The sequence below is a fragment of the Prionailurus bengalensis genome, chromosome E4, assembly GCF_016509475.1.
Source record: "Prionailurus bengalensis isolate Pbe53 chromosome E4, Fcat_Pben_1.1_paternal_pri, whole genome shotgun sequence".
In the NCBI taxonomy this organism is placed as follows: domain Eukaryota; kingdom Metazoa; phylum Chordata; class Mammalia; order Carnivora; family Felidae; genus Prionailurus; species Prionailurus bengalensis.
This window is the reverse complement of record NC_057360.1, coordinates 62,540,557-63,003,377: the sequence shown is the minus strand read 5'-3', so window position 1 is coordinate 63,003,377 and position 462,821 is coordinate 62,540,557. Positions and strand designations below refer to the sequence as shown.

General features: G+C 49.9%; 5 protein-coding genes and 1 long non-coding RNA gene across 12 annotated transcripts; 2 read left to right on the top strand and 4 right to left on the bottom strand.

The window, feature by feature from the left end:
* Positions 1-13,412: 13,412 nt before the first annotated feature.
* OLFML2B (olfactomedin like 2B) lies at positions 13,413-50,471 on the bottom strand. Of its 4 annotated transcripts, none has more exons than XM_043567578.1 (8): positions 50,037-50,471; positions 47,416-47,679; positions 45,074-45,181; positions 32,141-32,317; positions 26,602-26,827; positions 24,140-24,652; positions 15,102-15,278; positions 13,413-14,491 (listed from the first exon to the last, which is right to left on the bottom strand). In XM_043567578.1, the coding sequence occupies exons 1-8, from the start codon at positions 50,211-50,213 to the stop codon at positions 13,890-13,892; spliced, it is 2,244 nt and encodes a 747-aa protein (XP_043423513.1). In that variant the 5' UTR covers positions 50,214-50,471; the 3' UTR covers positions 13,413-13,889. The 4 variants fall into 4 exon arrangements, with proteins under 4 accessions (XP_043423513.1, XP_043423514.1, XP_043423515.1 ...); XM_043567579.1 differs by having other exon boundaries at positions 24,140-24,649; positions 50,037-50,412; XM_043567580.1 differs by lacking the exon at positions 45,074-45,181 and having other exon boundaries at positions 50,037-50,442.
* Positions 50,472-92,655: 42,184 nt separating this feature from the next.
* LOC122475615 lies at positions 92,656-94,161 on the bottom strand. Its single transcript, XR_006295256.1, has 2 exons — positions 93,858-94,161; positions 92,656-92,903 (listed from the first exon to the last, which is right to left on the bottom strand). It is a non-coding gene; the product is annotated as an uncharacterized LOC122475615 (long non-coding RNA).
* Positions 94,162-94,550: 389 nt separating this feature from the next.
* CE4H1orf226 (chromosome E4 C1orf226 homolog) lies at positions 94,551-378,430 on the top strand. Of its 3 annotated transcripts, none has more exons than XM_043567575.1 (12): positions 94,551-94,789; positions 171,794-171,865; positions 295,068-295,160; positions 306,685-306,743; positions 336,483-336,591; positions 345,465-345,606; positions 352,191-352,357; positions 353,988-354,167; positions 361,202-361,367; positions 362,560-362,712; positions 376,001-376,307; positions 377,316-378,430. In XM_043567575.1, the coding sequence occupies exons 1-12, from the start codon at positions 94,685-94,687 to the stop codon at positions 377,788-377,790; spliced, it is 2,028 nt and encodes a 675-aa protein (XP_043423510.1). In that variant the 5' UTR covers positions 94,551-94,684; the 3' UTR covers positions 377,791-378,430. The 3 variants fall into 3 exon arrangements, with proteins under 3 accessions (XP_043423510.1, XP_043423509.1, XP_043423511.1); XM_043567574.1 differs by having other exon boundaries at positions 306,670-306,743; XM_043567576.1 differs by lacking the exons at positions 94,551-94,789; positions 171,794-171,865; positions 295,068-295,160; ... (5 more) ...; positions 361,202-361,367; positions 362,560-362,712 and adding an exon at positions 369,424-373,220.
* SPATA46 (spermatogenesis associated 46) lies at positions 368,428-370,131 on the bottom strand. Its single transcript, XM_043567577.1, is given in 3 exon segments — positions 368,428-369,058; positions 369,892-370,068; positions 370,071-370,131. Coding segments are annotated over 3 exon segments (759 nt in total). The 3' UTR covers positions 368,428-368,537.
* Positions 378,431-395,938: 17,508 nt separating the features above from the next.
* Positions 395,939-417,264, bottom strand: SH2D1B (SH2 domain containing 1B). The gene is made up of 3 exons (XM_043568067.1): positions 417,014-417,264; positions 398,751-398,814; positions 395,939-396,118 (listed from the first exon to the last, which is right to left on the bottom strand). The coding sequence occupies exons 1-3, from the start codon at positions 417,175-417,177 to the stop codon at positions 395,939-395,941; spliced, it is 408 nt and encodes a 135-aa protein (XP_043424002.1). The 5' UTR covers positions 417,178-417,264.
* A 21,736-nt stretch (positions 417,265-439,000) lies between these two features.
* On the top strand, positions 439,001-461,603 carry UHMK1 (U2AF homology motif kinase 1). Of its 2 annotated transcripts, XM_043567572.1 has the most exons (8): positions 439,006-439,470; positions 440,865-441,157; positions 441,916-442,107; positions 444,368-444,462; positions 448,121-448,197; positions 448,348-448,446; positions 450,762-450,850; positions 454,650-461,603. In XM_043567572.1, the coding sequence occupies exons 1-8, from the start codon at positions 439,203-439,205 to the stop codon at positions 454,794-454,796; spliced, it is 1,260 nt and encodes a 419-aa protein (XP_043423507.1). In that variant the 5' UTR covers positions 439,006-439,202; the 3' UTR covers positions 454,797-461,603. The 2 variants fall into 2 exon arrangements, with proteins under 2 accessions (XP_043423508.1, XP_043423507.1); XM_043567573.1 differs by lacking the exon at positions 450,762-450,850 and having other exon boundaries at positions 439,001-439,470.
* The last annotated feature ends 1,218 nt before the right edge of the window (positions 461,604-462,821 follow it).

Below are 462,821 nucleotides of genomic sequence, written 5' to 3'. Positions count from 1 at the left end.
GATGTCTCTTCCGTGGGTCTGTGTGGTCGCCCTGCTGTTCCCACAGAAGAGTAAAGATAACTTCCAGGACGGGGGCAAGATTTGTGGACAGCCTGAAAAATGAGCTCAGACGCACAACAGCTGCTCCCGGGAGAGCGCTGGGGTCGAAGATTCGTTGGCGGGTGTCTTTGTCGTGGCCGCAGGGCTCACCCACTCACTTGGCTGCCGGTCCTAAGATCCAAACGATGCGCTTCCCCACGCGGTCTCTGACTTCCCGGCGGTGCTGGAATTCTGCTCCGCCAAGCGACTTGTGCACAGCAGACCCGCTCGCCGCCCCCTCCGGCCTGGCAACCCTCGCGGATGACGGAGTCGCAGCGGCCCCCGCACCCCCAGCCCGGCCGCTTCCATCAGATCCTCGGCAGGAGGGGGACTCGAAGTTCATCTTAATTGGAACACTATGAGCAGCGAAGGTGCCGGAACATTTAGCCTCTCGTTACGCGGCTCTAGGGGTCACGGCTCAGGCGAACGCGACTAGAAGCGCGTTCGGGCGAATTCCGTCTCCCCCGGATCCATAACCTGGTGCAAGTCAGCAAAGCGTGAACAGTCCGAGCAGGGGAAAATCTAGGCTTAGGAAGACAGCTGGGGGTCTCGGGGGCTCCCGTAGCAGCATCTTGCCCTTCTCCTTCCCAGACTCCCCCCTGCAACGGCCTGTGTGTGCCCGTCGCCCCCGCGGGGCGGTGCGGTCCGGGAGGCCGGGCTGCGTCCAGGCCACCAATGCCACGGCGTGCTTGGAACGTGCCACTTGGGGGCATCTCAGGCTGACCCGGCACTTCTTGGTTGAGCTGAAGGACGGAGCGGTTGACCAGGCCACAGACAGACCCGGTCTTTCCAGCGGGCGGGACGGACCGGCACCTGTCGCTTGCGGCCGCACATCCTCGCTACGTCGCCCCCGGGCAGGCGCTCGCGGAGCCTGGGCCACGCGGGGCCCCGCTGCCCGGATGCTGAGGCGGGACCGCAAGCGACACGCGAGGGCCCGCCTTCCCGCGGCAGGGGCGGCAGCGGCAGCCTTCCTGCTCGCTTTTCGACTCCCCCCCCCCCCCCCCCCATGCCGGTCTGCGGCGAGCGGCAGGCGAACCCGGAAAGAGGCCGCGGGCTGTGGCTCCGCAAGCACGGTCCCCGTCCCGCGCCGGCAGCGGCTCTTTGGGGTCCGCTGCAAATGCAACCTCTCTGGCCCCAGCCCAGACCCACTGAGTCAGACGCCGAGCCTGGGCCCTGCAACCCGCGTCTCGACGAGCCCTCCAGAGGACTGTGGCAGGAGTTTGGGAACCTCCCGTAGATGCCACGTAGAGGCTGGGGGAGGGAGAACGCCGGGCATCCACATCCACCGGAGCCGGACCTCCCCAGGCCACCATCGCTGGGGCCTTATGGAAACACCAGGAAAGATGTTCCCGTTGTCACTCCCTTTCTGGGAGTCCACGGGGGTCACATCTTGAACATCCCCAGCCTCGCACCCCCGGTGGCATCACCTGCCCCCCTCCCTGCTGTTGGTGGCCGGGCTGTCCGCCGGGGGGTGGGCATCGGGGCTGCGCAGAGGGGCCCCCGATCACGGGGGTGCACCCGCTCCGTCAGCAGGCCCAGGGCTCGGGCTACACCCGGGAAAGGGACACGGATCTCCCGGGGACCGAGCTCCTGGGGGTCCCCCCCTCCTGGAAGGGAGAAGTCTCCTGGGCCACCGGAAACCCTCCCCGGGGCAGGGAAAAACTCTGGGCACCCCAGCAAGAACGCCCTGGCCCCGCCGGCGACACGTGACGTGCCCCCTCGTCCCCATCTGTCACCGCTCGGAAGACAAGGTGGGCCGGCTGAGGCTCTGACCCCTTCGATACAGCGCCGTGTTCCTGCTTCTCAAACTCTGCACACTGGAATCACCCGGGGACCTTTCAAAACGGCCGCTGCCCGGCTCCCACCCTCAGACGTTGTGACTTCATTGGTACAGGGTGTGACCGGGCCGAGGGTGGTGCCGCGGACTCCCGCCCAGGTGATTCCTACGTGCGGCAAAGTCCGGGGACCCATGACCGGTGTCTTTCGAGGCCAGACCCTCACTCGTGTTCTGATGTCTATGGAGCAGCGGGAGGGGGGAGCGGGGTTCCAGGGACGAGGAACAAACGTGTCCGCGTCGTCAGACAGAAGCGAGACTTAGCAAAGAGCTGGTAAAGAAGAGAGGGGGAGCAGGGAGGGCTGGGGGGGCTGGTGAACATTGGATTCACTTGCGGAGATGATGTCACACATTCCCCCGTGATGCTAGAACTGAGGAAACGCATGAAAATAACCATGGCTGTGAAAACGGGGCTTTCGGTGAAATGGCACATTCTTGGAAGGAGCTGGAGTGGGGAGGGGGAGGGCCGGGCCAGAGGGGGCGCCGGAGGGAGACTGGCTCCCGGCCTCCAGAGAAGCTGGGGGGGGGGGGGGACATAACGAGGGATGGTTTGTGCCGTTGGCCTGAGGGATGGTGCGGGAGGACAGCTGCTGACCAGAGGAAGCCGAAGCCCCAGAGGGAAGAAGCCAGGAGGGAGAGGAGGAATTGGTGCTAAGAAAACACACGGACTTAAGGGCGCCTGGGTGGCTCCGTAAAACATCCGACTCCGGCTCGGGTCATCATCTCACCATTCGCGGGTTCGAGCCCCACATCGGCCTCTGTGCTGACCGCTCGGAGCCTGGAGCCTGCTTCGGATTCTGTGTCTCCCTCTCTCTCTGCCCCTCCCCTGTGCACGTGCTCTCTCTCTCTCTCTCTCTCTCTCAAAAATGAAAAAACATTAAAAAAAAAAAAAACCCACCCAGCTCCGGGCCGCGTGGGGGGCTCCCATGACAAGGCTGAGTGGCCAGCTTCTCGCCCTGCAGCCCCTCCGGAAGGGACGAGACACAGCAGAGGGCAGTGCACCCCTTCAGGAGGGCACCGGGCCCCAGGCCAAGGCCACCAGGAAGCCAGGCCCGAGGCAGGTGGGCGAGTCCCAGGCGCAGGCGTCGGGCTCCTGTGTAGGGGTGCAGCCCCCTCATTCTTAGATCTCACCCTTCCCTCCGGGAGAGCCATCCACATGTTAAGTCACACGGAGAAAAACGCCCTGCAGATAAAACCAAATCACACAGGCTCTTAAATTCCCAGGTGAAAGGCTTTCTGCCTGCTCTGTGCTCTCAGGAGACTTCCCGAGCCCCGGCGTGACTGCCACCCACGCGCCTGTGACGAGCCGTCTGCTGGGTAAACGTGCCAACCGGGCCGCACGATGTGACGTGGCCCCCGAGATGCGCCCTTTGGCGTGTCCCGAGAGGTGGGCTGGCAGGTCCCCTCCCTGCCTGTGTGACGGCCGGGAGGAGCGGGCCCGGAGACCCCACCACCCCGTCTGGGGGTTCATGCTCTCCCCACAGGGCTCCTTCCGGAGGGTGTCAACGGAAACGCTGTTGGGGCTCCAGGAGACGCTGTTTGGGGTTCTTGGAAACCGATCTCAATGTCAAGTGCTTCGAGATGCTGAATGTCCTTCCCTAGCCGGCGCTCCTCCTCCCTGGGCACAGCCTTGCCAGGCCAGGCTGCACGCCCCCACCCCCACACCACCGGAGCCTCTGCCCCAGCCGTCCCCTTCCCCTGGGGCATCTCGCCAGCCAGCTCCGAGGTGCCCAGGGATCCGCACAACCTCTGAGCGCCTCGGGGACTCTGATCAGTGGTTTCCTGTGGGAGAGAGGCCACGGCCTCGGCTCTCCACTTACTGGAAGGCCTCCCTCTCCCCTCTCTGCCTCCCGTCCACCCTGACCACCGGCCTGGCCTCACAGAGGAACAGAAGTGGACTGGCTTCCCCGGGGGGGCAGAGCGGCAGAAAGCCTGGGGGCTGTGACCCGCCGCTGGCCCTTAGTTTTCAGGGGAGGGGAGGGGAGGGGAGGGGAGGGGAGGGGAGAGGAGAGGAGAGGGAGGGGAGGAGAGGCGGAGGGGAGAGGGGGAGGGGAGAGAGGAGAGGGGGAGGGGAGAGGAGGGGAGGGGAGGAAGAGGACAGGAGGGGAGAGAAGAGGCAGGGAGGGGATGGGGGAAAGGGGAGAGGAGGGGAGTGGAGGGAAGGGGGGAGGGGAGAGGAGAGAAGATGAGGGAGGGGATGGGGGAAAGAGGGGAGAGGAGGGGAGTGGAGGGAAGGGGGGAGGGGAGGGGAGAGAAGATGAGGGAGGGGAAGAGGGGAGGGGAGGAGGGGAGGAGGAGAGGGGGTAGGGGGGGAGAGGAGGGGAGAGGAGGGAGAGGACAGGAGGGGAGAGGAGGGAGAGGACAGGAGGGGAGAGAAGAGGAGGGGAGGGGATGGGGGAGAGATGGGAGAGGAGGGGAAGGGAGGGAAGGGGGGAGGAGAGGGAAGAGGATGGGGGGAGGCGAGGAGGGGAGGGGAGAGGGGAGAGGAGGGGAGGGGAGGGGAGGGGAGAGGAGGGGAGGGGAGAGGAGGGGAGGGGATGGGATGGGGGAGAGAGGGGAAAGGGGGAGGGGAGAGGAGGGGAGGAGAGGGGAGGGGAGGGGGGGAGGGGAGGGGAGGAGAGGGGAAGGGAGAGGGGAGAGGAGGAAAGGGGAGAGGAGGGAAGGGGAAAGGAGGGGAGAGGAGGGGACTCCGGGGTCAGGAGCCCATCTCCTGCAAAGTGGCAGCGTGTAGGACAGTGTGTCCTACAAGAACGCCATAACCCCCAGGGTGCCCCCGTGAAGGCCGTCTTTTCTGGAAATCCAGCACAGAGGGCAGTGGCCTGTCGGTAACAGGAGACACAAAGGAGTCAGAACTCGGCTAAGGTCTTTAAGGAGGGGGTTCCGCTGCCGACAGAGCGGCTGGAAGGGTCAGCTGACTAAGGGCAACCACAGCCTGAGGCTCAAAGGTCCTTCTGTGCAACCAGAATGGGGCCCTCTGGTGACAGCCTGTCTGTCAGCCCGTCACGTCAGGCCACCACTCTGAGCCAGGCCCCGGCCGAGCCTGGACAGGCACCCAGAGGCAGAGACGTCCTCCAGCTGCAGCCAGGCTGGCCGGGGACACGCATGCAGGCCTCAGTGGCTGGGAGGCGGCCAGATGTGGTGCGGGCTCGGACCCGGGTGAAGAGGGCGGAGGGGATGGGCACTGTGCCCAGTGAGCCCGGGAGGCCTTCCGGAGGGAGGTGGCTTTGGGCGAGGCCATGGCGAGGGGGGGGGGGGGGGGGGAAGAATTCACTCAGGTGGTGCTGGGGTGGGGGGGCGGAGGATCACCTGCCAGGGCCTCCTCGCAGGGGAAGGGAACAGCCTGAGCAGAGGCAGGAAGGGTGAGCTCCAGCCGCGTGGCCTCCGTGTGGGAGGCCTTTCGTGCCCAGGGGGAGCCAACTCGGCTGGTAGGTAACTTCCTGGATCTCAGAGCACCACTTTGACGCAGAGATTGGTTCTGGACAACCCCAACTGGTCCCTTGGCCTTGGATGGCTGTCTCTCAAGAATGCCATGCTCGGAGGAGTTTCCTAGAAAGACCGAGGGGTCAACCTGCCAAAAGGGAGTCAGTGCTCCGCTGAAAGTCAAGGGCGCCGCTGTCCTCCAACAACCGGAAGGCGCCACGTGGCCCTCAGACTCACTGGGCCCAGCGGCCCCGGGGTCCAGGGATGCCTTCCACGGCACTTTTGACAAGAGTCCTTCTGGGCTCTGAAGGTCTGGAGGGGCGTCTCAGGGGCCCTTTGACAGGCGGCAAAGCCAGCGGAGCTAACCGTGATCGAGACCTTCTCTCCAGCCGGGGCTGGTGGACGAGGGGAGAACGCGCTCTGCATGGACGGGGGAGCCGGGCCGGCCAAGGGGTCCGAACGATGAGACACAGCAAACGAGGAGCACTCAAGCTCAGGGGTCTCACTGAGGCCTCTTAGGCAGAGGTGGGGGGTGGGGCACACACAAGGTGCGTGGGCAGAGGACGGACGGTTCCTGAATTCTCTGTCTCGGTCCGGAAACGACTGTGGTACCTCCCCCCACCCAATGTCCGCCGGGGCACCTGCTGTGTCCTTACAACCACTGTCCTGTGTCTGAGTGCCTAGGAGCCAGAGATCCCCGATGAGAACGCCCTCCCCTCCGGGTCTCGGGGCTCAGGCAGGAAAAGCCAGCTTGTCATGGAGCGAGGAGGGAGGAGGGAGGAGAGAGGAGGGAGGAGCGGGGTTCTTCTGAGGGCAGCGGGCGGACTTGGACTTCCCGGCTTCCTCTCCAGCCCCGAAGTGAGGCTGCTATGTGACTCTGGGAAGTTCACCAGTTTTCCGGCCCGTTCCTGGCACCTGCTGCTGTTGGCTGCACTTTAACCCCCCCCCGCCCCCCCCCCCAGCCACTACCAAATTTTCCTTGGTGCTCCCAGGCCAGGCCACCTCCTCCAGAGAGAAAGCTCAGCTGAGGTCACATGGAAAATAACCCCGAGGAGAGCCCTGCTCCGAGCTGCTGTAGCTGATTTCCCTTTGGCCTCCCTCCCTCCCCTACCCCACGCACAGGGAACATCCCCACAGGTCACATCACATGCCGCTACGCATAGGGGTGCCGTGCAGTAAACGTTTAATACGACTCGTTTGCATCTGGCGACTCTGGGAGAGCTTGACGAGTACAGAACTCCAGGGACACCATGCCACGAGGCGTGTGTCACTGCTGGCTTCCAGACGACAAGCCCTTCCAGTGGGAAAGCTCACGGGGCAGATGAACCTTGCTTTACACCAGAACACATTCCTGAAGAGTCACAGATCATCGTTTCTGCTCTGCCTTATGCCAGGAAAACAAAACACAAAACCGCAGCAAACACGAAGACGGCGAGTTAGAAAACGGAACATTAGAAACAGAAAATAGAAAAAGATGCTCAGCATCACTCAGCAGCGGGGAAATGCAAACCAGCGCTGCAAGGAGCGGTCATCTCTCACCTGTCAGAACGGCCAGAATCAACGACACAAGAAACAAGCGTCGGCGAGGATGCGGAGAAAGGGAACCCTCGTGCGCTGCTGGTGGGAATGCTAATGGGTGCAGCCACTCTGGAAAACAGTGTGGAGGTTCCCCCCAAAATTAAAACTGGAACTGCTCTATGACCCAGCAATGGCACTCCTAGGTATTTATCCAAAGATACAAGGACACCGACTCGAAGGGGTACGCGCACCCTTATGTTTATAGCAGCGTTATCTACGACGGCCACGCTGTGGAAGCAGCCCAAGGGTCCATCGACTAATGAATGCATAAAGAAGGCGTGATGTATACCTACACGCACACAGACATGCACATACATGCAAGGGGACGTTACTCCATCAAAAAGAATGCAGTCTTGCCATTTGCAACAACACGCATGGAGCGAGAGTGTCTTAAGCTAAATGAAATAAGTCAGAGAAAGAGAAGCACCCATGTGATTTCAATCACATGTGGAACTTAAGAAACAAAACAAACAGGCAAGGAGAACAGGCGGATGGCGGGGCGACTGGGGAAATAGGGGAAGGGGATTAAGAGCACATTTAGGACGACGAGCACCGGGTGACGTATCGTATAGAAGTGTTGAATCGCTATAGTGTACGCTTGAAACTAACAAAACACTGTGTGTTAACTATACTGGAATTAAGATGAAAAATTTAATTTAAAATATATAAAACAGGGGCGGCTGGGTGGCTCAGTCGGCTGGGGGTCCGACTTCGGCTCCGGTTATGATCTCACGGTTCGTGGGTTCGAACCCCGCGTCGGGCTCTGTGCTGACAGCTCGGAGCCTGCTTCGGATTCTGTGTCTCCTTCTCTCTCTGCCCCTCCCCAACTTGTGCTCTGTCTCTCAAAAAATAAATGAAAAAAAAATTAAAAAATACATATATAAAATAGAACCGGGAGAGAGTCAAAGACAGCATGGACGCCCTAAGACTCCAATGTGCTCGCTACGGTGAGACACAAGTTGGCCGTAAACTCCCCAGCAGCTAGCATGAACAGAGAAGTTCGATTAGTTTCCCAAAGCATCACGTACACACTGAGCTTTGGGACACGGAGTCCTATTTCAAATCCGTGAGTGGAGCTGCTATTCAAGAAGATGTTTGGGGCGCCTGGGTGGCGCAGTCGGTTAAGCGTCTGACTTCAGCCAGGTCACGATCTCACGGTCCGGGAGTTCGAGCCCCGCGTCGGGCTCTGGGCTGATGGCTCAGAGCCTGGAGCCTGTTTCCGATTCTGTGTCTCCCTCTCTCTCTGCCCCTCCCCCGTTCATGCTGTGTCTCTCTCTGTCCCCCAAAAAATAAATAAACGTTGAAAAAAAAATTTTTTAAAAAAGAAGATGTTTGGGGCGGACTTGTGGGTTCGTTTTTTGTCTTTGCGGGGCAGCCCTTCATTTAGGGGAGAGGCCTTTCCTCACTTGGTGTCATCAGGGTGTGGTGTCAGTCACAGAATCCCCGCCCCCTTAGGGAGGCAGGCTGTGGACCCCGGCTCACCCATCACATCGGACCCTGGACCCTCTCCGGGACACCTGCGACCTGAAATGGAGACACCTGGGGGCCACAGGTGGCTAAAGCCGAGTCTGTCACGAGAGCATCTCCAGACGACTCCCGCATCCAGCGACGCAGAGCCCCAGACCTGACCTCGTTCTTTCTTTCCCAGCTCTTGAGTTTCCAGGTTTTCCTGGAGTCTGTGAACCTCACAGATTCTTTCCAATAAAATCCTTTTCGTTTAAGCTCACGAAAGTCTTTCTGTTGCTGACAGCCCACAACTCCTAAAGACACGGGTGCCAATGAATTCACGCGGAATAGGAGAGTGCTCTCAGAGAGCAAATACTCATCTTGAGTCGTCTTCTTAGAAAGTCACAATCCAGGAACTTTCATTTGCACGCACAGCGTTCGGGGCTACTGCTGCCCTGTCTGGGGAATTGGATGAGGCCCCCTTTGGCGGTGGGGGGACCTTGAAGACGGTCTGAGTGTGGAGGAGAGGAGGGGGTGGTGGGGAAGGTATTCTAGAAGGGCAGAACCTCGGGGTGTTACAGGAAGTGGGTGGGAGCTTTCGGCCCGGCCCCAGGAGACACTAGACCCCACGTTCCCGAGACGGGGCCAGACCGCGTGCTGTGTTCTCCAAGGCGACGTCCGGAACTGGGTAGAGACTTTGAAACTCTTCACCCACATTAAAAGTGCAAAATAAAAACGGAGTTGAACTTTTTTCAAAGGGGATGTTTGAGGAGGATTCCTTGGGAGAGAGCTTCTTGGATCCCTACTCTTTCCCTGGGGTGGGGCAAGCCTGCCGGTCTCCTCAAGGCTAAGCGGGGAGAGTGTTAGGTGGACCCACTGAGACACTTCATCCATGTCCCTTATGGTTTGGGGGGTCACAGCGGATGAGTGACTAACTCCGTTTGGGGTAGGCTGGGAGGGAGGGAAGGTAGGCTGGCTGTTACGTTTCAGCAAAGATTACTTAATGGGGGCAACCGCTTCCAGGCTTGGTCAGGGCAAATGGGTTGGACATTGTCTGCGGACCAGATATGGCCACACGTGGGGTCTCGCAGGTCTGGTGTAGAGGGACAGTGATTTTAGCAGAATGCTGCTGGAGGGTCTCATGAAATTCCCAGGGGCAGGGGAAGGGGTGGGCAACCAGGCAGCATGGGGACGCTTTCGTCCACATGAAAAGCAAAACAAAAGTTGCTTAATGATCACAGCCCTGGAGGCCCTCCTATCAGCCCGACGGTCACAGGGACATCATCAAAGCAAGATCTGTCAGCAGTGGGCTCGACAGGTTTGTGGGAGGGGACCTAGGAGGCAGGCGGAACTGGTATAGGGTGTTTGCGAGACGCCATCACGGGGTGGGGAGGCTGGAGAAGGTCAACGGCCGTCGTAGGGCGGACGTGGAAAATACCAAGAACCAACGGCACAGCATCACCGTGAAGTCTTTGTACCAACAATACTGAACCTGGATGTCATCAAACCTCTAGATCTAACTTCTAGTTTAAAGGAAAAACAGGGGAGAGAGAAACAAAAGAAACGTTTGAAGGAAGCAGTCAGGTCATGTCAGCAAGGGATATTCTGCCGAAAAACCAACATCGTTTCTTCAGCAAATCGACGGCAGGAACGGAAAGGGGCAGAAGAGCGGGGAACAAATCTGGACTAAAAGAGATTTGACAACAATTAATACCGGGGCGCCTGGGGGGCTCAGCTGGGTAAGCGTCCACCTCGGCTCAGGTCACCATCTCACGGTTCGTGGGTTCGAGCCCCGCGTCGGACTCTGGGCTGACAGCATGGAGCCTGCTGGGGATTCTCTCTCTCCACCCCTCCCCCACTCAGGCTCACTCTCTCTCTAAAAATAAACAGATTTTTTTTTTTAAAAAGGGTCCTCGAGCTTATATCCCAGGGGACCATCAAGGGAAGTCCAAAAGGAGAGCAGACTTGAGGAATCAAGGACTTTAGCTTTGGGGGGTGATAGCGGCCGGTATTTTTCACTTAGGTTCCTTGCACTGCCTTGTTTGAACCTTCCGCGAACGCTCTCCCCATGCAGGTGGAGGGTGCTCCTGTTTACAGAGGGCAGCCAGGCTCAGAGAGGCTGACTCCAGGTCACGTGAAGGCCAAGTAGGGGAGCCAGGACTCACGCCAGGCACTGGGGACGGTTCCCTCCAGCGGACATCCGGCTTCACCGCGTGGTAGCTGTCGGGGAAGGCGGTGCTGGGTCGGCCTCAGGTGCGGCGGCCTCACCGAGCGCCCCGAGGCCTGGGCCGTCCCGGCCCCCCGCTGCCAGCCTCCGGAGGTCTGACCGCTGAGCCCCTCACCGTCTTCTGCCTCCGCCCAAATGTCCCCTCATCGCACAGACGGTCCCCGAGCTGCCTTTACAAACAGCCACGCCCTCCCCTTCTCCCATTTTTCTCTGGCTCCTTTCCCTGCTTGGGATTAGTGCCACCTGTCACCTTACACAGAAACGCATTTCCTTCTCCCTCCTGCTCTAGAACAGAAGCACCGTGAAGTCAGGACTCGGCCAGCCCCCGGAGGCTCCATGAATATTTATCGAACGAATACATGCGCACACACGAATAAATGAATGTAAAAAGAGGGATGTTGGTCATTTCTTTCTCTACTTGAGAAAATCACTGGGAAGTACTATAATGGGGGGGGGGGGAGCACACTTGACCCTTAAACAACACGGGTTTGAACGGAGGTGCATTTTTTCCGATACAATACAGCACTGCCCGTGTATTTCCCTTACGATTTCCTTAACATTTTCTCTTCTCTGGCTTCCTTTACTGTGACATACAGCATAAAACGCATATAACATAGCAAAAATGTGTTAATCCACTGTCTGCGCTATTGGTAGGCTATTAATAGCTATGTTTTGAGGGAGCCAAAAGTTATAGGTGGATTCTCAACTGCACGGGGGGGGGGGGCGGTCCTACTCCCCCCCCCCCCCCCCCCCCCCCGGCTGTTGGAGGGTCGAATGTAAATCTGTCTTCCCGTCACTGTCACTATCGAGAGGTGGCAGAGCCCAGAGGAGACTCAGCAGGTTTGAAAGCCGGAAGGCCCCCCCCCACTTCTACAGGTGAGGGGAAGGCCAAGGTCAGAACTCACCTGGCCGTTGCTCTCTCTGCAACCATCTGAGAAACTCATTCTCTGATTCTTCGCGTTTCCAAAGGTGGATCCCATGATGAGGAAGCGGCCTGGGGAGTCCTGCCTGAGCTCAGGGAAGCCGCTCCCGACCACCCGGCCTCCGGCCGGAGTCACGCTCCCCACAGGCCCGACCACCTTCCTCTTCGTCCTCCTTCCGGCCTGTGGGAGCTGAGCTGCCGCCCACCTGGCCCCAATGGGCCGTGGGGCCCGAGGGTAATGAGCTCACACACACGAGCTGCAGCTGGCACCCCAGGGGCCGGTCCTCGAGGCTCTTGGCTGGAGGGCCAGCGGGTGAGGACGCCCACAGAGGGGCCGGGAGAGTGCCGCTGGGCCCGTGGCCAGGTGTTTCCAGGCCGGAGAGTCAGTGAGGGGGCGGGGACGTGCCCTTCACACCTGCTGACCACCTCCCCCCGGGGCCCCGGACCTCGACGTGACCAGTCAGGGCAGCCGCTCCCCCTGCCCAGGCAGCACCACTGTCCCCTCCCACCTAGAGGCTTCTCAGGCCAGGGCCCGGCTGGCCAGGGGATGCGGCCTGTGTCCCGGGATCCCACGCCCCCACCTCGCGAGCTGGGCCCCTCGGAATGAACTCTTTGGCACCACAGCTGGGCCCTGACCGAGCCTCCACCCCTCCTGACTGACCCCGGTTGCCGGTCCTGTCGCCCGGCCCCGAAGGCCACCCCGTCCCAGAACCCTGGGGTCTGAGGCCTTTCCGGACACCGCAGGGCAGGCCAGCTTTGAGGTTAGGGCCGAGGCTTGGACAGGAAGCAGCCCGGGGAGCCCTGGCATCGTGAGGACAGCAGCAAAGAGCCGAGGCCAAGGGCGAGGCATAGGCCACAGGGGGCAGATATCCCGCACCGGACTCGGCCGGCCGCCCAGTGGCGAGGTCACCAGGAGTGGGTGGTGGGACGGGCCCCGGTCCAGCAGGCTGGCAACCGTCAGCACGTCACTTTGCAGGGACGGATGGAGAAGCAGACGTTTTCACGCGTCACCCCGGTCCCTCAGAGCAGCCCTGCCTGGGGCTCGAGTCTCTGCTACGGTTTCCAAGCCGGGGCCCGACCAGAACACCTGTGCCCCCCTCCCGCCGAGCGGGGCTCTGGACACGGGCACCAGCCGCCATCTGTTTGAATCCTGGACACGCCACCTCTCTCCCTCTAACCCTCCTGCGGCCGCCAAACCTGACGGGCACCTGCATTTGCTGAGGAAACTTTACCCATGCAGCCCCGGGACAGAGAAGTCACTGGGTGCAAGTGGAGGGCGGGGTGGGGGTGCAACCACCTGGCCACACAGGGAGGCTGGCCGCAGCCCGGGGATGACCACGCGGGCCGTGTGTGCGTGTGTGTGCGCGCGTGTGTGCGTGTGTACGGGGCACCTGAGGTCTGTACAGAAGGACTCTCCAGGCAACTGCTCCCCCAACGGTGGGGGACAGGGGAGGTGGGGCCAGCGTGGTGACATGATGTGCCTGACTTCCAACCTCATCCTTAGGGTCGGCCCTCTTCCCACAAACTCAGGAGTCACCTGTCGGGGCTTCTCCGTCTGTTTTGTGTCATGAGGAGGCGAGCGCAGGCCAGCGGGCTCAGCGGCGTCTGGAGAGGGGCCGGGCCTTCCCTTCCTGCACACGCTTCCCGGCAGGGGCGGGGGGGGGGGGGGGGGTGCTGCTTTCAGAGCGGGGCCGAGTCCCCCCCCTCAGGGGAAGGTGGGCAGGGAAGCCCCGCGGAATGGGAACATTCACCACGAGGATGAGGAGGGGGAGGCGGACTGAGCAGACCGATCCGGCTCCGTCCAGACCCCCCTCAGCAGGGGAGGTGGCTCAGGGCGGGTACAGCTCCGAGGGACAGGATCGACCCTGCCGGACACAGCCACGAGGAACAAAAACGCGTTTGGGGGGTGGTTTTACATTTCCTCTTTATTAAAAAAAAAAAAAAAAAAAAAAAAAGCATTTTTCTGCGTTTTTAAAACTTCTCCAATACATAAAAATTTTCCCGCCCCTTAACGCTTCTTTCTCGCCTCCTTCACCCCTGCTCCTGGGGCCTTCGGCCTGCAAGACCCGGATGGAGAAGCCTTTCCAACGGCCAAGATCCGGGAGCTGGAGGGGCTGAGGGTTTGAAGGAAGGTGGTTCCTGGTCAGAAGGAGAAGCTCATTTGCACACAAGTATAAACCGTGGAGAATGAGACCAGCACATACGCGTATGGATTGATCTACAATCCACTTAAAAAAAATAGACCCGAACCGTCATTTTACAACTGCAATATTATACAAAATATTATATATTTTTTAAACAACACACACCCACCCACACACGCGCGCACGCACGCACACAAGGCGCCGGGGGCCCCTCTGCACTTCCGCACGTGGGGACGGGCGTCAGTAGGCGAAGATGACGTGGTAGGTGACCTGGTGCCCATTGTCCCAGGCGTAGAGCAGGCGGTCCTTGGGGTTGTAGTCTATCTGGGTGGTGTACGAGTACTCGTTCTCAAACAGCAGCCGGGGCACGATCTGCGTGTTGGTGTGGGTGTCGAAGGCGTACGAGATGTTGGCGTTGCGCTGGTTGTGGCTGTCCACGGCGTACAGCACCCCGCAGATGACGAAGCAGTTGCCGTACAGGTGCCGCCGCAGCCCCGTGCGCCACGTGGTCTCCTTCTGCGTGCTCAGGTCCGCGGCGTTGAGCTTGCTCAGCACGATCACCTCCTGGCTGAAGCCCTCCTCGTCCAGGGCCGGGTAGATGAGCCACAGGCCGTTCTCGTCCACGGCGAAGTCCACGTCCGAGTGGCCCTGCCACCGCCAGGGCGTGGCCTCCTCGTAGGCCACGTCGTGGAGCATGGCCCAGGCGGCCACGAAGCGCTGCTTCAGGTCGTACTTGATGATGTTGCGGGTGAAGGCGCGGTTGTAGTAGAAGGCGCCGCCGTATACCACGTGACCCGTGCCGATCCAGCTGTAGGGCAGCTTGTAGGAGTTGCTCCAGCGACCTGGGGGGGGGGGGGGGGGGGGGAGTGTGATGGGACCCGCCAGCCGCTAGGGGCCGGACCTGGGGCTGCGTCTCCGCTCTGCCACTTTCTGGGGGGCGGGGGGGGGGGGGAGGAATAGGGGGAAGGGCAGTGTGATGGGACCCGCCAGCGGCTAGGGGTCCGGACCTGGGGCTGCGTCTCCGCTCTGCCACTTATGGGTTTCGTCCAGCACACGCCGAGCCTCCGCACGGCCGCCCACCACCCGGAGAGAAGGCGGCCCACTCCCCTCGCCCGGCGGTTTCCAGTCCCGGGGCGCTAGCCCACGAGAGCCCGGCCCGCACCCCACCCCACCCCGCGCCCTGGGAAGGGGAGGGGCTGTCACCACCGGCCCCCTCCAGTCCACGTCCCAGGAGCTGTGCGCAGGGAATGAGGGGCGGACCGAAGCGGGCCCTCCCGCGACCAGGAAGGACCTCTCGCCACCGGAAGGCGGAAGGCCCTTCTCATCTGCCCCCTGCTTCCGGAGATCTGGCCGCGATGAAAGCAGGAGGGGGAGGGCACCCACGAGGGCCTGCGATGGAAGTAGGGGTGGGGGCGGGGGGGCAGAGGCACCCACGGGGCCCGCGGCCCGTACCCTGTTTGAAGTTCTCCAAGTTCCGGAACTCCACCAGCGTGTTGCCATAGTAATAGTTGGTGACGTAAATCCGCTCATCCTTGGCCAGGGGGTCCTTCATCCAGGCCCCTTCGTTCCGCCCGTACGTGTTCTGGGTGATCGGCCCCGTGATGGTGGACAGGGTGTCCTTGCACCTTCCTGATGGAGACAGGGACGAGGGGCAGGGGTGAAGGGGGACCCGAAGCCAGTGCCCCCCTCCCGGGTCTGACCCCGTGCGGCTTCAGCGGCCTTCGAGGCGCCCAGGGCCGAGACGCCTCGACATCGTCCGCCCCTCCTCCCGTCGGTCCCGCGCTCTACTCACTCCGAGCCACCTGCTGCCGCCATCCCCACTGCGTTAGCGTCCCGTGCGGGCTTGTCAGCCCTACAGGCTCCTCCCTCAAGGACCTAAGCTCCAGAGTTCTCTTCTGACACCACAGCCTCCTGCGAAAAGCCATCCTACTTCTACTGGATTCCCTCTGTTCCCACCGTGCTATGAACGAGCCTCTCCGGGATGTCATTTCTCTGCTGAGCGGCCCTGGTGCCTCCCGCTCCGCCCTCCAGGTCTCCCCCACCTAGAACGCGAGCACCGCGGGAGGCAGGCAGGGGGCTTCCTCCTCCCCCACGGTCCTCAGGATACAGCATCTGGGTGGGTGGATACATGGCAGCCGGGGAAGCCCGACCAGAGCTGAGCAACTTGCCTACTGCCTGTGACAGGGACGCGGGGCTCCACCAGCCGCTGAGCTGCCCAGAGGCGTCTGGCCAGGCTGTCTGGGGCCAGGTCAGTCCCAGTTGAGCAGTGGCTGTCGGTGCCCCTGAGGCCCACCCCCTGGGTCCTGGAGAGCTGTCCTCAAGCCCACGCCCCTGTCGCTATGGTGGGCAAGATGCCAGGGTCCCCTTCTGGGGAGCTGGGGGAACAGGGGACCCAGCTCCACGTCAGGAGCTGCTTGGCTGTAGGCGCCCCTTCTAAGCCAAGTCTGCCTTCGTGGGACAGGAGCTCAGTAACGTACCCCTGATGGGCTCTCTGGAGTGACCTCTTGTGCCCAGGAGGGGCCCTAAAAGGCCACGGGAGCCACGCTGAGTTCTAGACCAAGTGGAAAGCCTGCCGTGCTTAATACGTAGTGTTGTTATGTAGTGAGCACAGCCCTCCCAGATACTGAAATGATGTGCGACCACTGAGGACGTGTGTTCTTTCTGTCCCCGCACTGGTGGGTTAGGGAGGAGGTGGGAAGGTGAATCCAGCCCTCACACGGCGCCCCCCGTCCTGCTCCTCCCGGCCGAACACCCCCACCTGCCATCAAGACTGGCGTGCGCATGGGCGAGACTGATAAGAGTAACTGGTCCCTGACGTTCACCTGGGACAAAAAACAAAGGCCTACAGTTCAGATTCAGGGTGCTCTCGATTCCAGGCCACCCTCATTTCCAAACTGCTCCGATCCGTCCCATCCACCCTGCTTCCCCATTAGTGGTCTGAGGAAGGAGCTCGAGCTGGCAGGACAGGCAGGCACCGTGCCCTTGGCCCCGGGCCCGGGGCAGCAGGCGGCCGGAGGTGGGATGAACATTGTTTCCCAGGCGGGCCCCGCGGTGGGGTGCAACTGGCAGGCTTCAGGCAGCGCTGTGTGGGGTTCATTAGGTCCCGATCTGACAGAGCGGGGAGGGATTCGGTCTCCGTGAGACAAACAACAGAGCCGACCAGCCAGAGCCTCATTCCCCCACATCTGAGCTCATCTGGTCAAGACAATAAACCAGAAGGCTAGAGCTGAGCCCAGGCAGCGGCGTCTGATGGAAAATACCTCGTTCCCTGGTGCCGACCGGGGGTGCCGGCTGATAGGTGGGGAGGCCGTGCTTCCTCTGCGCGGAGGTGAGCCCTCGTGTGCCACCCCCAGGGAGGAGCACTTCTCGTGTCCCCTCTCTGACCAGACTCAGGAACTGCCGATGAGCTCCCGGGAGCCAGGACTCCTCTGAGTTTTTTGAAACACTAGGGTGCCCTGGGCAGCCCGCTAAATCCCTACAGGTCCCGTCTGAGCCCCGAGGCTCTGCTGCGGCTCCCGAGGTGGGGGCGGGGGCGGGGGAGGCTTTAGAATCTGTCCCAGGTTTGGAGCCAGAGGCCTGGCCTTGGTCTTGGCCCTGCTACTGACCCCAGAGTCTGTGTTACCTCCAAAATGTCATACAGCCTTACTTTCTTCTGCAGTAAAGCGAGCGTAATATATGTCCTACCTACTTCACAAAGGTGCTCGGAGAGAATCCACTCCGGTGACGGCACGGTAGGCTGAGTCATGGCCCCAAAGACACCCAGGTCCTAACCCCTGGAACCTGTGAATGTGACCTAACATGGCAAAAGGGACTGTGCAGACATGATTAAGTCAAAGATCTTGAGATGGGGATATCCCGGATTTTCCGAGTGAGTCCCCAATGGCTCAGCAATTCCCTTATAACAGGGAGGCAGGAGATTTGACAGGAGGAAGCCTGAGGGACGCAGCCGCCAGGCCAGGAAAGGCAAGATACGGATTCTCCCTTGGAGCCTCGGGAAGGAATCAGCCCTCCGACGTCTTGGTATTGGCCCCCGTGAGGCGCATTCCAGACTTCTCACCTCCAGAATGGTCAGAGAACAAATTTCCATTGTTTAAGCCACTAAGTTCGTGGCAATTTGTTACAGGAGACATGGACACCGAGGCGGATGGAGTCGGCTCTGGAGTCAGGCGTCCCTACCTCTGTAGTTAGACGGAGTCCCAGCTGGCAGGCACCCAGGACCTCAGAGAGAGGGACACGGGCCGGCAGGAGGGCAGAAACAGCGGGCACACACGCGCGGTTTCAGAGCACTTGAAAACATGTTCAAGGTCAGGAAAACCATGAGGCCCAGACCCATCACCGCGGCCTGAGAACTGGGGCCGTTCGGACCCTCCTGCCCTTGGCAACAAACTGTCAGCCTCAGAGGGAAGACGCTTCGTGTTAACAGCTCTCTTCAAGGACAGGGAGAGAAAGGCGGGAGGAAGTTCAAAGGAGCCACAGGGGAGACGAGCTCTCTGTGACTCACGTTACAAGCGTCCCCCGCGCTCAGTGATGGCAAACGTGTACGAAACCCTCTCTAGGTATCAGCCCCTTTAATCAGACACTTCGGTGGCTCTCCTGCGCAGGGTCCCAGGGGCTGAAAACAAGGGGCTCCTCCCCTGAGCACATGTACCTCCCGCCCCCCAGAAAGGCACCGCATACCACCCAGTCACCACACCAGGGTCCTGGTCCCTCCTGCTGTCTCCTCCTCCCCCACCCGCAGGTGGCTGTCTCCCACCTCTCCCTCTCCCCGCCTTTCCCCTCCCCACCACTGTGGCTTAGTTCAGACCTCACTGCCTGTTTCCGGGGTCACTCCAGTTACCCCGCTGGCCTCTCTGGCTCCTCTCTGCCCCTTTCCACCTCCCCTGCCCCGTGGTCACGAGCTGTTTTCTGCTTAAACCCTTAACCCGCCATCGCCGGCCACCGTGGGACGCGGAGTCAGCCCCTATCCCGGCACGCCTGTCCTCCTGCAGTCTATCCCTGCCCCCGCCGATCCCCACCAAACTCTGGTGGCTCGGAGGGCCAGGCGGGGACAGAAACAGGTGAAGCGGGGGGGTGTGGGACGACAGGCAGCAATATAGAGGCCATGGTGGGTTGGGAGAGCAGCTGGCCCGAAGGCATCCAAACTCAAGGCTGTAAGAACATCCTGGGATGAATTCAGCCCTCTGGCCGCCACACTAACTGCCTGTGTTCGCGGGCTGCCCTCTCGGGGTGCACAGGCCTTCGTGGTCTGTGATCTCTGTGCCATCACAGCGGGCCCCCGCTAGGAAGGGGCCGCCCTGGCTTTAACGCTCTGCTGTCGCCATCCTGACGCTCTTGATAATTTTACCTGTGACCTTGTTTCTAGAAGCGAAGTCTAACAGGACCGTGGAGCGCGTGCACGTGTACAGGAGCACGCAACACGTGTGTGTCTGCCTTCCTCGTCACCCGTTTGCACGCGGCATTTGCTGGGCCTGATGGACACAGGACTCCGGGGGACCCACCGTGCGCGGGGGTTCAGCCAGACTCGGGTGAGCGCGTTGCCCCCACGGCGGAGCCAGGGGGACCCGCGGCCCCAGAGGCCGTGCTTTCCCCGGGAGCCAGGACTTAGCGGAACGTAGAAGACAGTGGCGCATTCAGAAACGTGAAAAACCGAGTAAAGGGCCCCGTGTTATTTCTTGTGTTACTTCCTGGGATTAGCCAACGACCGACCGACAGCCGGTCTTGTTAGCCTTCCCCGCCCAGCGGGCTGGAATGGCGCGTCCTGCCATCACGCGCACCTACCAAGAAGGAAAACAAAAGAGCCGAGCGGGCTCCGTGCGGCCTTGCACCGTCCTGCTAAGAACAGAATCCGCCTGCATGAAGGGGCTGTGACGTAGGAATTGCGTCATTCTGGTGACTTCCACACGGGAGTTAAAAGATCTGACATTCGCATTTAAAACTGACGTTTCACAATGTAAACGTGAATGGTAAAACTCACGCGAGTAATTTGAATCTTTAGTATTTCTTCACTTACACTGGCACGAAATAGCAAAGAAAAACAGCATGAGAGAGAGAGAGAAAAAGAGAGAGAGACAGAGTCACCGCAGAAGAAAGGGAAAAGCTTCTATTCACTACCTCTCGTGACGCCCCATCCCCGCGCTCTCATCCGGGACGAGGCTCCACAAGTCACTGGCCGCCCCGACCATGCCGCTCCCGCAGCCCCACCTTCCACCTTCCTGCTCGGCCCGGCCCGTTCTTCCTCATCCTTCGGGACGGCCGGTCCAGCTCTCTTTCCAGGAGAGAGTCCCTCGGACCCAAAGCACCCCATGCATCCCTCCGCCAGAACTGGAACGATGTTCACAGGTCCCAAACACGAGCGGGGACACTACCTCGCCTGAGTTGTGAATGCCTCCTGCACCTGCCGCCAACCTGCTGAACACCTGCCTTCCGCTGGGCATCTCAGGTCCCGCCTCAACAGCTCCCTACCACTTTCAGAGTTGAGGCTGCGATCCCTTTCGTCATCAGGCCCCTGTCCCTGTTCCCCCCCAGCATGTGCCCTTGCCTGGGGGGCTTCCTTCACGCCCCCCAGGCAGGTGGCTCTGCCTGCAGGGGCTGCTCTCCCCCCACCCCAGGGGGGGGCCATATGCTGCTGGCCATGTCTGGAGATGGGGGTCCACAGTCAGAGCTGCTGTCGGCCTTGGCCGGACCAAGAACATCCCCATGTGCACAGCTCCCTCAGGCCACACTAGCCACTTGTCCCCGCCTAGTCCCCCTGGGACGTGAAAACAGCTCCTGCCCTTTCGGGCACCAAATGAGCCTTTTCCTGGCAGAGAGGTGAGGGTTGGATTCCTCAGCCCCTTACAAGGAAGCCTCCACTGCATACTCCTGCTTCTAGGCCCAGGGCTCCTGCTTGTGACTGAGGTTCCCTGTGGCTTCAGGGGGCCGCTTAGGTGACTGGGGACAAAGCAACTGACAGCAGAGTGCCCGTGGGGTCGGGGAACGAGCCTGTTAGGTGGCAGGTGGCGACTGGGACAGTTCCTGTCCGGGCACTGCGGGGGGTCCGGCCAGCACTGCTCCTGGCCCGTCAGCACCACCTTCCTCACGCAGCCCAGACCGGCACCCCCTGATACGTGGCAGGCAGGGCTGGTCACCCCACCCATAACCAGAGGGCCGCCAGACCTCGGGGATTGTTAGTGTCTCGGGCTGGTGGGGGAGACCGGTCTTCACAGATCGGGTTTCCTGGGTTCAACGAGGAGACGGGCTCTCACGGGTACTGTCGTCATCCTGACGGTCCCCTTGTCTGCTCCTCCCCTCTCCTTCCCCACCCCAAACCAGCCCCATGGAAAATCTTGAATCAGGAGCTGCAGCTGTTGGAGTCTGGGGCTCTGCAGAGCCTGGCCCACGTGACATAGGCTTTTCTTCCTCTGCAGGAGCCTCAACAGTCATCCCCGGGCCCCAGGTTGGTGGCTGACCCCTCCCCAGGCTGCAGGGACAGTGGCTGACCCCTCCCCGGGCCCCAGGATGGTGGCTGACCCTTCCCTGGAGAGTTGGCAGCATCTTTCCTCTCCTGGTCCTACAGTGAGTAGACTTTAGCCAAGGCTTGTTTTCACAACCAAAAGTTAATTCTGACTTACTTGTTTTTGGAGCTTTTCTGAAAGGTTTACAATTCTCCTGAGGATCACGGTAGACATTTTAGGACACCACAAAATCAGATTTGGAAAACATGGCATAGGACGTTCCTTTTAAAAGCAGCCCCATTAAATTTTTTTTTTTCAACGTTTATTTATTTTGGGGACAGAGAGAGACAGAGCATGAACGGGGGAGGGGCAGAGAGAGAGGGAGACACAGAATCGGAAGCAGGCTCCAGGCTCTGAGCCATCAGCCCAGAGCCCGACGCAGGGCTCGAACTCCCGGACCGCGAGATCGTGACCTGGCTGAAGTCGGACGCTTAACCGACTGCACCACCCAGGCGCCCCTAAAAGCAGCCCCATTTAAAACTGCATCTCAAATAGCTCAACATCAAAGTTGCCAGACTCACTGAACAGCAAACAGCCTCCACGGGCAGCACACCAGTAGCCTGTGTCGGTTTCAGCCAAATGGTTTTTATTTACCTGCAACTAGGACACGTGGGTGAACCTGGTCTAACTCAGCCGGGCACAGACAAGCAGGGGTCTGCAGAGAAGGTTCCGGAAAGGAAATCCCATCCACACTAACAACAGCTCGAGGGAGCCACCTGACAGCGATAAACGATTAAAAATGTTCCCCCAAAACGAGCCAGCCAAGACCACGCCGCCAGAGACACAGAACTTTCCTCTCTCTGTGCCCCCCTCTCTCTTTTCACCCCTCAGTGTTCGGAGAAAACACCACATGTATGTTCACATCCCTGTGTTTTCTCTGCAGCGGACTCCAGAGGCAAGGTTTTTCTTCTGGAAAACCCTCTGGGCCAGTCTGTAGGCAGACCCTTATATCCTCTATGTGCCGATGTCATTCTGGTGAAACAGAATACTGAGCAGCAAGAGAAAATGATTTCCCGCCTCTGGCTCCCACCGGGTAAATGGCCACGAGGATGCCAGGTTTCTCCCGTCTGGGCCTCAGCATCTCAGACAGGCTACTGGAGGTGGACAGAGTCCTAAGAGCCCTAGAAAGGCACGTGTTGGCAGCTACACTGGGGGCAACCACCCGCGAAGGCAGGCACAGCAGAGAACCCCACTCCTGGCTAGGAAGTCACCCAGGGAAGAGCTCTCAGGCTGATAAATAGCATCGCTGAGGGCACACAGGTGTGCAGGTTCACCTGTAGCCTGTCTTCACCGTCAGTATCTGAGCCACCCGTGGAGGGACAAGTCTTCTGGACGAACTGTCCCTCCCACTCAATGGGGAAGCGGTGGGGGTACAGGGGCACCGGGGAGCTCACTCCATTTGGGGGGGGGGTATACAGTGCTGATCTCGGGGCCTGTGGTCCCATGAGCATGGTCAAGGCCGCCCAGAGCCAGTGCGGGAGTGGAAAGCTCGGGCTCAGACCCCAGGACGTTCTGCAGAAATTGGGTAGGACCTGTGGCTTCAGGATGGACTTTCCACGCAGTAAGGAGCTGCCATCTACACTGTGGTCAGCTTGCTTCCGCCACGGAAGGGAAAGGAAAGGAAAGGAAAAAAAAAAATGTTCTCTCCTGTTCCCACCCCAACCTCTGCGGCCCAAGAACTGCCTTCTTCTCAAGGTTCATGAGATTTTGCCCTGGGGTCTATTTTTCCTGGATATTTCCCTGCTCCCACTCTGCCGTTATTCTGGGATTTTCCCCCAAGAAGAATCTCTTGCCATATCATGGCCTGATAAACCTACCGCAAACAACAACAACAAAAAGCCATAGGATTTCACGCAGACGACAGTCTTTAGCAGATTTCTGATTTCATGTGAGACCCATAGAAAGGCAGGGATTTGGCCAAGGTCACGCAGCTGTCAGCGGCCGGGACCAGACTACAACCCAGGTGTTTGCTCCCGGCAGGTGCTCTGTCCACCACCTGGTCCGACAGCAGCTACCAGCACCTTGTTGGGAGGAGGGAACGGGAAGAAGGAAGACCTAGGCAGAAGGCAAACCATGTCTTCTGCAAAGCTCGTGCACTTTTCAACAAGCATTTTGATGAAACTATGATTCAACAGTGTTTTCATCCACTACCCGTGGTGACTTAACTAAAGTTGGGTGTCGTTCTCTTTGGGAGAGGCACCTGTGGCTCCCACCTCTTCTGTTGTTGACTTTCCCCCACCCCGTGTCCCACGGTTCCCAGAGTCCTCCTGTGGCCGCGGAGCCCCCAGAATGGGGCACAGAACAGGGCTGCACTCCTCCATGCTTCTGGGACACGTTCTCCTCCTTTAGGCCCAACAGTCAGAACGCTTCCCTTTCTCTGTTTAGAAAACTCCTGTTCATCCTTCAAAACCCAGCTCAAATGACGCCCTCCTCAGGAAAGCTCCCCCAACCTTCTTGGCATCCGGGCCAAGCTGGTGCTCCCCTTTCCACTCCTCTGTTCCTCCTCTGTGAGAGCATTTGCCACACGGTGCTGCGATGTCCCCACGCTCTCCAAGGCCGTCGCTCGTGAGATTTGGCCCTGGGGCCCGTTGTACTAGTTACTCCCCTGCCCCCTCCCTGACCCCACAAATAGGAACCCCTTGTTATTTCACGGCCTGGTAAACCTCCTGCAGAAAACTTAACTCAGTCATTGCCAAATACCCAGTCCCCACTACAGGAAAGCACACCAGTGTTTACAAAACTGACCAACGCAGGCGGGGCCCTGGCTCCGCTGATTTCGATCTACTCTGGAAAGGAGCTTCCCACCGGGCTCGCCGGCCACACTATGAACGCACAAACCCAGGCTCAACCTGCGGCACTGGCCGAAGACGCAACTCCACTCACTCTCCTTTCCGGAGAAGTCTGACCATCTGGCTCCTGTCTCTTCATTCAACCTCTCCCCAGGCTCAGCCTGTTACCATGCGAGCGGGAGACGGGGGCCAGGCAGAAGGAACTCACCTATGACATTCCGGATGTCATCCTCCTCCTCCGGGCTCAGGGTGGGGCTGGCGGAGGCCCCACCCTGTCCCGTGGCAGCGTCTCTCCCCAGCAGGTCTGTCTGGACTGTGGTGGGAGGCACCAGGGCCGTGGGTGGAGCCTCGGTAAATGCGTCCCCAGAGGCCCCTGGCACGGAAGCCGAGGCCGGAGGCTGCTGGGTGGCTGTGTGGGCCACGGTGGTGGCTGGTACCTGAGTGGAAGGTTCCAGGCCTGCCCCCGTCGTGGGACCTGGAATCACGGAGGAGGTCTGGAGCGGGTCTGGGAACCGGGTCGCTGAAGGGGACAGGGTGGGGTCGGGGGAGCTGGGATCTGAGGGCGAGGCCGGGGCCAAGGTCTGCATGTGGGTCGTGCTGGTGGTGCCCCGGTGGGTGGCCACCGGCCTCCGGGGGGCGCTGGTCAGCAGGTCGTTGTGTCTCAGAAGCTGATCTTCAATCAGCAGATCCACTCCGTTTTCCCCACTGAAAAACTCGTCTTCTGGGAAACAAACAGAAGGTCATCTGTGATTCGGGCGGAGGAGCACTGTCAGGCGGGCAAGAGTATGCGATATTCGGCAGATTAATAACAAGGCTTCTTTCCACGACATGACAGCCTGATTCAGAGATGCAGCCCGGCTGGGATTGCAGAAGAGGCAGGTGGGAAGCAGCGGAGATGGGAGGGCTCTGCATCTCCTGGAGGGTCTCTGAACAGACCGCCTCTGGGCTCCACCCGGTCTCTGGGGCACCAGGAGGACGCACAGCCACGACCTGAGCTGGAGGAAGTCACCCCACCCCTGTCCACTCCCCTGGCAGACACAAATGGAGCACATTCAACAACGGTGAGCAGAACAAACATCCTTCCCCTTCATGGAGCTTCTGTCCAATGGTGCAGACACTAAACAATAGACAGCACGCTTACAGTGCTTGGGGGAGAAAGTCGAGGGGGGTGAGGCATGCCCTGGAGCAGGGAGGCGAAAGGAGACTTCCAGTAATGGATAAAGTGGTCAGGAGGGAGATGAGCAGAGGCCCTAAGGAGGTGAAAGAGTTGGCTAAGCAGCCATCAGAGGAAGAGTATTCTGGGGAGAACAGCAGCAGTGCAAAGGCCCTGAGGCCAGAACCTGCCTGCGAAGGCTGAGGAGCAGCCAGTGTGGAAGAAGCAGAGGGTGTGAGGGGAGAGTAACAGGTGACATCAGGGAGGACACAGGAGCCACGTCACATTGGGTTTGACTGCTGTTTGGACTTGAGTTCTTCTTGTGCATGAAATGGGGGACTGTGCACGGTTTTGAGCAGAGAAGGAATATGAGGAGGCAAAGATCTCTTAGGACACAAAGTCTAACCACAGATGAAATAAACAGAGAATTGCATTTCATCTGTTTGTTAAAACCACCATTAAGGAACTGAAGCCATGGGCAGGGCAAAAACGTTTGCAGTACATACAATTAACAAAGGACTTGTTCCAGAATATGTAAAAGAAAAAAAAAAATCCCCTAAGTCAGTAATTTAAAAAGACAGGGGCGCCTGAGTGGCTCAGGTGGTTAAGTGTCCGACTTCAGTTCAGGTCATGATCTCACAGTCCGTGGGTTTGAGCCCCACGTCGGGCTCTGTGCTGACGGCTCAGAGCCTGGAGGCTCCTTCGGATTCTGTGTCTCCCTCTCTCTCTCTACCCCTCCCACACTCATGCTCTGTCTCTGTCTCAAAAATAAATAAACATTAAAAAAAATAAATTAAAAAAAAAGGCAACAAACATGGTTAAAAATGGGCAAAGGGCACCTGGGTGGCTCAGTTGGTTGAGCGTCCGACTTCGGCTCGGGTCATGATTTCATGGCTCGTGGGTTCGAGCCCTGCATCAAGCTCTGTGCTGACAGCTCAGAGCCTGGAACCTGCTGCGGGTGCTCTGTCTCCCTTTCTGCCCCTCCCCTGGTTGCACGCTCGCACGCTCTGTCTCTCAAAAATAAATAAACATTAAAAAAAATTTTTTTACATGGGCAAAATGACTATGCCAACAGCTAGGTGAGCATCAACTGTGAGGAGGGACAGGGGAGAAGCCCAGGTACCCTGGAGGCAGGAACAGGTGCGGCGGGGGGCGGGGGCAGGGGTCTGAGCACATCATCCCACCTCCAAGCCTCAGTGTCCTCATCTGCAAACTGGGAAACCAGGCTGGGGGGTGAGGGTGGGGGGTGCACCGAAGTCCCTTAAAGCTCTGCTGTGTGATCTTCTGCAAGCCCAGAGAGGTCAAGTGACTTGCCCAAAGCTGCTCAGCAAACTGTGAGAAGATACAGCAGGAACTCTGGATAGTTCGTAACCGCAGGCAATTTTCCCATGACCCGGCTGGCCCGGAGAGGCCACGGCAGCAATCGGACCCCAGAAGGGGCGTGTGGCTCGGAGGACGTGCAGATACACAGGGTGCAAACGGTGACTCCCTCCCCACCCCGCCGACCCCCAACTCACGCTGCTCTTCGATGTTGTTCTCCTCCTCCGGGACCTTGGCCTTATAGTAGGTGATGCCCCGGATGACGGTGGGCTTGGAGGCCGGCCGGCCCCGCAGGGGGACCTGCCTCTGTAGGGGCCGCTGAGGCCTCACCACCTCGGGTGGGGCCAGGGGCCGCGTCTGCAGGAGCTCGATGGAGTTGATCTGCTGGGACACGGTTTCTTCCTGCAGAAACCGCTCCTCATACTGTTCAGAGGGGACACAAGTTAAGGTCGGGTCACTGGCCAGACAGGCAGAGGTAGGCGGAGGGACTGCTGGAGCCGGGACACTGTCCTACGTGCTTTACGGACACCAACCAATCTTCCCCTGAGTCCCACGAGGTAGGAGCTATTTATCACTCCCATGTACACATCAGGAACCTGAGGCACAGAGACGTCATGTAAATTGCCCAAGGTCCCACAGCAGGTAAGTGGTAGCAGCAGGATTTGAACCCAGGCCCTCTGGCTCCAGCACGTGTCTCTGTAACGTCCACACTGTGCTTTCCAGCCTAGGGCTGCTGCGTGACTTAGATCTCGTCTCAGCTGTTTCCGGGGAGGTCTGTGTGTGGGCAACGGTGCCCAGGCTGGGACATGAGGCCCGAGAACCAAGATGCACCCCTCGGGATGAAGCTTTTCCTTCCACGATCAGAAGGAACTGCTCCACAGCCTCCCTGATGCATCCAGGATAAAGTCCAAAGTGCCTGGCCTGGCATTTTCCACCCTCTTAAGCACGGACCCGGACCCAGCTCAGCATTCCCCTGTCTTGTCCTGCGCCCCCAGCCCCAACCCTTCCTTGGTGCTTCAGTCACCTGGCTGACTCCTCAAACTCTCGGCTCTCCTGAGCTGCTGGGCCTTTGCTCGGACTGTTTTCTCCATCTGGAAGGCCTCCTCTCTTCCCCCCTCTAGCTACTCATCACAATGTACCCATTTCTCAAGGCCCCGCTAACCTCTCACGTCCTTAAGAAAATAGTCCCAGCCCTTCTCGTTCATAATTAATCTTTGTTTCCCAGTTCTCACTCTGCACTTTGTGGCAGAAACTTCTCACCGACCGCGTAAATCCCGTCTCCTTGTTCCTCTCTAATGGGAAGCTGGCTTTGTGGGAGGGGCCACGGGACAAAGTCCTGGCCGGTGGGGTGGAAGCAGAAGTTGGTGGAAAGAGCTTTGGGAAGAGCTCCTTAAAAGGGAGGCTGCGTCGGCTAGAAGGCATCTTTCGCGCTCTTCCTGACTGGTCTGGCCTGAAATGCGGACGGGCGGCTAGAGTGGAGCGGCCCTCCTGTGACCGGGAGGGGGTCTGGAGGACGGACGCCACTGATGGCACCATGAAGTTAACCACCCACCACGGTCTGCCTGCCCCTGGAGCCCTTCCACACGAAAGAACAGCAGACTCGGGCCTTCTCCTCACGATGCTGAACGCAGCTCCTAAGGGACACAAGTCTATCCCTTGTGCCGCAGCACCTCTCCCAGCCTGCCTTCCGTGGGCTTATTTAAGAATTTGCCTCTGCGGACCATATGGAATAAAAGGACAGCAATCACCTCTCGCTCATTTTTGATGCCCCCGGCTGGGCGCTCCTTAATATTTACACTGAATTTCCCTGAAGTCATCTCTGTGCCCAACACGGGGCTCAAACTCATGGCCCCGAGATCAAGAGTCGCTTACTCTACTGACTGAACCACCCAGGCACCCCCCGTTGCTCTGGAGTTTTTAATCAGAACAAATCCCGAGGAACAGTCTACATTTGTGACCGGCACTGGGATTCTGTCAAATGATGCTTTAAAGTAGGCAGCCCATGACCCAGGCCTCTTTTTTTTTTTTTTTTTTTTAAGTTCCGTTTATTTAAGTAATCTCCTCACCCAACATTGGGCTTGACCTCATGGCCCCGAGATCAAGAGTCGCACGCCCCTCCGACGGAGCCAGCCGGGCGCCCCGACCTGGGCGTCCTGACAGCACCCTGAGGACGCTGCCGTGCTGGTTCTGGTCCAGCGGAAGAAGCGCCCTGTCCTCCGTGGAGCTGCTGCCCAGGGAATGGCCTCTTGTGTCCACGGCGTGGCACGCCCTCTGGGTCCTGCCTCGGTCCATCTGGTCACGTAGCCACCCCCAACCCAGGATCCCGATCACCCCCCACTGAGAACAACAGACTTTGGGCACAGGTTCCTGGGAGCTGAGTTCAAAGCCAGGGCCGCCCATAGGTGGGTCCAGTTCCTGAGGGGTGTGGCCCTGTCCTGCTCTCAGGAGGAGGGCTCCGGGGGCTCCATAGTGAAGAGGAGCCTTCCTGTCGCCCCCGAGCCATGGAAGCCCCCTCCTCACCACGACGAGGTGGGCAAGCGCCCCTAAATCCCGTTACCTGAGACCCCAGTGACATCCCCCCAGAGAAGCAGAGCCCACTGAGAAACAACACCTCTGTCCCCGGAGGCCCAGGGTCCTGAGAGGCAGGGCAGGGCCTTCAGGGTCACAGAATATGAGCTGGAGGAAAGCCAGCCCGAATGGCCAACTTTCTCACTTTGCACAGAAAGAAGCAAATAAGGCTCTTGTTTTGACCTTAAAAATCTGGCCTGGAGGAAACCTGGAGTCCTTCCCAACCACACCCCCAAGGCTGTACTGGGTTTTCCCGTGACAAAAGAGCTGAACCAGGTGACAGAGCAGACATGGCAGCTCCATGCTCCCTGGCGTCCCGTGGGGACCGACTTCTCCGAAGCAGGGGCACCTCGGGGCGCCTGGGTGGCGCAGTCGGTTAAGCGTCCGACTTCAGCCAGGTCACGATCTCGCGGTCCGGGAGTTCGAGTCCCGCGTCGGGCTCTGGGCTGATGGCTCAGAGCCTGGAGCCTGTTTCCGATTCTGTGTCTCCCTCTCTCTCTGCCCCTCCCCCGTTCATGCTCTGTCTCTCTCTGTCCCAAAAATAAATAAACGTTGAAAAAAAAAATTTTATAAAAAAAGCAGGGGCACCTCTCTGCCAGCCTCCCCTGGCTGGGACCAGACGGCGCTCTAGAAAGGGGCGGGCGTGTGCCCAGGGGAGCCCCCACTCCTGCCACCTGCCCCCTCCTCAATTCCCACTTCCTGCTGGTGAGCTGAGCTGGACTAGAGATGCAGGGATACGTGGCCTGTGGGGAAGAATTTCAGTGGGCTCCCATTCTGACCAGACGTGTCCCTTTATGGCATTTTTTAACCCTTACGACAATGAGGCAAGGCAGAGAGCACTTTACAAATAAGCAAAGAGGGGCTCGGGGTCATTTAGAAATTCGGCTGAAGGTCAATCAGTGAAGTGGCCGAGAGGGGCACTTCCGAATTAGGCCCAGGGCTGCTGTCTTTAGAGCCTGCACGCTTCCTTACATTCAGCCACACTGCCCACACCGGTGACCACGGGACGGACTTGTCTGCCATCCAAAAACTCGTCTACACCCCCAAGCCCACAAGGCCATGGTCTGGCTACTGCCCAGCAGACTTGGGGATCCCTCATTTCCCACTGGGAAAGGAGGCTGGGAAGCTGAGAAGAGGCCCCCAAGCGCCTGACTCAGACGCTGTGGGCCGGCTAATTGCTGGACCCTGGCCTCCCTCCGCATTGCAAAAGCAGGTTGTCATTTCTTCATGGTAAACCCCAGGAACTGTCTTTAATTCCAGGCTCCCCGGGACAGGCGGGAACTGCAGTTCCTTCTCCCAGCCAAGCAGATGGAGTAAGACCATGGCGGCCTCTGCCAGAGAACATATAATTTCCCTGGATCCGCTGGCGACAGGCTGTGCTGGGCGGCCGCTGCCCCCACCAAGCTCTGATTTCCTCTCTCTGTTAATCCAAGAGTCTGTTGTATGACTTCAACTCCTGGCGTCCCTGTGTCCCCACTCCCAACCCGGCCCCCAGAGCCCCTTGCCAGCCCTCCAGGCAACGACCTTGTTGGAGAGAGGCCTCCAACAAATGGCCATTCACCACGCCGAGAAACCCCAACATCATCGACGAGAACCCTGAAAATAACCACCGAACCCAGCACCCCATTTGCCCCCTTTTGAGTCATGGGGTTCGCTACAGAGACAGAAAGATGAAGCGGGGGGGGCAGGAAGATCCTAGCCTTGGCCTTCCCCCTCCCCACCCCTCCCTGGCCCAGGCTCTACCCCCTGGCACGGGAGGATTGTGCTCACCTCAGCAGCGTGCTGAACGGGGATTTCAGGAGGGGAAAGGGCTTTGCTGAGCAAGGACAAAACGGGTTTGGTGCATTTGATTTGGTTTACTGTTTGCCCTCAGGAAATATGAGCCGGGTTGCCGAACATACCACATAATGTATCATCAAGACAACAGACGGGTTCTCAGGCTCAGCCGACTGGGAAACTGGAAGCCAGAGAGGGCAGGGAATGCCGGACTCCGCTGGGCACTGGGCCAGCTCAAGTTGCCAGATGGGCTGAGACAGGAGTGGCTGGGTCCCAGGTGCGGGGAAAGGGTACCTCCAAGTTCCCTTCCAGCCCAAATGTCCTCAGCTTTTTGGTTTAGAAGCTCAGATCTGGGGCGCCTGTTGAGTGTCCGACTTCGGCTCAGGTCATGATCTCACGGTTCGTGAGTTCGAGCCCCGCGTCGGGCTCTATGCTGACAGCTGGAGCCTGGAGCCTGCTTGGGATTCTGTGTCTCCCTCTCTCTCTGCCCCTCCCCCACCCATGCTCGGTCTCTCTCCCTCTCAAAAATAAATGTTAAAAGAAAATTTCTAAGTTCAGACTTGTTCAAGGATGACCCACTAAGCTGACTAAACACATGCTCAGCAGCTAGTGCCTTGGGGACAACTAAAAATGAGAATAAAAATAATTGCTTAAGAAACATGGTATTTCCAAAAAATCATCAAAGCAGTCATCATGGGCAAAGCCAGAAAATTATTGGCCTTCCTTATACTTATTTTCTGGTCTGGAACTGGTTTTATTTTCAATTCCTTCTTGGGCAGGGCGCAAGCACCGTATGGTCTTCAGGGTTTCTGGCCTCCACAGTCCTGATCTGCCCACTGTCCTGCCTTCGGAATACATGTGCCCAGGATTTCCCCTAACCCACAGCTGCCGCCTGCCTGGCATCTCTTTTACGAGTCTCCAAGCGTCCCGAGCATCGGCTGACTTCCTCTCTTACCCCAGTTCCTAGTGGCCCAGGCAACAGGCTCCTACGCGGCAATGCCTAGCCCTTCTCCACGTCGCAGTGCACAGCAACGGCTCAGACGCTCTGAGTGTCCAAGGCCCTGCGCCCTGCCTGCCCCCCAACACCCTGCCAGGGGACACCTCGGCGGCAACACTCACTCACGGAGCCCCTCTGGGCCGCAGAGTCAACCCTGCCCCATCACACCCACAGAACTGCTACCTAGATAAAATGACACCGTGACCGTGAAAGAACCAAATCCGGCAAAGCTCCGTGCACGCGTGAGAGCCATGCCAAGTCCGCGTGGCAAGAGAAAGGTGGCCGGGCACTGATGGGTTCCGCAGGTGGCAAGCGTGGGGCTCGTGGGGGTCAGGGCAGAGAGGGAATGGGCACAAAGCAGGCTGTGCTCGGAGGCCAGGGAGCCGGGGCCGTACCTCGGGGTGGGTGTAGGCGGCCGCCGCGTCCCTCTGCAAGGCCGAGCGGACGTCCGGCATGCTGTCCAGGAGGCTCTGAGAGCAGTTCCCTTTCGCCCGCTTGTTCATCTCCGTTCGGATTTCTTCCATGTCTTCTTTGATTTGCTCATTTTCCTTGGTGAGGTTTTTGGAAACTTCCTGAGAGGAGAATAAATGTAAAAAAGAAAATCCATGATGAGGCGTCTGGGTGGCTCAGTCGGGTAAGCATCTGACTTGGGCTCAGGTCACGATCTCACGGTTTGTGAGATCGAGCCCTGCATGGGGCTCTGTGCTGACAGCTCGGAGCCTGGAGCCTGCTTCGGATTCTGTGTCTCCCTCTCTCTCTGCCCCTCCCCTGCTCAGTCTCTCTCTCCTTCAAAAATAAATAAATGTTAAAAACAGTCAAAAAAAGAAAAAGAAGACCCATTAATGTGCTCTAAAGATGAGCAGAAGGCAGCTGGCAGCCATCTTCGGCTCAGAGCTAGAAACGCAAAAGCGGGCTGAGAAATCAGCCAAGAAGTGACTGGGGCTCTGGAGAGGTCCGGCCCTGTGCCGAGGGCCAGATCCCAGGCAGTATTTCTGGGCCAATACGGCTCTGGGGTGTCCCACTGCTGGACATGCTACCCCAAACTCCCATAGCTTTCCTAGTCATGACACTGCCTTGTCTCTAGGTCACCAGGACACCTGGCTCCTTTTCTGTCATTTGCACACGGTCGTCCTTATCCGGTGAGAATTAACACTACAAAAACTTCCACTCATACCCCATACATGTGTACCAGCAGCTCAATGAACGGAAGAAGGGTTTTTAAAGCAATTTTAGAAGAGGTGGCTGAAGACATCTACTTAACCTGCATTTCTAATGAACACAAACTAACCCCCAGCACTTTGAAAGCATCATTTACGTAGAAAACCCACAGGCTGGTTTTAAACTTTCCTATTTACCCATAAAAACAGATTCCCTAAATGACTTCCACCTGGCAAAGGAATGGTGTTCCAGTCCTGGTTCACACCGGAAGGGACCAAAGGTACATCTAAGCCAACCAACACTGGTGAGTACCTCCTGTGTGTCTAAGGAGCAAAGCCTCACGATACCCTGGGGCTCTTGGTCTGGGGGTGCCGGGGAGGCGCCAACTATAACTGGGAAGAAGGTCCGCGTGGCAAGAGGAAGGTGGCCGGGCACCAATGGGTTCCGCAGGTGGCAAGTGTGGGGCTCGTGGGGGTCAGAGCAGAGAGGGAATGGGCACAAAGCAGGGCCCCAGAGGTGGTGACGCAGCAAGGGATTTGAACCAGGGATGGGTACCGACAGGCTCAGAGGGGCCCTTCTCCTCTGGTTATTCTGAGGGAGGTTGGTTTACTGCACGGAGACCCAACACTGTCCTGCTCTGGCCTGCATTCTAGTTTGCATGAGCATCTGAGTTTTTATTTTTAATTAAAAAAAATATTTTTTTTCCACGTTTATTTATTTTGGGGACAGAGAGAGACAGAGCATGAACAGGGGAGGGGCAGAGAGAGAGGAAGACACAGAATCGGAAACAGGCTCCAGGCTCTGAGCCATCAGCCCAGAGCCCGACGCGAGGCTCGAACTCACGGACCGCGAGATCGTGACCTGGCTGAAGTCGGACGCTTAACCGACTGCACCACCCAGGCGTCCCTATTTTTTAATTTTTTTAACGTTCATTCATCTTTGAGAGACAGAGAGAGATAGGGTGCGAGCCAGGGAGGGGCAGAGAGAGAGGAAGACACAGAATCCGAAGCAGGCTCCGGGCTCTGAGCTGTCAGCACAGACAGGTGCCCCGTGAGTTTTCAGATGTGATGTTCTCCTTGGGCCGTGTTTATGACGTGGGTAGAGGAAGCCACCATGTAAAACAGAAGATGCATTTGCTTTCTGTCTTGGGGACCGTAAAAGCACAGACGTTGACAGGCACAGCCCTGCAGCCTGGCAGGACACTAAGTCCTAGGGGAAAGCCGCCGTAGCTCCGAGTGGGGTGTAGAGGTATCCAGGCCAGCAGTAACCCCGGCATTGTGGCTCCCATGGCTCCCATGGGGGCTCCCCTGACCAGTCTACTAGGCCCCGGAACCACCGGCCATGCCATTCTCCTGACATTTCATTTCACGGCAGATTTCGAGCACTGGGAGGGCTTGATGTGTTTTGTGGGGCTCAGGCTAAGCTCGTATCTTTAAATGGCAGTTAACTGTGAGAGAGAAAGCCCCTGAGAAAGAAGTCTTCTTTAAGGAATACCCAGAATGAGCAGTCTTACCGGCGGTCAAGTGCAATGGTTAAGAGCATGGATTCTGGAGGGAACAGTCTGGCTTACATGTCAATGTTATTCCTACTTCTTTGATCCTAGACAAATCAAAGTCCCTGAGCTGCAGTGTCCCCAGGGGTAAAATGGAGTACTACTAGGATTTTCCCTACGGATTGTTAGGAGTAAATAAGTGAATATATATGGAAGTGCATGGGACATGGTGATTATTTTTGATAGGACGTTACAGCTGGGTGTTCTAGGCCCCTGCAGGATCCCAGAATTCAAGCCCTTCTCAGATGGGGAAACTGAGGCCCAGAGGAACGATGTGGTTTTCCCACGATGATAGACACAAAAGTGGCAGAGCTGAGCCCAGCACCCGGCCTCCTGGCCCTTGCTTCCGCAGTTCACTTGTGGAACCACTAAGACGGCCGGGGGGAGGGTCCTGGAGCTCAGCCAGTTCTCTGAGCAGTGGGGAGCCCATCAGAGGGGCCTGTGAATGTGGCAGTGTGGTCTCAGGGTATATGAGAGAATATGCATATGCAGAGAAATGCAGAAATGGTGGATTCCCCTAAGTCCTTGTTACACAAAGCATGTCTCAGGAACCCGTTAGGAGTGCAGTCTGGGGCCCCGCCCAGGCACCTGCGGAATCAGAATCTGCGTTTTAACAAGACCCCCAGGCGATGTGCATACACATCAAAGTTTGAGAAGGGCTGTCTTAAATGTTGGAAGCTTGGGGTACATCTGCTGGAAACAGGGCCAAAATGTATGAAAGGGGCTGTTTCACCGGAGCCAAATATTTGGATTCACATGTTTCTTTTTTGTTTTTAAAGATTTCATTTTTTAAAAATTTCTTTTACATGTTTATTTATTTTTCAGAGACAGAGAGCATGGGCGGGGAAGGGGCAGAGACAGAGCCAGAATCCGAAGCAGGCTCCAGGCTCTGAGCTGTCAGCACAGAACGTGACTCAGGGCTCGAACCCACGAATTGTGAGATCATGACCTGAGCCTAAGTTGGACACTTAACCGACTGAGACACCCAAGCGCCCCTAAACATTTTATCTTTAAGTAATCTCTACACCCAATGTGGGGCTTGAACTCACAACCCCGAGATTAAGAGTCTCATGTTCTACCGCGGAGCCAGCCAGGCGCCCCGGGATTCACGCCTTTCTGTACATCCACGAGCACCTGCTAAGAGCAGCGTCCAGGCATCTCCCCCATAAATTCTCCACATCCTGAGGCAACACAGCCCAGCAGGCTCAGTGGTTCAGAGTGTTACTTCTTCATTAATGCATTAATGTGCTCAGTGCTGGGCACCAAGGGGTCCAGCAGAAGCCACAAAGCCCAGGATCCTGCTCTGATAAAGACCACCCCTTCCCACCTTGAGGGGAAGAAAGCAATAAACAAGAAAGCACCGACTAGTGACAAGTGGAAGGCAGGGCGAGGTGACAGAGGTAGCTTCTGACTCCTCATCGAGGTCAATGACTGTCTCTAAGGTGGGGGCTGAGGCCCTCGGACTCCACTCTGGGTGGATCCCATGGCAGGGCCCGCATAGCCTTATGGCCAAAACAAGATTCCGCCTGATTCCTGAACGCCCTGCAAGAGTCCGCATCGGCCTGTGCGCTCACTGGGAGGCAAAGGGGCGGCCCCCCAGATTCACCTGCTCTCTAGACCCCGGGGGTTCTAGGTCCCTGGAGGGGCTTCCTTCTCACTGATGTATGAGTCCCCAGTACCCTTTCTGATTTCAGTGAGGAAGCATTATTTTGGGTTTCGGCACGGGAGGGTTGACATGGCACGGCCTTGAGCGCCCATGGGAACAACAGAGTTTACTCTCCTGAATCAACACCCGGCTGGCGGTGACATCACCCCACCGGCCAGCCAGGCTGAGCCAGGCGGCGTCCCCCAGGATGGCACAGCGGCTCTACCTCCTCAGCCACCCGCTGACCCGGCCACCTCCCCACTCCCCGGGGGCGCTGGCCCTGCAGGGCTCCCCACGGCCCCCTGAGAGTCTGGCTTCCCCGTGGGGCACTTCTCAGGAAGTACGGGGGAGGCTGCCCACACAGGGCCCTCTAGACTTAGCCCTGGCAGAAGAGTGAACCCCATGACCTCATGCCTTGGGCTCTTCCCCCGGGACAGCTGCAACCGTGACGTCCGTGGCGACTGCTGCTTGGCTCACGGGCAGCGCTGGCAATGTGGCTGAGGAGGCAGGCAGGGGGTCTACCTGGCAGGGGCCGGCACACTGCACGGTGGCTGCCAAGGATCCCGGTGCTATGAGGAGGAGGGTGGGGAGGAGGGCGGAAGAGCCAGTGGACAGAAGGCTGGCACCAGAGGCTGGGCACAGCCAGGCGCAGCACTTAAAGACCCGAGCACAGCCAAGGACCTGAGAGGCGCTCACAGAGCAGGCGGCTCGTGCTGGAGGGACACGCGGTCGGGCACCGGGCACGGGAGGGTGCGAGCCCAGGGCGCGAAGGGGACCAGCATCCCGTGCTGACTACGGCCAGATGCACAGATACCAGAGGAAGGAACCAGGCGAGGGGCTGGGTGTAGGCGAAGTCGGGGGCACAGCTGGCACGTGGTCAGCCAGAGCCATGGAGGGTCTGGTGCAGGTGGGTGGGATGGGGGCAGGGGCCAGGGCCGAGGGGGAGACTGAGCAAGAGCGTGAGCCGGCGGTGCTGGGACCTGCTGGGACCTGCTGGGACCTGAGGAAGAGACACCATGGCGCAGGGCTCTGGCCGCTCGCTGTGGTCTCACTCCCCCTGCCCAGAGCCCTGGACGGCGCTGCCGTGAGGGGAGGTGCTGGCTCCGGGGACCAGCCCACACCGCCATCGCCACCGGAAGGCAGGTGATGGGACCGCTCTGGGAATAATGACGCTGCCCCCACCCCCCAAGCAGGCCTGGCATGGAGAATGAACCAGGGGCTGCCTGCACGGTGCCAGGCACGGAGTAGGACTTGGTGTGCCCAGCGAAGCTGGAGTGGGACCCCTGCGACCCCAGCAGCAGACAGGCAGGTGGGAAAGAGCAAGTGAGCTAAGGTTCGGTGGGCTGGGCAGGAGGGAAGGGGACGGCCCGAGGCTGCTGTGTCTTAAAGAGACGCACCAGACACCTCCAGGAGGAGACAGAGCTGGACTGCGGCTGGGCCAAGCCTGGGCCCCAGGTCATGCAGCAGGCACGTGTCCCCACATCCCAAGAGGCCACCTGACCCCATCGCTCGATGGCTGGGAGTACACAGGGCCCGATACAGATGGCAAGCCTGAGGGCCCAGACACTGGCCTTCCTTGAGGGGGGTGAAGGTGTGGGGGTGACCGGATCCTGGGTGGGGGGGGCCCACTCACGGCTCCTGGTCACTCGCCTGCCCTTCCCCCTCTGAGCCGTCCAGGACGCAGCGAGGACCAGGTGGCCTGGGACAGCCGCCCCAGCCAACAGCTGTCTCCAGCCCCTGGTGAAAGAGCTGGGGTGGGGGGGGAAAGCAGCTAGAAGCAGCCGGTGCTCCAGCTGACAGGACCCGGAGCGATCCTGGAGCACGGATGACGGAGCTGGGCAGGCCGCCTGGGTGCAGGGGCCACCTGCTGTCGCCTTCAATCACTCCCCCCCCCCCCGCCCAGCCCCAGACAGCTGCTGCGCGTCTAGCCCGCATCAGCTGTGGGGCCAAGACCTGGAAACAGAGATGGCTCAGGCCCAGGTTGCCCTCAAAAGTCCAGAGCCCGGAAGGACAGTCAACCAAGCAAAGAACAAGAAGTCCCAGGCCTCTGCTGGTGAATTTGCTTTAGGGGCAACCTCACCCCTTTAAAACAGCCACGGGCTCCTTCACGTCCTGGCACCTACGAGCTGCTCCCAGGCCAGCAGACGGAGGGCGGGCTCTCACACCTTTAGTCTGGTTAGCCGAAAGAAAACCTTTCTTTCCACGGAGACAAATTCGATTTGAAGTACATACAAGCCCAGGAGATGGAATATATTCACTCGAACCCATATTCAGATGTAACTGAATTAAGTAACATTAAAGCCGAAATTTATCTTAGAAATATTATCTCCAACCCTTTCCCCTTTCACAGATGACAACACAGTGGTCAGACAGAGTGGGGGACGCTTCTCTCCAAGAGCAGGAGAGGCAGGACGTGACCAACTGCAAAAGCAGATTTGCTCAGGAAAAAGAGTGAATCCTGGGGGTGTCTAGAAGGGCATGGAAGGCAGGCACAGAGGGGAGGCCTGGAAAGAGACAGTTCCCCTAACTCACGGCCAGGCCTGCACAGATGAAAATTACATTTTCCTATTAGTTGATGAAAAGATACATCCCCTCGAGTCAGGAATGCTCCTGTGATCTTGCCTTTCAGACCAGAAACACAAAGGCCACCGAATCCTTTGGTTTGAAGAAGAAGCCTCAGCAAAGCCTGTGCTGGCACATTCTGGGGAGCAGGCCAGTTCTGAGTCTGGTAACTACATCACAGAGTTTTAAATTTTTTTTAATGTTTACTTTTGAGAGACAGAGCATGAGCAGGGGAGGAGCAGAGAGAGAGGGAGGCACAGAATCTGAAGCAGGGTCCAGGTTCTGAGCTGTCAGCACAGAGCCCAATGAGGGGCTCGAACCCACAGACCACGAGATCATGACCTGAGCCAAAGCCAGATGCTCAACCGACTGAGCCACCCAGGCGCCCCATTTTTTATTATTTATTTTTTGCATCACAGATTTTAAATCTTACTCGGACACAAAGCTATCAGGGGAAAAGGCTTCGGAGAACACACAGGGTTCCACGGTGACCATCTGTGCTCACGGACAAGTTTTACAAACCCCGGCAGATGTGTGTGAGGAGAAGAAGAGTCGAGTCACCCTCTCCAGAAGGTGCAGGGCTTCCACAACAGAAAGCACACTCCGGGAAGCTTGCAGGCACGCAGCTGTGTTAAGAGCAGGGGCCGTGCACCCACACGTACACGTGGACATACGTATCCACAGTCACACGCATATCCAAGTACCTGGGAGCACTGACAGGTGTCCTGCTGCCACGCGGGGGTGGGGCACTTCTTCACAAAGTCCTGCAAGTTGTGTAGGAATGACTTAATCATACTAAAACCCTGACGCTAGAAGAGATTATTTTAATGACCTGTCCCTCTGTCCTTTTCTCCACTTTGATAATCAATCTGCTCCCGGAAGCAGTATTTGGCACTGGGCATAGGACCCCATGACTCTGTCCCGCTGCCTTCAGAATCCATCCCCGGGCCTGGGCAGCCTACGAGGTTTCGGGTCTCCGGGTGCACTCAGAGCTCAGGGTAAAAGTCTTCTCAGCGGAATCACTGTCACTGCCGGGCCTAGACGCAATGAACAGGGTTTGCCTTTGGAAGCCACAGATTGTCCTTCTAGACTTCCGATTCCCCACCTCTGCTGGCACCTCTTCTCTGTGCCCACCCACCCCTGACTCTAATGTAACTCATACTCCTGGTTCTCCTTCCCCTTCCCAGCCACTGCCAGGAGAGGGTCAGCCTTACTCTGCCACATCCAAGGTCCTGGACCGCTGACCACTTTGGATGTTACTTCTCCCTGGACCAGTTCTCGAGGAACGCCCGTGGGGTTTCGGGCCTCCACCAGGCGAGCAGAAAAGATGTGTGGGGGGTTAGGTTTCTGGAATACAGTGAAATGGCCCTGCTCTGCTACACTCTCCAAACTGACGAAAGCTAGAAAGTCTGACCACAGCAGGTGCTGGCGAGGACGTGTGTGGCACTTTCAGTCCCCGCTGGAGGGAACGTAAACTTGAACTACCACTTGGGAACACAGCTTGGCAACCCCCCCGCCCTACAGATGAAGATGAGCGTAACTAACGTCCCAGTAGCTCCCTTCCTACTTACACACCACAGAGAAATGCACGCGCGTGTGGGCCAGGGACACAGACAGGGACGTGCATGTACAGGGAGACTCCTGGACTACTGTGAATTATAAAACTGAAAACACACCCCATATCCATCATCAGTACGACAGAGTGACCAACGGTGGAACATTCACACGACAGACTACTACACGGCGATATAGATAAATGAACCACAGGACACAAAACCGCGTAGGTAACTATTAAAAGCAAGGGGTGCCTGGCTTGCTCAGTGGGTAGAGCATGTAACTCTTGCTATCTGGGTCATGAGTTCGAGCCCCACGCGTGGCGTGGAATTTACTTAAAAACTATTGAAAACAAAATTGAGGGGCGCCTGGCTGGCTTAGTCGGTTGGGCATCCGACTTTGGCTCAGGTCATGATCTCATGGTTTGTGAGTTCGAGCCCCACGTCCAGGGCTCTCTGCTGTCGGCGTAGATAGAACCCGCTTCAGATCCTCTCTCCCCCTCTCTCTTTGCCCCTCCCCCGCTCACATTCTCCCTCTCTCTCGAAAATAAACAAATATATTTTAAAAATAAATGTTTAAAAAAAAACTAACAAAATAAAATCTTAAGAAAACACACAAATGAGTGAAAGAAGCCTAACACACACGTGTGTGCACACGCGGACACACACAACTCTGTAGGACTCTTTATTTAGAGTTCAAAAACAGACAAAACTAGTGTATTTAGGGATGCATCCTTAGGTAATGAAAATGTTTAAAAAAAAAACAAGCAAGGAAGATGATTAACATAAAAGTCAGGACAGAGGTTCACTTCAGGGAGGGGGTGTGAGGAGAGGCCATGTGGGGGGCGCTGAGCTTTCCTGAGCTGGGTGGTAGTTACATGGGCATTTGCTTTATAATCTTTTTTTAAGTTTATTTATTAAGTTTATTTATTTTGACAGAGAGAGACAGAGAGACAGAGAGAAAATGCAAGCAGGGAAGAGCAGAGAAAGAGAGAGAGAGAGAGAGAGAGAGAGAGAGAGAGAGAGAGAGGATCCCAAGCAGGTTCCGCACAGACAGTGCAGGGCTCTAACTCACAAACCATGAGATCACGACCTGAGCCGAAATCAAGAGTCGGACGCTTAACCGACTGAGCCCCCAGATGCCCGGCTCTGTAATAATTTAAGCTGTACCCTCACCGTGTACGTACTTTTCTATGCGTGTGTTATTTTCACAATTCAGAACAACAGCTTCACCCAAATCGCTCCACGAAGCAGAGCTCTCGGAGTTGATTTTACCAAAAGGCGAGACTCGAACGGTTTAGATTCGCCTTCTCTCTCCTTCCTCTTTCATCTGCAAATGGAGTTTCCATTCCTTCGTCCTCCTACATCCCAGGGGCGGGGATGCACACGTGTGCCCGCAGCCATTGCCAGGCCCTGATCCTACTCTGGGCAAGACGCCCCTTCAATCTGCCCCCTTTGTCCGGTCTGACCTCCGAAGCACTCCCCTTGGGCTTCCAGAACATCCAAAGACCAGGAGCAGGATTGTACTTCCATTCCTCCCGCAGAGCCCGGCTGCAGACGGAGTGTTTTCCCCATTTACCCAACACCGTGCCTCTCCACCGAATGCAGACAGACAGTCAGCCAGCGCCAGCCGGGAGACGAGAGGCTGGGTGTCACGCCGGGAGACGGTGCTCTGCTCCGTGGGCCCGGGGCCCGGACCCATCTGTGACAACTGCCACGCCACAGCCCCCTGCAGCCCTGGACTGCCTGCTGTGCGGAACCTCTCACTCCTGCTAATCCTATTTAACAGGAATTCTGGGACACAGCCACAGTTCTGCCTAGAAGTTCCCTTGGAAGAGCTATTGTTTTCAGCTCCAGTTAGGAAAAACTGATGCTTCCAGGGCAGATAGCAATGATTCAAAGCAACTTACGGGGCTGATTAGAAAGAGCCCCAGCCCAGGAGCCAGAAGGCCTGAGCTCCTGCCTACGTTTCCCTAGCACTTTCCACAGGCCTCACATCCTGCCCAGCTCACAGGGACAAATGTACGGAATGTATACGGGGTGGTTTAAAAACCATAATTGCTATAGAAATATAGGGGATTATTATTATTAATACGAAGGGCCAGTTTTTGCTACTAAACATACCATGGTTTTAAAAAAGAGATCACTCTCGGGGCGCCTGGGTGGCGCCGTCGGTTAAGCGTCCGACTTCAGCTCAGGTCACGATCTCGCGGTCCGCGAGTTCGAGCCCTGCGTCGGGCTCTGGGCTGATGGCTCGGAGCCTGGAGCCTGTTTCTGATCCTGTGTCTCCCTCTCTCTCTGCCCCTCCCCCGTTCATGCTCTGTCTCTCTCTGTCCCAAAAATAAATAAACGTTGAAAAAAAAAAAAATTTAAAATAAAAAGAGATCACTCTAAAAAAAAAAAAAAAAAAAAGAAAGAAAGAAAGAAAAAAGAAAAAGGAAAAGGGATCACTCTGGCTGAAGAACTAGGATCAATTTCGGCAAAAATCCAGTTATTGTGTGACTGCACCAAACTCACCCACTAAACCCACTCCTCTCCTGTGCCGGCAGTAAGGGCTCAGCTGCTAACAGGCTGCAAAGAGACCACAGCCCTTGAACCACGCGCTCGGAGGCCCAGCGCCTGACTCTGGCCTCACCAGCACTGTGCTCCACCCCCGGAGCTGTCTTTCCCAGGCTCCAGGCTGTTCGGCAGACAGAATGAAAACCAGGTGAAAGCGGAAGCGGCTGCCCGCCCTGTTCTATTAAAAAAAAAAAAAAAAAAAAAAAAAAAAGCAGCCCTCTTTCAGAAAGGGCATTGCACGTTTGGATGGTGCTGGATGCCAAGGGTTAAAGCACTTTCCAATTTCCAAGGACGACTTGGGTCCTGGTTTAACTTCTTTTGAGCCCATTTGAAAGAATCAGGAGAAAGAATCCCAAGCCCGCATGAAGCCCTTCGATAGAAGGGTGGCGTTGACCATTCCCAGTCTCTGCACGCCAGCCGCCAATGCTGGGGACAGAAGAGAGTGAAGATGAGGCCAGCTCCTCTTGGGACGTGCCCTCAGCAAGAGTGGGCTGATGTGGTCCCGTTGGCCGCCTCGAACTGTCTGTGAAGCTCAGGCTCCAGGGCCCCGACGCTTCTCAGCAGACCTGGTAACTGAAAGGCTGGGGACCCACCAAGCCTCCCAGGGCTGGTGGCCATGGTCAGAAAACGCTCATCACGGCACAGGGAGAGTCAAGCCTAAAGACGGGCGGACAAGGAAGCGGCGTTCGCTTTCCGGGAACACTGGGGTGTAAGGAAGGGGCTGGAACCAACCTTCGCAAGGGCAACGTTTCATCACCCGCATCCCAGCAACTCGGACAGAGCAGCAGAGAGATGCTGCCCCCACTCACTCCCTGGCCATACCCCGAGCGCCTTGTTTTGTTTAACCATTTCAAAGTGTTTCCAAGATGATTAGCTCACTTTTTTATCCCCTGAGCAACCATGCAAGGTATGTAGGGCACCTCTCCCACTTTACAGATGGGGAAGGTGAGACACAGCCGCTGGGGAGCAGCCAACAGAGAGGCGTCCGCTCCGTCCTGACTCCCGGCCCAGCGAGCGCTCTTGCTGCCAAACTGGAGAGTCTTACCTTTCTCACATCCTGCGGCTGCTCTTCAGCCATCATGGGACCCCAGCTCCTCCATGAGAGCCCACCCCCCAAAGCCCACTTTTTCATGAGGAATATTGGTCTATTAATCATTCCGTTATTAAACTTGCCATTTATAGTAACATTCTAAAGATTGAACAGACCTAATTTTTTGAGTCACCGTTTCAGGTATCAGTTCAAGACGTGGACGCCAGTCAATGACACCTATGTAAGCTCCCGACCAAGAAGGGTGAGTGGGGAATGTCCCTTTTCTGGTGATTAAATGGCTTATCTATGTGTCAGAGCATTACAGCAATGGAATGGTATCCAGGTTACTGTGGTGTGTGAGGATTTCTCTCTCGCACCCCGACCCCCACACCACCCCCTGGAAACCATGGTGCCAGCCACACATCTCCCTGGAGCCCGGTCATAACCATGTGATGCCTGTCTGTGGAAATGACACTATCAGTCCGTTCTCCCAGGGGGTGAAGAGCCTGAATGTTTTCCAGCGGGGAATATTATGCGTCAGTAACCGTTTTCACGTCTTTTTCCTCTCACGTGAACCGGAGATGCGTTACCACACAAATGCACGTGCACGTACAGAGACAGAAAGCAGAACGGCTAAAATGACAAAGCCAAACCAGAAGAAGAAACGAACAGCCATACACCCAGAAGGGAGATGCCGCCATCTTAAAACCGGAAGTGAGAGGCTTACTGTACTTTTATGTTTCATTTAGCTCTGAGTTCCCTGCAAGTCAAGGTGAAAACAGAAATACGATGGAGACACCTGGATGGCTCCATGGGTTAAGCATCTGGCTCTTGATGTGCGCTCAGGTCATGATCTCATGGTTCATGAGTTCGAGCCCTGTGTGGGACTCTGCACTCACAGCATGGGCCTACTTGGGATTCTTTCTCTCTCTGTCCCTCTCTCTCTGCCCCTCCCCGTCTTGAGCACACATATGCACACACACGCTCTCTCTCTCAAAATAAATAAACTTAAAAAAAAAGAAATACATTGATTATATGGTTCTTGTGTGTGAAAAAAGAAAGTATTTACATTTATATTTCATCAATTCTTTGTCACCCACGATTTGGCATGAGTTTGAATGGGTGTTTTATGTATATGTTTTCTTCCCAAAGCACAGGATAGGTGAAGTCTAGTCAGGATACATGCTTTCTGAAAAAATGTTGTGGGAAGTTGGATATGCTTTCGGGCCTGATGGAGAGAAAGATACGGAAACCCAGAATCTTCCTTACCTCCTCCAGTTTATCCATCCGTCCAACCAGTTTGGTAGTGACAGAATGCAGCTTCAGGAGATCCAGACCATAGAAGGCTCCTTCCAGCATGTCTATGATGGTGGAAAGCTATGGAACGTGAGTAGCAGGTTAGTCGAGGGCTGGGGTGTGACACCCAAGACGAGACTTCTCCTGTCAGACCCCCAAGCTGGAGGCTCAACAGAGAGGCCACTGGCCAGGAACGGAGAGGGGGGCTCTTGGAAACTGGCGTTTTGTAGGTGGGAAGTATTGTGCCCCCTGGAATACTCAGATAAGAAAATGGAAGAATCCAGGGGTGCCTGGGTGGCTCAGTCGGTTAAGCGTCTGACTTCAGATCAGGTCATGATCTAGTGGTTTGTGAGTTCGAGCCCCGCGTCGGGCTCTGTGCTGACAGCTCAGACCCTGGAGCCTGCTTCGGATTCTGTGTCTCCCTCTCTCTCTGCCCCTCCCCTGCTCATGCTCTGTTTCACTCTGTCTCAAAAATAAAATTTAAAAAAATTAAAAAAAAAAAAAAGAATCCTAGAAGAACAAGTGAAACAAGTCTACACATCTTCACCCAATCGCTCAGACCCCTTTTCTTCTGTTAGGTGTATGCCTGCTTGTCTTTCCTCTTAGACGCTGAGCTCCTTGAAAGTGGTGCCCCATCTTTGTTTCCCCAAGATCCCTAGCACAGCACCTGGCCCACAAGAGGTGATCTATAAATACTCAACAAAGTGGCTCATAAACTTCGATGCCTTGAGGATGTGCTCCTGAAATACCCAACCTCGTTGTCTACCCTGGGAGATACCAACAGTTTTCCCTCAGCACTAAAACTAAACTAACCACGGGGTAAAAGAGGCCCCATGACCCATCTCTGCGATAGCATGCCATCGTAGGGCGCGAGCCTTCTCAGTGCTTTTAATGCTGTCCTTCCCGCCAGTACTCTGGGAGGACGGTGGCCGAATATCTGGTGACATCCAGGTCACCCAGAGCGCAGGCAAAGGGGCAGGTGAGAGATGCTTGAACCGGGCCTCCCTGCCGAGGACCAGTCCCTGGAAGAATCTGCTGGACACCCTTCTGCGATTTCTGTTCCCCACCCGTCTCCCAGCCTTGCTGGTAGATGAGGAATTCCATGTCACGAGACACTTGTGTTCAGAAGCCCTCCTTCCTCCCCACCAGAGGAAAGTAGCTGAACTGGGGGTGAGAGCCGCAAAAAGGCATCTTGTTGGCACGCACTGGGATGATTTTCTGAGTGGCTCCCAATAGAAAATTTTGCCTGCTGCTGTTCCAGAAGCCCCCAGGAGTCCAATCCTGTAACTGGGTGGTTCAGAGAGCGGCTTGATGGTGGGGCTGCGGCTCTGAGGCACACTGGATCCCGGGGCAGGATGTTAAAGCACTGTCCTGCTAACCCCCGCTCTGCGAGAAGGGCATCCATGACCGCCAGCTACCGAGCGCGTACCAGGCACGGGCACAGAGGCAGCTCTTCACGTTGGTCATTCACGAACAGGACGCGTGTCTACTGACCCTGACTGCGTATCAGGCACCGTGCCGAGTACTCCATAGGGTCATCCATCGGTTCCCAAAGCAACCCCCCAAAGCAGACGTTGTTATCCCCACTTGCTACTCAAGGAGACCAAGGTCGGGCAAGGCAGTTAGGCACCTTGAGTAGGATTACACGGCAAAGAATAGCGGAGCAACAATCTGAACCCAAGTCTGTGTGACTGCAAAACCAGGCCCAGGCCACCGCTCCCCCCTGCCGCCCCCCACTGCAATGAAGCGGGGAGGGCAGAGATCGGACAAAGCCCTCAGCCCACCCCTGCAGCAGCCTCAGGCAGGCCTGAGCTTCCCCCCCTCCCCCCACCCAGACCAGGATCACAGTCTGATGCCGACCTACAGCCGGCCCCAGGCCCCTCCTACCCTGGGTCACCCCGGGCCCGCGGGCTGAGGACTGACGGGCTCGCCCCTCCTCGTCTCTCGCCTCTTTAGGGTGCGTGCTGGGCTGACAGTAAATCGTGGCAACAGCTCTCCGGGAGAAGAACACTGAGTTCTTCTGGCCCCCGGGCCTGGCAGTGCCTCCCAGGCCCAGCCTCCCTGGCTCCATAGGGAGAGGCAGGCACACTTTGCTGTCGGCATCCCCTTTAGACGTCGGATTGCGAACAACCGCTTTGTCACATGACCAGCCTCGGACACACACAGTACTCCAGATGCCAGGGCCTGACCTTTGCAGGCTAAGACACGTCCCATTTACTCAAAGGCCTTACAATCCCTGCAACAGCTTCTGCCAGAGGCCTGGGTCCCGAAGGCGTCCTCCCACCCCTGGCCTCGCCCCCACACCAGGTCCTTACCTTCAAGTCCCGGCTGTCTGCCGCCCGCAGCTTCTGGAGCCGAAAGTCTCCCTCACAGGGATTGAGGGCCGACGGGGGTGCGACACAGGCACATTTGCAGGACGAGCCCGAGGTGATGGTTTCCACGGTGTAGAAGTCTTCCTTCCTGGAGGTCCCCTCGTTGACCCTCTGACAGGCGTCTCGGCCCAGGGGTCTCACCACGCACTTGCACTGACAGTCTGAGCCCTCAGACACAGCCTTGACCTTGTCATAGTCTCCCAGCAACTAGACAACAGAGATAAAGCAAGAAAGGGCTGGGTGTGCAAATACAGGCGCCTATCAGCCCAGCACCTAGGAAGGCTCTCCACTCACCCTGTTGAATGTCCTGCACTAGCCCAAGACCTCAGACAACTCTGAACTGTGGAGAGAAGAGGTCATCAGAACACAGTTTGCTGACTCTGAAATTTCCTTGAAGGCACGAGGAGTTCAGCTCTCTTCATTTGTCTTGGAAAGCTATGTGCTTCTCAGGGGGCCTTAGCCTTTCATCATTTCAAGGAAAAAAACAAATGAGCCCCATCGTTCTTCCAACGGCCCTTGCCTTAGCGGACATCCAGATTTAGATTAAAAAAGAAAAAGGAGAAGGGGCTAAAGGGAGGATTGGAAAGCTGATATTCCAATCTGAAGGCTACTTGCTTTGATCCTTGTTCACTCAGTGACCACATACTGAATGCCCATTCGGGGCTGTGCCAGGTAAACAGACGGGCCAGAGAGCCCACCCACGGGAGCTCTCCGTGCAGGAGGCACACAGATCACAGCCATGCCAGGTAAAGGGTGGCAAGTGCCCTGACGTGATGATGCAGGGCAGTCGGCGGGGAGGGGGCGCTCAACCTGGCGAGAGGGGCTCCGGCCAAGCATCAGAGGAGACTTCCTGGAGGAAGTGGTATTTGATCTGGCCCTCGAAAGACGGCTTCAGTTTGGAAAAAGAGAGGCTGAGTAAGGTTTACGCAGCCTAGGGATTCATTTGGCTCCTTGAACAGCTTCTGAACCCAAACCCTAGGCCAAAGCCAGGAGAGCAAACTGGCAGTGGTTGCTGCTTCTACGATGCTAAACATTTCCTTCTGAGCCCTGGCCCCTGCCAGCCTCCCCAGGCTGGAAATCACACAGCAGCAGCAGCAGGCTTTCTGGAGCCACCATTCTGGGCACTTGCTCGGGGTGGGGGTGGGGGGGAAGCCTCCTTCCTCCTCTGCACAGATCCCGCATCCCCAAAGCCACAGGGGCCCCCAAAGCCTTTCTAGGCACCGGGAAGGGTTCCCTTCACTTGCCTAATGACCTCGGCAGGCAGGCAGAGACCTAGCTGGAGTGGAAATGTTCCTGGGATGCTGTCTGGGGGGGGGGGGGGGGAGGGAGAAGGCTTGTAATGTTTTTCTTGCAAAGGCTGGGTTTCTTCTAACACTAATATTTGCTTTAGAGCTGTTGTCAAATACAGAATGGCGCAGCGGGCTAAGGGGTAGCAGTGCAGGGTGACTGAAGCGGCCGGTCCTCAGGGGCTGACAGTAAATCGTGGCTGTCTGCTCTCTGAGACTCTGCCTAGATTCCTGCCGGAGCCCGTGCCGAGGCCCCGGGTGGATTCCTTCCTTTCAGACTCCGGTTTCAAGAACACTTGTGGATGGTCCTCCAGAGCCCCAACATGAAGGGTTTTCATGTCCTTTCGGTTTAGGGGACAATGAGAGGTATGGGTAGCTCTAGGGATAGATAGCAGCCTAACTTCCCGAGGAAGGGGAACTGATTGTTCTTCCCCCCGGAAGGAGACAGGACCCAGAGCAAAGGCTTCTCCAGATGCAGCCATCCCTCATCTTGAGGATGACGGCAACTCCCACCACACGTCATCATGCTGAACGGAACACTCCAGAGAACTGTCCCTTCCAGTCACCTGGGCTGCAGATTGTCAGAAGACCTGGCTCTACCCACCTGGAGCTACAGCCGGGGAACCAGGGTATGTGTGACCATCGAGTCAGATAAAGCGAGCCAAGTACTTTGTAAAGGGGCACTTGACCAAGCCGGTCCCTATCAGCTGTCACTCACCCCCCACTGACCACGCGCCAGAGGTGAATGGGTCTGCATTTCCACCCTGCCTTCACCAACACACGCCGCCCCTCTGCACGGGGCCACCTGCCACGCGTCACACCTGCAGCTGCTGCTGGGTCTCGACCCCGCTTCTCCCTGGTGGGTGTCTCACTCCGGCCCGTCAAGTGTCTCCCCCTGGGGCAGCCGTCCGCCCGCCCCAGGCCAACGTGCCCGCCTGTTGTCACATTCCAATTCCCACGAACAGCCACACAGGCAAGACACGACCACACTTTCGCAACCCTTGAGCTAGAAACTAGGTCTGGATTATTACTGTCCGTTTACGTCCCTCTTTCCAGGGAGCTGCGCGGAGTCTTCCCTTCCTTCTCTCCTTTCTCCCGATTCGGTAACCTTGAAGTACCCGTCCGTCCCCGGAGAAACGCAGCGAGGAGGGCACCGCGCACGCCCCTCCCTCCGGGAACGGGGCGCAGCGGCCGGCCGCACGCCAGCGACGACGGCCACCTCCGGTCCCCCCTCCACCCAGCGCCCCGGCCCGGGGGTGGCCAGGGCCCGCCGCCTACCTGCGACAAAACGTTCTCCTGGTTGTCCGCCTCGTTCTGCAGGGTCTCGTCCTCCGTGGGCGCCACCGTCGGCGCGTCCGGCGGCTCGCTCGTGCCGGCGGGGGTCACGGTGGCCCCCCACTGGGCCCGGGCCACCACCAGAGCGCCGCAGACGACCAGCAGCAGGGGCTTGGCCATGAGGGACGCGGGCAGAGGGGCTGCGCCCGGGGGAGAGCGGCGGGCTCGGGCTGCGGGCTGGCACTGAGGCGGAGGGCGGCGCGGCCGCGGCCCGGGAGTGGCCGCTCAGAGCGCCTGCTGACGCTGGGCGCGGCTGAGCGCGGCGGGAGGGTGCGCCCCCGAGCCCCGGCGCATGTCCTCCCCGGCGCGAGCGGCCGCGACTGTGCGGCCCCGGCCGAGAGCGGGGCGCGGGGCGGGGGCGCGGGGCGGCGCGGGGCGGGGGGGGGGGGGGAGAGGGGGCGGGGGGCGGGGAGCGGCGGCGCCGGGAGCGAGCGCGGCGTCCGCCCGGGGGCTCAGGTGGCAGGCGGGGCGCCGGGGGGCGGGGCGGCGCGGAGGGAGGGAGGGGGAGAGGGCGGGGGCGGGGCCTCCATTGTGCGCGCGGCCCGCCCCTCCCGGCCCCGCTCGGCGCCCCCGTGGCCGCCGCGCGCGCGCGCGCCCCCCCCCATCACGCTCCCCGCACCCCCGCCCCGGTGAAGTCTGGGGTCCCCCGTGCGGTTCCGGCCCGCGGCCGCGCGCCCCCCCGCCCCCCCCTCGAGCGGGAGGTAGGCAGGCAGCGGGCGCTCGCTGCGAGCCCGAGCCCCTGTCCTCCGCGCGCTCCTTTTATCGCCCCCCGGGGAGAAGGAGCCTTGCTCTCGGCGTCTCTCTTCCCGGACTCGGCTCGCAGCGCGAGCTCCGGCAGCTTTGAACTTAGCGCCACTGGTAGCCTGCCTGCCCGCCGCCGCGTCACACCCTGGCAATACCTCCACCCAGAGGATGGCCGTTGAACTCCCTGCCGGAGTGGGTCCTGGTTTGTGCGACTATCGAATACGAAGACCGCGACTGTCAATCGCGGACGCTCTGCGGGTCCCCGTGGGGGAAGCGGCTGCCCGAGAAGCCGATGATTGTCCAAGGAAACAGCTCTTAGCTAGCTTCCTGCTTTGGGACAGGTGTCAGAGTCTGTCGCTACGTGATCCCCAAGAGGGCGTCCACTTTCAACAGCGTACGATTATGTTACAGTGTCCCATAATTAGTGTCTCTTTGGGGGGCGCCTGGGTGGCCCAGTCGGTTGAGCGGGGGACTTCAGCTCAGGCCATGATCTCACCGTGAGTTCGAGCCCCGCATGGCGCCCCTCAGGGCTCGCTGGTGGCAGCGCAGAGCCGGTTTTGGATCCTCTGTTCCCCCCTCCACCAACACTCTGGATCCTTTGTCCTCTCTCTCTGCTCCCCCCCGCTCATCCCCCCTCTCAAAAATAAACATTTAAAAAATTTAGTCTCCCTTTTGTGAACCTACTGTAAAGATTTCAAGGAAAGGCACAGTGCCTTCCGGGACAACTGTCATCCTGAAAATATTGAACAGAACCAGACCCCTTCAAAGATGTGAAAGGTGTCAGTACGCGTCTGGGGAAGTACAAACACCTTGCCTCTCACGCTAAGGAATAAGTTGCAATAGTCAGTCATAAACTAAGGAGCTTCAGCTCATGTAAGTGATGATAGTTGACAGACATATAATGATTGTCTTTATTAATGTTTAAATAGGGTTTTGTTTTGTTTTGTTTTGTTTTTTGTAATCTCAGTTTGTGGACAAAAGTCCAAGGTTCTGGGTGTCTGGGCCTGTGGAAACTTCTCTCTCGCACAAACACACACATACACATGCAAAGTACTCTGTGTGAGCTAGCAAATGTTTTCTGAAACTAGACGGTAGTAAACATCCATAAAATATAGTTTTCGGGGCGCCTGGGTGGCGCAGTTGGTTGAGCGTCCGACTTCAGCCAGGTCACGATCTCGCGATTCGTGAGTTCGAGCCCCGCGTCGGGCTCTGGGCTGATGGCTCGGAGCCTGGAGCCTGTTTCCGATTCTGTGTCTCCCTCTCTCTCTGCCCCTCCCCCGTTCATGCTCTGTCTCTGTCCCAAAAATAAATAAAAAACGTTGAAAAAAAAATTTAAAAAAATATATATAGTTTTCAAATTCAGTTCGAATAAGTGTCGAATGTTGGCTAGGCGCAAGACAACAAACTAGGTTGCTAGATCTTTAATGGGAAGATAAGAATGTCCATGTTTTCCAGAAGGGGTGGGGTGGAAGTGAGGGGGTAAGCAGAACAAGGGCTCGAGTTGTAAAGCAGGATGAGAGCATTGGCCAAGGGCGTTCAAGGAGTTATAGGCCACGTGTCGTTGAAAGGTCAGGGCTTCGTGGAAGAGTGACGCTGGAGGTGTCTGGGTGTATGGAAAGGCTTCAAGGGAGAAGATAAGCCAACAAGATATAGGCAAGAAAGAGAGGGCATTGTGGGCAGAGACACAAGCCTGAAGCGGATATTCAGATCTCAGACTGCTCGCTTCTCAGGGAGACCTTCCTGACTCCACCACCAGGGCCATTCCTACCTTGTATTCTCCCGTAGCACCTGTACCTTTGCCCCGCAGCATTATGGGAATTACATTTTTCTACTCCTTCGTGGATTGCTTCAGTCACGCCTGTCTTCTCCACTGGAATGTAACCTCCATGAGGGCAGGGCTTCTGTCCGGGTTTGTTCACCATTACAGCCCCAGAGGTTAGCTAAGTGCCCGAAACAAAGTAGACACTTCGCAAAACTGGTTAGATGAATGGGGTCTACAAACAGTCTGGGTGGACACATCCCAGGTACTTTCACAAAGACGGCCTTTGTATCTATTAGGATGCATTTGACCACAAGTCACAGAAAATCAACGGTGGCTTAATCACATATGCATTTATTTTTCTGTCATTCTAAGAAAACTGGAAGTTGGCCATTTTAAATTTAGTTCAGCAGCTCAATGATGTCATCAAGGACCCACGCTCTTTCTGTTTTCCCAACTATTATTCTTAGGGTATTGGCTTTTGTACTTAATCACGCGTGGTAGAGGCCAGTCCTCGCTACCCCTCTGCCATTCTCTTTGGCCAGATACTCAATTCCCCAATCTTTCTTGCAGCTAGGGGCAGCCACGTGATTCACTTCTGGTCGATAGAATAAAATAAACCTACAGAGACTAGAAAAGATATGTGGCCTCCTGATAAAAGAAACAAATTAGAGAGAGGAGCTTTCTGGTGCCCCTGTTTCTTGTGTTAGTTTGTAGTCATGATGCCTAGAGCTGTGGCAGCCATCTCACGACCATGAGGCCTTTCTCCTATTGAACTGAAACAGATCTCCTTTGAAAGTTTCTTTTTCAGTTCAGTCCTGGGGCACCCGGGTGGCTCAGTCGGTTAAGTATCCACCTCTTGATCTCAGCTCAGGTCTTGATCTTGGGGTCATGAGTTCAAGCCACGCATTGGGCCCCATGTGGGGCCCCATGCTGGGTATGGAGCCTACTCAAAATAAAATAAAGCTCAAGCTGTCTGGGTGGCTTGGCCGGTTGAACATCTGACTCTTGATTTCTGCCCAGGTCATGATCCCAAGGTCAAGGGGTTAAGTCCCAGGTCAGGCTGTGTGCTGAGTGAGGAGCCTGCTTGAGATTCTCTCTCTCTCCCTCTGCCCCTCTCCCCTTCTCCTCCTCTCCCTCTCTCCTTCTCTTCCCCACCCCACCAGCTCTAAAAAACAAAAATTATTTTTAATTTTTAATTAAAATGAAGTTCAGTCCCATGGTCATACACAGAACACATCTAAGACCTTTCCCACGAGAGAGTTTTTCTTTCACTTAAATATAGAAGCTAAGTACCTTCTGGATCTCCTTCTTTCTCAAGCTAACTAACCAGATAACTAACTCACATTATATATTCATTTTATTCACCTGTTTCTCAGACCACATGGTCTTTTGGATCCCCTATTATTCCAGTTTTTTTTTTCTCTAGAGAGGTTTGAGTAGATGTTACAGCATATTGAAACCATTTTTTCTCTTTTTCCAAGCACTGTTAGTTTATTACTGTAACCCAAGATTGACTTTGCCTTTTTGGCATTACATTGCACCAATGATTCACATTAATTTATTTTTTTAATATAGTTTTTTTCCCTTTTCTTTTTGTTTTTAACATGAAGTTTATACTGGTTTCCTCCATCCTGTCCTTTCCAGCTATGTTCTTTTTTTTTTTTTTTAATCCAAGTACAGACGTTTACATTTTTCCCCACTGATTATCATGAAGCTTTTGGCCCATCTTTTCACCCTGTTGAAATCTTGTCTAAGTTTTCCAGATTAAATAAGCACGATTTCTGTCTTAATTCAAATCATTAATTTATTAAGTCATAGTCATTCGAATACAGCTAGATTCTAGAGCCCTATACCCATAGAAAAAGTATTTCCTTATTGATATTACGTCCTTTGGTGTGTGATTGCTTGGGTAGTCGGAGGTGCTGGTGCCTAGCCCCCAGGGCTTCCTCACATCTACAAGCGTTTCTCGAGAGACTTTTAGCACCTGCCTTTCAGAAATCAAGACACTGCCCATGGTGTTCCTTCCACCTGCCGGTCTGATAGCCTGATTTGAAGATCCTGAAGTGAGCTTGCTTTGGCTTTTGAACATCCAAGCCAATGTACTGGAAATTCCTTAGGCTCCTACAGATTCGACTTCACTCGATCCTTAGCAGATGAGCATCAAATAGGTATTACGCTCCCTGTTTGACAGGTGGAAACATTGAGGCATTAAGATAATGAGGTGGTGGCACCTGCGTGGTGCAGTTGGTTAAGTGTCGGCTCTTGATTTTGGCTCAGGTCATGACCTTGTGGTTTGTGGGATCGAGCCCCACATCGGGCTCTGTGCTGGTAAGCACGGAACCTGCTTGGGATTCTCTCCCTCTCTCTATGCCCCCCTCCCCCCTCAAAAATAAATAAATAAGCTTTAGGGGCGCCTGGGTGGCTCAGTTGGTTAAGCGTCCGACTCTTGGTTTCGGCTCTGGTCATGATCTCATGGCTCCTTCGTAGGTTTAAGCCCCCCATCGGGCTCTGTGCTAGCAGTGAGGAGCCTGCTTGGGATTCTCTCTCTCTGTCCCTCCCTCAGTTGTGCTGTCTCTGTCCCTCTCAAAAATAAATAAATAAACTTAAAAAAACCTTTAGGAGCACCGGGGTGACTCAGTCGCTTAAGTGTCCGACTTCGGCTCAGATCATGATCTCACAGTTCGTGAGTTCAAGCCCCGCCTCGGGCTCTGTGCTGACAGCTCAGAGCCCGGAGCCTACTTCAGATTCTGTGCCTCCCTCTCTCGGCCCCTCCCCTGCTTGCACTCTGTCTCTCTCTCTCTCAAAAATAAATAAACATCAAAACATTTTTAAATAAATACATAAACTTAAAAAAAAAGGCAATGAGATGTATTGTAGCTACTCTGCCCAGAGTGCTTCCCATGTGCGGGCATTATTTGGTATTCAGAATACTCCTGAGGTAGGTAGTGTCATCCCCTTCTACAAATGAGAAAGCAGGCTCGAAGATGGAAATGTTCAGAGGGTCTTAGAAAGGCCCGAACGTGCCACTTCAGCCACCTGGGACCCAGGACCCTTATCCGGCAGGTTGCCGGGTCCCAGGAATCCCTGGTCAGCGGCTGCATCCACCAGGCCTCCCCAGCCAAGTCCGCTGCTGGCAAGAGTATCTGTTTTCCAGTTCATCTGGGAGCCCCTGGGCCTCGCTCTGAAATGTCTGCCTGTAGAAAACCAAGGCTCCATTTGCCAGGTGGGGCTGGGGCGGCTATAAATGACCTGCCACCTAAGTGGGTAATTTAGCATATGCACCTGCCCCACAGCAGCAGAATCAAAGAACGGGACAAAATCCCACGAGCAACATCATTCTGCCGCCCCCCTCTCCTGGCTTGCTGCAGCGTGGGAGCCCTGCCAGGGAACTGCCATAAAAAGCTGGAAAGGGGTGATGGAATGCTTGGCTGAGAAAGAGTTCTCCACCACCGCCCCCCCCCCGACCCCCGTTCACCTCGCGTTGCTGCTTTCTCGGCTTCTTAGTTCGTCTTTGATCTTCCACGTTTTCTCTCTTCTTTAATTCAGTTTAGCTCACTTTTTGAACATACGTTAGGAGCCAGGTGCTCTGTGGCCTGCTGAACACGCAGATGAAGACGGCCAGACCCCTGCTTTCAGGAGCTCCTATGCTAAAGCTTATAGATGCGTAACTCTGGGGAAGCACACAAAAGAGCTTTCGCTCCCCTCGAGGTATTTTAGCAAAGCAAAACATTTTTCTTCCCTGCGGGAGGGATGGGAGCGTGTCTGGTAGGCAGGGAGGAGCCGTGAAAGGGTTTGGGCCCGGGAGGAGGGTGCCGTGGTCAGCTGGGCAGACCAGATGGGTTGATCAGGGCGGCGGAGAGCAGAGCGCAGAGGGAGAGGCAAGACAGCAAACACAGTTTTCTGTTTGCAGACCACCTGGCCTCCCAGGGTGGCCCTGCCTGAGCCCGAGTCCTGTGCTGGATGGGTCATGGCTCTGACTCAGAGAGGAGCGCCCTTGCCTTGTGGTGACCTAGGGAGGGCCGGGTGGACAGAGGCCCTCTGCCCTCCCGTGGGATTTCCCAGCTCTGCTCTGTGGCACAGCTCCGGGAGAGACCAGTCACACCACAGTCCATGTGAATGGACACCCCGTCCCCCAAGAATCAGGCAGGCACAGCCCCCAACCAGGCCAGGTCAGGAACACTGCAGACAGCCTGCTCCGTCCTGCCCACCATCGTATCCCTGCCCTCTCTCACCCCCGCCCCAGCCTCTCCCTCCCTCTTCTCCCGGTGCCCCGTCTTCCGTGATCACAAACAGAGCAGTTCTGATGCCGATAATGTGCGTCAGGCTGTGTGGCTCCCCTGCCTTCTCACACATGCCTAATGTGGCTTTAATAATTTTGCCTCAGTGGGGAGCCTTTACAGGCAAATACTCCCGGTAGAGGTAACTCATTGCCTTAAACCTATACCAGGAAATAAATAATTGGTAACAGGTTTTGCTAGGGAAGTAACAGAGGGAAGACGCTGGGAAGTTAAAAAGACTCATTACGGGGGGAGGCCTGGGCGACTCAGTCGGTGAAGCCTCCCACACTTAATTTCAGCTCAGGTCTTGATCTCTCGGTTCCTGAGTTCAAGCCCCACATCAGGCTGTGCGCCGACAATGCGGAGCCTGCTTGGGATCCTCTCTCTCTGCCCTCCCTCCTCCCCCACTGTTTGCACGTGCTCTTTCTCTCTCTCTCAAAATAAATAAAAAATTTTTAAAAATCTTCGGGAAAAAAAAAGACTCATTATGGGACAATCCCAGAGGTCTTGGACTTTGACATGAGTTCTAAAGGACTCACGTTTGTTGTTTATCATTAGGAATGAATAGAAGCTTGTTCAACAGAGATGGAAGAGGAACGTTCCAGGTTGGGAAATGCAGGCACAGGGGTTACAGGGAAGGAAGAGAAGGGGAAACAGGTGAGAACAGGGGCCAGATCACACGAGGCCTTTACACTATGCCGGGAGTTTGGAATTGAAGTCAAAGGCTACGGGGAGAGAGGGAGACAGAAAAACTGTCTCTAGAAGAGAAAGAGAGCATGTGCATGTGCACGGCAGGGGAGGGTTGACAGAAGGCTGGGGATATTAGTAAGAATCCTTAGTGGTCAGTAACAAAGCAAAGAAGGAGACTTGTTATAAAGATACAGGAGTGTCTCACAGAACCCAAGGTCTCTAAGGTCAGTAGGGTCCATACAAGAGACAGAAGATGTTCAGGCCACAGTTACATGACGAGAAGAGTAAGGCTTTCTCCTTCTCGGGGCCAATTCCAAATGCCCAAAGAAGGGAGTCCTATCTCACATGGTCAGGTGCCTATTCCTGAATGAATCACATAAGGTGGGTGCTGAGGGGGTCAGGTAACTTTGTAGAAAGAAAGTGGGGAGAGGCGCAGGCCCCAGGAAGGACCAGACAAGTCAAAGGGGATCCGTTACACTCTTGCCCGTGGCTGGCTGGCTCTCTCTGTGTGTCCCCTCGACCTCCAAAGACGCACTTACTTAACATAAAGTAATCATCTTACAGGAAAGCAGAAATATCTCTCTGTAAGAGACAATCCAAATCATCCTGCATAAAAAAAGAGAGAGAATCCAAATTAGTATCTAGGAATGTCAAAGGCAACTCTTCTGTGTGTCCACATCTCCAGGAGATATCTTTTCCAGCTTGGCGTGAAACTTGTCCAGATGTGACTTCTCACTAGGTTCAACCACAGCCAATAGCTCTCAGCTCGTTATAGACACTTCACTTGGCAGAATAGCCCCCAAGAATATTTAATCCACACACGTTCTCTTCAGGATGCTCCCTTTCCTTCACTGGGGCACTTGAACAGCTTTCAACCCCAGCCTCATCAGGCAGCCAGGGGCCGTGGGGAGCCCGGGCTCCGGGCTCAGACAGATGGGCTATGGAATCTGGCCTTTCCAAACTTACTGGTGACCTAGCAAGTAAGTAAGTAAGTGGACAAGTCACTTCCCCTCTGTGAGCCTTGGTCTCTTCATTCCAACATGGGAATCATGCAAGTACCATTCTGTGCTTACTATGTGCTCTACCCCTTGAGGAATGAACCCCAACCCCCAATTCCAATGCTAAAAATAACGAGACATATACAAATCGCAGGTGGATTAAGAAAGGTCTCGTGTTGAGCATCGAGAGGAAACCCAGACACTGATACGAAGGTGAAGGTTCACTTGGGAGCAAGAGAAGTGATTGTAGCCTGAGCTTTGGAGGGGCTTCAGAAGCACAGACCTGGGTTGATATTAATCCTGCCACCTATCCGGTGGGTGATCCTGGGCGAGTTTTCTCTCCTAAACCTCACTTTTCTAATATTACTAGGTTGTTGCAGCGATTAGAGATACATAAAAAGGCCTAGCCCGTGGCTTGCCACGAGCACAAATATTTGCTGAATGGTGAGTGGCTGCTAACAGAGGAATCATTGATTAAATGCTAGGATATTATTATGCCTGTTTCTGATTTACTATGTGACCTTAGTAGGAACTCTGTGCCTCGATTTCTTTAGCTGAAAAAGGAAACCGTCATTTTTTTTCAAATATTTATTTTTGAGAGAGAGCGAGAGAGGGAGCAGGGGAGGGTCAGAGAGAGACGGAGACGCAGAATCTGAAGCAGGCTCCAGGCTCCGAGCTGTCAGCACAGAGCCCCGTGCGGGGCTCGAACTCTTGAACAATGAGATCATGACCTGAGCCAAAGTAGGACGCTCAACCGACTGAGCCACCCAGGCGCCCCAGGAAACTATCATTTTTGATTCTCTGTTCCTTCCACCTGGGGATGATGGTTTAGGCAAACTGAAGTTTTTCCCTTTTGGGGGTTTGCTTTGTTCCAGGGACTAAAGTTCAACCAGGTCACTTTCTGAAAGTTGAACGATTCCTGAAGTGTCTTCAGCAACTGGGCTCTGGAGGCAGCTGCCAGCCCCTTGCTTTTGTTGGCCGGACAGCCCAGGCACATCTGGAAGCTGCGGTGGCCCAGGTCGGGGGCGAGGGGTCCTCAGGGGGGACCAGCGGCAAAGCCTGGAGCTAGGCAGTGAGCAGAGTTGAGGCATCCCTGGGCTGATGTGGAGTCCCGAGTGAAAACCCAAGGGACCCCTCACTCCAGACAGGAGGAAAGCCAGCTCCGTGCTCTGAGAGCCAACCCTCCCGTCCAAGGAGAAGACACCTAAAATAGCAGCAACACGCTTGGATGGAGAGGCAGCGCCACGGGTTTCCATCTCCCCCGACTTTCTCCCCCTTCCTCTAAGAAATTACTTTCTCCCATTTGAAAACCCAACTCAAGCTTGTTCCGATTAACCTCGGGGCTCCCCCGCCCCCCTCTTCCACCCATCGTTCCCAGCCGTCCTTCACCCCATCGATGACACCCTGCTTCCCTCCCGTTCTGCTTGCAAGGAAAGAGCCACTCAGAACCATTATCTCAGTGACGGGTGTGGTTTCCTTCCTTCACTGGAGATTTTCAGCGTCTGAGGGTCGATTCTTCTTGACCTAGACTCGCACGTCCAATGACCTGTTGCCTTTGTAAAACTCCAGGGGGCGCCAGGCAGTGTAACGTCTGTCCTCTGGGGTTCAGGATGGTCTGCGCCCCTAAGTAAAGCCGGGTGCAGAAATCTTACGTCATCCTCACCACCGTCCTGCGCTTGGGTGGACGAAACAGAAGCAGGGAGGTTGACCTGCCCAGGGACAAGACTGCACAACTAGTGAGGGGTCCACCAGCATTGACCTCAGGTCTGTCTGCCTCCAAGCTCATGCTGTGAATCACACCCAGCACATGTCCTCTCACATTTAACTTTTAAAACTCAACTTCGGCGTCTCACCTACACGCAACCTCTTCTTCTAGAAGCCCGTATTTCAGGTTCTCTGGCCACTGGCGTGCAAAGTGGCACATCTCTGGGAACACAACTGGCTGCAGCCACAAGCGGGCCGGGAGATGTCCCGTCGGGAGACCCCGCTCCCCGTCACAACGCTGCCACTCCAGCTGTGGATGCGAACTCGGGAAGTCCTTGGCCTCTCTGGGAAGTCACGGGCCTCAGTTTTGCCTCTTTGCCAAGAGAATCGGTTGGACTGAGTGATTCCCAGGGCGGTGCCTTTCAGCCCAAACATTTCTGGATTCCTCAGTCCAAGCAACTTGATGTATTGATCCTCCTGTTGTGTGTTCTGAAACACAGTTGGCTTGAACGTCGCTACCGATTCTCAAAGCAGGTGCAGTTTTCTCCATCGTATAGATGAGACAAACCGACACTCAGAAAGTAGAAGTGATTAGATCAAGGTCACAGCGTCTGGATTGGAACTTGGTCTTATTTATTCAAAGCCAGTACTCTGAAACACCCAACTACATCCAGGCTTTCTTAGGAAACGTCTAAAGGAAGAGTCTAAATGTAAAGCGTGAATTAATTTAATATTTATTTAAAGAAAAGGGTTAAGTCCGTTTAAGTGATATGACAAAAATCGCGAAGGTGGGGACTTTTACAAATGCCTGAGGTTTGGGGACCGCTGAGTCAGATAAATATATTCCGATGTTCATTGGTTCCATGAAGACAGAGCAGGACCACGGCCTCTTCCTGAGCACCTGGTATTGTGTCTCCAGCTCTTGGGCATTTGGAGCCCTTTGAAGGGGGGAAAAGAGGGGCACCTGGGTGGCTCAGTCGGTTGAGCGTCCGACTTCAGCTCAGGTCATGATCTCACCGTCCATGAGTTCGAGCCCCATGTCGGGCTCTGTGCTGACAGCTCGGAGCCTGGAGCCTGTTTCAGATTCGTCTCCCTCTCTCTCTGTCCCAACCCACTCGCATTCTGTCTCTGTCTCTCTCAAAAATAAATAAACTTAGGGGCGCCTGGGTGGCGCAGTCGGTTAAGCATCCGACTTCAGCCAGGTCACGATCTCACGGTCCGTGAGTTCGAGCCCCGCATCAGGCTCTAGGCTGACGGCTCAGAGCCTGGAGCCTGCTTCCGATTCTGTGTCTCCCTCTCTCTCTGCCCCTCCCCCGTTCATGCTCTGTCTCCTCTGTCCCAAAAATAAATAAACGTTGGAAAAAAAAATTTTAAAAATAAATAAATAAATAAATAAACTTAAAAAAAATTTAAAAAAAGAAAAAGAAAAATGAAGGGGGGAAAAGAAACAAACTGTGTATCCAGAAGACTTACTTGGTCTGGATACTCTCATATCTACTCCCCCAGCCCCCCCTCCCCCCCCCCACGTCTCCTATGCATCCAAGACTTTGCTGTCAGGCATCTGTCAACATATCCCTTAGAGAAGGGCCGAAGTCATAGGTTGCAAGGTGGTTGGCCGAAGGTGTATTTAGTTAGGCCAACGCAGTGATTGTTGTCGATTTCTGAATTTGAATGTCTTCAGGGACGGCACCCAATCTGGTTTGCACAGACCCCACCTCCACGTGAGGTAGGTAAGTCCGGGCCCCTGAAGGCATATGAGCCTGTGACCCCTGGTTTAAGGCCTTATCTTCCCCGAGATCAAAATCCTCAGTAGGGGGGACTTCAGAGCCCAGAGCTCCGGGGAGCCACCAGCAGCGTGGATGTCACTAACACGGTGTGAGTCTCTAAAGCTTCTGTACCAGTTCTGCCGGAGACAAAGTCAGGACAGCAGTCAGGACCAGGAGGTGGCTATAAAAGGTCGCAGCTTTTTATGACCCTTTGGGAGCTCAGTGGCTGCTTCGTGATTTTTCAGACTGGGAGCAGAGTGACACCTGCTGTCTGGTGTCACGCTTCCAACCCAGCGGTTCCCCGTCTCCATCCCCACACCGGCTGCTCTTCCTCCCCCCACTCCCCTGTTCCGCTGCCTGCAGCCCAGTACTGGGCTGAACACGTCAGGGCCATTGGCGATGCTTTCTCCTCCCTCCTCTCCCGAGACCCCTCTGTTGCCACGGTCTGTCAGTTGGACTTAGTTGAGTTTGTGTGCCTTGCCCCTTCTTGTCACTGCCTCTTTGGGACTCATAAGTTCATCTCTGTCTTCCTAGAGTGGAGGTCCTCTGATGACGAGGATGATGTCATACTTGTTTTCTTTCCCTTAACAGAGCCTAGCACATTCCGCTGCATTATGATTGCTCGTTAAACGCTTCTTAAATTGTTGGTTGACTCTTTTCCTTGCGATGAGGCTACTTTTTCCTTTATTTTCGCTTCTTTATTATTCTTTCTTCTCCTTCAATCTCTCTTGACCCAGGATGTCTCTTTTTGCATTATTTTTTTAAAAAAATTTTTTAATGTTTATTTATTTTTGAGACGGAGACAGGCAGAAGGCGAGTGGGAGAAGGGCAGAGAGAGAGGGAGACCCAGAATCTGAAGCAGGTTCCAGGCTCCGAGCTGTCAGCACAGAGCCCGACGTGGGGCTTGAACTCACGAACCGTGAGATTATGACCTGAGCCAAAGTTGGATGCTCAACCAACTGAGCCGCCCGGGCACCCCTCTTTTTGAATTTTCTAGTTTTTTCTCCCCATGTAAACTCTCAGCTGACTAAGCGTGGAAGGGAGCATTGCCTTGCTGATCTAGGTTCTCTCGAGGCTAGGAGACTGTGCAGTTCTAGAATAAATGAAGACCGTGTAACAGTTAGAGATAGTAATGTCCCCTGAACACTCTCCGAGATAGGTCACCAGGCTTCTTACAGAGACAGGGTAACCTTGGCTAGAGTGAATCCAAAACGGACGAAAGAAAAATCTTTAGTTGCTGCAGACAGAAAGGGTATTTCATTCAATGACGGTCCACGGGGGCCCATGGCATCGTATTCCTACTCAGTTCAATTTTTCTAGGGTTTTCTTTCTTTAGATGTTGTCCTCAAAGTGCCACAACCAGAAGACTATGCTCACAGAATTCAGCAGTAACTGAAGGAATACGCACAGACACGAACTCCCTACCCAGGAGACTGAAAATGCCCCTTCCCCTTTACATCTTAATCCCGGGAACCTGTAAATGTTACCTTATTTGGAAAGAGGGGCTTTGAGATATTTTCAAGGATCTTGAGATGAGGAGGTTACCTGGATTCTCCAGGTGGGCCCTAAACGCCATCTCAAATGTCCTTATAGGTGAGAGGCAGAGGAAGTGTTGCTACACACGGAGGAGAAAGAGAGGTAATGAAGGGGCAGAGAGAGATTTAAAGTTGCTGGCTTGGGGCGCCTGGGTGGCGCAGTCGGTTAAGCGTCCGACTTCAGCCAGGTCACGATCTCGCGGTCCGGGAGTTCGAGCCCCGCGTCAGGCTCTGGGCTGATGGCTCAGAGCCTGGAGCCTGTTTCCGATTCTGTGTCTCCCTCTCTCTCTGCCCCTCCCCCGTTCATGCTCTGTCTCTCTCTGTCCCCAAAAAATAAATAAACGTTGAAAAAAAAAAATAAAGTTGCTGGCTTTGGAAATTGGAGCAAGGCAGCCCCAAGGCAAGGAAAGCTAGCATCCACTGAAAGTTGAACGAGACGAGGAACAGATTCTTTGTTAGAGCCTCTGGAGGGAATGCAGCCTTCTGCACACCTTGATGTGGGTCCAGGGGAGCCGACTTCGGCCATCCGGTCTCCAGAACTGTGAGAGCCTACTTTTCTGTCGTGCTAAGCCGCCAAATGTGTCGCGATTTGTTACAGCAGCCATAGGAGACTAATACGAGACACCGGTGAAAAAAGACAAGCCATTCCCTCGATGATAAGTAACCACTGGTGGTGGGGGTGCGGAGGGGGGCATTTTTGCAGAAGTGGAGCACGAAGAACATTATTATTGGAAGAAAGAAAAATATCACTACTGATTTGGTTGTGAAAGACCCTGACGTTCAAAGTAGAAATGAGCAATTAAAAAAAATTTTTTTTCAACGTTTATTTATTTTTGGGACAGAGAGAGACAGAGCATGAACGGGGGAGGGGCAGAGAGAGAGGGAGACACAGAATTGGAAACAGGCTCCAGGCTCCGAGCCATCAGCCCAGAGCCCGACGCGGGGCTCGAACTCCCGGACCGCGAGATGGTGACCTGGCTGAAGTCGGACGCTTAACCGACTGCGCCACCCAGGCGCCCCGAAATGAGCAATTTTAGACAGAGGCTAAACATCAGTTATGCCTCTAGCAGGAAGACACTGATGGATAGACGTCCAGCCCACCCTTCCGTGAGGCAGAAACAGCATGGGACGCTCAGAAGGGGATCGGCCAAGCCAGACAATGCTGCTGAAAAAGGCAAGTCGACATTGTTCCATAACAGGCACAAGCCTTTTAGGCACACTTGGCTAAAGATTTTTCCACCTGCCTCGTAAGGAAAATTTTGAAGTTAATATAAACAAAACTCAAATGTTGAGCGATTGTTATTTTATGCTTGACTAATTGTAACACGTAGTCCTTTATTCTTGTTTGCGATGTGACTCCAGTTACTTGCAATCAGTCCTCGTGCTATTTTCACAATCTCCTGAGCTAAAGACGTCCTCCCGGTATCGTTACGGATGATGCTGGTCCCAGTGGTACCTGAGAATAGCCATCTCTGTTCCTCAGATTGCAGTGCTCTGGTTGGATGACCCGGATGAAACGTGCCCCTCCCAGAATGCTGGCTTTACCAGAGTTATTCCAGAGTGTGAGGGCAATCCATCCACTAAAGCAAGAGTGGCAAGCTGATGGTCTCTGGGAAGACAGAGCTAAAGTATGCTCCTTTTCTGTAACAGGAAAATATGAAATCCGAAATGTGGTATCTCCCCATAGGAAAGGAATCCGCTTTGCTTAAGTGGGAACAGGAAGATGACTCCCTCTTCTGGCTGCACTGGAGTAATGGACAGCAGATTTGCACCCCTGTCGGCAACACCCAGAGAACTGGACAAAGTGTGAGAAACACCTGTGGTAGACGGTGGCCGGTAAGACCACATAGAACCGTGGTCCCGGAGAGAAAGGGAGCAAACACAGTAAGTGCTACGACGAACAGTTTCCGGCCTGGAGGCCCTTTCTAGAATGTGGTACAGAGGTGGGAAGCCCAAGAAGCCCACGGCAATTTCACTGAGGTGAGGAGAGAGCGTTCAGGCAGGTGAAGGTGGTGCGGGTGCACGAAGCAGAGTGCCAGGAGGAAGGGAGGTAAAAAGAGAACGATTCAGCAACCTGCGTAAGGTGAAGCCTTGCCTGGATGCTGAGCTGTACATGTGAATAAAACCCCGTGGAGGCCAGGCGAGTAAAAATCCGAGAGAAGGAGCAATGACCGGAGAGAGATATTTGATGAGCAAATCTCAGAACTCACATAGGATTACCAGCATGCCTTTGGTATCATACAAAGATACTTAGTCTTTGCCCCGGGTTCCTAGCCCAGAGCTCCTAAAACCCTTGGAATTTCCTGAGTTACAAGGGTAATAGGAGCATCCTTTGTTCTGATGAGGTGACTATCGACAGGCCCCTAGATAGACTCAGTATGAGGGATGGTTGCCAGGAAGACCAAGGCTTGATTAGAAGCTTAGAACTCTTGGGCACCTGGGTGGCTCAGTCGGTTGAGCATCTGACTCTTTTTTTTTTTTAATTTTTTTTTAACATGTATTTATTTTTGAGACAGAGAGAGACAGAGCATGAACGGGGGAGGGGCAGAGAGAGAGGGAGACACAGAATCGGAAGCAGGCTCCAGGCTCTGGGCCATCAGCCCAGAGCCTGACTCGGGGCTTGAACTCACGGACCGCAAGATCGTGACCTGAGCTGAAGTCGGACGCTCAACCGACTGAGCCACCCAGAAGCCCCAGCATCTGACTCTTGATCTCAGCTCAGGTCACGGTCTCATGGTTGGTGGGTTCCAGCCCCATGTCAGGCATCTGCACTGATGGTGCAGAGCCTTCTGGGGATTCTCTCTCTCCCTCTTTCTCAAAGTAAATAAGTAAACTTTAAAAAAAAAAAAAGAAGAAGCTTAGAATTCTTAGCCCCCCCTGCCCAACCCCTGGGGATGGGAAATAGACTGGAGATTGAGTGAATCACCAATGGCCACTGATTTAATCATTTGTACCTACATAATGAAGCTTCCATAAAGACCCCCAAACGATGGGGTTTGAAGAGCTTCTGGGTTGGTGAACATATCGATGTGCTGGGAGGGTGGTGTGATCGGCCCCACACTGCTCCCCCATACCTTTCCCTCTATATCTCTACCATTTGGGTGTTCCTGAGTTGTTGTATCTTCGTAATAAACCAGTAATAGTGAGTAAGGTGCTTTCCTGAGTTTTGTGTCATTCTAGCAAATTATGGAACCTAAAGGTGGGGAGGGGTTGTGGGAACCTCTGACTTTGGAGCCACGTTGAACAGAAAGGTGGATAACCTCAGGACCCAATACTTGTTGCTGACATTCTGGTGGGACTGAGCCCTGAAACCTGTGGAGTCTGACATTGTCTCCAGGTAGTTAGTGACAGAATTGAATAACACTATAAGACACCCAGTTGATGTCAGAATTGGTTGGCGTCAGAGGAAAAAAACTTCTCAATACCACCGAGGAAAGACTGTACAAAGTCTACCCTAAGAAAGCCTTTAAAAAAATTCTTAAAAGATTCAAGGTAGTCTAAAAATAACCACATCTGAACACAAAATTAAGCTTTCATTTTTGGGGGTGCCTGGGTGACTCCATAGGTTGAGAATCTGACTTGGCTCAGGTTATGATCTCACAGTTCATGGGTTTGAGCCCCATCTGCTGTCAGCACAGAACCTGCTTTGGATCCTCTGTCTTCCTCTCTCTCTGCCCCTCCCCACACTCTCTCAAAATAAATAGATAAACTCTAAACTTTCTTTTAAAAAAAAAGGCAAAAAGGTACCCAGCTGGCTCAGTTGGTGGAGGCCATGAGTCCTGGGGTTCTGAGTTTGAGCCCTACGTTGGGTGTAGAGATGACTTAAACATTTTTTTTAATCTTTAAAAAATCATAAAATATAATCAACAATGTCCAGCATCTAATGAAAAAAAAAATACTACTAAACACACAAAGAAGTAAATGTGATCCATCCCCAAGAGAAAAATAAGTCAATAGAAACAGACCCAGAGTGGGGCTCCTGGGGGGCTCAGTCAGTTAAGCGTCCAACTTTAGCTCAGGTCACGACCTCACGGGCCAGTCCATGAGTTTGAGCCCTGCATCAGGCTCTGTGCTGACAGCTCAGAGCCTGGAGCCTGCTTTGGATTCTGTGTCTCCTTCTCTCTGACTGCTCCACCCACCCAACACTCACGGTCTCCCTGTCTCTCACAAATAAATAAACATAAAAAATTATATTAAAAAAAACAGACCCAGATGGAATTAGTACACAAAATTTTAAAACATATATTTGAAATATGTTCAAGGGGCACCTGGCTGGCTCAGTCAGTAGAGCATGCAACTCTTGATCTCAGGGTTGTAAGTTCAAGCCCCACATTGGGTGTGGAGATTACTTAAAAAATAATGAAAATTGGGATGCCTTGGTGGCTCAGTCAGTTAAGTGTCCAACTTCAGCTCAGGTCATGATCTCGTGGTTTGTGCGTTTGACCCCGCATCAGGCTCTGTGCTGAAAGCTCAGAGCCTAGAGCCTGCTTCTGATTCTGTGTCTCCCTCTCTCTGCCCCTCCCCCACTCTCACTTTCACTCTCTCAAAAATAAACATTAAAAATTTTTTTAAATAATGAAAATAAATAATATATGTTTAAGATTTAATGGGAAAAATATATAGATTATCCCATACAACAAAAAATAAACAAAGCAACCCTTAAAAAACTTTAATGTAGGGGTTGCCTGCCTGGTTCAGTCAGTAAAGCATGAGACTCTTGGTCTTGGCATTGTGAGTTCAAGCCCCATGTTGAATGTAGAGATTACTTAAAAATAAAACCTTAAAAAAAGGCTTAATATAAAATATGAGTATAAGAAGAAAAATGAAAGACATAAAAGAATCAAATGGTCTCTCTAGAGCTGGAAAATATATTCACCGAGTGGACTTAGAATATTAGAGGCTATAGAAAAGAGATTTGTAAACTTGAAGACAGCAATAGAAACAATCTAAATTGAACCTCAGAGTGGGGAAAGCTGGAAAAAAACACTAGAAGCCAAGTGACCTGTGGGACAATTTCAGGGGGTCTACTATATGTGAGATTGGAGTCATAGGGTGGGGAAGAAAAATATTTCAAAATGCAAGAACTGAAAAACTTCCATTTTGATAAAACCTACAAACCGGAGCTAAATGAATCCCAAGTGAAATAAACACACACACACACTGCCCCCCACAAAAACCACACGAAAGAATGTAATAATTACATTTCTGGAAACCAATTGTAAGGACAAAAATCTTAGAAGCGACCAGAAGGAAAAAAAATAAAGGCACACAGTGTATAGCAATGCAAAACACAAGAATTTCTTGACTCCTTATCAGAAACAGTGCAAGGCAGGAGACGATGGAATGAACTTCTTCAAGTGCTGAAGTTATTTTTTTTTTAAAAACCCATCAACCCGTTAAAAAAATTAAAAAAAAAAAGGGGGGCGCCTGGGTGGCTCAGTTGGTTAGGCGTCCGATTTCAACTCAGGTCACGATCTCACGGTCCATGAGTTCAAGCCCCGCGTCGGGCTCTGGGCTGATGGCTCAGAGCCTGGAGCCTGCTTCCGATTCTGTGTTTCCCTCTCTCTCTGCCCCTCCCCCATTCATGCTCTGTCTCTCTCTGTCTCAAAAATAAATAAACATTAAAAAAATTAAAAAAAAACCCATCAACCTAGAATTCTATATCTAGCAAACATATTCTTCAGAGATGAAGGGAAAATCGAGACCTCTTTAGAGAATCAGAAGCTGAGAAAAGACGAGGCAGCTGGGTGGCTCAGTCGGTTGAGTATCCGAATGTTGACTTCGGCTCAGGTCATGATCTCACAGTTTGTGAGTCCGAGCCCCTCACCGGCTTCTTCATTGACAGTGCTAAGCCTGCTCTCTCTCTCCCTCTCTCTGCCCCTCCCCAGCTAATGCTCTCTCTCTTTCTCTCTCCCTTTCTCTCTTTCAAAATAAATAAATAAATAAATAAATAAACAAACTTGAAAAATTTTTTAATATTATAAACTCTAAAGCAACCCCATAAAAAATAAGTTTAAGAGGTATATAGCTAATGTATCAGTTTCCTGGGGCAACTACAACAAACTATTACCAACTGAATAGCTTAAAACAGCCAAAATTTATTCTCTCACAGTTGTAAAGACTAGAAGTCTGAAATCAAGGTGTCAGCAGGGCCAAGGTGACTGAAAGCTTTGGGGGAAAATCCTTTCTTGCCCCTCTCTAGATTCTGGTGGTTACTGGCAAATGTTGGCATTCTTGGTTTATAGATGCCACACTCAGTCCCTGTCTCCCTCATGTGGTGTGCCGTGTCTGTATGTCTCTGTTTTCTCTTCTTATCAGGATACCAGTCATGGGATTACAGTCCACTCTAATCCAGTGTGACCTCATCTTAACTGTATCTGCAAAGACCCTATTTCCAAATAAGGCCACATTCCTTATTCCAGTGGTGTTCCAGTGAACGTACAGTACACTGGAAAAACGTCCAGTACAGCTGATAAACCCAAAGTGGAGATGAAACAGAATTATGAAAATAGTCAATAATATTACTTGATTATTAGAAAGTAGACAACCTCATCAGGTGTGAAAACAATCCAGCTAAGTCTTTATAGAGCTAAACTGGCCAACTCTTTATGCCCGGTTCAGGCATTTTGGTGAATGGAAGACGTGGTTTATTTGTTTATGTATTGACGCCCATCTAGTACCCATTTCCTTCCTTTTTTTCACCGTGCTCTCTCTCTTACCCACGTGACTCATCAGAAGGTAACGCTATGCCCTGCTCAGGGTTAGGTCTTAACTGGTTGAAGCCACACAGGTTAGTCTCGTTTCCATCGATGGTTGCTTATTTAGGGGTGAGCAGGTGACACAGTTCTGGCCAATGACTAAGCTCTTTCTGGGAGAAGTTATTCTCATTCCCAAGGAGGACATACCAGGAGAGACAATGCTTTTCCTATCTCCGAATATCGTGTTTGAGTATCACATTTAGAACTGTTGCGGCCATCTTGCTACCAGGATTATAGAGATGAGGAGTTGGAGGTTGGTGAATCCTATGTGGAACTTCCCAACATCTGAATACCTTACGACAGAGAAAAAAATACGAGTCCTTTTTGTTGAAGCCAAAATGAACGCGGATTTTCTGTGCCCGCTGCAAACTCACAGAATGGGTCTGCACAAGGCTTAGGCGAATAAGCCTAGATTTGTATTAGTCAGAGACGGATGGATGGAAGAGGGTTCCCATTCGTGGGATACAATCATGTACTATCTTTTCAAGGCCAGGAGTGAATCAGCAACTCCTACCAAAATAAAGACAAAGATTGTCTACTTGTGAGTGATACTGTCTTGGAAATCTGATATCTAATTGTAATTTCCTACGGACGTTTTCTTTTTCTTGGTCACGTTGTTAGCCTACCTCTTCCCTCTACTCGTGATCTTATCAACCACATATACTCATATATACATATCAAAATATCCTACATGTTGTGTAGACATAAGAACAGGTGAGGGTAAATCTGACATGATTGTCTATGTCACAATAAGGAAAAATCTGATGATACGTCTATCTTTCCATAATTTTTTCATCTTATATTTTCATTTTGAAAGTATTTTTGAAGTCAGATGTCAGAATATGCTAGAACAGCGCTCATATTTACATTTCTGTTGACGGTTGCATTGCCACCCAGTGATCCCCTAAGTGACAGTCCTTGATTTTTAATGTGTTAAGATAAGATCTGATATGTTCTAATGTCCAAGTGATAATTGGCCCATGACTGTTATTTGTCCCATGTGACCCATGACTGTTACCACGGCAAATTCTTCTAATAGTTTTTTTTTTTTTAAGTACTCTATGCCTAACATGGGGCTCAAACTCACGACCCCAAGGTCAACAGACGCACGCTCTACTGACTGAGCCAGCCAGACACCCCTGAGTTATCCTAATGGTTTAAGGACAAACCTTTTCTTCTGCAAGGATAATTCATGCTGCAACATCATATAGTCTTCCATTGGCATGAAGCATTATTCATATTTTTAGAGAAATAAAACTCCTGAATTATAGTGTTGATACCTAAAATGCAGCGATTTGGAGTTCAGCATGCCTGTGCCCTGTGACTCAATTCTTCCCACGTTTCTCTGTATTTGAACTACTAGTAAGTAGCGGTATTTGGTCATCTACGATGGCATTCTGGATGATCCCCAAATACACTTCTTAAAAAAAAATTTTGTTAACGTTTATTTATTTTTGAGACAGAGAGAGACAGAGCATGAACGGGGGAGGGGCAGAGAGAGAGGGAGACACAGAATCTGAAACAGGCTCCAGGCTCTGAGCTGTCAGCACAGAGCCCGACGCGGGCTTGAACCCATGGACCGTGAGATCATGACCTGAGCCGAAGTCTGCCGCTTAACCGACCAAGCCACCCAGGCGCCCCCCAAATACACTTTTTATTGCATATCTTCTTTCTGAAAGTGAAACAGAGGCTCAGAAATGTTAAGTAACGTTTCAAGGTCAAATAGCGTTTCAAGGTCAAACCATCAGACCCATGATTTGAAGTTAGGTATGTTGGCTCCAATTCTAATTGCTCCTCCCCCTTGTAAGAGTATTTCCCAAGTTGGCATACACACCGCTGGTGAGATGTCTGATAACCTTACGTGACAAGTGGGAAGACATTCTTATTTTAACAGTTGTCTTAGTTAACCACCTATTAGAAAGTATAATGAATTATATTTCAAATCTTTGATGACTCAGGCTTTTGCATAGGACAGGGGTCAAAGTAGCGAGTGCCATGAAAATCTTGGTCAGAATTCCTAAAACACAGGACATGCTCTGGCAAGTATGTGGGTGTTGCCAAATTCCAGTAACTGAATCTTCTGTTGTAGAAAATTACTGATGTTAGAGACGGCGTAGATCACTTATATGGCTTCTCATATAATGAGTGTTTGCATCCTTTTCGGCAAAATATCGAAGACTGTTCCAGAAACTCCCAGTTATTTGCAAGAGTAATAAGAAGGTTTATTTCTCATATAGAATCTATTATAGCAATAGAAAGATTTACTTCCTGCTCTAACCACAGGGAAGTCTTTTCCACTAGAGAACTGCATGAAGATTTAACAAATCCGTTAAAAGTGTCACGTCTGGGGGCGCCTGGGTGGCGCAGTCGGTTAAGCGTCCGACTTCAGCCAGGTCACGATCTCGCGGTCCGCGAGTTCGAGCCCCGCGTCAGGCTCTGGGCTGATGGCTCAGAGCCTGGAGCCTGTTTCCGATTCTGTGTCTCCCTCTCTTTCTGCCCCTCGCCCGTTCATGCTCTGTCTCTCTCTGTCCCAAAAATAAATAAACGTTGAAAAAAAAAATTTTTTTTAATTAAAAAAAAAAAAAAAAGTGTCACGTCTGGGGCGCCTGGGTGGCGCAGTCGGTTAAGCGTCCGACTTCAGCCAGGTCACGATCTCGCGGTCTGTGAGTTCGAGCCCCGCGTCAGGCCCTGGGCTGATGGCTCAGAGGCTGGAGCCTGTTTCCGATTCTGTGTCTCCCTCTCTCTCTGCCCCTCCCCCGCTCATGCTCTGTCTCTCTCTGTCCCAAAAATAAATAAACGTTGAAAAAAAAAATTAAAAAAAAAAAAAAGTGTCACGTCAATCCCATTATAATAAATTCTTTTTATTTCTTCAAGTTAGTTAATGTCCAGCGTAGGGGTGCCTGGGTGGCTCAGTAGGTTAAGCGTCCAACTTCAGCTTCGGTCACGATCTCACGGTTCAAGCCCCGCATCAGGCTCTGTGCTGATGGCTCAGAGCCCGGAGCCTGCTCTGGATTCTGTGTCTCCCTCTCTCTCTGTCCCTATCCCGTTAGTACTCTGTCTCTCTCTCAAAAATAAATAAAAAATTAAAAAAAAAAAAACATACAGTGTAGTCTTGGCTTCAGGAGTAGAACCCAGGTGACTTATCTCTTATCATATGACACCCAGGGCTCATCCCAAAAAGTGCCCTCCTTAATGCCCACCACCCATTTAACCCGTCACACCCACCTCCAGCAACCCACAGTTTGTTCTCTGTATTTAAGAGTCTCTTATGGGAGGGCCTGGGTGGCTCAGTCGGTTGAGTGTCCGACTTCGGCTCGGGTCATGATCTCACAGTTCCTGAGTTCAAGCCCCCCGTCGGGCTCTGTGCTGACAGCTCAGAGCATGGAGCCTGCTTCAGATTCTGTGTCTCCCTCTCTCTCTGCCCCTCCCCTGATCATGCTCTGTCTCTGTCTCAAAAATAAATAAAAACATTAAAAAGAAAAAAGGGTCTCTTATTGTTTGCCTTCCTTTCCATTTTTATCTTATTTTTCCTCTTCTTCCCCTATGTTCATCTGCATTATAACAAATTCTTGATTTCTTTTCTCGGATAGGTGGTGATCATAAGCAATATTCATTTCATACTGAATGTTAGTAACTGTCACAAGAAAAAGCCCTCTTTTGTCTTTTCAAGTTTCAAGAAGAGCTTCAGGACTTCTAGAAGGAACCCATCACCCTGTAAGGCAGTAGGCATGATTAGGACTAACATCTCACAAATATATTTGATCATTTAAAAAATTTAAATTTGGGGGTGCCTGGGTAGCTCATTTGGTTAGGAGACCAACTCTTGATTTCCGTTCAGGTCATGATCTCGTGGTTCGCGAGGTCAAGCCCCACGCTGGGGTCTGTGCGGACAGCGCAGAGCCTGCTGGGGCATCCTTCCCTCCCCCCACTCTATCTCTCTTTCTCTCTCTTTCTCTGCCCCTCCCCTGCTCACACTCTCTCTCTCAAAATAAATAAACATTTAAAAAAAACCAACTTGGGGCACCTGGGTGGCTCAGTCGGTTAAGCGGCAGACTTCGGCTCAGGTCATGATCTCACGGTCCGTGAGTTCGAGCCCCGCGTCGGGCTCTGTGCTGACAGCTCAGAGCCTGGAGCCTATTTCAGATTCTGTGTCTCCCTCTCTCTGACCCTCCCCCTGTTCACACTCTGTCTCTCTCTGTCTCAAAAATAAATAAACGTTAAAAAAATTAAAAAAAAAACCAACTTAAATTGTTCCTTTCAAGACAAGCCTATGAAAATGTACCATGTGCAAAATCAGGTGCACACATTCTCGTGAAACTAGAGTGGGATACGTGCCATGACTGTCTGGTCTTAGGTCCTTTTTATCTACACTATCTGCTATTGCTTTGATTTCTGAGCTGCCCAATAACATCGTTTCCTCCCATGTTCTCCCTGTACATTCACTTTGTGTCCTGTGACTTGCTACACCCATTTACTACCTCTAGTTTAGTTTTTATAGATTCTTCAGGACTTTATACATAGATGATCATATTGTCTGAGAAATAAGGAATTTTTATTTCTTCCTTCCCAATCCATATACCTTTTATTTCTTTTTCATGCCTTATTGCTAAGGCCTCCAGTATGGTATTGAATAGACATGGGAGTGGACTTGTTGCCAGTGTTGGGGTATGACATTGTGATTTGTAATAAGAAACATATATTTGGTTTTCACCCAGTTTCTGGTACAGAGTTCCTAAAACCCTTGGAATTCTCTAAGTAATGAGAGCAATAAAGGTCTTTTTTTTGTGAGATGATTCTAAGGGCAGGGCTGGTTTCCAGAAGGACCAACCATGTGACTAGAAGGTTAGAACTCTCAGTATCACCTCTCCGACCACCGGAGATGAGGAGGGTCTAGAAGCTGAGTCAGTTGCCAAAGGCCAATGACTTCATCAGTCATGCCTACGTAATGAAGCCCCCATAAAAACTCAACAGGACAGGTTCAGAGGATTTCCTGGTTGTTGAACACATGGAGATTTGGGGGGAGTGGCCACACCTGGAAAGGGGCAGATGCTCTACGCATTTTCCCATACCTCGCACTATGCATCCTCCATCTGGCTGCTCTGAAGTTATGTCCTTTTATAAAAAACCATCTAGGGGCGCCTGGGTGGCGCAGTCGGTTAAGCGTCCGACTTCAGCTAGGTCACGATCTCGTGGTTCGTGAGTTCGAGCCCCGCGTCGGGCTCTGGGCTGATGGCTCAGAGCCTGGAGCCTGTTTCCGATTCTGTGTCTCCCTCTCTCTCTGCCCCTCCCCCGTTCATGCTCTGTCTCTCTCTGTCCCAAAAATAAATAAACGTTGAAAAAAAAAAAAAAACAACAAAACAACAACAACAAAAAAAACCATCTAGGTAAGTAAAATGTTGCTACCCATTCTGTGAGCCATTCTAGCAAATTAATCGAACCCAAAGAGGGGGTGATGGGAGCCTCTGATTTATAGCCATTTGGTCAGAAGGGACAGGTGACAATCTGGGCTTGCAATTAGCACGTGAAGTAGAGCGGGGGAAGTCTTACAGGACCGAAGCCTTAACCTGCAGAATCCAATACTATCTCCAGATAGATAGTGTCAGAATTGACTTGAATTATAGGACACAAACTGGTGTCTGAGAATTGTTTGGTGTGGGGAGAAAGCCCCACATGTTGGAATTGGTGATCAGAACCCATTAGGGAAAAAAGACATCAAACTTTCACCGTAAGAAAAAAGTAAGGTGAAGTTTTCCTAGATTTCCTTTTCTATATTATCTGTTTAATTCCCCCATTAAGCTTAGTGTTCGGGTAGATCTAGTCCCATTTACAGATAAGAATACTGAGGCTCAAAGAAGTTATGTAAATTTCTACGATCATGCAGCTACCAAGAGGCAGTCAAGACTCCGAAGCCAGGGCTGATTCAACTGTACCAATGATCCAATTTGTCGACTGCCTGGTGCTTTACTCAATTTCAATCATTCAATGAGCTCATACGGTGTGCTTGGACAGTGTGAAGCACTGAACAAAAGTTATTTACTTGAATTCATAGTTTTAAAATTTAGGTGATTACCCTTGTGATCTTTTAAGGAAGGTTTGTAAGATATTCTTACACAGATTACTTAGAAAGATAAAAGGAAGCCATTTTACTGATGGAAATGTTCATGTTCAGTCAGGATGGTGCCTTCCATTAAGCATCAAAGAGATGCTGAGTTTTAGTTCTTTTTTTTTTTTTTAAGTTTTTATTTGTTTACTTTGAAAAAGACAGAGAGCGAGTGGGGGAGAATCCTAAGCAGGCTCTGTGCTGTCAGTACAGAGCCGGACTGGGGGCTTGAACCCAGGAACTGCAAGATCGCGAGCTGGACCGAAATCAAGAGTCGGATGCTTAACCGACTGAGCCACCCAGGTGTCCCTGAGTTTTAGTTCTCAAAGAATGATCTCCAGAGATCATCTGTGATAACAACTATGTGTTTGATGGCCCTATTTATCTGTATTGAGGAGCACGTACGTCTACATCAGAAACACATTCCAGGAACAGCATCGTTGATGTGGGTGATTGCCATTGTCTGCTTGAAGCATTATATCAGGGACGGCTCTTCCATTCTGAGTTTATTGGGAGTTAATTTATTCACATTTTAGGCATTTTAGATGAGGACATTTTGATTTTAGGTACAGACTCTAAAAACAATCTTTGTACATATGTATGTTCTAATCCATTCATTCTAAATTGAGGGGCAATTTGCAAAGAAGAAATCAGTTCATCTTTCTTCTTCAGATTATGAATAAATACGAGGAGGAAAGTAAAGATTGTCAGAAGACAATACTCCCAGAATGTTAGGGCTGAAAGAGACAGTGGCGGTCACCTTGTCATGTTACAGATGGGGACATTGAAGTCCAGAAAAATGTAAGCCACAGGCAGTCAATTAAGCATCTGACTTTGGCTCAGGTCATGATCTCACGGTTCGGGGGTTTGAGCCCCACATCGGGCTTTGCACTGACTTCTCAGAGCCTGCTTCAGATTCTCTGTCTCCCTCTCTCTCTGCCCCTCCCCTGCTCTCTCTCTCTCTCTCTCTCTCCAAATAAATAAATAAACATTGTTTTAAAAAAGTTACATTAACTTTTTTTTAGTTACAAAAACTAACATTTGAAATAGGTCATGCTATTCTCTCTGAATAAAGAAACATTTCAAATTAAAAACAATAGTTTTGGGGCACCTGGCTGACTCAGTTGGTAGAGCATGAGACTCTTGATCTCAGGGTCGTGAGTTTGAGCCCCATGTTGGGCACAGAGATCACTTAAAAATTAAAATAGAATAGAATAGAATAAAATAAAATAAGATAAAATAAAATAAAATAAAATAAAATAAAAATAAAAACAGTAGTTTAAAAAAATCAATTATAGGCCGGGGGCACAGGGCTGGCTCAGTCGGTTAAGCCTCCGACTTCTGCTCAGGTCATGATCTCACGGTTCGTGGGTTCGAGCCCCGAATCGGGCTGTGCTGACAGCTCAGAGCCTGATGCCTGCTTCGGATTCTGTGTCTCCCTCTCTCAAAAATAAATAAATAAACATTAAAAATAAGTTTATAAGAAAATAAAAAATCAACTATAGGCCAGTTTAATTAGAATCACTACCGCCTTTGAAGAAGTTTTTCTTCAGAATTCATACGCACGTTTTAATGAAACAAAACACTTTTGTACAACTGTTTGTGCTTTGTAAGATCCATGTTGAAATGCTACCACCTGTTTCTTAAAGGACCTGTGACTCCCCTGCCACCCTGGAGACCTTTACCCCCAGGGACTCCACCCATCTGCACCTAAATGAGCAACTCAACACTTACTCTTTTTTCTTTTTAAGTAATTTTTTTAATGTTTATTTTTGAGAGAGGGAGAGACAGAGAGACAGAGAGACAGAGAGACAGAGTGTGAGCGGGGGAGGGGCAGAGAGAGAGGGAGACACAGAATCCGAAGCAGGCTCCAGGCTCCGAGCCGTCAGCACAGAGCCCGATGCGGGGCTCGAACCCACGAACCGTGAGATCGTGACCTGAGCTGCAGTCAGACTCAACCGACTGAGCCCCCCAGGCGCCCCAACATTTAGCTTTCTTGAGACAAAAAGTCAAACGTATAAAAATTGGATCCCTGCTTTAAAATTTAAAATGTGCATTGCCAACAAATGAAACATACATATTCAACTTTTGAAAGCTCTATGATAAGAGTATACCGAGTGACGTGAATATTTTCCTTAAAAAAAGGTTTTAATTTTTCTTGGAGGGTGATGGAAATCTTTTTTATTTCTGTCAAATCCGCCAAACTGTAGCCTCTTAGCTGACAGTTGTTTTCAGCTAAGTCCCCAGCACATACCAGAGAAATACTTAGTCATGCTGATTAAAAATGCAGATTTCTGGTCTTACCCCAAATCACCCTTCTAGTTGGGGCCCTGGGACTTTGCATTTTGACACATTCTCCTCCTTACTCCCAGGATGATACTTACATGCACTAAGTTTAGATCATCAGCCTGGAGGACAGTTCTTTTTTTTTTTTTTTTTTTTTAATGTTTATTTATTTTTGAGAGAGAGAGAGAGAAACGGAGGGCAAGCAAGGGAGGGGCAGAAAGAGGGGGGTGGGACGCAGAATCCAAAGCAAGATTCAGGCTCTGAGCTGTCAGCACAGAGACCGATGCAGGGCTTGAACCCAAGAACCATGAGATCATGCCGTGAGCTGCTTAACCAACTGAGCCACCCAGGCGCCCCCTGAAGGACAGTTTAATCTTAGTTTAAACACCACCAACCACACAGGGTGCTTGCTTCTTACTGTACTCTCTGGCGATGATCATGTAATGTCCACCGAGCTCTTGCTTCTCAACCCCTTATACTGAGAGCTAACTCAGTCTGTACTTCCAGGTCAGTCCCCACCTAGGTTCTGGGATCAGTCTTGCACACGTTCAGCGAGAATTTTAGAATCCACAGGTCCGTAGCCAGAGATAGGCATGGAGAGTGATGATTCAGTGACTTCGGTATCTCTTCTGGCCCCTCTCTTGTTCTCTGGGTTTGGTATAAAGCTCCGGGGAAGGGAGTGGGTGCATACCGTAGGATCCCCCTTACTTCTAGGGGGCCCGTTTCTCACTAGTTAGTTGGTTCATTCTACAGAGCTCACCGTACAGCCCTTGGACTGACCCTTCCCCTCCTCCTCTTTCCCAGGTCCACCCAAAGGGCCTACTTGGGCAGGATTTGAGGCTTGGGCAATATTTGTATCTATTTTTTTGATTGAGGAGGGAAGCATTAATTGTTATATCCAAAACAGAAGCAGTCTGTTTGGGATATAACAATTAACACTGAATTGTCTCTTAATGTAAACTATATCATCGAGAGCGTCTGGCTGGCTCAGTCGGTTAAGCTTCCGACTTTGGCTCAGGTCATGATCTCCAGGTATGTGAGTTTGAGCCCTGCGTCGGGCTCTGTGCTGACAGTTTGGAGCCTGGAGCCTGCTTCGGATTCTGCGTCTCCTCCCTCTCCGCTCTTCCCCCACTCATGCTAAGTCTCTCTTTCTCAAAAATAAACATGAAAAAGAAAACCAAGATTTTAAAGTCACTGAATCTGGGGGTGCCTGAGTGGCTCAGGTGGTTAAGTATCCGACTGCAGCTCAGATCATGATCTCTGGGTTTGCGAGTTGGAGCCCCTCTGAACTGTTAGCACAGAGTCTGGAGCCTGCTTCGGATTCCGTGTCTCCCTCTCTTTCTGCCCCTTCCCCACTCATGCTCTGTCTCTTTGTCAAAAACAAACATTAAAAATAAAAAAACAGGGATGAGGTCTAGGCTTTTTTTTTTTTTAACGTTTATTTACTTATTTATTTAGAGATAGAGACAGAGCACTAGCAGGGTAGGGAGACAGAGGCGGGTAGAGAGAGAGAATCCCAAGCAGGCTCCTCACCGCCAGCACAGAACCGGATGCGGGCCTCGAACTCACAAACCGTGAGATGATGGTCTGAGCCACAATCAAGAGTTGGACTCCTGCCTGAGCCACCCAGGCGCCCCTGGTCAATGCTTTTAAAGGTGTTTGGGGGAAGTTTGTGTTTCAAACATATTTTGATGGTTTTAAACATGTTTCATGATCTTTGAAATGAAAAGGTGATTCCAACACATTCTGTAAAATTGGGGTGGAGGTGAATCAGAGGGTTTTATTTCTCAGACGGCCTCCAGATCTTGTCGTGTGAGTAATTCTCCACTACTCGATTCTGCCCCTTGAGGGCACCAGAGACTGCTTTACGGTACAGAGACCAGCCCTTAGAAAGCAGACAGGTTCTGGGGAGCCAGGGGGCCATCAGCCGTGTGACCCGTGAGCAGTCAGTGTTTGGCCTGCCGGGATAGTCCTGCCACAGGCATAGCCCTGCAGAGTTCTGCATGGCAGGTAGATAATAGCTAAATTACTGGGGTCACGGAAGGACCCAGAAGCCTGAGTTCTAGCTCCAGCCATGCAATCAGCTAGCTGTGTGGTTTTTCAAAAGTCACTTACCTTCTCTGGGCATCAGTTTCCTCCTGTCTTAAAAGGATGGGGGTAGAAAGAGCCAGCCCAAAAAGTGTCTTCCTTCAGTGTTTTAAATTGCTCTAAATAATAAGGGAAAATGGGAAATGATAGAATAGTATAGATTCTTATTTCCTAAAACCTTTGAACGCGTCCCTGTCCTGGCCTCCCTGACTGGGAGCGAGAATGGCAAGGCGGCTGGGAACGGCCGTGACGTCAGAACTGTGAATGACAACATAGGGAAATGAGGCTCGGGAGATAAACTGGGGGTGGAAATTTCACAAGGTGTCCCTCATCTGGGATCCCGGCCAATGCTGGGAGCAGAATCTGGACAAAGATTAAATACCTTTTTTGTAACCATCCCCAGCTGCCTTGCTGTGTATGGAGGAACAGGTAAGAGGCACAGTATGACCCAGGCCTGCCCGGGGCGGGGGGTCAGTATCACTCACCAGCCCCATTGCAATGTGGGTAGTGGTGTCCATGGTATTCTGAGGTACCAATGAGCTTTCCTTGACAATTCATTTCCACTCCTGAGTTCTGTGTGATAAGGCACGTATGTAGCATTTTTCCCGAATAAATGAATGAGTGAAGCAACGGATGGAAGAAAGAATGAGCATGGACAGGGAGTGTTGGCTGTGAGGAGAGAAAGGGCAACTCTGATTGAGGCAGAGCCCTCTGGGGTGGCAGAACCTAGCTTCTGAGCAGAGAGAACATGGCGGCCAGCCGATGGGGTGTAATTAGCTGTCCCAAGCAGTGCTTGAACGTAGGTCAGACGTAGGGTCCAGGGTGTGGCAGAGGCCCCTAAAGACACTCTGTGGGAAATGCGGACCATAGAGAGGATGCGGACCATAGAGAGGACCATAGAGAGGATGTGGGAAATGCGGACCATAGAGAGGGAGAACCGCGTTATCCCTCTGCTGGGGCAACATCAGACACTGCACTACTTGTTTTCTAGGGATGCCACACGGGACGTGGCTCAGTCAAGTAAGACAGAAGTCTGGGGAAGATGGCTTAGAGACAGAAGAGTTCATCACTCTTCCTGAGGAGCCACGAGGATGGCAAGGACCTTGTCTTTGGTCTTGGCTTTGCAAATATGCCCCTTTCCACAAAGTCCCTCTTATAAAGGCAGAAGGGTTGACCGTGGAGTGGAGTATGGGAGTCAAGGACTAAACAGAAGGAATGCATAGGGGGTGTGTGGTAAGGCGTGGAGGGCTCACCCTCTAGACCTGGCTCCGTGATTATGCTCATGCTCCATGAGTATGTGCTCTCCAGGAAACCCTATAACCTCCTTTGCCTTAGTTTCCTTACCTGCACCATGGGAGCGATACACGCACCTTCCTCGAAGGGGTCTCATGAGGATTCAATGAGGCAGTAGAAACAAAAGGGCTTGGCAAACTGTGAGGAGGGCATGATAAAACAATCATCTAATTTTTTTTTTAATATTCATTTATTTATCCTTGAGAGACAGAGAGAGAATGAGCGGGGGAGGGGCAGAGAGAGAGAGGGAGACAGAGACTCGGAAGCAGACTCCAGGCTCCGAGCTGTCGGCACAGAGCCCGACGCGGGGCTTGAGCCCATGAACCGTGAGTTCATGACCTGAGCCGAAGTCGGACGCTCAACTGACTGAGCCACCCAGGCACCCCTTATTTATTTTAAATGTTTATCCATTTCTTTTGAGAGAGAGAGAGTGTGCTTGCATGCAAGTGGGAGAGGGGCAGAGAGAGAGAGAGTGGGAGAGAGAATCCCAAGCAGGGTCCCTGCGGGGCTCGATCTCACGACTGTGAGATCATGACCTGAGCTGAAATCAAGAGTCGGATGCTTAACAGATTGAGCCATCTGGGCGCTCCTCAACCATTTTAAAGTGTACAACTCAATGGCATGAAGTACATTCACAGGGTTGGACGACCATCACCACTACCGGACTCTGGAAGTCTTTCATCAAATAGACCCCTGTAGGGGCGCCTGGGTGGCGCAGTCGGTTAGGCGTCCGACTTCAGCCAGGTCACGATCTCGCGGTCCGTGAGTTCGAGCCCCACGTCGGGCTCTGGGCTGATGGCTCGGAGCCTGGAGCCTGTTTCCGATTCTGTGTCTCCCTCTCTCTCTGCCCCTCCCCCGTTCATGCTCTGTCTCTCTCTGTCCCAAAAATAAATAAACGTTGAAATAGACCCCTGTAATTCTCCATCACCCTCTCCTCCCAGCCTCTACACTCTCTATTCGACTTTCTGTCTCTATGAATTTGCCTATTCCAGGTACTGTTTATAAGCAGAGTCACATAATACTTGCCCTTTTGTGACCAACGTATTTCACTTAGCATAATTCCTCGTGGTTCATCCGTGTTGGGGCATGCGTCAGAATTTCCTTCCTTTTTAGGACCGGATAATATTTTATTCACATTTTATTTATCCATTCATCTGTTGATGCACATTTGGGTCATTTCCGCCTTTTGGCTCTTGCGAATTACACTGCTTACAGCTTTTTTTTAATGGAAAGTTCCAAACATGTACAAAAGTGGACAGAAGATATAATGAGCCCTTATGTAGAACAACAATGTAGAGTATTACCAACTCCTCAACAATGATCGACTCATGGCCCATCGTGTTTCATCTGTATCCACATCTAATTCTCCACGTTACTCTGAGGCATGTCTCAAACATCATACCTGCCATGACTGCGTCCATTTCAAAGATGGGTCAACTAAGGCACAGAGTGTCTAATGAATTATCTTACCAAAGTTAGAGCTCGTGAACAATGGGCTAGGATTGAAACTCAGGCACATGGGGGCACCTGGCTGGTTCCGTCAGGAGTGCACACGACTCTTGATCTCCGGGTGGTGAGTTCAAGCCCCATGTTGGACATGAGCTTACTTTAAAAAAAAAAAAAAAGAAGAAGAAAAAGAAATATTAAAACAAAACAAAACAAAAAAACCTCTGTATGACAGATGGGCCTGTACTCCTGAGCCTTTGTCACAACTCTGCGTGTGTGTGTGTATGTGTGTGTGTTCTTGTATACACATATGCACCTGCATCAGGTCAACTTTGGGCAAACTTGTACACTGGGACAAGTTTGCCTCTGGTGCCTCTTCTTACATCTTCTCCCACACCCGGATGCCGTGTGGAGTGTGGAACAGACAGGCATTGAGTTTGAAGTCTTCAGTTCCAAGAGTCAGTGGTCCCCACTCCCCAGGGTTGTGTGAGAATTAGATGAGATAAGGTCAGCGCTGGGCACCTAGCAGCCTGCCACAGCGGTCATTCTGTGTACTCTTCTCTTCCCTCCTGGGCCTGGGGCGCCCGGCTTCCCTCCGCAGGAGCAGACGTCAAGAAAACACACACTGCCAGAGTGTGACTCCTGGAGGTCAGCGTGTCATTGCTGCTGGGGGATTTGTCTCGTGAAGTGGAAGGATTCTATCCTTTCACATTGTGGTGCGCAGTGTCGGTGAGTACAGAACAGAGTGCTGAATCCTTTTTTTTTCTCAATGTTTATTTATTTACTGAGAGAGAGAGAGAGAGAGAGAGCGGGAGGGGCAAAGAGAGAGGGAGAAAGAGAATCTCAATCAGGCTCCGCACTGTCAGCACAGAGCTTGATGCGGGGCTCGAACTCATGAACCGCGAGATCATGACCTGAGCCAAAATCAAGAGTCACGTGCTTAACTGTCTGTGCCCCCCCCCGGGCGCCCCAGTATGATTGCTTCTTGTCCCTGAAATCACGGACGTGTGTGGATGTGTGTGCGCACAAATGGGTAAGACAGGCCCACGGACAAGCTCGGTTTCGTTCTCTGCTCCAGTGCGTGACGTTGTCTTTCTTTTCTGTAAGTAATTGTGACCTTTAAATACACAACCACGTTTTCTATCCCTTTTTCCTCTTATTGGCTTAAACGGGAGGAAAATGCCTTTTGTGGGGACCCCATCATTTTCTGGCCCGATAATGCAGAACCAGAGGAGGGAGGTCTGAGCTCACACAGGTCTTGCCAAGTTCTGCTCATCCCCCTCTCGAAGGGCCAAGCCCCTCGAGTTAATTTGGGAAGGGAGAGCAGAGCTCTGCGGACGATTGAACAGGGTTCCCCGGCTGACCACAGAGGCGTCTCGGGGAACCCCACAATGCATCACCTGCAGAGGAGGATGGGGGAGGGGCACTGCTGCCTCAAGTATACCCAGTGACAGCGAGAGTCTGGCCATTTCCTCTGCCTGGAATGCCCTTTTCTGCTCTTGCCCATGGACGTACTACAGTCCTCCGATGCCAGCCTGAAATATTGCCTCCCCCACGAAGCTTTCCCTACGTCGCCTCCCACCTTCCACCACGACGCACCCCTGGCTGCCATACAAAGTGACTTCTCTTACTCCGTTAACTCCTTGATAGGTCAAAGTGAGTTCTTCGAGAAGTGGAAACCTTTTTTTCTTTCCCCCTAATTAGGCTCCACACCAAATGTGGGGCTCGAACTCATGACCCTGAGATCAAGAGTCACATGCTCTATTGATTGAGCCAGCCAAGGGCCACAGAAGAGGAATCATTTGATCGATTTCCTTCTGCTGATCAGAGCTGTTCACAGCACCCACAGTTAGCGACCAACAATGTCTGTTGAGGGGCGCCTGGGTGGTTGGGTTGGTTAAGCATCCGAATCTTGATCTCAGCTCAGGTTGTGATCTCACGGTTTATGAGTTTGAGCCCCATGTAGGGCTTGGTGCTGACAGCACAGAACCTGCTTGGGATTTTGTCTCTCTCTCTCTCTCTGCCCCTCCCCGCTTTTTCTCTCTCTCTCTCTTAAAATAAATAAACTTAAAAAAAAAATGCCTGTTGAATAAGTGATGTGTCTCACAATGGCACACAGTAGGCACTCAGTAAATGCATACCGAATGAAACAACATCCATCTCCAACAGCCAGGAAATGTAAGAGCCTTTTTTCCCTGCCCTCGATGTTCAGATGGAAATCATTTTCATCTAATCCTTCAAGCTCTGAAATCTGTCAAAACTCCCAAGAAAATAACCATAAAAATTGTCTCCAGAGGAACCTGAAACCGCACAGAGTACGTTTTCCATGAGAACAAGTGATTAACCAGAACTTTTCTGCTCATCAGTAGAACAATGACAGATACTCGCAGGAGTGACCCCGCGGTTCCACAAGAAACCCAAATACCTTAAGGAAGTGTTAACAACGTCTTCAGGAACGCGCTTTTTAAAAACCATTAAATTTGTTTGGTGTTTATTTATTTTGAGAGAGACAGAGTGCAAGTGGGGAAGGAACAGAGAGAGTGGGAGACACAGAATCCCAAGCAGGCTCCAGGCTCTGAGTTGTCAGCACAGAGCCTGATGGTGGGGCTCGAACTCAGGAGCCATGAGATCATGACCTGAGCCAAACTCGGCTGCTCAACCCACTGAGCTACCCAGGCACCCCTAAAAACCCTCTTAAGAGGTACAATTCAGGGGCGCCTGGCTGGCTCAGTCGGAAGAGCGTGTGACTCTTGATCTCGGAATCGTGAGTTTGAGCCCCACATTGAGTGTGGAGATTACTACCACTGCGAAATAAAATGCACGATTCAGTGGCATTAAGCACATTCACACTGGTGTACCAGCACCACCACTGGCCATCTCCAGAACTTTTTCATCATCCCAAACAGAAACTCTACCTACTAGACCACGAGTCCCCATCCACACCCCTCCCCTGAGCCCCTGGTAACCTCAATTCTACTCCCTGTCTCTACTGTGTAAATGCAATCACACATATTTGTCCTTTCGTGACTGGCTGACCGTAGCACGTGTCCGAATTTCATTCCTTTTAAGGCCGAATAATATCCATTGTACGTATCGACCACGTTTTGCTCACCCATTCATCTGTTGATGGACCCTGGGGTTGTCTCTGCCTTTGGGCTACGGTGACTAATACTGCCAGGAACACAGGTGTACAAATATCTGTTCAGAAATGTGCTTTGTATCAGAGTCTTTTTGTCCTTGGTAAAATCCTATATCCATGGTAACTTCCCACTAACCAGAAAATGGGACTCGTTAGAATAGTCCGTTCCCCCGTTAGGCTTTGTAAGGACTTCCTGGAACATGTGTTAGAAGCGCCGTGGGCAGTGATGGTGTCTGTCTCACAGATGGACACGGGCCACAGGAGGCAGATGACCGACCGGGCACCAGCAGTGTGCCCGGCACGCGGTGTGGACAACCAGGTCTGCATCAGGCCATCCCATCCCACCCCCACCTTCTCCCCCACCCCGTCAGTGTCCCAGCGATTAGACGGGCAGCTTTTCTAGAGAGGTAAGAAGTCGAGGAACATTTGTTCTGAATTAAGCTTGGCTGCAGTTAAAGTGTTATCATGTATGTAAAGCTCAAATTACAGAGGCCACCTTGGGCCAGGGAATGGCACAGAGACCGGCTGCTCAGAGACCTGGAAATTTCTGAGGTTCCTCCAGCACTGTTTCAGGGAAAATGTTCAGAGTGGTGTGGAGGGGGGCCAGCTGGTGATGTCAAGGGATTTATAGAGGAGAATTCAAGACCTTTTAAGGGAATGAGGCAGTTGCTGACGACTGGGAAACGCTAACTGGGAACCACTAACGCCGTCCCCGGATAAGTCCCCAACCCTTATTATGCTACTTATCCTGAAACGCTTGCGATGTTTAAAGAACATCTTGTGGCACTCCCTTTACATGTGGTTCAAAAGACAACATTAAGGTCGGGGGAGGGGGGGGGGTTTAGGGGGATCAGAGTCTAGGGTAACTGAGACTGAGCTCTCAGAAGACATAAAGCCCAAAGTGGGTGATCCGGGACCTGGGAGGGAAAATTAAGTGCCCAAACACACCTGGGTGCATTGCACATCTGTATTTTCCTTTCTTTCTCATTTTTTTTTTTTTAAACCACACTAGTCGGGGGTCTGGAGGAAACTTTATTTTTGTAAGCAGTTATAAAAGCTGCTTAGCAGCTTTGCACCTCCAAAGAGAGATCTGAAAATAAAATATTTACTTAACATCGGGGCACCTGGGTGGCTTCATCGGTTGAGCGTCTGACTTCGGCTCAGGTTTGTGGGTTAGAGCCCTGTGTTGGGCTTGGGCTCTGTGCTGACAACTCAGAGCCTGGAGCCTGCTTCGGATTCTGTGTCTCCCTCTCTCTGTCCCTCCCCTTCTCGTGCTCTGTCTGTCTGTCTCTCTCTCAAAAATAAATAAGCAATACCAAAAATTTTAAAAACATTTATTTACTTACATTGCATTTCCAAGTGTTTCCATACTCTTCCCCAGTGGTCAGGGCTCCCCCGCCCGATGGTTTCTTATCTTAAGAATGTGGGTTTTATAAAGAGGAACCAAGATCGATTACAGCGACAGAGTAGATTTAGTGGAACAGATAAGCTCCAATTTGAACAGCTGGGCTTACTTTGTTGTTTTAAATAGATAACGAAGGAAAATAGTCCCAGAGTTAGGAGCAGGGATCTAAGTTTGGAGGAATGATGGTGAAAGGCCTAAAACCAACTTTGAGCGGAGTAGAAAATTCTCCTTGCCATCAAGGAGCCCCAAGACAAAGGAATAGACCACGCGGAACCAAGCAGAGGACCCTACAGAATACTCAATGCCACCCAATGACAAGGCCCAACGCCCAAGTGGAATGGAAGGATTAGGAAGCATCTGGAAGCGAGCCGCGCGGAAGTACTTCGGGGCCCGCCACACTGAGGGGTGACCAGTTGCCGCTCTGTGTCCTTTTATTTCTGGGTGCGGAAGAACTCACCCCTGCGATCTGGAAAAATCCAATCATCTGCTTTCGCGCCAGGCATTTCTTTCAATTGTAGCTCAAATAAAAGGGTCAGGGAACATACGTTTTCTTTTCCTTTTCTGAAGGGCGGGCCGGGGGGTGCTCTTTCTGAATTAGCACCCGGGGTCCCATCCCAGTTCAGATGTTTCCCACGGGGGAGGAGCGCAATCCTGGAAGCCTGCGGGTGGAAGGCGCCTGCGCGCTGCCTCCAGCCTCTGCTGGCCTGCATCACCCCCAACGGCGCTCTGGGCTCCATCCGTCTTGCAGGATTCTCCCTCCTGGGAGCTTGTCTCCTCGCTGACTCCGGAAGACCCTTTGTAGGTCAGTGTCACTGCAGGCCCAGTCTCCACGTCTTCTGCGTTCCTTCTACTGTGTTCTTGAATTCTTTCCCTATTTCAGACCGGGCTCAAGCCTCATCTTCCTGAAGCCTTCCCTTCCCTCCCATGACCCTTAGAGACGACGCCTCTCCCATGCTTAGATCACCCATTACCTCCTGCCCTTAAAAGTATCTCATTACGGTGTATCCATACCTCTCTTACAACCCGCCGCCTCTCCGCCCATAGAAACTATTGTTAATTTTGTTAAATATGATTTTATTGCCTTTGATCAAAAGGCTTTGTGGCGACAAGGTGTGGCATTAATAAATATTTCTCTCCTGAGATACTAAGCAGGGCCAAGAAACAAGGCTGTTAACTTGAATCTGAATTCAAAAAGCAAGCAATGGTCCCATAGTCAGGGAGAGCGTAGAAGAATCTCCATGAGAAAGGACGGGCAGACCCGGCACGGCACTCAGCCCTCACGTCCTTGGAGTCAAAATTCAGTAGGCCCTGCTCCCTTCTCCAGATCTCATTCCACAAGTGTTCCAAGAGAAAGAAGGCAGTTAGGCCTCTTCCAGAACCTCCCAGAAAGTCTCAAACCTTCAATACGGTTTGTTTCTTGCCTCTCGGGTCCAGGGAGATGGGTGGGGAAAGTGCTGGAGAAGGCCAGAAGGTGGGGGGCGGGGTTGTGTAGGCTCCTTGCTAATCGTGTCTTCCCACCGTGTTCCTCTGCCCGGGGGGGGGGGGGGGGGGGGGGGGGGGGGGGGTGGGGGGGGTGGGGGGGTGAGGCACCGGCACCAGCCTCCTCGTGGAAGTCGATTTGAAAGAGTACTTAATTTATAAAAAAAACGTAATATACATAATTGTGTGCACAGAGAGGCTTGCCTTTAAAAGAAATAAATGGGAAATGTGACCTGCCCTTGGTATAGGGGCCTAGGTCACAGGAGTCAGTTTCAGTTAAGGGGGAAAGATGATGTAGGCCAGCATCGGAAAATGTGATACATGTAGGGTAAGCTTTTTTACAGGGCAAACAACCCAAATTAATGCTTATGTAATAAAAGATCATAATAAACCATTGGATTAGACACCACTAGTGATAGAAGGATTTTTTTTTTTTTTGGCAGAAAAATTACTTAATATTTTTATTGTCACCTTTTAAAACGGGCTGATGATTAGGACGCCTGAGTGACCCAGTTGGTTAAGCGTCTGACTCTTGGTTTTGGCTCAGGTCATGATCTCACGGTTTCATGAGTTTGAGTCCTGTGTCAAGCTCACTTGGGATTCTCTGTCTCTCCCTCTCTTTCTGCCCCTCCCCCACTTGCACAGTCTCTGTCTCTTTCAAAATAAATTAACTTAAAAAAAATCCAGCTTAAAATGAATGGCCTGATGAGCAGGTGATCGATAGCACAGTGTGATAGATAGAACACTGGACCAGATATATATATATATTTTTTAAATTTTTTTTTTCCAACGTTTATTTATTTTTGGGACAGAGGAGACAGAGCATGAACGGGGGAGGGGCAGAGAGAGAGGGAGACACAGAATCCGAAACAGGCTCCAGGCTCTGAGCCATCAGCCCAGAGCCCGACGCGGGGCTCGAACTCACAGACCGCGAGATCGTGACCTGGCTGAAGTCGGACGCTTAACCGACTGCGCCACCCAGGCGCCCCATGACCAGATATTTTTTTTTTTTAAACCAGGTGTCTCATCCTGCCTTTGCCATTCATTAACTGACATCTTAGGCAATATAGGTCTCCGTTTCTCTGCTATCAAATAAGAGACTAAAAGGATCTTCAAGTAATGGCTTTTCCAGTTTCAAAATCTTATGCTAAGATTATTTTATCATGTATACATCGTAGGCCCACTCTAGGTATCTTTGCAAGTTCTTTATGTGAAACTTTCATTTGCTATTTATCAGGAATAAATTCACTACTCTATAAAGTAAAAACAAAAAAACAAAACAAAACAAAAAAACAAACCACAACAAAAAAACAACTCTCCAGTCGTTTGTTTCAGTAGATTTGAGGTCAGGTTGAGTTCTGAACCGTGAGTTCTGAGTTCTCTCCCCTATTGCAATAGCCTTGAATAAAACCTTCCTTATCAATTGAGGAAAAAAGAAGGGGGGGCACTAATGATTTCTAGCTCTCTATGCCCCAGGAGACACTGTCGGGTTAAAAACAATAGCATGAAAAAAGAATCAACCTTTTGAAGCTAAGTGTTACCTAATAGGAGGAAATTATTCTGTGTTCTTAACATTTTATATTATTTACGCAAAGATTTGATGCGTTCTATTCAGGTGTGCATCTGAGAAGTATTAGGCAAGCTGATACAATCTTTATTCTTTGTTGGCTAAACTCACAGAAGGATTCCCAGGACCTATTGCTCTATGACCTACCCTTCCCTCTCTCGGCCTCAGTTTCCTCATCTGTTAAATGGGTATACTGATCATACTTATCCCGTATGGCCAAGTGAGACAATGCACAGGAAGTGCATCGTAAAGCAGGTATTTTACGACCAAAAGCAAATCAATTTTCTCAGTTCCAAATATGTGTTACGGTTTACTTATAACCCATCATCGTGTGATGAAAAGATTACTGAGGTAGGAGCTGTAGCTTACAGGGAGGACTAGGCAAACTACTTCATCTCCCTGGGTTTCTGTTTTTTTTCGTCTTTCCAACAGAGGAGCTGAATTAGAGGACCCCCTAGTAACTTCCACTTCTAAAGGGATTTAGGAATTTTTTTAAAACACTTTTAAACAAAGTTTTAATAAAATTTAACATAGCAAGTATTATACGCTTCAGCAATTTACATCTTAATTAAATGTACTTCAGATTAAAATTGTGTTAAGCAGTTTTAAATACAGAAGGATACGGAGAGTGATAAAACTTGATTCATTTAAAAAATAGATTTCGAAATGCTGTGGGAAATTCAATTATGTTTAAAGGTGCAAAAACAAGATTGAAATCACTGCTAAAAAATAAGGAAATTTACTTTGGACGCCCATTGTTTCTGGAAGAAGGGTGTTTTCATGCCTGTGTGGCTCTGACGTATTAAATGGAGGCCAAAACAGAGAACAGGCTTCTCCTGTTTGGACCATTTCTTCTAACTGAAATGGACCGAATACAGCTTAGCAACAATACACATCTAAATAAAACTCGGACCCTGAATTTGACGGGCGTCTCATTTGCAATAAAGAAGACTTTCATGGCAATCCAGGCCTTGATGGAAACACCTTGTGACATAGAATTGGATTTAAATTCTGGCTCCTTTCCTTTCTAAGTGTGTGACCTTGGGTACGTTCATAAACTCTCTGTGCCTCAGTTTCTTCATAAATGGGAGGAACCTTAGGAGTGTTTTAAATATTAAATGAGATAATATACGTAAAGCTCTAAGAATAATGCCTGACACATAGAAAAAGCTCAATGCATATTAGCTACAGTGATTGATTCCATACATAACTACTAGAGGTCTATCTACTATGTAGTGGTCACTGTATTAGTGACCTGAAATACCTTTGGGGCTTCAGCTTTTTTGTGTCTGGTCTACAATGTGAATTCCAAAAATTCAGCCAGTCCAATGGGACCCAAGTAAATCTAGAAAGAAGGCCCTTTGGAGTCAAAAGACTTTAAATTCAGGAGGGAAAAGGAGATGTAAGTGAGGTAGTTGCTTAGGGTCTTGCCTTGAAGTGGTCGAGTTCTGATGCCAGCTTTTAGAGAGCACATTACGATGCATGTTAAAACCACCATGACATTCAAAGAGTCAGACATGCCCGATTAGATTTTCATGTTCTGTATTTATAAAAATGTTAGTGGTGCATTTCCTCAGTGCAAATGATTTTTGGCTCTTACTAATATTTATGTCTGTAGTAAAGTCTATACAGCATAAAGTAGGTGATGAATTTGTTCTAGTCATCAGTTTGCCTTTATTTAAGGGGATATCTCAGAAGATGCTGCATCTTGGCCAGGAATTTCAGCAGATTGGAAGCAGGCAACATATAGGAAAGGACAATTGTACTTTAGCACTAGGAGACAAAATGAGAAATACAATTATGGCAGTAATGCATTCTCTTATATAAATTTATCATGGAAATCGTCTAGGAAGCTATGCCTTTTGCAAGCCACATTGTGTTGCTTTGTGGTGATTCCCAGCCTTGCCTCTATGACAATCAGTGTTGTTTGGTTTGGGAGTTGTCTCGGGTGGATGTGTCCACAGGGCACCAAAAGCAGGATTAAGATGATGAGTTCAACCATCATTCCTCCTCCTACAGAGGAGCTGACCATTTGGTCTCAGTGATCTCAGGCTGGACTGGCTTTGGCACCAGCTTTTGGGAGGTAATAATTTGAAGGCACGGTGATTATAGCTTTCATGGACCACGACCTATAATGCTTCACAGATAATCCTATGACCCCCTCATTTGCACATTGCGCATAGCAGAAGCTCTTGATGTAAAGGAAAGAAGTAAATGGGTCTCTTCTTAACAACAGGCAAATAGACTGAAGTATTTGCCAAAGTGGAAAGAACAGTCAGAAATAACTTGGCGGTGGGGCGGCTGGGTGGCTCAGTCCATTGAGCGGTTGAGCACCCAACTTTGGCTCAGATCATGATCTTGCTGTTCATGAGTGTGAGCCCCACATCCGGCTCTGTGCTGACAGCTCAGAGCCTGGAGCCTGCTTGGGATTCTGTGTCTCCCTCTCTCTCTGCCCCTCTCCAGCTCGTGCTCTCTGTCTCAAAAATAAATAAATGTTTAAAAAAAAAAAAAAAAAAGAAAGAACTTGGAAGTTCACCTTATCCATACCCAGTTACAGAAGGTTTAATTAAGAAAAACAAAAACGTTGAGGATTCTCTTTAGTATTCCTTTTGTGGCCTACCCCATTTCCACGGGCTGATGGCTTTTTAATATTACAACCATTCTAAAAGGCACTCCCCCCCCCCCCCCCCCCCCCCGCAAGCCTGTATGACAGAAGTCACAAATCACCGCTCAAAGGAAGAAAAGGCGCCTGCGATGGGCCCCCGGTGAGCACAGTCTTGATTCTCCAGGGAAAGGGAACTCTCCGAATTCACGATTTGCACAGATCTGGGCCAGGACTGGGGCCTTCCTGCTAGAACATAAACACACGACCGTAAACACCGCCCCTCCCCCCCTCCAAAAAACAAAAACAAAACATCCAAGGCGCTGCTACCGCGTCTAACCCTCAGCAGCCCGGCCCCGAACGTGACCGTAAAAACAGCAGCGCGCTCGGGAGCAGGGCGCAGCTCGCGGGCCGGGCCGCAGGGCTCGCGGGCCGGGCAGGGCAGGCGCGGCGCTCCCGAGGACTTTCACCTGCTCGGCGGGCGGGCGGGCGGCGCGGGGCGGGCGCGGGGCGGGGCCTGGGCGCCCGCGGGAGGAGCCGGCCCGGGCCCGCCCCGCAGGAGGAGCCGCTCGCTGGCGGCCGATCCGGCGTCTCCGTGACAGGCACCCCGCTCCGCCGCCGCCACCGCCGCCGCCGCCGCCGCCGCCTTTTCTTCCTCGTCCGGGGCAGCCGCCGCGCCGGGTCCCGCTTCGGGCCGCGCGCCCACCGCTCCCCTCCCCCGGCCCGCCGCCTCCCGCCCGCTCCCGCCGCCGCCGCCGCCCTCCTCGCCCGCAGAAATCGCGCGGCCACAGCGCCGCCCGCAGCCGCGCCGCCCGCTGCCGCCCGGCCCTCGGCGCCGCTCGGGTCCCGGCTCCCGCGGCCGCCGCGCGCCCCTCCCCTCCGCTCCCCTGCCCGGTCTGGCCGGCCCCTTCCCGCTGCCGCCTCTGGAGGAGCCGGTCCACCGCGGGTCACCATGCCCAGCAAAACCAAGTACAACCTTGTGGACGATGGGCACGACCTGCGGATCCCCTTGCACAACGAAGACGCCTTCCAGCACGGCATCTGCTTCGAGGCCAAGGTGAGGGGTCCCGGGGGAGGGGGCGCTGCCCGGGAGGGGGCACGTCCGAGCGGACGCGGGGCTGGCGGGGGGCCTTAATGTTAGGGAGGTGACTTCCCTTCTCGGGACTGAATTCCCCGGGCTCCTGCCCAGAACTGCTACAGAGCAGCTGCGAAGTTTGGGCGGTATGGCTTCGCCCCCTCCTCCCACCTGCAGACTCCCCCATCCTCACCTCCCGGGACTGCTCGACTTGCCGATCCCTCCTTCCGCGGAGGAGAAGCCGGCGGGGGAGCGCAGCCAGGTCCCCTGGTTCTTTAGAATCGCTTTAGGGAAGCTCTGGTGTTATTTACCTGCTGGGATCCCTTGGGAGAGGTGTTTTCAGGAAGGTCTTTTAAAGGGGGAATGCCTGCTTCCTGATCGAGGAAAATAATACCGGAGTGGTGTGTGTGGTTTTTTTTTTTTTTTTTTTTTTTTTTTTTTTTTTTTTTTTTTAATTCCAGGTAACCGGGTCCAAGTGTCAGTCACTTCTTAAATGCTTGATTTGCCACGACTCCTTTGCAAGTGCCAGTCATTGAAGGGGGGAGGGGTGAAAGCTGCCCATTTGCTAGTTTTGTGGCGTAATGTTAAGTTTCAGCAGCCAGCAGGGAACCGCTGCTCAAGAATTTAGCGGGGATGACTGGAATTTTCAGGGCCGAGGCCGGAGCCCCAGCAGGTCCGTCCTTCGGGGAGGGGGCGGGGCGCGAGCCTCGGGACTGGACCAGTAGGTGCGGGATAAAGGCTGGCCCCCCTGGGATGCACTTCCCCGGGGTGAGGCGTTCTGGTTTCTGCGATCCCAGCTGGGGCTCCCGCTGCCCATCACTTGGGAAGAGTGCTTCTGCTCTTTCTTTATGCCGCCCGCCCCCAAAGGTCCAGGGTTTCTCAGTGTGCCTGCCACTGATAAGTGACGGAAAGTACTGCCCCTCCGAGTGGGTTGTTTTTTAGGTTCTTGCTGGTTTTGGAAAGACAGTACTTCCGATGTGGAGGCAGTTTTACTCTTCGTTCCCTTTTTTTCCTTGATGACTTCGTGGATGCAGGGTGTGATTTCCGGCAAGGATGACTCTGTCAGGTGGCTTTTTCCTTCAATTTGTGAAACATCTTTGGAGTGTCTGATAGGCGCCCCATGCAGTCAGTTATCTTTAGATTTTTTTCCTTCTCCTGGAGATGTGTGACTTGGTGAATCTTAACCTTTTTTTTTTTTTTTAATCCCCCCGAATAACCTTCTCCCAGCCATATTTGCTAGCGCTAGGACACCCCCTGCCCCCCACTGCCCCCCCCCCAAACCCTGCACAGCTGAACTGCTGGGTATGGCTGGGACCAGAGTGGGGCTGTGGCCGAGATCTTATCTTGCTTCTCCCGGAATAGACCTGGTTGGTCTAAGATGGGGTGTTTGGGTTAATTTTCGTCGAGGCCCGTTGCTTTGGTGAGCAGGTTTTTCATGTTAAAGTATGAAATTTTCATCACGGTCATCACTCAGTTTTCTTGAATGTACTGAAACTGTGGAATTGGCTTCGCCTTGTGTGGCTCGCCAGTGCTCCACAAGAATGAGGGGTCAGAATTAAAGTGCTCTAAAAACCTTTTTATTCAACATAAATAAACAAGTACATAAAATAAATCCTTTTCTTTTCTCAGCCTCTGCCTTTGGTCCCAACTGGGTCTCAGAACCCGGTATGCGTAAGAATCACCAGGTGAGGGGACTGAAAAGTCTGATTCTTGCCACCCCCCCCCCCAAGTCTAATTTGCTACATCTGGGGAGTTGGGGAGCCTGGGACTGTGTACCTTTAATGAGCATTCCAGGTGATTTAATGCAAGTGACTGGGACCAGACTTTGAGAGGCATGGGGCTTGAGGCTGGCCTCCAGCTTGCTGGATCTTACCTTCGCTTTCCCCATATGCAGTTTTTTTTTTTTCCTAAGCGAACGCCTGGGGGCTGCATGACGTAGTGCCGATCGTTAGCAACTTCCCTGGGTTCACACGCAGTGGTGCTTGATTAGAGGGGGTTTCACAGTTGGTCCAGGCGGTGTTCCCGATGCGGACCTGAGACCTAGGGGACCAAGGAGGCCTGCTCTGAGTTCTGCAAGGTAGAGGAGCGAGGGCGGGGCTCAGCTGGGTCTTAACCCCCAGCCCTTTGTAATTGACGCTGGACGCCAGCACCGTCAGACCCCGTCAGTCTAGACCTGAGTAGAGGTGGAAGCGGAAGCTTTTCTGTCCCATGGGCTAGCGCCGCCTCTGGCTGGTTTCCGCCTCCCAACAGAGCAGTGTCTGTGGGCCTGCGTGGTCCCTGGGATTTCAGGGTTAAATCCACACCACATTCGTCTCTTGTTTTGGAAAATCACAGGCTGTAAAATGTAAATGTATTCTTGCTGCCTTGTCAGATACCCTTGGAAAATGAGCCCATGTCTTTCTGTCCCAAGGGCTGGCAGCTTTTCAGAATCAACACTGGGTGAAGTGACTGTTTGGATGGATGCCGCTCATTTTCAGGGTTCTGCAGAGATTTGAAAGGTTGCGGCTGGGGTTGGAGGGCGTCTGGGAGTCAGAGGGTCTGGGCACTTACACACAACATCGTGCATTTAATTATTAAGCGGAATCGTGTAATTCTTACCCCTTCCCTAGAGGTGGGTCTCCCCATGTCTTATGAATGAGGATCTAGGCTCAGGGAGGTTGTTGCCTGCTTTGGTGCACACAGCTGTGGACGGCAAAGCCAGCATTTCAACCTGGGAACTTTGGCTTCAGACTCCCAAAGGTATTGCTTATTTAGTCATTTTTATGGAGTGTTCACTCTATGCCGGGCAGTGGCCTCATTCACAGCTCACTGGTGGGGCATCCTCAGGCTGCTGGCCTCTTGGACTTTGATGTAGGAATTACTTAAATTTTTAATGCCGGGCTGTTTCCAGATGTCCCCGTGGACTGGTAGTGGCTCCTGAGGGATCACCTGCGTTCCGTGTTCAGCATGGGTGCCTCGCCCATTGATCATTGCTGTGGGTGGTAAAAATCTCACTCGGCTTGAATGCTTGTATGGCCCTTCTGTACCAGCCTCTCCCTTTCCCGGGGTGTCTTCCTGGGGGCCAGTGCCATCTCCTGACTCTCTCCCCTTGCCGGGCGAGGAGGAGACTGCTAATGGTTTTGGCCCAAAGAACAATACAAGTGTTACTAACATAGTTATGCCTTCCATTTGTAGGTGATTTTTGATTTGCATGGGACTTTCCCATACAAAGAGTTTTCTTCACGTAGAAACAGAAACATTGGTTTTATCTCCATTTCTCAAATGAAAAAAAAATTGGGGATCAGAGGGATTAACTTGTCTATAGTCACAGAACTGCTAAGACAATATGATTAGAGCTGGTATTTAGTGAGCACTTACTATGAGCCATGTAGCTGTCCCCTCTGTTAACCATCCAGTACTTTTGTCTCCTGGTCCACGGTTCCTTCCGATGCTGAAGTAGTTGCCCCTCTATATCCACAGCCCTGATGGCCTCGCCCGTTGTCACAACTGGATAGCTCTTTAGTGCACCTGCAACAACCTTCTCATTTTTACAGATGAGGAAATTGCAGTCCAGGGGCAAGTCATTGACCCAGGGTCACCTGGCTAGATGCGAACGGGAACCAGGACTCTGGCCTAGTTTCCTGGCTTCAAGTTAGTTTCAGGAATCTGTTGCCACTTGACAAACTACCTGAAAACTCAGTGGCTTAAAACAGTATCTGTTTAATTGGCTCATGATTCGTGGGCCGGGAATTCAGGCAGGACTTGGCTGGGCCGTTCTTATGTTGACTGGCTCATTCATTTGGCTTCATGGCTGGGCTGGGCTGGAAGGTCCTAGAAGGTATCACTCACATGGCTGGTCCTCCACGTGATGGTTCTCTCCAGTGGGTAGCTTGGATGTCCTCACAGCCTGATGGTGCTTGTATTTGGCAGCTGGCTTCCAAGAGACAGTGTTCCAAGCAGGGAAGGTAGAAGCTTTTAAGGCCGGGCCTCCAAAGTTACAGAGGGTCGTTTTTGTATCCTGTTGGTCAAATCAGGCCATAGGCTGGCTCAGATTCAAGGGGAGAAATGGACTTCATTCTTGAGGGGGTATTAAGGTCACATCGCAAGGGTGCCCATGGGGCGGGAGAGATTGCCGAAGCTGTCTTTGGGTCATGGTCTGCCACAAAATTTTGTGTTCTTTTCCCTCTGCATACACCTTCTCCAGTGTTCTGAGTGTTGAGGACCTTGTCTCCTGCTTCTGTGTATAGCCCCCTTCCCCAGCATCAGGAACCTACATAGCCAGCAATAATAAATCCTTTGTCAAGTGCAAGAAATGTCCAGTTGTAGAAAGTCTGAAAGCAGTAGGTATATATTGTCACCCTGCGGAGTGATTTTGCAGTTTGGGAGCTCTTGGTCAAATCTGAACTCAATTCTGTGGCCCTATTTCCTTCCCTCCTTGCTAAATGGCTTCACTGGCTGGTGTTTTCCATGATGCGGATTTTAGAGATGCCGGTAACCCTGAACAGCATGCTGTTGGGAGGGCTTCCAGATTAGGACATAACGTTATTGGCTCGCCATAAAAGGGGTGTTCTGACTCACACTTGAGCCTGCAGCGTGGTAAAGGCTCCCATCGACTTCATTGTATCCTGGGTGTGTGAACTCTGCCTCCAGGGTCCTGTTTTTCTAGGGTTCTGGACCAGCGGGGATCCAGATGCAGGGCCTGCTGTATACACGGATACCATCATGGCTTATTTCACCTTCTTGTGTATTTGTCCAGATGCTTTCAAACTGATTGTTATCTTTTTTTTTTTTTTTAAACTAAGTTGACCTCCAAGATGGGGCTTGAACTCACTGCCCCAAGATCAGGAGTCCCATGCTCTACGGATGGAGGCAGCCGGGCGCCCTCCCGTTGTTATCTTCTCTGACCACTTTTGGGGGGCAGTAAGTCTCAAAGATACAGCGCTGCTCTGAAATGATGCCTTTTTTTTTTTTTTTATGCGTCAAGGTGTCCCAGGGCCACAGCTGGCGTTGGGGATCTGGTGGGCAAGTCTATTTCTACCTGGCCATACATTTCATGAATCGATGGCTTTCGGTCTGGTCTCCTTGGCCCCAAACGTCCCAGTTGTTTTAGTGATGCGAATCGTGCAGCCTCACGGAATTTGACCTTTGCCACAGTCATTACCTCCAAGACCCTAATCAGACACACTGTTTATTATCGCTTACTCATAATGCTGCTACTTCCAAGAACTCAAACTTTCAGAATGCTTTCTTTGACTATAATTATCTGCCTCCTCACAGCCTCATTGCCTCAAGGCTGCTTTTAGCTCCTCAGTGACCTCGCCGTCCTTCTTCCTTCCTCTTTTTGGAAAGTGAGCTTCCTTTCCCCCTGCTTTCTGATAGCTTTATGGAGACATAATTCACACACCACACAATTCACTAACTTAAAATAGACAATTAAGTGGTTTTTAGTATATCCCAGATACGTGTAACCATCACTGTAGTCAATTTTAGAATATTTTCATCACTTCAAAAAGAAACCTCTGGGGGCGCCTGGGTGGCTCAGTCGGTTGAGTGTTCGACTTTGGCTCAGGACATGATCTCACAGTTGGTGAGGTCGAGCCCTGCATCGGGCTCTGTGCTGACAGCTCAGAGCTTGGAGCCTCTTCAGATTCTATGTCTCCCTCTCTCTCTGCCCCTCCCCTGCTTGCACTCCGTCTCTCTCTTTCTCTAAAAAAAAAAAAATAAATAAATAAAAATAAACAAACAAACAGAAAAGGAACCTATATACCCTCTGGTTATAATCCCCCTACCCCTCCATCCATCCCAGCCCTAAGCAACCATTAATATACTTTCTGTCTCTAGAAAGGACATTTCGTATCAGTGGGATCATAAAGTATGATTTATGTGTGTGCACATGTGCACGTGACTGGCATCTTTAACTTAGCATAGTGTTTTCAGTCCACACCGCCTGCGTCAAAGCCTCATTCCTTTTTATGGCTGCATAATATTCCATTGTATGGACATACCACAATTTGTTTATCCATTCATCCATCGACGGACATTAAGGTTGTTTATTTTTTTTTTTAAGCTTATTTATTTTGAGAGAGAGACCGAGAATTCCAAGCTGGCTCCGTGCTGTCAGCGCAGAGCCCATCGTGGGGCGAACCCACGAGACGCGAGATCGTGACCTGAGCCGAAATTGAGAGTCGGACGCTTAACTGACTGAGCCACCCAGGTGCCCCAAGGTTGTTTATGCTCTAGCTACTGTGAATACTGCTTCTGTAAACACTGGTGTGCATGTTTCTGTAGGGAGGTGTGGCTTCATTTTTTGTGGGTAGATAAGTAGGAGTGGAATTGCTAGATATCGTAGTAGTCAGGTTTAACCATTTGTGGAACTGCCAGGTGGTTTCCAGCATGGCTGCACCTTGGCCACCAGCAGGGTTTTGGTTTCTTTACATCCTCACCGACACTTGTAATTGTCTGACTTTTTGATTCTAGCCAGCCTAGTGGGTGTGAGGCGCTATCTCCTTGTGGCTTTGAGTTGCATCTCCCTGATGAATAACGATATAGAACATGTGTTTATCTGGCATTTATATATCTTCTTTGGAGAAACGCCTGTTCAGATCCTTTACCCATTTTTTGGGTTGCCTTTTTAAAAAAAAGTTACTGAGTTGCGGGCTGCCTGGGTGGCGCCTGACTCTTGATTTTGGCTCAGGTCACGATCCCAGAGTGGGGAGATCAAGCCCTACATCAGGCTCCAGGCTGGGTGTAGGAGCCTGCTTGGGATTCTCTCTCTCTCTCTCTCTCTCTCTCCCTCTCTCTCCCTCTCTCTCCCTCTCTCTCCCTCTCTCTCTGCCCCTTTCCACTTGCTCTCTCAAAATAAATAAACTTAAAAAAAAAAGCAATTGTCCTGCTGTTACCCTTTTCTGTCTTTGTGCTTCCTGACTTTTCTTCCTGCTCAGCCCGTCCTCCGTGGTCTGCTCTCTGAGCAGAATCTCCTCTTTGCTGGCTGCTCTTTCTCCTCCCTTGGACCTCTTGTGTGAGGGCTTGATTGCTGTGTGGGTTGGCTCCTGGATCCCTAACTCCAGTCCAGAGTCTGGATCTTCATTTTCTGTTTCCTGCTCGTGGTCTCTGCACCGAGGAACAGGTTGCTGGCTCCTTCCCCTCAACAAGCTGGATAGCAAACCTCTCTGACTCGGGACTTCTGTTAGCGACCCCAGCATGCTCTCGGGTACCCAGGCCTGATACTTGGGAGCACTGCCTGGACCCTGTCATATAACAGGCGAAACTCACTGGCTGTTCACTGGGTCCCTACCGTGGCCAGGCTGTTCTCTCCGCTAGCCTCCACATGAAGTCAGTTGCTGTGTTCTTGAATCTTCTCCGTGACCTCCATCCACGCACCTCCGCCCGTTCCATCCTTTCCCACCTCTGGCCGGCTCACACTCTCACCGCCTCTCCCCGGACTGTTTGAGTAACTTTCTGGAGGCGTCCACTTGATCCTATAAACGTGTGCTCTGGTACTTTTCCCGAAGTATAATTATGTTGTCCCTCCTCCTCCAAAACACGGTGAGTTCCTAGGCCTACTATATTAGGTCCTGATTCTTAGCATGATATTCAGCGCTCTCTGTTTCTGAATAATTCCCTTTATCACCCTGCGCTCTGACCCAATCAGAGCACACCCCGTTCCCTAGGCCCCCTTGTCACGTCCCACCCAGTGTCACTTGGTGAGGTGGATGTTACCAGCCCCTCCTCTGTGTGGAAGGGACTGACGAGACCCCACGGTGGTGCTGAGCTGCTTGCTGTGATTTTTTTCTCCGCGTGTCGTCATCGGGGGCCCTGTCACTCTGCCCCCCAATGCCTGTACCTTCTGCCGTGCTCAGGCAGCGACTTGCATATAGAATGTGCATTTGGAGGGAAGGAACATGATTTCTGGGATGTTCACTACGAGGACTGCCAGGAGGGCCCTGCTGTGAGCCCAAGAAATGCATTTGTCTCAGCTGGCTCCAGTCCCCTCTCAAGCACAGTTCCCGTGCTTTTTGCCTGGGTCCCTGGGGACCTCAGGGCCTCCCCGGCCTCCCAGGACGCATCCGTACTCCCACCTCACAGAGCGGCTTTTCCTCCCAGGGGAAGTGCCGAGTAAGCATTTTTTCCTGCATTAAACGGAATTCCTGTGATGGGCATGCGGTGGAATTAGAATCTTTGATTACAGAACATATGGCCAGTTTCAGGAATACCTAATTGCCATTTATTAGTAAAAAACATATTTGCAGCCTGTTGTGTTCTCATTAACGAATCGACACCTTTCCCCCCTCATTCACTGTTTTGTTTCCTTTAACTTGCTCTTTGGTAAGTTTGGTGACATGAATTTGGCTGACGTGCGGCATGGCATGGATTCCGGAACCAGACTGTCTTTGGGTTCAGATCCTGGCCCTGTCTTGCTGCGTGACCCCGTGGGAGTTACTTAGCCTCTCTCCTGTGGTACCCTGGTCTGAACAAAGAGGGTACGAATACGTACCTTCTGGGGTTCACGAGTAAATGAGTTACACGTGGAAGTGAGTTACACGTGGAAACGCCTGGTGCTGTGCCTGGCTCAGGCCCGGCTGCTATTTTTATTGTTACTTCATCGGACAAATTGCACCTTAAATTTCATGTGTGTTTCATCTGGTTGTAATCTGTGGAGTTAGCAGATTCATTCTCTGATAAGTCAGAGGCCTCCTGGTGCACATCCCCATTCTGCACACGGGGTAAAGATCCAGCCGAGTCGGCCAGAGTGCTTCTCAAAGTTGCAACTCAGGCAGCGTGACTACTTTGTGGGCTTAAAATAGCTGTCAGCCTCCTTGGGAGGGAATAAAGAAGGGTTAACTAGCTCCTGGGGCATGCCCCCATCCCATTTGTTCCAGCCCGTGAGCCTCGTTAGGATTAAAAATCACAGAATCTCGTTAAGTGCGGTGTGCTGTCTGTCTGCCCTGTCTCTCTCTGAAATTTCTTGGATAAATATTTCTTTAAGCAGGGGTAATCTGAGCAGAAGGAATCTCGCATCATGGGATTAATTAATATCTTGTGATGCTTACATTTTCCTTTTCAATTTTTCTATTCAGCATCATGTTTCCTTTTAAGCACCAGAGCAGCTGGTTTAAAAGTGACTTACAATGGCACTTCCAGCAAGTTCCGTGCCCAGAGTGTCGGAACGCTTTCAGACCCCTACGCCTCTCCCGCTGCGGGCAAGGCGGTTGGTTTGGTGCAGCGCTTCTAGGAGACTTGTGTGTTCTTATACCCTTGTGGTCCATCCAAGAGAACTGAGGGCCGTGGCTTCTCCCCCACATACTCTAGAGGCTACAGTGCTTTCCAGGAGACCTGGTGAAATGATCGGCCCTGAGAGGTGAAGGAGACCTGGGACTCCCTACTAAGGGGTGTCCGGGAAGGGGGCACTTGCCACCCAGTGCACCCTGTATGCAGAAGAGTCTGAGCTCCCTTAGCCCGTGTGTGAGCATGTGGGTGGGAAGTGTGTGCTTGCAGAATTGTCCCATGTTCTGTATTCTGGGTGCTGTTCCCTGCTGGCTCTGGGTGTGCATTTCTCACCTGATCTGGGCTATGAGCTGCTCGAGGGCCAAGGGGAGGTTCCCCCTACCTCAGCCTCGTATGGTCAGCATCAGAGAAAGCTAACAGAATCGCCATTATCACGTTAAAAGCACTTGCTGGGTTCCAGGCACTGTTCACATTCTGTGAAATGGTTAATCCTCTCAATAGCTGCCTGAGTTAAGGTTCTCTCGCCGACTTTTACAGATGGGGAAGCCGAGGCAGAGAGGGACAGAGTAACTTGCTCAAGGTCCGTAGTTAGTAATGGACAGACCTTCCAGTCAAAGCCAGGCAGTTTGGCCCAAGGCATCTCTGCATATCTTTCAAAATACCAAGAGCTATTATTTGTCAACTACCACCTTCTACCCTTGGTTCTCAGCGTTTTATTTACTTATTTTTAGTTTTTAAAGGTTTTCTTTTGAAGTAATCTCTACACCCAGTGTGAGATTCGAACTCACAACCCCGTGATCGAGAGTCACACGCTCTCCCGACGACGGAGCCAGCCAGGCGCCCCTCTCAGCCTTTTACGTATGTTAACTAACTTAATCTTTACAGCGGCCCCGTGAGAGTAGGTGCTATTGTACCCGTTTTGCATATGAGGAAACCGAGGCACATCTTTCTAGGTTAAGTTGAATGGGCACATGGTCATTAAAGGTGGTGGTCTTCTTGCCTGTGGCCCAGGGACTGGTCTGCTGTGTGCCAGCAGGCGATGGGCCATCTGCCGAGACCGCTCTTGTGGGCCGTGTGGCTGAGCTCTAGACAGGGACATGAGGCATTAGTGAGAGGGATAGCAGTTGAAGGGAGAGGAGCTTTGGGGGCCCTTCCTTCCTGGAGAGGGGTGTTATTTGCTGGGCTCTTGCCACGCACTTCCTGTCTAGTGATGGGTTCCTCTCCCCCCCACCCCCCTTACCACACCTCTTCCTCCCAGCAACTTCCACGCCCCCTTCCCTGCCTTTTCCTGCATTTCTGAGCCCCCCCCCCCCCCCCCCCCCCCCGCCCAGGAGACTACAAATGCTGGAAAACTTCAGCCTGGGAGCTGCTGTTGCCCTGGCTTGGAAATCTCTGTGCACAACAGAGAAGCCCCTGAGTTGTGTCTTTTTGTTCTCTCTTGATTATAAACTCTTCCCTTTTTGTTTTGGTCTCTTTGGACGGGGAGAGGCGCTCATGTGGAAGCATTTCTTTTTCTGCCAAGAGGAAGATGAATGTCTCCCAGGGGCCAAGTGACAGGTAACATAATCTCTCACTCCCTTGCTATTTCCACATAAACACACACAACCTGGACCTGGGCTGTAGCTCTCTTTGCAAACTGGCCCTTGCTGTGCATGGATTTTCTTTTATTAAAAAAAAAAAATTTTTTTTAGTGTTATTTATTTTTTGAGACAGAGAGAGACAGAGCATGAGCAGGGGAGGGGCAGAGAGAGAGGGGGACACAGAATCTGAAGCAGGCTCCAGGCTCTGAGCTGTCAGCACCGAGCCCGATGCGGGGCTCAAACTCACAAACCGTGAGCTCATGACCTGAGCTGAAGTCGAGCGCTTAACCCACTGAGCCACCCAGGCGCCCCTGGATTTTCTTTTTTTCAATGTGGCCGCCCAGGTGAAGCGCGTTATGTCCCTGGCGCCCGTACCCAAAGTGTGATGGAAACTACTTCTGGACTCAAGGTTATTGAAATGCGACTCTGTCCTCCTCCAGGCCCAGAATTTTGCAGCATCTTTCAATGAGGAGAATCACCTGCAGATTCCTTTGATTAGTGAAAGCAGCTGTTCTCAGACTTTGGCGTCTCTTGGAATCATCTGGAAACGAATAAAAATACGGAGGCCCAGGCTTGTTGAAGTAGTGAGAGGGCCTGACCTCTGTCTTGATCATGCTTCCCAGGCAATGCTGACAGACGCCCTGGGTCTGAAACATCGTCGCTCTTTGGGGAGGTAAAGAAGGAAAAAAAAAAAAAAGACTGATGACTGGGGGCTCCCAGTGATTTAAATCCAGCTCATACCGGAGCCCCTGGGTGGCTCAGTCGGTTAAGCGTCCAACTTTGGCTGAGGTCGTGATCTCGCGGTTCATGAGTTCGAGCCCCATGTCCGGCTCTGTGCTGACAGCTCGGAGCCTGGAGCCTGCTTCGGATTCTGTGTCTCCCACGCTCTCTGCCCCTCCCCTGCTCAGACTCTGTCTCTGTCTCGAAAATAAATAGACATTAAAAAAAATAAATCCAGCTAGTACAGGGTTGTAGCCTGGGAGTTGCAGTTTTTATGTCCTTGGTTTCTTTGCTGAGACTTTTTTTTTTTTTTTTTGGTCTCCAGCACATTAAATGAAGGCTGCCTTAAAATTTTTTGTCAGGTAATTCTAATATGTCTGTCCTCTTGTGTCGGCATCTTTTGATTGTCTTTTCTCATTCATGTTGAGGTTTTCCCGGTTCCCAGGATGATGAATGATGTTTGATTGAAAGCCGGACGCTTTGGGTATTATGTTATGAGATTCTGGATCTTAATTAAATCTTCTGTTTCAGCGAGGCTCCTCTGTCCTTGGCGGGGAGTGCTGCCTCATTACTGTCAGGTGGAGGCAGAAGTCTAGAGTCTTCTCCTGGGCCTCGGCTGATCCCACACTGGAGGCGGGCAGGGGGGGCCTCACCTGCCTCGCTTATGGGGCCTCCGCTGACGCTCTGCCCTTTTTTTTTTTTTTTTAATTTTTTTAGTGTTTATTTATTTTTGACAGAGCATGAGCGGGGGAGGGGCAGAGAGAGAGGGAGACCCAGAATCCAAAGCAGGCTCCAGGCTCTGAGCTGTCAGCACAGAGCCCGACGCGGGGCTCGAACTCACAGACCGCAAGATCATGACCTGAGCCGAAGTCGGACGCTCAACCGACTGAGCCGCCCAGGCACCCCTGATGCTCTGCCTTTTATAACTGCTGGGCGGTGGTGAAAGTTCTGGACTCTCCCCTAGGCCTCCTCTGCCCCGCCCAGCAAGGAGGGGAGGAGGCTGTGTCACCCCCGTGGCCCAGCTTCCATTCAGCCTTCCCTGATAGCCCTGGAGGAAGGTAAGGGTGCAGGCGACTCCATACAGTCTGGTGAAGGCCGAAGGTGGGTTTCTGGACCCCGCAGGTAGGAGTGAGGGTGGGAGGTACGGTTTTCTTGTATGGCGTTGGGCTGGGGTAAAGCTGTTGTCTGCCTTGTGACGCTGCCCCTGTCCTGGTCCTTTGGCTGGAGAAAGCAGTCTCTTCTTAGACCTTTCTTTTTCTTTTAAGTTTATGATTGTTTAGTAATTTGTACACCCAACGTGGGGCTCGAACTCACAACCTTGAGATCAAGGGTCGCATGCTGTTCTGACTGAGCCAGGTGCCCCGGGACTTTTTAAATTGTCTTTTGGCGTTTCTGGGTCTCTGGCTTCTCCAGCAACCGGTCTGGGATGTGTGAGGCAGAAGGAAAACCCAGGGAAGCCAGGTGCCACGTTGTGCCTTGGGTGCTGAGGTCCTTGGCCGGCTGGCCTTCTTTCTATCTCTCCAAGTCCTCTTCTGCTTGTTTTATGTATAATGGCTGGAGTTTGCTGGTTATTAGCAGGAGGAATAGAGAAAAGTTTGTCTCCTCCATGTTTCTGGAAATAGGAGTTTTGCACATTTGGAACTTTAAAAGATGAATAGGGGTGCCTGGATGTTTCAGTGGGGTAAGCGACCGATGCTTGATTTCGGCTCAGGTCATGATCTCCTGGTTCATGGGTTCAAGTCCTGCGTTGGGCTCCGTGCGGATAGTGCAGAGCCTGCTGGGGATTCGCTCTCTCCTCCTCTCTGCCCCTCTCCTGCTAGCTGTTTGCTAGCTCCCTCTCTCTCTCTCTCTCTCTCAAAATTAAGAAAAACCAAAAAGATGAATGGATGATGAAGTTGTGTGTGTGTGTGTGTGTGTGTGTGTGTGTGTACATGGACACATATGGTGGAATATTAACTCAGCTATACAAAAGGGATGAGATCTTGTCATTTGTGACAACATGGACGTAGAGGGTATTGTGCTGAGTTAGATGCCATGTGATTTCACTTATATGTGGAATCTGAAAAAGAACACAACACGTAGCTTCATAAATGCAGAGAACAAACTGGCGATTGCCATATGGGAGGTAGAGGTGGGTGGGTGAAACAGGTGATGGGGATTAAGATGTACAAACTTCTAGTTACAAAAAATAAGTCAGAGCTGAGCAATGCGGCAGAGGGAACACAGTCAATGGTATTGTGATAAAGTTGCATGGTGATTAGATGGTGAACACACTTGTCCTGGTGAGCATGGGGTATGGAATTGTCGAAACAACTTGCACGCCTGGAACTATAACCCTGTCAGACGTCAGTAAAGCTCCCGAGGTGATGGTGATCAAATCAAGACGCACAATTGAGAATCTCAGGGTCAGCGCTGGAGCAGGCCAAGGCAGTTTGGGTGGAAAGACCAGAAAGACCTGGGCTCTTCCCCAAGTGGTGGTCTTTATGAATCATCGTGTCCTCCCTCCCAAGTCCTTATAGTACTTACATTCACTCTCCTTCCATAGATTTATTTTTTCCCCTCTGTTCAGCCCTTTGTGAACCTAACTTGGGTTCCCTAAATACATGTTCCTAAATGCAGATATAGAAATTGATCCGGTCCTATAGGAAGTATTTATTGTGCTTCTGTCTTTGGGGCACAGTGCTTGGTGTGGAGGTCAGAGAGTCAGAAGGCCAGATGGTGACTTAGGGGACATCCACATAGATGGGGAGGTCTGGGTGCATGGAAAGACAGGTGTAATGGCAGGATTATGTATTGAGCACATACTGTGTGCTGGGTATTCTACAAGCTGTTTTCTTTTTTTTTTTTTTAATTTTTTTTTCTTTTCAACGTTTATTTATTTTTGGGACAGAGAGAGACAGAGCATGAACGGGGGAGGGGCAGAGAGAGAGGGAGACACAGAATCGGAAACAGGCTCCAGGCTCTGAGCCATCAGCCCAGAGCCTGACGCGGGGCTCGAACTCACGGACCGCGAGATCGTGACCTGGCTGAAGTCGGACGCTTAACCGACTGCGCCACCCAGGCGCCCCAACAAGCTGTTTTCTAAGCTTTCTCATTTAATCCTTTGAACTACACTGCATGATAGACGTTTTCTTCTCCCTTTTTGCCATGGAGGTTTTGAAGGCTCGGTATTAAGTGACTTGTCCAAGGTCGCTCGCTCCATGTCTAAATCTGAGTCAAAATTGGACCACGAATTTGCTAAAACAAGGCCTTGCTTTTTCCAAAGGAATGTTCCACTGAGGTTTCTTTTTTTTAAAAAAAATTTTTTTTTTCAACGTTTATTTATTTTTGGGACTGAGAGAGACAGAGCATGAACGGGGGAGGGGCAGAGAGAGAGGGACACACAGAATCGGAAACAGGCTCCAGGCTCCGAGCCATCAGCCCAGAGCCCGACGCGGGGCTCGAACTCACGGACCTCGAGATCGTGACCTGGCTGAAGTCGGATGCTTAACCGACTGCGCCACCCAGGCGCCCCTCCACTGAGGTTTCTTGACGAGCTGTGGGTTCTGTGTTGGGGGAGAGCTTATCTGTTTATATTCTTCCCCGGGACAGTTTTCAGAGGCAGCTGTGAGTGGCTTGGTCTGTGACTTTGGAAGAGGTCTTGCAGGGGCGTTAAATGACTCTTAATTTCAGCTCAGGTCATTATCTCGCGGTTGGTGAGAGGGAACCCCGTGTCGGGCTGTGTGCTGATAGCGCGGAGCCTTCTTGGGAATCTCTCTCTCCCTTGTCTCTCTGTCTCTCCCCTGCTTTCATGTGTGTGCTCTCTCCCTCTCTCAAAATAAATATTAAAAAAAAATGTCACTATACTAGTTCTGTGAGGAGTGGGTTGTGGCAGGGGGTGGGTGGGTTATAATGGACCAGAGAGTGGCTCATCACGTACTCGAGGTGAGAGCTGGTAGTGGCTGGGACGAGGGCGCGTGGTCCACTCCGGAAGTTGCCAAGAGGCGCAAGGCATCTTTCGGTTTGGAACGACCACGTGCAAAAGCGATGAAGGGAAGGGGCAGATTTTAGGTAAGTGCAGGGAAGGGTGGTCCTGTGGTTGGGGTAGGGGAGAGGAGGGTTTATATGGTAGGGTTTAGTATTTTTTTTTTTTTTTAAAGAGAGACAAAAAAAAAAAAGGAAAGGAAAAAATGACTGAGGTAGGAAGACCTATATCCCAGGAGGCTTTAAGTACCAGGCTTGAGCAATGTGGCTTAATCTTGTAAACAGTGGGGAGCAGAAAATATTTTTAGGGGATGAGCTGTGTACCTGTGTGTATATGTATGCACACACAGGTGTCCTGTGTTAGGACGAGGAAAGGGATGAGAGCTGTTTGTAAAAATTGCAGTGAGGGCCATTGCTAAAGCCCGGGTGTAGGACCTGGACCAGGATGACCAAGGGGGGGGGGGCGCGTGGAAATGAAGGGATAGATGTAGGAGAAACTACAAAGACAACATCTATTGTGTCCTCTGGGCCAGTCCATGTTTGGGAAGGAGAATCGGAAAAGATGCGGAGTTAAATAGTCTGAACTTGGATTGGATCGTTACAACTCACGTGACAAAGCTTTGGATGCCATCCGTTTGCAGGATCCTCTAATACCTGAACTGCATGAGCTGGAAAGGTGGTTTAAGGTGCCTCCTCTCTGTATCTGGTCCTAAGCTGGTCGCCAGGGGTTAGGCCCTTAGCTGCCCGATGTCCTTGGGTCCCGTGTGGCGTTCTCTACTTCTTAGAGCAGTCCTGATCTCTTTCACTACCTCCGAATTGAGGGAGCACGTTGTCAGGCTGTAGAGACTTGGCACTTGAAGGTCTGTTGAGACAAAACGATGACCACGAGACCGAGGCCGTCTGAGCCCCTTGTGACATGCGGGGAAACGCTGAGTGGGATGCTTGCAAGGGCTGTAAAGACACGGCCCCCGGACAGTCGGCCATCGCAGCAAAGGGGCGGCCCTTTCTTCCCGCCAGCCTTTTCTTGGGAGTGGCAGTTGCTGAAACATGAGAAGTTCAGACAGGGATTCTGTAAGTCTCTGGTGACAAGTCTGTAATGGGTTCCCGAGGCTAATTAGGTTGTTAGGGGTATTAGCAACTTCCCTTGTGTCCCTAAGGCTTTCTGTTAATACCACTGCCTGTCCTGCAAGGACTTCTGTATTCTATGGCCTCCCCCCCCCCCATGGTACCCACTGGGGGGGGCGTGCGATCCCGAAACGAGCACCATATTTGATTGGCTTCTGACGCATTGCAGGTGCACCACTGATCGTGACCAGATGCATGAAGCCAACACCATTGGGTTTGCCCGGCTCTGCTCCCCCTTACCTTTCCCTGGAAGCCCGTGTCTGGCGTGGGGTCCCTAGTGTGACTCTTGCTGCCAGTAACTCTTCTTTGGCCCGGCCCAGCTGCCGTCTGGGTTGTGTTGGTTTTTGCGCAGAGAATGTGCTGCTTGGCTTTGCCCTCTCAGCCTTTCTTTCCCTTTCAAGATGCTGCAGATCTCTATGGTACGAGACTCCTTTTTCTTCCGCTGAGGTGATGCAGCCTGCGGCCCGAAGCTCTCTTGGTTCTCGCACACCTGGGATGGACGCATCCTCCCCACGGTCCGCTTGCGGGGCTTACCTCCTCAAATCCTGGTTTCTCCACTGGTCTCCCAGCTTTGCTGCCCTTCCTTGGATTGCTAAGCACCATTTCACATATAATCTGTCGTCTGTGTCCGTAGCATAGGCTCCGTAAGAGGTGGTTGAACTTCTGTATTTTTGGCAGACGGCCTGGCACGTAGTAGCTGCTCCCTAAACACACGTAAGCAGGCGCGGAATTCACGGGTTTAGTTCGTCAGGGTTAGGCTGCTCCTTAGCGTCCTTTAGACGTCTGGTGCCTCCTGCCCGTGGTGCATTTCATGATGATTTCCTTTTTCCAGCAGGGCCTTGTATGTGTTTCTCGTGACACACATGTCTGAAGCACACACTGGAGGCTGCTGACTCCCCTCTTCTTCGGGAGAGGGCTTGGGCACTGGGTGTGCCGTGTGGGAGTGACGTGCCTCTTCACGAGGGTGTACTCAGGGTCTGGGAGACGGGATGTGGCACACAAGAGCTCTGGAAGCCTGCAGAGCCAACCCTAGCCTTGGATCAACGGCCTTGACCTTGTCACTTTCATCCCTTTGTACTCTGTCCCCTCGCCCGTAAAATACCAGAGCTGACTCAGAACCTAAATCTTACATGACCCCCGAGGTCCCTTCCCACACGAACGCTCAGAGGCTCTTGTATTCTTCCCGTTTCTTCTACAGACCATCCCCCCTTTCCTGGTGAAGTCACATCCCAGTTACCTAATGTCCACATCCTGGCAGACGGATCAATCCGAGCAAACAGCCAGAGCACAGCAGGACTGCATGTGGCACTCACCACGTCCCCGGCTGTGGAGGTGCCCGCTCTCTGAGGCGTGGGAGGTGGGAACTTGTGTTCTCTCTTCCCTTAACTGTTCATCAATATGCTGCTCAAGCATAACCACCCTTAAGCAGCATTTAGTCGTTACTTGTCTTGTGTCCTCAAACATTTACACCTTTCACTCCTCCTTGGGTGGGGGGGACCCTTTAAGTCATGGTTGTTGGGTTGTCCCTAATGCGGTCAAAAGAGAAGTTTTGAAAACCTGTAGAACCGTACAGGGTCACATTCTGCAGGAAGATGGAAGAAGAAGAAGAAGAAGAAAAAAAAAAGACTGAGTTCGGTCTTGGGTTTTGCAGAAATTCATGCAGGAAGAGGCCTCCGGGTGCTGACAGCTCTGGGGGCCAGGGCCGTGGCCTTCAAGGGCACAGCCTCGCTGCCCGCTGCTCGGGGGTTAGCCCTCGGTCCTGCTGCCGCGGAAGCCTAGGCCTGTATTACGACAGGGCCTTGCCACCCAGCTGTACCTCAGGATCACGTGAGGCTCTTCAAAGCAGAGATCCTGCTTCCCCAGAGTTTCTTGTTTTATCTTCCTGGGCTGGGGTCTTTCCATCACCGTAACGTTGTTTTATTATTAATTTTTAGTGTGTGTTTATTTTGAGAGGGAGGGAGGGAGGGAGAGGGAGAAACCCAAGCGAGGATTCGCCACTGACCGTGTGGAGCCTGATGTGGAGCTCAGTCCTGCAAACCAGGAGATCGTGACCTGAGCCAAAATCGAGTCGGACGCTTAACTGACGGAGCCACCCTGGCACTCCTCTGTCACTGTAATTTTATTTTACTATATGTATAACATACATAAAATGAAGATTTATAATATATAAAAAATATATATGTTTATATAGCACTCATATAGTATATATAACCATATATATATAATATATGAACATATATAACATGTATATAATATATAAATGTATAATATATACATATGTTATATAAACATAAGTAAATATATAAATACATATAATATATAAATATATAAATAAATACAAATATATATCATATATAAATATATATTGTATACAAAATATATATATAAAAATATATATTACATATATGTTGTGTGTGTGTATGTATATATATATATATATATACATATCTATCATATATGTTGTGTGTGTGTGTACATATATATATACAGACACACACACACAACATATATGATAGAGGCAGAGAGAGCAAATATCCCAAGCAGGCTCCACGCTGTCAGTGCAAAGCCGAACGTGGGGCTTGAAAAAAACCGTGAGATCACGACCTGAGCTGAAGTCAGATGCTTAACTGACTGAGCCACCCGGGTGTCCCTCCATCACTGTGATTTTAAAAGCTCCCAGGTGACTGCCGCGTGCAGCCAGGAGAACCGATGTATACGCAGTGAGGCACATGTATGAGCAGGCCTAGGTCATTCAGATTGACAAGCTGATTTATTGGGCCAGAATGCCTTTTTGTGGGTTTACGATGAGATGCGTAATTGAATCAGTGACTGGATATGCCCAGCGCTTGCCTCCTTTCAGGTAACAGGGTGGGGGTTCAAGGGGCCACCTTCTCCGTCAGAAGGCGGGTTGATCTGTTTGATAGCAGACCTAGGGGCTCTGAGGTGTCCACCCACACGGTGGCGAAGCCAGAGTATCCAAGGCTGTAGGCCAAAGTATTTGCCTTTCTGTGTTGTGTGTGACCATGATGAGGGCTGATCAACGCCTCATTCCCTGTCCTGTGACACCATCTTTCTTTCCCTTTATGCATACATACAGTCTGGTAGCTGACCTCTTTACTGGGCCTTGGAGATTTCCACCCCCATCCCCTGCTGTCTTGCCCTTCTCCTCTCTTTGACTCCTGATACGTTTTCTGCTTCAGACTTGAATCTGGTATATAAAGAGAGAGCACAAGAATGAATGTGACAGATCTAAACATACTTGTGAGTTCATACTCCTATTCTCTTTTTTTTTTTTATTATTATTTTTTAATGTTTGTTTATTTTTGAGAGAGACGGAGACAGAATGTGAGTGGGTTAGGGGCAGAGAGAGAGGGAGACACAGAATCCGAAGCAGGCTGCAGGCTCCGAGCTGTCAGCACAGAGCCCGACGTGGGGCTCGAACCCACGAACTGCGAGATCGTGGCCTGAGCCGAAGTCGGACACTCAACTGACTGAGCCACCCATGTGCCCCACATACTCCTGTTTTCAACTACAACTCAAGACTACGAGGTTTCTACTTAACCTCTTCTGTATTTCCTCTGTTCTTTCTGCCACACCACTTTCTGGTTCTCAAGAGTGTAGGGAACGATGGAATGGAGTATCCTGGAATTATTCATTTGCTCTATCCCATAATACCCAGTCTGCCGTCTCAGAATAGCAATATTAAGACCAGCATCAGTTGTTATGCTGAAAACATTAAAAAACCTTGTTTTCCTATGCCATCCCCGTCCTCCACCATTGAAGAGAATGGCTGCCCTAGATCATTGTGGTTGGCTGAATAACCTGTGGCCCCTCACGGTGTCCAGGTCCTAATCCCTAGCACCCATAAATGGCAGAGATTGCAGAGGTGAGGAAGAAGGATGTCGAGAGGGGACGTTATCCTGGATTATCTGGGTGGGCTCCAGATGCCACCAAAGATGTCCTTAGAAGGAGGAAGCAGAGACAGATGACTCACAGAAAGGGAAGAACCATGTGATCCTGGAGACAGAGACCCAGTGATGCAGCCACCAGAAGCTGGCAGAGTAAGGAATGGAGTTTTCCTCTAGAACCCTTGGAGGGGGGGACGGCATGCCAGCACCTTGATTGCGGTCAAGTGGAACTGATTTTGGACTCGTGGCCTCCAGACCCATAGCAGAATATGCTTCTGTCATTCTAAGCTACCACATTTGTGATAATTTGTCATCGCAGCCATAGGAAGCGAATACCATTGCATAGTCGTTGCACATTGTAATAGACCCTTTTAAGCCTCACTTAGCCTTATTCCTTTATAACTGCTTGGTTAATACTTTGGATACTTCTATCCATGCGTCTCGTCATTAGGTCCTCTGAAGTTCATTCTCTAGGATCCTGAGGAAAAGCTCATGCATGGGACAATATTCCCAGGTATAGACATGCCTTCTAGTTTTCTTAGAATATGTCTTTACTCTGAGTTTGTGTTCACAGATACATAGTATGCTCTTCATAAGTTTTCGATATATATATTTTGGAGGGGGAAGTTTTCATGAATTACTATTCTCAGAATTCTGTTCCCTTGCTTTGGTTTATTTTGTTTTGCAAGAACCCCTCTTATCCCTATATTGGTTCTTCTTCACCCATTTTCGGTACTTGCCACTTTCAAATCCCTTTGATCTTTCTGTGTTTTTCATTTGAGTATGTTCCTAAGTTTCCAGGCCTTTTGTCAGATTTATTTTTTCTTCTTTCTAGTTGAGTTTTCATTTCTAGAATGATTAAAAAAATTTTTTTTGATTCTTCCTTGAATTTAGTCACTTTTGAATTTTCATAATTCTAATTTGTTTTCATGTCTTGCATAATTTACAGTATTTTTAGCTCATTTTGAAATGATGTTACATTTTAATGTTTCTTGAATGTCTTTTTGGCGTGTTTTCATTGTCCCACATCTCCAGAGGTATTTTGGTCTTTACTCTTTTTCTTTCAGAACTGCCTATGGAGTTGACTCTGATACTTTCATTAATTTTTATTATGAACCTGTTTTCCTGAATTAAAAAAAAAATGTTTGTTTTGAGAGGGAGAATCTTAAGCAAGCTCCACGCTCAGTGTGGAACCCACCGTGGGGCCCGATCCAGCAACTGTGAGCTCGTGACCTGAGCCGAAATCAAGAGTTGGACACTTAACCGACTGAGCCATCCAGGCGCCCCTGTTTTCCTTAACTTTTAAGAGGATGGTAAGTTCAGGAGGATTTCTGACTTCACAGTTCCTTTTCCAGTTTCATTTAGATTAGAACATGTGGTGTCTCTGTTTCCTTCTCTCTCTCTCTCTGAACCTTTTTCTTTCCTTTGACCCTGTTACCTGTCCCGCTTAATTTCGATTCTGCTCCAGATGGTTTCTCCTCCCTGTGGGATCTAGTCCTGGTGAGTCAAGTGCTGGGCTGCCCCTGCCTTCAGACCTTGCTGTCGGCCCCTGACAACTGCTGTAGTTCTCCGCTTCTGTGGTCTTCAGTGAGTGGTCTTCTGTTGGCCCTGTTGGAGTTGAGTTTTCATCCATGAGGTTTTAATTCTGCTACATGGTTGCTCTGTTTTTAAGGATCGCGGAGGGCCCAAAAAATATGGTCACCATTGCCGCCATTTCCCCCAAACCGGGATGCCATCTTTTTGTTTCCCCTACAATAGGGCACACTGCTGAGATTGTTCAAAGGGGTTTTCCTCCCCACGGAGTAGCCAACGGTGTAAATATTTGAGGACATAGGACAAGTAACGACTAAATGCTGCTTAAGGGTGGTTATGCTTGAGCAGCATATCGATGAACAGTTAAGGGAAGAGAGAACACAAGTTCCCACCTCCCACGCCTCAGAGAGCGGGCACCTCCACAGCCGGGGACGTGGTGAGTGCCACGTGCAGTCCTGCTGTGCTCTGGCTGTTTGCTCGGATTGATCCGTCTGCCAGGATGTGGACATTAGGTAACTGGGATGTGACTTCACCAGGAAAGGGGGGATGGTCTGTAGAAGAAACGGGAAGAATACAAGAGCCTCTGAGCGTTCGTGTGGGAAGGGACCTCGGGGGTCATGTAAGATTTAGGTTCTGAGTCAGCTCTGGTATTTTACGGGCGAGGGGACAGAGTACAAAGGGATGAAAGTGACAAGGTCAAGGCCGTTGATCCAAGGCTAGGGTTGGCTCTGCAGGCTTCCAGAGCTCTTGTGTGCCGCATCCCGTCTCCCAGACCCTGGCCTCCCTGCTGCGTAAAGGGTAAACAGAGTATTGTCAAGTGAAGAGGCCTTTTGTAGAGTAAATTGAGGGGTATTCAGTCTCTTGTTTTAAGAGGTTCAGTGTTTCAGTTAGTAGGTTTTCTTAAAATAGAGGCACATGTAATTGGCGGTTTGTGTGGAATAATTGAGGGGCAGAGCCGACGATTTCAGCCACGGTATCTCTGCTTTCCTGTGGCAGGATCAAGAACAGAACCTGAGGGCCTGACCTCGTCCCACTGAACTTCTCACTCCCCCAGTGATAAGTCTGGTGTTTGTGGACATTTCCAAGAAAAGGAGATGTTTCTCTGAAAGCTCTGTGCTACCTGTTACACAATAGCTGACGACTGATGATTTGATGCATTGACATTGATTCATCTCCGCAGATTCTCTCCTAATGGTTGACTTGTTTCTTTGGCCAAGGAGATCATAAGTCACATTGGTGTCCCCAGTGCCTGGCGCATGATTTCTGTGTGCATTATGGGCAGAATCTGGAGAAATAAAACTAATAGGTGGAAAAAAAATACTCAAATTCCGTGCATTGTTGAGCCCTAAATCCACAGATCCTTAGAAGGCGCAGTGGGGCAAGCCTTCCTGGATGAAATAGCCGAGAGGATTTGAATGCGAGCCCCTCTCCTACACTCCTGGGCACCAGCCCTCTCAACTACCATACGGTGATAGTCACCGAAAATAAGGGATGACCACAGGAAAAGTGTGTTTTGCCATCAGAGATAAGTGGCTTCTTGGAAAGGCAAGTTCAGTAGCTGCTTTTTTTTGTTTTAAATGTTAATTTTGAGATAGCATGACAGCAGGGGAGGGGTAGAAGGAGAGGGAGGGAAAAAAAAAAATCCTAAGCAGGCTCGGTGCTCAGCGTAGAGTCCGATGCGGGGCTCCATCCCACAACTGCGAGATCGTGGCCTGAACTGATACCAGGAGTCAGATGCTTAACCGACTGAACCATCCAGGCACCCCTCTTTACTTAAAATTTTTTTAAAGAATTCTCGGGCACCTGGGTGGCTCAGTCAGTTAAGCATCTGACTTCGGCTCAGGTCACGATCTCACAGCTCGTGAGTTTGAGTTCGAGTCCCAAGTCAGGCTCTGTGCTGACACCTCGGAGCCTGGAACCTGCTTCGGATTCTCTCTCTCTCTGCCCCTCTCCCCCACTCATGCTCTCTCTCTCTCTGTCTCTTGAAAATAAACAGTTAAAAAAACTAAAAAAAAAAATGGGATGCCTGGGTGGCTCAGTCGGTTGAGCGTCCGGCTTTGGCTCAGGTCATGATCTCGCAGTCTGTGAGTTCAAGCCCTGCGTCGGGCTCTGTGCTGACAGCTCAGAGCCTGGAGCCTGCTTCGGATTCTGTGTCTCCCTCTCTCTCTGCCCCTCCCCTACTCATGCTCTGTCTCAGAAATAAATAAACATTAAAAAAAAATGTAAAGAATTCTCTATATCCAATGTGAGGCTCAAACCTACAGCCCCAAGATCAAGAGTTGCACGTGCCGTTGACTGAGCCAGCCAGGTGCCCCAGCTTCTTCCTTCCTCACCCCGCCTGCTTGCTTCTGCAGTTTCTCAACCTCTTAAATTACTGTATTTGATATGGAGGTCCTTTGTCACTGTTATTTCCTCTTATAGGTTGGAAAAGTAGGTCCTAGCCTCCAAGCGTTTTCCCTCCCTTGGCTAGTGAAAGGCCGTTCCCAGGGGAGCTGGGACGCCAGAGCCCCTGCCATATTGCATGGCCATCTCTCGGAGCTGGTTCTGAAAAAAAAATATCCCCCAACCTGGCGCCCCAGCAGAGGACAAGTGGGAACGTGCTGAGAGTAGAGGATCACGGAAGGTAGTTTCGTGACTGCAACCAGTAAGTACTTGCTGAGTGTTCCGGCAAGTCTGGCACAGCGCTGGGTCTTAGGGCGATGACTTTGAACGAGATCGGACTGCCTGCAAGGGTCGTGTGGTCTAGATGGGGCATCAGGCAGAGGTGGCCGATTCTGTGGACTTTTCAGGATTGCCCAGGCAGCAGGCGTGAGTAGTGTTTTTCCACCTGGGGACGCCAGGTACGTGTTAGGTGTTTTGTCTCTCCCTCAGGCTCCATATGGGTTAGTGGTGGAGTTGCTGGGGGCATTCTTGAAAAACGCAGCCGTACCCAACAGCTGGGCAGTACTGACGGGGCCACGATACAACTTCTGTCCTCTAGGACTTGTCTGGGCTGATTGTGACCGGGAAGATGGACCGTGAAGTTCCTTTCTGCATTCTGGTGATTCTGTGACTGAGAACTCGGCAGGTGTTAAAGTGCTGCTCTGGAGCCTTCCTCAAAGTCTGTTACGTCCTCGTGCGTACCGACCGAGGGACTTCTGCTCATGGCAGCGTGTTAGTTGAGCTCTCGGCTGAGGGATGGGGCTGAGTTGTTACCCCTAGGGATGGGGAGAAGGCCTTGGCGTACCCTTGCCTCCCCCTGAAAGTGGACTTGTCTCTCTGATGGGGCGGCCCTGACGGTCTCATAAACATGCGGTGAGTCCCTTGGTCCTTCTCCCTCATGCTCGTGATTCCGTTGACGGTACTCTCCCACCGGGACAGCAGTTGGCTTGGCGTGGGGAGGGTGGTCTCTGATCCTTTTGGAGACTCTTGGTCTCATCTAAACGTTGGCGGTGTGTGCTGGGCCAGACTTGGTAAACTCATGCTTGATTTATTCTTCCCCTGGAGCCCACAAAACCCATAAAACAGAGTTAGAGAACCAGTCCCTAATTGTGCTTGTTAGGGCTAACCATAAACGGTCTTGTTGATGGATGGATGGCTTAATATCCACTGAGCACCTGACTTGATTCTGCAGGCATGCCCTGGGCCTGTCCTGAACCTGAACTTGGCCAGAGGCAGACATGGACACGTGGCAGATTCTTGTGTTCTTTGAGGTCATCTGTTCCTTCTTCTTGACTTTTTACCCGTTGAAGCTCTGTCTTGGATAAGTTTGGTGACTTATGCAAGGTCACACAGCTATCCGCTTTGTGAAATATCGTTAACATTGCTGGAGGGAGGTGAATTGATATGTAGCGTGTACTTGTGAGTTGCCTCACACCCATGCTCACACTTGGTTTTCTTAGCCTTAACTTTTTTTTTTTTTTTTTTTTTTTTGGCCAAATATGCTGGATGTGAGCTAGCTTTCAGAATTTGCATTTCCTTCATCACTAGTCAGCATCAGTTCTTCGGTTTCGTCTCTTTTGTGTGTGTGTGTGTGAGGTGTATGCTCCTCTCTCTTGTCCGTTTTTCAACGGAGTCTTCAGAGTTTGCCTTCTTGACTTGTAGAAGTTTTATCTGCATGCTGAGCTCGGTTATGCGTATTACAACTCTTTTCCTACTGGCTGGCTTGTCATTTCACCATCCTTGTGGTATCTTGTGATGTATGAAAGATTTATGTTTTAATATAAAATGTATTGATCTTTTCCTTTTCACATATGCTTTGTCTTTTAAAAAAATTCTCTGTACTCGGAGATCATAATGGTGCCATTCTATAGCTTTAAGTTTTATAAGCTTTGCCTTTCACATTTAGCTCTAGAATTTATTTTTATGCATGGCTTGAAATAGGAGTCTAATTTTATTTTTTCCTCCATGTAGATAACCAGTTTCCCTGGCACCGTGTTAGTCGGTCTATTCACTACTTTTGCTCCACCGCTGCTGTCCTATATCAAGTGTCTGTAAAATGTAGACGTTGGTTTCAAGGCTTCCTGCTCTGTTTTCCCGGTCTCTTTGTCTCTCCTTCCTTTAGAACATTTATTATTATTTTTAATGTTAATTTGAGGGAGAGCAAAAGTGCAAGTAGGGGAGGGGCAGAGAAAGGGGAGAGAATTCTAAGCAGGCTCCACCCCACGACCCTGGGATCATGACCTGAGCCTAAATCCCGAGTCGGTTACCTAATCGACTGAGCTACCCAGATGCCCTGGAACATCTATTTTAATTATAAGTCTTGTCATTCGGTAGGATGATTCCCAACCTTATGGTCTTGATAATTTGTGGGACTTTCCTCTTTCAATAGAGTTTTAGAATTAGTTGAGTAAGTTCTTTAAAAATCTCAACCCCCCCAAAACAAATCAGGGGTGTGCTCGTTCAGTCCGTACACAGCAGATGATTCTTGATCTTGGGGGCATGAGTTCAAGCCCCACGTTGGGCATAGAGCTTACTTAAGACAAAAAGACATGCCAGCAGGGCATCCTGGGTGGCTCAGTGGGTTAAGCATCCGACCCGCTCAGGTCACGATCTCGCAGTTTGTGAGTTCAAGTCCTGCGTCCGGCTCTATGCTGACAGCTCAGAGCCTGGAGTCTGCTTGGGATTCTGTGTCTCCCTCTCTCTCTCTGGCCATCCCCAGCTCTGTCTTGGTCTCTCTCAAAAATAAATAAATGTTTAAAAAAAAAAATACCAGTAAAGGAAACACTGATCTAAAGATCCTTATTTTAATCACAATTAAACTGAGCTTCTAGAATAATTTTGGCGATTACGGACATCCTTATGATAGTCTTCCAGTTCATGAATATGGCATATCTCTTTATTTAGATCTTCATTAATGTCTTTTAATAAAATTGTATAGTTTTCAAATTTTTCATCTGCCTTTTATTGAATTGATTTGTAGTGCCTTATAGTTTTGGTTGCTACAATAAAAGGTATCTTTCTGAAACTTTTCTCACTTGGGGGCTGGTATTCTGCGCTTGTATCTCATGGCTCTTTTTCACGGGTGGGCCATCCTAAATGCTTCCCGTCTCCCCAGTGGTAGAGGTCTCTGTTCTTAGGCTGGTCAACAATAGACCTTTGGGGGCACCTGGGTGGCTCAGTCCACTAAGCGTCCGATTCTTGATTGCGGCTCAGGTCATGATCCCAGGGTGGTGGGATCTAGCCCGCGTTGGGCTCTGTGCTGAGCATGAAGCCTGCTTGGGATCCTGTCTCCCTCTCTCCCCTGCCCCTCTCCCCTACCCCTGCCCCTCTCTCTACCCCGGCCCCTCTCCCCTCCTCATGCCATGCATGTGCACTGTCTCTTAAAACAAACAAAGAAACAAACAAAACACCAGGGCGCCCAGTGGCTCATTCTGGAATAGCCAACCATGACCCACCCGCCCTTCCCTGGAGCAGCACTGTGCGGATTAACTATGGTGGCTCCACATGATGGAGAACATGAAGCTGAAGAAAGGAATCCAGGGCGTATCTGTAATGCAGCCATCTCTCAGATCTATTGAGCAAAAGGACAAGGTAATTTATCTGAAACGAGAGAGAGTATGTATTTACATTAAAAAAATGGTGGGGGCTCCTGGCTGGCTCCGTCAGTGGAGCATGTGACTCGATCGCGGGGTTGTAAGTTTGAGCCCCGTGTTGGGTGTACTGATAACTTAAAATGTAGGGGCGCCTGGGGGGCTCAGTCGGTTGAGCGTCCGACTTCAGCTCAAGTCACGATCTCACAGTTTGGGAGTCCGAGCCCCGTGTCAGGCCCTGTGTTGTGACAGCTCAGAGCCTGGAGCCTGCTTTGCGTTGTGCGTGTCTCCCTCTCTCTCTGCCCCTCCCCTGCTTATGCTCGCTCACGCGTGCTCTCTCTCTCTCTCTCAATAAATAAATATAAAAAAAACCCCTTTAATTACCATTTAATTTTTTTTTAATCTCTTAGGAGAAAAGAAATAGCCTGGAGGGAAAAGGAATAAAACTTTGTCTTCTCTGAAGGTTCCTTGCTAGTTTGAAGTTGGGAATTGTGTAAATTCTTAACATGCTTTTCTATTTAAATTTAAAAATGAAGCAGTCCCTGAGAAAACCAAGTGAATCTCGCTGCGTCGAGCTAGTTGGCATAACCTGCCGAGAGAAAGCGAGGAACTCTGCCAACTGGCTATAGAACACAGTGATTTGATTGTGCATTGTTGGTGGTGCATACCATAAAGATACCAGACGTGCAGAAAATAGACTTTCGTAGACTTTTTTTAACATCACTGGTGATGGTGGTGGTGGTGGTGCTGTTCTGAGACCCTTTATATTTGTGGTGGGATGGAGAGAACAATTACGTTGGTGGGAAGAAAACACTAACGTACGAACAATGAGGTCAAGTAAAATCCCTACCGTCCTGATTTTGAATTGGATGTGAAGTATGAACTCATGAAGCATTTCGTTATTAAAATATGTTCTAGCCTTGTCCACTGGCAAGGCCAAGAAACCAGGACAGTGAGCATTCTTGGTGTCCAAATACCATTTTCTATTAAAAGGGATCAGGGCTCTTTGGAGAAATGGCTGCTTTCAAATCTGGGGATGCCTGGGTGGCTCAGTCGGTTGAGCGTCCGACTTCGGCTTAGCTCATGATCTCGCGGTTTGTGAGTTTGAGCCGCGTGTCGGGCTCTGTGCTGACAGCTTGGAGCCTGCTTCCGATTCTGTGTCTCCCTTTCTCTCTGCTCCTCCCCTGCTCATGCTCTGTCTCTCTCTCTCTCTCAAAAATAAATAAACATTAAAAAAAAAATTTAAAAAAGTAGGATAAAATAAAGGGCTTGGGGCACCTGGGTGGCTCAGTCGGCTGAGTGTCTGACTTTGGCTCAGGTCATGATCTTGCGGTCTGTGAGTTTGAGCCCTGCATCGGGCTCTGTGCTGACAGCTCAGAGCCTGGAGCCTGCTTCCAATTCTGTGTCTCCCTCTCTCTCTGCCTCTCCCCCACTCATGCTTTGTCTCTCTGTGTGTCAAAAATAAATAAACATTAAAAAAATTAAAAATAATAAAGGGCTAAAGAGGAAGCAGGTGGGTATGGATGAAACCAGAGTGGCCCTGAGTTGGGCGTGACTGAAGCTGGTGAAGAGCTCCTGGGAGTTCGTTCATTTGTGCTCTCGCTCTACTTTTGTGTATAAGGTTTTCGATGGTAAAGCCTTCAACAAAAGAAGAATTCGCATAAATGTGGCTCCGAGGAGGTGAATTTCTGAAAAGTGTTGTCAAATGAGAAGTCTCTATTAAACTTGATTTTCCTACCCTCGTACATGAGAGGGACAGTCCTGGAGGGACTGGAGTTTGTTCTGGTTTTGATTCAGTGGTTTAGCCTCCCACCAAGACCCCGAGGCCCATGATTGCTGAGGGAGCAACCCAAGTTCGCTCCTTGGAAGACCATTCGTCAGATGGCTTGCCGGTGTGGATGATGATGCTCTTGTAATCTGGCTCTGTCTTCTCTCCTCACCACCTCCAGCCAAAGAGGCTATAGTCTCTTTGATGGAAAAGGGCCCGTTGCTCTGTTTGCGAATATTTAAGGGCCTTTGAAACGCTAGGCACCTAGAGATGGTCTGTGACCTCCCAGCATCACTTGGCCGGTTATGGGATAGCTGGGATTCGAACCTGAGTCTCTGGACCTCCACTGCCCTGTACTCGATGCTTTCCTCTTCTCTGAGAAGCTAACTGCTACCTGATGTTTCCCCAGATGATGAGGGGTGACTGCATTCCTTGAGCCTGTGCTGTGCTGTTCAGAGCGAGGTTTTGCCCTGAATAATTCACACACCACAGTGCTTGTCCGAGTGTACGTTCACTAGCCAGATAACTCTTTTTTTTTAAACGTTTATTTTTGAGACCGAGAGAGGCAGAGCATGAACGGGGGAGGGGCAGAGAGAGAGGGAGACAGAATCAGAAGCAGGCTCCAGGCTCTGAGCCGTCAGCCCAGAGCCCGACGCGGGGCTCGAACTCACGGACCGCGAGATCGTGACCTGAGCCGAAGTCGGACACTTAACCGACTGAGCCACCCAGGCGCCCCTAGCCAGATAACTCTTAACCTGCCCAGGGAAGTGAGCGCTGCCTCCCAGGGTGTGAGGAATGTTAAACTGGGGACGAGAACATTTTTGATATTGATAATACTCATAAATATCGTGCCTTCGAGTTTAGAAAGTGCTTCACGTAAATCTACTGTCTCGTTTGTTCTTTGAAACCTGCTGTTCCCGGTGATGGAATGCCTTGTCAAGTTGGAGACTCCAGTCAGGGTCTTCTGACCATGCCAGTGCCACCTTGTCACGCTGCCTCCTTCTTTTAGCAGAAGTTGAAAATGGTAACAGATGCTATCTTGAGGTGCCAATGGCCTGTCGTTATTACGGCATAGGCTATTGCTGCCACCGCCACCAGCTTTATCAAATGAGTCAAGGTTACCACTAATGTCCTCTTACGACTTAGTGTCTGTTAGGCACGTTTAGAAGCTGGAGTCCTGATACTTAAAAATCCTAAGACTTAATTTTCATCCACACCCCGTGGCATACATCTTGAAACCTTACCAGCTGCGCGATCTTGGATAAGGTGACTTTCTCGAGGTCACGGCACTAATAAAGAGCCGGGCCGGCGTTTGAACCCAGGCGGGTCTGATCCCAGGGCCTGCTGTCTCCCCATTACATCATTCACCGACATTCATTCAATTAACAGACTCCCCCCCCCCCCCCCCCCCCAGCATCCACTCTATGCTGAGTACTTTCCAGGCACTGGGGATGTAGTTGTGAACGAGACAGACTCGCTCTCCTGTCTTTAAACCACTTACAACTTGTGGGGTGAGACAGAGTAAGCCAGATATTTTTAGGTGATGATGAGTGGTTTGAAGGAAGTGAAACTGGGTAACGTGACACAGAATGTCTTGAGCATATGACTGGGTTGCTGCTGTAGGCTGGTCAGGGGGCTTCTCTGAGGTTAGCCAGGACTCGAGCGTTTTAGTCAAAAGGTGCAAGTGACCACTAAACGTTATGGAGTGGGAACTTGCCTGGTGGGTCTGCGGGAGAGAACAGAGAGTGTGCGGGAGAGAACGTGGGAGCCACTGGAGAAGAGGGGTTGCTCAGAGTAGCGGGTCTAGATTGGCAGTGAACTTGCCACATTCCCTGTCCTTGGTCTCTGGTGACCCAGGCGTGACCGGGTCGCGTCTGCTGACTGCCTCTGACCGTGGCGCTCGTTGACCTGCGACAGGTCTCATTTTTTGGAAGAAACAAGATCCCTCCCGGAGAACTGGTCTGTCTCTTCAAGAGTCCTGGCACTGTCGTCTCAAAACCAGTAGGACAGGTCTAAGATGCAGAGACCCAAAATGTGTGAAAACGATCCCAGGGTCTTAAATGGCATCGGGAGGAAGTAACGTCAACAGCATGACTTGGTTGCCGGAAAAGTTGCTGCGGTCGGAGGCTTTCCCGACAGATGATGTCAGCAGGGGTAGATGTCTGCCAAACGTAAGGAGCGCGGTCCCGGCCAAAAATGGAAGAGGCTTCTTCGGAAGCTGCTGCATTCCCTCGGTTGATGCGGAGCTCCGAGATGGCCCCTCGTGCGGAGTGTTTCCAGATGACTCAGGCGTGGCTGGGGGCAGGGGAGGAGGTGGCCTGGGGGGATCGCTGTGGGCCTTCCACGCCGTAGTCCCCGCAGCCTCGTTACCGTTACCATTACCGGGGTGGAGGTCAATGGCAATGAGAGTTAGTAGCAATTTACGGGAGACGCGTCTTGTTGCCGGCTGCCTCGCGCTGGAGGCCGGGGCTCCCTCCCCTTGCACGACTACACCGGGCCCCTGCTTTCCTCTGGGATCCCTATTATTTTTAGTGGTGTTTGGTGCAGTTCTAGATTTTCCAGCTCACCGCCACCATCTGTCTGTAGTCACACTTCTCGGAGCTGCCTCCTTGTCACCAGCCTGCCTGCCTTTCTGACGGGCTAGGAACTGGTTGCGTCTCTGTACTTGCTGTGCTTTAAAGTTTGCACTTGGCACGGTCCACCGAGGGACCTCACGGCATCTGCGGAAGCTGGCGAAAGCCTTGGAGCAAGGGCTTGCGTTGTCCTCTCGGGGTAAGAGCATCCCGGTTCCTGGTATACTGAGCTTGCAAGGCGGCTCTGGGTTCCAGTTCCTTTGTCACTGGGTTTTGTCTGTTTCTTTTTTTTTTTTTTTATTGTTTATTAATAAAAAAATTAACGTTTGTTTTTGAGAGAGCATGAGCAGGGGAGGGGAGAGAGAGGGAGACAGCATTCAAAGCAGGCTCCGGGCTGTCAGCACAGAGCCTGATGTGGGCCTCGAACGCACGAACTGTGAGATGAACCTGAGCACGAACCTGAGCTGAAGTCAGAGGCTCAACCGACTGAGTCACCCAGGCACCGCAATGGCCACTTCTTTCAACGCCTTCGGGCTAATTCTTTTATCTCTGAACAAGTTGACGAGATCAGACCTGTGGCTCTCGGGAGGGCCCGTCCAGCTCTTGGGTCAGTCAGGAACTTTCTGGGCCCGTGCTCTGCACCGTCGGGAGCATAATTGGACTCTCGGGTCCTGACTTGTCAGAGCTCGCCACCCAGGATGGTCTGACGCGTGCGCACCTTTTAAAGACGGACGCCCAACCAGTGACCGGACGGTTTTGTCCATGGCATGATGAAGCTGTCACTTCTCAGAAAAGGATGTGTGTGTCTGCTTGGGTTTTCACTACTTCGGTTACGTTGTTTCCCCTAAGAACTCCCTCAAATACAGGCGTGCGTGTATCGTGTGCTGCGTATGTGAGCTCCGTGAGCACGTCCAGGACAAGACAGCCGCTTTTTACATAGAGTATTTATGTTCTTCCTAACAACTCTGCAGGGCGAGCTGCTCTGATCTCCAGCGAAGACATGCTCGCATTCAGAGAGAGGAAGTAGCCTTCCGAAGGTGACGTGGCCCCTCCCTTGTGTCTCACTTGAGTGCTGGTGGCTTTTTCCGCTGTCTGGACAGCGTGTCCTGCTGGGGGTGTCTGGTTGGGAGGTGGGGGGCATGGGGGTCCCTGAAGAAGGCAGGTTGCGACAGGATCACAAGTATGCGTTCCGGGTGCCCGGAAATGGGGGCGAGAGGGAGTTGTTGCCTCTCCTGGCCGTGGCCTTTGTGGGGGGGGAGGGATGGAGCTGGAGGCTGGCAGCAGGTAGGGTGTGGGTAGTCTTGGTTCCTGTTGGAACCAAGGGTTGTCGCAGCAGGACGGAGGCAGTCTGCGGCTTAGCTCGAGGGACGTCTATGACTCAAGCGTCCAAAGGCACGTCGGGTGGCCCCGTGGAGTCCTGTCGTCCCCACGGTGGAACGTGCTTGGGGCTGAGGCTGCCAAGGCGTCTCCTCCCTCCTGCCCATCCTCCCCGCCGTGGAGAGGCAGCCACAGTAGAGCTCCTGCCTCTGGTTGCTCTCGCGTGCCCTTCCAAGGCGGGAGAGTTACAAATCTGTTTTATTTTCTTACTTTTATTCTTTGACTTATTTTGATTTATTCTGAAGGTAATGCTGTCACAGGCAGCTTGAAAACCTAGAGCTTATGCAGAAAAACATAAGTCAGTGGGAGAATGTTTCAAGTGGTGGGGTGGCAAATGGGGTTTCCTCGACCCCTCTGTAATCTCAGTTTATGTGCCAGACGTTGAGGCACTTCAGGCAGTGCTTAGTATGAATGGAAGGAACTTCCATCATGAGCCCCCCCCAGGGCTGGAAGAGGCCACGTTTGCTCTCCTGCGGGGCAAGATCACCCCGCTTTGCAGGAGTATCAGCCAGGGTTCAACCCGAGAAATGGGCCGGTTGGAAAGGCATGTGAAAAGCTTTGCTGTAAGGGGCAGGTGGGCACGTCCCACATGCACAGGGCCGGCTCCGAGGCTGGAGCTCTTGGGCACGGGCGGCAGCTGTCCTCCTAAGGCCATTCGACTGCTTGCATCAGGCTCATCCGGATGATCTAGAGGAACCTCCTCAAGGAGGATTGCAGACCTTAATCACATCTCCAGGACACTTTCGCAGCAATGCCTAGATGAGTGTTGGGTAGAATGACTGGGGACTGTATCTCAGCCAAGAAGCTGTGAAAAAAGAAACAAGAAAAAACAATCATTTGGTCAAGTATCCTGTTTGAAAATTAATTTGGAAAATTGGGTGCATCATCTGCCTTGCTAGCCCAACCCCTCCTCCTGCAGCCCTCCCTGATTTACCAGCTCTAATGTGAATCCTACTGGTCTCACCTGGACCTGTGCGCTCAGAATGTTGTGTCCTATTTGGACTTGGTTATATTTATACTTTTTCTCTTCTCTTTCTCTTTCTCTTTCTTTCCTCCTAAGTTTATTTATTTTGAGAGAGAGAGCAGGGAGGGACAGAGAGAGGAAGAGAGAGAATCCCGAGCAGGCTCCGCACTGTCAGTGAGGAGCCGAATGTGGGGCTCGAAGTCATGAACCGTGAGATCATGACCTGAGTCAGACGCTCAACTGACTGAGCCACCCAGGCGCCCATCATACTTTTTCCGAAGTATGCTTAAGTCTTGTGTGTCTGTGGCATTTCCCCGTGACTAAGTTGGGAGCTCTTGCCAGGGTGGGTGGAGGCTTCTGTCGTGTTCGTCTGTATCTGGTCTGAACCCATGCCACATGAGAGGCTTCTCCGTGACTGAAACTGAGGACCCTTCTGCAGGTCCCAGAACGGCCGAGATTCTTGCTCCGTCTCCTTTTGGAAGAAAAAGCAATTTGTTTTGTTTGCTTTTGTTCACGCGACAGATACTTTCAAGTGTCCCCTATGAGCTGGGGATTTTTCTATGTACCGGACATCTAGCGACGAACAAGACAAACATGATCCTTGCTCCTTTGGAGCTTTACAAACTGGCCTGGGTGTTGGGGACGTGGGAAGAGGGAGAATAACAAACAGCCATACAAACGAAACACAGGCCGATGTCAGATGGTGCTGAGTGAGTGCGTTGAGGGCGTACATACAGCAGGTTGCTGGGACTAAACCTGGTCCCTTTTTTGAGTTCAAATAATGACTTTCTAGTTGTGTGATGTGGGGCAGATTCCTTTATCTCTGTGAGCCTCCATTCTGTCTACGATAAGAATCTCAAGTGTTGGGAGTCTGGGCCGCCTGGGGAGGGGAGGTAACTGTTGTAGGTTTTGGAGAAGAGGCCCAAGGAAGATGAATTATCTAGGAGTTCTTTGGGATGGTAGGAGCTTTGCTTCTCAGGGTGTGGTTTGCAGAGCTGGCCTCTACGTCCCTGGAGATCTTGTTAGAAAGACGGACTCTCAGGCCCTGTCCGGGACCCATGGAGTCAAGTCTGCATTTTATCAAGATCCCCAGGTGACTTGTGCACAGACTCCAGTTTGAGACCCACGGAGCGGAGAGGCTGAGGGTGCTTCAGAGGCTGATAGAGCAACTCGTAGAAATCCTTGGATTCGGGAGGGAAACGGGGAGGAAAGAAAGCACGCAGAGGGTCCGTTTTCCCACTTGTGTCCTGAGTGAGGTCCGTCCATGAAGAATGGACTGGTAGGAAACTGCCTTATTCCCGGGATTGCCAGTTGGTTACATCATCACAGGAGGCAGATAGTGGGCATCTGCTCTGGTGGCCGGGCGTCGGATACGCAAAGTGGGCGGCTGTGCGGAGAGGATCCAGAAGCTGGAAGTGGCTTTTACCCAAAGGCTGTTCAGGCCGCCGTGGCTGGGTGTACCCTGTTCCTCGGCTTCAGGGGTGCTTCCCTTTGAGATCTTGCAGCCTTCCGCAAGCAGCCCCAGCTCCCAGCGTGCGGCCTGCTGACATAGCCACCGTCCCCTTCTCCGGAGGCTGGGTGAGGGCTCACCTCCGTGTGCGGGCTCCCGTGTCACTATCTCCCACTGTAGTTGTGACTCTCGGATTGTAGTGTGCTGATCGCCTTGGAGGTTGACTGCTTTTTGATGCCTTGTGGGAGTTGACTGCATCATCTGTCCGAGTTTCCGGAATAGGCTGCGGCCCAGTGAATTTGCGTCAACAGCTAACCCTGACCCATGGGATGTCTGTTTCTCGTGTGCCGTGTCCCCGAGAGGGCAAACCTTTCTCCCTGGGGCATTGTTGAGGCCTGTATTTCCGCCAGCTACAGCTTAGAAAGTTCTCGGGTGAGCTGGTAGCTTAATAAGATTGATCAATTCATAGTATTTTCACGTCAAAATCCATTCTAGTTAGTGGAGACTAGAAGCTCTAGGGGTTTCTTTAAATTTTTTTTTCAACGTTTATTTATTTTTGGGACAGAGAGAGACAGAGCATGAATGGGGGAGGGGCAGAGAGAGAGAGGGAGACACAGAATCAGAAACAGGCTCCAAGCTCCGAGCCATCAGCCCAGAGCCCGACGCGGGGCTCGAACTCACGGACCGCGAGATCGTGACCTGGCTGAAGTCGGGCGCTTAACCGACTGCGCCACCCAGGCGCCCTCTAGGGGTTTCTTTAAACAATATTTGTGTCTTAGGGCACCTCACTGGCTCAGTCGGTTGAGTGTCCGACTTCGGCTCAGGTCACGGTCTCACGGTTTGTGGGTTCGAGCCCCGTGTGGGGCTCTGTGCTGACAGCTCAGAGCCCGGAGCCTGCTTCGGATTCTGTGTTTCCCTCTCTCTCTCTCTCTCTCTCTCTGACTCTCCTCTGCTTGCGCTCTGTTTCTCTCTCTGTCTCTCTTCAAAAATAAATAAAAGCATTAAAAAAAAGAATTTGTGTCCCAGAGGTGACAGGTGGGAAAAAGTCAACCAGGCAGGCAGAGGGCAGGCATAGTTTGTGATTTGACCACGTTAGCATTCTGATTTGTTGACTTGGTTGCTGATCCGGGACAGGTGGGTGTCTCAGAAGTTGCCATGCGTGATGTGAAGACCCCTTCACCCCCTTGCCACCCTTCTCGCCGCACCCCCCCCCCCCAGCATCTTCTTTAACAACTAAGAGCTTCATCAGAGGGCTGTCTTGATGTTCCCACATAGACCCGTAGTTTCTTTGCGGGTTAAGCGTGTATTTCATCAGCTTTGGAAATGAGGGGCAGCCTTCGTTCCAGTGCCTGCATCACAGTGAAACCCGTTTCATTTTTTAGTTTCTCGAGCTCTCCTGCAGCTTCTTGCCGATCTATGGACCACAGCGCCAGGGAGGAGGACAGATGTTGAAAGTACCCGTGTGGACAGCATTAATCCATTTCGGGGGCATTATCTAATCAGAAAATGCTGGCTTCGGTTTCCCGGGGATAGGAGCTCATTTTGTGCATTTTGCTCTGTTTGCATCGGCTGTCTCTCCAGATACTGCCCTTCTCCACACATGGCTCCCGTCTTTATCAGATCGGTCTCGGCCAGTAGCGACGAGATGCGTGTGCGGATTTACTTGCTTCTGTTTAAATGGATCGCAGCCCGTGTCTGATGCTTCAGTGCCAACTTCTTGGTAGCTATTTTTTTTTTTTTTAAACTGATGAATTCTTGCCAGGTAATTCATCATGAGATTTCTCCTTCTCTAGACACGGGGGTATGAACTCGTGCAACCTAGTGCTCTCATCTTTCTTGTTTGAGGGGAAGGGAAGGGAACGTGGGAAAGCCCACGGACACATCGTGGGCCCTGGCAGCTCAGGACCCCGAGCCCCACGGAGCCCTAGTCGCCCTCCAGGTCAGGACTGCTGGCCTCCTCCCTCCTGGCCTTTCAGACAGGTCGTCGAACCCATCGGTGAACAATGTGCCCTTGTGCTCCTGGAATAAAAAGAGGGGCTGGTGTCCCGAATGCACCTTGTCGGGCTGCTACGGGGAGACCCCTGTAGGCTCTCCCGGGACAGCTGCTGGGGCTGCACCCTTCCCGCCCTCTGGGAAGGTCCTGTGCAGATAAAGCTGCCTGGCCTGGCACATATGTGCATACACATGTATGTGCGCTTGTACATGTGAACACAGGAGGCGTTTTCACAGCCTCCTGGGAGCCTGAGACCCATCTGAGCGGGGACAAGTCCACATACTCCACACCGGTTTTCCACTTTCTTGCCAGACATGAGTCCGTGAACATTGTTCTGCCTTCCAGGCCCTGGCACATCCTAGGGTCCCTCTTCCCAGTGGTGTTAGGAGAAGATAGAGATCAAAAGAATGAGCTATTTCATCAATGACAGTTGCTTAGTGGGCACTGTGCCTGGCTGATATTCTGTCAACTCTTCATTTAAAAAAAACCCCCAAAACCCAAACCGTCCTTGGCCTCCAGTGTTTCCTGCGTGATTGATTAGTATTTGTAGAGCCCTTCTGTATAACCACTGGTTTCTGAGGAGTCACTTGATATTTTTGGATTTGCTCCCTACGTCCTGAACACGCGCTGTGATTCCAGGGCTGTGCGAGAGGTGGGGAGAGTGTGGGTTCGCTGGGGATGAGTCAGAACTCCACACCCGGTGGACGCTTGGTTCCTTTGAGTCCCGGACCCCGTGGAAATCTAATGAGCTCTTTGGCCTCTCTCTTCCGAAAACTGCTCGTGAACTGAACCTAGCATCTCATTTCAGGGGGTCCATGGAGCCTGTGAGAAAGTTCACGGGGATTCCTCGGACCCCAACATAGGAGCCCCTTGTCTTGATGATGTGACCGACCAGTCTCTTAAAAGCTGCCTGGTAATATGTTGTCATGGGTATTTTGGGAGGTAGGGATAGTAACTTCTGGACCCTCACATCATATTCTCCTTTTAAAGAAAAATCTAGAAACTGGACCATTTCACTGTCCTAACCAGAAGAGGGTCTGTTTGGAGTCCATGAAGGGGTGGGGTGGGGAAGCTATTTCACTAGCCCCTGAGGGAAGGCAGGGAGAGGTATTAGGAGGTCCGGACATTCCAGAGAGGTTTTCACCTTCCTCCAGTGTGGAAACGGGGTCTGGGCTCAGTGCCCGACACAGGCGATGTGCTGTCTGAGTAATAGGGAGGGGTTTGCTCCGCAGACAGCGCGCCTGGGTGCCCGCACGTCCCCGAGGACCGTATGGGGATGTCCCTGCGTTTCAGCTTCTGTTTACATAGAGCTGACGTCGCTGGGTTTACTCCACATTCTCAGAAAAGCCAAAAACCAAAACAAAACACCAAATGGCAAAAATAAGCAAAGAACTTATACTGCTGCTGTTCATTTTTTATTTAAAAATTGGCAACGTGAAGAGGGTTCGGTCAGCCTTAGCAGGAACTACTTGTGTGACTTTTTAGATTAAAAAGCACAGGAAATGGGGGGAGTGGCAGCATGAACTAAATGGGCGATGGGCCTTAAGGAGGGCACTTGCTGGGATGAGCACTGGGTGTCCTATGTAACACCGGGTTCCACTCCTGAAGCCCAGGCTATGCTGTATGTTAAGTAACTTGAGAATAATAATAATAATAATTAAAACAATGAAATAAGTGATGGGGATTGAGAGGACACGTACGATGATCACTGAGTAATGTTATAGAAGTGTTACGTCCCTGCGTGATACACCTGAAACTTATATGACACGGTGTGGGAACTATCCTGGAATTCAAATAAAAAAATGTAGTAAAATTATACACGCCCAGAAAGTACGTGAGTCCCCCTACTCTGTTCTGCAGCTGTAGGTTTCGCCTGGATTCCGGGGCACTTAACAGCCAGGGCTAAGGAATCTCTGTCTTGTCTTTGTGGGTATGGGAGGCTAGGGAAGGGTGTTCTTGTTGGTGAGGGGATTTGCGGAGCTATTTGGAAATTGCCTAGAGTTGCCCTCTGAAGTCTCGGAGAGGGAAATACGCTGGGGGTCCTGGGCTTGTTGGATGGGAGACGGAGGGCATCGCGGAGGCAGTGGGCATGCTGATAAGCCGGTGTACGGGCTGAGGTGACAAATGTGATCCTAGTCCACGAATAATAGAAGGTCTCCTCTGCTGCCGGTAGGAGCATCAGTTGGTACGACCTTGAGAAAGCAGCTTGATTAGGGGCGCCTGGGTGGCTCAGTCGGGTACGTGTCCGACTTCGGCTCAGGTCATGATCTCGCGGTTCCTGAGCTTGAGTCCCACGTCGGGCTCTGTGCTGACAGCTTGGAGCCTGTTTCAGATTCTGTGTCTCCCTCTCTCGCTGACCCTCCCCTGCTCACACTCTGTCTCTCAAAAAAGAAAAAGGAAAAAAAAAACAAACCCACAGCTTGATTATATACATGTGTGTATGTGCACCTGTATGTAGCTATTTCAACATTTGCCTACCCTTTTGCCAAATAACTCCTGCTTCTGGGGATCTGTCCTAAAGAAACAGAAGTGATTTTGCGCATGTTCAGCCCAGTGAAAAAGTGAAAGGCAGCTTTAAGGGAGCACAAACTGAGGACTTGTTATGCAAGTTGGCAGTTCCTTCAAGGGGGGGGGGACATTTGTGCAGTTGTGATGCTCCTTAGGAGTGGGGAAACAAGGGAAAGATTGGGGATCTGGTGCAGGAGAGGAGGGGAGAATCCTTTCAGGTCCTCCCGCCCGCCTCGTACTTTTTAACATGTGCTTCTGCGCATTCTCCATGTAGACCCCCCCCCCCCCGGCCCCCCTCCCCCCAGTTCCTTTATCTGCCCACCACACTCCTCCGCAGTCTGTCTCTTTCCTCCGCAGTCTGTCTGTCTCCTCCCGGGTCTGTCTGTCTCCTCCGGCTCTTGGAGAAGTGTTGATGCTTCTGTTCTCTAATCCCCGAGTGCCTCTCTCGGGTCCACGTTCTCAAAAGGCTCCCTGCTCTGTAATTTTCTATTTACCCGCATCTCCAGGGCAGAATTCCTCCTGCGGGGGTTAAGACAAAGGATCCCTGTGGAGCCGTGTTGGGTATAGTGAGAGGCCTTTCTGCCAAAGGACTTGGAACTTGAGGGTTTTTTTCCATTTACGAAACTGTGTTTGAAAAGGGGTAGACTAATCAGACTTTGAGGGCGTCTGTAGTCCAGCTTCCTCATATTGCCGGTGAGGAAACTGAGGCCTGGTGATGTGCTCGGAGTGGCGCAGCGGGTGGTGACAGGTGCGCCTCCTCCCTTTTACAGAGGAGGACGCTGACTTATTAGCTGTGTCACTTTGGGCGAAAAATCTGAGCATCTCGGTGGTTGCGTTTTTTTTATTTAAAAAAAAATTTTTTTTTTTTTTTTATATTTTAGAGAGAGCATAAGGAGGGGAGATGCGTAGAGGTAGAGAGAAAGAGAATCCCAAGCAGGCTCTATGCTCAGCGCGGAACCCGACGCGGGGCTCGAGTCCCTGACCTGGGATCGAGACCTGAGCTGAAATCGAGAGTCAGACCCCCAACCAGCTGAGCCACCCAGGCTCCCCAGTGGGTGCATTTGAAAACTGGAGGTTATGAGGTGCCTGCCATGTATGACGTGGATCTACTATAAAAAATGAAAATAAAAATAACAGCGAAAGTTAGTAATTTTTATTGTTATTACTAAAGAGGAAGGAGTTTTCTGTTATTGTGTGTACCTTCTCAGAAAGTGGAACCCTTTCCTGTTAAGGGATGTGGGATCATTGTTCAGATAATGTCCCCACGTGGGAGACCTAAAGCAACAATTCAGTGTTTACAGTCAGGGTGGAGTAACCCCTTCCTGAACAGTGAAGGTCATTATGTTGAAGTAGAGAACCTCCTATTGAGTTAGACAAGATTATTCATGGACGGTTTTCTCGTGTGCAATAATTAGCAGAATGAAAATGATGTAAAGCAAGACATGTAATCCGTTAAAATTGTCTTTTTTTTTTAAGTTTATTTTTGAGAGTGAGGGCACGAGTGGGGGAAGAGCAGAGAGAGAGAGGGGGAGAGAACCCCAAGCAGGCTCTACCCTCTCAGTGCAGAACCTGCCGCGGGGCTTGAACTGACAAACCCTCCGCAGTCTGTCTGTCTCCTCCCGGGTCTGTCTGTCTCCTCCGGCTCTTGGAGAAGTGTTGATGCTTCTGTTCTCTAATCCCCGAGTGCCTCTCATGACCTGAGCCGAAATCCAGAGTCAGCTACTTAACCGACTGAGCCACCCAGGCGCCCCTAAAATTGCCTTGTGATGATGGAATAAATGTCCAGAAACTGTGCTCTGAACTTTCAATGGTGCTTAGAAATCCTGATGCTAGAAAGTGTAATGAACTATCTGGTGGGCATGTAAGAAAATGAGAATTACTCTTTTAATTTTTATTTCATACAGGTTGTCCATAAATCTTAAATTGAATTTTTGGGAAGACTAGCAAACCCTCCAGAATCCAAGGTCACATTGTGCTGTGTATGTAGTGGGTCTTTGGGAAGTCTGTTTTAAGACATTTTATTTTGAAAAAATTGTGAGATACACGAAAGTAGAGAGGGTAATATAATGAGCCTCTGAATACTCATTACCTTGATTTAATTGCTTTTAAGATTTTGCCACATCTGCTTTATCTACAACCTTCTTCCATTATTTTGTTGAAAATTTTTTTTTTTAAATTTTTTTCTTCAACGTTTATTTATTTTTGGGACAGAGAGAGACAGAGCATGAACGGGAGAAGGGCAGAGAGAGAGGGAGACACAGAATCGGAAACAGGCTCCAGGCTCTGAGCCATCAGCCCAGAGCCCGACGCGGGGCTCGAACTCACGGACCGCGAGATCGTGACCTGGCTGAAGTCGGACGCTTAACCGACTGTGCCACCCAGGCGCCCCTTGTTGAAATATTTTAATGTAAAGTCATGAGATCACGTTTCACCACTCTATCCTTGAATATTAATCTGCATAAAAATGGGGACTTGTCTTACACACCTACAAAAGTTAGCAACACAATCCCTGTCCTGTCCTTTAAATTGCCTCCAATTGTCTTCAAATTATACGTGGTTTGTTGGGACGAGGATCCGAATGCAGGTATATGCATTGCACTGGGTGGTTAGGACTCTGGACTATTGGCAAAAGTAGACCCCCTGCCTCCTTTATTTTACCCCTGTGATGCGACTTTGAAGAAACTGGTTCAGTTGTCTGGGGGAATGTCCTTCCACTCTGGAATTTTGGGGATTCCTGAACACCTATATCATGATCTATTCAGTGTGTTTCACAACTTTTACAGCCATTACTCATTTTGATGCTCCCGCTGTGTCCTGTTTTGATAGGGATGATTCTTCCACTCTAGTGTCCTTTTGACATGACCCCATTCATTACAAAAAAACAATTTTCCCATTAGTTTTTATGGCCTCCCTGCTTTGTGGCTCATGGAGATATCCTAGGCTGATCTATTTCCTGGCTGGGTCTGTACATTTCCCAACCCAGACCTGGAAGCCGCCTCGTCTTCAAGGAGACCTGTTTTCATAGAAAAGGATTTTAGAGACCATAGTTCGGGTGTTGGGGGTACTCATTGCTTGCTTCTAGGCCTTTTCATCGTTAAAATGAGGAAACCTATAGTTTTGAAAAACTTATACTGCCATTTCCTATTTTAATGAATGTTAGAGATTTTTTAATTTCTTTAATTGTATACTTGTGTATTTTTTTTTATTGAAAAATCTTGGTTCCTCACAATGTTGTCTTATAATATACAGAATACTTTCTCCCCCCAAATACCAATATTGCTACTACTAATACCGAATAAAGTTGAAGATTTCATTGCAGTTCTTTGTCCTTAGAATCTGTTCTATCAAGTGTTTATTGTCATCAAGTATTGTCCCAATACTGTGTTCTGAAGGCCTGTGAAATACTGATTTTCCTTACAGATTGTATCTCCAACTTGTTTCAAATTTTTACGTTAAATTTTTGAATAACCTAGGACTACGGATTCACAGCTGTTCACATGGTATATTCTGACATGTTCACCATCTGCCCTGGGTCTCTTCTCATCCTGTATGTAAACAACATTATTAGTTTTTGGATAACACACTTTTTGGTGTTTCTCTTTTGCAGATGTAAATGTATGTAATATAAAGCTGGCCCTTGAACAACACGGATTTGAACCATGGGTCCAATTAGATGATGTGGGTGTTGGTAAATAGAATTCATTACTGTAAATGTATTTTATCCTAAGATTTTCTTTAGCTCACTATTGCACATAATGTAAGAATATACTACGTAAAACCAAACATACAAAACATGTTAATTGACTATTACTGGTAAGGCTTTGGTCAGTAGTAGGCTATTAGTAGGTAAGTTTTGGGGGAGTCAAAAGTTATACGCACTTTGTTGATCGGGGAGGTGGTGTCCCAGCCCCTGCGTTGTTCATCTGTGTGTATGTGTCCATCTCTTCCCTAAATCCCAACAGAAAAGGGAACATACTCTATTTACCATTTGCCATGTTGGTTTTTTTTCTTTGAATTTCAAACAGAAGAGTTGCAAATACAGAAGGAAGAATTGCAATTTATTCTTCACCTTGCTTCTCCTTCCCTCCCTCCCACACACCCACCCATCCATCCATCCATCCATCCACACACACATTATCTACAGATTTTACCATTAATTGCCACTGAAATAATTTTTTTTAACGGTCAGGATCTAGTCCTGGATGGTATGGTATGTTCTGTCTCTCTAGTCTTCTTTAATCTGGAATAGTTCTTCAGTTGTTCTTTTATGACCTTGACATTTTTGAAGACTACAGCTCAACTTGCAGGTGTCCCTTATTTGGGGTTTGACTCATGTTTCCTGATGATTAGATTTAGGGTTACCATTTGGGACAGGAATGCTGCAGAAGTGATGTTCTATCCTTCATGGTGCGTCCTACTGGGAGGTACACGATGTTGGTTTGTTCCATTACGGGTGATGTTAACCTTGTTTTCTCCATATTGTTTTTGTTCACTTATCAATCTATCCTGGAAACCATGTAAGCGTATGGAGCTCTCCTTCATTTTCTTTTCTTTCTTCCTCTTTGTTTTCCTTTTTTTCTTCCTTCCATACAGCTGTATGGCATCGTATCCTGATGAACATGATTTGTCAACTCCTTCCGTATTGACTGTTAGATCATTTTTAGTCTTTTGCTGTTAAAAATTGTGTCACAATGTATTACCTTAGGCAGAAATCTTTTAACAGTTTTGCTATTTTTTTGCTTTGGGGATAGGTTCCTAGAAGGGGGAGTTCCTGGGCCAAAGGGGAAATGCATATGCATTTTTGATAGGTTTTGCCAGGCTTCTCTCCATAGAGATGATACCATTTAACATTCCATACCCCGGCCAACAGTGTCCTGAAGCATGGAGTTGAGTGAATCTCATATGTGAGAAATCGTATCCCTGTATAGTTTTAACTTGCATCTATTTTGAGTGGGATTGAGCACCCTTTACTTTGTAGAAGGGCCACCAGCATTTATTTTCAGTAAAGTGTTAAGATCTTCTGCCATTTTTCTGTCAGAGTTTTGGTCTTCTTAAAATTTGGAATCTCACTGCCTATTAGGGAGATCAAGTCCTTTGAGATCAGTTGCAAATATCTCTTCTACTTTGTCATTTGTTTTTTGACTCTTTATGGTGTTCTGTGCCTCCCACCTCCACCCAACTGCATACAACTTTTTGTGTTTGAAAAATTAAAAACTTGAAAGGCCAGTACAGTGAACCTCTAAACTCTATCTAGGTTCACCAGTTTTTAATAATTTTGCTGTATTTGTTACATCTTCTTTTTTAGACAGTACTGCTGTTCCACTTAAAAGTCTGTTGTAGAAATTATGACTCTTTCTCACTAAATACTAAAGATCCCTGTCCTAAGAATAAGGACACACCTCTATGTAACTATAATAAGGTACTGGAAAAAAATTAATGGTTATCGAATTGTTTCTGCTGTAGTTTCATATAGTTTATATGCTTTTATATAGTTAAATTTATCTTTTAGTGCTTCTGGATTTTTGAAGCATTGTAAGATTTTTCTCCTGTGAGAGATGGGAGGAAATTCATCTATGTTTTCCTTTAGTTAAAAAATTTTTAAATGTTTATTTTTGAGAAAGACCGTGCAAACAGGGGAGGGGCAGAGAGAGAGGGAGGCACAGAATCTGAAGCAGGCTTCAGGCTCTGAGCTGTCAGCACAGAGCCCGACGCGGGGCTCGAACTGGTCAACCACGAGATCATGACCTGAGCCGAACTTGGACACTTACCCGACTCAGCCACCCAGGCGCCCCTGTCTATGTTTTCTTTTAGTATTTGGATAGTTTTAATTCAGTTCTCTCATTTGGTATTTACCCTAGTGTCTGAGATGAGGGGCAGATCTGATTTTACAGTCTTCTAAATGCATGCTGGCAGTCCCAGCACTATTTTTTAAAGTAAATTTCCCGCTACCACTGAAGGGGAATATTGCTTTTATCATACACTTCATTTCCGTATACACTTGGGGGGTTTTGGCACTTGTCTTTTGCATTGTCTTTTAGAGACGTGTTCATTTAGTTGTATTTCATTTCACTCCACAATCTGTTACCCTGTGGCTCATTCTCCTCACGGAGAATTCATTCCCTGTGCATATTTACAAAAAGTTCATCATATCAGAATGAAATATTCAGTGGTATTTTAAATATTGATCATTTTCTTCAACATTATCCAATAGCCCTGAATGAAAATGCCTCAAAAAAAATTTTGTATTCCAAACGGAAGTTGATCTGTTCCACTTTGTATAAAAGGGGTAGAGGTTCCTGGTTTTCCCCACTATCTTTGTTTTCTCTCCTTTCCAAAAGACAGAAGTATGTGCTATTTACTTAGGCGGTACAATGGAGTTTGCAAATTGGACAAACAGGGAAAAATTTGTCCCCCATTCAACCCCTGCTTCCTCTCGTAATTTGCGAAAGTCCGTTTGAGCCTCCAGACTCCCCCACCAGGGATCAGCTGCTGGGCTGGGAGGGCAGCCTGGGCCTTCCGTTCCCGGTCAGCTGATCACTTTGGTGGGAGGGCTGTTGAGTGACCACAGGATGGGTCCCGATGAAGCCACTGATTCTTTACCCAGTCCGGGGGATTCTCATTGGGCCCCCATGACCCCTGGCTGAAGTTTACACTTTACTCTGCATACCGGGATTCACGAAGACTTGAAGATGCTAAATGTACTGGGTTTTTTGTTTTTTTTTTTTTCAACGTTAATTTAATTTTGAGAGAGACCCAGAGCATGAGTGGGGGAGGGGCAGAGGGACACAGAATCCGAAACAGGCTCCAGGCTCTGAGCTGTCAGCACAGAGCCCGACGTGGGGCTCGAACCCACGAACCGTGAGATCACGACCTGAGCGGAAGTCCGACGCTTAACCGACTGAGCCACCCAGGTGCCCCTAAATGTACTGGCTTTTGTGAAAGTTCCCATCAGCTCACCCCCTGGCTGTGTGGGGTCCCCACCTAAGCTTTTCTCTCTTTGTGTGTCTGTGGTTGTCTGTGTGTGCATACCTCTCTCTGGTTTGGCTGCAATCTGACCATTCTTGCCTTCTGTGCTCCCTCTCTTCTCAGAATTCCCCCCTTTGCCCTGTGGTCACGTGTGCCACGTGTTGTTGTATGACTGTTTCTCTAGGTCTCCTCCCCCGATTGAATAAACTGGGCTCTTTGTCATCTGACCTCCTTTTTCTTTTTTCTTTTTTCTTTTTTCTTTTTTCTTTTTTCTTTTTTTTGGTCAGCCATCATTTCTCACGTGGCCACAGCATTGACTCCGTCCTCTCCCTCCTCCTCAGTGTCCTGTCATTGCCACAAATGCGCCATGATGCTTTCCTACCTCTGTCTCACGTGTCCTGTCTCCCGTTTCCCCAGCTCGAAGTGTCCTCCCTTATCACTTCTTTATATCCGTGTGTCCCAACGGGCCGAGCTCAAACGTTACATCCTCTGGAGCTGCCCCTGATCTCGTCTTCGTTAGCAGATTGCATGGTCTCTGTAGAACCCTTCATATGCAAATGCCAGTCTCCAAGAGGCTGTGAATTCCTTCAGGCTGCTGATCCCATGTCGTTGAAGTGTCCTATCTCGTGGAAGCCCGTGCTGGGCCCACGGCAGGCGATCCCTGCGTGTTGCGAAATGAGTGAATCCAGATCTTCAGCCACTGCGGAGTCTGGCTCCCACCCCTGCAGGACTGTTTCTCTTGCTATGACTGAGGCTTTTTTTTTTTAAGTGTATTTGTTGAGAGAGAGAGAGAGAGACTGAGAATCTCAAGCAGGCTCTGTGCTGCCAACGCAGAGCCCAACGCGCGGGGCTCGATCTCACGAATCGTGAGATCGTGACCCGAGCTGAAATCGAGAGCTGGACGCCTAACCGACCGAGCCACCCGGGGCTCCCCTGACCGAGGCATTGCTGAGAGAGTTGGCCACGAAGCCGAACGCAGTGTCGTGCACGTATTGTCTGGCTTGGTTGACGCATGTTAGCTTTTCCCATCTGAAGTGAGTCCCTTGAGGTCAGAGACCTCTCCGCCGTCACGAATATATCGGCAGAATTGTTGCCTATAAGCCTCTCGGTAGGGGAGATGCTGTGCTAGGCTCCCTGCATCTTACTGCCAGATCTAGTTTTGCAATATGGAAATACCTGCTACTTTGCTTGAGCTGTTTTGGGAGCCCGCAGCCGTTTCTGATACCGGCTGTAATGACGATAGCCCCAGAAGGCGCGTGGCATTTCTTCCATCTGGCAGATGACAAGGCAGAAGCACAGAGAGGTTAAGTAACCGGTCCAGTTTCTCTCAGCCTGTAAGCGGCAGAGCTGGGATTTGAACCTAGGTCTTTCTAACTTTTGAGGCCACGAGGCTCCGTAACAAATATGTTATCGCACGAGTCTTCATCTCTCCTACGGAATTGACTGTGGCGCTTTGCACCCAGCAGATACTTCCTACGCTACCGTTCCGGAGCTGTTTATTGGCGTCGCTTTTACAGGTGATGAGTGTTCACCTGCTCTGCTCTATTTCTCGGGCAATAACCACATGACGCTTGCTGAAAGCCCTGTTTCTGTCACCTCCCAAGAACAGGAGAAACCGAGTGCATTGGGCCCTCTCTGCTGCGGCTCACATCAGGGTACAACGTCCAAGGCAGGGAGGAGGCCTTTCCAGAGGCGTTCTCGCTATTGAGCAGAATGAGACCTTGCAGGGATAAGTTAGTCCAAAATCTTCACACTGGGCTCTGGAAGTTGACTTCACGAGGCAGTTGCCATGTCGGCTGTACTAAAGTAAAACCAGGCACCTTGTCAAGTGCCCACTGTGTGCATGATGTTTGTCGGTTGAGGCTGATCATCAGAACCACCTAGTGAGTTAAAAAACTTGTGGCTTCTCAGGCCCCACCCAAGGTCTAACAGATTAAACTTCTCTTCATTGGGCTCAAGTGGGTCTGATAGTCCAGGTTTACCATCCACAAATTTAGTCCTTCTCCATCTTTCTCCAGAGAAGAGAGAATTGAGACTTGGGGGAATGGATTTGGAAAAAGTCTTGGTTGTGAGTGAAGCAGGAATGCTTTCCTATTTTCTTACTGTTTTCTGCGGCCAGAGGAGTTTCTGCGGTGGGGGCTCAACGAATGTAGTGGGAAGCACGTCCCCTCAGGGCTCGTGTATGTGTTGCATTTGCACATTTGAATGCCTGCTTGCTCTCTACTAGGTGCTAGGTGTGGGGATTCATGAGGTCTTTGGTCTTGGGGTCTGTCAATTTAGTGAGGGGCAAGCAGGTGAGCAAAGGACTTCGTTAAAGCTGATTCCACGAACGGGGGGCCGGATGTGAGGGGGAACACAGAAGGGTCTTCGTTATGTGAGCTGTTGGGGTAGATGGGCCAGAAACAGTTAAAGTTTGTGATTTCCCATGGAAAGAGGCTTCTAATTTAGATTGGTAAACAGGCTGACCCAAAGTACAATGTCCTTGCGGGGACATTTCCCTGGGAGGTTGGAAAGTATTCAGAGGTGACTTGATTTAGTTGCTGTCCAAGCTCAGCAGAAACAGCCCTTTTTTTTTATGGGCCTCTTGGACTAGTCCCTGGGCTCCAGGGTTATCTGTTGGCATCTTTTTTGTTGATTGAGATTTAGAGGTAGAAGGAGCACCAGACAGGAAGTCAGAATCTCTGTCTTTCAGTTTCTGCACTGCTGTGAAACTTTGGCCAAGGGTCTCCGTTTCTCCAATCCTCAGGCTTCTCACCTGGGAGACAGAGCCAGCAACATTGTCTGCTTGTGTTGTAGGATGTGTTAGCAGGATCCAATGAAACAATGTGTGAAACTACTCTGAAAGTTGTGAGCTGCATAATGTAGCCCTTTGTGACCGTCAGGACTTCTAATTTGGTGGCACTGGCACATGTGTGTTCTAGACACGCTGACCTGAGGTGTGCATGAAAAGGTGGACCCAAAGCCTTCTGATCGTGGTGGAGGGAGGTGGGACAAGGTGGAGTCCCCGGGAGGGAGGAGGTCACGGGACACCTGACTCAGCTAAGTACCGGGTGTATTACATCAAGCACGATACTCCTTTGAGCAGGAAGTGAGGGCATCCACAGACTCTTTGGGACGTGAAGCCCGTTGGAGAAAGCCCAAGTCACAGATGTCTCCTCCAACAGGGGATCCGTGGGAAGCTCACGATAGGAGATTTATGTCCGGTGAGGTTAGGTAGATGGGTGCAAGGCAGTGACACCGTGCGATCATTTCCTATCCACCTTGGTCAGATCAAAGGAGAAATGACTTTGCTGTAGAGAGTAGTAGCCAAGGAAAAAAACCTAGATTCCTCCCTGAGCTTCAGGGACAGTGGAACACGGAAGGTTACCTTTGGACAGAGTTACCTGGTGATGTGAGATCACGGGAACGGGATGACTGTTATTTAATAATAGCACTTAATAGGTGTTCAGTGTAATCTCAGCTTATTAAAGTAATACGGAAAGTGGTGGTAACTGTGTTCTGAAACTGACATTAGGGTACAATATTCTGATGATGATCTAATTCCCAGCGCACATGTCTCCATGTTGAGTCCCTCAGCCCTGTGGGCCGTGAGCGGCCTCTCCTGGGCTCAAGACCCCTCTGGTTGACCCCAGTTACCCAGTATACCCAGTGCTCTCTGGGTGATCCATGGTGGGGTAGAGATCTGTTTTCTTGAAACCAGAGTTCTCCGCTAGGTAAGGTTTCCGGCTTTGCCTGAAGGTGTCCCGGTTTCCTTGTTTGCTCTGGCTGTTTTCTCTGAGCTGTAGGCGTTTTGTCTTTTCCTTTGTGGTCTCTTGACTTGGCACCTAATGGAAACTTTGGTGTTAACAAGGTACAGTGATCGTAGTTGATGGAATATCACGAGGTCATGCGTTGGCTGAGATTTCCGGGTTCGTCACTCCAGTTCCATCTGTGTTCACTCTCTAGCAGCCGTTTACCTAAACTGCTCTCCAGGTGTGTGCTTGTTATGTTAGTCTACTTAATTTGTCTGTGTTCTTGGTGTTCAAGCCTTAGACACTTGTCATGAAACTCTTTAACGGCAGAGGCAAGTCATTGTTATCTTAGATTCCCAGCATTTGGTTCTATTTTCCTAACTTGGCCACAGGAGACCTTTTAATCCCACCAAACAGTTTATATCCCTTGTGTGTCTTACCTATTTTTGACAGAGGCAGCTCTAGTAGATTGCATACCCCTCTTGGTTACCATTGTGTCTGAACCCAGGGACCATTAACAGTTTTCCCTCAAGTCTATAAATGAGGTCATGCTCTCGTGCTGTTTTCTTGTTCTAAAAGTGGTATTTTATACGAATGAGATTTTAGAACAATCTCTCCTTTTTGTAATCCGACAGCAGTATAAATTATTGATGTTTATTATTCTCTTTTACGTGATAGATGAATCTGCTCAGTTTTAGCCATCGGGTGACTCATATGTTGTTAGCATTCTGCAGTGGCAGTGGGTGGTCTTCAGCATTTTATTGGACTAATATGAAACTCCACCAAGGAAATATGTTGGAACTGGTATTTATTGCCTTAATCTTGTTGTCTGCCTTGAGAAGTTGCTAACTAAATGTTTTCTCCAGCTTTTCCTTAATTGCAGTGTGGTTAGTTCCTCTTCGCTGCAGGAAGCCGAGGTATTTATAGATTGTTGTTATTATTTCCGTGGTTGGTAGAAGTAACCAGCATTCACCGAGTGCCAAGAACCTACTTGGCGTGAAGCAGAACACAGAAGCAGATCTAGTTCCTGCCCCACGAACTTGATGCAAAGTGGGCTGGGCAGGGAGGAGGGAAGGAAGGGGAGACATTTTCCCCAAATCGTATGTATTTGAAAAGGGAGAGAAAATGAAATCAGCTCAGAAGGACACCTTAGGAATTAAATGGGATAAAAGACAGGTGACACCGCCATCAATATTGTGTTTATGGTCAATTACACAAATCTGAGGAATGAGTCATAGCCATAGCGAGTGCGGGTGTAATGGATAATGTCTTTCAAAAACAGGTGAGGGTGGTGGGCGGTGGGGAGAGGGTGACAAGCGGAGATGCAGATGTTTAGAGGAGTCCCGAAAATCATCCTGGTTCTGTCCCCCTCCCGAACGGCCACATCTGATGAGTTTCCCAGGCCTGTCTCAGTGCCTCATGGGTATCCCCCCCTCCTGCCCTGATTCTGTTGCTCTGGTTCAGGTCCTCCTCTCTCACCGGTCTGTCTTCCACGAAGCGGCCATATGCATCTGAACAAAGTTTGCGTAAGTCCTCCTGTCCCCGGGTGAGAGGACTTGCGGCCCCTAGAAACCATGTGGACCGCGGCTCTGTGTGTGCGTGCTGTGCTCCCGTCGGGAACGGGCTCCTCCTCAGCTGCCGTGTGACAGGAGCTGTTTCTCCTTCAAGCTGACTCTTCAGTGAAGACATCTGACCTGACCTGATCAACTTAGGTTTTGTCTTTCTGTGCTGCCACTGTGTCTCGTAGGTAGGAGCTCATCACAGCGGTGACCTGAGTACTTTGTCTTGTCCAAGCGCAGGTCTGTCCTTGTACCCTGGGTTCTCGTAGAAGATCGTTGTTGTGTCTTCGAGTTTTCATATCCTCAGTGGTCGTGGCTGCGGGCTGGGTGACGGAGGAAGGACCGGCCGGGTGGTTTCGGGCTGCAGGCTTCTCAAGGACAGTGTGCATGCTGAGTATCTACAAAGGCTTTTGACTTTTACAGATCACGAGAGGGAAAGACCGGCTCTTGGAATCGTGGGAAGATCAATTTCTTTCTCATTCTGGAAGATTTCCAGTACTGGAGGACAAGAACAGTTGGTACAAATGTCCTGAATGTGTGGATATGATCTTGATAGGGGAACACCTGTTCTGCCCACAGAACTGGCATTTACTGGGGACTCTGAGAAACGGAAGCCTTCGTTTCTTTGTCTCCCAGGGGGACAGCCAGGTCGTGCGGGGAGGGGGCAGACCCAAGTTTACCTTGTAGCTTGGCAATTACTGTCACCATCTGGGGCTCTGCCTTAAAGCATGAGGATGTCGGGGACACTTCTGACCTTTGTGGAAACTCAGGAAGGGTAACTGAATTTCGAGAGCAGCGGTGACAAACAGACCTATTTTCTAGAACACCAAAGGCCTCATCCTAAATGAACTTTAGCGTGCATTTAACGTCTAAAGTGCTTTAGCAGTTAATTTAGTTCATTAAGTGGACTGCATGTCATTTCGTTTGTCCGTGTCCCTTAAATTTGTTTAGTAAATGGAATATTATGAATTGACTTTTGAGGTGGGAACTCCAAACATTTTTTTTTTTTTTAATTTGAAAACTTCTATACTTGCCTGCCTGTGTATATGTGATTAAGTGTCGTAGGGGGCGCGATTTAGGCACACAATGCAATCTAGGATGCTGAGATTTTGGGAGTCTAGTGAGAACTGTTATATGAGGGGCACCTGGGTGGCTCAGTCGGTTGGACATCCGACTTCAGCTCAGGTCATGATCTCGCGGTCCGTGAGTTCAAGTCCCGTGTGGGGCTCTGTGCTGACAGCTCAGAGCCTGGAGCCTGCTTCGGATTCTGTGTCTCCCTCTCTCTGACCCTCCCCCACTCACACTCTGTCTCACTCTGTCTCTCAAAAAATAAATAAACATTAAAAAAAAAACTGTTATATGAGCAAGTGAGAACATTAAAACAATCCAGGTTAGTACTGTGACAATCGGTTTCAACAAATGCTGCAAACCTTGTCAGAAGTGGAGACTCTGCTGTGGGCTGGAGGGGGTTGGAGAACGTTGTGTAGAGAAGGAAATGAGATCGAACCACGTCGTGAAGAGGGTGCAACGTGAAGAGATTTAAGAGAAAAGAGAGTTCCAGGGCAGGAAAATTGTACGTGGAAAGCCAACCAGATGGGGATCCTTCATACTTTTAATACTTTAAAAAGTTACGGTGTTGATTCAACCAAGTACTTAATTATAGAAATCTGGGCTCGTGATCCCCCTACCCCCGCCCCCTTGCTCTTTTATCTAACCTCTTCTAATTCTGGGCTGGATATGAAAACAAATGCAAGATCGTGTCCGTCTCCTTATGGAGCTTCAGTCTTGTGAATTACTCCCTCCTACTGCAAAGTGGAATCCACTGCAGATTTTGAAATGAAAATGTCAAATTAGAACCTCAGATTCTGTTTTCCTGGTATGGCACCCTGGGCTCACGCTCTCATTTTCCCACTGCCTTCTGGAGATATTCTGTCCCTCGCCCCGCCCCGTGCCGTGGAGGTGGGTGCATGCCTTACCTTTCGCCGGTGGGCAGTCTCATGTTGGGTGGCTTGCCAAAGTTCGGGAGACAAGTTGGTGGCAGAACCATAGCGTTTGTCTTTAATTGCTTCTCAGCTGGCATGAAGGGAGCTGCCTTTGAGCAGACAGAAGTGCCTCTTGGCCTTTGCGGGACGGGTGCTGCCCTCCTAAACACGCCCCCGGACTTGTGGAAGCGGCGGATTGCGTCAGGCCAGCCAGAGCGCAGGTCACAGTGCAGCAGGTCCCAGCTTCCTGGGGGACGCGTGGGAAAGCGTACGAGGATTTGGAGATCCTGGGCGTCTTGGGACTTGGTCTTTGAATCTCGCCCCTACCCTGAGTCCTCAGGGCCCTTGCTCCTGGTGATACAGGTGGAAGCTGAGCGTTGGAGTGCCATCTTCCTTCACTTCTTTGCCACGTATAGATGCTCTCCCCACCCCCAGTTAGGAGGCAAGGCACGGTTGGCACTTGGACACCACCGCCTCCTACGGCAGAACCGCCTCCCGACATTTCCTATCCATCTATCTCCTCTCGGTCAATTTCAGCCTCTCAGCCACACTGTTGTGTACATTCAGATTCTGGGCCACTCCTGCTACCCCCAGAGCCATGTGTCTGTCCCTCCGTGCTTCTGCAAGGCTATTGATTTGCCATTTGCATGCAATTTAACTGGATTTGGGTTGGCGTGTGTTTCCGGATGCTTTTATATCTATTGATCTGATTTGATGGTACCCATCACCATAGTTTCTAGGAGTGCTCTCAGTGGGGTGGGGGGGGAGCAGCATGGTGAGTTGCTGTGTTTTCTTTAAAGATGAGGCAGTCCAGGGACGCAGAGGCCCTAGAGATAAACTGCAGAGCTCTCTCTTCTTTCTAGAAGTCTGTGTGTGGGGACCCTTTTCCGCCCTTTCTCCTTGTTTTCTAACCCCGTTCTTCAGCCTGTTCAGTTGCCTGCCTCCCGTTCTGCTGTCCCATTAATCAAAACCCGATGCCTTCTCTCTACCGCGATTGCTCGACATCTGTCCTGTGCCTTAACACACGCACATGTGCTTGCATACACACACGATTCTGTCTTACTATCGTGTTAGATACACAAGCTGGCATTTCTCCTGGGGTTACTCAAGCTCCTCTCCGTCCATAAGTCATAGACAGAACACCCTCCTTAACTGAAAGTTACAACAGCTGTGGATTGGCTTGGAGCGTGTGTGTCAGCATATCTGTATCTGTGAGTGAGAAACTGTGCAAGTGGTGTGGTCAGGGGAGCCCGCTGTCTGTCCCTCACATTAAATAACCTGAAGGAACAGAATGCATTGGACAGTTTCTTTGGATACATAATACATTGATTTGTTAAATAACTCCAGCTAACATAACAAACGTATTGTGTATTAGTTGCCAGTTACCTCAAAATTTAGCTCCCAGAAACAACCATAATCATTTATGACATCACATAGTTTCTGTGGGTCAAGTTTGCGGGAACAGCTTAGCTGGGGGCTCTTGTTCCAAGGCGCTTCGGAGATTGCAGTCATCTGAAGACTTGATGGGACTGGAGAATCCAGTTCCAAGATGGTGCACTTGAATGGCTGGCAGATGGGAGCTGGCTGTGGCCTCACGGATCTACCCGTAGAGCTGCTCAGGTCGCTCCAGGACATGGCGGTAGGCTTTGCCCAGAGCGATTGAACAGAGAGGGGTAAAAGCTTTACTCTAAAAACCCAACTACAGAATTCATACTCTGTCATTTCTGTAACATCTTACTGGTTCCTCAGAGCAGCCTATTCACGCTTGGAGGGAACTACACTGGGGTGTGAATACCAGGAAACGAATCATCTAGAGCGATCTCAGAGGCTGGTTACCATACACCCGAATCTCAGTGACTTCCATCGGTCAGTATTTGTCACTTCTCACCGCACAGTCCTTAGTTCCTTGCGGACCCAGACCCTTTGCATCTAGTTTATCCTCCTTGAATGGGAAAGACAGCAAGGATGTCCCGTGGGAATCTTTTTTAATAACCAGATTTGGTGGTGGTGAGCATCACTTCTATTCACATTGTATTGGCCAGAACTCACAAGATCTCGCGAAGGGGGTTAGATAATGCCATCAAGCTGTGTGTTTTCAGCAACCGAAGGGCACGGATATGTCCGAAGCCTTTCCTTTGAATTCAAAGCTCTTCGCGGAAGACTTCCCATGTAGTGAGGTACACCCTGTACTTTACATGTCTTATTTTTCACGTTAAGCCCTTCACTGAAGTATCATCTCCGTTTTCAGATGAAGAAATTGAGGCTCACTCAATGCCGGGCCGCCTCTGAGCTATCCCAAAGTGGAAACCGATAGTACTAACCAGTCTGATGATCTTTATGGTTCCAGTCTTGCGCCATGGCGTCTGGAGAATGGCTCTGCTTCTCCCTTTGCAGGAGAGAGGTGGCGACTGAGGGCAGCCCCCGACTGGAGCACATTGCTCTGCGTCCTGGGAGCAGGTAGGGCTGTAGAAAGGGAGAGTCTGTGGTCCCCCCGCCCAGAAAGGCTGGTGCTTTGGTTTGGCTCCACCCTCCCTTCTCCCTTTTATTGTACCTCCTGCTCCCCATCTTAGCAGGCGGGGAGCCGGTGCCACATTTCTACTCTATCGCAATAATATCACCTTTTAAGATTTTTGCCCCGCCCCCTCCCCTCACCGTTTTTTCTCAAGTAGGCTTCGTACCCAGCACAGAGCCCAACGCGGGGCTTGAAGACCCCCGAGATCGAGGCCTGAGCTGAGATCAAGAGTCGGATGCTTAACTGAGCCACCCAGGAGCCCCTATAATAACTTCACGTCTTGGGGCGCTTGGGTGGCTCAGTCGGTTAAGCATCAGACTCTCGGTTTTGGGGCCGGATGCGGTCTCACGGTTTGTGAGTTTGAGTTCGAGCCCTGCGTCGGGCTCTGCGCTGACAGTACGGAGCCTGCTAGGGATTCTCTCTCTCTCTCTCTCTCTGCCCCTTCCCTGCTTATGCGCATGCTCGCTCGCTCGCTCTCAAAAACAAACATTGAAAATAATATCCGCTCTTGCAGAGCTTCATGATTTGCAAAATCTGTTCCCATCGATCACTCCATCGAGCCTCACAAACACTCTCTGCCCGCTAAGGGGTGGGAAGAACAGGTGTTCTGACCCCTGTTTAGGGAGGCTGAAGCCCAGAGAAATCAGTGCACCCTTCTGTTGGGTAGTGGGGTGGTGGTGGTGACGGGGCACATGGTTTTCCTTTGGTTTGGTTTTGTAAGCGTGGGAAGAGTGGCCCAAGAGGATGAAACCGTGGTCATAGTGGGTGAGGAGTTTGCAGTTCTTGGGGTTTGTACAGAAATATGTACATTGATATTGTGGTCATTTTTTTAATAGAGTTAAAAAAATTTTTTTTTGTTTATTTTTGAGAGAGAGAGAGAGAGAGAGAGCGCGCGTGCGCGCGCGCAAGTGGGGGAGGGGCAGAGAGAGGGAGACACAGAATCTAAAGCAGGCTCTAGGCTCTGAGCCATCAGCACAGAGCCCGTTGCGGGGCTCCCACTCTTGAACCGCAAGATCATGACCTGAGCCAAAGTCGGACGCTTAACTGACTGAGCCACCCAGGCGCCCCGATATTAATGTGGTTATTAATCGTTATACTCTTGAGCATTTTATTTTGTTCATTTGCACCCTCCTCCCCCCACCAGTCCATCCCAGGCAGATGACAGAGGAAGAAGCTGGTGGGGCTGAGTACTACTTCTCAGAGGACATCCCTGTACCTGTGGCAAGATGGGGGGTCTGGGGTCCGGGAGACACCCCAAGGGGCTGATCTTCTTTGCTCTTCATTCTTCTTCCTTTGCTATAACTTTTTCCAGGAGCTGAGGCAGCAAGAAGGCCATTCTCTGGGAGAGTTGGTGTGCTTAGCTGGTAAGGCTAATGACACCTGAAGCACTCCTGCTAGGTCAGGAGTGTTTCACCATCTTGCTGGGCAAACCAGGATAGAGGGGGAAAGGGGACACGGTGCCTGGGGTGACCAACCAGGACAGGTTTACCCTGGAATGGGGATTTCTCTGATGTGGAATTTTCAGTGCTAAAACCCAGGACAGCTGTAAGGGCACCTGGGTGGCTCAGTCAGTTAAGCATCCAACTCCAGCTCAGGACATGATCTCACAGCTGGTGAGTTTGAGCCCAGTGTCGGGCTCTGTGCTGACAGTTTGGAGCCTGGAGCCTGTTTTGGATTCTGTCTCCCCCTGTCTCTCTAACCCTCCCCTGCTTGCGCACGCGCGCTCTCTCTCAAATATAAATATTTAAAAAAAAGTAAAAACGAGGATATCTCTAGATAAATGGAGATGGCTGGTCACCTGGTTGGCCTCCCTTCCCATCCTCCGCCCTGCCCTTCATGCTCCAGGAACTTCATGGTTCATGACGGGTGAGCATCTGGTGGGAAGGCTCCTTGTGGATGAGGGTCCTCTCTCCGGTGGCTCCCTCTCCACGCATGCTGGCTTTTGGCTCCTCCCCTCCCTAAGTGTTCTCTTCTCTGAATCTCCCAGAACAACAAGGATCCGGTAGACCGCTGACAAGGACAGCCAACGGGTTTTAGTTAGCTCTGTGCTACATAACGTGGCTCTTTTCCACCTCTCCACAAAAATCTTTACTTAAAATACCCATTTCTCCTTAAAAATCTAGACACTGGCTGTGCTTTGTTGGCATCTCAGAATGGGAGGCAAAGAGTGTGATTTGAAGTTCAGCTTTAGGCCTGGTTTGGCAGAGTCTTTTGTTTTCTAAAGCTTTTCTCCAGGTCCCAGAGGGACCTTTGCCTGCAGCCCCTTCTGTCCCTGTCCACTTCCTTTTCTGTAACCTGATTCCTCTTGTATTCATTCAAGGTTCTCCAGACAATACCTTCCAAACCTAGTTCTTTGTTAGGATAGAGCTTGGTTATTCCTTATTATAATTATAACCCACTCCCCCCCCCCCCCACCTTACAATCGCTTCTTCTTGCTCCCTGATCTTTGGCAGATATAAAGTTCTCTTTAACTTTTTAATAAAGGCCTGGAGCTCTCTGATAGGCTACTGTATGCTCTTACATAGTCTCGTTTACTCGCCTTGATAAAGTTCCATTTCCCGTGAAGAAGACGAGATGCAAGGAGGTTGACCAGCTGGCTCCTCTTTGTAGACCAGTTTAGCTGCGACTGGGACTGCCCAGTCTTTTGATTCAATTCTGTCATGCTGTTTTTAGAGCACTGACTTGGAGGCCGGGACACCCGGGTCGTAGTCCCATCTTGACTTTAACTGGGTGACTTAGAGCAAAGCACTTGATCATTGGACACCTGTGTCCTGCCTTGTCGGAGTAAAACAAGAGGTGGGGGGTGAAAGCCTTTGGGGATGCCCTCCTGTGCTTATGCTTCACTTCTGTCCTTTCTTCTCTCTGGGAAACTGTCTTCATAGTCCAGGTGTTCTCCTCGTTTCTGCCTCCTCTCACTGGCTACCCTTGTGGGCTCTTCTCTTTGACTAGACTTCTCGATGATCTCTGCGGCTTACCCTCTACCATTTGGTAAGAGGACTTGTTACTGTGACTTTTGATTTCCTAGACTTCCTGCCTCCTTTAGGTTACCTGGATGACCGTATCTGAAAAGTCATTGCAAAAGTATTTGCTGTGCGGCGGGTGGTGGTGGTGATTAATTACTCTGCTAGGAGGACTGTTGGGTGATCACCATGGGAAGCTGGGTCATTAGATGCAGGCTGGCAGTCTGGGATTGCCTAAAGGGAGGTAAGAGAACAACATCCGAAAGATTTTGCTTCACAGGAAAAGCTGCCACGTGTTTGCTCATTTGTTTGATGGGCCAGGCTTTGTGCCGGGTATTCAGAAACGGTGTTGATGACAACAGCGGCTCCTAGTTATTGCAGTCTAGTTAGGGAGGGCACAGTTAATCTTAAGAGTCAAACAGAACTCACGACTGATGAATGAACCAAGTACAACGGGGAGAGCTAACCTAGAGAGCTGAAAAGATGTATGAACCGAGCACTTTATGTGCGTTATCTCATTGAAATTTTTTTTTTTTTACATTTATTTATTTTTGAGAGACAGCATGAGCAGGGGAGGGGCAGAGCGAGAGGGAGACACAGAATCCGAAGCAGGCTCTAGGCTCCGAGCTGTCAGCACAGAGCCCGTCGCGGGGCTCCAACCCACGAACCGTGAGATCATGACCTGAGCCGAAGTTGGACGCTCAGCCCACTGAGCCCCCCAGGCGCCCCTATCTCATTGATGGCGACTCTGTAAGGAGGGTAGACTTCGTCCTGTTTTGTAGAAGAAGAAACCGCAGCTGATTTTAATCCAGATCTGACTCGAAAGTCCAGGTTCTTTCTGCTGTACCTTGCTCCCTCCCCGACCGGTCCTTGATCCCAGCCTCTGTAATTCTCTGTGCAGAGGCTCTGCTTGTCTTTGGGTGGAAAACATGGAAGCTTCCATGTCGTGATTTGAAGGGGCTGGTGAAAAGGCATCTCGGTCCCCAAATAGCCACTGTATGGTCTGATGCTCCGTGCTGGGAACTCTGGCCAGCGAATAGCTGCTGAGGATGTTGGGTTCCCGTGAGTTGCTAGGAAAGCAGGCTCATTAGTCCGGCCATTGGCACCAGTGTTGTCCTACCACGGGTTGGTTTATCTAATTAGCTGGCTGTGTGCGGAGTGGGGAGAGGGACTTGGAACAGAGGACAGGGGAGTTTGGGTGGGGACAAGGGAAGGGGGCAAGGAGATCGCAGAGAGAACGGCTGCCGCCCTGGAAGGAGGGCTGGGCACAGGGTACCTGGAAAGGTGAGGAAAGGGATCGAGAATGAGGAGTAAAAGGTCACTAGAGACCAGCTTTGCCTCCCTTGTTCTTGCCAATAACCGGTCTGTCTCTGCGTTAGTTCTCCTTTCAGAGACGGAGCGCACGATCCTTCTGTTTCTCCGCTCTTGTGGGGGCAAAAGGAACCGGTATCCGTGGCCTCCGTTGCGCATGGATGAGAGACCAGTGCAGCCTCGTGGCTGAGCCCAGAGCGGAGCGGCTCCGGCGTCTGCTGGAGCTCTTGAGCTTCTGCTGCTCGGGGTTCGGGTGGCGTCGGGGTGAAAAGCGTAGCCTCGTGGGGCAGCTGGCTTTCCCGGCGCCTCTGGTGTCCCGCCCGTGCCCCTTCTCACTTACTTTGTCGTTCCTCGCTTTATCCTGATCTAGACTGCCCCTCCTCAGCCTAAGCCTGCCAGAGGGCACCCACGGTGGTGCTTGGTAGAGCTGGTAGCACCTGAGACCCCTTATTGAGGAGGGTGGGGAGGCCTTACCCATAACTTGAACTTGGAAGAGGAGAAGAGCTCTAATGTATACAAGAGCAAGCCCATGGCTGCCGGGTGACGAGAAACATCTTGAGGACAGAGCAGAGTCTGAATCTTTTTGGTTTTCTTTAAGCTTATTTATTTTGAGAGAGAGAGAGAGAGAGAGAGTGAGCACGCACGCACGTGAGGGGCAGAGAGAGAGGGAGAGAGAGCAAGAATCGGAAGCAGGCTCTGCACCATCAGTGCGGAGCCCGATGTGGGGGCTCGAACTCACAAACCGTGAGATCATGACCTGAGCCGAAATCAAGAGTCAGATGCTCAACTGACTGAGCCATCCAGGCACCGCTGGAGTCTGAGTCTTTATAGAGACCAATTTTAACCTTCCATAAAAGGGAGAACTTTCTAGCAGCTGTCGTCTGAGGGAGTGATCTCTTCATCGGGGGTGGTATTTAAGCATTGCTGGTTGACGATGTGGCGGGCACCTACAGAAGAGATTAAAATTCCAGGTGTATGTATGTGCGTGGGGGGTCAGGCAACATGATCTGTATTTACTGTCCCTCCCAACCCTGAAATCTACTTCCTTTCCTTAGTCTCACTGTGGCCTGACCTTTTCTTTTTTTCCCCCCTTTCACTCATGGTCTTGAACGTTGAAATTTCTAAGCTGCAAAACGTAGGATACGTTATTTTATCTTTTTTCTTGGCGTGTCTTTAAGAATCTATTCCTGCCTTGAAGATGAGCACTGTTTGTGTTTTGGGATCGCCCTTGCGTGCCTGGTTCACCCAGACAGTCCCAGAAATGTCATGGTGTTTGGACTCTTTGCTTTAGAAGGTTCAGCGTGATACAGAAATAATCTATTTTGTGAGCTTCTGTTTCATTTTATTGCATTGGAGAGTCGGAATGTGAAATGAGATTGCTATACTCTTACAGTGTGGAAAAATGCGTATTCTTTGGGGGAGGGAAATATATCTTCTAGAACTAGCACTAAAATTCAGTACAGTTATAGCTCATATTTTTTCCCTTGGAATGCTTTATCTGGTGAATTTAAGCAGCTAGATGACAGGCAGCAGTGTGGACTCGCACGGACGAGCGTTTGGGCAGCCAGAGTGGATGTTGAGGGTCATGGCCTTGCCTTAAAGAGAGCACTTCAGAGGCTCACTCAGAACCCATTTTGGTTGTAATTCCACTTTCTTGTCCACAGCAAATCAAAAGAAGGACGGTTATTTTTCGTGTGTGGGTTTTTAAGATCACAGCTTTACTGAGAAGATGCAGTGAGTTTTATGGTATGTAAATTTTAACCGTACAATTCAGTGGTTTTTAGAATAATCACCTTGTAGCACAAATGCCACCACTATCGAATTGCAGACCATTTGTATCCCACCCAAAGGACCCTATCGCTCCTAATCTCCCGATTCCTGGCAACTGCTTACCTACTTCCTGTTTCTATGGATTTGCCTGTTCTGGACGTTTCCTATAAGGTGTAGTCTTTGGTGACTAGCTGCTTCCACCCGGCATGATGCTGAAGTTCATCCGTGAGGTAGCATGTGTCCGTACCCCAGTGCTTTTTACTGCCGAATAACAATACGTTTTCTTTGCACATCCCTCCATTGGTAGACACTTGGGTCGTTTCCATTTTGGGGCTATCATGCATAATGTGGCTATGAGCGTTCATGCACAAGTATTTGTGTGGCCTTACGTCTTCATTTTTTTTTTTTTTTTTTTTTTTTGGCGGGGGACGGGGGTGCATACCTAGCAGTGGGATTGCTGGTTCATATGTTAACTCCGTATAACTTCTTGAGAAAGTGGTTGCACTGTTTTGTTTTGTTTTGTTTTTTTTAACAGCAATGTATGAAGATCCTAATTTCTCCATCGCCTCATCAATACTCGTTATCATCGGTCTTCCTTTAGCCATCCTAGTGGGTGTGAAGTGTATCTCATTGTAGTTTTGATCTACGTTTCCCTGATGACTAATGATGAGGCATTTTTTTCATGTGGTTATTGGCCATTGATCTTTTTGGGAGAAGTGTCTGTTCATATTGTTTGCTCCTTTTTGTTTTTTAACATTTATTTATTTTTGAGAGAGAGCGTGTACGCTGGAGGAGCAGAGAGAGGGAGACAAAGGATCTGTAGCGGGCTCTGCGCTGTGAGCACAGAGTGCGACATGGGGCTCGAACACATGAACTGTGAGATCATGACCCGAGCCAAAGTCAAGAGTCGGCCACTCAACCAACTGAGCCACCCAAGCTCCCCTTCTTTGCTCATTGTTTGTGTAGATTGTTTGTCGTTTATTGTTGACTTGTAAGAGTTATATTCTGGATGAAAGTCCCTTATCAGATATGACTTATAAATATTTTTCCCATTGCATGAGTTGTCCCTTGACTTTCTTGATATCCTTTAAGCACAAGTGTTTTATCTATCTACCTACCTACCTACCTATCCATCCATCAGGGTGTGAGTGGGGGAGAGGGGCAGAGGGGGGAGAGAGAGAATCCCAAGTAGGCTCCACACTCAGCACAGATCCCAACGTGGGGCTTGATCCCTCAATGCTGGGATCGTGACCTGAACCAACATCAAGAGTTGGATGCTCAACCGGCTGGGCCACCCAGGCGCCCTGAAGTGAAAGTGTTGTTAATTTTGATTAAGTCCAATTTATTTTCCTCCTGTTTGTGCTTTTGTTTATCCTAAGAAACCATTGCCTGATCTAAGGTCATGAAGATTTACTATGTTCTAAGAATTTTATAGTTTTAACTCTTAGATGTATGATACATTTTGAGTTAATTTTACATAATAATGTGTAGTAGGCGTCCCGAGTTCATTCTTTTGCATGTGGATATTTAGTTGTCCCAGCACCACTGTTGAAAAGACCACTTTTTCTCCAATGAATTGTCTTGGCATGCTTGTCAGCAATCAGTTGGCCATAAATTCAAGGATTTATTTCTGGACTCTCAATTTTACTCCATTGATTTGTATGTCTAGCTTTATGGCAGTCCACACTATATTGATGACTGTAGTTATGTAGTGATTTTTGAAATTGGGAAGTCTGAGTCCTACGACCTTCTTTTCCAAGATTGTTTTGGCTATTCTGGGTCCCTTGGATTTCCACATGATTTTTAGGATGGACTTGTCAATTTCTGCAAGAAAGACCAATGGGATTTTGTGATACTGTAATGCAATCAATATGTATTTGGTCTCTAGTTCCTGGCACAGAGTTCCTTAAAAACCCTTAGAATTTCCTGAATGATAAGAGTGAGCGGAACATCTTTTGTTTTTCATAAGAAGCCTCTTTGTACCTTATCTTGAGCTGATCTTAATGAGGTGATTCTTGGTGGGTCCCTAGTAACTTCAGCATGGGGATGTTTGTGAGAGAGACACCAACCATGTAACTGGAAGGTTGGGACTTTGAACCTTACAGGAAGGCAGAGGGACTGGAGACTGAATTCAGTCTCAGTGACCAGTGACTTATGCCTGTGTGGTGGAACCTCCATAAAAACCCTAAACAGTGGATTTGGAGAGCTTCTAAGTTGGTGAGCACCTTGAGGTGTTGGGTGGCCTTCCTGGAGAGTCTCACTGGAGCTCTGTGTCCCTTCCCACATACCTGTGTACTTCTTTATCTGGCTGTTCATTTGCATCCTTTATAATAATTTGGTCATAGTAAGTAAAATGTTTCCCTGAGTTCTTGAGCTGATAAAGGCAAATTATGGAACCTGTGAGGGGATCATGGGAATCCCTGAGTTATGGGTGGTTGGTCAGAAGTATGGGAGGCTTGGGATTTTTGACCAGCCTCTGAAGTGGGGGGGCAGTTTTGTGGAGTTGAGCTCTTAACAGGTCGGGTATGTGCAAACTCTGGGTAGTGAGTGTCAGAATTGAATTAAATTGTAGGATACCCAGTTGGTGTTTGCAGAGAACTGGAGAATTACTTGGGGTGGAAAACCCACACGTTTGATAGTGGAGGTGCCAGTTTATAAACAGGTTATAGATTTTAGTGGAGATTGCATTGAATTTGTAGATCAGTTGGGGAGCATTTCTTTTTTTTTTTTTTTTTTTTTTTAGTTGGGGAGCATTTCTAAAGTCTTCCACTCCATGAACGTGAGCAGTCTTCCTGCTGATTTAGGTCTTTTTGAATTTTGCAGTATTGCTTTATAATCTTCAAGGTATATGTCTTATGCTTCTTTTGTTAAATTAATTACTAAGTATTTCTTTTTTTTTTAATTTTTTTTTTTTTTTTACGTTTATTTATTTTTGGGACAGAGAGAGACAGAGCATGAACGGGGGAGGGGCAGAGAGAGAGGGAGACACAGAATCGGAAACAGGCTCCAGGCTCCGAGCCATCAGCCCAGAGCCCGACGCGGGGCTCGAACTCCTGGACCGCGAGATCGTGACCTGGCTGAAGTCGGACGCTTAACCGACTGCGCCACCCAGGCGCCCCTTCCTTGGGATGTTTTATATACAAGATCATGTCATCTATGAATAGAGGTAGTTTGGCGGCTGCTTTTCCAACTTGGATGCCTTTTATTACTTTTCTTGCCAAATTGCCTGGCTAGGACTTCCAGATCCGTGTTGAATAGAAGTGATGAGGGCAGACCTCCTTGACATGGTCCTGACCTTAGGGGAAAAACATTCAGCCTTTCACCATTTAGTAGGATAGTAGCTGTGGGTTCATTTGTTGGTTTATCACCCTTTATTAGATGGAAGAAGTTTCCTACCATTCATAGTTGGTTGAGTATTTTCATCATGAAAGGGTGTTGGATTTTATCAAATACCTCTTGTCAATTGCGTTGATCAAATGGTCTTTGATCTTTATTTTATTAAATGGTCTATTAACTGTTCTATGTTCAACCAACCTTACATTCTTGGGATAAATCACACTTGGGCACTGTGTATAATCCATTTTATAAGTTGCTGGATTTGTATTGCTAGTACTTTTTTGAAGATTGGGGGCAGTTATTGTTAAAGGCAGAAGCATATTTATAGCCTGTTGTTATCATCCTTGCCACTAACAGTGTAGGAAGCACTAAATTCTAAAATCAGCCTCAAGGACTCAGAAGGCATAATAGTAGTCTGGAGCCATTTCTCATTGCTTTAGAGCTTGTACACTAAATGACGTGTATAATGTTTATATATTTTGAATCCTGAAGAAACGCATTGAGTGCTCATTTACAGAATCTCATTTGTTAGGGCAGAGTATAATGCATTGTAGGGAGGTCCTACTCAAAACAGTCCAACGTAGAGAAGAGTTGGGTATTTTAATGGGGTACCAGCCAGTGGTCTGGAAATATTACTTGGTTGTGGGGTTTCATTCGGTGATACTGATAAGTGACTGGGTTAATAATCCTGCACCCCCAGCTCCTGGCGGGAGGTGCTGTTCCTGGTCACAGCTCATTCAGTCAGGAAGGAAAAGTGGCAGGGTGTTCACCCCAACTGCACCCCCCCGTGAGTCTCTGTGAGCAGTGTGATGGCCATTACTAGTGTGGGCTGGTCCTTGCGGCCTGGGCACACTCTCTGCTCCAGGGCTCACCCCTTCCCTCCTCACTCCTGCTTGACCATTGGACTGAATTCTCGACTCCACCTTCCACTGACCCCATGGCATTTTGGATCACCTTGCTTTGTCCGTTCATTAGTCTGTGAGAATCCAAGAGGCGATTATTGTAAAGCTACAAATTCTGTATCCTCAAGGTCTTGTTGGCCCTTAAAGCAGGAACATAATGATACGAGGAATATCCTCTTGATGATTATGTGGTATTTTAGAAGCTCTGGAACTTTTATCTGCATTATCTACTTTGGATTCTAGGACAACCCTGACCTTGAGGCAGTCCAGATACTAGCTGTATTCCAAGGAGGAAACTGAGGCTTGGAGAGGTTAAGTACTTAGAGTTCGGCTGGTAGAGAATGTTGCTGCCCCAAGGCAAATGCCTTTGTTCTTGATGTGAAGAATTAGGGGACCCCTGGGGGGCGGGGGGGGGGTCTTCTCTTTTTCTACAGTTCCATCCCCAGATCTTTTGATGAATCAGAGAGTGAGCTCTTGTCCTTTTACTGCAGATCTTGGTGCCCTGCCTCTGTCGACTGGTTTGTTTTAGAGCTGACGACCGTTCAGGTGCTGGTGCACAGGCCCTCTCATCCACCTCCATCCAAGGTTAATGTAGTGAAGCAGCCCTGAGTGCGGCATCGGCCCAGGTTCGCCCTCATTGCTGCTGTATCGGGCTGGCGGTGTGGGGTAGGGAAGACCCACTTTGGTTCTGATCCCGCCGCTGTGATTCGGTTCTCTCTGAGCCTCCGTTTTGCCCTCTGTAAAATGAAGATTTGGATCAAATGACCTTTGTGGCCACTTAACGCCCGGTCATTGTGGTCTGCCTTCCCTCTGATTTCGTGGAGTTCTTTGCCCATCTCTCCAGCCCTGGTTTACCCGGTTGATGTACAGGTGACGACTTAAGTACCACGTAGCCTTGGTCAGTGTTTTTCTCTTTGCCTGTTTTCCCCTTGTCCGCCCCCCCAGAGGAGAAGTAACCCACTGGGCAAGTAAGCCTCCCAGATGGGCAGGGCAGAAAGTGCCTCCCTGGCCTCTCCCACACGCCTGCCTCTGTGATGCGAGCCAGAGCTCAGGCTTTCATTCGGGAACTGATAGTTGAAAGACCAGAACGTGTTTTTCTTTCTTTTTTTTTTTTTCCTGCCTTCCTGCTTTTTCTCTCCCCTTTGCTAGATCTCTCAGATCCTCATAATAAAGAGAAATAATCAGGCCAACCCATCTGAGCTTTTGCTAATGGACTAAAAGAACCCACAGAACCCATGTTCTCCACGGGCGGGTGTGCTGGATGGTTCAGTCCTACCCTCTGTCCCTTGTAGAGAGTCGCATGGCATTAGCATAAAGACGACTCGCCACAATTCTTTTGCACCCAGCCCCTTCATGTTGAGCAGGAAGGATTCTGCTGTGATCTCCGGCACATTCATCGGCCCCCGCTGAGCCCCTGATCAATAGTGACACAGTCCCATCAGATGGCCCTCAAATAGTACTTCCTTTTTTGGATGGGCTGGGAGAGAGGGGAAGAAATATAAATGCCTCTTTCCTCTTAGACTACAAATAAATGCAGCTGCATTTCAAGCATCTTGGAAGCTTTTCTGGTGGTGTGAGTGTATAGGGCGAGGAGGGGTGCGGGTAACCTGCCCTGAGCTGCTAAATGTCCACACGGGTCCTTCTAAGTGCCCCCTGCCCCCACCCGCACACCTCGGCACCTGGAGAACACAGAGAACACGGAACCGACCTCAGAAAGGGGGAGTGTGCCGCCCCGAGGCCACGTTTTCCTTCCCCTCCCCCAGAGCATCTGGGGGTGGGGTGGGGGGGAAGGTCATTGGCTGAGTGTGTGCCCTGGAATCTGGGGCCGCTGCTGCCTGCAGTTAATGCTGCTTTGTTCGATGCTAAATGAGGCGAGAACTTTCACCCAGGTCACATTCATAATCCCGCTCAGCAGGACGCTCAGCTGTGCACCAAGGGCAGTCTCTGAGGCTTGGGAGAACCTTTCCCGTTGGAGCGGTGGCGGGAGAGTGGGCTTCTTGGCCCCATTGCTGCCATACACTGGGTCTCGGACAGGTGGCCCCCTCATTCATTCCGCAGATGCTCGGGCCTTTGTCTCCCAGGCCCTCTTCCAAGGGCTGGGGATGCGGACGCGGGGAGGGCAAGGTCCCGGGGAAGGCAGAGGGGGACCCCGTGAAGGAGGCGCACCTCACACCCGCAGACCATGGGAAGTGCTGGGACGGAAACCAGAGGGTGATGGGGAAAAAGGACAACGTAGGAGGGTCGTGATGGTGGACGTGTGGGAGGCGTTGGCAGGATACCCGGCCTCTCTGACTGCTGTTTGGTCACGTCCTCCTAGGACGTGACTCCTAAGGTCCCTTTTGGATTGGACACCCTCTGCCTGTACGACTCTGAGTTTTTAGAAGGTAATCGGGGCAGGATCGGTTAAGGGACTAGTTGAGATGGGCCCCCCCACTGGGGATTGCTGGATTCCAGCAGGATATGACACTGCTCGTGCGTGTGTCTGAGGAGAGGACACAGTGTGGCCAGGAGACTGGTGGGGATACGAGAAGGGGTGGGCAGGGTGGCGGGATAGAAGCCAGGCTGGGTTTGGACCTGGAAGGAGTGTTGGCACAGATGCAGGCAGGGGGGTTTGGGCCCGCCTTACGCCGGCCCTTTGTCCTTTTCTGGGACAGGAGGGGCTTCCTCCCGAATCCCACATGGTCTTTGCGGTGGGCTGGGGCTGTCCGAGTGGTCTTCAGAGAGAAGAGGAGCGCCGGGAAGGCAGAGTCTAGGGACCTTTACATGGTGCCCCTTTATGGGGGCCCTTGTCCTTTGGCCCCGGGGAAACGTGGCCCCGTGGCCTTTGCCCATGGCCTTGCCTGCGCTGGTCAGTCAGTAGGGTTTTAACAGCCCTGTGACACAACATTCTGCTATTCTCTTCTGAAGAGTGTTGAATTTTGTTCTTCACGATGGTTAACGTGGCTGGTCTTAAATCCTCAATCTGCCGCTCCTGGGGTGGGCCCCTGCCCCCTTCTCCTGGGCTCCTTGGAATCTGCTTCGCAAATGTATAGTTTGGAAGTCGTCTACGGGCCTGGGTGGGGTTGACACGATTTGGGAGCCCCCTCCACGACCCCCTTCTGCTGGGGATGTCTGCCCCCCACCGTCCGGTTCCTCAGGCTATTGCAACTCTGGTGTCCGGACCCCCCAGGCTGTCTGACTGGGTCTCTGGGCCTGACCTCCAGCTCCCTGGCCCCGTGTTTGCACTTTGTACCACTGGGTGGGAGACAGCACAAACCAAGCGTCACTGAGGGCAGTGGCCTTCTTTCAGGGACGATTCCCTGCTAGGCCCTGCCTGTTCTTGTCCAGTGCCTTCAAAGTTATTTTTATTATTTCAACCAACAGACTTGATGTTTTAGGGTTACAGAAAAATTGGGTGGCAAGGACAGAATTCCCATATACCCCTACTGTTCCCCACCCCCCACCCCCGGCCGTCCCCATACACACACAGCTTCCCCTGTTAGCACCTTGCATCGGGTGGTGCGTTTGTTATGACCGAGTCAATATTGATTCGTTATTGTTAACTAATGTCCCAGTTTATATTACGGTTCACTCTTTGTACATTCTCTGCAAAGTTGTTTTTTTTAAATAATCTTTTCCAGACTTCCTATTTATTGCTTGTTGGAGGCCTAGTCCGGTGATATAGTTCCTCCAACATGAGCAGAAGCAGAATCATCTGATACATTTTTTTATTTTTATAAATATTTTTGACTCCTATATCTGTCTGTCTGTCTGTCTGTCTATCTATCTATCGTTCTGTCTGTCTGTCTTTCTGTCTTTCTCCTTTTTTTGGGCGGGGGGGGTTGGTCTCTGGAAACAGTTGACGGAAACCTTGTAAATAAAGGGAGTTCCTGAGGAACGTGATGGCAGAAAGTCTAGCAAGTTCCATGGGTGACTGTTAAGTCTTGCTGCCTTTTAGCCTTGTGATTCATGCACATCGCCGGGAGACATGGCTACGGTGCAGTTTATCAGTGTCTCCAGGAGTTCATCTCTGGGAAGCGGAAGCAAGAACATGAAAGTGATTTCATGAGGTATTAATCTAGCACGACGCCGAGGTTGTCCAGAAGCTTCAAAAGAAAAAAATACCTGAAGTCCGTCTGATTAACCTCATTTGCAGCTAGCTCCTCCTTATCTGGGAGATGAAGCCGCAGATAAATTGGACACAGGTCATTTGTATCTTGAGTACCGCTGCAATTTGAATCTTCCTTCTAGTTTTTTTTTCTTGTGCTAATGAAAAAGAAGTAGGCCTGGATATTTTAAAACGCCGTTATTCTCCCCTTAAGCTCTGTGGTAGGTGTTCTTCTGAATAGGAGCCCTAGGAGATGCCTCACCGCAGGGATTTCTGGAAGGCGGGCAGAAGTCCAGCAGAATGCCGGGTGACTAAAAATCCACCAATGCAAAGGTGGCATGTACTTCATCTTCCTTTTTTTTTTTTTTTAATTTTTCTATTTGGCATCTGCTTTTTGCTTTTTAAGTTTTATTTATTTATTTTGAGGGAAGGGGGAGTGGGGGAGGAGCAGAGGGAAAGGGAGAGAGAGAGAATCCCAAGCAGGCTCCACGCTGTCGGTGCAGAGCCTGACGCGGGGCTCGAACCCACAAACCGCGAGATCGTGACCTGAGCAGAGATCGAGAGTCGGATGCTTAGCCGGCTGAGCCCCCCGGGCACCCCACATACTTCATCTCTTGGCAAGCCAGGAATTGCATGTGCTACTCTGAGAGCATCTGGCTTAGGTCCAGTTCAGGTACGGGCACAAAACAGGTAACTCGATAGAATCACCACAGGGATTGTCCAGGGTGGGATGGCTGATGCCTGTGATGTCGGAACACGGGTCAGGATCCAGGGCTCAGGCCTCTCCCGTCCCTCCTCAGTGTGGTGATTGTCCGTGGGGAGTGCACGGGGCGGGTGCGAATATGCTCATTCTTGGAGGATTCCAGCCAGGTAGGCGCGGTTAACCCGTGAGGAGGGCGTCCCTTATAGAGCCGCGTGTCGATGTTCTGCAAGAGAACTTTTGGGGGGGGGGGGATCGCGGGAGTGTTCCGGAGGGGGCCGCCTTCCCTGGCGGTCAGCAGAGGGAAGTAGAGGTGAGCAGAGGTCTGCAGGGCCCGTGGATGTTGGAGGGCTGGAGAGGGAGGGTAGATCGGTGCACAGGGAAGGCCCACGTGTAGAAGCTCTTGGGTGTAGGATGTGTTGTGGGCCCTTCCCAACGACGGAGAGGCCTGTGGTGTGAGAGGGAGCTGTGCCGTGCGGGCCCATGGGCAGTGTAAGCCCCACCGAGGGCTTTGACGGTCACCTTCAGAGTTGGCGGTGCACCCGAGGGTCTTAAGGGAGGAATACGGTCTAGTTTGCATCTGAGAGTGAGCACTGTGACGGCCTTGTGGGGAGTGGTTTGGAGGGGCCCTGGGGACAGTGGAGAAACCTGTGAGGAGCCACTGTGTAGATGGAGGGAAGGGTTTTGGGGGATGAGGTGGTGAGTGTGGGAGGAGAGGGACCCGGCAGGTCCTGGTCGGCCGCGCCGACTGGCTGTGGTGGCCAAGGGAGAAGCTCGTTTGGGGATGACTCCCAGATCTCAGGCTTGAACGACTGGTAGACGTTCTGGAGGCTGTTCGTCAAGATGAAGAAGCCGAGGTGAGCATGGCGTTTGGGGCACGTTTCCCTTCTGGAAACGAGCCTGTGGCACCCAGAGTCCTGCAGGAGAGGCAGATAAAGGGGATGCCCTTTCTGACCGACAACCCGTCACTGTGCATCAGCCTTTGACTGAAGGCAGGGAGTAGACTTTTGCCTGATCCCTGCAGGAGGTGACGGAAGCGAGGATCTTCAAAGGTTGTTAGCTCAGCAGGTGCATGAGGTTCAGGCCTGGGAGCCGACTTCCCGAAGGTGAGTGGGAAGCCTCTCTTCCGTTTACATGGATATGAGGGCCAACTTGGCCGCAGTTGAGCGCAAGTTGAGCGGATGTGAGGACCCGCCTCCAGCAGGGGGGGAGGGACTGGTCTCAGACCGTGTCTTACACTTTCTCCATCTCAAGATACTCGGACTGAAGTTCGTTGGGGAGGGGGTGATGTTCGTGCCTGAGACGGGTTGTTGCGAGGCCAGACTGGGACATCGTACTCGCTTGGCCGTCGGGTTTTGCCCCGAGGAATGGGCTTTCTGACCTGACCGCTCTCCGGCTTCCTTGGCGTTGTGGTTCTGCTTTTTGCCTCACGTTCTTGGTGTGAATATCTAGGTGTTGCCTAGATGTGGACTTGAACCCTACCTCGCGTGTCCTTTTCATCTCTTTGACCCTAAGGGACATCTGTAGTGGGGAATTTGACCCTGAGCTACACCTCTCGTAGGTTCCCTCCTCCGGACAGATTGTCAGGAGGGCGGATTTGTGACTTCGTGGGACTGGGAAGGAAGGCAGACCAGTGAGTGCGTGCGCGGTGTGAATTGAGTGTCGGAGGCTAATACGTGTGATGACCACGTGGGTGTGAGCGTGCGTGCACCGTACGTGTGTGAAGGTGTGTGGTGTGTGCACGGGTGGTGGCTGATGGAGCGAAGGAGGCAAGTGGGGACCGGTCCCCTCTGGGCATTCGTGTTCACGCTCAGGTGTGGATCTCACCAGGCAGCGTGCCGTCCTGGTGTGGCAGGGATCGGAGTGGGAAGACGGGCCGGGTCCCCGGGCTCACCTGTAACGAGCGGCCTTGCTCGGTCTCGAGGTCCTGGCTCTCACGTGACGGCTGAGGGAACACGAGCCCCTGGAGGTCTGGCTGCTCGGAGTTCAGGGAAGGAACCCTCGGGCCCGCAGGGTCTGGGACAGGGAGGGGGAAACTGCCCCTGGCTGGGGGCTCTGCGAAGATGGGTGGTCACAAGCCCGGGCTGCCGCTCTGGGCTGTGGAGGTCACGGACACGTTGCCTGATGCTGTGGGGTCCCAGCAGCGCTCAGAGAGGGGAGAAGCGCCATCCATATTTAAATCTGACCACACTCTTAGATCTAGGGGGCCTCATTCACCCAAGTGGGTTGCCAGACACTTTTTTAAAAAAAAATTTTTTTTTTCAACGTTTATTTATTTTGGGGACAGAGAGACAGAGCATGAACGGGGGAGGGGCAGAGAGAGAGGGAGACACAGAATCGGAAACAGGCTCCAGGCTCTGAGCCATCAGCCCAGAGCCTGACGCGGGGCTCGAACTCACAGACCGCGAGATCATGACCTGAGCCGAAGTTGGCCGCTTAACCGACTGCGCCACCCAGGTGCCCCACCAGACGCTTTTTCAACAGGTACATGGCTTCCCGCCCGCCGTGGTGGGGCTGTCCGCCTTGGGCCCACAATGCAATGGGCTCACAACTCACCACTGGCTGCTGGGACTGTGCTCCTCAGGGGATTAGCACAAACTGGATCAATCCTAGGGGAAACCTTTGGCAGTTTTTAGCTCTTGGGACCTTGCTTCCGGGGGCTAGCCTTCACTCTAAAATTTCAGAAAGAACCTTCTATTCCTATATAACCACAGGAAACGCATTTCTTACAGGGATGACTACCCTCTTCTTTTAATGCCATTTTTGCCCAGGCAGACTTTTAAGTTATTTAGAAGCTGTTGATTTCTAGGATATCCCCCAGGCTATTTTATATAATTTGAATGAAAAAAGGAAAGGCGTACCCCAATATCAGTATGGAATGGGATGGTGTATGTGAAGGAACCAATACATGTGCTTAAAAACGCCCCCCCCCCCCCCCCCCCCGCTTTTCTTGTTTCATCCTACTTAGGAATGATCTCAAGATCTTTCTGTACTTTTGGTCCAGCAGTCCTGCTTGTAGAAGCCCCGCCTACAGAGCTCTGGATGAGCTCGGAGGTATATAGATGAGGACGTAATGGAAGCAGTGTTGTTAATAGTGACATGTGTAGGGTTGGTGGCCACCACGCGTAACGTGACTGACTTGTACGTGTTGGCAGAGAAAAACGTCCAAGTTGTGTTTAATGTTAAAAAGTAGGGGCGCCTGGGTGGCTCAGTTGGTTAAGTGTCCGACTCTTGACTTTGGCTCAGGTCACGATCTTACGGTGTGTGAGTTCAAGCCCCGCGTCAGGCTCTGTGCCGATAGCGTGGAGCCTGCTTGGGATCGTCTCCCTCTCTCTCTGCCCCTCCTCTGCTTGCCCCCTCCCCCCCCTTCAAAATAAAGAAAAATAAAGTTAAAAAAAAGTTAAAAAGAAATCAAGTTGTAGGACAGTGCGAAGAGCGAACCTTTTTACGTAAAATAAATTCCTTTGTGTCTACGAATACATGTGCCCATCAGCATACAAAAAGAGTATGTCAGACTATCAACGGGCTGGGGGGGGGGTGTTATTTTGCTCAGCGTATTTCTACATTATTAGAATAGGATACCGTGAGGAAGTATCCATGTATTAAACATTAACCTGGATGTCATTTTGTGTTTTGAAACGTTTCAGAAGATTAAGTTTTCTTTTTTCTTTTTTAGAAGATTCAAATTTTAAATAAAACATAATTAGCGTGTTCCTGTCCTCCAGTTAGGAACTTAATCAAGTGTGTGAGGTCCCTAGAACATCGAGGGCTAACTCAATGAAGTGCCGTTAATTGAAAAAAGCACATATGGGGCGCCTGGGTGGCGCAGTCGGTTGAGCGTCCGACTTCAGCCAGGTCACGATCTCGCGGTCCGGGAGTTCGAGCCCCACGTCGGGCTCTGGGCTGACGGCTCGGAGCCTGGAGCCTGTTTCCGATTCTGTGTCTCCCTCTCTCTCTGCCCCTCCCCCGTTCATGCTCTGTCTCTCTCTGTCCCAAAAAAAAAAAAAAAAAAAAAAAAAAAAACACGTTGAAAAAAGAAAAAAGCACATATTCCTTTTTTTTTTTTGAAGGGGGGGGTCTGCTTGAATATAAGCAAAGCATATCTGTGTAAGACATTTTCTGCCTCCTCGCATTTGATCTTTACTGGAAACCCATTTTACAGGGGAGGAAATTGAGACAAAGGCCGAGCGCCTCCCCCCAAAGATAGCGGTGGGAGACTCATCCCACCCAAGTCTTTCTGATTCAGGAACCTGCTTGAACACCATGCTCGGCCTCATTTCTGATGAGGAGCAGGATGACAAGGGAAGCATTGGTTTCTTGCGTTGATTTGTATCAAGTTAGAAGTAGGCCCCGAACGAGACGCCCCTTTGGCTCTCGGTTTCCTCCTCCACAAAATAGGGAGCTTAACTGGATCTCCTTCCCTCCGCGAACATTCTGTGACCGGGGTCCCTTGCTGTCCCTCTTCTCAATGAGTGCTTGCTTCCTCCCCGCAGTACGTCGGAAGCCTGGATGTGCCGAGGCCCAACAGCAGAGTGGAGATCGTGGCGGCCATGCGCCGGATACGGGTGAGTGGCCGGAGGTGGGGCCGGGTGGGGTCCACTCGAGCATCTTAGCTGGTGCCCTTTTAGATGTGCTGGGGGTACCAAGGTGGGAGGCTGCGCCCACCGCCAACCGCAGACCCCTCTCCCTCCACTCTCCAGGGAAGCTGTTCTGAGTCGGGTGGTTCATCTGGATTAAAGGCCAAGGATTAAATTGATGTGGTGGCCGGAGGGACACTATCCCCCCCACCCCCCCACTCTTCCGCTGCCCCGCTGCTCCTGAAACGGAGGTGCACGTGCCCTTGAGGGTGTGTGGGGTCCGCTGGGGAGTGAGAGAGAATGCTGACGTATCTTTTTAATTCGGATTTTAGGGGAAATGTGTGATAATTAGCTGTTAATTGACTCAAAAACACTAAAAAGGTAAAGCAATTTATTGTGGTATGTAAAAAGGTTGACTTGAATTTTTAAGAACAAACGTGGGATTTCAGCATAATTTCCTCGATCAGTTGCTTTGGGCCCCGAGAGGGTGTGTGTGCGTTCTCTTGTGGCATTTCGGGCACCTTCTAGCAGCGTCTGGAAAACATTCCAGCCCGTTGCTTTCCGACTCTGGTACACAGAGCAGAGACTGAACAAAAACGAAGCTGCCTTCTGATCACCGTGAAGGAATTTGTCTGTGCGCTCTGCGTTGACATAGGAGCTACTTGAAATTTTGTACGTTTTGCAGGTAGGCTAAGCGATTGGTCAAATGGCATTGCATAACTTTTTGGAGAGAATGGGTGCCGGAGGTGGCTGGATTGGTCATCCAGGATGCAGCCTGTTTTGGGCTCTTTGTTTGCAGAAGCATCTACCACCTAAATGGAAAACGTGTAGCGGATGTTGGGAGCTCCAGTTGGCTGTTCACCAATTTTACTTCCAGCCAATTCCTCTCCCCTGCAGAAACCTCAGGTCGGGGACAGCAGATTTGGGAAGAAAATTAGCATGTTTGTCCCTGTTTATCTGAGCAGTTCGTTAGCCTATTAAAATAACTTTTTCAGGGCGCCTGGGTGGCTCAGTCGGTTAAGCGTCTGGCTCTTGATTTCGGCTCAGGTCATGATCTCACGGTTCGTGAGTTTGAGCCCCGCATTGAGCTTCCAGAACAGAGCCTGCTTGCCATTCTTTCTCTCTCTCTGCCCCTCCCCTGCTGGTGCATGCTCTCTCTCTCAAATAAAACGTTAAAAAAAACAACAACAACAAACCACTTTTTCACTGCCTTGATCTTCCCAATTCTTCAGCGTTTTTTATTAAGTTGTATTTGTTGAAACTATCAAAAAAACAATGCTCTTTTTCATGGTTGTGGGAATGAGTTGCTTCAAAGCACCTTCATGTGGGTTCATTTGATGTCCACAGCAAGCTGTCGAGGGGGGGGTCCTGTTACCCTCATTTTTTTTTAGATTAAAGCTCAGAGAGAGAGGGGTCCTGAGGAATCCTGGGGTCTAGGAGATGGTGGGCATGTGACCTGTGTGTAGTTCTCCCCTCGCTCTCGAGAGACTGAGATTCTTCATCCCTGTGGCTTCAGGCTTGGCATTAAGTATATTCCCAGGTCTTTCCTCTACTTTCTTCATCTTCCTGTTCAGATAGAAAGCCCAGCAGCCTTGGTTGGGGGGCGTCTGGGGGAGGCGTTCCCTGTGCTGGGATGGCCTGTGCTCTCACTATGGTTGGCGTTATTGCAGCCTGGGGCTGGCCTGTCCTTGGGGTTTCACTGAAAATGCCTCTTTTCTTCATGTCGGACTAAGACATGGAGGGGACTATGTTGTCATTAATACCTTTATCATAGTTAGAGTCCTGTCTCTGTTAATATTAGCCGTCAATGGAAATAGTTACCGCCCAGCACGAAGTATGTGTGAGGTGCTTCATTAGGCCTTATAGTCTAGAAATAATGATTCGCGACTACTCTAGGTGAGGCGAGGATACGATCGCATTTTGTAGGTGAGGAAACAGAGTTTGGGGGAGGTAGTTCTAGGTCAAGCTGCTGTCAGTAGGTGGAGCTGGGGCTCAAGCCCAGGACGGTGCTGCCGCCTCTGTGACCCTACTCTCGAATGATCTTTTGGGTGATCGGCCCAGTTGGCGAACCAAGGCTTAGGACGTGGAACTTCGCTAGCGAGGGAGTCCATGGCAGAAACACCACTTTGCGGAAGGAACAGAGCGTACCTCTGCAGAAGGCATCACCCCAAAGCTATGGAGGCCCCGGGGCATCCGGCAGGACTGGCCATGTGTTGGGGGCTGGAGTGGCCCCTGTCTCCTCTGCCCTTGTCACTTGTCAGCCCGTGTGGCCTTGTGCCAGCAAGTCCCTCCCCTGTGACCTGCTTCTAGCGCTTAATGAGCAAGCAGCTCATTAAATCAGAGGGAGAAACACACTGGCCAGAAAGCGGCTTGGTCTGGCCGGCCAGTCGCTTGTTTAGACTGGCCGCCATGACAGCAAGCGCTCTGGGTGTGCGTTTTACCCCGAAACCTCCAATTCACGGCTAGGTCCAGGCTGCTATTTTCTGCTCTCCCTTTCACAAGCTGTTTGGTTGTAATTACAGTTGTCAAGGACTAAGGCATGGGGTTTCTGTGTAAATGACCGTTCCTGACTTTGTTTCTCTGTGGAACGGTGCCAGGCCAGCGCTGGGCAGCAGACTCCGGGTTTTGGGTTGCTGGCTGCTCTGGCAGATCCAGAGACGCAGGCCTCCCAGCTTGGCCGGAGCGGAGTGCTGGTCCTCAGGTTATAGAAGGATGACTGGGTCTTACACCTGGGTGTCTTGCCAAGCCCTTGACCTGCCGGTCTCTCTGATCTCTCCGGAGCTCTGCACGGGACAGGGGATAGGGCATCAGAGAGAAGGGACCGGCCTGAGGGGGGCCAGATGCACCTTCAGAGCTGAGGCCGCAGCAGGTGTGTGGACCCCTGTCCCTTCCTCAGTCCCACACTGGAGTGTCGGCTCCCCACTGAGTGTTTGGACTTTGTTGGTGTGACCTGTGTTTTGTTCTTCCCTCTCTCTGCTTCTTCTTTGTCTTGCCATACAGATTTTCTCTTAAAATTTATGTCATGTGTTTTTGGCCTCTTTTTTCTTGTGTACTGTGCTTTTGAGATTTTTTAAAACAATGGTTAAAATACATTAAATGTGACTATTAAAAAAATTGTTTTCAATGTTTATTTTTGGGAGAGAGACAGCGTGGGGGGGAGGGGCAGAGAGAGAGGGAGACGCAGAATCCGAAGCAGGTTCCAGGCTCCGAGCTGTTCAGCATAGAGCCCGATGCGGGGCTTGAACCCGTGAACCGTGAGATCGTGAATTGAGCTGAAGTCGGACGCCTAACCAACGGAGCCACCCAGGCGCCCCGGCAACCACCTGTATTCTCTGTTTCTATGATTTCGGCTGCTTGGATACCTCATCAATGGAGTCCTGTTGTATTTGTCATTTCGTGACTGGCTTGGTTCCTGTAGCATAACGTCCCTGAGGTTCCTGTATGCTGTGGCACGTGGCGGGATTTCTCTCCTTTATAAGGCTGCGTAGTATTCAATTGTATGTGTGTAATGAACACATTTTCTTTATCCAGTCATCTGTTGACGGACGCTTGGGTTTCTTCCCCCTCTTGGCTGTCGTGAATAGTGCTGCCGTGACCATGGATGTGCAGATATCTCTGAAATGCTGCTTTGAATAATTTTGGGTCTCTACCCAGATGGGCGATTGTTAAATTATATGGCGATTCTATTTTTAATGTTTTGTATTGTCTTCCATAATGGTTGTACCATTTAAAACTGTCACCAGTGGTACGTGAGGGTTTCAAGATATTTTTTTTTTTTTTTCTCCTTAGTAACACACGAAACTTCTTGATGCTGGCCCTTTAAATAGATGGGCTTTCCTTTTCTGGACGGGATCTGTTGGGGGGCAGGGGGGTCTCAGGAAGCAGAGCATGCATTCCCGGTGACTGCTAGGTTGCTTGCTGTCACAGAGTCCTCCTGGCTGAACTGTCCCCATGCCAGGGCATGCGGGTTCCTCATACCGTACTTGTGAGGACTGGGCTTGGGGTTGTGGATGGCAGTAACTTTAATACCTGAGTTTTGAAGCATTTTGGAAACGCAGGTAAATGCAGGTAAATACACCGAGAGACCCTCAGTTGCTTCGTGCAAGTCCTTAAAACCGGCAACGTCTTTTCACGGATTTCAGTGCAGCCCTCGCTGCCTTGGGGCGGCCCTCCCCCACCTGATCGTTTTGTTCTTTCCTGTGTTCTAGGGCACCTCTCTTCTGTGGTTTTTGAGTGACTTTCCAATCTGTCAGCATGACAGCCTGTGCTCAGTAGACTTTTGTTGAGTGACTCAGAAAATTAATCTTAGATGATAACCACGTGAGCATAAGGCAGGGAAACCCAGGAGGGGTTGTGCCAAGACCGGGGGGGGGGGTGCGGGGGGGGCCGGGAAGGAGGAATGCTCTGGACTCCGGTGGGTGGGGAGCCAGGTGGGGCTCCAGCGTGGCACCTGGTGTCGCCTTATCTCCTTACCTTTGGAACGTGTAGTAGCTTCTAGAAGGGAAGCCCCAGGTGGGCAAGGGGAGAGGCATCTTGCTGCGCCTTTGGTGCTGGAGAGGGGACAGACAGCTGTCTTTGTGGCCAGAGACCGAATGTCTGTCTGTTAAAACACCAGGGGACAGATCCCCACAGCCGTGTATCCGCTTGTGACTCCTGGCCCTGAAGTCACTTGTATTGCTTGTATCCAGATGCGTTCAGAGATGCTTGGTCTCCCGCTGAGGCCCCTCTGGCTGTGGGCTGGATGAAGTCCCGGCCACATGGCAGACAGCTTTCACAGTGGCCCAGAAGGGGACCAGAGTTTTCTGTTTTTGCTTTTTTTTTTTTTTTTCTTTTAAATGTTTATTTTTGAGAGAGACAGAGCATGACCAGGGGAGAGGCAGAGAGAGAGGGAGACACAGAATCCAAAGCAGGCTCCGGGCTCCAAGCTGTCAGTACAGAGCCCGTTGCCGGGTTCGAGCTCACAAACCGTGAGATCGTGACCTGAGGCGAAGTCGGACACTTAACTGAGTGAGCCACTCAGGCACCCCCAGAGTTTTTGGTTTAATCGTGGCTTGATTTCTCAAGTGTGGCTGCTCAGGGGTGGTGTGGTCATGCGGCCTTGAACAGAATGGGCTGGTGACCAGGAAGTGGCCAAGTCCTCCAGTCGCCCACAGCTCCCTTCTGGGATTGCCGACTCTTCCAGAACTTTTTCTCAAGGGAAAAGAAAAAAAAAAACCAACCCCTTGGGAGAACATGAGTGAAATGCCGTCCAGAGAACATCCGGGTCCTGGGGGCTGGTGGGCTTTATGGAGCAGCGTCTGCCGTGGTGAGGGTCTCCTGTCCTTGCCCGGGTCTCCTTCCCCACGGCCGGTAAGTCCCAGCAGTCACGTCCTCACTGCGTGTAACCCACTGCATGTAACGTGGTTCCCGCAGCAGCATCTGCTCCTTTGTTGTTCATGGTCTTCCTCCTCGGGCTGGGAGCTGGCCCGTCCTCCTCGGAACACCGGTCACACAAAACTAGCACTCGCCACCCTAGCCTGGCCCTGTTAATTTCCCATGGCTGCTGTAACCAGTGACTACAAATGGAGAGGCTCAGAACGCCACAAGGTGATCATCTTGCTCGGGGGTCACAAATTTGAAACGGGGCTGAAATCAAGGAATTGGCAGGACTGCTCTCCTTCCTGAGGCTCCAGGAGCACATCTGTGTGCTTGCTTGTCCAGCTTAGAGGCTGCCTGGATTCCTGGGCCCGGACCCCCTTCCATCTCCCGAGCCATCAGCCACGGCACCCTGCCCTCTGCTCCGGGCCCCCTGCCTTCCCTTTCCCTTGTCCTCACACAGGTCTCTCCTTCCTGCCCCCACCCCACGACGATCCAGGTTTATCTCCCCTCTCAGAGCCCCAGCAGATCCCCTTTTGCCGTGTAGGGTAACCTAGTCATGGGTTTTGGAGACGAGGTTGGGGACCTCATGGGTGGCGGTGTCCCTACTCTGCCTGCCACAAAGGGGTCGGAGCGTTGGGCTTGTAGCAGGGATTGGAGAGATTCCACCCCTTTACTGAGGTGCCCTTGCGTGGGGCCAGGACGCCGTCTGCTCAGATCCCGCCTTCTGTGTGCTGCCTGAACGACCACACAAGGTTCTTACCCCATTGGCCTTTGTTTAATCATCGGTAAAATTGGGATGTCTTCTTGGCAGATAGATGTTACGGTTACGTGTGTGCGTGCAGAGCACTGAGCAAAGCCCTCGCGTGGGTGGTGCTCCGTAAATAATAGTTCCTTCCCCTCCTTTCTAGTGTGTATCGGGGAGGGACAGTGGGGTGAGAAGACTGTACAAGATGGCTGCCGGACACACACAGGCACCTGGCAAGTGTTTGCTAGAAAAGACCTCGTCAGCTCTGTGCATCAGTTCCTTTTTTCCCTTAGTCTGTAGATGAGTGTTTCTCAGAGGGGGATCCGTGGCACTCTTGGCATCTATGGGTGTGTTCTCCAGGGTCTGAGAGTCCTCTGTAAGAATTCAAAAAAATGTCCGTTTTCATTTGATCCTAGTAAAGTAACGTAAGCCTGTTCCGGCCTGTGGGAGGGCCCCCCTCTGCCCCAGTGCCTTCAGCTAATTTATGGTCCGCAGTTGTGTTTGTCTGCTGACGTTGGCACCAAACAGTTCTTCCGTCATCATCGTGCGCTGCGGAGAAAGAAAAGTTCATAATATGTCTATGATGAATTCCCGTAAGTTGTGGGACACGTGACTGTACTGTGCCCTGTTTGGAATTAAGACCGTGCAGCGGTTTGAGCGGAGGAAAGTGGCAGAGAATGGGTTCGGTGTGTGGGGCCTGGGACGGAAGGCAGGTCCCTGGGGCGCTGGTTGAGATGCTCGTGGCTGATGGGACTGGCACTTGTCCTGGTTAGTTCCGGCATCTCTTCTGATTCATTGGCACCTGAGCTTTCCTGGTTGTCAAAATTCCGAGTATCACCCCTGAGTTTGCGTACCCCAGACTTAGAAGAACTCGGGTGAGGTGGTCCCTTGGTCGCCTTATGAGCAGTGACGGGATTTCAGTGAAATAAACTCTTCTCTGAAGTTACTGGGCATATAAGTTGTGTTTAATTGAGAAATGTGTGCAGGCTGTGGATGTATGGGTACTTGCTGTGTAGTTTTAGGCCCTACGTATTGAATGATGTGACAAGCACGATTTGTTAGCGCTCGTTTTGGGAGCTGCTTTGTTGAGACCTAATCACATATCCTACAATTCACCCGTTTAACGTGTATATAATTCATCAGGTTGTAGTCTATTTCTGGTGTTCTGCTGCCATTACCACAGTCGATTTTAGAGCATTTTTATCACCCCGAGAAGAAATCCCACTTTTTTCTCGTTTAAATAATTTATTGTCAAGTTAGCTAACATACAGCGTATACAGTATAGTCTTGGCGTCGAGAGTAGATTCCTGTGATCCATTGCTTACCTACGACACCCAGTGCTCGTCCCAACAAGTGCCCTCCTCAGTGCCCATCACCCATTCTCCCCTCTCCCCCCACCCCCATCAATGCTCAGTTCTCTGTATTTAAGAGTCTCTTATTTGGGGCACCTGGGTGGCGCAGTTGGTTAGGTGTCCAACTTCAGCCAGGTCACGATCTCGCGGTCTGTGAGTTCGAGCCCCGCGTCAGGCTCTGGGCTGGTGGCTCAGAGCCTGGAGCCTGTTTCCGATTCTGTGTCTCCCTCTCTCTCTGCCCCTCCCCCGTTCATGCTCTCTCTCTGTCCCAAAAATAAATAAACGTTGGAAAAAAAAATTAAAAAAAAAAAAAAGAGTCTCTTATGGTTTACCTCCCTCTCTGTTTGTAACTTATTTTTCCTTCCTTTCCCCCATGGTCTTCTGTTAAGTTTCTCAAATTCCACATGTGAGTGAAAACATATGATCTCTGTCTTTCTCTGCCTGACTTATTTCACTTAGCAGAATACCCTCCCGTTCCATCCACGTTGTTGCAAATGGCAGGATCTCATTCTTAGAAATCCCACTTCTTAGCCAGCGCTTCTCAGTCTCTCCCTTGAGGCCCCCAGCCGCTAATCTATTTCCTGTCTTTATGGATTTCTCTGTTCTGGACATTTCCTATAAATGGCATCGTCAGTACATGGCCTTTGATGTCTGGCTTCTTCCACTTAGTGTGATGTTTTCGAGGTGCGTTTATGTTGTAGCACGTATCAATACTTCATTTCTTTTTGTTACTGAGTAATATTCCATAGTGCGGATGTGCCACATGTCATTTATTCAAATGCTGTTTGTGAAAATCTTTTTTTCTTTAAAAGCGGGCCAGACTATTAAACGTCCAAAAACACTTGATGTGGCTTGAATGGCGTGTGACGGGGAGGTTACTAGGGCTCTTTCTCAGCCAAACGAGAAAGGGATCATTGCTTTCTTAGGGATGCTGGGGCAAGGCATTCTCATCGATATGAAGAATAGTATGCTGATAGCATAACTTCATTTTTTTTCTGCGCTCCTTTAAAAAAGAAAAAGGTATCAACGTCTTTTGTGAGCCAATATCGTATTAGGCTCTGGGGATACGGCAGTCTACAAGACCAAGGGCTTGTCTGCCTGGAGCTTATATTCTGGTTGAGAGGGAGGTAGGAGATGGTTACCCTCCCGTGTCACATGTGACTTGTCTGCGGGAAGATAAAGCACCAAACAGGATAGATGGTGTCAGGAGGTAGGATGGGTGCTATTTTATTTTTTTTTTCAACGTTTATTTATTTTTGGGACAGAGAGAGACAGAGCATGAACGGGGGAGGGGCAGAGAGAGAGGGAGACACAGAATCGGAAACAGGCTCCAGGCTCCGAGCCATCAGCCCGGAGCCCAACGCGGGGCTCGAACACACGGACCGCGAGATCGTGACCTGGCTGAAGCCGGACGCTTAACCGACTGCGCCACCCAGGCGCCCCAGGATGGGTGCTATTTTATACAGATCGCCGGAAAAGGCCTCTGGGTTATGGTGACCTTGGAGTCTGTAGAGGTGTGAATACGGAAGGGAGGGAGGACTCTGTGAATCTCTGGAGAAAGATCTCCAGACAGAGGGAGAGAAGCAGTGCAAAGGCCCTGGGGCAGGAGTGGGTTTTGCTGAGAGAAGGAAGAAGGTCGTCAGTGTGGCTGGAGACTCAAGAGTCCCACGCAGGGAAGGCAGATTATACCTCGTGAGAATCTGGTTCACCAAGTGAATCCCTGGGTGCCTGACCACACGTGAGGAAATGCATTTATCTTTCCCCCGAATCCGTACCAGAGCGAAAATGCACCCTGCACAAGAAGTGAGTGATTCTGCTCCCGCAGTGAGTGATTCGGGAAGGATTTTAAAACTGGGGCAGAACTGCCAAATGCGTTATCCGTCAGCAGAGGAGTTAGTAAGAATCCGTTGTTACCAAAGCCAAACACCTGTCTTTATTACAGCCGTGCATGCTCAAGAGTAAGAAATAATGTAATTGGGTTTCCACGGAAGCATTTGCATACTGCCCAGCCCGGTCGACAGATTCTTGCACCGGCCCACTTAATACCTAAAGCCAGCAATGTTTATCCATCACACCAGGAGGATACGAAGAGCCCAAGTTCATTGCCGCCACAGCAGCCAGCCTTTGGGGACCCATGTGTAACTGACCAGCTGCTCCTTGTTTTGATGGCTTCTGTAGATTTTTAAATCTACCTACCATGATGCTTATTGTAACCATTTGTAAGTGCACAACTCAGTGGCATTAAATACGTTCACAAAACTCTGTACCCGTCACCACTACCTGTATCCTAAACCTTTTCATCGACCCCAACGCGAGCTGTGTACCCATTAAACATCACTGCCTCTTTCCCCTCAGCTCCTGGTAACCTCTATTCTGCCTTCTGTCTCTACGATTTTGCCTATTTTGGCTTCCTCCCCTAAGTAGAATCTCCTACAACACGTGTCTGCCTCTCTCTGGTGTATTTCACCACACAAGGTGTTTTCAAGGACCATCCATATTGTAGGGTATGTCAAACACTTGATTCCTTTTAATTGACTAGTATCTTTTCTGCACTGCACACACCACACAGGCTTTAGTGTGTGGCTATTTCCTCTTTGGATCTAAAGCCGTGTCCTCCGGGAGAGCGATGCACACCCCCAGACCAAGACCTCAGAACCGGCAGCTGAGGACCTGAGCCGCCGGGAGGGAAACCCCTGTCCCCTGCGGAGAGGTCCGATCCGTTACACAGGAGTCAGTGTTCACGTGCATTGTCCTCAAATTTTGGTTTCTAGTAACCCTGTAAAAAGCAGGTATTACCCTTGCTTTGCAGGTAAGAATGATCATAGAGAAGTGACTTGCTCAAACTAATGATAGTGATTTTTTTTTAAATGTTTATTTTTGAGAGAGAGAGAGAATGTGTGAGAAGGGGAGCGGCAGAGAGAGATGGGGACAGAGGATCCGAGGCGGGCTCCATGCTGACAGCAGAGAGCTCGACGCGGGGCTCCAACCCATGAACTGCGAGATCATGACCTGAGCCGAAGTCAGACGCTAACTGACTGAGCCCCCCAGGCGCCCCTGGATATTGTTGTCCTTACCAGTAATAACCAGATTTGAATATAGATTGTACCATTTGCTGTCACAGTGCTAGGTTCCATGCAAAGTGCTTCACAAGTGTTACTTGATCCTACCACAGCTCCGTGTGGCATAGGTGCGATCGTCATCTCATTTTATAGATGAGGAAACTGAGGCACAGAGAGGCTAACTAACGCGTCCCGAGTCACAGGGCTGGTATGGTTGTGGTATCACAACTGAGACGAGGCTGCAGCCTGCTCACTCCCGGCTCAGACATCCTGCTCAGAACCTCCGAGAATGTGCTGCCGGGCCCTGCTTTACCGCGTGTCGCTCCAGGCGGCATCGTCCGTGTCCCTGATTGTGCCTTTCTCTAGTCTGGGCACACGGCCAGACGTTGTACAGCGTGAGATGTCAAGAAGGCCATCGTCTGATTTTTAGAAACGACTTTTTTAGAGTTGGAGACTCGCACATCCTGTGCGACACCCCCCATTTGGATGTCCCAAAGGCTCCTTAAATTCACTGTGTCAGAAACGGAGCTCATCATTTTCGTGGTCTCTTCTCTTTGCTGGGAACCCTCTCCCGGGGTCGTTTCGCTCCTCGCACTCTCTTGCCTCATGGCAGGCATCTTATCCATGCAGGAGCGGAAGCCAGAAACCTCAGGGTCATAGACTCTTTTCTGTGTCTCTGCCCCCACATTCGTCACCCTTACCAGCTTTGCCTCTGAAATATTTCTCAATCGCGTGTCTCCCCGTGAGTCCCTGCCTGGGGAGGACCATGTCCTCTTACTGCTTGGACGGCTGCAGTAGCCGTTCACACGGCGGCTGGACCACATCCTATCTGTCCTCCATACGGCTGCCCAGCTCCTCTATCTAAAGGCCAGTCTGCAAGAGTTGTCTTGCTTAAAACCACTGGGCGATGATTCCTCACCTGCAGGCTGGAGCCTCAACTCCGTGCAAGACACATGGGGTGCTGCTGGGAAGCTCAGGCCACGTCGGTGGTCCTCTTGCTCGGAGGGCCCTGCGTGTGGCCTGTCCGGGGGTCCACCTCTGCTCTTCCCTCTGAGAAGCACCCCCTTCTCAATCAGGACTCAGCTGAACTTCTGCTTATCTTCTACAAGGCAGGGGGACTTTTCGTCCCTTTTGGAGGTCTCCCTCTCTGGAGACCTCTGTCTCTGCGTTTACCATGACGCATTTGTGTCCTGGAGGGCTCGGACTGTGATCATCATCCTGAGAGTCAAGGGGGAAGTTTCTCAGCTGCTAGCTCTTCTTAAACCAGGGCAACCCTGCAGGAATTAAAGGCAGTTGATGGGTGTCTGGTCCTTAGCGCGGGCTGGCCTGTGGTTGATAATCCAGTAGTTGGGGGCGTCTCCTTTCCAGCCCTGCTGGGGATGTGACGGGGACACGGAGTAGTTGCTTCGTGTAGGTTAAATGAAGTGCTACAGGAGGGGCGCCTGGGCGGCTCAGTCAGCTAAGCATCCGACTTCAGCTCGGGTCGTGATCTCGTGGTTTGTGGGTTCGAGCCCCATGTCAGGCTCTGTGCTGACAGCTCAGAGCCTGGAGCCTGTTTTGGATTCTGTGTCTCCCTCTCTCTGCCCTTCCCCTGCTTGCTTTCTGTGTCTCTCTCAAAAATAAACATTAAAAAAAAAAGACCCCGCGTGAAAGGCTTTGTAAACTGTCACGTGCACGTTGAGACAGGCGGTTGTTGGACCCAGAAGGCAGCGAGACGGGCGGCCCCGGACCCTCGCTGGTGCAGTCTCCCGCCTGGTGTCGCAACCCCGGGTTGAACCTGGTGCTTCCCTCCCCGGATCTCGATGGAAAACGTGCTGTGCCTGCCTATCCTGTATGGCAGCCGGCCCTTTGGCTTTTCAACAGTGTGAAGAATAATGGGGCAGCTGCTGTTCCCCCAGAGAGGTCCACGTGGCAGTCGGCTGCGGGGGTGACGAATCGCTTCTCCTTAGTGAACTCAACCCTGCTGTTGAGTGCGCTCTTAGCAGTTTCCTTAACCGCTAACCCTGCTGAGAAGAAGCGGCATTCTTTTTTTTTTTTTTTTTTAATGGTGCCATCTCCACGGGGCTTGATAGGTGGGTGAAGTGCACAATCCTGGCTTTCTCCTGCAGAGTGGGTCTTTGTTTACCCTGGCCTGGGAGATGCTGGAAGAGAAGGCAGTTGGCAGAGTTCAAGGTATGTGTTAATATTTTGAAATCGGACTCGGCGCCTTCTTCATTCTTCAGAGGTATGAACCTGAAAGCCCCGTCCTGGAAAATCCGGCAAAGAACAGGGAGGGGATGGTTTGATTTCTTCTAGGTGACCCGGGCACCCAGACCTAGACGCGCAGGCGTTAAGAGCCTGGTTCAACTGTAGCAACGGCAGCGTCGCCGTCATCAGTTGTCACGCGACAGGTGCCGTTCTGCGCGCTTGGCCTGCGGTGTCTTGCCGAACCCTCCCGGTCACGTGCCCAAGGTCACACACTCGCTCACTGGCCAGGAACCTGGCTCCAGAACCTGGGCTCCCCGCTGCTTCTCTAGGATAGACCTACATCCCCACCAAGTGCGCCCTTTGGAGATCATCTGTGGTTGGACGTCACGTGTTCGCACAGCGCGCGGCCTTGGCCTCCCTGCCGGGCTCCCCCCTGCGCCGGCTCAGCAGTGGTCTGCGTTTGCTCCTTCCCGTTGACAGTGGTGCCATCCCATCTCTGCTTCCTGGAGCTGCCGGGTGAGCCAGTGTGCCGAGGTGGGGCTCCCAAACCGACCCGTTCCTGCCCGGTCCTCGGCCGGGCTCCACTGGCACAGCCTCGGAAACAGCTGCTAACTGGGGTCAGGCCCCTCGGAGGGCGAGGGGACAGCAGGGGACCCGCTGGCTCGGAAGAGCAAAGGCCGAGAACCCGTATGCCGTTGGTGTGGGCGCCGTCTTGGGCTTGGGGGCGCCCAGAAAGGTCGGTCTGTCTCTCTTGCCTCCTTCCTTCATGCACCGAAGCACCAAGAGGAGGTCGTGGTGAGGACAAGATGGGGAGAGAGGCTCGGAGCCTCCAACCACGGTCTCCTCTAGGTGGTGGAGACCGCGGCTTATCGAATAAGGGGCTTCAGGGGCTGAGGTCGTGAGGGATTGGAATCCAGTCTGGCTCAGTGCGGGCGTCAGCGCCGAAACCGGGCCCGCTTTGGGGTCGGGCCGCCTGCCTGGTGTGAGGCTCGGACCCCAAGATTCTGTCCCACGCGGGGGAGCCGGGCTGGGCCGTCTTTGAAGCACCGGGCTTTGAGGTCAGAATAAAAGGTTGGCTTCTCCTGACCGGGATTTCCAAAGGAGCGCAGGACGCGAACCAGCAGGATGCCGGGTGCCGCTTCCGGATGAGACCCGCCGCGAGGGGGTGCCGGGCACCCCTCCGCCTCTCTGCGCTGCTGCCCCTGCTGCCCCGGGGCCCTGGCTCTTCTCCCGGCACCTGCCTTCTTGCGCCCCTGCCCCCGGTTTTCTACAGAGATCCCTCTCCTTCCTTCAGCAGGCATGACACTTAATTTGAGCAAGAGTTTGGCTGCCTTTACACAACTGCACCCTGCCAAGGGGCCAGTGGGGAGTCGGTAGCCGGGTCGTTTATTGAAAGATGTCATATTGATTTATGATTTTCACTTTAATCCACTCCCAGGCACCCCTGCATTTAATTGCCTGGCTGGGCACTCAGGCTGCTCCCTTAAAGAATCCAGTGCCCTGGGGTGCCCGGGTGGCTCCGTCGGTTGCACGTCCGACTCTTGAATTTGGCCCAGATCATGGGATCGAGCCCCCCATTGGGCTCGGCGCTGAGCATGGAGCCTGCTTAAGATTCTGTCCGTCTCCCTCTGGCCCTCTCCCCCACGCGTGCGTGCTCTCTCCCTGTAATTAAAAAAACAAGCAACAGAACCCAGTGTCCTGTCCCCAGAGAGAAGGGAGTTTCTCTTGAGTGTGCGTGCAGAACCGCTGTGTGCGTGTGGCTGGCGTGCGTCCGGCCTCACGGAGGAGGCTATGCTGGCAGGGCTGCAGGGCTTGTCTTGTCCACCAAGCATGTGGCTTCTGGACCAGCCGGAGGTCCGTCACGTTCCTGCTCAAACGCCTTCAGTGGCTCCCTATGGCCAGCAAGTGAAACCCGGAGTTCTCAGCGGGCGGGCAGGGACCAGCTGTGCCTGTCAAAACTTCTCTCCCATTGCTGTCCAGTTCTGTGGGCAAACTGACTTAAGAATAATTAGTCTTCGAACGTGTGGTGTCCGATGTGTCCCCCTGTCACGTGCTTCCCTGTCTCCAGAATTCTCTCCTTTTGCTGCCTGCCTATCGTCTTCGTCTTCAAGGCCCACGTCAGATGAAAACCTTTGCTAGGAAATTCTTGCGATTTCTGAGCCGTGGCTCAACTCAGCCGCCGTCTGTCTGTCTGTCTGTCTCTCTCTCCCCCTGTTTCCTCAGGGATTTCAGCCTGCTTTGTGTTATAATCGGTCGTTCGTATTGAATTGGGACTTGGTGAGAGCAAGTGACAACTGTTTGTTGGTCACACGCGTCCCGGCAGTGTGGGGTTCCGTGCCTGGGGGAGTGACACCGAGCATCTCTGGAGGGGTTCCCTCCGTGTTCAGTGCGCTAGTCCTCGCCGGAGCTTTCGAAGGTCAAGGCCGTGTTTAGTCCCATTCTGTCAGCTCAGGGCCAGCCAGGGGAAGTCGGGAGCCATTTGAGTCACCTTGCTGGCATGGACGCTGAGGGTTGAGAGTCCACTACCCAGGCCATGAACTACCCCACCCGTTAATGGAGTGCTATTTTTCTGTGAACCCACAGAGCAGAGTTTACCCCTGCCCAACGGGAGTCTTTTCTTTTTTCTTTTCTTTCAATAAGCTTTTTTTTTTTTTTTAAATGTTGTTATGTTTACAGAATTATTATAAAGAAAGTACAGGGAGTTCCTGTATACCCCCACCCAGTTTCTCCTCTTATTGGCACGGCACGTTGGGAAACCTGAATGAACCAAGTTCGATCCGTTGTTGTTGACTGAAGTCCATACTTGATGGCGATTCCTTAGTTCTTCCTAATGTCCCTTTTCCAGGATCCCATCTGAGATAGCACATGATATTAAGTCATCATGTCTCCTTAGGCTCCTGTCGGCTGTGACGGTTTCTTAGCCTTCCCTCGTAGTTGATGACCTTGATAGTTTTGAGGATTCCTTGTTGGGCGTGTTGTATAGGATGGGGGGCTCAGTTGGGTAAGCGTCTGACTCTTGGTTTCCGCTTGGATCATGATCTCATGGTTCATGGGATGGGGCCCTGTGTCGGGCTCTGTGCTGACAGTGCTGAGCCCTCTTGGGATTCTCTCTCTCCCTCTGCCCCTCTCATACTTGTGTGGGATCTCTCTCTCTCTCTCTCTCTCTCTCTCTCTCTCTCTCTCAAATAAATGCGTAAAAAAAAAAAAAAAGGCCGCTCAGTTGGGATTTATCTGGTGTCATGAGTGAACTAGGGTGTTTGGGGAAGAACAGAGGTGAAGGGTCGTTTCTCAGCACATTCTGTCACGGGCCCCTTCTGTCCCTATGACTTAATTGCGGTTAACGTTAACCTTGATTACATGGCTCGAGGTAGCGTTTGGGAAGTTAGTCTTTCTCTTTCCCACTTGCTTTACTGTCCTCTCTGGAAGAAAGTCACATGTAGTCCATAGTTACAGAGTGAAGAGTTAGGTTCCTAAGGACGGAGTATCTAGCAAGTTGTATGGAATGCTGCCTGGGGATTTGTCTGTCCTCCTTTACTTTGCTTCTTCAAGTGTTTATTTCCGTGTGGACTCGCTGATCCTTATTTCACACTCTGGGTAATAACTTTCTTTAGTTTGTTGCTCACATTGTCTCCGCTTTGCCATTGAGCACTCTTCCCCTTTTTCCTATATCCCCTGGATACGATCCCATCGTTGTGGGGTTTTTTGAGTGCTCCCCTGCCCCCCCGCACTACAAGGTGCTCTAGGCTCATGTAGATTTCCTGACCTGGTTCTAGAATCCATCATTTCTGTAAGGAGCCTTGACTCCTTTCATTGGAGAATGGTGCCGGGAAAGCAAGATGTGGGCCCCAGGTGCGCGTGTGTGTTCCTGATGCAACTTTGCTCCTAGGCCCCTCAGCTGTCAGAGCAACACAGGCAGGCGTACAAGAGTTTGTGCACACGTACCGTGCTCCGTCACTTTCTCTGCATAACCACCTGTATCTGTGTTAAGCTCGACGTAAATTCCTGCCGGGCCTCCGGGTCTAATCGCTCCCACATGACTCATGCCAGCCTTCTCCCTTTGCTTAACTGGGACTTCCTTTTCCAGCGGTGAGAAAACTCCCTCCATGCATTCCCTTCGTCGTCCAGTTCCAGTGCAGCGGTTTAAGAATCGTGAACCTGCGGGGAAGCACTGGGTCAACTCTCACGCAATGTGGACGTACGCCTCCTCCCGCCTCTGGTGTGACAGATCCCACACCTTTCCAGCGTCACCTGGGTCAGCACCTTACTCCCCACCTCAAGTGACGCCGCTTCATACGTTCGTGATATGTTTAGATTCTTGGGTCCCAGTTTGCCTTCCTGCCCGGGACTCCCCCTCCTGCGCCTGCCACATGGTTTTAGTCCTAATCGAGTGCATTAAGGGTTACTCCAGTGCTGTGACGTTCTCCGGGGTTTTGACGAACGCTTAGATGTACTGTATTTACCATTGCAGGGTCACACTGAGTGACTTTCCCACCCTAAATAAGCCCCTATGCTTTACCTGTTCAGCTCCCCGTATTTGCAGTTCCCTGGCCACCACTGCGGGGCCCGTCTCTCTAGCTTTGCTTTTGCCAGAATGCCACAGGGTCACGATCACGGTGGGCAGCTTTGGCATACCGGCTTCTGTCACTTAGCCATACGCATTTAAGATTCATCCACGTCCGTGAACAACTCAGGCAACGACAGATGTTGGCGAGGATGCGGAGAAAGGGGATCTATTTTGCACCGCTGGTGGGAAGGCAAACAGGTGCAGCCGCTCTGGAAAACAGTATGGAGGTTCCTCAAAAAGCTAAAAATAGAACAACCCTACGACCCAGCAATTGCACTACTAGGTATTTATCCAAAGGATACAAAAATCCTGATTCGAAGGGACACATGCACCCCAACGTTTATAGCAGCACTGTCGACAACAGCCAAAATATGGAAAGAGCCCAAATGTTTACTGACTGATGAATGGATAAAGACGATGTGGTGTATGTATACAGCGGAATATTCCTCGGCGATCAAAGAGAACGAAATCTTGCCATTTGCAACAATGTGGATGGAACCAGGGTGCATTATGCTAAGAAGATAAGTCACTAAGTCCGGGAAAGACAAATACTATATGACTTCACTCATACGTGGAATTTAAGATCCAAAACAGATGAACATAACGGAAGGGAAGCGAAAATAAGATAGAAACGGAGAGGGAGACAAACCATAAGAGACTCTTAAATACAGAGAACAAACTGAGGGTTGCTGACAGGGGAGGTCGGTAGGGGGATGGGCTAAAGGGGTGATGGGCATTAAGGAGGGCACTGAGTGGGATGAACACTGGGTGTCCTATGTACGTGATGAATCACCAAGTTCTATTCCTGAAAAAAAAATACATTTTGATTAAAAAATAGAACATAACCAAAATATGAAAAATGTGTCCACTGTAAAACAGTGGATGTAACTGAATGTCTAGCAGTAAGAAAATATTTGATTTACAGACCATCCATAAATGAATTATAATGTAGTCACTAAAATTGTGTTCAACTATTTCTAGGAAGAAGAAATGTTTAGGCTGTAATGTTAAGTGGTAATAAAAGGTATTAAAAAAAAGAAGATTCATCCATGTCTGTGTGTGGCTTGCCTCTCACTGCTGGGTAGCGTTCCGAGCCATTGACCTACCACTTCCTGGTCACCGGTTCACTGTTCTTCATTGAAGGGCAGCTTCGTTGCTTCCAGAGTTCGGTTCGGGAATGAAGCTGCTGTCAACGGCCTGCAGATTTTTACGTGGACCTAAGTTTTCAAGCCAATTGGACAAATAATCTGGAGGGATCTGCCTGCCCTCATTCACCCGGACAATGTCAGCAGCCTCGGCAAACGGACTAGTTCTCTTGTGGAGCTGCCCAGATGCTGACGTTCTCTTTTTCTTCTTCCCTTGTTTATGAGCGGTGAGCCTTGCCCCCTGTGTTGCTGAGAACTTTTTTTTTTTTTTTTATTCTGGGACGTGATGTGGGCGCACAGGGCGGTGATGATGTGATTTGGAGCAGGCCTGGAGGAATCGGAAAGGAGCTTAACATGCTCCCTGAAGCCATTTTCACCTTACTTGGGTGTGGCGGGAAGGCCACCAAACCCGGGGGAGTTTCCCCGCAGCAGAGCCGGCCACCCTGCTGTGACACAGGGGGAGAAGCTGGCTCACACGTGGCTGACCCGGGTCACCTTAGGGTGGCGAATGTGTTCTGCGGGTGGCTGGGTTACCGAGTCACTGCCTGAGGACAACCAGCCCCAGGATCAGTGCTGTGCACCTGCCCGCCTAGGTTAGCTACACCCACTTTGCAGGCAGGTTGCTGGCCTGCACGGGTTTTAGGTTGAGACATATCCTAAAGTTCACCTACTCTTATTTTTGAGACACACGTGCTGACTACCTTGCCAGGTAGTAAAGGCCGTGTCTGTTTTTTCCATCCGTTATTTAATCCTCTTAGCGACCTTAGGAGGTAGGGTTTTCCATTTTATAGCTGAGCAAAGAGAGGCCGAGAAGGTCGAATAGTTAGGGACAGACTTAGCATTTAGATTTCTGTCTCTGGAGATCGGGACGTCTCTGGATGGCCATCTCTGGAGAGAAGGATGACCCTAGGAGATGATATCCATGGGCTGGCGGGGCTGGAGACTCACATGGCCGCACGGCTGGGCGGCCACTGCCGCAGGAAGGATGGGGCCCTGGCCCACGGGCTGTGACTCCTCCCGGGACGCCGGGCCGGTGCTGGCTTACTCAGCCTTCCGTTGTTTTCATTACGGGAAATCACGGAACATGCGAAAGCTGACCCGAAGAGTTACTTAGGCCCGTCACTCACGTACTGGAATTTCTGCCTTCTCTGTTCTGTTCCTCAGAGCTCCTCCTTTAGCTTCATTCCCTTTCTCTCTTGGCGAAGAGTGTTTCAGAACGACATTGATGACAACGGGGTTACCATTGGCTCCTCTCCCCGGTCTGATGTCTCTCCTCCGTTTGGATGAATTTCTCACCATTGCGTATCACGTGGCTGCAGGGTGTTTATTTTACTGAACAAATATTTGTATTGTCACAATCCCATCCGTACCTTTTTCTACGTCCTTCACAAATAAGAACCTGTTTATTCCTTCTAGTGATCTTATAAAACAGGTATTCTTTCTTTTTTTAATTTAGAGAAGTTCTAGAGTTAAATTTTTTTTTTTTTTTTTGGATAAAGATTTTTCATTTGGAGATGATGAAACCAAGGTGCAGAGAGGTTGAGTAACGTGCCCTGAGTCATGCTACTAGTAAGTGGTGTCACTGGCCTTCAGACCCAGGCTGTGTGGTTTCATAACCCCGGGCTCTTAATTGCCACCTTGTGCTAGAAATAGGGTTAATTCACATGCCATTAGTGTTTCCTGTTTCCTGGTACTGCTAAGATTCAGGAAGGAAAAAATGAGCTCTTGGCCTCCAGACTCTGCCCCTACCCCCCCACCCCCCCACAGTATGGTGGGGAGAAGAATCTGGAAACCAGTAGCTGTAGCAAAGAAGGTAAGTGCTGTGTAACAGTCGTGTGGAATATGAAAGATCATGCAGGAACCCCTGTGGGAGCCAGGGTTGGCCTCACAGAGGCTGTTCTCCAGAAAGATGGATGGTTGGGCGGGGGGTGGCGGGGGTCACCTGAGTGGCTCAGTCAGTTAAGTGTCCGACTCTTGATTTCTGCTCAGGTCACGGTTTCACAGTTCATGAGTTCGAGCCCCGTGTTAGGCTCTACACTGATAATGAGAAACCTGCTTGGGATTCTCTCTCTCCCTCTTTCTCTCTCTGCTCCTACCCAGCTCGCACTCGTCCTCTCTTTCTCAAATAAATAAACATTAAAAAAAAAGGGAGGGGGGATGGGTAAGGGGCAGGGAACTCCAGGCCGATGGAACCCCCTGGGTCTCAAGGGGAGAGTGGGAGAGAGAGGCATGTGGCCGTGGACTCCTTGGGCACCAAGACTGTGAAGGCACTGCCTTGCTTGTGAAAAAGCATTGACTTCATCCTGCTGGTGCCAGGGGGCTACGGATGCCTTCTAACTGGAACACGGTGAGGTGTGCGTGTTACCGAGCCCTCTCTAGGGGCGGAGTAGAGAATGGATCCAGGGGAGAACAAGACTGGATGCCATGTCATTCGCGCTGTGACAGGAGGTGCTGGACCTAGCAGAGCCTTGGCGGTGGAAATGGGGAGCATGTGTTTGAGGGTGGGGACCAGCGGGCTCCAGAATTACGGGGTCACCTAGGAAAGCAACAACGTTTGTAACATCTAATGGTCCTGATGGTAAATGTGCCCTAACCTGACCCCCCCCCAGGGCATCATGCTCTTGTATAATCCCCCCCAACCCCACCGAGATTGTGTCCCTTTGTAGAAGATGGTGTTTGGGGGCACCTGGGTGGCTCAGTCAGTTAAGCATCTGACTTTTGATTTCGGCTCAGGTCACGATCTCACAGTTTGTGGGTTTAAGCCCTGTGTCAGGATCTGTGTTGACAGCGCAGGGCAGGGCCTGCTTGGGATTCTCTGCCGCCCCCCCCCCCCCCCCCCCCCGCCAATATAAAAATATAGAAAACCAGACTTTTGGAGTAAGAGCTGCTCCTGATGGCTTTGAGGAAGTGAGGGGTCATGTGGACAGGACAGGTGTGTAGGAACTGAGTGACCCCCCTAGCTGACAGCCAGAAAGAAAATGGGGGCCTCAGTCCTATAGCTGCCGGGAACTGAATTCTGCCAACAACTGGGAGCTTGGAAGAGGACCCCGAGTCCGGAATGGAACACCGCCAAGGCCACACGGGAACAGCCCGTGAGACCCTGAGCAGAGGACTCCAGCTGGGTCTGGGGAACCAGGGAGATGATAGATGTGGTTTGTTTTAAGCCTTGAAGTTTGTGGTAACTTGTTAGGAGGCCACAGAAAACTCCCGTCGCCCCCATTCGGTTTCTTCCCCTGAACACTGGCCTCTCTCCTGGCCCGTCCTCAAGGGCTGTACTGCAATACAATGCAAATTCCATGCAAATGTATTAACATGTGAAATTGCAAATCTTGCAAAAGATGTGGGATTACAGATAGTCAATAAGGATCGCTGGAGGACGGCTCACACCAGACAAATGAGGCCCAGACAGGGTTAGATCCTTTCATAATTGGTGAGAAAAACAACCAGCACGCTGACAAGAAACTGGCTTCCAAAGAGGATTTGAATATCTTTGGATATTAAGAAATACCTCTGAGAAAGTGTAAGCCCTGAAATAATTTTTGCAAAGGTTACCCTCTTACGGTAAGTAGCGTGTGTGCAAGTCAGAGGTGAAGGGTTCACCCTGTTGTCGTCACGTTGGAACAAAGGGGGAAAAGCACACCGGTACATCGATAATCAACGCTTGCTCCAGCGGAAGATGTCAAAATTCGCCGTAACCTCGGTGTTTCACGTCTTGATACAGTGGCTTGCGTTTTCATAAGCGCGTTTATGTACTTTTTGACTTCATTTTAAAAGATGAAGTCTTGGTCAGCCCTTTTACTTTCCATTCGAGGGACCCCGAATGGAAATGAAAAGGTCCCCCTTCCCATCTGCGTTGGGCTTGTGTGTTTCCCACTGTTTCCACAACCGTTTTAGTTTTCATCCTCAGAGCTGTAGCGCAAGACGGCTGGGGAGCCTTCCTCATGGACTCGCCAAGGAAGCCAAGGCCCAGAGAGACCAGAACCCGGTGCCATGTTTGTGACTCGCAGGCCCCGAATGAGATCAGTTATTAGCCGCGATCGCTATTACAGGGTCTCCGCTGACAGTGTCTGCTCTCTGATGGGACGTTCGGTTGTCGACGTTCACATGTATGTAATCGTTCCAGTTGGTCACAGCCCTGTGAGGTTGGAGGAAACTGAGGCTTGGATGGGCCGATTGCTTCTGGTGAGCGGAGCTGGGATTTGAACTCTGCTCTTCCTCACTCCCAACACCTCTTTCCTCATTGCGGGGCGTTCCAGCGATTGTCCTTTCTGCCCCCCCGGCACTGTGCCCAGCCTACTAGGAAAGGTCCCTAGAGGATGCCTGCGGAGAGCCCGGCCGCCCTGTCTCCCCACCGCTCCCCGAGCCGGACAGAGACGAGCGGCTTGGGTGACAGGGAGGCTGCAGCCTTGTTGGTCATCCTGCAATGAGTCACGGGATCCCAACCGTTGACCAGTCAAGAAAGATAGTCTCTGTTATTTCCTACTGCTGTGATAAATTACCACAAATTCAGCGACTTAACATAAATTTATTATTTTACAGCTGTCGGAAGTCAGACACGGGTCTCCCTGGGCTAAAATCAAGGTGTCTGCAGGGTCATCGTGTCCCTTCTGGAGGGGAATCCATTTCCTCACCTTTTCCAGCTTTCAGAGGCTGCTGCTATCTGCTGGCCTGGGGCCCCTTCTTCTGTGTTCAAAGTCAACATGGTCATATCTCTGACCATTCATTCTTCCATAGACGCTTCCCTCACACTCCTGCCTTCCTCTCCCATCTTTAAGGACCCTTGTGATTACATTGGGCTGCTAGATAATCCAGGATAATGTCTCCATAGGATACTTGACTTAATCATGTCTGCCAAGACCCTTAAGGGCCGGGGAAAGTAGCATATTCACATGTTCTGGAGATTAGGATGTGGACATCCTTGTTGGGGTGGGGGAGTTATTTTGCCTATCCCAGTATCTATTTAGGGACACTAGTTGGCAGCCTGTGTTCATTTTATGCTAAAATGATTCCACCCTACTCTCCAGAACCTGTTGCTTTAATGGATAACTCTTGTCTTTTGCTCAATGGCTTGGTGACTTGAACTGTAGAGTCTTTTTTTTTTTTTTTAATGTATATTTTTGAGAGAGAGGGAGACACAGAATCTGAAGCAGGCTCCAGGCTCCGAACTGTCAGCACAGAGCCCGACGCAGGACTCAGACCCATGAACCGCAAGATTATGACCTGAGCCAAAGTTGGACGCTCAACCAACTGAGCCGCCCAGGCGCCCTGAAGAACTCTAGAATCTTGATGGGGGTTATCTGAACAGCCATTTAGGCAAAGGGCTGGCCTGAAGGGAGACTGCCACATCAGCACTTGCTTCCTCAGTCCTGGGCTCTGATGCACGGTCACCTGGTGATCACATTGAGACAGCACGTCCCAACTACACAGCCTTCTGATTCTCCAGACGTCTCCGCTTTCTCGCCTATCTCCCAGTGCCTCTAGAATCACCGAGAAGAGGATTATAGTGTAATTTCTAGTAATAATTTTGTACCTATATGCGCAATATGAAAGCCAAGATAATAATGAGGAATGCCCTGGGATTTGTGGAGAAGGACATATAAAACCTTACGCCTACAGTTTCTAGAAAGAATGTGTGCACATCACCTCCCTTCTCTAGAATCAGATTTCAGTCCTGGACCTTTGGCTGACACGTTCCTGTCTCCTCTTCCAGGAGACAGCGAGGCTCTGAGGTTGTTCCCAGGATTCGCTAGGAGTATACGTCCTGAAAGGGGCTGAGCCTGATGATGAGCTCTGCCTGAGACCAGAAAAGCAAGTTCTTTCCTTCTTTCATAGTTGCTTTTCTTAACTTTGTGTGTGTGTGTGTGTGTGTGTGTGTGTGTGTGTATGCAAATGTTAAAATAACACTTGTAATTACGGCATCGAGATAGGGCAGTTAAGACCTCAGGAGACACACAGTGAAACTGCATTCTGGCTGGCACCATGTTATAATGTGTGTCGCTGGGCAGAAATCTTAATGTCACTGTGGTTGCTTCTGAGATGTTGTGATTGTCTCCCACAGACGAGTGTTTAAAGCCTGCGAGATGTTTCCACAGTGCATTGAATTATTTTTAAATAATAACCCCTATTCTCTTTGATGTGCAGCCTGTTTCGCATTTATTGTATCAGAGTTTTTTAAACGCTAAGGAGAAAAAAAAAAAAATCAGAACTTGCCAGTAATCCTACTGGGCAGAAAAAGCTGCTGTAAAGCTTTTTGGTGTATATCTTATAAGATGTAATTTGAACAAAAATGGAACGCTTTTAACAGAAAGGAGATCTTCTCATGAAGAAGGTTTTGCCATCTTTTTTTTTTTTCACTTAATATTTTATAAGATTGCTTCATGGTATTAATCCTGTAATACAGCATTGTTCTGAATGGCAAATATATTTACATTGGAGGAAATGGATATAGCATCATTATTTAATCAGGACCATGTTGTTTGACATTTAGCTTGTTTCTAGTTTCTCATAGCTCCCTGTCAATATCCTTGTAGTTCTGTCATTGAATACCGTCAGAATTACTCCTTTAGAATAGATTACTAAAAGGACTTGTTGCAATCGAGGGTATGTAGAATCCTAAGGCTTTTGATATACAGGTTGCCAAATTGTCCCTCCCCCGCCCCCCCCATCATACCCTTTGGGTGTAAGAGTGTGCTGGGTTCTCGGTGTCTCTCTCTCTCCACTGTGCTGACGTTTGGTGCTGGTCTGTGAAGCTAGTTGAAGAAAGAGCTTAGTTCGTGGAAACATGGGTCCCTGATGGTGAGCCGGAATCTGATTCAGAGTGGTCTTGTTCTCGCAGCAGGTGTCCAGAGCCCATGACCACTAGTCTGCCGCCCTGATTTGGAATTTCCCAGTGTCTGAGATGTCATGTGATGTCCTGGATGGAAAACAGGCTGCGTGTGCCCATGCCTGATTCAGCCACACTCATGCAGTGGTTGTAGAGATGAGACTCAGAAGAGCATTTGGAGAAGTTTCCGGGGCCACGGAAATATGGTGGTATACCATTTCGTAGTCTTTATCGCTGGCTTGCCATTCTTTTTTGAATGCTAGAGAGAGAGAGAGAGAGAGAGCAAGCGAGCGAGAGCTCGGCACGGCCAGCGGGGGTGGGGCAGAGAGAGAGGGTGAGAGAATCCCAAGTAGGCTCTGATCCCAAGTAGGCACACTGATTGAGCCATCTCGGCGCTGTATTCCCCCTGCCCGGCTTCCCCGGCTTGCCGTTCGTATTGTGAGGAGGCCTCTTGCAGCAGGGAGAACTCTCAGCAGCCCAAGTCACAACCGATCTCATCACCCTTTGATGGCTTTCCCAGCTGCCTGGTGGAGAAAAGGGGCAGAGAATTGGGACGGATTCCCACTTCTATTTAGCATCTCAACAGAAGCGGCCTCTGGTCAGATGGTAAGCTGGAGTTTTCAGAAAAAAAGATGCAATTTTGTATAAGCAAATGATGCCCTTTGCAATCATTTAGCAAATTATCTGTGGCCTGTTGGGAAGCTTGCTCAGTATTCTGTTCCACAAACTTCTCCATGAGAATTCTTCCTTGACTTTTGTTGCTGGAGCTGGGCCCATATGCAGTCTCTTTATAGGCCATTTTCATGATGCTTGATTAATGCTCCACTGTTAATGCCCTTTATAAGACCTGGACCACTGGGTTTATTGAAATGGGATTTTTTGAGCGCAGGCACACCACTCCTGTTTGTCACGTGGCCCGAGACCCAACTCTGGCAAATACGGAGAATGGCTATAAGAGAGCAGTCTGCCTGGTTACTGTCGAATCCTTGGGAGGAGCGATGGAGGTAGCTTGAAGGTCGACTGCATTGTAGAGGTATTATGTGTCATCCCTGAAGTTCAGAAAGTTTTGTTGAACAATACCCGTGTGATAAGATACTAAGATTATTTCAGTATTTTCCACAAATACGGTTTGTTGAGTTTGGATTTGAATCCTAATGTATGTGCTGTGATATGTTTATATCCTGCCCTTCTGCCTTACCGTAGAAGGTCTAAGAATGATCTTGCACATGTGGGACATTTTAGGTATTAATAACCACCCAGCCTTATCACTTGAAACTGCCATTATAGGGCACCTGGGTGGCTCAGTTGGGTGAGCATCTAACCCTTGATTTCGACTCAGATCATGATTGCGAGGTTGTGAGAGCCCCGCCTTGGGCTCCTCCCTGGGTGGGGAGCCTGCTTAAGAGTCTCTTCCTCCTCTTCTAGTCCTCCTCCCCTGCTGGCACTCTCCTGTCTCTTAAAAAAAAAGATAGGTTATTACAAAAAAAAAACCAACCCTGCCATTATAAAAAGCAAAAATATCTAGGCAAGCTTTATGCAAAACATGGAAAAAGTTTAAGGTACTCATTTAGTTCTAACGATTTATCATGGACATCCTGATGTATCTTTTGTCAGTGGTCTGCTACCTCTTCAAAAAAATTTTTTTTCTTAATGCTATTTTTGAGACAGAGAGCCAGAGTGTGAGTGGGGGAGGGGCAGAGAGAGAGAGAGAGATACACACACAGAATCCGAAGCAGGCTCCAGGCTCCGAGCTGTCAGTGCAGAGCCTCGTGTGGGGCTCGAACCCACAAACCGCGAGATCGTGACCTGAGCCAAAGTCAGACACTTAACTGACTGAGCCACCCAGGTGCCCCTGCTAATTCTTGGTTTCAGCAAACTGGTTTTCTATAATTTAGGTGCAAAAGAACACACCTTTGCGTACAGAGCCAGACTTTTCATACTTAAAGAAATGGGCTGTGCCCAGCGTTTCAACAAGTATTTCTTCACCGAATGTTTGAGTGGCTTTATCTGATGGTGCGCCGGGCACTGGGAAGCAGATGGGGTGAGGTCTCTCGTCTTCATGGAGCTTCTGTTGAGGCGGGAACGCCAGTTACGGTATGGATACGTAACGAACAAGGCAGTGTCGGGTAGGGGTAAGTCAGTCCTTCGAGGAAAACAGAGGATGTGGCCAAGGGTGATGTGTGGGGAGGGTGGGTGTCGCCTGCCTTGGAGCACTCTGGGAAGACCGGTTGAAGAAGCCTGGATGCTGACCGTGAGCCGGCCTTGCCGCGGTCTGTTCGTGGCTGAGAGATCAGCGAACACCAGACTGGAAGGCAGGTGTGAGCTTGGCCTCTTCCAGCGACAGGAGGAAAATTCACATGGCGCGTGACACCTGGGAGGCTGGAGAGATGGGCAGGCCCAGAGCGTGTAGGAATGTCGAGGCCACGGCCAGGAAGGAGTTTCCCGTTTTATCCAGGGCTTCCTGTTGGCACGGGGTGAGGTTACGTGGCACTTCACTTTCTGTGACGGTTACAAAAATAACGTGATTTTGACAGTACTTGCTCCTACCTTCTGCCCTTGGCTGGTGCGGTGCACACGTCTCTTTCCTGTGGTACTTGGCTCCCCGACCTCCAGGCTGAAAGCCCTCGTTTCACGAGCCGGCCTGTCCTGCGTGGATGAGCAAGTCCCCTCTGAACACACTTGAGGAATGGCTAAAATTCTGGTGCTGTGAGCGTGGCAGTGGAAGAAGAGGGATGTGACGTTACCATAAGCCTAGCCAGGGTCTTTGAAAACTGTTTCCGGAAGCAAAGGAATCTCTGTGGTGTTGCTGTTCTGGAGTCCTGAATGGGAGGGGCCCCACTTTGCCCCGCCCACCCCCCACGTGACTCAGGTGTTTCCCCACCAAGGCCATCCACCACCCCACAGCTGAACTTGCCCGCACCAACGTTATTTAGTAAAACAGCTCTTTTCTTGGCCTCATTAATTTTCTCTTAGCATTTCTTTTTTTTAAACATTTGTTTATCTTAGGGAGAGACAGAGCGTGAGCAGGGGAGGGGCAGAGAGAGAGAGAGAGAGAGAGAGAGAGGGAGGTGCAGAATCCGAAGTGGGCTCCGGGCTCCGAGCCGTCAGCGGAGTCAGACACGGGGCTCGAACTCACAAACCTCACAAACCGTGAGATCACGACCTGAGCCGAAGTCGAAGACGCTTAACCAACTGAGCCACCCAGGCGCCCCCATTCTTTTAGCGTTTCGGTGTGCCCATACCACTGAACTGTTGCCACGACATGCAGATTGGAAAGGACCCCTGAGGGGAAGATGATCCTTCTGCCCCTGCCCCCTTCGGCTCGCCAACCCTCTCCCCTGGGCAGTGCGGGCCCTCATGACTCTCTTCTGGGTGGTATTCCCCTGCGGGGTGGGGGTGGGGGGGGATCTTTTCCTGCTGGAAAGTGCTTCACGACACCCTGCAGTGCAGAAGTCTGGGGGCACAGTCACTCAGATTGCGTCTTTCTGTTTCTGCAAACCCTACATCAGCCATGACGGGGTTCTGGCCCAGCTGCCTCTGCTGCAGGCTTCAGCTTGGAGGTACAGTGGAAGGAGACCCCGGTGGTCTCCCAGGACTCTTCTCTCGTATTCTTTGATTTACTGACTTGCTTGAGGATCTGTGTTGGGGCTGGCAGAGGAAGATAAGAAATTCCAGGAATTCTTGCTTTCTCCCGGATAGCTGGCTAAATTCCTTTCCATTTCCTCCTCCATTGCAGAGGTCCGGGGCCAGGGAGCGTTGAGCCCAGATTGATCCTGTAATTGACCTCTTGATGTTTGTCATGGACTCTTGATCCTTCTGATCAGGATGATTTATTGGCCCATTAATTTTGATAATAATTAGTGTTGTCGGAATTACACCATTCCTTTGGCTGAGGCATTACTCCGTTGATTGAGAATCGGATACTCTGGGCCCAGGCGCTTGTCTAGATCCTGGCATGTGATTGGTGTTCGACTAGTGGGTTCACTTCTGCTCAGACAGGAGAGGACTTGTTTGGAGTTTTCAGCCAACGACCGTGTCTTTGGTTTCCCGGCTCTGTATCGTACATCACTTGAATGGCCTAGGCCAGTGAGTCCCAAAGTGTGGTGGCTAGAATGGTATCATCAGGCCCCTTGGGAATGCGGCGGGACTGCGGTAGAAATGCAGAGTCTTGGGCCCTACCGAAGAACTGCTGAGCCAGAAGCTCTGGGGTGAAGGCCTGCCGTCCGCACTTTAACAAGCGCTCCGGGTGATGCTGGTACAGCTCAAGTTTGAGAACCGCGGGTCTGGGCCTTCAGCGTGACCCTTCCCAGGGAGTTTTCAGGATCCCTCTCAGACTCCAGCGCGAAACTTGCCGCTGCTTTAAGGTGGTTCTCTTGAGGTGGGAAAGGTCCGGGGAGTGGTCTGTGGCTTGGTTACGTGATTAAACCGAGGACACGTGGTTTGGTTTTGGCGATGAGCTGGTTGGGAGGAAGACTTCGGGGCGTGGCGCCAGACTTGGTGGGGCGGGCTTGGAATTGGAGCGGAGTGATGAGCAAAGGGCTGTTACGGGTTGTAAAGTCGGAATAAGAGGTGCAGGTAGCACTCGTGTCAGGGAACCAGGCTGAGAGGCTCGATGGCTACCTTCACGCCCACGGAAAGGATGTCCCTCGTCGTGTGGCTTTGGCAGAGTGTCTTTGGGCCAAGGCCCCTCTGGTCTCTGCCTCTGTGGACAGTAGATGTTTGCTTGTAAGACTCCGCTTCTCTGTGCTTCTGCCAATGGCCAGTCCCCTTCTGATTTGGGTATGAGCGAATCGATTTTACCAGTCAGGTTTACCAGTCTGGGCACCTGTCTCTGTTTTCTTTAGGTGATCTTGCATCTTTCTGTGTAAATCCAATACGCACTTGAACTTGAAGTTAAATGCTCAGCTGGGGACGGACTGGCTTACTGCCACCTTTTCACAGGGCAGAAGGGATCCCCACGTCCTTCGCATGCATACAGACCACGGAAGAGACTTGAGAAGGTGTCTGGCCCAGTGTCCTGAGGGCAGCCAGACCCGCTAACATCCCACCCTGACCCCCGGTGCGTGACGACTATGTGCCCATGTGCCTGGAACCCGCAGCCCCTGCTGAGAAATTCCTGTGTGAGAGAGCACACTACCTTTGGAGAACACTCAGGACGTTGAAGGGAAATTCTGACAGTTACGGGCTTCTCTTAACTGTTACTGAAAAGAGGTCTTTCAGGCTATCAGGAAATACCCAAAATGCCTTAAGACGCAATGCTGATGTGGCTGGAAAGCGGCTAAAGTTGGGAGCCTGGACTGTTCTGGAAGTGGCAGCGGCTTTAGACGCCCCGTTTTAATTCTGCCAACAGGTCCCTTTGCGAATCTCTTCAGGCCAACTTCAGGGCTGTCCCAGCCTGAGGCCAGAGGTACGCTGGGGGTGAAGGGAGATAGGACGCTGGGTCATTCTGTACCAGAGTATGTCCCAGGGCCTGGGCTTCAAGGGAGGAGCCCAGGGCACAGAGCTGATGGCATGTTGGGGTGGGGGTGGGGGTGGCTGTAAAGCCTCCAGGACACATAAAGCAGCAATGGCCCCAGGGCTTGGAAAGGGAACTAGATCAGGAACGAGGACTGAGTAAGAGGAAGGAGGAGGTGTTTAAGAATTTGTGCTGATGGATAATTACGTGTGCTTCCTTTTTCTCTTTCCCCGTTTGCTAGGAGTTTGTCTGTTTTGCTGAATAGCAGCCAAAAGGCTCTGCATTTTCTTGGCCACTGTTGGAATTGAGCTGGGCCGTCCGTTCCCTTCCCCGACCACTCCCTAAAGACTCTCTCCTGATTGCAGAGGGGCCCAGGGAAAAGGGGCACTGCTCAGAAAGCGAGCCAGACCTTTCCTGTTTCTTGCAGACTCCTTTCCCAACGCCCGGAGCCCTTCCTTCCCACCGGTGACCACCGCCCCCTCTCCGAATGTTAGCTTCCTGCTCTTTTCCATTTCTGGATGGATGTTTCTTTCTCTTTAATTAAGAGATTACCTTTCCATCTGAGCTATTGGCAAGTATTTGCCAGGAGATCCAAGGCAAAGCTGCCGGCTTACTGGAGCGCGACCCAGCTGCTCGGGGCCGCCCGTCTCAGGCTCCACGGAGATGCGAGGCTGTCGCTTCAACAAGTGTCAGACACGCGCTACGTGCAGAGCTCCCCATGCATGGCCTTAAATAAACATCCCAGACGGATCTGCCCTATTTCCCATCTCTGGCTCCCCTTCTGAAGACACGATTTCCCAACTTGCCAGTCGCTACCTCCCTAGGCCCCTGTTGTATTCCCTTTCTTCTCTCCCCATCCCTGGCAAAATAAAGAACCGAAGTGCCCTTTACTGCTTGAGTATAGAGCAGGTTATATATTCCCCTGGCCATGACCAGTTTGCAAGCCTGCTCTGCCTGGCCTGGGGGATTCGAGAGAGCCTGGCTGGGTCTGTCTGTGCAGGTTGTGGGGTTGGGGAGGCCGTCTCTGAGGAGAGTCCTGTCCATATTGAACTCAGTCTTCAGTGCTGGCTCTGCCCGAGTTTTGTTTTGAGACCTTTTCTCAAAGGGCGCTGTGGTTTCTGCTTCCCTCTTGGAAGTTCTGTGTCTGCGGAAAGTTCCGTATAACCTTTCAAGGTTTGTACTCTGTTCCAAAGGGGCTCTTGGAAATGGAAATGTTTTTTTTTTCTGAAAATGATCTCACAGATGATCAAAAGAAGCACATAAAAAGTGTGCCGTGGGGCTGGCAAGATTGCCAGTGTTCTCTTTACCTTCGGTCTGGGCTGCTGGGTCTGAGACAGTGTCTGGCCAGCAGTCCTTGGCTGTCCTTGGGGGTTGGGGCCGGAGAGACACAGGGCAGGGAGGCAGGAGGGGGATATTAATGCCGCGAGGAAGTCTAACTTGTGTTTTATTCTAGCAGAGGCATTCAAAATTGGGTTGACGTACTCAGTCTTGGAGAAGCTTGTGGAAGTGGAGTTTGACGTTCGGCATCGTCTTGGAGGGTTTGGCCGGTGGCTGTCTTGGGTGCATTGCCCTGCTGATGCCAGGAAGCTCGTCTGCATTGAAATCGCTCCTGCCTAGTAGGGATGGTGCTCTCTTAACCTTTGGCTGCCACTGACTTAGTAGTTCTGTGATCTTTGTAAAATGCGCTTCCTTTTTGGATGAAAGGGGGTGGGTAGTGATGGGGGGCTCTCAGGATCACGTGGATACCGACTCTAGTGCCTGACACGCATTAGGGGTTCAGTAAATGGAAGCTGCCATTAATAACAGTATTGGGGCGCCTGGCTGGCTCAGTCGGAGGAGCATGTGACTCTTAATTTCGGGGTCATGAGTTCAAGCCCTACGTCGGGTAGAGTTAACAACAAAAAAACCCACCTAGTGTTAATAATAATAATAAAAGAAGAACTATTTTTTTAATGGTTATTATTAATTTTTTTAAGGTTTATTTTTGAGAGAGAGAGAGAACGTGAGTGGGGGAGGGACATAGAGAGAGAGGGGGACAAAGGATCTGAAGCAGGCTCTGAGCTGACAGCACAGAGCCCGACACGGGGCTCGAACTCATGAACCGTGAGATGATGACCGGAGCTGAGGTCAGATGCCCAACCGACTGAGCCACCCAGGCGCCCCACTACTGTCTTTCTGAGCAGCATGAAGCTGGTACCCCATCTTTACTGTCCGATCGTACTTTGTGCTCATAGTGTGTATCACTCTGTCCTTTGATGGCCAGGCCGTTTGCCGTCTCCCTGAGGCTATACTCCGAGGTCCTTGAAATCCCCGACCTGTTGGAATTACGCTCCGGTACCCAGCACAATGCCGGGCCCATGGGACAGGCTCAGTATACAGGCTTTGAGTAAATAAACAAACAAACGCCTCTAATTGACTTCTCTGTTTAACTGTTGCTCTCAGACTTCCTGTTCCCTACACTGCCGTGCGCTGGCCTTCGCGCAGGCCGGGTACCTGTTTGGACTGTGTTCTGCTTCCCTGGTTACCGTTTTGTTTGCCTTTCCCTTTCTTTTATTCATGCTTGCCCTCTTGTTTTAAAATGTCACTCTTCTTTTCTGTTGCCATTCTGCGTGCTTCCTTCCTCCCTCCCTCTCTCCCTCCCTCCCTCCTTCCTTCCTTCCTTCCTTCCTTCCTTCCTTCCTTCTCCCTCCCTCCCTCCCTCCCTCTCTCCCTCCCTCCCTCCTTCCTTCCTTCCTTCCTTCCTTCCTTCCTTCCTTCCTTCTTCCTTCCCTCCCTCCCTCCCTTCTTCCTCCCTCCCTCCCTCCCTCCCTCCCTCCCTCCTTCCTTCCTTCCTTCGTTCCTTCGTTCCTTCTTCCTGTGTTCCTTCCCAGCCACTCCAGGCCGTAGTAATCCCATATCCCATTCATGCAGGCCTATTTCATTTATGACCCATAAGCCCTTTTACTTGGATCGAATGTTTGTGTGACAATGTTAGCTTTCCAACTAGATTGTCAGCATCTTGAGAGCAGCCAGCTGCCATACATTGTATCTCTCTACTCTAGGTCGTGGACCAGGGCCAGGTATGTAATTGGTTCTAAATAAAAATTAAAGCCAGGGTTGCCTGGTGGCTCAGTTGGTTGAGTGTCTGACTTCGGCTCAGGTCACGATCTCACGGTTCATGGGTTCGAGCCCCATGTCGGGCTCTGTGCTGACAGCTCAGAGCCTGGAGCCTGCTTCGGATTCTGTGTCTCCCTCTCTCTCTGCCCCTCCCCCATTCGCACTCTGACTCTCTCTCAAAAATAAACAAACATTAAAACATCTTTAAATAAAAAGTAAGCCAGGGTCAGAACAGGTCTGTGAATTAGACGGTTGGATCGAGGGGTAAATGAGATAAGAATATCCTGGCTGATGGAACAGTCTTGAGAGTTGGTCACGTGCCTGGAGTGGGGGGTGGGCAGGGGCAGGTTTTGGAGCCTAAATGTTTTGTTTAGATTTGGGTTTGGGGCGCCTGGGTGGCTCGGTCGGTTAAGCATCCCACTTCGGCTCAGGTCATGATCTCATGGTTCCTGAGTTCCAGCCCCGCATCAGGCTCTGTGCTGGGAGCTCGGAGCTTGGAGCCTGCTTCGGATTCTGTGTCTCCCTCTCTCTCTGCCCCACCCCTGCTTGCACTCTGTCTCTCTGTCTCTCAAAAATGAATAAATGTTAAAAAAAAATTAGATCTGGGCTTTTAAAGTTATTTTTTAGTTTAGAGAGAGTGAGTGGGGGAGACGGGCAAAGCGAGCCAGGATCCCAAGCAGGCTCTGCGCTGAGCGGGGCTCGACTCCACGACCCTGGGATCAGGATTTGAGCCGAAATCAAGAGACACTCAGCCTGCTGGGCCCCCCAGGTGCCCCCAGATTTGGGCTTTCTGTACATTGTCTTCCCAGTTCCTGGTCTCGTGTCTCCCAGTCACTTCTCCTGGCCTGACCTCAGGCATGTCCTGAGATGCCAGTGCGCTCAGGGTACCGAGGCTGGAAAGAGATGGAATCTGGCTCTCAGATAGCTGAGTCCTGTCCAAGGAATCGCGGAGCTGCGGCCCTGAGAGCGCCTTAGTCAGTCTCTTGGGCTCAGGGTCACATCGTCTTGCTCAGTGCCGGGTGTTCGCTTTCTTTTCCTCCTGATGATTCTCACCCTGTGTGAAGACGGGGGGTGGCTTTGTAAGAGGAAGCAGGAGCTGGTGGCGGAAGCTGTCGGGTACGGGGGGTGGTGGCCGGGGTTCACCGTGTGAGATCGTAGTGAGCCCGTCTCAGCTTTCTTTAAGGTTACGGAGGCAAATGTGGTGAAATGAAAACCCGTCCGCCGGCCCTGGGGAGGGAGGCGGCATCTTTGATGGCGATAAAGGCGACGCAAATGGCTCGCGGCAACGTGGGGGCGTTTACGTGGACATCGTGGGTTTTACCGACGCCCGCTCTGTTCATTTCCTCATCGGGTTGATTCCAGGCTGTTTCTGTACGGAGCTTGATTGATCGGAACGATCGATTGATTCAATGTGGTTTTTTGGTTTGTTTTTTTCAGGCTGGAAGGACAGCAGAAAACTCTAGGCTGCCGGGGTTTCAGGGGCTGCCGTGTGCAGCGGAGTAGACGCGTGGCCGATGTCGGATTGGAAAACGCTCTGTGGGAAGGAGCAGCCTGGTCGGGGGCTGCGGTGAAGCCAGGGATGAGGGCACCAGCTCTCAAGAGGGAACTGCTGGGAAGCAGTGGGAAGGGGGTACGGGGGAAGCATCCCGTCAGCACACCGACCGCCTCTGACCCACCTCAAGCGACAGAATGCAGAGCATCCCATTACAATAAGTATTGAAATACTTGCAGAGAGGCTGTTGGGAGGGAGCACGCTGCCTGGCACTTAGCAGGTGGCCAGTGAAGACGAGGGATCCAGTGAATGAATCCGGGCCGAGCGGGCTGGAGGCCCCGGGGGCATCTTTCTTTGCACACCCGGCCCTTTTGCTGGTTCAGGCGGCAGCTTTTCTTTGCCAGCCGCAAGCTGATGAGCAATCGTGCAGACTGGTTGAAGTAGCTTATGGGTGGTTTTCCTTTTGTTTCCCGGTCCCATCGTGAGTAAGGCCACGTACTAGGCGGACGTTTGCGGGCAAGTGCAATAAAACGCGTTTTCGAGGGCAGAGTCCATTTCTTTGAGTAATAATTAACCACCATTGACATCGTCTTGGGTGCCGTATAGTAAATAATCAAGAGATACCCACTCTGTCTCCGATGAGCGTTTTCAGGCCAACGCAAAGACCACACACGGTCAGACCTGAAAGGTGGCGTTATGACTACGTACAAGCGGAAACAAAGGGTCGCCGTGTTTAATGGTGTCGCGCTGCGGGCCTCCCCTGCGTGTCCCCATGCGGGTGGAGGGCACGCGGTGCTGGGCCGCCCAGTGCGGAGCCCGGGGCCTGGCGGGGCAGGGGGTGCCCAGCGCGGCCTGGGTGTCCTGGCTGCTGGCTTTCCCGCCGTTGCCGGGTCTCGTCGCGAGTTTTCTGGTCTGCTTGCGAAATGGAACAAGTGCATCGAGCCTGGTCTGTCCTTAAAAAATAAGTCTCGAGAGCTAAGCAAAGTGCTCTTCAGTGGGAAGCCTGTGGGGACGGAGCCTGGGACACAGACTTTAGGAGTAAGACAATGTAGGGGCGCCTAGAGGGGCTCAGTCAGTGACGCATCCGACTCTTGATCTTGGCTCAGGTCATGATCTCACGGTTCCTGAGCATGAGTTTGAGCCCCACGTGGGGCCCTGTGCTGACGCTGTGGAGCCTGCGTGGGATTCTCTCTCGCCCCCACTCTCTCTCTTTGCCCCTCCCCTGCCCATGCTCTCTCTCTCTCGAAATAAATAAACTTAAGACAAAAAAACAAAGGCAATGTAGGGTCTCTTCCGTGTCCTTTTAGGCTCAGGAGACACTTGCCTCTGGGTCACTCAGGGCCAGACCTAGAGCCTGCATGTGCTGTACGGCCCTCCCTGGGCTCCTCCCACCGCCGGGCACCAGCTGTCTCCAGCGGGGCTCCCCTGATGGAGGAAGGAGAGAGAGATGCCTGGCCCTCCTGGCCCCTGCCCTGCCTGGGGTCACACTGTCCTCAGGCTAACTTGTGGCCCTAGGGCTGCTCTTGAGGGCTCCAGTGGAGAGAGCTTCAGGGCACACGCTGTGTGTGGGGTGACACTTTGTCTCCCAGGGTCGTCCCCTCCCCCAGCTGCAGGCTCTGACCTGGTAAGCTTTCAGAGAAGGTGCAGTGGGAGGAAAGAGCCCTGGGGTTTAGGAGAGAGCGGGCTGTCCTGGTACTCTTCTAGGGGCTGGGGGTGGGGGCGGAGAGAGAATGACATTTCATTTTTTAATTTTTTTTTTTAAATTTTTTTTCTTAATGTTTTTATTTTTGAGACAGAGACAGAGCACGAACAGGGGAGGGGCAGAGAGAGGGGGAAACACAAAATCAGAAGCAGGCTCCAGGCTCTGAGCCACCAGCCCAGAGCCCGACGCGGGGCTCGAACTCAACAGACTGCGAGATCGTGACCTGAGCTGAAGGCGGACGCTTAACCGACCGAGCCACCCAGGCGCCCGGAGAATGACATTTTAATTAAGGACTGAGTTGTCAGACCTGTAATCTTCCCTAATGGTCCTTATCTGCCCGTCTTCAGAGTCCTCTGCATATGAATCCGGGGCGCTGAGGCTTGAAGCTTCTCATCTTTGTAATATTCTCTCAGTCCAACCTTTTGTCACCTTGCCCTTGGTGAACAGCAGGCAGGAGCCAGCTCTTTCTAGAACAGCTTTTAAGAACCTTGAGGCAAAGACCAACCCAAAAAGAAACTTGAAGCCGAGGTGAGGTTTCTGGGTGGTTCTTGCTGACCCGACTGAGGGGTGGGCCTCTGGAGGACCTGGGAACCGCTGAGGCTTCTCCCCTCGGCTTCGGAAGTGGGTCACACCAGCCTGGGCTTTGTCGGTGTCTGTATGCAGCCAGTGTCCAAGTGATTGCAGTGCCTCTGACTCACATTTAATTAACTCATTCTTCTGTTGATTTATTTACCGACCTAATATTTTTTGAGGGCCTTCCCTATGCTAGCACTGGAGGTAAATGGCAAACCAGGCACTCAGTGTTTGCCTGTGGCCCTAGGCTGCAGTGCCTGTCTTGAGGCCGTCTGGACAGATTCCTCTGCCCCGTCCCCTATTTAGAGGTGCCCCCCCCCCCCCCCGAGGCTGGAGAGGGGAGGAGTCTTACTCAGTCTCAGGGTTATGGGCCTCACTTTCCCAGGTAGATAGCAAGCTGCTGGAGGGTGGGATCAGGTTTTGGCCTTGTGCGTAATGCCCCGCAAGCAGTGGCCCCTCTGCGAATATGGAAGGACTGATTAAGCATGGCAGGGGCATTGCTTACAGCGGGCTTCCGCTGTCTTGTTTCCTCTGACCCGGGAGGCTCCAGGCCCCTGCCTCAGGGGAGGTGGGCCTGGGATGTACCGTTCGGTTGGCTCTAGGTTCCATTGGACCATCATGTCCCCCAGAGGGAGCCTGAGGCAGGAGGAGACAGGATGGAGATTTTACTGTCGGAAAGATGTCTTGCAAAGACGTCCCTTAAAAGAGTGGGAGGAGGGAACGGCATCATTTCGGGGTTTCCTGCAGGTGCTGTTTGCTTCCTCGAAGTGCAGTTGTTTTATTTAACCTTTCAAACCTCTGTAGGGATCGCTAGATGGTGTGATCCCCTTTTTGCTGAGGACGTGCAGAAGATAACTCCGGAGCACTGTCCCTGTGTCCTCTTCTATTTTTTTCTAGCCCTTCTGGGGCGTGTACAGATGTACACGTAGGTGAAGTCAGGAGCTTTGAGTGATTTGTTGTGCCTTCCCTTCCCCAGAAGTATCTGGGAGATGGGAACGCCTACAAATTCGCTTGATAATCCTTGGAGAGCAGACCATGGATTGCCTGTGTTGTGTGTGTATAAATCCCTGTAGACTCACCTGTTTCTAGAGTGAGTTCTGCTAAATCACCCACCTTACAAGCCAGCCCCCAGGTCATCTGTGGCCAGAACACATCATTTCTGGGTTTGAGGACGATTGCGGAGGACTGGCCTAATTGACTTACCCACGCGAAATTAAGAACGGTGAATTCCATATGCAGATGCAAATTAAGCAGGATACAGATGGTCTCCTTGGTCCCAGAGCCCAGAGGGAAGCTGACAGGGGGTGGCTCTGTAAGAGGAAGCAGGAGCTGGTGGCGGAAGCAGTTTGGTACTGGGGGTGGTGGCGGGGGTTCACCATGCGAGATCGTAGTGAGCCCATTTTCCTTCTTCGCCTCGGTTTTTCCATCTGTGAATGGGGAGGAAACGTTACTGGCTGTTTTCCTTCCCTTTCTTGGTGCCACCTTATCCAGAAGTTGTGCTTCGGCGGGGGTGGGGGGTGGGGAGGATCTGCTGGCTGGCCAGGCAGGGGTAAAAGCCGGTGTGTGAGCACACAGATCTGTGCGCAGGTAGTTGCGTGTGGATCTTGGGTAGTTTTCACCCTTGAGGCCCAGAATTTGGCTTTTTAAACCTCCCCCTGACCTTCACTCAGGACCTGATGACACAGGAAGAATCCTGAAACCTTCCACTTTACCTCCCAAAAGCCTGTGCTTGGGGCAGGGCATTCTAGCTCCCTGGGGGCAGGCCCATGAAAAGGGGCTGAACAGAAGAAATCTGACCGAAGCGCCCATGCATTTTGTGAGTCCATGGGGGCCTGGCCTTGGAGGCAGGGGGTTACCTTCAGAGGGCTTAGAAGCTCAGGGGTTCTGCTACATCTCTCCTGGCACCCCTCCCCTGAGCTTTAGAAAGTTCTGGACTCGATTCAGAGTGACCTCACCCCTGAGGAATTCTTTGGGGGTTGTGGGAGGGCTTTTGGAAAACCAGGAGCTCTCTGGAGAGAGAGAGGAAGTGTGTATTGCTGTGGTGAGTTCCATCTTTGCCTCTGGAACCAGAACTGCTCTCTTCCCACCTGTTGTGAGCTGCAGGGAAGTGGGAACTTAGGCTGCATTAATAGAGATGCTACATCTAGAAGAAGGGAGGTGAGAATCCCATTCTCTGGGCATAAGTTATTAGGTCATACCTGGAGCATTGTGATGAATTCAGAACCCTTTTTGAAGACATACGGGTACGTTGGAACGTGTTCAGAGGAGGGTTGAAGGGCCCACCCTGGTTTGTGGGGATGGCTGGGAAAATGGATTTGAACCTGGAGAGGGCAAAACTCAGGTTGTGGCAGGCTCTTAAATATCTGAAAGGCTGTCCTGGGGATCCATGTGGGAAGGACCCCAGAGGTCCTTACATTGGAATCACAGAAATCTTGGATGGAGGCTTTAAGAAATGTTGTTTAATAGGAAGAAGAATGACTTTCATTTGGAACAGGAGAGGAGTAGTTTTAGTGTTTTTTTTTTTTTCCCCCGCTTGTCCATCAAAATGATGTATTCATTGTGCAGCATTTGAAGAGGAGGGAATAAAAAAAAAAAAAATCCACGAGATGTCTGTAATACCCCTTATTCAGAAGCGGCCACATTAGCATTCGGCCCATTGTCTTCTATTTTTGTGCATTTTACCTGTCTTGACAAAGTTAAAATCATACTGCATACGCAATTTCGAATCTTAATTTCTAAGTAAGGTTACAGGGAACCTTACTCTAATGGTTTAAATACTTTAATTTAATACTTTAATGGTTAACCTTACGTTAATGGTTTGTGGTCTGCATACTCTTTTTCATGGTCTCATAATACTCTATCCCAAAGATAAAACATGATTTTATCTAACATTTCTTCCAGTGAGGGCCGTAATTGATTTCCTGCTTTGTGCTTTTACAACAAACGTCATTAAATATAAATCTTTGCATGTGTTTTGGATTATTACTTGGGTTAAGGTCCTAGAAATGACTTCGCCAGGTCAAAGCGAAGGGACGGTTTTAAACTATCGATGCGTACTGCTATATGGTTTTACAGAAATGTTTTACCACTTACACTTGGTATCAGTTTAAGAAGCTTTTCCCCAAATAGTCAGAAAACTTAAGCCCAACTGCCTTGAATAGAAAAGTAATGTATTGCCTTATATAACCGGGGAAAAGAAAGATATAGGGCAGGGCTTAGCTTCAGCTGGGCCTGAACAGAGGGGCTCAACTTGGGTCTCTAGGACTTGGCCCCCCCCCCCCTTCCCCATCACAGAGGCTTTGTTGACTACCAAAGACCCCTGTTGGGGGTGGCCAAGGGGTGTGTGTGACTGGGTGGCCATAGTTGAGGGGTGAGTGTCCTCACCACTGGCACAGACCGCCTGAGCACAGAGAGGCTGTCACAGGAACCTGCTTCTTTCTTTGGTCCTGTTTCATCTGGTTTTTGCTGACATGAAAACATTTTCCCGAGAAATGGTTGATTAGATGGAGCAGGTAAGTGTGGAGCCATCAAGGGATTGTCCATTGGTTCATCCCTCTGTTTCTGTGCTTGTCCGTCTGTCTCTTTGTTGACCCAGGGTAGGGAGTGGAGCGAGCCTCGGGTTAGGAGGAAAGGTTGTGGATTTCCCTCTGGGTTCCAGCACTGTCCCCCTAATGCACTGTGCCCTAAGGGCAATGACCAAAGCATAGCCGTGATGGGGCACGTCCTCAAAAGCATTTACTTTTTCAAAGGCGACAAATTTTAAAAGGCAACATTATGATGAAAAGGCATTAGAGGAAGTAGCAATGGAAGCCAGGCTTGGGAGCCATCAGGGAAGATAATCAAAGAGTCCCTTCATTTTTCCCCCTGATTTTCAGACTCCACCCCCAGGCCGCTCACCATGACTTCAGAACCTGGCTTTGTATCTGCTTTCTGCATATTTCCTCGTTACTTCAAGGGGGCTAATTGCAGTTCTGTGCTCTCAGGGGCTCACCGGGGAGCACCTGAAATGAAAAGGCGCACAACGGCACCACACGGATGCAAGATGATGTTGTAAGTGCTGAGCACCTAGAACATCAAAGCTAGTTCACCTCGCTTCCAAGAGGAGCCATTCGATCCCACCCAAGGGGCCCCAGAGGAATTGGCCTTTTTTCCCCTCTTTGGTAGAGAAGCCCAGAAGGAAGGTTGGCAGGAGATTCAAGGGCCGCTGAGGGTCCGTACGTAAAGATCAGGACTTCCAGAAAAGTATACAGTAAACGTGGGCTTGCCACTCTCGCCAACCCTGCTCTTGGGATGATACAGACTCTTTTGTCATAGCCGGAAAGGGCACGCAAGAATGATGGGACTCCCGCTGGCCCCTCCACCTTCTTTCAGCTACACCGTGCTGTCCCTTGCGCTCAGACCTGCCATGCATGGTGCACTTGTCCTTACTCCCCACCCCAGAGCTATCAGTCATCGTTCAGATTTCAGATTACTGGTCACGTCCTTCGATTTTTGTCCATTGTTTGTTTGGGAGACTGAAGGGCTAGTCGCCGATGATGGGGAGACTAAAACTTATGGCTCATGCATTTGCTTCCTCTCGGGTATGAAAAAACCCAGGTCCCACGAGTGGCTGGCAGGTGTTGGAATGGTGTGCTCACCCTGAGCACAGTTCACAGTGGGAGCCGGGAGGAAGGTGCCCCGTGTCCTCCTGTCCCGTTGGCACTCTCCTGTGCATGCCTGCTGTGGGCATGTTCGGGGTTAGTGCGTCTTGCTCTCTGGTGTGGAGTCCCAGCTTGCGATCGGCGCAGCTGCCCTCGGCTGCTGTTGGAGTGGTTTCCAGAAGGGAGTGGAATGGAAGAATGTAGATGTCAAGCTGCAGCTTTCCTTAATTCTTAGAAACGATCACGAATCTGAATCACTCAGTCTTTGCTGTCATTTTCTGGGGATTCTATGTGCGCACGTGTGGCTGTGGGTGCTCGCGTGGGATGTGAATGGGTGGTGATTTGTTTACAGGGTAGGACCCGGGAACGTTGAGAAGCAGCTACTAAAATTTACCCAAGATTTTTGCAGAAGTGGATGGGAAGATAACTGGGCTCCGTGCACAGCCGAGCATTCACGAGGCTGAATGACACGTGGCATCGAAGGGTTTTGTAATACTTTACGTGGCATGAATGTATTGCCAGAAATCCCAGTGCTCATCAGTTTGTCCTGGAGATGAAACAGAACTGATGCCTTCTTTCATTTTTCTTTTTCTTTTTTAAGTTTATTTATTTTGAGAGAGAGAGTGAGCAGGGGAGAGGGGCAGACAGAGAGAGAGAGAGAGAGAGAGAGAGAGAGAGAATCCCAAGCAGGCTCCATGCTTGGTGTCGAGCCCAACGTGGGGCTCGAACTCACAAACCAAGAGATCATGACCCGAGCTGAAACCAAGAGTTGGACGCTTACTGACAGAGCCACCCAGGCGCCCCAAGATGGTGCCCAACTTCTTAAAGGATGAGAATGTGACCAGAAGCCCTGTGAACCCCAGACAAGAAGCTGGTTCCTGGTGGTTGTTTATACATTTATCGAGCAAAACATTTGTTGATTATTGTGTTGGGCCTGCTCGTGCCCGCACACGCGGTACCTCATTTCTTCTCGCAATTCCAGGATCGGTTTGAGTTCTATTTTAGGAGTTTTTAAGAAGTAGCTTCGGATTTGTTTCAGAAGGCGTGGATGTTTATCTAATGGGGAGTGGTGCGGACTTGTACTGGCTGATGGTAGGACAAAGCATTGAGAGCGAGCTTGGCTCTCTCTACCTGCCATGCCTTTTTTTTTTTTTTTTTTCCCCTTCTGGCAGAGAGTAACTGTGAAGTGAATGGAGAAAGCAGAACTCGTTAAGCAGGATGCTTCTTGGAAATGGGACGCAAAGTTATAGGGTTTTCCTTGCGTCTCGTATTGCCACACTCGCATTTTCCATTTCTGCGTTCCGTCCAGAACAACATAAACAGCTTCTCTGGGGAGTCTTCTGGTGTCGTCGCTGGCGGAGCTTTTTATTAAGGAAGGCTGTGGAGATGGGCGGAAGGCGTGATCGGCACTGAATTGCAGGTTTGGGACTGGCAGTCGCCTTGCCGTAGGTCAGTGCTGTGCTAATCGCTAGTTCTGCTGTGAGCCACCCTGCAAAATTCCCAACTCTGCAGACGACCTCGTTCTGCGAGCGAGCGGTGCTTTGGGAGCCTGTTGGTGGGTCTTCATTTTTCGTGCTCAGAGGTCTCCTCAAACTATTTCCTAAAGGTTTGTTTCTCCCCCACTTTCAGAGGATTGTTTCTGATGCACGTGACCCGTATTTGCTTCCCTAAGATGCTGACCAGGAGTGTGTGTGTATCAGGGATCCTACCTCTTTGTCTTTCGGTCCACTTTTTCTCAGCTGAGAAAGTGAAGACCCCTTTCTTGTCGTCATTTCTTTCTTTTTAAATTTTATTTTGTTTCTTTTTAAGAGAGAGCAGGGGGGACGGAGGGGCAGAGGAAGAGAGAGAGAATCTGAAGCAGGCTCCACACACAGCATGGAGCCCACTTGGGGGCTCGGTCCCATGACCCCGGGATGATGATCTGAGCCAAAATCAAGAGTTGGATGCTCGACCGATGGAGCCAACCAGGCGCCCCGTGAAAACCACTTTCTAAGCAAGCTGGGGATCCTCTATTTACATTTGGAAAGGGAAAACAGCAGCATACAGCCTTTCAGGGAATGTTACATAAGTAACTGGAAAGCTCAGAGAAACGGGGGTGGGGTGGGGGGAGGGGGTGTGGAATTAGGGGCGGTGGGGGAGCAATGTGGAGCCACGTCTTTGGATTAGAATAAAGGGCTCTTTAATTCAGGGAGCTCTGGAAAGGGAAGTGGACTGAGGCATTTTAAACCTATTTCCATTAAAATTGTTTTTTCCTTATTTTTCTGAGTCCCTAATGGGTTGATCAGATTTGTTGGAGCATGGTGTTTTAGTCTGCCTGGGCTGCGGATGAATTCACCGCAACAGAAAACCACAGACAACAGAAATTTATTTTCTTAGCGTCCTGGAGGCTCAAGGTCCAGGTGCCGTAAGGGTTGGTTTCTGGCGAGGCCTCTTTTCCTGGCTCACGGGCAGCCTCCTCCTTGCTCTGTCCTCACCTGGTCTTTCTTCTGTGCATACACACAGTTGGTGTCCCTTCCTCTTCTGAGGACGCCAGCCCTATGGGATCAGGCTCCACCCTTTGACTTCATTTAACCTGAAGGCCTTGAAGCCTTGTCTTCAAATACAGTTTGGAGGTTAGGGCTTCAACGTATGACTTTGGTCGGGGGGTGGGGGGTGGCCGTTCAATCCTTAACAAATAGGAAGATCTTACAATTTAAGGGTCAGCACACTAGTCTCATCTACCTGTTTCTGTAAAGTTGACTGGAACACAGCCACACCCATTCATGCATAAATTGTCTGTGGCGGCTTTTGCACTAGTAAGAGGAGAGTTGAGTGGTTATGATAGTCTGTGCTCCAAAATCCTAAGATATTTGCCGTCTGGCCTTGTACAGGAAAAGTTTGCCAACCCCAGAATTGGGTGAGCCTTGTTGTAAGAAGAGAAGGGATTATCAGGTTTTGCATCCGTGATTTCTTCTCGTTGGCATACAAGTGGGCATTGTTTGTCGTTTACAGAGTACATAGGATAGGAAAGGAGGACGAAAATTGCCCCATGGCCAAGGAGGTCCTGCCACGTGGTTGGTACACACCAGGGTTTGCTGGAAAAGGTAGCTGGGCTGGGACCTTGCTGTGTGGCCCCGGGAAAGCCACTGTACGTCTCTGAGCCTTGATCTCTTCCGCCGTGGAATGGAACATAAGGGGGCCTGTCTCCTAACCTGCTTGCTTGGATCCAGTCAACTGAAGCCACAAGAGCATCCTATAAATGGTAGGAAGACTGTATAAACAGGAGGGATTAACCAGTACCTATTTGTGCTGCAGCAGCTGCTGTAGATACGTGCCTTGTAAAACTACCCTATTATTTAGAGACTGAGAAATATTTGGATGGTGGTAACGTGCCGCTCCGGGAAAAGCAGTCGCCAGTAGGATTTTTATCACATAATTAGAGGCTCTGTTAAACGTGCTGGTAACAAGCTGCCCTACCCTGCTGCCTGTGTGAACACGGACGAGGGACCTCGAGCCTTTTCCCTGAGGATGTCCTGGAACCGAGTTCCTGCTTCCTTCCCTTCCACGGGGCCGGCTCTGGCCGGCAGAAACTCTGGGAAGAGCTAGGCCTAGTGCCAGTGACACAGGCCTCAGGGACCCCTGTAAAATCACCAGCCACCCACCGGACGCCTCTGCTGTGCACACCGGCTGCCGGTCAGCCCCGTTGTGTACGTGCACCGATGTGGGGGGGCCAGCCGGAAAGCTGGGGAACAGTAGACCAGGGAGGACTCTAGGTTAGGAGGAGAGACCAGGGCCATTCGGGGCGTTTCTTTACCCACCCGTTGATTGATTTATCTGTGCGTTCCATCGCCCGGTTTCCTCCTCCTAAGGACGGCAGCCCTGTGCACTCTCCAGGGTTGTGGTGAGGAGTGAAGGAGATTCCACAGACGGCGTTAAGCAGGCTGTCTGGCATGGAGCAGACGGCCATTAGATGGTAGTTCCTATTTTTTTTTTTATGTTTGTTTATTTTGAGAGAGAGTGTGTGAGCAGGGGAGGGGGAAAGAGAGAGGGAGAGAGTCCCAAGCAGGCTCTGAGCTGTCAGCCCAGAGCCCGACGCGGGGCCCGAGCTCCTCAACCGTGAGATCATGACCTGAGCCGAGATCAAGAGTTGGACGCGCAGCCGACGGAGCCACCCAGGAGCCCCAGTGGTTCATGTTTTTGTGGTCATTTCATAATTATATCCTATCCATCAAGTCCGCATGCTGTTCCAGGCACTGGTGAAGACACACAGGTTCCCGGCTTCTGTCGCTGGTGATTATGTGGCCAGTGGGCTTCGCGTGGGTCCACCAGGCACGCCTTTCTCACAGCGAGGCCGGGGAGGCTGATGCTGTCCCTTTTTTTTTTATCTCTCTTTTTTTTTTTTTTTTTTTTTTCAACGTTTATTTATTTTTGGGACAGAGAGAGACAGAGCATGAACAGGGGAGGGGCAGAGAGAGAGGGAGACACAGAATCGGAAACAGGCTCCAGGCTCTGAGCCATCAGCCCAGAGCCCGACGCGGGGCTCGAACTCACGGACTGTGAGATCGTGACCTGGCTGAAGTCGGACGCTTAACGACTGCGCCACCCAGGCGCCCCTGTCCCTTTTTTTTTTAAAAAAAATTTTTTTTTCAACGTTTTTATTTATTTTTGGGACAGAGAGAGACAGAGCATGAACGGGGGAGGGGCAGAGAGAGAGGGAGACACAGAATCGGAAACAGGCTCCAGGCTTTGAGCCATCAGCTCAGAGCCCGATGCGGGGCTCAAACTCACGGACCGCGAGATCGTGACCTGGCTGAAGTCGGAGGCTTAACCGACTGCGCCACCCAGGCGCCCCTTGATGCTGTCCCTTAAGTCAGCCCGTTCACCTGCCGGAACGCCCTCAGCCTGCCCACCCCAGACTCCCCTCTCCTCCAAGACCAAGCTGGGGACCCATCTTCTTCCTGAGTAATGTTGGCTTTTGGGTGTCTTCCTTTTAGCAGAATCCCCAAGCATTTACACACCCCGTGTAACTTTGGGTTGCCTCACACCTTGCATTGTATAGTTGTTTTACGTAGCCTTCGGAAAAGAGACGTGTCTTCCAATTCACGATATGCCTGTAACCTGACACATGCATGTGCTCAATAAATACTGAATTGGATGAATTCTTAAAGCAGTTTTTTAAAAACATTTATTTATTATTGAGAGACAGAGACAGGGTGTGAACAGGGGAGGGGCAGAGAGAGAGGGAGACACTGAATCCGAAGCAGGCTCCAGGCTCTGAGCCGTGAGCACAGAGGCCGATGCGGGGCTTGAACTCATGAACCGTGAGATCATGACCTGAGCCAAAGTTGGACACTTAACCGACTGAGCCACCCAGGCGTCCCTGAATTGGATGAATTCTGGTGAGCGTCTACTTCAGGGTTTCTTAACCTCATCACTACTGTCATTTTGGACCAGATAAATCTTTGTCGGGGGTTGGGGGGGGGGGATCTTGTGCCCTATAGGATGTTAGCAGCATCCCTGACCTCTGTCCGCTTCATGTCAGTAGCGCCCTCCAGTTGTGATGACCCAGAATGTCTCCAGTCACTGAAACATGTCCCCTGAAGGGCAGAATCACTCCTAGTTGAGAACCCCTGATTTACTGTGTTCTAGACGTGCCATGTATCTCGTCTCCTCAGTTAGGTTATAAATACCTTGGGGGAGAATTTTCATTATCTCCACAATGCCTGTATACAGACGATAGAGTAAATGTTTAATAAGCGTTCGTTTCGATAGGCTCAGCTCATTTTCCTGGTTTGTACCTCCTCCAGCTGGGGCCGGGGAGAACCGAAAGTCTGAGGCCGTATTCATCACCGTCAGTCAGCGTGTATTAGATAAATACTTACAATTTCCTGGTTTTTATTTTGCTTTCCTTGCTGACTCTTGGGTCCGGAGTACCTTACGTTCAGAATGCCAGCACTGGGAGGGAGTGGACGGGTAGCACGTCCCTCGTTCAGATTTACGTTGGAGAAACTGATTAATAGACTAGGCTTATGGGTAAAGTTTTTCCTCTTCTGGATTCTCACTCACGGCATCACACCTCTGCGGGGACTGTGTGTTGGCCATTTTTATACGAGCTGGTCCTAAATTTGCTGGGGAGTAGTTTCCAGAAAGGTTTGCTGTGCCCTTCCCAGTGTGGGCGCCAGTATGGGGCCCAAGTGCCCCAGGGCTCAGTTTTACCTGTAAGGTTGGACCAGGATAACCAAAGGCCGAAGGTCTAGGCCTGTATGTTGGGAGCAGCGCTGGACTGAATGTGTGTGTGTGTGCACAGTGGTAGGGAGAGTGGCCCACGGTGTTGTTGGGAAAGTGAGGAGCGTACCCCAGGAGAACTCAGTACAAGGAGACCCAGAACTGAGGAGAGCTCACATTACCACCCAGTGGCTGTGAGGACTGAGCGAGGAAGTTTCTCTTCTCCAGGCCCGGGCTCGCCCTTGAAGGAAGAAGAAGGATTTAAAGGATCTTTTCCGTCCCTCCCGCCTCTGACCACCACGCGACTTCTTCTTTACCCTGAAGTCCACTTCTTTCGTGCTCCTGGAAGAGAGATGGATGAGGCAGGCTTGGGCCAGGGCCTTCCCAACACTTAGTGGAGACCAGGCTCTTGCTGGCCATCCGTCTTCAGCTTCTGGACAGACTGTCGGGAAGCTGAGAGCAGAACCAGGTGTGGTAGGAAGGCAGATTTGGCCCGGGAGAACTTTCTGGCTGCCAGGGTTGTTGGAATGTGAAATAGCCCCGCAGAGGGAAAACGCTCTAGGCACTGGCGGTGTTCTCTTGCCGAGGCTGATCCTGGCTCGGCAGAAACTGAGCTATCAGATCAGTGGCCAGACTGGGTGACTCCAAGTCCTTTCTCACCCTGTGCATTAAATAAAATTTTTTTAGAGGCATCTGGGTGGCTCAGTCAGTTAAGCGTTTGACTTCGGCTCAGGCCGGGATCTTGCTGTTCGTGAGTTGAAGCCCCGCGTCGGGCTCTGTGCTGGCAGCTCGGAGCCAGGAGTCTGCTTCGGATGCTGTCTCTCTCTCCTCTCTCTCTCTCTCTCAAAAATAAATAAACATTAAAAAGACATTTTTATATTGTTAATTTTTCTTTATGTCTTGAGATCCTTGAGAAGAGAACGGGAAGGGAGACGGACAGAGCTGCCTTCTAAAGACAAGTTTTCTTGGGGTGGGTGGGATGGGTGTTCAAGTGAGGACACTGATGGGCAGAGAGCATCGCTGTTGTTACATTTCTTCAGAAACTTCTGGGTGGGAAGTGGGCTGCCACGGGGGAGCCTGGAGAGGCCGTGGTAAATCTGAGATTTTACTGGCCGTGGGGTCCTGGCTTGACCTTCTTGGGCCAGTGACCGGCCCCGGTGCTGGGCCCAGCTCTGCCCAGCTCTCTCCCTGGGAGCCGCCCTGCCCTACTGAGGGGCAAGCAAAAGCCACGTGGTTTCCCCTGCTGCTTTCTGTCAGTCTCTGCGCAGCTCTGACTCCGCCGTCCAGGGAGTTGGCTGTGACCGAGGACCACAATTAATCCACCTTCTCCGGAAGCTGTTTGCTTCAGGCCCTTGACTGTCCCATCACTGGGCTCTCTGAGACCGCCTTTCCCTGTGACGTCCTTGCTTTCCACGAGAGCGTTTTTGTCAGGCTCCATGCAGCGCCCGCTCCACTCTATCATTGACCGGACGCCTTTATGCCACTTGTCACCACCTCGAGGCGCTCGTCACCCATACTACTCTCTGCTTCTACGTATTCGATTTTTTAAGATTCTACATATAAGTGAGGTCATGCGGGTTTTTTCTTTGCGTGTTTGGCTGATAGCACTTAGCACGATGTCCTTCGGCTTCATCCACATTGTTGAAAATAGAGTCTCCTTCCTTAAAGCTGAACGGTAGTTTGCGATGTGTTCATACACACCATCATTTCTTTATCCCTTCGTTTGTCGAAACCTCGGTGGTTTCCACGTACTGTCTGTTGTGAATGATGGTGCATGAGGTGGGGGGCACAGATACCTCTCCGAGGGACTGACTTCATTTCCTTTGGGTGCACGCCCAGAAGTGGGATTGCTGGGGGCGCCTGGGTGGCGCAGTCGGTTAAGCGTCCGACTTCAGCCAGGTCACGATCTCGCGGTCCGTGAGTTCGAGCTCCGCGTCGGGCTCTGGGCTGATGGCTCAGAGCCTGGAGCCTGTTTCCGATTCTGTGTCTCCCTCTCTCTCTGCCCCTCGCCCGTTCATGCTGTCTCTCTCTGTCCCAAAAAATAAATAAACGTTGAAAAAAAAATTAAAAAAAAACAAAAAGAAGTGGGATTGCTGGATCATGTGGTCGTTCCATTTTTAATTTTTTAAGGAACCTCCGGACTGTTTTTCCGGTGTGGCTGCACCAGTTTACATTCCCACCAGGAGTGCGCAAGGATTCCCCATTCTCCACATCCTCACCGACACTTCTGTTGGGAAGAGTCCTCCAACAGGTGTGAAAGGATATCTCTTTCTGTTTCGGAGTTTATTTGGTGCCTAGTGACGTTGAGCGCCCTCTCGCGTACCTGTTGGCCGTTGGTACGTCATTTTTGGAGAAATGTCTGTTCAGGCCCGTTGCTTATTTTCTAATTGGGTTATTTGTCTTGTTGCTGTTGAGTTGTCGGGAGCTCCTTACGCATTTTGGACATTCACCCCTTAGCAGATGCATGGTTTGCAGTTAATTTCTCCCAACCCGTAGGGTGCCTTTTCATTTGCGGACGGTTTCCTTTGCTGTGCCAAAGCTTTTTAATTTGTTGTAGTTCTACTCGTTTGGGCTCTTGTTACCTAGCTTTTGGTGTCCTAGCCAGAAACTCATTGCCAAGGCCAATGTCAAAGATTCTTGCCCCTCCTGTTTTCTTCTAGGAGTTTTGCGGTTTGGGGTCTTAAGTCTTCCTTCTCTTTTCTGTTGATTTTTATGGGTTAAGAGAAGGGTCCAGTTTTATTTTATTTTTTTTCTGCAGGTGGATATCCAGTTTTCCTTAAACCACTTATTGAAGAAACCACCCTTTCCCCATTGTATATTCTTGGTGCCCTTTGTTGAAGGTTAGCTGACCATATATGTATGCATGGCTTATTTCTGGGCTCTCGGTTGGCTTCCGTCGGTCTGTGTGTGTCTCTCTATGCCTGTACCGTACTGTTTGGGTTACGGTGACTTTGTGATCGCGTTCTGAATCAGGTAGGGTGATGCCTCCAGCTTTGTTCTCCCTTCTCAAGATTGCTTTGACTCTTTGGGGTCTTTGGGGTTTCATATGAATTTTAGAATTAATTTTTGCTGTTTTGTGAATGTCTAGTTTCCGAACTCTCTCAGGCAGGGCAGTGGATCCCGCTGACCAGGGCACGTGTATGTCGCATTACCAGCTACCAGATGAGCCCGGAGGCTGTCCCTTGGAAGTCTGTGCCTTGACTACTTTGAGCTCAGATGGCAAGCTGCTGATTGTTGCCCAGCGAAACCATCCCTGACTTTGCTGAACAGTATGGGGGGAGTGTGTGGAGTTGTATTGAGGCGGTGGGGGCGAGGGGGGGGGAGCGAGGGCCCCTGGAGTGGGGGGTGGGGATCAGGGCGGGGCTGGCTGCCTACTTCCCCAACTGTGAGGAACCTAGGTGCAGTTAGGCAGTGACCTGAAAACCCTGGCATGTATGTTTCCTTAGGAGGGACGTGAACTTGTGATCGTGGCCCCTTATGCCTTGTTGTGTACATATTTAGATACCCTGGCAACTCTCCACTTCAGCACTAGCTGTAATAACCTACCGCATTTCCTGTCTCAGGGCCTTTCCTTATCTACTAATTAGCTCCTTTGTCTTGCCCCTTTAATCTAGCAGTAGTTGCACAGGGAGCTGCCTGCCTAGGAATTTCTGCATTAAGCGAGGAGGCTCTCCCACTGATCCTGTGCAGGCATTTTTGCTGACAGGCTGATCTGGCCGGAGCTGTCAAATCCAAGAGACTGGGAGACCTTTCACCTTCACCTGGGTCATGTGCTGTGGGGAGAGAGGGATGGGCCCCCGTCCCCTACTCCCTGCCCTGACTGTTGAAGTTAGCTGACGTTCAGTTGCCCAATCTGCAGTCATACTCCACTAATTGGATTGTTTTTAAATTCTCTTCTGGATGAATTACGAGCTTTCTTGACTTTCGCCAGGCTGCCTGGAGTCAGTCCCAGCCCGGGCAGGTGCCCTGCCAACTTCCCTGGCATGTGCCTGTGCCAGCGCACTTTACTATCGACCCCGAGCTCTCCCGTGGAAACACCGAGCCCGGAGCCCTGGAGAAGGTGCGGCCGCTCCTGTCGTTCTGAAAGGCCGCCTTTGTCCTGCGGAATGCCTGTCGCAATGAAGCCTGATAAACAGCCAGCTCGTTTCTCCCGTAAATCGACATGAAAGAACCTTGCCCACTAGGAGCAACTCTACTTGCCTCTTCTCATCTCCTTTATTCAAGCCTATTTAATGAATAACTGTTGAAGACCCCAAATCTTGCACTGTGGTGCCAGGCGTTGGAAACTGGGGGTGTCGAAATTTGGGGCCCTTGTTCTCTAGGACCTTAGGCTTCTGGCTGGACACAGAACGCGTGCTTCGGAAACCATGAAAGAGTACAGTGAAACCTTGGATTGAGAGTAACTTGTTCTGCGAGGGTTTTGCAAGACGAACAAACGTGTCTAATAAATTTTAACTTGATAAACCAGCAGTGTCTTGCGATGCGAGTAGTACCTGGCCCCGAAGGTCACATGATCACAACTGACTCAACGGTTCTTGAAATTCGCTCGGATATAGGAGTGCTTTGCATGACAAGCATGTTTCCGGAACAAATGATGCAAGGTTTTACTGTATATAAAATGGAATTCAAGGACACGCCACACGCGTTGAGTGACCTTCTCTGGCGACCTCTTGAGACCAGAGCTTTCTCTCGCCCTGGGGTCCAGAGGCCCGCTTCCATTTCAGTTCCCTTAACGGTTTTTTTTTTCATTCAGGAAACACCCGTTTGGTGCTTCCTCCCTGCCAGGTGGGCTAGGCGCTTGCGACGAGGAGGTGAGCCTAAGACACGGCCCTCAGTTCGCTCACAGTCTAGTTGGGGAGAAGAATAAAGAGGGAGGTGAGCCCGCATGGCCGAAACGCTGTCCCCCGTGGTAAGGGTAGGCCGCCATGCGAAGGAGCGGCTGGATTTTTACTTTGCAATTTGTCTCCTGATCAAGAGCAATCCTCAGTGTTTCTCTCCTCCTACCCCCAGTCAGATGGCTGATGAACCTCTTCTGCCGTCCCGTCCATCTTGCTGACTTTTTGAAACGTCCTTTTCCTCGTCAGCCACCTCCCACCACGCGGGAGCTCCGTGTGTGCGCTCAAACGTGTTCATGAGTTCTGTTCCTCTGTTTCTCTTGCCCTTTCTAGTTGCTTGGAGTTACTCAGTCACCATTACGATCTTTGAATCTTAAAATTATTTTGAAAATCACTCCCCGCCACCCCCTCCAGGGCCATATCAGCGAGTGGAGCATCAAAACCAGAACAAGTTGGGGCGCCTGGCGGGCTCAGTCGGTAGAGCATGCGACGCTTGATCTCAGGGTCATGAGTTCAAGCTCCACGTTGGGCGTGGAGGCTACTTAAAGAAACCATCATAAAATTAAAAAAAAAAATACAAAGACAGAGCAACTTCAGTATAAAAAACAAAACAAAACATTCCTCTGGTTCTGCCCCTAGCACTACAGTAAGACTTTTTTTTTTTTAATTGATTTATTTATTTTGAGAAGGAGAACATGCAAAGGTGAAGGAACAGAGGGAGAGAGAATCCCAGGCAGGCTCTGCACTGTCTGCACGGAGCCCGACGCCGTGCTCGCAAACTGTGAGACCGTCGCCTGAGCCGAAATCAAGAGTTGGACATTTCACCAACTGAGGCACCCGGGTGTCCCCTCTACAGTGAGACTTTTATGCTGCTTTGCCCTGAAGCTTATCCAGGTGTTTCTGAGCACCCCTGGGAGGTGTCTCATGGGTCCTATATCCTCTTTCCTCCCGTGGCCTTTACGTCCTCGTGACTGTTCTGGACATGCTCCCCGACACGTCCCAGGAAGTGCCCCTCTAGGGCCCTACGACCAGAGTCGGGCCACTCAGCACCTGCTGAGGGCCGCTGCAGTCCTGCCCCCGTGCTGCGTGAAGCTGCCTGGCCGGGCCACACTGGTCACGCACCGGCACCTGCCGGGGCAGCTGCACTGCTGTGCCCTCCTCCGGCGTGCCGAGACCTTTACCTGCAGCTTGGACAGCCCTGGGCGGTGTTTTTCTGTTACTCTGTGAAGTCGTGCTGTTTGTGGTCTTTTCCTAAGATGCAAATATGAATCCGTGGCTGCCAGGCCACAGGACACGATGTTCTGCTTAGAATTGCCCTGCTCCCTGGACTGAGCCCTGCCGCTGGCTTGCGTTATTTCTGAGCAGCGCTGGGACGTCTTCGGCCAGAATGGCCCCGCAGTCCTCCACTCACGCCCAGAGAGGCCTGAATCCTCCAGGGCCCTTTTGGCTCAAATGGCGACCTTTAGAGTACTTATAATTTTACTTAATTTATTTTTAGTGTTTCTTTTGCGAAAAGAGAGCATGCCAGCAGAGGCGGGGGAGAGAGAGAATCTCCAGCAGTCCGCACGCTGTGAGCGCAGAGCCCAGTGTGGGGCTCGATCTCGGGAGCCGTGAGATGGTGACCTGAGCTGAATTCAGGAGTCTGACGATTAACCGACTGAGGCCCGCCCTTTAGGTGAAACTGAGGCTCAGGGCGAGACCTAGCAAGATCCAGACAGACCCTTTGGTCCAGCTCCAAATTGGCGGTGTTTTTCACCATACTGGACCGCTCCCCATTTGGGTCCACATCTGTTGTTGGCCTCTGTATGATCAAATGAGTGTGGCGTCCCAATTACTGTTGGTGCCAACCAGGCAGAGCGAGTATATGTGGCTGACTCACCAATGCCAGAGCAAAGGACGTGACCTTGGCATTAACCCTGTGAATGTAATTAAACTCGTGTGTACACTTTTCTCTTTCTCTTTTCCCCTTTTCGGTACATTTCTCTGTGCTCAGCATCAGTTTTTAAATCACCTCTTGTTTTAAAGCACCTCTGTTCTGCTGCTTGGTTTACGACTGACTGGTGGCATCCTGCCAGCCATTGGGCCACAGCCGCTTCCGCCCGCAGGTGCAGGGACGATCATGCTGTCATGGGCTCAGCATCCGGAACCTTCATGTAGTCTCGTTGATTTCTCACAAATAACCGCGAGGGAAGCAGTATGATCCCCTCGTTAGAGATGAAGAGACTGAGTTGTGGAGAGACTCACTTCCTGAACGTATCACAGTTGATATGTGGCTGCCTTGGGATCAGAACCTGGGTCTTCCTGTTCCTGGAGGCCCCACCTCTATGCCCACGAGCGCATTTCTACTGTTGACCAGCCGAAAGTCTGAGCTTCCTGGGAAGATTCTATTTGCAGCAGTCCCGAGACTTTAAAGTTTGAAAATCACTGGGAGGCAGAATCTTCCTTGCCTGGTGACCTGAGGTCTCACTCTGGGTTGAAATGAGGTCACCTGTCCCTACAGAGCCTCTGTTTCCCCTGAATCTGTACAAATGGGCTGCATTATCAGCCCCCAAACATCAAGTTAATGAATAAACTGCCTTGATGACTGGCTCTGAGCTTTCTGACCCATCTGAAACCAAGCCTCTCTGGTTATGCCCTTGAGGGATCCCAGGAAGTTTCCATAATAATGCAGTTGTGACTGTCAATGGCTTCCACTGCTGCCACCCCCCTGAGCCAAGTCCTGCAGGTGTCACCACCCCTGCCATCTTGAGAGAGTGTCTTCAGGACTGATGAGGGGCTTGCTGGTCTCTGGGGGCCACCGTCACGTGTAGTTTGCTGGGAGCAGTAAAACACCTGTAAGGCCAGTTTGCCTCACTGAGTGGCCCCCTACTCCAGCCCCCTGCTGTTCCTGGAGCCCAGCCTGTCAGGCAACAGACAGGATGGCAGGAGTGGCCCTGTCCCCTCCAGTGGCCCACGCATGTGGGGTCACTTTCAGGAGCTTCCTCTGCTGGAGGGCAGATACAGCTCTGGGCACTGTGGGTTCCACACTGTTTCTGCAGCCAGTTTGGAAGTTCTCTTCTCTGCCCTGCTAGGCTCCATATCGCCAGAGCATTTGTTGATGGCTTGGCCTCAGCCAGTCTTTCGCTTAGTTTTTGGTTTGTCTTAGGACGGTCCCGAAGGGCCCAGGGGAGGGTCTCTGGGGTGACAGCAGCTTCATGGGCAAGCACGGTGTTACGTAGTGCTTAATGGAGGGTTGGGGGGCGGGGGAGGGGGTGGGGATTCAGTTACACCTGGGTGTGGGGCGTGACTCCGTCATTTGCCAGCTGTCTCCCCGAGCAAGCTCCTGAACTTTCCAGCCCTGCCTCTGCTGGTAGGGTGGGGGGTCAGAACGTTCACCTCATTGCGTTGCCATGACAGGTGGCACAGTATGTCCGGAGCCACCACCGGAGGGTGCGTGTATGTGCTCAGTAATACTAGCTACTGGGAGTGGCTGTCCCGGGGATGTGGGCTGTCCCCTAGAATTATTTGTTTAGGTCTGGTTTCATCATCTTTTCATCTCCTGGTCCCCAGGGATCTGGTCCTTCTGCCTTTCTTTAAAATGACCACTCTTGGGGCACCTGGGTGGCTCAGTCAGTTAAGCTCCTGTGGCTCTTCTAGGGCCCAGTGTTTGCTGCGTTTTGAAGGACAGAAGCTTCCGTGAGCCCCTCTGGGTTGCTCTGGTCAGTGTTTTCCACTCTGGCTCTAAAGCCTCACACTTTGGTAACCTCATCAAGCAAACCTAGCCTCTCCCTGTGGCCTCGTGCCAAGGGCCTGCTGTCGTGTTCCACACGGGTGTTTATTTAGTTACATATTGCATATGCTTGGAATCTTTAGGGCCAAATGGGGGGGGGAGGGGTCAAAGTTGATACGATTCACCACTCCCACGTGTCTTTTGGATGACGAGTCTTGTTATCCAGAATTGGTTGACGACCCATCAGAGCTCTGTTCCAGGAAAAACCAATCCAAACCCTTTAAACACTGGCCTTTGAGGCGATGGTTTGCCTGACGGCAATGGTGCTCGCCTATTCAGGGACTCCCATCGAAGGCCTGCTGATTTTCTGTCTTCTTTTCCAATTTATAGCTAGAATTTCTTGCTGGGGAAAAAGAAAAAATCCACTTTGTAGCGAAGACAATGAAATCGCCTTTTCCATCCTCCCATCTAGAGAGCTTATCACCATTAACACCTCTGGGAATCTTTGATTTCTTCTTGTTTTTTTTCACGCACATAACACACGTCAGTGCTCGACCCACAGCTCACTGGCTTTTCGACCTTGAGCAAATCGTTACACCCCAAGCCTGACTTTCTTCTGTTTTCAAATGGAGAATATTAAGTAACTCCTAGGGCTGTTAGTAATGTTAAATTTAAAAACCATGTCAATATTTAACATAGCACTGGAACATGAGCCTTCAAATGCCAGCTACTGATTTTTTTAAAAGGGAAATGGGATCATACAATACATACTTTCTCAGCTTTTCTTCTTACTCTGTGGTAAATTGCGGGCATCCTTTCATGCCTGTATATACAGAAAATCCCCATTCCTTTGTTAAGAGCCTCACAGTGTTCTAGTGTATTGATTACATCATAATTAATTTAATCATTTCCCCAGTGAATTAAAAAATTCTTTGCTCTTATAAAGAAATGTTGCAGTGGCCGTGATCGTATGTCTCTCTACACCTTGTATTTCTTTTTTTTTTTTTTTTAATTTTTTTTTTTCAACGTTTATTTATTTTTGGGACAGAGAGAGACAGAGCATGAACGGGGAAGGGGCAGAGAGAGAGGGAGACACAGAATCGGAAACAGGCTCCAGGCTCCGAGCCATCAGCCCAGAGCCCGACGCGGGGCTCGAACTCACGGACCGCGAGATCGTGACCTGGCTGAAGTCGGACGCTTAACCGACTGCGCCACCCAGGCGCCCCCTACACCTTGTATTTCTACACACCTTTTTGTTAGATGCGGAATAGCTAAATTGGAGGCTGTGCCAGTGTTTCAGGGACTATCAAATTGCTTCAGTGCCCACTATTAATTTCAGCCTATGCAGTATGACTGAACAGTGTTTTTTTTAGAGAGAGGGAGCGAGAGAGAGCAGAGGAAAAGCAGAGAGAGAGAGAGAGAGAGAGAGAGAGAATCCCAAGCAGGCTCCGCACTGTCAGCACAGAGCCCGATGCAGCGCTCAAAGTCACGAATGACGAGATCGTGACCTGAGCTGAAATTAAGAGTCGGTCAGTTACCCGACTGAGCCACTCGGGCGCCCCGTACTGAGCAGTATTATTGTGATAAACAAGGAACGCTGATAGTGGCCACTCTCAGACCTTTCTTCCTCAAGCATGAGTGGACATTTGAGAGCCCTTTTTACCTGACTGGTGTTAATTAAGGAGCTTATTATGACGTGGGTGCCCCCTGCATTATCAGGATTCTGTATAGTATGGGGATGGTTTCGTGTTCTATTTATGCACCAAAGGCACGCATCGGTCCTCCTTTCACCAAGCAGGGGTTTTTGTTTTCGTTTTGATAAATTTTAGTGAAAATGTGATGTACGTCAGCCTCAACTGATTTTTACTCTTCACCCAAGTTCCTAAGCCAGACAGGCACACGGCCCAACATGGCGGCCCATCGCAGTTGATCTTGCTGGGGGGGTTATGAGGCTACTCTGTGTTTACCTCTTTGGGGACTCCTTCGTTTTCCTGTTGATCGTGATGGCGAGCACCTGAAACTACTGAAAACAAAAGGAGAAAAGAAAAGTACTTCCCCTTGTTGGTATGGATCTTGGCATTCCTCCTGGGGCGAGGTGAAGGCCCCACGTGACCGGGGAGGTCAGGAGAGAGTGGAAGAACGTGAGTGTGGCCGAGCGAGGACGCTGTGCTTGCAGATCATGCTGCACCTCGTTTTGGCCTTTGACAGCCACGGGGAGACCCTCATCAGTCGCCTCACCAGCTTGTTCATTGGTTGTAATACCACCTGAGCATTCCGTTCAAAGACTTCTCCACGTTGTGTCCAGGATGTTGAGTACAAGAGATGTGGAATCTCTGAGAAAATGGTTTGGAAATTCTATCCAAGACCGTTGTGACTATTCCTATTCTGGGTCAGAGTTCAGTGAAAAGATACCTTGTTTAGAATCCACTTATGAAATCTTTTGCTTTCAGCTTAGACATGTAGTTCACAGGCCCACCTCCCTAACCCCACACTTTCCCCCAGCTGCCTTCCCCCCCCACCCGCCCCACCCTTGGTCTCATATTAAGAAAGCAGAGAAACTCGTTAAAGGACAGGAAAACAACCGAGAACAGTCCTGTGGTAATTTGAAAGCAGCCCCAGGGAAGTTTCCTTCTTGCCCCAAAGTGGATGGGCGGCAGGGGCTGAGGCACTGCCACGGTTGAGGAAAAGCAGGCTCACAAAGGCTTCTGGAGTCAAGCTGAGCTTAATGTTTGCAGAAGGGTCCAAAAGGGGTTGTTTTTCCGAAGTCAAAGCATAGAAACTGCTTTGTTTTAAAGTTTATTTGTTTGGAGAGAGAGAGAGAGAGAGAGAGAGCGAGCGCATATGGGAGGGGAGGAGGCACAGAGAGAAAAGGAGAGAGAGAATCCCAAGCAGGCTCCGCACTGTCAGCACAGAGCCTGATGCAGGGCTCAAACTCACAAACCGTGAGATCATGACCTGAGCCGAAGTCAAGAGTCAGATGCTCAACTGACTGAGCCACCCAGGCGCCCCAAGCACAGAAACAAGTTTAATAAAAATCTGATGTTGAGATCAGGGTTCAATTAAACAGTGATTAAGAGATTTCTGAGAAAAATTCCTAATTGTGCTTGTAATTGTTTTCATAAATATTTTCTTTATGAATCATCTAAGTTCGTCTCCTTTACTAGTCATAGCTGAGTAGCATGTAGGAAATTATTAAAATTTCAGAGCTTTGCAGTGCAGAGGCCCTGCTTCCCGTTTGTACTGTGGCCAATTTGCAGGTGGGACCTTAAAGGAATGTGAGATGACAAACTCAAGGTAAACGTTTCAGTGCCACACGTGGTTACATGACGCACACAAAATTTATTTCTGAACCCAAAAGGCACCTTTCACTTGTGCCTGGGTGCCCTGCAGAGTATCTTCTTCTTCTTCTTTTTTTTTTTTTTTTTTTTTTAACCAGAGAGTTACTCTACTAAAGACAATCTCTAAGTTCACTTTTAGGAAGTTTAAACGATTTTAATTTGTACTCCCTGGCACTTTGCAGGTTTAAAGGAAGTAGAATCATTACCTTGTAATTAACAAAGTCGGCACTCCTAACACCTTCCATTCACGATCTCAGAGTGTTTCTGGAGGCGGGAGAGGAGGGGGGACAAAAATACCTTTCTCAGTCCACAGTAGACAGCTTTGAGGCTTGGGATGTGTGCAGCCCAGGGACCCACTCGGGAAATAAGGTGAGGATTGATTCTTGAGACCATTCATTCATTCATGTGTTTATTGCCTGCCTCTCCATTGAAGGCACTGTTTGATTTTTAGGATTGCCTGTATTCTGGCAGTTTTTTCCTGCTTCTGACATTTGCACATTCTTTTCTTCTCTGGTGGAGGCTTGACTTTGGAAGAACAATAACTTAGCAGGGGAAACATGCCTGTGGAAACCAAGGGCATTATTTGGTTTTCAAGGTGGTTGAGCTTTTTTTTTTTTAACGAGTTTATTAGTATTTTTTTTTAAGTTTGAGAGACCGTGTGAGTGGGGGAGGGGCAGAGAGAGAGAGGGAGAGAGAAAGAGAATCCCAAGCGGGTTCCGTGCTGTCAGCGCAGAGCCAGATGTGGGGCTCAAACCCACAAACCGTGAGCTCATGACCTGAGCCGAAAACAGGAGTTGAACACTTAACCGACTGAGACACCCAGGCGCCCCTAGGCGGTTGAGCTTTCTAAGTACACGGTCTTAGAACTGGAACCCTGGGAGCCCCGAGAAAGGTCAAGGAGAAAAGTATGTGTTGTTTTGGAGGTAGGCTGCTGTGACAGGAAGAGGGACGGTCCTTCTGATAGAAAGGTTTGCTTTAACAAAAACCGAAGCAAAATAAAATATGAAGAGTGTGTGGAATAGGAAGACAGGAGCGATGCTCTGGACCCATCCCCTGAACCTGACTTTATCCAGAGAAACTTTGGCGGAAGGTGGGAGAGAAAGAGAAGTTAGGGCAGCTGACTGTCTTTGTTGCCCCAGGAATCGGCCAGCATCCTCCCCATGGCTTTGGCTAAGACTGATGGTGTTCATGGGACGGGACCACAGGTCCAGAGTGACCTTCTCAGAGGGAGGCCGGGGGCTAATGGGTCAGGAGCAAAACAGCAGGGCCTGGGGGAGACTCAAATGGAGAGAAGTCAGTGTCCAGTAAGAAGCATCTCGGTGAAAAATAAGGTTCTAAGCAGTTTTCCCATTGGAAATGATCTCTTCCCAATGATAGACCCGAGACCCAGAAGCCAGGAATGACTGTCCATCCCTCCACGAGCCCGTGCGGTCCTCGCTGAAACCAAAACGTTAATTCTCGTCCCTCAGGAGCCATCAGGGATAATGATCAGCACAGACTTCAGTGTTTTCTGAACCCTGGGGTCAGGTTAGGAGGTCACTCCCTTTATTTCTTATTCATTAGTTTTATTTTATTCAAAGCGCTCACCTTTCCCGAAGGCCTGGACTGTTGTCACAACACAAAGCACAAGTAATCATGAGAAAGGTGTCCTTTCTGGTCTGTCCCTCCTCTTCCTTCAACCTGTTCCGGGCTCCGTAGATCAGGGCTGCGGCTCCCACAGCAGGTGCTCCGGCCCAGTTGTCCCTCTGGGCTCCGCTTACCTTCCCCAGCCTGTAAACTGGGCAGAGTCCCTCCCTGCAGGGCCTCCCTGTTCAGACAGGTTGTGTAAAGAGACCAGATCTGTGTGTGTGGGAACACTTTGCGTGCACGATGATGTGCCTGTGCTTTTCTAAAGAGGATTAAAGGACCCACAGGTGCCTCAAACAGGATGTCCCGCCTTCCATTTCCTTAAAGTTTTCGCTCTTGTGGATCCAGCTAATCCAGGTTAAGGTCATCAGTTTGCCACCTGTGCTGTCTTGTCTGCTTGAAGGGGAGAGGGCGGTGACTTCCCTGTGCTGTCTGCCTTCCGCTGGCACCTTGGATCACTCAGCGTGTCCCTGGGGTAGATGAGGCCCCGGGGTCACCCCTACTTTAGCCAGAGACCACGAATGGCTCGGGTGATTTTCTTTTCACAAAATGAAAGTACATAAAGTTTGCTTAGCAACAAGGAATATTAAAAGTAATGTTTTTGCTTGCACGCAGCATTCATTTAAGAGAACTTTACTGGGCTTGGGGTCTTCAGCAGGGAAGGGGATAGACAGGGTCCTGGAGTTCCTGGGCTTGCACAGAGGGGCGGGCGGGGACCTAAATACACCCAGAACATTGTCGCAGTTTCATGAACTTGTGAATTGTGACAGGTGCCGTGACGAAATAGTAAGAGGCGTGGTGGGAACCTACCAGCACCCTGTTGTAGTTTGGGGGCGTCGGGAAGGCCTTTCTATGGAAGTTGTGTTGAAGCCGTTACTAACTTCAGATCGCTAGCTTTCTTCTGTGCTTACTTTCTCCTGTAGGCTGATTCAGCTCACTTTCTCTCCTTCAGGCTGTATTTCTTCCCGAGGTCTGTGCGAGGTCTGTGAGGTCTGTGCTCGTTAGGGAGGGAGTGATAAATATGCCCATTAACACTTTGTGTCTTTCTAAACTGGTGCTGTCCTCAGGGAGCTCTTAAATCCTCCCCTCTTTAGTAGCCTCTGACGACAGGCCTGGCCTCCGCTCTTAACTCTTTTCTCCCGTAGGCCAGTAGCTTGTCCGCCCTCAAGGGCCAATTTGTCTGGGGGCTGTGAGCAGGGAGGTGGAGGGGGGCATCTCAAACTGCCTGAAATTGTATCATTCATTTCCCTTTGGGTTGTGCGCTCAAGAAAAACATCCTGGACACCATATTAACGATTGCAGAAAATGTGTTTAAGCCAAAAGTAAAATTATCTAATGTTCAGAGTTGTCATTTTTGTTTTTAAATGTTTATTCATTTTTTGAGAGAGAATCTGAGTGAGGGAGGAGCAGAGAGAGAGGGAGACACAGACCCTGAGCAGTCAGCACAGTGCCCGACGCGGGGCTCAAACCCATGAACCATGAGATTATGACCTGGCCAAAGTTGGATGCTCAACCAGCTGAGCCACCCAGGTGCCCCTCAGAGTTATCATTTAACACTTAACAGACTGTATGCTCCTGGTCTTTTCTTTTTCCTATGCATTTGTCATTAAGTATATGTACATATTAACACATTTATAACATTTAAAAACTTTTTAATGTTTGTTTATCTTTGAGAGAAAGCACGAGCAGGGAGAGGCAGAGAGAGAGAGAGGGAGACACAGGTCTGATGCAGAGCTTGAGCCCACGAACCGCGAGATCATGACCTGAGCCAAAGTCGAATGTTTAACCGACTGAGCCACCCAGGTGCCCCTTTATAACATTTTTAAAAAGAATGCGTTTTTTAATACTTAAGAGGGCCATATTAACATTTCTCTGTGGACTTTTTACAAATATAGTAAACAGATTGAGAACGGTCTCTCCTCTGTCCCAAACACATGGAAACATTTTTTTTTTAATTTTTTTTCAACGTTTTTTATTTATTTTTGGGACAGAGAGAGACAGAGCATGAACGGGGGAGGGGCAGAGAGAGAGGGAGACACAGAATCGGAAACAGGCTCCAGGCTCTGAGCCATCAGCCCAGAGCCTGACGCGGGGCTCGAACTCCCGGACCGCGAGATCGTGACCTGGCTGAAGTCGGACGCTTAACTGACTGCGCCACCCAGGCGCCCCGAAACATTTTTTTTTTAACATAATTGAATTCAAAACCAAGAGGGGGACAGTTTTTGGACCAGGAGTGGAAGCGGGGTTGGTGGTGATGTCTCAGACTTCACAGCCGGCCCCAGAAAAGGGTGTCAGTGCTTCTAACACATGGCGGGAGAGCAGGACCCGACTCCGGCAGGAAGGTGGCGTTAGGGCCGTGGTCCTTGCTGGGACACTGGAGGCATCACGGTGGTCCTCTGCGATGGGACCCGGACTGTATGGCACCACAGATATGATTGATATCCTGCATTTTGTGGTCCATAAAGGAGAAGTTCCTAAAAACCTGCCTTCCAGCCTCGTTCACAGTTGCATATCCGATAGGGCAAGGCCCAGCCTTGCTGTCAGCAGAAGCAAATAAGGAGGGAAGACTCCCAAGATGAGTTTGCAAACAAAATTCCAGGAAAACCATGTCCCTGAGAGACAGGAAGCAGCCCAGCAGCCCCCACCCCCACCCCGTGAGTGGCCCCCATCCCCCACTCGAGCAGTGGAGCAACTCTGGAGATGTCTTCCTTTTTTCTTTTCTAAATTTTTTTTAAATGATGGACAGGGAGGGGAAGAGAGAGGGAGACACAGAATCTGAAGCAGGCTCTGGGCTCTGAGCCGGCAGCTCATAGCCTGATGTGGGGCTGGAACTCACAAACTGTGAGATCATGACCTGAGCCGAAGTCAGATGCTTAACCGACTGAGCCACCGAGGTGCCCCTCTCACGGCTCATGAGTTCGAGCCCCGCATCGGGCTCTGTGCTGACAGCTCAGAGCCTGGAGCCTGCTTCAGATTCTGTGCCTCCCTCTCTCTCTGCCCCTGCCCCCCTCGCACACTTTCTCTCTCAAAAATAAACAAACATTAAAATTAAAAAAAAAAACCAAACCCAAGGTTTGTGCTCAGGGTGGAAGGCGGGGGACTGAGACATGGTGGCCACCGCAGACTGGGTATAACTAAGAAACCATGCATTTGCACACAGAAGGGAAGCAGCCCAGAGATGGAAAGGGCTGGAACGTCTGAACAGAGAAGAGCCTGGAGTTTGGACTGAGGAGCTCTGCATACAGCCAGCTGTTTGCTTCTTGGGGTTTTCCTGGTTTTGTCCGAGTGGTTTGTATCCCACCAGTCCTTCCACCAGGAGTAGAGTGTGTGTGTGTGTGTGTGTGTGTGTGTGTGTGAACACAAGGAAGGTCTGGAGGCTGCTGAGGCCGTGAGGCCTGGGGAAGAGGGAAGGACAGGTGAGCCCGACACCAGGCTCCACTTTCCTCTCACTTGTTTGCTGTCCTGTGGCAGAGGCCACATAGGTACACAGGGCTTTCAGCGATCTCGCACAAGTGGGGACACAAATTGTGGTTCATCGCTTGCCCAAGACGGGGAGTTTACCAAGCGGTCCTGGTAAACACCGCCTGCTTTGAGCCTGGAGCCCCGACAGGTTGCATGCTGGGAGCGAGGGCAGACGGGAAGTGGACCAGCCCTTACAAGGTGGACACTTAGCTTCTGATCAGCCCCTCTCTAGCTACTTGCCTGCGAAAAGCACATCCTTCCTCTCTGGAGGAAGATCAGGTTTGCCAGAGCCTCACATTCACACACTAGTTTTTCCTGTACGATGTGGGACAGTGAAAGAAACGTGACCAGATGGTTAGAGAGTCCGACCAGATGAAAAACAAGCTAAAACCCAGAAGAAATAGGCCTGCTCAGGATCTTGGTGCCTTGTGGCTGCCACACGTGGACTTGAAAAGAACCGTGATGAGTAAGCTTCCGGGACAAGATGAGGTGGAGAACTTTAGCAGAGAACTGGAATCTACTAGAAAGAATCCTAGGAATTCTAGAGCTCCGATTTCTGTGGGAGCAGGTAATAATGTTCTTTTAACGATAGGAGTTGGGGTGAAGTTGGGGTTGGGCGCTGATTCTGATGCCTCTGTCCCCAGGAGGGTCCCTGGGTGTGTAGCTTGCCCGTGGCTTGGGAGGGAAGGCAGAGGCCAGTGTGAGAGGAGGGGCCAGGTCTATGCAGACACAGATCCAGAGCTAATGATGAAGAGCAGAACCTTTGATTAAGAAGAGGCTGGCTGGGTGCCTAGAGGGGAGAGGACAGCCTGGGGTGAGGAGAGCCAGTTCCAAAAAGTTCTTTTTGTTTCCTTTATATGTATTTTCCTGTGGCCCGTTGGGGCACCCAGAGTGGATTAGTGGCTGCTTTTGTTTTTGTAATTATTAACTTCCCTGTTGTTTTATATTATAGTGATTTGTAGCATCCATTATTTTTATTGGCTTGGCTAGTAGGTGCTTGAAGCCAGTTTGTTTCCTCCGTTGGTCCGTCTGTCTGTCTGTCTCTCCTGCGTGTGGCCTTTCCCTTCTTCCCACAGTCATCCTCCACCCAATAGCACGCTACCCTCATGTAACAGAAGCTAAGTAAATATTTGCTGCATGAATACAAGGCATAGCTCTTGATTGACTTATGTTTTAAAGGGTTTTTTTTTAAATGTTTTTATTTATTTTTGAGACAGAGACAGAGCATGAGCAGGGGAGGGGCAGCCAGAGGGGGAGACACAGAATTGACGCGGGGCTTGAACTCACAAACTACAAGATGAGCTGAAGTCGGACGCCTGATTGAGCCACCCAGGTGCCCCTTCTCTTGATTGACTTATTAACTGGAGATCTTCAGATGCTCCCCAAGTGATGGTAACAGGGTGGTGGTGCAGCGGGAAGCATCTCTGCCTTTAGGGAATGGACAGTGGGGGACAGGGAAGATCGTACTGGAGAAAAGACCGGACAGAGGTGAGTGGAAGGCACGTAGCAAGTGTTTGGAGCCCCGCCGGCAGTCTGACAGTGACTTCTACTTTATCTGTGTAGGCTCCAGTCAGGAGACAGAAACCATACCATTAATTTGGCCAGGGAAAATTTAATATAAAGAATTATTAACTAGGGGCTCCTGGGTGGCTCAGATCATAACCTCACAGTCAGTGAGTTCCAGCCCCACATCTAACTCCGCACTCGGAGAGCACGGCCTACTTGGGATTCTCTCCTCCCACCTCTCCCCCCCGCGCTTGCTCGCGTGCTCTCTCTCAAAATAAGAAAGCTTAAAAAAAAAATTAGTATATGAGAACTAAGTACAAGAGGGGTACAGAGAATTTTGCAGAATACAAGAGCAACTTCTAGCTGTAGGGCTAAGGGAGAATGTTCAAGGAAGGATCAGCTAGGAAGGAGAGTCCCCCAAAGTTGAGATTTAGACTTCTTGAGAGAAGAGTGTGTGTGTGTCTGTGTGTGGAGGGGCGGAGCCACCGGGTGGTAGGGAAGTCACTGGGGCACCAGCAGGACTGGTGAGGGGAGGGTATATGCCACGGAGCCTCCCACATTCCATGAGCCAGGAAGTCGCCTGCTGTGTCAGGGAAGCAAGAACAAAAGCACTAGAACCTCAAAGAGAAACCCTTCTTACCACGGTGTCCTTCCAGCACCCTCTACTGACGAGACCAACGCTGTGCCAGCTGGCAAAGGAGTGTTCCCAGCAGCTGAGTCCAGTAGAAATAGAATGCAAGTCACATATGTGATTTAAATTTCTCTAGTAGCCACATTTGAAAAAACAAAACCAGGGGCGCCTGGGTAGCTCAATCGATTGAGCTTTGGATTCTTGATTTCAACTCAGGTCAGGATCCCAGAGTCGTTCAACTCAGGTCAGGATCCCAGAGTCGTGGGATCGAGCCCTGTGTCAGGCTGAGTGCTGAGCGGGGAGCCTGCTTGGGATTCATTCTCTCTCTCCTACAAATCAAATAAATAAATAAATAAGCGAAAAGAACCAGGTCGCATTAATTTTGATAAGCCAGTATATCTAAAATAGCATTTCCACATGTGATCAGAATAAAATTATCGAGATACTTTATGTTTTGGTACTAATTCTGCAAAATCTGGTGTGCGTTTTGTACTTGAGAGCACATCTCTGTTCACACCAGCCATGTGCCGAATGCTCACCTGTGTTTGGCTGCCGGCTGCCATGGTGGACAATTTGCACAATTTGCAGGGTCCAGCTCCAGGATCAGAGAGAAAGCCTGTGGTAGCATCGTGGATTTGGCACTTCGATGCTATAAATGGATAACTAGCACATAATTATAATAATTATGTGGCCACATAATGGAAGATTGATGATCTCCTAAGTTGCAAGAATTGGGGGGGGGGGGGGGAGCTTTTACGATGTAGGTCAAGTAGCATGTAGAATTCACCTGAATAGAATGTCCATTTTGTAATAGCAAGAAAACTCAAAACAGAAACCGGTGTGTTAGGAAGGATAGGGAAATGCACTAAAACATTAACCGTGGTTATCCTGGGGCGGGGGGGGGGGGGCGCCTGGGTGGCTCAGTCGGTTGAGCGTCCGGCTTCGGCTCAGGTCATGATCTCGCGGTTTGTGGGTTTGAGCCCCGCGTCGGGCTCTGTGCCGACAGCTCGGAGCCTGGAGCCTGCTTCGGATTCTGTGTCTCCCTCTCTCAGCCCCTTCCCCGCTCAGGCTCTGTCTCCCTCTGTGTCTCAAAGATGAATAAACGTTAAAAAAGAAAAGCAAAAAAACCCAGTGGTTACCGTGAGAAGTAGTACTGGGCTGTTGGCTTTCTTCTTCATACACTTCCGTGTTTTCAGATCGTCTTCGACGAGCACAGAGTTCGTTTACCTAATATCCATGCTCTCACAGCACAGAGGCTTGTGGGGGCCCAGGCCCTCGAGTCGCAGTTGGTCACAATTTCAGAGACAGATGACGTCGTCTCCAACAAGCGCGCGAACCTAGCGTCGTAAAGGTACGACACTTCTGTCACGCTGAGTTTGAAGACTCGCGACCAGGAGTCCCTCCGGTGGCAGAAACGTCAATCTCTGAATTTCTGGATAAGAGAAGGTGCCTTACGCCGTTGCCGTTAAAAGCTGCTCGGAATGTTGGTCTTTGTTCATTTCTTTTCTTCCTCGTGGGGACCAGGGAATTAAAAGGCCGTTAGTTACTGGAGGTGATTTATTTTGCCTCTTCTGTAAGAGCGCGTTTTACCCCCTCTGCTCTGTCAGCAAAAGTAGAGGTTCTTTTTTCTCCTCAGGGAAGCTGAAATGGGGAATCTTTTGTGCTGCGTGGGGCAGGGGGCTTGGTTCTGATGACACGGCTGCAAGACCGTCTCTGGGACTTGCTCATTTTGTGGGATTCTCTTGGGTTCTGACCCTCGGCTTTATGCTGGTTTGGTCTAGAAAGGCCAAGTCCACGAGACCACCTTTTTAAAAATGTTAGTTAATTTATCTTGAGAGGGAGCACACCAGCGGGGGAGAGGGATGGGGAGAGAGAATCCCAAGCAGGCTCTGCAACACGGATCCCGACGTGGAGCTCGATCCCACCAACCCTGAGATCGTGACCTGAGCTGAAACCAAGGGTTGGACCGTCAACTGACTGAGCCACCCAGGCGCCCTTGACTATATGCATTTTGAAGAAGCAAATGCTTTTTGACTTTGTTACGAACCAGATACCGTCATGAGATATTTGTCGTGGAGAGGTTCTTGTAATCCTGATAATAACCCTATAATATGTGGACGTGGCTGCTTCTCCCATTTTCTAGGAGGGAAACCTATGCCTGGACGTTGGGTAACTTGCTTTTGACCTCATAGAAATTCAGATTCACACAGTCTCGCTTCAGAGTCTGTGCCCTTAAGAACTAAGCCAGTGCCGTGGTTCTTAAACTTGACCATGCCTTGGAATTGACTTAAGGGAGGTGGTAGGGCGTCCCTGGAACAGAGTGGGTTCAGTAGAATGAGGTTGGGAAGCTCCATGGGGCTTCTGGCATAGAAGGCATGGAACGTCACACTGAGGAGTGTGGACCTTATTCCATAGATGGTGGAAGGTCTCTGCTTTTTGGACAGGGGAGTGTCCGTGTGGGAGCTGTGCTCTAGGATGTGTCTACTGGGAGGCGTTTTTCTTGTCAAGTCTGCGGGATCATTTTGGCATCTGTTCTCCCCAAGCTTCCAAGGGCCCCACCTTCTTCTAACCGCCCCCTCGCCCAAGCAGAGCCTGTCTGTTCCTCTCTCTCTCTACCCTGTGTCATGTTCCGTCCCCATCCTTCCCACTTACTCCCTCCTGTAAAATGGTGCCGCCCTTCCCTCCACGATCCCAGTCTGTTTGAAGAGATCTTTATCATGGGAGGAGTGGGTGCTGCTCTAACTCTTGAGGCCATTCCAGAAAGTGCGGGCATGGGTTCACGGTGTTCTGTGAGAGGAGCACCCCCTCCCCACACCCACTGCCCCTTGTTCTTAGCCAGATGGGGTGGAGGAGTGTTCATGCAAGAGAAGAGGCCAGCTCTCCTGGGGTCCCACAGCTGTACCCTGATTCTAGCCCCTCTTTGCTGTGTCCAAGCGCTGTCCTGGCAGGGCCCGGCCCATGTCCACCCATAACCGTCTCAGCCTACCTGTTCACGTAGATTTGGGCGGCGACTTTTAATGGTAAATCGGAGAATTCCTTCAGCGAGTCCTTAATACACGGGGAAGAGGTGCAGCGCAGGGTACGTGGACCTTTCATGTTTCAACTTAAGAAAAAAATTTTTTTTTTTTTTAAATTTTTTTTTTCAACGTTTTTTTTTTTTTATTTATTTTTGGGATAGAGAGAGACAGAGCATGAACGGGGAAGGGGCAGAGAGAGAGGGAGACACAGAATCGGAAACAGGCTCCAGGCTCCGAGCCATCAGCCCAGAGCCTGACGCGGGGCTCGAACTCCCAGACCGCGAGATCGTGACCTGGCTGAAGTCGGACGCTTAACCGACTGCGCCACCCAGGCGCCCCAGAAAAAAATTTTTTAACATTTATTTTTGAGAGACCGAGAAAGAGCACGAGGGGAGGAAGGGCAGAGAGAGGGAGACCCAGAATCCGAAGCGGGCTCCAGCCTCCGAGCTGTCAGCACGGAGCCCGATGCGGGGCTCGAACCCACGAGCCGCGAGATCATGACCTGAGCCGAAGCCGGACGCTTAACCGACTGAGCCACCCAGGTGCCCTGCAGTTTTCAACTTTATAAAAACGTGTCAGCGGTCCTGAGGTTAGACGCCGGGGACTTGACTCTGAGAGCTTTCCCTTCGCGGAGAGGTTCCCACGGCTCACCTGAATTTGCGCGGACTCTTGGCGTTGTCTCCCCGCAACAGAACGTTTTTCTCCCTGTCTCGATTTGCAGGCTCATGGAGCACCAGGCATTTGCTCAGGGGTGTCCCTGAGCCAGAGAATCCCGCCCCGGCTGTCACTGCCCTTCCCTGCCTCCCTCTGCTCCGCCCCTGTGCCTCGGTGGGCCCTCGCCCTTGTGCACACCTGTACGGGGGCCGCCGGGAGCTTCGTCAATGGCTGAGCTGTCAAAGGCTCCCGCTGGTTTATGTTTCAGGCTCCTGGAGCACGATCAGCAGTGCAGAAGCGTGCCCCATGGGGAGATCAAAGCTTCAGTGGCCAGACGGATGCAGACGCTGCTCTGCTTAATTAAAACCAGGCCTGTGTGCGCGGCAGTGTGATTAAAAGCAAAGAGGCAGTTGCAAAAAAGGTGATGGTGGTTAATCCCCGGCATTCTGTCTCTTGGCCCACGGGGGTGGGGCTGGTGTGGGAGGAAGGCTAGCCTACCTCACCCATTCCCAGGACAGCGCGTGCACACGCATACGTGAGGTCACGTCGTCTACCGGTACCTCTCGCTCATCAGTCGGACGGATCCTAGAAGTGATCGGAGCGCTGGAAAGGACATGGAGGTCATTTGGTGCAATCCCACAAAAATGTGAAACTGAGGCCAGAGGGATTCTCAGAGTTGGTGGGGAACAGAGCCTATCTTTCACGTCCCTTCTCCAGTTTTTAAAATAGTTTTTAAAATGCTTTTTAAAGTTTTTGTTTTGAGAGAGAGAGCGCACACACGGGCAAGGGGGAGGGGCAGAGAGAGAGGGAGAGAGAGAATCCCAAGCAGGCTCTGCACAGAGGCCAACGCGGGACTCGAGCTCCTATACCATGAGATCATGACCTGAGTCGAGATCAAGAGTCAGGTGCTTAACGGACTGAGCCGCCCAGGTGCCCCCCTCCTAGTCCCAGCTTAATGTCATGTTGTAAAGGACAGATAGTTAGCTGTATGGGTTCTCCTTCATTCCAAAGATGTTCGTCCATCGCCGGCTACGAGCCAAGGTCTTTTTTATTTCGGATTTCGTCGTGACCTGCTCATCGGGCTCCTTTCCGTCTTAAGTGCTGCAGGACTGTTCCACCCCACGTTCCCCGTGCTGGCAGATCTCCCCAGCTTCGACACCGACCGGCAGAGTTGAGTACTTACCGTATTAGGCGCTGTGCTAACGTTTCCTGAGTTACCAGCAACACAAGCTACCATTCTGTTGAGCCCTTAGGAATGCCTGAATCTGTGTTCGATATTTTGCAGATGCTCTCTCCCTTCGTCCCCAGGGAAGTATTTTTAGCTGACTCATCCCTCACAACAGGCCGTTCATAGCAGCAGCTGAAGGACGGCAAGCTTGAGCAGTGTGCCCGAGGATACCCCGGGAGAAGCTTCTTGACTTACTCTTTCTACCTGCCTGGCACTAAAGCACATCTTTTCCCCGTATGCGGCCCTGCTAAACCCTGAGGCAGTGGGGTAGGTCTGTCTGTCTACGTCTGTCTGTCTGGTTCTCTGGCTCCTCTCCACCCTTCTCCTTCTAGAAACAGTATTCTAGCCTTTTCTTTTTTGTGGGTGGGTGGGACTCTTGTTCCTCCATTCTCCTTGCTTCTTGTTCTCACTGTTCCGAGATGGAGTCTCTCGAAATCTAAACCCGCAGCCCGCGGCCTGGCCCACGCCTTGCAGAGAGGCTGGCTGGTTCAGGGCTTGCTCTGCGTGCAGATCTCGTGGGTCCCCTAGCCTGGCCCCCTCACCGCAGCCACGAGAGCAGCCTCCTGTAGCTAAACCACTAGTTATTTGGGAGCGAAGTGGTGTCATCTTGACGGTAACGTGTTTATCAGAGCCTTGGTTACCTCTGGCCCTCAAGGAAACGCGATCCGTGTCTGCGCTATTAAATTCATCTTGGTGCCTGGTGAGAGGGTGGTGATTTAAACCGGTTTATTTTCCCACTTACTGCTGAGGCCGGCTCACCTTTGCTAGAGAGGATTCTTGACTCTTCCGCTGTGGTAAGAACTCCTGAGTCAATCTTTTCAAAAACTTACAGCTGAAAGTTAAAGGCCTCTGAGCAGTAAGCCCTATTTTTTTATTTAATGGGGCAAATGATTATTATTTTTTTAATGTTTATTTATTTTTGAGAGAGAGCGCGAGCAGGGGAGGAGCAGAGAGAGAGGGAGACACAGATTCCCGAGCAGGCTTCAGGCTCTGAGCCGTCAGCACAGACCCCAATGCGGGGCTCAAACTCACGATCTCATGAGATCATGACCTGAGCCAAAGTCAGATGCTTAACCGACTGCACCACCCAGGCACCCAATGGGGCAAATTCTTATTAGAGACAGAGGACCATGGATTCTGCCAGTAGGAACTGTTTTTATAATGTTGACTTCCCCCTAGTAAAGCCCTTGGTATGCCGTTTAACACTGGGCCCTGGGAAGGCAGTGTAGCCGCTGGGACCAGAGGTCAGGAGATCGGGATTTGATTTCCAGCATTCCATTAACCATACCCTCACCCAAGGCCTTGGGCCACTCACGTCCTGTCCCTGTTCCCCCGTTTTGCACCGGGACTTATGTGAGCATTAAGGCCCACTGGGGACCAATCCCTTTTTCAGTGCGGTGCCTGGTTTGGTGTGGTTGCTCGTCAAATGGGATTTTTTTTTTTTTATTTTTTTTTTTTTAACGTTTATTTTTGAGACAGAGAGAAACAGAGCATGAACGGGGGAGGGGCAGAGAGAGAGGGAGACACAGAATCGGAAACAGGCTCCAGGCTCTGAGCCATCAGCCCAGAGCCCGACGCGGGGCTTGAACTCACGGACTGCGAGATCATGACCTGAGTTGAAGTCGGACGCTTAACCGACTGAGCCACCCAGGCGCCCCTCAAATGGGATTTTAAGGCACATAGGATTTTGGATTACCCCTGCCTGAAATTCAGCGGGCAATTGAGAGTTGACTGACAAGAATGAAAATGAGGTCTAAAGAATTAAAGCATAACCAAGTTGTTCATTAAACGAATGTGCGACCCAAGCGGACACAGGTCACCTGTTCTCACACGTCATCTGCCACTGCACTTAAAGGGAGACTCTGCAGGGAAATGCTTTGAAAACATCGAAGTCTACTCTGCAAATAAAAACTGTTATTGTCGCTGTGACTTTTGCTCTTAGTCCGCCTCTGAGGGCACAATGAGAAGAGTGTGAAGCATTTGGTGCGTGGCCAGGCACGCGTGGCCGGGTGCCGTGCAGCCCCAGTGTGTGTGAACCAGGCCTGAGAGAGTTCATCACATTCCATATGCAAGCCTTTCTTTATTTGTGCTGTCGTTTCCAATGAAGGCATCATTTCCGTACGTGCAGGCAGCGCCTCAATCTAATAATCCCGCCTGGTTTCTGGGCACGAACGAGAACACAGGGCAGAAGGTGGGATTGGGGGAGAAGGAGCGACAATGGGTGTCCGAGTCTGGGAAAGCACCTCTTCGTTTGGGCACCTGCAGCCCCACGCACGGCTGTACGGCTTGGAGAGGGGAGCATGGGTGCGTTTAACCCTCACTTAACCCCTCAGCCGGGAGCCTTTGTGCAGGTCACGGCCTGTGTTACTTTACACGTTGCGTCTGGCTGGTGATGGTGTCCACAGCTGGGAGGAAGGTAGGGGTTTGAGGGACCTCATCGGAGAAGCTACTCTCTTAAGTGACTTCCATTGAACTTAGTACGTACGGGTCTCCATTCCTTTCGTAAAAGATCAATGGCTTCTGTCCCTCTATGCTCTTGTTACTTTTGTAGGCCACGCTCATCCTTCCTCCATTTAGGCTGAATGCATAGCTAGAGCCAGTGGCGTGGGTTCCTAAACCCGTCTGCCGCCAGGCCACTTTGCTACTGTAACCGAGTAACTTAATCGTGACCAACGAGCCAGAGGATAGACGGCTGACTTCCATCGAGCACTGCCGTGTGCTAGGCACTCTTCTTCCGAGCGCTTAACATCTAGTCTCCCATAATTTCTGTGTTTATAAAACTTAAGTCACCTTGAACAAAACTGGCGAAAGTGAGCTGCTACAAAAGAAGCTGCCAATGGTAAGCGGGGAAGGTAACAGTAACACAGTCACAGGGCAGGAAGCATCCAAAGTCTTGGTGTCTGCTGAGGCGATGTCTTCGAGTTCTGCATCTACTTGGAAGAAAGCCAACTAGAGATGAGGGTCAGTGGCACTTATGCAAGAAAGACTTCGGGCAGTTAATCTGTGGACCCATACCTAGAGGAGAGATCACCCACCCGCGTCAAAAATGTCAGCGAGTAGACCTACATTTATAGGCTTGTGTCAAAAGGCCCAAGGTACGCGCATTTCGTTTTCCGTGATTCTTTGCTTTAACGTCCGTTGTAATTAATGGGCCATAGTAGTCTGGATAAGCAGTCTTTTGCTATAAAAGTTACTGAAGCCAATCAGATATGAGCCCCGTGTGGCCCCTGTCCGCGTGCGGGTGCCTACAGGTGACCTGCTGTGGCTCTTTGAAGTCACCGTTGGGGTCTCCAGATCTGTTCTCTTATGGCAAGTTTCTTTTTTTCTTAGTTACTGGGTTGGATTGGATTTTAACCTGTCGACTCCGTGCACTGAGTCAGCCAAGCTTTTGGAGCTCCATTTTGGGGATAATGAAATGTGACATGAGATAACACTGCCCTTTGCGGTCTGTCACTGAAGAGGTTTGTTGGCTGTTCCAATGGTCAGTTCCTCTGAGGATTAGAAGGAGAAACACGTATGCACCTGCATGTATATGCACACAGGCTTATATTCAGTTAAGCAAATAACTCAGTGAGCCCATGTGCCAGGTGCTGGGCTGTGAGCCTTAAGGCCCCAAGAAAATACCTGATGTGACCATTTCCCTGAAGAAGCCTGGAGATATGTCTAGAGGAGTCACACATGACTGGCTAAGACAGGTGGGGTCTTAGAAGCCATTAGGAAGGATGAAGACAGCAGGAGAGGATCCCAATGGGAAAAGCAGTGGAGAAGTGGGGTGACAAAACAGAGGAATTGTACAACTCACCGCAACTTCGGAATTACTGACTTTGAGATTGCTTTTATGTTTATCTGATTTTTTTTCTCAGAAGAATTTCAGGGAGTAGAAAGACTGCTGTGTCGGTAACTGACGCTTGAGTGCACGCATACAGAGGGAAGGCAGCTTGTCTCAGTAACGGGAGCCAGAGCTCTGACCAGGCTTCCTGGTGTTTCCATTGGTTCTACCCCACCGCCAGGCACCTTCCTGCCACATTCACTCCCCTCTCTGCCACCCTAGAGACACTTCGAAACCAGCACCTTAACTGCCCAGATTCAATGGTCTTATTGGCTTACTGGCTCTCCTTTATATATGTATGTACATTTTACTACATATATATGTATATACATGTATATATATGTGTATGTATGTACAATATATGTATACGTGTGTGTGTATATATGTATATAATGTATATGTTTGTTTAAAAAATTTTTTTAATGTTTAGAAGGGAGACACAGAATCAGAAGCAGGCTCCAGGCTCTGAGCTGTCAGCACAGGGCCAATGCAGGGCTTGAATGCACGAACCATGAGATCATGACCTGAGCCAAAGTCAGACACTCAACTGATTGAGCCGCCCAGGCACCCCTATTTATTTTTTCAGAGAGAGAGAGAGCAAGAGGAAGAGAGGTGGAGAGAGAGAATCCCAAGCAGGCTCTGCCCTGTTAGCACGAAGCTGGACGCGGGGCTTGATCTCACGAAGTGTGAGATCATGACCTGAGCCAAAACCAAGGGTTGAACACTTAACTGATGGAGACACCCAGGCGCCCCCTGTCTCTCCTTTTTAATAAGCCACAACTACTACCAACTTAGTAAATGTAGGGCCCCGCTGACTTCCAGATCGGCCCAGAAGCTCCCGTCGCACTGAATGGCACACAGGGTGTGTATGGGGGTGGGGCACAGTTGCTTTTTGGGCACATGGTTCAGGATTCCTGTCTCCTAGCCCTGTGGACAGCGGCTGGGGCAGTGCCCTTGTCCAGGGCTTTCTGAGCCATTCAAGGAAACCGTAGGTTCCACATTCTGCCCCTCCTGGGCCGACTCAGCTGGGCCCTCGATAGCTCTTGGCTGTTTCATAGATAGGGAGGGCTGCATTTGCAGGGGTACGATAGGACCCCTGGAAGGAAGGCCCTTACAGCAGACCACTCTATCCAGCTGGAGCCTGATGAACTATCCTGCGTGATCAAAGGATCTGGAAGCTTCCCTCCCTGTTCCACCTGCTCGGAACAAAACCCACAAGCATGTGGGTGATGATAAACAGTCAGCATGTGTTACTTGGGGTGCTTTGTGTTTACACTGGCCACCGGAAGATGTAAGGCAACACGAGGGAAGAATAGAAGGCCACGGTCTATCCTTTGTGGTCCTTCCGTTTATTCGGCAAGTATTTACTGAGCACCTGTGGGGTGCAGAGTGGTGTCCTAGGTATTGGAGATTTCATTTGGGGCAGTTGTGGCCATGCCCTTGTGGAGTCCTCTGACTGGAGGGACGCGGACAAGGGCTGATCTCGCTGAGGGGGTGTGGGAAATGCAGTGGGTGCACCCCAGAAGCATGGCAGCCTACGTGGTCTTTTAGGGTGGGGTTGCTCACGGGCTCTTGACTGAAGGGGTGAGTAGAGGCTGCAATCCAGTCCACACTCCACGCCAGACACACGCTGCCTTAGAGAAGGGGAGCCTTCCTGTACAGAAAGGCCCCCGGGAACCAGCAGGGACCTTGATTGGAAAGACCCCTGACCTGGATTTGTGGGGCAAGGGAGAGCTTGGAAGGAAACATCGGAACTGAGACTTGAAAGATGACTAAGGCTTAGCCAAGGGGAGCAGAGGAGAGGTGGGAAGGAACATTTTGTGCAGAGTCCTAATTGCCAGCACTGGGATGGTGCTTATTACCATGTGCCGGGAGCTGGGCTGAGTGCTTTGAGTTAATCCTCGTAAGAGGAATTTGCATGTGGAACAGCACAGAAGTGCAAGAAAACACGGTGTTTTTCGGACTCTGGAAGATGTTCATTGTGGGTAGAGCTTGGAGTTCAGAGGGAAAGGAGTTCCGTGAAGCGGAGGCTGATGGCTGATGATTGCAGCTAATTACACTTGCACTGCACTTGCTACATGCTAGGTAACCTGAACGCGGAGTGCACAGCGACTCCTTTTTAACCTTCACGGCAACTATACGAGGCGGATATTATTTTACCCTCCTCCTGCAGATGCAAATGAGACCAAGGAGATTCGAGTGACCAGCCCCAGGCTCCTCTGTAGAATGGGAGAGACAGATTCGCACGAAGGCACTAGGTTCCGATCCCCACCCTGCCTGTCCAGGAGGAGCTCGAGATAGAGACAGGCCGTCCGTCAAGAGTTGACCGGGCAGCAGAGAGGAGGGAGAGCCAGGTGCCAGACAGGATGACAGATCTCCGCAAGGGCGGGGTGGGGGTGGGGAAGCACTGTAGCTCTGTGGACACGGACAGGCCACGTGGTGCCGGTTCGAGTCTTTTCCAACAGCCAAGGGAAAATGAATAAGTTACCTCGCTTATTCTTATCCACAATCCCATGACCGCTGAATGTAGTATTTCCACTGGAGCAGTGGAGGAGGAAATGAGTCTCAAGGAAGGTAACTTTACTTTAAGAGAACAGATCCTCATTCTGAAAACTCCTTTGTTCTTTTGTTCATTCATTCAACAGCTATTTATCGAGCATTGACATTCTGCTAGGCAGGATGGGTAACACACGAGGCACATTCCCTGACCCCAAGTGGACGAGGACTTTAAAAGTTAAAGCGGTCAGGAGTGCCTGGGTGGCTCAGCTGGTTAAGCGTCCGACTTCAGCTCAGGTCATGATCTCAAGGTTTGTGCGTTCAAACCCTGCCAGTGGGCTCTGTGCTGACAGCTCAGAGCCTGGAACGTTCTTTGGATTCTGTGTCTCCCCCTCTCTCTGCCCCTCCCATGCTCACACTCTGTCTCTGTCTCAAAAGTAAATAAAATAAAATAATAATAAGAAGAAGAGGGGCGCCTGGGTGGCTCGGTCGGCTGAGTGTCCGACTTCAGCTCAGGTCATGATCTTGCAGTCTGTGAGTTCGAGCCCCGCGTCGGGCTCTGTGCTGACAGCTCACAGCCTGGAGCCTGCTTTGGATTCTGTGTCTCCCCCTCTCTCTGCCCCTCCCCTACTCTTGCTCTCTCTCTCTCTCTCTCTCAAATCTAAGCATTTTAAAAAATTAAAAAAAATTAAACCAGCGTGGGGATTTAAAACCATGTCTGCAAAATCTTTTGACACTCACATGGTTGAGAGAGATGGGGTCTGTGACTACCTCCTTCTGGATTCTGGGCTGTGCTTAGTGACTCCCTGGTAGTCCGAAGAATGCGGTGAAGGCACTGGGCTTCTGAAGCCAGCTCCAGAAAAAGGCTGGACGGCTATCCTTCACTCTGAGAGAAGCCAGCTGCCAAGAAGTCTGGCTAGCCAGCTCCGGCCACGCGTGGGCACTCCGGTCGGCCGATCTGGCCGATCTCCCGGTCAGCAGCCAGCGACATCTGCCAGCCTGGTGAGTGAGCCATCGTTTGCACGCCCAGTCCCAGTCTGGCCTTTCGAGGACCGCAGCCCCAGCCAACATCCCACGGCAACGTCGTGAGGACCCCCCAGCGAGGGCTGCCAGCCCGGCCTCTCCCACGTTCCCAGCCCACAGAGGTGTGAGCGGAAGAAGGTGGTGATGACATTGGAGACGGTGTGATTCATCGGGTAGACGTCGTCCCCGGCACCGAGGGGAGCAGTGCCCAGTGGAGACAGGGCTCGAGCCCTGAGAGAGGAAACTGGTTGGACAGCGGCAGTCAAAATTCCAGCTGCGTCTCCGCTTGTATCGCTAACCGGTCCTTGGGAAGGAGGGGGCAGGCACCAGCCGGAGACGTGAAATGGGCAGCTTAATAAAGAGGCCTGGGTTGGAGCTGACGTCCGCCGCTCCACACGCACCTGTACACACGCACCCAGAGGCCGTGCAGGGGCCTGATTAACCGGGAGTTACAGGCGTCGCTAATGGAGCCTCCTGTTCTCTGTCCTTAAGCTGGTAATGAATGGCGCTCCCCGCTCTATTTGGGTCCGGCCCCCTGATGAAGCGCACGGAAGTGTCTGCGGTGGCCTTGCCGAAGGCTCGGCCGTGTAGTAGCTGCGGTGGCAGATGGGCGGTGGGGGGGGGGGGCCGAGACGAGCCAAAGCATGCTGCTCAGAGCCCCCGCCACGCGCTGGGGTAGTTGGAGGCCAGCAGGGAAGGTGATGGTGAGCGCGGTGGGTGTGGGCCCCGGCCTGGGAGCGTTTCCCATCAGAGACATTGCCTTCCTACGTGCGGGGGGGGCTCCCCTTTGCTCAGCCCTTCCCGCGGCTAGGCCGTGGGAAGCCTTCCTTTGTCTTCACGGAAGACGGAGTGGTGGTGGTAGATAGCGCGTCCCCACTGTCACCCTCACCCCGCAGGACAGGAGCAGGGAGGGCGCAGTCTGCTTATTGTTGCAGGAAGAGCAGAATCTCTTCCCCACCAGCACCGGCCTTGCCCCTCCCCTTCGTCCGTCACTCCTGGCAGCAGACAGGATGCCTTCGCCGGAAAGCCCTCCTGGCCGCTCTCGGGATTACTTCCGAGAGGCAAGGTGCTCCCGGTGAGTCTCCTCTCTGAATTAACGTTTCTCATTTTTAGTCAGTTTGCAACGAAAGCACTTCACCCCTGGGCTGTCCAAGATGTTAGCTGTCCGTGCATTCTTGCAGAGACCCACAGGAGCAATTTTCAACCCCATTTAACCCGCGGAACAGCTGTCGTAAGAATTGGTGCAGGATCTTCTTCCCCCACAGGGCCCGAGTGACAGAAACTTGATGCACGTTCCGAGTTGATACTCTGCCCGGGCCCCCAGGGAAGCCTGGTGTCACGCGGAGGGGAGTCCCAGGACCCTTCGTGAGGCGACTCTCCTCCTGCCGGAGCTCTGTCTGGATTTTCAAAGACACCCCGTCATCGGTGCCATCTCTCCCCTGAGCTGGAGGCTGGCTCTGCGAGGCACATTGGCCCCGGAAGGTTCTCGCCTGCTCTGCTGTGGAGTCCCACGTGCACTTAGCGGAGCTCGTGTTTATTGTTGAAGCTGAGTGGGGGTGTGTGTGTGTGGGGAGGGTGGAGTGGAGGGCGGCCCAGGGCCCAGCTCAGCGGGGCAGGTTCTGTTTAGGAAGCTCCTGCTGGGGAGGTCCTGGCATCCCTGTGTCATCTGCCATGCCCTGTTGATGCAAGGTCCCTGCTGAGGCCAGTAGTTGGTCCACATGTTTTTATTACTTTTTTTAAGTTTAGTTGACACACGATGTTAAGTTAGTTTCAGGTGTACAACAGGGCGATTTGACAATGGGGTGTGGTGCTGTGCTCACCTGTGAAGCCACTGTCTGTCTCTATACAATGCTATTACGGTACCATTGACCGCCTTCCCTATGCGGTGCCTTTCGTCCCTTGATTCTTCATTTCACGACTGGAAACCTGTACCTCCCGCTCCCCTTCACCCCTTTAGCTCATCCTCCACCCCTCCTCTCTGGCAACCTCCCCATTCTCCTTTATCAGACACATTCTAAGAGACCGTGGCCTCAAACCAACCTTTGTCACCATCTTGTTAAGCTCTGTAAGCATAAAAAACCCACGGACAACTTCGTCACCGCTCCAGGTTCTCAATAGCCTGAAGATCGTATTTCTTAGACCTTAAAGATACTTTGGGTCAGCCCGTGCATTTCCCAGACGAGGACTCGGGGGCTTTGAGAGGTTACTTGCTTTGCCTGAGGATACACAACTGGTCGGTACAGAGCTCGGAGGACCCACCGCCTCCCCTCCAGGTTTCCTGCTCTTAAATCGGTATTTCTTTGGCACTCTCTTGCTTTATCTGAAAACAGTGCCTGCAAGTGGGTTTAACGCAGGGTTTCCACGTAATTCTTCGTGGCGGGGGCTGACCTGGGCTTTGTGGGCGCTTAGCAGCCTCTCGGTCCTCTACCCATCAGGTGTCAGGAACGACTCTTTCCCCACCCAGATGTGAGAAGCAAAAACGTCTCTAGGCTTTGCCAAATGTTCCGCGTGGGGCTGAGATGTTTCCAGGTTAGAGTTAGTGTATTTTTTTTTAATGTTTATTTGTATTTGAGAGACCGTGGCCTCACGGGGAGGGGAGGAGAGGCTGGTGGGGTGAGGGAACGGTTAGAGGAAGGCGGTAGGATATTTGGTCGGTATGGGAACCACTTGCTATAGACATTCTTGTATAAAGGCCTTGTATCCAAAATCCATAAAGGACTCAAAATTCACTAATAACAAAACAAACAACCATTTTAGGAGGTGGGCAAGAGATTTGGAGAGACACTAAACCAAAGAAGATCTACAGATGACAAGACCATGAAAAGATGCTCAACGTCATTAGTCATAGGAAAATGCAGGTGGACACGAAGCGAGATACCACCGCTCCGCCGTAAGAACGGCTCAGGTGGAAAAGACGGACCGTGCCAGGCGTTGGTGAGGATGCGGAAGTCCCAGAGCCCTGGCACGCAGCTGACAGGAGTGAAGAATGGTCTGGCCACTTCCGAAAATGGTTGGGCAGTGCCTTGAAATGTGAAACATACACCTGCCGTGTGGGTCAGCCTTTCCACCCGTAGGTATTTACCCAAGATAGATGAAAGCGTGTGTCCGCGGCAGCTTTAACTGTTGTAGCCCCAACTGGAAACAACCCGGATCTCCAACAGCCACTGCTTTTTGGACATTGCTTTGTGAATGAGAAGTTTTCCAAACCTGCCAGCGAATCAGGTTTAGTTAGAGAAGGGAGTCAGACTGAGAGCATCTGATTGGGTCCAGATACTGAGTTGCCTTCTGAGTGTGTCACAGTATCACTAGAGTAAGTCAGGTGGCACTTGTGTTCTTTTGGGCCATGGAGTTTGGCAGTGGGGTTGGTAATCTTTCTTCTTTAGGTCCCCTCTGGGCAGTTTTAATGTGGTGCTTGGTGATGATGAGTTCTTTAAACTTCAAGGTTTAAAAGATGACACCTAGCTTCAAAGACTGGCTCCATTAAAGCATTCTATTTATGCCAACATTAAAACATTTAGGGAATAAAGATGTACTTGGTCACTGTGATCTCTCTGAAAAATGGGAGGCCAGATGCCCTTGTGGCTAGAATTCTTCCCTACGAGTCACGAGTGGGAGCCAAGGAAAGAAATTGTTTCAAGGGAGGGCGGAGTGATCAATTCCTGCCCCTGAAGTAGCCAAGAGTCCTGTGATGTGTGTGGGTGGGTTGAGACTTGGTCTAGAATCCATTTTTTAATTTAATCTTCTTTTGAGCTCCTTATAGGTGTTGGGCATTGAGATCCACACAGAAGGTAAGACATGGTCCAGTCTTGTCTTTAGAGATGTTAACGGCCTAGAGAAGAGAAAGATCGATCAGTGCACAAGGACAGTCCAGAATGAGGCACACCATAGTGGAGGGTGGGCTTCTGGTGCTGTGAGCATAGCACGCAGACCAGATCCTTAATGAAGAGGGAAGTGGGGGTTGGTCAGGAGACTCCTCAGCATTCCTCCTAGATATCTTAGCTCGGTGCTCAGTGTTCTGGCATGAAGGCCAAAGGCAACTAGGAAAAGATCTAGTTCTTGCTGTCAGAGATTTTCGTCTAGCTGAAATAAAGTCAGTATGCATAGGATTAAGATGGCCGTGTGTTGGTAGTGATATAATGTGTTGGAAACAACACTGCCGTGAATGTCAAGAGAAACTGATTCCAGCCTGGGATCTGCTCCTAGGTGGCTCTTGACCCCAGATAAGTCGCTTACTTGGGTCTCTTGGCCTCAGTCTTTTTAATTCTGAAAAGAGAAGCCTGGATAACAGGGTAGGATATGTCCAGTCCATTCCAGCCCTCTCTGTGCTATGAGTGTATCAAGGGGAGATCTGGGGAGATCTTGACCATTTTATTCTCACTGGAAAGATCTGCTGGCAGTGAAGCTGTGGACGAGAAGAAGCGCGGTCCATTATTAGGTTGGGCAAACTGTGGGAATCAGGGATTTTTAAAGTTCCGGAAGTCACTTTGTGGGAATCCTATTTAAAGCTGAAGCAAAGTGTGAGTCTTACTGCTGGAACCAAGGGCATTAGTCCCTCCGGCCTCTGTCCTTCAGCAACTCCTTTTTGATGATGTGGTCTTGGACTGGTGCTGGGTTCCTGATCGTTATCAAGAGGGGGACCTGTGCCCCAGATCTAGAGCAGCTAGCATGTTTTGTCTTGTCCTGGCGCCTTCTCTCCTGGCACGTAGGAGTAGCCAGTGCCACCGATCCCATGATTGGGAAGGCATTTTCTCTTCTCACCTCTTTCTTTCTTAATTCCTCCTGATACATCAAGACATGTGCTCCTGATCTAAGAGTGTCCCAACAATGCACGGCAGTGTTCTTGGAAAGAAAAACATAAATAAGGAACTTGTGCAGAATTGGAGGAATCGAATGCACGTCCTTTACTCTGCCCCATCTGGTACTACCTGAATGCCTCCTTTGATGTGTGGGACTCCTTTCCTGGAGCAGGACCTGGGTGACTGCAGGCCCACCGGGCAGCTTTTTGCAAGTGCGTGTTTTGTCAGATGGGTTTCAAACTCGGCGTTGTCTTTATAAAGCGTGTGAAGGGTGGGAAGACTTTCCAGACTGGGGTAGCAGCAGTGTATTGTTTCTGCTCTCATTTCTTTTTTTTTTTTTTTTTAATGTTTATTTATTTACTTAGAGAGAGAGAGAGAGAGAGAGAGAGAGAGAGAGAGAATCCCAAGCAGGCTCTGCACAGTCAGCACAGAGCCCAATGTGGGGCTCGAACTCACAAATGTGAGATCGTGACCTGAGCCAAAATCAAGAGTCAGACGCTTAACTGAGCCACCCAGGCACCCCTCTGCTGTCTTTTTTTTTTTTTTAATGTTTGTTCATTTTTGAGAGACGGAGAGTGGGCAGGGGAGGGGCAGAGAGAGAGGGAGACACAGAAAACGAAGCAGACTCCAGGCTCTGAGCTCTCAACACAGAGCCCGACGCGGGGCTCGAACTCATGGACCCTGAGATCATGACCTGAGCCGAAGTCGGACGCTTAACCCATTGAGCCACCCAGGCGCCTCTGTCCTTTCTCTATCTCTATCCAGATCTCTATCCAGATCTTTCCCCACTCCGATTTGCTACCCTAAATTCCATGTACTGGGTTTGACAGCGTGCTTGCCGGATTATTCCTTGTTTTCCCCCACACGGTGTCTACTTGTCATCCCCGTTACTCCAAAGAATTTCTCCTCTCACTTCCACATCTTCTTCCCAATTGAAATTTGACTTCCCAAGACCCCTTCAGGGGAAAAGACATCTAATTGTCAGACTTGATGTCCGTGCATGGTTTGACCAGAAAGTAATCGGAAGGCAAGATGAGAGAATAATCCGAAAGCTGTGTGGGGACATACTCTGTTGGGTCACCCCTAATTTTCATGTCATCGTAATTGGCTAGTTACCATTTATTTTCCAAACAAAAAGTTGGCTAACACAAAGAGTTATAACAGGCCTGCCTGGAGTAATTGCAGTAAAAACAAAAAGCCTTTTGTGAATATGGGTGTGACATCTTTAGGTCACCAACACCATGGTGCTTTTTGCACGAGAGGGACGATTCCTTGATAAGGCTTTATACCGTATGAAGTAGCCCGGCAATTACTGTCTCTGTGGAATAAAACAGGTAATTGAGACTCGGCAAGTAAAGTGCCCAAGGTCATGCCTATAATAAGGGATGAGACTGAACTTCAAATTCTGATCTTCAGACTTCATGCCAAGTCTGGTATGTCTTCCGTGACCCGTATGCATTTCTATGTGTTTGCTGTGAATGGAACTTTTCTCATTTACCTGTGAGCTTCTCTTGTCAGATTAAAAAGAAATTAGCACTTTATTGGTGGTAGGTCCTATGAAATGATAGCAAAAATCTGAGGGACTTCTATGTCCCCCTTCTACCTGAAAAAACATTTCAGAAGGGAAGAGGGGAGGGGACAGAGCGCTCCCCTCAGTTTCCTTCTGGCCCTGCCATTTCAGGGGTCATGGCCTGGACCATGCTGATGACCCTTAGACTCAAGTGTTTTCCTTGGAGGGCCCAACAGATGGGTGGAGGTCCTTCTCCTGTGTTACAGTACTCACCCCGACCCCAACACAAATAACATCACACCGTAAACACTCAGGTCCCAAATTCATCTCCTTTGGAGACCGGAGGCTTTGTTACTCACACCAAAGAAGTCTTCAGGCAGACCCATCTCAATGTGTGTTTTCATCTTGACTTAAATCCAACTCTTCTTGTTTCCTTCTCCATCAAACCGCACCCCCCTTGCCTTTCTGTCAAGGGGTGATGGACAATAGATGGTAGCAACGGTTTCTATGGTAACAGCATCTGAGTCATCTCCTTGGAAACCGGCATAAAGACTTTCCATCTCCAGACCAGCTCAGTGCAACTTGGAAGGCCTTTGTTCCCATGAATGTATCAGCATGGGGGAGCAAACTCTCCCGGGCTCTGGCCACTGCAGTTTCCTTTGGCTCCTGATGCCCATGGCAGTTTGGGTATAGAGTTGGATTCAACCAAACGTGGGGGTTGGTGGGTCCTGGGGTGCTTTTCTCAGCCCAGCCCATGTCCGGGCTGCATTGTCTTTGGTCCAACACCAGATACCCAGCAGACTGAGCCAGTAAACCTCTTACGTTTTGAAATGCTCAGATGACTCAACCAAGTCTCCCACAGTGGCCAGCAATGAATCAGAATAAAGCAATAATGCATCTGAACACAGATGAGCTGGATATTTTGACATGGTCTTGAAGAGAATCCTGAAATAGGGCACCATGGGATAGCTTGTAAGAGTCCCTTTCCTTATGGCGTCCTTCAAATGGAGCAGTTTTGTTCCTCAAGTGAAGGCAGAATGGTTTCCAGCAGCTAAGAGGATTAATTCTCTTGTCATCATCCACACCAAGTAACCATCACAAACGCTTTCATTGTGCTTCTTATTTTATAGATCATTTTCACACGCAGGAGCTCAATTAATCATTTATTCAATTGTCAATACATGTTAATTTGAAACTTACTATGTGTCGCATAATTGTGTTAGGAGCTTGGGGCACGATCGTGAGAAAAAAAAAAAATACACAGTTCCTGCCCCGATGAAGTGTACAGATAAGAGAATCAAGGGCTAATCAGATCATCGCACACATGTGAACATTCAACCACATTCCGCCAAAGGAGCAGGTCCGTGGGCTGAGTCTTGGGAGAGAGGATTTTGACCAGTTGGAGACCTCTTCCTGGAAGAGGTGATGGTCACGCTGACACCCGATCAGCAGTGCCCCTTGCAGACGAGGAAGTGAAGACCTGCAGGGGGAAGTGACTCCCCCACCCCCCAACCCCGTTCACACCAACTGCTGACTGACAGTCCAGGGGTCCGATCCCAGGCTCTGTCTGTCCCCTCCTGCTGACTCTCCGAGCACAGCCTAGGGTCAGTCTCGGGCCTGATAGCCAAGGAGGTGTTCTCCCATTTCCTCCCCGAGTTCTGCCCACCGTCTCAGGCCTGGGCCTGTTGCCCATTTGCTCGGGGGGACGATTGTAGGAATTTTCTCTTTACGTGGACATTCTCCTCCAAGGTGATAACTGATGAAGGCAGCTTGCCTGGCCCTGTGGACCTCGAACCACAGGACTCCGAGGCTCAAAGTTTTGTTTTCTCCCAGCCCCCTTAGGAAGGGATAGAGGTGGGAACATCCGTTGGTGGAGGGTGATGGGCCTTAGGACGGTTCGTACCAACATCTAGGGGCAAAGCATCTGTACCGAGCAGCTCTGTCTCATTTATCCCCGGGCTCTTCCGCCTTCCCTAGGGTTCCCTCCACCCTTCCGTTGTGGAAGGGCGGGGAGGAGTGTGCCGTGTCCTTGGAGGAGTGGAGCGGCCTCCACTGTCTCTGGAAAGGAGGGGGCGAGGCACGTGAAAGGGCACCACCCCCAGGGCCCTGATGGCTGTGCAGAATGTCCAGATTTAGATTTCTGCCTGCTTGTTACGTTTTTTAAAACCCGAGAATGTAAATGTGGTTAATGCTGTCCCCCTGCTCTGGTTGCTGGGTGTGTAAAGCGAGTCAGGGGAGTCCTGCCCCCCTCCTTCTGCCTATCATGGTGTCCTTCCTCCTTTTCTGTGGACACCACCGTCAGCCAGAGATCTCTGTCTTGAGTGCTCATAACTCCGATCTGAGCTTCCTTCTGCTTTCCTTCCTCTGCTTCCCAAACCCCTCAGAGCCCTGCCAGACTCCCTTCATCTCAGGGTCTCTTTCTGCTTCCGGCAAATTCTTTGAAGGCCCCAGGGGGCTGCCCTGCCTGTCCTGCCAAGGGGAAGTGATTCGGTGGTGTCCCAGTACCCTGTAAGTTCATTAGCATTAGATCAGCTAATACGCTTGGCTGAGGACCTGTGTGAATATAGATATTCTGAGGAAAGCAATATGGCGCCATGTTGTCTGTGACCAAGACCATTCGGCCCAGTAGGCCCTCTCAGCTCATGTTCTGCTGTGTCTCTAACATTGTCCCTCACTTCCTCAAATTCCCATCGCCCTTGCTCCCCATGCCAGTCACTCGGCATCTTTTTCCTACAGAAGGTACTGTGATTGAATTAGTTGTTCATATGTCCTTATCTTGTTCTTCTAGAAACATGATTCTATGTGCTGCAGCGACTGTTTTCTCGTATGTTGGCATCTCCTGTAGCCGTGCTACTTAACCCGGTAGCTGCTGGCCACACGAATCAGTGGAAGTTTACCATAGAGGTGCACCTGGGTGGCTCAGTCAGTTGGGGATCTGACTTTGGCTTAGGTTGTGATCTCACAGTTGGTGGGTTCGAGCCCTGCGTCAGTCTCTCTGCTGTCATCCTGGGTCCTGCTTTGGATCCTCTGTCTCCTTCTCTTTGCACCTTCCCTGCTTGCGCTCACTCTCAAAAATGAAAAATATACACATTAAAAAAATTAACATAGAATAAAATGTTCTTTGGTTGGACTACCCACATTTCAAAAGCTTAGTAGTCATATGTGGCCAGGAGCTGGTGTGTTGGACAACACGGATCTAGAACATTTTCATTATTCTAGAAAGTTCTATCAGACAGTTCTGTTCCATAACACCTGGCACATAGCAACACCTGATTGCCCCCAACAAATATTTCCTGTGGAGGAAATAACAAGGATTAAGAAAGGCTATTTCTCATGGGTGAAGCTGATGGCAGTTACAGTTATGGGGGAAACCTGGTATTTTGCCCTGTCACCATTAAGAATTGTCAGAACAAAGCTTAGCATTTCCTTAATCCTGGTTCCCCTAGCTAAAATGGTGTAATCCTTGTCTTTTTTGATGCTGAGATCTGAGGAAATGTCACCATCTTTGTGGATGTAATTTTGAGACAGTTCAGTTTTTCTACCATGAACAAACTGATCTTATTTTTTTAAATAGAGACATTGATTTTTATTTTCCAAGCCAAATTTTTAATAAACATTTTTGCTGACACAGATAAGTAGTTGAAGATTTATCTTTTTTTTTTTTTTAATGCACAAATCCAGAAAATAAGCAGGCATCTCCTGTTCCAAGGAAATAATTCCTGTCTTGGGGAGACCATGTCCACTCCTACAGAGGCCCCTTCAAGGTTGAGGACGGAAAGGGGAAGGTGGTAAGGTTCCAGGATTCTGGAACTGTGTGATTTGGGGCAACTTGGCTTTCCATTCATAAAATGTGAGTGTGTGTGTGTGTGTGTGTGTGTATTTCTTTTAAGTTTATTTTGAAAGAGAGAGTGTGTGCATGTCGGGGGGAGGGGCAGGGAGAGAGAGGGAGAGAGAGAATCCCAAGCAGCGCTCCCTCCCACCAACCGTGGGATCATTACCTGAGCCAAAATCGAGAGTCAAATGCTTAACCAACTGAGCCACCCAGGTGCCCCTATAAAATGTATATTGAGAGCCACTTTCTTCTCACGAAATGTTTGTGTCATCGTCTCTAAATATTTTGAAGTTAGCACCTCATAGGGTTGGGATTTCTGGTGACCCACAGCAGCTTAGCAGGGTGCCACTGGCTGGGAACGACATGTCCTCATGGGTATGAATGGACAAACACGAAAGCTACCCCCCTCCATGCTGCCCCTAACAAGTGTTGATAATTTGAAAATCACCTGAATGTTCAAGCCGATGGAGTCCTCTCCTTAAGATTTCACAGTGTAGAGAAACCACTCTGGGCCTCCTTGCTTTTTTTTTTTTTTGGACCCTGAAAGAGGAAACCAGCTTGTTGCTGAGATGCACACGTGAGAATTGCAGTCGAAGGCACTGGCTTTGAAGTAGGCTCTAGGGAAGGGAGCCGACAGGGGCCCAGCAGGGCTCCTGGTGGGTGACTCGGAGCATGGGAAGCTGGGACCTGGGAGGCTCCACCCCGCCTTGCTGGCTAGGAGGAGGCAAACGTGTTGGTCATCTCACAGTCAGGGACAGAGAATCTTCATGAACGTGTTGTCTGCAGTGGCTGCCATGTCCCAAGAGGCTGGGATTGATGTGTGGTTATGAAGGAGAAGGGACCATGAGGATAGTATGTTCTAAATTACAAACTGCTATAGTACTTTCTAGCATACTGCAGTTGACCATACACCACAGGCTATAAACTAGAGCCCACCGTAAAGTGGGGATAGGCAAGGCATTTTGCCAACAAAATCTGTGGTGTGGGTAGTGTTCTCTCTCTCTCTCTCTCTCTCTCTCTCTCTCTCTCTTAATATGTTTAATGTTTCTTTTATTTTTGAGAGGGAGAGAGACGGCGTGAGCAGGCGAGGGGGGAGACCCAGGATCGGAAGCAGGCTCCAGCCTCTGAGCTGTCAACACAGAGCCCGATGCGGGGCTTGAACTCACGAACCGCAAGATCATGACCTGAGCCGAAGTCAGTGCTTAACCGACTGAGCCACCCAGGCGCCCCTCCTCCTCCATTTTGCAGATAAAGGGACTGAAGTCCGGGATTTGGATCCGGATCTTCCTCCAAGCCCATATTCTCTGCACTATCCCTGCTTCCGCTCCAAAGAGGCTCTTTGTGGCCATTTCAGTTGGGACAGTCAATGATGCTGTCAGAATGCCTCCCTTCAAAAGGCCCTTTAAAAAGCTGTTAGAGCGCCAGGAATAGTACAGATTGAATGTGCTCATCAGTTGAACACATTTACATCTCCCTTGGGATGTGGAATCAGGAGGGTTAATTAGCGTCTGTCAGGCTGTTCTCAAGCAGTGGGAAGGGCTCAAGATCACCTTGAGGAGCCGTTTTTGTGGTGGCTTCCAGAGTTTATGTTCTAGATCGGTCACTTCTTTTTCTTTTTAATTTTTGAGAGAGAGAGAAAGAGGGAGACACAGGATCCGAAGCACGCTCCAGGCTCCAAGCCGTCAGCACAGAGCCCAACATGGGGTTCGAACCCACGAGCCGCGAGATCATGACCTGAGCCAGAGTCGGATGCTCGAGTGACTGAGCCACCCAGGCGCCCCTAGATTGGTCACTTCCCTCCCCCCGGCCCCAGCCTCTCCGGGAGCTTTTAAGGACAGTGGCTCGAACTCTGGAAGCTGGGATCTGCATCTTTTGTGTGCTGGCCTTGGCCCCGCTGAGGTCAGCCCCCTAGACCCTTCCCCAAACTGTTCTCTCTCCTCCCGTCAGCTCCTTTCACTGTTTTGTGCTGAGAGACCTCAGTGGCTGGCCTCAGAGAGGGATTTCAGGTGGGAGTCATTTGCTGAAGACGATTTTGGTTTTTTTTTTACAGGATAGATCATGAATTTCTCGGCGCTACCCACATTTTCTGATTTCCCCTTTCCCTGACCTTCTGTTGCTGTGCGTAAGGTGCTGATCAGGACAGCCGTCCCGCCGATACGCGAGCTGCAGTCCTGGCTGCAGAACGAACAAGGTCAGATAGATTCTTTGGGGAAGGACCTCGGTGGCATCGTAAACTCAATGCGTGACCTGTGTCACACGCAAGAGAGACCCTGAAAACCAGCCTGTACCACTTGATTATTTTCTGTGTGAGCAAGCTAGCCCAGACGCTCATGGTAGGAATATGGTGAATGAGGCTCGAATACGTCGGAATAGAGGGGAGACTGAGGAAATAGCATTGGCCATAGCAGTCCAGCGTGGACAGACCGCGTCTGGCATCATGGCAGAGCATCGGGCTGGTGGTTCCTCTGTCGTTGTCCTTACTTTGGCTTCGGGGCTGAACTTAACCTCCCAATGGATCTCGTTCCCTTCAAAAAGGTCTTTATTATATTCTATCACCTGTGAGTCTTTGGGATTTTTGTTTGTTGGCCAAACAACTACATTGATGTGCACACCGTTTAATGGACTGTTGCCTCTCTGACCTGACTACGTAAATAACCGTCTTTGAACACCAGCTTTGCGTGTCTTACTGGGCCACTCTTCCTCCTTCACCTCTCTGCTTTCCTTCCTCCTCTTATACACAAGACACACACACACACACACACACACACACACACACACACGTGTGGCTTGTTATATGGAGTACCAGTGTCTCTTAAGAATAGAGTGGTTGATGATGTAAAAGTCATTTCTCGTGGAATCTTAGGATCCCGCATGCATTCGGTCTGGATTGGGGATTTTGGCTGTTTTACCCCAGCGGCGAGAGCCAGGTGCTTACAGCAGTTTGTCCATGAGTCCCTCATTCAGGAAACGGCTTGTTTTAGACGATCTCTTAATGATTCCAGGCCTGCTGGTGATATAATACTTTCTAAGCATCTTCTACTTCGAGGGTGTTCTCCTCTTGCTTCAGATGATTCCCCGGTGAAACTGACTTTGGCTCGGGCCTTTCCCAAGGGCGGGTCAGAAAGTTTGGGTGTTGGAGGGGAATGGGCCTCTGTGGACGGGAGATAGGGGCCCTGAAAGGGCAGGGGAAGCATCAAAGATGATAAACTCCTGGCTTATGGTACAGCTTCCCCTATTTAGGCCTTGGATCTGTGACAGATGCCACAGAAGCTTCTGGTTGGAGGAGTATTTAGAGAGGGAGCCCTGGCTGGAACTTGATGGAAGCCAGGGCATTGACATGTTGGGAGGACAGGGGAAGCCGGTGGGTCTCTGTTCACATGTGTGTGTGATTGTTTAAGTGCCACCGGAGACAGCTCCTGGGCAGTAAGAAAGCCAGGTTCACGTCTGGCACACACGTAAAAACTGTCAAAGGCCACGTCGTCTGTAGTGATGTGGTGTGGAGGCCGTAGCAGAGGGGAGGTGGCCATTGGCTTGTGTAGGATCTTGAGGCCTAGACGCCATTTTAGTGCCTTGGATCGCCATGATCGTAACCCCTGATTTCTGGGGCCGACGTGGCCATGTGTCTCTTCAGATTTTCTCCACTGGCCGTAGATGTTTCTGTTTTTTATCTAAATTTCAGAGAGGCCATCTCTGCCTTTAAGCAACGCCATTAATCAAATGTACCAGATTTATTGCTTTTTTTTTTTTTGTTTTGTTTTTGTTTTTGAGAGAGAGAGTAAGTGGGGTAGGGGCAGAGAGAGGGAGACGCAGAATCTGAAGCAGGCTCCAGGCTCTGAGCTGTCAGCACAGAGCCTGACGTGGGGCTCGAACTCACGAACTGTGAGATCGTGACCTGAGCTGAAGTCGGATGCTTAACCCACTGAGCCACGCAGGGGCCCTGGTTATTTATTTATTTTTTTTGAAGTAAGCTCCACACCCAACATGGGGCTCAAACTCCGCACCCCAAGATTACGAGTCTCCTTCTCTACCGACTGAGGCAGCCAGGCACCCCGCTTTGTTTTGACTATTAAAAAAATTGACCGCGAACTGTCCCCTGGCTAAATGTTGAGCCTTATTTCTGACCACACCCCTGTGCTCACTTCCTCCAGATGCACAGGGCCAGTCGCATTTCCCGAACACTGAGTTGGTATCTGGGGGCTTCCGCACGTGCTCTTGTCCCCCAGTCTCCTCCAGCCCTCCTCTTCTTGTCCCCCCGGGCGCCCCTTATCACCCTTCCACTTGATCACACAGCGTTTGTAACACTGAATTCGAATGATCAGACACCTAGCTTTTCTCCTCTGTGAGCCCGGTGAGAGCAGAACCACGTCTCTTAAGTTTCTGTTTTGTGGAACCGTCACTCCTCACCGCTGTGTCTCCTGCAGGGCTCTGAGCGAGAGGTGGTGATGGGGTGGGTGGGGACAACCGATTCAAGAACAGCCTACCTGGGTAGCTGGTATAGACGCAGCCTCTGCCCTGTCTTGCCTGTGATCCTTTCCTCCTCCAGAATCTACCTCTGTGCCCTTCTCCCCTACCCTGGTTGATTTCCTAGGTTGACACAAAGTGGTCTTTGGCACTTCCTTGTGTCTTCTGTCCCGTGGCTCAATTCTTGGCTCTAGATGTTTGTGTCTCCTCCTGGGCCCAGCCCTTAAGGTCTACGGCGGCAGTCCTGACCGTCACGCCTGTCTGACCTACGGCAGGACCGGGTGATGTTCTGGGAGGTGTTTCCGGCCACCCTGTATCCATCAGTATTGCTCTTTCGCTGCTTCCTGCGCGTGAGTTTCAGGGAGGGGGAAGGGTGCCCCCAGACAAGGCCACTAGGATAAGTAAATGAGCCTTTGTAGGGTTTCTCACCATTAAATACTACGCTTAAACGTGCTTAAACACTTACACTACACTTAAACGTGCTTAATAAGCCCTCGTGGGTTTGACAAAGGTCAGTAACAAAGGAACGGTCATGGGGTTGGGAGGGTGTGCCGTGGGGGTTCACGGTGGTGTGCGTAGGATGGTGCGTGGTTGATTCTACGAGGACCCTTTCCCTCAGCTCGGAAGCTGCGGTTTCCGTACCGGCCACTGCTCAGCTGTCACCTTCCTTCGCTGCTCAGGGAGACCAGACGCAACCCGTGACCTCGGATGCGGCCGTTTGGTTGGGATTCTCCTCCTGGGGGGGCAGAGAGCTCCCATATTTGCACACACGCGGTCTCTCCCTGAGAATGCTCCCCTGTGCACTTTGTTCGTCTTTTCTGAGTTAGATTGCTTTTGGGTGACTGATTTGGGCAACATTTTCCGTCTTTGAAAAGACTATCCCACATCGAGAAAGGCATTCCTAAGATGTTTCTGGAGTTGTAAATCAGACTATTAATTATAAACACTTGAAGGAATGCTGGTTTCTCTCCATAAGCACAGTGGGCTATTTCTAACAATACCAGTGTAGTCTCTTATGTTTATGGAAAGAATTAGAGGATGGTATTGGTAAATAGAGGATGGTAAAAACTTTAAAATGTTTTTAAAGGCATTCAAACATTGACATGTCCGCCATTAGTAGGGTTGCAGGACTTATTTCAAGAGGAGTTAAATTCCTTAAAACGAACTTGGCCAAAGTCAAGTGGGTTGTATTTCCAAAAGAAATACAGCAATCGCATTTTCTAGCCTCACTTATTCCCCCTGTATTCGCAATTTTTAAAATCTGCACTGTGTGGTTGTGTTCTTCGCAGAGAAACTAAGGCATCTTTTCGAAAGCATGTTAGCTAATAGCTTGCCTATTCCACTTGCATTGTTTGGGTTTTTTCTTCTTTCACAATCTCTTGTAGTTTCTCCCCCTTTGAAAATGTAGCGATGTTGTTTCTATGGAAACAGTGATGTCATGGGTATGAATGGGGGCTTAGTGACCACCCAGAGTGCCATATATCAAGGCCAGTGATAGAGCCCAGCTTTACCTATGAAGTTGCTAATGGGGCTCTGTTGTCAGCAACTTGAAATATATATGGCTGGGAGGAAAGTACATTTGTGTAGCAGTTCTGGACAGCCCATACGGAGTGAGTGTGTGTGTGTGAAGCCATGTGTATTTGATTGTGAAATAAATCCTTCACGGTGTGACCGTAGATCATCTGGATTCCCAGGTCTGTAGGGTGGGAACTTGAAACCTATGAAATCAAGTCCCTCCAGTCCACGGAAGGAATGAGGGAAAAAAAAAAAAAATGTCTCCAGAGTTTGGAATCCAGATACGGAAAACCTGCAATGTCAACTTTAATACAAACAGGAGTTTGTAATGCGTGTGGTATGTAGACCTAGAGTCTAGTTTAGGTGGTGTGCATTTAAATGTTCTTTAAGTGTGATGTGGTAAATACTACATACATGTTGTGACTAATTGATCAGAGCCAGAGTCCTTAAGTTAAGCCGCCATACTATAACTTACACACCCAAAGAATGTGGTCCTGCCCAAAGAGGTGGTCTGGAAAGGTTTAACCCTTAATTCATTGATAACTCCCACTTTTATTTACTTATTTATTTAGGCTCTACTATTTTAGAACTACATCTGGATCTTGCGGCTCATTCTTTTGACTATCAAAAGGATAGATGGTATATTTTTTAATGGCTAGAAGTCATGTGGAGCCAAGTCTAATGATTGCCTACCTTGGTAACGTACCTTATTGCTAATGCCAATTAAAAAATGAGGTGTGTGGGACGCCTGGGTGGCTCAGTGGGTGGAGCGTCCGACTTAGACTCGGGTCATGATCTCGCGGTCTGAGTTCGAGCCCTGAGTCGGGCTCTGTGCTGACGGCTCGGAGCCTGGAGCCTGCTTTGGATTCCGTGTCTCCCTCTCTCTCTGCCCCATCCCCACTCATGCTCTGTCTCTCTCTGTCTTAAAAATAAAGAAAACATTTAAAAAATTAAGAAAAAAATGAGGTGTGGTTACAAAGCAATGAGACTGGCAATGATGTGGTTTATATATTGGGGTTCTGAACTTCTTTTTAATACATTTTTTAAATTTTGTTTGTTTATTTTGAGAGAGAGACAGCGCTAGTGGGGGAAGAGCAGAGAGAGAGAGAGAATCCCAAGCAAGCTCCGAGCTCCCAGCCATGGAGCCTGACGCCAGGGCTCGAACCCATGAACCGTGGGATCATGACCTGAGCCGAAACCAAGAGTCGGACACTTCACTGACTGAGACATCCAGGCGCCCCTGGGTTCTACACGTCTTAAGGAGAGATTTCCTCAGAGTTTCAGGCAGTAATTATTTATAGAAATTTATTATGTTCCCAAGGCGACTGCTTGGAGGGTTAACATTTATTTGGATATACTTGACAGAAATCCATACCTCTTGGTAATCATCGTCTGAATCCATTTGAGCTGCTGTAACAGAATACCATAGATTAGGTGGCTTTTTGAACACCAGAAGCTGTTGCTCATGGTTGTGGATGCTGGAAGTCTAAGGTCAAGGCACCGCATGGTCGGGTTTAGTGAAAGCCCTTCCCTGGGTTGCAAACAGCCATTTTCTCACTGTATCCTTTCCTGACAGAGAGGGCAGGAGAGCTCTCTAGGCCTTTTTTTTTTTTTTTAAGTTTATTTATTTTGAGAAAGAGCACGACTGGCAGAAGGGCAGAGAGAGAGGGAGAGAGAGAATCCCAAGCAGGCTCCATGCTGTCAGCACAGAGCACAAAGCGGGGCTCAAACTCACGAACTGTGAGATCATGACCTGAGTGGAAACCAAGAGTCAATGCTTAACTGACTGAGCCAGCCAGGTGCCCCTGGGTCTTTTTTTTTTTTTTTTTTTTTAAATAAGGACACCAGTCCTATTCTTGAGACCACCCTTCTGACCTAATCATCTCCCCTAAGCCTCCCATCACATGAGGAGGCAGGATTTCAACATCTGAATTTTGGAGGGACCCAAACATGAAATCCATAACAGAGTAAATCCCTTTTGGCATCAGAGAATAAGATTTTCCGTAGAAATAAAATATCCAAGTGTCAAGCTTCCAGCTCTGAGTCTTACCTTTCAAAATTAATGGTCGTTTAGTTGAAATATTTCATGATCTCTCATGCTTCTTTTAAAATGAGCTTTACAGAATGACATTAACTTTTCTTTCATGACTCAGAGTCATTCTTTTGAATTCTATTTGTAATATTGGACCAAGACAACGAAACGGCCCCCCTCAGCGGTCCTTGAGGGAATGCGTGCTAATTTATTCCCACTTTCTGTGACACAGGTTGCCCCATTTTTTTTGTTGTTGTTTTAGCATTCCTTCACTTTCCATCTTTTTCTGTTTAATCCCTTGCTTGTAGGCCGCTGGCCCTTGCTTTTTGCAGCTGTCCATGTGGCTGGCTGTGCTCAGCTGAGTAACAGCCCCTCAGAGATGCCATATCCTGATGTCACCTTATAGGGCGTAAAGAGTTTTGCAGGTGGGATTAAGTTAGTGATCGCCAGAGGGGACCTCATCCAAGACTATCCAGGTGGGCCCCGTTTGATCACAGAGGTCCTTATCAGAGCCAGGAGGAGGGTCAGATGTTCGAAGACGCTTTGCTGAAGGCAGAGGTCTCAAGCCAAGGAATGCAGGCAGCCTCTAGAAGCTGAACAAGTGGAGGAAACAGATTTTCCAGAAGTCATTTTAGACTCCTGGTCTCCGGAATTATATAAGATTAAATCTGTGTTATTTTGGACCGCTCCGCGTGTGGTGATCTGTTACGGCAGCTGTAGGAAACAAATCCACTGCGCTAGTCATCTCCCTCCTAATTTGATGCATTAAATCAGGTTACTAAATTTGTCAGAAAAATACCATCTCTCCAACAACCATTTGTTATCAGTTATGTGTCAGGCGTTCAGAGTGAAGTAAGACGTGTGTGTTCAGACCTCGGTTCCTCCATGCACGTGGTCCAGTGGGGAAGCTAGAACTGGGGAACGCTAGCTAAACACATGATTGGAATTGGTGTGTGAGATGCTCACATTGAACTATGCACAAAGGGTGCTAGGAATTCAGACGAAGGGGTGACGCTTACTTAGTGGGATCCGGAATGTTTGGGCCTTGTAGAATGAGTGTACGTGTGTTTGGCAGAGAGACGGTGTGTGAAAGAGGGGGCTTGCCTGCTAGAGAAAGTGGTAGGTGGGCAAAGCCCGTTCCAGGTAATGCAAAAAGCAGAAATCACCCTGCATTTGCCCTAAAGGGAAGTAAACGAAGACCCCCGCAGGGACCCACCCCTGCTTTGGGTTTCTGGGGTCCTCTTGCCCCTTCACCCTATGTCGGGGCTGGATATTGGGTCCTCCGAGCGGCACAATTGCACCTGTGGGTAGGAGAAGCATTAACTGCTATGAATATAAACCAAAGGAACACTTAACCTGTGGCCAGTGTCTTTTCTGGACTATGCCAGAAGATCTCATTCTTGGCGTTGACCACAGCCAGGAGCAGCTCCTGGTTCTAAGGTCAGCTTTGTTTTCAGCCGCTGGGGGCGCTCAGTGGTACCCTCGTTAAATCTCACCACAGTGAATAGTGTTGCAAATGGTAATCATTTTCTCTTTTAAGCTAAATTTGGGGGGGAGGGGTCGGGAGGGGGGAGGAGCTTCATCACGGTGGTAATATAGTGACATTCTGAGATTTCCTTAATTCATAGCATGAGGGAATAAAGACTACAGAATCGTGTTTAGATTAGCTTATATTTTTACAAAGGGAAAAAAGGGCATCTGGTTCGCCAAGAATTTATAGCCACTTTTAATTGCAAATCACGTGGAATGATCTAGCATCCCTGTGTTCCTACTTAACAGTTATCACAACCAAAATATTTATTGAGTACCAGCTAAGTACAAAGCTTTGTTTAAAGTGCTGTGGGAGGTTTAAAGCTACCGGTAATCTTACTAGTAGCATTAAAAAAAAAAATTACTTAATTATTTAAACCCATTTATCAAGCCCTTTAAATGAGCCAGGAACCCTTCTAATCTCTTTAGGTATATTATCTTGTTTGATCTTTGGAAGAGTGCTCACTTACGGCCCATACCCCAGTTTTTCGTCGCTCTCTCCTCTGAAAACTGACTTCCACCGCAATCTTTCTGCCAGACTAAGTCTTGTTAAAGCAACCGGTGATCATTCTCTCCAAACCTGTTGGATGTTATCAGTCATCCCTCTTGATTTCTCAGGAACATGTGTCACCATTGACCATCATCACCTCTTTTCAATTTTTTCTTGGCCTCACCCCCCCCCCCCACCTGACCTAACCCCCTCTTGTGGTTCTTTCTGTGGGATTGAACCGTACAGAAAGTGCTGGCAGTCAACCATTTCGGTCCACCAAGCGGCATTTTCCTATGGTTTCGCAGAGAGGTGGACCTTCCTAGTATAGTCTGTGAGTAGTGGAGTTCTGTCTCTCTTTAGTCTCCCTTGAGGTAGTCTCTTGTACATTTACAGCTCTACGCAGACAATCCAGAATTTCTATTTCTGGCGCAGACCTCTTCTCTGACTACAAAGTTTGATTATTTTCCCCCTGGCCTACTGGACCTCTCCTCTTGGGTTTCTCGAAGACCCCTCAAAGTCGTCACGTCCAAAATCCAGCTCTTCCTCGTAAATCTGTTTCTCTTCCAGTCATCCTGATCCAGTGACTGCAGCCCCATGTATACAGTTGCACAAACATTTGAAACCTCGCTCTTGGTTCCTTACTCGTTCTCCTGGCCGATATCCGGTCCAGCTCTAGGCCCTGTCCCTTTTACTTCTAAACTAGGTCTTGAGTCCAACGACTTCTCTCCCGCTCCACTGCCCTCCTAGTTCTAGTGGACTGTTGATCTAGCACCTGAAAGGTCTAGATCATCTATGCCTGCCTTGTCCCCCACCCTTGATCTGTTCTTTATACTATTGCCAGAGTGAACATTTGAGATCAGAGTCTTTAGCCATGGCCCACCTCATCCTCCCAACCTGAACATGTCTACCGCTTCCTTTTTCTCAGACTAAAGGCCATACTTTTAATTTTAATTTTTATTATTTTAGAGCGTATGCAGGGGAGAGGGGCAGAGGGAGAGAGAGCGAGACTCTTAAGCAAGCTCCACGTCAACTAGGAGCCCGACGTGGAGCTCGATCCCGCGACCCTGTGGTCATGACCTGGGCTGAAATCAAGAGTTGGACACTCACCAGCTGAGCCACCCAGGTGCCCCTAAAGGTCATACTTCTTGACCTGGCCCATAAGGCTTGCAAGGTGGCCCCTTATCTACCTCTTCACCCTTCGTTGCTGCCTGCCTCGTCTTTCCTGGGGTCACGCTTTTCTTCTGTTGCTCGTGGCCTCCATATTCCCCCTAGTCCAGGGCCTTTGGCTATGACAGTGACCTTTGCCTGAAACTTTTCCTCCCTTCTTGCCCTACTTAGCTTCTATTTATGTTTTACATTTTAAATGTTACTCCTCAGAGAAGCCTTCCTTGTCTTTTATGACGAGGTCACATCTCCCTGTTGTAAGCTCATTTACTTTGTGAAAATCTTCAGTTACAAATTTGTGTAGATTTGCATGATTCTTTGCTATGCACCTCCTGATAACTCTGAGCTGAGTAATACTGATCCCATATTACAGATGAAGAAACTGGGGCAGGTGATTTGCCTGAGATCATGCAGCTAGCAGGTGACCGAGCCGGGAGTTGGCCCCAGATCTCTGTGACTCCATATTTATTAGTGTTAGGTTCAGCTCTGAAGAACAGAAAAACCTAAAATAACTTAAGTCCATGTAAGTTAGAAGTTTTTCTTCCTTATATAAATAATGTCCCAAGGTAGGTTGGTATATGTCATGGTGTTAGAGACCTTGGCTCCTGTTGAGTGTTGCTCTACCTAGTATGACCTTGACCTTGTGATCCAACATGACTTTGAGTCCAGGGCGGGGGCAAAGAAGACAAATGCCAACGGTTACTTCAGGAAGGATTCCTATAGCTGCCATAGGGCACTCGTGTTTATGTCCCATTGGCTCACTGCAAGGGAGGCTGGGAAATAAAGTCATTGCTGTGGTAGCTAAAACTTGGAGTTTCTTACTGTAGATGGAGAATCAGTCTCAGTATAGATTCTGAAACCCAGGTTCTTGATCCCTTGGCTGTAAGTGCCTGGCCTCGAGGATCTCCATTTTTATTTGGGAAGCAAAATATTAAACAAGGGAAGAGTTAACAGCAAAAGAGGAATACTGGTGAAAGAATACCAGTAATAGAATGTCACCAAACATGTGGGATGGGCACAGAAATACCACATGAGTTTTGGTGGTACCCAGGAAGGTTTCGGGTGTTCTGTGGGCTTGGCAGTCCGTAACCATGAATTGCCTGGTAAGAAAATTACTCCCTTGTAAATTCCTTTTTAATCTTTCTGACGATATCGACACTTGGTAGTAACTGATCTTTACCAGCACTCTAACACTGATTATAGGAAAATTACTTCTAAAATTTATTTTATGAGAGAGAGGAAGTTCATGGAGGAAAGGGGCGGAGGGAGAGAGGGAATCTCAAGCAGGCTCCACGCTCATGGCAAAGTCCAATGCGGCGCTCAGTCCCACGACCCTGGGGTCATGACCTGAGCCCGAATCAAGAGTTGGATGCCCAACCGACTTAGCCACCCAGGCGCTCCTGCTTTTGAATCTCGTTGTTGTCAGTGAGGACTTTGTTTGCCTTCTGATTCTTGGCATTTCCTCACTACTGAGTCTTAAACATATGGTTCCTTTTGTTAAAGTCCTTGACTAAATGGCTGTCTTCACGTTCTGGAATAATTCTGCATTGCCACTCTTGAATGCTGGGTTTCTAACTAATCCTGACAGAAGAACCTATTAACTGTTAAAGTATGTGACCAGGAGGCTTTGAATTCTGATCTTTGTCCTTTTCTTCCTAGAGGACACGTATTTAAGTAGTAAGCCGTGGAATGTTAGGCCACGATGTGACACGCGCCTTCCTGTAGTTGTTGGTGGCGAAGTGGCTTGTTACAAAGGCACGTGGGGGACTCAAACCCTTTTTATAGTTTCTGGAGAGAGTGCTGTTGATACATTATAATACCAGGTCCTGTGCATGAGAGTGTCTCTCTTCTGTGGTGTAATATGGTGGAGGGGGTCCATCTGGTTCTCGTCTGACTTTTGTGGCGGTGATCAGAAAAATACAGGCAGGTCATAATGACATGGAGTGAGTAATTACTGGGATTTTTGGCACAAAGAAAGAACTGTGTGTGGTAGGCCTACCAGATGGGTCCAAAAGCTGTATCTGGGGGCGCCTGGGTGGCTCAGTTGGTTAAGCGTCCAACTTCGGCTCAGATCATGATCTCACGGTTCGTGGGTTCGAGCCCCGCATTGGGCTCTGTGCTGACAGCTTGGAGCCTGGAGCCTGCTTTGGATTCTGTGTCTCCCTCTCTCTCTGCCCCTTCCCCACGTGTTTGCGTGTGTGTGTGTGTGTGTGTGTGTCTGTGTGTGTCTGTGTGTGTCTGTGTGTGTGCGTGCACGCTCACAATAACAGAAAAAAAATTTTTAAAAACCTGTATCTGCCCCGTTAAGGTAACAGTCCTTCCAGACTAATATTTGAAGAGAGGAGAGGCTGCTTCTGTTAGAGTTTTAGCATCACTAAAATTGGTGCAGAGAATCCTATAGAATTTTCTCGGGTTTAAGGAATAGCCAGTGAAATCTGGTAGATTGATTGTATGTATTTATCTCCCTTCTCTCTGAAGCCTTACTGAAATGACCATTTCCTCTCCTGTTCTTGGTCTTCTTAATAAAAAGATTTCAATGACTTTTTAAAAGATGGAATTCGTGGAGCGCCTGGGTGACTCAGTCGGTTAAGCATCTGACTTCAGCTCAGGTCATGATCTCACAGTTCGTGAGTCCCAGCCCTACGTCAGGCTCTCCGCTGACCATGCGGAGCCTGCTTGGGATTCTCTCTCTCACCCTCTCTCTCTGCCCCTCCGTGGCTCTCTCTGTCTCTCAAAAATAAATAAATAAACTTAAAAAAAAAAGATGGAATTCGTGGGTGTGTTGATGGCATTGATTGAACAGAGGCAGCTTCAGGTGACAGGTAAGTTCACTGATGTGGGAAAACCCCGGATAGGCTCAAGATGTGGAGGTACCATTTGTTGCAAAAGCCTGGTAAAGTACCCCAAGTTTTAAAAGTTTGTAAGTAGAGGGGCACGTGGATGGCTCAGTCGGTTAAGCATCCAACTTCGGCTCAGGTCACGATAGCTCGGTTTGTGAGTTCAAGCCCCGTGTCGGGCTCTGTGCTTGACAGCTCAGAGCCTGGAACCTGCTTGGGATTCTCTGTCTCCCTCTCTCTCTGTGCCTCCCTTGTTCATACTCTGTCTGTGTCTCTCTCGAAAATAAATACATGTTAAAAAAAATTTTTTTTTTAAGTTTGTAAGTAGAAGTCTTCATATTTAACTGGTGGGGCTCTAGAGCTCCCCCTCCTGTTTCTGGAATATTGATGGTAAGATTTTTCTCTGGAGAAACTGAAAGGTCCCAGAGAAGAGATCTTTAGGCCTTGACATTTGGTTTCAGCAGCTAGAAGGTCACTTTGCATCCTGGTCAGTGTGCAGCGAAGCTCGAAGCTCGTTGGTCTGTGAGGCCTTCCTGGCAATTAGCCCCACCCCCACACAGAGCACTTCCTGCCAGCTTTTGACTTCCTCCTCCTTAAATAAGGGTGGGCAGCTCCAAATCATGAGATGTTGGAAGAAACTGTCCAGTATACTGGAGACCAAAATAAAGGGAAGGAGGAAGCTGAAGAAAACAGAGGTGGTGGAGACGAGAAGGAAACCTGAAAAATAACCACACTCACCCCTAGAATTAAGACACTGCATCCTAATCAGAGAATGCTCCAGAATTAAAACTGACAAAGGAAAAGTAGAAAGTTGGAAAGTTTCCAAAACAAACAAACAAACAAAAAGACAGCCCAACATTAGAATAGAAATAGAGAAAAGATTAATTTTCTGATTTGCTACTCCAGGAAGGTCAACATCTGATGAGTTCTGAAACAGAAAAAATAGGAGATTGGCGAGGAAGCAGCACAAAAATTTGCCAACTGATAGATTTCAGTTTCCAGATTGAAACCGAGTACGCCAGACAGACCTAGGTAAACCAGGGCACCTCCGGGATCCATTCTGGGTCCAAATGTAGCTACGCGACAGGGCTGCCCATTGGCTGTCTCTTTTGACCTTGGAAGGGACCACAGTCTGTCACCAGGGAGGACTCCTGCTCTGTCATTTAAGCCCATTGAGTCTGGGACTAGCCAGTTACTTTGCGGCCAGTTTCTGAGGGTAAAATACCCCTTTACAGTTCCTTGGTTCTCTTATTCAGTATCAAATATAATGTCCTTGTTTTAAAATCGGATTTCCTTTTATCTTTGTAGTGGCCGGAGGGGGGGGGATGGAAAGATACAGAGATATGAAATGAGGGACCTTTTTTTTACACCTTTTTGAGAAGTAATTTGAAACATTTTAAGAAAGAGACAATGGCTGATATTTTGGGAATGGGGATGGATAAACACATTCAAGCTTTAAAAAAAAAAAATCAGTGTTCATTTTTGAGCAGTGATCCGAATGTAATTGGTTACAACTGAGTATCATCCTGATCGGAAAAGGGATAAGGGGAAAATCAAAGGAGCTCGGCTCGTTTTAGCCTGAAGAAAAATAGTTCTCTTTTTTGGCACAATTATTCGAAGCCAAAAAATTGTGAAGACAACATATTATTTTGGAACTTAGTCCTAGAAGAGCCTTTGATTTGGACTCAGAATGTAGTGATTGCTATGAAGGAAGGTGGCCATTAGAGGTAGTTTTATTTTTTTAAAAAAAAATTTTTTTTTCAACGTTTATTTATTTTTGGGACAGAGAGAGAGCATGAATGGGGGAGGGGCAGAGAGAGAGGGAGACACAGAATCAGAAACAGGCTCCAGGCTCTGAGCCATCAGCCCAGAGCCCGACGCGGGGCTCGAACTCACGGACCGCGAGATCGTGACCTGGCTGAAGTCGGACGCTTAACCGACTGCGCCACCCAGGCGCCCCTAGAGGTAGTTTTCTAAGGGGATCCGTGGCTACTGTTCTTTTTTCTTTTTCAATTTTCTTTTGAAAGAGTAGGAAGGAGCCCAATTTACCTGCGGTCCAGCCAGTAGCCTGATGTCCTAAAAGTTGTTAAGCTCGTAGGCAGAGAGAAGTAGGTCAAGTGGGCCAAGTCTGTGCTTCTTAAACTGAAGTAACTTTTCCAAGTGTAAGTTGGGCTCAGAGTCCAAGGGTCATAAACCTACGGTTCTGAGATTTGATCATGCTGTGACTCTCCTCTTGATAGCCATTAGAGTAACCAAATATTTAAAAAGGAAAAATAAACGGAAGGAGAACTTGGCTGTATCTGGAAGACTGCCTTCCTCCAGAATTATAAATGGCAGCCAGCCAAGAGCCTGCCCCCTGGAGCATTCCTCCCGCCCGGGATCTGTCTGCCTGTAGGTGTGGGTAGTATTTACAAGCCTGGTGGGGTAGTTACTTGTACACTTTCTCACCTTGCTGGGACAGGTAGCCTCTTTGGAGCTCTCCTTACTTCCTCCCCTGCCCTCATATTCTCAGTGCTGCAGCCAGAGTGATCTTTCTACATTTGTCAGATCCGGTCCATGTATTTGCTGGAATATTCTATAATAGATACTACATGGATATAAGGCTGAACCTATATAGCACCTGCCTTCAAAGAACTTAGTCTGGTTGAGAAGACGAGAAAGAACCTGTTCAAATTAGAGTGTTAGATGCATTTTATATATAGCATTGTTATAAAACCAGCCCCCTGTGTGCTAATTGCCACAGCAGTGTGGAAGATGTTCCTTCAGGTTACGGTAGTCGGGGCAGGCTTTTATGAAGTGCTATTGGAAGGAGAACCTAAGAGAACTCTTTGGATAGACAAAGGGACCGAAGGAGTTGTAAGGTGGTAATTGTGTAAATAATGGTATAGACACGAGAAAATCCGAGTATCTTCAGAACAGACAATGAACAGACCACAGTGTATTGGAAGTGTTGCAACATAGGACTTAACGTAGGTCCGCGACTTTCAGATTTTTCTTTTAAGAAGTCAAGACCTCGTTTGTCGAACAATATGACATGGAACCCCGCATGTTAAACACGACCACTGTGGGCTGCAGGTAGAGAGGGCTGCACGTCTCTGCCTGTGTGGTTTCTTGGGCCGAGAGAGGGACCTTTGAGGCCCTGTGACCAAACACAAGGCTGTGAAGAATCGAACTGAGACAACACATGTGTTGGGGTGGTTTGGTGGGAGAAGGGAAACCGGCCGCTTTGGGGCAGTCGGTGGAAAGGGTTGAATATCGGGTTTTGCGTTTATTTAGGCAGTGGGTCGTTATGGAAAGGTTTTGGTTAGAACCTATTTACACATAGCATTTCGGGAGGATTAGGACGGTGGCAGGGTGCAGATTCTGTGGCCCCCCTCTCCCCTGAATAAGGGGAGAAACAAAGAATCATCCTGTTATTCCTGAAATAAGGGGGGAAACCGAGAAGAGGTAGGAGGCCAAGCTGGTGAGCGCTGGTCAAGGTTAAATGGTCTAACACGTAGGAAAGTACTCTTTGACTCCGAGCTGTTATGAAAGACGCCAGCACGCGAGTTAGGACGAATCATCTCTCAGCAGTAATGATGCTGCGGCGGAGTCGGGGAGGGGAGGCGGCCTCTGAATTGGAGAGTGGTTCAGCCTTGCATGCCCGCCAGTTCCAGGGGCACGAGCTTAGCATTCAGATCAGTGACAAGGACAAGCAGGCCGCTCGCTACTTTCCTCCCACACCGAGGACCTCCTTGGTTCCCTCTAAGAACCCGCTTGCGGCCGGCGTGGAGAGCAGGAAGACACATGGCTGTCTGAAGCTGGGGACGCTGCCGCCTCGTAGATCTCCTGTGTCCCCGGAGGGCTCTGTGCACGGAGAGGCACAGAGGATGGCCCGAGGAGGAGAGACAGACTCAGGGAGGTGGCATGGGGAACAGAGGAGGGTGCCAGGAAAGCCCCACAGGCTGGGTTTCCCCCCTCCTCTCCACCTGCTGATGGCCACACGACTTCCCCAGTGCTCCCCTGTGAGCCTTCCCTCCTCTGGCTGTCTCTCGTGCCTTCGTTGGTTAGCTTACCCTTTTGTCTGATCCCACGTGTGCCAGCCTTTGCTGGGTGTGGGTTCGGTGACCAGGGGATGTCCAGGAACCAGCAAGGTTTGTGTCACCCTGTGGCAGACTCATGCCCGGGAAATGAGGCTGAAAAACAGTTTCTGCCCGTTGGAACTGGGCCCTGAGTGCCAGGGCCTGCCGAGACACGTCCAGTCTTGACTACGGTTCACGAAGGGAATGGTTATCCCCCCTGCCCAGGCAGAAGTAGTGGCCTCCCGAAGGGGCCCAGTTATCAGACAGAGTTGACCAGGCTCAGGCGCATAGCAGCGCGGTGACCTTCAGGGTATCCGCCGCCCCAGCCCCGTGATCCAGCCGGTGCCTGGATGGGATGGGTGCAGGCAGCCAGGACTCCCGTGCGGGACAGTCTTCCCGCGTCTCCTCAGGCCAGAGAGAGGGAGACAGAGAATCCCAAGCAGGCTCCGTGCTGTCAGCACAGAGCCCAACGCTGGCTCGAACTCACAAACTGTAGATCACGACCTGAGCCGAAATCCAGAGTCGGATGCTTAACTGGCTGTGCCACCCAGGCGCCCCTAAAATTTCATTTCTTTTAAAAATTAACAGCGTAGGGGCGCCTGGGTGGCGCAGTTGGTTAAGCGTCCGACTTCAGCCAGGTCACGATCTCGCGGTCCGGGAGTTCGAGCCCCGCGTCGGGCTCTGGGCTGATGGCTCGGAGCCTGGAGCCTGTTTCCGATTCTGTGTCTCCCTCTCTCTCTGCCCCTCCCCCGTTCATGCTCTGTCTCTCTCTGTCCCCAAAATAAATAAAAACGTTAAAAAAAAAAATTAAAAAAAAATTAACAGCGTAAAATCGATTTTATGGTGTAGTTTTATGAATTTAAGGGACTCCGTTGGTTAAGTGCCCGACTCTTGGTTTTGGCTCAGGTCGCGATCTCACGGTTGGTGAGTGAGCCCCGCATCAGGCTTCAAGCTGACAGTGTGGAGCCTGCGTGGGATTCTCTCTCTGCCTCTCTCTCTGCCCCTCCCCCACTCACTCTCTCTGTCTCTCAAAGTAAATACATAAAAACATAACTTTTCTTTTTTTTTTTTTTTAATATTTTTTAAATTTAACTACCAGTCAGTAGGGATGCCTGGGTGGCTCAGTCGGTTAAGCGTCTGACTTTGGCTCAAGTCATGATCTCAGTGAGTTCGAGCCCCGCGACAGGCTCTGTTTTGACAGCTCAGAGCCTGCTTCGGGTTCTGTGTCTCCCTCTCTCTCTGCCCCTTCCCCACTCGCACTCTGTCTCTGTCTGTGTCAAAAATATTTAAAAATTTAAATCCCAGTCAGTAAACAGTGAATACTGGTTTCATGTGGACGATGCAGTGATTCAGCACTTCCCTACATCGCCCTGTGCTCATCACAAGTGCCCTCCTTTACCCCCATCACCTGTTTCACCCATCCCCCCACTTGCCCCCCACTCTGGCCACCATCAATTTGTTCTCCATAGTTAAGAGTCTGTTTCTTGGTTTGCCTCCCTCCTTCTCCGCCCCCACCTTTGCTCATTTGTTTCTTAAATTCCACATATGAAGTCATGTGGTGTTTTTCTCTGACTTACTTCACTTAGCATAATACTCTCTAGGTCTATCCATGTTGTTGCAAATGGCAAGACGGCGTTCTTTTTCATGGCTGAGTAATGTTCCACTGTGTATATGTACCGCATCTTCTTTATCCATTCATCTGTGGACACTGGGGCTGTTTCCATAATTTGGCTGTTGTATATAATGCTGCTGTAAACATCGAGGTGCACGTATCCCTTTGAATTAGTAGTTTTGTATCCTTTGGGTAAATACCTAGTAGTGAGTTGCTGGGTCAGAGGGTAGCTCTATTTCTAACTTTTGGAGGAACCTCCACACTGTTTTCCTGAGCGGCTACACCAGTTTGCGTGTGGTTTTGGTTTTTTTTTTTTTTATAACGAGACCCGTCACACTTGAACCATATATCTTCCTTACGGTTTTTTGAGTGGTATTCCATTCTACAGATGTACCGCCATTTATTTACCTCTTGGAAGGATATTTGGGTTGTTTCTAATTTTGGTGATTATAAATAGAGCTGCTAACATTTTACACACAAGTTTTTGTGGGAACATAAGTTTTGATTTCTCTAGGGTAAATACCTAGTTGAGGTATTTCTGGCCGGAGGGTAAGTGTATGTTTAACTTTACGAGAAACTGCAGAACCGTTTTCCAGAACGGGGGTGTTAGTTCACATTTCCATCAAGAGCATACAAGAGGCCCAGCTGTGTCCCATCCTTGCTAGTGCTTGATGGTAGTATTTTTTTTTTTACTTGATCTAGTATAATTAGCATGTAGTGGGATCTCCTCGTGGTTTTCATATGCTTTTCCCTAACGGCTAATGATGTTGAACATCGTATCATGGGGAAGCCATTATTCCTGCCTTGGGGGAATGCGCTATTGTCTTAGGGAGCCGGAATGAGGTATGGACATGTCTTACTACCCCCTGAGACTCCAGATGCAGACCTCAGAAGTTCTAGTGGGCACAAATAATTTGTATCCTAGTTTCTGAGGTGGGAGTGACCGCAGTTATGGGTCAGCAACACTGAACCTACCTCTAAACCTTGACTTCTTTTCATCTGCTTCTTTTCCTTCCTTATGTCCTCTGATGAAGTTCCGTTTGTCTTTTGCCCAATTTCGACTTGGAATTTTTTAAAATGAGGTGTTTAAAAACAATTTTTTAAATTTATTCATTTATTTTGAGAGAGACAGAGACAGAGTGGGGGGGGGACAGAGAGAGAATTGCAAGCAGGCTCTGTCCTGGGAGTACAGAGCCCAATGCGGGGGCTTGAACCCATGAAACTGTGAGATCATGACCTGAGCCGAAACCAAGAGTCGGTTGCTTAACTGACTGAGCCACTCAGGCACGCCTTTTAATAATGCGTTTTGAGTGTTCTTTATATATTCTGGATGTGTCTCTTGTGAGATGTGTAATTCCCAAATATTTTCTCCCAGTCTGTAGCTTTCTTTTTATTCGCTTCAGGCTGGCTTCCATAGAACAAGTTTTAAATTTTGATGAAGTCCAGTTTCTCAAACTTTTTTCTTTGCTGGATCATGTTTTTGGTGTCATCCCTGAGAATTCTGTATAACCCCAAGTTGTGAAGATTTTTCTCCTATGATTTTCCGCTGAAAGTTTTCTAGTTTTACATTTATTTAAACCTGTGGCCCAGGGGCACCTGGGTGGCTCAGTCGGTTAAGCGGCTGACTTTGGCTCAGGTCACGATCTCACAGTTCGTGAGTTCGCGCCCTGTGTCCGGGGCTCTGTGCTGACAGCTCAGAGCCTGGAGCCTGCTTCAGATTCTGTGTCTCCCTCTCTCTCTGCCCCTCCCCTGCTCATGCTCTGTCTCTCCCTTTACAGGAAAATTTTGCCAACCTCTGGAGTTAAGGCTGGTGGTGGGAGTGAGTCTTGGGGTCACTTTGCTGTGGTTATCATGGAGTCCTGTAGAAAACAAAGGATAGCATAAAGCATAAACCATCTTGCCATCTTTCGACTCACCGTCATCTTGTCATAGGAATTTGGAGGAAGTAAAGTCTGGCACAGCCTTGGAATAGTAACCTGTTGGTAATGGGCTGGAAGGAGCAACGAAATGGGGATGGTGTGATGCATCTGAGTCCGCTCTGGTGATGGGATGGCCAGCATTTACCCCTTAGCCCTCCTTTCCTCTTGGTTGCTCTGGGTCTGCTACATCTTACTCCAGTACCTTAGAATCACCTGGGGAGCTTTTAAAAAGTCCCAGTGTTCAGGCTACACACCAGGCCAATGAAGTCAGAATTTCTGGGGGTGGGATCCAGATACCAGTATTTTTTCAGAGTCCTGAGTGGTCCCATTGCACAGGCAAGGTTGAGAACCTTTCTTGCCCTTTGCAGTCCCTTGGACCCCGAGGAATTATTGCCACCAGCTGACAGCGGGAAATTATTATGCTTGGAAACCAGTCAATAACTCTTCAGAGGGTCCCCTTCTGGGAACTTGTGCTCTGGATACTGTTTTTATCATTTTTATCATATTGGAGTTTGATTTTTGGCCATCAAAGGTGGCTGTTTATGAGAAATGTCCTGTCTCAACTTCCATTCAGCCTGGAATAATTGACATTACCATTGGTAGGAATCCTAGACTATTGGCATTAAACACATACACATAACCTTGGAGATCATTGGTTCAGACAGTTAACGTTTCCAAATACCTTTCGGATTCACGTACTCCGTGACTAATACCAGGACTCTTGCTCCTCCGAGTGTGGTCCCGGGACCAGTAGTGTCAATATCACCTGGAATCTGGTTAGAAACGCGGCCACGTCCCACCCCCACCTCCCCAGGCTGTAACTTAGGAAGATCCCCGCGTGAATCATATGGACGTTCAGGTCTGAGAAGCACTGCTTTAGAGAAGCATATAAGTGGAAGCTTCTGAGAGTAGATTTCAGACTCATTGTGAGGACCTGCTTTTTAAACACAACGGCCAGATAGCCTCTTAGCTGGATGATCACTCGACAGAGACAAGGCGATTACTCCAAGAACCCTCCCCAACTCCTCCTTCTCAAGTAGTGTCTTCAGTTTTCCCAAGAATGACCCTTTCGTTCATGCCTTTCATTATATTGTGAACATTCATTGCAATCATGTGTTCTGCTTCCTGTGGCTTTTCCATTGTTTCCCCCCCTTACACCTGGAAACTTACGACCCTGGTGGACGAGCGCAAACACGGGTCTCTCACATCTCCTTGCCGCCGCATTGTGCTGATAGGTCTAAGCTTAGGAAGGAGAGTTCCGGAATAAAGGCTTTGTAGAGCCAAGAAGGGGAGCGCCAATGAATGGCTCCACGACCTGCAAATTCCCTGCTGGTTCCTGTGCCCTGGTTCTCCAGTACAAGGCACCTCCTTGAACACCTAAAACATCTTTTGTGCTCACCTGTGCTGTCATCGTTGAAAGCATTGCTCTTTTTTCCAGGCAGGGGATTGACCACGTATTCATCTTGCTTCTCCGTGTGTGCAGGGATGTCATCTGCGTATTTTCTTCATTCTTACAACCCAGGGCTAGATACATGCTCCTGGCCTTCCTCGGGGTTCTCATTTCTACTCTGTGTCCTTTTGGAATCCTCAGTGCTGGTGCTAAGGTCATGTCCAGCCTCTGCCCCTCTGCTTTTCACTCTTCAAAACCCTAAAGAATGTAACACACACCCCCCCTGACTTTCTGTGCCAAATTCTAATAATTTGCTCTCCAGTTGAGAACCCTCCCTGTCTGTCGCATGCTTTCTCCTTTCCATTCTCTTCCCTTGCTTCTGGGCTGGGCCTGGGCCCATCCATGAACGCCTGCTACACGGGCTGTGAAGGCTTGACTGCATAGCGTTCGCACTGAGAACTGGGCAGGTTCGTAGACATCATCTAACCCAATATTCTCATTTCACAGAAGGGAAGGGTGCTTCCCAGAGCGTGTAAGTATTTTGCCCAAAGTCCAGGCAGGTGGTGCCCCAGTTACGTGGTTTTGCCCACAGCTCAGAGTGCACGTGTGGCTTCTGCAGGAGACCTGATAACCCTCGACGTGAACGGTTTCATTTAATTTTACAAGGTGGGTATGGGATGTGCATGATGGAAGGCGGGGGCCCACGGAGGTCACGACACATCATCAATTGCCTTCTTTTAAAGGTATCTTAGAAACCTAGAAGGATTCATTATTGTCTCATAACCGTTGTGGTCTGAGGAAGAAAACCCTAAATCCTCGATTCATGGCTCTACTAAATACCAGCAGACTTTTATTCCTTCTGTGTGTGTGTGTGTGTGTGTGTGTGTGTGTGTGTGTGTGTGTAGGTACGGATTATACTGTTGGAGCATTTTTTTTTTCTTCCTCTGAAAGGCTGTGTTAACGTTCCTGTCTTCCTGCTTACACGGGACACAAACATTTAGAGGAGCCTCCGGGTTAGATATTCGCGGGCAGGACAGAACTGGTCATCATCGGCCATAGTAGGGCTTGCTCTATATTTATTTGTGCCTCTTCACCCATCTCTGCCTCCGTGTTTACTTACAAAGGTTCTGATACGTATTTGCAACGTGCTGGGAGAGCTAGCAGAGGGAAAAGCAACCCGAATGCGGTAGATTATTATTAGTCGTGGTATTTATCTTGCTCCATAAATCACCCCTTCGGGCCCCTTAATCATTTGGGTTGTTGTTCAGCTCCCCGTGACCTGTCAGCGTGCTCCCAGTAGGAAAAAGTGATGGCTGTATTCCAGGGCCTGTCTGTCTCCTCTCTGCGGGGACCAGCCTCCATTCAGAGGCTCCCCTGTGTACACAGCCCACAATTGCCCACACTCGAGGCCGCCTCTGTCTGCCGTCCGAGGGCCCATTTGATTTGCCTGCTGCTATCGTGACAGTCTCTTGACACTGAAAATGCCTCCCTCCCCCAGAACATCTGTGTTTGGATGAACCTCCCTCCCCTTCCTCAATGTTGCAAACAGCAAGAACTTGGATATTTCCTGCCCCAAAGCCCTCCCTACGTTCAGAGGGCCCCTCTGCCATGTTTTTGTGACCTCATTGGCATTCTGTGACCTTCCCAGGTCACTGTGTCCCTGGGTGTGGAACAGGGTAGAGGAAGCAACAAAGGAAATGAGAGCAGCCGGTGCGAATGGTGTGGGAAAGAATTGGGGGAGCGGGGCATTGCAGGCTTTCCATTGAGCAGCCTGAGAATATTCCAGATTCTGTGAAGTCAATTTCCTTTCCTTTCTTTTTTTTTTTTTAAGTTTATTTTAAGAGAGAGACGCAGAGTGAGAATCCCAAGCAGGCTCTGCACCATCAGCACAGAGCCCAGCGTGGGGCTTGAACTCATGGAACTGGGAGATCATGACCTGAGCTGAAACCAAGAGTCAGACGCTTCACCCACTGAGCCACCCAGGCGCCCCTGTGAAGTTAATTTCTTTTTCTGTCTGTTATAAGATGGGTTACCTGTACATCAAAGAACTTGTTACAGGGAATATTGAATAAATGGGGGAATAAACGAATAACTTCATTTCCTAGAGCCAGGATGCCAGGACAGCGAAAAGAACAGATGTTGGCAACATCAGGAGCACAGGGCAGGAGTCAGAGATGTGGCTACCGGACTCGGGTTTTCTGCTCGTGAACCTAAACAACTTTTTCTTTTTTCTTTCCTTTTTTTTTTTTTTCCCTCCATCTTTGGGCAGTAGCTTTTTCATGAGATGGTTTGGTCAACAGTTGTGGTCCCAACCATTTCGAACACAAGTATTCGCCTAAAATTTTGTTAATGACGTATTTCAGAGCTACAAAATGCATAAAACACAGTGTATGAACATCTGATATCTACCACACATCAGTATTCTCTCCCAACATAATGGTGGTAATTTTAGGTGCCTTTGATTTAGAAAACGGGTGACCATAAGCAGTCGTGGTGCTGTTATAAGAATCTGTATTTTAATTGCGAATGACAGTATCCACACTTTAAGGGTGCCAGAGTGGCTCAGTCGGTTAAGCGTCCGACTTTGGCTCAGGTCATGATCTCATGGTTTGTGAGTTCAAGTCCCACGTCAGGCTCTCTGCTGGCAGCATGGAGCCTGCTTTGAATCCTCTGCCCACCCCCTCTCTCTGACCCTCCCCTGCTCACACTTGATCTCTCTCAAAAATAAACAAACGTTTAAAAAAAAAAAAAGTAGTATCCACACTTTAAAAAAACAGTACACAGATGATCAAGACACATTGATTTCATCTAAGGCAATTCTAGATGCAAATGAAAATATGAAGGAGTTAATTGTAATGTGGTTTGGGGACCCAGAGTGGTGTTTCTGAGCAATGCAATTTGTATTACCGCCTAGATCCAAATAATGCCAACTTCTGGCCCAACCAGTCTGAACATCTCTGAGGGCTGGGTCTGGAATTTTGCCTTTAAAAAACAAAAACAAAACAAAACAAAAAACCAAAAAAACAGGTGTGCCAGATGGGATTTAAAACTTGAGTTTTTGATCGCCTGATCTACAGAGGTGGGTAAATACTTAAATTCTACATTTATGATAAAACGGCAATGAATATTCCTTTCTTAAATAGTAGCTCCTCTGGTTTCTTTTTGGTATTTTGCAAGTTATAGAGATTTTATTTACACCCCAACTTTCAGTGATAGGTCTATTACGCTGGACTTGAGGTTGATAATTAGGAACTAAATGTCTCCACCTAGTGTTTGCCAGAAACCGCACAGATATTCCAGAATTTGGGTTTAGTACAGACTTTGGTCTTTGTCTTGCTCACGTTTCTGTGATTTCATATGAACGAGCACTACAAATCACCGAGTTACACAGCAGTGTCGGGGGCGGTCATGGCTCTTGGGCATCCCGTCCCCCGGATTCTGGCCCCACAGGCACAGGAGCTCTTACTTAGGGAAGCAGCAGGGGAGCCCAGAAGACAGCTTCATCTGCGGGATCCTTCCCCCATGTGTGACCTCTGTGCCATCAGATGACTGGGAACAGCCCTGACCAGTAATGGAAGCTAAATTATTTTATTAAACCAAGTATGGATCAAACAAAAAATTAAGATGCCTCGTGTGCTGTGGGGTACGGAAGAATTACGGAAGTCAGATCTTAAAGTCCTTCTGCCCCTAGAGTGGAATCTGTGGTTTTAATCACTTCCGTTGTTGATTAATTAACTTCTGGAATATTTATTTTACCCTTGCGGCCAGTGTCCTGTTTTCCCAGGGTCTGTGAATAAATACTGTCCACTGAGTTCGTTAATGTATTTGACACTCATCGATCACCCTCTTGTGTCCCGGTGCTGTTTCCCGGGACACAAATATATCCTATTTCTTGCTCCCGGGGAGGGCATGGCCTAGCGGGGAAGCGCACAGCCAGTCGGTGGCCGGTGATTATAGAGGCTGTAATGACCACACCGATGGCCCTGCTCGGTGGGAGCACATGGGACGTGGGCCTACGAGCCTTCGCTGTGGAGAAAATAATTCAAGGATAAGCAGGAGCTCCCCAAGCAGATGGTGGGGGGAGGGCATCCCAGGCACAGGCAGTAGCAAACACAACTGCACGGAACTGTGGGAGATTAGGGCATGTTTAACCTGCTTGTGGGAGAGGGCCAGAAATAACGTGCAGGCAGAAGTAAAGTGGACTTGCCATGAGGAGAAATGTATTTTTGTACAGTGTTTACAGATCTTTATCTTTTTATTGTGGTAAAATAGAACCTCTTCCATTTCCACTGTTCTTAAAACAGCTTGAGGACGTTCACAGACAACACTCACATTGTTGTGTAACCATCACTGGCACCTCCAGATTTTCTTCAGCTTCCAGAATGGGAACTCTGTCCCCGTTAAACTCCTCCTCCTCTTCCTCCTCCTCCTCCCCGCCCCCCCCACCCCCCGACAAACATTTGACCGCCCTTAGGTACCTCGTGTACAAGCGGGACCGTGCGATACTTGTTCCTTTGTGCCAGCTTACGTCACTGAGCGTAACGCCTTCAAGCTTCATGTTGTAGCGTGTTTTATCTGTTCGTCCGTCGATGGACACTTGGGTTAACTTCCACCTCTTGGCTGTCGTCCGTCATGCTGCCTATGGGTATGGGTGTCCTCCAATTCTGTATCTTACCACCTCAGTAGTAATTGGTGGGTAAGCGCAAAGGGGCTTCCTACAAACCCCCCTTTGGTTGAGGTGCTTACAGTCTCGTAGAGATGGGTTCTTACTCATGAAACCAAGACCGGCGGAATATGCTTACGATGCCCGATCCGATGGCGCTACCAGAGCTCACTCTTCAATTCCCCGCGATCGTTCGCAGGAAGCAGAGCAGACTCATTCTAGAAAGGCAGTGACCACAGCCCAGTGTAAGCCAAGGACTTGCCTGACAAGAGCATCACCATCTGCTTTTGCAAACGGAATCTCTTTTCCTGGTGGAGTTGCCCCTGGGCACCTTGACTCGTGACTGTAGGCATGGTGGGGTCAGTGAGGGTAGAGAGAGGGACAAAATGGATTTTCTGGTGACATGTGGGGCCAGCTTCTGATGTCGCTGGTGAGAGAGCACATCGCTAGGCAAACTGTGGGTAGACAAGGAGCCAAGGACCCTGTGGAAAATCCTGGGGCTCTTCAGGGAGCTAGACGTTGTCGTGGGCGTAGACTATTGTGTGTGTTGCTGGGGGAGGGGTGTGGCCCCAACCCTTCCCCTGACTCCTGAGAAAGTCCTTCTGTTACTTCTGTTTCTGCAATACGTCCTCCAGCCCAGGGCAGAGCTCGTCCCTTCACTGAGCACGCTCAGTTGCCACAGACCTCCTCCTTCCCCTTTGTGGACCCCCAGTGGCGGGGACTGAGACACACGGGGTCAGGAAGCAGTTCTGGGAGCTGGGGGGGACAGGGAAGCATCGGGGACTCAGGACATGCTCTGTTCTGTCAGCCGCCCTCAGCCTTCCAGCCACTGTGACTCCTTCGCTTGCTGAGGGCTTCCTCCTGGTTCCTGCCGGACGTGAACCCCTCCCTCTTCCCAGCTTCCCCTTCATGGGCCTCGCCGGTTGGCACAGCACACTGAGCTCTGGGGCCACTGTTCCCACACGGGGTCCCAAGGCTCTGTTTATGAACCCCTGGCACATCACCATGGCCTTTTCTAGTCAGCGGTTAGTGTTCCAGGACTTGTATTGTTTCGTTTCCTGAAAGGGCAGGTCCTAGAGAGCTTAATCTGTCCTTGCTGGGGGAGCCCTGGCTGGCAAAGCAAATCTATCAGGTCAGCCTGGCCACATGTGGGGAGAGCCAGAGCTGGCATGGGCTTTGAGGGAGGCTGGCCAGAGTCACAGAGTCACAGACGGTGGCCCTGACAGTCCTATTTGTTCCTCAGCCCCTGGCAAAGCCTGAGTGGACTGGATTCCTATCCTGCGGAACACAGATGCTTCCTCCTGAGCCTGTCTGCCCCTCGGAGGAGCACAGCCGGGGGGGGGGGATGGAGTGTTTGTCCCCTGTGAGCCCCTTCTCTCTGTTCCCTTGGTCACTCCCATGATCTCTCCTGCCTCCAGCTCCGTTTTCTCTCCTCCAGTGAGCACGATAAAACATGGTTGTCCAAGCGAAGTGCAGTTGCCGTATAAACAAACGGTTTCACGATAATAAATGTTTAAGCCTTTTCAGATACTCTGTTTCCTTCGGTGTCCGCAGTTGCTGACGGGACTGCAGTCTGAGTCCTTCCTCTTCGGTTGGAAAGGATTCGGAACATCGGACCACCGGGCAGGTGGAGTCGATGGGGAATGTGTCCGACCCGAGAGGCCCTGATAGACGGGCCTCGGGCAGCACTGGCAGCTGTAACCAGGGCTATTTCATGCCTGTCTTGCCCCTCTTTGTTTGGAAGCGCTCCAGACCGTTCCACCAGCTGTTGTACGGAGGGACACCTGCATTGCCACTGTCACTGAAATTCCTTTTTTTTTTTTTAATTTAATGTTTGTTTATTTTTGAGAGAGAGAGACAGAGCGCAAGCAAGAGAGGGGCAGAGAGAGAGAGGGAGACACCGAATCTGAAGCAGGGTCCAGGCTCCAAGCTGTCAGCACAGAACCGGATGTGGAGCTCAAACCCACGGACCGCGAGATTATGACCTGAGCCAAAGTCGGACGCTTCACTGATGGAACCGCCCAGGCGCCCCTGTGTCACTGAGATTCCACTGCAGCCATTTGGTCATGCTTTTCCATGTAGCCCCTGAGCCCGCAGACCCTGTAAGAGCCGCCTGGGAGGTCCTGCACAGCAATGGGATTCGAGGCTATTGTCCTGTTCTGAAGAGAACCTTTACTTGCATCTTCAACTCTGAAGATCAGGGTATTAAAAGGCCTGGCTCATCAAAATCACGAACTATAGAAATAATGTTTCAGACGCACAGGCAAGGTGCCGGCCAGGTGCCTCTGGCCAGCCTTGGGTGTGTATTGGGCAGGGGGGATTCTTGATTTTTCGAAACCTCCCAGGGGCGCCTGCGTGGCTCAGTCGGTTAAGCGTCCGACTTCAGCTCAGGTCACGATCTCGCAGTCTGTGAGTCCGAGCCCCGCGTCGGGCTCTGGACTGATGGCTCAGAGCCTGGAGCCTGCTTCCGATTCTGTGTCTCCCTCTCTCTCTGCCCCTCCCCCATTCATGCTCTGTCTCTTTCTGTCCCAAAAATAAATAAACGTTAAAAAAAAAAATAAATTAAAAAAAAAAAAATAAAAACCTCCCAGAGACCGTGGAGTCCATAGGGAGGCCGACTGGACAAGAAAGACATGATCAGCTACCAGATTCTTCTGGAAATAGAGGACTGCTAAGGTGGTTCAGCAGGCAGCGTGCTTTCTAAAATGAGGACTGGGAGGGGCACCTGGGTGGCTCAGTCGGTTAAGCAACCGACTTCGGCTCAAGTCATGATCCCATGGTTTGTGAGTTCGAGCCCCACGTCGGGCTTTGGTGCTGACAGCTTGGAGCCTGGAGCCTACTTTCGATTCTGTGTCTCCCTCTCTCTCTCTGCCCCTCCCCTGCTCATGCTCTCTCAAAAATAAACAAACACTGAAAACAAATTTAAATAAATGTTACAGTGCCTGGGTGGCCCAGTCGGTTGGGTGTCCAGCTTTGACTCGGGTCATGATCTTGTGGTTCGTGGGTTCGGGCCGCACGTCGGGCTCTGTGCTGATAGCTCAGAGCCTGGAGCCTGCTTCAGATTCTGTGTCTCCCTCTCTCTCTCTCTGCCCCTCCCCTGCTTGCTGTCTGTTTCTCTCTCTCTCTCTCTCTCTCTCAAAAATAAACAGTAAACAAAAATTTTTTAATAAAACTAGGGCTGGGAGAGTGACGTGGTGCCTTGCAGACGTGGACACTTAATATTTCCTGGTTTGATATTATGGCCGAAAAGCAGAATTAGAAAGCATGTGGAGCTTGTGAGTAATCTCTTGGAAGAAACCAAAGACGGTGAAACCAAAGACGGGATTGACCGATATGGGGCAGGGTTCGTCCACATCTGGTGCTTCTGGAACTCTTTGGCTCTTACCCCCCGCCTGAGTTCTTTGAAACACACCCCTCTGCACACCTTTGACTGGAGGAACAGCCCTGACCTAACGACCTGGTCCCATGGGAGGCACAGTGGGAGGCTGTGTTTACTGGAAGCCCAGGGGAGTGGAGGTAAATGCAGGTGTGGTCGGGAAACGAAGCTGCTTCACTTCACCCGGGAGGCACAGGGCCAAAGCCGGCTGACCTGCCCACACCCATGCTGGCTCTCCCACCGGGGTGGTTCCTGCCCCCTGCTGAGCACGGCCCTTGAGCAGAACGCAGCCGGGGGACCCACTGCGCGTCGCAGCCAGGCCCCGAGGCGCATGCCAGACACGCTCCAGCCTTCGCCAGCTTGCAGCCGCTGCCCCGGAGCGGGCGGGTCGTGTGGCTGAGGTCCTGTCCTGAGCCACACGCTGGTTTAACACGCTTCTCCCTGCCATCGGACATGCTTGCTCGGAAGCAGAGTCTGAGCCTGATGTTTGCTGTCTCCTGTGCGTCCGCTGATCTGGTTTGCTTTCTCTTTCGAGCCCCCTTGGTAAAAAGGACAGCTGTCGACAGGGTAGGAAGAGTGACCTCCTGAGTGGGGGGTGATGTATGTTGCTGTCACCTGGAAACTCAGATCAGCCATAAGCCAGAACCTTTGCTGACAATGTTAAGAAAAATATCGTGTTTCGGTTAGGTCGTGTCCCTGTCTATAAGAAGTAGACAGCCAGAGGGCATCAGCACTAACTGCAACAGAGTGAGGTCAGCTCAGATGTCAGTGGAAGGGACGGGATGCACACAGGGTTGGAAGCTCTAAGTGGAGTCCTTAAAATCAGAGCATGTAAAAAAATTTTTTTTAATGTTTATTTATTTTGGAGAGAGAGAGGGAGACAGATTACAAGCTGTCGGCACAGAGCCCAATGCAGGGCTCGAACCCACGGACCATGAAATCATGACCTGAGCCGAAGTCAGATGTTTGACTGAGCCATCCAGGCACCCCTAAAATCAGAGTATTTAAAGGCATTGCTAATGGAGTGGAAGGTTCTGGATTTCTTTTTCTGTTTTCTTTTTTTTAAGTTTTTTGATTCATTTTGAGAGAGAGAGACAGAGAGAGAACACCAAGCATGCTCCACATTGTCAGTGCAGAGCTCGATGCGGGGCTCAAACTCACGAACTGTGAGATAATGACCTGAGTTGGATGCTTAACAGATCGAGCCACCCAGATGGCCGAGGTTCCGGATTTCGGATGAGATTTTCAAAGTAGGTTATGTTTTCATCATGTTAGGATGGGTTAGGTTAATTTCTATCCCCACACTAATTAGAATTAATTAGGCTCTAGATGTGCAGGCGGGTAGCCGAATGCCTCACCGAGCTTGGCTGGTGGCATGATAGGGGAGGGTGTTGAGTATAAGAAGTCCCAGAGGAGAGGGGCTGTGGGTTGGAATACAGGTCTTGGCCTTGGGTCTCGTGTTATTATTAACCTGTAGCCCAGATGTTTCATTTGCTTGGCAGGTGAATTTGCCAGTTGGTGCTACCAAGATAGGGAGCAAATGAAAATGGTATTAATAAATCGGATAAGTGCTCAGAATGAAGTTCAGTGAGGAAAACAGAATTGTACCAGCCATTACAAATGCCTGCAGAAGCAGAAGAAATGGCGAAGAATGGGCAAATGTAACAGAAAAATGTCTGGGGTTGAGGGTGAGGCCAGCGTCCCTCAGTGGTGTGGGGCTGTGGTTGAAGCAGCCATAGGGGAATGCTCTAGACTATTTCAGGCCGATAAGGCTATAGGTAGACTTGGAAACTGACCTACAGATAAAGGAATTTGGGACTTGAACTTAGAACAACTTGGAATTGCGCATTTTTAGTATGTAAAAAATCCCGATTTGAAGACAGGTGCCAATTCTTCTTCATCTTCACCGGAGATGGAATCAAGTTTCCAGAGTTTGGGTGGATGCAGGCGAAACCTGGCAGTGAACGTCATGAAACATCAGAATGGGGTTTTGAGAGAAGGTTCTGGTTTCTGATGAGATTTTGAAAGCGGGCTCTGTCTTCATCTCGTCAGGATGGATTACCTCCATCCCTCGGTTGTTGCTGATGGCTGGGCCCCGACACCGAGACCCCCCACCCCCACCTGCTTTTACGCCCCCAAGAAGCTCCAGGTCTCCCTGTGCCCATCTGTGGCCCTCTTTTCTGGGTCACGGGCTAGCCGGAGTCAGATACCCTGAGCTAACCGGATCGTGCTTCTTTGTCTCCTCTCTTGCAGTACGAGTTTAAAGCCAAAAACATCAAGAAGAAGAAGGTGAGCATTATGGTTTCAGTGGATGGCGTGAAAGTGATTCTGAAGAAGAAGAAAAAGGTAAGTGACTCTGAACCAGAAAGCAGGAAGGACGGGAGCAGGGAATGTAGGCGTGGGGCGCCTTTTCCTTCTAGGCCGCTCTCTGGACAGAATCCTTCCTCATCTGGGGAGCGGTCTGCCTGGACCAGCCATGGTGTCGAGAGAAGTGAGGCTGAGGCCCATGGCCCGGGCAGCCGATTGGCTCCGTGAGTCCTGTGTCCCTTGGGTGACAGGGCCCACCTCCTGTCACCCTTGTCTTTTGTTACTGTACCTTGCAGTCTTGATCTCAGGAGATACTTTAAATTCAAGTGATGACGGGTAAGAGGGTTTGGCGGGAGCGGATGAGGAAGCTCCATTAGCAGCTGTCGCCTTCTGTCCCAGGAATGACCCTCAGTCCCACCTGAGGTGACGTCCAGCCCCATTGTGTGTTCTGTTGCTGCTGTTACAGCCCATCTGTTTGAACAGTCCTTCGAGACCCGTCCGCCGCGGCTGTTCAGTGTGCGGGAGGCTGGGCCAAGGGTCTCCAAGGCGGGAGGAAAGGGAGGAGGGACTGAGCCGTTCGGAGGGCATTCCTCTGAGCTGGGCTGAGACAAGCAAGTGGGTGTATGTTGCCTCAACACGTGGCTGTTTTGTGTTAGTTGTACGTGCCGTGGGAGAAAGATGTTACTAACCCCTGGGAAGAGCTAGGTGTCCATATTGGCAGAGGGTAGAGTGTATGTTTCCAGAAAGAAACGGAAAGGGGCTTGGTTGATTGAGGATAGAGGAGGAATCTTCTTGTTTCTTTGTTTCTGAGCTCTGCTGATACTTTTTTAATTTATGATAGCTTTGTTTTATACGTATATGTTTTTTTAATGTTTGTTTATTTTTGAGAGAGACAGAGACAGAATGCAAGTGGGTTAGGGGCAGAGAGAGAGAGGGAGACACAGAATCGGAAGCAGGCTCCAGGCTCTGAGCTGTCAGCACAGAGCCCGACGCGGGCCTTGAACACACAAGCTGTGAGATCATGACCTGAGCTCTCAAGCTGCCTTTCGTTCCAAACCTAAGATGCTGTTAATTCGAATGGGAATCAAGGCAGGCTTTGAGTCTGGGGGATATGGAAGTAAAGACAAGGGCCTGGTTGTAGGTGACATAAGCTCGGAGAATCGAGTGGTTGAGAGGGGTGTGGAAGGGTGTTGGCAATCCAAGGATTTAAATCTGCTCTGTGTCCTCGACCAAAGACATTACCCAGCGTGTGACCAGATGCCACACAGTGGTGGGGACTTGACTGCTTCCTTAGGTAGCCCATTTTTTCTCTGGACAGCTGGAGTTTACAAAGGTCTCCCATGTACTAAAACTTGCTCTCTTATGCTCCCTAAATATCTTTAAGGGTGGTTCAAGAAAGTGTTATGGCTATGAGGTTGGAAGTATATAGGAAAAAATAGCACATGATACTGTTTGTAAAGAACACCTTAAAAATTCACAAGTGGTAGAGAATTTGTAATGGCGTCTTAGATGTTTTTGACCTTATAAACCTCCACAGCGGGACCACAGTCCTTGTCTTGTTCTTATTCCAAGGGTCTCTTTTCCGCCCTTCCCCCACCACACATACATGTGCACTGTGGTTAACCGTGGGACGGCCTTGAGAATATTGTCCTCTTAGGAGTCCCTGAGCAGGAGAGTGGCTGAAGCAAGCTGAGGCCCATCAGGTGGTGGTGTCCCTGGGCCCCAGTTAAATAAATCACGGATGACAACCATGTGGATTTAAAAGCGAGAGATACCCTCAGGAAAAAACGTGGGTCGGTGCCACCTGAGCTCATGATTCAGGAAGCCGGGCTGAGTCCCAGCTTGGCTTTTGTCACGAGTGTCCTAGAGCTTTGCTTGGCCCTTCGTGTGTAGGGGGGGAGGGGGGGTGTTGGGGGGGGCAGGAACCTGTGGCTCAGCGCCCTCAGGTCCTACCTGATGAGGCGACGGTTGTAATGTGAGGGCACTTTCCACATCACAAGATGCCTTCCCGCCCGTTCCATCCATCCCTTCGTCAGGCCCGCTGGGAAGGTCTCGTGGACACGTGATCACCATCCACGGCACCCGGTCGCCTGGGAAAGGCAGCCACTCGCGCCGTGTCCTCCCCGAACCGCCATCCGGCCGGGCGCCAGGCAGTCGGCCTTTCCAAGTCCGAGACTCTCCTCACTTTTCGAGGTTAGGAGCCTGACCGGACGCTGACTTGTACTTGACAGAGGTCAAAAGAGGCTGATGGGTAGACCAGCCCACCCCTTCCTTTATTCGCTCTGAGACGTCCAGCGGTTTCCCGGACCAGCTACACTCACGTTAGCCCAACGAGCCTGCAAATCTCGGTTTTCCTCCATGGGGGGCAAGTGATGTGAGAAGGCAGATTGCCAGAGGTGGTCCGGCGAGCGTGACGCGGAGGGAGTCCGCTGTGTGGCGGGAACGTTTCCTGGTCTCTGGCTCCGTGGTACCCAGGTCCCCGGGATGTTGGGAGGGGCCTTGTCGGGCGCATGCTGTCCGAGGGTCTGTTCCACAGGCTCATCACTGACTTTGGTACCTTCCTGGCACCACCCGACCCCCTGCCATGCATGCACACTTCTGGCTGACATCACCTTTACTTTCCGTTAGGTTCTGTTTCAAGGTCTGCTGTCCTGGGGCCTCTTCTGTCTGTCCCTTTCGGGTAACTTCGCATACCTCTGATTTGATCCATTATGATGGCACTTTGCGGTTTTGCCCTTCAGGGACGGTCTTACTGCCATCTCGCTGTGCCCCTCCCGTGTCTTGTACCACATGCAGCATCACCCCCACTCTACCTCGGAAAAAAATGATGTCAAAGAGCCTTAGATATTTGGCCCGAGATCACACCACACGTAAGGACACCTGTGTGCGGAACGCCACCTGGCAGAGACGCCGGCCCCCTTCCACTGGGTGATGCAAGCTGAGCGGGGGAAGCGTCTCCCCTGGGGAGCCCGTGGGGCCTTGCGACTCATTTTGGAACTCCATCCCTGGTAATTGCTAGTGCAGGTCCCCCCTGCAGCTGGCCTAGGGAAGAGGTGATCTAACAGGCCTTCCCTCGATCCGATTCTTCTGATGCCAGGCTTGGGAAGGAAGGGAAGCCTCCCGACCTGTTTCCTCCGCCCCTGCCTGGTGTCTGTTCCAGGCGGTGGTTGTGAGTCAGATGCTGCCTGTAAGCACCGTGACTGCGTGTGCTGCCTCGGACAGACTGTGTGCACGCTAACAGCCATCAGCCTTTGCGGCGTCTTGTTCCCCTGGGACCGTCCTCTACGATCCGAGTGTGTGGATACCGCCCCGATGTCTGTGTGCCTGTCTGTGTCTAGAATGGAGAGGGACTGGGTAGAGACCTGCCACACCTGCCTCCCCGGACATGGGACGGTCTGCAGGTTTGGGTGATGGCCGTCCTCATCGGGTTAAGAACAAGAGCTCTTGCCGGGTAGCCGAATGTGCAGAAAAAGTCACGGCCGATGTTCAGCCGTGGGCACCCGCGTCGGGACAGCCTGACGTGCTCCACTGATGAGTCCGTGTCTGGGCTGCAGCGGTCCGTCCAAATGTCGAATAGCCCCCGCTTCCCGCAAACACGCTGACCTTCCGTGGGTTCGTGTGCGTGCCGGAAGGAGCCCTTGGCTGAGGAAGGAAGACCTGGCTCCGAGCCCTGGCTCTTCCCTCCCTCGCTGCATGGCCGTGGGCAGGTTGTTTTGCCTTCTTGAGCTTCAACTCTCAAGAGTCCGATTAGGTGACCACTTTCACTTCGCCAGCTGGAATATTCTGCACCAGCTCTGGAACCGTGCTGTTGGCCGCTCCCGTATGTCTGAGGGGGTCACCTGTACTTAGGTCCTTGAAGCCTACTGAGCTGTGGATGAAGTAGACCCTAGAGGCCAAGCGGGCTTACGTGTTGTTGCTTCCTGATCCTCTGAGGTCAAACACTTCCCAAGGCAGCCGCCCTTCCCCGCCCCACCGCCTGTCTGGGCCTGGGGAACAGTGCAATGCATCCTGGCGGGGGGGCGGTGGGGAGAGAAGTGTGTTTACAGGGATTCTCTGTTCTCCCAGGAACTTTCCAAGGGCAGGGGCCACTGTTGTAAGCTCAGCACTTACTTGGGGGCCTGGTGCATGTGGTGTGTTTTCAGTTATTATGGCTGTCGGCTTGCTGGATGAGGGAACAGGATTTGTGTGTGGTGATATCCTCAAATCAGGAGGAGCTAAACACTTAGCAGTTGGATCAAATGACGTCTCGTTTGTTACTTTGGGCCATCACCTTCCCCTCCCTCTTCCTCCTCCTCTCAACTTGCCCGTTTGAAGAAACAGAGACAAGAGCCTTCCCCAAGCTCAGAAAGGCCTCCGTGGAAGTCACTAACGTCGGTGGTATTATGAGTCGGACTTGCTCAGTGACTCTGGTCTGTGGTACTTGATTCTAGTGTAGGCGGTAGCCAAATATTTTGTGATTATCTCTCCCTGAGACATAAAAAAAATATGTATCTTTTTGGTTATATTCGTAAGTGTCTAAAAAAGGCTGCCGTCTTGAACCGATGCCGGCAGATAATGAATCTCAAATTGCTGTGACTCTTGGTTTATATTTGTGGTGTGAACCCCACTATTAAGTGGCTTTGTCATCTTCCAATCAGTACATTTTCCTCAACTCCCAGCCAAACCCAAGTAATTAGTTTTGCTGTGTATATAATAATGATTATTCATTACAATCCCGGAATCACACTATAGCACTCTTTGCTAGGGAGTGGACTTCTCAATAAGAAGGATTAGTCTTGAACTTCGTCCAATGGATTTTTCTACAAAAGGACCTGAAGGGCCTCAGTTTCATGTGATTTCTCTTCTAAACCAATGACTTAGTTGGGATCTCCTAAGGCAACATTCTAGAAAGGCTCCATCGTTCTCATTAACAAATGTTCATTGTATGTCTACCATATTCAAGGAACTGAATAGGATCTGTAAGGGTACTAGACACAGACCCTTTCCAGCAAAATTATTTTTAATGGCACTATCTGTACACGTAGGTCTATAGCTCCTACACAATTGCATGATGGTGATTTATATCTTTCCCCCATGGGCTGTGAGCCTTTAGGGGCAGGGACCCTGTCTTCTCTCTAATCCCGTTTCATCTGTTTGGGAAGGTAGCAGACGAGAGGGAGCAAATTCGTGAAAGTAATGACACTCTAAGATGGTAATGAGACGAGCTAACAGTAATGGCTAACACTGATACTGAGCACCTGCCATTTGCCAGGGCTGTTTGGCGCACTGAATTACTTAGGAAATGGTCACCATCGTCCTCTGAGGTACGTACCGTTCTTTGTGAAAGAAGGTGTAGCAACTTACCCAAGACCTCACATCCCATCAGAGGCGAAGTCAAGATTTGAACCAGGTCTGTCTTGCTCAGATAAGTAGATTGTTCCCAGTATCATGTTCCCGTGTGTGCACTTACCTCTTCAGGCTGCTTGGAGAAAAGCCACTCCGTAGAAAACGCGTCACTAATTAATCCAGGGTCTTTAACTGCTAGCCTGTACTCTGTCAACTGGCCTATCACATTGCGGGAAAACTGGTTCCCTGTCCGAAGAGAAGCATTCGCTATCATGGAAACACAGAACTCAAATCTAATTGAGTGAGAAAGGGAGGCGCTTAGAATTATAGAAGCAGGATTTAGGAGAAAGAACTTCAGAAATGATCTGATCTGATCCCCTGGTTGATGAGTAAGCAAATCAACAAGAGAGGCACAGTGACTGTCCTAGGGTTACCCAGAGATAACTAGGGTACATAGTTACTGATGGAGCCAGGACTAAACTTGGTCTGGTCTTCTTTCTACCCTGTTATGTTTCCAGGCCTTCTTTATTTTCTGCTAACTTTAAAACATGCACATTAGGAATTGCGTACATTGTGTGAGAATTTACTAGCAAGCACTTCAGTTTTGAAATGTGTTTTCTATATCCAGTATCCATAGGTTATGCCAGAAGATGCGTGATAGCTATATTTTCAGACTAATCCTGTTCCCTCTGGAAGCATGGAGAACTTGTCAAGCTGAGTTAATGAGACTTTTGCAAGGTTATGCTTTGGGCTCTTTGATTTTTTTGTTTTGTTTTTGTTTTTGTTTTTTGAGAAATCCCCATCGCTGCCAGGAACATGAATAATGGTCAAGCTTACAGACGTTGCAATGTGCCTACTGGTAATTTCCAGTAAGGGTAGGAAATAAATCTCGATACAAATCCTTCCTCCACTTTTGGGGAAGAGCTTCAGAGATGCCGTATGCATTTCTGGGCTCCAAAGGGAGACAGAACAGCTATGATGATTATCCCTAACTCTCTTTTGTGGTTTTGGCCCTTCAAGGCAGACCTACGTCTGACCTAGTTCCCAGGTAATATTCCTTGCCGGGAGATTTTGGAACGTCAAAATGGCTGTAACTTTCCATAGAGGACTGGCCATTTGCACCCACTAGATACAGGACGTGCTTACCCCATTCAGCGGTCTTATAGGAACATACCCTGTAAGCCCTTTACCATTTGTAGGCGACAGAGAGGGACGTTCTTTGATTCCATCGCTTGGAGTAGCAAGGAGAACATGGGTCGTGGAGGGTATACGAGTTGGGTTCAATTACCACTGGACTAGGTGAACTCAGATGGAAGTAAGTTACCATCTCCGAGGCTTAGTGTTTATCTTTTAAGGTTGAGATCAATTTTGATAACGCAAAGGAAGCATTATATAAACATCGTTAAATGAAAGGAAGACTTCTCTCCCGTATCAACTGGAGAATTTCTTGCGAGGATAGAAAATGAAGCAGTTATAAAATGACTTTCCTGTATTTTTCTCACTTTGTGTTATTCTAGGTCCTCCAAAAAGCACATGCCAAGACAGGATTGAATTCCTGTGAGAGAAAATGGGGGAGGCCCTGGGAGAGGCTGGTAGCTATCCCATTTCTGAGTGGGTCTGATTCCAAGGGGAGGAGAGAGCAAGGAAGGAAGGAAGGGTGGATGAAAGTCTCGTAGATGGCGGTGTGCTCTGAGGAAGGTTTGGCAAGACTGTCAGGAGATTGTGAAGGCAAAGTCCCATGTGGGAGGACTCCCGTGTCTCCCAGAAACGGGCCTGCCCTGCGCACCCCTGAGCACCCCTGATGGGCCGGGAGCATCCCGGAAGCAGGGCCCCTCAAAGAAGCAAGAGGACGGGCTTCAGAATTCCACCCCTGGGATCTTGGTTAAACTCCCTGTAATGGAAGATCGGTAGGGCACATCCTTGCAACGACAACTTCTTAACTCCAGAAAATTCTGACTAGCCAATAATATGACGCAGAGCCTTCCCTCACGTTAAGTTGATCTATCCTGTTGACTTTTTAATTCCCTTGGAGTAAGGAATTGATAAGAAGAAGAGAAGGGGGAGGGGAGACTGATGGCAGAGGGAAGGCATAGAGAGACATGGGTTAGCGAACCCTAGTTCAGGGGCCTCCTGAAGGTCTCGACCGTGCTGTGAGTGTCCTTGGCAGGTGCAGAGGGGACAACAAGCAAGAGAAAGGAGTTACGTGTGTACAGGTACAGCGTGGGGGGCTGGCAGACGGCCAGACAGCTGCCCCTAGGGTGCTCCCTCTCCGCCAACATTCCCCCTCTCCCCCATCCCTTTATATTTATGGAGCTGGTGAGGGGGCTGATCTTTGCCTCCCTGGGCCTCGCTTATGGGCCTCCCTGCCGTACCTGCTTGGACTCTGAATGGTGCCAGTGAGGCCCGCCTGAGCCTGGGCCTCAGGCTGAAGGAGGCTGAAGACCAGCTCGTTCCATCCTGCTGGTCCTCCTGGGCTGATGGTGGCAAACCCTGCCTCGAAGAGGTGTTGACAGCCTCAGGGACGCACCCCTCTCCCTTCCTCCACTCTTCTCCTTTCTCCTCTCTCCTCTCCACTCCCATCTGGACTTGAAATGTCTTCCTTTTCTGGCGCATCTTGGAGACTACAGCCAGTGGGTAAACAAAACTGAAAATTCCCACATGTAGCTACCAAGACTCCCAAGACCTTATTTCTAAGCATTAAAAAAAAAAAAAAGCTTTCAGATAGAAGCGAGAGGCACGTGAGTTTCTGAAGACAGTAAAACTACCACTCTCTCTGCCCTCCCCCAAATAAACTTAAAAAAAAAGTGTTCTCTGAAATGTCCAGGTTTCCATTGAAAATCACTTGCCACACCAGAAACGAGGAAAATCTCAACTTGAATGAACAAAAGATAGTCAAGAGATGCCAATACCGAGAGGACAGATGTTAGATGATCTGACAGAGACGTTAAGGCAGCCGTCGTAAAAATACTTCCATGAGCAGTTACGCTCTTGACACAGACGAAGTGGAAAGTCTCAGCAAAGACGTGGAAGAAAGCAGAACCGAATGGAAATGTTAGAACTAAAACCTGCAACTCCCGAAATCAGATGTAAATGAACAGGCTTAGCAGCAGAGAGGTGGTGCTTTCCAGACATGAATTAAATTAACCTCCGGCAGGACATGTGGTCCTAAATATAGATGTGGCTTAACTTAATATTTGATTACTTAATATTTCTATTATGCTTTTGCCCCCACCTCAAGCCGTATTTGAAACCTTATATTTTGCTGTGTAAAGAATTCCTGTGGTGAACGTTTATAGTGTGTGTTTAAAATAGGCATCCAGGGGCGCCTGGGTGGCGCAGTCGGTTAAGCGTCCGACTTCAGCCAGGTCACGATCTCGCGGTCCGTGAGTTTGAGCCCCGCGTCGGGCTCTGGGCTGATGGCTCAGAGCCTGGAGCCTGTTTCAGATTCTGTGTCTCCCTCTCTCTCTGCCCCTCCCCTGTTCATGCTCTGTCTCTCTCTGTCCCAAAAATAAAAAAAAATAAATAAATAAAATAAAATAGGATAGGCATCCAGGGGGCGCCCAGGGGACTCAGTCGGTTGAGCTTCTGCCTTCAGCTCAGGTCATGATCTCACGGCTTGTGAGTGTGAGCCCTGAGTCGGGCTCTGTGCTGACAGCTTGGAACCTGGAGGCTGCTTCAGATTCTGTGTCTCCCTCTCTCTCTGCCCCACCCCTACTTGTGCTTGCCCACGCGCACTCTCTCTCATTCTCTCATAAATGAATGAATGAATGAATGAATGAATGAATGAATAAATAAATAAATAAATAAATAAATAAATAAATAAGTAAGTAAATACAGGCATCCAAATTGTGAGTTACTTTGCCTCTGAGAACTCTCAGTGTGTCCGTTGGAAACTGGCCTGACATGTGCCAGGAAGGGTAGGAGGCGGCTAAAAATACTATCAACCGATCCTTGCTGGGTTAAGAGCAGTATCACAGCCAGAACAGAGATAGGAATGTGTGTCTGCAGATTAGACCACATGTAAATCAGGAAGGGATTCAGGCCAGAGTAGCAGGTGTTGAGGGGGGCATTGGCAAATACAGTGGGTACGAAGGGGGCACCTGGATGGCTCAGTTGGTTTAGCGTCCCACTTGGACTCAGGTCGTGATCTCACATTTTGTGAGTTCGAGGCCCGCGTCGGGCTCTGTGCTGGCGGCTTGGAGCCCGGAGCCCGCTTCGGATTCTGTGTCTCCCTCTCTCTCTGCCCCTCCCTGGCTCGCCCTCTGTGTCTCTCTCTCAAGAATAAACATTAAAAAAAAATTTTTTTTAAGAGGGGTACAAAGAAGGTCAGCTAGGGTAGTGAGAAATCCAGAAGACTTGTCTGCTGAGGAATGTTGACAGAGCCTGGGGTGATTTAGTTTAAAGAAGAGAGTCTGCATTGGCTGTGTTTGTACACATCTAGAGAGTTCCTATTTGGAAAAAGATGTACTCTCCTTCTTTCTGGATTTGCTCCAAATGGGCCATTCCTGTATTAAAATCTTGCAGGGCAACAAGTAGCAGTTACAGGAAGGTAACTTTTGAAAAGAAATAGTTAATTCTTTTTTTGCCTTTTTTAAAGTTTATTTATTTATTTTTGAGGGAGAGAGTTGGAGAGGAGCAGAGAGAGGGAGGGAGAGGGACTCCCAAGCGGGCTCTGCACTGTCGGCGCAAAGCCCGATGCGGGGCTTGAACCCACAAACCGCGAGATCAGGACCTGAGCCCAAATCAACGCTTAGAGATTTAACCGGTTGAGCCATCCGGGTGTCCCCCCAAAACGGTTAATTCTTGAAGCTGAGTTTCCTTGTCTGTAAAACAGCGTTTGATACCTAATGCTTGTAAGCCCGTCGAAAAGCCACCTCTGTGGGTTGGATTGGTATTGAGTAAGAGTTTGGGGGTGAAATGGCGTGTGTGTGTGTGTGTGTGTGTGTGTGTGTGCGCGCGCGCAGGTACATACACCTGCCAGGTGCGTACGGGGTTGTGTTTGAGTGTTCACGCTGGAGAAATGCGTCAGGCCGAAGGGGCCTGAATATATAGTCCCCCCGCCCCCGGCCCCGGGGGAGGCCTCTGTCTTCACACCCCCAGCGCTTTGAGAGCCACTGCCCTGTGCTCTCTGACAAACCCCCAGAGCTGACGGTGTTCGTTCCACGGTGATTAATCCAACGTACACTTGCTTGCCTTTCACTCTGCTTGATCCCCATCGACGGAGAGAGGACTGTGAGACTCCCAGGTTGTCCTGGGCAGCACCGCCCCTGCGGCAGAGGCCAGTGATGGTGCAGCAGGAGCCCCTGTCCCTGCACCTGGGGACCTGGGAGGTGGGGGTGCTCCTCCCCTCATCAAGCATCTGGGGCCTCTGGAACCGCCCCTGAGTCCTCTGCCCTAGCCCCCGCCCCCATCCTGTCCTCGTCCCCAGCTGCTCAGGGGTGTCCTTTGTGTTCACCGTGAGTTAGGTTCCCAGCCAGCACGAAGGTCCTCTTGGGTGACTACAGATGCGCTAGTTAACTCTCCAGGCCTGTATCCAGCTTTGTCCCCTTTGAGGAAGGGAGGGTGAGAATTACACTTCCTTTGCTTTTGACAGCACCATTCACAGCTCTGCCCCTTCTCCCTTTTTAAAAAAATATTTATTTTGAGAGAGTGAGTGAGTGAGCAGGGGAGGGAGGGAGGGAGGGAGGGAGGGAGGGAGAGAGAGAGAGAGAGAGAGAGAGAGAGAGAGAGAGAGAGAGAATCCTAAGCAGGCTCCACGCTGCCAGTGCAGAGCCAGACGCAGGGCTCAAAGTCACGTCCCATGAGATTATGAGCTGAGCCCAAACCAAGAGTCAGACGCTTAACCGTCTGAGCCCCCGGGTGCCCCTCTTTCTCCCTTTTGTTCCTCCTGCTTCTCCCACTCCTCTGGAGTGATATATCATCCTTTTTTTCCCCTTGGCGATTTCTCCATGAAATTGTGATTTAGAGTCTGCTTGCGGCCCCCTGGGGTGGCCTTGGCTCCCACCTGCCTCCTGTGCCCCGGAGAGACAGTCTCCTTAAAGTGTTTGAAGGAAACCGCTCAGACCAGACACGATGTTTTCTGTTTGGCCTCTGGAGCCCTGGGCGCCAGGCCTCTTAGAAGAAGTCAGGCCAGGAGCAAGTGCATGCGTTTGCATAGGCATCAGTAGCTCAATGTCTGCCCTGGTTCTGTAGCGGAGGACAAGCCTAACTTATTCATTTACAGCTTCTTTTATTGCAGAAAAAGGAGTGGACGTGGGATGAAAGCAAGATGCTGGTGATGCAGGACCCCATCTACAGGTAAGAGCCCCATCCCTACCTGTTGTCCCTTGGAGCTGCCAGGCTGGTGGGTCCAGACAAGTCCAAATAAATTTCTACCGCATGTCTCTTCTGAGACCTGTGGTTTCTAGACACGTAAGTACAAGAAGCAAATCGACCTCGTCTTGAAGATTGAGTGGAAAATTCTTCTCGGGCTCAATTGCGCCGTCTGGAAACGGTGAAGGATTTCGGCCTGGGGTTTAGGCCAAATCTTTTGGTTGTAGTTTGAGACTTTTCCGTCTTGTGCTAGTTTTATCTTAACCGAAACTTCATAATTGCATATCTGTTCCACCTCTCTGCCCCTTCAGAAACTGAGTGCAGATAAAGGGTTTGTGATCTTTTGGAAAAGCAGAAAGTCCCACGTATAATCCCTAGAAACTGCTTTCAGAGTGAGACTGGTGGGATTCCTCTAGAGATCAGATGTGTGCTCTCTGGGCAGGGGAATACCTGATGGTCACAGCACGGAGCGCCAGGGCCTGCTTTAGACCCTCGGTGGGACCTTGATTCACCGTGTGACTCTTGTGCCCCAGACTGCGCTGACCGAGCCCCACCCACCCCACCCCTACCTCCTCGTTTTCTTCACTGACAGAATGGGTATGAGCCCTTCCTTTGGGATTTGGGGGAACCTAGATTTCAGTGTTCCATCTCCCCTCAAATGACTTGCTTCGGATGACAAAATGGATAAAGGTTGGGACTCAACCGACAAGTTGGCAACATGGTGGCCCTGCCTTCCAGTCAAAGAGCGGATGCCTATGAAGTGAAATTTCCATTCGTTCAAACAAATACACAAGTGTGAAAACTCTCATGTCAGGTCCTGTGCTGGGTGACTGAGTGGATGATTCGAGTGAGTAAGTCACGGTCCCTTGTTCTTGGGGAGCGTCGGTCTAGAAGAAAATGGGGTCCCGAACCAGTCACTACAGCACAAGACCACGCGTCTGACAACACCAATTTCTTTCTCCAGGTTCCTGTTGTACTTTTAAACGTTTGTGGACGTGTTACAGCGTGTTATTGTCCAAGTCTTTTGCCAGTAAACTACGAGGCTTTTGCCGGTAAAGAACTACGCCCAGCTCACATTTGTATTTCCAGCACCAGGCCTCTGTGAATCTGGCCTAGATGCGTCATTTAATAAATGTGTGATGGGCGGTTGGAGAAATGCACTGAGCTGATATCTGAAAATTAACTTAAGTGTTGGAGTGATTCACAGAGGGGAGTAATCACTTTCTACTTGAGCGATAAGGAAAGAAACAGATTGCATCAGGACTGGGCTCGAAGGGTGTGAATGGATGAACCCCTCCCTGCCATTTGCATTTTGTAAAAGGAAGAATTTCTTGTTTCTTGGGTTCCCCCCACCCCCCACAGTGGCACATACACATACAAAGGCACCTCATCGTGGACGCTCCTCATGGACTCGAATCTTGCCTTTGCTTGGTTGAAAGGACTTTGCCCAAAGTTTTAATGACTTTGCCCAAACAAGCTGTCAATTTTATTTATTTTTTATAACAGCTTTATTTTGAGCTTTAAATTGAGCATACTTAAATGTGATTAATTTGGTAAGTTTTGACCTACGTGTACACTTCTAAAACCTAAAACCATCACCTTGGTCAAGATGAGGGGTATATGTTGCCCCCAAAAGTTTCCTTGTGTGCCCACGTATAATCTTCCCACCCCTCCCTGCCCCACCTCCCTCCCTCCTGCCCCCTACATCCCCAGGCAACTACTGATCTCCCTTCTGTTGTTCTAGATGAGTCTGTTTTTTCTCGAATTTTGTGCAGAGTCCTACAGTGTATCCTTTTGGGGAGCCTGGCTTCTTTCCTTAAGGAATCATTCCTTGTCATTGTATGTATCAGTAGCGTATCCCTTTTTAGCACCAAATGGGATTCCACTATATGAGTATAACTCTGTGCTTAGCCATTCACCTGTTGGTGGTTTCCAGTTCGGGGCTATTACAATGAAAGCTTCTGTGTTCACTGCAAGTATTTGTATGGACATACAGTTTCGTGTTTCTTGGGAGAATACACCAAGAGTCAAATGACTAATTATACAGTAGGGGTGTGTATTTATTTTTATTTATGTATTTTTAATGAAACAGTTCTGCTAGTGGAGTTTGAGACTTCCACTTCCTGCACATCTTTGCCAACATGTGATATTGTCAGTTTTTTTCTTAAAGTTCAGCCCTTCAAGTAGGTATGTGTTAGTATCTCACTGTGGTTTTCATTTGCATTTCCTAATGACTAATGATGTTGAACGTCTTTTCATCTTCTGTGCCCTTGGTGTATCTTTTGTTAAGCATCTGTTGAAATCTTTAGCCCCTTTTTGATTGTGGTGTTTTGTTTTCTTACTGAATTTTGAGAGTTTTTGGTAAATTTTGAATGCATATCCTTTATCAGGTATCTGGTTTGCAAATTTTTTTTTCCAAGTCTGGTTTGTCTTTTCTCTTAACAATGTCTTTTGAAGAGCAGACGTTTGCTTTTGATGAAGTCCAAATGATCAATTTTTTTAATGCATGGATTGCATTTTTGGTGTCGTAGCTAAGAAACCTTTGACTGACTCAAGATCACAAAGACTTTCTTCTAAGCGTTACATTTAGGTGTGTGATCTACTTTGATTCATTTGTTAATCTAATGTGAGGGATATATCAAAGGTTTTGTTTTTCCTCCTGTACGCGGATGTCCACTTCCAACCTCATTTGTTGGAAAGACTGTTCTTAGCTGAAGTACCATTGTTGAAAATCCATTACCCCTCTCTGTGTAATTTATTTCAGAACTCTTTCTTCTGTTCCATCCATCCAGGTGTCTGTCATGATGCCAGAACCACAGTGTCTTGTAGCTTAATAAAAATTCCTGGGAGAGGGGGCGCCTGGGTGGCTCAGTTGGGTGGGCATCCAGCTCTTGATTTCAGCTCAGGTCATAATCTTATGGTTCATGAGTTTGAACCCTGCATCGGGCTCTGTACTGACAGCATAGAGCCTACTTGGGACTCTCTCTCTCTCTCTCTCTCTCTCTCTCTCTCTCTCTCTCAAAGAATTAATAGGCTTAAAATAATTTTTTCAAATCGGGTAGTTTATCTTCTAACTATTCTTCTTTTTATAAAGATTACTTTCAATTAGTATTAGTATAGCACATCTTTTTTCATTCATTCACTTTTAAGAAGAAATATGCTTTTTTGTGCCTCTTGAATTTGGAGTTGTGAGTTCAAGCCCCGTGTTGGGTATAGAGATTACTTAAAAATGAAATCTTTAAAAATATATATATGCTTTTTGGTGGGAGGGTAGAAAACAGCAAAGAAATCTTAAATCTTACAGTGAATTTTAAACAATATTTTTTGGGGGTGCGCCTGGGTGGTGCAGTTGGTTCAGTGACCAACTCTTGGTTTTGGCTCAGATCATGATCTTGAAGCTTTGTGGGTGCTTGGGGTTTTTTCTCTATCTCTTTCTCTCTCTGCCCCTACCCCATCCACACTGTCTCTGTCTCTCTCAAAATAAATAAATACACTTAAAATAATAATTATTTAAAAATTTTTTAAAAATCTTTTAATTTTATTTATTTAATTTACATCCAAGTTAGTTAGCGTATAGTGCTATAATGATTTCAGGAGTAGGTTCCAGCGATTCATCTCCTGTGTATAACACCCAGTGCTCATCCCAACAAGTGTAAAAATTTTTTTTTTAATTTTAAGGTAGGGTCCATGCCCAACATAGGACTTGAAGTCACAACCCTCAGATCTGTTGGGCAACGCCTCCCCCCGCCATAAAGAAACCCCCTACAGCAGACTTTCTGGTTGTAGGTCTCTCATGGATAGCTTCCTAACCTATCAGAATTCAGCAGCCCACATGTATGAACAAGGGCATGAAGTTTCCCCAGTGTTGTCCCAGGTTTCTAGATACTTCTTTCCCACTTATGTATTAAATTGGGTGTTTTTGGCCCCTGTACTTGTAAATTTGTATGTCTCTGTGTTATGGGTAGACGAAAGAGGACTTTATTCTAAACTGTGTGCCCCATTTCATCATCACTAAGGACATTTATCATCATGATAATATGGGGACATTTACAAATGCGCTTTCTTTGTATACTGTTTCTTCCCCTCAGGAACCCCTCTGGTTTGATTGACTGGCATTGCCAAAGAATGCATAATTGCTTTTGGCTTTTATGTGTCTTTATTTTTTTTTTTAATGTTGATTTATTTTTGAGAGAGAGACCGAGCATGAGTGGGGCAAGGGCAGAGAGAGAGGGAGACACAGAATCCGAAGCAGACTCCAGGCTCTGAGCCGTCAGCACAGAGCCGGATATGGGGCTTGAACTCACGAACCGCGAGATCATGACCTGAGTCGAAGTCGGACGCTTGCCCACTGAGCCACCCAGGCGCCCCTGCAGAAACACTGGGTCCCTGCAGCATTTGCTTGCGGAAAACCCCTTTGTGGTACAATACATTCTTCCCAGCCAAAAGAAATGCCTTTACCACATCGGTAACGGAGTCCTCTTTTATTGACTCAGATGTTAAATTTAATTTTTTTTTTGCATCTCTCACATAGACTAATAGAAGCACGGGTTTTTTTTTTTGTGTGATGAAATATATGGAACATAAAATTTGCCATTTTAACAATTTTCAGCGTACAGATTAGTGGCATCGATTACACTTAGAGTGTTGCGCAGCCGTCCCCACCTTCCAGACCCTTTCCATCGTTCTAAATAGGAGCTTTGTCCCCATCAGCAGGGACCCCTTATTCCCCCTCGCCAAGCCCCAGGCGACCTCTAAATTCATGGAATTTTACGAGGTTAAACGCGCTGTGGTGGACTTGTACTCCAGCTTCGCCCGCTTGCAGGAGACCTCCGTCCTCTGTGCTGATTTGCTGTGACCGTGCTTTTCACTATGTTTATGTAAGTTTTGTCCCCTTGATCCTAGCTCTCTTCCCTGGAGCCACAAATACATAGACCTCATTTCCCTAACGTTCCCGAAGCCTTTCTTCATTGTGCTTTTCTTTTCTAGACTTCCTGATTTCAGAGCACATTATTTCCTCTGAAAATATGTTAGAATATTTTTAATGTTTATTTTTTGAGAGTGGGAGACTGTGAGCAGGAGAGGGGCAGAGAGAAAGGGAGACAGAGAATCCAGAGCAAGCTCCATCCAGACTGTCGGCACAGAGCTCAGTGTGGGGCTCGAACTCATGAACTGTGAGACCATGACCTGAGCTGAAATCAGGAGTCGGATGCTTAACCGACTGGGCCAGCCGGGCGCCCCAAAATATGTTAGAATTTAATACCGAATCCCAGATGTTGTCTTACCAGTGTAAAATACAGAGAACAGTTTTACTCACACGATACGGACTTCTGCATTCATTTTTAAAGAATGACATCATGCTATATTTTTCTTGTTTAACATACTGTTAGGACCTGGGTCATGATGGATTTATTGTCCAGAATCCTTAGGATTATGTCATGGCCTTTAATCCAGATTTTTTACTCATTCTTTATTCCTGTAGTTTTCTCTGTTTTATTTTTCAACCTAAGTACAAGAAGTTACATAGATCGTTGCCATATTAGATATAATTCTTTTGAACCCATTACTCAGAGTGTTTGATTTGTGTGTGTGTATGTGAATCGGGATTTATCCAGTAGGGAAGCAGGCAACTATGAGTGTGTTTGGGCCTAAGGAAGTTGTTACCGGATTTGGACCTACACCGTTGCAGCAGGACCCAAGAAGTAAAAAGTCCACCCAAGACCTGAAAGGAGCCATGAGCCAGCCCCGCTGTGGCTTATAAGTCAGAGTTCACAGGATGCCAGGCGGGGCCGCGTGCGAGAGCGGCATTGCAGAGGGGACAGGTGCAGACCTCTGCGGAAGGCTGTTGACTCTTCCTGGCTGCCGCCTTTTAGTTAGCTGAGATGCTTCTGTTCAGGGTCCTTGATGTCAGGGGGGCTGGCAGTTACGAAGGAGGACATTTATGAAGGAGAGCCGGCTATGGAGCACAGAAGAGCGAGGCCACCCTCGGTTCGCCGATACCTCAATGTCCGTTTCTTCCCACCGTAGCCGGGGATGATGCTTCAGAGCGTAGCTGTTCCTGCTTTATTTCCTCCGCCCAAATGCCACGCAGGTTTCTCTCATGAGCCATCCTGCACAGCAGCTCTATGGTGTGAGGAGAGCCAAGTTCTGGTTTAGCGGAACTGACCCACTGTAAAACCATCACACCAGATGGTAACAGGTGAACTGTCCCTCTGAGCTTTCAGTCAAGTGTAACTTGAATAAGAACATTTTCATACCGTATCAGTGATACTGTAAGGCTGTCGAATAGAACAGGATTAGGCCTGAAAAATGAAGGCTTCATGTCTTATTTTCCCTTGTTTCAGGTTTCACATCCCGTATTTTACCCTTTCTGGTTTAATGGCATGCTTTTTTTTTCTTTTTTAAGTTAAAAAACAGCTCTGGAGTAGTGGTACCATTACAGAAGTCACTGTGCTTTTGAAATTTCTCGGTCTTATTAGGAACTGAAGGAATTACCCGTCCCCTGGAGGTTTCTGATACCGGGGGCCAGACATACAAACAAAAATCCTTCTTTTTTAACCAAAGGAAGTAAATTAATTGACCTGAAGTCTTTAGGAGCCAGACTGGGAGAAGGTCTCCAGTTTTGAGTATAAATGACCAAACCAAGTGGGGTCCCCCTAGGGTGTCCAGCCAGTTCTCAGAAATGTCATTAGTTAACATGCCAGCAGTTGGTGAGAGGAGACATTAGAGGAGGTACGTTCCAGTTTGGGGCCCTCCACTTTGAGCTGTGCTGTGATTTGGAACAAGTCAGAGATAAATTATTCAGGGCTAGCTGGGGAAGGGAGGAAAGGACGCCTGGAGAGCTCCGATATGTATTGTTGATTGTGCCAGGCACCGAGGAAAACAGTGGTTTATCAGTCTGGGTCCAATCGGAAGACAGAATTCACACAGTGATTTACACAGAAGGATTATAAAGAATCATTCAGCTGTAACAAAACAGCACCTTTAAATTGGAAAGAGCACTCTGAACAGTCCTCTAGAGCTGAAAGAGAACATACGAGGAAGGACAAACTTGGGGGGGGGCTCCCCCAGGCTGGAGTTCATTTTCGTTTGTGGGAGGTGTGTTAGAGCCACTGGACAGCAGAGAAGCTTGCTGAGTGGCCGAGGCCAGAGCTGGTCCCCGGATGCTGGGAAAATAGAAAGCATCCCTTTTGGGGGCTGGGTCCAGAGCGGCAGCAGGTGCACAGAGGGAATCGGGGCATCCCTGTGGGTTGGAGGCCTGGAGCAGCCAGAGTCTTTTCTGGGAGGGCTGGGGGGAGGTGATCACCAGGGATGCCAGGTTACCGAGGGGCCGTGGCTGGGACAGAACATCACCCGATATCCTCGTACCCACGCTGTTGATTAACTCGGTAGCACCTGCCACCAACAAGACCAGCCCTTTCCTCCCACACATCCTTCACCTACACAGACAAACCCGCACGGCCTGCTTGCCGGAAAGGATGTGCTTGGAGGGATTCTGTCCATTATCTGAGTATTATTGAAAGAGCAAGAAATTGACCCTATCTGGCCGAGCAAGACCTCGTCCCTGCCCTCAAAGGATCTACAGTCAGACGAGACCGGACCAAGGTTACGTCAATCCTAAAGGCAACCCCATGTGTAGAACCAGTCATCCCCGTTCTTAGGATGAAATGAAGCTTCAGACGTCGTAGGTGACTCTCCCATGATCACGAACTAGTTAATCGTTGGAGGACTGTCCTCCCCGGGCTTCTGTCCTTAGGGTGGGCACACTGCTGTGTTCAGTGGCATCCCCCTTTTAAGATACACCCACACATTCATTTGCCTTCATGTTTTTATCGCTTCAGAGTTACCCATCAAAATGCAGAACGTTTTGCAGGACAGAAAACCCTGGATTTTAAGGTGAATGAACTGTTTTCTCTCCTGGGGATTGATAAACCTGTGACATTTGGGAGTGTCTTGGAAAATAAGGGACTGTGGTAGCATATTTCACTTAGTTAACAGCCAACAGTTGCAATGATCCAACCAGAGACAATGAAGGCGACGTGAGTACCCTCAGATTCAGGAATCACATTAAATGACAAAGTAAAGAAAAAGAATTTGATTTTTTTTTAATGTTTCCTTATTTATTTTGAGAGTGCATGTGAGCAGGAGAGGGAGAGAGAGAAAGAGAGAGAGAGAGAAAATGAATCCCAAGCAGGCTCCACACAGCCCAATGTCAGCACAGAGCCCGGCATGGAGCTCAAACCCACGAACTGTGAGATCATGACCTGAGCTAAAATCAAGAGTCGGACGTTTAACTGACTGAACCATCCGGGCACCCCGAAAGAGTTTGATTTTTTTTTGAAAGAGTTTGATTCTTAAACTCTAGACTGCTAGTGATGAAACCACAGAATGTGGAAGACACTGATTTTAAAATCATCCAGATCAGAAAAAAATACATTGCTTATAAAGGAACACAGTTCGGCTGATAGCAAAACTGGAAGACAGAAGACAGTGGATTATCTTTAAGAATATGGGGGGCTGGGTTAAGTGCCAAAGCTTAGAAAGTATCCTCTCATACTTTGTTTTTATGAAAGTGGGGTAGAAAAAATCCTAGGCAGCATTTTTAAAGACTTGCAAATAAACGAGAGAGCATCCACCCTAAGAGAGAGTAAGGGCGGAAGAAAGGCTGGCGTTCAGGAGGGTGGAATGCATAGTGACTCATAAAGGAGAAGTTTTATCAGAGGAGGGGACAGGGTCTGCCAGCCTCTTGCTAGGGAGAGGAGGGAGAAGCACGGGGCCACAAATTGGAAATCAGCAGTGGAATCAAACAAATTGACATTTAAAAAAAAATTTTTTTTTTCAACGTTTATTTTATTTTTTGGGACAGAGAGAGACAGAGCATGAACGGGCGAGGGGCAGAGAGAGAGGGAGACACAGAATCGGAAACAGGCTCCAGGCTCCGAGCCATCAGCCCAGAGCCCGACGCGGGGCTCGAACTCACGGACCGCGAGATCGTGACCTGGCTGAAGTCGGACGCTTAACCGACTGCGCCACCCAGGCGCCCCATAAATTGACATTTTTAAAAGGAGATAATAATACCCCTAGAAAGGCAGAAAGTCGAGGTCCCATGGGATTAAGATAACAGGGTTTAAAAATATGTTATTTTTTAATGGAATCAGATACTATCCTAACCTGTAGATAGGTAGAATCCCGTAATTAGGAGAAAAGATAGAATACGTAGTAATTACTTACACTGTTGTTTTGTGGATCCAGAAAAGCTGTCAGGATTCTTAGAGATGGCTCTCCAACATCCAGGCTGCCCCCCCCCAAAATCGGATCAAGACCTCCCAGATAGACAGCTCTACTCTCCAACCTCCCTCCCTTCGTAGCTCCACACGCCCAAGTCCCCACCTCAGACTGCTCCATTGCCACAGGAGTGGGACAGGGAGCCCGGGTACCGGGGGTCCTGGAAGGTCAGAGAAGACTGAGCAGATCTGGAGCTCAGACACCTGGGTCCCATTTGTGCTCTGTGCTGTACAAGGGACAGGGTGATTGCATCTTCCCATATATCTTTTTAATTTTTTAATGTTTATTATTCTCGAGAGAGAGACAAACACTGAATCGGGGAGGGGCAGTGAGAGAGGAAGACACAGAATCCGAAGCAGGCTTCAGGCTCTGAGCTGTCAGCACAGAGCCTGAGCCGGGGCTCGAACTCACGAACCGTGAGATCATGACCTGAGCCACCCAGGCGCCCCTGCATCTTCCCATATTTTTCTGAGATTGAGCCTCCTCCAGCCTTCCAGCATGGGAGGGCCTTGAGGGGCCCCTGCTGGACTGGAACCAGGGATCTGGAGGCAGCCTGACCTGTAGATCTCTCCCAGGCTCCTCCTGTCTTTTCTGGACCCGCCCGTGGAGGGATGGGAGTATCCATCACTGCAGCGAGTAATGTTTCATGTAGAGTTGATGTTTTTATTCCCTCTGGTGTCAGAACCTTTCATAGACTGTGCCTTTTCATACATATGCGTGAGTAGGAATTGCCCGATTTTCCGCATGGAGAAACTTACGAAGTAAGAGGGGAAAGAGTATCCTTCGTGCTCTCGGGCTTCAGTTAGTTCCCCGGGGGTGCTCTGTGATCCCTCATTCACCCCGGCGTTAATTCCCCTCGGTGCCAAGTCCTTTTCACCTGCTTCTACCTGTGGGCCCTGTGCACCCTCCCTCTCCCTAGGTGACCCCCATCTTCCGTGAGCTTCCTCCGCATCCGCCTCCCCTTCCACACATCGTGGGTCACTGCCTACCGTCATCGCCCCTCTGTGCCCTGCCCTCCTGTGTTCCAGACCCAGCTTCTCCGGTCTCTTCCCCATGGGCCTGCCCTTCTCTAGCCTCTCCATCCCTCCCTGCCGGTCCTCTCAGCTCTCCCCTATCCTGAAATAAATAACCCCTGCTGCCCTGTGCGAGAGCACATCTGTCAACCCTCGGCTCCCTCCCAAATCCCGGTGCCCACCACCCTGCCATTCCTCGTGGCCTGACCTCGCACCCTCCCCCGCCTATCGATTCTCCTCTTCTTTCCAGTTTTCTGCCTGCCTTTCTGTGGCTTGCAGTCCTACATAGTTATATGCACTCTTTATCTGTTTCTGTCCTTTTTCTTTCCTTGAAAGCAGGTTCTGTGCTTCAATTCTCATACCTCTCCGTGGGCTTGGCAAAGTCCCTTGAGCTCGGGAAGTCTCGGTAAACACGCAGAAGCACCGTAAGTCCCCCCGGGGGACTCACTGGCCTGTCATTTATTGACACCTCGGGGCTCTTTGTCACGTGCACGTGTTGGTGCACACGTCCAAGACCTACGTTTTCCTCTGTCCTTCCTCCTCTCTCTTCTCCTCCTCTGGAGGCCACTGTGTGCCCCGTGTAGATGCAGAGACAGGTAAGGCATAGCCCGGCTCTGCATGGTCCCCAAGGTGACTCCTTTCTGTGACATTTTTCAGGAAGTGTTCAGAGGAATACGGCTGAGGCATAAGTTTTAAAATGGCCACGTGATATATGCTTGCCACTAAGAGTAGTGAAGACTTTTTTTTAAATTTTTTTTATTCTTTATTTATTTTTGAGAGGGTGAGAGAGACACAGAGTGAGAGCAGGGGAGGAACAGAGAGAGAGGGAGACACAGAATCCGAAGCAGGCTCCAGGCTCCCAGCTGTCGGCACGGAGCCCGACGCGGGGCTCGAACCCACGAACCGCGAGATGGTGACCTGAGCCAAAGTCGGACGCTTCACCGACTGAGCCACCCAGGCGCCCCGTGAAGACGTCTTACAAAAGGAAGAGTCAAATATTCCTTCATATTCCCTCTAGGAACGTTCCACATGCAAATGTGCCCTCAGATGTTTTTCCAAAACCCGGCGTTGTCCTGTAAGTAGTTCTACGATGAACCTGTTTTTCTCTTGGTAATATATCAGGACCTTTCTTCCGCACCCATGTTTACAGTCCTTCCGTGAGGGCTTTGACTCAGGGTTCCAGGGTGGCCGTTGACAGTAGGGTTTTCGGGAAACACCCCACTCGCAGAGGGATTTGTGTCAGGGAGGCGGACATGGGAGACATTGCCCAGGAGTCAGGATAAAGGGCAGACTGGACAATAGAGCTGACAGCATTTGGAGGCACAGGCGGGGGTCAGTCTGTCAGGCTTGGGTCATTCAGACTAGTGGCAGTCTGAATAGAGAGTAAATGAAGGAGCACCCTCTTTTGGGGAGGTGCTGGGAGCGGCCCCTCCCATGACCTCAACTTGGCTCTCTGGTAATTTTACCTCTGCTCTTTCCGCTGGCTTTCTGCCTCTGGTGGATCCCCCTTGATTATCAAATTCACTCATGGCAAAAGAATGGAAACTTTTACCATGGTAATTCTAAATACGAAGGCAAGAACCATACATGTTTTGTGCACTGTATCCCCGGTGCCCGGAAGGGTCTTCGTACGTCGTAGGTGCTCCGTAAATGCCACGTGACGAAGCTAGGGCAGGCTCGATCCACTTGTTTGTACTAGAATGTTCATTTCGAAAAGGCCGTTAAGCTTCCTTATTTTCTTGGTGGCCTCATCCTCTGCCCTTCTCCATGGCCTAAAGCACAAAGCTGGCAGATAGTGAATAGATCTATTTACAGCAGAAAATTGAAGAGCCTCCAGAATGATCAAAGCTAAACCTTTGGATCAGTCTCTCTGTGCCAGACCTCAGTGGGCATCTTTTACCCTTACGATGGAACATCCAATTAGGCCAACTTTAGAAGACTTCACATCATTAAACGCTGTCTACCGGGAAGGGAATCACCCTGTGGAGGAAGAACCAGGGGAACCGAGAATCCAGGCCTGGTTCCAGTTCCACTTCTAAGTGATTTCTTACTTTGAAATTCCATTCCTGTTTCATTTTCTCCTCCTTACATGCATAAAGGGAATCCATTTGGAATTTGCAAAGCTTTGAAGAGGCCCAGATGGGAGAGTGTATGCAAAGTAAAACCAGCCATCTTGCCCTTGACCCCTTTCCCTGCTAACAGGTAGACACTGGCCCGGGCATCCGTAGGGTGCTGTTGACCTTTTATGTGACACAAATACTTTTGAGAGTCTGGTAAAACTGAATTCTCTCCCTGTAACAATTCATTCATGTACACGCTTGCAGAATTTTGAGTTTGGGACAATACATGGGCCTCATAGCCCTGTGGTTTATTGGTTCCAAGGAGAGACCCTCTGGTGTCAATAATCATTGTAAGTTATCTTTGAATATTTTGCTTCTTAAGCCAGGAAGGTTTATCATTGGCTGTCCTTCTGTAGGAGGAGGGAGAACAATCTCTAGCTTGCTTAATAATTTAGTGTTTGAATGATTGATGGAGTTTATCAGCCCAAGAAGCATTTGCATCTTGTTAAAGGAATCATCGTCTTCAAAACAAACCAATCTCGTATCGATTGGTGGGTTTCAGGTCACGTAAAGGGAGAGGATTTGCTTGGGAAGAACCTTTATGGTACACTAGGTGTTTCTGGATTCACGCGGATGTGGGAAACCTGGCGTAGGGTCTGTGTTTGACACTGGGATGATGGGCCAGGGGAAGGACCACTGTGTGGCCAACCTTAACCCCAAAGGCAAGCGAAGATTGCTTTCGGTCTGGAACGATAGCTCTGGTCTGACCAGCCCTTACTATCACCAGATGGTCTCCAGGATCGTAGAAGGACGCTGTCCCAGCTCATCCCCCAGGGACTGCTTGGGCATTCCGCACTACACAGCAGTCTAGACTCTGTGTTGTCATGCCCTGTCCCTCGGTCCTGGCTGGGAAGCTTTCTGGGTTCCTTTTCGCATCCTGGCACAGTTAGGAAGAGGATGATGACCCACCACTAGGAAGACTATAGCCAGTTGTGAACTGGGCTGCTTTTCTGCTGGCACAGACCCTCAGACTGTAGAGGTGAGCATGACTGGGAGACCCAGAGGGTGAGGCGTAGAATTCAGGAACTAGGCTAAGTTGTCGGCAAGTCCCCACACCTTTATTAGGAGACCCTGAGAAGCAGCTGTGGAGGACTGACAGCCTTCCCCAGTGGCTGGTGGCAGTCACGGTCAAACCACGATTGAGCGAGTCTTCCGGGTTCAATAACGTTTCTGTCAAGTTCTCGAATAAGAATCCCGAGGTGTCTTTTAAATACCACATCCACCAGGAACTGTTTCCTGCTTTCAACCCCACCCCCACAGTGGGGATCTCATTTCCGTTTCTTCTTTGTACCCAAGGCTCTGTAGTCCTTAAGTTCAATCTTGTAGCTATTTATCTAATATTTCTTAGTGGGAGCCACATCTTGTTCGTCTTTGTCTCCTTGACTGCCGTCTTGCACATAATTGTGCTCGATGCATATTTGTTAAATCGACTTGATTTCTTCTTAAGTCTTTGCACAATTCCCAAGAAGTGGGCACATTTATTCTGTAGACTTTTACCTAGGATTGATCGGATGGGTGGATGGACAGTCGAGTCGACCAGCCAACCTAACCTTTGTTGAGCGCCGAATGCTACCCGTCTGTGAAGGTGTTAGGAGACGGTGATAAAAAAAATGTTAACCAGAGACCATCAAGAACATATGTTCTAATGGAAGATAATACACAGCACACAGATGACCGTTAAAAAGGCAGCAGTGCAGTCGGGAGCCCTGAGAAGTGAGCGGTCACGTGACCTTGCTCAGCTCTGCTCAGGGAGCAAGCCAAACATGTCTTCCTACTGTGGGACTAACCACGCGGCAAGGCTGCCTTCGACAATCTACTGCCTCCTTCCTCCAGTTGGCCAAAGATGCCAGCCCTGTCCCCTGTTACTGCTGTACCGTTAGCTCTTTGCTTACGGGACCAATAATCTTTGTCCGTGCAATATCTTGGTCTCTGGCTTTACCTCTTGTCCAATTTGTCACAGTTTTTACCGATAATTCGTCACTATCAGAGGGTGGATGGGAGAAACGAAACCATACTGAACGGCGAATGTGCTCATCTTGGTTTTAGCACCGGCCTCAGTAAAAGCTTTTTGGGAAGGGAGGAGCAAGAGGGGCCTCATAACCCCTGATGGGTGCCATCTGCACGTCAGCTTATTGTCTTCCAATGGCACTTAATTCATCGTTAGGGGCTCCCGACTGCGGGAAGAGGTGGGGTATTGCTGGTGTATCGCCTTTCAGAGTCAGAGCGGCCGTCCAGGCGGTGGGCCAGTGGTCTGATCTACTCTACCTATATTTACACCCAAACGCGGATCGAAATATCTAGGAGTGTATGGATGTGCACGTGTGGGTGCACATATAAATACAAACATCTATCTTGGTAAGAATTTTTTTTTATTTTTTTTTTAATGTTTATTTTTGAGAGAGAGAGAGAGACAAAGTGTGGCGTAGAGACAGGGAGACACAGAATCCAAAGCAGGCTCCAGGCTCCAGGCTCCGAGCTGTCAGCACAGAGCCCGACGCGGGGCTTGAACTCATGAGCCGTGAGACCACGACCTGAGCCGAAGTCGAAGTCAGATGCTTAACCGACTGAGCCACCCAGGCACCCCTGTTTGTTGTTGTTGTGTTATTTTGTTTGCTTGTTTTTAATATCAAAAAAGCTAAACCCAAATCCTTCCCAATTGCCTTTGTTCGCTGATGGGAAGGACAAAGCCCTAAGGAAACAATTAAGCTTGTCAGGCGCTTCAGCTGACAAAGAAGAATCTGACAAGCTAAATGCGAGAGAGAAAGTGCAAGTGTTCCTAAACCAGGTCCCGGGAGAGCCTCTCGTGTCCCCGGCCAGGCCTCCCACCCTCGTCGCCCCCGTGAATTTCCGGGAGCCCCGTCCCTCGGGCCGTCCGCCCCAGGATGAATGTGTGCACGTCTCTGCTCCAAGAAGACGCAGCCGGCTCTTTCTGGCCTCGTCTGGATCCACGTCACATCTCCGAGAGACGTCCTCGCCCTGCAGAAAGAGAGGGAATTAACAGGTAAAATGCAGGCGGGAGCAGTTAAGTCAGCCTTTGCTCTAACCAGGACACTTGACTTAAAAAAAACCGTACTGAGCCTCCGTCTCAGTCAGACGACTCCTACGCGCCCGTCAGGACGGCCTTGCCTCTGCCGAGCGGGGGCGAAGCCACCCTACGACAGGAGGGGGCGACAGGCCGGGGTGGGACCGGGCCACCTCTGGCAGCCTCAGAGTCCCGTGTGCACTTGACTCTTCCCCCACTGGCTCTGCCCCTGGACCCTGTCTCCTGCCGTCTTGCCTGGATCTCCAGACCTCATTCTCCCTGTATTTCCCCCTGGATCTTGAGGCTATTTCTGTTTTGTTTCTTCCTTTTTAGCCTATAAATAGGCTCAGGTTTTGCCATCTGAAAAGAAGAGCTACTCCCAAAGCCTCCCTTCTTATCTTGTTCTTTCACTGCCAGACTCTTGGGCCTGATTGCGCTTTTCCGCATGTATTTCCAAAACCCCACTCGCTTTTCAGCTCCTTATATTTGGGCTTCTGTGCGCCGCGCCAAGATCGCCCCTGCTGCGGTCACCAGGGATGTCTCCATTGCTAATCCGTGGCTCACTCCGCGTCCTCGTCCCCTTTGGTCCCTCCAGAGCACCGGATGCCGTGGACCTTTCCTCCCTCCGGAGACTCTCTCCTCCCGCGCATCCATGGTGGATTCCTGTGTTCCTCTTATTTCCTGGTCTTTTCCTGTTTTTTTGGGTTTTTTTGTTTTTTGTTTTTTGTTTTTTGCTGACTCCCCCTCTTCTGCCTTTAGTTTCAATCAATACTGTTAACAGGATTCTCAGTGAACCCCGTCCCTTCCTTCTCTGCTTGCTCCGGGGGAATCTCCTATTTCCCACGGCTACTGCCACCCTCTGTGTCCTGGTGGCTTCTAAGTCTGTGCCTCTCCCCTGATCCCTTGTTCCCATTTGTCTCCTAGGCAGGGCCATCTGAGTGCTCTGGTGGCACCTCAGGGTTGTTGACATGTGCGGAACCACACCCTTCTTTCCCTGTGCCCTCAGCTGCTCCTGCGTCCTTCGACCTCCTTGACCTCCTTCGTGTTTAGTCCACACCCCCCATCAGCCAAGTTGTACAACTCAGGATCTTCTCCCTCCCCCTCCTTATCCCCGCATCCAGAGAAATGGCTCTGGAATCCACATCCTGCTACCCATCATGACTGTTGCTGCCTTACATAGACCTTCAGCTTTTCTTGCCTGGACTCGGGGCCAACCAGCCTGGTTGCACAGGATGTGCACTGCATAAGTCCAGGCTGTGTTGATCACCGTGCCCTATGGTTGGCACCTGACTCACCCGGTCTAATTCTCATGACTGTTTGTATGTTTGTGGATGCGAAAAATAAACTCGATGGTTAGAAGACTCCCCCAGTGTCTCACAATGGGAAGCAGCGAAGCAGACATTTGAGTCCACTTCCTTTGACTGGCAAGGCCCCGGTCCAGGTTCTTCCTCTTCCCCCAGACCTTCCATATCGCAGTGGCCTCTTTTTGGCCTCCCTTCTTCTCCTGTCCTCCTGCAGACTCCATCCCTCCACCACCATGACTACCAACTACGTCATTCCCATCGGTGCCATGAGCACACAAGGTGACAGCTGGGCTCTGTGCAGCAGGTGCTGACCTCCCTCTGCTCCCATCTCCTGCTGGTCCCTCGCATGTCCCCTGTTCCTGGTGCCAAAGCAAACCGTGCTGTGTCAGGACTCCGTGCCTTTCTATGTGCAGATTGCCTTCCTCTGTGTCTGATGGGCGGTTTTCCTTTGCTCCTCCAGACCCACTGCCGGGCCAGGTGCCCACAGAGGCTGGCCTGTGTGGACCATCAGTGGACTGCCCTCTCCCCACCTCCGTTCACAAGAGCTCCTGCCGGGTGGCACACAGTTCTCTCTCTGGGTCCTGGCAGCCTCCCGCTGCCCTGCTCCTCGGGCCCCGTGCTGCCCTCAGGTTTCCCTGCACGGTGCCCTCGCCTTTGTAAATAGTCCCTCCCTAAGCTCACCTTGGATGGCTCCAGTGATCCGTTTCCTGCCAGGACCCAGGCTGCAGCGTTCCCCTCCGTCATCCCCGCCACCTCGCACATACTCAAGGCGCTGCTCGGACGGCAGACCCCCCCCCCCCGTGCACCCTTACTGGGAGCAGGCGGGCTCCGTGTGCACACGTGCCCAGTGCCCTGCTCCACGCCCTGTGCTCGCCCCACTATCCAGCAAGCACCCCGAGCTCCTCAAGGACAGGCTCTGGACCGGGCTCCGTTCTGCCTCCCGAGACAATGCGGTGTGGGGCCGGGGTTGGAGTGGGTAGAGTAAGACGTGTGTTTCTTAGGATGATAAATTAGGCCAAACCACCTCCAAGGCCCTCTAACCCCTCAAGAGCTGCTCTTGGGTAGTGGGGAGACAGACAAGGGCAGGAGAGAGCTTCTGGCCTGCAGCAAGAAGAAAAGAATTCTCAAGCTAGGACCCTTCTTTCTTTACAACCTTCTCACATCCCCCTACCCTCGTACCTGGCTTCCTCAAGCCTCCCAACCCACCGCTTCCCCAAACTTCCAAAGTGAAAATAGAAGTTGGGGCTCAGTCACTGAAGCGTCCGACTTCAACTCAGGTCATGATCTCACAGTTCATGGGTTGGAGCCCTGCATCAGGCTCTGTGCTGACAGCTCGGAGTCTGGAGCCTGCTTCGGATTCTGTCTCCCTCTCTCTCTGCCCTCCCCCTGCTGGTGCTCTGTCTCTTTATCTCTCAAAAATAAACATTTAAAAAAAAAAAGTGAAAAGAAAAGAACGTTAAAAAGGGGTTGGAAATTGAAATGGGATCAAGACTGTGTCAGTCCCCCGCCCCGGCCGCCAGATCTGTTTGTGGCCTGAAAGTAAAGATATGTGGTCCCTTGCAGTTAAAAAAAAAAAAAAAAAGACACTGAGTCATGACTGAGAGGGAGCTGTCCTAGGATAAATCGTCCTGGGGTGTGTGTGTGAGAGGTAGGTTGCTGCCCCCGCCCCCAGCAGCAGCTTCCCTTGTCCTGAGAGGAAGTGCCGTCAGGTCTGCTCTGATGGAGAAGCAGGCGGGCAGGTGGGAGCAGTCGGGAAAAGAAAAGTACCTGGTCGTGCCAGCCAGGCGCTGTGAGCCCCGGGAAGGGCGGTGGGTGCCCTCTCCTCGTTTCCCGTTGGGCACACGCAGTTCCCATGTGCTGAGCCAGAGGCCTGGGGATGCGGAACTAGAGGGACAGAGGGTGTTAGGGGACGAATCCCAGGAAGTTCCAGATGGGTGATTTGAGGACTGCCTTTGGAGAAACTAGGGTGAGCTTCTGACATTTATAGTATCTGAATTCCTGGGTTGGTCTATTTGAAGAAACTTGGGTGGAAGGTGGGCAGTCGGGGATAGCAGAGAAACCGAGCACCCCTCCCCCGAGTGTCCACTGAAATCTGACCCACGTGAGGATGGAGTTTTGGGCAACCATAGAGAGTGTGAAGGCATCGAGGACGTGGAAAGCTAAATGGAAGAGGGAGATTCAGAGTTCCTGGGTGGCATAAATGTACCCTACCGCCCCCTTCTAGCTGGGTGGAGAGATAATAGTAATGACAATCTCGTATTCAAATGACATTTGCCAGTTTGTAATCAGCCAAGGAGACGCGCAGGTGACGTAGAAATTAGGAACCTGGTTAAGATTGCTGAGGTTCAGGTTCTGGCCCAGAGACCGGAGCAGGTCAAGTTGTGTCCCTCAAAAGATGGGTCCAGGTCATAACCCTTGATACCTGTGACTGTGACCTTATTTGGCAAGAGGGACTTGGCGGATGTAATTAAGATCGCAGATTAGGATGGGTCCCAGATCTCGTGACTGATGCTCTCATAAGAAGCGGGGGTTTTGGAGAAAGAAACACAGAGGACACACAAAGAAGGCGGGCGGCCGTGTGAAGGAGGCAGCGGAATGCCGGAGAATGCCAGGATCGCCAGCAGCCACTGGAAGCCAGGACAGAGGCGTGGAACGCCTTCTCCCTCGGAGCCTCTGGAAGGAACTAACCTTGCCAACACCTTGATTTCTACCTCCTGAACGCCCAAACTAAGAGATTAAATCATGGTTGTTTTAAACCATCCCAATGTGGTAATTTATTGCAGCCCTGGGAAATGAACACAGATACCTTCTGGCCAGCTGTGTGACCTTCAGGAAGTCGGGGAACCCCTGTGTTCCCTCCTCTCTGAAATGGAGACTTTACACATAAAGTGATTAGAGCACAGCCTGGCACAGGAGGGACGCACTGCAGACTAGCAAGTGCTCTGATCAATTCAGTGAAGTCTTTTGAGCACCTACTAAGTGCCAGGCGCTGTGCGTAAATCGTTCCATTTGATTCGCACGACAGTCCTGGGAGCCTCTTCTCATGCCAGCTTGCAGTTGAGGAGACTATCTATGGCTCCGAGTCGTAAGTGGCTCTGAGTAGCAGAAGGGCCCGCGGCCTCCACTGAGGCTTTGTGGCTCTGTTCTGTCTGTTCTGTTGTTCCAGGAAATCACGGGGGTCTCAAGGTGCACAGGCGAGTGGGGAAGGAAGGGCGTGAACTTCCGATTGACCGTAATTGATGTTCGCATTGGGAAGACCCATGCGTGACTCATCTCTTAACACACAACTCAAAGAAGAGAAGTGTTCACGGTTTTGAAAGCAAGGACATCAGTTGTTTGTGGGGAAGGAGAGGAAGACACAGCTTTATAGGGGAGGCCCCCCCACTTTCCGCTCTGCTCTCTGGCTCTGGAAGGGGAGCTGCGTCTCTGAGCAGACGTCTTCGGGAAGCCTGAGGATCCTCAGAAGTGTGGGAAGGTTGAGCTGACCCCAGAGGACATGAACACACCGCGTGGGTAAACCCAGCCAACAAACGCGGGAACAGAGGAGACAGAATTGGCAACCCGTGTGAAGCTTGGCTTTTGCACGCCGACGACAGGTGACGGCTATTTTGGAGAAGTTACCAGCGTCAGAGAGAAGTTGGCCTCGAAGCGTATGGAGGGGTTTTGGCTAAGAGACACTGGCCTGGTTTTTTGCCTGCCTGTCAAGCACTGAACTAGAGGAAATGAGCTTATCGCGGTGCTGGGCATTTAGAAAGTGCTGTGTGATGGTTTGTGGTCGACTCGAGCAGAGCAGGGGAGATTTTCAGGGACGGAAGAAAGAATTTAACAGCTGTGAAATTAACACATCCATCAACTGCTGAGACGGGCCGCAAGGGCGCCTTAACTCGACTTTCCAAAGAGCAATGCGTATGTGCCTGACTCTCACTGCATTTTAGAACTCAGTTGATTGCTCATTTCTTACCCCAGGTACACCGTAGATCATACTAATCACTTAGACATTCGTATACTTTAATTCCTTGAAGAAACCTTAGAAATCCGCCCCGATGTTTGCAAATCTCTGCCTGCGGTTGAGTAGATGGGCTAGATGGCTCTCGAGGTCTCTCCTGGCCCGGGAACCCCCCGGCTTCCTCCAGACCGCGCTGTCGGGGCTCAGGTCTGTGAAGACGGCCCAGCAGGGCGACACTCAGAGCGTGGACGCTGTGTCCCAGCACCTGGGGCGGCTGTGACGTAGGCAGACCAGTTCCCCGAAGAACTGTGGCACCGTTTTGTGAGCTCATCACCGTCCCTTCGCGCCAGATGGCGGCCTGAGGAAACGTCTGAGGGGGGCAGTCCTCACGTCAAGAACGGCTAACATGAGGGATGAAAAAGACAGAAACTGAAGTAACTTCTAATAAAAGAAAACCAACTGAAGGGATAGAGTCCTGGAAATCCAGCGAGAGGAAAAGGTAATCAGACCAAAGCGGTAAGAAGAGAGACATGATCACCGTGAACGTCAGTTTTATCTAAAGATTACATTAGAAATGAGAGTCCTGGGCAGGGGCACCCGGGTGGCTCCATGGATTGAGCGTCTGACTTGGGCTCAGGGCATGATCTCACGGTTCATGAGTTCGAGCCCCACGTCGGGCTCTGTGCTGACAGCTCGGAGCCTGGAGCCTGCTTCGGACTCGGTGTCTCCCTCTCCCGCCCCCTCTGCCCCTCCTCCGCTCGCACTCTGTCTCTCTCTCTTTCTCAAAAATAAACAAGTATTTAAAAAAGAAAGAAAGAAGAGGCCTGGAAAAAGTGTGGCGGCCAGGGACGGGAGCTTGGAAGCGTGTGAGTGCCGCGGGGCCGGGTGGGCAGAGGGGGACACGCCAGTACTCGGGTAAGAGGCAGGGGCTGGAGGGGGGCACTCACTGCCCTGGATTCTCGTGTGGTCCCGTCAGCAAAGCGTTGGGGGGCTCCCTCCAAACTACCGTCTCTTCTCAAACTCCCCCCAGGCCCTCGGAGGATGGCGCACTGGTTTGGGCGTGGGCGGCTGGGCTGCTTGGGGGAATCTTACTCCCGTGGGCAGGGGTCAGGCTGGCTTTTCCCGGGACCGTCTCTCCACGCGGCTGGTGTGACGCAGCGGGACGATTCTGTTTTCTGTCCTCTGCTCTTTTCACGTCGTGCTTGGTCCTTTTCCAGAGGTTTTTGCCTTGGGGCACCCCACTGGGGCGCCTGGCTGGGGCAGTCAGTAGAGCATGCGGCTCTTGATCTCGGGGTTGTAGGTTCAAGCCCCATATTGGGTGTGGAGATTACTTAAAAAAAAAAATCTTAAAAAGAGAAGCAGACGGGGATGACCCCAGTGGATTCGGTCTCTGCCGTCTGTACGTCACTTGGTAGCTTTTTAGTCAAGTTCATTTCCCTTTGTCCTTTTGGGGTGTCTTTGGGGTTAGGAATGCCCAGACTTGGGGGATCTCAAGAGAAAAACCTATGCTGCTTTCCAGCTGGAGATCCCCTCCCCCATACACACACCCCAAGAGATGATGATATTGGGGAACGGTGACGATTTCTCTTTGCTCTCCCATTTGCACCTTCACAGTCTAAAAGTATTTGGGGCGCCTGGGTGGCGCAGTCGGTTAAGCGTCTGACTTCAGCCAGGTCACCATCTCGCAGTCCGTGAGTTCGAGCCCCGCGTCAGGCTCCAGGCTGATGGCTCGGAGCCTGGAGCCTGTTTCCGATTCTGTGTCTCCCTCTCTCTCTGCCCCTCCCCCGTTCATGCTCTGTCTCTCTCTGTCCCAAAAATAAATAAAAAACGTTGAAAAAAAATTTTTAAAGTATTTGTACAGCACCTTATGGTTGCAGAAGATCTGCCCGTGCCCTGTCTCACCCACTCTCAGGATTTGCCCATCCCACAACTTGACAACCACTCGGAAAGATATTTGTGTGCTCATTTCAAGGCTTAGGAGAGAAGGAAAAAATTGTGCCCCGGGCTCCATGCCGGGTCTAGACCCTCTGCCCTGGGGTTCCGTGCTGTTGTTCTGTGGCAGGCCCCAGGCCGGCTAGTGAGACCCAGCCGGCAGGCCTCCCCTCCTGTAAGCAGGAGGAGGTGTGGGGGCCCTTGGGGAGGAGGGGGGCTCCGCGTCTGTGGGTCTCAGATGAGGGGGAGCATCGACATAGACTCAGGAAGCCCTACTCTTGACTTTTCGCATTCCCTGTAGCTAGTAGGCTCCAAAGTCAGCAGGCGCAGTCCCCATGGAGATGAGGGCAGCGGGCACAGCATTAGCACCTGGGGGCGCGGCCACATCATTTCTTAGAGGCCATGATATTCAGAGAAGGTGGTGACAGTAAGCCAGAGACTGAGTGGCAGTAAGGGATGAGCACTTGAAGACAGAAGGGCGACATAAGTGATTCCAGTTGGTCCCAAAAAGGCAAGGCCATGAAGGAAAATCATGTGGCTACCCAGATTTTTATATAGCATTCCTTAAAAAGTACACAGTGTGGTAGGCAGGGAGCGGCCATTGCTGAGAGCGCTGAACGTCTGGGTGCGGCGAGCCCTTGGAAAAGGCTGAGGATGAGAGAAAAGGCTCAGGGGACCGTGGCCCACGATGAGGGGAGGCTCCCAAGCCTCAGTGTACATCCCCACCTTTCCTCTTCCCGTCTTCAAACACAATTACAATGAAGAAGTCTCCACATATTGAAACACCAGAGGGGAAACCTTACAGGTCACTTGGTCCCATCCTAACACATGGAGGGGAGGAAGGAGTGGGGACGGGGCAGGGGTCAGAGAACAGTGAAAGGGGAAATACCCGTATATTAAAGTCATGGCTGCAGTGAAAATATCAGAGGCAAATGTTTGTTTGTTTGTTTTTAAGGAGGCTCCTCACTCTACACGAAGCCCAACATGGGGCTTGAACTCATGACTCTGAGATCAAGACCTGAGCTGAGATCAACAGTCTGATGCTCAACGGGCTGAGTCACCCAGGCATCCCCCCACCCCCATTCCATTTTTCTAACTCTTTTTTTTTTTTCCTTCAGTGGAGAACTATCTGATCTTCAAACTAGGAACTCTAGAACTTAAAAAAAATACAACGTTTAAAAACCATGAAGAAAAAGGTGTCCCTCCTGGGGCGCCTGGGTGGCTCAGTTGGTTAAGCGTCCTCCTTCGGCTCAGGTCTTAATCTCAGGGTTGGTGAGTTCGAGCCCCGCGTCGGGCTCTGTGCTGACAGCTCAGAGCCTGGAGTCTGCTTCGGATTCTGGGTCTCTCTCTCTCTCTCTCTGCCTCTCCCCTGCTCACGCTCTGACTCTGTCTTTCAATAATAAATGTTAAAAAGAAAAAAAAAAAAGGCATCCCTCCTTTAAGTGTGTCTGCTCCTCGGGGTCCTAATGAATGAGTCTGTACATTCGTGGGTCATAGATGTGAGAAGATGACCAGGGTGAGAACATCCCACTTTGTAGAAAAGGGACAAGTGTGGGTCCAGGGACTACACACTAGTGAACTTGTAGAAGAGATCACAAAGCAGAAGCAGCAGCGAGAGGCTGTAACCAAATAAAAAGCCACCCTCGGAGACGCTTTGCTAGAAATTCCATTCTGGGGCGTGGAAAATAGTTCTCCAAGTGCGCTCGGTGATGGGCACATCCCTTCAGGAACGTGACTCAGCTCTGTGAACTGCTTGGGGAGCGGTCCCGGAAGGCACAAAGGTGCACAGGGAAGAGGGGGGTCCTCCTTACCGGGCAAGCACATGTGTCGGGCGTTGTGTTAAATGTGGGGATGTGTTTTTCTCATCCCTCATCCCGTGAAGAGATGATTACTTTCCCTGTTCAGGAAGGAAAAGGTTGTGTCGACTGAGCCCTTTGCCGGAGGTGAACAGCTGGGAGGTTGGAAACGCTAAGGCTTGAACCCAGATCTTTCTGCCCCCGCGGCCCCCAGGGCAGGCCTGCCTGAGCAGTGAGGGATGAAAATGCGCCCTTTCAAGCACTGTTGAGAGAAGAGGTAGCTCCCGGGTGTTCAAAAGGTTGCCCTTTGGAGGAAAGACGGGCCTGGTCTCTAAGGCCCCACGGCGGGGAGCCAGGGCAGTGGTGTGGAAGTGCCGGGAGCCGGTCGCTGGTCCTGTTTGCTCTGTAACCCCGGGGGGTGAGGTGCAGCCCTGCGATCAAACCTGCTTTGCTGGCGAAGAACCACGGGGAGATCGTGACCGGATATCACCCACTAGCGAGTGGCAGAGTCTGGGCCTAAAATCGGGTCCGTCCCACACCAGGGCCAGCATTTTCAACCAGTTCCCTCCGCTCTATTCCTGGTAGTAGATTTCTTTCTCTCTCGCGCGCTCTTTTTTTAAATTTTATTTTAGAGCACGCAAGCGGGGGAGAGGGACAGAGGGGGAGAAAGAATCTTTATTTATTTATTTTTTAACATTCATTTTTGAGAGAGAGAGTGAGAGAGACAGAGTGCAAGCGGGGGAGGGGCAGAGAGAGAAGGAGACACAGAATCGGAAGCAGGCTCCAGGCTCCGAGCTGTCAGCACAGAGCCCGACGTGGGGCTCGAACTCATGAACTGCAAGATCATGACCTGAGCCAAAGTCGGACACTTAAGTGACTGAGCCACCCGGGTGCCCCGAGAGAGAATCTTAAGTAGACTCCACACTCAGCACAGAGCCCAGTGCAGGATTCGATCATGATCTGAGCCAATATCGAGAGTCAGCCGCTCAGCCGCTCAGGCATCCTGTTGGTCGGTTTCCAACCTGTGTGAAAATTCCCAAGTGATGAGAAGCTCCCAAAAAGAGACTATTCCGTCAGGGAGCGAATTGCCCGTTGCCGACAAATCCTGAGTGGCAGGACCCTGGGTTGGAACCAGGCCTGACGACCACACAGGTGTCTTTCTACGTTTGATTGTTCTTCTCCTGTGATCTTAAGAGGAACAAGTTTACTTTAGATTCACAAAGAGAAGGGGGGTTATTGATGGTGGGTCTGGCGGTTCTTCATCACTCCATCCGCCTGAGCTCCCGGATAAGCTCCAAATCCAGTTTGTCCACGGTACTTTTTATGTTTCGGTCATTTACCATAAGTTTATGGGTATAACAATCTGTAGAAAAGTTTATCGCTGTGGCTTGATAGCATAACAGTTCCAGTAGGAGGTGAACATTCTGATTCTGTGCGTATTTGAAAATAAACAGAAATTCGAAGGGGGAAGGAACAAAACCTCACGAAACCTTAGCACTTGTTATTACAGTATGCAGACTACTCTGATATCCTGCCCTTGGCGATTACACTGAAAGTTGAGAAAATTGACGTACTTTTTGGGGAAGTACTTTTTTTGGAGGTACGTTTTGGAAGCAGGATCAAAACTGCCCCAGACTTCTCCCCCGCCCCCAACACACGCCAAGGTATAGAGAAATAAGAGTTTGTGGAATATGTTTCTAGATCTGGAATTTTGGACCTGCGGCGTTACGTGGCGAACGAGGTCGCACGTGCCCCTCGATTGTGTCGGCAGATGCTTTTCTGAGCTCTAACTAGCTGACGTTGTGGTTCGCCAGAGGTGGTTCTGTTTGCAACGCTACGTTAAGTTTCTGCACTCAGACGTCACAGAACCCTCTCCAGAGAGCTCCAGTCCGCAGAGACTGCCTCCCCACACAGGCTGTCCTCACGGTTTCTGGAAAGGGGCTTTGTCCGTCAAGGGAAAGGTAACCTGTGTTTCCCGCCGTTCCTGGCCGCCGTCCCCGTCTGTGTCCTGCTGGCATGCCTCTCCACCCTCATATCGCCTTCTCAGCTTTAGATCTACTTCTCTGTCCTTAGGGCATTCCGTAATAATTAAAAACTCAGAAATGGAAGGAGTTTTATGTAGGACACAGCTGAACCGACCGACTTTCCTTCCAGCGGACGGGGCGCGAATAACCAGACTACGTCGTGGGTGCTCGTTAATGACAGCATGGATGCCTCTCTCCCTCCTCAGCTGGCATTAGGAACTTTCTATGTGCCAGTTGCCATGCTGGCACGGGGGCCACCAGGATGTAGTCCTTTTTCCTTTAAGGAGCTCGAGCCTAAATAGCATCGTGTGACAGATGTGCTGTGGTAACGGTGAGCCCAAGAGGGTTCGGCAGCCCAATGATATTTGGGGGGCGGGGTGGGCAGGAAGGTGTCTCTGAACCAAGTCTTGAAGGATGCCAAGGGTGTCACTGCAGTGGCAACGGCAGGTGGGTGTACATGACTAGTTCCGGAGGGCTATGTAGGTCAGGGCTCTGGAGAGAGACCAGGAAGGTGGATACTCCATGCTGAGGGGATCAGACTTTATTCTGAGGGAAGTCGGAAGCCTTTGAGTGGTTTTTAGAGGGAAATAATGAGATGTGTTTCCGATTATCCCAGTTTGCTAGCTGTGTGGAGAATGGTTTGGCCATAGGTGAGCCAGGAAGCAGAGAGAGACACTAGATGGGTTGCAAAAATCCAGGTGAGGGGCGCCTGGTTGGCTCAGTCAGTAGAGCGTCCGACTTCGGCTCAGGCCGTGATCTCAAAGCTTGTGAGTTTGAGCCCCGCATCGGGCTCTGTGCTGACAGCCTGGAGCCTGCTTCGGATTCTGTGTCTCCTTCTCTCTCTGCCCCTAACCCACTCACATTCTGTCTCTGTCTCTCTCAAAAATAAAAATAAACGTTAAAAAAAAATTTTTAAAAACCCAGGTGAGAAAGAAGGATCTGTGAACTAAGGCAGTACCGTAGAGACGAAGGAAATACATTCCTAAGCCGTATTGAGGAGACGGGCTACAAAGAACTTGGTCATGAGCAACAGATAACGGGGAACAAGGAAGGGGGTCAAGGGTGTGGTGCAGGCTTCTGGCTTGAGTGGATCCAGTGTTCCTCATCAAGATGGTTCCTGGGAGAAGGAAAGTATCGATGCTGGGAGAATTGCGAGGATGATGATTAATTCGGTGGGGGGCACGATAAATTTGAGGAGCTTTGAGATGTTCAAGAGAGAGGTCTGTGGGGACACCCGGTTGGCTCAGTTGGTTAAGCGTCTGACTCTTGGTCTTGGCTCGGGCCATGATCTCACGGTTTGTGGGATTGTGCCCCACGACGGGCTCTGTACTGACAGTGAGGCGCCTGCTTGGGATTCTCTCTCTCTCTGCCTCTCTCCAGCTTGTGTGCACTCTCTCTCTCTCAAGTGACTAAAACTTTAAACAATAAGAAAAAGAGGGGATTTCTAGGATTGCCAGGTGGGCCTGGGTTTCAGGCGGAAGGTGCTGAGTTACAGAAGTTGGCTGACCACTCTCTTTCTCGGAAGCCGCGTCAAACATCGGCACGTCTAGTCTGTGCCCTTCACGCTGGGTGGACACGCGAGATGTACTGACTTGGCTTCTAGCACAGTGAGCAGAGGAGTGGCTCCCCAAGGTGAACTTGGCGCTCTTGCCAGGATTGTTCGTCTCCGTATCCACTTTTCTTCTGAGCGCCCCTCCCGGGCTTCTTGGAGTCCTTGGCGAGAATCTCAGTACAAAGGCCATTGAGAGACCGTATCAGTAAGAAGTACAAAGGCACTTTGCCCATTATTTCATCTTCCAGGTAAGCCCATGAGGTATGAAGAACGAATAGGCCCGTGTTACAGGTAACAGCCTCTGAGGGTTACGTGCCTTTTGCCTCATAAGTGGTGAAGTTGAGGGTACGACTCTAAATCCCGTTCTCTTTCTGCCAAGTACTCAGCCCTGACGTACACCAGAACGGATCGACTTGTTAAATCCTTGGATGAGAGTTGTTACTGACGAAGAGGTGTTTTCTGGAAATGATGCGGCCCCGGAAGTGTTTGTCTGGAGCGATCCTCTCCTTGGATCTCCCAAGACGGGTGCCACTGATGTACCCCGTCTACTTCCCTCCCCTGCCCCATGCCAGCAGCGCTGGGACCTGGCGGGCCAGGTGGCACCCTGTCTAGGCCCGCTGTGGCCTCAGCCATCACGGCCTTGCTTATGACTTTCCCCAGCTTCCCCTCTGGCGCCCGGCACCCAGAGAGATCCTTCCGTTCAGAGCGTCGGGGACTCAGTCCTCCACTCAGCAGCCTCACCTGGAAAGCAAGCTCCACCCTTCAGGGCACCACCCCCCCCCCCCCCCCCCGCCCAACACCCTGCCATGTTCTGGCCTCTGGCTGCTTGGATGACCCTGTCAGCACATCCCTCCACTTGAGCCACACTGACCTCTGGCCATTCCCTGAACACTTCTAGCACCTTCTGAATGCCACTGGGTTTTCGTATTTGCCGTTCCCACTTCCTGCACCGCATTTGCCCCGGTGGTTCCCTCACACCCAGGCCTCTGGCTCTCCGTGGCGCCTTCGTGCTGGCCCTGCGGCCTCCCTGGCTAAAACAGCAGCCCCCACCGCGCTCTGTCTCTTACTCTGCCTGTTTTTCCTCAGAACACTCGGTTTCTGTTTCATTGTGGAGATCTGTACCTGAGGTCTGAGAGTTTAGGGCGTCCTGCCGCCTTTATGTATCTGGGCTGGGCTGGGATAGCGCCCGGCCCACAGTGTGCATGCTGGTTGGGGGGGAGGAACAGCGGAGTGAACACACGGAGGCCGTGGGGGTGAGGTCACTACCCAAAGAGGACGGGAGGTGAGGTCACTACCACCGAGGGACTTAACGGTAACGAGACTGAGCGTCTTTGTCTGGGCAGGCGTGGCCGACATTGCCGGCTCCCAAGTCTCCTCGTTGGGAGACAACTGGGAACAGGTATCCGGAAACTTGCCCCCGTTTCCGTGGGTTAGATGCAGGTTGATTGCTCTGATGAGGATGGCAACAACTTTTGCCCCTCTAGCACACAAGTTACCAGCACAGATTTGCGGCCTGGTGACAGCGTGGGGTCCGTCCCCTACCCATGCCCGCTCTTCTAGATGTGGAGGTCCCCCAGCGTCGTGTCACTGTTTCACCAGTGTCCTGGTGAAAGTGCCGCCTGCATTGTGGCTCTCGTAGGAAGAAGCGAGCGTGTCCTTGAACACAGGTTCCCTGGTTGGGGGGTTGACCCTAATGCCACCTTCAGTGCGTTTTTCTGTTGCTCTCTCTGTAGGATCTTCTACGTCTCTCATGATTCCCAAGACCTCAAGATCTTCAGCTATATCGCCCGAGATGGTGCCAGCAATATCTTCAGGTGTAACGTCTTTAAATCCAAGAAGAAGGTAAATGAGCAGTCATCGGTCACTGTTTTTGTTTTCCTCTGACGGAACCAGAGGAGCCCCCCCACCATTGGCCACTGTTGAGAGGCAAGAACTGACGTGGGTGTTTGCATGCGCAGCACAGGGGAGCCATCCAAGCAGTCCGTCGGTGCTCCTGCGTAACGAGATTCTCCTTTCGTTTTATCTGAGTTTTGTCCTCTGACATGGAGACAGCCGGGAAGAGCTCGACCATTGGATGAGGGCTCTGGATCGGGACAGGTAGATAGCACCAGGAGTGATGCTCCCCTCGGTGTGCGGCAGGAAAGAGGCATGGCCGTTTATTTACGTGACTTTTCACCATAATTCTGTGTGTCGGTCAGGGGCCTATAAATCACGACATGCGGAATCTAGTTTAGACTTTCTGTGGGAAGCTGGTTGTCCTGGGCAATTATTTTGGTGTGGTAACCTTGATGCTTGAGTAAATGCAGCTTCGGCCATTCGGGAGATGCTTTTCCTGTCATTTCTCCAGGAATTTAACACACAAAACTGGTGTTGGAAACCCGGGGTTTAGTCCCCGCTCTGCTGGAAGCCCGAGAGATGTTATGTGGGTCTCGGCTTCCTTGTCTATAAAGTGAGGAGAGACAAAATCAGAGTTTCCTAAAATGTCTCCTGTAAAATACTTACCGTCCAAAACGTTTCGTGTTAAAAATATCCTCTTTGAATTTGTTGGGAAGCCCTAAAGTTCGAGAGAAGCCCTTGAACTCTGTTTAACCCAGCGTTTCTCAAACTGATTCAGCCATGGAATCATGTTTCTTCCAAGTGATCCATCTAATATCCTGGGAACTATTTTTTCTGCAGGGTCAAGATTTGCTAACATGTGTCCCATCCCCTACTCTGGCTCTACCTCGAAAATTCTACTTTGCTGATTTTACCTCTTCCTCTAAGGATTGGCGGTGCCCTTGGCCTCCTGTTCCCAGGGTTTTTCATGCAAACCATGGAATTTGGATGGAAAGAGCTAGAACTGGAAAGGTAGAAAGAAAATGCGCAAGTTGCCAGGCTTCCCTTCTAGAAGATGGTACGGTTGAGCCGAAAGTGTGTAAATGGGCCTAAGGCGAGCTGCCTGTTGAAGAACTGATAGGAAGAAGAGGAGGGTGAGGGAGAGAAAGAAAAGCCGGAAGGGCTGCAGACAGGCATGTAGGGCTTGGGAGGGTGAGCGGCTCTTGTGCAGCTTTGAGGTGCAGGGCGTCTGGGAAATGAATGTGTTCCCGGGACTTATGAATCGGATCGACGGTAATGTTCTTTGACAGGTGCAACTAAAGACTGGAATCCCCATGTAATTCATTTTGAGTGTTCAACTGTGCATCTGACTTCAGCTCTGTCCAGAGACTGGACCGCGTGGACCTTGGAATTTATTAGAGCTACACATGGCACGTGATAATTTTCCAAGCGCTTTAATGTCTAAGCTTACCTGATCCTTATAAAACCTATGCGAAGAAGTTAAGACTGGTACTTCGATTTCGCAGATGAGTAAATTGACGCTCAGAGAGATCAGATGCCTTGCCCACGGTCCCGGGAATAGGCACCGGCTAGAGGCAGGGAGACGTGCAGACAGCATGAATTTTGAGCCAGAGACCTAGGCAAGGGCTGTCATTATATTTGCTTTGCTGTCAGAGCTAGCATAGCGATGCGAACACAGTGGGGTGGCCCCGTCCTTCTGCCAAAACCTGAGTCTGAGAGCAGTGCCCACTGGAACTTTGAGCTTGAAGTAAAGCACGGAATTAAGTTCTTATTATCCAGAGACCAGGGAGTGGTCACCCGGCTCCCTATCTCTTCCGCTTTTTCCGTGTCTCTTAGCCCTCGGAGCTCATTCTGAAAATGCCACGTCCCGTTTGCCCGCACCTACTGAGCCTGTAACTCTGGGTAGGGTGGATTCTCAGGCCCTTTGCTGGCCTGCAGCCACGTCACTGAAAGAATGGTTTCCAGACAGCCTGGCCTGTGAGCCCCACTGCTGCCGAACTATGGGCAGAAGGGCCAGCTTCCCAGCCAGTAAGGAGGAGGGAGTTGTGCAGGAAAGCAAGCAGTCTTGAGGAGGGTGGGGACCGTGCCTGCAAGGTTTTGCACATTTATCCCAGGTAGCCTCTGGAGATGGTGATGTGCTGTTTTGTGACACTTCTGGTCTAGGGAGACCATAGTTAGCTTGGGAAAGAGTTTTAATTGGCGAGTCATAGGAATACTTATGAAGTGAGGGGGGTAAGACCGTATACCCGGAGGAAATGTGTTGCGGGGATGTTTCTGGATTGTTGGGGGTCAATAGGGAGATCTCTGGACTGGCAGCCAGCAGGCCTGGATGCTCTCGTGTCGATCATAGTGTAGAAACCTCAGATGAGCTCCTCGCTCTGTCAGGGCTTTGGGTATTGCCGTTCAGATCACGCCATGGCCCCTGTGTGTGTCCCCATGGCCCGTTCCCCATGACAGGCCCCCGGTGTGCTTGTCGCCGTTCCCTTATAGTTCACCCAGGGGGGCAGATTCACCTCTTCTGTCGTTTGAGAATATGGGTCTGGTGTCTCCGCTTTCCTGGTGGAGGCCCCCGTGCCTCCCCGCCGGCACGGCCACAGTTCTGTACCTGTGGCTCTTCACACGGGTCGCTCACGCATACAGCCAGCGTGGTTCCCCTCTTGGGCTTTCCTTGCGAGCTAGGTATCAAAAGACTGCGGGAAGGTAACATACCACCAGCTGCTAGTCATCTAGGTCTTGGGTTACCCAGGTTCTAGCTTTCTACGAAGGCAAGCCTTATGGGAAGTCATCTAGCTTGGTTACCTGCTATGTGCCTGTGACTCTTTTTTTTTTTTTTAATTTTTTAATGTTTATTCATTCCTGAGAGAGACAGAGAGAGAGAGAGAGAGAGAGAGAGAGAGCGTGAGCATGGGGAGGGGAAGAGAGAGAGAGAGAAAGACACAGAATCTGAAGCAGGCCCCAGTTTCTGAGCTGTCAGCACAGAGCCCAATGTGGGGCTTGAACGTGTGAACTGCGAGATCACGACCTGAGTCGAAGTTGGATGCTCCACCGACTGAGCTGCCCAGGGGCCCCTGCGCCTGTGACTCTGTGTGTGAGTTCTCTCCTTTCATTCCTATGGCAGGTATGTAAAGACAGGTACTTTTTCTGGGAAAACAGAAGCTTAAGGGACATAAGTCACAGTAAGTAGAACTGAACCCAGAGAGTCTGACCCTGGAGCCCACATCCTATTTTCCATCAGGAAGTCACGTGACAGGGAGTAGCCTTGTTCCCCAGGACCTGTTTGTGATGAGAACCTACAGCACTTGTCACTTGGGTACAAAGAGCTCCTTCGCTCTGAATGACCCGAGTCACTCTGACCTAGATTTTCCCTTCCTCCCTCACTGTCTTTGGTCACTATTGACTCCATTTGCGTAATTGAGGAAGGAAAGGGTCCGGGGAAGTAGGTTGCCATGGGTCCCACAGCTCAGCAGTGCCATTGAGACTAGAACTGGGCTTCCTGCCTCCCAGCCCAGAGCTTTGGCCGCTGAACTCTGTTACATGAAACTCACAAAAGGAACATGAGCCTTTGGACCTGAGCTTCTCCAGCCATCAAGCCAGCTGAAAGGCATCTCAGGAATGCAGGTTGTCATGTGTGAAGCGATATGATCTTCAGGAACAAGTTCTGTGTGACTGGGAAGGATTGCCAGGATTGTTAGAATGTGTCTGTGGATGGGGTGACCATTCCTGTTAGAAAGGAAGGCGGAGAGAGGGTCTTTTCCTCACCCAGAGCATCCAGGGGAGACGTTTCCCAAAACTACGGCATTCTGCGTCCCCCCGCCCCCAGCCCGTCCGCCCAACTTGGGGGGTATAATGATAGTATTCATTTGCAAGACCTCTTGCCTCTTGCGTGGTCTCTTGACCTCTCCTGTGGAGAGGACATTGCCCTGCTGTCATTTTTTTCCCGGCCCCAGGAGAATGAGGCTGTCGGCCCTGATTAAGTGTGACTGGACTTATTAGTGCAAGAGTGTGTGAAGTGTTGGTGATTAACGAGAGCTGCAGGAATCTCCCCGCTGCCTTCACGGGGCAGCTCCTTGAAATCATTTGCCTGGAATCACAGCTCAATTGGTTTGGTTAGGAGAAATTCCTTCCTCCTGTAATGCTGTCCCCATCAGATTAGGGGCCACAGCTGAGAAGTTTCACCGTCCTCGAATGCTTGAAATGGATTTTGAACGATGATGACGGTCCCATGTGAAAGAATAAGCCGCTTGCCTGGCCAGGTTTAGGATATGAAGGAGAGACAGGTCCTAACCTTAGAGAAAGAGCCTAGCTTTGTATCTTAAGAGTTGGGTCAGATGGGGTTGGGAAGTCAAAATATAGACATCACAGATCTCAGCACTCGTCTGGTCCAAACCTCTCTGTTGATGGATGAGGAAATCGGGGCCTGGAAAGGTGAATTTACTTGCTCGTGGTCACCCAGGTGGTTATTGGCAGTACTAAAGTTATAACCCGGCCTTCTTTTCTCCGTGGTACTGTGGTTCATGGAAGAAGTTCATAGCAGAGTACAAGGAAGAAGCCAGCAGTCTACTGGAAATTTTAAGATCCCCTATCTCCTGTCAATGTTGAAAGTCCTACCCACTTGGAAGCTAAACTTTCCCCATAGCGAGCAATATTCTCGTGTCCAAGGCATTGCCTCAATCAAACTCGAGGATCAAGGCTATTACATAACGTGTTGGACGGTAACCTAACCCATCTCAGAGCCTTAGTAACCTTTGGATCTGTCTCTGTATAGGAGTCCAAATATATTTCCTTGCTTCAGCATTGCGAATTCCATACATTGCAGTCATTTGATAAGATAGAAGCTTAAATCTTTTACTGCGGTTCAAACACACACACACACAAAAGCACATTAAAGAAACATGACCTTCGGTTCTGTTTTTTTGTTGAGACTCTGTGGTGGTTCAGGTCAAGGGAAGGGCGCTGTACGTTATTGCTGTGGTAGATGAGAAGAATTAGAAACCCAGGAGCTGTCCTGGAGCTGACTTATTGGGCTTCAGTCCCCTGGAATTCAGAAGCACGTGGCAGACAGAGCTCCCGTTGGGGCTGAGGGACAGTAGATGAGAAGACAGAGCGGGTAGATGAATAAGGAGCCTTCCTTGTAGGAAGCGTGCCCCACTTCTCTTTCTTTTCTTACTGTCGCCACTGCCACCCCCCGTCTTCACCTTGTATTCTCTCCTCACTTTCCTTTTACTTATCTGAAGACGCCTCTCTCCGTCTCCTGGAATCGTGAAATACAGCTTTTTCCAGGACAATGGAATTCGGAACGGCGCCCACGGTGATTTATGAAGTCAGCTGCAGAATGAGACAAATACTTCCCATTCTTCCCACGTGCGTTACGCTCGGAAGATTCCCAGCGTTCACGGGGCCAGCCAACGACAAGGTCGCTTAAAACGAGAACAGCAGATAAAACCATGACTGACTGGACTTTTCCCCTGGATCAGTGAAGTACAGGGACCAACCTTTTGATTTCTGTCTTCCTGAAGCTACCAGGGCGGGCCTCCCACTCTGGCTGGGAGCATGGTGTTAATTCACGATCGCTGCTGCCACATAGCAGGTACCAACACCCGCCCGGCGTGTACTTAGCACCCACAGCAGGCACGCTCTAGGACGGCCGTTGGTTACATCTTGACATCTGTGCTGCATTGAGGGACGGCCTGTGGGGTGGGCAGGAAGGCGGCTTTGTCGGCATGAATAAGTAGGTGGTTAAAAGAAGCATTCCCGTGCGTCGTGAGGGTAAGTGGTATAAAGTTCTCAGACTGCCCCCTTTCCAGGCCCGTTGTACAAAATTGCCTGTAATCGGCACTCCCCTGAGCTGCCACGCTCCCCGTCTGCGGCTGAGAGCCCCTCTGAGGTTAGAAAACATCAAAGCCACCATATCCAGCCTAACCTTGACGACTCAAAGCCAACAAATGCGTCGGGGCTGCTGATGGAAAATGGCTTCTGGACAGGAAGATTTGATCCCTGCGCCCAAGTACTCTCAGGGGCTCTTGTGGAACTAAACTGGGTTTGTACTGAAATAATCCAGTAGGTGACGTTTTTAAAAATCTGGTAAATTCCGGAGGATGGCCAGATCCCGGAGCTGGACAAGGCTGTGTTCCCAACAAGCCACCTGTTTGTTGTGCTTCGTACCTGGCTGCCTTCACATCTTTAAAACTCTGCTTTGATTTCCGAAGGCCTGTGTGTGGTCAGGAGACATGGGCAGCTCCTCGTGATCCATGGGGACCTATGAAAAGGGTTCTTTTGAAAGCTGCCTTCAGGGAGAGTTCTCCCTTGTGGGCTTAGACGTGGCTTCTTAACTATTAAGTCTTAGCATGTGTGGATCCTGCACTCCAAGTGGGGCAGGCCCAGCAGGCGGGAGCCAGCATGGCTGTGCAGAGAGCGGACGGCCCCAGTGAGGGGAGGGACGGCCCCACCAGGTGCAGGCTCAGGTAATTTCCCCCAACAAGGTCCTAACATAGGAATCTACTCGAAGTAGACTTTTCACTGGTGAAGGGAGGCAAGCCTAAAAGGTCAGGGGGCCCCTGAACTCACAAAGCCATTTCTGAGAATTTGAGGCCATCCAGCCTCCTCCCACTGCTACGGTGGGGAGTGGGGAGGCCAGTTCTCTCCTGCCGTAAAGCAGGTAGCAGTGTAGCTTGATTCCACGTTCAAGTTCAGAGCGCTCTCCATGGAACATGCTGCCACAGTATCCTTTTAGTGTGAATGAAAATACAACCTACATCAGAGCGGAGTAAAGCGAACACTGAAAGGAAACCATTTAGCGGTGAATGTACACATCTAGACCTGGAATCCAGCAATTTCCTCGCGGTGGAAACCATCATGGTGGCTCCCACCAGAGACAGTTTGGCCCATGGGTTCTCCTCTGTCATGAGTTGGGTGGGGGAGGGGGTGGTTTCGCCTCTTTGATGCTCACATCTGTACGTAAGAGCCAGTCCCCTTAATATCTGTAGGTTTCTGTTGTCGATAAAAACAAGCCCAGCCTTTCCTATTTATCTTCTGTCCCCGTTGCCTTTCGGCACAAAAACCTGTGTTCGAGAGCTTAGCGTATGCCAAGCCCTGGGGGAGGTGTTCGTCATACGCTTACCCCTCTGCGTGGTGGAGGAGAGGCTGTGGGCATCGCTGACTCAACGCTGACGACTCCCGTTGTCGCTTCTCGACGGTTGGTTGAAACTGGTAGGCGTGTTCCACGCGTTCGTCCTTGATGAAGGTGACAGAGATGGAAACCATAGTCCGGGTTCTTCCGATGTCAGTCCTGAGTGTGTGATCCAGCGCCCAGCTTGCGATGTCTGGGAAATGCGGGGCCTCTGAGAAGTCATTTCCTACCGGATTTAAGTCTGAGCGCTTCCTTTCCAAGAGAGGATTAGAAATCCTGTCCCCGTCCCTTGTCTTCTCCTGTGGACTTGGGGGCACTTGTTCGAAGACCTTTCAACTTTTAACATCGTCTTTCGTTTTTTAATGTTTACTTATTTTTGAGAGAGAGAGAGTGCGACTGGGGGAGGTACAGAGAGAGGGGGACAGAGGACCCGAAGGGGGGTCAGCGCTGACAGCAGTGAGTCCGGTGTGGGGTTCCAGCTCACGAACCGTGAGAGTGAGACCTGAACCGAAGTCAGATGCTCAACCGAGCCACCCAGGCGCCCCTCAACTTTTAACGTCATCTGAAAAGCTAGTTAAGGAAAGTGTCTGTGGCTTACAGGGATGGTGGTGGAGTTTGTAACCTGTCCTTCCTAGGAGAACCTGAGCTTTTATAGCAACAGGCACTTAGTGAATGTGGGACTCACTAGGTGGACACAGCTGTCCTGGAGTCAGGCCATCCAAAATGTGATTAATCTCGGATGCAGGCATAGGGTGACAGCCACCGTTAGATAAACTGTCTGCGGTGGGATGTTCGGGGAGCACTGGGGGCAAGGAGCAGTGAGCTGAGCTCACCCAGCCTGTGTGCTTAAACTCTACCTAGCTTACACCAGACTCGGTCTTGGGAAGAAAATGAGAGCTGACCGATTCTGCAGTCGGTCAACTATCCTCTTTGGAGGCCAGACCCTGAGAATATTGCCTGTGGTTCGTCCTCACAGCCTGTGTGGGTCGCTTAGGACTGTAGGGGAACAGGCTTCCTTGTCCTGTGTCCTCCTCTCCAAGTTAAGCAGCGGAATACCGAGAGCCAGGGTCAAGTTCTGTTCTTGGGCTATTAAAAGATATGGTTAAATAGCTCCTCGGCACCCCCACCCCTGCCCCAAGAAAGGAAGGAAGGGAGGGAGGGGAGAAGGAAGGAGGGAAGGAAAGAAAGAGGAGTGGCCAAAAACAGACCCAAGTGGGCTATGTCTTACGGCAAGACTGGGAAGGCTCACCTGGGTTGGGCTTGCGGCCACTGGCTCCCAGGGGAACTTGGACTCCAGGTTCGTGGCTCTGCTGCTTAGACGGTGGCTTCCCAGTCCCTGGTCTGCAGGAGCAGCAGGGAGACCTGGAGAAACCGAGTTTCTCTTCATGTGGCGAACCCACCAAACGTTCAGTTGTGATTGGCGAAGGATGCTGGAGCGTCTGGACCACTTTTGTTAAACGTGGAAGGGGGACTTGGGCTCAGTACCGTCTGTCCTTCCAGTTGACTGAGTGTTCTAGAACTGGTGAGTTTCTACTTCCTGGGCCATTTCAGGAAGGAAAACATCTCCACACCCTTCTTTGTGAGCATGGGCGCATCGGAGCAACCTTAGGTTTTTCCGTCTCTTCCTTTGCTGACTTCATGGGTTTCTGTCCGCGTGGCCCCCGGCGCATCCTCTCCCGTCCCGGGCCCTTCTTGTGTCCTTTGCAGAGGGTCCCCACGCCCTTCACCTGCTCTTTTCCTTTCTCCTTCCCAGAGCCAAGCCATGCGCATCGTGCGGACGGTCGGGCAAGCCTTCGAGGTCTGCCACAAGCTAAGCCTGCAGCACACGCACCAGAACGCAGACGGCCAGGAGGACGGTGAGGGCGAGAGGGACAGCAGCAGTTCGGGGGAGCCAGGTAGGCGCCTGGGCGGGTCGCTGCAGTGGGAGGGTTGGCCACCAGCATGGGACAGTGCATTCCTTCACCAAGCCCCAGACCGTCAACCCACTTAAAAAGCACATTTATTTTTTTTTTCTCTTTCTCTCTGGAGTCTACATTTTCTTTAAGGAACGTGTGTGGCTTTTATAATAGACAATTAAAGATGTTTATCGAACACGGAAGCATTTAAGCTGCTTTATGCTACCAAATCCAACCCCAAAGAAAACTTCAGTACAAAAGCACCTTCATAAAACAAATTAGAAAGAAGATAAAGTTATAATTATTTCATGGCTTTTAAAAAATTGTTTTTAATGTTTATTGATTTTGGGGAGAGACAGAGTGTGAGCGGGGGAAGGGCAGAGAGAGAGAGAGGGAGACACCGAATCCGAAGCAGGCTCCAGGCTCCCAGCTGTCAGCACAGAGTCCGACGCGGGGCTCGAACCCGCGAACTGTGAGATCATGACCTGAGCCCGAGTCGGACGCTTAATTGGCTGAGCCACTCAGGCGCCCCACTTTCTTCCTGTTTCTAAATTCTGTAGTTCTGTAGACGTTCCACGTGGACGTTATTCCAATAGCTCTCACTTTGAAGTGTCACCGAGAGTCAGGAGGATGGCAGAGTTGTCTTCCATCATGTGGATCGTCTCACAGTAAATGTGGGGAAAGTATGAGCATCAGGAAAGAGCAGACGGAAAGTCAGTATTGTTTATATCGACTTCTAATGTGGAAAAGCCAAGAAAAGAAACTAATCACTGTTAGAAACAGGAGAATTCCTTTAAGGAGGTGAGGTCTGATAGTACGACCAGTAACTCAGGGTTATGTTTTCCAGCAACGACCACTGGGAAGTCTTAGCAGAAGAAAAAAGTCATTAGCATAACAATTTAAAAAGACAAAATACCCGTGAATGATTGCAATAAAATGTCTACATTTTACCTGAAGAAAGTTGTAAACACGTGGAAGGTTCTTGGATGGGAAACCTGAACCATCCTTTTTATTAAAAAAAAAAAAAAAAGCCAATTCTCCTGTGAATCTCTCAATTTGACAGCACAGTGCAGATTTCTGATGGCAAAAGGGGCACATCGGAAAGCTGTCGTCTTCAGAACTTGCAGGATCCAGATAAGGCAGGGTTCAGAGGAGCATCCAAAGGTTCAACTACTTATTTTTGTAGACCGATAACCAATCATGAAAATCAAGTTAGCTAAGCACCCAGTTCGGGACGCTGCAAAGTGCTTGAGAGCAGACCCTTGAATTTCATTCCGGCTGCACCTGTCCCTGGCTGTGTGATTTGGGGGCAAGTTCATAACCTCTCCGGGCCTTTGTTTCCGCTTTGGAAGAAACTAGAAAGAACGGCAGAGCAATAAGTCAGACAGTTGTTGTGACAATTAGGTGAGCAGATACACGAAAAATGCCTAGTCTGGTGTTTGGCCCGTAGTAAACACCAGATCCGCATTCGCTATTATTATTCTAACATAGATACGGAAAGATCGGAAAGGCAAGAAGAGAAAAATTTCTGGAAAAGAGGAGTAATGACAGGTGAGTGGCTTTGCAGACATGAAAGCATAAAGCTCTAATAGTAAAACTGCTGATGTAGGACTGCTTCCCTGACGGGGGGTCAGAATGGAAAGTTCAGACATAGACCCAGAAACACACGCTAACACAGGGCACCGTGGAAATAGAAGCCCTACAGAAAAAAATATAGAAATCAAGTTTAAAAATCCACATGCCTTTGACCCCCAGCTTCCCCTCTCCGAATTTATCGTAAGGGTAAACCCATACATGCGTATGTAAAGTTACATAAGCAAAGAACTGGAAACAGCATGCGGGGGTTTTTCAAATAAATTATGGTACAAATAGCAGAATATTGCACAGTCATTAAAAAGAATGAGTCTGCTCTTGGGACTCCTGGGTAGCTCAGTTGGTTAAGCATCTGACTTCAGCTCAGGTCATGATCTCATGGCTGATGAGTTGGAGCCCCACATCGGGCTCTGTGCTGGCAGCTCAGAGGCTGGAGCCTGCTTCGGATTCTGTGTCTCCGTCCCTGCCCCTCCCCGAGTCGCACTCTGTCTCTCTCTCTCTCTCTCTCTCTCTCTCTCTCAAAAATAAACATACGTTAAAAAAAAAAAAACAACTTTAGAAAGAATGAGTCTGCTCTCTATGAAATGATACAAAGTCTGTCCAAGATACTTTGTTGAGTTTTTCTTTTAAAAGAAATTTTTTAACGTTTATTTATTATTGAGAGACAGACACAGGACATGAGCAGGGGAAGGGTAGAGAGAGGGGGAAACACAGAATGCACATGCACATGCTCTCTCTTTCTCAAAATAAGTAAATAAACTTTAAAAAAAAGGATACAGTGTATTACCTGTATCATACAAAACACGTATTAATTGACTGTTACTGATAAGGCTATTAACAGCAGGCCATTAAGTGTTTGGGGAGGCCAGAGTTACACATGGATGGATCTTTGACTGCATGGGGTGGTCTGAGCCCCTAATCCCCACGTTGTTCAAGGGTAAACTGTGCTGCACTCTAAGTGCATATTACTTATTAGCTGGTTTGCAGCTCAGACTCTGAAATACATGACCCAGCCCATCTCTGCAGTGTGAGAAGTAGCCAGGGGATCCCTCAAGTCCCATAGGTCTGAGTTAAAGGATTAATCAGGGCTCCCTCTGATCACAGTGTTTGCAGCATGCAGCTGAGCCTCCTTTGAGTAATATTAGTGTGTGGGATGGCACAGATCTGGGATGGGAAACATTTCTTCCTCAGGGAAAGCTGCTTACCGCCCAGCCCCATAGTCACTTCCTTTTTACGGCCCCCGCTTGCTTGCTTACGGCCTGCAAACCACTAGGATACACGTTTCTTCTTTCCATAAGTGCTTCCCCCGGAAGCATTTATCTGCCGCGTTAGGATTTGTCTCTGTTAACGGAGCACCTTGCGGCACCGGACTAGAACTCTTGATCGGTAGCTGTTTGTGTGTATTTTTGTTTTGTTGATAGGAGTCTCCCATGCGGGGGACTTGTCATTTAACGCACAGTTTGTCTTTCCACTGGAGCCACCTCGCCTCTCCCATGCCCTCCCTGCCTGCCTTTCTTGCCTCCCTCATTCTTCCCACTGTTCCCGACCCTCGGGGAGATGTATCTTGTGTAACTTTTGGCAGCAGCTGCCGTAGGCCGGGTCCCCGGGGCTCAGAGCCAGGTGGGGCCGCTGCTCCTGTTCCCCTGGCCCGCCTCTGCCTGGTGCGGTTTCTTTGACTCCTGCAGAGGGTTTCCTGGGAGAGCTCCCGTTCCCTTGGAGGCGTCATCCTCCCACGGCAGCAATCCAGTGCGGGGAAGGGCTTGGAACCCTTAGGAGGAATAGAGCTTCTTAAAAAGAACACTCGTCATCTAGACAGCGAGCAACGGGCTGGGGTACCTGTTACACCTGCATCTCCTGGGCCTCCTGCTCCATCAGGACCCCCGAGCATGCTGCTCACCTCACCCCTCTGCTCTCCCACCTCACCCACCCCTCCGTCCCTGGCAACCACTGCCTGATCCTTTGTTTCTCCTGGGTTTTAGTTTCCTCCTTCCTTCAACAGATGTTTATCTAGTTCCCCTGATGTGCCAGGCTTGATTCTGGGTAGGCTGTGAACAAAAAAAAAGGGTCCCTGACGGCGAGGAGCTCGCTTTCAAAGTTGGGGGGGGGGGCGGGGGAGGTGGTGCAAGCACGTGACAGATAAACGAGATCATCTGAGAGCATGTAAATGCAGGGAAGCGGGGTGGGGGGCTTTGCAGGTGGAAGCAGCCGGCCAGTTGGGAAGCAGGGTGGCACTGGTTTTAAGCACCAGGCCTGGAGCCAGACTGGCAGGCTTTGAGCCCCAGCTGCAGCCTTACCAGCTCGGTGTCTCAGTTTATCTGTCACTGCCTGCCTCTTAGGACGGTTGTAAGGACAAATGATTTATACAGGTAAAACCCTTAAATCGTACCTGGAATGTACTAAGTGCTATTTTTTTTTAAATGTTCATTTATTTTGAGAGAGAGGGAAGGAGAGGCAGGGAGAGAGAGAGAAAGGGAGAAAATCCCAAGCAGGCTCTGCAGTGGTAGCTTGGAGCCCTGCACAGGGCTCGATCTCCCGTGAGATCATGACCTGAGCCGAAACCAAGAGCCAGGCACCTAACCAACTGAGCTACCCAGGTGCCCTAGTAAGTGCTATTTGATTTTAAGCTATTACTACTGCAGTTTTGAGGCCAAAAAAAGAAAAAGAAAAAAAGTGGGCATTTCCAGCACTTTGTGCCCGAGCTGATAACCCCTTGTTCTTTTTTTAAAACCGTTTTATTACGGTATAATTGACATGGGAAAAGTTCTGCATTGATTCAGCAGCACCTATCCATTTAGCCCCTGCAACCGCCTTCCAGAGTTACGCTTCTGGGGTCACCCGGCTCTGCCAGGCTGCTTGTCCCCAGCTTGTGCCTTGTGGCCAGTGTCCCCCAGTCCAGGATTACCCTTCACCTGCCTCTTCCTGAGCCCAAGCCACCACTTCTGCCCCTCCTGGGGGGGGGGGGGGGTCACCTGAGTCTTTTGCTATGTTGACTTCCTCCCCACTGCACACAGACAAGATCAAGCCTTTCTCCATAACAAAACCAAATCCAGTCTTCCTTGCCCCTGCATCGCCCCCCCGAGCCTTGCCCCTGCATCACCGCCCCCGCCCCCCAGCCTTATCTCTTTCCTTTCCTTCAGAGCTCAGCTCTTTGCCAGACTTATCTGCACTCTCGTGTCTTCTTCCTAGTCCCCCACCCTCGCTGTTACTCCTTCAACCTCCAGTTGGTTGCCTTGCCTGCTGGCCTTTCCGGGGACCCCGGTCAAGGTCACTGAAGGGCCCCCAGCTAGCAAACTGAACCAGCCTCTCTGTGCAGGGTTCATCACGGGGAACAGAGCACTCGCCTACCCTGGCTTCTGGGGCACCACCCCCCGTATACACGCACACACAACCTTTCTTCATCGGCGACTTGCTTTCCAACATCCTTTGTGCTTCTCCTGTTCCTGGCGCCCTTTTCTGACTTCACTGGTTTCAACTGATGTTTATTTCCAGGCCAGGCCGTTCTCCTGAACTCTCCACTTACGTACCCAGTAGCTGAGGGGTATCTCCACTTGGCTGTCACAGACCTCGTGATTCCAGCAGGTTTAAAACTCAGTGCATCCTCTTACCCACAGCCCTGCTCCTCCTGAATTTTCCCTATAGGACGCCAGCCCCTACCGGATCACCTAAATCAGAAATTTCAAAACGTCCTTGCATATTCCTCTCTCCTTCCCTTCTTCCTCCCACCTCCCACTCTCTCTCTCTCTCTCTCTGCCACCAGTTTTTCCCCACATCCTGTGATTTCTGCCCCCCCTGAAAATCTTTGACATCTGTTCCCCTCTTGTCTGCTACGGCTAGCATAAGCCCTCCTGTTTCTCACCCGGGGTATTGCTTTTCATCTTGTCCCTTCTAGATCCGTCCTCCACATCATCTCTAGGGTGAAACTCGAAAGAACGAAATCCTTTGGTATTACTCACCTGCTTCCAGTCCTTCGAGATGAGATCCGCAGTCTTCCTGGTTGGGCCCCTCCCTACAGAGCCATTTGCAGTGAATAGCGCCTGTATCTTTGCCCCTGCCTCCCCATCCCGTGCCTGCTTCCTCACCTGCCTTAGCTGGCACTTCTCCGGGTGGTGTTGTGCCCTCTGGACAGGCTGCTCTAACCCCTGCCTGAGTTAGCTGTCCGTCCTCTGTTGCCCTGCACCCCGGATCAGAGGGGACACGGCCCCCGGCTGCATCCGTGCTGTGTGTCTGTCTCCTCCTTCAGGCTGGGGAAGCCTGGAAAACACAGCTTTGGCTTATTTATTCTTATGCCCGGTAGATTTCTGTCACATACGGGTGCTTAATGAATGCTCATTGAACAAATGAAATCAGCATATGTCCTGCGGCTTCTAGTTACAATTCACTGCATCGAGTAGACGTGGTTTAAATAAGCAATTCAGAAAGTGGCACTCCTCCCCACTTCCAGGTCCAGTCCTCTCACCCTTGCGCAGGTGGGAATCCACACAGCCCAATCTCCTGTCTCCCAGTTTGCTAGAAGGTTTCGTTTTTTGTTTTGTTTTGTTTTTAAATATCATTTCTTGTCCTTTCAGCTTCTGGGTCCCAGGAAAGTGGCAAATACCAGATCCCCCTCTTGTCTGTTAGGACCTGAGGAAGATCGTTAGCTGTGGGTCCACCCTCTAGACCTTGCCTTGCCCGATGTGCTAACAGGTCCACCCTCTAGATCTTGCCCTACCCGATGTGCTAACAGGCACGGCGTTCCGTCCACCCCAGCTTACCCTCCCGGTGCTTACAGATCAGTTACTGGACTGACCTCCGCCCATCAGCCACAGTCAGCGATCGTGAAAACCAGCTGTTTTCTCAGCCAAGAGGGAGAATTGGGCGTGAAGGGTGGGTGGAGACGTCAGGGAGCCAGTGGCCTCTCTAGACATGACAGTCCTGAAGGTGAAGTGCCGGGAAGGGAGGACCCTGGCCTCGGTGGTGCCCTTCCCTTCCCTCCCTCTCTGTCATCCCCGCAGGCCGCCAGCTCACTGGAGCCGAGAGGGCCTCCACGGCCACCGCAGAGGAGACGGACATCGATGCAGTAGAGACCCCGCTCCAGGGGAACGATGTCCTGGAATTCAGCCGAGGTGTGACCGACCTTGACGCCGTAGGGAAGGAAGGAGGTTCCCACGCAGACCCCAAGGTAGGCAGGACGTGACCCGTCACACCGTCTGCACGCATGCTGCCTCCTGGAGCACAATGTGCTGCGGCCTGGGCCACCGTCAGAGTCCCCTCCTGTACCCGCTGGGTTAGCTTCCGCGTGCGGTGCATACGACCAAGCGGAGCAGCTTTCGTCTCCTCTGCGGGGGCCCGGCTCCTGCAGATGGGCCCGGTGGGCCGGCGCTCGACCCTGCTGTGTGTCAGGACACCACAGAGTTACCCTTGACGTGCGCCACCCTCCAGGGTCCCCTCTGTCCTGAGTCCCCTTCTCCCCGGAAGTCCTGCCCTCAGTGGCTCCTCATGGCAGCCTGATACCTGTGCAGACTAAGCCTCGAGCACCAGGACCGATCCCTTGGGGCTTAGCTGCTGGAGCAGAGTTCGTCCAGGCTCCCTCTGCCTGCGGCCAGCGACTGTGCACTTTGGTGCTGCCTCCTGCTGATGCCACAGAGGCTGGCAGTGCGCCCTTTGGGGGCCGGAAACTGCGAGACCACCTGAGGCATCATCAACTCCAACCTCACATCCTACAGCTGAGATGGCGGGACTCCCGAGAGGATCCCGATAGAATCCAGACCGAGAGGGGCGTCTGGGTGGCTCAGTCGGTTGACTGTCCGACTCTTGGTTTCGGCTCAGGTCATGATCTCGTGGTTCATGAGTTCGAGCCCCCCATCGGGGGAGAGATTGTCTCTCTCCCGCTCTCTCTGCCCCTCCTCTTCTCTGTCTCTCAAACTTAAAAAAAAGAATTTTTTTACAAAAGAATCCAGACTGAGAAAGTGATAACTTGAGAGCACATTCCAGCCCGAAGACACAGCAGAAAACCCGGAAGGACAATGCTAAGAGAGGGGGCTCCCCCTAGATTCCCCGTGTCACGGCCGCCTCTCCTTCCTGCCGTGTGTCGGCCTTTTCCGGTGCAGGCTGTGGGGCAGCTCATCAGGAGGAGGGAGAAACCTGTCTGGTCTGGAGGGTGGGATGGTCCCAAGTCATCACCTGATGCTTTCTTGGTGACATTTGTTCCCTGCAAGCGGCAAGAGCTGTCACTGGGTGCCTTTCTCCTGCACGTCTGCAGAGGGACCAGCAGCAGACCTCCCGGAAACGAAATGGCTCTCCCTGCAGTTAGTTGATTTATGGATCCCATAAGCCATCTTCGTGACAGTTCCCACCTGCCCAGAGGGAGACAGGAGGGAGGGCACAAAGACGCCGTTCAGCCTGGCCCTCCCCGCGAGGCACACCCTGCTGGACTAGCCTCCCTCAAGCCTCGGGGCCCCGGGGGCAGCCCTGGAGGAGGGAACCCCGAGGACCCATCGGAGTGAAGGTGGAACTGCCCCCTTCCGGGTCTCATAGTAGGGTGGTGGGTGACCAGAGATGGGCGCCCCAAAGTCCGGGTGTGGTATCGCTGGATATGGTGCGAGAGGCAGGTGCCCACCGTCTGCCTCCATCGCAGGGGGTCAGTCACTGAGGGTCCAGGCAGGGTGTCCTGGCAGGTGGCCCCGGCCGCCACACCACCTCCTCCCGGGGCCCTGTCCACACGGCTGCTGGGGACGCCGCATCTCCCTCCACCCGTGCCCGGGCCGTCTGTGTAAGAGCGGTCACTGCCCTGTGCTCTCTTCTCTCTCCAGGCTTCTCCCCACCCCCAGGAGCCCGTGCTGGCAGCCTCGCCCAGGATGCTCCTCCCCTCCTGCCCCTCGCAGCCCCCAGGCCTGGGCCCGGGGACGCCGCTGTCCTCCCACCACCAGATGCAGCTCCTCCAGCAGCTCCTCCAGCAGCAGCAGCAGCAGACGCAAGTGGCTGTGGCCCAGGTCCTCCTCCGCCTCCTCCCTCCCCCTCAGGCTCCACTCTCATGGGCTTGACGCGCCTTCCCTGGCGGGGGGCGAGGGGCAGGTGTACAGCCTAGGGAGCCGTAAGGGATCGCTCACGCTGTTGGGTCATTGCTTGTTGGGGAAGGGGGGCGAGGGGGATGCGGTTGGGCTAGGAGGGAACGTTCTGGTTTCCCGCGTACCCCCCCTCCCCCCCGCTCTGAGCTGGGCTTGGCTGGCTTGGCTGGACGTTGTTGGATAAGGACCTGAGCTCACCAAGGAAGGAGGTGCACACAGAGCCCCTCTCCCCTTCCTGCCTCATTTTCCTGGTGTTCGGGTGGGAAGGGACGCCTTTGGAGTCAGGACAGCTGTGACCTTGTGCAACCAGTCTTAAAAGAGCTTCAAGGACGAATTTGCACCAAACACCCTTGCAGAGCCTCCCACCCCGCCCCCTACTGGCATCCTAACTGCCTTGTCCATTCAAATCCCCACACATCCGTCAGTGCCCTGCTTCTTCCCGGCAGGATTTGATCTTGTACTGGCCTTGGAATTCATCCCAATGGGATCTAACTTACGGGATGTTAGGTGCTGTATGTGAGCTACGTGAGAATTGGCTTCGATCTCAGGAGCGAAGTGCTGTTTGGGCCCCAAAGGCTTGTCAGGCCATGGCCTTGCAGAGGACCAAGCTGGTTTCCCTTGCTGCTTCCGGCAAGGATTCCTTCTGCTTGCTTTCCACAGAGGGGATTCTAATCCACATCTGGAGGGGATTCTAATCCACATCTGCTTTGGGACTTGTGAGTCTGACCTTCATAGGCTCATACCATTCATAGGCTGAATTCTGAGACTGAGGGATGGGTCAGGCTCTTGGGTGGGGTGGGGAGGGGGTCGTGGATAAGGGCAATGAGGAGGGTGGGGCCTCCCGAGCAGGGGAGTGGTGTGCGGTCTGGCCGGGCAGCTCCACGCGCTGGCGTTCTCGATCTGTGTGACTAGGCTGACCTCTGAGGCTTTCTGCGTTCTAGAACGTCAGGGAGCAGACTTCTCTGGGGAGCACTCCCTGATCCCTGTTGTTTCTCTTGTTTATCCTTCTCACGACCCTTGGGGTGGAGGGGTGGCCCAGTCACAGCTGTGCTCTCCCATATGCACACCTTGAGAAAGCACCGGCCGCCTCACCAGAGCGGGGTCTGCGACGACTTAGTTCTTGAAGAGACTTAGTCCTCTTAACACAGTCTCGCAAGGACGGGTCCTGAGACGTAAGCCTCTCGGAGGACTTGTGCAGCCACGTGGGAGAGAGTAGAATCAGTGTGCCATGGCTCCTAGGTGATTGGAGCCTTTAAAAAATTCTGACGGTGAAACAAAAGGATGTGTGCTAATGGTAGGAGCATTTGCAGGTGTTTCCAGAACAGCAAGAAAAAGAAGGCAATGTCATTAATGGCTTCTTATACTTGGGGGGGGAGGGGGCGGGGAATCATTACTCTTTGTCAAATAACAGAATTCATCTCGTCTCCTTAATGGCGGTGTGGCGGTCCCTAGCGTCCCCTCCTCCCCGTTGTGACAGGATCACAAAGCCTCAGTGCTCCAGCACAGAGCCATTCCACGACTCACATCATTTCCGGAAGTTTCCCCTTGAATACAAATCCATTCTCCAACCCATAATACTTTTCTCTTGCAGCGTATCAATTGCCGAGTAATTATTATTTATCTAAGAAAGGGCTTGATGCATATTCATGATAGATATTACCAGCGAGTCATTTGAATTTGAAGTCACTGCTAAACGCTAAAGGGAAACTAGACACAAGCGTACAATCTACACAACAAGAAGATTGTTGTGTCGGTCTGGGGAAGCATTCAGTCTGCAAAGCCCCAAGACCTGTAACTGATCGTGGCTTTGCCACAAGCAGCATGAAACCCTAAAAGTGGTTTTCCGGTAGGGAATCAGGCATCTGCCTCAGTGGGGCAGCACTGCCCTGTTTTAATGGTCTCTCTCCTAGAAGACAGTGGATCTCAGGGAAGGGAAGAGTGTGGTGCTTGGGTTTACTTCATTGCCACTCCCACGGGCTCTGAGTCACAGTCTGTGGATTGTGGCTGGCGGTGTCCTGCCTGACCCTTGGTTCCCGCAGTGACGTGGCTGATTGGCCAGCATCGTGCATCGGTCCTGGCGAGGTGACGGGTAGGGCCGGAGACTTGCGGCGTCTTCAGCCGGACAGGGAACTTGAGGTCAGAGATAGCTTCTTGAACATACATCTCTCCCCCTCTGCTGCCTGGGAACGCAGAAGAGGTGTGGTGTCGCAGCCGGGGCTTTCAGATCCTGTGTCCTCCAGCCGACTGGGCCCTAAACCCTCCTTCTGTTACAAGTTCTTCTGCATGTTCCTTTCTCCCATTCTAGAAAGAATGGGCTTGGTATTAGTTTCCATGTCTTTGGGTGAAAACTATTGTATAGGAGATAGAAGTGGATCAGTAGGCCTTCTTGACATCTTTCATGCATTTAAAATAGGGCAGACCAACGTTAAAAAAAAATTTTAAAAAAAGGGGGGGCGCCTGGGTGGTTCAGTCGGTTAAGCGTCTGACTCTCGATTTCAGCTCAGGTCGTGATCTTAACGGTTCGTGAGTTCAAACCCTGCCTCAGGCTCTGTGCTGACAGCATGGAGCCTGCTTAGGATTCTCCCTCTCCCTCTCTGCCTCTACCCTGCTCTCACTCTCTTTCTCTCTCTCCAAATAAACAAACATTAAAAAAAAAACCTGCCACAATCCCCAAAATTCCAGGGGGCAAGAATACCATGACCTCAGCACTTCAGGTAGGAACACAGTTTCTTTCTCTCTGGAAGCATCCAAGTCCTCCTATGTGACTTCTGGGTTGAGCTAAGGGTCCAGGCAGAGTTTCTTGCAAACAGGTTCACTCTTGGGGTCCCTTGTGGCATCCTGTATGCATGCCCCCCTCCCCATGTACTCTTCACAGGCTACTCCGTTCTGCTGTTGTCCTGGGACCGGGCTTGGATCTCCTTAGCAGCGTTCTGATTTGTTCTAAGACCTTAAGATCTGTCCCAGCCTCTCCCTAATTGGTTCAGAGCCTCTCTAGGGGAGCCTGCCCTGGCCTTAGAGGTACAGGGGCAAAGGAGTTGTTCAACCAGCTCTTAAGCGTTTCTAGCTTAGACCTCAGTGTGTGAATAAGCCCCTCTGACCGCTTTCCCCACCCAGCATGAGGCTTGCCTGGCTGCACTAGCTTCCTCCTCTTTCAGCTGGGCCAGAAGTTCAAGGGTGTGAATGAGGGCATAGCCAAGCCCCAAACCAGAGCTGGGACATCGCTGGCACCTGCATGGCCATGAGCTGGGCCCCTAGAGCTCCAGAATCGGCCTGGGCACCTCGGCTGACTGGCAGTAGTTAAGTAGGCCGGAGTCCTCCACACTTTGCCAGCTCCTGGCCTAGCTTGTGAGTGCACTGTCGCTATCTAAAGATTTCTCCTCTACCCGCTGCCCCTGGTGCTTATCCTGAAACCCGTGATTGGTTACTTCTGCTTCGCGATCGCGTACGCTGTCGATGCAGGAGCCGCACAGAAAACCCTCCACACCCCACCTCCAGGCCCTACTCTGAGCTTTTGTCGCCGTGGCTTCTGCCAGTCCCCAGCACCCCGGGTGCACTGCCCAGTCCCTGCCTTATGCATGCTGAGACAGCGTCACCTGCCTCCGCTGGTGCGTCCGGTGGGGGGTGGGGGGGGAGGGCAAATTGCTGTGGTTCTCTCCACGCCATTTCCATGTGCCTGCTCCCTAACTTCAGCCTGGCCCTGCCCCCACTTCTCACGGAGGAGCTGGAGTCCAGGCAAGTAGGCTGGAGAGCGAGTGGGCAGTGGTCTGGTGTCGCTGGGTGGGCTGAGGGAGGGTGTCCGAACTGGAGGGTGCAGGGTTCAACTCCCACGTGGGGCGCCGTGGCGGGAATGCGGAGCGGGACACCGCACCCCAGCCGTGACCTTCCCACGGACTTCGTCTGTGAAGTGGGATAGTCGTTGCCAAAGACCCTGTGGTTCTGGAAAGAGACTAACCCATACCTTTTCAGAAATTAATACGGCCTGCTTTTGCGAAAGGTGTTGAATTCTCAGAAAGAAAAGCATGCCGAATACAAAGAACTGTCCCATCTGGGAGGCGGGAGGGGGCGGTGTCTGCTCCCCGTTCACGTTCACGGTGGAGGAAGCGAGCACACACAGCTAGAGCAGACTGCCCAGAGCCCAGGCTGAAAATCGTGCTGCCCCGTTTCAGTGCCTCGAGGCCAGACTCGTATGTGCAAAACACAGGGACTATTAAGTGGCCTCAGATTTAAAAGGAGTCCAGGCTGTTTCGTCGCAGCCTGGCCTGGTTTGGGCTCTGCCGTGGCACGGACTGCACGGACAAAGTGATCCTTCTGCCTGATGTCACTTCCGATGGCTGCAGAAGGGCCCGTTGGCGCTGGCTTTAGGAAGCGGTGTGTGCTTTTGCATTCCTGGGGTTTGAAAACACTGGAAATGTTCTGACTCTGCATTTGCAAAGCTAAAATTCTTACTTAATCTGTTCGAGGAGCACTCAGACTCAGGAGCGTTTTCTCCTGGCGCTTACTGCCTGAAGGAAGCATTAGATTCAAGGGCCTTTTATGTATTGATGGCACTCCACCAGGGGAACTGGATTACCTGCAAAAAGAAGCTTCCAACATTCCCCCCCCCCCACCTCGCTTCTGCAGGAGGGGACTCCTCTTTTGTCCCCAGTCCTCATTCTGTGATGTCAGAATGGGAATCTAGGGATTCTCTTCAGTGAGCCTTTGACACTTGGCCCCCAGCGCTGACTGCCATATTCACCAGGATGTGGGATCCTGGATTGCCTGAGCCTCTGGGGGCCCCCTCGGGTGAGAGTTGGAGGAAGTGAGGTCCAGGTGGAAATGAATTCGCTACAATTGCATAGGGTGTAACCGCCAGACTGGAGCATTCCAGCTCCCGGTCCAGTGCTCCCAAGTGGCCCGTTGTCCTGGGATGCGAGTCCTCGAGTCCCTGGTGTGTGTGCAGGGAGCCCGCTGTAGATGCCGATTAGCAGCATCTAGACTTCTCTGCTTTTTCTGTTCATATGCATTGAAAACTTTATCCCACATTTCTGCCTCATGTTTGTTTCAGTCCAAAGGAAATAGAAAAATGGGATAATTAACCCACCTGCACCGTAGATGCCTTTCAACGATACTCTTGATTGGAGTACGTTACCTTACTCACAGATGGGAGGTTAAGCTTGGCCCTTTCTCAGGAGGCACTTCTGGAGCCTTCCCACAGCAGTTGTTCTGTTTCTGAGAATCAGCAAGATTTGGGGGACTCTCAGGGGAAATACCTCCATGTCTCAGTTTCCAAAGAAAATAAAGGCTTAACAGCCACCCCACCACCTGATACTCCGCTTCAAATATTATTGCCACTTCTTTCCCTGTTCTCCTTGCTCTCTAGATCCTTCCTTAGTTTCCATGAGGCAGCAGATGAGGCCGATTTCTAAACCAAACTGTCACGTCCGTCCTCAGCAGCACCTTATGGAGGACAGATTTACTTTAGACTCCTTACACATCCGCCCCCTGGGGCAAGACAGGCCCAGCCTCGGGAGCCACTAATGGAAAGTGGCAACTAATCTCATTAGCGGCTCCCACATAACCGACTGCAAGGTCAGGTCCTCAAATCTGCCAGGAAGGAAGCAGCTGCTGAATCCAAGAGTGGGAGTCTCCAAGCGTCAGCGGCTGGAAGGGGCAGACGCTGGGCTCGGCAGGTCGCTGGGTCCGGTTGGACGGACCACGGAGCCGATACGGTCCTTTGCTCTCCGACAAAATGTGCAACCCTTTGGAGCAAACTGCTCTTTGGAAAAAGCCCGAGCCGTTACTGTCTGAGCAAGAGTCGGCTGGCTCTTCCGACCCCTCTCCTGCCCCCACCTGACTCGCCCCAGTCAGCCTGCCTCAGTGTCTCCACTTTATCCACGTCGTATTTCCTGGTCCAGGAAAACCCTCTTTCCCACAAGCGGCCTTGGTGTGGCCAAAATTCATGAGCTCCGTTTCTTCAGGGACCTTCTGAAACCCTCTGCGAAGGCCCCTTTATCCACCACTTGGTACAGAAATCAAATGGGTGAACATTGTTGTTGGCTTGTGACTCAGTTTCCTCAAGCTGGGCTCCTGTTATGATCATTCCACCTGTTCCCTTGGGTTTTCTCCCCATACCTGGTTACACACCGAGAACAGACCCTCCGGGGCCCCGAGCACACTGTATGTGCCCTCACCAGCTGCTCCACTGTGTATGAGGACAGTGGATGAGGGTCCTCTCTCTCCCACAGTGGGCGGCTCTGTAAACCGTTCACCTCCACCCTGCTGGGCTTGTGGGAGGAGGCCCGGCTGTGAATCAGTCAGCAGGCGTGTGACCCCTACCAGGTATAAGGCACAGTCCAAGGTGCTGTGAGAAATGAAAAGGGGCTGGATGGTCAGGGAAAGAGGCCGGTACCCACAGATGGGAAAGAACAGACTTTATCACGACTGCCTTACTAATGAGGGGACTCTGTAGGCCTTCCAGTTTCCCAGCATGTGTGGGCATGAGGAAGGGGAGAGGAAAGCCCGAGGAGGGGTTTGCTGTGACACCGTTCTTAGCTACTGGCTCAGCGTATCAGTTTCCGTTTTCCTTTCTTAAAGGACACGATGAGCGAAAGGCACCTCCGTCCACGTGGCGGTCACATGTTAGTTGGCAAACCTGATGGGGGCGCAGGGGCTGGGGCTCGGCATTTCCCTTCCTCTTGTGGTTGCTGCCGGGCCCTGAGTGGTATCTGAGTGAGAAGCCACAGCCCTCCCTCGGGAGATGCAAAGAGGCGCACGGGGCCAGTGACCCAGCTTCTTTGGGCTGCTGCTCCGAATGACGAGCCCAGGTGCCCACGTGTCCCCGGAAGGGCTTCTTCCTCGTGAATGGAACATGGCAGGTGTCTCTGGTCCCAGCCGTTCCCCCGGTGACTCTCGTTTGCATTCATCTCTCTCTCTCCTCTCTGTCCTGTCCTCTCCGCCTCTTCTCTCCCTCCCGTCTGCAGGTTCACTTGCTGAAGGACCAGCTGGCTGCTGAGGCCGCCGCACGGCTGGAGGCCCAGGCCCGAGTGCACCAGCTCCTGCTGCAGAACAAGGACATGCTCCAGCACATCTCCCTGCTGGTCAAGCAGGTGCAGGAGCTGGAGCTGAAGCTATCGGGACAGAGTGCGAGTAAGTGAGGGCCCCGCCCAGCCTCCCCGCCCTCCATGGAGGCTCTGGAAAACCCACAGGCTTTTCTCTGAAGCTCTTGGTGGTGTTTGAGTAGACCCCTGACCCGCCCCGGCGTTCCAGCAGGAAACATAAGGCAGCTCTGTCTGTCCTGTCCACACGCTTTACGGAATTGCAAAATGGCAGGGCTAGCGAGGGTCTGGGCCCCTTCTCGTCCAGCATCCAGACTTGACCTTGAATGTCCCCAGGAGTCACTGCCACGAATTCATCCAGGCTCCCCCTCCTCGAAAAGGGCTCGGACGCTCGTCCTAAGGCAGCCCATTTCAGTGTATTTCCGTTGAAATCTGCTGAGCACCTATCACGTCCTGCTGTCTGGGGGCTCTGGGGAGGACCTCACACCGTACGGGGCTTACGCACCCTGCACTATACATTTCACACCTCTGTAGCATAGAGCAGGCTGGTAGCCGTCGTCTACTTAGTGGATAGGGCAGGAAAGAACCGGCCAGATAGCGTTGCTGGTGAGTGACAGAGTTGCCCGGCACCCGGCCTGAGAAGCCCGGCCGCCTCCAGGCTGGACTGGGAGGAACTAGAAGGCAGCACACATCTCCGGGCCTTCCTTTTGTTTATCTGTGGCCTGTAAGCCTTCTCCAGATGTGTGTAGGCTGAGGGCCAGGGTAGATGCCCTGGTCCTCTTTTGTGCCAGAAACGATGCTAGAGTTTCAGACACGTGACCTCCTGTAATCCTTGTAGTAGTAGATGTTGTTACGCCCATTTTATGGATGAGACAGACTCAAACAGGTTAAGGAGCTGGCTCAAGGTTACAGGACCAGCAAGGTGTGGGTCACACCGAGATTCAAAGCCAGGTGTGACTGCCAAACCAATGCTTTTCCTCTTCGCCCAGTGGTTCCCCCAGACTATCCCATAACTTCTTAAAGAATGAATATTCCCAGGTCCAACCCATGGAGATCACGATCGGGGGGTCTGGGCAGGGCTGGGGCCCTTGTTAAAGCAGCACCAAGGTCTAGATTGGGACCCGCTGCACTTCACCGCCCAGAAGTCTGGTCCTCTCGATGGGTACCTCCTTCAGGGTCGCAGGCTGGTGTCCCCCGTGCCCCTCCCGCCCCCCAGTCCGGCGGGCTGCCTCACTGACCCGGCCTCCTGTGCTCTTGTTCCCCCCCCCCCCCCCCACCTCCAGTGGGCTCCCAGGACAGCTTGCTGGAGATCACCTTCCGCTCCGGAGGCCTGCCGGTGCTCTGCGACCCCACCACCCCGCAGCCGGAGGACCTGCCCTCGCCGCCCCCGGGCGCGGGCCTGGCCGAGCTGGCGCACCCCGCCGGCAGCCCCCTAGGTAGGCGCGATCGCCTGGTGAAACTGGAGTGCTTCCGCTTCCTGCCGCCGCCCGCGGGCCCGCTGCTGGGCGGCCTGGAGCTCCTCCGGTTCCGCGAGTCGGGCATCGCCTCGGAGTACGAGTCCAACACGGACGAGAGCGAGGAGCGCGACTCGTGGTCCCAGGAGGAGCTGCCGCGCCTGCTGAACGTCCTGCAGAGGCAGGAGCTGGGCGACAGCCTGGACGATGAGATCGCCGTGTAGGGCGGCCCGGGGCACAGGGGCGGGGGGCGGGGCCCGGGGGGGTTGTGGGCTGGGCGCACCGCCGAGGATGCCCGTGTGGCGGAGGGCGGTGAGGACCCTGGCGACCGGAGACTTTGGCTCCAGCCGGGGGGCGGGGGCCCCCCGGAGAGCCTGCCGTTTCAGGAAAGGATTAGGATTTTGCTTTGGAAGGTGACACAGGGGAGCACTGGGACTCCCACAGGTCATTCGGCCCCTCTCTCCTATTTGTGACTTTGGAGGAGGGGGCGCAGGGCCTTCCGGGACCCGTGGCTTTGGGAGAGGGTCCCTCGCGAGGACCACCGGGCTGCTGAAGGACCGCTGGCGCCAGCTGCTTCATCAGGCTCCTCTGCCCTGGCCTGGCCTGTGATGCCCGGGTAGCCCCCTCCTGCCCCACCTCAAGGCCCCACTGTGAAGGGAAGCCATCCAGTACCTTCTGGGGTACTGTGCATCTGGGTGTCCAGGATAATACCCGTTGCCTGACCACCCGCCCCAGACCTTATGGGACGAATTCTTTCTCCAGGCCCTCGTGGAGAGAACAGAGGCTGAATGCTCTGGGCTGTAAGTGACAGGGTAGAGCTTTCGGTGTGAGCGCCGTGTTGGGATGTGTCACATCGGGGAAGCTTCCGGATGAGTTGAATCTGGACATCTTCTCCAGCTGGATGTTAGGTGTTGCTTCCAGGGACATTGAGCGTTTAACATCAGTCAGGCCGGGGCTGTGAAAAGCCCTCCGGGAGGGCAGTCTCTTTGCTGCCACAGATGCCTTAGGTCTGATTCTTCGCTGTGGAAGTCCTGCCCCCATCCTGCAAGCCCAGCTCGCCCTTCCCTCCTCTGCGTCCTGCCTCAGGGGGCTCTGCCAGCTGAGGCCTCTCGTGGCACCCTCACCTCGGAGAAAGCCTCAGAGACCCAGAGCCCCCCCCCCCAAGCCTTACCTCTCAACCTGTCCCCTCCACTGGGCAGTTGTGGTCCCTTTTTACTGCAAATACAGGCCGGTAGCTGAGACTGTTTATTTCCTCTCTTCAGAATCACTGCCACTTAGGTCAGGGACCACAGCCACGTCACCCTTGACCCGTCCCTGTGGGTGCGTGCCTCGAGCACACCTGTAAAAAGTGCCACGTGCAGTTGTCTTGTCTTGGACCATCTCGGCCTTGTCTAGAGATTACCACCCGGTACCGCGTGCTGATGGGGGCACGGAGGACAAGTTCCTTCTGTGACCGTTAGACTCTAGCGCCTGTGAACAGATTTAACGATGCCTAAAGAGCGAGAGCCGAGCCATGCTAGTGTCACGTGTTTGGGGAAATCAGCCTTCATCCGGGACAACGAGCGACAGACCCAGCCTGCGGTGTTCTTTGAGGGTTAGCTGGTAAGGACGTGGTGATCCAAAACACAGAGCGCTTCGGCCCTGACTCAGCTTTACAGTTTTGATAAATGAAAGTGTAGCCCTTAAGCAGCTGGATTCCCTCTTAGCTAGAAAGTCCAAATGAAATAAACGCAGCTTTATGTTAGCCTCCCTTGGTGTACCAGGGTATCAGCAGAAATAGGATGGGGTGTGTGCGGATAACGCGTGCGTGTGTGTGTGCACACGCGTGCATATGTGTGCGTGTGTGTTTGCGCGTGTGTGTACGTATATGCACAGGTGGCATGCGAGGGAACGTGTGTACGTGGTGTGTGGGCTTGTAAGAAGTGGCCAGAGAGAAGAGACGGGGAATCTTCAGGGTCTTTGAACGAAGCAGAATTGTGTTCTTTTCCTAACGTGTATTTAGTTGGAGAGGGGTGGTTGTGTTTGTTTTACCGTATTTTCTAATTAACCATTGGATGGAAGGTAGGTCCAGATACACAAGGGAAGGAAGAACCAGGAAGGTAAGAGCCACAAACTGAAGGAGCGACGGCCGGAGTCTGGTGTGGCCGAGCCTGGCCGGCTCACCCGATCCTCCGCGGGGTGCGCCCTCTCAGAGCGTGGGAATTTTGAGTGTTCCAGAGCGTGAAAGGTCTGGCTTCTTGAGGCTTCCCCTCCCTTCCCCTGCGTGTCAGCAGGAGCTGAGGGGGAAGCCAGGGGGCCAGTGGACTGGCTTTGTGGAACGTGGCAGGAGAGGGGGTGAGGAATGGGTGGGGAATGGTTTCCGAAGGGTCTAGGAAAGCTTGCGAAGCGAAAGAAGAACGGAGATTTAGGAGAGATGAAACAATCAGAGAGACGAGTTTTCTGTACCACTGACTCAGGACCCGTTTGGGACCCTTGCCCTCGGATGCTCCGTAGTGGTTTCCGCCTGCCTCGGCCCCAGCCTTCCCCCAGACGGGGCCTTTGCCGGAGACTGGTTTGCGTGCCGGCGCCTTCCCCAGTTTGAGCCACAGCAGCACACGGGGCGTGTGGAGATGACAGGACGGATCTAGGGACCCTGGCGATTCACCAGCCACTGGGCAGGAAAGAGAACATCGCAGACCTGATTTCCCAGCGATGGCCCCCTCTCCTCCTCCCTCCTTGCTTCTTGCTCTGCTCACTCAACTCCTGCCCTCCTCTTTTTATCCTTCCTCTGTCCACGGAGGACAAGTGGACGCCAGGGGCTCCTACCTTACTGGTGCCTGCCTCAACCTACCCCGGGTGCCAGCCGACTTCCGGCCTATCACGGTTGCAGAGCCAGCAAAGAATTTCTCTGCACAGGATGGACTGCATATTGCGATGAAAATGCTATTCCTTATATCCCTGCTTGTATCAGTGCTCTCTGTGAAGCCCCTTCGTAGCCTCCCTTCTCCCAATGGCTCCTGTTTAGGACTCGTGTTCCTTTTATTTCCTCTCTGCCTGACTGCCTCCTCTCACCCCACCAACCCTGAGCCCTCTACTTTCTAAAACTGTTGTGTCATTAACTCTGTTGGTTCAACTCTCTGGGAAAAGATTCTCTGTTCATGTAAGTGCACTTACTCCCTGGATGTTGTCACTAGTCTAGTGGCTTTTGCTAAATAAACCTTTCTGATTTCTAAAAGCTTTTCCATGGTCTTTTCTTGCTTCTTCTATCCCACCTGCTGCCTGACCTCCCCTCCCTCCCACCCCACTTCCCAAGCCAGCGGCCATCAGCTCTGCGACACACGGTTCTCAAGGGTTGTGGTGTTCAGAAAACAAAGAGGGGAGGAAAGCGGTGCCTTCGGCTACACTTTGTATAGACCAGCCTTGCGGGATCAGGTTCTACGGTGGTTTGGTTACGATCCGAGGATGATTTTGCTTCCCCGGGGGACGTGTGACCTTTGGTTGTCACGACGGGGGGAAGGATGCTTTTGACGTTTAGTGAGTAGAAGCCGGAGATGTTTGCTAAATATCCTACGATGCACAGGTCGACCCCCCACCCCTTCCCCCCACCCCCACAGCAGAAGCATCCGGCCCCAGTGTCAGTAGTGCTGAGGCTGAGAGACCCTGGGCTTGTGCCCGTTTTTTCAGCCTCTCCCAACCCCGGGTCTTTTGAAACTCCAGGCATCCTTGGCATATCAGCAAGTGTTGGGTGCTTGAGAAGGTACATCATAGATGTTTTCGGATATAACTCCAATCACCCAGAGTATAAAATTTCATTGACCCCCTGACTACACGTCTGAAATATGCATGGGATTCTGACTGGAGTCAAAGCTGGCCCCTCCGCACACCTACCTGCAAATATCACGATGTCACTGCAGCACAGCTCAGTGGGAGAGCCCTCCCTGGCTCGTGGGCTCTCGGCTTTCCTGCCAGGCGCAGAAACGAAAGGGAGGCGCAATGCTAGCCAGGGAAGAGCATCCGAGAACTAGAAGCCACCGTCCTGGAAACCAGTTACGTTGGCCAGAGCTCTGAGCCCTTTGGAAGGCAGAGGGTTTGTTGCACCTGGCACTTCGTAAGGCCCAGCTCTGCGGGAAAGCTGAGAGTCCGATCCGCCAGCTTCTCACGCCCTTTAGCCCCTTCCTGACTGAGCGAATGGAACGCAGCCTCGTTTTCTCATCTGTAAAATGGAGATAGAGCCTGCCAAGTAAAGCGATAACGAAGAGTAAGTGAGGTTGCATTTTAAAGGCAGAGCGCCTGGCAGGGGCTCAGGGCACCCCTAGCGCTTACCTTCTGATCGGCTGGGGGAGGGGAGGTTGTGCCCGTTACCCGTTGGTCATGCAGTTGTGTGCTGGGTTGTGTTTTCTGTGTGCTGAAGCGTTACTCAGACCTCCGCCTTGAGAGAGCAGGGCGGTGGCGGGGGGGGGGGGGGGTGGGCAGGGGCGGCAACGATGCTATTAAACGTGAAAGGCAGAGAGCACCTGTCTTTACACTCAAGCACCTGCCAAGGTGACAGGTAGCATGTGCCATGGCCCTTGAGCTCGATCCCCTGTGCCTGTGATATGGGTGCCCTGGTGGAGGGAGTGCGGGTTGGGCAGAGGATGTGCAGCCAGACAAAAGCTGATTCTTCTGACTCTCCCACGGACCAAGGTAAGGCCACAAGGCCCCCGTGTGGGCCCCTCCCTTACTCCCTCAAGAGCCCCGTCGAGGGGACACACATGCGCAGTGATGCATGTCAGGGGCGTCTTCAAGGGCTTGGGTGGCCTTTCCCTTTAAGGAAACAGGAAGTCAGAGTGAGGACTCCTTTGGTCTCTCCCCTGGGGGGTCCAGGAGTGATGTCAGGCCTGCCTAGAGAGACCACCCACCCCAGAGTGGACAGGCTGGGACCCTGGAGTCCACGGTTCAAGTACACTCTTAGACTCTGGCTGGGTTGGTAGAGAAGGGGGGCGGGGGAGAGCGGGTGGGGAATGTTCTCACGGTGTGGGACATGATGGGATTTGAGCCCAGCCTCCCTCAAAAGAACCACAAATGATATTTTCGCAGGACAGGGTTAAGCAGAGACAGCTCTCCTGAACCAGAAGGTGAGGCTTCGGGAAAACTTCCTACATGATCACCAGAAGGGCAAGGGGAGAGCCTCTACCCTGACCTGTCCGTACGCAGGGGGGCCTGTGTCCCCCCGGTTCTACCCCTCAGGAGCTCGAACGCCTGAGAAGCTTTCAGACTGTGCGGAAGTCCTTCCGGGGAAGCTTCCCTGTGCCAACAGGAAAGGGTGGGCAACTCTCTCCCCTCTTGGGGGGTGGGGCAGGGACTGACTGACCACGGGGGACCAGCAAGGGGGCCAGGATCTGAGGGCAGTGTTCTCATACCTGAGCTCCACTGGAGTCACCTGGAGGGCTGGTCAGAGCACAGATGGCTGGCCTACCCCCGGAGTTTCTGATTGTGTGCATCTGAGACGGGCCTGAGATTTCATTTCTAGCAAATTCCCTGGGGATGCTGACACTGCGGATCTGGGCACCTCACTTTGAAAAGCACCCTGTAGAGGCTCTTCCCAACCTTGAGGAGGAGAGGGGCGGGGGAGGGGGGTGGCGAGGGGTGGAGAGGTGGGCCTGGTGTTGCTAAGCAACCGTTAGCCACAGGGAAATGGGGCGGGGCCCCTGGGAAGGAGAGCAGGCGGACCAGGCGACCTCAGACTTGACAGAAGGCCGTGGCCAGTGTCGGTTTATTGACATCTCTCCGGAGGCGGAAACAGGCTCCGTCGCCTCTTGACCGAGGCGTCCGCTCACCATCCCTCGGGCCTACTTGAAGGCCTGGCAGCTGCCGGAGGAGAGCCTGTCCCCCGGCCGCGCCTTCTCCTTGCCCCAGAGGGTCTTGAGCTTGCGGTAGTACACCTTGCAGCTGAAGCCCTCCCGGAAGCCCCCCTTGATGTGGCTCTTGAGGGAGTGCAGCGTGGGGTACATGCGGCAGCAGGCTGCGCACTTGTAGCCGCTCTGCTGGGCGGGGTGCCACCTGGCGGCCTTCAGGATGTCCTGGGACGTGATGCCGTCCGTGGAGGCCAGGCCGTGCCCGAATTTCTTGGCGGCCTCCCGGGGGCAGGCGTCCTCCTGGGAGGAAGAGGACGAGCAGATGCTCTCAGCCGGGTCCTCGGGCAGGCAGCCGTCCCCCCTGCCCTTGTCCCGCTGCACCTCTGGGAAGCTGTAGGCCTCCAGGTGGCTCTCTTGGTCCGTGCAGACGAAGTAGCTGTAAGGGGAGAACCAGGGCCGGTAGACAGTGCAGCCCCGCCGGGGCTCCCTGGTCTGGGGGTCCCCCAAAAGGCAGTCTGCAGAGGAAGACAGGGGTGGGTGTGAGCGGCAGGCCCGGAGCGGCCAGAGGCCACGGGAGAAGCAGACAGGCAGGAAGGCCGGGCCTGGGGTCGGGTGGTCTCTGTCCCACCTTGACCACAGTTGTTGTTTTTTTGAAGTGTATTTATTTTTGAGAGTGAGCAGGGTAAAGGCAGAGGTGTGGGGTGGGGGGAGAGAGAGAGAATCCCAAGCAGGTTCTGTACTGTTAGCAGGGAGCCCGATGCGGGGCTCAAACTCAAGAAAATGAGATTATGACCTGAGCCAAAACCAAGAGTCGGGCACTTAGCCGGCTGAGCCACCCAGGCGCCCCCCCCCCCCCCCGACTGCTGTTCTGAGAGCAGGTGGCACCGGGGTAGGGGGTAGCCGTTGAAGGCATTCCTTCCTGCCGCTCGCATCTCCACGAGTGGCAGCTTGATCTCTGGGCAGTGGAGAGTGCCTTTGTTCACTAAGCCTTGACATTTGTCAGGTGCCTCCCTCCCTGCAGACAGCTTTCCTCTGCCTCCGAGGAGATGGGCAGGGGGCTCAGCCAACAGCCAGACGTCTGGCTTCCTACAGTCTGTTTCCCACCACCCATGGTTGTGGCCATTTTTCCGGCCTCAACACCTGTCTTCCCGTAACAACCCGAGCAGGCCGAGGCCTCTGTGCCACCCCCGCGTGAGAGGCAGGCGAGGAGAAGCGGGGCCCCTCCAGGCCTGTGGGGTGTCCGCTCCAGGAAGGACGAGGCAGGAGACCACAGGGGAAAAGGCGCCCTCCAGCAGTCCTTGCCCCTCCAGCCTCTCCCATGTGCCCGCCGGGGCGGAGAAGGCCTCACCTGGAGACAGAACCATGTTCTGCATCCCATGCCGGAGAGCGCTGCCGAAGTACTGGGGTGACAGGGCCTGAGCTGGGCTGGACGCCTCCGTGAGTAACGCGGTCTTTGCGATGTCTGGGTTACAGAAGAAACACTCTGGTGAGCTGACGTGGAAGTCCTCGTCTTGGTGACCCCCTCCCCAACATACCTAGAGGCTCCACCTTGGGACCCTATGACCTCGCAAAGCCAAAGAGAAACCATGCCCTCTTTTGTACCCAGATAGGCAGAACTGTTCTGGGTGGCATCCCGGGGAATTCCAAATGGGGCATTTTTGTTGATCTGGGGAAGATTCTCTCCAAAGGAGAATTTGAGATGCAGACCGATGGGCAGCTTTCTGCCTGGCCCGCCTTTCTCCTGACCTTCCTGCAGCTCGCTCTGTGTGCGTGTGTGTGTGCGTGTGTGTGTGCGCGCGCGCGCGTCTGTCTGCCTGCCTGCCTGCCTGCCTGTGTGTCTGTCTGTCTTCATTCTGCATTCCAGCCCCTGGGCTCGCTCCAGGATCCAAGGGAGGGAGTCTAGTCATGGACCCCATATCCTGCATAGGTTACATGGTCCCTTTGATGATGAGAAGCCAGTGTCTCTGAACGAAACCTCTCTCACCCATAGGCAGGGAGCGCTTGGGTGGCCCCTGGATGGCAGCTAGCGCTTGATAATAAGCCAGCCTGCTTCAAATCCCAGAGTGGTATCTGTGCTCCGTTTGAGAAACCAACGTTTAAGGGTCCTCTGCCCAGGCATATGGATACTGAGGAGACCCAGCTCCTCCGTAGAGCAGCCCCCTCAAGCTTTAATGTGCACACTTCTCCAGGGATCACCCGGAGGTCTTGTTAAACACACAGGCTCTGCCTCAGCAGTCCTGGGGGTGGCCTGAAATTCTGCATTTCTAACAAGTGCCCAGGTGATGCCCACGTGGATGCCCCACAGACCGCACTGTGAGTAGTGAGTCCTCAGAGGCCCATGTTTATTCCATGATGTCCTCAGTGACCCTGCCTCTTAGGTTCCTACTGATGGATTGGAGAGTCTTCTCCAGCTTGTCAAAACAGGCCTGAACCTGGCACATACCCTACATAGACTGTCACCTGAGATTCTAGAAGAAAAAGAATTTTTTGAGAACAAATGTTTCCCCATCCTTCCCTTGCCGGAAATTAATAAACAGCAGGGACTACTTACCGTGAATGCAGCATTTTGAAAAATTATTTTCTCCCCGTGTGTAATTTGCCTGTCTCACTAAATCGTAGTCCTGTAACATGATCTGGTAGAGGACTCAATTAAAAGCTTCCAAAAAACCACATTTTTGTGGCCCTAGTGGCACCGGAGTTTACCTGGCAAGCTGGTGGCATGTGAGGACATAATGTCAGGAAACGTGCTCAGGGCAGAGGAAGAGATTCGAGGTCCAGAAATGCTGAGGAGTGAGAAGTTCTCCATGTTGTGACTACCGTAGGGTATGGAGATTATGCACCTGTTCCCAAGAGGCTGTTTGGGTTGTCCAGACGATAAACATTCTGAGCGCCGTTGACATCACAAGGTCACCTGATTCCACTCCCCAGCTAGGGTATCCCTTTCAAACATGGATAGCGTCTATTACGTTCTGTAAAGATTTCTTTAGACTTGTCATTCCTCGTTGGCTGGCCTGGATTGAGGATACCTGGGGCGGGGGGTGGGGGAGGGGAGAAGGAAGCATATGGCAGAAATGTGATGGTGATATAATCTGTTGACAGCCCCCCCCTCCGACTTTGATCTTTGGTGTCATTTTTGTGTCATTGCTGTCACCCCCCCCCCCCCCAGCTCTGGGGACCTCTGTCCTCTCCGGATAACCTTCTTGCTTTCCTTCACCTGCCTAACCTCTGCCATCAGGTGTTTTTGTTGTTTCTGTTTTTTAGTTTGGTGTGTGACTTTTACATTTTCCTTGGAAATCGTTTCCAAGTTAGAAAAACCTGCAAAAATAAAATTAGTATGAAGAGCACCCATACATTCTGTATCCAGATTTGCCTGTTGTTAACATTTTACTGCATTTGCTTTATCAATTCCACCCCCCCCACCCCCCGCCCCGGCCCCCAGCATGCTTTGTTTTCTGAACTATTTGAAGGTAAGTTACAAGCGTCTTGTCCCTTTGTGTCGAAATACTTCAGTGTGTCCATCCCAAGAACAGGGACCAGATAATGCTTTAAATGGTTGGTGCTATTTGCAGCAAATGGGTGGCTTAACACCATTATAAGCCTTTTTCCTGGTGACACTGAACTCCAGAGTAACAAGGTTGCCTCTGTGTCCCTGCTACCCTCTCCCGTGACAACCTAGCGCTGGAGGGAAGTGGGGGAAGGGTGAAAGGTGAGAATGCTCCATGCTAATCGTCACAACAGGTGCAGACTAGGTACATCGGTGTATTGGATCTAAATGTGTGTGCTTGTGCAGCGTGGAAAGATCTGGTCTGGTCTGTGAGCGGCGGCAGCCTCCCCTTGCAGCGTGCGGAGCAAGCGGGCATGTGAGTAAGCATCTGTGTAGGAGGGCCCGGAGTTGTCGTCTTGCTGGTGTTCCTCCGGAGCACTGAAACCTTGTGGGACAGTGTGGAGAACCTGATTTCCTTGCCCGCCCACCTCGGAGCCCAGTTGGAAAGCTTAGAATGAATTGGAATGTCACTGATGCCCTGGCCTTTGGCAGCTTTGAGGGTATCGGCGATTTGATTTGGCCCTCGTGGTGCAGAGAAAAATCACGGGGTCCTGGGAGTCGGTGTGGGTGAGTCCTCATCCCCGCTCTGCCGTTCGCTCCCTGTGCGGTGTTAGGCACGCCTCCCGGCCACCGTGTTTTCCTGTTTTGTTAACTTAGACAGTTGGAATGGATGGACATCTTCCTGGTCGAAAACCTGGTGATTTATGTGCGGAGGTGGGACAGCATAGTAATGAGCGATGCACGTAGGGGTCCAGAAGACTTTGAACTTCCTCCTGCCGTGGGTCATTGAATTCTTCCCACTGCCAGCTGGGAACTTCCGACAGACTTCCTGAAAAGGGGGCTCAAAATATTGGGGGTGCCCATGGGAGACTGTGTCAGTGCTTGTTTGTAGAGTTTTTAAAAACAGGACTCTTTTGGTTTGGTTATTGAAAAGGTCATGGGAACCTGGTCACCCAGGGTTGGTTGTAATCCTGACAGCAGGGCCTCTGTCTTGCACGCTACACCCTCTTGGTATGTTGTTGCTGGTGGCCCCCAGGCAGGAGGTGACACTCCCAAAGTGGTCGGTCACTACATAAAATGTGTCTCTCTCTTGTTTGTTTCCCACCTGCTTTCCGAGCCCCTTTCTCGGACAGGTAAGATACCGTCTTTCTTACAGATGACCCACGTCACAGGTGTCTCCCTCTGCTTGGATGTGTGCATGTTGGGGGTGCTGTTGGGCGGGCCACCGGGTCGGGATCCTATCACCTTTCAACCATCTCCATTAGGTTCTGAACCACCAAGCCTCTGGTCCAAAGGGAGGGACAGAGCGTGGGGGTCATCGGTGCCATCAGCAGGAAGGGGGCTCGTTGCACGTCCTTCAGGTCTGGAAATGCAGGAAGCCCCCAGCCAGAATCCCACCTCAGACAGAAGGGCGGTTGCTCCCGGACTGACCTCGAGAGAGGGTCTTGAGTGGCTTTTGTAAATGGAAAAAGGCCCAGGAGCAGTTTCTCTACAACGTCTGCCCAAAATGTGGTCGGTTTTTTAAGTATTCGTATAAAAAGCCAGTTCAATGAAACCAACTTCTTAAATGCCGACTCATGCCAGGTTCCATGCTGAGCATTGTAGAAAATAAAAGTCAAGATGTTCCATCCCCTCCAAGAGCTGACCGTTTTATCATAGAGACAAGGTGTGTTGGCCAGAAAGACTCAGAGCATTGTTAAGAGACCAAATGATGGGTTATCTTTAAACTTCTTAAGAATTCAGTACATGCGTCCTAAAAGGTAGAGAGCAGGAAGTGTAGAAAATCCACAACGGTGCCTAATCCAGAAGCTATTTATGTTTTATTAGAATGTGTTTTTAAAATAAGAGGAGCTCACCGTTTACAAGTCACTTTGACAGGTGTTTTTGGTACTTACACATTCAGAAATGAGCATGTCTGCACTAAAAGTTCACTTTAAACCAAGAAGGAAACCACCACGGAAACATCTGAGCCAGGAAGTGGTGAGGGATCAGGATCTCCTTCCCCTGCGAACCTCTCTTGAACATTTGCCCTGGTTTCGTGGTGGCCCAAATACGTTCTAGTTTGGGGGGAAAGAGTCAAATGCTTTCATTTCCAAGGGCTACTCTGAGTTCACAGATGTTATGATCAAAGAAAAATTAGGAGGGTGCGGGATGTGATAGGCAAGTTATGCGAAAGCAGGTGACATGGCAAGATAACTAACGCCTTTAGGAGGAGAGTCAGGAGCTGATAACCCCCTTGTGGGTCCGGCTGGAGCTCTTGCTAGTGTGACGTGTCTACACCTGGAGACCAGGCAGCCTGAACCTGTCAGCTCTGTGCCCCGGCCCCCAGGGTTGTCCCTACCCAGCTCTTCACGGCCCCCGAAGTGGTGCTTTCCCTGTGTGTGCGGTAGATACGCACACTGGGGGGATTCATCCACCCCTCGTCCCCCGCTTCCTGTGCTGCCCAAAGACCTTTACAATAGGGCTTCCCTAGGTAGTTACAGAAGGGATATGGCTGCTGAAAGCACAGTAAAGAGACCTGCATCCCCTGTCCCAGGACTCCGCAGTGCAGGGCAGAGAGAACTACTTTATGCCGAGTTCAGCAGAAGACAAAGCATCCCCCCAACCTCAGTTACTCTTGGGAAGGCTCCGCATGCATAGGCCTTTAGAGGTGTTGATGAAGATTGGAGTCTGCGATCAAGTATAACCTCTCCTTCCCCAAGATTGACAGAATATACGGAGCAGTTGGTAAGGACAGAAACCTCACGCGTGATTCCAAGGCCCCCGGGGTGCATCTGGAGCTCCCTTGAGGATTGAGCTGGATCTCCAGGTCGGGGAGGAGTCCCTGTTGCCAGTGTGTAGACCATGTGGCTTACAGCCCTGAGCTCCGTTCCTTGGAGTTATGATCTCGGCCTCCATAAGTCTCCAGCTGCAAAATGGGTTTAGCAGTTCAACTCAGGATACTCACTGAGCACCTACTGTATACCAGACCAGGCTAGCCGTTCAGGACACGGAAGTGAATGAGACATGGCCTTCACCCTCCAGATGTTCACAACCCGGTGGGTTTAAGTTAATCTTTCGAACCAAAGATCCCGGAGAGAAGGGCCTTCTGTGAGGTGTGTTCCACGATCCCAGGCAGAGTGAGGTGGTGGAAAGGAAGAGAAAACCCGAGCTCTGGTTCCACCCCACCAGTAATCGGCCCCGTGACCTCAGGCCTGCCAGGTACTTATCACTGGGAGCCCCACCTTGCTCATGTATAAATAGAATTCCTGCCACCACCCCTCCAGGTTGTCGTGAGGGTGTCGGTCAAGTTCCCCCGGCTTCCTTGGCCCAGAGTTCGTACGCATTTGGTGTGAGCCCGGCCAGAGTCCCCACGGCGCATCTGCGCATGCAGCTGCCCATTGTCCCCAGTGCCTCCTCAGGAGTAAGGAGGCCCGTTTCCCACCGTGAAAATGTGCCACACAGGTGGCTTCCACTTTGAGCCTCACCTCCAGCGTCTGTCCCCATGCTATGTCTGTCCCCATGCTTGTGTCCCCTCAGCTTGTGTTCACAGCAATATACAAATACCGTAGTTCATTACTTCCATCATTTCTTCTTCAGAGGGCTCGGTGACCCCAAGGTAAGGGGTCAAGCCGTGGGCCAAGGAGGCAGGTTTCACGGGATGAGTTACCTTTAGGTTCTAAGTTTATGGCTGGAGCTTGCCCCTCATTAACTGGATGGGGCAGAACTAGAGTGGCTAGTTCTAGCAATGGATGGACCTTCCCATCAAGAAAACTGGATCGGGAGGCTCAAGAGTGTGCCGGCTCTTTTGAATGTTCCCAAAGCCTCGGGAAGGGACAGCTGTGGGCGTGGGATCAGGGAACGCAGCAGAGTGACGTGGCCCAGAGTCCCGCGTGCCTCCGCTCACCGTTCCCATCTTCCCCTCTGTTTTCAGTGGACCACAGCATGTTCGAGAACTTGAATGCGGCCCTTCCTCCAAAGCTGCAGCCCGGCTGCTCCCTCTCCCACCTGTCCAGGCTGACGGCCCCCGGCTCTGCCGCCCCGGGGTCTGCGGAGCCTGGGGGGCCGGGGCTCCGGGTGGGTGGCAGCCAGCACCTCAAGAACCTGGGCAGAGCCGTGGGGGCCAAAGTTAACGACTTCCTGCGGAGAAAAGAGCCCTCGAGCCTGGACGGTGCGGGCGCCATGGAGATCAACAGGCCAGCGGGGGCGCGGCTGGACGGCGGGGCCGTGGAGGCTGACAGGTGAGCGCAGGAGGCTTGCTCGCAGAGCTCCAGACCGAACCCGTGTCTCCGGGGGACATGAGGTTGTCACGCGGGGAATGGCTGGGGCGATGCTCCTGCTTGCTGACTGCCACCCCACCGCAGCTAAGGCGTCCTGAGCGCCCATCGCGTGTCAGCAGATGCCCGGCTACGTGCTTCCCCGTCCCTTGCAGCGACTTTGCGAGGTAGATCCCATTGTTACCACTTTGCACGTAACTGAGGTGGGGGGGGGGGGGGGGTTAGCGTGAGGAGTTTAAGGTTACCAAGTTAGCGATGGGCAGAGTGGAATTCGAACCCAGGTGTTGCCTGCAGCTGCCCAGGTGGATTCTAACACCCAGCCATGCTTTTGAGCCCCGGCCCCGGCCGATGATGGTGGAGGAAAGTGGGCGTCTGTGGGACCCATTGGGGCCGGCGAGGGAGAAGCCTGCTGTGGTGGGCCTCCTGTTCTCGTGCCCACACGTCCCTTCTAGGCCTTGCTTTATTTATTTTTTTTAATGTCTATTTTTGAGAGACGGAGGGCACGCAGGGGAGGGGTAGAGGGAGAGGGAGACACAGAGTCCGAAGCAGGCTCCAGGCTCTGAGCTCTCAGCACAGAGCCCGACACGGGGCTCGAACCCACGAACTGTGAGATCGTGACCTGAGCCAAAGCTGGATGCTTAACCGACTGAGCCCTCCAGGCTCCCCCCAGGCCTTGTTTTAAACACCTGCTGTGCTCCTGAGCCGGCAGGTCCTTCGTAGGGCTCATCACACGGGCTCTGACATGACTGGGTTCACCTGTGGTCCCAGTGGCACTACTCTGCTGTTGTGAGCACTGAGCGGGGCTGTGACGGGCGGAAGGCCAGCTCTGTCGGCTGCCACAACCCATACGCCACACCGGGGACGGGGCCCGAGCAGGGAGGTGTGTGCCGGGTGGGGGAGCCACTGGGCAGCTGGGGGGCTTGGGGCGTCGCCATCCTTAAAGCACACGCGCTTGTCGCCTCAACCCCACAGGTCAGCCCTGCAGGACGTGTTCCCTCGGCTGGACCCCCCGCCTCCCATTACCAGGAAGCGAACCCCTCGTGCCCTGAAGACCACGCAGGACATGCTGATCTCGCCGCAGCCAGTCCTGAGCAGCCTGGAGTACGGGACAGAGCTGCCTCCTGGGCAGCCCCGGGAAGCCCTTCCCGCCGCCCAGCTCGACGTTCCCGTGGAAACGGCAGAGAGGGGCGAGGCTCTGCCCAACGGAGAGGTCTCCCTGTCAGTGCCCGACCTGATCCACCAGAACAGCCAGGACGAACCCAAACCGAAGATAACTGAGTGCAGAAGGGCCTCCTCCCCTGGCCTCCTCGAGAGGAACGGCCTCAAGCGCAGCCTGAGCCCCGTCCGCCTGGCCCAGCCGCCGGAGGACAGTGGCCCCCCGCCTCGGGCACGGACCTCCAGCCTTGACAATGAGGGGCTGCACCCAGACCTGCTGTCCTTTGAGTAGGGCCCCTTCTCCCTGCCGGGCACCCCCTTCCCCTCTGCCGTCTCCGTCCCTGGTGCCCCTTGGCCCTTGCCCCCCTCTCCGCGTGCCCTTTGCCCCCTTGTGCAGAGATCAGAGCGCCGATCCGGGGCCAGGCCCCCTGAGTCACCCTAGTTAGAGCCTCTGTCTGCCGAATGCTAAAGGGCTGGGCTGTGGCTCCCGAGCCTCATTTTCTAGAAGCTCCCCACTCCGGGAGCATCGCTGTTCCCAGGCAGCCTGGACTTCCCACCGGCCTGCAGGGCCACCAGCCCAGGATGAAGGGTCTTGCAGGAATGGTCTCTGCCTGCCCCCCACATGCCACCTGTGCCCACCCCCCCCCCACTCTTCTCCCTTCAGACCCTGGTTCGTTTCTTCTGCCTCTGGTTGGGGCATCGGGCCGAATGGAGAATTGATGGGTTGGGCTGACGACGGGCCCAGACCTGGAAAGCCACACACCCTGCTCCTCCTGGTCCCAAGACTGTGTGTTGTCCCCTCGCCTCTACCCTTTGGGGACCTGAGACCTGGGCGCAGCCTTGTCACCAGGGGTTCTCAGGGCATTTTCCATCTGCCCTGTTGGGGGACACACCAGGCCCCCCGGGGCCGACCACTGAGAAGACGCTGGGGAAAGCCACGCGACCAGCCACTAGCGGGCTCCGTGCGCAGAAGGCAAGGCCAGGGCCCCCCTTGCTGTGTGTGAGGACAGAGCGAGGCGGGCCCCGAGGAAGCAGAGGAAGCAGCTGAGCAGATTAGCACCTTGCTTTGGGGGGAGGGCCCAGGAACTTGGCCTCCAGGGAGCCAGCCCCAGGAGAACCCAGAGCAGAAGTCACAGAGAAGACAGGGTGAGGACAGAGAAGGCTTTGAGGGAGCACCCACAGCCTGAAATGATGCGGCTCTGGGGTCTGGGTGTGGTGAGTGTGAGAACCAGAGTGACCAGAGAGACTGGGAACGAGGCACAAAGCCACCTTCCACTGGGCAGGAGGCGCTGTGTTCTGCTAAGTTGCCCGGGTCTCCCTGGAGAGGCCTCCGCCCTGCCTTTCCCTGCCCCAATGCTGCACGGTCCTCTCGCTCCCTGCCTTTGGGATCTATGTCAGGGACTCACCCGGTTCATCCTGCCCTCCTGGCTTTACCCATTTTATGTTCCTCTGTCCCACCAGGAGCCCCTGTCAGCAGGGCGGGGCGGTTGATCCCAGCCCCGGGGGCCTTTGCAGCTAGAAGATTTGTTGAACAGGGTGGCCGGCTCCCCAGGCAAAGGCAGGTGCAGCATGGCCTGACAGACTGTCGGGCTGTCTTCCCCCTAGGGTTCCTGCTGCCTCCCCTCTTCTGTCCATCATTCAGCTGCCCCCTCGCCGCCCCCCACAGTGCTCACCTCCCATCACCCAGCTCCTCCTGCCACCCCCCCCCCCCCCCAGGAGAAACATCCAAGCTAACTCCTGTAGACTTGGAAGCCTGGGGGCGGCGGGTGGGGGGATGCCAGGAAGCTGGTTGCCCTTCCTGCGTTCTTCTCCAGCGGCTGCGACCTTGCCACAGCTTTCCCACCCCGTCTTTCATTGTTCTGGAAAGCAAGGCTTCGCTGCGTTTTCACACCGGAGCCTCGTGTCCCCCATGAGGGTCTGCACATGTCGGGCACTGTACGGGCCGTGGTGCAGTGGGCAGTGACTGGAGGTCTAGGTCCTGGCTCAACGCCAAGAACATCACGACGATGTGCTAACCTGACCCCGAGGCTCTAAAGTTCTCGGGACCACATTTGGAGGCCTGTGAGTTTTCCCAGAATGGCTTGGAGTTTTGCACGAGACACAGAGCAGGAGGGGGTGAGGGCAGAGAGCCGAAACACATTTGCTGGGAGTTCACACAGCTCCATGAGAGCCTCCGTACGGGAAGCTCGGTTTGCTTCTCTGGTGGGGAACTTGGCAGGCCCTTGTGCTCTGGGGCTCCTCCTCCGGAGATCAGGGTGGCCCCGGCCAGGTGATGGGGGCAGCCGTGTGTGCAGAGGTTGCAGGCCCGGGCTGGCTTAGGCACCTTGCTCTGCACACCACACCCGGCCACTGCTGAGGTCCTGGCCCTCAGATTCAGGGTTAGCACGGGAACCCTACCAGCTTGTCCCAGTGCCACGGCCAGGATGACCCCAGAGTTCTCCGGACTCGTGTCTGCTACCAAACGAGGCTCCGATCTTCGGCCTCTCTGTGATCTCTACCCTGGCCATTGTCCTCCAGCCGAGGCGATGCTGCCACCTGGGGGAGGGGGGTCGAGCCTGAAATCCCGTCCTAGGTGCTGCAGACGCTACCCGGTGCTAGGGGCTAAGTGCCACCGGGACAGCAGCAGGGGCAACTTCCAATCCTGCTGAGGGCCTGGGCGAAGACCAGTTCTCCATCCAAAGCCCCATTTGGCTTCCCATGTCTGTCTCAACAGCCTGACCTTCCTGTGATCACAGCATGGCAACCGGCACCCCCCCACCCTCCCAACACACACACACACACACACACACACACACACACACACACACACACACACAGCTTCTCTGGGAACTTCTCTGGGAGCTTGGCCCTTGGGTGGCCCAGTTATGCAAAGGCAGGATACCAAGAGTGAAGGACCATCTTCTATGTCTGCATAAAGAAGTTGGGGGCACGGAGTCTTTTCTCTCCCCGATACTCCCCCAACCCCACTGTACCCCCGTAGTCAACACGTAGCTTTCCCCTGATAAATCACAGGTGAGCTTCCAGAACCTGGCAGGTGGGTGGCACATCCCCCCGCACAGAGAGAAACGCGTCTGTTCTGTGCGTGGATGGTCTGAAGACAGACACGCACGGGATCCATCGACTTTGAAAGAGCAAAGAGGTCGGCCCCAGTCTGGGAGAGGAAGAAGATTACAGATCTATTCTGAGTATTTTCTAGATATTTTATATTTATATTTTTAGTAGTTTTCTGGTAGAAGGAAACTGCAGAATAAAATGATCGGCTTCGGTTTTGCTGGTTTCGTTTGGTTTCTCCAGACTGATGGGAAGTGGTTGGTCTTCTCGAGGCTTGCTTGTTGGGTGGAGAGCGTTGGCATTTAGGGTTATGAGCCTGCCCTGGGGAGGCGAGGTTGGTGGGGGGCGGTTGCTGCTGGCCAACCTCTCACCTGGGGCCCTCGGGGGCCGTCATGTGCTCCCCTAACTGGCTGGCTGCTAAGCGTCCCCCTTCCCACCTGACCTGTGGCTGTTTCAGGGGCTTCAACATGGCATGCGTGGGCAAGCCCCCTCCTCAGGAGGCGATGCGAGTGGACCCCTGGATTGTCCTCCAGGCAAGGACTTGACCTGGGGTCTATGGCCCTCTTCCACCGAGGAGGGGACTCCGAGGCCTGCACACACACAGACCTTCAGAGGGACCAGATCTGCGGTCAGGTTCTCAGAGTCACCATCAGCAGATGTCAGTCAACTACCCGGAGCTGCGGACAGAGGTACTTCCCACATTGGGGCGAGCTTGGCTCTGGCTTGCTTAGAGAACGTGGCTTAGAGCGGCGCTGGCCGGAAGCCTTGCTCCCCCAAGGCCGGTGTCGGGCCCAGGGACCCAGAGGACTCTCACAGCTGAGAACCCACCAGGCCTCTAACCACTTTAAAAGGGAGGAAGCGAGAACAGATGGGAGGGGGGAGAAAAAGGCCTTCAGTCTGTTCACAGCAGCCAGACACGTTTTTAAAGGGGGGAAGGTCGGCGCCTTCCCGCCCAGCTCTGTCCTTTGCCCCCACGACCAGGCCCAGTGGTTGGATTCGACAGCACGCGGGGTCCCAGGCTCCACATCAGAAATGTCTGGGGCAGGAGGCTCCAGCCTTTTCCATCTCGAATTCCACTCCGTGCCTCGAGATGTGTGAAAAGACGGTGCTCTCAGGTTGCCTGCTCGCTCTGCAGTGGGCACAGAGCACTGTCCTGGGGAGGCAGGAGAAACGCAAAAACCAACCCAGCCCGTTATATGCCTGGGGGAAAAAAAGCAAAAAAAATTAAATTAAGGCATTGAAAATACTTACAATAGCAACCTTTTCTTCAAGTGTAAGCTCCAATGACTATTCTTCAGGCAACTTTTCCCATTGGATGGCTCCGGGGTTGGCCTCCTCGGGCATTCAGGTGTGAAATGTGCCGTTGATACGCCTTTCTTTTCCGCTATTATGCGGGGTAGTTATTTTTGGCAAAGACCAACTAGGAAAAAGGGTAGCATAAAATTTTCTGGAAGCTTTTAAGTGTAAAAATGGATGTGCACAGGTCACTCCTAAGGCTGTTCTCTGAGCTGAGCTGATTGATGGTCTAGAGAGTGCATGTACTCAGACAACGTAACCAAGCCCCCCTGCATGAGCTGAGAGCCGTCTGGTGACACAGTGGTGACATGGTGGGAGAGGGGTGCCTGGTTTTCTCTCTCCGTGTTGGCAGTGGGTGAGGACGCCATGGGCCTGTCCCTCCTAACAGGCTACATTAGCAGGATATCAAAATACAACAGAAGCACCAAATGGGGGGGGGGGGGTCGTGGGAGGCAATTAACTTCACCTGGAAGTGTTTCTCCTCCGAGCTTGATCTTGCAATAATTGCTGAAGAAAACGAACAAATCAGAGGCCATTCAGAACCCGCTTCATTCCTGAAGTCCGTGTGCGTGCTGGCGGGGGATCCCCAGTTGGTATTCAGAATTAATGGAATTAGCTAATCGAGGACTGTGCCTCAGATGCTGCTCCGAACTCCGAGAACTCCTTCTCGTTCAGTTTGCTCCCAGGCTTTGGCATCCCTTTCAAGTCCGTGAATCCTGGGAGTGTTCTAGAACTCTCTGTGCTTTGACTCCCTGTCTCTACCACTGCAGAGAGTCCCAGCCCGGCCAGCGGCTGCTGATGACTCAGCAATGGTTTGTCTTTGAGCTCTTGGCCCTCAGGGTCCCCTGGGCTTCACTCAACAAGCAGCATTTGGGATGCCCCATGCAGAGCCCCCATGGTGGCCCCCCTGTGAGTGGGAACACATAATTAAGTCTGCACAAAGAAATACAGCCTGGTAGATGAATCCCGCCTCCCCCTGACTGTGTCCTAAGTGCAGATGGCATTTCATGTCTTTTCTCTCTCCCAAGGAGATCCACTCTGGAAACTTTAAGTTCAGTGAAAGCATCTCTGAGTACTTTACCCCCCCAGCCCGCTCCCCCTCCCTGCTGCCGTTTGCACTGGGGCACCCCGTGAAAGCCCACAGTCCCCACCACTGACTTCCTGCTAATGAGAAAATTCCTCCGCGTTGGTATCTAGGGCTCGTCCCTCCTCAGAGACAAATCCTCTTTGTGTCCAGCTTATCTCCAGCTGCTGCCATGATAAATGGTCCAACTCAAGGGAGCCAGGGGTAGGCCTGTCCCACGACTAGACCAGGCCTTGGTTATAGGCTGCACAGACAGGGAGGCGAGCTCAAGATGTTTAAAGACCAACCCCAGGCTGCTTGCTCTCTCGTGGAAGGTGCCTGAGGAACCGGGCCGTTAGAGTAGGAAACTGCCAGCATTTTCTCCTTGCGATAGGCCAGAAAGGAAAACAAAACAAAAGGCAACCTCCCAACAAATTGCAACTTGTTTTGTTTTTGGGGGGTTTTTTTTGCTTTTACTCTTTAAAACTTCCAGAAGCTCTCAGTGCCATTTGCTACCTTCTTCCTTAAAGCACCCGCCACGATTACCACCTTATGCTTTCTGGGTTCCTGTTTATTGCGTAACTCCTGTTGGTCTGGCGTGTATGCCCCCCCTTCATGGGCTAAGTCATGGCAACTTAAAAGATGTTCTCTGGGGCCGCCTGGGTGGCTCAGTCAGTGAAGCATCTGACTTCAGCTCAGGTCATGATCTCGTGGTTTGTTGGTTCGAGCCCCATGTCAGGCTCTATGCTGACAGCTGGGAACCTGGAGCCTGCTTCAGATTCTGTGTGTCTCTCTCTGCCCCTCCCCTGCTCATGCGCTGTCTCTCAAAAAATGAATAAACATTTAAAAAAAAAATGTTCCCTGTGGTTTCCTGCGAGGGTTCAGGTTGGTCCAGACCACCGTGAGGCCCATGAAGGAGCAGCCTGGCCTTTTGAGATGGAGGGAAGTGAACTCCATCGTTCCCGTGACTGGCATGCAGCTTCAGCCAGTGCTTGAGCTCCCTCCACATCCTGAGCCCCCAGTGGACCCACCAGTTGCTGGATAGGAAAGCTCGGGACGAGTCTGGACTACCCATCTTGGACTAGCTTCCCAGCATCCTCCAGGTGATCTGGTAAATTCTGTTTCAGTCTTCCTTGCTCCATTCTAAGTGCTGGGTCCTCTGTGTCAAGAACTGTCAGATAGATGGTCTTTGCAGCAGACCTGGCGAATTTTCTCTAAACCGGGCCGAGGTCTGCCGTTTTCCAGGAGCTGGGGCTTCCGGCCAGGGCGTGCAGGCCGCCTGGGAAGTGATCCCACGTGTGAGAAAAGCCGGAGGTTGAGGCTGCGGTTTGCAGCCGCCAGCCCCATCTCTCGCCAACACCTTGCTCATCACCCCGCAGTGATGTGCGTGCTGGACACTGTGGCCGGGGTCTGAGGCAGGGTCCCGAGATCACCCCCAGCCCGGCCCCCCTTGCCAGCTGCCTCTCCGGCTACTGCCGCTGCGCTCCATACCCCAGTCCCCAAACTTCTCGGGATCGCTTCCATGACTTGTTTGTTCAGGGCTGTCTGTCTGCCTGCCTTTCTCTTTCCTCTGACTTGGCCAGGCTGTCTTTTCACGTTTCGGCTCAGGCATCCCTTCCCCCCCGGGAGTCCTTCCCCCTGGCCACCCCCCAGCCGCCTCTGCACCACCCGTGGCATCCATGCATCCGTCATCCGGGCACTTGTCGAGTGACGTGGAACAGAGCTCCCGCCCGGTCTCCCGCTGGTCCCTGAGCTCGAGGGCGGGGGCCACGCCATGTTCACCTCTAACGCCTCAGTCCGCAGCCCGGCCCCTGGCTCATCTCAGGAGCTCGATAGAGATGTGCTGTGAGCTGAAGTCAAAGAACTTCTCACTTATTTCAGGAAATTTTATACATCTGTCACACACACACAATGAAGTGCTGAATTGCATGGAGCGGACTAGACCAGGCTTTCTCTGAGGCCTGGCCTAGACCAACGCCACGGCTTTCAGCCCCTTCCTCGGGGCCCCCTACCCGCACGCAGTCTCTGCACCTGACCACCGACTTCAGAGGACCGAGGGAGGGCCACTCTCAAAGTGGAGGATGATTAATGGGCCAGTGTGTGGGCCATTTGTCTCCAGCCGGAGCCTCCATTAATTCAGTTCCCTGGACAGGTGCCACCCTGTCACAGAGGCAGCAGAAGCCGGCGCTGCGTCCTGCCTGATGTAAGAAGGGTCACACTTTGATGCCAGGCGCCTGCCCGGCTCCCGCGGCCGCTTCTCCAATGGCTGCATCCCATTCCAGTTCTCAATACTTCTGCTTCACCACTGCGGCCTTTGCTCCTGGAGCTGTATTATTACGTTTCTGAAGTTCCCGCGCATTCCAGGAATTGTGCTCATCAGTTGGCATCCATTGTCTCATGTGTGTCTCTCAAGAACCCGCTGGGAAGCCCAACGAAGCCCATCCCTCGGACACAGAGCTTCTTACTGTGTTCAGAGAGAGTCACACACATGATCTCGTGAATCCTCACGTCTCGTGGCGTCGGTATTTCAGCCCCATCTCACAGATGGGTAAACTGAGGTTAGGGGCGGAGACCAAGCAGAGCCTGAGACTTGGGGCAGAGAATGGGCAGCACAGGACCCGGAGGCCTGGGTCTCTAGACCCGAGGAGCAGGCATCTTCCTCACCACATGGCTCTTCTCTGTTTCTATCACACCAGCGTGGTAAAAACTCTCAGGAAATGGTCATGGCCCAGAAATGTCTTTTTGACTTGGACCTTTTCCAGGGGCGAATGCGTTTTCATTAAACACTGAATGTTTGTGTAGGATAGGAATTTAGAGACCCATTCACCAACCCCCTCATTGCACAGAAGAGGAAAGAGCAAAGACTCTACTGTTTCAAGGTTCACCTATGCTGGCGTGGTCTCTGATTCCCCACAAGACCCTATGCAGTGAGAATGATCCCTCCGTTTTCTAGGCGCGGCTGACCGGAGGCTAAGGGAGTTTCAGCCACCTGCCCCAAGTCACTCTGCCCGTGAGCCACAGAGCTGACCGTCCTGCCTCTTGAGAACATTGATTCACGAGGGTTTGGGTATGAATCTGCCCTATGATTTGTAAGGAGTTCAGCTCCAGGCAGGAGTGACAATAGTGTTTCTACTGCGTTTCAAATGCCATCGGGGAACCTGGCTCATACACTAATCCTCTTATCGACACTGGAGATTAAACATCCAAAGGAGAGGTGAGTATTATTCCGAGCAATGTTTCATTATAGCTAGGATGGTTCCTCGCGGTGCTTTTTTTAAAACACACACACACACACACACACACACACACACACACACACACACATTGTTTTCTTGGTGATTGTCTGCTCTCTTGTGGCTGACTTTAGCCATTGCAGTTTCTGGTAACTAATTTCTGCAAAGGGCAACTTTTCGTGCTACTGCTAACTATGAGAAAAGCACTATATCCGTTTTAGAGAGGCTTTTCACGTTCCTCAGATCATTTCCTAACACCAACAAATAGAATGCAGGGGAAAAATAGAGGACAGTTCTTAACTAAATTCCAGTAGGCGAGAGAAGATAAAGGGGAGGTTATCTTGGAAAAAAAGAATAATTTCCAAAAGTATAGAAAGATGAAGTGGTCGCCTGTGTGGCTTGTCGGGTAAGCATCCGATTCGGCTCAGGTCATGATCTCGCAGTTTGTGAGTTCAAGCCTCACATCGGGCTCTGTGCTGACAGCTCAGAGCCTGGAGCCTGCTTCCAATTCCGTGTCTCCCTGTCTCTGCCCCTCACCTTCTCTCTCTCTCTCTCTCTCTCTCTCTCTCTCTCTCTCAAAAATAAAACATTAAAAAAAAACCTTAAGAATAAAATGGCATATGGACTTTCAAACAGGATAAAGGAAAAACTTATATTCAGACACATTACTGTGAAATTTAAGATCATAAAGACAGACCACCTTTAAAGTTTGCAGGAAAAAAAAAAACCAATCAGATAATAAAGAGAATCAGATTGACATTAGACATGTCAATAAGAATCCTGGGTACAAAATGATAATGGCTTAAGATTTTTATGTTGTTGAAAGAAAATCACCTTAAGCCTATATTGTCTGTTCAGCTCAACTATTGTTTAATTGGACATAAAAGGAAGATGTAGGTATGTGAGGCTGTAAAAGGTTTGCTGTTCAAAGACCATCTTTGCAAATACCCTTGGAGGAAATATTCTAGTAAGAAAAGTAATAAACTCCGGAGACTGCTATGAGTTTGGAAATGTATAGGAAGTAAGGATGAGAAATTAACTCTATAGTTTATTTAAATGATGAAGGACCCAAAAGGAATAGATAATAATTCAAATTTTAGATAACATCCGAAAGCAAGATAAGAGTGATGATGGTAACAGAAGTGAAATGAGAGTATGCTTAATTATAACACTTGATCTATCTTAAATATTGTAGAGAAAAGCAAAATACACGTCTTTATAAGGTAGGGGTGACTACCAAAAAATGTCTTTTAAAAAAATAGAGCCTTCAAGGTACACAGGTAAATGTGATCTATTCACTGGAAAGCAGAAGAGAGGCGGGGAGGAAACAAAATGCATAGTAAATGTAAAGGCTAATAAGATTTCTATCTTAGTTCAGGCAGCTGTAGCAAAACACTGTAGATTGGGTGGTTAAAATTTTTTTTTAATGTTTATTTTTGAGACACACACACACACACACAGCATGAGTGGGAGAGGGGCAGAGAGAGAGGGAGACCCAGAATGGGAGGCAGGCTCCAGGCTCCAAGCTGTCATCACAGAGCCTGACGCGGGGCCCGAACCCACAAACTGCGAGATCGTGACCTGAGCTGAAGTCGGAGGCTTAACCGACTGAGCCACCCAGGTGCCCCTGGGTTGGGTGGTTTAAACAACAAACATTGCATTAGAATCTATTTCTCACCGTTCCAGAGGATGGGAAGTCCTAAGTCAGGTGTCCCAGATTCGGTATGTGGTGATGGTCACTGCCAGCAGTGCAAACAGCCACCTTCTTACTGTGTCTTCACAAAGCCTTTCTTGGCACTTACACATGGAGAGAGCACTCTGTCGTCTCTTCTCCTAAAAGCCCTAGTCCCATCATGAGAGGGATTAGGGCCACCCTTATGGCCTCCTCTCAACCTAATTACCTCCCAAATGCCCCACCTCTAAACCACATTGGGGATTAGAGGGGCATCTGGGTGGCTCAGTCGGTAGGGCATCCGACTGCGGCTCAGGTCATGATCTCACGGTCCATGAGTTCGAGCCCCGTGTGGGGCTCTGTGCTGACAGCTCAGAGCCTGGAGCCTGCTTTGGATTCTGTGTCTCCCTCTCTCTCTCACCCTCCCTGCTCATGCTCTATGTCAAAAATAAACATTAAAAAAAATTTTTTTTAATCACTTTGGGGATTAGAGCTTCAACATATATAGGGACTGAAGGACATAAACATTCGTCTCATAACAATGGCAGAAATAGATTCTAATAGACAAATGGTAATAAATGTAAGTGTATTGACCTTGCCAAACAAAAGGAGACAATCTTGGGGAAAAATTAGATCCGGCAACATTTTGTTTACAGAAGACAGAGTTAACACAAAAGATACGAAAAAACTTGTAAACAAAGAGATGGGAAATTATATACTAGGAAAGTATGAATGAAAAGAAAGCCAGGACAGCAATTTTAATATGAAGCAAAATATAATTAAAGGCAAAAAAAAATCCTAAGAGACCAAGAGAAGCACTTCATATAAAAGAAATAGATTAAGAGGATTATAAAATAATTATTAAAAGATATACACCTAAAAATATAACACTAAAATAGTTAAAACAGGTATGGCAAAACTGGGGGGGGGGGCAATCTGTATACCAACTATTGTAATTAGTTTCTATAAAATATTTGTTTGGCATGATTCATAATCTTGAATACATGGGGTGGGTCACAAGAATGAACTTCAAAATGACAAGGAAAAACAATTCTCAAACAAATGAAATATTCACAGAATGTTCACCACGGAAGCATCAGAAATCAAGTCAAACCATGTTATTGAACTCTTAATGCTTTACAGTTTGGAATCGACACAAAAATAAAAGCTAAAATATATGCGTAAAAACAATAACAAACTACTAAATTGTCCTTGGATTGAAGAGGACATTTTAATAGAAATTAAAACTACTTTGACCGGGGCGCCTGGGTGGCGCAGTCGGTTAAGCGTCCGACTTCAGCCAGGTCACGATCTCGCGGTCCGGGAGTTTGAGCCCCACGTCAGGCTCTGGGCTGATGGCTCGGAGCCTGGAGCCTGTTTCCGATTCTGTGTGTCCCTCTCTCTCTGCCCCTCCCCCGTTCATGCTCTGTCTCTCTCTGTCCCAAAAATAAATAAACGTTGAAAAAAAAATTAAAAAAAAAAAACTACTTTGACCTACACAGCAATAAATACTATTCATGTTAAAATTTGTGGGATACTACTAAAATAGTATCATTAGCTAAAATAATGGCCTTGTATGTATTTATTACAAAATGTGGAAATAAGCCAGCATACACACACACACACACACACACACACACACATATATACACATAATCAATGGCCAGACTGGGGCATCTGGGTGGCTCAGTTGGTTAAGCATCTGACATCAGCTCAGGTTATGATCTCATGGTTCCTGAGTTTGAGCCCCACATTGGGCTCTGTGCTGACGGCTTGGAGCCCAAGGCTACTTCAGATTCTCTCTCTCCTTCTGTCCCTCCCCAGCTTGGACTCAGCACAGTCAATGCAAAGATCCACGAGAGGAGGCTCCATCTCAGAAAACAGTGAGATCATGACCTGAGCCAAAATCAAGAGCTGGACGCTTACCAACTGAGCCACCCAGGCGTCCCTTTAATGCAAAACTCTTAAATGAAGTATTCACTTACCAAGTTCAACAGTTTATTGAAAATAATACAGCATGGTCAAGGGAAGCAATCAAAGGATGGGATCATCTCAGCAATTTTATTACAATAATTTACCTCTCATGGAATGAAGACAAAAGGAATGCGACAATTTCGGTAGATGCAGAAATCACTTAACAGATTTCAGAACATTTCTGATGAAAACAGCAAATGTGGTGGCGAAATGGAGAAAGTTTCTAAACTTTCCATGCAATGCTGGGACCCACACAAGAACGACCCCTTTTGTGATTACTGTTTAGCGGATACTCGAGATTTTAGCATGGAAACATGGAAAATAAGTGGATTCACAAGTGTGGAAACAGAACAAAGTGGTGTTATTTACAGCCGACAAAATAATTTACATAGAATTTACAATTTGATTTACAGTAGGATCAACGGGTAAACCAGTAGATCCACACAAAAGAGTAAACATTTTTCCACTGCCATAGGCTGCTAGAAATGTAATAAAATGTAAGACAGAATCTGTAACAACTAAAAACAATTTGGAATTAATCTAACAGAATATACAAGACTTCTCTAGTGAAAATTTGTGATTCCATTAAAGAACAAAAAAGACAGGGCACCTGGGTGGCTTGGTTAGTTAAATGTCCAACTTTTTTTTCTTTTTTTTACCATTTTATTTATTTTTTAAATTTACATCCAAGTTAGCATATAGTGAAGTGTCCAACTCTTGATCTCAGCTCAGGTCATGATCCCAGGGTCATGAGCTCAAGCCCCACATTGGGCTCTGCGCTGGGCATGAAGCCTACTTAAATTTAAAAAAAAAAAAAATGACCTGAGTAAATTGACGTAGCATGTTTATGCATGGGACAGCATTACAAGAATGTCTGTTTTCCCTAATTACAAACTCTTTGCAAATTCACTCTAAATCCCATCAAGATGTTTTGAGCAATGTAACATATTTATCCTTAAATGTATATGGAGGAACCAAGGTCCACAGATAACTCAGTCGGTTTGAAAAATAAAAGGGTGCCTATCCTACCAGACAATAAGATTGGAACATTGGAACCATTGTGGATAAAGGAGGAACCATGAATCAGAGGGGACATTAACTATTAAGCAGGTTGAAATGGGAAAACTACTCCAATCTATATGGAGAAATACAAAGTTGGAAATACCTCTTACCATGGACAGAGGTTCACCCTGGATTCATCCTTCATTTGAGAAATATTTATTGAACATCAACTATGTGTGAAGGGCTTTTCTCGTTACTGGGAAAGTGTCAGTGAGGAGTACAAGAGACCTTGCCATCACTGAAACCTTACCCGCAGAGGGTAAAGGTATAAAAGCAAGTGAAAGAAAATGCAGGATAACTTTTTTTCATGATCTCGGAGTAAAGAGCTTATTACAGAAGAATCAAAAGGCACCTGATGGGTTTGACTGCATCATAATTAAACCTGAGCATATCTTAGGATCATACAGTTCAGAGGAACCCTCTTACACTTCCATAAGGGGACTCGTTCAAGCTTGCTCCACAGACCGTTGTGCTGGAACCAACCTAGATGTCTATCTCTAGAGGAAAGGATAAGCTGGTGAGAGCACACTACGGAATACCATGCACCATTTAAGGTGCTGAATTACACTCTGGGGCGCCCAGCTGGCTCAGTCGGTTGAATGTCGAACTCTTGATTTCAGTGCAGGTCATGATCTCTGGGTTCGTGAGTTCGAGCCCTGCATCAGGCTCCAAGCTGACAGTGTGGAGCCTGCTTGGGATTCTCTCTCTCCCTCTCACTCACAAGTGCCCCTCCCCTGCTCACATACACTCTCTCTCTCTCTCTCTCTCTCTCTCTCTCTCAAAATAAATAAACTTAAAAAAAAAGAGACTGAATTACACTCAACAATATAGACTAGAACCAAACATGGTGTTCAGTGAGAAAGGTAATAACATAATTGGAACAATAGAATATTGTGTATGTAAATATAAAAGACCTGTATTCACAACCAATGCTGTACCTTCTACAAGGGTGCATACATATCAAAGGTATATATCAAATAGTATTGAGCAACTTCCCATGGGGAAGGGTGTGATCATTGGAATGCAGCGCAAAGAGGATAACAATGAAATAAAACAGAAGAAAGGTCTTACATGGATTAATGGTGATAATGAGTTAAGAGTTAAGGGATGTGATTAACACCACTCTCCATATGGAAGTCCAAAAAAGAAAGAGAGGGAGAGAGATTCCCACTAAACTGTTAAGAGATGACCATAGGATCCAACAATCCTTGAACTGGAAAGTACCTTAGCATTCAGGCAGTCTAATTTCTTCTCGGGGCAGGACGCATCTCTCCCATATCCTTGGAAAATATCACCCTCCACCTAAACTACAACATAGGGCAGGCTCTTAGTGTAAGATTGTTCTAGTGGGTTCAGAGTTCTTTTTGCCACACGGCTAAAACTGCCCTCCTATAGAGAGCCAGCACTGGTGTGAGTTCTGCTGGTAGGCGTTGTATCCTCTGTCACAGAATGGCACCCCAAACACTTAATACACCTGCCATTATTGTTTCTCAGGTCTTCCCCTCCCCCCCCCCCCACTGCTTCCTGTCCCACCTACCCGGATCTTGCAACTGTCCTTCACGTGACCTGTTCAAGGTCTTCTAAAAAAATTTCAGCAAATTATAGCATGGCATCCACATCGGCTACTCAGTGTGGCTTGCTTGGTTGAGAAATGCGGTGAAATCCCACGGGGGACCAAGCATCATGTAAAGTGCTATGCACAGGTACTCAGAAAAAGGAAATCACTTCTACGAGAATTATGACTGCAAGGTCTTGAACTAACAGTCTTGTTCTACTAGGTTCTGAAATGAATGAAGCTCAAACAAATCTCTGCTATCTGGAATGAGTGGCTACATTTTATCTACTGACTTATTCAGTCATTTGTTCAAGAAATAAATATATTTTCATTGGCCCTGAATATGTTTTCTGTGCCAAAGATTGCTCGGGACTCTGGCAACTGACACATGCTTCTTTGGATATAGAATCAAAGACTAGGGACTGAACCCCAAGAAGCAGGCTTGCTTCTGGTGCCCTCAGCTCTCTGAATATGGTGACTGCATTTCACTTCTTACCTACTTGGTAATAGCTCTGGATTTCTATGAGCCAGAAACTCAGAATGGCTTACACTTTGGGACTCCAACCACAATGTCTGTTCATGTCATCCGGAAATCTCGAGCTCCTCTCTTGAATAACTTTGAAAGATAAGACCAGTAGGGTAAAATGAATCACTATGGCTTGAAGATAGGTAAGAGGATGGGCATAGAATTGGCACATTCCACACTAATCAGGTTTTAGTTAGAATGTCGAACCAGCAGAAAAATTCAAAGGACTTAGAACCAATTCAACAAACCCTTCAGGAATGTGCTTCCGGTCAGAAAGTTCTGTGAACGGGCACAGCTCTACACAGCACACATTTCCACGCTGGGGAATAGGAGGGAGACCCAAGCGTGCTTTGGGGGGCACTTAGAATCCAGTGGGAACAGGAACCACACGAAGGAGGGTACCTTTAAAATCCCCACACCTATCAGTGTGGTACACAGCTACATCCATGCTGCTGAAGTGGTTCGTGCATTAGTGAAATTGGGCAAAACCAGGGAGATAATGCATCCATGGATGTGTTTGGCAGGAATATCAAGATTAGTAAGAAAGAGGAGAGCTAGAATGAAGGGGGAGAAGGGAGTGGGAGGGCTCAGGGCCTCCGTCATGACCAAGCCCAGGACAGGCAGGTGCAGAGACCATGTTGGCTGTTTGGGAGGATGGAGACCCATGCCAATTCCACGTACATCTCCATCACCCCAGGACCCCTCAACTCCACCAGATACAGCTGGGCTCAGCACAGGGGCAGGGGCAGTGTTTGTTTTACAGATGAAGAAATGGAGACCCAGCCTGGGGAAGAGGTTTATCCGAAGTCACGTAGCCACAGGGCTGGAACTCAGGCTCCTAGCTCACGGCCAAGTGTGTTCTCTTCTGTATGAAGCTGTGCTTCTGATTGCCTGGTCTAAAGGAGGGTGTCACCCATGATGTAGTGGTATCTTTGATAAGTCAGGGAGAATAGGTTCAGGCTGTCCTATTCCCAGAAAGAAGAGTGCTCAGGGGGAAAGGGGCTTCAAAGCTGCTCGTGGTGGATGCATGGGAGGTGGAGACATGGGGAGCGAGTTCTCTGAGGCTGGTGGACAGAACATCTTCAGTCGCCCAGTCCAGGAGAGTCTGAATAGCTCACTTACAGCTCAGCATTCCAGGTCCACATCTGCAGGAGAAGCAGGGTCACCAGTGAGAGCTGACACCTGATGTCTTCTCGAATTGCTTTGTTCAGTCTCCTTGTCTTCAAGGCAAGACCTCCACATATTCACTGTTACTGTTCTCTGGGGAAAGAAACAGAAGACCAGCCATGAGGATCAGTGCCCAGGAGTCTCACTGACCGACCTCACTCCAGGGAAAGAAGACCTCTCTCCAGGCACAGGACGACCTCGGTTGCTGCATCACAGTGGCATCTTCAAGGGCTGGGGTACCCCAGGGAGCTCTGCTGACAAAATGGGGGTGGGTCTCTTTACAAGGTTAGGCATCGGAGATTCCCATCCCAGATGCCTCCACCCTCTGGCAGAAAACCTGTGATTCCCTGAGACTGAGAGCATCTGAAGCTTATTCTAAGGAGGCCAAGGGAATGGAGGAAGGCAACGAGCTGGGGAGAGGACTGTCTCCCCTTTGGGGAAAGCTGAAGACTCTGGGGGGTCACCCACCAGGGCTAATCAAGCATGGGCAGCTGGGGAGGTGAGACTCCCGCCCAGTTCTTAGGAAAGATCTTCAAAGGACGCTCCTCTTCCATTTGTGATTCTTTAATCATTGCTGGACAGATACTACCACCGCCCCAACCACCCTCGGCACACGTACATTCCTGGGTTTCTACCTCTGCCACCCCCCACTTTGTGCTTTTTTTCTATAATTTTTGGTAGAACATGGCCGCGGGACGACACCCGTAGCCGAACCTATATAGGAAGTGACTTTGTGTGTGCAGGGGGCAGGGGGCAGAGAAACAGTGGTGGAGGAGGGGTTTTGTTTTCGTTCTTTCATTACTTTCTTAAAGTGCATTCACTTATTTGGGGGGGTGGGAGACGGGCAGAGAGAAGAGGGAGACAGAGAATCCCAAGCGGGTTCCGTGCCATCAGTGCACAGCCAGACGTGGGGTTCGATTCCATGACCATGAGATCATGACCAGAGCTGAAACCAAGAGTCAGACGCTTAAGGGACTGAGCCACCCAGGTGCCCCCGGGGGGGTTTATTTTGATCATTAAAAACCCATACTTCGGGACGACTGGGTGGCTCAGTCAGTGAAGCGTCCGACTCTTGATTTGGGCTGAGGTCATGATCTCACGGTTCGTGGGTTCGAGCCCCACTCTCCCTCTCCCTCTGCCCCTCCCCTGCTTGCACTGCCTCTCTCTCAAAATAAATAAACTTTATTAAAATAAATAAAGTAAAAAGCCATGCTTAGTTTTGTTGGGGGGGGTGAGAAGCTTGCCCTGGCACTCCGGAGGGTGATTTTGCTGTGGACAGAGTGGAATGTGGGGTGATTTCAGGTTCCCTGGAGCTCCCTAGCTGGCCTGGAACTCTCTTACCAACACCCCCAACCTGGCCACTCATAGCTGAAATCCCTCTGCTTGGGAACGTAGCCACACACGCCACCATGAGAAAACGGGGGTGAGCCAAAAATGTCTCAGGGGGTCTGAGCTAAATTCCAGCCACTTTGTACCTGACAAGAGAGATTATTTTCTGAGAGCAGGTTCAAGGTGGGGGTAAGAGAGTCGTTGCGGCTGTTCATGGTAACAATTTGAGAGGCCTCAGCGTGGATTCTCGGCACTTAGGTTTACTGACCATCTCTCATGTTCCGCCATGTTTCCGTTCCTTTAGGGATGTATCTGAAATCACTCGTCCCCTAGCACTTATTGAGCAGAATGTGACAGTATGAGCCTTGGAGAGGGCCTTGGAGCGATTTTCTCATCTGAAAATTTTGCCTGCTTGTCCGTCCCTTCCCCGAACGGTGGTTCGCACAAGGTCATGGGGCAAAGTCGGCCAGTGGAAGAAACGGGACTATAAGGTTCCTTCTGGACCCCCCCCGTTAAGGGTTTTTACCGTAAATATTATCCAACTTTATCTGTGACCGTCTCCATCTCAGGCGGGAGCTGGTTTTCTTTATTGGCCGTACAAGGTGGACCACCAGCCCTTGATTTGGTTTCTCAAATGCCGAGATCAATTCCTTTAGGTCTGGAAAGATCTTCTTGGGAGCGCCTTCCACGGTCTGCCAAGATACAAGAAGGAGATGGCTCGTCACCTTCAACTGTGAGTGAAATGTGATACTTCTCAAAGATGTGGTTTTCAGGGCTACCTCTGAGCTGGCAAACTGAAAATAAGTGGCTGGCGGTTCAAGCTTCAGAGCTCACCCCGATGGGGGCCCCCCAGGGGGACTCAGCGGGTTAAGCGCCTGACTCTTGATTTCGGCTCAGGTCATGATCTCACGGTTTGTGAGTTCGAGCCCTGAAACGGGCTCCACACCTGCTTGGGACTCTCTCTCTCCCTGTGTCTGCCCCTCCCCCGTGCATTCTCTCTCTCTCTCTCAATAAATTTAAAAACATTAAAAAAGAAGAAGAAAAAGAAAAAAGAGCTCACAGCAATGGAAATACACAGAAACCTTTGTTTTTAAGACCGGCCTCTGACTTGAGCTACTGTGAGTAAAGGGAATAATGACTGAGGCGTCCCGCCTCGGTCTGCAGTGAGCCCCAACCTCAGCAAGTTGTCTGGGGTACCACACAGGGTACCCCTCTGGGAGCCGATGTCAGACACGGTGACTTGTGTGTGTTTTCTCCTTTTTTTTAATTTAAATTTAAATTTAATTTTAATTTTTTTTTTTAATTTAAATCCAAGTTAGTTAACATATAGCATAATAATGATTTCAGGAATAGAACTTAGTGATTCCTCACTTACTTAGAACACCGAGTGCTCATCCCAACAAGGGCCGGCCCATGTAACCCGTCCCCCCACCCAACGCCCCTCCGGCAACCCTCGGTTTGTTCTCTGTATTTAGGAGTCTCTTATGGTTTGTCTCCCTCTCTGTTTTTATCTTATTTGTCCTTCCCTCGTCCTATGTTCATGGTTTTCTTGATGATCACTGTGGTTCTCAGATGGCTCCATGTCAGACTGCAGACGGGTGTGGTGACCAGAAGTTTCTCTGACGTGTGGTGTGGTTAACCTTCATCAGAGATTCTGGCAGACTTTGCAGCAGACTGCAGGGAAGTTCCATATAAGGCCGTCACTTCAACCCAAGCCCCCATCCACTCACTACAGGCCCCTGAGAGTTTTGCTACCCCTCAGTGAGATGCCTCCTGTATCTGAGTTATAACTGATTTCCGTGCCTCTCTGCTTTGTCCAGACAAGAGACAAAATATGGTATTAAGGAATTATCACAATCTCCCAAAGCATGGACAACAAAGAAAAAAAGTTTTAATATAAGTTGCTCTTTAGAACACATTTTATTTTGAAATAATCTCAGACTTGAAGGAAAGTTGCAAAACTCTTTTTAAAATCTGTATATATATATCCTTCACCTACCCCTCAAAGGTTAACGTTTTATTGTATATATTTGCTTTTCGTTTTCTCTTTCTAAATGTGTATAGATATATGTGCATATATAGCGATACATATATATATATTTTTTTTGAGATTGAGTGCAAACACGATAGCTCTTTAACCCTAAATGCTTCAATATTTCCAAAAAAAGCAAGGACATTACATATCCACACTACAATGATTAAAATGAGGAAATTAGGGGCGCCTGGGTGGCGCAGTCAGTTAAGCGTCGGACTTCAGCCAGGTCACGATCTCGCGGTCCGTGAGTTCGAGCCCCGCGTCAGGCTCGGGGCTGATGGCTCAGAGCCTGGAGCCTGTTTCCGATTCTGTGTCTCCCTCTCTCTCTGCCCCTCCCCCGTTCATGCTCTGTCTCTCTCTGTCCCAAAACTAAAAATAAACGCTGAAAAAAATAAATAAATAAATAAATAAATAAAATGAGGAAATTAACCTTGATGTAGTACAGACCTTATTCAAATTTTGTCAATTGCCTTAATAATGTCCTTTGTAGGGAAATGAAAAATTACATGTATGCACACACACACACACACACACACATATGGATATGGCTATATACGTGTGTGTGATATGTGTGTGTGCTTGAGGATCACTGCATATTCTAATTTCTTTTAAATATGCACAACGAACATTAACATATTGAAGATTCTGAGATATTTTGCAGTAAAAAGATCTGCTTAATCTTGTCTGCAAGTGCTTCAAAAAGATTATTTCAGGATTCCCTGTTAGTGAAGATTCAGTTAAATTTATTATACTCTACTTCCTAAGCCAGAGAACTCATTTCAAAAAAAAAAAGGTTTTTTTCTGCTTAGTGCTCAGTAAACCAGAAAAATTAAAGAAACCCCCAAGACTGCTAGTCCACTGATGCCCCCTTATATTTTCCTATAACCATGGAGCTCACACGGCTTCCTAAACATTCAGACCTCTCCCCACCTTCCCATTGCATCCCGCCCTGGTCATTGCGTCGTCGTCTTCTAATTGGACAGTGGTCCCGTATGGAGTCCAGGCTGGTGCATTTGACCCTGGGGGATCCAGAGTCATGCATACCTCTACGGGTCTGAATAACAGCCTTGATTATTCAAAAATTCTCCCTATTTCCCTCAGAGAAAGACAGGGTTAACTATTGAGTTTGACTCAATTGAGTCAAACTATTGAGTTTGACTCAAACTCTGCATGTGGCTTCCCTTTTTAAAATGCCTCTACGTGGCCACATCTCAGGTTCAAGAGATGATCTCAGATTCTTCTCCCCACCTTTTGTTGCTGCTTTTACAGCAGTTCTGGTACGTTCTTACCTGTATGTTGTAAAACCCACGTCTCTCTTTGAAGATTCGGTATGTGTAGACGAAATTTTTAAACCTGTGGGAAGATAACTGTGTGAATCATTATATTCTTTTTTTTCTAAGTTAATTTATTTATTTTGTGAGAGAGAGAGAGAGAGGGAGAGAGTATGGGAGGGGCAGAGAGAGAGGGAGAGAGAATCCCAAGCAGGTTCTGAATCATGGCCTGAGCGGAAATCAAGACTCAGACGTTCAACCGACTGAGCCACCAGGCACCCCAACATAAGGTTCTCATAGGCAAATCCGGGTAGCATATACCTCTCTATTATGCGTGCAGTGCCTTTGGCATTCTTGGGTCCTAAAAAGAAACCGATCATTTTCAGGCATTCTCATCTGTGGGAATTTGAAAGAGACAAAGGTTTGGAAATGGGGACCCTAATTCTGCTGGTGGACGTCAGGGCTTGTGGCCAAGAGGGTAAGGAGAGGGAATTTTCTATTTCCATGGTCTTGGTACTTCGCTCTAGTTTTTTTCACTTAGCTCTAAGTTGGCGCAACATACAAAATGCCATTGAGCTGTTTTCCTGTACTGTTTGCCAAACGATGTGTCATTGACCTCGACAGAGATAGTTAGTGTTAATTAAAACAGAACGTTGAGAGTTCTGTCCAGGGAGGTGACATGCTGTGCTTTTGTTCTTCGTTGGGATTGGTGCCACTGGCTAAGTAATCTAACCAGAATCTACACAACAGACCCAATCTAACAATTTCCAAAGCAAGATATAGCATACAAACATTACCGTATTTCTGCAACTCCAAGATGCCATCAATGTAAAGTGTCAAATTAACAATAGCTTTCCAGGAGAAAAATGCATACGTTAAATGTTTCTACCAACCGTTCAACGTGTTCTGATCCCACACAAACATTAAAATGTAAAAAAAAAAAAAAAAAAAAGGGATGCCTGGGTGGCTCAGTTGGCTGAGTGTCTGACTTCAGCTCAGGTTGTGATCTCAGGGTTCATGAGTTCGAGCCCCAAATCTGGCGCACTACTGACAGCACAGAGCCCACTTTGGATCCTCTGTCCCCCCCACCCTCTCTCTGACCCTCCCCTGCTCATGCTCTCCCTCTCTCAAAAATGAATAAACAGGGTGTTTTATGGAACCGATTTAACAATAAATTATATATTAAAAAATGAATAAACATTTGTTTAAAAAGTAAAGAGGGAGTGAGAGATTAAAGGCATTGACATGAGGTTCAAATTATCTGATGACTCTCACACCACCACTTTGCACCTGTGCCAAAGAATCATTGGACTGAATTGAGAATTTAGAAAGCTACTTAGAGCGTTAACAGAAGCTTTTTACAGAAGACTTTATCACTGTTTGTCTGAAGGCTTTGGCAGTTGACTTCAAATCCCAATCCTTTTTGTGGGGTTTCCTGAGGCCGGAATAAGCCAGTGGGTGTCCCCAGATCACATGGGAAGCAACACAACATTTCACATGAGTCCTTGTCCACATGTGATAAGGTATCGCACATCTGGGAAGAGGTCTCAAATATTCCTTTTCACGGAGGTATCGTTCAAATTAGGATCCAAACGAGGTCCATACGTTGCATTTGGTTGATCACCCAGTCCTTAGAGACCCAACTATCAAATGTTAAGTTCTTAAATGACTTCATTTTTAATTACACTGTTGTATTATGAGCTAAGACAATCTCCACCAGAGGAATGTGAAAGAGTAAAGCAAATGGAGTTTCTACGTTAACTAGTCCGAAAGCCATAGACTTCAAGTTGTAAAGACAGACATTGCTCAAATTTGATCTTTTTCTTTGCAAAGCACTTTAAAATTTTTTTTTGATGTTTATTTATTTTTGAGGAGAGAGAGACAGAGTGTGAGCAGGGGAAGGTCAGGAGAGAGGGGGACACAGAATCTGAAGCAGGCTCCAGGCTCTGAGCTGTCAGCACAGAGCTCAACGTGGGGCTCGAACTCACGAGCTGTGAGATCATGACCTGAGCCGAAGTCAGACACTTAACCGAGTCACTCGGGCCCCCTTAGCATTTTAAATGAAATAACGAGCCATGTTGCCACATTGCTTTGCAAAGAAATGGACTTTTTGAACTTGTGATACCTACCTGCATTGATTTTGGAATGTTTAGGGGAAAAAATTCACTAAGAGATTACAGAGCATATACTTTATATGACTATAGAGTCTTTGGGTAAACGTAAAAACTTATTTTTTTAATACCCTCTGTTCTAATTATTATTATTTTTAAATTTGTTATTTTTGAGAGAGAGAGAGAAAGCACGTGAGCGGAGAAGGGGCAGAGAGAGGTGGGGGGAGAGAAGATCCAAAGCGAGCTCTGTGCTGATGGCACAGGAACCATGAGATCATGACCTGGGCCAAAGCTGGACGCTTAACCGACTGAGCCACCCTGGTGCCCCTGTTATTTTATAAATGCCACTTAAAAACTTATCAAAGAAACATGGTTCTTCCAGCATACATTTATACTAAAGATACATAAAAAGACCAGGTTTATCCTAGGCCTTCGCCCCATCACCGATGGTGACGGGGGAGCCCCTTCTTTAGCTCCAAAGCTTACAGTCTTGCCTCTACTCTCTGCCTTCAGTCCCCTGGCCTAATCTCATCATGCCTTTTGTCCCTGCTGTCATCATTACAAGAACCCCAGTCTTTAATCATCCCCGTCCACCTTGCTCTAAAGGAAACCTTGCTTTGCCCCAGGACATGGCCCCCCCTGCCTCGTCTACAAGGCTGCTTCTTTCTCCCAAAGCCCTCCCCCTGCAGGGCCTGAGGGGGACACCCGTGTCCCGGTTCTCAGCTGTTTCCCTCCTTCCTCCAAACCCTCAGCTTTGAGGTTCACATCATTAGATTATGTTGCCTACCTATTGCCCCTCCCTGCTGTGGCATGTCGTGCCCCGGCTTACTGCCACTCGATTCTCCATGGCACGGCCTAGCTCTTAGCCCATCGTCACTGTCTTCAGTGCTATTCCTGCCTCAGCCTCCATGATTGTAGTCCACACGTACATTCCCCTGAGACATTCCAGTTTCTCACCTCCTTCAGCTCTTCTCCAGGGGCCTCACCTTCCACCTACATCAGCCACGCGCTCCTATGTCCAACAACCAGGACTGGGGGGCCCAGGGCAACATCAAAATGCAAGACCCCTTGTTAAAAAATGGTTAGGAATTTCAACATGGCGACAGCAGAGCATTAAACCAAGTGCAGGGCCCTGTGAACGGGGGGGCTTTGTGCAACTGTGTGGGTGGCAAGCCATGAAGCCAGCCCTGCTTTCAACCTTGAGCTTGTGATTGCCACTAACCGTAACCCTTTGTAATGTGACCTTCACACATCCCACTCTCTTGCTCCCACTTCTAGACCCTTTCCTCCATTCACTGACCCCATCAATCCCTTGACCATAGAGCCTCCAATCTATTGGCTCTACCACTTTTCACTGTTGTCACCCTTGGCATGCTGACTGGTCTCACTTTGAATTAATGACCACAGAACTCCAATGGGCTCTTAGTGCCCCCACCCGAGGCAAGCATTTCCTTCCCTATTCCCTCAATAGTGATTCTACGTTGTCTCCTTTCTTCTTAAACCCTGAACACCTCACGCTTAACTGATGACTTCGTAGAGATTCAAGCAATCAGAAGGAAACCGCCAGTCTCTGAATTGCCACAGCTATTAGCCTGTGCGGTCACCTACTCTGCCTTAATTACCATGCCTGAACCTTGCATGTTACTCTGGAACTAATCCCTCTTACTTCCACTGGATGCCATCCATTTTCATCTATTCAAGGACATAGATCTAGAAATTTCTTCCTCCCTCTCCCTGATGTCATTAATTCTTATTCTTTCCACAGCTAGGGTGGCCCTTTTAAAAACTGTGAGTCAGATGTGTTGTTTTAATTATAGAGATTTATTAACTTTTTCTACTTGTTCAAAAGATTTTCCTATACAGATAAATAGCAAAAATATTTGTCATCTATTTGCACCAAGATGATTTTGATTTCAATCGTCAAGTAGCAATTGTCATTGACTCTTATATCTTCTAATATTTAACAAATGCCTTGAATTTTTGTGCAAAAAAAAAAAATGTGAGTCAGGCTATGTCCCTCCTCTGCACAAAAATATGGTCAATTTATTTAAAAATTTTTTTTACTTTTAAGTAATCTCTATACCCAACATGGGGCTCAAACTCACAACCCCGAGATCAAGAGTCTCATGCTCTTCCGACCAAGCCAGCCAGGTGCCCCAAATCTGGTCAATGTTGAATAAGAAAAATAAGATTGCTGCGTGTGAAGGGACGGCAGGGCGTGTTTCTGTCTTAACACATCTCATGTCTTCTTATAGAGCTATAATTAAGACAGCGAGGAACTGATTCGAGGGTAGAAAAGATATTAATGGAATAAAATAGAGAGCCCAGAAACAGATCCACATATGTCTGAAAACTTGGTCTATGATAGGGTTGGCACAACAGAGCAGTGAGGAGGGGACAGGCTAGTTGTTAAATGGTGACGGTGATGTTCTCACATGTAAACAAGTAAAAGTGGACCCTACTTCACACTCTTTTTTTTTTAATGTTTATTTATTTTGGGGAAAGAGAGAGAGAGTCACAGAGCACTAGTGGGGGAGGGGCAGAGAGAGAGGGAGACACAGAATCCGAAGCAGGTTCCAGGCTCCAAGCTGTCAGCACAGAGCCCGATGCAGGGCTCGAACCCACAAACCGTGAGATCATGACCTGAGCTGAGGTTGGGAGCTTGACCTACTAAGCCACCCAGGTACCCCACCTACTTCACATGCTAATTGAAGACCTAACTGTGAAAAAACAAAACAGTGACCTTAGGAGAAATAAATATGAAGGAACAACTTAGTGACTTGTTAAGGAAGAAGTTTCTTTCCATCACAAAAAGTATAAGCCTTAAGAAAGATTAATGAACTCACTATATTCAAATTAAAATTTCTTGGGGCACCTGGGTGGTTCAGTTTGTTAAGTGTCCAACTCTTGATTTTGGCTTCGGTCATAATCTCACAATTCATGGGATCGAGCCCCACCTTGGGCTCTGCGCTGACAGCATGGAGCCTGCTTGGGTCTCTCTCTCTCTCTCTCTCTCTCTCTCTCTCTCTCTCCCCCTCTGCCCCTCCCCCACTCACACACGGTGACATGCAAGCACATGCTTTCCCTCAAAAAATTTAATTACTTAAATCAAAATTCCTAATTATCAAAATACATTAGCAAAGCAAAAAAGTCTGCAAACTGGGAAAAGATATTGCAGCACTAGTATGTAATAAGAACACTGATTTACCGTAAGAAAAAGGCAAACAAAATGTCCAATAAACATAGGAAAAGATGCTTCACTTCACTCTCAATCAGGGAAATACAAATACGAACCACAATTAGATATCATTTCACACCAAACTGGTAAAGACATATGAGTTTACTAATGGAAAATATTGGCTGTTATGTGAAGCTATAGAAAGTTTTACATACAACCAATGGGATGTAATTAGATACTGATGTCTTGGAGAACAATTTGGCAAAATCTAGTAAAGCTGAACTGCATACACTCTATAAGCCTCGATGTGTACCTTTCGAGATTGGTAATATTGACACAAAACTGACAATGCCAATATCTTATTATTTACTAAAAAGCAAAGATCATAGAAACTAAATATGTAATACATTTAAACACATTTACAATCAAAGAAAATCATAAATATATGATAAAATATTAGGTCAAAGTGTAAAACTAATGACAAGACATAAAATAAATACCAATTTTCTAATGCAAACCATCATTAGATGAAATTAATTAGCATATAGTGTCCCAAAAATAACAAATCAAACACTCCGTAAACCTCATTAAATTTAAATTAATAATGAAAAGTGTAAAGTAAAATAGCTATTTTTAGTGAAATTTTGAGGTGCAAATGGGGAAAAGGAGAGGTGAGGATGAAGGGAGGGGCAGGGAAGAAGACAGGGAGGGGGGTGAATCACTGGGGTCATCACTGGCTTCTGAGGATTTTTTTATGCAAACACTTCCATCTGTCGGAAGAGCCTTATCTGTTGACAGTAGTTGGGGTAAGTTTACGCTCACTCTGACCACTTTCCTTTGATTTTTTTCACCTTCAAACAATCTCCTCTCTTGCTCTGCAACTTCAAACAAATCTGTTTTGGACATTTTGGATCCTCGTAGGAGCTGATACCTTTTTCCTGAAAGCAGAGTTTGTTCTTCAAGCCCTTCTGAATGTCAGGGGTTAGCTAAGATTCTGCACGCTTACTGACTACTCTGAAACAGACTTTATCCCAACACAAAAACAAACCAACAGTCAAAAAGGGGCTCAATTTTCCTTCCAGGGTAGTGAACGCACAGGGTTGTGTTTGTTTCAGGTGTGCAATATGGTGATTCAACACTTCAATCCGTTACTCAGTGCTCGTCACGACCAACCGTGTCCTCTGTATCCCTTTCACCTCTCTGCCCCATCCGCTCCCCCATCTCCCCTCCAGTAACCATGTTTCTTCTCTATAGTTCAGAGTCTGTTTTTTGATTTGGGTTTTTTTTTCCTTTGTTGGTTTGTTTCCTAAATTCCGCATATGAGTGAAGTCATAGGATATTTGTCTTTCTCTGGCTGACTTATCTCACCTGGCATTATACACTCTACCTCCATCCGCGTTGTGGCAAGATTTCATTCTTTTCTTTTGGCCGAATAAAGTCCCACTGTGTGTGTGTGTGTGTGTGTGTGTGTGTGTATACACAGTATTTTCATATTTTGGGGGGGTAAATACCCAATAATGAAATTACTGGATCACAGGACGGTTCTATTTTACATTTTTTGAGGAACGTCCAGACTGTCTTCCACAGTGGCTGCACCAGTTCACATGCTCACCAATGGTGCACAAGAGTTCCTTTTTCTCCATATCCTCCCCAACCCTTGTTTTCTGTGTTTTTGATTTTAGCCATTCTGGCAGTGTGACATCCTCGGCCCTTTTGAAGTACACTATTTTGCAGTAAAGGCTATGTTTTTATTCTCTAGTGATTCTCTTTCAGGAAGGATTTACTTTTTTCAGTCATCAGAAAAAAAGTTGTGCTTCGAAGAAACGGACCCAGGGGCGCCTGGGTGGCTTGGTCAGTTAAGCGTCGGACTTTGACCTCAGCTCAGGTCATGATCTCATGGCTGGTGAGATGGAGCCCCGAGTCGAGCTCTGCACTGACAGCGTGGGGCCTGCTTGGGATTCTCTCTCCCCCACCTCTCTCTGCCCCTCCCCCGTTCACACATGCGCGCTCTCTCTCTGTCTCAAAATGAATAAATAAACTTAAAAAAAAAAAAGACCTAAAATGAATATAGTATAAAAATTGGTCTCCCGATTTCTCCCCCTGTGCTGGGATGGGAAAGGGGTAGAGGTGCCTACCTGCTGATGTCCACAGGGACCAAAGAGGGGCAATGGCTGTTGGGGTGCACTTGGCAGATTCCTGTCTTACCCCTTCTCAAGTCTCTTAAAGCTACAGTAACTGATATCATAATATCCTCACTAAGCTCATAGCAGCCAAGCAGCCACATGTCATCTTTGCCATCCAAAGCTTTGCTCAAAGACCTGGTGGTGCAAGGCAGCTGAGTTGATGATTCAGGGCACTGATTGCTTTAGGTGGAGCGCCTTGGGTGGGGTGCTCCATCAGGGGGAAGGAGGGGAAACTTTGAGAAAAGTTGTCCTTTACTGGTCAAATATACCTCTGATCATACTGAATTTCAATTACTCATTTCCTCCCCTGCACCTCACACTTGGCTGTGAGCTCCGAAAGGCCAGACTCATGTCTGCTTTGCTCACTCCTGCACTTTGCCTGCCCCATAGTTACGCTCAGTGAATATTTGTTGAGTTGCATTGAATTATCTTTTTTTTTTAATTTTTATGTTTATTTTTGAGAGAGAGAGAAAGCGTGAACAGGGCAGGGGCAGAGAGAGAGGGAGACACAGTATCCGAAGCAGGCTCCAGGCTCTGAGCTGTCAGCACAAACCCATGAACTGCAAGATCGTGACCTGAGCCAAAGTCAGATGTTTAACCGACTGAGCCGCCCGGGTGCCCCTGCATTGAATTATCTTAGCAAGAAATGTGCCAAGCCTATATGAAGAAATCTTACTAAGAGACACGAGTGGCAATGTTTTTGAATGGAAAGATTAAGTATTGTAAAAAATAACAATTCTTATCAAATTATATATTATTTTTTGAGTGTCTATTTTTGAGAGAGAGAGACAAAGCATGAGAGTGGGAGGGGCAGAGAGAAAGGGAAACACAGAATCTGAAGCAGGCTCCAGGCTCTGAGCCGTCAGCATAGAGCTGAACGCGGGGGTTGAACCGTGAGATCGTGACCTCAGCTGAAGTCAGATGCTCAACTGAGACACCCAGGCGCCCCTCAAATTATATTTTAATTGGCATCCCTAGCTCCAACCTGCCCTGAACTCCACTCACTTATTCAACTACTTAACATCTCTTAAATGTCCACTAGGTGTTTCAAATCCAGTATGCTCAAAACCAGTTTTATACCTGTGCGATTCTATCCCACTACGAGTCAATATCCTAACTGATGTCCATGAACTATGAGAGTTTCTACTCTGTCTGGTGAGAACACACGCATTTGCAGACTAATGAGAGTCCCAGAGATTTTTCTATTGGCTTCTTTTGAGTGATTTTTTTTTTAACCTGGCTGTGGGTACCTTCCTCATGTGGATGAGCTATTCACCACTAAGCTGAAGATTTGAGATTTCTGCAGATCCCTGGATGATCGGCAGATCTGCAGATCTTTCTCCATGTGTCTCTCTCCTCTTCTGCATTCTCCCCCATGAGTTCTAGGCACAACAGACTTCCTGGACTTCTACCTCTAGCTCATCAATTGAGGGAGACCATAAGGCCCTACCTGGGTAGACAAGGACATTAATATTGTTATTGAGATTATCTCAGATGCTCAGGAATCTAGAAGAAAGATAGAGCTTGTTATGCAGAAACATGGAACATAGAGACACCCAAATTAAAATACTAGAGGTAAAAGCTGCATTGTCTAAGATGTAGAATATGCTGAATGGGATTAGCAGCAAATTTCATGTTGCAGAAAAAATTAATTCGTGAACTTGGAGGTAAAGTGACATGACAGAAACTACCAAAAGTGAAATGAAGAAACCATTGAAATACAAATGGGGGAAAAAAAAAACAGTACAGAAAATAAACAAAAGAGAAAGTTATTCTCTCAAAGGGTAAATAATAATAATGAAGTTTCACGGGCAGCTGGGTGGTTCAGTTGGTTAAGCGTCTGACTCTTGATTTCGGCTCAGGTCATGACCTCGGGGTCATGTGATTGAGCCCCACATTGGGCTCCATGCTGAGCGTGGAGCCTGCTTGGGATTATCTCTCTCTCTCTCTCTCTCTCTGCCTCTTCCCCCTCACCCCCCCCAAAATAAATAAACATTCAAAAAATATATTAAAGTTTCATTTGACATCAGTGAAATGCACAACTTACTTGGTAACACAAAGTAACAGACCTCACTCAAAAAAATAGACTGAATAACCCTGTACCTATTAAAGAATTTGAATTGGTACTTAAAAACTTTCCCACAAAGAAAATTCTAGGCCCAGATGACTTTACTGATACATTCTACTGAACATTTAAGAAAGGAATAATACCAATTGTAAATAAACTCTTCAGAAAATTAAAGAGACTACTCCTAATTTATATTGTGAGGCTAGCATTTCTCTGATATGAAAACCATTTATAGACATGTTTTTAAAGTTAAGGTACAGATTATATTCCCCATGACATAGATTCAGTAATTCTTACCAAAATGTTGGCAAATCAAATTAACCAATGTATACAAAAGACTCCACATAGTAATCAAATGGGATTTATGTCAGGATTAATTTCAAGGTTGTTTTAATATTTGAAAATTAATGAATATTGGTTGATTAGCTCCCAGAAGAAACCAAAAGGGATACACTCCTTGGCATCAGTATTGGCAAAGATTTTTGTGACACTGAACACAAAGACAACAAAAGTAAAATAAACAAGTGGGACTACTTTGAACTACAAAGCTCTGCACAGCAAAGGAAACCAACAACAAAGTGAAAAGGCAAACTACTGAATAGGAGAAAATATTTGCAAATTATATGTATGCTAAGGGGCTAATATCCAAAATATATAAAGAACTCATACAATAGCAACAAACAAGTAATCTGATTTTAAAAATGGGGAGAACTACATAGGCATTTTTCCCAAGAAGATATACAAATGGCCAACAGGTACGTGAAAAGTGCTCAGCATCACTCATCATCAGGGAAATACAAATCAAAACCACGATGAGATACCATCGCACGCCTGTCAGATGGTTATCATCAAAAAGCCAAGAGATAATAAGTGTTGTCACGGATGTGGAGAAAAGGTAAGCTTTGTGTGTTGTTGGTGGAAATGTGAGCTGGTGCAGCTACTATTTAGGAATCAGTAAGAAGATTCCATGAAAACGTAAAAATGAAACTACCATATGGTCTAGCAATCCCACTTCTGGGTATCCAAACTGAATGAAATCAGTATGTTGAAGAGATATCTGTACTTCCATTTTTAATGAAGCATTATTCACAGTACCAAGATATGGAAACAACCTAAGTGTCCATCAACAGATAAACGGGTAAAGATGTGGTGTATGTGTGTGTATATATATATACACACACACATGTATATATATATATATATATATATACACACACATACAATGGAATATTTTTCAACCATGAGAAGGAAGGAAACACTGCCATCTGTAACAACATGGATGGGCCTTAAGGGCATTATGCTAAGTGAAATAAGCCAGACAGAGAAAGACAAATATTGTACAGTATCACGTATATGTAGAATCTTAAAGAAAAAAAAAAAGAGAGAGAAATTAACAGACTAAATATGACTCTCAATCAATGCAGAAAAAGCATTTGACAAACTTTGATATACATTTCTAATAAAAACTCTCAACCTTACTAGGAAGAGAAGAACTAAAATCACAATGGTAAAAGACTGAATACTTTTACCCAAAGATCAGGAGATGACAAGGATTTTGGCACTTGTCACTTCTATTCTGCGTTGCTGTGGAAGTCCTAGCTAGTGCCTAAGGCAAGGAAAGAAATGGAATGGGAAGATTCAAATGGAAGAAGTACGCCCATCTTTAATTGCAGATGGCATAGGGAAAATCACATGAGCGCTACAAAGAAGCCACCAGGCTAGCGAGTGAGTTCGACAAGGCGGCAGGATACAAGATCAATATACAGAAGTCAACTATATTTTTATTGACTTGTATTGAATAAGTGGAATGTGAAATTAAAGTAACATCATGTCAAACAACACAAAAAGACGAAATCTTAGGGATGAAATTGACAAGAGATATACAAGACCTGTTACAAAACATTTCTGAGAGAAATTTTAAGACTTAAATAAATGGAGATATTAAACTATGTTCGTGGGTCAGAAGTATACATGTAAGTTTCCATGTCAGTTCTCCCCTAATTGATGGATAGGTTCATGCAATCTCAACCTAAATCCCATCAGGCTCTTTTTGGTGGTAGCTGAAAAGCTGAGTCTAAAATATGTACCTTGAAAAAGTTGGGGACTTACACTACGTGATTTCAAAACTTATTATAAAAAGAAAGTCATCAACACAATATAGAATTTGCATAAAGATAGAAAAAAGATCAATAGATCAACAGATCCAAACTTACATGGTCAATAGATTTTTTTTTTTAACAAAGACATCAAAGCAATTCATGAGAAGAAAAGATAATCTTTTCAACAAAGGAGCTGGAACAGTGAGGTAGCCATACCTAATGAACTCCAACCCTAACCTTACCCCAGATACAAAAATTAAATCAGTATGGGCTGCAGTAAATGCAAAAGCTGACACTATTAAAACCTAGATGAAAACAAAGGAGAAAACCTTTGGGAAATTAGTTAGGCAAGGATTTATTACATACACACGAAAATTGTGGTCCTCAAAAGAAAAAACTAATAAAATTTGGCCTCATTAAAATTAAGGATCTCTGTTCTTTGAAATACACTGGTTAAAGAAGATAAAAAGACAAGCCACAAAATGGGAGAAAATATTCACAAACCACCTGTCTCATAAAGAACTTGCACCAAAATAGGTAAAGAATTATCAAGACTAAGAAAATAAATGATAGGAAAATAAAAATTTCATGGGCAAAATATTTGAATGGATACGTCATCAAAAAGATATATGGATGGCAAAAAAGTGTATGGAAAAATACTCAGTATCGTTATTCATTAGCTACACGTACGTTAAAACCACAATGAAATACCACCGCACTTACTAATATGGCTTAAACTTAGAAAGCAGACCAAGCAAAGTGTTTGTGAGAATGTGGAGCAATCAGAACTCACATGATGCCCATGGGAATGTAAATAGTGCATTCACTTTGGAAGACAGCATGGTAGTCTCTTGGAAATATAAACGCACATTGAACATATGACTCAGCACTTATTTTCCTGGGACAAATGAAACCATACGTCCACAAGACTTGGTCACAAATATTCATAGCCACTTCAGGTGTAATAGTTCCGAATGAGCTAAACCAATAGGGTAATGGGATACTACTCAGCAATGAAAAGAATGCACTTTGTAACTATACCGATGAATCTCAAAATAATTATTCTGGATGAAAGAAGTCAGACAAGGGGACGCCTGGATGGCTCAGTCCGTTAAGCATCTGACTCTTGATTGTGGCTCAGGTCGTGATCTCACGGCTCATGAGTTCAAGCCCCACGTCGGGCTCTGTGCTGCGTGAAGCCTTCTTATGGTCCTCTCCCTCTCTCTCTCTGCTTCCCCCCTGCTTGTGCTCTCTCTCTCTCTCAAAATAAGTAAATAAACTTAAAAAAAATTTTTTTTAAAAAAGAAAGAAGTCAGACAAAAAGGGCTACTACTTTATGATTTGATTTCTATTAAATTCTGGAAAATGTTAATAGTCTCAAATTATATTGGGTCCGCCGGACCAAAATGGAAATAACCTAAATGTCTGATTATGTATAAATTATGATATATCCAATCAACAAAACAGCCAGCAATCCCGAAAAGATGGTGTGTGTTGGCTTTCTTTGATGGGGAAAGACGCCAACGATGCACTGAAAAAAACCAGTGTGCAAACCCTCGTGTATGATGAACGATTTGTGTACATATACGTATTTCCTTATACACGCATATGCATAGAGAGCAGCCTGGAGACATGTGTACTGAAATATCAGAAATGGTAATTTCCATGTGGTGAAACTGAGAACATTTCTGCTTTCTTTTTTATACCTTTCTCCACATTTGGCTTTTCTAAAATAACCAAAAAAGTTTGAATTCTTTTTTTTCCTTTGTGAGCTCTAGAGTCTTTCCAAAGATCTCAGAACCTGGGAGCTAGAAATGACACCCTCTCTGCACCCCCCGCCTCCACCCGGGGCTCTTCCACTCCTTTCTATCTCTGCTTTCTCCTCAGTGAGGACATGTGGTAAGTCGGGGCCCGGATTCTTCTCATCGGCAGCCGTCCCACGGCTACAGAAAGTCCCTCCTTTCCCCTCAGACCCACAGAGGAAGCCTCGGCTCTCCCCGTAGCCACTCCACTTTGACTCTACTGATTATAAAGGCAGACCCACGTCCAACTTCTCACACTCACAGGGTCACACTACAGAGGCAGTGTTTTTGCATGCTGGTGCTTCCTGAAAGCTCTATCAGGGTACACGATCAAGTAACATTTCCTGTCTAGAGTTACCACATCGCTTTCTGGTCAGTACTAGGTGCTGCTTGGCCAACTCTTCGTGTGACTTCCTTTAGTTCGAAACTTTCCTAAGATATTTTTGTTTAGGTTTGTGAAAGCATGGAAGGTGGCCTATTGCCATATTGCCATTCTAACAGCAAAGAAGGGGCAGCCTCAATGTTGGGAAGCAGAATGGTAAGACTCCACGTATCATGGTCTGCTGGCAAGACCTCCGGTCCTCGGCTTGGGCACTTTATAACACAATTCCAAGGCGAGTACCTTGAGCATATGTCAGGGGCACTGGGGACATTGGTAAGAAGGAACATACTGACGCGTTGGCAAGTTGGGCTTGGACAAGTTATCTAATAAGACACTCCAGTATCTGGGGCACCCGGCTGGCTCAGTAGGTGGAGCATGTGGCTCTTGGTCTCAGAGTCATGAGTTCGAGCCCCACCTTGCGGGTAGAGATTATCTATTTAATAAACAAGTTGAAAAAGGAGAGAAGAAGGAAAAGGAGAGGAAGGAGAAGGGGAAAAAGAAGAAGAAGCACTTCTAGTTTCTTCTCCCACAAATTAGGGGTAACGTCACCTACTAGAAATGGCTTTGCAAAGGGCAAGTGAGATAACAAATACAACATGCCTGTCACGATGTTTGGCTCCTAGAAACCACCTTCATGGGGCACCTGAGTAACTCAGTTGGTTGGGCATCAGACTCTTGATTTCAGCTCAGGTCATGATCTCACGGTTGTGGGATCTCTCTGTTCCTCCCCTGTTCACGTATACACATGTTCTCTCTTTCTCTTTCTCAAAAAAAAAAAAAAAAAAAAAAAAAGGACCTTCACGGTGGCTCCAAATGCACAGTTACAGGCAAATAGGCTAATTCTTGAGACCATTTTGGCTTTGCTCACGTCGGGCAACCTAAAGTAGCCTCTCTATCCCTCACTGTACTATGACTCTGTTTTGTTTTCATCATTATTGTCTCCTCTCACTGGAATGTACTTTCACAAGGGCAGGACTGATGCCCGTATCATTCAGCGCTATTTTCCCGATTCCTAGAACTGTGTCTGGAATACACATTATAAGAGGCGCTCAGTGTATGCTTGTTGAATGAATGCGTGAAGGTTCTATTCATTCATCCTCCAAATACCTGCTCCACTAAAGCTCTCCACACTTTGATGAGTGAGTCGCTCTTTGCTCTCAGTTCCCACACACCCCAATGTGAGTCCGGTCATCGGCACACACTTTGAGTGTCCGTTTACTTCTTTATTTTCCCCACGAGGCTCTGAGCTGTGTTGAGGGCACCAATCTAGTGCCCACCATAGCTCCTGGCATCTAAGAGACTCTCAACACCCGTTGGACAACTAGAATTGAACGGTCAGTGCTGATCTGCGTGGTGACAAAATTTCACAGGGATCATGATAAAGGCCATTGAGATGGGGGCCATTTGACCTGAGCCTTAAGCCTGATGCACCTGAGATAGGTCTGCCTTTCAGGGACATGGGCACGGGCAAAAATATGTACTCCTCTCTCATCATTTGATTTAGTGTTCTTTTTCCCTTTCTTAGAGACTTTCGCTTTAGATGAATATGCAGGCTAGCTGGATATTCCACAAAGTTGTCGAAAAGAAACGTCGACAACGTCGACGGATAAACGTCCCAGGATAGACTACTTACCCTGAAGTCTGGGTCAGGGTCTTCCTGTCTCTATGACGTCCCTGGCACCTGCTTTTCCCATTCCTGCTGTTTGCCCTGTTCCTCGCCATCTCCCATCCAGAGACACAACACCCTCAACCGCCATCACCTGTCGGCTTCGGAGCATCTTCCATATCACACTGGAGCTCCGAAAATTCTAGGCTGGGGGAGTTCGAGGAGTTCCAGTCTGGTCATTTCCCTGCATGGAAACCATCTGCGCTTCCCCATTACCTACACAGTCATTCGTTTCAGACCCCATGACATCATCCCAAACCTACTCTACCAAAAGCCATTTCTAAGCTACTTTTCTCGAACCCTGTCAAACATCCTACCTCTAGGTATGCCTTCCATTCCGCTTCCCTGTAATCCAATCTTACCCACTCTTTCCAGTCCCAGCTCAAATGCCACCTCCTCTAAAAAGACCCTCTTGTTCATCTTTTCTGCCCTTGATTTGCATAAAACTGCCTCTTCTTAAATTTATCCTTTGCCCTTTTATAATTCATTTACGTGTTTTGGATCTCCTTGAAAAAAAAAATTGCAAATTCCCTGTTAGAATCTCCCTAGGCTCTAGTACCGTGTTTGAATAGATAGTTGGGATTCACTACCTTTTTATACGTTTTCAAAAAAAAAAATTGGGGGATGGGGAGGGGCAGAGAGTGAGAGAATCCCAAACAAGTTCTGCATCGTCAGTGCCGAGCCGGACTTCGGCGGGGCTCAATCCCACGAACCGTGAGATCACGACTTGAGCTGAAATCAAGAGTCTGACGCTTAACCAACTGAGCCACCCAGTGCTCCTACATTCATGATTTTAGCTGCAATTTTCCTGTGCTTCAGCCAGCCTTTGGTGAAGAAAGTACCTATTTGGCTTTGTATGGTTAGGAGTGTGTAAGCGCACACATGTGTGCATGTGTGTGTATTTAGTTGAGGGATGGATACTGAATTTTACCTAATACTTTTAACCAAATCTGAATGAGTTATGCCGTTCGTAAACTTTGGCTAATTAATATTTCATTAAACTAATAATTTACCCGACCTGGAACCGTCCTTGACGTCTTGGAATGGACCAGACTTGAGCACCGTGTACTTTCTCCTCTAACGTGTTCCTGGCTTCTGTTTTGTTAGTAGTTTACTGAAAAGTGGCATTAATTAAAATTGAAATTGGTCTGTAGATTTCCTTTGTGCCTGTGTCCTTTTTGAAAAAAAAAAAAAAGTTTTGCCTTCATACATAGAAATCAGGAAAAAAACAATGCAGAGAAACAACTCAAGCTAAAAATGGGTAAAGAATGTGATTGCTCAGGGCCCCCCGGGTGGCTCAGTCTTCTGAGCGTCCGACTTCGGCTCAGGTCATGATCTCACTGTTCATGAGTTCAAGCCCCGCATAGGGCTTGCTGCTGTCAGAGCAGACCCCGGTTTGGATCCTCTGTCCCCCTCTCTCTCTTTGCCCCTCCCCCATTTGCACTCTCTCTCATAAATAAATAAACATTAAAAAGGAATGTGAGTAGGCAATTCTCAAAAGAAGAATTACCAATGGCTAAGAAATATATGAATACACTCTTGTCATCACTGGTAATTTGAAAACTCAAACTGCTAACCCCTAAGGCTATCTTTCTTTTACCTACATCCCTGGCATCATATAAAAAAGGAAATCTATCTCTGCCGATTCTGTTAGTAATGACAGTCCCTTTTGTCTTCATTCTTTTTCTTTTTTACGATTTTCTTAACGTTTATTTATTTTTGAGAGACAGAGACAGAGCATGAGCAGGGGAGGGGCAGAGAGAGAGGGAGACACAGAATCCGAAGCAGGCTCCAGGCCCCAAGCTGTCAGCACAGAGCCCCATGCGGGGCTTGAACCCACGAACCGTGAGATCATGACCTGAGCCGAAGTCAGACGGTTCACCCAGGTGCCCCCCTGTTGTCCTCATTCTAAGAGGCACTGAAGCACATCCATAGAGACATTTGGGTTTTAATTCCTATAACAGGCAAAAGAAAAATTTCAGTGATCTCTCCAAACAGAACACTTGAAGATAGTTAGGTTCCCACCGATAGCTGTTCAGGATTGCCTTCTAAACGGGACTGAACAAGCTTGTTTAGCGGAGGAGCTCTGATACTCTGGCCTGAACTCTTTGGAGATGCCAGATAAATTTCAACACAAGCAAGGCGTTTGAGAAATCCGGTCTCTGTTCCTTCGTCTAGAAGATGGTGACTGTTTCTGCTGGCCTTGACTGACTCTAAGGATGAAAGGAAAGGATGCATGTGGAGGCCCTTTACCCATCTAACAAAATTTGAAATCGTATTTTAAGTATCACCAGTGGAGCCGGCAGAATATACGTGAAAACTTACGTCTCTCGGACTAAAGTTTCCTGAAGGGCATCTAGCCTTTTGCCAGCGCAAACAAACCGACCTCTACACTGAGCCCTCCTCTTTAGATATGCTGGCACTGATGAGAAAATCCTTTTTTCTTTCTTCCTCTTTCTTCCTTTCTCACGTGCACCCCCTTGCCTCTGCAATGCCCCTTTGCCCCCCATACTTCCTGCAGCCCTTCCCTTTGCCCCCACCCCTCCCCTGCTGCTGCACAGGGGCTCCTGGGGTCGTGTACGCACCGTGGACAGATGGATAGGACACGCTCCTTGCGCCCTCTTCAAGCAGAGCCTAGTTTCTCATCCTGCTCATCTGGGCTGCAAGGTCGGAGTGAAATACAATGTCTTTCCCACTGGGCTTCTACTATACTCGGTGTGAGGTTCCAGGTGTGTGTGTGTGTGTGTGTGTGTGGGTGTGGGTGTGCGCGCGCGCAAGATGAGACTACTCACGAGACACAGAGGCACAGCACTCCCGGCATGGACTCGCTGTCCCTTATCAGGAAGTTGCCATCCACCCCATCCTTGAGCAGCAAAGTCTCGCAGTCTTTCTTGGACAGAGGGCCGTGGTAACAAGGCAGATCCATGGGGAGCCCTTTGGTATCCCCGAAATCCATCCCCAAGTCCGGGGACGGCTCTGAGGAGGGAATTAGAGGAGTGGCCTTGAGGGGCCTTTGGAAGCACCTCTCCAGCTGGCTGGTGGCAGTGAGGTGACGCTGCCTTGCGGGACCCAGACTATTTCAAAAGATTCAGGAAATGAAAGGGGTGGGGCTGACGAAGTGACCATGACATTTCAGCCTGTGAGTGGCCCTAGTGTGACTCACAGAAGTGAGTGAGAGCAAGTTTGAGCACACGGTAAACTCGGTGATGTTCGTGGGTGGGTTGCAAGGCCGAGGCTGAGCTCCCCAGGACGGGGCTGCGGCCTTGAATATCACCCTAAATCACCTGTTTTCTCCTTCTCCGGCTGCTGGTGTTCCTTCCAGGGAGCACACCGCTACCTTTGGCTGCGACCCTTGCCCATTTCTGGCTGGAGCTGCCCATCACTGTGCTATGCTAAGCTCATAACAGGTGCTCAGAAAGTGTTCAGGTGCTGAATGAAGCCAGGTTTGTCCAGATGTAATGGAGCCATTGAAAAGGTAGGACTTCCACAGGTCAAATGGCATGAAAATCAGAAGACATTAGTGGGAACAAAAGGCAACTGAATGCAATGTGGGGAGACAGCCCAGCCCCTGGTTAAGGCTCCCGGCCGTTGATGAACAAAGGCCACTGTTAACATCTTCCAGCATTATGCTTTTTGGAAGGAGCTGGTGCAGGTGGGAGAGATATCTGGGTATGCAAAATCGTTCAGGAATAGTTCTCCAGGTACAAGAAAGGAGTATAGCAGGCTTGGTTTGAATATCTTTGGGTCCTTTGAAGTTCCTGTCCTGGAGGACAGCAGTGATGTGTCCCCATGAAGAAAGACCAAGAAAAGTCTATCCATCCGGAGACACTGAGCCCTCTTTAGTCTGCTGGTATTGATGAGAAAACCCTTTTATTTTCTCTTTCTTGCTTTCTCTGCCTTCCTTCCTTCCTTTTTTTCTTTCTTTCCTTCTCTTTCTTTCTCTCTCTTCCTGAGCCTTTTCTGCCTTGATCAGCTGATATTCTTGGGAAGGGGGACTTCCATCATCTGAGAGTCAGATTTAGCTTTAAGAGTAATTTCTATGGCCTTACCCCCGCCCGGCTTTAAGATATAATTGACATATAACATTGTGTAAATTTAGGGTGTATAATGCATTGATGTGCTATCTTTCTACATTGCAGAATGATTCCCACTGTACCATAAGCAAACACCTTCATCTTGCCACCTAATTACCGTTTGTTTTTTGTGGTGAGAACATTTAAGATCCACTCCCTTAGCAACTTTCAAGTATGTAATACAGTAGAGCTATCACTATGTACATTAAACTCCCCAGAACTTATTCAACTTAGAACTGGAGGTCTGTACCCTCTGAACATCTCCCTGTTTCCTCTAAGGCCTTTATGAACAACCAAGCTGTCGACATATTATTAATTAATTAATTAATTTCAGGCAGAATAAGCCATGTGAGCCAATCTGTAATCCACCATTTTAAATTGGGTCACATTTACTTATCTCCCACAATTACTGTGGTACAATGTCAGCTGGTATAAACTATATGTGAATTTCTTTCTGTATATAGGACTCGCCACACATCCCGAGTGTGTATCTATGAAAATAAGGGGTGCCTGGGTGGCTCAGCTGGTTAAGCATCCACCTCTTGATTTCAGCTCAGGTCATGATCTTTCAGTTCGTGGGTTTGAGTCCTGTGTCTGGCTCTGCCCTGAGAGTGTGGAACTTGCTTGGGGTTCTCTCTCTCTCCCTCTCTCTCTGCCCCTCCCCGACTTGCTCTGTCTCTGTCTCCCTCAAAATAAATAAATAAACTTAAAAAAAAAAAAAGAACTATGTGCTCATGAGTCATCCTTACTTCTCTTAATCCCTTCTTAAGCAGATGATTATTTCATCTTGCTGCTATGCTTAAGCAGTCCACCTACTCGTGGAAAACTGTCATACATTAAGCTTCCTTGTAGCAGATTTTTGTGCTTCCTTGGAAATCACACTGCTCTGCTGTTGGTGTAATGGAGTGACATTCATCAAGAAACTTGTTATCAGAGAGTTATGCTTTCAAATCCCCATTTTTTTTCTTATGTGGCGTAGGGCCATATGCTATTGAATTTCCTGAGAATTATGACAGGTGAGGAGAGAATTTTTCCTTGGGGAAAGAGGAAACCAGTTACCAAGCTTGATGGGAAGATATTTTTTGACCAAAAGGAGAGGCAATAAGTTAGTGTCTGCTTCAAATCATCATCATCACTGGGGCTTTCTTGCCTTTTTTGTTTGTTTGTTTGTTTGTTTGTTTTCAAAACCCAGTTGCCCTCATGCTCACTCATCATAAGGGAAATGCAAATTAAATCCTTACTGAGGTGATACCTCTTGTCTATCATATCAATGAAAACCAAAACTTTGAAAACATGCTGGGGTGAGATATGATAATATCTCCTACATTGCTGCTTGGAATAAAAAATGGTTACAATGGGGAGTCTGGGTGGCTCAGTCAGCTAAGTGTCCAACTTTGGCTCAGGTCATGATCTCATGGTTCACGGGTTCGAGCCCTGCATCAGGCTCTGTGCTGATGGCTCAGAGCCTGGAGCCTGCTTTAGATTCTGTGTCTCCCTCTCTCTCTCTGTCTCCCCTGTCTCCTCCTGCTCTCTCCTCTCCTCTCCTCTCTCAAGAATAAATAAACACACACACAAAATTTTAAGAATGGTTACAATTCCAGCGGAAGAGAATCTGGCAATACCTAGGGAAGTTACATATGCACTTGCCCCCTGGTTGGATCTTCTCACATCCATTTTGTAGTACCTAATGAAATAAATAATTCAGGTAAAGGTAGTCAATGGGTGAGCATTTTAGGCAAAAGTTTGATAATGACATTTACAAGGGAGAAATCAAGCTGTCACCACCTGAACCCCCCTGGTCAGTCTTAGCGTAACTAAGAGTGGGACACTAGACATTGAATGGCCATGAACTTGAGGCATCAGGAAGCATGCAGCACCACTAGTGACATGTACTTTCAAAAAATGTTGACCTTGCAGTAAATCAAGCCCTTAGAACGAAATTCTATTTATGAGCCCATAATGAAGACGCAGACAGATAAAATCCCGTATGTGGGACATTCGGCAGGAACAACTAACATTGTTTCTTCATAGGTTAATGTCATAAAAATGGAGTCAGGGAGTGGGGTGGGGACAGCTCTAGGTTAAAAGAGGTTGCTGAGGCATACAACTAAGGTAACATGAGGATCTTGTTTAGATCCTGGTTTGAAAAAAAAAACAAACACAAAGAAGTTTCCTGCCATTGGGGCAATTTAAATATTGACGGGATGGTAGATGATACCAAGGAAATTGTTGATTTTGTTAGGTGTGATGATGGCATTGTGCTTATGTGAGTAAACATCCTTAGCTGGGTGATGATAAGGTTCATTATATTAATGGCTCTGATTCTGCATGTGTTGAAATTTTTTATGATAAAAAGTTTTCCATTCTCATGTTATTCTGATCCACGTCACCTTTGAGAATAGCTGCACATTACACAACAAAGTCCTTAATTTCTTTTTTTGAATTAACTTAGCGAGATGAGGGGAGAGGAGGGTCAGAGAGGGAGGGAGAGAATCCCAAGCAGGCTCCACACTGCCAGCATGGAGCCCAATGCAGGGCTCGAACTCAAGAACCGGGAGATCATGACCTGAGCCACTGAGCCACCCAGGTGCCCCAACATCTTTAATTTCTTACATGGACTCCCCTTCCTTTCATCAATGACAAAGCCTATTGTCAAGTTTTGTGGAACATGACTCCAACCCTCTAGCCATAGTTGATTGGACCAACGGTAGGCTTCTGATCCAAGATGCGCTAGTCCAAGACCCTAACCAAGGAATTTGGAGGAAATTAAGAAATGAGAGGGAGGCACAGGAGATGGAGAGTGGGGATAAGAATGGAAATGAGTTCTCTAGGAATGGCTATAAATGGGTACTTTTTTTTTTTTTTTTTTTTTTTTTTTTTTTTTGCTGTGGACCCAGCAGACAGGAGAAGAGAGAGAATTGGTCCACAAAATGAAGAAAGAAGTAGACTCATGGAGAGAAGCCAAATCAAGAGACAGTCCTACCAAGAAAACTTACTGAATGGGACAATATATTTGCAAACCATATATCTAATAAGGAGTTAATATCCAAATATATAAAGAATTCATGCAACTCAATAGCAAAAAACCCAACCAATCCTATTTCAAAATGGGAAAAGGACCTAAACAGGCAATTTTTTCTTTTAAACATTTTTTTTAATTTAATTTTTAATTTTTTCAAATTTACATCCAAATTAGTTATCATATAGTGCAACAATGATTTCAGGAGTAGATTCCTTAGTGCCCCTTACCCATTTAGCCCATCCCCCCCCCCCCATAACCCATCCAGTAACCCTCAGTTTGTGCTCCTGAGTTTTTATGAGTTTCTTCTGTTTGGTCCCCCTCCCTGTTTTTATATTATTTCTGTTTCCTTTCCCTTCTGTTCATCTGTTTGTATCTTAAATTCCTCATATGAGTGAAGTCATATGATATTTGTCTTTCTCTGACTAATTTCACTTAGCATAATACCCTCCAGTTCCATACATGTAGTTGCAAATGGCAAGATTTCATTCTTTTTGATTGCTGAGTAATACTCCATTGTATATATATACCACATCTTCTTTATCCATTCCTCCATCGATGGGCATTTGGGCTCTTTCCATACTTAGGCTATTGTTGATAGTGCTGCTATAAACATGGGGGTGCATGCGCCCCTTCGAAACAGCACACCTGTATCCTGTGGATAAATGCCTAGTTGCTGGGTCATAGGGTAGTTCTATTTTCAGTTTTTTGAGGAAACCCCATACTGTTTTCCAGAGCGGCTGCACCAGCTTGCATTCACAAACATTTTTTTTTTTCAAAAAAATATATACAAATGGCCAACAGGTGCATGAAAAGGTGCTCATCATCACTAAGCATTGGAGAAATGTCAATCAAAACCACAGGGTATCACCTCACACCTGTTAGAAGTGCCATCATCAAAGAGACAAGAGATAACAGATCTGGTGAGCCTGTGGAAGAAAAGGAATCTTTGTGCACTATTGGTGGGGATATAAATTGCTACAACCACTATGGAAAGCAGTGTGGAGGTTCTCCAGAAAATTAAAAATAGAACTACCATATGATCCAGGAATTCTACTTCAGGATATATACCTGAAGGAGATGAAATCAGTATGTTGAAAAGACATCTGCGTCCCCATGTTCATTGCAGCATTTACAGTAGCCAAGACGTGAAAAGAACATCAGCGTCCATCAACAGATGAATGGATGCAGGTGATGTGGTATATATACACAGTGGAATATTAGTCAGCCATAAAAAAGAAGTAACTCTTCTAATTTGCAACAACATGGATGGAGCTTGAGGGCGCTATGCTAAGTGAAATGAGTCAGGCAGAGAAAGTCCAATATTGTATGATCTCACTCACATACGGAACCTCAGGGGAAAAAAAAAACCTCACAGAAAAAGAGATCAGATTGGTGGTTACCAAAAGTAAGGGGTGGGCAAATCACATGAAGGGGGGGTACAAAATTCCAGTTACAAGATAAGTAGGTACTGGGGGTGTGATGTACAACATGGTGACCATCGCTAACATTGCTGTGTAGTACATAGGAGAGTTGTTAGGAGAGTAAATCCTAAAGGTTCTCATCACAAGGATAAGACATTTTTTCTTTTCCTGTGTGTGTGTGTGTGAGTGTGTGTGTGTGTGTCTATGGGATGATGGATATTAACTAGGCTTGTGGCAGCAATCCTTTTATAACATATGTAAGTCAAGTCCTTATGCTGTCCACCTTAAACTTACACCATGCTGCATGTCAATTATATCTCAACAGAACAGTTATATCTCAAAAAAAAAAAAAAAAAAGAAAGAAAGAAAAAAGAAAAAGAGAGAGACAGTCCTACTTAGGTTCTCTGTGGATTTTTATTTCCCAGATCCAGTGATTTCTTAGGTCTGGCTACACTCTTGTTTGGGGGCTTTTTGTCATTTTTAAAAAAAGTTTTTACTTAAATTCCAGTTAGTTAACATACCTTTGGCAACCATCCTGGGACTGTAGGAGCCAGACTGGCTGCTAAGAAGGGCAAAGTAGACAGAGAGACAATCTGGGTCCTTGACAATGACGTTGAGCATCTGACCCAAGAACCTACCTCTCCTCTGGACTTCCAGTCAGGCTGGAGAATAAATTTCCTTCCTGTTTAAGCATTTGAATTGGGACTCATTGTTGCAGCAAAAGGGATCCTAGTAGATACACAGACGTATGGCATTGGGGTTTTTAATTAGCTTAAATACTATCTCCGTTGATTTGGGAATTATAATTACTTATTCATGTGTCATTGTAATTCATTAGCCGTTAGAATGTAATCGCACCATCTACGAATAGCGTGTAAATGTTCCCACAACCATGTTGAACTCCCACTACTTTTTGATTTCCTCCAACCTTGAACTATCAGCTTCCCTGACGACCCTCTCCACAGATTAGCCCTCATTCTTCCTGATATCATTCTTTAAATAAGTTTTTAAAAGCCATGTTATAACTATTGATTATTGAAAAGAACAGCTAGGTGTTAAATTAGCATGAGTGTACCTATGTATGACTCACTGAGCTATTTAAGAGGTAAACTTCTGAGCTATTTAAGAGGTGAATACAGACGGTACAGTTGACCTTGAACAGCATGGGTTTGAACTGCGCTCTTCCACTCATATATGTGCATACTTTTTCGTTAAAACAGCAAGTACTAGGGGGGCCTGGGTGGCTCAGTCGGTTGAGCATCTGACTTCGGCTCAGGTCATGATATCACGGTCCGTGGGTTCGAGCCCCGCATCGGGTTCTGAGCTAACAGCTCAGAGCCTGGAGCCTGTTTCAGATTCTGTGTCTCCCCCTCTCTCTGCCCCTCCCCCAACTTGTGTTCTCTCTCTTTAAAAAATAATAAATGAATAAACATTAAAAAAAAAGTAAGTACCGTAAATGTATTTTCTCTTTCCTATGATTTACTTAATAACATGTTCTTTTCTCTAGCTTACTTTATTGCAAGAATATCATGTGTAACACATAGAAGCGTACAAAACAAGTGTTAATCGGCTGTCTATGTTACAGGTAAGGCTTCAGGTTGATGGTAGGCTATTAGTAATTAAGTTTGGGGGAACCAAAAGTTATATTTGGATTCGGACTGCACGGGGTGGAGGACAGCGTGAGTACCCCCAACCCTCATATTGTTCAAGGGTTAACTGTATACTCATTTCATTGCTTTAACTATCTTATATGCTTCACTTTACTTTACAATTGCGATATTTAGGAGCCAACAAAGTGAAAAAAGAAATCCCCGAAGAGTGCAAGCAAAAATCTCAAAAGGGCCTAAGAGACTCCAATCAAACATAAAAGGTAAACTTGGTGAGTATAAATTTCGGGCGAAGATATGATCAGGAAGTTTGCTCATTGTGCAAGTACACGTTAGGCAGCTTTATTTTTTTCCATGCAACTTGGTTCAAGTGAACAGGTTTGAGTCTTCTTGGAACACCGTGAAAGAAGCAGGTTGAAACCCTCTTCCTGCAACGAGGCTTGGTTGCTGGGCTAATTTGCAATAAACAGGATCATCCTCTTCAATGTAAAGGCCAGTGAGTAGGGTGAGAAAAGGTTAGGAAATCTACCTCATTCTCCACAGGAGAAACCTGGGTTTACTTCCTGAGGGAACCCGACGCCTTAAGTCGATTCGTTTCTTATCGCCACTGTAACAAATTACCACCAACGTAGTGCCTGAAAACAACACAAATTCATTATCTCAGTCTCCTTGGGTCAGAAGTCTGGCAGGCTTGACCGGGTCTCGACTCAGCGTCTCACAAGGCCAAAATCAAGACGTCAGCCTGTGTTCCTTCTTGGAGGCTCTGGGAGGGGAGCCCATGTGCCAGCTCGTTTAGACCGTTGTGGAGTTCAGCTTCACGCAGTTGTGGGAACGGCAACCCAGTTTCTTATTGGCTGTCAGTTGAGGACTAGTCTCAGATTCTAGAGCCTTCCCCTATATCTTGGCTTGTGACTTCTTTCCTCCATCCTCAAAATCAGCATTGGAGGGTCAAGTCTTTCCCACACTTCAAACCTCTCTTCCGCCTCCCTCCTCTACCGCCGATCTCTGACCACCAACTGTGTTCTTCTACTTTTGTGAGCTCCTGGGATTACACTGGACCCCTCCAAACAATCCAGGATACCCTCCTTCCAAGGTCAACTGATCAGCAGTCAGTTTTCATTCCATCTGCAAAGTTCTTTTTGTCAAGGAACTTAACAGAGACGCAGGATCCAGGACTTCGGGGGGTTGTTATTCAGTTTTCACATCAGGGACATGACCGAAGGAAGACCCAGAGTCGAAAGAAGATACCAAGGCAAATGTCTGGGACCACGAGAAGAGAAAACAAAATTTTGGTGGTCAAGTGGTCAGCCCGAGGAAATGGCAGATATCTGCCTTGCTGCCCGGGCGTGTGGCAGGGTCTCGTCTTCTCTGTCACCTTTTTTGCTGAGTTTGCTGGCCCTCGGTAGAAGCCCGGCCCCTGAGATGGGGAGCAGGGATGCGCCCCCTGAGAGATCTCAGCGGGAAGGCGATTATACTTATTGGCCGCCGCCAGCGCCGGCCACATCCCGACTGCGAATAGTGGCTTCTCGTCTGACATTTCTCAGGGCTCCAGGGTGAGAGGGAGGGTAGCAAGCGAGGGTCTTGTACAAGTTTACTTTCTGGGCTTCCAGGAAACATCACTTCACAACCTGAATCCCTCCTGCAGGGCACAGGAGTCTGGAGGAGTTGGCATCTCTTCCCCCCCCCCCCCCCCGAAGGCTCCTGCAGGAGAGCGGTCTAATACCATCGCCTAGTTTCTTGAGTTTCTTTTTCTCTCTTTTAACTTGTTGATGTTTTTATTTATTTTTTGAGACAGAAAACACGAGCTGGGGAGGGCCAGAGAGAGAGAGGGAGCCAGGAACCGAACTGAAGCAGGCTCCTCGCTGACAGCACAGAGCCCAACGCAGGGCTTGACCTCACAAGCCGTGAGATGGTGACCTGAGCCAAAGTCGGATGCTTAGCTGACTGAGCCACCCACGTGCCCCTAGTGTCTTGGGTTTCTATCTCTCGCCCTCATCAGACCAGAAGAAAAACGGCAAACGTCAGCATGAGTGATACCCATAGACTACAGACCGTCCCCAAGTTGTGCCCCGGGCAGCACAGCATTCCAGTTGTGCCAAAGGGCCCACAGCACTTCAAAGACTTCTAGAACATTCTCTCATTTCACTCTGAGGATCTTCAGTACAAGGGGATATAAGGGACATACATCACTGATGAAAAGTTTGGGAAGGTCCCCTCGGGCCTTGGGGACTGAATGACTCTTACTGAAAGTGGCCCCTCGGTTTCACTGACATGGCCAGTGGGTCCAAAATCTTGTTTCCTCCCTGTGGTAATCTCTTAGGGCCACCATGACAAAGTGCCAAAAACTGGGTGGCTGAAAGCAGCAGAAATGAATTTTCTGACAGAAGTTAGAAGTCTGAAACCGAGGTACTGTGAGGCCTATGCCCCCCCGGAACCCATAAGAATCCTCCCACGTTCTTTTAGCCTCTAGTGTTTGCCAGAAATCCTTGTCATTTCTTGGCTTGTGGACACATCGCTCCAAACTCTGCTTCTGTCATCCAAGGTGTTCTCCCTGTGTGTTTTCACATGGGGTTCTATTTCCCCCGATCTCCTCGTCTTCTTTAGGGCACCACATTGGCTTAAGGACCCATCTAACTCCACTATGACTTCACGTTAATTAAATACATCTGCCATGACCTTATTTCTTTTCTTTTTTATTTTAGAGAGAGAGGGAGTGAGAAAGTGAGTGAGGGCGGGGGAGAGGGGCAGAGGGAATTCCAAGCAGGCTCCATGCTCAGCCCGACGTGGGGCTTGATCCCATGACCCTGGGATCACGACCTGAGCCGGAATCAAGAGTCAGATGCTCAACGGCTCAACCCACAGAGCCGCCCCGGTGCTCCTGCCATGAACTTATTTGTATATAAGGAAGGCCACACCCCGAGGTTCCAGGCAGGACATGAATTTTACTCCCCTCTGCCTCTCCTTTCATCTCCTTCTTCCTCTTCTAAACCACTGGCTGGCTTAAGAAATGAGTTCCACCTAAATGCAAACTGCAGAAGTGAACCCCAAGGCCCTCAGAGAACCTCCAGAAAAGACAAGGGATTCATCTCAGGGGCCAAAACTCACCTATGGGTGGACCTTGGCTGATGGTTCAGTAACCTCAAATGACCGGTTTCTTTTTCCATTTAGCGTCTCAGGGGCTGGGATTAGAAGTCTCCAGAACTGTCTGGGATCGTTGCTGTGGTTCTTTTCCCTTCACTTCCAAGTCGTCTTCCTCTAGGATGGCCTAGAGAGGCCCCTGTTTGCTCTTTTCAGTTTCTAGACACTATTGCTTCCAATAGGATGGCTAAGAGGGCCTCCATTTATACTGGAATCCAGTGTCTTTGAGAAAAGGGCCCTATCTTAGAGGGTTCCTTGAAGGGAGGAGAAGAGATCATATATGCAGGTGGATGCCAGTGGGCCTGGGGCGGGGGGGTCTGTGTCCCAGAAAGAGCCTGTCTTTACTGACTCTTCAGCCTCTGCAACCTGGACCAGACCTGCACCTGCACAGCCTTGAACCCTACGGGCGATATCTCCTGCCGTCCCTGCCCAGCAGCCTCGGGCAGGCGACAGCCCTTTTAGCATCTCCAGGACCCCCGAGAAATGCTCTGAGAGGTGTGGGAGAGCTGAGAAAGTGGTACACACACATACACAACACAGCACACACACATACCCACCATGCACACACACGTACCCCCACATACACACATAGCACACACACCCCACAAGTGCTCCGATCTCTGCCAGCCTCCTCTTTTCTCAGGTTTCCAGGCAGTTGCAGGTTCTTACCGCCCGATGATGTGGATTCTCGTGGGAAAAGTGTGTTGATGCCTTGTGATCCCGGGTACCTAAGGAATCTGGTGCATCCAAGTCTGGTACCAAGCATACTCACGGACAACTGAGGTTCGGTAAGGCTCACAGAGCAGCAGACGATTGCTGCTGAAAACCACTACAGTCCTCACAGTTCCCAGGGGAGGGGTCATGCCCTCCGTGGCAAGCAGAGCAGGGGGACGCGGGGGAAAATACGACGCAGGTCGCTGGTGCCGGAGAAAGACGAGGAACCGCAGGCCCGAGTCTTTATTGTGGTTTCCCTGGGACGGGATAGACAAGGAAGGGACAGCGGGTGTAAGAGGGGCTGGTTTGAATCGTTTCAGCATCTCCGGGCCAGAGGGGTTTGGCCTGGCTCTCCTCTCTGACACCTGGCTCCGGGGTGATTAGTGAAATAAAGGAAGGAATTAAGGGTACTGGTTCTGGATCGGCCGGTTTGCATTTGAAAAGAGGGGCGAGCTGTTTACTACCTCTAGCAATTGGCTAGTCCTGGGAGGGACAGTCCTCCAAGGTCAGCAAGGCCCTCAATGTCAAAATTTCAGAATACAGGGGTGCCCGGGTGGCTCAGTCGGTTGAGCGTCTGACTTCGGCTCAGGTCGTGATCTCACAGTTCGTGGTTCAAGCCCCGCATCGGGCTCTGTGCTGACAGTTCAGAGCCTGGAGCTTGCTTCGGATTCTGTGTCTCCCGTTCTCTCGGCCCCTCTCCCGCTCATGCTCTGTCTCTCTCTGTCTCTCTCTCAAAAATAAATAAACATTAAAAAAGGTTTTTTTTAAATATTAGGGTACAGAAAATAAAAAGACATGCTTAATGCAGCTGTTCAGCAAATCTGTTTGATTTACTGGAGAGAATGAGTGGTCAGCACGGTTACTTCTAAGAGGTTTTCTGCACAGGAGGCCATTGCCCAAATTAGTTACTCAATCTACCCAAATGCACTACTACTGATAGAAATCTAAGGGGTTTCTCCCAAGTGTAAAATGTTATCTTGCTTGGGGACTTCAGGGCCAATGCAGCTGTCTGATTGGCTAACATAGGAGTCACTCCAGTAGCTAACCCAGCTTGCGGTGGACCCCTCCCCAGCACTTGAAATTTAGGTAGAAGAACCTTAATTCCCCAAGATCATGCCCTGAGGAAAGTTCTGTAAAGTTTCTGTAAATTCCTAGGGACATACTTTTTCATGACCCCCTCTGCCTGCAAGCCCCCAACCACCACCACTGGCCCCCATCCCACCTGGGGTTCCCCTCCTTCCCCAGCACCGCCCCACGTGACCCCAGAAAGCAACATTGCAACAGTTTTGCCGATGCCCTTCCCTGCCCAAATCAACGCTCGCTCATAAGAAAGCAGCAGTGAACAAAGTCGAATTTACTGAAGACTTGGCAGAGGAGGTGGAGGAGGAGAGGTCTACATCGAACACTCCACAGCAAGTAACAGAAATCCATTGGAATGTTCAGATTCGGGGCGCCTGGGTGGCGCAGTCGGTTAAGCGTCCGACTTCAGCCAGGTCACGATCTCGCGGTCCGTGAGTTGGAGCCCCGCGTCGGGCTCTGGGCTGATGGCTCAGAGCCTGGAGCCTGTTTCCGATTCTGTGTCTCCCTCTCTCTCTGCCCCTTGCCTGTTCATGCTCTGTCTCTCTCTGTCCCAAAAATAAATAAACGTTGAAAAAAAAAATTAAAAAAAAAAAATAAATAAAATAAATGTTCAGATTCCCCAGAGTGCCTTTTCACCCAACCCATCCCCCAGGCAGTCTCTCAGCCCCCTTCCTTGTACCCAATGATATGCAAATCAATCAATCAATCAAACAAGCAAACAAAACAGGAGGGAAAGGAGATAAGAAAACTCGGAAAAGGCTACACTGTTGAGTTGCATACGAAATGTAGTGAGATTATATTTAATAATATTTTGAATAGTGGTTTGAGGCCCGTGTTAGGTGTTGAGCTCTGCGCTGGCATCGCAGAGCCTGTTTGGGATTCTCTCCCTCTCTCTTGCCCCTCCCCGATCGTGCTTTCTCTCTCTCTCAAAATAAACAAATAAACTTAAATATATATATATATATATGTATATTTTTTCTTTAATCTTGAGAGAGAGAGAACAAGAGTGAGCAAGTAGGGGAGGGGCAGAGAGAGAGGGAGAGAGAGAATCCCAAGCAGGCTCCATACCACCAGCACAGAGCCCCATGTGGGGGCCCTATCCCAGGGACTGTGAGATCATGACCTGGGCTGAAATCAGGAGCCAGAAGCTTACCCGACTGAGCCACCCAGGTGCCCCCCCAAAATAATAGTTTGAGCCACCCAGACGCCCCCCCAAAATAATAGTTTGAACAGTGCGAATTAAAGAGTATGGCATGAATGATTTAAATATTCTCTAAAACTTCAATCAGTGTAAATCTCTCTAAATTGGAAAGGTTCATCAACAGTTGGACAATTACAACACCAATGAACATGAATCACAAACCGTGTTCATGCGAGTGCTACGTTGGGAGGTTCTATTAGCCAGCATATTGAAGATAGCCATCACTTGCCATACTCTGTCACCCTGTCTTGGTCCCCTAGGGCTGCTCTAACAAAAATGCCATGGACGGGGTGGCTTAATAAAAAGTTATTTCTCACAGATCTGGAGACAGGACGTCTGAGATCCAGGTGCTGGACATTCGGTGTCTGGTGAAAGTCCTGACTCATAGATGGCAGTCTTCTCGATGTGCCCTCACAAGACAAAAGGGGTGAGAGCTGTCTGGGGTCTCTTCTCTAAGGCACAGTCATTATACTCCTGAGCTCCTCATGACCTAACCAACCTCCCAAAGACCCCAACCCCTGACACCATCACGTTATCAGTTAGGGTTTCAACATGTGAACTGGGGGTGAATGCAAACTTCAGTCCATTACAAAACTGTCACGTTTTGAATCTGAGCTGCAATGTGGCTGCTTTGACAACAAAATACAGTAGAAGTAACACGGTATGACTTTCAAAGCTAGGTCCTAAGAAGCCTTGTGGCTTCCAACCAGATCTCTTGGAATATGTGTGCAGGAGGTAACCAGTCACTGTGAAACCGTTCGGCTGTCCTGAGACTGTCAGACCGGGAGGCAGCCCATCTGTGTCACTTGGAGACAGATGCTCCTAGCTCCAGCTGTTCCCAACATCCGAGGCGTCAGACTCACCTGCTCTCTCACTGCAACCATAGGAGGGACCCCCAGGCAAGAACTACTCGTCAACCCTCAGAACCAGGAGAAGTAACAGTACGCTCCTGTTTTAAGCCCCTACCTCTTAACGTGTCAGGTTACGAAGCAATAAATAATTGAAATATGATGTGAAGCTCTATGGTACATGGTACACGGCGGTCGCATACGCTATTTGTTGCCTGCCCAAGTACTATCCTCCACCTTTTCCTTTCTAATAGAAACCTGATTTTATTCCCGTAAGCATTATGCAAGTTCCAGGGGATGAATCATACCTGCACTACATCAAGGACAGGAGTATTTTTCCTTCACCGGTGATTGGTTCATAAGTTAGTTTGGGCCGTTTAGTTAAAAATATTTTATTCCCTGATAAAAGAGGAGAGAATTGTGCAAGAGCGGTCTCTGACTACCCTGGCCACATCCCTGCTGCCTGCTTCTGAATGCTCTCAGGGAAAGATGTGCCCGGAGAGGGAGCCGACTTTTGCACGGAGGAAAGAACAAGCCCAAGGGCGAAAACTGACCCACTGAAAATGCCCCGGGGAAAACGGAAAGAGCCCAGGAGCTTGCCGCTGTAGTTGAGTCACTGAATCAGCGTCAGCAGCCATCTTTACAAAACTATTCATAATAAAATACCATATATTTTTTTCTTCCTTAATCCATAATCATTCAGAGTTCCTGTTTCTTGATCTGACATCATTCTTTACGATGCATGCTTATTCCTATGATTTTATGTCAGCATTTACTAATGCATAGTTTAAAATATTTTTAAGAGGGGCGCCTGGGTGGCTTGGTCGGTTAAGCGTCCGACTTCGGCTCAGGTCACGATCTCGAGGTCCGTAAGTTCGAGCCCCGCGTCGGGCTCTGTGCTGACAGCTCAGAACCTGGAGCCTGTTTCAGATTCTGTGTCTCCCTCTCTCTCTGCTCCTCCCCTGTTCATGCTCTGTCTCTCTCTGTCACAAAAATAAATAAACGTTAAAAAATTAAAAAAAATATTTTTAAGATCTTCTAACACTTCAGTAATTTGCACTAGAGTAAAGGGATCCTGAAACACTAGCCACTGTGGGGAAGAAATGAGTGAAGATGAAATAATACGGGCATGCCCACTTGATGTGACAAAAATACTGTTAGCTTGGAAGAAAGGACTCTACTAAATTCTGGAGATAATGATGATAACAGACAAAGCAGCCTTAATACAAAATCACATGGTGAGAGTTGTGGATTTATGTCCCCTAAATGTGTATATTCCCACTTTACTTTTACTTCTGTGGGAAAATGAGTTTCAACTCATAGGACTTTTAAATTATGCAAGTCTTACCACAAATCTGTTGCATACAGATGATACCTTCAAAATCAAGATTAGCTCAGCTATGCGTTAAATGCTCAAAAAGAGACTATAAAGAGTGCTTAATATATGTAAAAATATTCAGAGAGGAATAATCTATTCTATCGTTATGAAATAAGGCAAAATCTGTGATATTCATTAGGAATATTAAATCTCGACTCAAGAGGCAAAAAGAAGTAAAAAGTTACCACAAATATGTCAGGAGGGAAGGAAACGAATCAAAGGGTTTTGTGTTTTAAGTAATAAGGGAAGTCAGGCTGCAGACGACAATTGTCACCGCTGTTTCTCGTGAGAACTGGCAGGTGGTGGGTGGGGTTTCTTTGCCTCCCATCAATACTTTATATTATTACACAGCTCCAGAGTGACCCAAACAGACACTAAAACCCCTCAACCTGCTAATCTCTCTCTGCATCCATCCCTCCCCCCCCCCCAAAGAATTAATACAATATAAAAATCTATTGAAAGAGCACAGGGGCGCCCGGGTGGCTTAGTCAGTCGGTGAAGCGACCGGCTTTGGCTCAGGTCATGATCTCACAGTTCATGAGTTCGAGCCCCGTGTCGGGCTCTGTGCTGACAGCTCGGAGCCTGGAGCCCCTTCGGATTCTGTGTCTCCCTCTCTCTCTCCACTTCCCCCATTCACGCTCTGTCTCTCTCTCTCCTTCAAAAATAAATAAACATAAAAAAAAAACCCAAAAACGATAGAGTGCTGGGGCGCCTGGGTGGCTCAGTCAGTTACATGTCTGACTCTTGATGTGGGCTTATGTCATGATCTCATGGTTTGTGGGATCATAGCCCCATATCAGGCTCTGCGCTGACAGCCCAGACCCTGCTTGGGATTCTCTCTTTTCTTGCCTCTCTGCCCCTCCCCTGCTCTCTCTCTCTCTCAAAATAAATAAACAAACTTAAAAAAACTTTTTTTAAAGATACAGTATTAAAATATATAGTACTCATATTATATTAGGACATACTAACATAGTCAGGATTAAGACCTTAACATTATACCTGTACTGATGAGGCAGAAAGGATTTAATGGAAACTTGCTCAGACTATAAGAACCAGAATGATAATTCATAAGTAGAATCTTAAAATTTTAGGGGAAAACTGCTTGAAATAATAACATTGCAGCTCTTAGTGCAAATTACTAATTAAGGCAGTTAGTCTGTGACACCAAGTAAAACAGTGACAGATGATGACTTGAAAGAATCTGAGTTTATACATCTCTTTTGTGAACTTTCACTATTTCAAGATCAGGAATAAAAACACAACACTTTGGGGACGCCCGGGTGGCTCAGTTGGTTAAGTGTCTGGCTCTTGACTTCAGCTCGGGTCGTGATCTCACGGTGAGCTCGAGCCCCAAGTCGGGGTCTGGGCTGACAGTGTGTGGAACCTGCTTGGGTTCTCTCTCTGCCCCTCCCCCACTCGTGCTCATGCTCTCTCTCTCAAATAAATAAACTTAAAAATAAAAAACACAACACTTTTGGGGCGCCTGGGTGGCGCAGTCGGTTAAGCGTCCGACTTCAGCCAGGTCACGATCTCGCGGTCCGGGAGTTCGAGCCCCGCGTCAGGCTCTGGGCTGATGGCTCAGAGCCTGGAGCCTGTTTCCGATTCTGTGCCTCCCTCTCTCTCTGCCCCTCCCCCGTTCATGCTCTGTCTCTCTCTGTCCCAAAAATAAATAAACGTTGAAAAAAAAATTAAAAAAAAAACACAACACTTTTGAATCTAGAGACAATCCTTTTTTTTTTTTTAAGTTTATTTTATTTACTGTGAGATGGGTAGGGCAGAGAGAGAGAGAGAGGGACAGAGAATCCCAAGCAGGCTGTGCACTGTCAGCTCAGCTCAGAGCCCGATGCGGGACTTGAGCTCACATGATGTGAGATCATGACCTGAGCCAAGACCAAGAGTCAGATGCTTCAGCGACTGCCCCACTCAGGCATCTGAGACAACTCTTAATTGCATGGAATGGTTGTGCAGTTTCTGGATTATCAAGGATTTTCCTTGGTTTTGCTGGTCATCTCTTCTGTTTATTAACACTCCTGCCAGAAGGTGGAGAATAGAGCAGAGAGGTTGTAAAGTCCATATTCTGCAGAAGGCGTTGTCTGTAAATGTGGCTTTTGTGGGATTCCTCGGTGCTGGGAGAGAAAGGGAAGGAAGGAAGAGAATGAAATGAATGGCCTGATCTGCCTGGTCCTCTTTTCTTCGGCCTCCTCTTTCCCAATCACCTTCGCTTCCCCATCTGCCTTTCCATTTCATCCTGCCGTGTCCTTCAGTCCCTTAGGGAAGAGTCACGGCCCAGGATTGAGGATGAGAAAAGCTGTGGGCTTCCTTGCCTGGAGAAGGCTCCAGGGCCAGGGTCCTGCAGAGGGTGGCCGTGGGCCCAGGTCCTCCCTTCAGATGTTACAAACGCTTCTGCTTGATCTGCTCGACAGCAAAGTAGCAAACCAGGAAGGTGGAGGTACAAAGAAAAAAGACAATTCATCGCCCTGGTACGCCAGGAAAGACTTCGCCCCACAGCACAGTCCTACACTTGACCCGTCCCTTGAATACAGAAAGGGACAGACTGGTGTTCCAGAGGGGACTTAGGGCTTCCCTCGGAGCCAAGGCTCCGGATGGAAACTGCACCCCCACTGTCACCCAGCCCTCCAGTGTCTGTCACGTGAGAATCCCTTGTGCAGGAAGTTCTCACCTCAATCAGCCAGGGCGGGATGAGATGAAATAAAGTCCCAGATAAAGCCTCTGACCCCAGGAGCAGACCGAACTTTTGCTTGGGAATCTTATTTGTTCTTTCACAACCCCAACGACAGGCTGTTTACTCTCGTGGGTTCGAGCCCCGTGTCAGGCTCTGTGCTGACAGCGTGGAGCCTGGAAACTGCTTCTGATTCTGTGTCTACCTTTCTCTCTGCCCCTCCCCTGCTCCTGCTCTGTCTGCCTGCCTCTCTCAAAATAAACCTTAACATTTTTTTTTTAATTAAAAGTAAATTAAATTAGGGGCGCCTGGGTGGCGCAGTCGGTTAAGCGTCCGACTTCAGCCAGGTCACGATCTCGCGGTCCGTGAGTTCGAGCCCCGCGTCAGGCTCTGGGCTGATGGCTCAGAGCCTGGAGCCTGTTTCCGATTCTGTGTCTCCCTCTCTCTCTGCCTCTCCCCCGTTCATGCTCTGTCTCTCTCTGTCCCAAAAATAAATAAACGTTGAAAAAAAAATTAAAAAAAAAAGCTGTTTTAAAATAAATAAATTAAATAAATAAATAAATAAATAAATAAAAATGCTATAGGTAAATAGGAAAGCAATGTAAGGATAACAGGGAAATCCAGGGCTATAAGGAATTGCCGATTTGTGTTAGAGTGGCCAGGAAAGGCCTCACCGATTCAGTGACATTTGTGCAGAAACCCGAAAGAAAGGGAAAACTAGCCACCCTTCACGAGCCCAGTGCAGCTCTTTCTGTCCTCGGGTCCTGTCCCCATGCTTTAATAAAACCACCCTTTTCTTGGCCATCAGCTCCGAGCCCCAACACTCCAAACCACATCACCAGCACAGCTGGGTTCTTGGTGAAGTTTCTCTTCTTGATTTACAGATGAGCCCTTTTCTCATAGTGTCTTCAATGGTGGAGCACGTGGTTTGAAGTGGTGCGGTTCAGAGCTGCTGGCCAAGAAAGAATTCTTGGGACATCTTTGGTGCGGAAAGGTGGTTCTATTAAAGCACCAGGATGGGACCCATGGGCAGAAAGAGCTACTCAGGGATTGTGAGGAGTAATTGATTATATACTTGGGATCTGCGGGGAGGTAAAGGCAAGGGAAGCTTCCACAAGGGCTTTCATATGCTAAAGAAGGCTCCGAGGATCATGCAGGCCTCTGCTATTGTCAAGCCAAGGTTGTTTTTCCCTCTAGCAAGGGATTGACATTAGACACTTTCGAGTTCCAGGAAGAATGTCCTACTTTGCAGGCCTCAAGTATTTGTCAATGGGCTTCAGATTAGAAGGAAATTTAATTTTATCTACCATTTCCTCCTGCTTCTGTTTCCCACATCAGTGGAGAGCAGAGAGTAGAAACATGATTTCTGGTATCTTTTTTTATAAAGGGACTAATCCCATTATGAGAGTTCTACTCTAATGGTCTAATTACCTCCCCAACCCTCATCTCCAAATATGATCGCATTAGGGATTAGAGTTTCAACATAAGAATTCTTTTGGGGGGGGGGGGAGGTCACACAAATATTCAATCCATACATAGCACATTGCAAAGAGATACTGTTCATAAGAGAAGAAAGAATGGGTTGGAGAGGGGCAGTGGATTCTCTTCAGTTACAGGCTAGAATTCCAAGTGATTCTCTGGTGTTTTCCAACCTCATGGAAAGAAGAGAATCTAAGCAGAAAGACAACAGGAGTGAGGGAAACTAACGGGGAAAAAGGAAATATACCAGGTGGATCCTGCAAGAAAATTTACAGGAGAGAAAATAAAAATATTTAGTCAAAGTATGAAAAAGATAGACTCAGGGCGCCTGGGTGGCTCAGTCAGTTAAGCGTCTGACTTCAGCTCAGGTCATGATCTCCCAGTCTGTGAGTTCAAGCCCCTGTGCTGATAGCTCAGAGCCTGGAGACTGCTTCAGATTCTGTGTCTCCCTCTCTCTCTGCCCCTCCCCTGCTCATGCTCTGTCTCTCTCTGTCTGAAAAATAAATAAAAACACTAAAAAATTAAAAAAAAAAGAAAAAGAAAAAGATATACTCTAATAAGAACCACAGAATTGCATCAAAATATTTCTTGCTTATAAAATTAAAAAGACAAAATTTTAATAATAATGCCTTATACTGATATGGGTATTGCAAGTGATGTACTCTTTGCTAATTAGAGCATAAATGGATGCAACTTGTCTACAAAAAAAATCTGTAATAAGATTAAGTTTTGCAGATATTAATTATTTATTCCTTTCTAGTTTATAGTCTTTTATTACTAAAAAATTACTCCAAAACTTAGCAATTTAAAACAGCAGTAAATAGGGGGTGGCTGGGTGGCTCCGTTGGTGGGGTACCACTTTTGAATGTGGCTCAATCATACAATTTAGTTCCTTTACCTTGTATGTCAGCAAAGGAGCAATGAGAAGACATCACAGTGTTAAGAGAATTTATTTTGAGAGAGAGAGAGAGGGCACGTGAGCGGGGGCGGGGAGGGGGACAGAGAGAGAGAGAGAGAGAGAGAATCCCAAGTGGGCTCCCAGTGCAGAGCCTGATGTAGGGCTGAACCCACAGTGAGATGATGACCCCAGCCGAAATCAAGAGTCCGGTGCTTAACCGACTGAGCCACCGAGGTACGCCTCTCTTCCCTTTATACGAGCAGATAAACAGCTGTGCTCATTGCCTTAGAAGAAGCCTGTGAGTTGTTTTTTGTTTTTTGGTTTTTGGGTTTTTTTTTTTTGTATTTCAAGAGCCCAAGATTAGTATGGACTTTACACATAGAGGAAAATGCTTGTTAGAAATCGCAGGAGAATGCAGAGTTCTCCCTACTCCAGACCCAAAAGGGCCGTGTAGACAGAAATAAGGCCCATCTCAGCAGCAAGCAGACAAGGTGATGACCCAGGTTACCAAAGAGCAGATGGGTCCTCAGCCTCTCCACTTTGCACCACATAAGCCACCCCACCCGCCTGGGAACTTAGACAACACCTGAGCAAAAGGAGATGGGGGTAAGTTGTCTGAAACTCAATTCTGCCACCCCATCTGAATGGAGCTTGAAATAGGGAAAGTTGAACGACAGAAAAATAGGGAAGGCTACATTCATTGCACACCTCAGTTTGTGGATTGATACTCCTGCTATTTGCTAAATGTTACTTAGTAGACGTTTATTTAATGAGCAAGAGAATGAATACATAAAACGTAAAAATTTGTACAAGGTCCAGCCTCGCCCAGGGCAGATGCATTTTGATGAGGCAGTCACAGGCAAGGTGGACTAAGGGGCACGGAGGCTGGGCTTCCAGAACTGTGGCTGCTCCGATCACAGGCAAGGGGGTGGGGGGCCGAGACAAACCCCTTCCTGCAGTAACCGGGCTATTTTCCTTGGGCTGCCGTCTAGGAGAAACGTAGGCTGGGCTTTATTCTCCTTAGGGTCCCAGTGGTGAGGGGCGCGCCTCCGCAAGAAAAAGGACCAGTCTCAGTTTCAGGAAACGTTCGCGAAGGCACTTAGCGTCGGCCTGAGAAGCAGGGAGCACCCCGCAGAGTTTAGCAGCTCAGGCTCCAGACTTTGCTCCAAAACCTAATTCCTCCGCTCAGCTCTAGACCCGCCCCTTCTGGGCCCGCCTCCTCGGGCCTGCACGATTGGCTCTTCCTCCATTTCCGGTTTCTGGAGCCCGGCGCTCTCGCCTTCCGGTGTCATGGCGGCTTGAGGTCTCGGCAGTCGGCGAGGCGGCTGCAGGCCCCTCCCTGCGGAGCCGCTGGTCCGGCAGGCGGGGATGTGACCGCGGGCCCTGCCGGCCTGCCCCGGGCGTCGCCTCAGCTCCCGTGCCAGCGCCCTCCGTCCGCACCGATGGCGGGGTCCGGCTGCGCGTGGGGCGCGGAGCCGCCGCGGTTTCTGGAAGCCTTCGGGCGGCTGTGGCAGGTACAGAGCCGCCTGGGGAGCGGCTCCTCGGCCTCGGTGTATCGGGTGCGCTGCTGCGGCACTCCCGGCTCGCCCCCCGGCGCCCTCAAGCAGTTCTTACCGCCGGGAACCACCGGCGCCGCGGCCTCGGCCGCCGAGTATGGTTTCCGCAAAGAGAGGGCGGCGCTGGAGCAGTTGCAGGGTCACAGGAACATCGGTAATTGCCGCCGCCTCCCTCCCCTTCTTGCCCAGGTCCCAGCCCGGTGGTACACCCCCTCTCTCAGCCTGGCGTTCCGTCTTCTGTGCTTAAGGCGGGAGGCGTGGGCCTGGCCCTCTCGTCCCCCGATCCTGGCCCTTTTCCCATCCCCCTTCACTCTGTCTGCAGGAGGGTGGAGTTGGTGGTCTGCCTAGCCCAGTGTCACGTAATAGATGCTCAGTTAAGTTCTGCTTTGCTTCGGGTCTCATCAGAAAATGCTGCGCTTATCAGCATAGAGTTATCTTTCCTAGTGAAAGGAGGCCCATCTTTGCTAGATGTCTCATGTCTTGTATGGAAATTTTTGAATCTTCGCATACCAGTGCAAGATGAGAAATACTTCTAGGGCTTGTGATAAATGCTGTTAACTCATACAGATGTTCCCTGGTACATATTTAGCATGGATTTGGGAGAAATGACTCAGTATTAACTTAGGATCCCTTATGGAAGTAGAGAATTAGGAACACGTTATACTTCGACCCTGGTAAGTCTATGTTGCACGATTTAGGTATTCAGAATATAAGATAAGATAGGTAATGATTACTGATGATCTATCTGTGAAAACAGCCTTGGCTGTCCTTACGTTAACAGAGTGTATATAGTTAGTTAGAGCTTTGGCTAATAAATAAATGTCTTACTTCCCGGCAAGCATAATCGATACGTAATTTGAAGAGTGACCTTTTTCATAGTACCATTTTGGAGAAGAATTTCTTCACCACTAGTGTTGCCCCCCCCCCCTTTTTAAAGCTTGCTAGATGATGTATATAACCCCGGTATTTGAGAGGGAAATTATTTTGCAGTTTTTGCAAGCTTAAGGACTTGTTGCGTCTTTGCAAGATTAGGTTAAGTTGTCATCTTGAAAGTCTTTTAAATGTTATTTGTTTATTCTGTTTTTAAGATTTAGATTATAGAGTACTATATTGCGATCAAATGCTTTACCCTTGACCTGTACCCCCCAGAGTGCTGTTTTGGATCAAGAACCAATCTGCAATTTTGTTTTCACCTGGTGTCACATCTGTCTTAAGAGTCCATAATACTTGGATTTTACTTTTAATCATTTTTGCTTGGTACCCTGAGTGCATATTCACCCATCACTGAATGCTTAGTGATACAGTTTGAATTAGTGTGCCGTCTTTAATATCTTTGAACAGTAATGAGCTGTTGAAGATTTTCTCATTTTAAAATAACCCAGTTGCCAAAAAAAATCTTACTTGGGAAAAAGAAATTACAGTGGAAGCTCGATTGCTCATCAGAGTTCTCCTTATCTAGGGTATCCCAAATTTGTTCTGCAGTTATCTGTGTTGCAACTTATTCTGAGTCTGGTTTTGAAAGCATTATAATTTGTTTCTTTTCTTTAGTGACTTTGTATGGAGTTTTTACAATCCATTTCTCTCCGAATGTGCCATCACGCTGTCTGTTGCTTGAACTCCTGGATGTCAGTGTTTCGGAATTGCTTTTATATTCCAGTCATCAGGGTTGTTCTATGTGGATGATACAGCATTGTGCCAGGGATGTTCTGGAGGCCCTTGCTTTTCTTCACCATGAGGGTTATGTCCATGCAGACCTCAAACCACGGAACATATTGTGGAGTGCAGAGAATGAATGTTTTAAACTCATTGACTTTGGACTTAGCTTCAAAGAAGGCAATCAGGTAAGAAATACTTTAATAATAGGAGTGCTTTGGTGGACACTTAGGGTATTTCTTTTTTCTTTTTTTTAAAATTTTATTTAAGTTTATTTATTTTGAGAGAGTGGGGGGAGGGAGGGAGGAAGGGGTAAAGAGAGAGAGGGGGAGAGAGAGAGAATCGCAAGCAGGCTCTGCACTGTCAGTGCAGAGCCCCACAGGGGTCTCGAATCCACGCCACCGTGAGATCGTGACCTGAGCCGAAACCGAGAGTCAGAAGCTTAACCAACTGAGCCAACCAGGCGCCCTGACTCTTAGAGATATTTCTAAAATACTGAAGTGGGCTTGGGGTCACGCAAATAAAAAGAATTTCGTTGCCCCCATGTGAAAAAAAGGACGTGTATTTGGGTTAGGTGGGGTAATGAACAGGTCATTACTATTACTGGCGTCCCCAGTGTTGGGGCTCATGGCAGAACGCATGTGACAGTTCTGGCAGACCCTCCGTTCTCCACGGTTTGTCAGCTCTTTGCAGAGTGTCCTTATTTATCAGCAGTGCCCAACAGGCAAGAGATTATCTAAAGAAATGAGCAGCTGTGTAGAAACGTGCAGTTTGCCTGTGAGAACTGCTCGGTTAATGAACCAAATAACTAGGGTCGGCAAGGACTACAAATTTGTTGGCATTCGGTTTGGCAGTGGTTTATTACACGATTAGAGAAGTAAATACGTGGCCGAGATGGCAGGAAAGTGAACAGTCTCTTACTGGTCGCGATACTTTTCTTCTTCAGGATGTGAAGTATATTCAGACAGACGGGTACCGGGCTCCAGAAGCAGAGCTGCAGAATTGCTTGGCCCAGGCCGGCCTGCAGAGTGACACGGAGTGCACCTCAGCCGTGGATCTCTGGAGCCTAGGAATCATTTTACTGGAAATGTTCTCAGGAATGAAACTGAAACATACAGTCAGATCTCAGGAATGGAAGGTAAACTGCACCAGTGCTTTCGTCCGGAATCCTTAATTCCAATTTAAAAGCACGCAGTTTAAATTTTTTTTTTTTTCAACGTTTATTTATTTTGGGGACAGAGAGAGACAGAGCACGAACGGGGGAGGGGCAGAGAGAGAGGGAGACACAGAATCGGAAACAGGCTCCAGGCTCGGAGCCGTCAGCCCAGAGCCCGACGCGGGGCTCGAACTCACGGACCACGAGATCGTGACCTGGCTGAAGTCGGACGCCTAACCGACCGCGCCACCCAGGCGCCCCAAAAGCACGCAGTTTATAATGAGTCTCACCGGGGCCTCTCTTTACTTCATCTCTCACGTCCTCCTCTTCCTGCATTTTCGGTGCCTTAAGTGCTACTATTTATTCTCATAGATACAGATGTGCTCGTGAGTATTGCACGCCTGCTGATCTTAGCCTGGGGCCCGGTGCCTAGACTACCAGGAAAGTGCTCGATAAAATGAATACGTGCATTTTTCCAAAAAGGCAGAAGGGATTTCTGTTTAGTAATTTAGTTATATTACATCCTAAACTATTACTAATGCAACAGTACATAAGTGAAATGATGTTTACGTAAAGGTTTATAGTTAATGCCTCATAGTATTTTAATGCACAGCCTCGCTGAATTTCCTCGCAGTTCTGTGTGGATCATCAGAGAGCATATTGGTCATTCTTTTGCAAATGACAAACTGGAGGCACAGACATGTAAGCCACTTGGGGCAGATCGTACACCTGGATGTCCAGACCTGGGCCCCATACTCTTCTTCCTAGGCACAGTTTAGTGTTCTGAACGTGCTCAGTTCCACAGTGTTTTAGATTTACTTTTGTTCCGTATATGAACTATGCCGGTAAACTGAGTGCTGCTTAGAGCATTGTTGTTGTGGGAACATGGGTTCTAAATTCCAAATCCTTGACATAAGAATGAACTTTATGTATGTTCGTAACTTAGGAATTAGCTGTGTTTTCAAACGTACTGTGGGGCTGCAGTGTTGTGAGGGTGTCATTCCCCTTTAGGCTAGAGGTTTGATAAATAATACCATGTTTAGGAATCATTGGTTCTGATATTATGCAACAAGTGTTTTTTGAGTATCTTGTAATACATAGTTTGTGAATGGCTCTTGTACCACCTAGGGTTTATTTCTTCTCAACCCCTAGTCTTCTATTTCCGGAAGTATCCCTGGAAGGAATGCTTTCATGGTCTCGCGGGTGTACCTAATGCTTACTTTTGGCAAAAAATGCTGCCATGCAAGTAAAACCAGAGTCATTGTTGCACGTTGGTACTTTCAGACAATCAAGAGGCTCAGCAGTCTTTGTTCGGTGCTATCCCAGATACAGATCAATTCCTTGTGTTAGTTTTGACTGTCTTTGAGACCGTTAGGCTGTATCTGCTTGGTCCAGAGCTGATCAGAACTAGGTGACATTCAGGCATTTTGTATGCAAGTTGGAGGCATGATGTGCGTTAATAAAATCCCGTGTTCACCCTTCCTAAATAAAAACAGTATTTTGTATTTTAATCACCTTCTGTGGAGGCAAAATTGCCAAACGAGTATGAGTCTGGGCTCTGAAGTCAAACTATTCGTATCTTGCCTCCGCTGCTTTCTAAGTTGTTTAGGGTAACTGAACCACCGTGTACTTTCTGTAAATCGAGGATAATAGTATTTTTCTCACAGAAGTGTTGAGGTTAAAAAATAAATGATACCACTTCTCAGCATAGCATGTTGCCTGTCGTAAGTATTCAGAAAATTTTAGTGATAAGGATGTTATCGGGCCTTTTTACTCGTGTCTACACTTCCACCTTCTGAGAACTCATGACGTTCCCCAGGATTTAAACTATGAATATGGCAGATCCAGATTTTAAATACTACGTTGCTTTCTTTTCATAGTTTATTTGTATCTGAAAACCAGTTAAAGACTCCTCACTAAGACACTCCAGCCCAACTGTCACACATTCATTGTCTCACTTTGTATTAAACTGTGTTCTTATGTGGTTGCTTTGGCATTTGTTCGTGTTTGTTCATCTGGTAAATATTCATAGAGAGTGCCAGGTACTATGCTGGGTGCTGAGAACAGAGAAAAAAAAGTTCCTCCTCTAGAAGCTCAGAGTTACGCACATTCAGGTGGTAAGCTCTGAGAAGTGTTTTCTGTTGCGTTTTACCTACCAAATAGTACAGTGCTGTGTGCCTGGTACTCAGTAAATACAGGCTGAGCGGAATAACTAAAGGAAGACTTCTCTCTCTTTTTTCAGGCAAACAGTTCTGCTATTATCGATCACATATTTGCCAGTAAAGCCGTGGTGAATGCCGCAATTCCAGCCTATCACCTAAGAGACCTTATCAAAAGGTACGTTATGTGTACTTTAAACTTCTTAAATGTGTACATGTACTACATGAATGTGGGGTTTTTTTGTTTGTTTGCTTGTTCGCTTTTACGGACAGGATTTACATTTTTTCTGGTGATCGCGTAGAGGCCCTTCTCGGCAGCCGGACGTCGGTCCTCTTGTAGCTCTGGCAGCCCTGTGTACTTGATGGAAATTAGGGTTTTGTGTGTTTTTTGTTTGTTTCTTCTAGGGTCTTTTTGAAAGTAGTTTAAAAAAAAAATTTTTTTTTAACGTTTATTTATTTTTGAGACAGAGAGAGACAGAGCATGAACGGGGGAGGGTCAGAGAGAGAGAGGGAGACACAGAATCTGAAACAGGCTCCAGGCTCTGAGCTGTCAGCGCAGAGCCCGATGCGGGGCTCGAACTCACGGACCGCGAGATCATGACCTGAGCTGAAGTTGGACGCTCAACCGACTGAGCCACCCAGGCGCCCCCTGAAAGTAGGTTTTTAAAGAGAGTGTTTATTAACTAAAGGCTGAGTTTGCTTTTGGACTACCAAAAAGTGTTTAAGGTAGCTATGCATTATACTTTAAATAATTACCGTGGAAAACTGTGGAGACAGAAATAATGGTTTTGTTTCCTGAGTAGGTCCAAAACATTAGATATTTTAAAATAAGACATCATGTGTATTATCAGGTAGTTGCTTTTTCACGTTTCTCTCATTATGGGCCAGAAACGAACAAGATAATTACTGTGTTGCAAAAGAGTAGATCTTTTGATCAAGTCAGTATTCTTTCTTTGGAATATTAACCCTACCACCTTCCAAGTAGGTTTTGGGTTTTTAGTTGGTTGTTTTTTTTTTTTGTTTTTGTTTTTTTTTTTACAGCTTCTTATTTTGAAATAATTACAGATTCAAAGGAAGTTGCAAAAATGTTACAAAGAGGTCTGTGTACTCTTCACCCAGTTTCCCCCAGTGGTAACATCTTACATAACTGTAGTGCAATATCAAAACCAGGAAATTAACATTACAGTCCACAGAATTTACCCAGATAAGGACTTATTGCACTTATTTGTGTGTGTGTGTGTGTGTGTGTGTGTGTGTGTGTGTGTTTTACAAATTGGTTCTAAATAGCTGTTACTATCTGATTGGTATTAGATTTACAAGTTGCATTTTTCATAGAAAAGATGGCATTGTGAGACTGTGTAATAGGTTGTAACTTGGAAGTCAGATCAGATCATGTAAGTTCTGGTATTGACTTTGGGATTTTTTTTCCCCTTGATTGTACAACAAGCAAATACTAAATTTGGAAGCTACAGAGAATTGTGATCAGCAAAATAAAAATTATAAACCTACTTTCTAGTGTTAGCACTTGGTATATTTCTTTTCGGTATTTTTCCACATATTTTGCTATGTACGCATGCAAATTATTTGAACCTTTTTATTGTAGAATAAAACACAGATATTGAAAACAAATGTGTAACTTAATGAATCCTTAGGAATACTGTTGTATCTATCATTGAGGTCAAGAAATAGAACTTTGCTAGCTACCCCAGAAATCCTCTGTCCCCATTCTAATCTTAAACCCTTCTTCCTCCTTAAAAGCAGCCACTACCCTGACTATTATGGCAATTACTTCCTTGTTTTCATTATAGTATGCATCTTTAAACACTATGGTTTAGTGCTGCTCTTCTAAAAAAATCCTTTTTAAGTTTCTTTTAATCTGAAAGGTCCTTTTCCATTTCCTACCCCACTTTCTCCTTATTTACTTGTTGTTCCCTTATTTATTGGGTTGTTGGCTTGCTATAGCTGTCCACAGTCTGCATTTTGCTGACAGTGTTACCCTGGTATAGTTTAATGAATATCTGTTTATTTCTTGTAAATTGGTAGTTGTATCTAGAGGGTTGATTTTGGTGTGTGGGGGGGAGCAAGACTACAGATAGTATTGTGTTTTTTCATTAAGGAGGCGCATAACGTAGCTATTAGAAACTGTTACCATTCAGTGCTCAGATCCATTACTTTCTTAGGGTTTGTAGAATGGTGATGTTCTTATTCTGTCCTTCGTGCTTCATTTGGTTAACCAAAGACAAAGTAAATGCTTGATTCTCTATTTACTGGTTTTCATAATGCGTTGATTCTCTGTCATCCTCCAAAGGGGATCATTCCCTTTTGAAAGTTCAAAGTATCATTATTTGGTAACTGCAACCCATTGCAGTTCTTATCCTAATTGAAGCTAAAATTGCCCATCTTTGATGAATGTCAGCATGTGTAAGTTGGATTTTGCAGACATTATTATCTTTTTTTTTTTCAGTTTTTTAGAAATGTTTATATTTGGGAGAATGAGAGTGCCTGAGCAGGGGAAGGGCAGAGAGAGACGGAGACAGAATCTGATGCAGGCTCAAGGCTCTGAGCTGTCAGCACAGAGCCCGATGTGGGGCTCGAACTCATAAGCCGTGAGATCATGACCTAAGCCAAAGTTGGAAACTTAACCAACTGAGCCACTGAGGTGCCCCTGACCTTATTATCTTTTATAGCTTCCTTGCTATCTGGTGTAACAAGATGTTCCCAATTCATCTTATACATTTCCTGCCCCAGACCTGGAAATAGCCATTTCTCCGAGAAGCCTGATTTCTTTTAGTAGGAAGTAGTATTTTAAAACCACAATCTGAGTTTTGGGAATACTCATTGCTAGGGGTGCCTGGGAGATTCAGTTGGTTGAGCGTCCGACTTCTGCTTAGGTCATGATCTCGCAGTTCGTGAGTTCGAGTCCCGCATCTGGCTCTCTGCTGTCAGTGTAGAGCCCGCTTTGCGCTTGATCTTAGCCAAAAGGCCGAGAAACGATGCACAACCGGCTTTGGATCTTCTGTCCCCCTCTCTCTCTGCCCCTCCCCTGCTGGTTCTCTCTCTCTCTCTCTCTCAAAATAAGTAAATAAACATTAAAAGAAATTATGTGGGAATACTCGTTGCTACTGGGATGGTCATTGTTTCTAGGCCTTTTAAGTGGACAGAGTTCATATGAATATTCCCCATTCAAATTCAAGACCACAGAGTTTTTATATAACTTTTATTTCACATCTCTTTCTCTTTCTCTGTCAGGAATTCTGGTTCTTAAGGACAAGGGGAATGTTAGAATATTTTATAATTGCTCATTTGTTTTATTCCACTTTATATTAAAACAGTCTCAGGATAATAATACTCTAGGAAGATTACTAAAAATGGTTATTTTTGCATATGCTTTTCCCATTCTTCCCCCATTTGAAAAATAGTTGTATCTGGGGGTGACTGGGTGGCTCAGTTGGTTAAGCGTCTGATTCTTGATTTTGGCTCAGGTCATGATCTCACGGTTCATGAGTTCGAGCCCCGTGTCAGGGTCTGCGCTAATGGGCAGAGTCTGCTTGGGGATTCTCTGTCTCCCTCTCTGCTCCTCCCTCACGTGGGGGTGTGCGCTGTCTCTCAAAAAATAATAAATAATCGAAACATAATATTGTGTCCTAGGTATGTATCATGAGTTATTGAACCACTTACTTGCAAACAGCATTCGTGTATTTTGTGGATGAGTGCTCCAGGAAGCCATGCTGACATAGTTAATGTTGCGGTGAACATTAGACATTTTAATTGTCTTCAGTGGTTCCGTTTTCTTAAGACTTGACGATAGTCACAAAGATCCCTGTCTGTGTGTTTAGCATGCTTCACGACGACCCAGGCAGAAGAATCCCTGCTGAGATGGCACTGTGCAGCCCCTTCTTTAGCATTCCTTTCGGTAAGCTGCCTGTGGCTTTGTTTCTTCCTTGGTCATTTGACGGTCAGACATCAGGACTCCCTTACGTTCTGTTCCCATGCTCCTTTGCCTAGTGTTCATCCATTCATTTGGGGGAGTTTACACTTAACCATGTTGTATGAACCTCAACAGCCCCTCATATTGAAGATCTGGTGATGCTTCCAACTCCAGTGCTAAGGCTACTGAATGTGCTGGATGATGATTATCTCGAGAATGAAGAGGAGTATGAAGGTAACTGCTTCCTAAATTACATTTTAATTTTTTTCGTATCTTTTTTAACTCCTTATAAAGCATATTTATTTGTTTATTTTGAGAGAGGGAGAGCCGCACGAATGGGGGAGGAGCAGAGAGAGAGAATCCCCAGCAGGCTCTGCGCTCACAGCGTAGAGCCTGATGCAGGGCTTGAACCCACGAACCATGAGATATAACCAGAGCCGAAATGAAGGGTCAGATGCCCAGCCAGCCGACTGAGCCCTCCAGGCACCCCTGCAAGAGACATTTATGTCAACAAATGCTTACAGTTTTGATAAATCGGAAAGTAGGGTAATGTACAGAGGCAGAGAGGAGAGGTACTTAACCCAGGTTGAGTGACCCGTGAGGGTGTCTCTATGGAGGTGATGGCTGAGCCTTGTTAGTAACCGCACTTGCTTGGCTAAGAGTCGAGGGATTGATGAGGAAATGGCATAAAGGTGAGAGATGAGAGAAAACGTGGCATGTTCTGAGAATAACAAACTGTTTGGTGTGGTTGTATCTTAGGATGTTTATTGGGGAGCGGTCAATCAAGGCCGAAGAAATAGCCGGGAATACAGATCTATAACAAACTCATTTGCTGTATTAAAGAATTTGGATTTTATCCCAGAGACAGTAACACTGGAATATGACACAAGAGAACCTATACCTCAGGGATAGAACAGTCCCTGGCTTATGAAATAAGTACTCAATAAATATTTGTGCTTGGTTGAATACAATAAAGAGCCATGAAAAAGTTAAAATAGGGGAGTGATATAGTCAGACTTCTGTTTTAGAAAGAGTGTTCTGGAAGCAGAGCGGTGAATGGGCTCAGGCAGGACCCAATTTAAAAATACCAGTTGTTTCATGGTAAACATTTTCTTTGTGGAAAATTAAAACCGTTACAGATAAAGCTAACTTGATCACACCGCACCTTTAAGGGTAAATTATTTTATGTCCCTGGGCTCTATGTCATTATTTGACGAATGACACAAGTGTAATTTGTTTGAATCTGTAATAGTTGTGAGAATCTGCAGCCTCAGCTTTTCAGGATGCCTGTTAATCGGAAAGGATAGTCTTGCCTTCAACATTGTTTTAATCAGGTCATGATGCACCAGGGGCTCTAAATAATCTCTTGGTAATACCACTTACGTCCTTCGTGCCGATCTACTTACTGTCTTCAGCACCTACTTCCGTCTCCTAATTTTGTTTGTAAAACTCAGGCTTGGGCTTTCTTATATATATATTTGGGCATATTACGCCCCCTCTTTTCTTTGTATTTTGTTGTATAACGCTTTATTCCTGCACGTAAATACATCGAGTGTTTACACGTTGCTCTTAAATCTTAGTGTTTAAGAATCTCATGAACTAAAGTGTCACAGACAACATAGTAGCATTAAATACCTTTGTTAGCTCTGATTAGTGAGGTCGTCATCAGGAACGCTCACTAGTGTTAGATAAATTTGCTTAGCTAGAAATCCTATGTATTGGGACAACTGTCTTGGAATCTGGGTGGGGGTGGGACAGGACGTTGGATTTAAACCTTCCCCTTTAGACCAAAATAAATTCCAAATCAGGATTAAGATCGAGATTCCAAATCAAGAGAATAAAGGGAAAAATTATTTAACTTAATAGCTCTTAACACAGAGCTCTTACAAGTCGGCCCAGTAAATAGTGGGTAAAGGATATAGTTGGATACTGTAGTAAAGGGTATGTGAGTCGGTCTCCTATATTTCATTCTCATCTACTGAAATGCTCATTAAAACCACACAGTGAGGGCACCTGGGCGGCTCAGTCAGTAAGCTTCTGATTTCGACTCAGGTCATGATCTCACGGTTTGTGAGTTTGAGCCCGCATCGGGCTCCATGCTGCCGGTGTGGAGCCTGCTTGGGATTCTCTGTCTCTCTGTCTCTCTTTCTCTCTGCCTCTCTGTCTGCTCCTTCCCTGTTTGTTCACTCTCTCTCTCAAAATGAACTTCAAAAAAAAAAAAAAAAAGGCAAGATTGGAATTTTTTACTTAGAAAAAAAGCGTATATGATCATATTTGCTTGTATAAGCTTAATAACATTTAGGGAAGGATACAGAAGAAACTGATAATTTTTGTTGTCTTCAGGAAGGGGAAGAAAAAAGCAATTGGAAAAGTGGGACGTATTAAATGCTTTGAGTTTATATTATCCTTAAGCTTAATTTTAGAAGGTGTAGAAAATGACCTCATTACTTAGATACGGGTTCCTGAATTCTTTGATGATTTAAAGTTTTTAAATAATGAGTGCTTAGTAATCGAGCAATGTGGTTACTGTAATGTGTTTTCATAATCAGATGTTGTAGAAGATGTAAAAGAGGAGTGTCAAAAATATGGACCAGTGGTCTCTCTCCTTGTTCCAAAGGAAAATCCTGGCAGGGGACAAGTAAGTGGACGTTTTCATAATTTCAGAATTACTCAGAGATTACTAGAATTCTGAACGAATGTTGTTTAGTTCTGTCGAAAGATGTACCCAGAAACGTTGCTAGAAATTATGAGTTTTGCATTACGGATGTCCTTATTTTCTTATACTTTTTGCTTTTTTCCAAAGGTTCTGCACTAGGCGTGCATTTTTTTTTTAATCAGTTACAACTTTTCTCTTCAAAAGTATAAAATCTGCTTTCGAGCCGTTGTGAGCACCAGTGACACGAGCTGTACCATAGGCTAATTTAGGTCACGGTCAGCTACAGAAATACCGTGGCCTACTTTGTTCCGATTAGGTAGGGTGAGGAAACCATTTAGGTTAGGGTCTCATTATAATGGAATTATTGGTGCCAGTTTAAAGAAGGAAAGTTCACTGCCCGAGAATCCTGAAACCTGAGTTCCAGTCTCCGTGTGACCAGCTTTGTGACGATGATCCTTAGTTTTTTCATCTATGAAATGTACAGGCTAAAACTACGATTCAAAAATTTTTGACTAAGATTATTAAAGAAGTCTTTTGAAGATCTTTCTTCTACCTGTAGTATTTCTGCTTTTCTGGAACAGAGGATTATTTTATTCAGGGTTTCTCAGCCTCGAGCCTTCGTTGGGCGAGCTGTCACATGCACTATAGGTATTTAGCAGCGTCCCAACCCTCTACCCAACAGATGCCTTCCTCCCACCCCCCTTTGCAGCTGTGGGAATCAGAAGTGTCTCTCAGCACTGCCACATGTCCCCTGCTGGGTGAAGTCACCTCTGGTTGTGGATTTTTTTTTTAATTTCTTTTTTAATGTTTTTATTTATCTTTGAGAGAGAGAGACCGAGTGCGAGCACGGGAGGGGCAGAGAGAGAGAGGGAGACACAGAATCCAAAGGAGGCTCCAGGCTCTGAGCGGTCAGCACAGAGCCCGACGTGGGGCTCGAACTCATGAACTATGAGATCATGACCTGAGCCTAAGTCGGATGCTTAACCAACTGAGCCACCCAGGTGCTCCTGGATTATTATTTTTATGTTTTGGTTCAATATTATATGAAAATTCTTGGCAACTGAAAAAAGAAATGAAAGACATTTTGCTCTGATCTTAGTGAAAAATCATTGCCAAGGTAGTAGTAACAACATTTATCTCTTTCAGGGTCAGGAGCATACTAAATGCATCATTGCTGTTTGTTTAGTCACGGAGTATTTATTGAGCACGTATTATTATGTTCTAGGCTGGGGGATCCAATAGTGACACAACCAGACACAAGGATATGTAGCAATAAGTGCTGTGGAGAAAAGGTCTAAGGAGAAGAGGTTAAAGGAGTGCTGTGTGTGTGTGTGTGTGTGTGTGTGTGTGTGTGTGTGTGTGTGTCGGGGGGTGCAGTTTTCTGTTGGGTGGTAGGGAGGGGCAAGCTGAAGTTACATTTGAGTTGAAAGACAAAGGGGATGAGGAAAAGAGTTCCAGATAGAGGGAACAGCAAATTTCAAGGCCCTGAACTTGCCTGGCAGGTTTGAGGAGGTTGGTGTAGCTCCAGCAGAGAGAGAGAGAGGGGGCATTACAGCACGTCTGCCTTAATGGAGGGGCAGATCAGGGGCAGTGAGCCTCGTGGGACTCCAGACACCTTTACTCTAAACCAGCGGGGAAGGTCTTTGGAGATTTGAATTAAGGGCTAACCATGATCTGACCTGACATGAACCTCAGCAGTCAGTATGAGATGGAAGGCACAGAATAGAGAAACAGGAGGAATGTTTTTGGGTAAGAAGTATCCAGTCTTCAGATGATATGGAAAAACAGATCTTCGTCAGCGAGAGGAAATATGCTGTGTTAACAAGCTCTCACTGACATTTAGAGGAGAATGAAAACAGCCAATAGACTCGTGGAATCTCGGGTGGAACTTCTGTAGGTTATTGATACGTCTGTTACCTGGTTGGCAAAGTCAGTCTTCATTCAAATAATCGATTCAAACTAACAATACTGTTTGTTTTTTTAAAGAATGTTATAAAAGTCACTAAAATCTGAACTATGGAATGTGTCTTGTAATTAGAAAGAGTAGTCAAGATTAAATTGATACAATTATTTAATTTCATAGTAAATTATAAAAATGTTTTTCCTCTTTAGTTTGAAATGTTGCAATGTATAAAACTGGAGGTCAGTTATCTGTGAAGCCAGGAGCATCACAGAGAGCGTGGCTCTCCTTCTGGAAGTGCACGTCTGCTCACTGAACGCTGGTGTGTGGACTTGGAAGTTACTGAGAATCAGGTTTAAAAAAATCAGAAAGAGCTGCATTGTCATTGGACGTCATCTTTTAACTTTCTTTTGTGTTCAGTGAAAAGGCCTATGTCACTAGAGTTAACTGGTACTCGGGTGCCTGGGTGGCTCAGTCCATTAAGTGTCTGACTCTTGGTTTCGGCTCAGGTTATGATCTCATGGCTTCATGAGTTCGAGCCCCACAGTGGGCTCTGTGCCGACAGCATGGAGCCTGCTTGGGTGTCTGTCTGTCTGTCTGTCTGTCTCTCACAAGTAAAATAAACATAAAAAATTGGGGGGGGGGAGTGAGCAGTCACAGGCTGGGCATAGTGCTTTGTTTACCCATGGAGGAAGATTCAGTTCAAAAGTACTATATTTGGAATTGTCTCTTTTCATGCCCTGGAGGTTTCTATACCCTTCCGAAGCAACTTTGTCAAGTGGAAAGGGGAAATGGAGAAGGAGAATCTGCCTTGAACTTCTTGGTGGATCCAATTTTAGGAGCAGGTATAAGAGAATGCTGAGACTCTGGAAATTGATTTCCTTCAGATGGCCTATTTTTGGTTTCCCTTTGAGAGTCTGAGTGTCTAGGATGCTCGCACCCCAGTTTGAAGACTGTTGACTTAACAAATGAGCGAGTAACTGAGGAGGATGAGGCTGTTCTTTTTCTGGTTCACAAATTCATGGGTAATTGAGGACATGTCATTTCAAATTATTTCGTCTCCCAGTAACTTTTACTTTGGATCATCAAAAAGAACATAAGTTATTAGGCCGTATCCTCTACCTGTCTCAGGAAGTCTGAGGCTCTGGAAAAGGAAATTGCTTAGTTTTAAACTCTTCCTTATTGTAGTCACGGTTCCTCCGGGTCTTGTAGGTTTCGTGACCAGGTTTTCCTCCCGCCGCTTCTGAATGCGTAGGTTGTCTTTGAGACGCCGCGGGAGCACAGCTGGTCTCCGGACTGTTCGGCCCTCTCTTTGGCCTCTGAACATGGCAAACGGATGTACACTTTTCACCCAACTTGTCTTCTGTGGATTTTTCCGAATGGAACTGAGTTAGGGAAATACTCTAAACCGTGCTCAAAAATGTGGTCTGTGGACCAGCGGCATTGGCATCACCTGGGAGTCTATTTATTTAAAGTTTATTTTATGTATTTATTTTTAAGATTTTTTTTAAGTGTTTTGAGAGAGAGAGAGAGAGTGACAGTGATCAAGTAGGGGAAGGGCAGAGAGAAATGGAGACAGAAACCAAAGCAGGCTCCAGCCTCTGAGCTCTCAGCACAGAGCCCGATGTGGGGCTCAAATTCACGGGGCATGAGATCATGACCTGTCGGATGCTTAACCCCCTGAGCCACCCAGGCGCCCCTGGGAGTCTGTTGTAGAGACTCGGGCCCACCTTAGAGCTCCAGAAACCACGTCTGCGTTGTAACAAGGTGTGATCCCTATGTGTGCCCTAAATGATCCGTGCGTGTTCCCTAGAGTTGAAGAAGCCCTGTTGTAAAGCAGTCTTGATGGGAATGAAGCCACTTTTCTGTGTCCTCTTACAGGTCTTTGTGGAGTATGCCAATGCCGGTGATTCCAAAGCTGCTCAGAAATTACTGACTGGAAGGATGTTTGATGGGAAGTTTGTTGTGGCCACATTCTACCCGCTGAGTGCCTACAAGAGGGGATATCTGTACCAAACTTTGCTTTAATCAGTAACCTGAGGACTCTTTCCTGTTTCTCCTCCATTTCCTGGGTTATTGTATTCTACATCTGAATGCAGAAGTACCCCCTTACCATTTTAAGGGAATACTTTGTACATTTATTTAATCCTACTAACGTGCTCAAGCAATGACTGCCTTGCAAACATTTGGCACTGAGTAGGACAAGACCTCTCAGCTATACATTGAGGGGTTTTAGAGCATCCATATGGGCAACCTTTTGTTCTGTGCAGTAGGCCGAGTGCTGCTCTTCAGTATGTAACCTAAAAAGATACTAATTATTTCACATGATCATGAAGCAAGGATGAATGATATCATGTCATAGTGAACATTAACAAGTTTGTTAGAGTCGGTGACATCACTTCCAGATTATTCCTTTATGTTGTCAGGTGGTTCTTCCTTATCACTGATACTCATAGCTGGCACTGGATGTTCCCAGTAATTGTTAAGTGATTGTCCAGCAGCAATTACCTACTGTGTTCTTAACACTGAGTTACGAATTTTTTTAAAGGAGTACTGTAGTCCTGAATATTCCTTTAAAGAAACTGCAGTGAGCCTATCTACTTTTTTTTTTTTTTAATTAAGGCTTTTAAAATAGAAAGCTGATGCTTGATCTTGCACAATTTTTATGTCTAGTTTGTATGTTTGAGTGAGTGTGCGGGAATGAAAGACTAGAGGAGATTTGAGTCGGCGTGCTTTCTAGTGTGAGTCTTGTGAGCTCATACAGTCTGTACCTGTCTCTTTCCTAGCTGTTTCATGTCTGTAAGACTTAGGATATATGTTTTTTGAGAGTTGGTCTCATAGAATGTAAATGAGAAAATAGTTCATTCCTGAGAGGCTCAGAACAAATGAGTCTAGACGGGGTTAAACTGAAACTCTTAAATTGGTTGGAACGAAGCAAAAGTTTTGCTACGCGTATCTTGCCCCATCCTCCAGGCTCCTTTAGTACCTGTATTAGCTCATCTTTTCTGTACTGAATCTCCTGTGATCATTGTAAGATTTCTCAAGATCGAGTTCTGTTTACTCTGATGGAAATTGAAGTGGGTCAAAAAGAAAGAAGTAGATGTTCAGTGAAGGGAAAGGGAAAGAAAAAAACTAGGCAAAGAGAAAGTGGCTAATCCGGGATTCTTGTTTTCCTTCCTCTCTTTCTCTGCCATCGCCCTCCCTCTCCTGCTTTTCCTTTTCCCCATTCTTTGCCTGCCTTCGTGGTCCAAGAAAAGCCAGAGGGGTGGCATCCCAGACCGTCTGGCTTCTGCCTGCAGGGAAGCTAGGAAAGGTGTAGCTCTCATAAGATGGAGGGAGAAAGGAAGAAAAACTCATCAAGAATTCATGAAAGGATTTACAGCAATCCATTGTGTCCCTGAGCACAGGATGCTCGTGCGCACGCTTTCGTGGACACGGGTTGATTACATGGTTTTAGGAGTGGTAATCATGGATTCCTCCCACGTTACGGTAGGTTGCCTTTAAAGGTTTAAAAAACTTGGGAAACCTTTTTAAAGCACTGATTATACAAAAAAAAAAAAAAAAGGATACAGGCTATGAATTTTTTTCTTGTTTCCTTATCTAAACGAAATTAAAAATGTTTTTTCCTAAGGAAAAAGCCTTTAATATCTTTCCCTGCTGGAAGCCGCTTCGTACAGTCTGTGTGTGTTAACGAGAGCCCAGCTAAGAATTTACATTTTAGAGGATGGATTCTTTTACCCTATTCAAACACTTGCTATTTGACATTTGAGTTATTTACAGTTATCATAATTATTCAGGACTCTCCCTTAATGTTTATTATGAAGCCGAATTTGGTATAAAGAGGCGGATTTATGAATTGCCTGAAGGCCTTGTGGCATCGTCCCCAAGGGAAGATTAAATCGTAAGTGCCCTTAGAAGGAAGATGTGTTGTTTTTCATTCTGGCCGTCTCAGAAATTGATTAGCTGGTTTGTTTTCGAATACAAGTTCAAGAGCGTATAACCAGTACTCCGGAAAGGTAAACTTTCCTAAAACATAAATGTTTATGTGGGTAGCAGCTTCCGTGGTGATTAAAAACGCCAGGTCCTTCTGTGCATACTGATGAACATGGAATACAAGTGAATTCTTTTAAGAGCAGGCATCCCAGGTCAGCACCTGTACCTTTCTCATCTGCCTCCACCCCCACAGAGAAGAAACCCTCACAAATAAACTGCAGGGAGGCTTCTAAGCTTAGTGATGCCACGTGCTGCTAGCGTCGTGATGCTGAATGTCACGGCATTCTTCGTCTTCTTATTGCCGATATATTCATACCTATATGTAGTGTTTGACACTGTAGAATTTTATTACAGAAGATCCTAACTAGATTTTCAGGGGGCCAAGGGACTAACTGATGAGCCTGAGTACCGTGCATTGAATTAAATATTTTATATTAAAGCCACCAAATTGAAAAAAGTTGCCTCCTGTGATGTAAATTGTGATTTTATAGCTTTTAGCCCATTACTACCAAAGATGACGTTTGCAGATTCTCCCTCCCTCCCCCGATACTGTAAGAAGTTTAATCTTACTGTCTTTCTCAAACCTGAACCAAATATTATCAAAAGATGCGATTTTTATGATTCTTTTAGGGTGAAATATATACACACATTTTGATTCCTCGAAGTTGTTAAAAACCTAGGAATTTTCTTTTTGAGAGGTAGGGTAAAGAGGTGCGGATTTTTGTCACTTAAACCTTACTCTTTCGGACAAATTTTATCTCAGGTAGTTTTTCTTTCCCTAAGTTAGTGTCTCTGCTTCCTTCCCTCTTGTCTTGCTGGTTCCTCATTCTGTGGTATCGTCACGATACACTCTTGGCCCAGAAAAGACATATAAACCGATTATTCTGGAGGAAATCTTTGGTCCTTTGGAAACATTTGGGGGAGGTGGCCAGCTGGCCACTTTGAAAACTTGAATGCTCTCTTTCTAGGAGAGCAGGTGGAGTCAGACACACCTCGTTAAAAGATAATTGGCTGCATTTTAAAGTTGCCCTCTTGCAGTAAGAGATTGCCCTTATTACCACTGGATGTCTCCCCTTTTTTGTGGCCATCCGTGTAGCAACTCTGTAGAGACATTCCCTCTCTGTTCCGCCTTGAGCCCAAACTGGCTGCTTTTAGAACAAAAACCGTAAAATACAGGTTTGCTCCTCCTTTCCCTTGTTTTCACTGAGACAAGTATTGCCTGCCTTTTGGTACTCAGCTGCTAAAGCGTGCGGAGATACGTTAAATTAACCTTTAAAGGAAAAAAGTATCCTTGAATTCTTAACTTGCCTTCTAGATTCATGTTCCTTCTGATATTTTAACCTCTGAGCAGATTTGTGATAGGGAGTGCTGGCTGCCAGAAACCGTGCTGCCAGGTGGAGGAAGTCGAAGAGGGACTATGGCCATAAGGTTTGTTTCGGTTTTATCAGGCTGGGCTTACCCCCTGCTCAGGGCATCAGTTACCCTTCTGGAATACCCGAAACAGTCCTGGCACTCTGGTGCCGCCTCCTGGCTCCTTTGGGTGTGTTCATCAGATGCAGGGAACTCCCATTTTGTCATCATTTTGTTCTCAGGTCTTGTGTTCCGACTTCATTAGGCGTATCTTACATCATTTCTACCGTCCGTTTTCCTCCGCAGCATGACATTTCAGTTGGTGTCATTTATTATGAAAATCAGCGCCAGAGGAACTGATGGTAATTACAATAACATAGTTACTGGGTGAGGGCGTGGGAGAGACACTCTCACTGTGTGTTTCCCCTAGAGTTTTACGCAAGGGTCCATGCTAGGTGGCTTTATTCAGATTAGGGTACAGATGGAATCGTATCACGACTAAATTTTAGTCTGGTGGGTGTGTAGACAGTCAAAGAATTAAGCAAGTGCCTTGTGTTTCCTGGAAAATATTAAAACTCATTTGGGTGAAAGCTCCCAGATGATGCTAATTTCTTGCACCTCTGCCTTTTCCTTGGAAGAACTTTTGGATGGAGTCACATAGTATAAAAGTCCAGAATGTCCTTGGTTTACCTTTTTACGTATGTGTGAAACTATTCATATTTGATTTTTTTCCCCCCAATATTGCATATGATGGAAAGCCAGAGTTAGCTGGCAGAATCTAATTCTTCCTGGGACCTCGTTCCATTTTTAACGCTAGGTTCCTTCTTCAAATCCTACTGCTCTCGCTCTCTGATAGAATTTATTTCCTGGCGGGCGGGTATGGTCACACGCCGACCAGCTTTTGGTCATGATTAGCTCAAAGGAATTTCCATTTCTTCTTCAGGTGCTCAGTAAGGCACCTTTACTTGAGATGGTAGTCCTTCCAAGTGAGTGTTACTAGTAAGCTTTCACCATGAGTGGGAAGATGTTGAGTCTCTATAACGTGGAACTCTTCTGAACCTCTTGTGGTGTATTTGGATAAGTTACATTTTCTTAGTTACAGGGGAACATGCATGTTTCCATTTTTAGAGTATCCAGAAATTTGAAGAATTTGTTTGGTTTAAGGTTAGCTGCTTCTCTGCCTGATCATGCAGGACATTGTGTTTTGTTCCCTTAGCCACCTCTCCCACCTCAGTGTTTTTCACTGTTTTTAATTGTAGGATGATCAGTAGATTGACACAGTGGCATGTAATCAACAGGTACTGTGGATATTTAAGAAGGAGATAAACAGTTGTAACTATTTTTGCTGCAATTTTATAGGAGAAATGGGCTATAAAAGAAATATCTATAAACCAGAGAGCATTTAGGAAATTGTATATTTTATAGGTGGTAATTAAGGTGATCTTCAGGATATAAGATAGAGAGTTTATGCAACTTTTGTTTTCCTGATGTAAAGTTTTTATTCATCTTCCTATATACAGCTCAGCACTTTCGTTGTCCCTTATATTGCTTATGAGGATTAATGTTTTAAATTCGCTGTGTTTGTGCTTTTCAGAGAGTTGTTGTAATCATGCGGTTACGTTTATATCCCCATAAATGCTGGGATTCATGGGAAACTGATCAGATGACTGCCCGGGTGTTATTTCCTATTCAACAGAGTAACTTCCACAGTACCCTAAAGGAAACTGGTGTGTGTTTTATGACCTAGGTTCCCAGTACTTTCATTTAGAGGCAAAGAGAAGCATTCTCTCTTACTTGCCTTACCCGACCATCAATCCTTGTTGTGCAGAAGAGAGCTTATTTTGTTAGACTCTCGACTGTCAGCAAGAGAATTATATCTAGTCACTGTCTCCCAGTTTGCAGCTGCCTTCCCTTCCAGGCTCCCCTCTTACTGGTACTCACAAAGTCAGGACTGTGTTAAAAGCAGACGTGGTGAGGTGTTGTAAATCATGCGAACGGACGCAGAATCCCTTCGGTTATTGGAATTCTGTATCGCTGTGTGATTTTGTTAGCGTGGGTTGTCAGAAATCTGCCAAATTTAAGAGTCAAGAAGAGAAAGAAAAGGAATAAAAGAGGTGAGGGGAGGAAAATGGCTTCCTTACTGGTATTAGTAATCTCCCATGTAGCTTATGATCTAAAAGTGATCATTTATTTTGAAAAATCCAGGTGTGGTGCTTGTAGCACAGAACAGAACATTGCGTTTCCTACACATTCCTCATCGTTGTCTCCCCAGAAAATTATTTTTAGGGTTTATAAACCCAGATTAAATATTCATATTCAGTTTGGCTTAATTTTTAAAAACAAATATTTAAACTCCAGTTTTTGTGTTTTTGATATACATCAACAGTCATGCAGACCAAGGATCGGAAAGAAACCGGGGATTAAGCATCTCTGCATTTCCCTTTGCACATTGGGTACAGGGGGTATTAGTATGCACCAGCCGCAACGTTCTAGCACCTTATGGAAGTAAGTCATGATTATTTATTATAATTTAAAAAAAAAAGTTCAGCTGCATCTCTGTAGAATACTCACTCTGCAGAGTGAAGCTGTTCTGTCTTTTCCAGCAGGATTGACTCTTTCACTCTTAAGTCTTTATTGAGAACATCTTAAATGGTTTAACATTCCTTTATATCCTCTTACCAGTGTCAAATGTGGGGCAGAAGGGATATTTTTTCCCAAAAGGGGTTCCGTCTTTGTTACCCATTGGTCACTCTTCGAAATCCAATCACGATCAATAGATTTTAACAGTTGATGGCTTCCTCTGTCGGCACTGGAGCGGTTGGTTGTGAAGGTTATCATCTGCTACTCTTTTCCCTCAGAAATCTGCACTTGCCGTGTTTTGGATAAGAAGGTTTGGTGGGACAGAATGTGAAAGATCACTCAAACCAAAGCCAGTTAAAAGGAGTATTCTCTCCTGTTGGTTTACCTCCACCTCGGATCTACAAGGATATTACAGTACACAGTGAACAGTCTGTAACATTTCTACCAGGTTTTCAGTAGCATATCGGTCTTGGCATTTCTTGGCACTGTGGTTCCCTGTCCTTGGTGATGTCTTATTATTTGTGAGTTTTTGTTGGTTGGGTTTTGTTTTTGTTTTTGTTTTTTTTTTTTTCTTTTAATAACTAAATGGGACTATAAATGTAGATGTGTATCAGTACCAAGAAGTCCTTTTCTGGAATCCCTAAATTCCTGATTCCTACTCAAGTCTTTTAAACTTGTTTTTTCTTGCTGAGTAGCAAAGAACTTTTATTTTTCACTTTCCTATATACCTAAAAAGTATGGACACTGCGTTTCAATGGACCGTGTTGCGTACAGTTTTTTGCCGAAAACTTTTTCTGTAAACACAATTGCCTTGTTCAGTTTTGTTGTAAACTGACTTACCGTAAGATGCACTGTTGATATGCTTTCTGATGTGTGTTTGATAAGGGTGATAAAATAAAGCTTAAAAATAAAGGAGTTGTGTTTTCATTTCAACTATTCCTGCATTTAGTGTAAATAGTCCAGTTTAGATAATAGGTAAATACGCTTATTTGGGGGTTTCATTTTTACTAGGAGCTGCCATTGAGAAATTTCCATGTAGCCTCAACCATTTCTGAAGAAGATGGTTTTTCACTTACAGAAGTAGCGTGACGGTGCTGAAATGTAACTTTTCATTTTGGGATACATGTTCTTGATACCGTAGAAACAGGCTTCTCTCCTGGAAGGAACCAGAATTCTTAGTTGGAAGATGGGTGTTCTAATCTTGGTTCTTTTCTCAAGTCGGATGGCTTTGATCGAGTGACAGGTGACTTAACTTCTGACAGTAGCAGTATTTTCTTGCCATTATTTTTATACTGGAATCAAATGAAATAGTAGGTTCAACAGTAATCCCGTCATCAGTTAGGAGCGTCTCCTAGACGATGGTGCTGTTTTAGGTGGTTTATAGATGGAGCCTCAGGCCCCAAACTCGCAACTACGCAAACTCGCCCAGTTTCTCGTAAGATTTAGGAGCGGCGGTCACACCCTGGTCTGTCTGCGAGCATCGCCCTTTCAGGAAGCCTCCAGACTGGTCCGGTCTGGACGGGCAGTTCGGGTGAAAGGTGCTGTCGAGAGGCACACCCTACTAGAAGTTTAAGAGCTCAGACGGACCAGAGAAAATGAACGTTTAAATCCGCAACTGCACCCTTGACCCGTGGAACGAGTCACCTGGGAGGGCTTGTTGGATTTTGGATTACGGATTACGGATTACCCCAGCCCTAGACGACGACCGTAGTTCTCGGGGGGCCCGAGAATGTGCGTTTCTAACAAATCCCCAGGTGACGCGTTGGCTGCTGCTGCTGGTGTGGAGACCACGGCCTCGGTTGTAGGACTGGAGTCAAGTAGGCCAGACCCCAGCGCCGCCTGGGGCTCGTTCTCAATCCCCCTTCTCCCTGATGGCTGCGGCAATGGTGGCAACTGAGCACTGAACTTCCTGCCAGGGTCTGTACTAAATGGTTTTAGCGTGTTGCCACCCCCGCCCCTCGCCCCGCCTTGGTCGTCGCAACAATCCCGTGAGGAGGGTACCCAGTGTTCCTTCCATTTTGCGGTTGGGGAACCGTCTAGATTCTCTTGCTTCCTGGGGTTGGTCGTACCTCCCCCTGTCGGATCACCTTCCACTCAACCTGGCGACTCCTCTCAGACCGTCTTTCCCTT

Excerpts from the sequence above, each read along its gene's own strand:
- OLFML2B (XM_043567578.1), bottom strand. The coding sequence starts at position 50,213 with ATGGCCAAGCCCCTGCTGCTGGTCGTCTGCGGCGCTCTGGTGGTGGCC. Across the intron at positions 45,182-47,415 it reads CAGACAGCCGGGACTTGAAG|CTTTCCACCATCATAGACAT; the intron begins GTAAGGACCTGG and ends CACGTTCCATAG. Across the intron at positions 15,279-24,139 it reads TGACATCCGGAATGTCATAG|GAAGGTGCAAGGACACCCTG; the intron begins GTGAGTTCCTTC and ends TGTCTCCATCAG.
- CE4H1orf226 (XM_043567574.1), top strand. The coding sequence starts at position 94,685 with ATGCCCAGCAAAACCAAGTACAACCTTGTGGACGATGGGCACGACCTG. Across the intron at positions 336,592-345,464 it reads TCTTTAAATCCAAGAAGAAG|AGCCAAGCCATGCGCATCGT; the intron begins GTAAATGAGCAG and ends TCTCCTTCCCAG. Across the intron at positions 345,607-352,190 it reads CAGCAGTTCGGGGGAGCCAG|GCCGCCAGCTCACTGGAGCC; the intron begins GTAGGCGCCTGG and ends TCATCCCCGCAG.
- SH2D1B (XM_043568067.1), bottom strand. The coding sequence starts at position 417,177 with ATGGATTTCGGGGATACCAAAGGGCTCCCCATGGATCTGCCTTGTTAC. Across the intron at positions 398,815-417,013 it reads GTGCTGTGCCTCTGTGTCTC|GTTTAAAAATTTCGTCTACA; the intron begins GTGAGTAGTCTC and ends ATCTTCCCACAG. Across the intron at positions 396,119-398,750 it reads GTGGGTTTTACAACATACAG|ACCGTGGAAGGCGCTCCCAA; the intron begins GTAAGAACGTAC and ends GTATCTTGGCAG.
- UHMK1 (XM_043567572.1), top strand. The coding sequence starts at position 439,203 with ATGGCGGGGTCCGGCTGCGCGTGGGGCGCGGAGCCGCCGCGGTTTCTG. Across the intron at positions 441,158-441,915 it reads GCTTCAAAGAAGGCAATCAG|GATGTGAAGTATATTCAGAC; the intron begins GTAAGAAATACT and ends TTTCTTCTTCAG. Across the intron at positions 450,851-454,649 it reads AAAATCCTGGCAGGGGACAA|GTCTTTGTGGAGTATGCCAA; the intron begins GTAAGTGGACGT and ends GTCCTCTTACAG.